General features: G+C 57.4%; 4 protein-coding genes and 1 long non-coding RNA gene across 14 annotated transcripts; 3 read left to right on the top strand and 2 right to left on the bottom strand.

Moving 5' to 3' along the window:
• Nucleotides 1-24,952: 24,952 nt before the first annotated feature.
• Nucleotides 24,953-43,708, top strand: CD81 (CD81 molecule). Of its 3 annotated transcripts, none has more exons than XM_032640543.1 (8): nucleotides 24,953-25,208; nucleotides 36,562-36,676; nucleotides 40,348-40,445; nucleotides 41,220-41,294; nucleotides 41,600-41,704; nucleotides 42,296-42,397; nucleotides 42,947-43,033; nucleotides 43,124-43,708. In XM_032640543.1, exons 1-8 carry the CDS (start codon nucleotides 25,143-25,145, stop codon nucleotides 43,184-43,186), a joined length of 711 nt encoding a protein of 236 aa, XP_032496434.1. In that variant the 5' UTR covers nucleotides 24,953-25,142; the 3' UTR covers nucleotides 43,187-43,708. The 3 variants fall into 3 exon arrangements, with proteins under 3 accessions (XP_032496434.1, XP_032496435.1, XP_032496436.1); XM_032640544.1 differs by lacking the exon at nucleotides 24,953-25,208 and adding an exon at nucleotides 25,729-26,518; XM_032640545.1 differs by lacking the exons at nucleotides 24,953-25,208; nucleotides 36,562-36,676 and adding an exon at nucleotides 36,791-36,915.
• Nucleotides 43,709-45,250: 1,542 nt separating this feature from the next.
• On the top strand, nucleotides 45,251-48,378 carry TSSC4 (tumor suppressing subtransferable candidate 4). 2 transcript variants are annotated; one of them, XM_032641024.1, is made up of 4 exons: nucleotides 45,251-45,433; nucleotides 45,991-46,152; nucleotides 46,866-46,976; nucleotides 47,133-48,378. In XM_032641024.1, exon 4 carries the CDS (start codon nucleotides 47,155-47,157, stop codon nucleotides 48,127-48,129), a length of 975 nt encoding a protein of 324 aa, XP_032496915.1. In that variant the 5' UTR covers nucleotides 45,251-45,433; nucleotides 45,991-46,152; nucleotides 46,866-46,976; nucleotides 47,133-47,154; the 3' UTR covers nucleotides 48,130-48,378. The 2 variants fall into 2 exon arrangements, with proteins under 2 accessions (XP_032496915.1, XP_032496916.1); XM_032641025.1 differs by lacking the exon at nucleotides 45,991-46,152.
• Nucleotides 48,379-49,316: 938 nt separating this feature from the next.
• On the bottom strand, nucleotides 49,317-64,344 carry TRPM5 (transient receptor potential cation channel subfamily M member 5). Its single transcript, XM_032641234.1, is given in 30 exon segments — nucleotides 49,317-49,779; nucleotides 50,111-50,183; nucleotides 50,526-50,598; nucleotides 51,330-51,462; nucleotides 51,639-51,820; nucleotides 52,259-52,397; nucleotides 55,463-55,637; nucleotides 55,699-55,809; nucleotides 55,981-56,136; nucleotides 56,283-56,545; nucleotides 56,644-56,732; nucleotides 56,968-57,080; nucleotides 57,481-57,528; nucleotides 57,531-57,580; nucleotides 57,583-57,606; nucleotides 57,954-58,071; nucleotides 58,124-58,288; nucleotides 58,362-58,576; nucleotides 58,579-58,672; nucleotides 58,936-59,054; nucleotides 60,204-60,248; nucleotides 60,473-60,693; nucleotides 60,775-60,850; nucleotides 62,047-62,175; nucleotides 62,178-62,235; nucleotides 63,006-63,028; nucleotides 63,031-63,171; nucleotides 63,754-63,884; nucleotides 63,928-64,067; nucleotides 64,228-64,344. Coding segments are annotated over 30 exon segments (3,882 nt in total). The 3' UTR covers nucleotides 49,317-49,318.
• A 15,172-nt stretch (nucleotides 64,345-79,516) lies between these two features.
• KCNQ1 (potassium voltage-gated channel subfamily Q member 1) lies at nucleotides 79,517-431,749 on the top strand. Of its 7 annotated transcripts, XM_032640192.1 has the most exons (18): nucleotides 79,600-79,979; nucleotides 134,587-134,677; nucleotides 171,855-171,981; nucleotides 172,449-172,527; nucleotides 173,097-173,193; nucleotides 173,738-173,878; nucleotides 182,628-182,738; nucleotides 183,726-183,893; nucleotides 186,016-186,138; nucleotides 186,597-186,737; nucleotides 186,965-187,109; nucleotides 242,671-242,791; nucleotides 352,929-353,004; nucleotides 358,122-358,216; nucleotides 359,042-359,088; nucleotides 359,938-359,999; nucleotides 371,336-371,514; nucleotides 430,422-430,504. In XM_032640192.1, exons 1-17 carry the CDS (start codon nucleotides 79,600-79,602, stop codon nucleotides 371,486-371,488), a joined length of 2,157 nt encoding a protein of 718 aa, XP_032496083.1. In that variant the 3' UTR covers nucleotides 371,489-371,514; nucleotides 430,422-430,504. The 7 variants fall into 7 exon arrangements, with proteins under 7 accessions (XP_032496085.1, XP_032496083.1, XP_032496082.1 ...); XM_032640191.1 differs by lacking the exon at nucleotides 371,336-371,514 and having other exon boundaries at nucleotides 183,726-183,821; nucleotides 430,422-431,749; XM_032640190.1 differs by lacking the exon at nucleotides 371,336-371,514 and having other exon boundaries at nucleotides 430,422-431,749.
• On the bottom strand, nucleotides 204,227-285,230 carry LOC116757841. Its single transcript, XR_004351098.1, has 3 exons — nucleotides 284,900-285,230; nucleotides 205,411-205,543; nucleotides 204,227-204,420 (listed from the first exon to the last, which is right to left on the bottom strand). It is a non-coding gene; the product is annotated as an uncharacterized LOC116757841 (long non-coding RNA).
• Nucleotides 431,750-452,220: the final 20,471 nt, after the last annotated feature.

The following is a 452,220-nucleotide window of genomic DNA, read 5'->3' as shown; positions in this document are numbered from 1 at the left end:
CTTGCGGGTCCTAGTTTGCTGACCACTGGCTTACAGCACTGTTTTCACATAAGATACAAATGTCAGAGTCTAATGGATTTTTGTTGTTGTTGTTTTGTTTTTGCGGTACACGGGCCTCTTACTGTTGTGGCCTCTCCCATTGCGGAGCGCAGGCTCAGCGGCCGTGGCTCACGGGCCCAGCCGCTCCACGGCACGTGGGACCTTCCCGGACCGGGGCGCGAACTCGCGTCCCCTGCATCGGCAGGCGGACTCTCAACCACTGCGCCACCAGGGAAGCCCCAGGGTATAACGTTTTAGTGTAAAACTTCATTACTTACGACTGACCAGTAAAATTCAATAGTTAGAGCTTCAGATAAACTCATTCTCTCCTATTACCTAAGAGCTTGCCTTTGACTTAATGGACATTTATTAAAGTTTAATTTTTTAACACACACACACACACCTTAGCCCCGGAGAGCCCTTCCTCCTGCTCTAGTCATGCCCCGCTGTGCAACCCCCTTGTCTAGAGTGTGGGCTGATCTAGTGAGTGACTTACTTCCAACACCTGAATGAGGTAAAGATGATGGGGTGTCTCCAGAGACCACACCAGCCTCCGTCCTCTTACCCTCTCTCGCTCGCTCTACGGGGAGCAGCAGCTGTACTGAGGACTGCCCTGTAAAGGAGGGCAGAGTCCAGCCAACAGCCAGCAAGGATGAATCCTGCCCACAACCAGTAAGTGAGTTTGGACAGGGACACTGCCCAGTCGTGCCTTCCGATGAGGCTGTAGCCCAGCCACTGAGGGCCACCTCGCGAGACACCATGCAGTGCCTCCTGGGGCTTATCCTGTGAGAGACCCTGGGCCACAAGAATCAGCACCCACAGAAACTGAGATAATAAGTGTTTGTTATTTTATTTTATTATTATTATTTTGGCCATGTCCCATGGCTCACGGGATCTTATTTCCCGAACCAAGGATTGAACCTGGGCCCTCAGCAGTGAAAGCGTGGAGTCATAACCACTGGACCGCCACGGAATTCCCATAAGTGTTTATTATTTTAAACTACTACATTTGGGGCTAACCGGCTCCTCAGCCATAGATAGCCAATGTGCTGATTTTGCCATTCCTTCTGTGTCCCTTGGATGGCTCTTCTTTGGAAAGACACGCATTCCTTCATCAACTGAGACTTACTTGAGAACTTGGGAGATCCTTACTTTTATTTCTTCTTGAGTCAACTTGGTCCGTTCATAATTTTCTAATGTTTTCGTTTCATTGAAGTTTTCATATTTCATGGCACAACTTTTTTGTGACACTCTATTTTGGAATAATTATACGTTTACAGGAAGTTGCGAAGAAGTGTACAGGGAGCTCCGGTGCACCCTTTACCCCTCCTCCAGGAAGCCTGATGGGAGAATCTGCTGTCTCATCTTTCCTGAATGGGTCTTACAGACACTACTCAAAACATAAGTAACTAACAAAAAAATGGGGAAAGGGCCATGCAGAGTCAAGGAACTCCTCCTAGCAGGGTGGAAATCTTTAGGTTGTTATTAAAAGATGGATTAATAAAAGGGACATTGATGGGGCAAAACAAAGGTCTTAATACAGCCCTCTCCAGGGTGGGTGGGACAAAGGGACCCCCTACTGAACCCCTAACATTAAAGGGCTCCCAATAAGTCTGGTCTGTTTCCCCCAGTTTGGAGGAGTGCAAGAAGCGGGAAGGCAGAGGTGACGATGAGAAAGCAGACCTGGAACCTCCCGGGGACAGTGATAGGGCAGCTTAATCAAGATAAAAGTTGACAATTTACAATAGCCAGGATACGGAAGCAACCTAAAAGTCCATCAACAGAGGAATGGCTAAAGAAGATGTGGTACACACACACACACACACACACACACACACACACACACACACACAGGAATACTACTCAGCTATAGAAAAGAATGAAATAATGCCATTTGCAGCAACATGGATAGGATTATCATATGAAGTGAAGTAAGTCAGAAAGAGAAAGTCAGGGCTTCCCTGGTGGCGCAGTGGTTGAGAGTCCGCCTGCCGATGCAGGGGACGCGGGTCCGTGCCCCGGTCCGGGAAGATCCCACATGCCGCGGAGCGGCTGGGCCCGTGAGCCATGGCCGCTGAGCCTGCGCGTCCGGAGCCTGTGCTCCGCAACGGGAGAGGCCGCAACAGTGAGAGGCCCGCGTACGGCAAAAAAAAAAAAAAAAAAAGAAAGAAAGAGAAAGACAAATACCATATGATATCACTTATATGTGGAATCTAAAAAAAAATGGTAAAAATGAACTTATTTACAAAACAGGAATAGAGTCACAGATGTAGAAAACAAACTTATAGTTACCAGGAAGGAAAGGCAGGGAGGGATGAACTGGGAGATTGGGATTGACACACACACACTACTACATATAAAACAGATAACTAACACGGACCCACTGCATAGCACAGGGAACTCTACTCAATACTCTGTAATGCCCTATACGGGAAAAGAATCTAAAAAAGAGTGGACATATGTATGCGTATAACTGATTCACTTTCTGTACAGCAGAAACTAACACAACGTTGTAAATCAGCTGTACTCCAATTAAAAAAAAAAAAAGATAAAAGTCGACAAAAGGGTCCCTTGGCTCCACCCCCGGCCGGGGACCCAAAGCCTTGTGCACAGAGTGGGCCCCAGGGTCAGGGGTGGAGAGACATGGTCCAGGACTCCTTGATGCCGGAGCCCCGCGCGTGGCGGTACCAAAACCAGCTGGTGCAGCCAACAATCGGAACGATGGGATGGGGAGAGTACAGGGGCGCCGGAGATGGCAGCTGGGACGTTTGAACAGGCTTTCGGTAAAGAAGTTGTGCCTCCCTTACCCAACGTTTTATGACATGAATATTATGTCATAGTGGCGGACGCGTCCCCTACCTAGTATTGTGAAACCAAATCCTATAGATGAAATCCCCGTGCGGGTCACCATGAAGAATGTCAGGGTCGATGGAAGCAAGGTCAAAATTTGGAGGAGCATTGGGACGTTTGAACAGGCTTTCTGTGATGCGACGGCACCTCTTCCTCCTGATTGCACTGGGGGGATGGACATGGTGCCCGACTGGGGGGCGTTTCTCCTGCCTGAACTAGTAAAACAGGCGTGTGACTCCACCCTTCAAGCTGTGTTCACCAGACATGCTAAATGGGAACCAGTAAGATGACCTGAGCCACGCAGTGGGGAGTAGAAGCTGGGGCGCTAGGCAGGCGGGTCCTTGTGCGATGGTCCTGCGTGAGGCCGAGATGGGGGCTCAGGGCAGAAGCCTGCGGGCACCTCCCAGTAATGCCTGCAGGCACTTCGGACGAGAGAACTTCCGTTTGGGTGGACTTATTACCTTGGTATCAGACACCCACTGGAGCTACCCCAGTAGTCACAGGACGTAAAATGATCATGAATCCTGAAATACCCATAAAGTCCAGGGTGATGTGGGGGAAATGCTCTCACGGGGGCGGTGCTGTCCAGAAGAGCTCTATGATGACATGGACACACTTTACACCGGGTCCTGCAGCCTGGGAAACGTGAGGTGAGACCCTCCCGGGTGGGGACCCTCTTCTGGCCCAGGACTGGCTCCGCTAGGACGGACCGAGTGAAGAGCTGCTCGGTGTGCGGACGGCGGCAGCATCCTCTTTGTAGCCTCCAGCCTGGCCGAGGAGGGCGCGAACAGCCCAGCCCGGCGTCGTGCGGGCTTGCGTGTGCTGTCCTAGCAGCGGGGGAAGGACCGAATGGTGGGAAAAGTCCCGACGTTCGGGTTTTTACTGACAACGTGGGCAGCAGCCAGCGACCCGGCCATATGGTCAGGCAGGAGGGCCGTGGAAAACCGGCCTATCACAGGGATGCCCACGCGGGACGTGGTCCCATGGAAATCTCCATGGGAATCTGGGGGGTGCGTTCAGGTAGGCACACCCTCAGAGGCACAACGTGCTAAGGAGAGCTGCCCTGCCACCAACAAGAGACCGAGGTGGCCAATGACCATGTGGCCGTTCCCGGCGGCAAGGCCCTGATCACAGCTGGGAGGTGAGACTGAGGCTGGGCTCCCAGGGTCTGCAAAGGGGTCCCGACAGGAACAGACGCTCCCTCAGGATGGGGCCTGGCTGACTCCATCTGATCTGAGGTGTAGACGCTCAGAGCCATAAGAAACTGGAACAGAAATGTTGCACCAATCTGGGCAGCCAACTGCCATTTCATCAGAAGGAGGAACTCGCTCTAGGGCCCAGGGTGTCCAGCACGGGCAGAGCTGCCCTCCTCAGAGCACAGGCTGGCGGGCGGAGGGACCAGCCGGGCGTTGAAGCACAGGGAGATGAAAGCAGGAGGGCGCGCGCTCCGCGTGGGTGGGCTGGTGGGTGATCCCACTGGACGGGTGCTCCTGTTTTTTCTGGTGGAGCTGGGGCAGCGGGGGTGGAGGAGGGTACTGGTATGACTGTGCAATTCCTGCAGGGCCAGTGGGGGGTGCACTCTTTTCTTTCTTCCCCACGTCACCCTCCCCTAATTGTTGCAGGGGTCACAGCGCCAAATCTGCAACCACAAGTGCCAGAAGCAGGGGTGGTTCCTATTCGAGAGACTGCAAGGGGGTGAGGGATTTCCCTGGTGGTCCAGTGGTTAAGAATCCGCCTTCCGATCCAGGGGACGCGGGTTCGATCCCTGGTTGGGGAACTAAGATCCCACGTGCCACGGGGCGGCAGTGCCCGCGCCCTGCAGTTACTGAGCCCGTGTGCTCTGGAGCCCATGCACCACAACGGGAGAGAAGCCCGCACGCCAAAATGAAGAGCCTGCGTGCTGCAACTAAGACTTGACACAGCCAGATTAATGAGTTAATTAATTTTAAAAACCACTTAAGATGGTAAATTTAAAAAAGAAAAAAAGAAATTGTAACTGTGTTTTTAAACCTGATGTCAGAATTCCTGTAGAGGCCAGTGGCGACGTCGCCCCATCTGGCAAACCGGGGGCTGACAGCGGATGCTGCCGTGCGGCCGGGGGCCGGATAGCCCACTAGCCCTGCACCTGCGTGGATGGGAGTGGACTGGGGGGAGGACTCTTGGGGCTCGTATCCTGGCCTGAAATCTAGACCAGCTTGTCTGGGCACCAGGGGAAGGAAGGAGGAACAGGAGCTGAGGGTGAAGAGATGAATCAGTGGGTTCTGTGATGTCAGGAAGGAAACCCGGTACTACACCGACACCTGAGAGAGGCCCGGAGGAAGACGGTGGCAGTCCTTAGCTCAGGCTCAATGACACCAGAGGCCTGAAAGGTGAGGCCGTGGGGACAGGGCCTCTCCTGTCTTGGAAACTGACCAGTTCGGATGGAGGCCTGCAGTCCTGAGAGGTCTCACCCTGGGGGATATTCCCACCTGATATGACTTTGGACCGGGCCGACTCTGGCAAGGTGCCAATATCTTTTGACTTTTATGATCGCTTTACTGTAAGGGATGCAGTCAGAGGCCAGAGGGTGGCCTGTGATATAAGAAAATATAAATATCTGGTCTTTGTTCTGGTTCCTGGCACGCAGTCCTAAAACCCGTGGCATTTCTTGGGACTTCCCCGGCGGTCCAGTGTTTGAGACTGCACTCCCGGTGCAGGGGACACAGGTTCAGTCCCCGGTCGGGGAACTAAGATCCCTCATGCTGCACGGTGCAGCCTGAAACAATAAATAAATACGAACTTTAAAAATAGAATAAAACCCTTGGCGTCTCTGGAGTAATGAGCGTCCTTTTGTGAGCTGAGATGAAGGGTATCTGGGGGCCCCTAGCTCACTGCAGGATGAGCCCTGGTCTCCAAAAAGACCAGGCGTGATTGGAGGGCTGCAACGGTCAGCACCCACCCTCGACCTCTGGGGAGGGGAGTCCCTGTGGTGGTGATTTAATCAGCCATGCCTATGACTGGAACCTCCATAAAAGCCCCAAACCGACGGGGTTTGGTTGGTGGACAGTGGAGGTGCCAGGAGAAGTGGTGCACCTGGGGGGGTATGGAAGCTCCTCGCCCCCCCCAGCCCCCAACCTGGTCCCATGCGTCTCTTCCATCTGGCTGTCCCTGAGTTGCATCTTTTATAATAAACGGGTGATAGTAAGTAAAGCACTTTCCTGAGTTCTGGGAGCCATTCTAGGAAATTATCAAACCTGAGGAGGGGGTGGTGAGAACCCCCGATTCCCAGCTGGTCGGTCAGAAGTAGGGGTGGCCCTGGACTTGCGGCTGGCGTGGGGACCATCTAGTGGGGCTGAGCCCTTAACCTGGGGGTCTGGCACTAACTCCAGGCCGACGGCGTCAGAATAGGCTTGGATCCCCCACTGGTGTCCAGAGACTCAGAGAACTGGATGTGGGTGTTGGGAAACACCCCCAAGGGGCTATGATAAGTAAAGCTGCTATGGACACCTGTGTACAGTTTTTTGAGTGGACGCAAATTTTCATTTCTTTTGGAGAAATGCCCAAGGCTGTCATCGCTGGGTTGTGTGGTAGTTGCATGCCTAGTTTCATTGAAAAATAAACAAATAAAAACCTGCCAACGTAATCAAATCCTCTCTCACTATCATTTGAATCTCCTGCTGAATCCGTCGGTAGGTCCCTTTTTACCTTCCTAACATTTTTTCGTTGTCTGTGTCCTTTCGTGATCCAATTCGCCAGACTTTGTTAATTTCGTTCATCTTTTCAGGGAAGATTTTGGCTATCAACCCTGTCTCCTGTATCCACCCCCGCCCCCATTTCATTATTTTCTGCTCTTCCAAGGTATTGCTAGGTATTGTTAACTTCCCACAACGGTTTCCTCCTCTGGCCCTTCGTTGTTTGGGGTAAACGTTTTAAACTATCTTGTTCCTGGCTTCTGGCCTCCTGAGTCCTTGGCCTTCGTGGAGACGGTCTTGTGGCCGACAGTGGAGGGACGGGCTCCACGGGCACCCTGCGTCCGCTGCCCTCAGAGCGCCCTGGCGAGGCTGGCCCGGCTCGGCTCGGTCCTTGGCCTGTCCTGACCATGTGACAATGAGCGCCCCTTCCCCCCACCCAGGGTCAGCCGGGGACACTCACCCCACAGCAGGCTTCTGAGACAGGCTCTGGTGCCGCTGGCCACAGTCCTGCCACGTTATCTGGTCCCATTGCTGCCCTTCTAACGGTCACAGGCCTCCCAGGCCTTCCTTGCGGCTCCCCCTGCCCCCCCAGAACGGGTCCTTGCAGACGCTCCAGGAGCTGAAGGAGGATGGTGCTCAGAGGCTCTGTTTGGCTTCCATCCCAGGGCAGCCAGGCCTCCTCCTTCCCCGTCTGGTGTGTGCCGGCCGCTCAGGCTTTCAGCGCTGGACACTCACCCCCCAGGGGCTCCCTGGCAGAGGACATGCAATGTGCTGGCAGCGGCCTACTGCTTAGCTGGGGCACTGCTGTCTGTCTTGTCACCTGCACGTCATCACACCCTTCCATATATGTGAAAACATTTCACAGTTTCACAAATGTACAACATGACGGCGGAGGCCCAGCCGTGCCCCCTGCCCCCGCCAGCCCCAGCGCCCCAGGGATGGTAGGGGTCCCCGAAGTCACACGGCAACCTCCACCCCCAGCGCTGGTCTGGGCGCTTGTCAGGTACTGACTCGTTCCGGCCCAGGAGGGCCCAGGCCGTCCTTCATCACACGGACTCGGTGCCCAGCGGTAGGAGAACTCCCTCCCCCCATCTGCAACACTCGCTCCGGGGGGAAGGGCAGTGAGGGCGGAAAGGCTGACATCCACTGTCAGGGTGCAGGGCTGGAGGTCCTGGCCGGCGGCAGCAAGGGGCAACCCCCCACCGGGGTTCTCCGGCCCCACCGTGCCCGCGGCCGACAGCCCTCCCTCCTGCTGGCGCGCAGCCCGCTGGGTCCAGGGCACCTCTCCAGATGGGTCAGGGTGACCTGGGAGGACAAACATCCCAGCTCTCAGACCGGAGGGGATTGCAAGAACTCACCACTCGGGAGGGTGAGGGGTGGGCACCGGTGGTTTCTGTCCCTCTGGCCCGAGGAATCAGAAAGTGCCCAATCCATGGGACAAGTGCAGCAAGGGAGACCCCCCGCCGGCCCCAGTCCCGGGTCGGAGGCCCTGCGAGGCCTTGGGGGCAGAGGTCATGCAGCAGTCCCCGCAGCCAGGCCCTGGGTGTCCATCCGTCCACATGGCCGGCGGTGTCCGCCTCACCTCCCCGCCGGGAGCCGGGAGACCTCACGGGGGGAAGTGCTCACCCTGCCCCACTGGCTGTCGCGCACCTCCGGGCGGCTCTGCGGATGGCGAGGTGCGGGTTGTCGGGTACTGTGACCGTGAGGACACGCGTCCAGGGGGTCGAGGGCCTCGGTGGGCAAGGTCTGGAGAGCCCCCGGGAGCTGGAGTCCGCTGTGCAGGGACCCCGTGCCTCCCACCGGCAGCTTCAGGGTTCCCACCCCTGCATCCAAGGCCGAGTCCCTTCCAGGCTGCCAGGACCCAGGTTCAAAGACGCTGGAGGGGGCCTGGGAGGATCGGGTGGCACAAAAGAACAGCTACTGGGCTGCTCAGGGTCAGAACCCGGGATTCGCCAGCTGCTGCCTCTGTCCCAGCCTCAGCCCCAGAGCTGGAGGCTCCAGTAAAGCCGGGGCTGGAGCCCCGCAGGGCCCCCTGTGTTTGCCCGGTGTCCAAGTGTCGGCAGCCTCTGTCTGGGCCACGGAGCTCACTCTCAGGTCCACCGCCTGCAGCCCGGCCCAGGCTTGGGGTCCCTTCACAGCCTCCCATTGAGGGGTGTTCCAGGGCTCCCCCGGGTCAGGCCTGACCCTGCACACCAGCTGCAGCACCACCACTAGAGGCCACGGTCAGCCCCTCCCCTGTTCACTCAGCTGTGCCCTCCTCTGCCCACTGGACCACAACCTGCTGGGCCCACCCCGGGCACCGGGACACGGCTCGGAGCTGGCAATGCCGGCGGTGACAGAGGAAGACCCGCCAATGGGCCACAAGCCCGTGGGGTGGCCAGCGAGACGGAGGAAGGAAGACGGGGCGGGGTGGGAGCCACAGGGGGCGCCCGAAAGGCCGGGGGGATGAAGACGTGTGTGCACATACGTGGGTGTGTGTGCGTGTGGGCGTGCTTGTGTACATGTGGGTGTGTGTGCGTGTGGGCGTGTGTGTCGGGCAGGGTGGGGGGGAAATTCCAAGCAGAGGAAACCAAACGTCCAGCCGCTTGGAGGCGAGGGCTCTGTGTCAGGAGCAACAAAAGCTGGACGTCCAGGGTGGCGAGCGGCGATGGGACGACGGGACGGCTGCCGGCCCCAGACATGCACACTGAACGCACCAGTGTGCTCACCTCTCTCTGCACCCGACGGCCGCTGCCGGGGCTCTGGGGCGCTGATGTGCGCCTGACCCTCCCTCTGACCTTTGCCTCGCTTGCCCCACTCAGACGTTGTTCTGGGCCTCTGTCACCAAGCTTCTAAAATCCCAACTCTGGAAGCAGCTGGCTTTCCAACTTTGCCAACTTCTGAATTCCTGGATCCGTGTCCGTACTCACTTTCATTTCTGCTCACAGAGTGGGCCTTCTTCTCGACCTCACCTCTTCCTTGTACACATGAGGCCAATGGCACCCAACACACACACAGCACCCCTGCACACACACAGAGCACACTTACACACACGCATCATTCTGTTTTGCGACTTCTGCCCTTGGCTACAGGCTCAGCGCCTTCACAGTCCCCCTGCGCAGTGACCACGGGCGTTTTTGACCAAGTGCAGAGCCCCAGCATCACGTGGACCACCCACCACCGTCGTTCCAGCCTCCGCTGTCGGCTCCCAGGGCCAGTGTAACAGAGCAGGAATCCCCCTCCATGTCCCCTGCCTGCCTTTCGTCTGTAAAAATCTTTAGTCAAAGAATAAATTTAATCAGAGAAGTGAGAAAATGTAGAAAGAAAGAAAAACGGTCAAATAAGATAAAATAATAATAGTTTAGCCACTGAACAAAGTCAAGGACTTTAGTTCCTCCTCCAGAGCTGTAGATCATATTCTGAGCCTCGTCCTTGAGCTGTTTTGCAGAGACTGAAACCCCCACCAGGTGGAAGAAGTTAACTCTATGATGTCCACGAGCACGTAGACCCCAGACCAGCTGGAACCAGAAGGCTGGTGATGTGGACTCCTTGTTACCTCACCACCAACCAATCAGAAAAGCTGATCGCACACCCCACAACCTCCCCTCCCTTACCCTGTCTTTAAAAATCCTTCCCTGAGGACTTCCCTGGGGGTCCAGTGGTAAAGAATCCTCCTTCCAATGCGGGGGACTCGGGTTCGATCCCTGGTCAGGGAACAAAGGTCCCACATGTTGCGGGGCAGCTAAGCCCGTGCGACACAAGTACCGAGCTCGGGCGCCTGAATGAGAGAGCCCGTGTGCCACAAAACTATGGAGCCCAGGTGCCCTGGAGTCCATGTGCCACAACTAGAGAGAGAAAACCCGCACACCACAACTAGAGAGAAGCCTGCACGCCTCCACGAAGACCCTGCGTGCTGCAACTAAGAGCCAACGCACACAAGAAAATAAAGAAAAAAAAATCCTTCCCTGAAAGCCTCTGGGGAGTTCAGGTCTTTTAAGCACTAGCTCACCGGACTCCTTGCTTGGCACCAGCAATAAATGCTGTGCTTTCCTTTTCCGTGACCTGAGGTCAGGAGACTGGTTTTACTGCGTGAGCGCGCAGACCCAAGCTTGGTTCTGTAACGCCAGCAGCCTGTCCGCCAAGCCAGTGCCACGTCATTTTAGTCTAGGGCTTGTTTGTTACCACAGCATAACCTGGTCTATCCTGACTAGCAGAGAAAAAGGTTCTTTGAGGTAGGGTGCTGCCATAACAAAACACCCGAATTAACCAGTATCCACACGTCACTGTGACACTTCACAGCACGAGGTGGGGCTCCGCCTGCCATGTCAGGACATTGGCTGCTGAGCCCAGACCTCGGCTGGCTCCACGCCATGTGTCTCATCCTCAAGAAGGATGGCCTGGGTGCATGGTCTTGATGAGAACGAAACGAGTCACGTGACTAAGGCCAGCGTCAAGGGGCAAAGCTCCTGAACCACGGTGGGAGGGCACCCCAAGGTCCCATAGCAAAAGCGTGGGCACAGGTAAGGGTGAGGCCTGAGGGCGCGGATACAATCTGTCAACTTTTAAAGTCAAAAGCTGCAGGACCAGGAAGAGGCTCACCCCCACCTGATGTGTTACCACCTGGAGATTCGGACCTGGGGGGTGGATGCCGTAGCCAGAGGGCTTTGCGGAGGAAGAGGATGTGTTCTGTGTGTGAGAAGGAGTTGTCTGGTGAGCAGAGGGGCCCTGGTGGAAGAGGGGATACTAGGTGCCGGGCAAACAGACTGCAGTTCCCAGCCTCCCCTACGGTCGGTGCAGTCACTCAGCACCACATGAGTGCATTCCAACCAGTGGGATTCTAGGGGAAGGGAAGTAAGCTAATTCCCACGTGGTCCCCCCTTTCAAGGTGACCTTGGAGGCCAGTTTCCAAAAACAGTTAGAAGATGAGGCAGCCGTGCTCAGCCCACGAGACTGAATGCGGTAGAAAGAAGAACCCTGAGAGTTCCGGGTGTATTTGTTACCGCAACACAGCCTACTTTCAGAGTGTGATGGCTGAGCCAGTAGCAACCCCTGAATAGGGTAGAAATGCAGATCCTCAGGCCCACCCTGGCACTTCTGACTCAGGAATGCGGAAGCAATCATGTCCTAACGAGGCCCCCCAGGGAGTGTGGTGTCCATTGCGACTAAAAGGAGTCGCAGACACTGAAACCCCGGAGGACCCTGTGGGGCTCCTGGGCAGGAAGCCTCGCAAACAGCTGCCAATCAGGGAAGGGAGGGGATGCGGAGACAAGGGAGGAGCGGTCAGGAAACAACAGTGCAGCCTCGGAGCAGGTCCTGGTTCCACCTCAAGGGATGCACAGAACAGTATCTTTGAGCTCTTCTGCAGAACTAAAATCCCCGACAAACGGAAGATGTTATCATTCTTCATTCCGGGGAACCCCATCAAGAGACCACCCGAGGCCAGATTAAAGGAGTGCAGGCCCTGCACACACCCTGATCTTATGGGCAACCCCGCCCTTGAGCCACTGCTAAAAACTCCTCAACAAATCCTCCCGGGGTTGGGACACACGGTTTTTCAGGGCGGCGGGGAGCTCACTGTGTCCCCCTTTGCCTGGCAAAGCAATGAAGCTATTCTCTTCTACTTCACCCAAAACTCCGTCTCCGAGATTCGGTTCGGCACCGCCGCACAGAGGCCGGGTTTTCGGCATCAACACGAGCGAGGGCACGATTAGCGTGAAGGATGGCTGTTGTAGGCTGGTGGCTAAGATGTGAAGACAGGAACGGCAGGAAAGTAGGTGCTCAAGACAAAGCGGGTATGAGATAAACACAGGGCAAGTGCAAGGATGGAAGGGAGGTGCCTGGGATCTTCAGCCTCACGGGTGAGGCAGTTCCGAGGCTGATGACACCCAAGGGGTGACGGTGGGCTCGTGGGTGGAGCGGAGGTCAGTGGCGTTGAGTGCGTTGTCCCACCTGCGATGGACACAGGGCTGGGCTGGAGAAGAGGACGCTGAGCCGGTCCCCTCCAGATCCAGCGCACCTGGCTCCTCGGATGCTGACTTCAGACTCTTGGAACAGTTCCAAAGACACAGCATATCCATCAGGGCTCTCAGGAGACACAGAATCAGTAGACTGTGTGTGTACATAGAAGGAGACTGATTGCGAGGAATTGCCTCACGCCATCAGGGAGGCTGGGGAGTCCCCGGACCTGCAGTTGGCGACTGGGAGAAGCAGGAGGGCAGCTGGTGTCAGTTCTAGTCCAAAAGCCAGTGGGCTCGGGACCGGGGAAGGGCCCACATTTCAGTCTGAGTCTGAAGGCGGGAAAAGGCTGTGGCCCAGCTCCTCCATCGGGCTGGGGGAGCTCCCTCTCACTCAGCCTTTTGTTCTATTCGGGCCTTCACCTGACTGGACAAGGCCCACCGTGCTGCGAAGGGCCACCTGCTTTATCCAGTCTATACATTCCAATGCTAAGCTCCTCCAGAAACAGGGACACACCCAGCATAAGGTTTGGCCAAAAGCCTGGGTCCCCTGTGATCCAGTCAGGTTGACACACACGATGAACCCCCTCACATGGCTTCTGTCCTTGTAATGGTGTAGAATTCCACCCCACCTCCCCCTTCGGGACCAAGGCCGCCACAAGCCCTGAGCTGGTTCAGACACGATAGGACCAGACGTAGAGGAAGCTGCAGGACCTCTTCGGGGGCTGCGAGAGGCCGGGTCCGGAGCGGGCCGCCCCACGGGGAAGGGATACCAAGCTGAGTTAAGTGTCTGGATATCGAACCCTCCCTGTGACACGGGATTTAACTCCCTGCAACGCTCCTGGAAGACAGCACTAAAACATCGCCAGATTGGCCCTTGGATGCCTGGGCACAAAAGAGAACCAAATCTCAGTATCGTCGTCATCCGGGGCTGTGTAACAGGATACCACAGCCTGGGTGAACTGGACAACAGAGGTTTACCCTCTCACAGCCTGGAGGCGGGAAGTCCAAGGTCAAGGTGAGGGCTTGGCGGGTTCCTCTGAGGGCTGTGATGGAGGATCTGGTCCAGGCCCCTCTCCCAGCTCCTAGTGGCTTGCTGCAGACAGGTGGGGCTCCTTGGCTTGAAGAAGCGTCCCCCCGGCCTCCGGCTTCCTCTTCACATGGCCTTTTCCCTGTGTCTGTGTCCAATCTCCCCGTGACTTTCTCTTATAAGAACAATTGTCCCTGGATTTAGGGTCCACTCTAAATGCGGGTGATCGCCTCTTGAGATCGAAAACTTAATTCCCTCTGTAAAGGCCCTGTTTCCAAATACGGTAACATTCTGAGGTACTGGGGGTTATGACGTCAACATATGAGTTTTTGGGGGACACAGTTTGACCCATAACATCACCCCTCCCACAGAGGAAGCAGACCAGCAGGTGTGATGCAGGGTGGGCTGGCTGGAGGGGGATGGGGGCAGACAGCCCACGGCTTGACGTGATGGCTCAGGGAGGGTCAGCAGCATGAAGAAGGACAGGTCCCCCATCAGGAATCCAGCCCTGGGCCTCCCAGCCCAGGCCCTGCCCAGGGGCCTGTGCACAGCCTCTGGAGGGGTCGGACCAAGGTCCGTCCTTATGCGTAGATGTCCGTGTTCTGTCCCTCACGACCTTGCACCTCCGGGGCCCCTGCAGAGCATCAGGGTCTGGCCAGCATCCTTTGACCTGGCCAAGGGTGAAAACGATAACAGCCGATGAGCCATTGGGTGCCCGTCTCTGGAATCTGAGCAGAGAGTGTGGGGAAAACTCAACAGTTAGAAGAAAAGAACTGGAGGTACTTCAAGATGGGCGCCAGCTCTGCACGGGCTCCTGCGGCCAAGGGGCCATGACCCCCCAGGAGGAAGTGGGGGTCACCTTGTCCTGGACTTCTCGGGTCTGTCTCCCGCCCTGCACCCCGTGATCGGAGGTCTGTCCCTGTAACCACGCCGTCCTCCCAGCTCCCTCACCACCAAAATCAGGTTTCCTGGTGATTTGCAGAAAACATTTTGGAGATAATAAAATAAACAGGCAGAGAGGACTCGGGAACCCTGGAGGTGGGGTGCAGGCAAGGCATCACCCAGGGAGGATGAAAACTTCCACAGACGGCTCCATGTTGCCCCAGAGCCAGCACAGGGCAGAGGCAGGAGCAGGGGCGAGGCCTGTGCTCCCGGACCCGGACGTGGCATGCAGGGAGGCAGGACGTCCCGCCTGCCCTGGGAGGGGACTCTTGAGAGGCTGGCAGAGCCCGGGTGAGGAGGGGCTTCATGGATGGGCCAGCAGGGGGCTCCGAACTGGATGGATGGCGACGCCCGCAGACACCTGCAGGTCTGCAGCTCCATTCTGGCCTCACGGGACCTTCTCCACCTTACACACCCCTATGCACTTCGGGGATGGGGGTGGGGGAGGGGAACATGGAGTCCGGAGTTACAGACGGAGACAGAGCAGACCCCCAGCCCAAAGGGTGCTGCGTCCCCACCCTGGCGCCCTGTACAGAGGGGCTCAAGGAAAATGAGACGGGGGTGAAACAGGATGGAGCTACATGCTGACGGCCCAGGAGCGTGGGAGACTGACCGGCAGTGACCCGGTAGCCTCAGCACCGAGATGGGCCACGTCTGGGGCAGGAGATGGCTCCCCCAGCTTCTCCTACCCCGTGGGCTCTGTGAGGTGAGGGAGCAGGGAGGGGTGTGTGGCCCGGGGCGGGGTCTGAGGGAAGCCGGCCACCCAGCCCAGCACTGTGAGTGGTCAGTTACCCAGTGTCACGCCCTCCCGCCCCACCAGCCAGGCCAGGAGGGTGGGGGGCTGTGGGCTTTGCTCAGTCATTTACATATGTTGGTTGAACCCCTATAGAACCCCATTTATGGCCCCCAGGATGCAGCAGGGCCCCGATCGGGCACAGATGCTGGCCCCAAGGCCTCCCTCTGGGGAGGCTAGGCGTGGGGGGCTCCCCAGGACTCCCCTCTCCCCCTGCTCCCGCTCTGGGCACAGCGGGGAGGGGTGCAGCCTCTGATCTCCCCAGCCCCAAGCTCGGGGGTTCAGAGCCCTTCCCCATCACCCACCCCACCTGAGCACTGGGTCTGCTGGGGTCCTTGCTCTGCCCACCTGGGGCTCCAAGTCCCCACGGGAGGCTGGCCCGAGTGGGGCCCCCATTTCTCCTTAATCGTAAGAACGGAAACCCCATTACCCCACGCCACCACAGTTTGGATACCGAGGACCCCGCCTCCGCTCCCCAGCCCATGTCTCCATCTGCACGACCCTGCCTTGTCCACAGTGGGCTGCTCAGGGGCCTTGGGCCTCCCTCCAGAGAGACCCACCAGCTCCTCAACGGGAAGCACCAACGGTTTAAGGCTCCGACCCCACTCTTTGCTGCGTCCACCAAATGGGATCCCTGGAGCCTGGGCGATCCCGGTCCCAGTGTTGAAAGATCCCCCTATTCTCACTAGACCCGAGCTGACTCCCACTCCCCGCCCACGTGGGAGCCGGTACTGGACAGTGGATCGTGAATCCCTTCCTTTCTGGGCACCGCCCATTTCGCCGTCGGGTCTCACCGGGGCAGCCAGGACGCAGAGTTCCTCTCCGTGGTACTAATCATGTAGACGTAAACAAGGCAATGCTATCAGAGCTTGTTCGAGGGAGAAAGACCCTGGGAGCCTCTTGTTGGGGGCCTGGGCGCCCAGGGGCAAGGTTAAGGGGCCCCGTGACTCCCTCAGCCTGAGGCTCCCCCACCCCGCAAGCAGGACAGGGACCATCTCTGTCCTTCTCCCTGGGGCGGGGCCTCCTCCAGCTGCCCTCGGCTAAGATTTCCAGTGGTCCGGAGGCTAAGCGGTAACCAGACGCCAGGCCGCCCTCAGGCCTCAGGTGGTGGCCAGGAGGAGCACCCCTGTGAATAGTGAGTGCACGTGGCCCTGCGGCTCTGGGGGTCCCATGGCCGGTGGGGGGTCGGGGTGCGGGAACTCTGATGGCCATCCTGGGCCTTGGAGCCCCACCAGTCTCAGTGCAGCCAGGGTCAGAGCCTGCAGGTCTCTTTTCCTGTCTGGGCCCAGGGCCCTCACCCCTCCTCGTACCCAGAGCAAGACTGAAGGGGAGGCCAGGGGACCCCCCGAAATGCCTGACCAGGCCCCGCACCGTCACCGCAAACTGCCCCAGAGGGACAGATTCCACACCTTGGGGGTCTCCTAAGAGACATCTCACTGCGCCCTTAATTACGCCCCGATCCCTCCCTGCACGAACCCTAAACTATCCCTCACCCTCTGGTGGCTGACCTGTCCTCCCTCCCTTGACCCCCAAGACACAGGGAGGCCCTCCTGGCCTGAGACCCCTTGTCCATCTCTGCCCCTCATCCTGCACAGTCAGCGCTGGCCCGGACTCCTGCAGTTACTGAGCCCTTGACCGCCCCACTTTCCAAAACACACCTGCCAGCCCCCAGGGTCCCCTGGCCTGCCACCGCCCTCGGAAGAACCCTAGACCCCCAGCCCTCCCCTCTCCCAGCTCATTCCCCTGTGGCACTCTACGGCCTGGGGTCTCTGCTCTCCCCCGGGCCAAGAGGCCCCCAGAGGCTTTGTCCTGTCCCATCACCTCGGCCGCTCCTGAGCTCCTGTCACTACTCTCAATTCTCTAGTTTATGAGGTGGGAGCTCCAGGAGGACAGGGCCCCCGGGTTGAGAGCTGGGCCGAGAAGGTCAGTGGAGATAACCCTACCCCACCATGCCTCTCACACCCGATGTAGCGCATTCTTTATCCCTATTTTAGACTCACGGAGCAAGAGGCTGACTACGCAAAGGACAAGGACAGACCACACATGACAGCAAGGTCTGACCCACACGAGAAGTCCAGGAAGACCAACTGCAACCTCTGCAGAAATCGGCCCAGAGGGTCAGGCCGTGGCCAGGACCACCGGCTTCCCTATTTTTGCTCCCAACCCAGGACCGCCCAGAGAAAGCCAAATAGCCCCCAAGCCACTCCCACGGGCGCCTGGCTGGTTAGCTGCCTCCGCCTCCCCCAGGGCTGACAGCCCCTGATCGGAACAGTGAAGCTTCCTTTCTCTTTCAGCTTTACTGAGATGTAATTCGCATACCATCAAATTCACTCCTTTAAAATGTACAGTTCAGGGGTTTTTATATGCTCGCAGAGCTGTGCTCCCATCAGCACCCCCTAATTTCACATTTCAGCACCCCAAGAAGAGACCCCGCAGGTACACGTTAGTACTGACTCCCTCCGCCCCCCCCCACCCCCCCGCAGCCCCAGGCAACCGCTAATCTGCTTTCTATCTGTGCATTGGCCCGTTCTGGACATTTCCCCCAAACGGACATTTCCCATAAACAGAAATATAACACGTGGCCTTCTGTGACTGGTTTCTTTCACTCGACCTCATGGTTTCAGGGTCACCCACATTGTAGCCTGTGTCAGTGCTTCCTTCCTCTTCACGGTTGAATGGTACTTCACGGTACGGCTATTCTATATTTTGGGTATCTATTCAGCCGTCAGTGGGCATGTGCGTTGTTTCCACCCGTTAGCTGTGGTGAACAGTGCTGGACACATTTTTGAGAGGACGTACGGTTTCGTTTCTCTTGGGAATGTACCTAAGAGGCATTGCCGGGTGATGTGATAACTCCATTTAGCATTTCGAGGAACTGCCAGACCGTACTCCAAAATGATTGCATCACTTTACATTCCCACCAGCAATGTTTGAGGGCTCCAGCCTCTCCACATCCTTCTAAACACTTGTTATCTTCTGTCTTTTTTGTGATAGCCATCCTAGTGGGTGTCAAGTGATTACTGATGGTGGTTTTGATTGCATTTTTCCCTGATGATTAGTGATGTTGAGATCTTTCCATGTGCTTATTGGCTAACATCTATCTTCTTTGGAAACTGTTTATTCGGGGACTTCCCTGGCAGCCCCATGGTTAGGGCTCTGCGCTTTCACTGCCGAGCGCGTGGGTTCGATCCCTGGTCGCGGAACTAAGACCCTGCAAGCCGCCGGCCGAAAAAAAAAAAGAAGAAGAAAATGTTGATTCAGAGCCCGTGTCCATTTTTAAGTTGGGTTGTTCGCCTTTTTGTTGCTGTTAAGAGCTCTTTACGTGCTCTGGATACCAGTCTCTTATCAGATATCTGATTTGTAAATATTGTTTCCCATTTCATGGGCTGTCTCTCCACTTTCTTGATGATATCTGTTTTGTTTAAGGGGGCGGCAGATCATGCTCAGAGACTGAGACTGTCTTTGCCAATACTCTATTTAACACAGGTTCACGGCGGGAGTTATAATAACATCACAAGCATACAGGATAATGTCTCTTAATAAGCTAATACAGAAATAACATACTCCAAACAAATGACAGATTAATTACCCCTTTGTTCCAGCCAAGGGGAAGTATAAGGAAGAAAGTCCACATTCAGTTGAGATGTACCTTTTGTACAAAGTTTTGGTTTCTCGGGGGAGCGGATGTCCCGCTGCCCGCGCAAAAATAAAAGTCCCTCGTTGCTAGAGCGCGTTGCTAGGGAACCACGGTGCTGGTGTTAGCCGGCTGGCTGATCTCCTTGGAGAGAAGGCTGCACCGTCTGTCACCACTGCCCATAAAGGAATCACCTTTACCAGGGCGGGAGCTAATGCCCCAAGGGCTTCGGAGAGCTAGATCAGCAGTCTCGCCTGGTCCTCACAGACTCTTGGTATTTACAGCCCTAATGTCCGGCACCAGAGCTGCTTTTTCACACGGTTCTTACTGATAAGCCCCCAGGGAGCCCTGAGCTGCTGAGCTCTGAAAATAACATAACATCCTGACACGGTTCATTCTTATATCAAAATAACTTTACTTCTATTTTGTTTGTTTTGTCTTTAATTTTAATTTTATACTGGAGTATAGTTCATTCACAGTGTTGTGTTAGTTTCAGGCGTACAGCAAAGTGATTCGATTATACGTACACGTATATCTATTCTTTTTCAGATTCTTTTCCCATATAGGTTATTACAGCGTATTGAGCAGAGTTCCCTGTGCTCTACAGTAGATCCTTGTTGATTATCTATCTTATATATAGTAGTGTGTATATATGTTCATCCCAACCTCCTAATTTATCCCTCCTCCCCAAAACAACTTTACTTCTAAAAACAACTTCTTTTTTCTGTCTTTGCCATAATCAAGTGGATTAAAACAACTTCACTTAAATCATCAAGTGGATTTGAAACCACATCAATCAATACACAATATCCTTTGACACACGAAAGTTTGAAATTTGACCAAGTCCAATTTACCTATTTTTTCCTTTTTCTTTCTTTCTTTTTTTTTGGCCGAGCTGTGTGGCTTGTGGGATCTTAGTTCCCTGACCAGGGATTGAACTTGGGCCACTGCAGTGAAAGCACCGAGTCCTAACCACTGGACCACCAGGGATTTCCCTACTTATTTTTTTCTTATTTCGCTTGTGCTCTGGGAGTTGTATATAAGAAACCATTGTCTAACACAAGGTCACGAAGGTTTATGTCTTTCTCTAAGAGTTTTATAGTTCCAGCTCTTACATTGAGGTCCATGACCCATCTTGAGTTAACGTTTGTGTACAGCGTGAGGTAGGGCCCCAACTTCATTCTTTCGCCTGTGGATATCCAGCTGTCCCCGCACCAGTTGTTGAAAAGACTGTTCTTTTCCTCATCGAATTGTCTCGGTGTCCTCGTGGCAACCCACCATGAATGTGAGGGTTTATTTCTGGACTCTCAGTTCTATTCCACTGATCTGTTCGTCTGTCCTTAACGCCAGTGCCACACTGCCTTGATCTCTGTAGTTTTGCAGTAAGTTTGAATGGGGAAGTGTGAATCCAACAACTTTCTTCTTATTTTTCAAGTTTCTTTTGCCTATTCTGGGGCCCTTGCGTTCCCATATGAATTTTAGGATCAGATTGTAAAAAGCCAGCTTGGACTTTGATAGGGATTTCGTCGAAGCTTTAGATCAGTTTGGGGGAGTATTGGCACCACCAACATATTAAGTCTTCGATCCATGAACACCGGTTATCTTTTCACTTAGTTAGATGTTCTTTAATTCCTTCTGACAACGTTTTGTAGGTTTCAGTGTACAAGTCTTTTGCTCCATTTATTCCTAGGTATTTTGTTCGTTTGCTGATGTTACACGTGGGATTGTCATCATAATTCCACGTTTGGATTGCTCATTGCTAGGTATAGAAATAAAATTGATTTTTGTATATTGATCTTGTATTCTGCCAATTGTTGAACACACTTATTAATTTTCATTTTGTGTGTGTGGATCTCTTAGGATCTTCCATACACAACATCATGTCAACTGCAAACAGAGGTAGTTCAAGCCTTCCTTTCTAATATGGGTGCCTTTTTACTCCTTCTTCTTGCCTCAATGCTCTGGCCAGAACCTCTGGGACAATGTTGAATAGGAGTGGCAGGAGTACGCAGCAACATGGATGGACCGAGAGGTGATCATACCGAGTGAAGTAAGTCAGAAAGAGAAAGACAAATAGCATATGATAGCACTTCTATGTGGAATCTAAAATATGACACAAATGAACTTATCTATGAAACAGAAACAGACTCAAGGACACAGAGAACAGAATAGACTTATGGTTGCCAAGGGGGCGGTAGAGTGGAGGAGGGATGGATTGGGAGTTTGGGATTTTATTTATTTATTTTGGCTGCGCCAGGTCTTAGTTGTGGCATGTGGGATCTTCAGTTGCAGCATGCAGACTTCTTAGTTGCGGCATGCATGAGGGATCTAGTTCCCCCACCAGGAATCGAACCCGGGCCCCCTGCATTGGGAGCATGGAGTCTTACCCACTGGACCACTAGGGAAGTCGGGAGTTTGGGATTAGCAGATGCAAACTATTATACATAGAACGGACAAACAACAAGGTCCTACCGTAGAGCACAGGGAACTCTATTCAATACCCTGTGATGAGCCATAATGGGAAAGAATATGAAAAAGAATATGTATGTATAACTGAGTCACTTTGCTGTACAGCAGAAATCAACACAAAGATAGTGGCAGGACGTGGGGTCCTTGTCTCGTTCCTGACCTTAGGTGGGACGCTCTCAGACTTTTATCACTAGGTGTGAGGTCAGCTGTGGGTATTTGTAGACGCCCCTTATTGGATGGAGGACATTCCCTTCTATTTTGAGTGTGCTGAGTGTTTTCACCATGAAAGAATATTGGGTTTGTTTTCATTTGTTTGTTTGTTTTTGCGGTACACAGGCCTCTCACTGTTGTGCCTCTCCCGTTGCGGAGCACAGGCTCCGGACGCGCAGGCTCAGCGGCCATGGCTCACGGGCCCAGTCGCTCTGCAGAATGTGGGATCTTCCCGGACCGGGGCATGAGGACTCTTCCCCTGCATTGGCAGGAGGACTCTCAACCACTGCGCCACCAGGGAAGCCCGAATATTGGGTTTTGCTAGATGCTCTTCCTACGTCCATTGAGATGATCACATAATTTCTGTCCTTTATTCTATTGATATGGTGTAGTACATTTTTCAGATGTTAAACTCCTCCTTTTTTTGTTTTTTTTTTTCAACATAAACCTGTCTCCCTTGGGGGTGGCCTTCGAGTCCCTGCCAAATGCAGCGAGGGTGGCTGATTCCCTTGTATGTAGCAGGCTCTGCAGATACAGCCGGTTTGTCTCATTTAGGTGGTCTTTGTTTATTTCCACAGGAAATGAAGGCAAAGAGGCGGGGTTCAGTGATTCACCGACTCCCCCCGACAGACCATGTGCCCCAGGAGAGCAGTGAGTCACCAGCTATGGGCAGAGAAGCCTCTCCATCAGACAAGCTGAAAGGAGGCCCTGGCCTCCTGCCTCCCATGGGCCAGGCCTTGCTCACGTGCGTGGGCCTGTGGTCATGTTCCATTGCAGACAGGGACACGGTGGAACCAGCCTGAAGTCACTGGGAGGGGAAGACTCCGGCCAAACCCAGCTGGGCAGCAAAGCCTGCTGGTCCTGCCAAGCTGCCAGCTGTATCCCCATCAGCTCCCCTTCCTAGGGCAGTCAGGGCTGCAGGGCAAGGGAAGCACAGGGAGGGGGTGTCCTATCCCAGGCATAGCAAGCTCTGCCTCGTCTCCCTCATTCTCTAACGCAGCCCCTCTGGGAGCTTGTCCATGCGTCCTGGAGCTGGAGTCCAGCCAACAACGGGAGCCTTCCCCAGGACATCCCTGCTGGGCGCCCCTGCCCCCGATCACACTGGCACACACATCATGTCACCGCTCCCTGTGATATGTACTGTTGTGTCAACATGACCGGCCCCAGGCGCCCAGGCGGGACATTACTTCTGGGGGAGTCTGGGGGCGGGTGTTTCCAGGTGAGATCAGCATTGAATCGCGGACGCAGGAGAGCAGGTGGGAGGGTACCATCTGGTCCCCGAGGCCTGAACAGAACACAAGGCAGGGGAGGGAGAACGTGCCCTTTTCTGGCCCCACCCCTTGAGCTGGGACAGCTCCTGTCACCTTCTCCTGCCCTTAGACTGGGGTTTACACCAACCGCTCCCCTGGCTCTCAGGCCTCCAGACTCAGACTGGACGACATCACCAAACTGGCCTTCCTGGGCCGCCAGTGTGCAGACGGCAGGTCATTCCCAGCCCCCATGACCACGCGAGCTACCTCACAGGGGCAAGGCCTGAGGCTCCCCTGTGGAATACCCCCAGTCACTCCCACTGGGGCCAGAATCCAGTGCAGCCCCACTCTGACCTTCAGGCCCAAGAGCCAGCCCACCTGGCCCCTGACCTCACCGCTGGCCCCAACCTCAGACCTCAAGTCCAGCCCTTCCCACATCCTCTGCGCCCACCCCACCAGCTTCCTTTCCACTCCTCCAAGCTACCCCTCTGCCTGGAAAGCTCCCCCCAGCACCCCTCAGGGCTGGCTCCATGGCTGATTCCTTCCAGGACCCACGGGGAGGAGTGCCACCCCCCACCGGTCACACATCCTCAGAACTCCCCCCCCCCTTTGCAGCACTGACATGATCATCGTGGGGTGACATCTGTCACCCTCACCAGGGCCGAAGGTCCTCAAGTGAAGGGGTCCTGGCTGTCCAGCTCCTCACAGCGAGCGCCTGGAATAGGCCTGGCACACGGCTGGCACCCACTAAATGCAGGACTGAAGCAGAGAGAACAGAGCAAGCTGGCCAGGCGCGACCCACTTTGGGGGATGGCGGGCCAAGGACGCAGGTGCGTGGTTTTGCCGCTCCCTGGGGGGGGGGGCTCTCTGCCCCCCACCCCCTTCCCCAGAGGGCCCAGGGAAGGGACAGCCCACACCTTTGGCAGGAAATGTCCGTATCACTGTGGGCAGCAGGGAGCTGATGGGAGGGCAGGGTGCCCAGGGCACCTAGACAAGCGATTCTTCACACTGAAGACCTGTTCTACCTCCGCTTCAACAGAAAGAATCTGGGCAGACCCCCAAAGTTGTTACCTCTGTTGTAACGTCCCTTCGACACCCACAAACCCCACACTTGTGCTTGTGGCTCTTACACAAGCGTGTAGCCAAAACCAACTTTACAATAAGCCACGAAGGAAACTACAAAACTACCAGAGTCCCGATGAGTACGACCGCACTGCTCCGGCCGCCGACTGCTATTGAAATTCAAACCACTGTACAGTGAACAAAATGAAAACTTCAGTCCCCAGCGGGGGCACTGGCCACCTTGCAAGTGGTCAGTAGTCACTCGTGCCAGGGTTACTGCAGACGCAGAGCTCTCATCTCTCCAGCTGCACGTCACCTTGCTGTCACCTGGGGAGAAAGCTTGATGACTCGCCTCTCTGCCTCCTTAGCCCTCTGCCTCCTTAGCAGGAGTGTGGGGCCGGCCCCCTGCGGTACTGGCGCCACCAGGCTGTGCATGAAATACACAACACCTGGAGGTTCCATAAGCGGCTTGGGCCTCTTGGACACAACACTGGCCTGGGGGACACCCTGTCTGTGACCTTTCCAGCACAGACTCTTCCAACAGCCCTCAGGGACTCCCCCTTCCATGGGACAAGGGCTTGGCGGCCTAGGCTCGCCTTCCGGGACCTTCAGGCCAGGGCCGCATCAACCGCCACCCGGGTTCCTATCCCGGGAGCGCTGTGAACCAAGCGCGCTGCTATCTCGGCAGAGCTGGCGCCCGTGCATCACCTCCTCCGCGGGGCCTGCTACCATAGTCCCAGGCGCCTGAGGGAGGAGGGGAAGCAGTTTTCTCCGCCTGCAGGCCTGTCCTCTGGCGCGGCCCCTTAGGGGAATCCGAGCGCGCCTGCAGCCCAGGGACGCGTGCCGCGCCTGGCACTCTGTGCCCAGGCCCCGGGGTCCTGACTGCACCAGGTCTGACACCCCGATGTGTGTGAGCGAGGGGGGAAGGGACGTGCGTCCCGCCCCCGGGGGCTGGGCTGGGGGCTGCGGCTGCTGCCTCTCCGCGCTCGGGCGGCAGGGTCGGGGGCGGGGCCTCGGGGGCGTGGCCTCTGCGCCCTATAAGTGACGGAGCGGGGCGCGCGCCCGGCCAGAAAGCGAGCGCGCAACGGTGGCAAAGACACAGGCACGCTTCTCGGCCCGGCCTCCAGCGCCCTTCTTGCCCCCCGTCCGCGCGTCCCAGCCGCCCGCCAGGCCACCGGCTGCCGATCAGGCGCCCAGGCCCCGCGCCCGCCGCCCAGGACCGGCCCGCGCCCCGCAGGCCGCCCGCCGCCCGCGCCGCCATGGGGGTGGAGGGCTGCACCAAGTGCATCAAGTACCTGCTCTTCGTCTTCAATTTCGTCTTCTGGGTGAGCCCGGAGCCGCGGGTGGGAGGGCGCTCCCCGAGCCTGGCAGGCCGCGCCCCGCTAGGCCCTGCCAAGGGGGCGCAACCGGGCCGCCAAGTTGCAGGGCCACCTGTGTGCGCCGAGCGCATGGTGGGGGGTCCTAGGCCGGTGGGTCGCAGCGGTGGGGCTCGTCTGGGGCCGCCGTGCACCTCGAGGGTGGGGCGGGGGGCTCCAAGACGGGTTTCGGGCCTCTGCGCGTCGGGACCCCAGAGCCCCGCGGCCGGGCCGGGCCGTTTGGGGACCTGGGGTCTGTTCCCCGTTGGTGATGGTGGTGGTGCGGTGGGTGCGCGCTCCGAACCCAGTACCCGGCCACTGCTTCAGCCCTCCTGGCCGCTGTTTCTGGGACCACCCTGCTTCGCGGGGACTGAGGGGCTCGAGGGCGGGGCTCCAGACGCCCCGCCCCCATGAGCTCATCGGGGCCACCGCCCCTAGATGGGCGGCCCAGTGCGGTGGCAGGGGCGGGGGGGCGGGGTGCTCACACTCTGCCAGAGTCTTGGGGACCGTCCACCCCATCCCGGGCCCAGTCCAGTTGACCCTCCTGCCTGCTGTCGCCACCCTGAGGGTCGTATGGGGGTCCGGGCCGGGGCGAAGCGCAGAGAGGAAGCGCCCTGGGCCCCGGGTGACCCGCGTGCTGGGATGCCTCCCACCTGGTGCCCCCAGCTTGTGGAGCCCCATCTTCCTCCCCTCCTCACCCAGCCTGACCTTCCAGCCCGTCCTCCCCCTGGGGCGCCGTGGAGGCTGTGAGGGGCAAGGGGCTGGGCGGGTGTTCTGAGTTGGCACAGGCAGGGAGCCTGGAGACCTGGGGTTTCCGAGCCCCAGGGGTGCCGGGGCTGGGTGGTTGTCCAGGTCTGGGCTTGGGAGGCCGCTTTGGAAAGAGGAGCCCGCGGGTTGGATGTCTCAGGGTGCGGGAGGGGCTCCTGGGGTCTGCGGGCTGCTGGCCTGAGTTGTGTTTCCTCGTCAGTCTTCACTGGCCTGTGGGGTCTGTGGGCTGCTGGCCTGAGCTGTGTTTCCTCGTCAGCCTCCACTGCTGGCCTGTGACTGATGAAGCTGTGGCTTTTGTTTCCATTTCCTGTCAGTGTTGGAATTGGGGGGTGGAGATCTCCTTCTGGCCCGGAGGGACCAGGAATGGTTGTCGGGAGCCCCTCTCACAGCTGTGTCCTGCGTCCCCTGCGGTCCCCTGGGCAGAGTGACTCGGGCCCCCTCCTGGCCCCTTCTTGTTTCTCCGCCACCCCAGGCCGCTCACCCCTTGTCACGGAGGACCAGGACAACGTCGGGTGGGTGCTTTCTTAAGTTGACACTGGGAGGGTAAACTTTTAAAATGGCTCCTGGAAAAGTGTGTGGGCCTGGGGACATCTGTTTGCCATCTGGACGGCCAAGGGTCCCAGGGTGGACCTCGGGGCACTGACGTATTTGGGGTGGGCAGTGCAGGGACTGGACACGGAGTGGAGGTGTCACATCCTCCCTGCAGGGGCACGGGTGGGGGTCCTGTAGCCAGCAGCCTCTGCCCTGGGGGTGGGAGCGGCTAGGCCGTCAGGATGGGCCAGGGTGGGCCGGGCAGGCTTTGCTGAAGGGGTGGTCTTGGAGGGGTGTCACTGGGACACCCCGCTGCCAGCCCCTGAGCCTGTCTGTACCCGCAGAGCCGGGGAGGGCCCTGGTGGAGGGGGGGGGGCGGAGGAAGGGGACTTAGCAGGAGTGCATTCTTGCCTTTGGACTGAGTGTAGGGGCGAGGTGAGTCCCTCCCTCCTGCACAGCAGGAGAGGTCTCCAGGGCAGGCTCCCCCACCCCACCCCCAGCTCAGCCTGGGTACCTCTGGTAATTTCCCAGGCAGCAGGGGTGGAGGCCTGACACATCCCCACCCCCACCCTGGGCCACTTTGTGTTCGGGCTTAAGGAATTGTTTCTGAGGCCTCTCCCCTTCCCTTCCTCCCTGGGCATGCCCAGCAGGCCAGAGGAGCGTTTGCTTCCAGTGGCAGCAAGGCCCCACCCACCCACGCCGGGCTGCCCCCTGTGGTGGGATGCCACGCTGAGCCAGGCGGCAGGCGGGTGGGGGGGGGGTGCCTCTCTGTGCATCCCCTCCTCCAGCATCGCTTGGCCAGGAGCATGGTGCCAGGGGTTTGGACCTCGGTGGAGTCTCCACCCTGCTGCTCTGGTCCTGGGCTTCCTCCCTGCTGAAGCGGGGGGTCCTTCCCCTGGGGTTGTTGTCGGATTAGTTCAGGAAATGGGTGTTGGGCATGGTGGCTGGTAGGGAAGACCGCATTCCTTGGCCAGTGTAGGCAGTGACGCCTGGGAGGCCCCCTCAGGGTCCAGTGGGTGAGGGAGGGCTCCTTGTGCCCAGCCCCACCCACTCACCGTGCACCTGGCCACAGTGCAGTAAGGGGGCGCTGGGGGTGGGAGCTGGGTCAAGAGGTTGAGGACGGGGGTCTGGATTTGGATCTGGGTTTTTTTTTTTTTTTTTTTTTGGCTGTGTTGGGTCTTCATTGCCGTGCGCGGGCTTTCTCTGGTTCCGGTGCACGGGCTTCTCATTGCAGTGGCTTCTCTTGTCGTGGAGCACGGGCTCTAGGCTTCGGGCTTCAGTAGCTGTGGCTCGCGGGCTCAGTAGTTGTGGCGCACGGGCTTAGTTGCTCCGTAGCACGTGGGATCTTCCCGGACCAGGGCTCGAACCCGTGTCCCCTGCATTGGCGGGCGGATTCTCAACCACTGCGCCACCAGGATCTGGGCAGGAGCCAATCCCTGGATCTGGGCACTTTTTAAAGTTTCATTTCAGAGAGTAAAGCCTTCCCCCGTGGGCGGCAGCGTCAGAGGCAGGCTGGCATGCTGTCTGAGAAGGAGCCGGTCACCACGCACGCCCACACACACCAGCACACACGCTTGCTGTCCCACCTCTCGGCGCCAGACCCCGGGGCCCCGGCTATGTACACTCAGCACGCCTGACCCCAGCCTGCTTTGGGGGCCCTGGCCAGGCGGGCCTGGAGGTGTGAGGTGGGGACGTGGCAGGAAGAGCAGCGGCCGGCCCGAGCTGGGGAGACCGCGCAGATGCTCCCCCAAGGGCACGGAATTCCCGCGGGTGGGGTGGGCCCGGGAGCTTCCTGGCGAGGTGACTGGGGCTCGGCCCTGCTGCTGGAGCAGCTCAGGATGGGCAGAGGCGCCTGCCCCTGCTTCCCTGCTCACCCTACTCGAGTGGGCGACCTGGGGCGGGCGCACGCCCCGTGTGAGCCCTGCTCGCCTCATCTGTGAAATGGGTATGATCACAGCCTCTCCTCTGCAGGGGCAGCAGCAGTGGCCCCCCGCTGGGACTGGCGGCTCCTCCAGCCGGATGCAGTCAGGGCTTCCTTCCAGAGGTAGCAGGGGCCGTTCGGCCAGACCTGGCTGGGAGTGGGGCTGATGGGAAGCCCTGCTAACTGGCTTTAAATTCTTCCTTCCGGACAGCACATGGCTGCCTATCACTTAGTGGTTCTGTCGCCTTCCTTCTCGGAGAGGGGATGTGACCCAGGCGGGCTCTGGCTGGGGGCAGGGATTTCCTGTTCCTGGTTTCAGTGGGAGGGCAGGTGAGCTCCCCTGGTGCCCCCGGGCATCTGGCTGCCATGCTCTGGGGAAACGGCCGTTGGGCCAGGGCCTGCTGAGAAGAGGAAATCTGTGGTCTGTGCCCAGGACGGGCTGGCCCCAGGGAGAGTGTCTGGGCATTACGGGGTGCAGAGCTGGAGCCAGAGGCGGGAAGCCTGGGACCCTGGCCGGCTCTGCTCCAGTGCCCGTGCGGTGCCCACCCTGCGGGGTTCCCTCCCACACCCCCACCCCCAGCTCAGTGTGCCTCCAGAAATTGAGTTCACCCCCAATCCCTAACTCATACTGCTTCCAAGTCCAGACAGGGAGATGGGCCCCCCAAAGCACCCCCCTTGCATATAATCTACCCCCCAACCCCCGCCTTCATTTCAGCGCCTGAAATCCCATGACAGGGAAGAGCCATGAAAATCAATAAGGTGTAGAGTCCGGACACCCGTGGGAGGGGCAGACGTCACCTTTGCACTTGTGCAGCGTTTTGGAGAGGGTCCCAGGTAGGGATGGGGGAGAAATGCGGGGACCCTGGCTCTGCCCGCCCCCGAGACGCAGGCCGGGCCCGCAGCCAGGGCTGGGGGTTTCGCCTTGGAGGCAGCATGGCCCCGTGCCGGGACTCCTCACGCTGCGTGGAGCACCAAGCTCACTTCGAATCGGCCCTTTCCAGGTGTCCGGCAGGTGTGGTGTGACCTGCCTCTGGACTTCGGTGCCCCTCCCCCGCCCCCACACTTTGTACCGGCCCAAGTACTGCTTCACGCAAGACCACCTGGGGCTCTAGGTGGGCCCCCAGGTGCTGGGGGAATCCCCACAGGCGGGCAGGGGTCCTGGCCCCAGGGGTGGCAGTAGGTCTCCCTTTGCTGGCCGGCCAGCAGCGCGTGGTCGCAGGGGTGCCTGTTGGTGCGTAGCCGCCCTCCCTGGGCTCGAGGGCTGCGGGGCTCGGCGGGCAGGGAGGTACCTTAGTGCTGGGGCTCGGTGCGTGGTGGGGGAGGGTGCTGAGGGCAGGGTGGTCGAACGCCACAGAGGCCTGGGGAGCGGGCAGCCCCCTTGCCCCCTTCTTTGAAGCCATGCCCCTTCTAACTTTGGAAGGTTAGTGTTCCCCCTGCCCCCAATTACTGGGGTAACAGGGTGATTGTGGAGAAGGTGAAGGACGGGAGGCTGGGACCATGTGGAGTGGGGGGTGGGCGGCCCCCTGGCATCCCGGGCCGTCACACGGAAGCCTCTGTACCGACTCCCACACGCAGCCGGCCTGCGTCATCACTCTCCCTCGGGGGACGTCTAATGGCGCCCCGTAACCCGCCTGACCTGTCACGTCACCTGCAGCTGGGCGTCGAGTTTGGTAGCCAGCAGCCAGCTCCTGGCGGGGATGTGGAGGTCAGGCCGTGACCCTGGGGCTGCAGGGGAGCAGAAGGGAGGGCTTCGGGCCGCCCGCATTCCTGGTCTCCAGTCCCAGGTGCTGGGAGGCCTGCGCCCCGGCGCTCGATGGCATTGGTCTCGGGGGTGTCGGCGGGTTTGGGAAGTACCCTGTGGAATCCTGCCCGCCCCCGGAGCTCACGGGGAGTCTTCCTCTCACACGGGCCAGGCCCTCTCTGCCCCCCATCCCAGGGGCTCGGCCACCCGCCTGCTGGACGGGCAGTCTTCCCCTCTGTCCCCGAGATAACGGCTCGGACGCACACGAAGTCCCGCTCCCCTGTGCCAGGCGGGCGCTGGGCTGGAGCCATGCCCTTTGCCTCCAGCTGGCCCACTGGAGCGATAAGGAGACCGAGGTCCCGAGTGCCCACACGAGGAAGTGGTGGAGGCAGACTGGAAACCAGGGCCGGTCCTTCAACCACTGTGGTTTGCGGCCTGCACGGCTCCAGGCAGGGGACAGGGCATCCCTAAGGGTGGGGGGGCTGTGCCTGGGGTTGTGCGGGGAGCACATGGTGGCCAGAGAACCCGGCCTGCCCCGGGGCCCCTCCACTCACCTCTGGCCCCTGCCTGGGCCCACCCACCTCCTGTCTTCTGCCCAGTGTTTCCCCAGCCTACCCAGATCCTCCTTGTCTGATGTGTGCGCCCCGCTGCAGCCCCTCGAGCGCCCTTTGCCGGCAGGTGGCTGGGACGTCTGTGTCCACACGCCCCTCACTGCAGGGGCTGAGGGGACACGGGGACATCCCACAGGAGGGGCCCTTTCAGCCAGTGGGGTGAGTGTAGGGCCGGGGAGCAGGCCGCTTCCCGGCCTCCCCGCCTGCAGTGGGTGGTAGGTAATCTAAGGGACGGGCCCAGGAAGCAGGCGGGCCCTGCGGGTTCCCCAGGCGCACTCCGCTGTGCCCAGAGAGGTGGCAGGGTGTCCTCAGGGGCCTGCACTCCCCTGCCGGTGACGAGGGGCTCCTGCATCCCGCAGCTGGCGGGGCCCAGGAGGGCCAGTGTCCTCTTCCGCCCCCGTGGCTATTCTTAGAGGCCAGTCCAGGCAGCTTCCTGACGTCGAGGGGCCTGGAGGGTAGTTTCCGCTTCCTGGCTGAGGCGAGGGTCCCTGCTCCTCTCTCTGTACTTCCTTCCCGCCTTGAGCTGGGTGGCTGTGTTCCCGGAGGGCACAACAGGGCCGTAGGGTCGCTGCCCATCCCCGGGGAAGGCTGAGTTGGGCCCCGCGTCACCCTGTTCTCATGGTGGGTGGAGATGGAGGGTCAGCCTCTAGAGACCCAGGTCCCCGCCCAGCCCAATGGTGGTGCCCTCTGCCCTCACTGACCCTCCACATCCCATCCTCAAAAGGTCTTTGCTGCACCTCTATCCTCTGACTTATCCCGGGGTCTGCAAGGGCGTTTCCTGCCTGTGGCCTTCACTGCCCTCCCGGGGAGGGTCTCCAGGCCCTCAGGACCTCCTGGTTGCCGAGCTGCATGGGCACTTCATGGCACATCTTCCCAGCAAGAGTGTGCACCCCTTGCGGTGGCGGGTTAGGGAGCAGAGCGGCTCAGAGCCAAGGCCCTTCCCGGGTCACGAGGGAGCTGCCCCTTCTATCATCTGTCTCTGAGAGCGTCAGAGCTGCTAAGTAAGGGAGCACGTTGGTGCGTGGGTGTCCCTGTCACTCCTGGAATACGTGGGCAGGACTTGGGGTGACCACTGGGCCAGCACGTGTGGGTGGGGACGGATGGAAGACAGATCCCAGCTCAGCTCCCACCCAGGGCCTGGCAGGAGCCGGGGCGGGGGGAGGGTTGCCCCGGGCCTGCCCGGGTAGCACCCACTCCTACGCCCTTTCAGCTGCTTCTTGGAAATGCAGACAGGCCGGGCAGGAACCCAGTGTACTTGGCAGCTCCCTTCCCCCCCCTTTTAGTTGACGCTATTATTTATTAATTCTCAGAAAGGAGGAAGAAAGAAACAGAAACTGCATCTTTCATAGGATTACAGACAGTCCGTGCCGTCCCCTGGTGTGGAACCCTTCAGTGATCCCAACAGGTTAGGGGCTCCTTCCTGAGCCGCTCGCCAGCCCCACCCAAGCAGGAGCATCTCAGGACGCAGGAGCAGGTGGCAGCGGCACTTCCACCAGGCCAGCTAGCAGGAGAGGGGGAGGGGGTGAGTGGAGATGTGTCAGACTCTGCCACTGAGCAGCCTGCCTGAAAACTGCCGAGGGTGGTCACAGTAACCGCCCGCGCTGTCGAACGCCGTGTACGGTGGCATCATCTGAGCGCCCTGCGTCGGTCAGCTTGTGTACTTTTCTTTTATTTTTTGAATTTTATCTTTTATACAGCAGGTTCTTATTAGTTATCTGTTTTAGACACATCAGTGTATACATGTCAATCCCAATCTCCAAATTCATCCCACCATCCCCCACCCCCTGCCGCTTTCCCCCCTTGGTGTCCATACGTTTGTTCTCTGCATCTGTGTTTCTATTTCTGCCTTGCAAACCCTTTCATCTGTACCATTTTTCTAGGTTCCACATATATGTGTTATTATACGATATTTGTTTTTTTCTCTCCGACTTACTTCACTCTGTATGACAGTCTCTAGATCCATCCACGTCTCTGCAAACGACCCAATTTCGTTCCTTTTTATGGCTGAGTAATATTCCATTGCATATACGTACCACATCTTTTCAGCTTGTGTACTTTTAGTTCCTCATCATACACACAAGGATATTGGAGGCACAAAGGTGCCGAGATGGTCCTGAGATGACCCAGTAGCCAGAAGCTCTGGGGGCCCTTGGCTGCCACATTCTGACTCCCACCCAATGCGAGGACTAAGTGCTTTCCATTAAGTCTGGACTCCGTTTTATAGTGGGCATAAGTGTTCCTTCGTTTATCCAGTCCCTTTTTTGACCCTAAAACCTCAGTCTTGTGGACAAGACTTCAGCGTTTCCAGATGCTTGCTCTTGGCTGCTAGAAGCCTGGGGGTCCTCACCTTGGCGGACGGTTGGCATGAAGACAGCAGGCTGGATCCTTTGGGACCGGGAGAAACATTTACCCCTAAAGGCTTTGCTGCTTAGAAGTTCAGTGGACGGGGATTTGGGTGTGTGGGGTTTTTTAAACAGCTTTGTTTGACATAGCGTCAACTGCACGTTTAAAATGTACAACTTGGTAGGTTTTGACATAAGGAGGCACCTGCGAGACCTAGACGGTGGTCCACCAGGAGAGTGAATGTATCCATCACCCGCAGAGGTGTCCCCGGGGCCTTGGGATCCCTCCTCCCCATCCCAGGCCACCCGCCGGCCTGTCATCTGTGCCCGTGATCGGCATTTCCTGTACTTTTTATGTGAACGGAATCGGAAGGTGGCGGTGGTTTTTCCTCTTGGTCTAGATCGGCGCGGGTATCTGGAGATTCACTCTGGTGGTTGTGTCAGGAGTTTCTTCCCTTCCCCTGCTGGTGGGCATCCACCCACTCACCGCTTGAAGGGCACCGGATTGTCCCCGGTTTGGGGATGTTACCAGGAAAGCTGCTGGCACGTTTGTGTGGGCACGAGCTTCCACGCCCTGGGGCAGTACTGGGGGTGCAGGGGCTGGGCGCGTGGCGGGTGGAGGGGAGGTGGGGTCCTCGTGCCGAGGGCCCAAGCTCTGTCTCCTGTGTCCCCGCTGCTCCCCACCCTCGCCTGGGGGTCTTCTCACTTCAGCCCATCCCATAGGTGCTTGGGGGCGTCTCCCTGTGGTTTAATTTGCATCTGTCTCCCTGCGACCAATGACTGTGCGTCTTTCCATGCGCTTATTTGCTGTGCACGTTTCTTCTTTGGCGAAGTGTCCAATTTCTTTTTCTTTTGCCCGTTTTTTAAAACTCGGTTGTTTGTTTTCTTGTCATTAGAGTATTGCAAGTGCTTTATAAATTTTGGATACGGGTCCTTTGTTAGCCATTTGTAAGCCCCAGTCCGTGGGTTAGCTTTTGAAGAGCAGGCTTCTTTCGGACCCCTGCCCTGCCCTGGGCACCCCCTCCCTGCAGAGGCACGGGTCCACCCCACCCTCTGCCTTTTCTCATGGCCTGTGTGGGGGGATTCGGGGGGGATTCGCAGTGCTGCCTTTCCCCTTCCTCTGTAGGTGACCTTAGGTGAATGCCCATCCCAGCCCCCGAAACTGGGGGTGGCCACTGCCACCATTGCCTTCATCCAGGCCCACCCCAGCGGGTCTGTGCGGGGCCTGGAATGACTGAGGACCAGCTGAGGAGGGTACACTTAAGCGCCAGGCTCTCCCCTGCTTGGAGGCGGGACTGCCTTCCCTGTTCACCCTTCAGGAGGTGGGCTGGAGCCACAGGGGAGTCTGGAGGCTGCTGTCCCCCCTCTGCCCCTGCCCCCCGCACATCCTGGGGTCTGCAGTGGAAAGCCCTTCCCGAGACAGGAGAGATGGGGACTTTGCCTGCCACCCCACGGTTGGCATCTGGGTGCTGGGATAAGCATTACCCTCACAGCGTTTGTTAGGACCAAGTGCCCTAGATGGGCTTGTCCCCTCGGCTTCTGGGGAGAGGGGCTGCATGGGGAAGATGGGAGTGGTCCCAGCCCAGCCAGGGGGGCAGGAGGTGCCACTCCACGCTCAGCTCTCCTTACCGACGGCGATACTGAGGCTGAGGCAGGGCTTGGGGCCAGGCCTCTGTGACTGCAAAGGAGGCCCAGGACAGGGCTCCCCCTGCCCCACCCCCTCCGTCCTGCAACGTCTCACAAAGCAGTCTCTGGACCACAGTTTCAAAACAGAATAAGTGGCGGTTTCTAGCCAGAGTTACCACGGCAACCCTCAGCCTCACCACCGCTGCCCGCCTGCCCAGGAGCTGCAGACAGCAGCCAGAGGAGTGGGACTCCCTCCCGGAGCCTACCTGCCCGTCCCCGCCCTCCCCTCCATCCCCACCCTCCCCCTCCCCCTGCCCCGTCCCCGGGCCCTCCCACCCGCTTGTGGGTGTGACAGACACCAGGAGCAGCCACGGGACGCAGGGAGTTCGGCACTGCCCTTCCAGTGGTGCGCAGTGGGGGCCCGGGGGCCCCGGAGGGACCCTGTCGGTCCCGCTGCATGTGCTCTGGGAAGGGGGAGAGCAAGTGTGTTGCCCTGGGTGTGGGGAGTGGAGTCCCTAGTTGAACGTTTGGAAGAGGGGGTCAGAGAGGGTGCCGTCCCACCCTCGGTGGGGGGGGCGGTGTCGACAGCACCACCTTCGGGGTCAGCCCGGCTGCTGCCGGGCGCCAGCGGTCCCCAGCGGTCCCCACCAGCCTCATCGTCCACGGAGCCCAGCGTAGGAGAGCCTGGGCTGGAGCCGCAGGGCTCCTGGCCTCCCCGTCCCCCATCAGCGCCCTAGCGTCACCTGGCCTGGAGATCCCTGGAGATCCCTGGAGATGCTTGGGGCTTTCCGTGGGGCAGCCCCTGGTGCTGGGGCTTCGAGTCTCACACGCTCTACTGAGCCTGTCTCAGGGCCGCGCTCCCTGGCCAGGGCCTTGGGGACAGGCACTGGGCCAGCCAGGTGGTCTTCTTGGGGTCCGCTTTTCGGTTTCTCTTCCTCATTGGACACGTAGCTGACGGTCTGTGTAGGAGCTGGTGCTTGTAGCTCCGGGGACAGTTACTGCCTCGGGGAGCAGCCCAGGGAGGAGGCTGGGGTGCGGGGGCCAGCTTGCCTGGGTGGGTCAGATGCTCAGGCGTGGGCCTGCTGGGCCCGGTCTGGGCTCACCCTCGAGGACAGACCCCACCTAGCCCTGAGCCACCGTGCTCGCAGGGGCATGAGTCAGCCGGAAGCCCGCGCCCCCCGTGCCAGGCTCTGAGCAGAGCCCCCTCTCCTGCCCGCCCCTCAGCGCAGCCTCCGCCTTGCGGTCTCTCTGGCGAGCGCCGCGAGCTCCCTTGCTCTCCCGGCGGTTTGCCGTCTCCGTGATGGCAGGGAGTTATCCCACAAAGCCCCGGCCCTGTGGCTTCCCGGCCGCCACCGGCCCCAGCAGCCTCTGCCATCCACACCAGGGCCCCCGTGGCATCGAGTGCCCACCCCCTCCTCAAAGAAGTACTTGTTGTCTGTCTGAATGCAGATTAACCAGGTGTCCTGCATCTTATCTGGTAACCTGTCTGGGAGTCTCACTCCAGTGGTGCTGGCGGGAGGGTTGGGGACCAGCCACATGGTCCCCCATGCCCAGGTCCCCCGGGGCATCTTGACAACCAAGGCAGCAAATCAGACATTTGGAGCCAGCGGCAGCCCAGACCCCAGGGGCTAGTGCGTCCTGCCCGGAGGGAAGCCCTTCACGCAGACGCAGCGGACAGCAGGGCTCGGCACCCTCCTCTGTGCGTGTGTGCGTGTGGTGGATTCACACTCACCACTGCTGGGCTCCGGGCCACGAGTGACACCATGCCCTGCTCTTTCTGTAGCTGGCTGGAGGTGTGATCCTAGGCGTGGCCCTGTGGCTTCGCCATGACCCTCAGACCACCAACCTCCTCTACCTGGAGCTCGGAGACAGGCCTGCACCCAACACCTTCTACGTAGGTAAGTGGCAGAGGACGGGCTGAGGACCCCGGCTAGCTGTGGGCTGGGGGCCGGCAGGAACGGGCCACTGGGGTGTGTGATCATAGCTCAGTAAGGCCTCAGACAGGCTGTCACGGAGGGCTTCCAGGAGGAAGCAGGGGCTGAGCCAGCTCAGCGGGGCTGGCTTCTTGCTGGGACAGGGAGGAGGCCAGCCAGGAAGGGCTCTTCCGGCCAGAGGGAGAGACGGAGCCAGAGAGCAGGTGGGGTTATGTCAGCCTGGGGGCCTTGAGGGTCCCCTCTGGAGTTGGTGCAGTGCCTGCCTGGGCGGGGGGTGCTCCCAGGGAGAGCTGGAACTGGGGGCGGGGTGTGTGTGTGTGGCTTTTTGGGACCCCACCCGATCACCGTGGGGGGCGCGGCGGAGCAGGAGAGCGGCAGCTGGGTGGGGCGGGGGCACAGGGGTGTTCGGGAGGCCCGGCACAGGGGTGCTGCTGGGCAGCACAGAGGTCCCTTCCAGCGGGGGGCCAGGAGTGGCCTGGCGAGTGGCGTGGCGCTCAGACTGGGCCGCGCCTGCCCCCTTCCCCTGCGCTCCCCTGTGTCATATGGTGGGTGTTTCAGGGGAGGCTTCCTGGGAGGGTGGGGCTGGAGCCCAGAGCCCCCAGGATGGAGACTCAGGGCCTGCATGACTCAGCCCTGCAGCCACACCTATAGCCGCTGTGTTAGGCTGCGAGTCTGCCTCCTGGGCGCCCGTGGTGGCCCCTTCGGGGCATCCGTCAGGCTGGGGGGGGGGGGGGGGGGCTTGGGCCAGCGGCCCCCGGGGTGGGGGTGGGAGTGCCGGAGGAGCGACGGTGGGGCGGGAGGGGAGAAGGGGTGCCCCCCGCCTCCTGCTGGGCCCCCTCCCCCCACCAGGGAAGGTGGGGTCTGGCCCTTGTGGAGCTGTGGGAGTGTTTGTTGAGATGCTTCTGTCCTTTAAAGGACTGGCTCCTGGGCCGGCCCCTCTCGCTCCCACAGGCGAGCAGCAGGGCAGGGAACCTTCAGGGCTCAGGGCGCCCTGAGGGGCCAGCAGCCATCCTGGGTCACATGCTTGACCCTCGGTTGGGAGTGGCCCACACACTCACCTCCCGCCCCGGGGCCGTGGGGGGTGCCTGCCCCCTCCCTGCCCGTGGCCCTCTGGGCCATAGCTGGGAGGGCTGGGTTCCGGGGGCCATGGACGTGGGGCAGAGACCGGAGCCTGGGGTTCTGGCGGCGGGGCTCCCGGGGCCAGCCATCCCGGGGAGGGTCCCGAGCCCTCTTCCGCAGGTTCCTGGGCTCCCCCCATGCTGTGGGGCCCCTCACAGGTTTGAGTCTCAGGAGCAGAGGGTGAGTCTGCCTCCCGAGAGGGCACAAGGGGTCCGTGACCCGGGGCCCCCGCACACGCACCAGGCCCCCTCAGAAGCAAGGCAGTCAACGGGGCCCACACGTCTGACGACGTGGGAGTGTCCTCTGGGCCCTCGAGGGGTGTTTCTCTCCTGCGGGGCTCCTCCCAGGCCTCTCCTTTCCCTCTCAGAGCCCCCGCGGGGGTCTGAACCAACCTGTGGCCGGGCCTTTTGTCCCAATGTGGGAAGGGCTGCTGCCATCTCTCCGTCCCCCTCTCTGGGACCTTGGGTGCAGTGGGCGTGGGCTCTGCTGGTGGCAGAGTTGAACCGGCCCCAGGGCGAGCAGTCTGGGAAGGGGTCCCTCCCAAATTGCTGGGTCCGGGGCCGCCAGCCTCGTGGCTGGGGCAGCTCCTGCTGTCAGCCCAGCGTCTGGCCCAGGAGGCAGGAGAGGAGCTGAAAGCTCCCCTGCTTCAGGCCAGGATGGGGCAAGAGCGGCGACGGGCTGCAGGCTTGGATTAGGGACACGGTCCAGGCCGCCGGCGCGCAGACGTCTGGGGGGACCTTGGCGGGAGAATGGAGGCGGCGGGGCTGTGCTCAGGCTCTGGTGGGGAAGGGGTCCCACGGGAGAGGCTCATCGAGGGCAAGGCTGGCGTTGGAGCAGGTGTCCCCCTGGTCCACTCACTGGGGGCCGCACATCACCTGGGGCCTGACCCTGGCTTCTCCTGGCTCTGGAGAATTCTGCCCTTGGGGAAGCAGTGCCGGCTGCTGGGGAAGCAGTGTTAGCTGCGGGACCACCCAGCAGGCTGGGTGCCAGCCCCTGGACCTTCTGCTGTGTCCCCATGGGCGGGGGCCTCTCAGAGCCCCTCTGGCCACAGAGTTCCTGCCCACCCAGGGCCGGCCTTCCGGAGCCTCTTGCTGGCTCTGATGCAGACTGGGCCTGCCAGGGAGCTGGGGGAGCAGACGTGGGCCCTGACAAGAGCTGTCTGTCCAGTGCCAGGCAGCGGGGGAGGGTGAGCTGGGCTGGCTTAGCACCCCAGGCAATGCTGCAGGGCCCAGGGGGGTCCCGGACCTCACTGGCCAGAACCAGGCCGAGGGCTCTAGGTGGAAACCCGGCACCGTGGGGGGCTTGGGGCTGGGCCTGGGGGTGGTGGGTGGGTCAGGTACCGCCTCTGGGTCTCCCAGCCTCTCGCAGGACCCTCCAGAGCCCGGAACGCCAAGGTGCCCCTCCCTGGCGCCCTATGCCATCTCGCTGAACCTCAGGTAGTGATGTGGGGATGGGGGTCTCAGGACCTGAGCAGAGGACACCTGGCTCAAGGGTGCTGTGCCCGAGTGAGGAGCCCCCGAGGGCAGGCCTGGCGGGAGGCTCCGTCTGTCCAGAGGGGAGGCCCTGGGCGTTTTCTGAGCCCAGCAGTGGGTCCTGGCCCCCAGGCTCCTTCTCCAAAGCCTGGCCAGGCAGGGGCGACAGGCCCTTGGCACCGGAGCCCTGGGACCCATTGTCCTAGCACTGTGGAGGGGGCTTGGGCTGCCTGCCCGCCGCGTAACCATGGCGACTGGGGGGTGGGCCCAGGTCTGCTGGTAGGACTAGGGTTGTGGGAGGTCCTTGGAGAGACGTGGTCCGCGTTTCAAGGGGCACGGGCCCCGCCTGGGTGAACTGTGGATGCAGAGAAGGGCCGCGTGACCAGCAGTGGGTGCTGGGCAGGCCAGGGGGGCAGACTGACCCCGTGTGCCATCCTTGAGCTATCCCAGCCGCCAGGCCTCTGCGTCCAGCAGGCTCCAGCCCCCGGGGTCAGGGCCTCAGAAGCCGGGGAAAGCCCCCTCCTCTGAGCAGAGCAGCCGGACTCGAGCCCCCGTCTGAGAAGGCACAAGTGAAGTGGACTCGCCAGACCCCTGGGCTCACCTCCACCCCACCCCACGGGCCAGTAGCTGGGTCCTCTGCGCCAAGACGGGGGTGGTCCTCCACGGTGCCCCCAAATCCCGGAGACTGCGGGAACCAGAGAGGGTCTGGGTTGTGGCGTCGCACTGAGTTCTCTGAACACTAACCACGGGCCGTTCGGTCCTGGCCTCGGCAACGCCGGTCTCCACCCACGTCACAGAGGAGGAAACTGAGGCCTGGAGAGGGGCCCACACGGCCCCGCCGGGCTGCCAAGCCCTTGCAGCTCCTCTCCAAGCCTCCGGGCATCTGCTGTCTTCCCAGCAGGGCAGGCGTCGGCGCCTCGTGGCCCCTCCAGAGGCCTGGGCAGTGGGGTGTGTGTACGCAGCCGGGGAGGGGGGCTTCCAGGGGCATCTGTCCTGCCTCTTTGGGGTGTCAGGGCACTGAAGGCAGCCGTCTCTCCCCTGCAGGCATCTACATCCTCATTGCCGTGGGTGCTGTGATGATGTTTGTTGGGTTCCTGGGCTGCTACGGAGCCATCCAGGAGTCCCAGTGCTTGCTGGGGACGGTAAGGCCCTGGGCCGGGGCCAGGCTGAGGGTGAGGGCTGCGGGGCCGGCCGGGGGCAGAACCGGGAGCTCCGGTGGAGACAGAACGCCTTCAGTCCCCGACGTGGAGCCTGGTGCCCCCCCGGCCAGTCTAACCCTGCGGACCTCCCCCAGAATGCCAGCTCTTCGGTTTCCCCAATCGGTTCTCAAATCCCTCCGAGGTGGACTGCCGTTACGTCTAGTTCTTTGTCTAGTTCCTACAGAGTTCCAAAGTTGCTTTTTCTTTTTCTTCCTTAAAAAAAGCCAGATATAATAGTGAGTGAGTCCCAGTCCCAGAGCCAGCCTCAGGTGCCCCTAGGCATGTCACCCACCGAAAGGAAGTGGAGGCCTGGCTGTGCTGCCCAGGGCCTGGCGTCTGGGAGACGTGGGCTGCAGGAGGCTGTGCCTGTGTCTCCGGTGGGCGAGCCCAGGCACACCACGGCGACACCCTTCCCGTGGGCTTTGCCTCCCTGCCCTTTCCGACCCACCCAGAACCGACCATGTCCTCCCCTCCCACACCCACCCCATCCTGTGGAGCCTGGTCCCTCGGGGATGATGAGAACATTGGCATCTCGCTGCCGGGCCGAGTCCTAGATTCTGCTTCTCGGCCCCACGCCTCTCATCCCGTCGGGTCCTGGGTGGGTGGATACCACCGGCCACCCCGTGCATGCCGGCCGGTCACTGGGGCCTCAGGAAGGCCCGGGCCCTCTCTGGCCAGCTCTGACCTGCCCTCTCTGCCATCCCCTCCCCTTTTCAGTTCTTCACCTGCCTGGTGATCCTCTTCGCCTGTGAAGTGGCCGCCGGCATCTGGGGTTTTGTCAACAAGGACCAGGTGAGGCAGCGTCCGTGGGGAGGGGCAGGGGAGCTGCTGGTGGGGAGGGGGAAGGGGCTCCGGCTGCGGGGGAGGGGTCGGACTGCAGGGTGCTTTGGGAGGGCTCTTCCCGGTAGGAAGCCCACAGAGGGCTTTCTGGAAGAGGCAGCATGGCGACCGAGCGGAAGGCAGGGTCACCTTCTCTAGGGCTCAGTGGCGGGCAGGTCTGTCCTGGGAGTGATCCCTTCCGGGAGAGCCAGGTGAGGGCACGTCTCGGGGGGGGGGGGTGGGCAGTCCTGCTGTGCTGTGACCGCCTCCCTCCCCAGATCGCCAAGGACGTGAAGCAGTTCTACGACCAGGCCTTGCAGCAGGCCATAATGGACGACGACGCCAACAATGCCAAGGCTGTGGTGAAGACCTTCCACGAGACGGTACAGGGGAGCCGGGGGACCGGGGGAGAGGTGGGGGCCGGGGAGGGCGTCCAGGGGGGCCAGGGGACTCGGGGAGAGGCGGGGGCCGGGGAGGGCGTCCAGAGGGGCCGGGGGACCGAGGGAGAGGCGGGGGCCGGGGAGGGCGTCCAGGGGGGCTGGCGGACCAGGGGAGAAGCGGGGGCCGCGGAGGGTGTCCAGAGGGGCCGGCGGACCAGGGGAGAGGTGGGGGCCGCGGAGGGTGTCCAGAGGGGCCGGCGGACCGGGGGAGAGGCGGGGGCCGGGGAGGGCGTCCAGGGGCCTGGGGTTTTGTCCTCTCAGTGAGACCTCAGCCAGGAGCGGGAGGGGCATTGGAACCTGGGGGGATTCTGAGGGACCTGGGGGTCCCCGGTGGGAACTAGATGAGCCAAGGAAGATGGGGTGCAGGGGTCTCTGCGCAGTACAGCTAAGTGGGAGGAGGGGGCAGAGTGGGCCCCCTGGGCTCCGTTCTCCCCCTAGAGGGAACCCGCCCAGCTCCCCGCCCCCACGCCTGGCCGGCGCAGCTCCTGGGGCCACGTGTCCAGGGCTGAAGGCGGGCGCCCTCCATCTCTGCAGCTTAACTGCTGTGGCTCCAACGCGCTGACCACAGTGACCACCTCTGTGTTCAAGAACAGCCTGTGTCCCTCAAGCGGCAACGTCATCAGTAACTTGCTAAAGGTGTGTGGTGATGGGTGGGGCCTCCCAGGGTGGGGCGGGGCCTGCCTGCTCCCCCATTTGGCTGCCACCCCTGGTGGGTCCTGGGCGGTGGCTGGCCCTCTCGGGGCTCCCGCTGGCAAGGGCAAGGACACGGCCATACTGGGCAGCGCTGTGGCTGGAGTTGGGGCTGCTCTGCCTGGGGGCCGAGGCCAAATTTTTGCTGCCGGCCGGCCCACGGGGAGGCGAGTCTCTGGCCCAGGTTCCCGATGGGGGAGCCCTCTGAACCGGGCATGGAGGCGCCCTGACCTCCCGGGTCAGCCCCGTCGCGGCGGTGCTTCCCAATCTCTTGAGTGCAAGAGGGCGCACGCGGCACACTCGCCATTTCCGTGTTTGTTTAAAACGGATGTGAGGTAAAACCTGGCACAGACTAGGCCCTGTTCACACCTCTGCTGAGGGGTGCTGGGGGGCAGGGCTGTGCCCCTCTGTGCTCCTTCTGCAATGACCCTGGGCCACGGCCTCGCCGGGGGCTGAGGACGGGCACCTCTGAACGCTGTCTGGCCACCCTCGCAGGAGGACTGCCACGGGAAGATCGACGAGCTCTTCTCGGGGAAGCTGTACCTCATCGGCATCGCCGCCATCGTGGTGGCTGTGATCATGGTGAGTGGGGCGGGCCGGGCATCTGCTCGGGGTCCCCCCGCGGGTCTCCGGCCGCTGACCCACCTGCCCGCCCCACCCCCTTCTCCGCAGATCTTCGAGATGATCCTCAGCATGGTGCTTTGCTGTGGCATCCGGAGCAGCTCGGTGTACTGAGGCCGAGGCCGCAGGGAGGGCCGCTGGGACCCCTGCAGGGCCCCCAGAGCGACCCGGACACTTCTGAGAAGGGGCCGTCACCACCTGTGTATATAACCTCCTGGTATCACTGCTACACTTATCAGCCTTTTTACTTTTGAGGTTTTGTTCTTGTCCTGAAGTTCCCTGTTGCTTTCGGGGCTGATGTCACCTGTAGGTGGCATGTGAGTGGCCTTGGGGACTGCAGGGCAGGGGCCCCCTCTGCTTTTGGGGCTGCTCGGGGGTTCTGCTTGCTCAGCCGGGCCTCTCCTCGGGGCCACGAAGGGCCGTCCGGCCAAGCTGCACCCTCCTACCCACCCGTCCCCACGGGTGGCACACGCTCAGCCTTTTTAAATCCTTGTTCCTTTCCGGCCACCTGTCTCTAGAGCCGGGTCCATGAGCAGCCTTATGCCTTCAACGCACCTCTCCTTTCTAACGCGTCACCTTCGATTGTAATTACATCTTGAAAGTCATTCAATAAAGAAGGAAAAATCAGGCATGCTACCACGATGTCCGGCCCCTTCCTGTGCCCATGGTGTCTGAGACCCAGGGGCAGCCCGAGGAGCCTGGCGCAGGCGGTGCTCAGCTCTCTGGACCTCGCTGGGCCCAGGCTGTGCTGCCGACCCTGTTGGTGGGTGTCTGTGGGGCGCCCAGAAGGACTCCGCGGAGGGACTGCCCCTTTGTTGGGCCTTGTGCCACCTGGAGCAGCCTCCACCCCCATTCCTTGTGCACCACTGCCCAGCAGGGTCTGTGCGGGGCAGGCAGGCGGCCCAAGAATGTGGTACAGGACGTGGGGCCCCTGCAAGACTCCCTGCCCTCCTGAGGGCCAGCTCAGGAGCATGGACACCCTGCTCCCTCCCAAGGGTCTGAGGGGCTCTTCTCTGACCACCTAGTTGCTTGCAGACGTCCCGTCATGGGGCTGGCTGCCCACATCTTGCAGGGGCTGGAGAGCAAGGCCTCAGCCACTACCTGGGGTAGCCTACCTGGCCCACCACCGTGGACTGAGGCCCAGTCATCTCTTGGGTAGGCTGCTGCCCCCAGCGGGAATGCTGGGTGATGTCACCATTAGCTGCATGCAGGTACCCCCCTGCACGTACATTAACTTGACCTCTTGAGACAAGTCCCTGGCTGGGATTCATACGTCAAGGGTTCCCTGGGGCCTCCTTGGGGGCCTGATTTTGGAAACTAACCCCAGCCCTGCATTGGGGGGGTCACAGGGCCTCAGCGGGCCTGCCCTTCCACAGTCCAGGGGGGTGCTGGTGGGTTGGGAAAACTGGATGGCCCAAGGAACCCGCTCCTTTTTACTTCTCCCTGTGCTGCGAAGCCCTGGGAACGTCCTGGCCGAGGCCTGGGTGTCACCCCTGCTAGCTGCGGTGTGAACTAGCTGCCTGCGGTGGCCTGGATTCCGCGTTCCTGGTGAGGCCCTGCATGGGGGTGGCCTTAGGGGTGATCAGAACGGGCCCTGTTTCCTCTCTGGGTCCCTGGGCTAGGCCGCAGCATGGCCTGAACCCTGGATTCCAGGGCTGCAGCCCGGGGCGAGGGAGCGCGCTCTGGCCGTCCAGCAGGCGAGGCGCCAGCAGGGAAAGGGCGCCGGCCTCCTGGGCCCCGGGCCGAGGTACGTGCGGCCCGTCCAGGGGAGACTGGGATCTGCCCTGCGCTTCCGGGCAGAAATAACCAGCCAGGCCATCGACCATCGGCAGGAATAGGTAGGGGCGCCTCTCCCAGGAGAGCTGCCGCACGGCGGGCCCGGGCAGTCGGGAGGTTGGCACGAGCGCGCAACCTGAGGCACGCCCCGCTGCCCGGCTCCCGGGACCCACGAGGGCGTGGCCGGCCGCTCTAGCCCAGGACCGGAAGTGCCCGGGAACAGCGCCGCACGCGTCGATGCACTTCCGGTCCTCGCGGCTTCCGGCAAGCGGCGCTGCGGCCCCGGGAACGCGGCGCTGGCCGTTAGCCCTCGAGCATTCTGGGAGTCGTAGTTCGGCCTCCCAGCCTCCCTCCTGGCCTTAGTCAATTTCCGGTCTCTTCGCGAGACAGCGCCGTTTCCGGGAGGGAAGACAGCGAATGCGGAGAGACCACACTCCCGACAGGCCTCGGGAGTAGCGGCCCAGTGACTTATGGGAAATGTAGTTCTTCAGGCGCGGAAGCCGCGGCCCTCAGCCGGCAGAGGACTCAGTTTCCCAGAGGGCCGAGCGCGGCGCAAGATGGAGGCAGCCAGGCCGCGGTGAGCCGGTAGGTTTGTGGTGGGGAGGACGGCGCTGCTGGGCGGTCGGGCTTCGGGAGGCTGCTGTCCGCAGTCTGCTGCGCCGAGCAGGGAGGCCCTCGTGAGGCCCGGACCCTTGGCCCATCCACCCGAGTTGGCCCCAGAACTTATGCTCCCGACACGGAGAACCTGTTGGGCACGGGCCGAGGCCCTGGGCGCGTGGAGTGGAGAAACAGGGGAGCGAGACAACCAGCAAAGAAGCCAGTGTTCTCTGGGACCTGGCCTGCCCGGATTCCGGCCCTGAGAAAACCCCGCTTCCGAGCCCCCCAGGCCCTCTGCCTGTACTCATTTCTGCCCTGCGCTGAGCTCGGGAAGTTCTCAGAGAACTCAGAGATGCAGACCTCGCATTCCCTGTCTTGGGGCGCGATCCCCGTCTCCCCACGGCGTGTCCCACTCACCACGGGCGTTCCCGCGATTCCAGGGGACGGGGTTGCAAATTTAGGAAGCCGGAGTCCGGTTTGAACTCCAGCTTTGCCTGCAACGTACTGTATGACGGGCAAATCTTTCCCCGCTCCGGTCCTGCCAGCTCTGAAACAGACACCATTGGCGTTTACTTCGTGTCCCCTTTCCTGGAGTTGTGCCTTCATTTTGGGAGTCACGCGAGGCCCAGAGGAATGGAGATCTTGCCTGTGTCTGACCTGGTGCCGGGCACTCGGAGACACTCCTGGTCTGCCTGGCTTGGTCCTCGGTGGGTGCACGAGCAAGGGGTCACCCTGGGCCAGGGAGGCTTGGTGGGAAGAGGGAGTTGGTGGACGATGGCTGTGCGGAGCGTGAGACTGGGCTGCCCTCTGAGCCTGGAAACAAGCTTCAGGGTGCCCGGTGACAGTGGAACACTAACCAGGTGTTGGCAGCACTTCTCTGCTCAGCTGGGAAAGTGAGGGATGTGCGGAGGAGCATAGGACAAATGCCCCAGGAGCTGTGGGGCTGGCCTCTGTGGAGCAAGGCCGCTCCGGCTTCCTGAGCGCTTGACCCGCAGATGCCAAGCACGTGTCTGCAGACTCCTCTGGAGCTCAGGGCGTCTCACAGCGGTCAGGAGCACACGTCCTCCCCACGGAGGAGGCAGGCGCCCCGGCCTTTGTGGAGTCCCCGCCGCCTGCCGCGCAGCGAGCTTGGCTGAGAGAGGGAGTGCAGAGCAGAGGTCGCTCTCGGCCCTGGGTTCAAGCCCTGGCTGGCTGCTTACTACCAGAACCCCCGCCCCCGCCCCCCCTGCAGCAGACCTCCTAGTGGCTTTAGTCAGACTGGCTGGAAAGGATTGAATGAGGTGACACGTCAGAAGGACCAGCTCCTGGGCTTGGCTGTGTCAGGGGCTCTTGTAAACCCAGGCCCACTCCCGGGGTGGTGGCTCCACTCCAGCACGTCTGCCGTCTGGTCTGAGGGCTGCCTCTCCCTTCCTGCTCTCAGCCAGCCACTGAGCCACTGAGCAGAGCCGTGCCTGGCGGGGGCCGTTGCAACCAAGAACCTTCAGCGCTCGGCCCACCAGCCGTCCAGCACAGGCGCCCAGCAGCCAGGGAGGTAAGAGGAGGGCTTTCGGGGCGGGGGACCTGGCCGTTCCTCCTTGGACACAGCTCTTGCTGCTGACCCTTCCCCGGGGTGGTGGGTCTGCAGGAGGGACTTGTTCTGAGCTTGTGTTGTCTCCAGTGACCGACTCCCTGGGTTGCTTTGGTGCAGGTGTGGCGTGGCTGGGGGACGCATGGCTGAGGCAGGGGACGGCCAGCACTCCGTTGGCTCCGGGGGTGCCGCTCTGTCTCCCGACCCCGTCTGCCTCAGCGACTCGGACTCCGACCTCAGCCTGCTCGATGATGCTGAAGTGGAAGCTCTGTCTCCAGGGGGGCTGCCCGGGGAGGCCCCAGGGGATTCGGGCCCCGATGAGCCCCCCTCGCCCCCAAGGAGCTTCGCCACAGCGGCGGTGCAGCCCTTCCACCTGAGAGGCACGAGCCCCACCTTCTCCCAGCGCAGCCACGACATCTTCGGCGGCCTGGAGCGGGCAGCCAGGCGGGCTCCGCCCTCTGCGGCCCCAGCCAGCCCTGGCGACAGTGGGGGCTTCCGGCAGCCGCTGCCACTCTTCAGCCAGCCTCCAGCCAGGGTCCCGAGCAGGGCCACTCAGAATCCCGCTCCCCTGAGGGTGCCCCCCGTTCCTGACTACATGGCCCACCCCGAGCGCTGGACCAAGTACAGCCTGGAGGGTGTGCCTGAGGCCAGCAAACAAAGCAACCGGGCCGCCGCCCTGGCCTTCCTGGGCCCCCAGAGCCTGGCCGCCCCCAGTGGCTACGTGCCCTCCTTCAACCAGGACCCCTCTAGCTGTGGGGAGGGCCGGCTCATCTTCTCCAAACCGGTCCGAACCGGCGAGGCCCGGCTTGAGAAGAGGAGGGTCCCGAGGAAGGCAGGGGAGCCAGGTGGGAGCCCCCGCGGGATCCCGGGGGCGGCGGGGGGCGAGGGCCCCGTGGAGCTGGCCCACCTGGCCAGGCCCGGGAGCCCGGAGGCCGAGGAGTGGAGCAGACCCCGGGGGCACCTGCAGGAGGTGGGTGCACCTGAGGGGGAGGCCCTCGCGGGGTCTGGGGCCAGCGCCCTGCCAGGGGAGACGGTGGGCTTCCACAGCAGCAGGAAGCGGAGCAGGGACCACTTCCGGAGCAAGGGCAGCCCCGAGGCCCCAGGCGCGGAGGTCTGAGCGGGGAGACCGCCTGGCCGCCTGCCTGCCCTGGCTGAGCTGGAGGGACGGCCACCACTGTCCTCCCGGGGTGGCTTCAGGGGCGGAGCAGGCCCGGGGCCCAACCCCAGGGAAGGGAGCCAGCGGGCTGCCTGTCGGTGGCACCAGCGGCCAGGGCAGAGACCTTGCTGAGGGTGTGGGCCAGGGGTTGGCGGAAACCCTGACTCACCCCGTGCCCCGGGGGACAGTAAAGGCTCTGGGTGTTCCTGAGTCTCCGTGTCTCTCTGTCAGCCCCCCTCCGCCCGGGACTGTGGCCAGGGCCCTCTCTTCTCTCCAGACACCCCATCGCCGTCCCCACATGGGAGCCTCCCAGCTTGGCGTCAGCGGCTCTGAAGGTTTCTACATCAAGCCTGTGTTCCTCAGTGGCACGTCTTCCCAGCCTAGCTGAGGTGACCCCCTCCTCAGTCCAGAGCAAGAGGTGGAGACCCCAGACCCGTCCGGAGGCGGGCTCACAGCCGTTGGTGTGCAGCCCCTGCTTCCAGCATGTGCCTGTAGACCCCAGGAAGCGACCAGCTGAGCGGGCGCCGTCTCCAGCCCTGGCCAAGCTCACCCTTGACTCTGTCCTACTCAGGCTGTGTGACGACGACCGGTGCCCGGGACGGTGTCGCCAGGACTGCTGAGCTGCTGTGCAGGGCGATGAGGAGGGTCCCCAGAGGGTGCTGGGGAGGTAGCCGGGAGTGGGCGTGGCTTTCCTGTGACCGCTCTTGGGGTTGGCCAGCCCATCGTGTTGCTGAGCCCCGGGCCTGGCCCTGCCCCTGCTGCCCCTACCCCAGGGCTCCAGGTCCCTAAGGGAAGGAGAGACTGGCCTGGCTGGCCACGCAGCTGGGGCAAGCTCAGGGGCCCAGACCCCATCCCTGCAGGGCAGGAAGTCCCTCTCCCCCCGCAGTGCTTTACTGACCGCCTGACACCTCCCAGACACCCCCCAGGGTCCACTCTCATGTGGGGCTGCAGCCCAAGGTGTGGGTGTACTTTCCAGGCTCCATTTAAGATAAAGCAGCTTTGGGGGCGGGTCCTCTTGGGGAGGTGACCCGCAGCCACTGCCCAGGCTGGACAGCCCGGCACTCACTGTGCGAGCTGTCGGGGATGTGCGGTGGCCGCCCACAGACACAGTCTTGGGTCTTAAAGGACAGAAATTCCAAGTGCAAGCGTTTCAGAAAAAGACCAGTCTCTTGGTGGGTGACACAGGTTGGGCACGGACTCCAAGGCAGCTAGCTGCCCACCTAACGGGAGGTGCCCCGCACAGGGCGCTCAACAAGTGTCTGGCTGGTTGGTTCTGGTCGGGGTCCTGAGGGCTCTGCCTGTCAGGGTGCCCACGACACACTGCTGCACCCCAGGCCCAGGACATCCAGGGGAGGTGCCGGGCAGGGCAGCGAGTCGTTCCTTTTGGCAAAGCCCTGCGCCACATCCTGCTGGCGGGCTCCACTGGAGGTGGGGGCAGGCCGGCGCACCCATGGGGCCTGGGGCTCTGGGAGAGGTGGGCCCTGCATGCAGATGGTCCAAGTGGCTCAGGTGTTCGAGGGCAGCCGGCCGGCCTCTGGGTGTTCCCTGCTGCCCAGGCCCCCTCCGTGGTCAGCAGAGGCCTGTGGGTTCCCACCACTGAAGTTCGGGAGTCTGGTGGGGGAAGGGAGGCCCCTCCTCAGCTGCTGGGCGCCCAGTGGGGCAGCCTGGGGAGGGAGAGGTGGCCCTGGCCGGCGGGGGGTGTGGGCAGCAGCCCAGTGGGGCCAGGCAGAGGCTCGGAAGTCTGGGTGGCCATGCCCTCACACCCTGGCTGGGTCGGTGGGCTTCATCAGAGGGCCCCTACCCACCCTGAAGACTGTGGTCAGCCAAAGGCCATCAGAGACGTAGGCCGGGCCCCTCCCAGGACAGGTGGGAAGCGGAGGCCCAGGTCAGCGGGCTGGCGGTGGGTTGCTCCCGCCCACCCAGGACGTGTGGGGACAGCCACACCTACTCCAGTAGCTGTTCCTGCGGGCCAGCATGTCGGCCATGGAGGAGAGGAGTGCCAAGCAGTAGTCGACCTGCAGAAGGGAGGCATGCTGGGAGCTCCCGGGCCACGCCGTGCCCGCCTCCCCTGCCCACCGGCGCCCGCACTGCTCTGTGACCCTCCTCTGGTGGCTGCCTCTCGGAGGAGGCGGGGGGTGGGGGAGCAGGCCCTCCGGCACCGTGATGTGGCGAGTAGACAGTGAGGGGTCTTAAATGCAGGACCCCCCTGGGGAGAGTTGCAGGGTCTCCCCCTCAGGGAAGGGTGGGTACAAGTACGAAGCCCCAGGCCCTCCCTGCCCTGCCCCTGCCCTGACTGCTGAGCCCCGCGGCCAGGCCCCTGCCCCGGGAGAGAAGGGCGCCCTGGTGTGCCTGCCTACCTGAGACTCCAGACGCTCGACCCGCTTCTCCTGCTCTCTCAGGCCCCCGAGGTACTTGGCTACGAAGTCCACCCTGGGATAGGAGCAGGCAGGCCGCAGGCCGCTGAGCGCGGGGCGGGGCGGGCTCCCAGATTGGGAAACCTTCCCATCCTCCCCCATCCTGTGGCCCAGGCCCTTTGGGTGGGTTTGGGGGTCACTGAGCCTCTGTGGGCGCCTGAGTTCAGGGTGCTCTGGCCCTTCGGGCCTGGGTGCAGACCTCTGCTGCACCCTCCCTGCAGGCACAGGGCTGGGGCGGGGTTCTGTCCAGCAGTGGTGGGCGGGGCTGTCCCCACCCCCCACCCGCAGGCAGGACCAGGCACTTGGGTCTGAGGGAGGGCTGGGGACCCCAGAGCAGAGAACACCATGAGTATTGGCCCCATCCCCCAAATGCAGGGCAGGCAAGGCACCAGCAGAGCTCTGTCCAGGGTCGGGAGGGAGGCCGTGTGCTGGACCGGGCCACATCCCTGCCCCTCTCAGCCTGTTTCCCCAGCTCAGACCCTGTGACGTGAGAGCCCACGCCAGCTGTAAGGCAGCCTGACGCCCAACAGTGATCCTGGTAAAGACCTCACAGCCCCCAGTCCCATGGCGTGAGATCCGGCCCCTGGCTAGCTCCGCCGGCGCCTCTACTTACCAGCACCCTGCAGGGGAGGCGGCCAGCGCTCCAGGCTGGGCCCTTGCCCCTGTAAGCCGCCCTGTGGGCTCAGCACCCCAGGCCGCCTGCCACGCCCACCCAGGTGGGTGGGGCGGGCCGGGCGGGTCCCGTACCTGTGGGCCGTCTTCCGCGGCAGCTCCTCCCCGCTGTCCTTCCTCCGCCTCTCCAGCTCGCTCAGGAAGTTCTCCTTCTGCACCGCCTCCCAGGTGACCATCTTCTGGTCCAGGGGCTCCGGCAGGTCCCTCTCTGGAAAGGCCAGGCAGCCTCAGGGGCAGAGCCAGGCAGGAGGAGCCCTCCCTGTGGTGCGCCAGCCTGCAGGGTCACTGCAGACGGGGCCAGAGCGCGCTGCCCCTCCCCAGGCCCAGGGAACCCCCCCCCGCCCCCCCCTCGGTCCGGGCAGCTGAGTCCAGCCCAAGCCTCACCCAGGCGCGCCCCGTTCTGCTGGGCCTCCTTCCGGAAGAAGCTCTTGAGCACCCCGTTCAGGTGGCTGAGGAGGATGAAGGGCGGGTCCAGGGCGGGGCGCTCGTGGTACTCCAGTATGAGGTGGTAGCGCTGGAACTTCCAGAAAATGTCTGCGTTGCCCTGCACCACCTGGAACGTGTAGCTGCGGACGCGTGTGGGCGGCGGTGGGCACATGGCCCGGCTCCCTGCGCTGTTCCCGGAGTCCCAAGGGCTCCCCCCGCCTCGCCGTCCCCTCCTCCTGTGACTTCTCTCCACTCCTCTGGGGTCTTCCACTGCCCCGTCTGCTGCAGCCTTCGCAGACCCGGGCCCTACTCCCTGGGGGGCGGCGGCCTGGGAAAGCATCGCCACTCCACCCACACGCACGCACCTGCCCTGCCCTGCACCGCCTCCTAGGTGCCCTGACCTCCAAGCCCAACCCGAAGGGGAGCCACAGTTTTGGGTGACACCCCATTTCCAGGCCCCTCTCGGGGGCAGAGAGGTGAATGCAGCTTGAAGTAAGGAGGGCCAGGCAGGTCTGGGCCAGAGATGCTGGAACTAAGGGCCCCTCGACATGGACGGAGCAAGGAGGCAGGGCGGGCACCTGAGCATGGCGATGAGCGACTTCATTAGCAGCACGTTGGTGACCAGCAGGAAGGTGACCGGCCAGCTGGCGTCGAGGTTGGGGCAGGAGGGCGAGTCCTCCAGCAGCGGGGGGTGCACGGAGCAGTTCACGCAGGCTTCTGAAAGGGGAGTGGGCTCAGTGCAGCCGGTGCGGGGCTGAGCTGCAAATGCCCTTGGGTATCGAGAGCTCTGTCCCGCAGTCGAGGCCACCCTGGGACAGAGGGCCCTGGTTAGGTGGCCAACTCTTGTGGTTTCCTGGGGATCACCTGGGCTTCGGCGCTGAGTTCCTGTCGTGGGACACTCCAGTCCTGGGTGGCTGGCCTAGCGGTGCTAGCCCCGCTTCCCCACTGCTGCTGAACCGAGCTCACAGCCAGACCGCAGGCTTTGGAGGCAGCGCCGAGGCCGTGTGGAGGACCCCGGTTTCTGCTGGTTGCTTCATGGGTCACCCCCAAGCACCACCACCACCGCCAAAGGCTCTGCTCAGAGCCAGTGTGGGGAGAGCTGGCCTCGGCAAGGGGAGGTGGAGTCTTTCCTGCAGGACTTCTCAGGGCCTTTATGGCTCTACTGCCTATCACAGGACTCTGAGCTGGGGGGCAGGTCTGCACCATTTCCAAAGCCTATGGAGGCAGGACACCCTTGACACGGATCACTGTGGGCATGGAGACAAGCCAGCCTGAAAAGTGCCCTCTGGGTGGGGCAGCCCCTCCCCTGCCTGCCTCTACCCCTGCAGGGCCAGCCTGGACCCCCACCCCATCCCAGGAGATGGGAGGAAGGTGCGGAGGAAGGGGGGGGAGTGCGCCTGCCCATCAAGAGGGCTTGTGGCTCCAGGTGGTGACCTCCACAGGCCGTGCGCGTGCGTGCATGTACGTGGACGCGGACACACGCCTGCACGTAGGCCTGTGTTTCTGTGACTGCACCTCCCAGTCTTCATGCTGTGACTGAGTCTGGGGGGCACTGGGGGCCTCTGGCTCTGTGTGTGCCTGTGTCCCCGCCTCCCTGCTTGCGTGTCAGGCTGGCAGGGCCTGTTTCCGTGTCCGCGTGTCTCCCTCACGGGGGCGAGTCCCTCCTGAGTGAGTTACTGTGATGGGGGTTGGTGCGTCCCCGCGTGAGTTCCCTCCCCACCCGCAGATCTGCCTGGCGCTAATGGGTGACCCTCCTCCCTCCCTCCCTCCGGCACCCCGAGAGGTGGGCCAGGGCCAGGCCTGGAAAGCCTGTCTGTGAAGCTGTAAACCTGTCTGATGGAAGCGGCTCCGTGGTCACGAGACCCCTGCGTCTCCCCCATAACTCTCAAAGGCGCCACCAGTCTAGGCTGGGAAATGAGTTGTCCTTGTCTCTGACCTCCTACAGCCCAGAGACGGAGCTCTGCCCTGGACGCTCAGCCCCCAGCTCCCGCGGGCGCATGTGGGGCAGGGAGGGCAGGGCGGCCACCGGGGAGCCCCGCGGGCTGCCTTCCCTCTCGGCCGTAAGTGAGGGAATTACTCTTGGCTGCACCACCGTGGGCTCACAGGGAGGGGCCGGGGGTGGCGGGGGCGGGTGAAGAGAGACAGGGAGGGAGACAGCGACCTGCAGGACCCTCCGTGCCGGCCCAGGCCCGGCCCTGGTCACGGACTTTCCACTGTGGAACTCGGCCTGGCAGCCACAGCAGCACCTCAGGCTGGACCCCCGGGAGTCTACACTCCCTCCGTCCTGCTCAGGTGGCCCCAGGCTCCTAGGGACCCGGAACCACGACAGAGCTCCCTTGAACCAGTGTGTGGCTGTGGGGGCAGGAGTGACCCCCCACCCCTGCCTGGCCCTGGGGGCGCCCACCTCACTCCCCTCCTTCCGAGGGGCCCCGTGGGACTGGGGCAGTGCTGGGGGTCATGGTAGCACCTGCCAGCAGAGCCACATGGTGTGGGCGGTGCGGGCGGGGAGGGCTGGAGGGCGGGCGGGACCTCGTTAAACTAATGGCCTGGAAACTGGTGCCCACGGATGAGCAAACACCGGACTCAGTGCCGGGGGCTGGGGGACTAAGAAAACAGCCGAGGAAATGAGCCTGCAGAACACCCTAATTAGGAGGCAACTCCCATGACGGCCCAGCCCCACCGCCGCCCCATCCTGGAGGCCTGTTTGCTTCGGTCACGTCCTCATCCCATTGACAAATATTTACCAGGTCGTGGAGCGCTGACCTTGCGTCATTAGCTGCAGTGGCCGCGGTCAGGCCTCAGGGACAGTGTGCCCGTGATCGCCCGGTGGGCCCCAGGTGGCCTCAGTCTGACACCAGCCTGAGCGAATGATCCCTCCGCCCCCCTCCTCGCGCCAGGAGTGCCCGGCAGGGCGGGTGCCCTGGGCCCTCACACTGGGCCCTGACTGCTGGCCCACCTTGCTTGAGGGGCTGGTCCCCCCCATCCCCCTCACTGAGTCCCAGCCATCCCAGAGCCTGCACAGGCATCCCCGCCGCCAGCCCAGGTCTCCCTGAGCCCCCATGGCTGAGCCACTCTGCCCCCCCGCGCTGTGCTGACTTGTGGGAAGTTCTCAGAGCCTCCACCAGCCCCAGTGCCCCCAACCCCCCGTACAGGGGCCGCCCTGGAGACACCCCTCAGACAGATCACACACACCCGGCCGGAGATCCGGCACACACGCTGGGTGGGTCCCCAGAAGCACAGATGCGGCTTCCTAGCTAAGGGCCTTTCCAGCAGGTGGGCCCGGGGCTGGGTGCGGGGCCGGGTGGATGGGGGCTGACAGGAGACCTGATGCCCACTGGGGACATGCCGGGGGTGCGGGCCAGCTGGAGGGCCCAGACCCCAGGTGACCTGTAGTGCCTACCCATGCCCGCTCCCAGCAAGCCTCCCGCCACCCCACCCAGCCTGCTGTCTCTCCCTGCAGCCCCGTCTCCACCTCCAGCCCGAGGCCCGAGTTTGGGGCCTCCGCAGCTGACACACATCAGCCCGGAGCTGTCCCCTGCCGGACGTGGCCCTGTGTGGGTGGACAGGGCCCGGGGGGCCAGCCTCGGGGACCCCCCGCTCTCAGCCACTCCAGGCCGGGGTCTCCTGTGACCCTCAAACACCCCTCTCAAGGGCCACGTGTCCAAGCTCTTACAAAAGGAACGTTCATAACTGGACTCGGTTCGGCTGCACCTTGGGGTGGGGGTCCCACGTAGAGTGGGCACAGAGGACCCCCCACGCCCACCCCCAGGCTGCGTGCTGACCGTCGATCTCATCCAGTGGGATCTGCCCGAAGATCTGTAGGTACGGCCGGTAGAGCACACGGCGGAAGATCCACTCCAGGCGCCCATCGTGGGGGTGCAGCAGCGCCTGGCTGGTCACGCCGTAGGCCACAAGCCCCGTGCTCAGGAGGAAGAGGAGGAAGGAGACGTCCTTCATCTCCACGGCGGGTAGGCGAGTGGGGAGAGAAGCATCCGTCCTCCCAGGGGCGGGGGCTCACCGTCCGCTCCACGATGATGATCCTGGGGCCCAGCTGCTCGTGGAGGACAGAGACGTGGAGGAGCCGCAGCATGAAGACCGTGAAGCCGATGGCAAGGATCGTGCGGCCGGCCTCAGACAGAGGGCAGCGTCGTGGCAGGGCGGGGGCAAGGCAGGCTGGACGGCTGCTGGTGCCCATAGAGGGCAGGGGCTTCCCCCAGGACACACAGCACGGGACATACAAACACAGGGTTTCTGGAGCCTGAGCAGACCCATCCTGAAGCAGCCCGGCCCACCAGCCCACCAGGGCTGCCCCTGCCAGGCCTCTGGGACCCACAGACCTGCAGGTGACACCGACGACGAACGGGAAGATGGCCACCATGGCACACTTGTTCTAGTGGTTCTCCACGTAGAGAGTGCACTTCTTCCCCAGGTGCGTGTCCTCATCTGTGAAGAAGCCCTGGCAGGGGGCAGACGGCCCAGTGACGGCTACCTGGGCCCCCACCTAGCTGGGGACAGCCCCGCCATGGCCAGGCTGTGACCGTCAGGGATCGGGGCTCCATCTGGAGCTGGGACGGGGCTCGGTGGTCTGGGCCCACCGCTGACCTGCCAGATCTCCTCCAGCACCAGTGTGAAGACCCAGAAGTAGAGGGTGACCTCAGCCCCCGACAGCCCCTGGGGAGGGGACCTGGAGTCCACCAGCAGGACGTGGGTGAACAGGAAGAGGAATGCAAAGTACGTTACCACGTTCCCCAGGACCACGGTCACGGGCGCCCCCCAGAACTTCCGCCAGCGCGTGAACAAGGAGGCGGCCCGTGGGCCTCGGCCGCTCTGAGTTCTTGGCACCTTGGCCAGCTGCTCCGCCCGGCACCACGAAGGAGACCACAGCCAGTGGTGAGATGGGTGGCCAGAGCCCCGAGCTGGCCGCCGCCCACCGGGGCCCAGCCTCCGCAGGGCCCTCACCGACTGCCCGGGCCACAGAGCAGCCTCTTCTCCGTGTCCAGACTGTCCAGCCCCTGCAGGTCCTCTGGGCCCGTCCTTAGAGGGGCCTCCTCACTGGGAGCACAGGGGGCCCTCAGGGACGTGGGAAGGGCACCCACAGGCCCTCCACTTGGTCTCAGGCACCCAGCCAGCAGAGGAAGTGCTGGACATACTGCGAAGGGACATGGGTGGGGGGCGTGCCTATGGGGGCCCACACGGATGCTGGATGCAGCGGGGGCTGGCGCCGGGGACATGCCGCCACCAGCCCCAGTGAAGCCCAAGGCCCCCCAGCCGCTCTGTCCTGACAGACCTGAAGGTGATGAGGTTGGTGTACACGAGGGCCGGGCAGAGGAAGGCACCCAGCAGCCGCAGGATGGGCGTGCCCGAGGCCATGTCCCCCCACCAGATCTCGGTCAGGAAGGCCTGAAATAAAGGCACGGTTGCCCCCCCCCCCCACCCGCCCCCCCCTCCACACCTCTGCCCTGCTGTGCCCGCAGCAGGCCTGCCCTTCCAGGTTCAGCGGGAGCACCACCCCTCCCAGCCCTGGCTCCTAGAGTTCCCTGGAGCCTCCATCCTGCTGGGGAAGGAAGACCCTCCGACGGGGGAGGCCCGGCTCGGGGGTCCAGGAGGGCTGAGCTGAGGAAGCGGGGTTTCTTCCGAGACCGGAGGTAGAGAAAGGGCTGGACGTGGGGGGAGTGGCCAGCTGAGGGAGCCCCCCACCCCCATGGCCAGGACACAGGCTGGGGGAGGCATGTGAGGGGGGTCGGCTGGGCCACCTCCTGTCTGCCCAGCCCCTCGCCCCACAGCCCTCCCCGGGGCTCACCTGCACCCCGTCGTGGGCAGAGAAGGCCTCGGTGTCGGCCTCGGTGGCCACAGGTGCAGACACATGGCCCTGCTGTATGAGCGGCTCCGGTGCACCAGCTGTTACGGTAGCACTCGGAGAAGAGGTCTGCCCAAGGGCGCGGCCGCTGCCACGATGCCCAGGCTCGGCCCGCCTGCCCTCCTCCTTTGGCCGGCCCTCTGCCCTGTGCCTGCCTCCCGGGGGGCTGGTGAAGCCCAGGAGAGGCCTGCCACGCGGAGGCTGCCCATCCTGGCCCGGCCTGCCTGTCGGGATCGTGGGGGCCTCCCTCTCCCCGAGTGTCTCTGCCTGCCTGGCCGCAAGGCCCAGCTGGCCCGAGCCTTGGAGCTGCGTCCTCGTCAGCCATGTACCCGTCTGTCCCCATTAGGATTTTAGGGGGAGCCCAGTGGCCCCGAGGAGCACGGGGTCACTGCAGCCCCACTGCCTCGGCTGCTCACCCAGGGCCAGCTGCTCGTACTTGGCCTCACGCAGGGTGCGGCCCACCTCGGCCCCCGTCTCCAGCTGGGACACCTCTTTGAGGATCTTGCAGGCGGCCAGAGCGACTGCCACGCCCTCCTGGGAGGCCAGGTCGGAGGATGCAGCTGCCTCCCCGCCCCTCCCCAGGGACCCGGCCCCTCCCCGGAGTCCTCACCGTGGCCCAGAAGTAGGTAGCCATCTCGTGGCGGTTCTGCAGCGCCGCCCACAGGAACAGGTCTCTCCCGGGGTTCTCGCTCCTCTGGTTCAGGTCCAGCAGCCCCTTCTGGCCCGTGGGCTGCCAGACCGGGCCCTGCTCCTGGAGGACGGGGGTGTCAGCCCACAGCCGCGGCCCCGCCGGCGCCCCCTCCTGCCGCCCGCTCACAGCTCACCGCCTGGTAGAACCCACGGCAGGCGTCGTGCAGGAAGTCCCTGAACACCCGCGACACCTCGTGCAGGGAGAAGGCGGGCGGCTCCCGGGCCTGCTGGGCGCCCAGCCCGGCCCACGTCAGCCGGCCTTCCTCGTGCTTGCGCTGCAGCAGGAAGAAGAGCAGGCTCTTGGGGGGCACCGAGCGGTAGAGCTGCTGCAGCCGCCCGTACGTCACAAGTCCGCCGCGTCAGCGCCACTGTCCACGAAGAGGCGTACGAACTCAGGCTTGCTGCTCACCAGCGCGTCCATCATCACCTCCTCCAGGTCGTGGGACTGGGCAGAGAGCGAGAGGGAGCCGGTGGGGCGGGCGTGGGGACCCTCGGCAAGGCCCCCGCCTGTCCCACTGCGCCGGGTGGCCCACACCCGCCGCAGTTCAGCCCATCCTGCCTTGGGGGGCAGACGAGTGAGGCAGCAGCGGGAGGTGCCCCGGTTGCCCCCGGCCCGCGCAGCCACAGCTGGGCCAGGATGGACCCGGACACCACCTGCCCCAGCCCTCCACGCGTCCCCGCCCGGATCTGGCCACAGTCTGGCGGCACCTTCCACTGCACGTCCCTGTTGAAGATCTCGCCCCTGGCGATGTCCGCGCGGTCCCAGGCCACGGGCAGCTTCAGCTCATCCGGGTAGTCCTGCGCCTCCTGGCTGCGGCTCTTGTGGGCTGCACGCGGAGGAGGGGAGGGGGGGGAGGGCGAACCTAGGCGCCGGCAGAGCCGCTGGGCACAGGGTCCCTCAAGGTGACTCTCCTAGACGCACAGCCGTGGGACTGGTGCTCTGGTTCGCTCCACACCCTCTAGATTCACAAGACATCCCAAGACCCCCAGGAGCCAATGCTGGGAGCGCCAGGACCCCAAGGGGACCCCAGGGGTGAACGGAAGAGCAGGGAGCCGGCGGCCTGTCTGGAGGAGACTCCCCTCCCTCGAGGGTGTCCCGGCCCCCTGACCCGCACAGCCCCTCCCTGCCTGGGCCTGTGTCCCCCACCAGCGGTCAGCCCCTCCACAGGTGTTTATGTCCAAGAAGAAGCACATCAGGTGACAGCCAGAAAGTGGAAACAACCCGAGTGTCCATCAACAGAGGCACAGAGAAACAAAATGTGGAATATTACTCCACCCGAAAAAGGAGTGAAGCCCGACACAGGCTACAACGTGGACAACCCCCAAAACGTCGTGCTCAGCGAAGGAAAGACGCCAGTGGCCACACAGTGTGTGATCCCATGGAAATGCCACAAGTAGGCAAATCCCTAGACACGGCAGATTCGGGCTTGCGGGGGGCTGGGGGAAATCGGGGTGACTAGCAGGGCTCTTCTGGGTGGTGGAAACGTTCTGGAATCAGTACTAACGGTGCACAGCCTTATGAAGACGCTACGGCTCCCTGAATTAATTGAACACTTTAGTTTTTTAAATTGTGATAAAATATAGTAACATAAAACTTGCCAAAGGCAGGACTTTCTACGGATTTGCACGGAGGCCTTGCACGGAGGCCTTGCACGGAGGCCTTGGTAGGCTCTGTATTCCTCCAGTTTTGTTACACGCGCTGCCCCCGCCGAAGCGAGCAGTGACCGGTGCACACGCCCACACGCTAGCACGCTCGCTCACACGCCCACACGCCCACACGCCCACACACACAGCAGAGTGCAGCCGTGCCAGGGGTCCCTCCCGGCCACTGACAGCCCCCAGGCAGCGGCCTTGCCCCTGGAGGCCGAGACCCAGGACGGGGCAGGGCCGGGAGCCGCCCCTTACCAGGCTGGCCAGCCATCTGCCTCTGCCCGGTGCCCTCCGCAGGCCTCCCAGCGGGCGCGGCCAGGCCTCACCTTTCACCAGCGCCTTGAGGATGGACAAAGGCCCCGAGCTGGCGCCTCGGGCCGGGCACGTGGTATACGACCCCACATCCCCCCCGTGAGAATGCCAGCCCTCTGCCCGCTGGGCCCAGGGCAGCCACACCCACAGACTGAGGCTCCGCCCCCAGGCGTGAGGGCCTGAAGCAGGGGTGAGCTCGGGAAGGTGGGGTAGCTTTGCAGCCAGAGGGGCCGGGCATGGGCACTGCAGGGGGCGGGGTCCGGGGCAGGGACCAGCGCTTGGCCCTCCTGACTGCGGTCTTGGCCGGTGCATACCAGTTCTGTCCAGTGCACGATGTCCTCCCAGGAGAAGTTCTCACTGGGAAACTTCTCTCTAAACTGCTTCTCGGCCACCTGGGGCACCAGGAGGTGGGGCTGGTTCATCAGGGCAGCAAGCATGTCGGCGATGCCCCCCGAGCCCGCCAGGATCAGCCACGGGCCGGCGTGCTCCACGGCCCTGGAAATCCTGTGAGGCGGGCAGGGAGGGCCAGCAGGCCGAGTCAACTCCAGGTCCATCCCTGCCCTGGCGGGGGGCCCCGGCCCCCACCTGCCGCCCCTGCCTACCTCCAGGGTGCTGGGGTCACTGTTGACCAGCAGACAGAGGACGGGGATCTCGATGCTGCTGGAGCAGGCGCAGCACGAGGGCCACCCAGGTGCCCGGGCGAGCAGAGGGCCTGGGACCCTCCCCATGGGGTGACCACCACGGCCTCAGACCATCAACTTGCCACATTTTCTGGGCAAGCTCCAGCCAAGAGGCTTTTTCTAGAGAAGTGCGGGCTCCAGGCTGCCCCGTCACCCGGGGAAAGGATGCCAGCTCCGCACCTCACTATGCGATGTGGCCGCTTCGTGGCTATTTAAACCTCAAGTTGAATATTCAGTCCCTGGCTGCACCAGCCACGTTCCGAGGGCCTGGCATCTCCCTGCATCAGGGCAGAAAGCTCTATCGACCACCAGGTCATCCGAGGCCCGCGGAGCACGTCGAAGAGGTAAAGGAGGGGCGCTGGTCAGATTTTTCCCCAAACAAACCAGAAATGAGACTTCTGAAGGTGAAACCTCAGAGAAGCCTGGACCTGCTGGGTAGGCTGTGTGGGAGGAGCCCGGCAAACTGCTGGGAGGACTCCAGGCAGGCGGGATCGTCCCCCCCACCCCACCCCCAGCAGGGGCCCCTCTAACTCCTAAGGCGCCCCCTGAATGAATGTGGGGGATGCTCGGGTTGCGTGGGCTGCCAGGCGTCAGGAGCACAGAGCTCAGCGCTGCACCCACGTGGTGATGGTTTAAACACAGCTTCAGTTGTGTTTTCATTCAAGGGTGCTCAGTTGGCAGACGCTTCACGTTGCTTACATGTATTGTAGGCAATTATACATATCTTGTTTATAAATGTTAGTCATGCACTAGCGTCAGCAAATCCAGCTTTCGAACCCGCCACTGGCCGCAGCGGTGCCCAGGCCTCGGACAACACTGCCCCCTGGTGGCACCTGACGTCGGGCCAGTGGCGGGAAATGGGCTTCTTGAAACTTGGAAATCTCTTTTTCTTTCCAAAGCTCGGAGCCCACCCACGACCAGAGCCTCTAGCCAGGGGACCCCCACTGGAAATCGACCTACAGCCACTCCCCACAGCTGTGTCCCCTGCCGCCGTGGCTGGCAGCCCCCCCCACCCAGGTCTTCCCAGTGGCCTGAGTCTCACCACTCTGGCATGCTTTGTGCCTTCAGCCGGGAATGCCCTTCCCTGCCCGTCCTGGTGGTCCTTCCAGCCCCGTCCACACGCTGTGACCACCCCCATCCCGTGTTCCCTGGCAGCCTCCCTGGGCACCCAGACAGGCCTCACCCCCGTCGCCGGTCCTTTGCTCCGAGATGTGCTTCTCCAGCCTCAGCCGCAGCTCTGCGGGCTCGCTGACCTTCCCAGGGGTGCCCGGGTCCACCAGGATGAAGTGGGAGTGGTTGTTTTCCGGGGGCAGAGGGGGCCCTGGTTGCCACCATCGTCCATGGGGTAGTGGACAGGGCTGTCCTCCTGGGTCCCCCATGCACATCAATGAGGCCAGGGCAAGGCTTCTGTCCAGGGCCCCCGCCCTCCAGATGGAGGGAGGGCTGGCTGCTGTTTCGGGGGGCCCAGAAGCAGGCACAGGGAGGGGACCCTGTAGACAGAGCCCAGCGCTGTGGGGAGCTTCTCTCACAGGGCTGCCTGGGCCTCCTTTGGACCTGCCTCAGACCCCTCCCCCAGGGTGGGAGCAGAGGCCACTTGCCCAGTGTCACCCAAACTTGCGGGGCGGTGGCCAAGCCAGGCATTTGGGCACCGATTTGGGTGGGATCCTTGGAGCCCAGGTCCCCATGCCAGGTTTGTATGGGCCGGGAGTCTGGCAGCCCCTCCCCATGCCGTTCCCTGGGCGATGCTGCCACCTGCTGGCCACATGCTGGGCACGCGGCTCCCAGCTCCCCCTCTGGCCCCTCCCCTTCACCCCCCTCCCGCTTCCTGCCTTCCCCCCTTCTGCCCTCCCCCTCCCCTGGCTCTGAGTCGCTTCACCGCCTCAGTCGTTCAGAGCAGCCTCGCTCCCCCCACCACGCCCAGGCCCGTGAGCCCCCGAGGTCAGGGGCTGGTCTGTCCACTGCTGGCCTGTCCACTGTGGGGAGACTCAGTCACAGGTGGAGGGCTGTGGTCAGCTGCGAGGCTGCCTTGGTGGCCTCCATAAGGCATGCCCTCCTGCCCTGGGGGGTGGCCGATATTCGGGGGCCTCCCAGGCCCACCGTGTCCCAAGGCCACAGTGGCCCGAGCCCGACACTCACCTGGGCGTCGTCCAGAAGTGACAGTGCAGTACGCGGCCCAGTGAGGCAATGCTGATGGCCACCACGTGGGCCTTGGTGGACGTGCTGGCCAGTGAGTGGTCACACACAGCCTGTCTGACGTACCGGGCAAGGCCCACACGGAGTGCACTGGTCAGGATCCAGGCACCTGCAGACCCGGGAGTCACTGCGCCCAGCGGCCCCAGGGCTCCCTCCTGCCTTTGGGGCATCTGCTGGGAGCTGGCCCCCCCAGACGCCATCTGGACAGAACAGGCCACGACTCTGTCCCGTGGCCTGTGCTGGGCCAGAACCCAGGAAGGTCTTTCCAGATTACAAAGCCCTCAGCCCAGTGGGTGCACAGACCGGGCTTTTTGTCTTTTCTACAATCAATCATTTCCGGGGTGAAGGAGACCAGAGACACCACGTCCTTGACTGGGTTTTCTGAAGGCCCAGCCGGCCTGAAAATAAAGCCCAGAAGTTTGATTCTGACCCGACTGGCCAGATTCCTCCCCCGAGGGAAGCAGAGGGGGCGAAGGGGGCCTGCCCACGGGCAGCGGGCTGTGGAAGCTGGCGCTGCCCCCGGGCGTCTCGCTGAGGCCTGTGGGCCCCACGGGGTGGCTGGACCCTCCTGGGGAAGAGGCCCCTCTGCTGCGTCCCCGGGGCTGCTCCCACTGCCACCGTGGCACTGTCGGGGAAGGGTGGCCGTGGGGTTAGCGGGCTGCGGGGCCGAAGCCCTGGCCCGGGGCCTCACGTGTGCTCTGAGCCGCCTTCACCAGCCCCTTTCACAGGACGTCCCTCAGCCACGGCTTCAGGGCAAAGGGCCGCTCCTCGCCCACCAGCGACATGAGTGTGTTGGGCACGGGGGTACTGAGTATGGGGCTGCTGGGTAAGGGGGCCCCGGGCACAGGGGAGGGCTGGGCTCCACGGATTGGGGGGCGGCAGGGTCACAGCCAGAGGCCAGGGGGCTCCCGCAGGCCCCGTCTTGACCTGCTGTGTGACCTGGGCGTCCCCATCCCCTCGGGAGAGGCTGAGGCCGGAGATAGGAGGGTTCTGGACACGCTGTGCCTGGGGATAGGAGGCAGGAGCCAGAGGGCGCTGCCAGCTCCACAGCTGTCTCCGCCTGGGGCTCTGAACAGCCCCCGGGCACCCGCCACCCCCACTGTAGGAGAGCGGGCGCCAGGGCTCAGTGTTGCGGGGAGGACGTGGGGTGCGGGCAGCCTCTCACCTGGCCTCGCTTCTTCCCAGACCCTCCAAATTCGATCTCACCCTGGCACAGGCCCGGCCCCTGTTGGTCGCCAGCACCCCCGTGGCTGCCAGGACGGGAGCCCCCGGCACCCTGCATGGGCCCTGTCTGCAGGGACAGAGCCCACTCCTGAGGGCGTGAGAGGCAAGCGCTTCCCCCTTTCTGCCAGAGGCCGGGGCCGCCTTTGCCAGGGGAGCCCCTCTCCCCAGACGCCGCTCTGGTGGAAATGGGGGGCCACCAAGAGGGTGTCTGCCCTGGTGCCCTTCCCACCGGCCGGCCCTCCTGAAGCCCCACCATGTGGGCTCCATCTCCCCCTTCCCCAGCCCCGCCTCCTGGCCCAACGCCCACCCCGCAGTATGCTCCCACTTGCCCCTCCATGGGAGTAGCCGGCCGGCCACGCCCCTCGCCACTTCTGCAGAGGCTTTGGCAGGGGGTGCCTGGAAACCCCAAAAGGCTCAGTGGAAGTCTTGCAGCCCACCCGCCCCACACCCCTGTCAGCCCGGGACACGGATGGGACTCTGGGTGTGCCTGGTGCCCAGGCAGAAAGCAGGTGGAAGGCAAGCAGGTGAGGCCTGTGTACACAGCTCAGGTGCAGGGGGACCTGGGGGGCTGGGCGGGAACCAGGTGGGCCCAGGAGGCCCAGGGAGGGAAGGCTGTAGCCGTCCCTCGCCCCTCCCACCACCCAGGGACCTTCCCACCAAGCCCTCACCCCTGGCCCAGCGCTGCCCACGTGCCTGGCGGGGTTGGCACATTAGCAGAAACTCGGGAGCCATGCCAGGGTCCCAGGAGAGGCCCGAGTGACAAGGACCTGGGTCCCATCAACCTGCCTGACAGCAAGCACCCCCAGCGCCTCCCGGACCCACTGCCGACGGCTGCCAGCCAGGGCCCAGCCCGGCCCCCCACCACCTGCCCACGGCTCCGCATGGCCCCCACTGCCTGTCTCCAGTGGCTCCTCTACGGGCTCAGCGGGGAGAGCACGCCCGCCGTGCCCCGCCCTTCCAGAGCCTGGGGCCAGAGCACGGGAGGGGCAAAGATCTTCTCAGAGCCGGTGGGACCCTAGGTCCCAGGAGACCTGAGAGGCCCACCCTGTGAAGCTCCGTCTCCTTGGTCGCCCCGTCCATCACGGGTGTCGGCCGCGCCCCGTTCGGCTGGGGTATTTTCTCAGCTTCTCCAGGGTCAGCCCCACCCCCCGGATGGAGGGGGCCCTTTGGGAGAGGAGAATGAATCTCTCGGTAAAATGCTTTCCTACAGCGGCTCCGGTTCTCAAGGCCGGGCCAGCCCTTTGTTTCTTGGAGAGGGGCCACCTGGGTACACAGGAGGGGCCGGTGGAGGGGCACCTGCAGGCATGACATGGTCCTCCCACTGTGTCCCCCAAAATCATGTGTCCAAGCCCTAGTTCCTGGTGCCTGTGAATGCGCCTTTTGTAGAAATGAGCTCTTTGCGGATGTGATCAGTTTAAGACGAGGTCGTTAGGATGGGCCCTCATCCAGTGGCCTGAGTGTCCTTACAAGAAGAGGGAAGAAGCCCAGCGAAGATGGAGGCAGAGAGTGGGGGGATGCGGCCGCAGCCCAGGGACGCCTGGACACCCAGAAGCTGGAAGAGGCGGGCAGGACCCTCCGCTGGAGCCGCTGGAGGGAGCTCGGTGGTGCCGCACCTTGATTTGGGATTCTGGCCTCCAGGGCAGCGAATCAGTTCCCGTTGCTCTCGGCCGCCCATCTGTGGGACTTTGTCCCAGCTGCCCAGGCCGCTCATACAGCCCGTATCTTGTCCCTTCCCCTGTGCCCACACCCAGGCCCTGTCCCCAGACACTAGCCTCCAGTATTAAAAACCCATAATCACCAGCTTGGAAAGGCCATATTCAAATCCCACCCCTCTGCGCTCCCTGCTCTGGGGTGGGAAGCAGGAGGGTTTGCATCCGCCCCCGCCCCCCAGGGCTGGGCCTGTTGCTGTTGGTACGAAGAGCCTCTGAGGCCCGGCTCTGCCAAGACACGGAGGGGAGTGGGGAGACCTGCATGCGACCACACAGCCGGGGGGAGGCTAGACCTGGCCTGGGCTTGGGCACCGGCCAACGCTCACCCCGTCGGCACTGCCACCCTCTGGGTTATAACCGCAGGGGTGTCCCAGGGCGGCTGTAACGAGCGACCACCAACCGGGCACCTTAAAACAATGGGCGTTGATTCTCTCGTGGTTCTGGAGGCCAGAAATCCCAAAACAAGGTGTCGCAGGGCCAAGCTCCCTCCGGAGGCTCGAGGGGAGGGTCCTTCCTGCCTCTGGCAGCTCTGGGGGCTCCAGGTGTCCCTGGGCTTGTGGCCGCAGCCCTCCAGCCTCTGCCTCCGTCTCCAAGTCCCTGTCCAAGCCTCCCTCTCCTTATAAAGACACCGGTCATTGCATGAGGTCCTCCCTACTCCGCTATGACCTCATCGTAACTAACTGCTTTGGCAAAGACCCTCTTTCCAAATAAGGTCACGTTCTGAGGTTCTGGGTGGATATGAATTTGGGGGGACACTCTTCAACCCCAAAGCATGGGCAGCGACATGGGATGTGTTCGCATCATGCGGGGAGGGGGGCGCTGAGCAGGGGCCTGGGGCCTGGCACCCCTCCCGCCGCTGGACGCACCCCCGGCCCGGGCTGTGTGCGGGGACTGGGCAGCACTGCTATGCTCATAGGCCGAGAGCCTCGGGTTTGCTCCACCAGGGAGGGGGACCTGGAGGGGGCGGCGGGGGGGAGGGTGCTGTGGGGCTCCCCGACCCCTAGCCCACGTCGCCCTTTCCTCACTGACAAGGCAGGGGTCTTCACCGTCCCCGGGGCCACGACCTGCACCCCTCACCCCAGACCCTGAAGGCCCGGGCCCAACCCCTGGCTTCCCAGCCACGGGGGTCCAAGGGGGCATTGGGGTCCTGTGCTGAGAGCTGGGGGGGACACTGGGCCAGACGCCAGGCAAATGGGGCCACCAAGCGGGAAGGACATGCAAAGGGCGCATTTATATGAACAGCCGTCCTGGTCTTTGACGGCCCTGTTCCCAGAAGGGGCGGGGGGAGTGTGGGTCTGGGCAGCTGGGGGGCCTGCGTCACCCCCCGCTGGAATCCCGCCCCCCCCCCCCCACGGCCGACAGGGAGAACAGAGGCAGGATCTTCAGCCCCAGCAGCAAGGGCACTGGGGGCTCTCGCTCGGGGTGGGGGGGGCAGACGGCCGCCCCTGGTCAGAGGCCACCAGGGAAACGGCCCCAGCGCAGGCAGAGCCGGGTGGCCAGGCCCCGGGGGTCCCAGTCCACCCGGCCCTTCCCGGCTGTGTCACTGGGCAGGCCCCTCACCTGCTCTGCCCCTCTGCTCCTCCCTGAGATGGGAGGAGAGGGCACACAGGGGTCCCACACTCAGCAGGGCGGCGGTCAGCACGGCAGCCCCCGGCCCCCAGTGAGGACACGAGTCTCCCGGGCCAGAAGCGGAGGTCACGGCTCGGGGAGGGGGCAGAGAGGTGCACAGCTGCCCACGCGCTTGTGAGCCCCCCAGCGGGACAGGCACCGGCTCTGAGCCCTGGCTCCCTGAGTCTGGCCCCCAGGGCCGCGGGGCCACCCCCCTGCCCAGACCCACCCCGAGCCCCCCTCGCCTGCAGAGGGACCTTCAGGAAGGCCGGGCTCTCCCCAGGCTCCAGATCCCCAGGCTCCAGAGAAGGAGATGGAGACGAGAGGCAGCCTGTGGCCAGGGAGGAGGGTGCCCCCACTCCCGCTCCCTGCTGGGGGCTGGCGGCCAGGGCACCTACCTGCTTGCTTTCTCCCCGGGCCCAGACACACGGCTGCTGGTCAAGGAGCGGGTGGAGGTGCCCACAGCCTGGCGCCCGCCCTTTCTCCCCACTGCCACCACGCCCGGCACCTGGGCAGCCAATGCCGTGACCAGCGCCGGGCGCCCCCGATCTCCACCCCACCCGGCCCACAGGCCTGCTGCGGCCAAAGCCACCGGGCGCGAGGGCCAGCCTTCCCCGGGCCTGAGGGGTCCCGTGACCCCCTTGGGCGTGACCAGTCTCCCGGTGCCAAGAGGTGGCCCTGTGTGGGGCTGGCTGCTGCCCCTCCCTCCCTCCGCGGCCTGGGGAGGGGGAGGGGACGGCTGTGCCACACCCGTGTCTCCGCCTCCCAAAGGCCCCCAGTTTATCTCTGCAGCAGGTGGGAATGGCCACCTCCAGGGGGTGTGGCCAGCCGTCCTGTGGAGGACGCGTGGGCAGAGACTGGGCCCACAAAGCCGAGAGGCACGGGTGCCCTGTGTGCGCTGTACCAGAGGGTGGCACAGCTGGGCCAGATGTCAGGTGGTCAGCACGGCAGGCTCCGCACAGACACTGTCCCTTCGAGCAAGGGCAGGACAGGGCAGCACGGGGGTGGCCCTGTAGCCCCACAGTCCTGGCTCACACCCTGCCAATCCTTCGGGCTCCTTAACTCTGGGCCTCAGTTTCTCTGAGAAAATGGGGATCTGAGTAGCCCGGCTTCAGGGAGCTTGCGGGTAACACATGAGAACAGACGACACTTCTGTGTGCCCCTTCCCCAGAGACCCCAGGACCCCCTCCCGGGGACCCCTCATCCCCTGAGGTCTGGAATGGGGGGGAGACCCTGTCCAGGCCCTGTGCTCTGGGGCCCCACGTGGCCTCTTAGGTCTGGCCCGTTGGCCACCAGGGGGCGCCCCAGGACCGCAGGCTGGTGGAGGTGGCCCTGCCAGTGGAGGCCGCTTTGCCCTGGACACGAGGGCTCTGTCCTGGGCTGGGCACTTCCCATCGATGGGCCTGGAGCCCACCCAGGGAGGAGAGGGGCCGCCTGACGATCCCTCAGGAAAGACTGGATTCCAGATAAGTGGGGCTCCAGGGCAGGGACCCCACAAACCCTCGGGGCCTGAGACCCTGTGGACGAGATTCTGAGGGAGAGATGTAAATCTTGGGATTCCTGGGCGAGGGCCAGCCCCAGCCCAACTGAAAGATCAGCCTGGGTCCACACCCCCTGCTGGCCTGGGGCCTGGCCCCACCGTGGGTCCTGCCAGCGTCAGGGGTATATGCAGAGTGAGGGGATCTCCCCAGAGCCTCCGAGCCTGGGGGCGGGAGGCACACGGTCCTTGGCTGCCTCCCATCCTCTGTTCCAGGCCTGCCATCTACCCCCGGCCTCCTGGACGCTCCTCTCCGGCCACCCCCAGCCCAGTACCAGGCTGTGCTCCTTCCCTGCCTACAACCCTCCGTGGCTCCCTATTACTCCACAATAACACCCCACCACGAGCCCGCAGCCCTGCCCCGCCCATTGCCCACCTCTCCAGCCGTCTGGCCTCCCCCTTGCCCTCTCGTCCAGCCTCAGAGCCTCCCCTTCTGCCCACCCCCGTCCCCCTCATCCCCCCCCACCCCCAGCCACATCAGCTCACGGGCCTCCCTGGGTCTCTCTCTCCACATTACCTGGCATCACTTCCCAGGGAGCCTGACCCTCTGAAGGGACCTTTCATTCACTGGCGTGCTGTCTGTCTGCTTCCTGCCTGGGGTTCCCGGCCACTGAGCCTCCCGGGCCCAGAACAGGAGCTGCTGGGAGGACACACAGTGAGCAAGTGGACGCCGGGTGTGGACGTGCGTCTATGCAGGGAAGCCTTGGGACTGAGGGGCTGCGGCCAGCGTGGGCTGTGTTCGGGCGGGGCGCCACTGAAGGGAGGAGGTGCCCGGGGCCCCCTGCACCCGCTGTCGTTGTTGGGGGGACGTCCCAAGTTCTGCCTTCTGCTCCGTTTCCAGCCGCCTCCACCCGCTGTCCTACAACTGGGTCCAGGGCCGGAGCCACTCGGGACAGGACCGAGTTCACACGACGACGCTTGCTTTGGGGGAGAGGCCACGTCTGGCAGGGCGCATGCCCAGGCCTCTGTCCCTGGGCCCACCGTCTTCTGCCCCCAGCTGAGGCCTGGAAGGGAGGGACATATGCATACGCCCCGCCCCCAACAGAGGCCCCGCCCCCCGCCCCTCCCCGTGCAGGCTGGGTGCCTCGTGGGGCTTAATTTGCAGGAAGACTCAGCCTCCTGAGTCACCTCTGGTCTTTGTCTCCCAGGACAGGAGCCACGACTCAGAGAGGGGCCTGGCTGGCCCTGGGTCTCCCTGCTGGCCTGGTGGCCTCCTCCAACGGGGTGCCTCCCTTGGGTCTGCGTGAGGTCGAGACTCAGGTCCTCGGACAGGAAGCGCCCTGCTCTGGTGCTTGGGGGCGGAGAACGCCACCTCTGGCCACTCCTGGTGGGAGAGCGCAGGGCGAGCTCCGCGGGCCAGGCCACCGTCCGCAGCCTCTGGGCTGCCCCGAGCATCCGTGGTGAAGGCTGAGAGCCCGGTGCTTCACCCCGTCTAAGGGTCGTCCACGCCGAGTAGCCCAGACTTGCCCCCGACCTCGCTGACCACACACACGCCCAGGTTTCTGGAGCACCCCCCTCACGGGACTCCGGGGACCTGCAGGCCCTCCTTCCCACGGGGACTCCCACAGCTCTGAAGCTGCGCCTCATGGGCCCTCACCGGCCCCACCCACCCCAGCCGTGGCCATTATCCTCCCCCTGCTGCCGTCACAGATGCAGGGAGAGAGGCCGGAGAGGCCCAGCTGGGGCTGAGCCGAGACTCGGGCATGGTCATGGGCCCAGGCTCACGTCCTCTCCCTCCCACCATCCTGTCCCGGAGTTTTTTGGAGTCCAGGAAGGAGACACCCCAGCCCACTCCCCTCTTCCCCTCGGCGCCTGGTGGTAAACGCAGACCTACAAATACAGGAGTGTCTCCTGTCCCACCCGTTACCGAGGAGCAGCCGTCCACTTCAGCCCCGAGAGCAGGTGCCACCGTGGAGCGCTGGGCAGGCTGCTGGCCGGCCTGCGTGAGGGGCGGCCCCCGCTGAGTCCCTGGACAGCTGTGGGTCCAGGTCCTGATGGGAAGTGGGGACGGTGATCCCGCCGCCTTGCAGGGCCTGTGTGGAAGGGAGAGCACTTGGAACAGAGCCGGCCTTAGAGCTCCCGGCAAGAGTCCCATGCAAGGACCAGTGTGTGCGTGTGCGTGTACACAGTGTGTGTAAGTGTGAGGATACCCCGTGTGTGTGTGTGTGTGTGTGTGTGTGTGTGTGCATGTCTGTGGACGCACAGGCTCTTGCCCTGCAGGTGAGGCTGGAGCACGTGGGCATCGGGCCAGGGGGACCACAGCTCCACCAGGCCTCAGCTGCCCCTCTGTCCCCTTCTTCTTGGCCCCCGAGGAGCCCGAGAGACTGATTCTCCCTCCCTGGGGGTCAGTTAAGGCTCAAACCACAGGCCTCTGTGGACCCCCACCCCATTCTCCCAAGCGCACCATCCACCTGCCTTGCCCTCGACCGTCATGTCACCTGCCAGCTCGTCCAGTCATTCAACACAGATTTGCTGAGCAACATGTAGGCGCCAGGACTGTGCTGGGGGTCAGGTGACATGCAGACAATGAACAAAGAAGCAAGTAAGAAGCAAATTTTAAGAAAGAAATGACTAAAATGGTTGTAGAGAAACATAAAGCAGGCAAGAACCTGGATGGAGGATGGATGGATGGTTGGGGGACTTTATTTTTAAATGGTCAAGGGATATCTCATTGGGAAGGTGACATTTGTGCAAATAATTGAAGGAAAGGCAGTTCATCTGCCCATCATCATTCACTTACCCACGCCTATCCATCCACCCATCCATTCACCTGTCTGTCCATCCCTCCATCCACCCATCCATCCATCCATCCACCCATCCATCCACCCATCCAGCCATCCATCCACCCACCCATCCATCCATCCACCCACCCATCCACCCATCCATCCATCCCTCCATCCATCCATCCCTCCATCCACCCACATATCCGTCCATCCCTCCATCCACCCACAAATCCATCCATCCACCCATCCGTCCTTCCCTCCATCCACCCACAAATCCATCCATCCATTCATCCACCCATCCATCCTCCATCTACCCATCCACCCATCCATCCATCCATCCATCCATCCCCCCACCCACCCATCCATTCATCCACCCATCCATCCTCCATCTACCCATCCACCCATCCATCCATCCATCCATCCATCCACCCACCCATCCATCCATCTACCCATCCATCCATCCATCCACCCACCCATCCATCCACCCACCCATCCATTCATCCACCCATCCACCTTCCATCTACCCATCCACCCATCCATCCACCCATCCACCCATCCATCCATCCACCCACCCACCCATCCCTCCATCCCTCCATCCACCCACACATCCGTCCATCCCTCCATCCACCCACAAATCCATCCATCCATCCATCCATCCACCCACCCATCCACCCATCCATCCATCCCTCCATCCACCCACACATCCATCCATCCATCCACCCACACATCCATCCATCCATCGTCCATCCATCCCTCCATCCATCCATCCCTCCATCCACCCACACATCCGTCCACCCCTCCATCCACACACCCATCCATCCATCCACCCACCCATCCACCCATCCATCCATCCCTCCATCCACCCACACATCCATCCATCCATCCACCCACACATCCATCCATCCATCCATCCATCCATCGTCCATCCATCCCTCCATCCATCCATCCCTCCATCCACCCACACATCCGTCCATCCCTCCATCCACCCACAAATCCATCCATCCACCCATCCATCCATCCCTCCATCCACCCACAAATCCATCCATCCATCCATCCACCCACCCATCCATCCATCCCTCCACCCATCCATCCATCCATCCATCCACCCACCCATCCATCCATCCACCCACCCATCCATTCATCCACCCATCCATCCTCCATCTACCCACCCACCCATCCATCCATCCACCCATCCATCCATCCCTCCATCCACCCACAAATCCATCCACCCACCCATCCATCCATCCACCCACCCATCCATTCATCCACCCATCCATCCATCCATCCCTCCATCCACCCACCCATCCGTCCATCCCTCCATCCACCCACACACCCGTCCACCGCTCCCTGCATCCACGCCTCTCTCCACTCACCCACTCACCTTTGTTATCTTCTCCCGGGCACCTGGACTCAGAGGTGGGTGAGTCAGCCTCAGCCCTCAGGGGCCCACACGCGATGGGGAGGGCAGCTCTTACCCCCCGCCACCCCGGGCTCTGGCAGCTATTGGGGGAGGAGGTGGTTGCTGGGCGAAGCACACCACCACATGGCACATGAGGTCCTCGTGCAGCTTCTCCCGGGTCTGTGTGTCTCACAGAAAAGCTCACCATGCCCTGCAGGCAGGGCCTGGCCTTCTGCTCCTCTGGCCTCCCCTAAGCAAGGCTGGGAACTCAGTAGGCACCCCATAAACACCGGCAGGTCGGCTGAATCCTTCCTGCCTCTTCCTCCTCCGTGCACCCCTGTTTTGCTGTTGGCCCTTCACCTGGCCTCCCTGCCTCCCTCCCTCCCCGGCCCAACCGGCTCACCTGCCCTCCAAGTCCACTCTTGGCTTAGGCCCTGCATGGGCTCTGGTTCTGCGGGGTGGACAGCGTAGCTCCAGAGGGCCAGCCCCGTCGGCCGAAGAGCCAGGTCGGCAGCACCAGCAAGGTGGACAAGGGCCCTGGCTGGGAAACGGCTACCGCGGCCTCACAGGATCAAGCCCACGTCTCCCACCTCCCTTCTCTCAGCGGCCGGGGACACCCGGCAACTCTCTAGTAAGGAAAAGCTTACTGGCTTATCAGATGACCCAGCACAGACACCACCTGGGCTCCTGGAGTGCACGGCGGCCTGCTGCCCCCAAAGGGTCAGCTGCAGGCAGTGGGCAGTGGGCAGGTGCCCTGGGACGGTGGGGAGGTCTCAAGACCCAGTGGTCAGAATCGGGGCATATCGGACCCTGGTCCTCACTCCCCAGGCTACATGGGCCAGGCACGTGTCCCCAAGGGTTCCACAAGGCTCGGAGGTCCCTGACTTCACCCCATCAGGTCACACAGGAAACTGAAGGATCAGTGTGAGTGTCTAAGGGTGCACATTTTCGGGGTGATTTCACCAAAGAGGGCCCCAGATGGTGACGGTGCATCCCTGCAACAGTTGGACTGGCAGGCTGAAATAAACTCAGGTCAATTTCACAAGCCCTGATGCAAATTCCCAGCAAAGATACTACAAGGTGGCCCTGCTGGCTGGAAGCTGACCCGAAACCCCAAACCTGATTTTTCTGCCCAGCGTTACCGCTACTCAGGGCTCCTGTGAAGGTGACCCTACCAGGTGCCAGCTGCCCCGGGGCCTGGTCACTGGGCTTTGGATTCTCGGGCTGGTCCCTAAGACGTCCCCTTGGAAGGGGAGGGGGAGGCTCAGGGGCCGGTGGGAGGGGACCTCGTGGTGCTTGCAGTTCTGGCCACGATGCCCTTCACTGAAGCCGAGCACCTCCACCCCACCGCCCCAGCACACAGCAAGTGCCGGCCCCAAACTTTCCTCTTTTGCTTAATGTGGAGGACAGGCATTGAGCCGCGGAGAGCACCCAGAAGGCCTTCCTGGCGGCTGTCTGGGAACTTGTGAGAACAGGGTGCATGAGACCAGGTTGCGTGCTGTCAGGTGACCTAACCTCAGATCAAAGGAAACACGCGGGCAGTGCCCCGCTCTCTGACCGGGCCGGCCGGACCCGGATCCTGGGCTGGGAGGGGTGAGTGAGGGGACGAGGCTCTGCGGGCAGGGCCCAGCCGAGTGACCCGGAGAGCCAGCCAGCTGGGGCGGAGGCATGGCCCCCGGGGAATGGCTGCCTGCCCCCGATTCTGCCCCCAGCTGGTCTCCCTTCTGAGAGCGCTGCTGCCGGCCCCCAGGTCCCATTGCTCTAGGGCTGCCCTTAGGAGCGGGGACGGAGTGTCCCCTTTCCCTGTGTGGTCACAACAAGGCTTGTATGCACACACACACACGGACCACGGACCGCCATACACACATACGCAATACATGTGTGCCCCGTATCCTCCACAACCCGCCCACACACCGTACCGCGCACACATGCACCCGGAGCTGTGCCCCGTGCACGGCCAGCCCTCAGCCTTCCTGGCCTGCCCCCAGAGCGGCACCTGGGGGAGGAGGGCGGGCGCTGACAGCCCTGGGACATCCTGTGGTGCTGGAGCCCCCACTGAGGCAGGCTCAGCTCAGTCTGTCCTGCCCCCTGAGACTGGCTGCGACTTGTCCCCCGTGCCGGCTAACTGGAGCGACCGTCCGACAGCCCACGGCGGCAGAGATGGAGTCAAGTCAGAGCCGGAGGTTGCCCCTCGGCCTCTGTCCTGGAGCGGTGCCCAAGCTTGGGGTCCTCAGTGCCCCCTGCCCGCGAGGGAGGGAGAGGAGTTGGCTAAAACGCAGAGCCCTGGGAGGGTGGGCCTTGCTGCAGAACAGATCACCCCCTGCCACCTGCCCTGCCCTCGTCCCCTAGCTTTCTTCATCTCACTCATCCCCCTGCTGACCCTGGGCCCCACGAAGGCCGGCCTCGTGCACATGGCTCTACGGCCGGGGCGGAGCAGTGCCCGGCGCACGGCGGGCGCTCAGGGGGACGTGGGGAGTGAATGGGTGAGTGGGCAACTCAGCCGTGGGGCTGGAGGTGGCCGCCAGCCAGGAAGCCTCTGGAGGCGCAGCCCCGGCCTGGACCCTGACCTCTTGGGGGCCGCACAGCCCGCCCTCCCCGGCCTCAGTTTCCCCCTGTGTTCGTGACGACCTCCGGGCTCCTCCCACGGCTGGCCTGGCATGGGTCTGGGGTGCCGAGGGGTCTTGGCAAAGTGCTGCTGAAGGAAGGCGAGTGTGGTGCTTCCAGAATATTCCGAGGCCCGGAGACAGCCCATGGGCCTGGAAAGCAGGAAGGCGGCCCCCCGGTCCACGCACGTCCAGGTAGATCCATCTGCCTGTGCGTCCAGGACCCCAGGGTGTGACGGGAGCATCCCGAGTGACCGAGGGGCAGGTCCTGGGGACGGAGGGGGCTTTCCGGGGGGGCGGGGGCCTGGAGGGCAGCCGGGGAGCCAGTGACTGGGTCAGGCCCACTTCCCACCTTTGAGCAGAGGCCCTGGAGGCCCTTCGGCTTGGGCTTCCTACTCCTGTGTGCTGGCCCTGCCCCCCCGACCCCCCGCCAGCCCTCTGCCCTCATCCTGGGCCCTTCCTCACTGGAGCCCCAGCCCCACTTCACTGCACCTGGCTTCACTCCCCCAACCCAGCTCTCCCATCCTCCCCCGGGCCCCCCCACCAGCTCCTTTGAGCTTTCAGGGAACTTGCAGCGACCCCTTGTCGTCTGGCCTCCCATTCATGGCCAGGACCCCCAGAGCTGGCTCCTGCACGGCTCAGCCCCTGAACCTCCCGGTGCTTGGGCGGCTACATATCATAATTTTTAAAATACAGAGACTTACACAAAAGTAAAGCACACGGTATCAAGACTGTATCCGCCAGCTGGCTGAACAATGACCACTTCGGAGCAGGTCGGTTGAATCTCCACCCCAGCCACTGCCCCTCCCTGCTGATTCTTTCCAAGCAATGCCCCACAGTCGCATCATCCATCTGGAAACACTTCAGTACATACCTACGGCACGTGCGGCCTCTTGTTACCCTGCAGTTCAGTGCGTACAGAGGAGGCAGGACAAATGCTTGACTCTGTCCTCTTTCAATTTATTTTACTCCTTTTTAGAATAATGAGCCCTAGCCTCCGACAATGGGCCGGTGAAGACTTTTCAGTATCATTTTGAATGAATGGATAAAGATGTTTGGTACGTTCTAATCCACGCTTCTTTTTGGATGCAACAACTTTTCAGCGGACAGAGCTAGAAAGTATTCCTGTTTTAAGAAAACAGCTGAGGAGTTTATGCTAATATTCCCAATTCAAATTTAAGGATTGATTTGCTCTTTGATTTTATATTTGTATCTCTTTTCTCTTGTCCTGAAAATCCAGGTTCCTAAGAAATTTAACGTGATATATATATATGCGACACATATTACACGTATGTATCATTTCAAGGCAACAATACCGATGTCAGTACTAATGATATGACTCTTTGGGTTCCTTTTGTCCTCTGAGTGTTAGTGATAACATTGATAACATTGTGAGCTGTACCAAAGCACGGTTCAGCTAACGGAGGGACGTCCCGGCTGTTTCTAGCCTTTTGCTAATACAAATAATGTCGTAACAAGTAGCCTTATGTGTATCTTATCTTCTATATTCCCCACGTGTCTTTGGGCCACTTCCTGGAAGTGGAACTAACAGGCCAGGCTAAATGCTACAAGTGCTTTTCCTAATGCCACCAGGACCCCCTCCCCACTGACGATGTGCCAAGAACACCTGCTTTCCCTCGGCCCTGCCCATGGAGACTGCGGTCCAACGTCTGGAGTTTCGCCAATCAGATAGGTGAGCAATGGTCTCTCAGTGTACTTTCAGATTTGCATTTTTCTTGTTGAGCATTTTTTCCTAAGTGTAAAGATCATGAATCCCTTGGCCTGTGAGCTGTTTGTGCCTTTCGCCCGCTTGTCCGCAGGGTCGTCTATCATTTTCTTCTCAGTTTTAGATGTTCTTTATGTACCAGTGCTATTCATCCTTTGCCCGTGCAAATTCTTGTTCCAGTTCCTCACTTGTCTGTTTTGTTGATTTCAGCTATTGTCTCCGGATTTCAGCCACAGCTGGAGACGTTCTCCCCACCTAGAGTTTGTTGAGAAACTCACCCATACTTTCTTGTAGAACCTATGTGGCTTCATTTCAGCGTTCACATTGAAGCCTCTGATCCACTCGAAATTTACTCTTGTGTGTTGTGTGCAAGATGGATCAACGCTTTTCTTCTTTCTCTTTGACGCTCCAGTTGTGTGTCGGCACTGCCTACTAAAAGTTCTTCTTCCTCCTGCTGACTGGGGTGTGGATGTGCCGACACTTCATTCACGCGTGCCTTCGTTCAGAAAGTATCGACTGAATGCCTGCAGGTGCCCTGGCTGTCCCCCAGGCCCTGCGGAGGCGGACTCCCCACCTCCTTCTGGCTTTCCGCCCATTTGTATCCTAAGTGATGCGCTTCCCAGCAAGGTTCCATTGCCTCAGCCGCCGAGTCTCCACAGTGCCTGGTACAGGTTGGGACCCACTTCATTCGTTCTTTCCGCACGTACCAACTGTGCCGGCTCTGTACGGGCACCACCCGAGGTGTGGGGAGTCAGGGCTGAAGGGCCGCGCTGCACTCGGTCCAACAACAAGAGCTGACTTTCTGATAAGGGAGTACGTGCAATAGATCAGCCCAGGGTGCTCAGTCAAGACCTGGGACGTGTCTCCTAGGTTATGGGTCCCTGAGGTGGCAGGCAGTTATCCCCCTGCCCAGGGCAATGTCTTGAGAGAGGCCAGTTTTTTTCTGCTCGACACCCTTTCTCCAACCTGATGTCAGGTCGTTGTGCAGGGACCCAAATGCCAGTGCAGGGTAGGGGACCCGTGCAGTCCTTCTGACCCTGTCACCCACCTCTACATCACCCCCACCCAGGGAAACCTACGGGACACAGCATCAGCCCTGTCCAGAGGGTAAGGAGGACAAAGCCTCTCCCCTGACCTGCCCAGGCAGCCCCTCCTGCCGCGCCCCTCTCCAGACCCCCGAGGCATCGCCTCCTGGAACCCCCTCATCCTCCCCACGCACATGGCTCCCCATTGGGCCAGCCCTGACCGACGATGGCCCCGATGGCCCTGTCTGGCCTCCAGAGTCCGACGGCCCTATGGGTACCAACCCGACCACACTCTCTGCCCGCAGCACGCGCGCTCGCTCGGGCGCTCGGGCACCCAGGGGGCGCTCGGATTTTTCGCGGGGCTAACCGCCATCCTCCTAACGTGCCCCGCCTCCCCCCTTCACTCCCACCGTCTTCTGAGTAACTCAGAGGGGGTGAAGCGGCTGTCTGCGCCCCACCCCGTCCTCCTGCCCGGGCAGTTCGTGGTCCCTGCACCTGCTGACCCCGCGCCTTCCTTCCTGACTTGGCTGGGGGCTTCTTGCAGGCCTAGCAGGTGGGCTTGGGGAGGGCGAGCACGTGGGCGTAGGCGGGGCGGAGCGAGGAGCGCAGAATGGGGCGGACCGAGCAGATGGGGCGGGCGGGGCCAAGAAGGTGAAGGCTAAAGGGGCGGACCCAACAGGTGGGCGCCGACGGGGGAGGGACCGACCAAGCAGGTGAGCGCAGTCAGGGCTCAGCCCACCGCGCTCCGTGCGCCGACGTTGGTTGGGGGCGGGGCGTCCGGCTCGGGGCGGGGCTCGCCAACCCCCGGGACCCGCCCGCGGCCACCGCCCCCTCCCGGCCCCGCCCCCCACGCCCTGGCGGGGCGGGCAGCGGACCCGCGTCCCGGCCGGCAGCAGCGGCCGCCCGCACTGCGCCCCGGCGGCCGACTTCGCCGCAGCTCTTCGTGCCGCCGCCCAGCCGGCCCCCGCGGGCCCTGCCTGGCCATGGCCGCGGCCACCTCCCCTCCCAGGGCCGAGAGAAAGCGCTGGGGCGGGGGCCGCCTGCCGGGCGCCCGGCGGGGCAGCGCGGGCCTGGCCAAGAAGTGCCCCTTCTCGCTGGAGCTGGCCGAGGGCGGCCCGGCGGGCGGCGCGCTCTACGCGCCCATCGCTCCGCCAGGCGCCCCGGGGCCCGCGTCCCCCGCCGCGCCCGCCGCGCCTCCCGCCACCGCCGACCTTGGCCCGCGGCCGCCGGTGAGCCTCGACCCGCGCGTCTCCATCTACAGCGCGCGCCGCCCGCTGCTCGCGCGCACTCACATCCAGGGCCGCGTCTACAACTTCCTGGAGCGCCCCACCGGCTGGAAGTGCTTCGTCTACCACTTTGCCGTGTGAGTATCGCCGCCGGAGGGACTGGGAGCTTTCCGCGGGGCCGGGGAGGGCGTGGGGGGAGCGCTGTCCCTGTGCCACCTGCTGCCGCCCGAACCTGGTCGGAGCTGTGACTCAGATCAGCCGGGAGGTAAGGAAGGGGTTAATGGGAAAAACAGAAGCAGCGGGGAGCTTGTCTGTTGAAGTTCAGGGACGTGTGGGTCTGACCCCGTGGGGGTGGGAAGCTCCCCGCCGGCGCTGCCCAGGCATGAGTGGGGGGAGCCAGCTGGGAGGAGTGCGCTGCCCAAGCAGGCCCGCTCCTCCCTGGAGGGACGGTCCAGGTGTTAATTCTTCCGCGGGAGAACGGGGTCAGGGGAGAGAGTTCCCCGGGAGGGGCAGGGGGGCGAGAGAGGGCAGGGCCCGGTGCCCCCGCTGGTGCAGCAACATCTCAGACCCTCCCCGGTCCAGGCGGGCCCTGTGCGGCGCCTCCAGGGCAAGCGGAGCAGGGTTGCCCCACAGGGTGGCAGGCCTTGTGGTGTAGCCTGAGGTGTCAGCATGGCCGCGGGGAGAGCCCGCGGCGCCGCGAGAACCCAACCAGGCTCTGGAAACCCTGGGTTGAAGCAGAGGAGCCTGGAGGGGACACACAGGGTGGTGGGGAGGAGAGAGGTCGGACCTCTGATTCCATTGGTCGATCAGAGGAAGCTGTGCGCCAGGCGAAAGCAGCGCCCTATAGGCAGCACCTGCCCCGCTGCTTCCCAGGTGGTTCTGATGCCAGCCGCCGCTGCGCGTGCCTGTGTGGGGCAGGGCAGGGCGCGCTGGGACGGGGCCACGTGGAGCCCTCCCCCACCGCTCGCGGCCCTGCTTCCCTGCTGCCTGGCCAGTGGGCTCTTGGTGTGGGGCCGGCCTCTGGCCCGTGAGCCTCGGCTTGGCCATCCCCGGGCTGACCTCGGAGGCTGCTCTGGGGGCTGCGCGGGTGACCTCCCTCTGGCTTCCCGTTGGTAGGGGCAGGTGCTCGTCCCTGCCCCCTTGGCGGGCCTGGGGCTGGGAGAGACCTGGCTGGGGGGTGTCCAGGGCCCTCTTCTGTCCCACTCCGGTAGCCACCACCGGAGCCCAGGGAGCAGAGGGGCTGGCTTGGAGCACGGTCTCAGCAGGTGCGGCGAGGTGGGGCGGCGCGACCTGTTCCTCACCTTTGCTCCTCTGAGCGCAGGTGGTACTAGGGTTGCTGCCCTCCCTGCGGAGGGGCAGTCCTCCCAGAGCAGGAGGGCAAGTGGTGGGGACAGTGTCCTCAAGCCTCTTCCCCCCACCCCCACCCAGCCCCCGCCTGCCGAGGTGTCAGAGGGAGCTTAGCTGTGGCCATGGCTGGTCTGCGGGAGAGGGCGGCCTTGCCCGCGGCTGCAGCGGCAGCGGCTTGTCTTGGGGTTTGGGAGAGTGTTTGTGTGCACCGACCCTGAGGGATCCTGACCTGGTCTGACTCCGGCTGTTCGAGCGCCCGGCCAACAGCTGGCTTGTGGGTGCTGCTGTGCACGTGGGCTGCCTGCCCCCCAGCCCTCACCTGCTGGACCCCAAGCTCCCGGAGGTGGCCAGGGGCGGGACGGACCCCACAGCCGGTCCTGGAGCAGACCCTGCCCAGCCGCCTCTCTGTCCTGGAACCGTATGTGCCAAGCTCTGGGCAGAGGATCGCCAGGCAGTGCAGCAGTGCCTCCGCACCCCTAGGGCCGCCAAGGCGAGAGGCCTGCAGACACCCCACTGGTTCGCGTCCCGGGGTGGTGGGCCCGAGGGTGCGCGCGTTGCCCAGGCCCCCCGGGCGCTGCCGTGCCTGGTGGAGGAAGAAGGCTTGCTGCTCCCCGGAGGAAGTCTCTGCTTACACTTGTGTTTTCTTCCTGATTCTGATTGTTTAGCTCTCGGAAGTTGCTCAGCAGAGTCTGCCTTGCCCAGCCTCCCCAGGAGCTGTAGGGCAGGGGTGGCTTCTGGGGACAGTAGCTGAGTGGCTTCCCCTCGGGGGCAGGAGCTGGGAATGGGGGCCCTCCAAGGGTGTCTTGGTGACCTTGGGTCAGTCTTTTCCCGCTCTCGTCCCCGTCTGTAAGAGGTGTGCCGCAGTCCTCTGTGCAGGGTGGGTCTGCAGGTGGACCCTGGCTAGGCAGGGCACGTGGCTTCCCTGGGGCCCGGGAAGGTGCCCCCTCACCTCCAGGAGGTTGGCAGGGCCCCAGACGCTCTCTGAATTGGCCAGTGTCTCCAGGGGACCTGGGCTCAAGCTGGGATTGCAGGGGCAACCTGGGACTGAGTGACCAGAGCCTGGCCGCAGCGCTGAGAAAAGGGGTGGACGGTGCCCACCCTGGCCCTGGTGTCGCTCTGAGAAGTGTCCAAGATGGTAGCAGAGAGAGAGCTCTGTCCTTGGTGAGGCAGATGGTGAAACGTGCGGGCTGATTGTTACGACCCAGGCTGAGCTCGGTTTCCGGCCTGGGAAGGATGAGCCCGGCCTTGAAGGGCTGGGGCCTGGGTGGGTGTGGGAGCCGCTGTCCTGCGGGCCCTGCAGGGCTGGGCACACTGTCCCCCGCGCAGCTGGGGAAGCAGGCCAGGATATCCTGTCCCCCTCCTGGTCGGGGAACCCCTGCTCTGGCCAAGAGGAGAGCGGCCCTTCCTGTGCACGGCCGCCTGCCCCGTCTGCCGGGGTCAGGGGGCGGGAGGCTGCCCCCCCCCCCCCCCCGCCCGGCACTGCCCCTGGCCCCCAGCCCTCAGCTGAGACTCTTCACATCCCCACCGTGCGGCGGCCCCTACTCTGGCTGAGGGCGAGGGAGGCCTGACCTCCATGCTGATGGGCCTTGGCTGGGGTTGTCTGGTTGGGGAGATGCCTGGACTGGAGAGTAGTAGCCCGCCCTGGCCGCTGGGCTGGGCCTCCACAGCCTCCGCCTGTAGAGGCCAGGGTGAAGGCTGCCCCCAGCTTCCGCGTCCCTCCTGCCAGGTGGGGGGCTTCCGGTCACAGGAGCCCGGAGGAACCGCCTCCTCCCTCCTTGTCCCTCTCTCTTCTCTCTCCCTCTTCCCCCCGACCTCTCGGGAGCTGCAGGGTGACACATGCAGACTCCTCTCTTCTTCCAGCTGCTCCCACCCACGCAGCCTGGCAGAAGCCCCAGTGCCTCAGTTTCCTCATGCGGGGACAGGTGCCCCTCACCCCCTCCGTCAGCATCCCCGCTGGTTGGGAGAGGCTTGGAGATTGTGGGGGGCTGTGGGGAGGTTTGGGGGAGGGCCCCGGAGTGCGTCCTGTCCCTGCCCTCCCGCCACCCCGCCTTTCCCAGGCTCCCGAGAACCTTCCGGTGGCTTTGGCGGCACCTTCAAGCGGGTGTTAATAATTGATGGCGCTGGCAGTGTTCCCTGGCGGTTTGCTGGGCCGAGCCCGCCCGCCTTTCTGAAAGTGGAGGCCCGTTCCCTGGTCGCATCCCCCCACCCTGGCCCCTGGTGCCCGTCCCACCCCAGGCAGACTCGCCCAGAAGGGGAGCTGGTCAGGGAGGGCGGAGGGGGCCAGGCTCTGGTCTCCCCACCGTCCCCTTTGAGACGCCCCCAGTTCCCAGTAGAGCTGGGGGAATTCCTTCTGGACCTTCTCCCTGTGTCACCTTCTCCAGGGCCTGGTCCTCTGGTCTCCCCCGGCTGTCTAGAGACCCCTCACTACCGCCCCAGACCCAGCCCGCTGTGTGTTGAGCGCCTCCTCGTGGTCTGGCACTAGTTGGGGGACCACAGGTGTCCCTTATGCTGGGGCCGCCAGCTGGGGAGGGGGAGGCGCCCGGGAGACCTTGAGGCTCCAAGGGAGGTGGTGGGAGGGGAGGGATCCAGGGTCCAGGGGCTGGGAGTGGGGCCAGCGAGTGGCTCGGTGGGCAGGGCCAGCGAGTGCCGAGGTCTGGGGCCTGGAGGCTGCCTGGTGCGGGATGCGGAGTGAGCCAGGCTGTGTGGGAGCTCGGCCCTGGGCAGCGTCCAGGCTTCGTGCCCCAGCGTCGCCCCGTGGCCGGGCCGCCTCCCTGAGTCCGCATCCCCTCCTCTGTGGCAGGCTTGGTGGGTGTGGCACCTGCCGGCAGGCTTGCTCAGGTGGGAGAGGATGCTCGCCCGTGCCTGGTTCTGAATCGTCGGCTCCCCTTGGGCTCGGTGCCCGTGGCCTCCGCTTGCACCCGTGGGGGTACCGAGGGCTGCAGGGGTGGGAGGGGCCCGTTTGCACTCACAGCCCCCACACCCTGGGACCTGCCCGCAGCAGGGTCTCGTGGGCCTGGGGCAGGGGCTTTGTCCCGGGGAGGCAGACACGGGAGCAGCTGAGGCCGGCCTGGAGCACCGCGCCCACCGGGGGGTGCCGGCTCCGCCCGGGGTGTCCGATTCCGACGCCCCGGCTTCTGAAGGTGTCAGGGGCTCGGGCTCGTCCTCCTCCTGCAAAAGCCGGTTCCCAGGTTGACTCTCCTGGTGTGAACGGGGCTTTGCAGGCCGGTGTGCCCTGGGGATGCTGCTGAAAGGCAGGTGTGTCCAGCGGGTTAGGAGCCCGGGTCCTGGTTTCTCAGCAGCACCTGGTGCTGTGCGCGGAATGGGGCGGTGCTCCTGAGGGGGGCCCTGGGCTGAGCCCTCCCTGCCTCCTGGTCTGGGCCGTGGACCCAGGTAAACTTTGAGGCCCTTCTCAGACCGATGTTCTAAACCAGCTTTCAGTTCGTGTGGCATTTCTCGTGGCTCAAGGCCCTGCCCACGGGTGAGATGGACGGGCTGGGACGGTGTCACGTGTGGTTCCTGTGAAGTGGAGACGGTGTCCAAGGACGCCAGTGTGCGGGGAGAAGGTGCCGGGCCTGGAGGAACGGGGGCCGCGAACCTGAGGCCAGACGAGGGGTTCACTTGCTGCTGGGAAACACCTCGGACGCTCGCGGGTGCTGCTTGGTGCCTGGGCTCTGCCGCGGGGGGAAGAATGAAGAGGACCTTTGTCACCTGGACCCTTCACCTCGGACTCTGTGGATCCAGGCCTGGATGGAGGGTCCAGCGGGCCGGCTTCACTCTCCCTGGGGAGGCACCTTGGAGCAAGGGGCAGAGCTTGGAGGCGGCCCGGGGTCCCCGGGGCAGGTTGGGTGACTGTCTGCACTCCCTCCTGGAGGGCAGAGAGGGCCCTGACTTTCCCTCCAGAGGTTCCCCGAGTGCCGGGACAGCCCCACATCTCACGGAAGGCGGGGTGATGGTTGGCAAGGGGTGGGGCCCCAGCTCTGCTGTTGGGCAGGGTGACCACCTGTGACGCCATGTGCCACTTTTACACATGGCTTCTGACAGTGTGATGGGACTTGGCCTCGCGATGGTTTGTCTTCTGCTTCCTGGCCAGGTGACCCCAGGTCCCTCCTCTGAGCCCACGTGGGCACTAGCTGGGGTGAGGGTACTGGGGCAGAGGGGCAGCCTGGCTCTCCCCCAGGCCCTGGTGGAAGACGGAGAGGGACGGGCCGGTGCTGTGTGCAAATCCTAGGCCCAGAGAGGGGAGGTGACGTGCCCATGGCCGCAGAGCTGGGCATGCTCCAGGCTGCCCGCCTCTGAAGCCCGTCGCTCCTTCCGATGGTGGGGCCAGAATCCGGGTAGGCCTGATGGCACCTTGTTCACGTGGCTCCCTCCCACCCTGGGTAGGGGTTGTAATGCTGACCCTGGGGTGGCTTGGCCACGTGAGGAGTGGATGCCACCATTTGTCGGGGGAGGGGAAGGGAGGAGGAAGCTGCCTCCTGAGGGCAGTACGTGAGCCCAGAGAGGGCGTCCCTGGACGTGCCAGCGTGGCTGGGGCACTGGCTCTCCACTCCTGGGACTGCCACCCTGTGGGTGAGTGACTAGCCTTTGGAGGCCTTTGATCTGGCTGCTTTAGGCCTCTTCCCTAAAGCCCTGCTGCCAGAACCACAGGCTGAGGCTCAGCTCGGAGACCTCCTCCTCCCGGAAGCCTTCCCACGTTGCCCCAGGCAGAGCCATGCCTTCTTTCTTTGCCATCCCCTTGACCTGGTGCTCGGAGCCCCCATGGTGGCTCAGTCACTCTGGTGCTGTGTGGGGTATTAGTGTGTGCTGGTCTCAGTGCTCTTGGGCGTTAGAGAGTCCGAGTGGGTGGGCAGGGCCAGCCTGTACCTAGCAGGGATAGGCGCTCGGGACAGGGTCACCTGGTGTCTGGCCTTGGTAGCCCAGGGCCCCTCCCCCAACCCCCCGTCCCGAGCCTGGGCCGTGGCGGTCAGCCTGCTACCGGGCAGCTCCAAGCCCCACAGGCAGGCTGGGCCTGATGACATCGTCTGTGGGTATTTTTATCCAGTGACATTCCTGAGCCTGGCCGGCGGGTGAGCTCAGAAAGTGGTGGGCAGAGGCCGCTGGGACCCTCCCATGGCTATGGGAGAGTGCTGTAGGCCCCTGTGTGTTTGAGGGCGGGGGCTTTTCGGAGCCCTTTCCCCCAGAACTTCTCCATCTTCACGGTAGCCCTGGCCGGGGTGGGGGTGCAGATCCTCACTGCCCGGGTGAAGAACCTGCAAAGGGAGTGTGTCCTGAGGAGGTGCCTGGATCTCCGTGCAGAGCGCGGTCCCCACTGAAGGATGGACGCGTGGCCCAAGGAGGCGGCACTGCCGTTGCCCGTGGCGGGCTCAGCACAGGCGGACCGAGCCGTGGTCCCAGGCGCTCCATGGGGGGTGTTGGCTCCACCCGTCAGAACAGGACTCTCCGAACACCCCCCCATCTGCAGGTGCCGTTCTGCCTTGCAGGGGCTGGGGCAGCGGACGCCAGGGCCCGCCCCGCCCACTCTCGGGCTCTGCGCCTGCTCCCCGCTCCCCTTCTCTGCTCAGTGACTTGTGGGTGGGGAAGCAGGCCCAGCCACTGGGCTCGTGCCACCCCTGGAAAGCTGCTCCGCTTCTGCCTGGATGTCTTGCGACGCTGATGTTCCCGGCGTCGTGCCTGGTGTGTGCCCGCTGGCCCTTGCCCCCCCTCTGCAGAGGCTCCCTCCGCCGCATCCATGAGGCGCCCGACGGCCACCCCCTTCAGACTTCCCAAAACGCTGGCCTCATGCCTGCCTCTCGCCTCGGGCACCCTCCCGGCTGCCCCCGCCCACCGGGTGCCAGTTCACTGGGGAGCAGGGGCTGTGGGCGTCCTCCTGTGTCTCTCAAGGGTGGGCTCCCTCCTCTGCTTCCTCTGAAAACCATGCCCTCGGGCGGTTCCTCCACATTGTCCTGCCGAACTTGCTGCGGAGTGCCATGCAGAGATCTAGAGAAAGTCAGAAAAAGCTGAGAGTCCCCACCCTGCCCCCGAGTCCGTTCAGCCCTGGAACGCTTCTCCGTGTGGAGATAGATGCCCGGCCACGCTGGGACCCCCACTTCACCCAACCCCGGTCTGGGCCAGGGGCAGCCTCCTTCACTGCCAGGCCGATCGTAACCCTTCCATCTGGGAGGGGCCTGCAGAAGGAGCCCTGACCCAGAGGGACAGGCCCCTGCCTCCCAGGGAGCCCCACCCGGCAGAGGGAGCAGCTGGGGGTCCCCGGGGCACCCAGAAGAGCTTCAGTGGGTGCCTGCGCAGCCCCGGAACCGTGTGCTCGGAACGTGTCAGCTTGGTGGGTCACGCGGTTTGGGTTTCTGTTCCAAGACATCCACAGTTGGTGTCTCTCAAAAGTCACATCCGCGTTCTTGGCTGGGACGGCTCAGCATGTTGGCTCCTAAAAGCATCGTGGCACTGACATGTGGACAAGCAATAGGACAGAATAAAAGATCCACGTACAGACGCAATTGTGAATGAATGTTTAGCCAAACGTATAGGCAGCCTCTTCAACCAATGGGGAGAAGTTGGGGGGTTTCTAATAGGTGATGCTTCAGGAAGAGCAGGTGAGGCTGGACCCGCTCCTCGCACTGCACGCTGGGATGGATGGACCCCAAGCGGTCGGAAAACCACTCAAGCACCGCAGGGAGGCTCGGGGGACCCTCTGCAGTGTGAGGGCGAGAGGGTGGGGAGGCTTCTCTGTGACTCAAAAGCCAGTGTGTTTAGGAAGAGGCTGTATGAGAAAGAAGTGGGTTTTGCGGGATGCCACCACCTGGTGAGCAGTAAAAGAGACCGGTGGAAATCCGGGGAGAGACTGTGGCACGTGTGCTGGGTTAGCAGCTCTAAGACAGGAAGCGTTTCTGAAAATAGAGAAGAAAAAACCCAGTGACCCCACAGAAGACAAGCGAGAGATGTGAGCAGAGAGTTCACAGGAAAAGTGGCTGGTGAGGTAGCCCTTAAACGTGTGGGAAGATGCCGACCCACTCGCTATCAGAGACGCACAGACACGGGCTCCGCTGAGGTCCCACCAGGCTGGCAGAAATCCAGAAGCCTTTATAGATGTATGTGGCTGGCGGCCGCCGAGGCTCTGGGGAAGCAGCGGTCATGTTGCTGGAGGGTCTGCAAAATGGTAGAATCCGTGGGGAGGAGGATGTGGCAGTGTCTGGCACAGTTATGCATGCCTGTACCCTCGGGCCCAGCAATCCCACGTCCGGGGACCTATCTTGAAGAGATCGGCAAAAAAAAAAAAAAAAAAAAAGGGAGTACACCTGTGCAAGGCCGATTGCTAAAGCGTTCTTTGTAAAAGCGCAAGATGGAGAGCTCAGATGCCAGCCCGTAGGAAGCAGGTTGGATCGGCTGTGCGCAGGAAATTGTGCCGGTGTGGAAAAGGGACAGTGCAGTCCTCACTTGCTTTTGTGGAGTGATTACCAGGACCTATTTTTACGTGGAAAAAAAACCCCACCACACACACACAGTGGATAAAAGTATAACGAGCTGCTGCTCCTTTAATTAAAGGGTACGCTGATATAGATATACCTACTTTATATTAAGAAACAAAAGCAGTGGAAGGATAAACTGAAACTTATAAAAAGTTACCTCTGGGTAGGGGGACATGACAGAACCCAAATGTCTCTGAGGATGATTAGACAGTTTTACAGATTTGACTTGGGAACCTTGTAAATACTTCCCATAACTTTAAATATAAAAGCAACTCCTGATCTCATAAATCCCTAAATAAATCTTAACGAGAAAAAGTCCTTCAAAACCGAAATGAAACAGATGACCCTAAGTTTGCACTGGGGTGGACTAATCCCCAGAAAGATCTTATCTCGGGGGACCTGTTGCCGGTGGGTTGGGAAGGAGTGGAGCTGGGTGTGTGTGTGCGCGCTGCTTTTAGTCATGGTGTCACGGCTGTGATGGTATTTGTTTTATTATTCTGAGGCCCTTGCATGGGAATCGTGGGGTGAGGTTACCGAGGAATTCTGTTGGTGTCGCTGAGAGCTGGGGTGGTGAGCACAGACGGAGCCGATGAGGCTTAGGTTGATGCGTTTGGTGAGCAAGCATCAGTAGGTGTTCACGATGATTTTGTTTAAAAACCGCTTCTCTGTTTACACGAAAGGGCTAGAAAGAAGGGCTGGCTCGTTGCTATGAGCATCCCCGGCCCCCAGGTTGTGGCCCCCAGGTGCCCTTTCCCCGGAGGGAAACCGGGGGTCCCGGAGAAACGTCTGCATCCAGGTCTGGGGCAGGAAGCATACACGCTGAGCCTGGACCATCGCGCCGCCTGGGAAAACAGGAGCGACGTCAAGGCCCCTGGGGCCACGTCTCAAGGACCTGGAGTCAGCTGAAGGATGTGCCCACTGGCTGCATCGCACTAAGTCGAGAGTAAGGCCCTCCTCAGTGGGTATTGGCCTCGCGAGGAGCTTAACTCCCAGGCTGCACCCTGCATCCATTTGTGGGCCAAGCCAGCGGCCGCCTTTGGGGGATAGTAGGGAGGCCGCTGGTTATTTTGAACCCCAGCAAGTAAAGGGAGAAGACACAGCCCGGGTCCTGCTTCCCCCCCAGCTTCACCTCAGGGAAACCACGCAGCCGGTGAGGTCCTGCCTCTTTGGGATCCCGGCCGATGCCTGACCAGGCGACTCTGGGGCTGAAGCGTCGCCGTGGCCTCCTGCTGGGGTCGTGGGTTCGGCTTTGAGTCTCACGGCTGCTGAGGTCTCCAAAGCAGAGACGGCCAGACACCCTGCGCCTCTGGAAGTTTTTGCACAGAGGCCATAATAAATCAGTTACTTGCAGACTCATATCAAAACCCTATCAGTGAGTGGCAGTGAAAGGGCTCCCACTGATTCTGCGTGATGGTGAGTTGTATAGTGGTTTCATCATATATTCCAATGTAATAATAATAAAGAGCACGATAAACGTAACGTGCTTGAGTCATCCCGAGAACACCTCCACCCTGCTACCCCCGGGTCCGTGGACAGATTGTCTTCCATGAAACCGGTCCCCGGTGGCAAAAAGTTTGGGGACCGCTGACCTACAGGACAAGAGGCCTGATTTCTTCAATGAATAAATGAGCAAGAAATAAAAAAAAAAAAGAGCGTGTGGGAACATATAGATTGAAAGAGTCCGTAAGAAGCATTTAGGGATCGGTTGTGACATGACCTTAGGTCAGGATTAAACACATTGAAAAAGCCTTGTTTCCAGTCACCTAGTTCAGGGGCATGTGCCTTTTTGCCACGAGTGTCGCTGGCCTGTGGCTGTGCCGTCCTGATGTTTCATCCACAGGGTCTGAGTGGTTCCTTCCCTTTCCAGGCAGGGACAGGGACTTCAGGGGTCCCAGGGGCCGTGGAGCAGCCTGGTTAGACCCAGCTCCCTGACTCCCCGAGGCCCCTCGGCCATAAGATGGGGGATGGAGGAGATAGGAGGTCCTGCCTCTGCAGTTGGGGGGAGGGCCATCTCTCTCGGGGGAGTGCTTGCTCCCAGGCATGGGGTGTTCTGGTTTCTTGTTTGGGGTCCTTGGCATCCTGTCCACTGGCTGGGCTGAGGCCCTGAGCCCCTTCCTGTGGACGGGAGCCCTGCTGCCGGAGGGAGGCCCCGTTCCTCCATGCTGCTTCCCAGCCCCTGGCTCCAAGCTTCCCAAGTCTCAGGAATTTGAGGCCTGTGGTTGCTGTGGAATAAGGGGAGGGTCTGGGACCCCTGGGCCAGCGCAGGGCACCGTGTGGAGTAGGTGCCCCCGAGGGGTGGGTGGGTGGGGGGATGGACAGACAGATGTAGAGATGGATGGTGGATGGACAGGTGGAATGATGGATGGATGGCTGTGTGGGTGGATGGGTGGACAGGTGGCTGGATGGCTCCATGCTGGTCCCAGCACCCACCAGGTATACCGGTCAGCCATCTGCTGTCCTGAGAGGGGCGTTCTGGACATGGTCTGTAGGCGGTGTGGCTTTGGCCACACTTGTCCCCAGTGTGGTTGGTTGGACCGGCTGTCGGGCCAACCTAGCCAAAGCCCAAGACCTAGAAAGTGGCAGAGTGTCCTCGGCGGGGAGACCTGGCCCTGCCGTCTTTCCGGGGTTCCCAGACCCAAAGGCCGTCTCTGTGGGCATTGGTTTGGGAAGCCATGGGAGCCGTCTGTGGCCTGGATTCTGGGTAAATGGGGGTGTGGGTGGGTCGCCATGCTGTCCCTGGGGCTGCCCGGCTGCCGTGTGTGAAGTGGACGTGAGCATGGCTGGCCGGCGGGGCCAGTGCCCGGGCTGCGCTCTCTGGGGCTGAGTCTCAGTTCCCCTCCTCCCTCTGTCTAGTCTCGTCGTGGACCTTGCGCCGGCCCTGTGGGCTCCCAGTGAGGGCCTCAGTTTCTAGGCTGTGCACACAGAGCCGTGTGCAGTGTTGGCTCCGGTTGGGGTGGCAGCCCTCATGGCCCGCCCCACCACATCCCCTGGAGACCCCGCCGTCACCGCATGTGGCCGTCCTGTGGGTGCTTCCTGCTCGCCTCCCATGTGCCCCAGGGGTAAGGGTGACCCCAATGAGAATCAGACAGCTCGGGGAGGCCGGACGGTGGTGAGGGACCTGGTGGGGCGGGCAGGAGGCCGGGAGTCCTGGTTTCTGCCGAGCGCGGCCAGCAGCCGTGTGGGGTCCTAGGGGCAAGGGTCCCAGCCTGGTTTGAGACCCTGGAGCTGCTGAGTGGGGGGGAGGGGGGGGAGGGGGAGGGGGAGGGTGGGGAGGGTGGGGAGGGAGGGGATCAGGGCAGATTCCAGGAGGCCCCAGTTTGCGTGTGATCAGAGTGGGGAGTCCCGACACATGGCTGTACTCCTGGCGTGTCCCTGACCTGCCGTGTGCCCTGGGGTGACCGTGTGACCCCCTGTGTCCCTGGAGAGGCCCGTCCCTACCCCACCGGGCTGAGGATAAAACAGGAGATGGGGCAGGCGAGAAGCCCCCAGAGGTGGAGGCCGCTTTCTGTCCTCCCCCATCTGGCCCCCTGGATCAGGGCCCAAGGTCCCGCGTGCAGCTTAGTGGGGGCGTGGGCACCTCCCGGGCAGCGCTGGAATGTTCTGGCTGCCCTTGGCATGAGGGGGAGGGGCGAGGCTGGGGGCTCTGCGGGCCTGGCTGGCCTTGTCCCCAGGACAGGCCCCACCTCCGTGCTCTTATCAAGGTCTCTGGCGGACGGCCCGCCACCTCCGAGTCACGCCGCCCCGGGGTGTCCGTGGGCCTTTCCAGCCTCTTCGGGCAGGCGGTCCTCTGGGGCGGGCTCTCCGTGCCCTGTGATGGGGTGACTCGGTGCTTGCTCAGGGACGGTGGAGACCGTGGGGCTGAGGTCTGAGCCAGGTTTGGAAGACTCGAGGCTCCGAGCAGCAGCCTCCCACTTCCCGAGACCCCAGCAGGTTGCCCGGGAGGTCGTCAGCCCCGCGGCAGCTGGCCGGGCCCCTGGCTGCGCCCAGTCGCTCCGGGGTCCATCCCCACGGGACCACCTCCCCAGGAATTGCTCGGCAAACTCACCACGGGGAAGGTGGGAGCCAGCCCCCCAGGGGCTGCCCGTTGGGCATGGGGTTTGGTTTAACAAAAGGGGGCCCAGGACAAAGGGCCCTGTCTTTCCAGCAGGCAGCGCTGTTGAAAGGACGGCACGAGACAGAACGGGGTCAGGACGCTGGGGGACACTTTGGGACAAGTACAGCCTGGACGGGGTGTGATAGGAAGGCAGTGCCCCCTGGCAGCAGGCGGCAGGCCGCGCGCTCACCGGGGCCCAAACGCAAGGCCATGCAGGTGGGGGATGGTCCGAAAGTGGATGCTGAGGGGTTCCTGGTGGTCAGCGCCGGGTGTGGGCTCTGGGTTGCAATTTTTAAACTTTTGCTTCCCTGAATTTTCTACTTTGAAAATACTGGTCGTTTAAGAAAATAATAAAGCGTCGTTTTTATTAAGCAGCAAGCACGCCCCAGGAGGGTCCCGGGGCCCCTGGTCCTTCGTGCGGCTGAGAATCCTCAGTGGGTCGAGCACGGTGTGGAGCACTCCCCCAGGGGGGAGTCACGGGGGCGCGTGCCCGGCGGGGTCTGGCACTGCCTCCACATCGGGCCGGGACAGGCCTGGCTCCCAGGTCCTGCCCTTGGGGAGACAGCGGGGTGGGAGTTGCCAGGGTGGGCAGGGCTGCCGTGTGGGGGACCCCAGCTTCTCTCACGGGATCATGATTGCACGGCCCATGTCGGGGTCCCACTCGGCCCAGGTCTGGGGTGACCTGGAGGGCAGACCTCGGGGGGTCCTGCTCAGAGACAAAAGGAGCCAGCTGTCGGGGCGGAAGTCCCTTCAGAGGTCTCGGGCCTGGGGAAGGAAGGGCATCCCTGGGACCTGGACAGCAGGCTCACAGCGCCGCTGTGGCCCTGACCCACGTGCCCAGCCGGGAGCCTGGTTGCCCATCCAGGAGGGAGGCCCAAGGCCCTCGCTGCAGCCGCAGCCCTTGGGGCGGCTCCCTGTGACGGCGGCCGGCTGCCCTCTGCCCAGCCACGTGGCCTGAGACCGCTGGTTCCGCCATGGCCAGGCTAGTCGTGGGGTCTGAGCTGGAGGGAATCACACCCACCATGGCGGCGGCAGCTGATGGCCCCGCAGCTTGTCAAAGTGGGTGGAGGCCCCAAGGGGACAGACACAGGGTCACATCATTGCTGGGGGGCAGGGCTGGTGTCGGACCCCTTCCCAGGACTGTCCCTTGCTTCCTGAGTTGCTCTGTGCACCCCCCAACCTGTGCTGGCCGCTCACCCTGGTCCTGCCCACCCCAGGGATCCTGCCCTGAGGGGAGGGGGGCCTGCTGGGTGTCAGCGTGGCTGCTCAGGGCCGCTTTGCCTGCTGGTGGCCGGAGCAGGCGTTCTCCTTCCTGGATGTCCCCAGGGTGTCTGGGCCTGGCGCTGTGCGCAGTGTGGCCCGGCCTGACGGGGCCGGCTGGCCTTGGTGCTCTGCCTCCCACATCGCGCTGCTCCTGGGGAACTCCCGGCCAGGAGCTTCTGGAGTGGGGGGTTTGAAGGGGTGGCTTCCGGTGGCCCTGCAGCCCGACGCTTGCTTTGTGGGACAGGGCGTGTGCCGTCGGGCCCCGAGCCTGGGCAGCCCCTGCGGGACGGGACGGCCCGTCTGCCCACCAGCAGCGCTTCTGGAGCAGGAAGGTCGTCCTCGGCTTGACGGGCCTTGGCGGGAGCTGAGCCTTGCCGGCTGGTTCTGGATCTGAGTGGTTCCTGGCAGCACCTGCCTGGCTGGTAACACGACCCGTCCTTCCTAGGGAGCTGGGTGACCGCACCAGCGTTGCCTCCCCGGGGTGGGGACTGGACGTGTGGGCACTGCTCCCTCCAGTCCTGGGCTGGGGCTGAGACCGCGGGTTGCCCCAGGGGACTCAGGAACTAGTTGGTGAGGCCTCTGCTCAGGACGTGTTGCCAGTGAGGCCGGACAGTGACCTTCCTTGTGGAGGAGGTGCAGACACACTGTCCCTGGGGGGGCACCAGGCCCCGGTGGGAGAAGGGGCCTCCGAAGGCCAGGGGACGCCTTGGCCGAGCTCCGGCCTGGACGGCCGCGTGTCGGTGAGGAGGCCCCCTCCCAGGCCTGTCCCCTCTGTCTGTGCTGTCCCTGGCGCGCCTTCCACTTTGCAGGAGCTCAGTGGGGGCTTGCAGCGCGCGAGTCCTGGAGGAAAGGGGGCACCAGGCTCCTCTCCGGTCCTGGGGCCTCTGTCCTCGGAGGGCTGAGGGGCTGGCAGTGTTGCCGTCCCCTGGGCTTGTCCTGGAGTGTTGGTCAGGGTGGCACTGTGGATGTCTGCCTGGTCTCGGGGCTTGGTCTCTGGTGTCAGCCTCGCCCCAGGGAACACGACCCAGACCCGGAGGCTGGAAAGCCCTTTGGGAGCTCACTGCTGGCAGGCCCTGCCTGTGGCCGGGCTACAGGAATGTCGAGGGAGGGTGCTGCCTGGAGGGGGAGGGCGGGGCGGTGGGAGGGGTGGGGGGGGGGGGGAAGCGTTCCTGCCTCTAGGGCAGCCGGCGGGAGGGGTGCGCTCTGTGCCCCAGCCGGGGTTTGGCGTGCTGACGGCTTAATCTCGCAAGGCCTCAAGCTGTCTTATCTGGATCTGCAATTGTGATAGCTTTCGGTTTATAGAGCAGGTTCCTCTGCACACCACCCCCCCCCCCCCCCCACCGCCAGCACTCCTGACATTTTACTCATGGATCATTCCCTGGTGGGAGGGGCAGCCTCTGCTCTGCAGGGGGTCAGCAGCATCCCTGACCCCGGCACCCACTGGATGCCAGTAGCGTCTGTCCCCGAGCTGTGACAATTAAAGCATCTCCAAACATTGCCCCGTGTCCCTGCGGGTCAGAGTGCCGGGTTCAGAACCCCTGGTTGCAGAGCAAGTGTCGGGAGGATCGGAAAGGTCAGTGCACGGCAGGCCTGGAGATCACCGGGCAGGTGGACGCCGCGCAGCCCAGCCGCGTGCATAGTGCTGTTGTGGCGGGAGGGTGGTGGTCTGCTTGAAGGGTGGGCCCAGTCCACAGTCAGCTGAGCCAGCGGGCCCGTCCCCCTGGTCCCACGGGGTCCTTGCCTTCTGGGTGCGGGGAGCAGACCCGGGAGAGGCCCTCGGTGCTAATGAAGAGCAGAACTGGGAGGGGACGGGGCCGCCCCGGGGCTCTCAGCCCCATGGGGACAGCTGGCCACGGGCTGCGCGCTCTCAGCGTGGTGGTCCCGCTCGGGATTTAGGGACATACATCCAAGCCAGACCCCGGGACATCCTGAGATGACACTACGGTCCTCGGCCGGTTGGGGTGGGGTCGGCATCCACGCTGAGGCCCACGAGCCGCCCCAGCCCTGGAAAGGACTCGGTCTTCAGCCCCTGCCCGCCCTCTAGGTGCCCCGCGTGTGCCTTGGGACTGGGCCTGAGCCCGGGCCTCCCTGCAGCCCCCAGCCCCCTCCCTCTTTGGTGTTCTGGGTCTGCAGTGCTGTGTGATTTGTGTCCCAACTCAAGCCGAGCCTCGCCCCACAGCCGCTCCCCTGGGGGACTGGCCTGTGCCCCGGGAGTGCCCAGTGGGCAAGTGAGGCCCGGTGGACCCACCCTGCCACCCTGTCCCTCCTGCCCCGGCCGTACCCTTTGCACTTGACCAGCCCAGACACCGTGGCCCACCTGTGCTCTCTGCAGCCAGCCTCCCAGGCTCCCAGAGCGGCTCTGAGGGTCCCTGCTGGTCGCTCTGGGCAGGTCGGGGTGATAGTGCCAGGGCTCTGCTGCCCCCACCCGGCCCCTGCACTACTCGTGCACCCCCGAGGGCCCACCCCACACCCTCCCAGGGCCGGTACTGAGCAGGGCCCGGTGTAGCCAGGGGTCTTCCCGGCCGCGGGACCCTGTGCACACTGCAGGGGGCCAGGGTGGGGCTGGAGCCTGAGGGAGGGGCTCTCAGAGGCGGCAGGAGGCCGGAGGGCCCAAGCTGTGGCCAGAGAGCTGGGCAGGGCTGCTCGGCTGGCCCAGGGTCGTGGGCAGTGAGTTTGCCCCCCCCCCCCCCCCCGCCGCGGCTCCTGGGGTGAGGCTGAGCCGTGGACGCCCTCGGGTCTGGTGGGAGGCGGGTGCTGACTGCGTCTGCCCCGTCCCCTCGTTCCTGGATGGGTGCGGGCGGGACACAGTCCCCTGGCCTGGCCCGGCTCCCGCAGGGGAGGTGGTGTGGCCATGGGGTCAGCCAAGGAGCCCCGGAGGAGGGCAGACACCACGTCAGGAAGTGGGCCCTCGCAGAGGCCGTTGAGATGACATCAGGGTGCAGCGGGGGGTGAGGAGGCCAGCCTCGGAGCCCGAGACAGGCCCGCTTCTGCCGGCCTCGTACCGGGGTTGCGTGCCACGGGCCCCTTCTCAGAACCGCTTCTTCCGGAACAGCTTTATTGGGGTAATAATTGACATCCGATCAGCTGCTCTGAAGTGCAGAGCTGGAGCAACCTCGACATGTGCAGGTGCCCGCGAAACCACTGTCAGCAGTGTGGGCACATCCATCACCGCCCGGAATGTCCTCGTGTCCCTTTGTGAGCCCTCCTTCCTGCCCCCCCCACCCCCGCCACCCAGGCCACTGCTGATCTGCCTCCCGTCTCACAGGTCGGCTTGCGGTTGGTGGGATTTGCTGAGAGTGGGGTCCAGCAGCCAGCGCTCCGCCGGCTGCTTCACTCAGCATCCTCTGAGCTCATGCCGATTGCCGCGTGTCAGCGTCTCTCAACCCCTTAACGGCGGGGGGAGCATCCCACCCGACGGCCGGGCCCGTTTGTTCACCCACCTGCCTGGTGGTGGACATTTGGGTTGTTCCAGATTTGGGCTGTTACAGATGAAGCTGCTTTTTTTTTTTCTTATTATTTACCTTTTACTTTGAAACTCTCTGTGGCCCCGTTTTCTACTGGTCAGTTTCTCTGCTGGTTATAATTATAAATATTCTCTTACTTTCAAGCTCTTACGTGATTCACTCTTTACCACTCCCTCACCCCCATACTTTTCTTTTTACTTGTTTATTTTTTATTTATTTTTGGCTGCGTTGCGTCCTTCAGAAGCTGCTTTTTGAAAGATGCGAAAGGTTGGGTTGTCTGATTTCTGACTGGTGAATTACGGGAGTTCTTTGTGATATTCTGGACACAAGTCCTTCATCACCTACATGCTCTGCAAAGATTCTCCCTGGCTTGTGGTGTCTTTCAGAGAGGAAAAGCTTTTAATTACGGTGAAGTATATGATATACCTGTTTGTCCTTCTATGGACTGTTTTGGTGCTTTGTCTAAGAAATCTCTGCCCAACCCGAGGCCCAAAGATCTTCTGTGTTTTCTTCTAGAAGTTGTGTAGTTGTCGGTTTTACGTTTAGGCCTGCGTCCGTTTTGAGTTCATTTCTGCGTCAGGCCTCAGCTGTGATGGAGGCTTCCTCCTGCACGTGGGCTTCCAGCCGTCCGGGCGCCGTGTGAAGGGCCCTCCCTCTGCTCCCCGCCATGCTCACCCCCGGGCGTCCTCGGCACAGGTCCCTGACGCCGGAGACTCTAATATTCAGGAAACTTGGCTTGCACCTGTCCACCTGCCAGGGCCCAAAGGCAGGTACCGCAACCTCTATCTCAGTCCACACTCGTGAGTTCTGGGACTTGGAGGGCCCGGTGGCCCTGATGGTCCCGGATCCGGGTTCTGAGCACGGCAGCGCATCTCAGCCTCGTGTGTGTGTAGACACGTGCGTGGGTGTGTGTGTGCGTGTGTGGGTGTGTAGACACGTGTGTGCGTGCGTGGGCGTGCGTCCAGTGTGGGATGCGAGGCAGGGGCGGTGCGTCCTTTGCTGGCGTGGGAGAGCGGGGAAGAGACGGGAGCGCCCCTGAGCCAGCCTGTGCATCTCGGGTGAGGGAACCTGCACACAGAGGGAAGGTGAGGGCTAGGGCCTGGGGCCTGGGGTAGAGCAGCTGGGGGAGGGAGTCGAGCTGAGAGCTTCCGGGGCCCCCGCGACGCGAAGCATGAGGGCGGGGGGTGGGACCAGCGTGAGGGGCACTGGTTGCCGACTCGGGCTCCTGCCTGCCAGCGAACTGCCCCCTTCCTGCCGCCTAGTTTGAGGAGTGGACGCGGTAGCACTGTGAGCGTGGCTGGGTTCCGTGCCGGCCGTCCGCAGGGGCGTTGGGAGGCACCCTGGCTTTCCTGGTGGTGGTCGGGGGGCTCACAGCTCTGGCCCAAGACTAGGACCTCAGGGCCCCTTATACCACGGGTCCCAGATGGGTATGAAGAGAGGGGCTTCTCGGTGAGGTGTGGGCTGCGGAGGGGCTGACACCAAAGGCATCTGTGTCATTTGGGGGAGGGGCGTGCTGTGCCCCCCTCCAGCCTTGGCCCCTGGCTGGGGAGCACCTTCCAGGCACAGGGGAGTAGGGCACAGGGTCCTCCCACCCCAGGCCCCCGCCTCCCACTTTGCCCCCCAGGAGGCTCCTAGACGCAGGATTGACTCACTGTGAGATCAGACCTCCACAGAAGGCTCTGCTGGCGGCTGAGGAGTGGCTGGCCTAGGACGGGAGAGCAGGGGAACGCGCTGGGGCCTGCCAGGATCCGTTATCCTTTATGCCCTTTGTTTGCTGCTCCCGTATCTGTCCAACAATAAACCCCCAGACTTGGAGGATAAGAGTGCCGGGGGCTTTGGCTGGCTCGGGAGCCCGGGGCGGGCATCAGGGACTCAGAGAGGGTTCCCACTCTGGGGCGGCAGTATCCGGGCCGGGTGACAGGCGGCCGTGTGCTGTGGTTCCTGCCCGGCTGGGAAAGCTGGTCTTGGAGATGCGGGTCGGGGTGAGAGGGTGCAGGCCCTTCCCCGGGGACCCGGGTCGGGGAGGGGGGTCTGTGGCCGGGAGGGCGGGGCCGGCGTCTGTCCGGGTCTGTCATCGTGTCCCCAGCCGTGGCACAGTGCGTGGGGTGGGACGGACGGTCAGTGGTGACTTGTGGTCAGAATGAGTATGTGTGAGTGACCTGGTGTTGCTGTACTGGCCGAGGGCTTTTCCCCACCACGGTCCAGAGCCTGGCGCTGCCTCCCTGCGTGGGGAGGGGGGCAGAGGAAGCCCCCTACTCTACACTGGGCGAGCTGGGCTCCAGCGGGCCGGGGACAGAAAGCGGCCAGCAGGTGCTCAGGGCCGCCTGAGGCCCCCTGTCCGCCCAGTGGTCGTGTGTGTTGTGCCCTGCAGGGAGGGCGGGCGGCCGTCCTGCAGTCGGAAACGTTGATCTGCGTATCAGCTGTGGCCCTTGGCCGCCCTGACCAAGGCCCGGTGTCAGAACATTCCACGTGAGCTAGAGCTCCCGGGACGGAGAGACTCAGCGCGGGCCACGCCTGCTGCTTTTTGGGCCTCCGCGGGCGCCTCGCGCAGTGCGTGGGGTTCGGGTTAAGTGCGAGGTGGGGGGCGTTCGGGGCTGGGATGGATTGTTCTAGGCAAGATGGCGGTGGTCAGCCTTACAGGGGGTGGGCCCCCGGACATGTGCCGGCCGCGCATCTGGGCACTCGATGTGGCCTCTCCTGTTGGGAAGCCTCTCCACAGCCCGGCATTCGGCCTTGTTTACAGACGGGGAAACTGAGGCATGGGATTCCCCGCAGGTGCGGGGCAGAGCCAGATGGAACCCAGGGGCTCGACTTCAGGGAGCCCTCTGTGTGTGCCGTGCGCGTCTAAATACGCACTTTGTTTTGAGGTGAAACGCGCGTAACTAAAATTTATCATCTTAACCGTTTCGAAGGGTACGGTTCTCTGGTATATGGTATATTCACAGTGTTGTACAACCACTGCCGCTTCCTGATTCCTGAATGCTTTTATCATCCGGATAGGAAACCCCTTGCCCACGGCCGGGGCCTCCCACCCCTCGCCCAGCCTCGGGCAGTCACCGCTCCGCCCTCTGTCTCTGTGGATTTGCCTGCTCTGGGTGTCTGATATAAGTGGAATCCTATAATGTGTGGCCCTTAATGGCCGACTTTTACTGTAATGTTTCAGGCTTCCTCCATGTTGTGGCCTGTGTTAGAAGGTCATTCCTTTTTTTTTTTTTTTTTTAATTGGGGTATAATTGCTCTACAATGTTGTGTTAGCTTCTGCTGTACAGCAAAGTGAATCATCTACAGGTATACCTATATCCCTCCCTCTTGGGCCTCCCTCCCACCACACCCCCCCATCCCGCCCATCTAGGTCATCACAGAGCACACAGCTGAGCTCCCTGTGCTGTATCGCAGGTTCCCCACTAGCTATCTACTTTATACCCGGCAGTGTATATCTGTCAATCCCAATCTCCCGGTTCATCCCATTCCCCTTCCCCACACTGCATCCGACCACGTCTGTTTCCTACGTCTGTGTCTCTATTCCTACCTGCAGATAGGTTCCTCCGTACCATTTTTCTAGATTCCACATACATGCCTTAGTGTAAAATGTTTGTTTTTCTCTTTCTGACTTACTACACTCTGTAGGACAGAACGTCATTGCTTTTAAGCTGAATAATGCTGCATTGTGTGGATGGGCCACAGTTTGGTTTATCCGTTCATCCTTCAGTGGCTACTTGGGTTGTTTCCACCTTTGGGCTATCGTGACTAGTGCTGCAATGAATGTGTGCGTACAAGTGTTTTGTTTGAACACCTGTTTTTGATTTCTTTGGGAGTCTACACCAAGGACTGCGATGGCCGGGTCACGTGACCACTGGTTGGCGCTGCCCACGGGCCCCTTGCCTGCAGCAGTGCCTGGCGGGGGCCTCGGAACACTGCTTTCACCTGGGGGCCGTCGGCAGCGGATCGTGGTTTCTGGTCTCGCCAGCTCTCCATCCTGCCTGTCCCCCTCGACCCTCCCACACTCTAGCCCTGGATGAAGTCCCTTCTGTTCCCCATTCCTCACCCACTTTCAACCCCATCACACTGGGTGCCCAGGCCCTCCTGGGGCCAGAGTTCCTCCCTCCACCTGGAGTGCTCCCCGCTTCTGTCTAGGTGAAACCCTGCTCCTGTGCCCCTGTTTGAAATGGCAGTGGAGTCTCAGCCCCCAGTTTCTACCTGTGATGAGAAAGAGCCACACTGATGGGAGCCCCCAGGGCAGTATCAGGGACAGGATGTGCTCTGGAGCTGGACTGGACCCTGGGGAGGAGCTGTTCTCCTGAAGGATGGTGGGAGGCCCTCCTCCATCTCCCCTCCCCCTTTCCTCCTCTCCCCCCTCTCTCCCCTCCCCCCTCCCCTCCCCCTCCCCTCCCTGCCCTCCTCTCCCCCTCCTCTCTCCCCTCCCCCTCCCCTCCCCCTTCCCTCCTCTCCCCCTTCCCTCTCCCCCTCCCTCTCTCTCCTCCCCCCTCCCTCTCCTCTCCTCCCCCTCCCCTCCCCTTCCCTCCTCTTCCCCCTCTTCCTCTTCCCCTCCCTCTCTGCCTCCCCTCCCTCCTTCCTCCTTCCCCATTTCTCTCCTCCCCTCCCCCTCCCCCTTCTCCCCAAGAGTCTGGGAAAGGGTGGGACCCACATTGAGTTGGGGCAGCAGCCATCCCCCTGCTGAGCCCCAGCCTCCTGGCCTCTCCCTCTCACTGCGATTGCCCTGCCTTCCATGTTCCCCTTCTCTTTCTTGCCACCAAACTTCGGAAATCCCTCACCCACAGTGCTGCATCCTTCCTACCCTCTCCGCCCAGCAGGGCTGGGTGCTCCTTGGGGCTCCTTCCTGGCTCAGCCCCTGCTTTCTGTCAGCTCCTTCTCAGCATCATCGCACATGCTTCCCATTGCCTTCCAGTCAACAAACCTGAAACCAGTCCACCCCTCAATTCTGTACCCCACCCGACCTTAGGCTGGCTTCTCCCTCCCATCCCGGAAGGCCAGACTTTCCATGCATGTAAACAGTGGTGAGAGCCCCTTACTAAGAGCCTCTGCCTTAGAACTGATTAACAAACTCCAATATATGTTGCCTATAAAAATCACAAAATCAGATATAGCACTATCAAAATAAAAAGAATGGCTGAAAATTTTCCAGCACGCACACCTAGAGAAGAGCAGAGGTTGCATCCTTAATCTCAGGTAAAGAAATTAGGGCAGAGAGGGTAATTTTATTTTTCTAATTTAATTTGTTTCATGTTTTGGCTGCACCACACCGCTTTTGGAATCTTAGTTTCCCCGATCAGGGACTAAACCCGCGCCCTCAGCAGTGAAAGCAGGGAGTCCTAACCACTGGAACCGCCATGGAATTCCCCAAAGAGGGTAATTTTAAATCGCTAAAGATACAGTCAGTGCTGAATCAGTAACGTTCGTGAAGGGCAATAAAATAAAAGCTGTTTACGATTGCAAAGAGAAATAACCAGAAACTTGAATCAGTTCATCCAGTCCTTTGACAGACTGGAGAAAATCATCCAGTCTGTCAAATGAAAATCATTTTGAATTGTTAATACAGTTAAATGATCGATATACCAAACTTTGCACCCTCTAAGCGAAAGATACATCTTTTTACAATATTCCTGAACAGTCACAACAGGCGATTTTACGCTAGACTGCAAAAGTCTCGGTACAATCTAAAATCAACAAACTATACTGGATTCCCTTGATTTCAACATAAATTTAAGGCTGACCTGCAAGTTTAATTAATAATAGGTTTTTTAAAAATCTCCTTAGAAATGAAAACAGCAACACTATCACTACCTGAGATATTAAAATTAAAGCAGTGTGTACATGTCTGTACTGTGAGGTAAATTCATAGCTACAGGTACTTTCATTCTAGAAAAGAATAAATAAGTAAAACTAAGCATATAAGTTAAGAAGTTCCCAATAGAAAAGAAGAAACGAGGAAATAAGAGATCAGAATAGAAAACAACATATTAAGAAGCAAAAAAATTGGATTGGCAGTCCTATCCAGGAACTGATTCTTGGTTCTTGAAGAATAAAAACTGGCACTACCTTTTCATAATTCCAGTCAAGGAAGAACAGCAAGTATATAATTTTAAGTGAGACATGAGAAGGCTCTTTGGTAACCTATTTAGAAAAACGTTTTAAATTGACAGTGACTTTGTAAAATTCTAACAAATTTGAAAAACTTTGTGATGTGGGTGCCTGTTTGGGAAAAGATATTAAAGTTGTGCTAGTGAGAAGTAGAACATCACAGTAAGTACGGGGTAAGTTTGAAAATTCATGGAAGCGGGTGCCACTCGCTCTGAACACATCAGAAGGTTGAGGTGAATGGAGGGAAAGTGTGCGATCAGGACGCCGGCGTGTCCAGGTGCTGCCATCGGGGGGTGTTCACTGCACAGTGTTCTCCAGATGTGGGATCAGGAATAATGAGAGAGAAAATGCTTTTTGAGAAGTGATTGATGAGTTTCCTCCTGGAGGGCCTCCGGCCAGATGGCCCCCACCCCCACGGGTCCGTAGAGGGAGCTTGTGCGTGGCCGCAGAAGAGCGCCCCCCTCGCGAGCTGCTCGATGGGGCAGCTGCCCGCTTCCGCCTGTAAACGTTAGTGCCGTCGTGAAAGTGCGGGCCAGCCCTGTGCACCCGGTGGCGGTAGGAAGCCAGAAACAGTGCAACATCGAGCTAAAGCCCAAGAGCGCGTTAGAAAAATGAACCCAACATGCGAAACGGGGAAAATGGATCTGACTCGTGAAGGAAGAGCGTCCCTTCTGACCCACCTGCGTGTGGATGTGAGTAAATAAGGCGGGGGACGGGAAGGTGTACCCGAGGGTGGACGCTGACCAGGCAGGTGGGAGAGTGGCGTGAGGCGTGGTCATCGCAGGTGCAGGCGAGTGACAGCATCTCTCAGCACCCTCTGGTGCTGATTCGTTACTTGGGGAAGATGTAACTTCCCAGGGACAGAGCCTACGGTCCCCATCTTCCCCAGTGGGCAAAGCTAACATCCCCCAGGAAGGGGACAGACCCACACGAGACGCCCAGAACGGATGTCCTCCGTTAGCTGTATCCTCGCCAAAGACACAACCTGAATCTAATCGTGAAGGAACACCAGATAACCCAAGTTGAAGGACACGCTCCAAAGCAGTTGGCCCGTACTCTTCAAAAATGTCAAGGTTAAAAAAATGCAAAGAAAGACTAAAGAACTGTTTCTGACGAAAGGAGCACAAAGAAATATGGTCTCTCCTTAGCATCTGTGATTCAGGAGGGAATCCTGCGGGGACAGGGTGGGCAGGTGGGAGTTGGGACAGCCCCGGATTAGGTGACGGTGTCACGTTTCCCGGGTTTGACAACCGTGCTGTGGTTATGGAAGAGAAAGTCCTCGCTCCCGAGAAATACACACGGAAGTATTTAGTGGAAAACAGGCACGATGTCTCCAGCCTACTCTCAGATGGCCCAGGAAACCCTAGGGGGCAGGGAGACGGCCGGGGAATAAGGACAGCGACACAGGAAGTGGCCAACTGACTGGCTGGGGACTCGGAACCGAGGGTGCTCGGGAGGACCTTGTACTACTCTTGCAACGGTTCCTGAGTTTGCGATGAAAGAAGATAAAGAAGAATGTACCCCACAATGACCACAGCCTCTCTGGGTTTCTGTCCCGACCGCGCAAGTGGGCGGCTGGCTCTTCTGAAATGTACCGATAGTCGGTATTGCATCATGGGTTCTAATCAGAAGCGCGTGATTGTTTCTCGCGCGGCTGGAAAGGCTTCTGATTATCTCCTCACCAAACATCAGAACATGTTTTTACAAGATTAGTTTTTCTGATTATAAAACTCCGAAATGTGGAGCGTAGACCATTTGGAAATTTTTTAAAGAAGAAAGTTGAAGTTACTCATTGCACCACAACCCAGACGTGGCACTGCTGATTCCTTTCCAGCCTTTGTCAGGGGTGTGTGTGTGTGTGTGTGTGTGTGTGTGTGAACACACTCTGTGGTGAGCCCTGGGCGCACGGCTAGACGGCAGCCCGTGGGCACTGCGGCTGTTAGCTTCACCTATTTGTACCTCAGTCTCTTCACCTGAGAAGTGCGGATGGCCAGAGTCCCTGCCTTGCATGGCTTTGGAGGATTGAGCGAGCCCGGTAGAGCACACCTCAGTCAGCGCAACTCGGTGGGAGTACCCACTGCTCCGTGGTGTGTTTGCAAGTGTGTGTTCGTGTTAATATTAGGCAGATTGGAGAGGATGCGAAAGCATGAATTCGTACCTTTTTCTCATTTGACGTGTGACGTGTGTTTGTTCTTCTCCCACACCGGGATCTGTCACGTCAGCCTGGTGTTTCCACTGCGTTACTGAACACCGTGCGTTTAACTGTCTCTCTGCTGCTGACATCTGTCTCATTTTCCTATTTTCTTCTTATTTATAAATAAGGTTGTGATGCAAATCCTTGGACATTCATTTTTTCCCAGATCCCAGATTATTTCCTTGGGTCACCATCTGCAGGAGGAGACCGATAGGATCAGAGGGCTCCCACGGTTTTATGTCTCTGACACTTCAGCCAGACTGTCTTCAGGAAGGTTTTCCTCATTTAACCTCCCACTGAAATGCCTGGACATGACTTGTTATGTTACCCTCTCCAAAGCTGGGTATAATCATAAAAACACTTTGCCATTTTGATGAGGCAAAAATAGCATCTCATTTGTAGTGAGGGGGATGCTTTCATGTTCGTCGGCCTCTTTGTATTTCAGCCATACGCTCGCTCAGCTGCCCGCTGTACACCTGGGATGCGGGAGGTTGTCTTCTGGGTTCCTGGGAGACCATAACTTAAAGGGATGGGAGCTCTGTCCTCTAGGAGATTACATTTGAGAGTGTCAGATGGCGGTGAGAGCCAGAAAGGCATGAAACAGGGAAGGGGGCAGAGACAGTGATGGGGTGCCCTGTAGGGGGGGGTGGTGTTTGAGCGGAAATGTGAAGGATGTGGGCTGTGCCCACTTACGCACGAAGGGCATCTGGCCAGAGCACTTGGCACGTGCAGAGACCCTGTGGTAGGGATGTGCTTGGCCCGTGTGAGGGTGATGGGCGGGTGGAGTAGAGCATGGGGCTGATGGGGGGTGAGGATGAGGGCGGAAGGTGGCCCGGTCACAAGGGTGGACCTCTGAGAGTGATGGGGGCTTGAGGGAGGGGCAATGAGATCTGTCCTCTCTTAATTTATGTACTTTTTTTTTTTTTTTTTGAAATTGAAGTCCCAAAACAGTACAGAAAGCTCTGGACCTCTCACCCAGCTTCCCCTTCACAGTAACATCTTTAGAGCCAGATGCATTTATCAAAACCAGGAGGTTGACGTCGGTGCGTTTTTACCCCCTAAACCACACACCTTATTTGAATCCCACTGGTTTTGCCACCTATGTCCTTCCTCCGTCCCGGGACCCCCATCCTGCATCCACTTGTCCCCTTGGCCTCCTCCTGCCCTGGCAGCCCCTCGACGTCTCCCTGACTTTCACGACCTGGGCCTTTAGGACGAGTGCCGGTCAGCTGTGGTGTGGAATGCCCCTTGATTTGGGTTCTCCTGCTGTGTCCCATGAGTAGATCAAGATTATGCCTTTTTGGCAAGAATACCCGGGAACCATGCTGGGTCCTGGGAAGTGCCTCCAACAGGGTGCAGGGCGTCTTATTTCTGGTGATTTTGACCTTGATCCCTTGGGTAGAGGAGGCATGTCTTTCAGGGGTTCTCTGCCGCAGGTGAACCGTTTCCCCCTTTGTCATTAATAAGTGTCTCGAGGGAGGTACTTTGACACAGTACACATACCTTTTCCTCCTAAATGTTGCCTAATGGCTTTAGCATCCATTGGTGGTGGTCGTTCGGTGGGGGTTTTCTCTTCCGCATTCTGTCTCCATTTATGAGCTGGAATTTCCATAGGAGGAGCTGTCCCTTTTCCTCCGTTGATCTATTCAATGATGTATTTACATCAGCGTGGTCCTGTGAATATTGATTTGTTAATGGGTTGTGACCCAGTCCTTTCATTATTGATTTTATGGCTCCAGGTGTCCTGACTTTGGTCTCGGGGTCCATTCAGGTCAGCGTCTGTGCCCTTCCAGCCTTCCTCCACTTCCTTCGAGCACTGCATCCCTTCCCGGCTTCCCAAGATGCTCCAGACTTGGCTTGCATTTTCCTGCCCCGGCTCTGAAATCAGTCTCTTTCCCCAGCAGGCCCTGGGTCCTTCTGTTGGCAAATGGGTATTTAGAAACCAAACCCTCGGTGCTGGCTGTTCTCCTGCCAGCCGTGTGGGCACCTCAGCTGCCGGATGGAGGGAACACGTGTGTGAGCACCAGCCCGTACGGACGCACGCGTCCATCGTCATTTCTCTACCTGGCTACCTGTGTGTATGGACTTTAATACAAATACGGGTTCACCCTGATGTCTCCGGTTCTGGTGCAGCCCCATGGGGCCCCGTCTAGCCTCTCACCATCTTTATTGCAATGTCTTTCTTGACGGTGGACAGCCTGCCCTCGCTGTTTACTTGTCTGTTCGGCCCTAGTGTGTACGTGGAGTGGCCGCACGTACATACCGTGCGTACCGATGGAGACTTGGCAACACACGCCCAGGAGAAATAGACTCGCCCGTGGAGCGCAGCACGTGCGCGGTGTTTTCTTGTCTTTGATGCACGGGATTCTGTCCCGTTGCTGTAGCCCACGGTTTACTCGGGACACTTCCTTTCTTCCCTGGCCACGTGGTCCTGTTGTCCACGTACTACAGTGTGAAATTCATTTATCAGGGTGACATTCCATTCTGAGTCCCCCTGCATCCCGATCAGTTTTACTGCCTGGGTATTTGGGGGACACGGGGAGGGGATGTGAAACACTGCGGTGGCTTGGAGGCGTCAGAGCAGTAGGACGCAGTGTCCTCAGAGGAGCGCGGCTGCCCCGTAGCACCCCTGCAGGCCCGCTCCCCTCCCCCTCCTGTCTCTCCTTTCCCACCCACCCCTGTAGATAATCCATCTCTTCAGTCCCTGGTCATCCTTCTTGTGGGTTCTCTTGCAATTACATGTGTATTTTCTTGTATCACTTTCCTGTTTTTGTTGGTTTTGTTTTCTTTTTTCACTTTCCTTTTTTACATGAAGGAAAGTGTACTATAAACACTCCTTTTTGTAAACTTTTTAATTTTGGTAATTAGTGGAAATTTATATAATTTACAGTGATAATGGTAAAACACATGTAAGGGAAAATCGACCATCTTAACTGTTTTTAAGCGTACAGCTCAGTGGCATTAAGCATGTTCACATCGTCGTACAACCGTCACCACCATCCACCTTCAGAACTTCTTCTTCCCCAACTGACACCCTGTCCCCATTAGATACTCCCCTCCCCCTCCTCCAGCCCCAGGCCCCCGCCATCCTACTTTCTGTCTCTACGAACCTCCTGTGAGTGGAATCCTGTAGGATTTGTCCTGTTGCGTCTCGCCTGTTTCACTCAGTGTACTGTCCTCGAGGTTCATTCGTGTTGTAGCATGTATCAGAACTTCCTTCCTTTTTGAGGATGGATAATATTCCATTCTATGGACGGACCACACTTTGTTTATCCCTTCGTCCATCAGTGGACACTTGGGTTGCCATCACCTTTGTGGAATAATGATGTTACTAACATGAATGTATAAATATCTCTTCAAGTCCCTGCTTTCAATTCTTTTGGATGTAGAACCAGAAGTAGAATGGCTGGATCGTGTGGTGATTTTATTTTTAATTTTTTTGAGGGCTTGCCGTACTGTTTTCCACAGTTACTGCTCCATTTTACACTCCCACCAACAGAGCACAAGGGTTCCAATTTCTCCACATCCTCATTAACGCTTGTTATTTTCTGCTGTTTTTTGGATGGTAGCCATTGTAATGGGTGTGAAGTGGTATCTCATTGTGGTTTTTTTTGTTTGTTTTTTTACGATACGCGGGCCTCTCACTGTTGTGGCCTCTCCCGTCGCGGAGCACAGGCTCCGGACGCGCAGGCTCAGCGGCCATGGCTCACGGGCCCAGCCGCTCTGCGATGTGTGGGATCCTCCCGGACCGGGGCACGAACCCGTGTCCCCTGCATCGGCAGGCGGACTCTCAACCACTGCACCACCAGGGAAGCCCTCACTGTGGTTTTGATTGCATTTCCCTAAAGGTTAGTGATGTTGAGCATCTTTTCATGTGCTTGTTGCCATTGTATGTCTTCTTTAGTGAAAGGTCTTTATTCCTTTGCCCACGTTTTTTCCTTTACTGAGGTATAATTGACAAAATAAAATTTATAATATGTTTAAAGTGTACAGTGTGATGATTTGATATATTTATACATTGTGAGAGGATCCCCTCCATGGATTTAATTAACGCATCACATCACCTCACATGTTTACTTTTTTTTTTTTTTGGTGAGAGCATTTATGTTCTACTCTGTCAGCAAATTTCAATTATACACTACAGTGCTCTCAACTATAATCACTGCCTATGCTTTAGCTCCTCTGACCTTATTCATTTGATAACTGAAAGTTTGTAACCTTTTACCAACCTCTCCCTATTGCCCTACCCTCAGCCCCCGGCAACAACTTTTCTACCCTCTTGTTTCTATGATTTCCGCTCCCTCCCTCCCTCCCATCCTTCCCTCTCTCCCTTCCACCCTTCCTTCCCTCCCTCCCTTCCCTCCTTCCCTCCTTCCCTCCCGTCCCTTCCTCCCCCCTTCCCCTCCCTTCCCTCCCCCTCCCTCCCCTTCCCTCCCTCTCCTTCCCCCCCCCCCTCTCCTCCCCTCCCCTCCTTCTTCCCTCCTTCCCCCCTCTCCTTCCCTCCCTCCCTCCCTCCATCCCTCCCCTCCCTCCCTCCATCCCTCCCTTCCCTCCCTCCCCTTCCTCCCTCCCTTCCCCTCCTTCCCTCTCTCCCTCCCTTCCCTCCTTCCCCTTCCTTCCCCCCTTCCCTCCTCTCCTCCTCTCCCTCCCTCCCCTCCCTCCCTCCATCCCTCCCTTCCCTTCCTCCCTCCCTTCCCCTCCTTCCCTCCCTCCCTCCCTTCCCTCCCCTCCTTCCCTCCCATCCCTCCCTCCCTCCCTCCATCCCTCCCTTCTCTCCCTCCCTCCCTCCCTTCCCTTCCTCCCTCCCTTCCCCTCCTTCCCTCCCTCCCTCCCTCCCTTCCCTCCTTGCCCCCTTCCCTCCCCTCCTTCCCTTCCCTCCTTCCCTTCCCTCCCTCCCTCCTTCCCCCTCCCTCCATCCCTCCCTCCCTTCCTCCCTCCCTTCCTTCTTTCCCTCCCTTCCTCCCCGTCCCTCCATCCCTCCCTCCCTTCCTTCTTTCCCTCCCTCCCTCCCTTCCAGATTCCACATATAAGTGAGTTCATACAGTGTTTGTCTTTCTCTGTCTTATTTCACTCACCAGAATGCTCTTTCAAGTTCACCGATTGTTGCAAGTGGTAGAATTTCTTTACTTTTTAAGGCTGAATAATATTCCAGTGTGTGTTTGTGTGTGTGTAAATATACAATGTCACATTTTCTTTCTTATTCGTCTTTTGAGGGACACTTAGATTGTTTCTATACCTTGGCAATTGTGAAGAATACGGCTGTGAACATACAAATATCTCTTTGAGATAGTGAGTTCATTTCCTTTGGATATATACCTAGAAGTAGGATTGCTGGATCACACAGTAGTTCCATCTTAATTTCTTGAGGACCCTCCATAGAGTTTTCCATAGTGGCTGCACCAATTTACACTCCCATCACAGTGAACAAGGGCTCCCTTTCCTCCAGATCCTCACCAACACTTGTTATCTCTTGTCTTTTTGTTGATGGCCGTTCTGACAGGAGTGAGGTGATATCTCATTGTGGTTTTGATTTGCATTCCCTGATGATTAGTGATGTTTTAGCATCTTTTCATATACTTCTTGGCCATTAGTATGCCTTCTTTGGAAAATGTCTATTCAGGTCCTTTGCCAGGTTTTTAATTAGGTTATTTTTTGCTGTTGAGTTCCTTGTATATTTTAGATGTTAACCCCTTATTGGATATATGATTTGAAAATATTTCTCTCATCTCCTAGATTGCCTTTTCATTTTGTTGACAGTTTCCTTTGCTATAAAGAAGGTTTTTGTTTGCTGTGGTCCCACTTGTTTGTTTTTGTTTGCCTTTGGTTTTGTTATCAAATCAAAAAAATTGTTGCCAAGACCAGTGTCAGGGAGTTTGCCTCATATGTTTTCTTTGAGGAATTTTACAGTTTCAGGTCTTAATGTTCAAGTCATCAATCCATTCTGAGTTGATTTTTGTGTATGGTGTCAGATAGTGGTCAAGTTTCATATTTTGCATGTGGCTGTCCAGCTTTCCAACACCATTTATTGAAGAGACTGTTCTTTTCCAATTATATATTCTTGGCTCCTTTGTAGTGAATTAATTGATCGTATATGCATGGGTTTATATCTGGGCTCTGTATTCTGGTTCCATTAGTCTATGTGTCTTTTGATGCCCATACCATACTGTTTTGATTATTGTAGCTTTGTAACATCGTTTGAAATCAGGGAGTGAGCTGCCTCCAGCTTTGTTGTTCTTTATCAAGATTGCTTTCGCTCTTTGGGGTCTTTTGTGGTTCCATAAGAATTTTAGGATTGTTTGTTCTGTTTCTGGGGAAAATGCCATTGGAATTTTGGTAGGGACTGCATTGAATCTGTAGATTGCTTTGGTGGTATGGAAATTTTAACAATATTAATTCTTCCGATCCATGAGCATAAATATCTTTCCATTTATTTGTGTCTTCTTTAATTTTTTTCCTCAACGTCTTAATAGTTTTCAGCGTACAGATCTTTTATCCCTTGGTTAAATTTACTCCTAAGTATTTTATTCTTTTGTAAATGGGGTTGTTTTCTTAATTTCTGATAGCCTTGTTGTTGGTATATAGTAACACAAATGATTTTTTAAAATTAATTTTATATCCTGCAACTTTACTGAATTTGTTTATTCAACAGTTTTTGGTGGGGTCTTAGGGTTTTCTGTATATAATATAATGTCATCTGCAAAATAGGGACAATTTTACTTCTTTCCAATTTGGATGCCTTTTTTCCCCCTTTTCGTTGACTAATTGCTCTGGCTAGACTTCCAGTACTATGTTGAATGGAATTGGTGAGAGTGGGCATCCTTGTCTTGTTCCTGATCTTAGAGGAGATGCTTTCCGCTTTGCATCATTGAGTATGATGTTAGCCGTGTGCATGTCACATATGGCCTTTATTATGTTGGGTATGTTTCCTCTATACGCAGTTTGTTGAGAGTTTTTATCATGAAAGGATATGAATGTTTTCATGCTCTGTCTCTGCAATCTACAGATGATCATAATATTTATACTTCATGTTAATGTGGCGTATCACATTGATGCTGATTTGTAGATATTGAACCATCCTTGCATCCCTGGAATAAATCCCACTTGATCGTGGTGTATGACACCTTTAATGTATTGTTCACTTTTGTTTGTTAGTATTTTGTTGAGGATTTTTGCATCTGTGCTTAGGGATTTTGGCCCGTAATTTTCTTTTCTTGTAGTGTCCCTTGTCTAGCTTTGGTATCAGGGTAATGATGACTTCTAAAATGAGTTTTTAAGTGTTCTCTCTTCATCTGTTTTTTTGGAAGAGTTTGAGAAGCATTGGTGCTAATTCTTCTTTGAGTGTTTGGTAGAATTCACCGGTGAAGCCATCTGGTCCTGACTTTTCTGCACTGGGAGGTTTTGATTACTGATTCAATCTCCTTACTAGTAATTGGTCTGTTCGGATTTTCTATTTTGTCATGACTCAGTCTTGGCAGGGTGTATGTTCTAGGAATTTATCCATTTCTTCTAGGCAGTCCAATTTTGTTGGCATACAGTTATTCATAGTAGGCTCTTATGATCCTTTATACTTCTGTGTTATTCGTTGTAATGTCTTATCTTTCATTTATTATTTTATTTATTTGAGTCCTTTCTCCTTTTTTTTTTTTAAAGGAAACTGTTAGTACAGCCCTCTTTTTAAAAAATTAATTAATAATTTTTTGGTTGCATTGGGTCTTTGTTGCGGTGCGTGGGCTTCTCATTGCAGTGGCTTCTCTTGTTGTGGAGCACGGGCTCTAGGTGCACAGGCTTCAGTAGTTGTGGCTTGTGGGCTCTAGAGTGCAGGGTAAGTAGTTGTGGTGCATGGGCTTAGTTGCTCTGAAGCAGGTGGGATCTTCCTGGACCGGGGATTGAACCCATGTCCCCAGCATTGGCAGTTGGATTCATAACCACTGTGTCACCAGGGAAGTCCCTATTTGAGTCCTTTCTTTTTCTTGGTGAGTCTAGCTAAAAGTGTGTCTATTCATTTATTTCCACTGTGATCTTTGTTATTTCCTTCCTTCTGCTAACTTTAGCCTTCATTTGTTCTTTTTCTTTTGTAGTTCTTTGAGGTTACAATTAGGTTGTTTTATCTGAGATTTTTCTTTTTTTCTTAATGTAGATGTTTATCACTATCCTCTTTCCCCTTAGAACTGCGTTTGGTATGTGTGTTACCATTTTCTTTTGTTTCAAGATTTTTTAAATTTCTCTTTTTTCTGCGGTACGCGGGCCTCTCACTGTTGTGCCTCTCCCATTGCAGAGCACAGGCTCCGGACGCGCAGGCTCAGCGGCCGTGGCTCACGGGCCCAGCCGCTCCGTGGCATGTGGGATCTTCCCGGACGGGGCACGAACCCGTGTCCCCTGCATCGGCAGGCGGACTCTCAACCACTGCGCCACCAGGGAAGCCCTAAATTTCTCTTTGATTTCTTTTTTGACCCAATGATTGTTAAGTAACGTGTTGTTTAATCTCCACATATTTGTGAGTTTTCCATTTTTATCTTGTAATTGATAATCTAGTTTCATACCATTATTGTTGGAAAAGATGCTTGATATGATTTCAGTCTTCTTAAATTCGTTAAGACTAGTTTTGTGGCCTATCATGTGATCTATCCTGAAGAATGTCCAATGTGCCCTTACGAGAGTGTGTATTCTGCTGCTGTTGGAGGGAATGTTATGTATATGTCTGTCAGGTATATCTGGTGTAACGTGTGATTTAATTCCAGTGTTTCCTTTTTGGCTTTCTGTCTGGATGATCTAGTCATTATTAAAAGTAAGGTATTGGATTCCTTGCCACTATTGTGTTGCTGTCTGTTTCTTCCTTCAGATCTGTTCGTATTTGCTTAATATATTTAGGTGCTCCTATGTTGGGTACATAAATATTTATAAATATTATATCTTCTTAATGAATTGGCCCTTTAGCATTCTATAATGATCTCCTTTGTTTCTAGTTACAGTCTTTGGCTTAAAGTCTGTTTTGTCTGGTATAAGAACAGCTACCCTTGCTCTCTTTTGGTTTCCATTTGAGTGGAATATCTTTTTCCATTCCTTCACTTTGAGGCTATCTGTTATCCTTGAAGCTGAAGTGAGGCAGAATATATATGCAGGCAGACCGCAGAGATGCTGCAGGCTCAGTTCTAGACCACGACAATAAAGCAAATATCCCAGTAAAGTGAGTAACATGAATTTTTGGTTTCCAGTGGCATATAAAAATTATGATTACTATACTGTAGTCTGTTAAGTGTGCGAATAGCATGTATAAACATATGCATACCTTAAATAAAAAACACTTTATTGCTTAAAAAATGCTAACCATCATCTGAACCTTTAGCAAGTCATAATCTTTTGCTGGGGGAGGGTTTGAAATATTGCAAGAATTACCAAAATGTGACACAAAGTGAGCAAATGCTGTTGAAAAGAATGGCGCTTATAGACTCACTTGACACAGGCTTTCCACAATCCTTCAATCTGTAAAAAACCCATAATATCTGCAAAGCATAAGGCAAAGTACAATGAAGGAAGGTCTGCCTGTAGTTGGGTTTTGCCTGTTTAATTGGGTTTTTGACGATGATGTTGAGCTGTAGTTCTTTACATATTCTGGACATACGATTTGTAAATACTCTCTCCCATTCTATGGGTGTGTTTTCACTTTGTTCATTGTGTCCTTGCTGTGTATAAATTTTAATTTTCATGAAGTCCAATTGATCTGGCTTTTCTTTTGTTCCTGTACTTTTGGTGTCCTAGCTAAAAAATCATCACCAAATCCAATGCCATGAAGCTTCCCCCCTGTATCTTCTAGGAGTTTTACTTTACAGTTTTAGGTCCTTATGTATAGGTCTTTAATCCACTGTGAGTTACTTTTTGTATATGGTATAAAGTTAAGGGTCCAGCTTCATTCTTTTGCACGTGGAGATCCAGTTTTCCCAGGACCATTTATTGAAAAGGCTATAGGTGCTCTTTCATGATTGCTTTTCTCACCTTCCTGTGCGTCCTGGAATTCACTCGCTATCAGTTCATCAAGACGTTCCGCTTTGTTTCACAGCTGCCTGGTACTTGGCTGTGTGGATGCACCATCGTTTATTTATTTATGAGCATTAGATGATTTCCGATATTTTGCAATTACAAACAGTGTTGCAGTGAATAGCCTTGTATATCTGTGTTTTCGTATGTCGGAGGTGTGTCTCTAGGGTAGATTCCTAGAAATGGAAGTGCTGGGTTGAAGGATAAGTATGTGATTTTGTTAGGCATGACCAAGTTTCCTTCCAGAAGGCTTTTTGCCATGTGCACCCCCAGCAATGTATGAGTGAGCTGCTTCCCTGCAACTTTTCCAAACTGTGCTATCACACTATTTCATTTTTTGCCAGCCTGACAGAATGTCTGTAACTGTGCGTTTGGGCACCTTTCACGTGTCTGAAGGTCATGTACACGTGCGTGCATACGTGTACTTTTCACTTGTCCATTCGTGTCTTTTCCACATTATTCTATTGAGTTTTTGTCCCTTGATCTCTCAAATTTTAAGTCACTTATATTCACGGGATGTGAGTTCTTTGTCTGGGGTTTATGTTGTGAACATTTTCTCTGAGCTGGTCATTTGTCCTTTGACTGTATTTATGGTACTTTTTGTCACGAAAAAAATCTCTATGTTGATGTAATCAAATTTATCAGTCTTTTGTTCTGTTGCCTCTGGACTGTGAGTCATGATTGAGAACCTTTCCCTACACCGAGGTGAGAGAGGAATCGATCGTGTTTTCTTCGAGAAGTTTGGGGCTCCGATTTTTGCGTCCACGTGGGATCTACTTGTGTGTGTGTGATCTAAGGCCCTCTCTTTCCTGATGGCTGCCCCGGGCCCCTTCCTTAGAGGTCCAGACTGCTCACCAGCGCCCTCTGACCTCAGAGTGGGATGGGACTGGGGGCAGGGAGGCCAGAGGCTGCTGCTGGGAGGGGCCGTGGGTGGGGGAGCCTTGCCCCAGGGGCGCTGGAGCGAGGGTGAGAAGTGAGGGGGCCTGTGGATGAGAGGGTTTGAGGGTGGAGTGGATGGGGGCTGTGCAGGAACGAAAGAAGGGGCAGGACCCTAAGGCATTTGCCTCAGCAGCCAGGGAACATAGCTTCTGAGATGGGAGGGTGCTGGGGTCGGTGGGGATAAGCAGCCTGGTGTGGGACGCGTCACGTTGCAGGGGTTTGCCCGGCGAGGCGTCGTGAAGCCAGTGGGAGCTCAGGGGAGAGCCCGGGCTGGGGGTCACAGGTCTGGGGGGCATCGGTGTATGGGCGAAATGAGAGCAGGGGCCTGGGCTCTCCCAGGAGTGAGTGGGATGGTGAGGGGAAGAGGAGGGGGGCGCCGCAGGGGACAGTCCAGCGGGAGGCTGAGGGCGGGTGTCCTGGCGCCAAGGGAGGGGGTTCAGGGGGCCAGAGTGAAGTGTCCGGTGGTCCTGAAGGGTCTCAGAACCGGCCTTTGTGGGGGCCTGGAGGCCTGGCTGCACCGCTGGGAGCCACCCTAATGCCGCATCCTCGCCAGAAGCATCAAGATGGTTGAGGGACCTGACACAAGCGTCCTGGGTGTCAGGTGGGGCTGGTGACACCCACAGGGGTTGCGGGCTCCCCCAGGGCCCGAGGACAAGCCTCGGGAGGTTAGTGGTGGGCTTTGCGGAGCATGGAAGATGTGGGTGACACAGCTCTTCTGTGGGGAGCCGGCGACCTTGAGACACAGCCCTTCTGAGCTCTGCCCCTGCCCCTGCCACCCGGGACCCCCAGGGGACCTTCAGTGACTGCAGTGACACTGGCTTGTTATGACAGAAGCTCCCTGGCCTGAGGTTGGCTGGGGAGGGTCTGTCAAGTTAAGATTTTTAAGAAGAAAGGTGTCTTTTGGGCTCACACAGGGCTGCACGGCACGAACGCTGCTTACTTCATGCTCCTCCACACCAGTGTGCCAATATACCCGGGCATTGTACCAGAGCTGCCCTAGTGGACTTTCAGCTGCAGAGGACTCATACAAACCAAAAAGGCAAAGCTCCCGCGGGACGAGGGTCTGTAGAGGGAGGTGCGCAACACCGGGAGAGCGTGTGTGGTTGTGTGTGTCGGGGCGGGGGGGGGGGGGGGGGGGGGGGGGGCTTGACCGAGCAATCCAGGAAGGCTTCCTGGAGGAGGGGCTGCTCATGGTGAAATAGAAGTTTCCAAATCACTGTAACACCTGCCCCACACTGGAGAAGGGCTGTGTTTCTATGACAAGTGCAGTGGGCAGTGCAGATTGGAGGCAAAGCATCTATCTATAAAGGTTTTTATCTGCTATTTCATGAGACAGAGAATTTCAGTTCTTAATATCGTATGGTACTGTTTCATTAGGGGGTGGCTTCAGGCTTTGGGGGAAGGCTGGTGGGATCCCCGAGCCTTTTCCCTCGGTGTCAGTCATCGCTTCCCCCCTCCATCTCCAAGTTCTGCATTCTCTGCTCCCGGGACCCCCTTGCCTGGCGAACACTGTCCCCCGCCCAGGACCTGCAGGGCCTCTTTGCTGTCATGAATGACCGGCTTCCGGAAGGCTGGTCCGTGCTGCGTGGGGGGGCGCTCAGTGTCCTGGGGAGGGGTCTCAGTCACAGGCAGGGTGGGGGGAGGCAGGGTGGGCTGGGGTTGGGGGTCTGGGTGGACTGCTTGGAGGATGTGCCAGCTATTTCTGGGCGGCCGGCAGGAAGCGGCAAGCTGTGGGCCGGGTCCTCGGGCGGCTCCCAGATGGCCGTGCAGAGGTGTCGGCCTGGTGTTGGCATTTCCGGTCCCCGTGTCTGCGCAGCATGTCCTGGGCTGGTTCTCCCTTTCCTTTGCTTTGTTCCCTCCTTGGTCAGGGCCTCTGTGGGTTGGGGCCAGACCGAGAAAGAAAAGAGGGGCTCTCGGGGCAGGGGCTCGTGGGGGCCGGCAGGTGTGGGCAGGGTGCCCACAGGGCTGGCGTGGGGCAGCCGTGTGGGGTCATGCTCCGGGGTGTGCTGAGCGAGGGCTGGGACGGACTCACTGCTGATGTCTCCTTTCTGTCGGGACGCAGCCTAACTCTGGTGTCCTGGTGTTCGGAGGCTCCGGCCCCCCCGGTTAGGGTGTGTGAAAGGAGAGCACCTCTGATGTCCCTGCCCTTCCTCCCACTCGGGGTGTCTGGGGCCCAGGCCAGGCGCTCAGATCCCAGCCCAGAGCCTGTGTCCGCTGGTGCCGGGAGGCCTGGCAGGCCTAGATGCCTCTCCTGTGCCCGCAAGGTGCTCCTGGGCATGGCTTTCCTCTGACCTCCTAGGTGGTGCCGTTCCCGGCCCTTCACCCTGCTCCTGCCACCCTGGCCTCAAGCCTGCCCACCCTGCCTCAGGGCCTTTACACTCACCTCGGCCTGGAATATCCGTCCTTAGCCCTCACCTCCGTGTCACCGCCTGGAGCGGCTTCCCTCCCGTCACTCACTGTGACGACCCCTCCCTGTTTCCCAGGGGTAGCTGTCACTGTCTGTTATTTTGTTCATTTGGTTTCTGGTTTATTACCTCTTTTTCCCCCGTGTCTGCCTCGTCCCTGGAGCCCACCAAGGTGCCGGGCACAGGGCAGGTGCTTTCGCCCCATCTGGGGGTGGGCGAGGGGTGGACCCCCGGGCCTCGCAGGCAGGCCGAGTGAGAAGTGTGCTTTTGTCCCGAGCACCTGGGGCCCCACAAGAGGGCTTGCTGGGGTGCCGGCTGCCAGCAACGTGTCCTCATTTCTAAACCTCCTCCAGGCCTGTGTGGCCTTCCCAGGCCCAGGACCTTCTTGGCTGGCCTCCGGATCAGTGGGGAGCTGGCTTAGCCGAGTCCCGGCCACTCCTCGGCCTGGGAACCCTCCCCCCGTGATGGGTGACAAAGCGCATCTTTGAGCCCCCCCCCCCCAACCTCGGCCGGCAATGCTGGGTGGAGGCTCCGACCTCCCTCTGCAGCAGAGGCCAGGCTGCCATCCGGGATGGAGGATGCTGAGGCCAAAATAAACCCGCTCATTGCATCCGGCGTTGAGTAATCCATGGGAGGCAGTGATGGAGGAGCGCCAGGGACCCCGCAGGCCCTGCCGCACAGCTAGCTGCTCCCCCCTCCACGACCTAGAGCGGCTCCCGGCCTTGGTGCAGGCTGGGCCTGGTTCCGGGTGGCCTGGGAACCTGGATGCAGGAGGGCGGGCTTGGCTGCAAGGGGGCAGGGGGCACCTCGACCGCTTGGGGGCCCGGGCCACGTCCACCAGGGCCCCTTAGGCATGTGTCAGAGCCCGGAGTGTGCGTTCACAGATCAGAGTGGGGTGCGGACACGGGGTAAGGAGGAAGCACGGAGGAAGTGGGGGTGTTGGTCTCAGGCCTGCTGGAGAAAGAGGAAACAGGCTGTTTTCCGGAGGGGCAGGCCCTTCAGAAGCCACAGGTCGTGTGGGCAAGATCTGCGTCGTGTCCCAGGATGGCGATGGGTGGCCCAGCGTCAGGCACCTGCCACGTGCGGGGCACCGTCCCTCAGTCACACCTACGACAGTGGCCCAGCCCCTCACCGTGTCCACACGCCCCCAGCAGGGCCGGCATCGGGCCCCTACTCCTGGGACGCTGCGGGCACATCTGGGGGCAGCTCAAGGCGTTGGCACCAGCTTGGGAGTTGGCCACGGGGCCACCTGCCCTGCCAGCCTCCGCCCGTGCCGAGGGCCAGAGTGCTCGGTCCCCGGGTTCCTGGAGGCTGTGTCTGGGGATGCTGTCCTGAGCCTGGGTGGGAGGCTCCAGACCCTGGCTCAGGGCTTATCATCCTCCACTGCCCCAAACCCTGCCTTGGCCTCTCCAAGCCCCTGCCCCCGCTGCTGCCACCACGGGTCACTGGTACAGCTCCTGATGGCCGAGCTGAGGGCAGGGGTGAGTGGGGAGGGGCTTTCCACAGGTCGGAGCTGTCTGAACAGCAAGCTTGCGCCTCCCGGGGCGGTGTCACGGCAGTGGGCCGGGCCAGGGCTTCCGTATGGGGGCGGGCAGGTTGGCTCGCAGCAGTGGCCGCTGGTCAGGGGACCCTAGGGTCCTTGGGGACTGACCATGCCCGGGCCTGGCGTGGAGGTGCTGGACAGGCCGGGTAGCAGTGGCTATGTGTGGGTGCAGCCTGCTCGGCCCCTCGGAGGGTGTCAGCGGCACGGCAGAGAGGGGTTGGGGCTGGATTTGGGGGTCAGCGTCGAAGTGGTGTCCCCATGATGGGCCGTCAGAGGGACCATGTTTACCTCCCGCCGCCCCTGACGTCCTTGCCTCACCCGCACCCCACCACATCCCAGCTCCCCCAGAGCCCCCGCCTCCTGGGGATGCTCCGTAGCGAGAGCTGGTGTGTAGCCCCGCCTGACGGGTGTCTCTCTTGTGGCCCGGACTGGGCCTGCCGCCACCTTAGGCCTGAGGCCCAGCCATGCTGGGGTCTGCCCGGGGCCGCCCTCTCCCGTCCTGCCCCTCTTCGTTGGGACACCTCAGGACTGTAGCAGAGGCTGGCAGAGGCCCCGGCCCCGATCCCAAGACCTTCCCATCGACAGCAAAGCCGACCACAAAGGCCGGGGTGAAGGGCCCCATTCAGGAGGCCTGCCCGGGGCTGTGTGCATTGGCAGGCCCCTCTGCCCGCGGGCTGTCCCCGTCCCAGAGTTCTGGTTTTGTCACTCCTGGCCCGGGGTGACGGGGAGAGGAGAACAAGGCTTTCTTGCTCTGCGGCTGGAGGACAGGCCCCTGGGGCCCCTGCATCCCAGTTCGGGGGCCTTGGGGGAGGAGGGTGTTCCTTGGGGAAGGAGGTGTGGCCCAGATCGCCCCCGGAGAGAGCTTGAAGCCGGACCCCTTCCCGGTCTGGGCTGCCCGGGGCTCCCAAGAAGCTGGCATCTACATCCAGGGAACCTTGGCCCATGGGCTGCAGGGAGACAGGGCAGCCGCTCCTTGGCCTCACAGCACAGGTCGACACTGGGGCGGGCGGTACCTCTGGCCTGGGCCTTGTGCCAGCGCTCGGGTCCTGCACGGAGCCAGCGGCGCCCGGCGTGCGGACCTGCTGTCTCTCCACCTCCCCCAGGCACTGACCTTCTAGGCTTAGGGGCCCGGGGGCTGGGACGGGGGTCGGGGGCCCCCGAGGCCTTGGGCAGGGGGCCACGCTGTGGCCCCAGCAGCCCCCCACGGGGCCACACCTGCAGCTACCCTGGGGGCTGGGTTTGGGTGTGGGTGAGCTGAAGTCAGCCAGGGGGGCCCCTGTCTCCTGGGTGGGCAGCCTTGGCAGGTCGGACTGGACGCAGGGTGGGGGTTGGGTGGGTTCCGCCTCAGGCTGGGGCTGCCCACGTGGGCTTTCTGGCTTCTCAGAAGGGCCTCCACCTCCAAACTGCTGGGTCCGGGGCTAGGGAAGGAGGAGGAATGTCTCGTTTTGGCCAGCGAACCTGCCTCTGTGGGTCTGGGTGGTGGTCTTGGCCCTGAGGATAGACTTTATGGGGGGGGGGCACCCTGAGGGGCTGCCGGAGCTGCCTTGAGGGCGAAGCCACTCTGGACGGTGAGTGGGCCTGTCCCCGGCCCACGGGCCCCCCCAGAGGCTGTGTGGTGGACCAGCTGAGGCTGCCACAGGCTTTACCACGAGGGGCCCTGAGCTGTTCCCCATGAGGTGACCTTGTCGTGTGGTCTGGGCCGGCCCACCCTCTCTGGCCTCAGTTTCTTCCTCTGCGGAAAAGCAGGGCCGGCTGGGCTTCTCACCCAAAGCCCGTGCTGAGTGCTTTCAGTGCGGGACAAAGCCCAGGCCGGGTGGGCACAGGGCACATGTCCCTGGGAGGGACAGCCCTCCCAGGCTGCCCATCCCTGCACTGGCCTTTCTTCTTCTCTGGGGAAACCCTAGGTGTTTACAATCAGGCAGGACCAGAACGAGTTGGATTTGAGAGGGATTCTTGGCATTTCTGAGCCTCCATTTCCCCATCTGGGAAATGGGCATCTTAATACCTAACTCATCCTATTAATGGGGGTTCTCCAAGAAACAGAATCATGTGTATGCGTGTGTCTGCACGTAACCCCCCGCCCCCCACACACAGATTCCTTATTTTTTTTTATTTTTTATTTATTTTTGGCTGTGTTCGGTCTTCGTTTCTGTGCGAGGGCTTTCTCTAGTTGTGGCAAGCGGGGGCCACTCTTCATCGCGGTGCGCGGGCCTCTCACTATCGCGGCCTCTCTTGTTGCGAAGCACAGGCTCCAGACGCGCAGGCTCAGTAGTTGTGGTTCGTGGGCTCTAGAGCGCAGGCTCAGCAGTTGTGGCGCACGGGCCCAGTTGCTGCGCGGCATGTGGGATCCTCCCAGACCAGGGCTCGAACCCGTGTCCCCTGCAATGGCAGGCAGATTCTCAACCACTGTGCCACCAGGGAAGCCCGAGATTCCTTATTTTAAGGAATTGATGTTGGGAGCTAGAAAATTCCAATTCCAAGGGCAGGCCGATGGCTGGAAACAGGCAGGGTCTGTGTGTTGGAGTCTTGAAGCAGAATTCCTTCTTCTCTTTGGGGAAGCCCCAGCGTCTGCTCCTGGGGCCTTCCCCTGATGGAAAAGGCCCTGCGTCAGGGAAGGAGACCGGGGTGGCTCAGTCTGCTGCCTGTAGGTCTTCACCACGTCTAAAGCACACCCTTCTTGGCCGCCTCTGGTGTCCGAGTGTCAGGTGGGAGACCCCGGCTCAGAAAGGTTCCCAGACGTCAAGGCCCAGGTGGGAGGTGAGGTCCCTCTAAGGTGGGGCAGGAGTTTTGGATGCAGATAGGAATCGGCAGTGAGGGGCATGTGTCCCCCCACCCTCCCCTCGGAGTCAGGGAGCCCTGAGGATCTGGGAACCCTCTCCCCCAGCACGGAGACCTCGGCCGGGACTGAGGTTTCCCTGCCGAGTTCTGGACTCCGCAGACATCGGTATCTGCGTTGGAAGAGACAGCGGACGTAGGGGGACCTCCTCCATCACTCCGAGTCAGCGGCTGCTGCTTCCCTGCCTGTCTGTGCCGCTTCCTCCCTGAATTCTTTGCAGGGTCCACGTGGCCATGTTCTCTCCTCTCCTCTGGGCTTTGCACGTGCTGTTCCCTCTGCTTGGGTCAGGCCCCCGCCTCTGAGAAGCCCTCCCTGCTTGCCCCTTCCAAGGGGAGTGGGAGAGAGAGGAGGGGTTGGGAGAGAAAGGGGTGCCCAGCTGGAAGCCCCCACCTGCCCACTTCAGGCCTCTGATGTCCCTGGGCCTGTGGAGTGTGTGCGTCAGGGTCAAGCCCACACCTGCCTCGGCTCCCTGATGAGAGGTGGCCGGCACCCAGGCCCCTCGGTAGCAGCTGGGGAGGCGTCCCTCTCCTGCAGGCTCTCACTGGTGGTGGTTCTTTGCCCAGTCGTAGAGCTGGGTGGCATGCTGCTGCGTCCCTGAGGTCCCAGCCCCAGACCCTGGGGCTGCTTCTGTCTCTGCAGTGGGGCAGAGGCAGGCTCTTGGCACCCTCGATGCGTCCCCACTTCCCAGTGGGGAAACCAAGGCTCCGGTCACACAGCTGCTCAGTTTCCAGGGACCCCTTGAGTCAGGCCAAAGCCTCCACCGTGGAGTTGGGAGGTTTCCTTCAGCTGCAGATCAAGCCAAACTGCAGCAGGAAAGACTTAGGCTAGACAGGAGGAGGGACTTTTTCCAGCAGGGGTGAGCCCGAGATGCCCATCCCCTCGGGCACTGATGGGGTGGCGTTGCCCGGCTGCAGGCCACCTTGCTCCTCCTAGGACCTGGGTTGAGGTGTCCCGGGAGCCCTGCTGTGGCCTCGAGTCTCCAGAGTTGCCCTGTTTGAAGGAGGGCAGGGATCTGGACCCTGGGCAGGAAACCCACCAGACCCCTCCCACCTCCGCTGGTGCCCAAGTCCTCCACTACCTGTTGCCCCGTCTCACCCCAGAGGGGAGGCTGCCCCATCCCATCCCATCCTGTCCCGTCCCAGGAGAGGCCTGCAGGGCCCGGCCGCGCCCAGGCCGAGGATCTCCCCGAGACACAGGCTGTGTCTGGGGTAGAGCCAGTGGGCACAGGTACGTCCAGCTGCCCGCGCTGCCCTCTGAGAGGGCCTGCTGGACTCCTCCCCCCACCCGGAACGGGCCTCTTTCACGGGGAAGACGACATGTGTCCTGGGACAGATAAGGCCCCTGTCCGTGGGGTCACTTCAGTTTGTTCTCTGGCACCTTCTAAATATACCCTCCGAGGGGGTTCTTATCGCAGCCGGGCCGGGCCGGGCAGCCAGGCTTAGCGTAGGCGACACTGTGCGGGTCAGAGCCACCCCCCAGCCCTGGGCCCTGGATGGGCTCGTCCTCTCTGCCAGGCGGCCCTGCCTCAGGTGGACCTGCCGTCCAGTGCTGGGACCCCGAGGGCCGGGACATCCCCCAGCCCTCCTAGCCAAGCCCGCCTGGGGCCTGTCCTCCCACCGCTGGGATGGGGCAGCCCCTCAGGGATGGTCGGTGGGAGGACAGGCCCTGCCACTCGGATGGAGCCTGTCTTCCTGAAGACGGGAGGGACAGCCTGGTGGGAGGAGCCTGCACTGCCGTCGGGCGGCCCTGGGGTCCCTTTCCCCACCGCTGTGTGCATCCCTGGCTCTGGGCAGTCACGTGCTCTCTTCCTCCTCCGATGAGGGACAGGCCCGCCTCTGGGGCTTCTCGTGAGGATCAAGTGGACAGGAGGTGGTGGGCTTTTACTCACCTTGCCCCCACCCTCCTGCCCCTCCGAGGCTCCTCAGGGGAAGGAGCATGGGGTCCCAGATCTGTGGGTGGCTGCCCCCGCTGTCTGGTGGACGCCGAGAAAGTGCCCGGGGGGCTGGATGTTCCAAGTTCAGTCGCCCACAGCCTGATGCTCGGATATGGCTGTTGTGTTTCTGATTGTGTAACAGGCCCCTGTGGAATCGCACATGTGTGTACACACGGCACCCCCCTCCCCCAGACCCCCGCAGCCGCCCCTCTAGTGCCCTGAAAAGGCTTTGAAATGACCGCTTAGGGCGATGTGGTTGAGCCCTCAGCCAAGGCCTGTCCTCGCCCGCACCCCCAGCTGCCCCCCGCTGGCGTGGCCCTCAGCAGAAGGGGTCGCCCCCCCGGAAACGCGAGGGCCCTGTGCTGAGGTGGACATAGAACGTGAGTGGACGCTGGGCGCCGGGATGAGACGAGAGAGCGGCCACAACCCGTGTCCTCTGACAGCAGCCAGGCCGCTGGGCAGGGCGGTGGCCTGTGGGACCCCCGAGCTCGGCTGGACCTGGGCCGTCCCACTGCCCGCCCTGCAGGGCTGTCAAAGCGGAATGCATGGCCAGTGCTGGGGGCGCCACTGACACCTCGGGGTGGGGTGCAGTGGGGCTTTTGGGGACCGGCCAAGATGGGCCTGAAGCGCCTTCGGCCGGGGGGCTCCCCGGGGCCTCCAGGATGGAATGTGTTTGTGTCTGCGCGGGGAGGTCGGGGTCCCTGAGTGCGGCCGTCGGGTGAGCGAGGGTGGTAGACCCCCTGTCTTTATGGTGTGCTGCTCTCGGCGGAGCCGTCACACGCCTTCCCGGGGGAGCAGGACCCTGTCCCTGTGCCCAAGCTGTCTCCTCACCTGCGTCGTCCTGGGTTTCGGAAAGAGGCCCCAAGGAGAGGGTGCGGGCTGAACCCTGGCGGTCGCTGCCCAGCCGGTAGCCTCCCCGCAGACGCTGAGCAGAGTGGCTGCGAGAGCAGTGCCTTGCAGGCTTGGGAGGGACCGGCGGTGTGGGTGGTCCGGACGGGTGCAGTGTCCCCCCGTGGTCTCCCCCAACTAGCCTGGAGTTGGTCTTCTCCTGGGGCAGCCTATCCCTGCTGCCTCTGGGACCGACTTCGGGCAGCTGGACCATGGCCCTCAGAGCCCTCGCCCAGTGCGTCATGGTGCACTCCTGGCAGCGGGGGTGGCCGTGCCTGCTCCCAGCTCACGTCAGAGCCCACCCTCCCCCCCGGGAGGCTCCTTGCTGCCTGGCACTATTGGCATGCAGTCTGGTGGAGCGGGGCGTATGTGGAGAGCTGCCTGGTGTCCTGGCCCATTGGAAGCCCTGTAGGGGCTTGGCTGGGACCGTGGGCGTGGGATGTGGCAGGGCAGGGCGAGGAGGAAAAGAAGGGCATGAAAGGATCTCACTGTTTGATAGACCCTGGAGGCCTACATGGAGGAGGTGGCACTGAGAATTCTTTCCACTGAGCTCCTGAGTTCAACCTAAAACATTCATTAAGTCAATGAGTCATTCAACAAACACTCATGTACCAAGCCCCATACGGGGCCTTCAAAGGGGAACATCGGCAGATGGGCCTCTGCCTGGGGAGCCTTTGCTCTGTTGGGACAAGAGTGGGCAGCGGGTGGCCAGTGGTCTGATGAGAGTGGGAGGGCCCACAGGGCCCAGCGGTGGCATCAGAAGGCCCCCTGCGGGGAAGCCCAGGAAAGTGGGTTTGGAGTTCAGACTTCATTGGAGAGTCTTTAGCTTGGGAGGAGGCTGGTGGGATTTGCATTTTCCCAGGATTGCCCCAGCCGCCCAGTGGACATTGAAAGACTGGGGCAGGGAGACCAGTGGGGTGTGGGCTGAAGATTCCAGTGTGGTCCTGGTGGCCCCCTGGTGGTGGTGGCCCCCAGGCAGTGGAGGCCTGGCCTTGAGGGAGGTGCTGTGTGCACAGCCACAACGTGAGGGCCCAGCCGGAGCACGAGGTGTGAGGTCCTGCGTCTCTGGGGTCCCTAGCCCAGTTCACTTTCAGAAGAAGTGTCAGCTGAAACCCCACAAGGCTGTGGAAGGCCTCCGTCTAGCTACAGGTCTCGCATCGCCCGAGTGAACCTTGTAAAAGAATGAGACTCGGTGCCTCTGAACAAGCCCCGTGGAAGGTTCAGAGCTGGGGCGGGGGGAGGCTGGGTGGGGGGCGACCCGTGGAAGCCCTGGTCAGGAGGCCTGGCCTGGACCCTGCCTGGCACGAGGTGGGGAGACGGGGTGGGGGGGGCTGCTGTGGTCCTGGGTGAGAAGTGCGGGGGTCCCTGGGGGGCTGAGCCTCACCCTGGCCGGGTCGACTGCCACCCCGGCTCCTTTCGCTCCGTGGCGTGATGTCGTTTGGATGGTGCAGTGCCGAGTGGTGACCTCGGAAGGACACGGCTGCGTCCTAATCCCTGGAGCCTGTGACCTTATTTGGAAAGAGGGTCTTTGCAGACATAGTGACAAGGTGAGCAGGGAACTCTAAACCTATCTTGGACTGTTTTAAAAATTGTGACACTAACATGTTTTTACCAGATACCTGATGCTGAGTTTTGAATACTCACTAAAGATTCACTAATAGATATCACCATGGTAAGCAATTTGTTTGTTTATTAAAACGCTTTACATGTTATAGCGGCTGAATGGTGGCCCCCAAAGATGTCAGGCCCCCTGGAACTTGCGAACGTGACCTTACGTAGAAAAAGTGTCTTGGCAAGGGTGATAAGTTAAGGGTCTTGAGAGGGGGGGATGATCCTGGATACCCGGGGGCAGGGGGCCCAAATCCAGTGACAACCATCCTCGTAAGAGACACGCAGAAGAAACAGACACGGAGGAGTTGGCCCCATGACGATGGAGCAGAGACTGAGGGATGCGGCCACGAGCCCAGGATGCCTGGGGCCCCCCAGAAGCTGGAAGAGGTCCAGTCCCGCCATTCCCCACCACCCCCCGCCTGCCCAGGACAGCCCCCCCGCACCCCGTGGTTCAGGCTTGGATGTGGCGTTCCCTCTTGGAGGACCCTGGCCCTTGGCAATGGGGTCCCCTGCGCAAGGGGGAGGCTCAGTCCTTGCCTTGAAGCTGGAGCTGGGCAGGGGGCCCCAGGGCTGGCCGGCCTGGACTCACTGGCCCTGTGGCCCTGGGCGTGTCCCTGCTGTCCCAGAGCCTTGGGGTCCCCTTGCTTCTTGCTGTACAATCCAGGGCCCTCTCAGGGCTGGACAGAGCGGGCGGGAGGGGCAGCCCCACAGCCTGGAACCGGGACCCGCCTCGCTGTGGCCTCAGTCTCCTTGTGGGAGGTGATACGACACCTTCCACACGGGGTGTGGTGGGGAGCTTGTGCGTAGCACTGGGCCCGAGGTGTGAGCTGCCACGTGCCTGGCCCAGCCCCACCCAGAGCAGCGGGGCGCGGGGTCTTGGCACCTGTTGGGCAGTGTTGCCCCCAACCCTGGGGACAGCCCTGGTGGGACCAGAGGTTGCCTCCCCGCTGGGGGTCCAGTGCCACGGGGGATGTGTCCAGGCGCTGGCTCACCAGCCCCGGGGCCCGAGCGGGGCTACCTGTCCTCTGTTTGTTCGGAGGTGTTTATTATCTTTCAGGGTGACTTTTGTACAAAGAGGAGCCCCTCCGATACGGCTGGGGTTTGAACGTCAGCAGCTAATCTGTTAAATCACGCGTTCCGAGTTCGGCCCGGAGCTTTAGGCCACCGGACAAGCCCTCTGTCTGTTATCGGCCCGAAGGTCCGGGCAGAGTGGGCGGGTTTTTGAACCTCGCTCAACCTCATTTATAGCCTTTGTCAAACACCAGCAGCCGTCCAGGGCTTGTGTATAAAAGTCATTTACTTAGTTTTCTCTATTTTTTTTTTAACTTTAAAAAAATTGTGTTACGATACATGTAACGTAAGATGTATGCTGTAACCATTTCTAAGTGCACAGCTCAGGGGCATGAAGCACACTCAACATTGCTGTGCAACCATCACCCCGTTCATCCCCAGAACTTCATCTTCCCAAACTGACACACTCTGTCCCCATTAAACACTCACTTCCTATCCCCTTCCCCAGCCCCTGGCCCCCAGCATCCTATTTTCTGTGTCTGTGGATTTGATGACTCTCAAAGGCACCTCGTAGGGGCAGAATCGTGATGGACCAACAAAACTTTTCAAAGTACGTAATTTTTATACATTGGATAAATTGAACCCACAGATAACGGCACATCTTACGTTCTCTGATTCGTCCCAGCGCTGCATTTCAGTGTCCCGGAATCTCAGCTCAGAGCCCAGGGAGCCCGAAGGCTGAGGTCTTTCACGTCTGGGTTCCGAGGGCGCCTCGAACAGGCCACATCCCCTTTGCACGTGAAGTGTGTGTTTCTTGTTCACATTTTCAACGTCATTGGGAAACATCCCGGTGTTGAAAGAGGCTTCCCTGTGGGCTGGAGAGACCGTCACGGTTAGACTCACGTAGGTTCCCCGAGGGTCCGGCCCATGCCCTGCCTCTGCGGGGCGCCGGCCTGGGTGAGCTCGCCAGTCCCAGGTACTGGGGGGTCCCAGCCCATTGCGGGGGTTGAAGGGGGTGCAGTCTACAGCCCGCCTCCTGCGCCCTGGAGCGCCCTCCCGCTGAGTCGCGGACCACGGCCCTGGCACGGCTCCTGCATTCTTCTGTGTTTCCAGGGCACCTGCTGCCACAGATCCTGAAATGATGTCCGATAACGTTCCGGACGTCCCTCGGGGCTGGGCTGGCGGCCGCAGTGCCCGGGGCGGATCAGCCGTCAGGGCACAAGCAGGCCATTGTCCTCAGGCCGGAGCTGCCTCCCCCTGGCTGCAGCCACCTCCCTCGGGCACTCACACGTCCTCCTGGGAAGTTGGATCTAGCAGCACTGGGGGCCGAAGGGGCTTCTTCTCCCCCACAGCCCTGCTCCCCACGCCCCATCCAAAGAACAGGGTGGTTTCCTTCTTTCCCTGGACCTCTGTCTCCCAGCTCCTGGGGGTCTGTGGCTGCCTGGTTTTGGGGCCTTGGGAGGCGAGCTGGGATGGACAGGTGGTGGCCAGCCCCGCAGAGGCAGGAGGGGGGTGTCAGGCACCTCAGGCTGCTGCGGGCCCCCGAAGGGCAGGGACCCTATCTTGGCATCGTTGAGGCTCCGGGCCCCACGCAGGACAGGTTGGAGGGGACAAGAATCGCCTTTGTTAAGGGATGCTTTCTGAAACTAGCACGACGTGTGCAAATAGTTGAAGAGCTGTTTAGCCTTCAGAACGCAGCAAGGCTGAGACTAGCAAAGTGTGGAGAGATCGTGAACGCCAAACCCCCGATCTCCAGGGAAAGTAGTCTCCAGCCGTGTCCCCAGGGAGGAGCTCCCGGGCAGGGGCCCCGTGCTCTGACCCAGAGCCTCAGCCTCTGGGCACACAGAGTCTCCGTGCACCGCTGAGAGGAGCTCGGGGTGAGGGCACCCGCCCTGCTGTCACCCTCCATGCAGGCCTGTCCACAGCCCCAGGCAGGGCTGCTCTGGCCAGAACCTTCCTCCTTGGTAAGGCTCAGTCACCCTTCCCCCGGCCCCCTGAGCACAGCCAGACACAGGACAGCTAGTAGAAGAGGTCTCCTGGCAGCCGTGGTACCTGCAGCCCATTCAGGACGCTCCCCAGGCCTCCCCCGGGGTCTCTGTGCCCCTGCCTGGCATGCAGTTCTAACAAGCCCTCGCTCTGCTTTCTGTCCGAGGTCATCCTAACAGCGACAGTGAATGGTCGGTTGCCACCCTGGCAGCAAGAGTCATACAGGGACAGGCCTTGTAGCAGAGTGACGGCGGCCTCCTAGGCCCCAGAGCGTGGCCGAGCCGCCGGCAGTGCCCACCACGATGCGCCGCTTTGGGCTCCGTCTGCTTCGTCTGCCTTGGGAGACAGGAGACAGCAGGGAATTCAGGACTTTTCGAGCACATCCTGGCCGTGGAGGCTGGGGAGCCCTGGGCAGTGGGGCCCAAAGACCTGGGTCCAGGCCTGGCCCCGGGCCGGCCCCCTCCCCTCCCGGCCCTCACCTTCCTGGCTGCGGGTCACTGCAGGCTTGGGGACAGTGGTGTGGGGCACAGGGCACGTGACTCAGAGCTGAGGCCGGTTTTATTGACGTGGGGACTGCGGGTCAGCACTGATGTTGGTGTTCTGACCTTTGAATCTGAGTGTGACCGTGTGTGGAAAAGGGGGCTTCACAGGTGTGGCTAAGAGAAGGATCTGGATCTGGGGGATTGTCCTGGATCACCTGGCAGACCCTGGGTGTCACCACAATTGTCCCTTAGAGGGGGGGTGGTTAGAGAGAGATGAGACCACGCGTGTCGTGCTCCCCGCCCCCACCCCCGGGCCTTGGCCTTGTTACCTCCGTGGTTTGACCACGTGAGGTTCATTCACCCTTGGGAAGCGTGGAGCCCAAGCCCCGGTTTCCCCGTATGTAGCATCTGTGGCTTCCTGTGGCCCGACGGGGAGTGGTTGAAGTATCCCCACGGACCATGGGCGGGCGGGTCCTGCCCATCTTCTCAGGAGGAGAGGGCACGAGGTGGGACACTGGTCCCAGCCTTGGGCAGCCACAGGACTGACCCCGGAGTCCCTGCCCGGACGTCCGCTGCCCTGAGAGGCAGTGGCCGCGGGCTGTGGCTCCAGCTGTGTCAATGGGGGAACTGAGGCCCGGAAGCAGCCTGGACCACGTTGTAGGCAGTGTGGCTTCTTTGTGTGGCTGCCTCTACACCCAGGGGGCCTGGGGGTGGGGGTGGGGTGGGGTGGGCACCTCCCTCCTTGGGGGAACCTCACCTGCCCTGGTTTCTCGCGGCCGAGCCGGGCAGCGAGGCCCTGGGACTCACGGGGCTTCAGGGTGTGGGCCGGGGGCAAGTGAGCTCTGTGCCTGAGGGGCAGTCGGGCCAGCCAGGCACTCACTCTGCCAGCCAGGGTTCGCTTGTGTCCCCCTGAGATCTAAAGCTTCCTGAGGTGGGGGCCCAGGGTCTCAGTCACCACACAAGGGATGCCCTCAGGTCCCGGCAGGGAGGCACGGCTGCATCTGTTAAAGGGCTTCCCTGGGGACTGGGCGGGTCTGGACGCCCTTCCAAGCTGGCAGGCGAGTCCGCAGTCGGGCAGAGTGGATGGTGGGCGTGCAGAGTCCTGGGGGGTGGCACCGGGTATACGGACTGGGGAGGCTTGATGCGGCCTTGGGCCCTGGGGCGCTGGTGTCTCCCATCCCGGGAGGCCCCAGGCCAAACGAGGTCCGCGGCTACCGGGGTCCTGCTGGGAGCCACTGCGGGACTCGGGGCTGCGTTCAGACTGTGCTTCGGGTCCAGCGTCCTGGTGGGGGCTGGTGTGAGCCAGGCTGTACCCCGCAGAGAGGAGGGCGGGGCGCAGAGGAAGGGCCAGCATGGGAGGGACGGAGGAGGGAGCTGGGACTCAATGGAGGCGCACCTGAGCAGGTGCGGGCTAAATACCTGCTGTGCGCCAGGCCCGGTCCCCAGCGTGGGGGTGTGGCGGGGGTGGCACCCCACAGCCCTCCTCTGGGGGCTCGTGGTCTTGGGGGTGGGCGACGCAGAAGGGGACAAACAGGCCCCGGGCCCGGCGGTGATATGTGAGCATGAAGGACACAGGTGGAGGCACGTGGGGGTGAGTGTTGGATCCTGTTTGCGGGTGAGGGTGTGGAGCTTGCAGGCGAGGCACCGGCAGGTGCAAAGGCCCCGAGGCAGGTGGGGGGTGGGGCATGCTGGGAAGGAGCTGGGGTCAGGGTCACCGTGGTGTCATGCGGGGGTGATGTTGAGGGCTCAGTCAGTGGCCGGGCAGGGTGGACTCTGGGGCCCAGGGTGGAGGCAAGCACTGTGGTCAGGACAAGAGACAAGGCTGACGAAGGGGCAGGGTGCAGAGGGGTGGCTGGGACCCGGCTCTGTGGGTCCAGCTGACCCAGCCTGTGTGAGGCACCAGGAGAGAGGTGGAGACGAGAGCTGTAAGAGGGAACCCCAAGAGCTGCGGGAGAGCAGCCGGGTCTTAGGGTGGGCTCCCCAGGCAGGGAGGAGCATCTGGGCGGCCCGGGTCCTGTCTCCTCCAGGAAATGTGGGGTGTGGGCTGTGTCGGGCAGCCTGTTCTCAGCAGACTCTGAGGGGCCAGGAGGGAAGGTGGGCTGGAGTGGGGAGGAGTGGGGCAGTGGGGGAGATGCAGTGGGCTTCCTAGTGGGCACAGGGCAGGCGTGTGGGGATGGGGCGTGAAAAACAACTGCGGACAGCAGGATCTCGGTGGGGAGAGGGCCAGGGCTCCGTGTCGTGGGCCCAGAGAGCTGTCTCCACATCTGCACCCCCGGGGCCATGCGAGGACCCACCTGGAGAGCGTGCTTGGAGCCCCCGGATGACCCCGCTAGAGTTGTCCTCTTCCCAGGCAGGAGGAGGGCTGGGGGCTCGGCCTGGTCTCATCCAGGGATGTGGAGGGAAGGGCCCGAGGGTCTGCCTTCAGGAAGCCTTACTGGTTCGGGTGTGATCAGAGCAGCCCGTCTGTGCAGGGATGGGGTGGGAGGGGGGCTGAGCCTGGGAGCTGGCCCCGGGGGCAGGGGCTGCCGCCTTCCCTGTGTTCAGCTCCGTGGGCTCCACCTCTGGCCTCCCCACACCCCCACCCCCGGGATGGGGAGGGGAAGGCAGGCGTCAGGGCAGCCTCCCGCCTGGGAGCCCAGGCTCTGGTGACACCCCATTAGCGGCTGCAGGAGACGGCCCGCTCCTGGCGCCTGTGCTGCAACCCCTGAGCCTGGTGTCGAGCGCGCTGCCCTGGTTGTCGGGACGGCCACAGAGCCCTGCGGCCTTCACCGCTACGTGCAGGTGCGGGACGTTCCCCTCCCCCAAAGGAGGCCCCTCCGGCCCCGGAGGTCACCAGGCTGCTCTCTGCTCTGTGGATTTCCGTCCTGGACACCTTAGAGACAGGTGGTGGCCAGGGTCTGGTTCTCGGCGTGGGGTCCCAAGGCCCATCCCGCCGTAGCCTGGGTCGGAGCTCATCCCTTCGAGGCCGGGTGCCGTCACATGCCTTTGGCTGTGCCACACTTCGTGCACTGTTCACGGTCGGCGGTCAGGGTTGGCGGCCCTCGGAACCCTCAGACCCGGGGAGGGAAGGGCCTGCTCCCCGGGCCTGGGCCGTGTCTGAGCGGGGAGGGGTGGGCATCCTGGCGCGGGCGCTGACTGCGTGTCCTCCTGTCCCGCAGCTTCCTCATTGTCCTGGTCTGCCTCATCTTCAGCGTGCTGTCCACCATCGAGCAGTATGTCGCCCTGGCCACGGGGACCCTCTTCTGGATGGTACGTAGCTGCGTGAGGGGCCCTGCACTCTCATGCCCCAGGCGTGTGGACCGGGGGGTGAAGCCAGCTGCTCCTGGCCTCTCCCACCCACAAAACATCCCTCTGCCGGAGCCCCCCTGCTGGTTGGCTCTACAGGTTCACCCTGATACTGGGGGGCTAGAGGTGTGGGGACGCCCTACCCTGGCACCCTCACCTGCCAGGATGTGGCCGTCAGGCTGAGAAGGCCAAAGAATGGGAGGACCCCGGGGCCTGGTGGTCTGGGAGAGCTTCCTGGAGGAGGGGGCTTCTGAGCTGGGCCAGGAAGGAAGGACAGGAGGACGCGGGCACAAGGAGCCGAGGTTGTGGTCTGCTCGGCCTGCGCTGTGGCCCCGGGTCTGGCTGGTACTCGGACCCTGCAGGTGTCTCAGCCCCTGCCCCAGCCTCTGGCCAGGTTGCCTCCAGCCCTGGCCAACTGATGGCTGCAAGCTTGGGTCCCCAAGTCCTCGTAACGTGGCCTTGAGGCCGTGCCTGTTTTAGTTGCATGCCGTCGGCTCCACTTTCCCTTTGATGTTTCTGGATTTTGGTTCACAGCAGTTTCCCCCTCTCAGGTTATAGAGAAACAGCCACAGCTGCCTCAAGCACTCATCCGGGTTAGTCGTGTGGTTTTAAACTGTTGACGGCAGTGGGCACATCCCGGCGTGAAGATCAGGTTCACTCTCGCTCTGTCCCTCTCGTCTGCCCCCTCCCAGCACCGCTTACTCCAAAGTGTGTCTTTGCTCCCCAATTTGAGGAGCCATTTTTGTTGTGAACCAGATGTCCAGATGCCAGTGGCTCTGCTCTGGGATCTCCCTGTTCTGTCCACGGCTGCTTGTCCGTGCATCTCTCCCACAGCCATGCTGCTTTGCTGATGTCTGCACTAAAATCTGTTTTACCACGTGGTTAATATCGGTGCCCAGCTCTTCCCTTTCAGGGGCAATTCTTTCCTGTTTGTTTGTTCTCCCCAGTGACCTTCACAATCCGCTTGTCTGCCTCCCAGAAAAAATCCGATGGTGTTTGACGAATGAATCGGGGGAGACCGACATCTCTCTGGGGTGGGGTCTTTCTGTCCATGGTCAAGCCGTGTCTGTTTTATCCAGGAGGGTTTTATGGTTTCGTAATGTGGGTTTTAGACCGTTGTTGTTATTATTTTTAATATAATAATGGCTGCTGTTGTTAGTTGCCGTCACAGATGGGAGCTTCTCTTCCATTATGTTTCCTGGAGGCTATTTTGGTGTCTCGGAAAAGCCTTTGCTCTTATCGCTTGTACAGCCTGTGACGGCCTCTGTTTTGTTATTGTTTGCGGGAGTTTCTCCTCTGGTCCTTTAGAGTTTTCTGAATTTGGAATTGCCGCTGCTTGGTTTCGTTTAGCGTGCTGTTCAGGTGTGGAGACTGGCATCTGTCAGTCACTCCGCTTACCGGGCCAGGGGTAAGGGGGCTCCCTGTGCTTCCTCTGAAGGAATGTGCCAGCCCGGGCAGAGAGGTGGGGGGGGGGGGGGTCCTTCAAGTCCAATGAGAGGACATGATTCTAAAGTGATGGTGTTGACTTTCGGGTGTCTTTCCTGCCTCTGTGGAGGTGTCGGCGGATGTCCTTGCTTTCCCGGGATAACTGTCCCGGCATTTTGTTTCTACTGTCCTACTGGGTTATACTTTCTCATATAAGGTAGGGACTTGTTTGAAAAGTAGGACGGCTGCCATCCCAGCAAGACGGATGGCCTTTTGGGGTCATGGAGCCTTCCCCCATTCGCCTGGTCCTGAGGACCTATGGAAGTAACCCCGGTGCCAGCCAGGTCCGTGCCAAGGCCCCAGAGGCCGCAGCTCCTTGCAGAAGTGCACTCGGGCATATGGCGGCTGCTATTGGCCTGCAGAGAAATGTCCCCAAACCCCTGCTCTGGGCAGGCCCTGGGGCAGGCCAGGGGTCATCTCCCTCTGGGTGAGTGGTGAGCCGGAGATGCTTCTCTCTGCTGTGAGCATCCCGGGTGCCCTGGCCGGCCGTGTGTCTGCTTCCCAGGCTGGGGACTGTCCTTCCCTCTGGCCGGCCTCCTTCCCACCTCCCAGACGGCAGGGGAGGAGCTGTGGGGGGCAGGGAGAGAGTGGAGAAAGTTGGGGGGTGTCTCTGGCGTTTTGGGTTATCACAGGGTGATTTGAGCCCCTGCCCAGACCGCACAAAGCACGTCTGCTCTGCGAGTTGCTCCTGGGGTGTCCTCGCGGCCAAGGTAACTGAGGGTTCAAGAGGCGGTGGCTGGAAGGGGCCAGGAAGACCTTGCTGGGCTGGGCCCAGATTCCAAGGCTGCCGTTCTACCAAATGTAAGTGCTGGGCCCAGGGGCCTGGTTGGCCGCTCGCCCCCTGTGTAGGTCTCCTGGGGCCGTAACAAAGTCCACAGCCCGGGCGGCTTAAACAACAGGATGTATTATCTCCTGGTCCTGGAGGCTGGAATCCCAGACCCAGGTGTGGGCAGGGCTGGTCCTCCTGAGGCCTCTCTCCCTGGCGTGTAGACGGCCGTCTCCTCCCTGTGTCCTCACGGGGTCGTCCCTCTGTGTGTGTCTGTGTCCTGACCTCCTCTTCTCATAAGGACCCCAGTCCTGTGGGGTTAGGGTCACCCTAGTGACCTCATTTTACCTTCCTCACCTCTTTGAAGGCCCAGCTCCAAATACAGTCGCATCCTGAGGACTTGGGGGTTACGGCTTCCACATAGGGATTTGCGGGGGACACAGTTCAGCCCATAAGGCCCCCTGAGTGACTGGGGTCAGTTCCTCCCCTGCTGGGAGGTTTACTCTTAGGTTTTTAGCGGCTCCAACAACATTGAATTCCCCGATTGACGTAAAGCATCCCAGGGACCGCCCCTGTGTGCACCCTGCCGCCCCGGGCCCTGCATCAGCACCGAGGGTCCGGAGTTTGGGTGCCAAATCCTTGGGCATCTCAGGCAGGGCCTCTGGGTGCAGCTGGGATGGGCCGGGTGAAGCCCGCATAGACTCTCGGCCCGGGAATCGCCACTGAAACCAGACCCTTGGTGGGGGGGTCACCCCAGGACCGCCCTGGGGGTGGGGGCAGACCCTGGCGGCCTCGGGCCTCCCCTGGTCCAGCCTCCACTCTCCCCTTGGCCTGGCCAGGAGCACCTCCCTCCCCAGTCAGTGCTCTCACGTTCAGACAGGTCTCCTCGCAGGTTTCGTGGTGCCGTCCCGGCCCCCGAGTCCCGGCAGCCCCCTGCCTGGCAGCCCCCACCCCCCACCCCCTGCCCGCCCACTCCCTGCTGAGCACCGACCTCCACCCTCAGTCCCGGCATCTGTGAGGCCCGCGTGCCACCTGGTGGCCGTTCTCTGCAGTGCGGGCACCGTTTGCCTGCTGAGGATGGGGGCTCGGCCCAAGCTGGGGGTGCGGTCCTAACCCCTCGCCCTCTGGGGCCCGGGATGCGTGTGCCAGCGGTCATCCCGGAGCTCCCCTGCTCCAAGCAGAGGGCCCCTCGCTGTGGTCGCATCTCCCGTCCCACCCCTTTTGAGGGGAGAGACCCTGTGCCTCCTCCCTCGCCCACCCCCGTTCTCTCACATCAGCACCTTGCGCGCTGCCACCCTCGTGTCCCCCCAGGAGTCCTCTCCACACAGCAGCCATTGGTTGCGGGGGCGACTCTCCAGAACAAAACTCTGATCGTTCTCGAAGCTCCCGGTGGCATTCAAGATCGGCTGCGCCTCTCAGGCCCCCAAATGCTGCTCACCCGGCACCGCCCGCATGTCTGTCCCACACACCCCCCCCACCCCCCGCTCCCCTCTGCTCTGATGCACTGTTTGCTGACCCTTAGACACTCCCGGCCGCCTCGGGGCCTTTGCACGTGCTCCGCTTGGCATGTCACAGGACCGGCTTCTCCTCCTGTCAGGCATCGACTTGGCCGTCACTGCTTCAGTACCCCCTCCCTAACTGCCTTCTGCGCGGTCCCCGTCCCTCCTGTGGCACACCCTGCTCCTGCCCTAGCCGTCTGGGTGTGACAACGGTCTGTGGGAGGGAGGGGGCAGTCACAGGGTCTGTCTCCTTGCTCTGTTCCCCACCCATGAAGGCAGGGCCCCAGGGGCTGCGACCCCTCCGCAGGCCCAGAACGGTGCTTCCGGGGTTTGGATACCCCTCCTTTAAGCCCACGTGCCCAGAGCTGCCCCGGGGGGCACCTCAAGCTGCTGTGCAGTCCTGGGCCTCGGTTTCCCCATCTGCAGAACGGAGGGCTTGAGCAGCATGGCCTCAGACTTAACCTTTTGATGGCCTTGCAAGGTTTCCAAGGGTTTCCTAACTCACTGGCCTGTGGAGACAGATCCTTTGCGGCGGGTTTGAGCTGGCCGTATCCAGCTGCCACTGGAGTCATGGCCATGGGGGGTGTGGGGCGTCGGGGATACTGGGAGGAATGAGGCCGCCCCGGGCCCAGCCTCCGGGGTAGATGTGAGTTATGTCCGGGGTGGGAACGGGAAGGAGGTAAGAGGTGAAGAGGGACTGGGGGAGGGGGGTGGGGGGGTGTCTGCGGGGATGCTGAGGGCTTCCTGGAGGAGGGGCCGCCCTGAGAGGGGAAGGAGGAGGTAAGCGGGTGCTGGGGGGTCGTGGGGACGGGCAGGGACCCTCCTGCAGCGGGCAGCCTCAGGTGGGCCGGGCAGGCGCAGCGCCCCGGAGCTCTCGGTGGAGGTGGCGGCCTGCGGGGCGGGACGGGGGTGGCCCCGCGGCGGAGGGACACCGGGTTTGGGGAGGGGGCCGCGTCGGCGGGTGTTTGCAGGCGGCCCAGGGCGGGGCCGCGGGACACCAGGTGGCGCTGTTGTCCGCGGATCGCGGGCGCTGCTGGCCCCGGCCCAGAGCTCCGAGCGGAGCCAGACCGCAGCCGGGAGCCCAGGAGGGGCCGAGCGTGGGCTCCACACAGCATTCCGAGAGCGGCACGATGCTTAAATGGTGGAGAAAAAGTCATTCAAAGCTGTGTTTTCCCAGAGAGCCCATATTTCTTCCTTTCTTTTCATGCGCTCGCTTTTATGGGGCCAGAGAGCTGTTATCTCAGCTCTGTGTGAGGGAGCCCCAGGGCGGCCTCCGAGGGATTAAGCGTTCTGCTGAACCAGGGAGATTTGGGGGGCCTGAAAAAGCCATTTTGGGTGGAATCGCAACTCTGCTGCAGGGTCTGTCCCAGGGCTGTGAATGGGCCCGTTTGAGATCTGAGCCTTGTTTGTGGTTTCCCGGGGAAAAGGGCCACTGCCAGGGCTGCAGGGCCGGCTCCCAACATGGTTCCTGAATTCAAAGGAAGCCCTGGGTGTGTGTGTGTGCGTACGCACGTGTGTCTGCTCACGCACATCGCCGTGCACGCACGTGTGTGCGCGTGGGTCTGTGCGTGTGTGCTCTGTGCCCGTGTTTCTGTGCGCACGCGCGCCTGTGGACGAGTTCTGGGCCTGGGTGGCTCTTCTGTGTCTCCCCCTGTCCTGCTGCTGTGGCAGAAACACTCCCCTCCCCACTCTCTGGAATAAGAGACCCAGGCTGGGCCCAGGTGAGGGGCTGGTTTTTGTCTCTGAAATCGAGGGGTTTTTTTGTTTGTTTGTTTTTTCCTTCCTTTTTCAAATCCCACACAAAGAGAGAGGCACTCAAAAGCACAACACAGACACCGCGTATTCCATGCCTTCTGGTGGGGAGCATACCAGGGAATTGTCCTGCGATGCTGCGGTTAAAAACCCCGTGAGCCGCGGCCCGGAGGCCTAGGGGATGAGGTCATTGCTGCGGCTTCCTCCCTGGCCCAGGCCCCTCGGCGGTGACCCAGCCCTCCCGCCGCTGGATAACCCACCCCGGGGCTCCGGCTCCCCCAGCACGGAGCGAGACTCTCCCGTCCCCTGGGCCTCAGTTTCCCAGATGCAAAACCAGGCTCCGTGGGACTCTCTGGGCCCCCTTGGGCCCCTCTGCGGGCCTCACTTTTCTCAGGAACGCAGTCTAGGCTCTGTCCTCAGAACCCCCCCCCCCCAGCCCCCCGGCGGCCCCAGCTCACACTCAGCTCGGGCCTCTGCAGGCCCGCGTGTTCCCAGCTTCTGCTCTCTACACCCTTCACATGCCAGTAAAGACGACCACGCTAAGTCAGGGCCAGCGGCCCCCGTGGGGAGCCTGCTGCATGCACGCCCTCTGCTCTGTCCTTCACTCACACAGAGGGGATGAGACTCACAGAGCTTAAGTCACTCCTACCCAATGTCAGGGCACCAGCGGGTGGCCCAGACTTTTCATTAACAAACCCCAAGGTCTTGTTTTCTCCAAGGCCGCCTCCTCCTTGGAGTGCTCTTCTCCAGCCGTCTCCTCTCTGCTTGGTGAACTCCTACGCATCCCACAAAGCTCCGCTCCTGTACATTTGCTTCTGGGATGCCTTCCTGCTCGCCCAGTGACATCACTGGCTTCGTCCTCCAGTGCTCTTGGAAGATGTCATCTCCCCCACTGCGGGGCCTTGAGCTCCTTGGTCTCTGTCCCCAGCACACAGGAGCTGCCCGGTGAGGACTGGTTCCCACTGCCTGGGCCTTGTCTGATGCTCTGCCTCAGAAGTCCACGCTTTCCCTGCACCCTGGTAGGGGTGTCCTCGCCTGCGTTTGTTCAGCCAGCAAGTGTTTCTCGTGCACCCACTAACTAACATGCCAGGGTCTGTGTGCAAATAGCAGGGATTCTCAGGGGCAGGACACGGGCTTCATGTCTGCGTCCCCAGGGCCCTCCCCGTGGGCCCTGTGTAAGAGGGGGCCAGCGCCGAAGCATGGGGAGGGACTGACACCCTGCTCCCGGGAGCCGGAAGGCGGTGGCGGTGCCCTTCTGCGAGCACACGTGTGTGTGCGTGTGGACACGCATGTCCCGCCAGGCCAGGGTTGGGCCTTGGCCTGGCTCAGGTGTCCCACTTGTCCCTCTATAGCGTGGGGGTCTTGGCTGCCTCATGGGCAGTGACTTTCCGTGGGCACAGCAGAGCCTCTTGGGTTTGGGGCAGAAACACAGAAAGCTAAGGGACAGCCCCGCACCGCAGTCTGCATTCCAGATATTTCTGCCCAGTGGAGCTGGCTGAAGTGTCCCGGGGTCTGACTGTGCAGCCTGGGGGTGTGGAGCGGCCCGCGGCTCCAGGCCACAGGGGCCCCCTCGCTCGTGCCTCTGAGGCCCTGCCCGGTGCCGACCCAGGGAGACGGGATAGAGGGACACTGGCCTTGGGGACGGGCGAGGGGGTGAACTGGGGGTCGGGGTCCGGGCTGCTCCTCGGGCAGGTGAGGAAGGGCCCCACCCTGGACAGTGCGTGTCTGGGCAGAGGCAGACTGCTGTGTTTGTCCACCCCGTGCCAGGTGGGGTGGGCAAGACCCAGGTAGCGCCTGCACTTTCCCGGGTCTGGGTCACCCCTGATGTCCCCATGTGAGTCCGTGAACAGAAGCTTAAGGGCCGCCAAGCAGAGTTTGAAGCTGCTGCCCTCAAGGGGTCTCGGCTAATTCTCTAGAGCCCCTTTGCCACTTGGTGGGGACCCCTGAGAACGAGAACCCCGACCCCCGGGATTCTGTGGACATTGGCCTGAGCCCCCTCTAAAGCCCCCTAAACCAGGGGCCCGGCGCCTCTGCTCCCTGTGACGGGCCCCTCACTTCCTCTCGTGTCTCCAGGGCATTTCTCCACCACCGCCCCCATCCACACTCGAGTGTCATTGCTTCTCCCAGCGCCTGTGGCCTTTTTTCCTCATTGTGTGTGGTTGTGGGTTTTTGGCTTCCTCAGCCTGGAGTGGCCTGGACCCTCCCTTTGGGGTCTCCCTCCTGGTCTTGCAGGGCCGAGTGCCACTGTCCCTACCTTATAAGGGGGACGGTCCCCCAGCCCCAAGGGCATCTGAGCAGGAAGAGGCCGAGGGCTCGAGGCTCGCGGGGCCCTCTCTGGGGCCCAGGGTGGTGACTCGGGCTGTCCCCACCTCCGGGGCCATCGTTTATGCCCGCCAGGGTCCCCGTCCCCAGGGCTGGCTGCGTTCCTGGCCTGGAGGCAGCTGCTCCTGAGGGGACAGCTGACATTCCTTCTTGCGGGGTCTGCGCTCAGCCGAGAGCCGTGAAAACGGGAACCCTCAGCTGTAACCGGAAACTTCCGCGGGCTCACGGGCCCTGTGGGTGGAGAGGTCCTAGGGCAACTTGCGCTCGCTAACAAAGGCGCCCTCTGTGAAGCCCACGCTCCGTCCCGGGCCAGGACTGTCCTGTCCGTCAAGTCGATTCAGAACCAGGGGAGGGGGGCCTGGGCAGGAGGTGGAGGGAACTGCAAAGTGTTTGAAACTTTCCCGAAAAACACGTAACCCGATCCAGCACGAGTGGCCTGAATCAGGTCACGCCCTGGGGCCGCCGGGCAGTTTTACGCCCTGAGCCCTTGCAGGGGAGGACAGGGCCCCACCTGGGGTTAAGGGATGGGGCGGGGGCGAGGGGGGCACGGGGACGTCCACCTGCAGCCCCTGGTCCCCCCGGAAGCAGGGCACCTCCTCCAGATCACTTCCCCTGGGCCCCCAGAGTTTCCTCCTGAAGGAAAGCAGGGCGGTGGGGCGGGTGCTCTCGGCTCCCGGGGAGACTCTGCGAGGTCAAGTGGAGGCCCTGGGGCCCGAGACCAGCCAGGGCCCGGCCCGCAGGGCTCCCCCCGCCCCCGGCTGTGTGAACCACCGGGTCTGGGTCTGTTTGTTTCTACAGTGTTTCCTGTTTTCAGGCTGTAAAGCTCTGTGCTGTGAGGTGGGTGCCGGCGTCTTAGCTGCCTTCCGGGGTGTCTTTGCCGGGAGCCTGCTGACAGCCCCTGGCCGGCACCCCGTCCGCCCTGGGCTCTGGGAGCGCCTCCTAGGCTCCCCCCTTGGGGAAGCCCGTCCCGCTGGGTCCAGGGGCCCCGGGAGGGAGGAATGACCATCCTGCTGGTGGAGGCTGCTGGGCCGGCCTCCGCTCCCTCAGGCAGGAGGAGACGGGGGAGCCCTCGGCCTCTCCCGGCACCCGCGATGCGTGTGCGTGTGTATTTGTGTGTCCGCGTGTGTGCGTGTGTTTGCGTGGTCTCCAAGGCTTTCTCTCCAAAGTGGCCAGGTGTCTGGGTGGTCTCATCCTGCAGCTCTCCCCACTGTACCCCCCTCTTTTCTTCACCCTTTTCCGAGGTTGTGGAGGCTCAGCCCCAGGCAGTCGGAGCTGCCCCCGCTTGGGGTGCAGGGGGCTGGGGACCAGCGGGGGCGTCGGGGTCTGGTCAGACGGGGAGCTTGGCCTCCCGTATCGGCAGGAGGTCCTTTTGGGCCAGGCGTCCCTCTTGCCCGTCTGGAAGGCGTCAACCGTCCAGGAAGGGGGTCTTCACCTGCACCATCAGCCGCCCCCCGGGGGGAGGGTCCCGCACCACGCTCTGGCCCCGCGGTGTGGGTCTGGCCTGGGCGGAGATGGGGGGACTGCTCCGTGTTTTCCGTCCCGCCTCGCCCGCCAGAACGTGAGGGTCCAGGACCAAAGTCGGACGTTGGGGTGCGGGCGCCTGCTGAGGCCCGCGGGCCCCTCCACTGGGGATTTGGCGAGATTAGAGTGTGCCGTCCTTGGGACAGGTGTTTCCTTTATGCTCTGCCCGGGGGCTGCAGAGAAGCGCGTCTTTAAGTGCCACATTCAGTGGGGTCTCCGGCTTGGGGTAGCTGGAGGGCCGGGTTTTGTCAGGGCTTGTTTTTACATCTGACCCTGACCAGCTGGAGTGCCTTGTTTTAAGCGCGGGGTAACAGCTGACATAACATAACGGGGATCAGGCTGAACAGGCAGCCGTGTCGCCGGGCGCGGGCGGGGGCCTGGCACCGGCGCTCCACGTGGGGGCTGCCCTGGGGAAGTCGTCAGGGATAATGGGATGAGCCCGGCGGGGCCTCGTGGCCGTGGGGTGCACGGCGCGGTGGGGTCTGCCAGCTGTCACCCCCGGGCGGGGGCTGGGGGCTTGCAGGTGCCAGAATGATCGCCCCAGGAGCCTGCATTCAGATGGGCTATAATCGTGTTCTCTGCTTCCCCAGGTCACGGAGAATGGGAACCAGAGGCCCTGGCTGTGCGCCCATTGAAGTGTGCCATTGTGCGACTTCACGGGCGGGGGGAGGGGGCTGGTGCAGCCCTGCGGGGTCGGGGGGCCGCTGCCCGTGCACCTTGCCCACCCCCACCCCCCCCCCCCCCCGCCCCCGATCCCTGACTCACTAAACGGTCCTCAGAGCCAGGGGCGGGGGGGCGGGAGCGGCTGCTCTTTGCGCATTTTCCGTCTCCCAGCTATGTGTGGGTCAGGCACACCGGGTGGGGTGAGTGGAAGGCGGAGCTGTGGAGGCCCCTGGGGCGGGCGGCTGCTGGCAGCCCTCTCCTGTGACCGGGCAGGAGATGCCCCCGACCGGGGCCAGTCCCATGTGCCCAGTGGTCTGCCTGTCAGCTTCTTCTGGGCCCCTGGGCGGCAGCCCCAGCTGGGCTCAGGAGGCCTTGATGACGCCCGTGAGCGCAGAGGGGCCCAGGGAAGCCCTCAAGCCTCCGCAGGGTCGTGGGGATCGGGGGCCACGCTCCCCTGGTCACACGCGTGGGTCTGCAGGCGCCGATCCCCCGGGGCCTCTGGCTGCCCCGGAAGGCGAGTCCGGGCCTCAGGCCTTGGCAGTCTCACTTCCCCTTGGCTGGCGGCTGCGAGACAGACACCCCCGGCCCAAAGCTCGGGGCAGGGGGGTCACGTTTGCGTTTCCAGGTGGACCCAGCCACCCTGGGCTGAGAGGATTTCCCCGTGCCGAGCAGACGCCCAAGCCGGGGCTGCTGCGAGCTGGTGGTGCCAGCTTCCCAGCTTGAAGGATCTGGTTGGTGAAAACATACCTGGTCCAGCCGGACACTGGCAGAGAGGCAGGCGTGCACAGGGATGCACATGCGCGCACAGACACGCACGTGTGGACGCGCTCACGTGGCGTGCACGCTCAGGCACATCCACGTGTCTGCACGCACACGCGCACACAGGCACACAGGCTGGAGCTTCGGCCGGCAGGGAGCGGGACGCCCTCGGGGCCGCGTTCCATTTGCACATTTAATCCAGAAACTGTCAGCACGGGAAGCCTGGACGGGAACAAAATGTCAAGTGTGTGCTGAGAGGTGCAGCCTGCCCCCTTTCCTGGCGGGCGATGGTCTGGTCAGTTTCCGAGCGTGATGAGCTGAGGATAATTTGTGCGTTCGGGACACGGTGCAGTGGGGAGACCTGGGTGGGGGCGGGGCGGGCAGCGTCTTTATTGCATCTTCAGTTTCTTGAGCTGGGCCTGTGTCTTCTCCCCGACCGACCGTTCTCTGAGCCCGGCCAGGAGGGTCGGAGACGGGGGTCGCGGTCCTCGGCGGTGGGGATTGGGCCGGGTCCGTGTGTATTCATTTCTCAGCGTTGCCGACTCTGCGAGGTCCCTGGACCCGGCTGCAGAAGACTGAACGTGACCACAGAGCCCTGGTGACCTCACTGTTTTCAGGGTGCTGGGCAGCGGGGCTCAGCCCCTGCTGTTGGGGTCCCCTGAACTTTCCCCAAGCATCCCCCTTTTGCTTAAGGGCTCTGTCTTCATTTCAGGGTCAAGGTGATTTTCTTTCAAACGAGGACATCTGTTAGACCACTTAGGAGCTCTGGGACATTGGGAAGATGCTCTCTCGTCCCGGGGAGTTTGTAGGAATTCCTGGTTTCTCCCCAGTGTTTGGAGAGCCAAACATGTCATAAGCTCCGTCACTGGTCGCTGTGTAAACAGGCAGCTGGAGGCCTCTGTACCCCACCTTGAGAACGGGTGGCAGTGGGGCAGCAGGCCCCGGGCTCCAGGCTTCTCCCCCTTTCTGCTTCAGGGTAGGCCTGCCGTTGGCGGTGGCTCTCCAAGGCCCCAGAGCCAGGATGCGCACACACAGGCCCCCAGGCCTCACCAGAGAAACTCCAGGTGGCGGTGGTCCAGATCCCCCCCAGACCACCTGGTGGGCCGCACGCATTCCCGACCCTCTCCAGACCTCAGCCTAGAACCCCGGTGCTGTGGGTAGCTCAGGTGCCTGGGGCTGTGGTCTGGGCACGGACGGCGTGCAGGTTCTCAGTCCAGAGCTGAGGGCCTTGAGGGCCAAAGGGACAGTGGTGGACAAGTGGCCTCTTCTTCCTGGCAGGGTTGGGGTGGGGGTGCTGGGGAAGTAAATGGGAAGGCCGTCAGTGCCCACCGAAGGCGCCTTAGTTGGGAACCAGTGACCTCAGTTGGGAGTCTGTTAGCAGCACCTGGGCCCTCTGCACCTGAAACGCAAGGGGGAGCAGCAGACAGACAGACAGACAGGCTCAGGTTTGCCACGATGGCCGGATCGACACAGATGTGGTAGCCTCTGGGTTATGCACTCTGTTCACGTAAGCCAAAGCCAGCTTTCAATTGCGGTATAATTGACGTGGGATAGACGGCCATACTTACAGCGCACAGTCGGGCACCATGAGACCGTTACGCCCAGAGGTGTCCTCAGGGCCTTGGGATCCCTCCGGCCGCCCCTCCCCACTCAGGAGGCAGCCACTGCCCTGCCCGTCAGCAGAGGCCGGTCTGTACTTTCCAGGGTCCTCTGGTCAATGGATCACATACGCGTGCGTGCTCCTGTCTCGTGCCGCACGTTGTTCTGAGGTTCATCCAGGTGGTTGCGTGTACCCAGGGGCCATTCTTTTCGTGGCTGACTTGTGTTCTGCTGTGTGGACGAACCACAGTCTGTTTATCCATTCACATGGTGGCGGGCATTTGGGTCATTTCCCGTTTTGAGCTGTTGTGTGTACATTGGTGTTCAAGTCTTTGTAAGGACTTGTATTCCTCTTCTTTAAAAAATATATTTTCTTGAAGTATAGTTGGTTTACATTGTGTTAATTGCTGCTGTACAGCAAAGTGGCTCAGTTATACATATACAGACATTCTTTTTCATATTCTTTTCCATGATGGTTTATCCCGGGGTATTGAATACAGTACCCTGTGCTATATGGTAGGACCTTGCTGCTAGGACTTGTATTTCTTTTTTCTTAGGTAAATACCTAGGGGTAGGATGGCTGGATACTATGGTAGGTGTTTATTTAATCGCTTAAGAAACTGGCTAACTGTTTTCCGAAGTGGTCACACCACTTACAAGTCCCGCCAGCCGCGTGAGCGTTTCAGTCCCCGCAGTCCTCACCTGCGCTCGATGGGGTTGGTCTCTTCCATTCTAGTCAATCTGATAAGGTGGGGGAGTGCTGTCTCCTTGTGGTTTAATTTTCATTTTCAAATGACTAATGATGTTGAGGATCTTTTCGTGGTTTATTGGCCTCTGTATGACTTCTTTGGTGAAGTGTCTTTCAGACCTTGGGTTCATTTAGAAATGGATCTGTTTGTCTTATTTCCTGGGTTGTGAAAGTTCTTTATATATTTCTAGATACAAGGGTATATGTTTTACAGATATTTTCCGCCCCAGTCTATGGCTTTCCTTTTCCTTTATTTAATAGTGTCTTTTAAAAACTAAAAGATCTCAATTTTAATCAAGTCAAATTTATTGCTTTTTCATTTTTTATGTGTTTCGTGCTTTTAATGTCATATTTAGGAAATCTTTACCAAATACATGATTACTAAGGTTTTCTTCTGTGTTTTCTTCTGGTGGTTTTAGTTTCAGTACTTACATTTAGGTCCATGGGTTACCTTTTGTCTACCATGTAAATTATGGGTTGAAGTTCTTAATTTTTATAGTTTATTTTTATTGAAGCATAGTTGATTGACAAAGTTGTGTTAATTTCTGCTGTACAGAAGGGTAATTCAGTTATACATATATATACATTCTTTTTCATATTCTTTCCCATTATGGCTCATCACAGGGTATTGAATAGAGTTCCCTGTGCTCTACAGTAGGACCTTGTTATTTATCCATCCTATATATAATAGTTTGCATCTGCTAATCCCAAGTTTGCAATCCATCCCTCCCCCACCCGCCTCCCCCATGGCAACCACAAGTCTGGTTTCTATGTCTGTGAGTCTGTTTCTGTTTCGTAGATAAGTTCATTTGTGTCATATTTTAGATTCCATATATAAGCGATATCATATGATATTTTTCTCTGACTGACTTCACTTAGTAGGATAATCTCTAGGTCCATCCATGTTGCTACAAATGGTGTTATTTCACTTGAAGTTCTTAATTTTTTTTTATGTGAGTGTCCAGTTGTCCCAGTGCCGTACACTGAAAAGAGTATTCCTTACCCAGGGAGTCACCTTGGCACCCTTTTAAAAACCCAATTTACCATAAAAGTGTGGGCCTCTTTTTGGTGATGCGGTTCTGATGCATTGACCTTTTAGTCCGTCTTTATGCCAATACCACATTGCCTCGGTTACTACAGCTTTGTAAAAGTCTTAAGATAAGGAAAACCATCCACCTTTGCTCTTCTCTTTCAAGCTGTGTTGGTTATTCCGGGTCCTTTGTACTTCCATATAAATTTTAGAAGCTGCTTGTCAAGTTTTACAAAGAAGCCTGGTGAGATTCTGCTTGGGACTGCATTGAACCTCAAGATCAACTGGGGGAGAATCAATCTCTTACCAATATCAGATCTTCTGACCCATGAACATTGTAGATCTCTCCATTTATGTAGATCTTTATTTATCTTTATTTATGTAGATCTTTAATTTCTGTCAGAGATGTTTTGTGGTTTTCAGTGAAAGGCCTTGTACCTCTTTTGTCAGATACCAGGTTTTTCATATTTTCTTATGCTATTGTCAATGGTGTTTAGAGCTGTAACTAATTTTGGTATTTATATATCTTTTATATTGATACCTCTGTAACTCAATCTTTAGTTCTAGTAGGTTTTTTGTGTGGATTCCATTGACTTTTTTTTTTTTTTTTACATCGATCATCATATCTGCAAATAAAGACAATGTTACCTCTTCCTTTTCGATCTGGACGCCTATTTTTTTTTTCTTGCGTGATTGCACTGGCTAGCCCCTCCAGTACAATGTTTAATAGAGATGGGAAGAGTGAACACCCTTGCCTTTTTCTCAGTCCTTCCCAGAAGTACATTTAGTTTCTCACTATCAAGTGTGATGTTACTAGGTTTCTGTAGATGTCCTTTATTAGACTGAGGACTTTTCCTTCTAATACTAATGCTAAGAGTTGTTTATTTTAACATAAATGGATGTTGCTTTTTATACACCTCTTGAGGTAATCATGTTTTCTTCTCCTTTAGTCTCAATGTGGTGAATTATATGGATGGATTTTTCAGACGTTAAATCAAGCTTGTGTTTCTGGATAAACCCCAGATGGTCATGTTGTATTATTACCCTTTGTAGATATTGTTGAACTTAATTTGCTAAAATTTTGCTAAGAACTTTTGCATTTAAGTTCATGAGAGATATTGACTATAGTTTTCTTATAATGTTTTTGGTTTTGGTGTCAGAGTAATGCTGGCATGGTAGAGTGCTCTGGGAAGTGTTCTCTCCTCGTGTGGCGAGAAGAATTTTGTAGAAGTGGCCTGATTTCTAACCTATGTGTGTGGTGGAATTCATCGGTAAAGCCATCTAGGCCTGAACTTCTGTTTGTGAGAAGGCCGTTAACTAGATTTTAAATGCATTTAATAATTATGTTCAGGTTATCTATGTCTTCTTGAGGAGACCTTGGTATTCCGTGTGTTTGAAGGAATTTGTTCATTTCACCGAAGGTGTTGAATTGATTGGCACAAAGTTGTTCATAATATCTCATTATTATTTTTTTAACATTTGTAGGACTGTGATGATGTCTCTTCTCTCATTTCTATATTGGTAATTAGTTCCTTTTTTTATGATCAGTCTGGCTAGAGTTTTAGTGATTTTGTTGATCTGAAATAACCAACTTTTATCTTGGGGTTTCAGTGGATGTTTTTTCTTTTTTGTTATTTCATTGGTTTCTGCTCTGATTTTTATTGTTTTTTTTTTTTCTGTTTGCTTAGTTTTAATGTGCTCACCTTTTTCTAGCTTTTAAGGTGGAAGCTGAGGTCATTGATTAGAGATCTCTCTTCTAATGTAGGTGTTTGGTAGTCTAAAGACCACTTTAGTTGCATCTCACAGATTTTGATGTACTGTGTTATTTTCATTCCAATTTGGCATATTTTCTAATTTCATTTTTGATTTCTTCTTTGATGCATGGGTTAGTTAGAAGTGTATTACTTTCCAAACATTTGGGGATTTTCAAGATACCTTTCTGTTATTGATTTCTACTTTAACTCATTTGTGGTAAGAGAAAACACTTAACATGATTTGATTCTTTCAAAATTTATTAAGACATAAAAAAAAATTTATTCAGACTTGTTTTATGACCCAGCCTAAGATTTATCTTTGTAGATGTTCCATGCACACTTGAAAATATGCAATCTGTTGTTGGGAGGACTGTCCTGTAAACGTCAATTAGGACATTGTGGTTGGCAGCGCTGTTCGGGCTCCTGTATCCGTACTGGATTTTCTGTCTCCTTGTTCTCTCAATTATTGAGAGAAGGGGTGGGTATCAAAATCTCCACCTATAATTGTGGATCCATCTTTTCATTCTTCCATTTCTAGTAGTTTTTCCCCAGTGTATTTCGAAGCTTTGTTATTGGGTGCTTTCGTATTTAGAATGGTATGTCCCCTTGATGAATCGACCCTGGTAACTTAACTTCATCCTGGTAACTTTCTTTGCTCTGAAATCCGCATTGTTTGGCTTTCTATTCGTTTGTGTTAGCACAGTCTGTCTTTTAAACTTATTTTACTTTTTTTTTTTTTTTTGGCGGTACGCGGGCCTCTCACCGTTGTGGCCTCTCCCGTTGCGGAGCACAGGCTCCGGACGCGCAGGCTCAGCGGCCATGGCTCACGGGCCCAGCCGCTCCGCGGCACGTGGGATCTTCCCGGACCGGGGCACGAACCCGCATCCCCTGCATCGGCAGGCGGACTCTCAAACACTGCGCCACCAGGGAAGCCCTAAACTTATTTCACTTTTAACCTCTTTGTGTCTTTATATTTAAAGTGTGTTTCTTGTGTGAAGCATATAGTTGTCTTCATTTGTGAGTCAAATTGAAATACTTTTAAAGGATGCGTTAAGCTTATTTGCTTGTAGTAACATGACTGGTGTTCTTGGTTTCACTCTGTCGTAGTCTTTTACAATTACGTGTATTTTGCCACAGTTGCTGTGGCAGTTTTCTCCGTGAGATGTGTCTCCTTTGCTCTTTAAAAGTATGTTGGTATTTCGGAAGGCTTGCGCTTTTGTTCTGACAGTTACTTTTGTTCCTATACCTTTTAAAATTTCCCTGGTCGTTGTTTTCGACTTCCCCCTTCAGTAGCTGGCTTGTTGGTTATTATCGCTCTCCTTTAACCCCCACCTGTAGCCTGTACCACAAAAAAACGGGCTTATTCCTTTTTCCTCTTTTGTAAGTCTCAGACCCCACAAATCCAGGATCAACAACTGAATACTCAGAGGGCAAGAAAAGGATGAGTGACGTGGGAGGTGGGGGTACCGGTGGCCTCGTTGAGCAGGTGTCTCTGAGTGAAGGTGAAGGACTGAGTCATGCATGCGTTTTGGGGGGCAGGGGTGCTCCCGGCAGAGGGGACGGCTCCCATCCAGACCCTGAGCGTGTGCCTAGCTCTTGTGTGTGTGGGGGGGTCAGCCTGGTGTGAAGGGTTCGGGGCTTGCCCTGGGCACTTGGGCTTTCCCTCTTGGGAGCCGGAGCTCGACGTGGGGTGCCCTCTGACTGGTGGAGGAGGGGCAGGCGGGCAGCAGCAGGGAGCAGGGAGGCAATGGATGGTGACTTGACCAGATGCGTCATTTTACTTGGATTGCGCGAGTCCTTTATACCCCAAATGTGGTTCCTTCCGGGGAGAAGGGTAGGAGAAGGCTTTGACTGATTCTCACAGGTTTTATTTCTCAAAAAAAAAAATCTGAACCAAGTGTGGCAAAATGGAGAAAAAGCAGGAAATGGGGTGGGAGCTTTTTCTTGTCACGTTATCTGCTATATTCTTCGGTCTATTTTTAAAATCTCATATTGAGCAAAGAAAGAAAAGTCTGCTTAGATGAAAACTTTCCACAGCAGTTCATATGGCCTTTCTCAGCCTTGCGGGTGCAGAGGGGTACCCTGATATCCTGCGGGGGTCACGGGAACATGTCTGCAAATGGCTGAATTCCACTGAGACGTTCGCAGCGTTGACCAGTCCCTTGGGGAAAGCATTTCTGCGGAAGGTTTTCTAGGTCTGTGGGGAGGTGGGGTCGTCTTACTGCATCACGGTGGAGCCAGTTGCGTGCAGGCGTGTGTGTGCCTGTGTGTACACGTTTTTCTATACATTCACTGTGTGCTTGGGTGTGTGCATACGTGTGTGTGTCTGTATGTGTTGCAGCCAGGCCCTGACACCACGCAGACACGGGGACCCTGCACTCTCCCCTAGCCCTGAACCGATCCGGGGGGAGCCAGAATTGGCCGGAAGCCATGTAGGGTCTCCTCCCTGCCCGCCATCTTGTCACTGCGGTCCCCTCCCCTGTTTCACCTTCTTTGGTGTCCTGATTCCTCACCCACTGGACAGTTGTCTTGGATGCTGTTGTGAGCTCCTGGGTCCCGGCCCGTATCCAGAGCCCCCGCACCTGGGGCAAGGGGGCGTCTCAGCTGCCGGTGCCACGGTGCAGGTGGTGGTCCCCGAGGGGCTGCAAGGGGCTTTGGGGCGGGCCGGCACTGCCCTGTCCTCCATCCAGGCCGCCGCCAGGTGATGCCGGGACCTGGCGTGTGGTGGGCCCTGTGGGAGCCCAGTGTTGCCTGGTGCCCTGGCCGTGCCAGGTCTGTTTCTGGGGGTCTCCGTGCCTGTTTGCTGAGCAGGGCTGCTCCCGGGAGCCTGCTGTCTGTCCACTCGGCCCGAGGGCGGGCTCTCCTGCCCCCAGGTGCCTGCAGTGGGAAGAAGAGGTGGTCTGTGTGCTATGGCTGCTCCTCCAGCAGGTAGGCCGCGGCCTGGGGACGCCTGGGGGGCAGCGGACGTGAGTGGCAGCCCATGGCCAGCTCCCCAGGCCTGCTCGGCCCTTCCATGCCACGGATCCAGGGCCTTGGCCCCCTGTCCGCCAGCCGCCTGGCGTGAGCCTCTGTCTCCACTCCACAGTTTGTTGTGTCCAGGAGACCCCAGGGCCCCTTTGTGAGTAGGTTGCTGGGGGACTCACTGCCCTCGGGACAGGAAGGCGGTCAGGCCTGAGGAGGGACAGGCCCGGGTCGGTGAGCGGTTCCGTAGCAGCCCGAGGGTAACTATCGCCGGCCTCCCGGCCACACGCACCCCTGGCTCCGTGGGTATGGAGTGCGCGGCCAGAGACAGCACGACACAGGTGGGCGGAGTTTGTGCCAACAAACTGCTTTCTTAAAATTAATTCTATGAAGCTCATTAATTCTACGAAGCACTTTTAGGCTTACGGAAAAACGGAGCAAAAGCTCAGAAGGTTCCCACTTACCTCCCCCCCCACCCCCCGACGTGGCCCCATCGTGAACACCGTGTGTTGCAGGCGTTTGTTACAATCTGAACCAACTTGATTGGCTACTATTAACTCGAGTCCACAGCTCACATTAGGGGTCCCGCTTGGGGTGTTCTCTCCGTGGGTTTTGACAGATGTGTGGTGACGTGTGTTTCGGGGTCGTACAGAGTGGGCTCGCTGCCCTGAAGCGCCCGTGCGCGCCCGCCTTTCTTCCTCCCTCCCCCAGAACGCGGCCGCCACTGCTCTTTTTATGTCTCTAGCGTCTACAAAAGCAGAGAGCGCAGGCTTGGCCGCCGCGAAGTGTGAGGCCCTGGCTCAGGCCGCGTGTGAGCATCCAGCCAGGGGCACGTGCCCCTCCCTGGGGTCTCTGCGCACAGTTCGAGGGGTGCCCTGCCCCCCTACCCTGCGGGCTCTCGCCTGGCCTGCGGGAGTGCCCATCTGACTCCCCCGAGAGCCTGCCTGTGGTTCTCTGGTCCTGGCTTCTCGTGATTTCTTCTTTTCCAGAAGCATCCACACTCTGTTGCCATGAACTGGGCCATGCTCTGAGCATCCCTGGAGTGAGGGCGCCCCGAGTCCTTCTGGGGACCGCCTGGGCTTGGCCGGTGTGGGATAGAGGTCAGGCTCTCTGGCCTGGGGTTGCTGGGCCCCGGGCGGCTGAGTGTCCGTGAGGACCTGGGCCCGTTGCCATCTGGGCGTGACCTTTACTCCATCCCAGGTCTGAGCGCTGCTGTCCCCCGTCCCCTGTCCAGAGCCTGCCGGCCGCCCGCCCACCGCTCTCCCCCAGCCAGGCCTCACCAGCACCCGCGACGTGGCGGCTGGGACAGACCTCTTTAAGGAGCAGTCAGATCCGGTGCTGCCTTGTTTATAACCTCCGGAAGCTTCCCACGCTGTGAAGGGACACCTCCTGCCCCCCGTGACCCACAGAGCCCCTTGAGGCGAGGTCACAGCCCCGCCAGCCCCACCTCCCGACGCGGACTCCCCAGGGCCCGGCCTTCGTGCGTGTCCTTTAGGCTGGAGCCCAGATGTCACTTCCTCAGGGAGGCCAGCCTCCACTCATCCCTTTTGCCCTCGTACGTCACGCGGGGGTCATGGTGCTGGGGGCTTCGCAGGGGCGGGAGGGCCTGAGATGCCGGGCTGGACCTCTCTCAGGTGGGGCACCCTCGCTCTGGGGGGTGGGGGAGCTGTGTGGGTGCTCTGAGGTCTTGGGGGGCCCAGGACTGCAGAGCATCCCGGGGTGTGTGCGGGGCCAGGGACACGCTTCCCAGGGTCAGAGTGCCAGGTAGGCACCCAGCAGGGACCCAGCCAACACGTGAGCCCAGGTTCTCTGAAGGAGGATGGAGCGTGGCCGTGAGTCTAAGGGCTTTCTGGGGGAGGGGGATGGGTCTGGAGCTTCTGGAAGGAGTCTTCCAGGGAGCCCTCAGCCTTGGGGTGGGGGGCGGGTGACCCTGGGCTCAGTGCAGCTGGGCTGCGAATGGGGTTGGGGTCCCAGGGGTGAGGTTTGGATGTCCTCTGGGCTTCAGGCTTCGTGAGCACCTATTTCCTGAGGGTCTCCTGAGCCAGCCTGGGGCCTGACGTGAACCGCGAGTTCGGCGCGAGTGAGCCGCCCTTGGGGGCCCTCGACGTGAGAGGGAGACGGACGCCAAGGGGGTCAGCGGGATGTGGGGGCCGGCACACCACCCGTCCCCTGGGAGGACAGCGAAGAGGGGGAGACCACCGGGGCAGGGGTCGAGCAGGGGGACAGCAGCGTGAGTCCTGCTGGCGGGGAGTGTTTTACGTCCTGGAGGCTGGGGGCTGCAGTCAGCAGGGGCGGAGGAGAACAGGTGAGCTCGGTGGGCCTGGGGAGGGTCAGGCATCTACTCTGGGCAGACGGGGGACCAATTTCTCACTCAGGGTGGTTTTAAAAAAGCCTCCCCAAAGCAGATCTTCGATTTAGTGCAGCTCTCCTTATATGTGAACTTGTCTTTTAAAAAACGATCTGTTTTTTTTTGTCCATCTCTTAGGTCGGTTTGGTGATTTTTCTCATTCCGTCTCATTTTCGTTCGCTGAAAGTTCTCCTCTTTAGGTGTACAGGTCAGCGCGTCCTGGCAAACCTTCACCGTCTTAGAGTCGCCACCACAATCAAGACCTAGAACATTCCCCCCCCCCCCCCGAAAGTCCCTCTGTGCCCTTGGCAGCCCTCCCCCCCCGCCCCCGCGCCCCCAGCACCTGGTAATCACAGATCTTTCCTGTCCCCATGGTCCTGCCTTTTCCAGGACGTCATTTGAAAGGCATCCCGAGTTCTGTAGCCTTTGTGTCTGGCTTCTTTCACGGAGCAGAACACATTTGAGCTTCATCCATGTTGTGGCCTGCGTTCAGTAATTTGTTTCCTTTTAATTGGAAAGGATAAAATGTACCCCAGTTTGTTTATCTGTTCGCGGGCTGATGGACATTTGAGCTGTTTCCAGTTTTCGGCTGTTATGATTAAAGCCACCCTGATTACTGCCGTCAGGTTTTTGAGTGGTCATATGTCTTCATTTCTCTGGGGTAAATCCCTGGGATGCTGGACCATGGGCTAGATGCACGTTGACCTTTCTAAGAAACTGCAAACTGTTTTCCACGCTTTGCTCTGTTTTTTTCCTTCCTTCCATCTAAGTCTGTTTCCATCGTCCGTGTTCCCATCAGCACTTAATACTGCCCGAATCGTATGCCTTAGCCGTTCTAACAGGTGTGTGGCCCCTTCCGTGGCTTTAATCTCATTTCCCTGGTGACCGATGACGTGGGGCATCTCCCTGTGTGCCCACTTGCTGTTCATATGTCTTTTTGGACCCAGCGTCTGTTCAGTTTTTGCCCATCCGAGTAACTGGGTCATTGGTCATATTAGTGAGCTGTAAGCGTTGCTTATGTATTTTCCATAGAAGTCTAGACATTAGATTTCAGTGATGAGGTTTGTGTTTTGCAACTATTTTCTCCCAATCTGTGGCTTCTCTTTGCTTTTCCTTAACAGCATCTCTCAAAAGAACAGAAGTTTTTAATTTTGATGAAGTCCAACTTTTCCGGGTTTTTTTTTTTTTTTTTCTTTTTCCCCCTCTCCAAGGTTCATGCTTTCTGTGTTCTGTCTAAGAATTATTTGCCGGATCCAAGGTTACCGAGAGTTTTCTCCTCTGTTTTCTGTGGCTATTTTATAGTTTTACATTTTATATTTAGATCTGTGATCCATTTTGGGTTTAATTTTATATACAGTGACAGGTATGGACGGAGGTGAAATCTTTTGTGCATGTGGTTATTCAGTTCTTCCAGCTCCTTGTTTCCATCGAATTAGTTTGACACCTTTGATGAAAATCAGTCGACCGTCTGCGTGGCTCTGTTTCTAGACTTTCTAATCTGTCCTGCCACCATCACCCTGCCTTGATTCACGTGGCTTTTATCGTAAGCCTTGAAATCGGGCCGTGTTAATCCCTCAATTTCGTTCATTTTCAAAAGTATGTTGGCAAGTCTAGTCCTTTGCATTTCCATCTTAGACTCGGTTTGTTAATTTCTACCCCCAGAATCCTGCTGGAATTTTGATGAGCGCTGTGGTGAGTCCTTAGGCGAATTCAGGTATCAAACACATCGTAATAAAGCCGAGTTTTCTGAACACGATGGATCTCTCGCCTCTTTAGATATTTTGCAATATCACTCATCTGTGCTTTCTAGTTGTCAGGGCACAGATCTCACGTGTAATTTGTGAGACTTGGTACCGAGTTTTTCTTGGTTTTGAAGCTACTGAGAGGGTATCGTTTTATCAATTTCACTTTTGGGTTGTTTGTTGCTAGTACGTCAACCTCGTATCCTGTGGCTTTGCTAACCTTATTAGTTCTGGAAGCTTTTTTTTCGGGGGGGGTGGTATTCTTTAGGATTTTCTGTGGAGATGAGCCTGGTGTCCCAAATACAGTCAGCTTTGTTTTCTCCTTTTCAATCTCTGTGCCTTTTATTTCTTGTTCTTGTCTGATGCGCTGCCTGGGACCCTTTTCAATCTCTCTTGTTTTTTTATTTCTCTTTCTTGCCTGATGGCCCGGCTGGGACCTGCACGACAAGATTTGGTCGTGAGGAGAGAGCAGTTGTCCTTGTCTGGTTCCTGATCTTGTGGGGAGACAAGTGGTCTCTCCCCCTTAAGCATGATCGTAGTTTGGGGGTTTTATACGTGCCCTTTATCTGCCGAGGATGTTCTTCTCTTCCTAGTTTGCTGGGAAGAGAGCACCTGTCGAGCGTGGCTATTGGATTTCGTCAGACGCTTTTCCTGTATCTATCGAGACGATTCTCTGTGTTTTCTGACTTTTAATATGGTGAACTATACTGACAGGTTTTCAAATGTAAGCCAACCCTGAATTCTTAACATAAAGCCCACTTGGTCACGATGCATTTTAAAAGAATATATTGCTGGGTTTGATTTGCTAAAATTTAGCATAGAGTTTTTGCCTGTGTGCTCACGAGGGATGCGTCTGTGGTTTGCTTGTAACATCACTGCTCTTGGTGTTAGGTACCACCGGGCTCGTAGGATGCGTTGGGGAGTGTCCCTGCTTTTCGGTTTGGGCAGAGCTAGTGTAGAATTGCTGTGTTTCTCTGTGGGTGTTTGGTAGAGCATGGGAAGCCATCTGGGCCCGGGGTTTTGTGAGTGGGAAAATTTTCTGTTAGGAATTCAATGTCGTTTCTAGCTCGGGGCTATTCGGGTTCCCTTTTTCTTCTCAGGGAACTTTCAATAGTTTGTGTCTTCGAAGACATCGTCCCCGAGGAGCCGGAGCCCCAGAGCCCAGACTGGGGACAAGATCGTCTTGTGATGGGTGTCACTCCCGGGCGGCCTAGGGACCGTGGGGTTTGTAGCATCCGCACGCAGCTGTCCGAACGCAGGGGCCCTCCTGGGTGGCCCGAGAGGGGACACCAGAGGGCTGGTGGTCTTTGGCCCAGAGCTGCTCCAAGCCCCCTCCCCATCCCCTCAGCTGCGGGCTGCCCCAGCTCTCTGGGAACAGGTCACCGTCGGGGCCGGGTGGGGGGGGCGGACATGGGGGGCTGAAGATCAGACTTTCGCCGTTTCCTTCCAGTTCTGTTCCCTGGGAAGGCAGCCCTTTCTCTGAGGCGCGAAATCCAAATAGCCAGCTCTCGCGTCCCCGGCGCGTCTGCCTTTGTGTCACACTCTTACTTTGTAAACTTCGGCCCTAAAACAACACACGTCGTCTGAAGCTGCTCACATATCAGCTCTTGAAACAGCAAAATCCGTGCACAATTTCCTCTCAATCCCTTAAAACATTCCTGAAAGGAAAGAAAGAAAAAAAAAAAACTGTTTAAATTCACGCTTGTCATTAAAATCTCTAGACGTGCAGCATCAGGGCAGGTCCCCAGCTGTCAGGCACAGAGGAACGGCCCGCGCGCAGCGCACGCGCGGGCATGCTTGGGCGCACGCACACCACGCACGCGCACACGTGCTCGCGCACACACGGGGCGGGGGGGCAGCCTCAGCGCGTGCAGCGCGGCGCTGGGACCGGATCCCGGGGAAGGGTTTTCATCCCCGAGTCTCCGCTGTGGTCAGCTTCTAGCTCTGGGTCAGTTCTTCAGTAACACGCTTTGAGAAGCTCGGCAGAGAAAATCCCACCCCCACCCCCCAACCCCTCCGCCATGATCCTCCTCCCCGAGCTGAGTGGCCAAGGCAGAGATCGGTGGGGCGGGGCTTCTTTGGGGTTCACAGCCCTCAGCAGTGGGGTTCCTGGGCTGAAAGTCAACCCCGTGTAGCTGCCCTGTGGACAGAAACAGCGCTCCCCACCTGGGGAAGATGGGGGATTTGCTTTAAATACATGTAGAGCTGGCTGCCGGGCAGCTGACCGTGCTGCCGTGGGCACGGCGGCCTCCCTCCTGCCCCCGCCAGCCACTCCTGTCTGGGGCCCAGGACCTGCCTCCCCGAAACCCCCACCTGCCTTTCCTCTGCTCGGAGCCCCGGTGCCTCTCCCGCCACACCCCCTCTTCCCACCCAGGGGCCTTGGCTTCTCTTCTGCTGGCCGCCAGCATCACCAGTTTTTCCACGGAGTGGGAAAGGGGCGGCCGATGTTCCAGGACCCCTTCCCAGGAGGACAAAGCTTCAGGGCCTACAGCCTGGACGTCCCCAGAGACCCTTGGCTTGGCCGTGGTGTCAAGCTGGAGCCCCCAGCACCACTGCCGCCCCCTCAGGCCAGGAGTTTGTGATCAGGGTGCGGGGGGTTGGTATCCGAAGCTGGGAGGGGGCCTCTTCCCCAGCTCTGGTGGCTCGGTGGTGACCAGGGACATTCCTTGGCCTGTGGAAGCGTCACCCTGATCTCTGCCTCCCCACGTTCACGTGGGGTTCTCCTGTGTGTGTCTGTGTCCTAACGTCCCCCGTTTATAAGGACACCAGTCGGATTGGATTGGGGCCCATCCTAGTAACTTCAACTTAATCACATCTGCAATGACCATGTTTCCACATAAGGTCACATTTTGAGGGGTCAGGACTTCAACTTATGAATTTGGGAGGGACACACGTCAACCCCGAATGGTGCCCGAGTGGGGCAGACTTGTTGAGCGAGGGAGGTTGGGGGGTCATTCTGACCTGCCCCTGTAGGCGTGAGGGACGAGTAGCCCTCAGGGACTGTTGTCGCCCGTGGTTCTAACGGCCCAGCCCGGGTCCTGGATTTGGTGCTGTGCTCAGAGCCCGGGACTCAGCCAGAGTGAGATGGGAGAGGTTCCTGGGCTCCGGCCCTGCATCCCACTGTGACAACGGTGACCTCGTGAGGGGAAACCAGGGGGCTTCTAACATGATGAGAGGACTGGGCAGTAGAAGAAGCTGGTGGTGGGGATGGGCCGGCAGACCCCTGTGAAGGTGGCACCGAGGGGAGATGGGGGCTGAGGGGCAGGGGAGGAGTTGCAAAGGTGAAGGCCCAGGAAATAGGTGGCCGCTGAGGGCAGAAAGGAGGCTGTGTGGACATAGCTGCTGCCCCAGCCCTCTGTGCTCTTCCCTGAGCCCCCAGGAGGAGGGTGGCCTCGGGCACGGGCTGGGCATCCAGGTGCCCAGCAGGAGCGTGCCGAGTGGCTCACGGAGATGTCAGATGCTCTCAGGGGCAGGCCCGTGAATGTGCATCAAGGACGTGGTCCACACAGAGTGCCTGGCACACAGTAGGTGCAGCTGGATGGACAAAGGATCGGGCTCTGGTGTTCCCAGCATTGGGAAGATGGCAAGCTGGCCCAGCAGTTCTGGGGGGCGGGGGGGGGGGGTCACTGCTGAGACCAGGATGAATAAATGAAGGAAGGAAGCGAAGGATGTGTCGTTTCCTTCTTTTTTATCTGCTTGGGAGGAAGACGTCCCCAGATACCTAAGTGCAGGCACATGGAGAGTTTCGCCTCTTGAAATGTGGAAACAGAAACCAAATAACGAATTTATTTGGTTTCCAGAGTCGTTGAGATTCTGAAGCCTGGTGGGTCCTCCATCTCTCATCGTCACAGCCGGCAGTTCCCAGAGTGGCCGTAGGGAAGGAAAGCAGAATCCTCACAGCATGCAGATGTCCCATAATGAAGTCATCGCTTGTCCTCAGTCCTGTCCCAGGGACCCCGTCTGCCACGCCTGCTCCCTGCCATGTCCCCACCGTCTGTGTCCGACCACAGGACGCTAGTTGACTGCAAGGTGAAGTTAGCGTTCTTGCAAAAGCTACAGGGTTTCATGGGGTCTATAAAAGCAACATTGGAGATGCTTTCTTCACCCACAGAGCCACTGACAGGAACAAAGTCACGCCAATTCCTGCCTCACTGGGGAGACAGCCGTAGGGGAAACTCTACAGTGGAAACTGTTCCTAGGCCAGAGCGGGTTTGGTTACGAGTTAAGGAACCGAAGGATCACAGTGATGGGATGGAAGGGTTCAGTGAAACTCCCAAATTCTTGACTAAAAAGGAAATGGGTAATATACTGATCAACTTGACGACTATGAAGAGAATGAAAGAAACAAACCAAGTGAAATAGCAAATAGACAGTAAAGTGGAAAGAAGCCAGACGTATCCAGTTTTACACTAAATGTGAATGGCTTGAATGCCTCTGTTAAAAGGCAGAGACTGTCAGAAGGGTTTTTATTTTTAACAAATACATTGTTCAGAGGAATTCAGTCAAGCAAACCGGTGATGACAGTTGAAAAATGAAGGGGTGGCCAAAGTGATGCCCAGCAAGTGCACACAAAAGGAAAAAACAAAAGCAGGGTGGAAGCATCAGGGTCCGTGCTGAGACCGGCCTGGACAAGGCACCATTTCTAGGGGAGAAAACTTTTATGCATCAGAGAGCATAACAAAATATGTAAAGCAAGCGCTATTGGAAATGCAGGGGTTGACTGTGATACTCACGGGAAATTTTAATGCATCTTTCTTGGCACAGGCCGATTCTAGCAGACGAAAAAAGTCAGTAGAGACACGGATGGTTACACGTTGCAATTGTGAGCAATTTCAGCTTCCAACAGTAAGCCCAAATAAGTCCCTGTTACCTGTAGCCAGGCAACAGGCATCCCCAAACGTGGCTCCTTCAGACAACCGTCACGAAGAGCTTAGGGTCCGTGGGGACAGCTCCCCTCTGCCCTGCCTGGAGTCAGCTGGGGCTACAGGCCCTAATTCCGGGGTGGTGGGCCGCACGGTGGAAGGCCCTCTTCCCACATTTCAAAACCAGCACTATAGCTATGGATCCTAATCACGGAGGTGTTTTGTTTACACCCATGGAACACTTGTAAAGGCCAGTCACTTTATGTGGCCATAAAAACACCTAACACACTTGGAAAAATTGAGAATTAGCTGTTCACTTTTTCTCATCAAAGCCCAATACAATTAGAAATAAATGGTTACAAGGTCACCAAAAAGGCTTGACTATTTGGGGATTAAGCAGCGCTCTCCTCCGTGGCCATCGGGGAGAGGAGGCCGGTGGGGAGCACGCAGGCCGCGTTGAGTGATGAAAGCAGCCCCTCTGCGTGCAGGAGGGCGCTTCCCGGGCCCCCGTCCGGGCCCAAGGCCGACAGGGGACATTTGTCGTTTCCACGCTGTTGCCCACGTCACTTGCCAGTGGCTTCGTTGTCTTCACAAGTGCATCTCCCCAGGGTGGTTGAAATTCACTCGTGAAAAGCAAATAATAATACAGTAAAATATGTAGGTTATATTTTGTGTAAACACACGCACACGCACTTTTCTTTCTTTTTTTTTAACCAAATGCCTCCTGGGTGCCCACCGTCTGCCAGGCACCCTGGGCTTGGGGGACGAGCAGGCTTTGCTTTGTCAGAATCTGCCCAGACTAACCGCCCGGGGGCCCTCTTCTCGGCCGCACCTGCCTCTCCCGTGCCAGCAGGTGTCGGGGCGCCGAACCTTGTCCGCCCGCTGACCTGGGGACACCCAGGTGGGGAGGAAGCGGGTGGTGCTTGGGCACCCCCGTGTCGCTGGTCCCAGGGCTGGAGGCACCTCATTAAACCACCTGCAGCTCTTGTGACTTTAGTTGGGTTGGCACCGTCAGTCCACGTGAAATTAAAATGACCTCACGCCGCTCTCCTCCCCGCTGCAGGCGGGCGGCCTTTTTCCAGAGGCTGAGCCCGACAGCCTGCGACGCTGGGAAGGATCTGGCCCCCACGAGAATGGGCCCGAGAACGGGCCAGGTCAGGGCACGGTGTGCCCCAAGGCCCCCGTCTTGCTGAAACCCCCATCACGTACCCGCTCCCTCGGGGCTCGGACCCATTTGCTGTGCCTGGAGTGACAGGCGCTGGGGTTTGCAGTTACTTGCAGAACTTCGGACAGAGGACGAAGGGGGCGGTGGTGGTGCTGGAGGGGCCTGGACTGACCCCCACTGCACCCTGGCTCTCCACGGAGTGGGGTCCTGAGCAGCTGGCTGCAGGAAGGGGTTGCTCCAAGGGCGTCCTTGTGCTTTGCTTGCTCCCTGGAAGAGGGTTTCCCGGGGAGCTCGTGGTGGAGGAGGTGCCCCTGTGGGAGGTGGCCCTGCCCAGTGGCCACTGAGCCTGTGGAGTCGTCGTAAAGTGTTTCAAATGTGGCTCCCGTGAGGCTGGGGTTGACGGTACAAGGGGGAGCCCAGGGGACCCGACCTTCTCTGGGGAGGGGATGCAGGCCCATCATGGAGGAAGGAAACCCCACGTGGAGTTGCCATGTGGCCCTTTGAGCAGCAGGTGGGCGCCTTGTGGGCTCGGGGCTGGACCGGGCTGCTGGGGTAAAGATAGGCCCAGCCTTGGACAGACAGCTGACGAGGTGGCATGGGGAGGGGTTCCCCGGGCTGGGCTGAGCGCTGCTGCCTGGTTGGGGAGGGGGGTGGGACACAGCTCGGGACAGGACAGGCAGCAAAAGGTCCAGCATCTGTCAGATGGGGTCTGGGCACCAGTCAGGAGGGCCGTCGGTGCTGTGAGACCCTTCTGGGTTGGCCCTCCCCTAGGCCTCCCCACCTGTGCTGGGGACCACCTCCCCACTCAACACGACCGTGTCTTCTAGATCCTTCCTCCCCCACAGCCCGAGGAGGTGGGTCCCGCCAGCACCCGCATTTCACAGACGGGGTCACTGAGGCACCGCGGGCTTGAGGGGCTGACCCGGGTCACCAGCCCTGGGCGTTTGGTGGCCCTGGATCTCACTGTCCTGCGGGAGGGTGGACGCTTTCGGGGGCCGGCCTGCCCCTCTGTCCTAGCGTGGATGCCCCTCGGGCCACAGGGCCACCCCTTCCCTTCTCCCAGCGCCTGACCCAGGACCTGGCCCACCGACCCTGTCACGGCCACCTCGGGCCGCTGGGACCTCGGGCAGGATGCAGAGGGGCCCAGGGGCAAGGTGGTGGCCGTGCATCCAGGGAGGCCATGGGACCGGGGGACACAGCCGAGCACAGGGGCTCCCCACGGGTCAGGGGGGAGTTGGGTGGGGAGGGGTGTGGGGGTCAGCCCGCAGTGGGTCCTGGGCGGGCAGAATCCCGGCCCCGTGCAGGGCCACAGCATGTGCCTGCCCCAGGCCGGGCAGCTCTGGCTGGGTGGAGGTGCTGGTGTTCTGCGGCGGGGGCAGGGCGGCCAGCTGTGCCCAGCACATGTCACCAGGAGGCCCACGGCCCTCGCATGGGTGCGCGGCTGGGAGCAGCTGGCCTCAGGCAGGCCCCTGAACAAAGAGCCTTTGAGCAGCACGCACGCCGGCTCCGCGCCCTCCGGCCAGCGGACCTTCCCGGGAATGCCGAGGCCGGCCCCCTCTGTGGCTTATCGGTCCCACATGGAGGTGGAACAGCTGGCCCTGGAGCCCGCCGACCGGGCTCTGTGCTGGGGATCCCAGCCCCCCTCATTGGGGACACCTGGCCAGGGCCAGGCGGCCCGCACCTCTTCCAGAGACCTCAGCCTGGTGGCCTGCGCCCCTGGCCCTGACGGGTGGCGTGGCCTGGCCCCCAAGTCCACCCCTCCTCCAGGCTCCCCCATCTGTCTGGTGAAATCCTGTTTACCCCAGAAAGCACAGGCGTCCTTCTCACCCGGAAGCCTTCGAGGGACCAGGAGCTCCCGCAGTGGGTCCCCCAGGCCCCATCTCCGAGTTGCCCACGTCTGGCATCCACACAGCCGCCTGGGAGGGTGCCGTGCCTTTTGTCCTCAACCCCAATTTCTGCTTTCCGTCGGCCCCCACCCCTCCACCCCACAAATCTCAGTGCTTAATTCCCGGCAGTTATAACCTTCCAACTCTCTTTAAAATTGATTTTTCATCATGAAGATAACAGAACAGTAACATCTAAGCACCAGGAGGCGAGCGATGAGGGTCCGTGAGGCTTCCTTTATTGTTTAGCAGAAACAACAGAACGAGCGCTTTCATCGGAGAAGCTAGGCTCTGCGCACAGGCAGTGCGTGGGGCTTAACCTCCAGGCCGGCTCGCTTTCTGTCACACGGGGCCGTGCTCCGCGGGCCGTTCCCAGCGCTTCTGAACCAGGCTGTGCGGGCAGGGCTGAGCCTCAGAACGCATCGGGCTTTAGACAACTCTCCCGATGGATGAGGATTCACGAGCTGATAAAAACGAAACAATAGATAAGACGGCCGCGTGGACCTTCACCCTTCTGGGGGGGTGGGCAGTGGTGCCACGGGGATTACGAAACGCCCGAGGAATCCGCACCCTTTCCCCTTTGTGTACCGGGGCTGGAAAACCCAGATAAGCACCTGCTTTTCTGAACCTTTATCTTGACTCTCGGGATTTGCGGATCTGCTGTTGACTGCCGTTACCCCAAAACGCCGAAGGCGGGTGCGGGCTGTCCCCCTTACTTGTAACTTGGTCGAGCTCGGGGGTCCCAGCGTCCGTCTGCCCGACGGCGGGGCCTCCTCGTGCAGAGCGAGCAGGGCCCCGGGCGTCCTGTTGGTAGCCGGGACCCTCGGCCCAGCGCCGCGCTGTCTCGGGGGGTCCAGTGCCCGCCCGTGTCCAGTGCGGCCTGGCCTTGGCGCTTCTCTTCCTGCACAGTCCTCCACTGGGGACGCGGCTGCACCCGAGTGACCTTTGCAGGCAATCACTGTGCTCCGTTTGCTCATTTAACAGTGAACTAACAATGGACCACAAAGATTAAGAGTCAGAGGCTCAAGGACGGAGGTTTCTGCCCCGCGGGGCCGGCCCCAAGGTCCAGGCAGAGGCCTGAGCGCAGAGCGCCCGGGGTCAGGGGACGTTTGTGTCGTGGAAAAACACACTCGCCACACAGGTCACCATTTTCAAGTGCGTTTAATGTAGTAACAATGTTGTGATACCAGCACCTCCGTCTAGTTTCGGAACTTTGTCGTCACCCCGAAGGGGAACCGTGCACCCGTCAGCAGTGGCCCCCATTCCTCACTCCCCCGGCCCCTGGCAGCCACCGAAAGGCTTTCTTTTTATTGACATTGTGGTAAAATACATAGAACATACAGGTTACCATCTTAACCACTTGGAAGTGCACAGTTTGGTGGCATTAAGTACATTCACGCTGTTGAGGGAACGTCACACCATCTGCCTCCAGAAGTTTCTGTCTTTCCAAGCAGAGACTCTGTCCCCATTACACGCTCACTCCCCTCTCCCAGCCCCGGGACCCCACCGTCTACTTTCTGTCTCTATGGATGTGACTCCTCCAGGGACCTCACGTGGGTGGAATCAGACAGGATTTGTCCTTCTGTGTCTGAATTCTCTCGCTGACTGTAGTGTCCCCAAGGTTCGCCCACATCACAGCCTGTGTCAGAATTGCCTTCCTTGTAAGGCTGAGTAATATTCCGTAGTGTGGATGGACCACAGTTTGCGTATCTGTTCATTCGATGGACACTTGGGTTGCTTCCACCTTTTGGCTGTTGTAAATACCTTTGAGATCCTGCTTTCTTTTCTTTTCTTTTCTTTCTTTTTTTTTTTTTTTTTGAGGCTATACCCAGAAGTGGAATTGCTGGATCACATGTGATTCTATTTTTAAGTTTTCGAGGACCCTCCGCACTGTTCCACAGTGGCCGCACCGTTTTACGTTCCCTCCCACCGTGCGCAAGGCTCCAGTTTCCCTGCATCCGCGCCAGCACTTATCTCGCTTCCCTGATAGTAGCCGTCCTGATGGGTGTGAGACGGTGTCTCGCTGTGGTTTCGATTCGCGTTTCCCGACGGCCAGTGGTGTTGAGCAGCTTTTCATGTGCTTCTTGACCGTCTGTGTGTCTTCTCTAGAGAAATGCCTATTCAAGTTTCATACCCATTTTTTAATTGAGTTGTTTCTTAGGAACTTTGTTTTTTAAAGTAATTCTAAACTTTACAAATAATACTGCCAAGAGCCACCCCAGACCCCGCTGCTTGTGAGACACACCGGGAGCCCAGGACCCGCTGCTCTGAAACTCACAGAAGGAGGGGCACGGCCGCCAGGTGCGGGGCTCGTGGCTGCCTGGAGCCCTGACGTATGAGCGCCTGGTCTGCTTCCCACAGGCGGGGGATTCTCGGGCCTGTGCCCTGGTGCTGGCGCCCGGCCGGCTCACAGGTCCCTGGTCCATGAGGCCAAGTGCAGCTGGGAGGCGACCTTGCTTTGTCTGAGGGACAGTGGCCAGGTGGGAGGGGGCCCTTCGTCCCTCTGGTGACTGCGGTCTTAGCGGAGGTCCCTGACACGAGGACGGCCCCTTCTCCCCATATCTGTGGGGCAGAGCTCAGGGCCGTGCTCCGGCCGGTATCCTTGACCCCTGCTCACATGTGGGCACGCAGGCACCACGTGGGCTCGTGGACAGGGGCCTCTGGGCTGACTCTTATCAGTGGAGGGGTCAGGTGTGATGGGGGGGACCTGGGGAGCGGGGTGGGGGGAGGAGCTGGAAGGACAGGGCCCCAGGCCGAGCACTCGGGCCCAGGCGGGGAGGGGCGCGTGCCTTGGGCCGGCGGCAGGCTCCCGGGCGGGCCGGGGCGAGCCCTGACCCTTAGTGTGGGCCATGGGGCCAGGGCGGTGGCTTGAGCTGGGGTGTGGAGGCAGGGGCTGAGGTGGGCAGGCTCTGGGGGGAGCTTGAGGCCTCTGTATTCCCCTCCGGGGCTTGCTCAGGGCCTGGTCTGCAGAGACAGCCGAGCTGCAGGCCTGCCTCTGCCGGCTGGAGAAAACCCAGGGCAGGGAGGGTGACCGGGGGTAGGGGTTCGGGGGGTCATCCTCTGGGTCTGGGTCACTGAGGCTGGAGGCTGGTCCCCCTTTCCCTGGAGCTAAGAGGAAGCAGCCCTGCCATTCCGTGAGCCTGCTTTGGACTGGGGGTGCTGTCCCCTGAGTCAGGGGCAGCCCCACAGGAAGACTTGGGGGATCAGCCCTCCGGCAGGCCCTAGCCTACTGGCCTCCACAGATGGACAATCCAGCCCAGTCAAAGCCCCCAGAGCAGCCCCCAGCCCAGGGTGGCCCAGGCCCCTCTGGTGAAAAAGTTCCAGAGTCCCTGCAGGTCCAGAACTTCGGGCCAGCCTGTCCGCCCTCCCGGCACCCAGATCAGTGGACAGGTGGCTCCAAAAGACGGTGACGGCTGGGGCCACAGCGACGCCCTGGAGGTCCCGGCCTTGGCCCCAAGTGCCACGGTGCCCAGCACTCGAGGCTGACGGTGTAGGGATCATTTGATCTTGGAGCAAACGTGTGCTCCCCCCGCCCCGGTCCGGGCTCTCTCCCGCCCAGCATGCCGGCGGTGCCACATTAATGCACAGCCCGGCCTCGAGCTGCATTCCAGACTCAAATGGGATTTGGGGATTAGCGCTGCTTTAAATTATTCCTACAGCTCACTCCTCCAGGGGGAGAGCCCCCCAGCCCCAGCCCGCCAGCCCCAAGAGGGCAGGGGGAGCTCTGAGCTCGAGGCCAGGATAATTTGGGGGGAGGGGGAGACACGCAGCGTCAACAGCCAGCCCTGGGAGTTACTTATTTATCAGAAGGTCTGTTGCAAAACTGAAGTGCAGTAAGCGCTTACCTGATGTTTGTAAGATTTCTACCGCTTCGAATATGCTTAGGACGCGGCTGGAGAAGGTATTTAAGTAACAAAATAACGCATCGAAACAAGAACAGACCTGCTAAGTGACTGACCAGCCCGCCGGTGCATAGATTTGCAGAGCTGGGATGGAGGCCCTGAGGACTGCTCTTTGGGGGCCTCTGTCCGCCCCCTCAGGGCCATCAGCAGTCCAGTGACCCCTCCTCTGTGAAGATGCCAGCACTGGTGTCTCAGCTCTGGGGACCCAGAGGTGGTGGCTCTGCGGCCCTTGTCGAGATGGCCAAACACTGGAAGCCGGACCCTCCAGCCGCTACCCCCCTACGCCGTCGTTCATTGCTAGGGCCTCCTGTCTGTCATCTCCTCCTCACACCCACTTAGGACCGGCTGGGCCAGAATCTCGGGAAACACGCGCCCGAGGCGAAGCCCTGGTACCAGGGAGCCCTCAGTCGCTCGTTGGTCTGATCGGTCGTTCGTTCGTTCGTTCATTCACGCACTCAGCAGATCCATGTCCAGGGCCAACCAGGGCAGGCATCCTCCGGGGCCGGGGAGAGGGCGGCGGGCAGGTAGACATGGCCCCTTCCCCGGTGGGCTCAGCCACCCAGCAGCTGAGCACAGAGGTGGCGCCAGCACGACCGTCTGAGGCCACAGAGCCTGCGAGCGTCCACCCTCCCTCACTCTCCACCATCCCCCACGCGCCCCCAACCATACGTACCCCGACCCTGAAGAACCTGACGTTGCGAACCAAGAACTTTCTTACAAAAGGAAAGCGGTAAATTTCCCACCTTTTCTCCCATTATCCCCCGAGCTTGCCCCAAACACAAGCTGGATGGTATGAGTATTCCATCCTAATTATGGATATTCGGGAGCCAGTGTCCGGTTACCCCCTCCCGGTGGGCTCCCTGGTGGGGGAAGGCAAGGCCGGGCATGGGAGCAGAAGTCCCCAGACAGGGCTGGGTTCCCTGGGTTGGGACGGGGTGGGGACAGGGCAGGGCACCAGCTGGAAGTGAGCTGACAACGTCCTCAGGTCCATCCACGCCGTAGCCTGTGCCAGAACTTCCTTCCTTTATAAGGCTGAGGAATATTCCGTCGTGTGGATGGACCATATCTTGTTTTGGCTCTCCAGGGGCCCTTGAGATTTCGTGTGAATTTGAGGGCTTTTTCTATTTCTGCAAAAATTGTCATCAGGGTTTTGAGAGGGATCACTTTGAGTGGCATTGACGTCTTGACGGTATTAAGTCTTCCAATCCGTGAACGTGGGATGTGTTTCCATCTATTTGTCGTCTTTGATTTCTTTAAACGGTATTGTTTAGTTTTCATTGTACAAGTGTCCCACCTCCTTAGTTAATACATGAGTACTTTATTCTTTTTGGTGCTAGTGTAAATGGAATTGTTTTATACTTTCCCTTCCAGATTGTTCATGGTTTGTGCATAGAAATGCAACTGATTTTTTAAAAATTAATTAATTTATTTATGGCTGTGTTGGGTCTTCGTTTCTGTGCGAGGGCTTTCTCTAGTTGTGGCGAGCGGGGGTCGCTCTTCATCGCGGCGCGCGGGCCTCTCACTATCGCGGCCTCTCTTGTCGCGGAGCACAGGCTCCAGCCGCACAGGCTCAGTAATTGTGGCTCACGGGCCCAGTTGCTCCGCGGCACGTGGGATCTTCCCAGACCAGGGCTCGAACCCGTGTCCCCTGCGTTGGCAGGCGGACTGTCAACCACTGCGCCACCAGGGAAGCCCAATGCGACTGATTTTTGTGGTCAACTTTGTATCCTACCTTGTTGAACTCGTTTATTAGATCTAACGGTTTTTTTGCATGGAATCTTTAGGGCTTTCTACACATAAGATCATATCGTCTGTGAACAGAGATAGTTTTACTTCTTCCTTTCCAATTCGGAAGTCTTTGATTTCTCTTTCTTGCCTAATTGCTCTGGCTGGGACTTCAGTACTCTGTTGAATAGACGTGGTGAGAGTGGGCATCCTTGTCTCGGTCCTGATCCTAGAGGATGAGCTTCCAGCCTTTCTCGTTGATATTCGCTGTGGGGTTTTCATACATGGCTTTTATTACACGGAGATAGTTTCCCTCTATTCCTAGTTTACTGTTTTTATCATGAAAGGGTGCTGAATCTTGTCAAATGCTCTTTCTGCATCCGTTGCGATCAGGAGACCATGTGATTTTTTTCCCTCCGTTCTGTTAATGTCATGTATTACATTGGTTGATTTTTATGTGCTGAACTGTCCTCGCATTCCGGGTATAAATCTCACTTGGTCATAGTGTCTAATCTTTTTTCTATGGTACTGAATGCGGTGGTGGACCTGGGCCTGTCCAGGTGGGCAATGCAGCAGACCGGGGCCCAGGCCGCCTGCTCTCAGCGGGCTCACGGGGGAGGGGCCCGACATGAGCTCACGTCCCTCTGTCCCCGCAGGAGATCGTCCTGGTCGTGTTCTTTGGGACGGAGTACGTGGTCCGCCTCTGGTCAGCCGGCTGCCGCAGCAAGTACGTGGGCATCTGGGGCCGGCTGCGCTTTGCCCGGAAGCCCATTTCCATCATCGGTGAGTCACGCCCGCCCCCCTGGAAGCTTCACGCCGAGGTTTCCTGGCAAGGGCTGAGCCCCCTCCCCCAGAATCTGGCAGGTGGACCCCCATCACGAGCACCACCGGGCAGAGTCCCTCCTCCGCCTGTGACAGGGCAGGATCCCAAGGCCAGTGGGGTGACCTCCCACGTCCCCCACACAGGAGCCAGCCTCAGCGCCCAGGTCCTCTGTCCCAAGAGGCTGCTCACAGGGCAGGGGGTCTGGTCAAGCTCAACACAACCTGGGCTTCCGCTGCCCTCAGCGGCCTGCGAGACAGGGCTGGGGAGGTAGGCTCGGGCGGCCTCTGCACGTGCCTGGGACGGAGGGCCTGGTCTCCCCATTGAGGTGTCTCCGTGTCCCCGCTGTTGGGCCCTGTCCCGCCTGACCGCCAGGCTCCTTGCCGGTGTCCAGCTGCCAGGCTGGTGACGGTGGCGCTGTCCCCTCCAGACCTCATCGTGGTCGTGGCCTCCATGGTCGTCCTCTGCGTGGGCTCCAAAGGGCAGGTGTTTGCCACCTCGGCCATCAGGTAGGCGGGGCTGCGGGCTCCCCGGTGCGGGGGTGTGAGAGCGGCGGGGCCGTGTGCTGGGGCGGGGGGCGGTTAGGCTCGGGGCCGGTGCCGAGTTGGGCAGGAGCGCTTACTCACTTCTGTGACTCAGGCTGGGACCTAACAGTCTGGGGCCCTCAGTCTGCTCATCTGTAAACTGGGGTGATCCTGGGGCCGCCCCCAGAAGGTGGTCTGGGGGCCAAAGGAATGGAGAAATGTACAGGTTTGGCTCCGGGCCTGGGGTGCTGCCCCCATCTTGACCCTGGGCTTCGGGAGGCGGGAGGGGCGCACGGGGGAGGGGCGCGCAGGGGAGGGGGAGGGGCGCACGGGGGACGGGCGCGCAGGGGAGGGGAGGGGCGCACGGGGGAGGGGGAGGGGCGCACGGGGGAGGGGAGGGGCGCGCAGGGGAGGGGGAGGGGCACACGGGGGAGGGGCGCACGGGGAGGGGGAGGGGCGCGCGGGGGACGGGCGCGCAGAGGAGGGGGAGGGGCGCTCGGGGAGGGGGAGGGGCGCGCGGGGGACGGGCGCACAGCGACCCCTGTCTTCCGCAGGGGCATCCGCTTCCTCCAGATCCTGAGGATGCTGCACGTCGACCGCCAGGGGGGCACGTGGAGGCTGCTGGGCTCGGTGGTCTTCATCCACCGCCAGGTGGGTGGTCCGGGGCGGGAGGACAGGGTCTCGGCCCAGCCTCGGCCTGAGCCAGCTGGGCCGTCCTGCCCCCAACCTGATGGTGCCCACGTCCCTCAAGCTGGGACAGGAGACTGTCGGGCAGATGGAAAGACAGAAATGCCACGTGGAAAAGGGTCCAAGAGGCCCCGAAGTCTAAACCGGGGGCAGATCACGATCAGCCCCGTGAAGGCGGAGATGGCTGACCCGCACCCCTTCGTGAGGCCCAGCCCCGCGTCTCACCGAGGCTCTGCGGGAAACAGAGCCGGGCTGGTGGTCCAGGGCCCTGGCCTCGCTCCTGGAGGCTGAGACCCAACACTGCCACTGACGAGCTGGCAAAAATAAGTTATTTCTGAAGTCCGATGTCTGCATGTGAGACATGCTGGCATTTATGTCTACTTGGTGGGAAATGTTGGGGCTTGTTGCCGGCAGGCCCCGCCGCCTGTGATGTCTGCCCGGCGCGGGTGCGCAGGGCCCCGGCTGCCCGTGGGCGCCGGCTGGTCACACCTCCTCTGCTGTCTCCCAGGAGCTGATCACCACCCTGTACATCGGCTTCCTGGGCCTCATCTTCTCCTCCTACTTCGTGTACCTGGCCGAGAAGGACGCCGTGAACGAGTCGGGCCAGGTCGAGTTCGGCAGCTACGCGGACGCCCTCTGGTGGGGGGTGGTAAGTCGGGACCTTTGGGCCACGAGGCCACTGCCCACCCTGGGCCCGGGCGGGGCGGGGCCGGGATGTCGCCCTGGGGCTCTGGTGTCTCAAGATCTTCCGCCTCGAGACCAGCCCGCAAACGCCTGAAGCCCCGCCTGGGCACAGGGCTCCGCGCACAGAAGGGCCCCGCGCTGGACGCGTAAAGCCCGACAGTCACCATTGTGGGGTCCGTGAGGTTTTTATCTTTGAACCTGCCGTTTGGGAGGCAAGTCTGGCGGGACGGAGAGTGACTGTGCAGTGGGCACGACGGCCGCACGTGGTCCCAGCTCCCGCCTTCCCCGGGGCCGGCTCCTCCGCCACCCTGTGCCCCGCGTCTGTGAGGTTCTGTGCTGGCCCCTCAAGTATCCCTGCACCAAGGAGCGTGACTTTGTAGAGCAAACAAAAGCCACCATGACAGGTCGGGGGATGCTGGGAAAAAGGAAAGTGCTCCCACGTTTTGACTGCGCACCCGGCCCGCAAATTCTGTAGCCGGCCCGGGGCAGCGGTGACACACAGGTACCCCGGCTTCTGTCCTGGGGGCCTGGAGGCTCCCCCGCCTGTGAAGTTGGGCTCCTTGGGTGTGCCGTGTCCCCCTCCTGCAAGCACCCAGCACCCGGGCCTCGGCCTGGAAGTGTCCAGGAGCGTGGGCTGGCTCCTTCCAGGGATCAGGCTTGTGGTGGGGAAGGGAGACGTGGGGCGCGGGGGGCGGCACATGGCCATGCTGTGGGTGGTTGCAGGGGTCTCTGCCCGCTGCAGGACGTCTGAGCTGTGTGGCCCCCGGGGCCTGCTCACCACGGAAGCCCAGCATCACTTATGTGTGGGCCTCAGGGCGCAGAGGACACCCCTCAACAAACCCTCCGCTCGGGCCTTGTGGGGAGACAGGTCCTGGGCTCTCGGTGGCAGGGTGGCCAGCAGCTTACCGGCCTGGGAACAGCACGTGCAGGGGGCCCTGAGGCGGCCCGGACAGACCCTGGCCGTGGGGGAAGGTAGGGCTGCAGCCCGAATGCCCGCGCCGTGGGCCGGCCTTGGCTCTCCCCCTTCCCTGTGGGGTGCGCTTGGGTGCCAGGGGCTAGTGCCCGGGGTCTGGATCAGCCTGAGCAGCAGAGTGGGTGACACCGGCCCAGCCGTGAGCTGCCTGAAGCTGAGGGTGGCCGGTGGGAGCCCCTTTGAGCTGGGGGCTGGGGGGCTGACGTCCAGGCTCGCTCAGCCAGGGAGAGGAGAGGGTTGCAGGCTGCACGAGGTCGGGCCGAGGCCTCGGGGCAGCACCAGGTCCAAGGGGTCCCGGGTCCGGGCAGTGGCTGTGCCGGGCCCTGGCCGTGTCTGTCCCTGACTTGCTTCCTTCCGGAAGCGGGGTAGGGGTTCACTCTCTCCCCGGGTTCCCCACCAGCCTCCACAGGGAGGCCCATCCCGGATGGTCCGGGTGGGGCGGGAAGCTGCCCCGTGTGCCTCCACCCACACCCCCGTGAGATCCACACGTGTTGGGGGAGGGGCGCCTGATATCGGCCGAGTCAGCGTTTTTTCTGGAAGCTTCCAGTGTGCCAGGCCACCCAGGGAAGGCAAGCTCTGCCGGCCCCCCTGCAGGCCCGTGCCTCCACAGGCCCGGGCGTGGCAGCCTCCGGCCCATCCCCCCCGGCAGGTTCGGTGGGACAGCCCAGCGCCGGGCAGGGGAGGGGAGGCGTCCTGGTGACAGGCAGGTCCTGTGGAGGGACAGGATGCCCAGAGCCGGGAGGATCCCCGGGGCCGTATGGCGCGGTGGGCAGCGCATGGGTGACGGCCCGCAGCTCGGCTGATAAGCGGTGCTCGGCCTTGGCACTGGCCCCCGCCTTCCCGGCCGCTCGGAGCTGCCCCCGGCCCGGCCCCTGCGAACGGCGCTCCCACTCGCACACCTGTGCAAACATCCGCCCGCCGGCCGGGAAAACGGCCCCTTTGTGCCCGGCTTGGCACCGGTGCCCCAGCCTCGCCGTCAGCTGCGGCCCCGGCCTGGCCATTGTTCCCGCGGGCCCGGCACCCCCGCCGCCCAGCTCCTGGGCAGACGACTCCCGTTCACAGCGGTGGCGCCCCTGCAGCTGTCTAGGCGGGTGGAGCGGCCGCGGCTCGAGTTATGGGCTGTGCTCCTGGCACATCCTGGACAAACAGCTCAGGAAGCGCGAGCCAGAGCAGCCTGGCTGGGGGCTTCAGAGCGCCCGACGGTGGCTCTCCCTCGCTGTCCTCTGCGTGGCTTCGTGGGCCACAAGGGGAGCGAGCCCGGCCCTGCCGTGCCCCGTGGCTCCCCGTCCAGGGCGGACAGACCAGGGTCTGCCTACCAGGTGGTACAGCCTGGCAGGGAGAGGTCTGCCGGCCGGGCCACTGCCCATCACCACGCTGCGTCCACGCCAGACCGGCACCTCTGTCTGGATGCGTGGGACAGACTTGAAAATAGGGCGTCTGGGCCGCTGGGATGGGCCATCTGCTGTGTTTCCTCTGTGGAGCCAGGGCAGGGGGGCGGGTTCCCCGGGGGGGAGTGGCCACTGCTGCGTGTGGACCCGCCGGGAGGGCTGTAGGTGCCACAGGGGTGGCGCCAGCATCCTCAACACCCAGCCTTGGCCGGTGTTTGCTGGACGAGTGGATGAATCAGCTGACGTGCCCGTAAAGCGGTTCTGTCCGTGGCCCGCAGGACAGCGGGTGCCTCAGTGGCCACAGCAAAGTCCCACAGACTGAGCGCCTTAAAATAACAGAGCTGCGTTCTCTCACGGATCTGGAGACCAGAAGTCCGAGATCAAGGGGTTGCAGGGCCGGCTCCCTCCGAAAGCTCTGGGGGAGGGTCCTTCCCACCTCTTCCAGCTTCTGGGGCCCCCAAGTGCTCCTGGGTTTGTGGCCGCACCTTCTGTCTCTTATCAGGACACTGGTCAGTGGATGCCGGGCCCACCCAGGGAGCCCAGGACCATCTCCTCTCCAGATCATTAACCCAGTTGCATCGACAAAGACCCTTTTTTCAAACAGGCTTGTGTTCTGAGGGCCTGGGTGGGCATGGATTTGGGTGGACACCCTTCAGCCCAGGCCAGCGCCGTCCCAGGTGGACATCACGAGAATGTCTCTCCCCTCCCCGAGCCTCAGTTTCCAGGCTGAGGGTCCCCTCCGCTCCCGCTAGCCCAGGTGGGGATGCCTGACTTGGGCGTGAGAGCTGCCCCCTCACCCGGAGTGTGGCGCCCCATGCCTGGCTGCCGAGGTGTTGGGGAGGATTGAAGACTTTTTTCTTTGCCCTGGGAACAAAATGCATTTGTTTGTGTTAAAGTGTGAGTCGGGGGGAGAGCAGTTTTTGCAAACACGGGCTCCTCTGTTTAGTGCCCGGGGGTCTCTCGTATCAGGAGGCTGCCAGGCTCTGTTTACCCCCTGCATCTAAATTTAGAATTTAGAGTGGAAAGGCTAGAAGCCGCCCCTGCATTCAGCCACCATCTAAAACAAGAGTCTGGCTCCTTAGCTGTTGGCTCCAGAAGGTTCTGGCTCTCCAGGCTGGACTGCATCCTGGCAGAGTGAGGCCAAAAGGGTCTGGGGGCCGAGTGGGGGGTCTGGGTGAGGACAGGGCCTCCCAGATATTCACATGCAAGGCCTGTCGGCACCGCCCAGTGGGTGGAACCAGGGTCAGGACCTCATCTGGAGCTGGGGAAACCGAAGCCCTGTGGGCCCGGAGGGTGGTGGGCCAGGCCCCCAGCCCTTCAAGGCTTTTCCTCTGCTTGGACTCCATGCAAAGCCCGGGGGTGCTATGCAGCTAAGAACAGAGGGTCTCCAGGACCCCGGGCTGCCACCTGCCCCGATCCCATCCTGCACCTGTTGACGGTTGTGTATGGGGCTGAGACCATGGGCTCTGGGAGCCCAGCCAGAGAAGGGCCTTTACGACTGGGTTTTGCAGGATGAGTAGGGGTCCACAGGGCAGGTCTGCCTCTCTGTACTTACTGCCCACTGAGGGACCCCCTGGGGCGATTTTATTACATGGGCTCAGCAGGCCCAGTGAGGCGGGTGTTCAGCTCTTGTCATCCCAGGTAAGAACTTTCCAGCTTCAGCTCGAGGGAGAGAAACATGGTCAGCGTCAGGAACACAGTGAAACAGGAAGTAGTGGGGTAAAACGGGCGGGAGCGTGGTGTGAAGCCATCCTGTCCCGCTGCTGACCTGCTGAGTGGCCCTGGGCAGGTTACCCAGCCTCCCTGGGTATAAGCTGGGTGCGTATTTTCGTGAGCTGGGGAGGGTTGTGAGTGAGGACACAGAGAGCCCGGGGCATCTGGCGCCCAACGGGGATGCAGCAAAGGCTGGCTGTGAATTTTAGGGGCTGTTACTGGCCACGGTTCTCTTGGCAGCGCCCCCAGGCGGGCCGACAGGCAGTGACCCCCCCAGCCACCTAACTCACACTCGAGTGTTCGTGGCTGCCGCGGCCCAGTCACAGCCCTTAGCCCTGCTGGTGCCCAGGGTCCAGCTCTGCCCCGGCCGGCTCCCGGCCTCTAACACCTTAACTCACAGAGCGACCCCTCTTCGCACGCGGCCCCGTGTGCACATGTGCGCGCCTACGTGTGTTGGCTCTTCCTGGCCCCCAGGGACCTGTGTTTCCCGCCAGGCCGGCGGTGGGGCGCAGAGGGGTGAGTGCGCCATGCAGCTGCGCTGGGGCCAGGGCAGGGCATGTGACCGCTCCGTGCCTTGGTTTCCCCATCTGTAAAATGGGAGACGGCAGGTCTACCTCCAAGGGCCGACGTGGGGCTCCCTGAGGGGACCACGATCCCAGGAAGGTGGCGACTCTTGCCGTCGCTTCCAAGGCATTCCTTGGAGGACTGGGGCCTCTTGGCCGGGCTGGTCCTGGGCACCAGGCACATCCCGGCAGTCCCGCTCTGCGCTGGGCACTGGGGCACAGCAGGGGGTCAGCCGCCTGGGGGTCTCGCTCTCGGAGGCTTGGTCGTGGTCAGTCGTGGTCCACACGCCGTGACTTCCCTGGGAGTCAGTGAGGGCCCCCTGAGGAGGACATATCGGAGCGGAGCCCTCGAGGCAGAGTCTCCTGCGTGATGGGCCACGAGCCTGGCCATGCTGTGGGGTAGGCGCGGCCCGGGCAGGGCCCAGGGTGTCCACAGCATCCCACCAGGCGCTGTGTGAAGCTCCTGAGGGCCCCTCCCGAGGAGGGAGAAAGGTCTTGACCCCGTCCCCACGGTCCGCACCCTTTCTCCGAGAGTACAGCGGCCAGGGCGCCGAGGTTTCCACAGGGAGAAGATGCGCTCACACAACGAGGAGCCTTGGGCCCGCGTGGGTTTCTGTTCATTTATTGAGTTTTTCCTTTCTGAAAGGAAGCGGGCTTGTTCGGGGTATGTGTTTGCTTTTGTTTTTACCCACAATTTGCAAGCCTGGCAGGGTTGTCCCCTCGGCCCTCACGTGCCGGCCTCTGTCCCCTTCACGGTGTCCCCTGCAAGCCTGGCCGGGGTCTCCTGGGGCAGCCCCACGATGGCTGGAGCTGGGGCCCAGGACCGCTGCTCCCACCCTTTGCTGTCCTGAGGCAGTCCTGCCACCCGCCCAGCCTCCCCTGTGTCCACACCTCTCCTCCCCTGAGGTGTCCTCTCCCTGGCTCCGTCCTTCCAGCCTCCTCTGGGCAGCTTGGTGGCCCGAGGCTGGGCGAGCCCCAGACCCCTCAGCGCGGCAGCCTCTGGCCCTGGGCTTGTTCTCCGGCTGTCCCGCCAAGGAGCCTGGGGGTGAGCAGGCCTCGGTTTGGTTGCCAGCTCCGTCACTTAGCAGTGGTGAGACCCCCCCGGCCTCAGTTTCCCCCTCTGGCAGATGGACCCGAGCTCACAGCGTGGTCACGAGTTTGCCAAACGGAGGTGCCCTCCCCGGCGCGAGCCCCTAGTGTCCACGTTGGTGCCTCCTCACTCCCACTCCTGGCTGCCCGTTCCCTCTGGACAGATGGCCACGGCCTGCAGTGTGGCTGCAGGCTGACCGCGTCCTCTGTGGAGCTGGGCTCCTGGGCTGGCCTTCCCGCTTCCCCCGGAGGCCGGCGTCCAGGAGGAAATAAAATGACACCAGCGCCAGCTTCTCGTGACACAAAGTGCTGGGGGGACTGGCAGGTTCTCTCGTGCCTCCTGTCCCTGGAGGAGAGACACGGGGGACGGGGGACGCACCCTAGGCCCAGCCCCCCGGCTGAGCTGTCTCCCCGAGTCTGTGCCCAGGGGACGTGCAGCTCTGCATTCCGATCGCCTGCCATGGGGGGTGAGTTCCGAGCACGCAGGCTATAAAACGGCCCATTCCTGAGCTGCTTGTGTCTGTGAGTTCAGGAAAAACAAACAGCTCTGCGGGGATGGGCTGTTTCCTCAAAGAGCTGAAAGGATGTCGTTAACTTGACAAAGAAGGTCTGTGGCAGAGTCTGAGAAGCCAGGAGTGTGCCCTGCACCGCAGGGTGGGGGACACCTGGCCGGGGCTCCCCTGGCTTCTTCCTGCTGCCCACCATTGGAGTCCCAGCACCTCCCAGCCGGGCGGCGAGGACATGGGGTCCCGCCTCCAGTGCTCTTGTCCGAGAAGGGAGGTGGCCTCGGGTGTCCCCACCCGCCGGCCTGGCCGCACCGCTCAGCCAACCCCTTTCCTCCTCCCACCTACATCAGTTTCCCATTTTTCTTGTTTTTTTTTTTTTTTTTTTTTTTGCCTTAATTTTGGTAATTAGAAGGTTGTATTACGTGTTCTTTGTCTCGAGGCCCGAGTTTTCTGGCACCGCTTAAAATTTGCCCCCCTGGCGTGAGGGCCACACTCAGGTCCATCTCGGAGGTCACCCTGCCCCCACCTCCCTGCACGGCTGCCGTTCTTGAACTTGGAGTCTCAGGACCCCTTGACGCCCTTATCAGTGACTGAAGACCCCAGAAAGCTTTTGTTTACGGGGCTCACGTCTGTCAATACCGCATTAGAAGATAAAGGTTAGAAATTTAAGAATAGACCCACTGTGTGTTTACACATACGTGGGTAATCCTGTGAGAGCCGCTTTCCGGAAGACGCCCCACCCCATCTGCAGCCCTGGTGTGCCTCTGCCCCATGCACCCGGGTGCTGAGAGGCAGCTGCCGCCCAGGCCTCACACGAGGGGCGCAGACCCTCTGGGGGCTGCTGGCGGGGAGCTGCAGGTTCTCCGGGCCCCCTTATCTGCCTGCTGGCCTTCAGCCTTGCCCAAGGCCTCCGGCTGGCCTGCTCCACCCTGCAGGTACTGGGCCGGGCTCCAGGCGTGCACTGCCTGTGTGTGCGTGTGAGGCGTCGGGCCTGGAGGGGGCTGGGCTTGACGTGGGCACCGGCCCCTCTTTGTGGGACCCTGCGCCACGTGTGGTTCGTACCCGCGCGTGTGCCTCGTTGCTGCCTTAGCCTGTCTCAGCGTGCGTGTGCGGCTCCCTGTCTCCGTGTCAGGCCATCTGTGTGTGTGCACACATGCACGGGCAGCACATTGGAAGCGGGTGTGGACGTGTGTCTGAGGGACGGTGCCGTTGCCAGGAAGTGCTCCGTGTGGCGGTCACGGGAGCCAGGACCACGAACAGTCGCGTGGTGGGTGTCGGGTGGGCGGGAGCTTGCGCCCGTGCTGCCCCCAGGTTGTGCTCTTTGGTGTAACCCGGGCTCCCGCACTGCGGTCCTTCCCGCTGCCCGGACTCTTGGTCACTCCTGCTTCCTGAGGACATCTCGCCTCTGCCCCGGGGCTTCTGAGCTGTCCTGTGTGCCTGTCCCTGTCCACACGGACGCGTGTGCGGGCCCCAAGGACCCTGCTGTAGAAGCCGCCACCTCCCGCCTGGGCCTTGTTCAGTGGAATCTATGAAATGGGCCTCCCCAGGCCCCACTCCCCGCCGGTCTCAGTGGGCAGGGGGGTCTCATGGAGGCTCCGTGCAGAACTTCCCGAGCTGCCAGGGGCCGTCCTCACTTGGCCTGGGCTGGGGGCCCCGGAAGGGGGAAGCCGGGCTGCCTAGCACAGGGCTGGCGGGACCACGGGTTGAGCGCGTGTGCCGACGGGATGAGCAGGGACTCTGGGCGCCCTGGTCCCCCTGCCAGGCGCAGAGCTGGCTCCTCAAGCACCCGGACCCTGGCGTGGACAGGTGTGGGCCGCGTGGCCGGCACAGCCAGGGTGGGCTCTGAGTCCCTGCAGGATGGCGTTGTCGGGCTCACGCCGGAGGCCCCGGGGGGAGCAAGCCTCAGATGGCAGCAGAGGCAAGCCTAGGGTGGGGGTGGGGTGGAAGCAGCCCCTCAGTCCCACTGTCCCGGCACACGCCCTGGACGGACAGCTCCCCCGTGTAGAAGGAGGCTCTGGCTGCATCTGATTCCCTCCGAGCAAGGGGCAAACGCAGCACCTGGTGCCTGGGGTGGCGTCAGGAAGTGGCGTGTCATCGTGGCCGGGCTCTCTGGGGAGTGTGGGCCTCTGTGGGAGCTTCCGGCTTCCTGGGGGCCGGAGCACAGCGACATCGGTGGCCCGGTTGGCAGGCCTCCTGGGGACGGGGCAGGGGGTGGGGCGGGGAGGCTATCCCCCGTCGGCGCCGAGCTCCCGTGTGTACGCTGGGGCTTGCTTCCTTTGCGGCGTTAGCCTGGGGGACCCAGACCCTGCGGGCTCGAGCACCGTGCTCTCAGCCGCCCGGCCTCTCGGTGCTGGGCTCTCTCGCTGGCCTCTGTTGGGCGGTGGCAGGTCTCGGATGGAGCGCGGGGCTCTGGCTGGACGGACGGACGCCCGCCCTGAGGTTCTGGGGCTTGCGTGCCGACCGCTGTCCCTCGTCCTTGCAGGTGACGGTCACCACCATCGGCTATGGGGACAAGGTGCCCCAGACGTGGGTCGGGAAGACCATCGCCTCCTGCTTCTCCGTCTTCGCCATCTCCTTCTTTGCGCTTCCAGCGGTAGGTGCTCCGTGTTGGGGGGCCCTTCCACAGTTCCTCAGCCTCCTCCGGGCTCTGGGGCTGGCAGACCTGTGAGCAGACCACGCTCAGGGGGCGCATTCAGACCCCAGCTCGCCTGCCTCAGAGCCTCTGGAGGCCGCCGCCTTCCCGTTCCCGGCCCCCCGTGGGTCCTTTGCAAGTGTGGGCGGCGGCGATCACCAGGCCTTTCGTGGCAAATAGTGGGGTGCGGGCCGGCTCATTCGGCCGCTGAGGCTAGCGGTGAGGCGCCCACGGTGGCTGCCACAGAACCGCAGAGGGGCAAGCCTTGAGGGAGGGAGCGGTCCTGCACTGTGGCCCGGGTGGCTTTGACCCCTGTCCTTCCTGGAGACCGTAGACCATGGGCGTTAAAATCTTCTAGTTCACGCTGTGTGTATGGAGGCGCCTGGTAGGTGTGTGGCCGTCCCGTGTGTGTGCACGTGTTACACACCCCGCAGTCGGTGTCTGTGTGTACATACTGTGTGTGCATCACGCACACGTGCTCCACGTGTATTTGTGTGCGTGTTGTCTACGCACGTGTCATGTAGGTATACACACCGCATGCGTGTGTGTGTCACATGTATGTTCTCTGTGTGTGGTGGTCCTTAATGCACTGCACGTGTGTATCGCGGGTATGTCTGTCCATGCACGTGTGTGTCACGTGGCTGTGGTGTAGTGTGTGTATGTATGTACACATAGAGCGTATGTATATGTGTATGGCTTGATCCCCTCTGTGGACAGGGAAGCTCCCCTTGGTGAGCCAGCCCTTTCCATCCTGTTAGCAATCCTGGGGCGGGGGGTGGCGGCAGCAGTGGGTCCTGCTCGGGTGGGGCTGCTTTCTGCCCCACGGGCTGGGCCAGAGGCTCCGACCTCCTCCATGGGGCCCGCAGCGCCAAGCAGGCCACCGGTGCCCAGCCTGTCTCTCCACGCCCCCGTCTGCAGGATGTGAGCCCTGGTTTCTGTTCCTTGCAGGGGATTCTGGGCTCCGGTTTTGCCCTGAAGGTCCAGCAGAAGCAGAGGCAGAAGCACTTCAACCGGCAAATCCCGGCGGCAGCCTCGCTCATCCAGGTGATGGCAGCCACCGCCGCGGCCTTGTCGCCGTCGTGTGGTGGTCAGTGTGCCCGGCTCTGCGTTGCCCGGGCAAGTACGAGCCGTGTCTGGTCTGGGGACGGCTCTCAGCCCTGAGCTGACCCGGCCCCCGGGGCCGCCGAGACCCTCTCCCGTGGACCCTCGTGGACACGGAAGGGCCGCGATCCATGCCACAGACGTGCCCGCCTGTTGTAACTCCTGTCCTGGGAACCGTCGGGTGAGGCCGACGGGGTGGGGGCACAGGAGCCTGGGAGCCCACCTTCCTCCATCCTGTGGGCCGGGCCGGGGGACTAGAAGGTGGCCTGGCCTGTCTCGGATTTGGTCAGTCCGGTGGGCCCTTGGCCTCCAGCTGCAGCGGCCGCCTGGTGTCTGTCTTCTCCCTCCTCTGTGGCCAGCCCCCGACTCTGCAAGGGAGGACTTGGAGCGGAGAGTAAGGGGTCCCCAGGTGGCCGTTCCCCCACCCCAGGGTCAGGGGTCAGGGCCTGCTTGTGCAGTACTGATGCTTCTGGGCCACTCCCAGCACCCACAGGGCTCAGTCCTCCCGGCCGACAGGAGGTGAGGACCGGTGACCCAACGGCACGGGCCGCGCCCTGGACTGACGGGCCAGCTTCATTTTCTGAAGGCCCGGCTGCTGCCCCTACAGGGCCCGGGGCTCACGGTGCCGGGCCTTGGGGGCGGGGCAGGGGCTGCACCTGCCCCAGGCCCCTCGCTCCCTGCCAGGCTTCTGTGATGAGGCTGTCCCAGAGGTTCCCAGCCCGAGAGCAGTGGGAGAGGAAGGTTCCAGAGGCGGGCAAGCAGGCAGGCGGCCCCGAGCCCCTGGACACTGGGCTCCGGGACCCCAGGCTCCTGGAGCAGCCTGGAGGACTGGGCGGCCCTCTCAGTGCCAAGCAAGGCTCGGGCACAGGGACCCCTGGAGGCTCGTGTTCCGAGGGTGTCGGCCGGCGGCCGCCCGGGACTGAGGAGAAGGCAGAGTGGGCACGGGGCTACGGGAGGGGTGGCCGGGCAGGGGCCTGGGGCAGGGCTGTCACCGCATGCCGGCGTGGGCGTGTGGCCCTGCACCCGCTGGCGTGGCTGCGGTTCACAGCCTGGACCCCTCTGGGCACCCCAGAGCTGGACGGCCCCCGGAGACCGTCTGGGGTCACGCCGGCGACCGCAGCTCAGCCAGGGCCTCTATCCTGTTCCTCGTAAGCCTGTCCGGAACCACCGTCTGGGGCCGGACGCTAATCCTGCACCGGAAGGAAGTGAAGGCAGCAGCCGTAAAGCTGGGGGCTCGGCCCCCCCTCAGGCCTGCCTTTACGGCGCCACAGCCTCCTCTCGGGGAGACCGTAAATCAGGCTGCAGATGGCCTGCCCGCGGAGGGGGCGCACTGACTTCCCGTGGGGCGTGTGTGCGGCCTCACACGAGCCTCCCAGGAGGCGGGAGAGGCCTGGAGCGGGGCCTGGAGGGCGGGGCGGGCGGGGGGGGGCGGGGGGGCATGTCCGCTGGGTTCCCATCGCAGAGGTGGCATCACTGTCCCGGCAGCCCTCCCCGCCCCCCGCCCGGCATCTCTCTCTCCAGCTCCCATGGCCGGCAGTGCCGAGGCCCTCAGGGTGCGTGCTCCTACGGGGCTCCTGGCGCCCCCTCCGGCCCCCCAACCAGACGCGGCCTCCCCTTGGGTCTCCTTCTCCAGGCCACACCCTGGTGGTAGTCGCCGTGGGCATCTCTAGAGTGAAGGCCTAAGACCTTCACCCCCAGGACATCTGGAGGCCCTGGAAACTGTGGGTCCCTGGGGGCTCTGCCTCCTGGACACTCAGCCCCGCCTCCTGGGGGCCCTGCCCCTCCACGCCCCCAGTGACCTCACCCCCACGGCGTCCTTGAGGAGAGGCCGGCGACCAGGACGGAGGTGGGGGGCCCCGCGGGGGAACCGGCAGGTGGAGGTGGGCGCAGACAGACTGGGGCTCACAGGCCCCTGTGGTGGCTGAGCCGCGTGCGACCGTCCATGAGGCTGCGGGCTGCAGAAGGGAACGGGCTGTTGGGGGCGGGGGCAGGCCCTGAGCCTGGGGAAGGGGCTGGTGGCCAGGAAGCCCCGTGGTCTTGCCAGAAGGGGGCCCAGGCAGGAGTGGCGGGCCGCAGCTCCCTGGGAGTCCCCGTCAGGGGCTCCGTGGTGACAACCACTCCCTTCTGCTGGTTTCAGACGGCGTGGCGGTGCTACGCGGCTGAGAACCCCGACTCCTCCACCTGGAAGATCTATGTCCGGAAGCCGCCCCGCAGCCATGCTCTGCTCTCCCCCAGCCCCAAGCCCAAGAAGTCTGCCATGGTAACCAGCCCCCCCCGCTGCCACCAGGATGGGGCACTCACACACGGGCGGGGAGGCCACGCGGCCACAGCTCACGGCCAGGATTCGACTCTGGTGCTTCAGCCCGGCGTGGCCCGTGGCCCTGTGGGCACTGGGGGAGCACACCCCGTGCTGGGCTCCTGCCATCCTGGTGTCCCCAGGCTTGGGGGCTTGTAGGACCGGCCGCTCCAGGGCCAGGGCTGGGGGAGGTCCCGAGGAAGTACCCCGGGAACAGGACGGGCTGGATTCTGGCCAGCTGCTGGGAGAAGGCTCTTGAGAGGGCCTTGGTGTTGGGCTTTCCATGCTGGGCCTGGTGGGCCACAGGGGATGGAGGTGGCATCCTGGCTCAGGGAAGAGGGTCTTGCGGTCATAGGATAAGGGAGCTCGGGCAGACTTGAGGCAAGAGTCTCGTGAATGAAGGGTGTGGCCCGCCCCGACAGAGCTCTCCTTCCTGGCCCGCGCCCGCGCCATCCGTGGAGAGACACGGTCTCCCAGGTTCTGGCTGCCTCTGGAGCCTTTGCACCTGCTCTTTCCTCTGCCAGAAGGTTCTCCCAGATCCCAGCACGGCCTGCTCCCTCCAGGTCGCCTCCTCAGGGAAGCCTTGGCTGGCCTCAGTCTGTCTGCCCGCCCCGCCCCGCTCTAACTCCCCGCTGGTCACAGCCCTCGTTCCCACCTGCCCTGGGGTATTCCTGTGTGGGAGGGTCGCTGGCCTGGGCCCCGGCGGGTGCCCCAAGGGTGGTCTGGGGCCAGCAGACGGCCCGGCAGAAGACGCCCAGGAACTGACAGTTTTATTGTCTGGTTTTCTTAGGTAAAGAAAAAAAAGTTCAAACTGGACAAGGACAACGGGGTGAGCCCGGGAGAGAGGATGCTGACGGTCCCGCACATCACTTGCGACCCCACGTTGGAGGAGCGGAGGCCTGAGCACTTCCCGGTGGACGGCTGCGACAGTTCTGGTGAGAAACCTTCGCACAGGGTGAGGGGTGGGGACAGGGCCGCGCTCAGCTCTGACCCAGGGCTGCTGGGGCCTCTGGGGTGTCCGGACGCCCCCTTCTCCCCCTAGCACTTGCTCTTGTCCTGTGGACAGCCGGTATTGTCATGTCTGCTCCCGCTGGCCCGCTATCACCTGCGGACATTCTCTTCTGTTCTGGGCTTCTGGGAGCCAGGCCCTGCCTCACTCGTGCTGTGTGGTTGGCGCCCCAGGTCTGGCAGAGAGGAGGTGGCCCGTAGTACACTCTGACCCCCATTCCAGGTGGAGTGGGGCTGGGGGTCCTGAGCCAGCACCGTGTGTGCCTGCAGCTCTGCCCTCCTCGACGCTCTGCGCCTTTGTTCCCTGTCACTTCTGTGTCCATCCCTCCCCTCTTGGACCTCTTCCCGGGACCCCCAGAGTGCTCCCGCCTTACTGGTGGTTGCAAGGGTGGCGTCACTGTCTCAAGCCTGGCAGAGGGTGGCGAGCTCACGTTGTGCTCCTGGGCGGCTGGCGCCCCGTCCGCCTGGTGCTGGCTTTGTGGGCGGCCGACCCGCGATGTACCCTCCCGCATCTGGTCACTGCTGGCAGAAGGGCAGAAAGTGTTCTGGAAAGGAGCCACGGCCTCTCCCTGCTCCCAAGGCTGCCTGTGGACGTCCTCTCTGGGAGCTGGGCGTGCAAGACCGAGCCTGGGCGCCCACCCTGCTGGGCGCTGGGCTGCCCGGGGCCTCATCACACACCGTCGGGATTCTGGCCCGGCCGCCTCGCCGTCGGGCCCCTGGGTCGCGTTGCCTGCCTGCCCGCTGGAGTGGGTACAAAGGACAATTGTGACAACGGCTCCGGATTTGGGGCAGGACCATTGTCGCAATGCAGATGGGGGCTTTCTGCAAATGCTAATGCGCGGGTTGGGCGCGGGGAGGAGCGTCGCTCGCCGGTGGCTGAATACGGAGCAGCCCGAAACGATGCGTCCATTCAGCCTGCTTGGCGTTATTAAGTCCTCAGCGATGTCTGCGGAATGTTAATGAGGTACAAGTGCCGGGGAAGTCGGGCGCCTTTTGTGGAATGCTCCCACACGGAGGAGTTTTTTCTTTCCTGCCAACGCGATAAGTCAGCCCAGCCCAGAGCCACCGGATTTCTGGAGCCTGAGCTGTCGGCCTGGGTCCCGTGGGTTACCTGACACTCCTGAACCCTCCTCACCCGGAGGCTCTCAAGAGCCCTGGTGTGGGCGAAGGGGCGCTAATCCCGGGGCCGGATGCCATCACTGGGAAAGGCCTGCAGGCCCAGCTCCCACGCACTGGGGCGCGAACAGCCGTGCTGAATTCCACCGCCACGCCAGTCCCAGGCCTTGAACCTGAACCTCAAGGATGGGGCGTGCTGGACAAAATCATCTCTGTCCCAGCACACGGTACCTGCCCGTGCGCCCGCCTGCCCCCCCTGCCCACGGCAGTGCCCGCCCACACACCTCTCCCCAACGTCAGTGATTTCTCTCTGTGTCTCAGGCTCGCAGCTTCTCTGGGCTCCTGTCCTGCGACCCTCAGGCCCCGTGTCCCAGGCAGACCTGCTCCCCCTCATTCGTGGGTTCTAGAGTCTTGTCTGAGCCGCTCTGATTTCCGGGTGGATGCCCGTCTTCAGGGCAGATCTCGTGAGCGGTGACAGGTGGCCGGTGCGGCCCGGGTCCCTCCTGCATGGCGCCCACCCCCCTGCAGGTTCCGGTCACTCGGTTGCTTGCGCCGTCCTAACTCACCAGGGACTGTTCGTGCTCCTTGCCATCCAGGGAGGAAGAAAGGCGACAGCAAGAGGGCAGAGTGTGTGGGCCTCTGAGGGATGAGTACCTGGCTTGAGCCCGGCAGGTCCAGGAAGGCTTCTAGGAGGAGGTGACATCAGGGCTGAGTGGAGCTGGCTAGGAGGGCGAGGAAAGGCCAGCGAATGGCAGGAACATCTTGGACAGAGGTGTTCGGGGGGCCAGCCACACCTCTGCGTGTCTCCGCCAGGTGACCGGGGCGTGGCACGCGGTGTCTGCGTTGGGTGGGTGCTGACCTCACCCACCTCACACAGATGCCTGCGGGGCTTCTTCACCAGTCTGGCGGCCTCGGGCATGAGTCGTGACCTGGAGCCAGCAGGCATTGGACGGGGCAGATGGTGGAGGCCACAGAGCAGGAGTGGCCACGGGTCAGCCCTGTGCCCTGCATGGTTCCCTGGGGTGGCACGCGTGGGGCAGCGGGCAGGACTTGGTCAGGGCCCACAGGCGAGACTCGGTGGCGGGCCAGCCCAGGGCCTGCAGCCATGGTGTTGGGGTGCGGGTAGGGGGAGCCAGGAGCCAGCTGGAGGTGGGACCTGCGACCTCAGGGGCTCCCGGGGTGACGGTGGAGCTGCGGGGGGTGGGTGGGGGGGGCGGGGTGAGGACACCAGGTAAAAAGAGCGCTCTCCTCACAGAGACTTCAGACAGTTTCAGAGAATGATGGGCCTGAAGCCCACGTGCCCCGCTCTGTGGAGGGACCACGTCGGAGGCGTGGAGGCCCTGCCTGCTCTGGGGGTTTGCGGCTCCTGTTCACGTCTGATGGGCTTCACCGGGGGTGGCAGGGTTCCGATCCTCTTGCCTTCCGCATGTGGAGGCCGTGCAAGTCGATTCTGTCCTGACGGCCTGCCCGTCCCATCGGTCAGCAGCTGCTCCTTGCCTCCCGCACCCCCTCCCCCGGGCCGGGGGGCTCTCACCCCATCACCCTCCCATTTCACGGGCCCTGCTGCCCCGTGTTTGGGTTTTGCCTTTGTAAACAGTCCTCTGCGTTAGCTGCTTGTCCTGACGCTAGAGGAGCGTGTTTGCCGACAGATTTGCGAGTTTTCTGTCTCTCAGTCTGGGTTTAATTTCCTTCCTCCCGAAGCCTGTGCTCTCTCCCGGGGTGGTCTGTCGACGGCCTACTCAGTTACTGCTCGTCTGAAATTTTTGTATTTTGCCTTTGCTCTTGGACAATGGTTTGGTTGTGTGTAGAGCATCACAGGCTGAGATCTGTATTTATTTTAATAGAAACAATTAGTTTTAATTGGATTATAGTTGATTTACAGTGTTTCAGGTGTACAGCAAAGCAATTCCGTTACACACACACACACACGCATATATATATATACATATATATATTTATCCTTTTTCAGATTCTTTTCCATTATAGGTTATTAGAGGTCTGTATTCTGTCTGAGCAGGCTGGAGATCCACCACCGTCTCCCGGCTGGTGTGCCCTGTCGGGCTAACTGACAGTCCTTTGTAGGTGACCCTTCCTCCCGTCTGGTGGCCTTGAACACCTTCTCTTTGACTTTGGTGTTCCATCGTTTCACTGTAGTCAATCAAGCTGGTGGATTATTTTTACTTGTCCTGCCTACAAGGTGTCGTGATTCCCGAATGAGGGTTTGTGTCCTGCGTCAAGTGGAAAATCAGCCCCACCGTGTCCTAGAACAGTACCTCCCCTAACTGCTCTGACCTCGCCTGGAAACTTCCACTTGCCCCTCCAGGTCCATCCTCCTTGGCGTCTCTCAAACCCCCCGTCTCGGTCTTCCTGTGCTGCATCCTTAGCAGCTTCTTCGTGGTTTCCTAACTCTTCCCGTGTGCCAGCCGGCGAGGTGTTTATTTCAGTTGCCACCTGGTTTTTCATTTCCAAATGTCCTCACGTGAGGGGCTCACCTGCTTGGTCTTAGCGTCTTGTATTTTCCTCCCATTTGACGACAGAGCTTTGGATTCTTCAGCCCCTTGAACGTGCCCATCTCCTCATACCCATCCTGTCCCTCCGTCACCTGCGCCTCTTGGAGAGTCTGATTCTGTTCGCGGTGGACTCTTGGACGCTTGCTTCTTCGTGGGTCTGCCGGCTTAGGCTGCGATGGTGGAGGTTTTGTATCCGTGGGTTCCCGTGGGCTCTGGAGAGGTGATCCCGCGAACCACGCCGGGACACGCGTGGGGTTGGTTTATAGGTGTGGGGTTTTCTAGACAACCCGTGTCACGTAAGCACAGAGCCAGTGTCCCGTAAGGGCGAGCCTAAGCACATGCGCCACTTACGCTCCAGGAGCACGGGCCGGGGCAGGTGAGCTTCCTTCCCCCGCGTTGGCCGATGCGAGGGTTTGGTTGGCTTTTGTCTGGCTTTGTGGTTTGGTTTGCATCACCCTCTGGTTCTTGCCCTTGGGGGGCAGTAAGGTCCACACTGGGGCTCCTCAGGTGGGCAACCCCTGGAGGCCACCGGGTCAGAGCCAGGGCGCACCTGCTCCCCCCTTAGCCATGGGGACACCCCCTTCCCTGTCAGGTGAGCTCAGCGGAGCATGCAGGAGGTTGGCTCTGTTCCAGAACTTGCAGAGAGAGGTTTCTCATGGCATCGGGCCCACTTATTGGCAGAAACGGAAGTCCTCCTCTTGGTGACAGACAGAGCTGTTCCCGGCGAGGAAGGCTGGGAGCCCCCGCTGGCCGGGGCTGGGCAGTGATGCTTCAGGTTGGAACTTCCCTGGGTGCCCCTCGAATCACCTGGAAGACTTTACTTTTAACACAGACTCAGAGGCCTACCCCTCAAGATTTTGAGTCACAGTGGCTGTAGGGAGGCCCAGGAATGTGTGTCGGTAACAAGCCCCTAGGTTACCTTGAAGCAGGTGGTCCGTGGACTGGTGTAGCCCTGAGGGCGAGGTTTTTCTTCTGTGACATCCTGGTCTGTGTCCACCTCGGTCTCACCTGGGTCAGAGTTGCCTTGCTCAGGACAAGAACAGGGTCCCAGGCGCCCTCCTGGCATCTGCCCCTCTGTTCTGGTCTTGGGGTGTGACGTTCCCCCTGGCTCTGGGGAGGACTTGTGGTCATAACTTCTGGTGACCATCCTGGTCACCGCACATCACTCATGCAGCCTCGGGGTCCCGAGGAGGTGGTCCCCGCAGGGTCTTGTGGGCTGGGGCCTGCGACTCCTCCAGTGGGTGTGGGGGTCTGGCGGGGCAGGAGACGAGGCCCGACGAGCTCTGTGGGCGTGTTCTGAACTCCCGGACCAGAACCTTCACACGGGCTCTCCCCCAGGATGCTCACTCCCGTCCCCTCCAAGCTGTCCCAGGACTTCACTGAGGATGGTCTCTCTGTATCTCCCTCACTGTCTTCTCCCCTCCCATCTGCTCTGTGCAGCCAGTGAGCAGGTGAACAAATGTGTCTGCTCATACCGCCCCCCCACCCCGCCCAGGATTCCCTGTCCCCTCGGGGCTGCCGTCTGGATACCTCTGGGTCTCGTGGTAGCCTGGCCCTCACTCATCTTCCCAGCTCTGCACCCGCCGCCTGCACCCACGGCCAGGCTTTTCCACCTGGACCCCTTTGCCCGAAGGTCACCCCATCATGGCCCATCTCTTCATGACCAAAAGATGGCCACTCCCAAATTTCAAGAGATTTTATTTCTGCTTAAAAACATGGCATATGCTCATTATAGAGCCTATGAAACATACACACGAGCATAATGAAGAAAAATCATCCCCTGTTGTCTCACTGCCCAGAGTAGCAACGGTTAGGCTTTTGACAGAAGTCCTGTCTCCTTAGTTTTAAAGAATAGACACACCTGGGTTGGTTCCACCTACACTATCCGTATTGTTCCTGCTTTTATCACTTGCTGTGATACGAGTGTACAATTGATTTTTTGCTGTGTCCCGTCAAACGTTTACGCCAGTGATCTTGTGCTTCTGGTGTGCTGCCTTAGGGGAGGGGTCTGCAGGCTAATTTGGAAATACGATGGGCAAGGATTCCCTGATGTGTTTCTGATTTTGTGGGGATTGGATCCAGCGTTTTACTGTTTTGATTGGTGGTGTTCCTGGCTTTTAAACTCTGTCAAAGACAAAACAAAATCCCAAACTAGAGAATATTTAGAAAAATAATAACAGAAATACTCCGTATCGGATCCTAGAATACATAAAGTATTTAAATGACTGTTGGTTCGTAAGTTGGAATATCTAAATATGACTTCAAACCCAGTAGCCGAAAGGGAAAAAAGTAATGAATAATATATAAAAGGAGAAAGAAACATATCCAGCATGAGAATTGGGGATTTTAATACACCTATCTCAAAAGTTGATAGAACAAGTAGAGAGCAAAGCAGTCAGGATATAACTCTGAACAATACTTGCAACCAAGTTGACCTAATGAACACTTACAGAACACTCCTCCCAACAATAGCAGAGAACATACTGTTTCCAAGTGTACGCAGAACATTTACCAAGATAGAAGCAGGTTCTGAACCATAAAACAAATCCCAGTACATTTAAAATGATTCAAGTGATATATAAAGTCTGTCCTCTGACCCCACAACAGAATTAAATTGAAAATCAATAATAAAAAGATCTCTGGAAAATCCTCAAATATTTGGAAACTAAATGACATGCTTCCAATAGGACAGGGTCAGAGAAGAAATCCAAATGAAAACTAGAAAATATGTTGGACTCAATGAAAATGAAAACACAGCATATTCAGAATGTGTAGGCTCTGCTAAGGGCAGCACCCAGGAAGCAGCACAGAGCACCAGCCTGTGCACTGGAAAAGAATTGGCTCCAGTCGGCCTCAGCTTCTACCATAAGAAACTAGAGAAAGAGCAACAAGCTGAACCCCAAAGTAGTAGAAACAAGAAAATGATAAAGCTCAGAGGGGAAACAAATGAAATGGAACACTCAAAGACAAAAGAAAACATAATGAAACCAAAAGCCGATTTGTTTGAAGAAGATCAATACAGTTGATAAACCTTGACCCAGAAATATCAGGAGAAAAAGAGAGAAGACACAAAGTATCAGTATCAGAAATGAGCGATATGGCAGTACCGATTCTACAGATATAAAAAGGGTCATAGGGAATACGCTATACAAGTCTTTAAATTCAGCAACTTAGGTGAAATGGGCAAATGTCTTGAAAGACGTAAACTACTCGAGAAATAGATAACCTGAATAGTTCTCTCTCTGCTGATAAAATCAAAGTTATAGTTCAAAACATTCCCCCAGACATTCTCCAGGACCACATGGCTTTACTGGTGAATCCTGCCAAGCATTTAAGAAAGATAAAATCAATTCTAGACAACATTTTTCTGGAAAATTGAAGAGGGGGGAATAGTTCCAAGCTCATTATGAAGCCAGCATTGCCCTGATCTGAAAACCAGCCAAAGACATTGTAAGAAAAGAAAGCTATAGCCAAAGACATTGTAAGAAAAAAAGCTATAGTTAAGTATCCCTCGTGAACACAGATGCAAAATTTTATTTGCAAAATTTTAGCCAATCAAATCCAGTAATATATTAGAAGATTATACATCATGACCAACTGGGGTTCGAGAATGCAGAGTTAGTTTGACATTTTAGAAAATCAGTCAGTTAACCATATTAACAAATGAAAAACCATACGATTTTCTCAATAGATGCAGAAAAAGAACTTGACAAAATCCAACAGCCAAGTATTACAAAAGCAAGTAGAAAATAGAAAGGAGCTTCCTCAACCTGATAAAGCTCTCAGTGAAAAAACTACATCTATAGCTTATTTTTTTTTAAATATTTATTTATTTGGTTGTGCCAAGTCTTAGTTGCGGCAGGCAGGCTCCTCAGTTGTGGCATGTGAACTCTTAGTTGCGGCATGCGTGTGGGATCTAGTTCCCTGACCAGGAATCAAACCTGGGCCCCCTGCATTGGGAGCACGGCGTCTTAACCACTGCGCCACCAGGGAAGTCCCAGCTATAACTTCTTAATGAAGAAAGACTGACTGCTTTCCCCCTAAGGTCAGGAACACAACAAGAAGGCAAGAGAAAGAAATTTTAGACACCCAAGTTGGAAAAGAAGAAATAAAACTGTTTTTATTTGCAGATGACATAGTTATCTGTGTAGAAAACCTGGTGAATATATAAGATGACTACAAGAACTAATATGTGAATTTAGCAAGGTGGCAGATGCAAGATCAACATGGAAAAATCAGTTCCAGTTCTATGTTCTGGCGGGAAATAATCTGAAATTGAAATTTTAAAATACCACTTACAGTAACATGAACCATATGAAATACTTAGAGACTAATCTGACAGAAGGTGTGAGAGCTGTACACTGGAAATTACAAAATATTGCTGAAAGAACTGAGAGAATATCTAAATAAATGGAGAGGTATACCATGTTCATGAATCACAAGATTCAATATTGATTTCTACACCCAGCAGGCATTTTGTAGAAATTAACAAACTGATTCTGAAATTCATATGGAAATGCACATGACCTAGAGCACCAAAACAACTTTGAAAATGAACAAAGTGGGAGGACTACACCAACAGTGTGGTAGTAGCATCAAGGTGAGCAAACAGATCAACAGAACGGACTAGAGAGTCCATAGAGGCCTCTACACATCTCTGGACCACTGAATTTTGATCAAGGTACAAAGGCAGCTTAGTAGAGAAAGGGTAGTCTTTTCAACAGACAGCATTGGAGCAACTGGATATCCATATGCCAGAAAATGAACTTGGATCTACATCTTGCATCAGATATAAAAACTAACTCAAAATTTACCAGAGGCCTAAATTTAAAGCCAACAAATACAGAAGAAAACATAGGAAAAAAAATCTTCGTGACTTTGAGTTAAAGATTTCTCAGACATGACACCAAAAGCAAAAGCCATAATTAGAACAAATGAACTGAACTTAACAAAATTACGGGCTTCACTTTGAAGGACACTAAGAGAATGAACAGACAAACCAGAGATTGGAAGGAAATATTTTCAAATCATACATTTGATAAAGGACTCGTATCCAAAATATATGAGGGACACTTATGACTGAATAGTAAGACAACAAATAAAAATGGGCTAAAGCTTTGAACAGAGACTTCATCTAAGAAGATATATGGGCAAGCACGTAAAAACATACTCAACATCATTAGTTATTTGGGAAAGGCAAATTAAAACCACAATGTGATTCTACTATACATCATTATACTGGCTAAAATTAAGAAGACTGGCCGTACCAGGTGCTGGGAAAGAAAGTGGAACTCATACTCTCCTAGTGGGGATGCAAAATGGTGCAGCTGCTTTGGAAAACAGTTCGGCCGTTCCCCAAAATGTGAAATATGTACCCACCATATTATCCAGACATTCTCTTCCTAGGTATTTGTCCAGGAGAAATAAGAGCAGATGCATATACTGACACTTGTACATGGAATATTCATAGCAGTTTTATGAAAACTGGAAACAACCCAAATGCCCATAACGTTTGGGCAATTTTTTTTAAGTTGTAGCATATCCGTACATTGGAATACTACTCAAAAATGAAAAGTAATAGCCTAAATAAACCTCAGAATAATGACAGTGAGTGAAAGAAGCCAGAAACCAGAAAAGAGCACATACTGTATTATTCTGTTTATATAAAACTCTAGAAAATCTAGAGTGACAAAAAAATCATTTGTTACCTTGGGAGGGGGGTGGGGGGACGGGGACCGTGTTGGGAGGAGGAGTACAGAGGCTCAAGGAAACTTTGGGGGGGGGGGTGGATATGTTCAACACATTGTGGCAATGGTTTAACTGTATGTCAGAAGTTACTAAATTGTGGGGGAAAAGTTACTAAACTGTATACATTAAACATGCAGTTTATTATACATCAGTTACGCCTAAATGAAAAAAATATAGAAAATAAAAATATTTTGCATAGCAAAAAATACGAAAAATAATTTTTAAAAATTATATCCTGGGGAAAATAGTTACCACTCATATCATAGACGTAGGGCTAATTTCATCAATATGTTAAGAAACCCTTGTAAATCATGAAGACAAAAGAATAAAAGGTACAAAGACGGTTCTCAGAAAAGGAAATACCAGTGATTCTTAAGGATGAAAAGATGCTGAGAACCTCGATTATGATACAAGAAATGCAAATTAAAGCCATGAGATTTTTAAACCTATCTGATTATTAAAGAGCTTGATAGGTGAATGTACAGGGAAACCCTCCACCACAGTCATTGATGTTGGAAGATTAAGTTGATACAACTTCTATGGAGACAAATAAGATAATTTCAATGAAATGAAAGTTGCATATGCCCTTCAAACCCTTACAGAAATTTATTCTACACTGACGGTTCACATTTGCCAAATGATCCATTATCAGGATACTGATTTCTGCAATTGTTAAATAGCAAAAGACAGCAGACCACCAACGTATCCATCAGTAGAGGTCCGCTTAGAGAACGCATCGTGTGTCCATTAAATAGCCATTAATGCTGTGAAACTGTATTCTCAGTGTTGATGAAAGACATCCCTGATATCTGATCCTAGAAATAACAGGGCCTCAGGTTCAAAAGAGCAGGAAATCTGCCATCAGGTGTGTGCGAAGACAAATGTTCTACAAAAGGGAACTCTGTCTACCTTTCTCTGTGTCCTGGAACGGTTTGAAGATGGAATTATCTTCTCTTTAAAGGTTAAATATTAGAACTAAGTTGTAAAACCGTCTGGGCCTGGTACATGTTTTAAAGGAGATCTTTATCTCCTCTTAGTCTGTTTTATGGTAATTTGCTTTAAATAAATTTACTGCGGGCTTCCCTGGTGGCGCAGTGGTTGGGAGTCCGCCTGCCGATGCAGGGGACATGGGTTCGTGCCCCGGTCCGGGAGGATCCCACATGCCGCGGAGCGGCTGGGCCCGTGAGCCATGGCCACTGAGCCTGCGTGTCCGGAGCCTGTGCTCCGCAACGGGAGAGGCCACAGCAGTGAGAGGCCCGCGTACCGCAAAAAAAAAAAAAAAAAAAAAAAAAAAATTTACTGCACCTTTTGGGGTAATTTATTCATTGCTATTTAACTCCTCAAGGGTTTCATTTATGTTACCACTTGGTAGCAACTAATTTTCTCTTTTAGTGATTTTATGTCTTCTGTGTCTCTCATCTCTTTTTTTTTTCCTTGCCTGAGCTTTTATAGTTTTGCTCTTTTTCCTTAATCAAGTTCATGAGAGAGTTATCTATTTTATTTATTACACTTTTATTATCTTATCAGAAAACCACCTTTTTGCTATTTTTGTTTTCTATTTCACCAATTTGGGCTTTTATGTCTATAATTCCCTCTTCCTGGTTAACTTTATTAATTTGTAATTTAATTAAGAGTAACAGTACGATTATTTAAAGTCTTTCTTCTAAAAGGCATTTTAAAGGTTATAAATTTTCCTCTGATTGCAGCCTTAGCTATGACACATAGACCTTACTATGAAATATGTTCCTTTTCATTGCTTTATTGGTAGTTTTTATTTTGTGTTTTGATTTACTCTTTAGAGTTCTTTTAAGAAATGTTTTCTTAGTTTTTAAGCAGTATATTTTTTATCACTGGGATTTATTTCCAATTTAACAGGCTTACAGTGAGAGGATGTGGCCTGTGAAATCTCTACTTTTTTAATGAAGATTTTCTTTGTGTCCAAGTACAAAAATAAAATTAATTGCTTTTGTAAATGTTCCATGAACCTAAGTTAAGAAGATATATTTTCTTAAATATATAAGAAATTATATATTTTATTTGTAGGACATGAACTTTTTTTGTATACAACAGATACATTTTATGTAGAGATGGATTATGCGTACATACATATATACATGTATACATACATATCTACTTATTCACTGCATCATTCAGATATGTTCCAACCTTCTTTATTCTTACTATTTTTTTAACCCAACACATCTGCCAAATTCTGAAATGGGAAAATTAAATCCTTCCTTTACACGTATGTTTTAAAAAGTCAAGTGGCACATTTATGGACTGGTTTCGAGCACAGCCCAATAGTCAACCTTCCTGGGGTCAAAGCCCAGCTCTGCCATTTTCTTCCGTGTGACCCTGGGCAAACTACTGCCTTCTCTTTGCCTCAGTTTCTGCATCCATGAAATCAGGATCCTAACAGGGCTGCTCCCAGGATTGTTGTGTTGACCGAGTGAGCTAAGATATGCAGGTGCCCACCCAGGGCCTGTATGTAGCCAGCACTCTGGTGTCTCTGGGTTCTGCTCTGACCCTCCCTTACCCTCCCCTGACAAATAGCCCGCATTCCACCTGGCTCCCTGTGCCACAAATCTCAGGGCTGGTCTTTCTTTTAAGCTTTCTCACTTTTATTACTTTATCATACACCTGTAACTCTACACGTGTGTATAATGTGTATGTTTCTGTGCTGTCCTTATGTTAATGATCTAAGATTTATCCTCATGTTTTTCCCAGTGCTCATAATATATGATGAACTCAGTATACATGATACTATAGGGGTTTATCATTGATTTCCAGACATATGGGATCATATCATATAAGACTCCCTCCAAAGACGCCGGAACAGTTTGTTCTAAAACGTACATCTCTCCTCCATTCCCCGTGCTATGCACGTGCCACAGTGCTCTCTGTTGCTGAGAATCCATTTTGCATTGGGTTTTGGCCCATTTTCTAAAAACCTCCCTTGAGCCCGACTTCCCTACGTACAAGTACAGTAGTCCCCCATCATCTGTGGTTTCACTTTCCACAGTTGCAGTTACCTGTGGTCAACCATGGTCCAAAAATATTAAATGGAAATTTCCAGAAGTGAACAATCCGTAAGTTTTAAATTGTGTGCCAATCTGAGTAGCGTGATGAAATCTTATGCCGCCCTGTTCTGCCCCCCAGGATATGAATCACCCCTTTGTCCAGTGCATTCTGCCCTTTCGTGACTTAGTAGCTGTCTTGGTTATCAGATGGACTGTTGTGTATTGCAGCAATTGCGTTCAGGTGACCCTTGTTTTACATAATAATGGCCCCAAAAAGCATGAGGAGTGACTCTGGCTATTTAGATATGACGAAGAGGGGCTGTAAAGTGCTTCCTTTAAGTGAAAAGGTAAAAGTTCTCAGCTTTTTAAGGAAAGAAAAAAAAAAACTTGTACGCTGAGACTGCTGAGATCTGTGGTACGAATGAATCTTCGATCTGTGAAAGAGTGAAGGAGAAAAAATTTCGTGCTAGTTTTGCAGTCACAAGTCAAACTGCAAAAGTTCCGGCCATAGTGCGTGATCCTTGCTTAACATGGGAAAGGCATTGCATGTGTACAATAAAATATTTTGAGAGAGACAACATTCACATAACTGTTACTACAGTATATTGTTATAATTGTTCTATGTTATTGCTAATCTCTTACTGTGGCTAATTTATAAATTAAACTTTATCTAAATTACGCTATAATTTAAATATAAATTAAAATATAAACTTTAGTATGGAGGTTCCTTAAAAGACTAAAAACAGAGTTACCACATGCTCCAGCAGTCCCACTCCTGGACATATATCTGGAAAAGATGAAAACTCTAATTCAAAAAGATGCATGCACCCCAGTGTTCATAGCAGCGCTATTTACAATAGCCAAGATGTGGAAGCAACCTAGATGTCCATCAACATATGAATGGATAAAGAAGATGTGGTATATATACACAGTGGAATATTACTGAGACATAAAAAAAGAAGGAAATAATGCCACTTGCAGCAACATGGATGGACCCAGAGATTATCATACTAAGTGAAGTAAGTCAGAGAAAGGCAAATACTATATGATATCAGTTATATGTGGAATCTAAAAAAATAATACAAATGAACTTATTTACAAAATAGAAACAGACTCACAGACGTAGAGAACAAACGTATGGTTACGTTTGTGGAAAGGGAAAGGGGTAGGAGGGATAAATTAGGAGTATGGGGTTAACAGATACACACCACTATATATAAAATAGGTAAACAAGGGCCTACTCTATAGCACGGGGAACTATATTCATTACCTTATAGTAACCTATAATGGAAAAGACTCGGAAAAAGAAAAATAGGGGCTTCCCTGGCGGCGCAGCGGTTGAGAGTCCGCCTGCCGATGCAGGGGACACGGGTTCGTGCCCCGGTCCGGGAGGATCCCACGTGCCGCGGAGCGGCTGGGCCCGTGAGCCATGGCCGCTGAGCCTGCGCGTCCGGAGCCTGTCCTCCGCAACGGGAGAGGCCGCAACGGTGAGAGGCCCGCGTAACGCATTAAAAAAAAAAAAAAAAAGAAAGAAAAAGAAAAATAACTATATATAACTGAATCACTTCGCTGTACACCTGAAACTACACAATATTGTAAATCAACTATAGTTTTATATATATAACTATTGTAAATCAACTATAGTTTTATATAACTATTGTAAATCAATTATAGTTTTATATATATATAAACTTTAGGTATGTGTGTATAAGATAAAACATACACAGGGCTTGGTATAATCCACGGTTTCAGGCATGCACTCGGGGTCTTGGAAGATATCCCCCATGGATAAGGGAGGGCTAGGGTACCTTTCTTTCTATGATAATTTCCAGGATGTATTAGTGTGCTATGGCTGCCATAACAAACTACTACAGACTGGGTGGCCGAAACCACAGAAATATGACAGTCCTGGAGGCTGGAGGTTTGAGATCAAGGTGTCAGCAGGGTTGATTTCTCTTGGGGACTCTCTCCTTGGCTTGGAGATGGCTGCCTTCTTACCGTGTCCTCACGTTGTCTTTCCTCTATGTGTGTATCTCTGGCATCTGTATGTCCTAATTTCTTATAAGGACACCAGTCTCATTTAACTTCATCACCTCTTGAAAGGGCTTGTCTCCAAATACAGTCACATTCTGAGGTACTGACGTTTAGAGCTTCAACATATGAAATCTGGGTGCCACGACTTAGCCCGTAACACAGGTATTAGGTGCATTATTCATTTCAGTGGGTGCTGCCAGGTTGCCTTCCTCAAGGGCACTCTGCCAGCCACCATTGGCAGAATGATTTTCCATCCTGTCAGCCGAGTAGGGCAGGGTTTCTCCGCTGTAACACCGTTGAAGTTTGGGGCCAGATCATTCTTTGTTGAGGGAGCTAATGTTGTAGGATGTTTAGTAGCATCCCTGGGTTATGACAACCAGAATGTCCAGATGTTGCTAAATGTGCCCTGGGGGGCAAAGTCACACCCAGTAGAGAACCACTGTGAATGCCTCAGGGTTTGGGGGCTTTTTTCCAGCTGTTTATTTGGAAGTAATTTTTAATTACAGAAAAATTGTAAGAGTAAGAATGAGCTAGAAAACACAGACCCTTCACTAAGATTTGATTCACTGATTGTTAACATTTTGCCCCACTTATTTGATCATTTGTACCCCCTTTCTATATGTGTATTTGCGTGACACTTTTTTTCTGAACCATTTGAGAGTAAGTTGCATACTCTACACCCGTCTGCCCCTAAACATTTTGCTGCTTATTTCTTGAAATATAAAGATGACCCCTTTTAAAGCTCTAGCACAGTTATCAAACTCTGCAATTAAACGTTGATGCAGTCCTTTACCCAGGCTAACATCGGTATCCCGGCTTCGCCAGTTGACATGACAATGTCCTTTGTGGCATTTTTTCCCTCCAAGGCAGGATTCATCCCGGGGTCGGTATTGCCTTTGGTTGTCGTGTCTCTTTGGCCTCCTTTAACGTGGAACATTTCCAGTTTCTGTCTTTTATGACATGGACCTTTTGGAAGGGTACAGCCCCGCTACTTTGGGTGGGGGGCAGGCACCTCTGATGTTTCCTCGTGGTCAGATTCAGGTTGCGCGTTCCCAGTGCACACACTTCCAACGTGATGTGGTGTCCTCCTGGGGGTGTCCCGTCCCCGAGGCACATGATGGCATCTGCCCCTGACTTTAGTCACCCGCTGGAAACATTGTCCAGTTGTTTTGCTAAACAGTTACACTCTTTTGCCTTGGAACCAATAAACAATCTGGGGGACATACTTTGAGGTTATGCAAATAATCTGGCTCCTTATCAAAAAAGGCCTCCAAGATTTAGAGGCTTTCGTGAACCAGACTTTGTTATGGTGGTTGCAAAATGCTCATTTGCCAACCCCACTGCCCCTTCCACAGAAGTACTGAAAGAAAAAAAAAAAAATACTGTCTCTCCAGAATGGTATTCCAAGAGAAAATATCTCAACATTCTCCTGTAAGAAGGAACCTCTCTTCTCTTCCACTTATTTATTTCTGTTGATGGATTGTCTATATGCATGGGCTTATGGTTTTTTTATTATAATTCTTTACTGTCCTTCATTATTTTGATATTCAAATTGTCCCAGATTTGGCCAGTGGAAGACCCTTCAGGCTGGCGTCTGTGTCCGTCTGACATGGGTTTTCTTGTTGTTCGTTTGCTTTTAGCAGTTCTTTATGTTCTGGTATAACAGGATTCGGGCTCTGCCCCAGCCCTAGAATCAGCCAGTTTTCCCAGGAACCTTGGTTCCTTTTAATGGAGAATGAAATCACTAGACACCGAAACCTGGGCACTGTGTATGCTCATTGCTGTTAGGTATCTTTTCTTCTAGGCCCTTTCTGTGCACAGAGTTAAGGAAATGTATGCATATACACGCACATGTAAATACGCATTGTCCTTACATACGTAGACATGGACACAGAGACATGCACACGCAGAAACATTTGCACACTTTAGAAATCTTGGGTCCATACCAGCGTCTCTAATTCTCCTCCGTCCGTACTGGCTTATTCCTTATTTGCAAGCCCCTTGTCCACAGCGAGATGCCTGGTTCCCAGCCACATCAACACACAGACTCATTGCTCAGCCTACAGCGCGTCTAAAATACTTTCTCAATTGCTTGGTCCTGATCACTACAAAATCAAACCTACTGAAAAGTGTCCACCCTGCTCAAGACTCAGGGCATATAGTCAAGTACTATAGTCTCAAACACCTTGGATTAGTGATTTCTCCTCTCCCTCCTCCTCTGTCTTTTCAATGTGGTTATGTTACTCACTTGAAAATTAGTTGGGTATACATTTCTCTTTTTTTTTAACTTGTTTTTAAAAACGCTTTATTAAGGAATAATTTCCATACCATAAAATTTACCCATTTTCAGTGTAATTTTAGTAATTTACTGACTTGTACCATCTATCTCTGCAGTCTAGGGTTAGAACGTCTCCCACCCCGCCGTAAGATCCGTCCTGCCCAGTTATAGTTCGTTACTCTTCCCGCTCCCAGCAGCCACTAATGTACTTTCTAGTGGCCTCCGTAGATTTGCCTGCTCTGGACAGTTCTTATATATGGCATCAGATAAAATGTAATCTTTTCTCTTCTGGCTTCTTCAAGCATATTTTTGGGGTTCATCCAAATCACAGCACATAAAAGTATTTCATTCCTTTTTATTGCTAAAAAGTATTCCCTTGTAATGGGTAGAATACATTCTGTTTGTCCATTCGCCAGTGGAGGGATGCTTGTGTTGTTTCCGCCTTTGGGGTCATTGAGAAATAATGTGGCCATGAACATTCACGTGCACGTCTTCGTGTGGACACGCGCTTTCATTTGTCATGGACAGATACCTAGAAGTAGAATTGCTGAGTCAAATGGTAACTCTATGTTTAAGTTTTTGAAGAATTGCCGAACTGTTTTCCAAATTGGATGTACCATTTCCCATTCCCTCCAGCAAGCTGTGAGAGTTCCTCTTCCTGCACCTCCCTACCAATATTTTGTATTGTCCATCTCCTTTACTATAGCCATCCTCTCAGGGGTGAACAGAAGTGTTCTCTCATTGTGGGTTTTGTTTTTATCTTGTGTGTGTGTGTGTGTGTGTGTGTGTGTGTGTGTGTGTGTGTTTGTGGTACGCGGGCCTCTCACTGTCGTGGCCTCTCCCGTTGCGGAGCACAGGCTCCGGACGCGCAGGCTCAGCGGCCATGGCTCACGGGCCCAGCCGCTCCGCGGCACGTGGGATCTTCCCGGACCAGGGCACGAACCCGCGTCCCCTGCATCGGCAGGCGGACTCTCAACCACTGCGCCACCAGGGAAGCCCCGTAAGTGGATTTTTGACTGCCCAGCGGGTCGACGTCCCTAACCCCTCCATAGTTCAAGGGTCACAACCAGCACATCGACAGTGAGACAGTCAAGATGCAGAACATTTCTATCTCCACAAGGATCCCTGGTGGTGGCCCCCTTATAGCCACACCCACTCCCCTCCCACTCCCATCCCTCTTTAATCCCTTGAAATCACTAATCTGTTCTCCGGTTCTACAATTTTGTCATTTCGAGGATGTTGTGTAAGTGGAATCGCACAGCCTGTGACATTTGGGATTGGCTCTTCTGCCTTAACATGCTTCTCTTAAGAGTCAAGTTGTTTCGTGTATCAATAGGTCAGTTATTTTTTACTGCTGAGTAGAATGCCATGGTGTTGATGGACCGCAGTTGTTTAACCGGCCGCCCGTTGAAGGGCATGTGGGTCATCTGCGGTTTGGGACCGTGACAGATTGTGATGGGCTGAATAATGGCCCCTGAAGAATCCGAGTTCTGGTTTCTAGAAGCTGTGACTGTCATCTTACCTGGCAAAGGAGGCTCTGCAGATGTGCTTAAGTTCAGCATCTTGAGATGGAGAGGTGATGATCCTGCCTTATCCAGGGGGGCCCAGTGTCGTCCCAAGTGTCCTTCCACACGAGGAGGCAGAGGGGGATGTGACTATAGAAGAGAAAGGTGATATGATGTTGGAAGCAGGGGAGAAGTTGCAGTGTGGTGTGAGGACAGGGTTATGAGCTGAGGGATGGTCTTGGCTCCCAGAAGAAAAGGCATGGTAACGGATGCTCCCCAAGGGGCTCCGCAAGGAATCAACCCTGCCAGGGATTTTTTTTTTTTTTTTTTTTTTCCCAGTACGCGGGCCTCTCACTGTCGTGGCCTCTCCCGTTGCGGGGCACAGGCTCCGGACGCGCAGGCTAAGCGGCCGTGGCTCGCGGGCCCAGCCGCTCCGCGCCATGTGGGATCTTCCCGGACCGGGGCACGAACCCGCGTCCCCTGCATCGGCAGGCGGACTCTCAACCACTGCGCCACCAGGGAAGCCCTGCCAGGGATTTTTTAGTCCTGTAAGATTAATGTCAGGCTTCTGGCCTCGAGAACTGTAAGAGTAAATTTGTGTTGCTTTAAGCCACTGTTTGTGGTAATATATTGCAGTGGCAATAGGAGACTGATACACAGGTAAAGCTGGTGTAAACACCCGTGTGCAGGTTCTTGTGTGGACATAAGTTTTCATTTCTCTGGGACAAAAGCCCAAGAGTGTATTTGCTGAGTTGTGTGGTAGTTGCATGTTTAGTTTTTTTGTTTGTTTGTTTTTTGAGAAACTGCAAAACTTTTCTCAAGTGGCCGTTCCCATTTTATGTTCCCTGCAGCAGTGGATGAGCAATGCAGTTTCTCTGCGTCCTTGTCAGCCTGGTGTTGACACGATTTTTCATTTGACCTATTCTCATAGGTCACTGTCTTGTGGTTTTAATTTGCATTTTCCCAATGGCTAGCGACACTGAAAATCCTTTCATGTGCTTATTTGACATTTGTACATATACTATTCAGTGAATTATTTGATCCTATCATTTGCCCATTTTCCAACTGGATTAGTTTTAAACATGGAGTCTTGAGAAGTCTTTATATATTCCAGATACTAGTCCTAAGTCAGATTTGTGGTTTGCAAATACTTTTGCCCAATTTGTAGCTTTCCTTTTCATCCTTTTAACAGATTCCTTTTAATTTTAATTTTGATGAAGTCCAGTTTATCCTTGTAATGGATTGCACCTTTGATGTTAGGTCTAAGAACTCTTTGCCTAACCCTAGACCCTGAATACTTTCTCCAACAGTGTTTTCGGCAACAGCTGTATTAATACATAATTCATGTACCATACAATTCATCCCTTTTAAAGTGTACAGTTCAATGGTTATAAATATATTTCCAGGGTTGTGCAACCATCACCGTAATCTGTTTTTGGACAGTTTCATCACCCCCAAAAGAAACCCAGTACCCTTCAAATATCACCTCCCCACCCCTCATTCCATCCCCTTAAGCCCTAGGCAACAACTCATCTACCTTCTGTCTCAATGGATTTGCCTATTCTGGGCATTTCATAAAAATGAAATCATATAGTATGTGGTCCTCTGTGCCTGGCTTCTTTCCCTTAGCATAATGTTTTCAATTCATCCATGCTATAGTATGGAAAAGTACTTCGTTTCTCTTGATAGCTGAATTATAGTCCATTGTATGGATATACCACATTTTATTTATCCATTCCTCAGTTAATAGGCATTTAGGTTGCTTCCACCTCTTGACTCTTGGGAATAATGCTGCTGTGAATGTCTGTGTACCTCTATTTGGGTGGACATACGATTTCATTTCTCTTGGGTACGTATGTGGGAGAGAAATGCTGAGTCAAATTAGTGCTATGTTTAATTTTTTTTTTTTTTAGAAACCAACAGTCTTCCAAAGCAAGTGTGCCTTTTTACAAACCAGCAATGCATGAACACTGCAGCTCCTCCATATCCTCGCTTTGTTATTATCTTTTAAAATTTACTATTATAGCCATCTTAGTATGTGTTAAATGGAATCTCATTGCGATTTTGACTAGCATTTGCCTGTGACTAACGTGACCATTTGTGTATCTCCTTTGGAAGAAAATGTCTATTCTTCACCCATTTTTAAAAATTGGGATCTTTGTTTTGAAATGTAAGAATTCTTCATATATTCTAGCCACAAGTCCATTATCAGATTTATGATTTGCAAATATTTTCTCCCATCTGTGGGTTGTCTTTTCACTTTCTTTATATCTTTTGAAGCACAAAAGCTTTTAATTTTGATAAAGTCCAATATACCTATTTTTTTCTTTCGTTGCCTCTGCTTTCGGTGTTATATCTTAGAAAGCGTTGCCAAACCAGGGTCATGAAGACTTACCTTTACGTTTTCTTCTAAGAGATTTATATAGCTTTATCTGTTATATTTAGGTCTTTGACACATTTTGAGTTAATTTTTGTATATGGTATGAGGGAGTGGTCCAACTTTATTTTTTTCATGGTGTTCCAGCACCGTTTGTTCAGAAGACTATTCTTTCTCCGCTGAATGATCTTGGCATCGTAGTCAAAAATCAGTTGACCGCAGGGCCTCCCTGGTGGCGCAGTGGTTGAGAGTCCGCCTGCCTTCCCGGTCCGGGAAGATCCCACATGCCGCGGAGTGGCTGGGCCCGTGAGCCATGGCCGCTGAGCCTGCGCGTCCGGAGCCTGTGCTCCGCAACGGGAGAGGCCGCAGCAGTGAGAGGCCCGCGTACCGTTAAAAAAAAAAAAAAAAAAAAATCAGTTGACCACAGATACAAAGCTCTATTTTTTTAAGCCCTCATACTGTACCATTCATCTGTGTCTTACTTTATGCCAATAACTACACTGTCTTGAACACTCTGTAGTAAGTTTTGAAATTGGGAAGTGTGAATCCACCAACTTCATTCTTTTTCAAGATTGTTTTGGCTATTCTGGGTCATTTGAATTTCCATATGAATTTTAGAATCCACTTGTCAGTTTCTATAAGGAAGCCAGCTGGGGTTCTGGTAAGGATGGTGTTCAAAGTGCAGATCACTTTGGGGAGTAGCCCCATCTTAACGGTATTGTCTTCTAATCCATGAACATGGAATGCCTTTTGTTTATTTAGATGCTTTCTTTCAATGAGGTTTTACGGTTTTCAGGGTATATATTTTGCACTTCTTAAATTTATTCCTGAATTTTTTTCTTTCTTTGTTGTGGTAAAATATTATGCATATAAAATAAAATGTACCACTTTAACCATTTTTAAGTGTACATGTCTGTGGCATTAAGTACATTCACATTGTTATGCTTTATTCTTTTTTGATGTCATGTTTTCTTAATTTCATTTTCGGATTTTTTTATTGAAAGTGTGTAGAAATACAGTCGATACTGATCTGGCAACCTTGCTAAACTCATTTATTAGTCACAGTCATTTTTTAGTGGATTCCTTGAGATTTTCTCTATATAAAATCATGTCATCTGTGAATAGAGAGAGTTGCACTTCTTTCTTTCCTAACTGGATGCCTTTTATTTCTTTTTTTGCCTAATTGTCATGGATGGAACCTCCAACACAATGCTGAGTAGAAGTGGTGAGAGCAGATATCTTTATCTTTGTCTTATTCTTGATCTTAAAAAGAAAGCATTTTGTCTTTCACCATTAAGTATGAAGTTAGCTATGGTTTTTAAACAAATGCCTTTTATGAGGCTGAGGAAGTTCCTTTCTATTTCTAGTATATTGAATGCTTTTTTTTTCCCATCATGTAAGTGTGTTGAATTTTATCAAATGCTTTTTTCTGTGTCTTTTCTTCCTTTGATAATCGTGTAGTCTTTGTCCTTTATTTTATTGATCTGGTGCATTCGATTTTCAGTTGTTAATCCAACCTTACGTTCCTGGAATAAATCCCGCTTGGTCATCGTGTATAATCCTTTTTATCTATTGCTGTCTTTTATTTGCTAGTATTCTGTGGAGCACCTTCCACCTATTTTCGTAAGAGTTATTGGTCTGTAGTTCTCTCCTCATGTTACATCTTTGTCTGGTTTTGGTAGCAGGGTAACACTGGTCTCAAGAATGTGTTGGGAAGTGATTCCTCCTCTTCTATGTTTGTTTTCGGTGGGGGAAGAGTTTGTAAAGAATTGGTATTAATTCTTTGAATTTTTGGTAGCGTAAACCAGTGAAGCCATCTGGGCCTGCCGGGCTTTTCTTTGTAGGGCTTTGATTACTCATTAAGTTTCTTTATTTGTTATAGGTCTATTCAAATTTCCTACTTATAATTAGTCGTTTTTTACTTTCTAGGAATATGTCCATTTTATCTGTGTAATTTATTGACACAAAATTGTTCAGAGCATTTAGTATAATCCTTACTATCTCTGGCTGGTTAGCTGTAAAGTTCTTTCACTCCTGATTATAGTCATTTGAGTCTTCTTCTGTCATCAGCCTAGCTAAAGGTTTGTCAGTCTTGTTCATCTTCTCAAATAACCAACTTTTGCTTTTGTTGACTTTATTATTTTTCTATCCTCTACTTCATGAACTGCCACTCTGATATCTAGTATTTCATTTCTTCTGCTTGTTTTAGGTTTAGTTTTTTCTTCTTTTTTTCTTCCAGCCTCCTAAAGTGGAAAGTTAAGTTATTGATTTGAGGTCTATTGTCTTTTTTAATGTGGGCATTTTCAGCCACAAAAGGCTCTTTGATCACTGCTTTAACCGTATCCCATAAATTCTGGTACGTTGTGCCTTCATTTTCATTCATCTCAAAGTATTTTCTAATTTTCCTTGTGAATCCTTACTTGATTCATGGTTATTTAAGAGTGCGTTGTTGGGCTTCCCTGGTGGCGCAGTGGTTGGGAGTCCGCCTGCCAACGCAGGGGACGCGGGTTCGTGCCCCGGTCCGGGAAGATCCCACATGCCGCGGAGCGGCTGGGCCCGTGAGCCATGGTCACTGGGCCTGCGCGTCCGGAGCCTGTGCTTTGCAACGGGAGAGGCCACAACAGTGAGAGGCCCGTGTACCGCAAAAAAAAAAAAAAAGTGTTGTTTAAATTCCACATATTTATGTGTTCCCCCAAGTTTCTTTCTGTTATTGATTTCTACTTTTATTCTGTTGTGCTCAGAAAACATACTCTTTATTACTTGTGCTCTTTAAAATTTATTGAGGTTTGTTTACTGGTGTAGGATAGGGTCCATCGTGGAGAACGTACCGTGTGCACTTGAGAAGACTGTATATTTCTGTGGCTGCTGTTTGTAGCGTTCTGTGGGGTCTAGGTGGTTTATAGTCTTGTGCGTGTCTTCTGTTTCCTTATTGATCTGCCTGTTTGATCTACACATTATTGACAACGGGGTATTGAAGTCTCCAAGTATTGTTGAATTGGCTCGTTCTCTGTTCAGGCCTGTGAATTTTTGCTTCACGTGTTTTGGTGCTATATTGTTAGGTGCATATAAGTTTATAATGTTTATATCCTCTGATGAATTGACCTTTTATCATTATAAAATGTCCCTCTTTAATACTAGTAACATTATTTTATTTAAAGTCTACTTTGTCTCATTTTAATACAGCACTGGAAGTGTCTTGTGGTTGCTGTGTGCATGATATATCTTTTTCCATCCTTTTCCTTTCAGTCTGTTTGTATGTTTGAGTCTAACGTATGCTTCCAGCATATAGTTGGATAGGACAGTCTGATAAGCTCTACCTTTTGATTGTTGAATCCATTCACATTTAATGTTATTAATATAGTAGGATTTGTTAGCAGTTTTACTTTCGGTTTTCTCTGTCTCATGTAGTTTTTGTTCCTCTGTTTCTCCTTTACTGCTTTCTCTTACATTTAATGAATATTTCTTAATATAAATTTTTAGTTTCTTTAGTTATTTTTGACTGAATTATTTCCTTAGTAGTTGTTCTTATAATGTACATCTTAACTTATCAGAATCTACTTCAGATTTATACAACTTAATCCCAGTTATATACAGATAAGTTATTCCTATATTGCTTTATTCTGTTTTACCCATTTCTGTGGCGTTATTGTTAAACATCTTACATCTATGTATGCTATAAACCCAGCGACACAGCGTAATAATGATTACTTTATGTAACTTTATGTCTTATAAAAAGAAAAGCAATTATATATTTATGGTGTTTGTCTGATCAACCTCAATTAACATATTTGACCCTATCCTTTTGTTACTTTGGATTCAAATTACCAACTGCTGACATTTCTTTAGCACAGTTCAGCATTGCAACAACCAACCTACTTTGAGTTGGTATTGATACCTTTTCTGTTCATCAAGGATTATCATTTTTGGGTATGCTTTCACCACATCACACCCTATGCATGTTCACTAAACAATATGTAGTTTTTTGCATTATTAAAAAAATAGGTAAGTTGTACTGTCCTGTAAATATCCTTTTAATACTTGCTGTTTTCACCTGCTATTGTGTTTTTATAATTTAATGAGGTTGATACATGTAGCTCTAGCTGATTTGATCTCAGTCCTCTGAATGTATGTCACTTTCTTTCATACATTATCTCGTTTAAGGGGTTTGGATTGTTTGAAATTTTTCTGTTACAAACACTGGATGTTCCATTGTGTTGCTTCTGTTCTACTGTGTTGTGCTGTCTCCGTTTCGATTGCTCTATAATAAAATACTCTAAAACTTAAAAAAGAAAAAGAAAGGCAACTATTTTACATTTCTGTATGGTTCAGGCCCAACGATACAACTAAATACCTGTTGTTTTATACAGTTGCTTTACAATTCAGTTAGAAGAAATAGGAATTTATATTGTATAATTACATAATTGCCTTTAGGGATGCTTTTTGTTTTCTTACATGTGTGAATTCAATTTGCTATCTGGTGTCACTGAAAACCTTTCTTCAGTAGTTCTTATAAAGTAGGTATGCTAACAAGAAATTCTCTATTTTTGTCTATCTGAGAATGCCTTTATTTTGCCTTCCTTTCAAGAGATAGTCTTTCTGGACGTAAGGTTGTTAGTTTTTTGTCTTTACACACTTTGATCATGTAGCCCCGCTGCTGTTGGGTTCCATTTCTTTTTCTGATGAAAAGTCATCTGTTAGTTTTGTTGGTTTCCCCTTTTTTCTCTTGCTCCTTTCAAGATTTTCTCCTTGTCTTCAGCTTTTAGCTGTGATGTCGTGTTCAAATAGTGACAGTTTTCTTTCTTCTTTTCCTGTACGTATGCCTTTCATTGACTTCTCCTGTGCTATTGAAGTGGCTGTTACTTCCAGTAGTACGTTGAATAGGAATGATGAGTGAAAATCATTGCCTTCTTCTCAACCTTAAGGGGAACTCATTCAGTCTTTCACCATTCAGTATGATGTTAGATAAAGTTCCTTTTGGTAGATGGTGTTTATCAAAATGAGAAGGTGCCCTTTTATTTCTGTTGTTTCTGAGTTTTTATCACGAAGAGACGGATTATGTCAGATGAATTGTGTGTATCAGTTGATATGATCAGGTAATCTTTATTATTTGCCTGTTAATTTGGTGCGTTACATTGAATGATTTTGAATACTGAACCAATTTTGCATTCCTAGAATAAATCCCACTGGCCATGGTGTATAATTCTTTTCATATATTGCTGAATTCTACTTGATAATATTTTATTTATTTTAAAATTTGGGGGGGGGGTTGCGAATGTTATTCTCATTCTTCTGTTGGTGACCTGCTTTCCCCACCCCTGGAAGCTTAGTTTTTTCCCCCCTTAATTTATGGTTAGCATTTTGAAATGTCACAACAATAAGCCCAGAAGTGGGGTGTTTTACCCCTCATCTGTTTTGCTAGACACCTGGTGAGTGAGCCCTTTTAATCTGAAGACTCTCACATCCCTCTACTCTGAGAAATCAGTGTTTTATTTATTAATTTCCTCCCTTTTAATGTTTTTCTCTGCACTCTCTTTCTAGAATTCCTATTCGTTGGATGTATCTCCTGGTTGATTGTCTTTGTCTTTATATGTTAGTTGCAAATTTAAATTTTTGTTTTTCTTTTTACTTTTCGACCTCCCCTGCACTCATTTCTCCCACCTCCCCACCCCTCCTCTGAAAACCACCAATATGTTCTCTGTACCTGTGGATTTCGCTTTTGTTGTTTCATTTTGTGTCTGATTTCATGTGTGAGAAAGCTCATACAAAAGGTATTTGTCTTTCTCTCTCTGACTTATTTCACTTAGTATAATGTCCTTCATCCATGTTGTTGAAAATGACAAGATTTCATTGCTTTTTATAGATGAATAATATAGATGAATTCATATAGATGAATTCCATTGTACATGTATACTACAACTTCTTTATCCATTGATTCATCAACGGATATAAGTTGTTTTCTTGGCTATCGTAAATAATGCTGCAGTAAACATGGGGTGCGCATGTCTTTTTGAGTTAGTGTTTTCATTTTCTTTGGATCAATACCCAGAAGTGGAATTCCTGGATCATATGGTAGTTCTATTTTTAATTTTTTGAGGAAGCGCTATACTGTTTTCCATACTTGTTGCACCAATTTATAACCCCACCAACAGTGCACAAAAGTTCCCTTTTCTCCACATCCTCACCAACACTTGCTGTTGCTTCTCTTTTTGACAATAGCCGTACTGACAGGTACGAGGCGAAGTCTTATTGTGGTTTTGGTTTGCATATCCCTGATGATTAATGACGTTGAGCATCTTTCCGTGTACTTGTTGGCCATCCTTTAGTCTCCTTTGGGAAAATGTCTATTCAGATCTTCTGCCCATTTTTTGTTTGTTTGTTTGTTTTTGGCTGTGCCGTGCAGCCTGTGGGATCTTAGATGCCTGACCAGGGATTGAACCCAGGCCCTTGGCGGTGAAAGTGCAGAGTCCTAGCCACTGGACCTCCAGGGAATTCCCTTGCCCATTTTTAATAGGATTGGTTTTTGTTGCTGTTGAGTTGTATGAATTCTTTATATGTTTTGGATATTAGCCCCTTATCAGATATATAATTGGCAAATATTTCATAGTGGGTGAATTGTAGTTTGTGCTTTTTGAGGAATTGGTCTATTTCATCTAAGCTGGCAGAACTTGTGTACGTAGAATTGTTTGACATATTCCCTTATTATCCTTTTGATGTCTGCAGTGTTTGGGAGTAAGAAGTTTTGTATGGTTTTCTTAGTAAGTGCCGTAGGTATTGAGTATAAATATGTAATTTATCATAACTTACTGATATCAGTGCTTTACTTCTTTGAGTGAAGTATTGAAACCTTACTTCCATTTAGTTTCTTTTATCCTCACCATTTAAAAAATACAATTGTCTTTAAGTATTTCCTTCTCATCCATTAAGCACCACGCTAGATTGTAAACTTTCCTTTGCTGTTCTTTAAGGGTAGCCTTGCTAGCAACAAATTCTCTGTTTCCCTTCTTCTGAAATGTCTATTTCCCCTTCATTCCTGAAGTGTATTTTGCTGATTATAGGATTTACAGTTGACAGTTCTTTTTGAGTTAGTGTTTTCATTTTCTTTCTTTCATTTTATTTGAAAACTTTTATGCCGCTTCTGCTGGTCTCCATGTTTTCTGATGAGAAATCCACTGCTGTTCAAATCACTGTTCCCTCTAAAAATTGTGCCATTTCTCTTCTTTCCAAAAAATTTTTTTGTCTTTAGTTTTCATATATTTATAATGTGTCTTGGTATAGATTTTGGGGGTATATTTGGGTTTTGTATTCACTTAGCATCTTGAACCTGTAAGATTATCGTTCACTAAATTTGGGAGTTTTCAGCCATTATTTCTTTGAATACAGTTTTTATTTCACTCACTCCTCTCCTTTGGGATTCCAGCGATACAAATGTTGGGTCTTTCCCTGTGGTCAAACAGGTCACTGAGACTGTTCACTTTTTATTTTCAGTCTATTTTCTGTTGTTCAGCTGGAGTGAATTCTATTGACTAGCCTTAAGTTTAAGATTCTATTGTCTACAATTGAATTCATCCAGTGAGCTTCTTCTCAGTTACTGTATTTTTCACTTCTATAATTTCCATTTTTAAATGGAAATGGCTGATTCTTTGTTGAGATTTTCCTCTTTTTCATTTGTGTAAAGAAGCTTTGTAATTGCTTATTAAAGCGTTTTTAGGATGACTTCTTAATGTCCTTTTCAGATAATCCCAGCACTTTATTTACTTTGGTTTCGGCATCTCTTGATTATCTGTTTTCATTTATATTGTGACCGTCCTGATTCTTTCATGACAAGTGATTTTCAGTTGTACCCTGGAAATTGTAGAGATTATAAGACTCTGGACCCAATTTAATATGGGGCTCTGGTTTTTTGTTGTGGTGATTGTGGCTTTTTTTTTTTTTTTTTTTTTTTGGTTATTTGTTTCTTTCTTGTCCTTTTTTTAGCAGACAGTTCTCCTGTTGAGGTGTAGCAAGAGGGCTGGGTGAGCATGCAGGTACAGCTTCCCCCTGTGCTCCCCAGCAATCCCACTCCAGAAAATCTAGGGCAGTGCCTTACACTACTTCACTGTAGACAGGTGAGTGGAAGTTCAGCTTCCCTCTTGTCCCACGGACATCTTCCCAGTGAAAGTGGGGGCACCAACTCACACTGTCTTGTTGCTTCTGAGTTGGGTATGAGATCACCTCCCCAGTGGACCACGCTGCCAGGTAGAGTACTCAGCTTCTCATTGGGTCCCTGACACCAGAACAGACGAGGTCGTTAAGCAGGGTTCCACATAGCCCGTGTCCCACCGCCTCGTTCAATAATAGTAGTTATGTAATAGTTCAGTGCTCCACTCTTCATAATTGACAGAACAAGATAGAAAGTCCAAGGATATAAAAATCTTGATATAAAAAACTTGAACTATACTCTTATTTTACTGTTGAATTGTCTATTATTGTTGAATTGTCTGTTTCTTTCGTCAGTTCCGTCATTTTTCGTTTCATGTATGTTAGGACTGTTGTTAGTTGCATATATACTTTTTATTTCTTTATGATTTTTAGTTTTATCTTATAATTTTAATTTCTTCCTGATGAGTTGACCCTTTTATCATTATAAATTCCTCATTGTCTCCAGGAATATAGTTTATTTTAAAATCTGTTCTGTGTGATATTTAGTATAGCCACTCCAGCGTTCTTGTGTTTAGTGTTTACACGTCATCTTTTTTCATCCTTTTTCTTTGAATCTGTCTGTGTCTTTGAATATATAATTTATATATTGTAGGCAGCATACACTTGGTTCTCGTTCTAGGCAGTCTGGCAATCTCTGCTTCTTTAGTGAGTGTTTAATTCACTTATAGTTATTAACATAATTATTGACACGGTAGGATTTACATCTGCCATTTGCTATGAATTTTGTACGTCTCACGTCTCTTCTCATGTTGTTCTTTTCTTCCTCCTTTACTGCGTTCTGTTGTTTTAATAGATACGTTTTAGTGTGCCATTCTTTGTTAGTTTCTTTTTCCTATTTATAAAGTTATTTTCCTATTAGTGTAGTCTGGGGATTACAGTAAGCATCTCAATTGAAAACAGCATGCGTCAGGTGAATGCGAAATTCCCTCTTCAAATAATATTTGTCCTCCCTTTCGTCTCCTTGCAGGGACTTTAATGATGCATACGTCGTCACTCTTAATGGTATCCGGCAAGCCTCAGCGGCTTTGTTCAGTTTTCTTCATCCGTTTATGTTCTTCAGAATGAATCATCTTTATGGCTGTATCTTCAAGTTCACTGATTCATTCTTTCTTCTGCCAGTTCAGATCTGCTGTTTAGCCCCCCCCCTAGTTTTTCATCTAAGTTGTGCTTTCAACTCCAGAATTTCTACTTGGTTTATTTTATAATCCATATCTCTTTATGGATATTCTCCATTGATGAGTCTCTGTCATCATACTTTCCCTTCGTTCATTTACCGTTGTTTCTTTAGTTCTTCGAACAGATTTACAAAAGCGGCTTTGCAGTCTTGGCCTAAGAAGGCCCTCTCAGGGATCCTTGCTATTGACTGCTCTTTATTTCTGTTTAAGGGTTACACTCCTTGCTTCTTTGCGTGTCTCAAAAATTTTGGTTAAAAATCGATCCTTTTATATAATATAGGAATTCTGTGTTCCCATCCTTCCCCTAGCCAGGGGTGATTGTTGTTGCTATGTTTTTTGTTTGTTGACTTGTTGATTCCTTGCCTGCACTGTTTGTGTCGTCTGTGTGTCATGCAGCATATGGCCACTGATGTCTCTGCTCAGCTTTTGTTTTTGTTTTTGAATTCTTATTTTTGTTTTTAAGCCTGGCTTCCTTGGTGTCACCCCTGGATCTGTGGTGAGGCTGATAGGTCAGTTTTGTTGAAACACCTTGAGCCAATGAGGCTTCTACCGTTTGCTGAGGTGATCTTTATATGAGTTGAGATATTCATTCAAATTCAAGTAGTTTACAGGTCTTCCTGGCTTCTACTTTCTGCTTGCACAGGGTTTCACAGTCAGCCAAGGATACATGATAACAAGGGTTCTCTCTGGTCTCTCTTGAGAGGACATGCAGTCTTCCAGATTTCAGGGATCCCTTCAAAATTTTTTTCTGGTCTGTGGCTTGCCCCATCCAATACTGCAGGCTTCAGTAGCTGTGATGTTGGCCTTGCCCAATTATTTTCCACGGAGATCACTACTGTTTGACAGTAATGCAGGGGTTTTTCCGTGGAGCTCCAAATCCAGTTATCCCTCTTTGTTGGCACTGAGACTGAAAGTTCCTAAGGCTACTGAGCTTGGGTGGGGAGATGGGAGCGGCCCCAAGTTATACTGCCATAGACCCTGCTCTTCCTACCAAGGTTTAGTCGTTTTTTTCTTGAATAAACACCTTTCAATTGTTATATGCCTTTGGTTAACTTCTGGAGTTCTGAAATGACTGTTTTTTCTAAAAACTTTGTCCAATTTTGTCATTGCTCTCTAGGGAGAAGTTTTGTCAAGGTCCTCATTCCACCATTCCAGAGGCATCCCACATCTTGCTGATTTAATTTTGTTTTCTGTCTATGTAGAACATTAACTTACTTCCAAAGTCAAACCTATACAAAAAGGTCTACTGAGAGAAATGTCCTTTCTTCCCATACCCCTCCCATCCTAATTCTCCCCACCTCTTGTTGGTAACCGATTTCAGTGTTCTCTGGTTACCGGTAGTGTGTGATTGTGTGTGCATATCAAACATATGTCCTAGTTTTCTCATTTCCTCTTCTTTATTACAAAAAAAATGTGGTCTTCTGTATATGCCCCTTTGTACTCTGCTTTTGTCGCCTAGCAGTATCTCCTAGAAATCACTCAATCTCGATTCATATGGAGCTTTCTCTTCCTTTCTTACAGTTGCATGGTATTCCTTGGTGCGTCTTTTCAACCATTCTCTTATACTCGTATGCGTAGGTCCTCTCTGGATAGCAGCCATGCTCATCATTCTGTGGTCAGCACTCCGGGTAGCCTCTAATATTTTGTAATTGCAAGTAATGCTGCGCTGAAGAATCTTCTGTGTTATTTTTTGCGTATTATTGGAGGCGTATCCTTAAGGTAATTTCCCAGAAGTGGGATTGTCAGGTTGAAATATAAATACACGTGTAGTTTTGTTAAATATTGCCAAATTCCCCTCTATAAGGCCGGCGCCATTTCGATTTCACACCAGCAGTGTGAGACTGTTCCCACACAGTCTCACTAGAGGAGTATGTTATCAAGATTTTGAATTTTTGTGGGATCTGATAGATAAAAAATGGTATCTCAGTTTAGATTTAGCTTGCATTTACTTTTTATGAGTGAAATTGCAACCTTTTTTTTTTTTTTGGCGGTACGCGGGCCTCTCACTGTCATGGCCTCTCCTGTTGCGGAGCACAGGCTCCGGACGCGCAGGCTCAGCGGCCATGGCTCACGGGCCCAGCCACTCTACGGCATGTGGGATCTTCCCGGACCGGGGCACGAACCTGCGTCCTCTGAGTCGGCAGGCAGACTCTCAACCACTGCGCCACCAGGGAAGCCCATGAAATTACAGCCTTTTCATAAGTTTAAGGGCCATTTTTATATACCATTTCCTGAAATATCTGTTTATATCTTTTGCTTATTTTTCTATAGTCGTCTTGGTTCTTTACTCCCTACGTTTTAAAAAATTTTGTGTATATCATGGCCATTAGCCTTCTGTTGCAAAGATTTCCTTCCATTTTTGTCATTGTCTTTTGATTAAGATTTTTTTCTATGCTAAAGGTTTAGTAAATCTGTAGTCAAATTTATTTATCTTCTCTTATTACATCTAGATTTTTAGTCACAGTTGGGAAACCTTTTTCCTATGCTTAGTTTGTAGAGGAATTCACTCCTCTTTTCTCCTAGTATTTGTGTAGTTTTATCAAGGAAGTGTCCATCCATTTGTATTTTCACAAGAGTTTAGTTAGGAATGGATGATGAATTCCTGGAGGTAATCATGTTTCTTCTCAAACCTATTAATATGGGGAAATACTTAGGATTTCTGCATCAGCATTCATAAATAATATTGGTCTTTTTATGTTCTGTTTTTATCAGGTTTATATATCAGTGTTACATTTGCTTATAAAGTATATTTGGAAGGTTTCCTTCATTTTCTGTGCTCTGGAACAATGTATGCAAAATTTGGACTGTTTGTTCTCTGAAAGATTTTGGTAGAATTCTCCTGTGAAATCTAATGGATATCACACTTTCTTTTAGGGTAGTTCCTTGATAAAATTTTCTGTTTATTTTTTGGAAATTAGGTGTTTAAGCTTTCTATTTCTACTGAGATCGATTTTAGATAAATTGTGTTTTGCAAGGAAATTACCCATTTCACCTGGGTTTTACAAATATTTTGCATGTAATTGTACCAAGTAGTCTGCTACGATATTTATGAATTTCCTCCACAACAATAGTTACTTCCTCTTGTTACTTCTGCATATTTGTGCTTTCTCTCTTTTCTCCTTAATTAAAGTAAATAGTAGTTTGTCTATTTTTTTAACCAGGATTTTTATTTTATTAATTTGGTTTTACTATCTTACTAGTTTCTGCCTCATTAATTTCTGCTTTTGTCTTTGCTATCTTCTTCTTTGTGCTTTCTTTTGATTTACTGTAGGTTTGGGGTTTTTTTTAGCTTTTTGAATGGGTAATTTGTGTATTTTTCTTGATCTGTGTATTCAGACTTATAAATGTGTGCTCAAGAAGGAATATTCTCTATCGCCGTGGTCTCCTGTTCCATATATATATATATACACAAAAGAGCTGACTTGTGAATTATGTTCTTCAGATCCCTTATATCCTGGCTTTGTTTATCCATCCACTTGGTCTGTCATATGAAGTAGAATGTGGCTCTTGCCTTATGAATGTATTTATATTTTCCCTGCATCTCTAGTAGTTTCTGTTTGATACGGGTGGTATTTATTGCATAGTTATTCATAATTGTTGTAACTTCATTATGAAATGTGGCTTTTAGCATTATAAAGGATCCTTATTTGTCCCATTTAAGCTTTTATAACATTAATTATACTTTTTCAGCATGCCAGAATCATAACCCGTTTTCTTGGTGTTTACATTTATCTGGTGAATCTTATCCATTCCTGCATTTTTCAGCATTTTGATCACTGAATTTTAGATGTCTGATTTTTAAAAATTGCATGGAGTTGATTTTACTTTATGAGCCAACTTGAATATATTTTTCTTTGGAAAAGCATGTTTTTAACTCACATTTATTAATATGACTGATACATTTGATCTCAGTTCCTTTTATATTATCACATGTTGCAATTATTGCCCATATTATGACATACTGATTTTGTTGCTCTGTGTGTCTGCCTTGCTTTTTCATAAATTATTTTGGTATTGAAGGATGTTTGTACTTTTTTTTTTTTTTAACTAATGGTTTCCTTTGTATTACTAATCTTGGTTTGATCCCCCCTTTTCTTTCTTTATCCTATTTGGTATGCCACATGGATTCCTATCTATTAGATGTATAAGTCAGTTTTATACACTCCATCTAATACATACTTACTATGTATACACTGTTTCATTGTCTCTTCCTTTTCCTCCCAGATTTGTATCCTTTCTATTTATTTGTATTCTTTCTATTTTTTGCAGGGACATATGATGTTCGTGTATTATTATTCAGCCATGACTCTCTCCAGGTCTTCGTCTAGTTCTGTAACTAAATGTATAGAATGTTTACCATCAGTTCTTTTGCCAGAGTTTTTCCAGTCTCCTCGTGGTTGGATGAAGCCTACCCTCTAAGCCTTGCTTAGCAAGGGCTCCTGTGGACAGTATTTTGTGCATATGTAAAACTGTTTTTCTATCACCTTGATACATGAAGTCCAGCTTGACTGGATATAAAACCCTTGGCTTCTGGTCCTTCCTTAAGTTTCTTGAAAATTCTGCTCCATTTGTATATTGTTTTTGTTAAGTCTCTTGCCTTTGTTATGTTGTCTTTTGCTTGGAGGCCCTAAGGATTTCTTCTCTATTTTTAAAGTCTAGTAGTTTTACCAGGAAGTGTCTCAGAGTTGATGGTTCCAGGTCAGTTTCCTTGGTACCCACGTGGGTCCTTTCAATGTGTCAGATTTTATTGTATTTATAGAATTTTTAACATACGCCTTTAAATAGTATTTCTATTGTTTTTCTTTTCTTCTTCAGAGACTTGAGTTATATGCACATTGGACCCCCTTTGCCTATCTTCCACTTCAACCCTGGTCACTCTGATGCTATTTCTGTCTTTCTTTCATTTTAATTATCTTAGCTGTTTTCATGCTTTTCATCTATTTCTATCTTTAGTTCAGTCATTTCTTATTTTTATTTTTATCCATTTCTGTTTTTAAGTGATCTTATTACTGATTCAGGTATGTTTTCATGTCCCAGATGTTGAAAATATTTATCTTGGTTGGGAATGTTATTTACAGTCTTCTTCAACTTTATGGTTAGATTTTGGAGACTTTTATAAGCAGAAAAGTTTTTATTCTCATCTTCTGGTACGTTTTTTCTCACAGTAGTATTATATGAATGTAGTCTGCTTACTTATATTCCCATGTACTTTGTGGTCAGAGTTCCTGGTTCAAAAATGCCGTCTTCTTTCAGGCTTGTCCTCTTTTAGGCAGTTGCATTTCCAGATACTGCTGTCCTGGGGTATGTGTGTGAGGTAACTTCCATGTCTTGCTTTTCTTTAATTCCTGCAGGGGTCTCCTTCACTTCCCGCTCTTATCTCCTTCTTTACCTTCCTGGTCATGCCACTTCTCTGTTTACCTGAGCCTCCCCAAGACGTGATTCTCTGAGATTGCCACTTCTAACCAGTCACTTCAAAGCCCTTCCTTGTTCCTGTTGCTATGAACTGCCTATTTCTGTCCTGCATTCTCCATTTTGACACCTAATGCTGGACTTTGTTTTCCTGGGGTTAACTGTGTCTGTGCTTCTTTGAAGTCTTCTGTGGCCCCTATTTTTTTTTTTAATGAGGTGAAATCTACATAACATGATCATTTTAAAGTCAAACAGTTCAGTGGCATTTAGCACGTAATCCAAGGTCGTAAAGATTTACCTCTGTTTTCTTCTAAGAAATGTGTGGTTTTAGCTCTTATATTTAGGTGGCTGATCCATTTTGAGATAATTTTTATACGGTATGGGGTATGTGTCCAACTTCGTTCTTTTTCCTGTGTCCAGCTGTCCAGTTGTCCCAGCACCATTTGTTGAAGAGCCCGTTCTTTTACCATCAAATGGAGTTGGTACCCTTTATTGAATATCAGTTGACTATATATGAAGGTTTATTTCTAGGTTCTCTATTTTATTCCATTGGGCTAAATGTCTACCCTTATGCCAGTACCACATTATTTTGATTAATATAGCCCTGTGTATGTTTTGAAGTTGGGAAGTGTGAGTCTTCTGAGTTGGTTCTTTTTCAATCATTTTTAAGCTATACTAGGCCCCTTACCCTCCATAGACATTTTAGGATCAATTTTTTCATTTCTGCAAAAACGACCATTAGAATTTTGATAGGGATTGCATTCAGTCTGTGGATCACTGGATAACATTGCCGTCTTAACAACATTAAGTCTTCCAATCCATGAACATAGGATGTTGTTCCATTTATTTAGGTCTTTCATTTCTATGAGTTCTGTAGTATTTGGCCTAGAAGTCTTTCACCTCTTTGTTAAATTTATTCCTAGGTACTTTACTCTTCCTGATGCTAACGTAAATGGAATTGTTTAAAAATTTCCTTCTCGGATTGTTCATTGCCGGTGTATAGATACACCAATGATTTCTGCGTGTTGACCGCGTCCTGCAAGTTTTCTGAATTTGTTTATTAGTTCTAATAGGTTGGGTTTTTTTTTTTTTCTTCTTTTGTGGATTCTTTGGGATTTTCTATGTAGGATCATATCTGTGAATAAAAATACTTTTACTTCTTCCTTTCCAATTTGGATGCTGTTTATTTATTTTTTTGCCTGATTGCTATGGCTAAAACTTCTAGTACACTGTTGAAAAGCAGTGGTAAAAATGGGCATCCTTTTGTTCCTGGTTTTATGGGAAAAGTTTTTAGTCTTTTCACCATTATTATGTTAGTTATGGGCTTTTCGTAAATGCTGTTTATCGTGTTGAGAAAGATCCCTTCTTTTCCTAATTTTGTGAGAATTTTTATCTTGAAAGGTTGTTGGATTTTGTCAAATGCTTTCTCTGTGTTAACTGAGATAATTCTATTACTCTGATGTATTACTTTGATTTTTCTTATGTTGAACCACCCTCCCATTCCTGAGATAAATCCCACTTACTCATGGGATATAGTTCTTCTAATATACTGCTGGATTTGGTTTACTAGTATTTTCCTCCGGGTTTTCTGTTTGTTTGTTTTTGAATCTATAAGGGATATTGGTATCTAGCTTTCTTGTGGTGTATTTGTGTGATTTTGGTATCAGAGTAATATTCATCTCATAGAATATGTTGCAGTGTTCCCTCCTTTCTGTTTTTTTGTTAGAGTTTGAGGGACTGGTGTTAATTCTTCTTTACATGTTTGGTATCATTCACCAGTGAAGCCTTTAGGTCCTAGACTTCTCTTTACTATGAGATCTTTGATTACTGAGTGATTCATACTTTTTTTTTTTTTTTTGCGGTACGCAGGCCTCTCACTGCTGTGGCCCCTCCCGCCGCGGAGCACAGGCTCCCGACACGCAGGCTCAGCGGCCATGGCTCACGGGCCCGTCCGCTCCGTGGCATGTGGGATCTTCCCGGACCCGTGTCCCCTGCATCAGCAGGCGGACTCTCAACCACTGTGCCACCAGGGAAGCCCAGTGATTCATGCTTTTTACTTGTTATAAGTTTGTTCAGAATTTCTCTTTCTTCTTGAGTCAGATTTTGTTCATTTCATCTTGGTTAATATCTAATTTGGGGAGGTACAGTTGTTCATAGTATTCTCTTGTAATTCTTTTTATTTCTGTAAGGTCAATTGTAATGTCTCCACTTTCGTTTACGTTTTTATTTGCATCTTCTTGTTTTTTCTTAGTCATTCTAGCTAAGCATTTGTCAACTTTGTTGATATTTTCAAAAATAACCACCTTTTTGTTTCGTTGACTCTTGTTTTTCTGTTCATTTCTCCACGCTCAAACATTTATTATTTTCTTCTTTCTGCTAACTTTGGGTTTAGTTTACTTTTCTTTTTATAGTTCCTTAGGCTGTAAAGATTACTGAAAGGTTATTGAAATTCTTTCTTCTTTCTGTATGTAGGAATTCATAGCTATATTTCTCTCCTTGAGCACTGCCTTCATTGCATCCCAAAGGCTTTGGTATGTTGTGTTTTCATTTTTGTTCATCTCAAAATATTTTCTAATTTCCCTTGTGATGTCTTCTTTGACTCATTAGTTTTTAACGAGTGTGTTGTTTAATTTTCACATATTTGTTAATTTTCTAGTTTTCCTTCTATTATTGATTTCTAGCCTCGCTCCATTTTGGTTAGAGAAGCTACTTGGTATGATTTTAATTTTTTAAATTTTACTGAGACTGCGTTGAAGCCTAACGTGTGGTCTATTCTGGAGAATATTCCATGTGCGCTTGAGGAGAATGCATTCTGCTGTCATCGGGTGGAGTGTTCTACATAAGTTTGTTGGGTCTCCTTGGTTCATAGTGTTGTTCAAGTCTTCTGTTTCTTTACTGATCTTCTGTCTGGTTGTTCTATCTATTATTGAGTGTTAGGTACTGACGTTTCCAGCTATCATTGTAGAACTGTCTATTTCTCCCTCCAGTTCTGTCAGTGTTTGTTTCATGTACTTTGGGGCTCTGTTGTTTGATGTGTACATGTTTATAATTGTTACATCTTGATGAACTGACTTCCTTCCTCAGTACAAAAAGTCAGCTCCTATACAGTTCCATCCCCCTCATGTTGTTATTGTCAGAAATTGTACCTTTCTTTATACATTGTATTCCCAATAACATAGATGTATAGATATTGTTTTATGTATTTGTCTTTTAAGTCATGTAGGAAATAAAGAGGAATTATAAACTAAGGATATGATAATACTGGCTTCTATGTTTACCTATGTGGTTACCTTTTCTGGAATTCTTTACTTCTTTGTATGTGTTTGAGTTACTTTCTAGTGTCCTTTCGTTTCAGCTTTTGAAAGGACTCTCTTCACCACTTTTTGTAGGGCAAGTCGGCTAGCAAGGAACTCCCTTAGCATTTGTTTATCTCAGAACATATGAATTTCTCCTTCACTGTTGAAATAATTTTGCTAGATATAAAATTCTTAACTCGGGACTTCCCTGGCGGTCCAGTGGTTAAGACTTCGCCTTCCAGTGCAGGGGGCTGTGGGTTCGATCCCTGGTCGGGGAGCTAAGATTCCACGTGCCTCGTGGCCATAAAACCAAAACAGAAGCAGTATTGTAACAAATTCAGTAAAGACTTTAAAGTGGTCCACGTCTAGAAAAGAAATCTTAAAGAAAAACCCTTAAAAATGGTCCACGTCTAGAAAAGAAATCTTAAAAAAAAACCCTTAACTCACTTTTTGATATTTGTTTGCCTCTTTAAACACTTTAAAATTTTTACCCCATTCCCCTCTGGCCTCCATGCTTTCTAATGAGAAATCTGCTGTTAATCTTACTGACTGCCCCTGTATGGGAGGAGGCACTTCTCTCACTCCTTTCACAGTTCTGTCGTTATCTTTCAGCAGTTCGATTGTGATTTGTTTCTTGGAATTCACCGGGCTTCTTGGAGGTCTAGATTCATGTCTTCCATCCAATTTGAGAGGTCAGCTATTATTTCTTCAAATATTCTTCCTTCCCCTTCCTGTCTCACCTCTCCTTCTGGGATTCCCAGTATGGATATGTTGTTACGTTTGATGATATGCCACAGGTCCCAGAGGATCTGTTCATTTTTCCTTCCGCTCCTCAGACTGGATAATATAGATTGACCTATCTTCAAGTTCCCTGATTTCTCTTCGGCTCAAGTATGCCGATGAAGCCCTCTAGTAAGTGTTTCACGTCAGTTGTTACACTTTTCCAGAATTTAATTCCTTTTTATAATTTCTCGCTTTACTGACATTCTCTGTTCATTTATACACCGTTCCTTTAGTTCTTTGTCTGTGAGTTCCTGCAGTTCTTTGAACATATTTAAGAAAGTTGATTCACACTCTTTATCTAGTCAGCTCAGTGTCTGTACTTCCTCAGAGATGGTTTCTGTTCATTTCTTCTGTGAATGAGCCATACTTTCTTGTTTCTTCACACATTTCATAATTTTTGGTTGAAAACTGGCTATTTGGGATATTATATATAGTAACTCTAGCCAGTAGATTCTTTCCCCTTCTCGGGATTTTTTTTTTCCTTGCTACGAGCTGTAACTGTTTAGTGACTTCTATTTTTTTGACATCTGTATTCTTTGCCATGTGTGGTTTCTAAAGCCACTGTTCCGCTTGTGTTCAGCTGTTGTTTTGACAGAGACTTCCTTGAGTGCCAGGAGTCCGAGAGAGGGAGAGGAAGGAAAAAAGTGAAAGAACTCTCCCAGCCTTTGCAGTTTAGCTACGTGCTGGGGCAATCCTTCAAGATTTGGCCAGGCTGTTTACAACTCTGCCTCCGCCTTCACTTCCTGTTGGAGGTGGGCGCAGAGATCAGTCAGAAGTGAAAGCCTGGTGTGTTCTCAGGACTTTCTGAGCATGCATCCTGCCCCGGGCACGCTCTTGACTTTCTCAAGTTTTCGGTGTTACGCAGGTGTCTTAGAATGGCCTGATTTCTCAGACACTCTTTCCCCAGCTCTTCCTCCCAGGCTTTCGGTGCTCTGTTGTACGCCTTAACTGTAATCTTTTCCCCAGGTGGCTGTGATTGGTTTGACTCCCTTACAGTGTTTTCAAGGAATGTCCACCGTTTTCGTTTGAGAGTTCCCTTGTAGGGGAAACAAGGGCAATCACCTTCAGGCAGCCTCCAGACAATACCAAACAGGCACATCGTTTGAGCGTAAGATCTGCTCTGCTCCCGCCAGAACCAGGGATCAGGGTCCCATACTGGGCATGTGGGCAGCCGTCTTCAAGACTGCTAGTGAGTGGGGGACGGGGTGTTGCAAAGACAAGTGAAAATGCCACAGAGCTCTCCTATCATTTTTAAATTGCCTGTTTCACGGCTGGGCGTTCACTTGGGTGCCGTAAACTTCTGACTGCTTTCTAGAGTTCTGACAAAGTTGACTCTGACAGATTTTACTTCATTTCTCAACGTTTCTGTGAAGGGAAGGCTCCTCAGAGGTACCTACTCCTCTGTTTTTGCTGAGGTCACTCGCTTTCCTAATGTGTTTGGACTGGGCATTTTAAGCCTCATCTCCTGACTTTTCATCTGGAGTCTTGCCGTGGTGGGCAGGTGGCCGTAGCGCTGTTGGACTTTGGTTCATTTCTCCATTCACAGGTAATTCGAAGGCCACGGTACTCTGTTTTCCTAGTGCTGCCGAAGGCATGGGTCGTGTGTGCTTTTATTTGCACTCCTTGTTGGTTTTGTGCTTTGCGGGGGAGGACAAGTATGGAGATTTGGAACCAGAGGGAAGGGGAGCGACGTGCTGTTGTTCCCTAAACTGCCTGGAAACCTTTTAAAAGTACGCCTTTTTCTTAGAGCCTGTGTCTAATCCATCAGCAGCCCTCGTCAACTTTCTGGGCTTTGCCCGCTCCTTGCCTTCTCTGCAGCCACCTCCCTGGTCAGAGCTGCTTCCACTTCTCTGCCTGGGCCGTTCCCCTCCCCTCCTCACCGATCTGCTTCCGCTCCTGCCTTCTCTCCTCCGTTCTCCACACGGCAGCCCAAGGGAGTTCTTTGGAGGAGACCTCGCTGCTCTCCTACTGAAAGCGCGCCAGCAGCTTCCCGTCGCACGGTCGTGGGTCAGTTTCCCTGGATCTCGAGCCCACCCTGGGAATCCGTGTTGCAAGTCGCTCGTTGAGGGAGAGCTCTATGGTGGGCAGCTGGGAAGCTACAGAGAACACGCCTCAGAGTTGTTCCACCAGCTGCTCAAGGAGCTTAGGGTGTTTATCTCTCGCTGCCGAGAGCCGCCTCTCAGGGGGTTCGTTCTGCGTCACTTCTGGCCTGCCCTGTGTGTGGCTCAGCAGGCCCCCGAGGTCAGAGATAGCGCTCGGGAAAGCATCTGGCGGGATTGCATTAAGAGGCCTTTGGTGCTTATGGAACGTGAGTGCTGAGGGTACATGGGTGGGGCCCCTGTGCTGCCTGTGTGTCCCTGAGAACAGGGATCATGTGTTCTTTACCTCTGTGTCCCTGATGCCTGCCATACGGCGGGGTCTCCGAGATTCGCTAAGCTGTCTGACCCAGCTGGGGTCTCGGGTCTCCCACAGCCAGTTAACACCAGCCATGTGGCCCTCTGCTGTCTGCAAAAGGCTGCTTCCTCAGTAGGCGCCGTCCTCGTTTCTCCACGTTTTTTTCTGATCATTGGAAGTTTCCTCATGTTCGACCCACTAGGAGGCCAGCAGCATTGGAATGGGGACTCCGGGGCCACACCAGACAGAGGCCACCACGTCTCTTCCTGAAGTGGTGTTTGCGCAAACTCGGTGGGGTGGTGTCAGAGCCGAGAGTCCCCCGCAGGGCCCCTTGCCCTCTCCTTGCCTCCCGGTGTGCTCCTACAGCCAGCAGGGACCGGGTGGGGGAGCCAGGCTGAGCTGATTATTTTTGACATCAGTTGTTAACATAATTTTGATGTTAAGCCTCCCCCCGCCCCCAGCTCTGGGGTGGCTCTGACTGTGTCCAGGCTCCGGCTTGGGGAGCCATGGGGAGCCTCTCGGCCCCGGATCTGGCCTGGCTGGGAGGCGGCCTGGGAAGGGACCTGTGTTTCTCAAGCCCGCGCCCTCGGGGCCTGGGGGTGGGGCCCAAGCAGATGTCTGGATTTGGTAGCCAGGGCCTGGAGCCGGATACTGAGAACGAGGCCTGCAACTCATTTCCCCATTAAACATTCTGAGAACATCTGCACCGGTTTCCAAGGCTTCTCCCTCACTAATTGCTTTGATTATTGTGTGAAGTTAAGAACTGGCACATTTCCGCGGTGTTGTGATGAAGGTGAAAAGATCGCTCTTAATTAGATTAAAAACATTTTTTTCTTCCTCTGTAATTTCGCCTTGAAAATCAAGGCCATTTTTTTTTTTTGTTTTCTTCATCCAAAGACCTCCAGAAACTTTCCTCCCCACCTCTCCAGAGGTTTCTTGGGAATGTCCTGTGAGCTCAACTCTTGGAGAAGACACTGCTTAACCCAGATTCCATTGTATATTAACGTTTCCCGGGGCTGCTCTAGCTGCCGGGAACCGTCCCCTGGAACTGTGTCTTAGGAAACCTGGACGGTGACTTCCCGGAGCATGGAGACCCCGGAGGGTTGACCGAGTCGTGTGGGTGGCTGCGTGGCTCCCCTTCCGTTTCCTGTACTCACTCGGGGTTGACCCTGTCCTGGCTCAGTTGCTGCTTGTCTCCCTCAGCGCCCCCGCTCTTTGGACCCCGCCCTTGGTCCCGCAGAACCATTTCCGTTCCCTCTCAGATTTGTGTGTGCCGAGGCCTGCGAGCCCTGTGGTGAGGGGCAGCGCTGGGGGCAAGGGTCCCCGGTGCCCTCATCCCTGGGAGTGTAGGAAGCCCGGCATCCTCCCCAGGGTTGGTCAGGATTCCCAGGGTCACCTTCGACTCTGTCCACATCACCGTCGTGCTCGTGTCCAATCCACGCTGCGTGCCCTTGAGTGGATGTGAGACCCAGCACGTTCCACAGTTTGCTTTCAGCAACCTTACAGCAGCGTCACAGCAGTAGAGAGCCAGCCTCCAGCTTTAGGGAGCCACTTTCTGAGAGCTCCCTGGGCCGTTACAGAGGTAGCTTCCTCCCACCAGCTTTTGTCTCGTACCCCCCAAGGCACCGTGCGGGACGTGCGGGTAACTCGGCTCTTGTGTAACTCTGACTCCTCAGACCCATCCCCTTGGGCTCATGCCTCACCCCCAGGTTTGTCACACACATTCTTGAAGATTCTCTTGGTAACAAATGATGGAACCCCAACTCAATCTAGCTGAAGCACAAAAGGGACATTTTTTGGCTCACAGGACTGGACCCAGCTGTTTCAGACACAGCTGGACCCCGGGGCTGCGATGATCCCGTTTGCTGCTCTCACTCTCCCCCTTTTGTGCTCTCCGCCCACCCGCCTTGTTCCCTCTTCTCTCCCCCTCCCTCTCCCCATTGCCCCCTGGGATGGCTGTGTCCTCAGGCAGCCACTTTCTGAAGGGGGCAAGATGGCCACCAGCTTAGCAGACCCAGCAGAAAGAGGCCACCTCTTTCCCCGTCATATGTGCCAGAGTCTGGGGCCAGGCTCTCATGGGTCCCAGCAGGGCGATCAGCCATCCTCAGACCTGCCTTTGTGCCAGTGAAGGCCAGGGCCCGGGCCACAGGCCCTCTCTGGGGATGGCCAGCGAGTACCTGAATCCTGCAGCCTTGGGAGTAGGGAAAGAGCAGCCCCCCAAGGAAGATTCGAGAAGCTGTTCCCAGAGGCCAGGCCTCGCTGCTGGAGAGGCACAAACAACAGGTGTCCACTCAAGCAAGGTATTTCCCTGAGCGGAACCGGGTGCCAGCTGTGAATATGCATTTTCACTCCCCTCTTTGCCCCGTTCCTGGCAGCTGTTGTGGGAATGGCTTTTACACTTTCTGTCCGTGTCCCTTACTTCTCGCCTCTGAGTGCAGACACAGGTGGCGACGCGGCAGTGCTGGCTCGTGGTCTGTGAGCCGGGCATGGGCAGCTGGCACAGACCTGGGGCCGAGGCTCAGCAATGTCACGCAGGGTCTGGCTGCAGCTGTCCGGATGCCCTGGGGAGGGGGTTCTCGTTCACAGTGCAGGATCTGCAGGGCTTTGGCAAATCCGCCAAGAGGGGGTGGCTTTGGGGGGTGGGGGCGAGGCGGGTGGGTGGGAAGGGGCTTTGACTTGGGAAGGACAGGGGCAGCTTCTGTTCATCCCTGTGGAGAGAGCTGGCTTGGGGAACACGCCTGTACCAGGCCCCAGAGGGACACGGGGGAGGTGGAAGGCGAGGTCCCCGTGCCAAGGAACACGCACAGACCTGCGGTCCAGGCACACATAAGCCCTGCACCCAGCCAGAGGAGGGGACAGTCTCTAGAGCCCTGGACAGCTTTGTGAAGGACTTGGGTTACACCTGGGAGATTAGGCAGGATTTTAATCAGTCACCAGCGGGAGGGCTAGGTGAAGACCCAGACACCAGAGGGGACTCTCGTGGGGGCAGAGGGCAGTGGGGATGGGCTGGGGCCTTACAGCAAGTTTGACTTGGTGCTGAAGTCCTGGCCTAGTCTGTGTGACCCAGAGCATGAGCTTTTAGCCTTTTTAACCTGTTTGTCTAGAAATGGGAATCAAAGCTGCCATCCCACAGGGTGGCTGTGACAACGAGATGAGCTCATGACTGAAGCAGCAAGTGGGGAAATGGGAATTCCCTTCGTGCATCTGGTGGAAGCCAAGTGTGTCCCAGTGTCGGGGATAAGCTGGACTTGCTGGAATAGGCAGGGGGCAGGGGCTCGATGGAGACTCGAAAGAAGTGAGACCAGGTGCTCCTGGGAGCAGGTTTTGGGGACGTTCGTGGTCGGAGAGGGCTCTGTCGAGGCATGCGGGCAGTTCCAGGCCAGGTGGAAGGACAAAGGATGCTCCGACATACTCTGATGTCACTCCAGGACGAGATGTGCGGGACCGTGGGACGGGGCAAGGCCCAGACGTGGGAGACTTCCACAAAACACTGTTTCCTGACCTGAGAAAGTACCACCCGAGATAGGACGCAGTAAGGAAGGAGATGGAAATCATCCGGTCTCTTCACCTAAAGACAAACCGTCAATATTTTGATCAGTTTCCTTCCAGTCTTTTTTCTGTGCCCATATTTTCAAATCACCCTGCTAAGCAGGGCCACTGGCTGGAAGGAAACATGCTGCGCTGTTTGGTTCCTGTTCTCTGGAGAGAGGGTGAGGCTTGGCAGCCGGTGTCTCCAGCTGTGGTAGTCGCCACGCCAGAGGCTGCGTTCGCCATCCCAGACCTCCCATTTTCCTAGAAAACAAAATTGTTTTGTTCTGCCCTTGAAAACTTAGGCCCAGATTCTGGCCTTCACAAGGCAAAGGCAGCCAAGGAATTAAAGCATTGACAACTGGGATTGTCTTAGGAAAGTGTGGCTTCGTTGTCGCCAGGATGCAGTGCTCTTTTTCCCAAGGTCTGGCACTCCAGACGGCTCACCTAGCGTAGCTCCGGTGCCCTCCTCGGGGCCCGGGTGTCCAGATGAGTTGCCCCGATGAGTCCACCGTGGGCTCGGCCCGCTCTGCGCTTGCGAGGCCAGGGCTGTGGGTTTTTGCACATCTTTGTAAAACACCCATCTCAGTCTCCTTGAAGTTGGGGATGACAAGCCAGGTCTCTTGGGACACAGCACTTAGCACAGAGCTTTGCCCGAAGGGGCAGCACGCCACTGTGTCTGCCAGGGATTCACATCTACCCCCCAGCCCCTGCCACGCTCCCTGTGCCTTCTTGCAGGGGCCTGACCAGGCTGTGACTGCAGCTGGGTAACGGGGAGGGTCTGCAGCCTGCCTGCGGTGGGGGGAGGCATACCCCACAGTCTCTGACACAGAAGCTGGGCAAAGCAGTGCCATTCCTGTTGACTTGGAGAAACCAACCTGTGGAGCCCCTGTCTCTGCCCCTTGCCGCGGGGACCCTCTGTGCCGTTCCCAGGATGAAACCAAACGTCACACGCTCTTTTCTGGCAGGTGCAGGCCCCACCCGCTCCCAGCAGCCGACTGATGTGCACACTTTAATTTCCTAAAACACCAGGGCTGGGCCTTTGTCAGGGGTCAGGTGGCTCACCCTTGGCCCTGGGGCTTTGGAGATAGCACTTGTCATCTCGGATGTTTGGAAAGCAGTCCCACTTTCCAGCCACCGCTCTGCTGTTCCTTCCTTCTGTATACAAGTGATGCAGACGTAGAAATATGTATTTGTGCTCGTTTTTCCTTTCCTTTTTTTTTTTTTTTTTTTTGAAAGAACATTTGAGTCCTGGATGAAGTTCTAGCTCTGTCACTTGACGGCTGAGTAGTGTAACCCAGGGTACTTGAATCTCAGCCCCGAGTCTCTAAACTGGGGGCTGTAAATGTTCCCGCCAGGTCCCAGACCTGAGAGCCTTTGAATGCACACGCATTCTTCAAGACTTACCCGTCACTTTCCTGTGCTCTCCGAGAATGTCACGGGCAAACAGCCCTTCCCTCGGAGCCCTTCTCCAGGGTGTGACTAAGTAATGTCTGTGCGGTTTCCTGCTGGAAGTCGGCCCTCGCCCCCATGGGCTGCGAGCTCCCTGAGTTTATTTACATCTCTCTGATTGCCGGTCAGTCACAACACCTTCCCACGTGTTCATCAGCCACTTGGATTCCTCTTCTGCGATGTGCTTGTCCGTCGCCCCCTTTTGCATTAAGTTGCTAACATTTGTCTTATTGATTTGCAGGAATTCTTTATATTTGGTGGGCACTCTTCTTCTGTGGCTGCCTTTTTACTCTTAGATGTGTTGTTTGGTGACTAGGACTCTGTTTTAATGTAGTTAAATTAATCAGTCTTTTCCTTTACGGTTACTGCTTGCATTTTAGAAAATCCTTCCAAACCCTGAGGTCATGAATATATTCTTTTAGATTCAGTCGGAAAGCCTTAAGAGTTTTACTTCTCTCCATTAGCCTTCAATTGCCTGGAATGCCAAGAATGAAATGTTGATGTATGGTGTGAGGTAAGGGTCCAAGTCAACCTTCTTCCCGTGTGGACAGCCAGCGATCCCTGAACTTCCTCCTCCCACTGTGTGCAGGCCACCCCTTATACACAGCAAGGATCCAGATGTGTGGGGGCTATTTCTGGACCGTCAACCCTGTCCCCTTGGGCTGTTTGTCTCTTGCTGCGTTAGCACCACACCACCTTAATGACTGCTACTTTGTAAGGGGTACCGATGTCTGGTAGAGCAAGTTCTCCTACCTTGTTGCTGTTCAAGAATTTTGTGGATTCTTGGCTTTTTGCACTTCCAGAGCAATTTTAGAATCAGCTTGCCAAGGTTCCGACACAGAAACCGTGGGATTTTTATTAAGATTCGGGGAGAATCTTTTCACTATTGGGTCTTCTAGTCAATGGAACAAAAGCTATTTCTCCATTATTTATGTCTTCTCGAATGTTGCTTGTTAAGGTTTTATAATTTCTCCTTAGAGTTCTTGTATGTCCTTAATTACGTACTAAAAATTTTTTGTACTACTGTATACAGGCTTTTTTTTTTTTTTACAGAAGAGACAAAAATAGTACAGCTTTTTTGGTACTCTCAGCAGCTTCCCCTAATGTTAGCATCTTATAAAACCATGGTACAGTTAGCAACACTAAGAAATGAACACTCGGCAGTACTAGTAGTTAAGCTACAGTTTAGTTAATTTACCTGGATTTTTCCAGCTTAACTACTAATGTACTTTTTCTGTCCCAGGATCCATCGTTGCATTTAGTCAGGTCTGCTTAGTCTCCTCTGATCCGTGAAGCCAAATCTTGGTCCCTCCTTGTTCCTCATGACCTTGACACATTTTTTTCTTTTTTTTTTTTTTTGCGGTACGCGGGCCTCTCACTGCTGTGGCCTCTCCCGTTGCGGAGCACAGGCTCCGGACGCGCAGGCTCAGCGGCCATGGCTCACGGGCGCAGCCGCTCCGCGGCACGTGGGATCTTCCCGGACCGGGGCACGAACCCATGTCCCCTGCATCGGCAGGCGGACTCCCAACCACTGCGCCACCAGGGAAGCCCCGACCTTGACCCTTTTGAGGAATACTAGTCAGGCGTCAGTGTCCCTCGGTTTGGGTTTGTCACTGTTTTCTCAGGATTAGACTGGTGTTACGGGTTTGGGGGGACGAATGCCACAGAAGTGAGGTGCTTTTCTCATTGCACCATATCAGGGTACATGACATCAACATGGTTTGTCACTGGTAGTGTTAACCTTGACCCACTTGGTTAAGGTGGCGTCAGCCAGCCTTATTTAGTATTTTTCCCTTTCCAGTCTAGTCATGAGAAGGGGGTCACCAAGCCCTGCCCACACCCAAGGGGAGGGGAGTTACGGTCTACCTCCTGCATGAGAGAATATCAAAGCATTGGTGAACATATGTTAAAACCACCACAGCAATGAATAAATATTTGAGAGGAGATACTTTGAAGTTTCTCGTTAAAGTTTCACCTACTAATTTTAGCATTCATCCCTGGATCTTGCCTGTAGCAAGTATCACTGTGGTGTTCTAATGGTGGTTTTTTTTCCTCAGTCTTTCTACATTTATTATCTGGAATTCTTCTATAAGGAAGATTTATCCCTCTCTTCCAATTATCTGTTGATTTATATCAGTATGGACTCAGGAATATTTATTTTTTTGAGCTATAATCTAATACTAGTATTTTGCATAATATTTTTTTTCTTTTCCTGTTGAAGTCTTTTTTTTTATAACATCTTCTTTGGAGTATAATAGCTTCACAGTGGTGTGTTAGGTTCTGCTGTAATAACAAAGTGAATCAGCTAAACATATACATATATCCCCATATCTCCTCCCTCTTGAGCCTCCCTCCCACACTCCCTATCCCACCCCTCCAGGTGGACACAGAGCACCCAGCTGATCTCCCTGTGCTATGTGGCTGCTTCCCACTAGCTATCTGTTTTACGTTTGGTAGTGTATATATATCCATTCCACTCTCTCACTGTGTCCCAGCTTACCCTTCCCCTTCCCCGTGTCCACGAGTCCATTTTCTATGTCTGCGTCTTTATTCCTGTCCTGCCCCTAGGTTCTTCAGAACCCTTTTTTTTTTTTTTTTAGATTCCATATATATGTGTTAGCATACGGTATTTGTTTTTCTCTTTCTGACTTACTTCACTCTGTATGACAGTCTCTACGTCCATCCACCTCACTACAAATAACTCAATTTCGTTTCTTTTTATGGCTGAGACATATTCCATTGTATATATGTGCCACATCTTTTTCATCCATTCGTCCGTCGATGGACACTTACAGTGCTTCCATGCCCTGGCTATTACAAATAGAGCTGCAATGAACATTGTGGTACATGACTCTTTTTGAATTGTGGTTTTCTCAGGGTATATGCCCAGGAGTGGGATTGCTGGGTCACATGGTGGTTCTGTGTTTAGTTTTTTAAGGAACCTCCATACTGTTCTCCATAGTGGCTGTATCAATTTACATTCCCACCACCAGTGCAAGAGGGTTCCCTTTTCTCCACACCCTCTCCAGCATTTATCGTTTGTAGATTTTTGATGATGGCCATTCTGACTGCTGGGAGGTGATACCTCATTGTAGTTTTGATTTGCATTTCTCTAATGATTAGTGATGTTGAGCATCCTTTCATGTGTTCGTTGGCAATCTGTGTATCTTCTTTGGGGAAATGTCTATTTAGGTCTTCTGCTCATTTTTGGATTGGATTGTTTGTTTTATTTGATATTGAGCTGCATGAGCTGCTTGTATATTTTGGAGATTAATTCTTTGTCAGTTGCTTTGTTTGCAAATATTTTCTCCCATTCCGAGGGTTGTCTTTTCGTCTTGTTTATGGTTTCCTTTGCTGTGCAAAAGCTTTTAAGTTTCATTAGGTCCCACTTATTTTTGTTTTTATTTCCATTTCTCCAGGCGGTGGGTCAAAAAGGATCTTCCTGTGATTTATGTCATAGAGTGTCCTTTCTATGTTTTCCTCTAAGAATTTTATAGTGTCTGGCCTCACATTTAGGTCTTTAATCCATTTTCAGTTTACTTTTGTGTATGGTGTTAGGGAGTGTTCTAATTTCATTCTTTTACATGTAGCTGTCCAGTTTTCCCAGCACCACTTACTGAAGAGGCTGTCTTTTCCCCATTGTACATTCTTGCCTCCTTTATCTAAAACAAGGTGACCGTAGGTGCATGGGTTTATCTCTGGGCTTTCTGTCCTGTTCCATTGATCTGTATATCTGTTTTTGTGCCAGTACCATACTGTCTTGATTACTGTAGCTTTGTAGTATAGTCTGAAGTCAGGGAGCCTGATTCCTCCAGCTCCGTTTTCCTTTCTCAAGATTGCTTTGGCTATTCGGGGTATTTTGTGTTTCCATACAAATTGTGAAATTTTTTGTTCTAGTTCTGTGGAAAATGCCATTTTTAGTTTGATGGGGACTGCATTGAATCCGTAGATTGCTTTGGGTAGTATAGTCATTTTCACAATGTTGATTACTCCAATCCAAGAACATGGTGTATCTCTCCATCTGTTTGTATCATCCTTAATTTCTTTCATCGTCTTATAGTTTTCTGCATGCAGGTCTTTTGTCTCCTTGGTAGGTTTATTCCTAGGTGTTTTATTCTTTTTGTTGCAGTGGTAAATGGGAGTGTTTCCTTAATTTCTCTTTTAGATTTTCCATCATTAGTGTATAGGAATGCAAGAGATTTCTGTGCATTAATTTTGTATCCTGCTACTTGACCAGATTCATTGACTAGGTCTAGCAGTTTTCTGGTAGCATCTTTAGGATTCTCTGTGTATAGTATCATGTCATCTGCAAACAGTGACAATGTTGCTTCTTTTCCGACTTGGATTCCTTTTATTTCTGTTTCTTCTCTGATTACTGTGGCTAAAACTTCCAAAACTATGTTGAATAATAGTGGTGAGAGTGGGCAACCTTGTCTTGTTCCTGATCTTAGTGGAAATGGTTTCAGTTTTTCACCACTGAGAATGATGTTGGCTGTGGGATTGTCATATATGGCCTTTATTATGTTGAGGTAAGTTCCCTCTGTGCCTACTTTCTGGAGGGTTTTTGCCATAAATGGGTGTTGAATTTTGTCAAAAGCCTTTTCATCTATTGAGATGATTATATGGGTTTTCTCCTTCAATTTGTCAATATGGTCTATCACACTGATTGATTTGCGTGTATTGAAGAATCCTTGCATTCCTGGGATAAACCCTACTTGATCATGGTGTATGATCCTTTTAATGTGCTGTTGGATTCTGTTTGCTAGTATTTCGTTGAGGATTTTTGCATCTATGTTCACCAGTGATATTGGCCTGTAGTTTTTTTTGTGACATCTTTGTCTGGTTTTGGTATCAGGGTGATGGTGACCTCGTAGAATGAGTTGGGGAGTGTTCCTCCCTCTGCTATATTTTGGAAGAGTTTGAGAAGGATGGGTGTTAGCTCTTCTCTAAATGTTTTGATAGGATTCTGTATAATATTTTTAATATTATTTATTTTGTTCCTCAAATTGTTTTAGCTTTGGTCACTGGATTGACAGTTCTTTTGGGTTAGTTCCTGTGTCCATTTGATATGCCCTCATCCTTCTCATTTATTTATTTTTGAGCATTTCTTTCCTTTCTAACACTAGACAATACTTCAGGCTTATCTTATATTTCCACTGCCCTAGCCCTAGAATCACCATTCTATCAGAGAGCCCTGGTTCCTTTTCCTGGAGAATGGGATTTAGAAACCAGGATCTGGGCACTAGGTGCTCATTGCTCCACAGTTGGTCACTGCTTCTAGGGCCTCTCAGTGGACAGAGCTAGGAAATGTATGTATGTGAATAAGCCAAGTGTACACGTACATCTGTATTTATTTGTGTCTATTTTAAACTAAATGTAAGTTCATACTGATATTTCTGACCACAGGGTTCGTTCACCACCCCCTAACTCTGTTTGTTACTTTTTTTCTGACATTGAGAATCCTGGCTCCCATCATCTATAATTATTTACTTATTTAACTCAAGTGTACCTGTAGTACCCCTATGAGAAACAAACTTACCAACTAGAATACTGTGTTTATGACAGTTTTTTTTTTTTTTTTTTAACTTTAAACATATCCAATCAGAAGATTGTTTCCCAAGACTTCACAGGCCAGCTCCTTCTTCCCCTCTCCTTTTAGTGCTATGTTACGTATTCGTAATACGGAATGCACTCGTGACAGTATGCTTTCCATCCTGGATCCTCCAACAGGCTTATTTGGCGGGGAGCGGGGGGTTGCATATAGTAAAATTTACTCTTGGAGATGTACAGTTCTATGGGTTTTGACAAATGCCTGGAGTCATGTACCTACCACCACAACATCATACAGAGAAGTTCCATAGCCCGAAAAATTCCATTGTGCAACTCTTTTGAAGTCAAGTACTCCCCCTCCTCTAAACACTAGCAGCCATTGATCTGTTTTATGTCCCTGTAGTTTTGCCTTTTCCAGAATGTCCTATAAATGGAATCATATAATACGTAGCCTTTTGCATCTGGCTTCTTTCACTGCTTAGCGAAATGCATTTGCGACTCATCTGCGTTGTTGCACGCGTGAACCGTTAGTTCATGTCTTTGATGGCTGGATGGAATCCCATTGTATGGATGTACCACAGTTTATCCATTCACCTACCGAAGCGCATCTTAGTTGTTTCCTGGTTGGGGCAGCTGTGAGCAAGATTGCGATACACACTTACGTACAGGTTTTTCTGAATGTAAATCTTCAGTTCGCTTGGGTAAATAACTGGGACAGGGACCAATGCGTCACAAGATAAATGTATGTTGAACTTTATGAGAAAACACCAAACCCTCTTCCAACATGGCCGCACCATTTTGCATTCCCACCAGCAACACGTAAAAGTTCTAGTTGCTCTGCATCTTCACGAGCACATGGTATTGTCAGGCTTTGCCGCCTTTTTTCTTTTCTTGACGTAAAGTGAAAAGTAAGGCTCTAGCCTTATTCTTTGCCAAATATCCAAAACTGAAGCCATTTAAAAATTTTAGTCATTCTACCGTGGGTATAGTGGCAGCTCACTGTGGATTGAATTTGCATTTCCCTAACAACTACTGGCATTGGTTGAACTGACCATCTTTCCATGAGCTCGTTAGTAATCCATTTTAAAAACTGGGCTGTTAGCTGTCTTGTCAAGTTGCCACAGTTCCTTACGTATTCTGGATCAAAGTCCTTGACCAGACAAGTGACATGTAAACATTTTCTCCAAGTCTATGACTTGTCTTTTCATTCCCTTCGCAGTGTCTTTTACAGAGCAAATGCTTTTAATTTTGATAAAGTCCAGTTTTTCCATTTTTTTCTGCTCACAGACTGAGCTTTTGGTATCAAATCCAGAGACTCTCTCCTGTGTCTTCTTGAAGAGAATTTATAGTTTGTGTTTCATTTTTGTTTTTTCAGTAGGACTGCATACAATACCTTTACATTTTCATTTTCTGATTGTTGATGATCTCCTACACTGTGAGGGGTACGTGCTAAATGTATTAAAATTTGCACACACTCATACGTTTATATTTAGGAGATGGTTGTACTACTTTGGGGTGGGGAATCCTTTCTCTTTCAAAAAGCAAAAGATAGGTATCGCTTCAAAATCATAAAAAATGTTCTGTGACAAAACAACCATAATTAAGGTAAAAACACCAAAGATAGACTGGGGGACATACCTGTGCCTCATATGTAACAGGTTAATTATCTCGAGCATAGAAAAAAGAATTCCTACAAATTGACGGACAGAAGTGAGCAAAGGATAAGAACAGATAATCCCACAAGAGGAAAACCAAATAGCCTCCGAGCCACAAGGGGCATCCAGCATAGAAGGAAAGGCACCATGCCCGTCTTCGTCTACACGTGACGGGCCCAGCAAAGGCTGCCAAAGGCCTGTGCGGACATGGATGTGGAGAAGGTGGCATGCACACACACTACTGCTGGAGCCTAATTGATACGACTTCTTGGGAAAACAATCCAGCCACACCTACTAAACTTACCAAGGAAGCACCCTCTCACCTGCCTCATCAATATGTCAGGTTTTCGTAAAGATGGATGGGTGCATCATCGTCTTAAAGTAGCGGCTTAAAGCTAATGGAACCAAATGTCCGTCACACGTGGAATGTCTGAGTTAACTGTGGTAGATCTAAGCTACGGACTGTTACGCAATTACTAAAATAAGACTTAGATCCATGTCTAAATACCTGTAGAAAAATGAGATGGGCGCATTGCAGTGACAGGAACAGAGCCGTCACGTGTGTGTAAGTGCAAGTCCCGCCGGGTGTCAGCTGCTCTTGTGAGCAGAGGGATGAGCTGGGAATCTAGTTGGCGGTTAACGCTGATGACCTCGGGGAAGGAAGGCCTTCAGGAGTCTTTGAGCTGTGTCCCTTTTTACAAGTAATTCGTTATTTTACAACAAAAACTTTAAATGGAAAAATTAAAAAGGTCCAGATTGAAAACCAGGGGACTGGTAATTATTCTCAGTCAGCCCGGAACACCAGCACCTGCTCACTGCGGGTGGGCCCGGGAGTCTGAATGCCAACACCAGCCGTCGGGGTGGTTCCTGTGCCTCCCTCAGGGTGCGGGTGGCGGACGCGAGGGGCCAGGAGCTCTGTGGCTGCCCCTTCCTCCCCGGCTTGCGACGCTCTGTGAGCAGGAGCCCTACCACCCAGGGTCTTCACGGATGCATCAAAAGCCATCCAGCCACGTGACAGTGACAGTGTGGGGATGAGAGTCAGTGTCTTAGCAGACCTATGCTTGGCAGCTGTGTTCTATTCTTGACCTGAACGTCTGGTGTGAACCTGGGGAGAGGCCCAGACACCTGAGCTCAGCCCAGGCACAGTCCTCACGCTGAGGGGTGTCATCGGCTCTCAACTGCTCCTTGACCACTGTGGCCTCAGGCGCGCGGGGGCCGTCGGTCCCCCCCGCCCCCGCCAGTCCTCCGTGCCGAGGCTTCGTACGCCATCTGCGCTCCTCACCCAGCCCTGGGAGTAGATATCTTACCCGTCTGTGGGAAGGCTCCAGGGGCACAGGTCCGCCCCACAGCCAGGGTAGCAGCTTGGGGCGAGCATCTCAGCTCTGAGCAACCCTGGGCCCCCTCTGCCATCAAGCCTTCCATGGAAGCCTGACGTGCTGTCCCGCATCTTTGCCCACAGTGAAAAAGAGCCCCACGCTGCTGGAAGTGAGCACGGCCCATTTCACGAGAACCAACAGCTTTGCCGAGGACCTGGACCTGGAAGGGGAGACCCTGCTGGCGCCCATCACCCACGTGTCGCAGTGAGTGTCCGCTCACCCAGGGGTGATGAGCTAGAAGGGCGTGGGGCTCAGTGCTGGACCGGGGCTCAGGTCTCCTCACTCAGTGCCCACCGCTCGCCGCCTGCCCTCGGCAACCTGGGGCCACCGACCACTGGGGGCTGGCCTCAGTGCCCGGGCACCAGGCGGGGAGGAGAGCAAGGGCATTTCCCGCCGAGTCTGGGAACGTGATCCTCTTGTTTTGACTTAGGGAAAACCAGACTGATCGTTTTCCACTTGTTTTCGTGCTTTGCGCGTCTGAGAAGATTGTTTTTCTCTCCCCTAGCCCCCTCCCCTGCCCCCCAAAAAAGAGACGACTTTGTTTTTCGCATTTCCCCGGTGGAACCCTGGCCAAAGCCACGGGGCAGATGCCGACTGCTGTCTGCCAGTTGCCGCTGCTGTCCTCAGGGGCTCCTTCAGGTGGAGGAAATGGCTGATTTTCCACGCCTTCCAGTTGGCCTGCCCCCGAGGCACAGCTGGCCTGGGACGCATGCCTGTCCTCCCCCACCGTCGCGGTATCGCCAGGCCAATCCCTGGGGCCCGGCCATGGTGTGATTCCCCCCCGACGTGACTCAGTGCTCCCGGCTAGGGCGCCCAGTGGTGACAGCCTGTGGCGGGGTCAGTGGGACACTCGGGCCCATTCTGGCCACTGCCCCCCTGGGGATTCCCCTAGAGAAGTCTTTCTGTGCTGGGATGTGTGAGCGGCGCTCTCAGCCCTTCTGAGGGTCACTTGCTGGCCTTCTTTCCTTCTCTCCGCGGAGTCACTAAAGCGTGTTTCGGCTCTCCGGACTCTCTAAGGGTCTCGAGGTTGTCCTGAACCATGTGCATCTCTCTGGAAGTGAGGCCCCGGGCTGGCTGCCTTTGCTGCCGGCCAGGTGTGGCCTTTGCCCTGCAGATGACTGAGGACTCGGGACCCGAACCGCAGGGCCTCCTGGCTGCTCTGTAACCAGAGGACTGACAGAGTCGGGGAGCCAGAGTGAGGGGAGGGTTGGACAGTCTCAAGGTGGTACCATGATCAGACAGGAGGGCCTACCATCCTTGCAGGCCCCCAGGCTCACAGGGAAGTTGGCAGCACCCCATCGATAGCAGGGTGTGCACAGAACACATTCTCAGGCTCGGCGGGAGCCACCCAGGTCCCTGGGAAGCGGCGTTATTCACCCTCGTGGACTCGGCACCGGAGCAAGCTTCCAGGCCACCCCTGGGGATGTGGCTGTGACCCCTGGGCCCATCCCGGAGATGACCTGATAGGCTCACTTGATAAATGGGCAAGGGCGGAGGCGTGAGCAGTGGCGGGTGCCGGATGGGATGGGCAGGTGCAGGTCAGCGTCCCAAGGCAGAATGCCAGCTTACCACTCTGGCTGAGGCCTGTACCGAATCTGGGGCACAAAGGACGCCAGAGCAGTAAAGGTTGCAGTTTTGTGGCTGGTGTCTGCAGTCCGGGTGGCAGTCCCTGCTCAGAGCGAGGACGGCCGAGAGCCTGCTGGGAACCATGACCCTCACGTGGGCGGATAGCACCCAGGCCTCACTGTGCCGCTCAGCCTGCCCCTTCCTGTCCTCCTGGCCGCTCTCTTCCTGCCAGAGCTCACTCTCCTTTGTTCCCTCAGCTGTGGCCTGGCCCCCAGAACGCACATGCAAGGAGTTGCCCCCCGGGTGGACAGGGCCATCACCCACCATCCATCCAGCGGGGCAGTCAGTCTTCACCAGCTCCCCGGGCCCTGCGAGGCCCCTGCAGAGAGGCCCAGGGTGAGGGTGGTGAGGCTGGGGACCGAGGTGGCCCAAAGCCGAGCTCACAGCTGCCTTTCACAGTCCCCCCTTTTGAAGCGAGGTCCGTGTGTGTTGGCATCTGCGTGCACCACGTTTCCCAAGGCTAGAGGCCGCCCACCTGCCCAGGGAGCCCCAGGAGGGAACTCAAGCCAGTGTAACTGCACCGTCAGAGGAGCCTGGCCGTTTCTTGTCTTCCCTCCTCCAAGAGAGAGGCGCCAAGCTCTCTCTGCTTGCTGTGGGCCTGGGGCATCACCCACCAGAGAGCCGGTGGTGGGCCTTCTGGGTCTAGCGGTCCCATGATGTGGCCCGCTGGTTGTAGCAGGAGTGGTCCCCTCCAGCGCCGGTTGGGCCTAGGCAGTCCTCACCCGGTAGAGTCCTCGCCCCAGAACCTGTGAACCAGTACAGACCCTGGAGATGAGCCAGCTGGGAAGGTGGGAAGGAGCCTAGGCGTGGTGCTAGGAGGAAGGGTCTGCAGTGAAGGCTGGGAGCGAAAAGACCGAGGCTGCAGTCGAAAGGACACCTCCAGGCACTGTGGTCTGGTCAAGACAGAGTCAAGGTTGAGACGGCAAGGGATCTGCGTGCCCACGTCCTCAGTAGTCAGAGTACTGCTCGGGGGAGCCCAGGTGGGGAAGGGGGGATGTAGGCACAGTGAAAGAGATGGTGGGGGCCTCAGACCTAGGCGCCCCCAGGGCTGCAGGCTGGGTAGAGGCCCCACCCCACCATGGCTGGGGAAGGAGGTGGCACCGACGGGCACCATGCTTACTTAGGGCTGCGACTGCCGGCAGGGCAGGGCAGGGCAGGGCAGGGCAGGGAGGGGGACGGCCAGGCCTCGGTGCCCATGCTGGGGCCACATTCCTTTGCCTCCCGCACGGCCCGCCTGGTGATTGATGCCCCTAATTAAACTCGGCTCCAGCCGCTCGGGGACCCGTCTCGGCTCCTGCGGGCAGCTCAGCCCCACGGACTCCATGCGGGGAAGAGAGGGGCGCACGCCCTGGTGTGTGTAAGGGATGGGGGGTGTGCGCGGGGGTCTCACAGCGGGCAGAGTGGGTGGGAGGCAGTTACTGAAAAACAGATCCATTTTTCTTCAGCATTTTACTGATGTTAAATGTATTACCATCTTGGGCCAGTTCCAGGATTCAAATTAAAAGCATAAATAAAGACACATTTTGTTTCCATCTCAAGCTCTCCCCGCCCGCTGGGCCCCAGGGAGGTGAGGTCACTGCAGCCTTGATTACGGGAAGGTCCCTGGGGCTGGGCGAAGCTCCTCTTTCCGGGGCCTGTTGGCCGTCGGTGGAGCGAGGGGTCAGGGGATTGGGGGTCAGCAAGCCAGCCTGGTGCAACCGAGGGGGTCGCCAGCGAGCAGGGCCCAGGGTGCAGTGGGCTGGGGAGACACGGTAGCTTTGGGCACTCCAGCCCCACAGGCAAGCCCCTGGGCAGCTCCAGGGCCCTCACACGAATCTGGGTGGCCGGGCTGGAGTCTCACCCACACCTTTCAGGAAGATAGTCTTCCAGGGCCAGCAGGGCCAGCAGGCGGCTCGTCTGCATTTGTGCACCGCCCCCCCCCCGCCCCTCACCCAGTCTGGCCACAGGGCTTCCAAGGAGCAAGTGTGAGGCAGGGGACGAGGCATCTGGGGGAGTGGGGCATAGCGGAGCCCTGCTCCCCGGGAGCTGGGGTGAGTTCCTAGGCTCCTACCCCCTGAGGGGAGGGCCACCCCTGTGTGCATCCCTGTGCCTTGCACACGGCGTCCCATCTGGGACAGCCTTGGCACTCCTCTGCAGCCATGAGATTCCTGCTCATCTTTCCAAGGCCCTCTCAAGTCATCCCCTCTCAAGGAGGCGCAGGACGTCCACAGGCCAGGCAGCCGCGTCCTCCTCCAGCCCTGAGGCCCTCTGTACCAGCTCCCTGAGCCCTAGTACGGGGCCTGGGACTCCTTTTTGGGTACCTGTCTCCCAGGATCCTCGGCTCCTGGGGAGCAGGCGATGTGCGGCTCCCCTGGGCCTCTCCCTATCTGGCACCCCCTCAAGCCCCAGCCTGGAGGGAGCTCCAGGACTATGGCTCCCACCCCCAGGGCAGACAGGGGCCCCCAGCCAGCACCTCCCGAGGAGGAGATGAAGCAAGGGCTGTGGGCGCCTCAGCATGGGTGCTGGCATGAAGGGCCAGGGGCGGCTGGGTCAGAACTGGCCTCGGCATCAGGACCTGTGGCTCTGAGCTCCAGGGCTGTGTGTGGGCGTGGCCTGGGTACCCTTTCTCTCAGCAGCCTTGGGAGACTGCGGCCATTCCTATGGAGTCCTCCCCACGGCTGCAGTCAGCCAGGAGTGGCCTGGCACCCACATCTGCCCCACCGGTTGCATGTGGACACCCAAGACAGGTAGTTCAAGTGGCCAGACCCTCTGTGAGCACAGCAGCCTGTGGTTTCCCTGAAGGGTCCCTCCAGGAGAGTTGGTCCCTGGTTCCTCCATCTCTTTCATCACGGCATCTCGGATGGGCGGGATTCAGCTCTTTTTAACTAGCCACCACTCTGTCCCGCTCTGCAGGGGGAGGAGTTCGGTTAGCACCCTGTACACCAAGATAGGCACAGGGCAGGCCAGGGGTCTTCTAGGAAAGGAAAGCAGAGGGAAGGCAAGGCCAAGGCTGGGGCGCTACAGGTCGCCCACCAGGTGACCACAAGCAAGCACGCTCACACACACTCACACACACTCACACACACCCAGCGAGCACATACTTGCAGGCCTCCTGCGACATGACAGCCTGGAGATCCTTGAGCAAAACCAGCCCTGTGTGCGTTAATTAGAATTTCCATGTCTTCAACTTTCTCCTGGACCCTGCGGAATCTCACGCCAAAACGTTCGAGTTTCTCTTCTCCAGCAAGGCCGCTGTGGCCTGGCTTTCATCCACATCACTACTAATGTCTCCTGAAATCTGCATTTGTCAGCGAGGCCAGGGCCAGCCCCATGCCTTCTGGAAACGGGGGCAAATGTCACAAGGCTTGGTCCTGCACTCAGCTCCGTGGACCAGGGGTACTAGCTTTGTTGATGGGACTAGGTTTGCTTGGGACGTTTCAGAGACACCCAGGGCCCACTGCGGCCCACACCCATGGACCCTGGAGGCATCAGGCACTGCACCTCTGCGAACACCCAAGCCCCTCGCTCTGTTTCTCACCCTGCAAACTTTGGTGGGAAAGGACGGAGAGGCCTTTCTGGGGCCAGTGTCCGGGGGGATAAAGGAGGGGGCTTGCCAGGAACAGATGAGGCTAGTTTGTCTTTCCAGACCACTGTCCTGTCTTCTTCGGAGCTCCAGACCACCTCTGTCTGCACAAGGTGCCAGGGAAGCCCCGTGGGAGCCCGCCCGGGAGGGCTGTGCGAGGCTACATGAGTCACAGGCTCCCCGTCAGAGCCTCACAGCTCCGGCCAGGCGCAAACCCGTCTCTGAAATGCACGGGGGGATTAAATGTTCTCCTAATTAAATTAAAAGCGAGGCGGAGTGGCTCAGTGGGAAAGAGACGGGACTGGGAATCGGATGCCCTCAATCTGGCTCCCAGCCTGCACCAGCCCAGCTGCGGGCTGCCCCCGGAGGCCCCCTAACCTCTGGGAGCCTCGCTTCCTCCATCTGAGCATGAGAGGAGGACGCAGCCAGTCTCCCGGGGCTGCTGCTCTGGGGAGTGGGCCCACTGTCTGGGTGGGAGGCCCAGAGGAAAGCGGGGAGGCTCCTTACTTCCTCAGAAGCCATCCATAACCCCCGGCCCAGGCCCAGGCGCTCTCAGGCCCCGCTCGGCAGTCTCCGTGGTGCAGGCCCTCAGCAAGGCTAGCGTGGACCGGGCTAGGGCTAGGGTTAGGGTAGCGCTGGAGGAGAGACCGTCCACACCCTAGAAGTGGCTGGGGAAAATGACTGCACAGACCGCACGGGTGTTGATGTGGAGACATTTCTCGCCGTCGGGGAGTACCACACAGCTCCCTCTTGGGCTCTGCTTGAACCTAGAAGGGGAGACTGAGTCCCAAGGCAGCCTGATCAGGAAGCCTGAGGTGTGTGTCCCCTGAGCCGAGGGTGGAGGGTGCTTGTGGGCAGACCCAGCCCCTCTGCAGGCCTGGGTCGTCCATCTCTCAAGTCAAGTTTAGAAAGGATTGTCCTTGCACACAGGACACAGTTTTCGACTTGAAGGATGAAGCGCACACAGATGAGTACACAGATCTCAAGTGTACTGCTTTATGCATTTTCAGCCCCTGGCACTCATGTAACCAGCCCCCAGCTGAGCCAGCAGAACCTCCCGGGAAGCCCCTAGGCTCCCGCTTCCTGTCACTGATGCCCACGGGTAACCAGTGTCCTGGCTTCTAGCAACAGGACTCAGCTCTCTGCCCGTTCTTGAACTTTCTATCGAGAGACTCACACAGTGCACGCGCCCGTCTGTCCGAGTCCCCGGGAGCCCCGCCGTCTGGCTGAAGAGAGCAGTGCCTCCCTCTTTCCTTGCCGGCTGGCACCCCGCTGTGTGAATGGCCTACACTTTGGTTATCCATTCTCCTTGGATGGCCACTTGGACAATTTCCAAGGCAGGGTTGTTATCATTATTGCTAAGAATATTCTGTCTAGTCTCTGATGAACATATGGGCTGCTTTCTGGCATGTGCCTAGGTGCGGAGTTGCCAGGTCACTGGACGGGCTTGTTGACTTTCAATAAACATTGACTAACAGTTTCCCAAAGCAGGCATATACCACTTCCACTCCCACCAGTGGCATGGGGGCATTCTGGCTGCTCTGTATCCTAACACTGGGCATTCTCCATCACTTCCCTTCTAGCCATACTGGTGTCTGGTGGCATCAAATTGTGATTTTAATTTGCAGTAAGCCAATGGCTAATACAGCTGAGCCCCTTTCTACGTGATTATTGTTTAGTTGGATATCGTCCTTTGTAAAATGCCCACGTCGGCTGCCCACTTTCTATTGGGTTATCTTTTCTTTTGATTGTAGGAGTTCTATCTTTACCCTGGACGTGAGTCGTTGGTCAGATTATTTGGAATATATATATATATATATATATATATATATATATATATATACACACAACACCTCTCCCTCTGCAGGTCGCCCTTTTCCTCTCTCAAGGTGTCTTTTGATGAACAGAAGGTCTTAATTTTAAGGTGATCCAGTTAATCAAACATTTCCTCTCTGGAGAGTGCTATTTGTGTCCTATTTAAGAAACTCTGACTACTCCAAGGTCATAAAGATATCCTGCTTTTTTCTAAAGCTTTAATAGTTCACCTTTCACACGGAGAGCTCCAGTCCGCCTGGAAACAATTTTTGCATGCAGTACGAGGCTGAGGTCAGGGTACAGTTTTCCCCCATTTGGATATCCAGCTGGACTCGGCACCCTTTACTGAAAAGACCATCCTTTCTCCACTGCCCTACCATATCGGCATCGTTACAAACCAGCTCACTGTCTACACGCGGCTCTGTTTGTGGACCCTGTTCGCTTCCATGAGTCAGGTTTCAGTTCTTCTTTTTTGCCAGGGCCATGTCTCATCATCACTATAGTTTGATACCAGCCCCGGACAGCTGATCAAGCAGGCTCCAGCCAGTTCTCCTGCCTTGCTTGGCTGTCTTTGTGTGGCACCTGTCTCTCCATCCATGTGCCAGTTTCCACAGGAAACTTCTAACAGGTACGGCAGCTCTCTAGATGGCTTCTAACAAACAGGTACGGCAGCTCTCTAGATGGCTTCTAACAAACAGGTACGGCAGCTCTCTAGATGGCTTCTAACAAACAGGTACGGCAGCTCTCTAGATGGCTTCTAACAAACAGGTACGGCAGCTCTCTAGATGGCTTCTAACAAACAGGTACGGCAGCTCTCTAGATGGCTTCTAACAAACAGGTACGGCAGCTCTCTAGATGGCTTCTAACAAACAGGTACGGCAGCTCTCTAGATGGCTTCTAACAAACAGGTACGGCAGCTCTCCAGATGGCTTCTAACAAACAGGTACGGCAGCTCTCCAGATGGCTTCTAACAAACAGGTACGGCAGCTCTCTAGATGGCTTCTAACAAACAGGTACGGCAGCTCTCCAGATGGCTTCTAACAAACAGGTACGGCAGCTCTCTAGATGGCTTCTAACAAACAGGTACGGCAGCTCTCTAGATGGCTTCTAACAAACAGGTACGGCAGCTCTCTAGATGGCTTCTAACAAACAGGTACGGCAGCTCTCTAGATGGCTTCTAACAAACAGGTACGGCAGCTCTCTAGATGGCTTCTAACAAACAGGTACGGCAGCTCTCCAGATGGCTTCTAACAAACAGGTACGGCAGCTCTCCAGATGGCTTCTAACAAACAGGTACGGCAGCTCTCTAGATGGCTTCTAACAAACAGGTACGGCAGCTCTCTAGATGGCTTCTAACAAACAGGTACGGCAGCTCTCTAGATGGCTTCTAACAAACAGGTACGGCAGCTCTCTAGATGGCTTCTAACAAACAGGTACGGCAGCTCTCTAGATGGCTTCTAACAAACAGGTACGGCAGCTCTCTAGATGGCTTCTAACAAACAGGTACGGCAGCTCTCTAGATGGCTTCTAACAAACAGGTACGGCAGCTCTCTAGATGGCTTCTAACAAACAGGTACGGCAGCTCTCCAGATGGCTTCTAACAAACAGGTACGGCAGCTCTCTAGATGGCTTCTAACAAACAGGTACGGCAGCTCTCTAGATGGCTTCTAACAAACAGGTACGGCAGCTCTCTAGATGGCTTCTAACAAACAGGTACGGCAGCTCTCTAGATGGCTTCTAACAAACAGGTACGGCAGCTCTCCAGATGGCTTCTAACAAACAGGTACGGCAGCTCTCCAGATGGCTTCTAACAAACAGGTACGGCAGCTCTCTAGATGGCTTCTAACAAACAGGTACGGCAGCTCTCTAGATGGCTTCTAACAAACAGGTACGGCAGCTCTCTAGATGGCTTCTAACAAACAGGTACGGCAGCTCTCTAGATGGCTTCTAACAGGTACGGCAGCTCTCTAGATGGCTTCTAACAAACAGGTACGGCAGCTCTCTAGATGGCTTCTAACAAACAGGTACGGCAGCTCTCCAGATGGCTTCTAACAAACAGGTACGGCAGCTCTCTAGATGGCTTCTAACAGGTACGGCAGCTCTCTAGATGGCTTCTAACAAACAGGTACGGCAGCTCTCTAGATGGCTTCTAACAAACAGGTACGGCAGCTCTCTAGATGGCTTCTAACAAACAGGTACGGCAGCTCTCCAGATGGCTTCTAACAAACAGGTACGGCAGCTCTCCAGATGGCTTCTAACAAACAGGTACGGCAGCTCTCTAGATGGCTTCTAACAAACAGGTACGGCAGCTCTCTAGATGGCTTCTAACAAACAGGTACGGCAGCTCTCTAGATGGCTTCTAACAAACAGGTACGGCAGCTCTCCAGATGGCTTCTAACAAACAGGTACGGCAGCTCTCTAGATGGCTTCTAACAAACAGGTACGGCAGCTCTCTAGATGGCTTCTAACAAACAGGTACGGCAGCTCTCCAGATGGCTTCTAACAAACAGGTACGGCAGCTCTCCAGATGGCTTCTAACAGGTACGGCAGCTCTCTAGATGACTGTGGGGAGAATGAACATCTTTACTACGTTGAGTCTTTGCAGCTGTGGTCTCGGCGTGTCCCTCGTTTATTGAGGTCTTCTTTCATTTGAAACGGTCTCCTACCGTGTCCTGCAGTTTTCAGTGCAGTAATCATGCACCCCTTGTCTGAGATTTATTCTTCCTTGTTAGCTGGTGTTGGTTATGGGTTCACCAAGCCTGGGGACACTGCCTACCGGCGGACTCTGGCCAGCCTGGCTCATTTTATCCTGCCCATGGGTGCCAGGGCAGCCACCTCACCCGAGCCTCGGTGCCCTCTTGCAGACATGAGGGATGTGTCTCATGGTGCTGGTGTTAGCTTCTGAGAAGATGGGGTCAGGCATCCAGCTGTGCACCTGATTCAGGGAAGTGCCTGCCCAACAGCAGACAGTGTAAAACGTCACCTTACGATGAGAGGCCCCACGGGGACATCCCTTACGCGGCCTGAGAGCTTCTGAAACCACCAGGTCACAAGCTTCCGTGGGACACAGATGAGGTCACAGTGCGCCACCGTTAGGTGTCGTCCTTATTTAACAAGATACACCTGGAGGCCCCAAAGCCCCGGGCCCCAGGATGCGCTAGCGGCAGAGGGGAGATGCAGACCCACAACCCACAGCGTCTCGCCCCTGGGAGAGGGGCTCACGAGCTGTCCTGGCCCCTGTGGAGGTGCAGGGAGAAACCTGGCGCCCACTGTGCTACTCTTGGGGGGAATGCAGAGGACCATGCCCCACGGTGGTCACAGGTGCCCCGCCATGCCTCTGCCCTCTATTCTCATCACAGTCGGGCTCGCCTGCCAAGGATGGCACCCATCTTCAAGCAGAGTGAGGACCAGGGCAGGCCACAAACCCTGCCTTCCCCTGGTGCTGTGCTTGGCACAGAAGGGAAGCGCACGGTACCTCTAGGGTTCCGAGCGACTCGCAGGCTGCACAGCCCGAACGTGGCAGCAGCGTTCGTAGACCTGGTGGCTTTCAGGTGCTTGGGAGAGGGTGAGCCTCTGGCAGTATCGACTGAGCCCGTGCCGTGTGTACGTCCCGTGTCAGGGGTGGGAGGGGCGCTGCTGCTGGCCGAGTCTTCAGTAGGGCCCTGCGAGCGCTTCGTCAGTCAGTCCCCCGATTCACGGGACTGGGCCTTGCCGGCGTCACCCGTGAGGTAGCGGCAGTCTCTAGGGGAGCCCCGGTCTGTGATGGGGAAGCTGGACTGGCACCCTGAGGGCTGGCAAGCAGGGGGTGGGGAGGTAACTAGCCAGCAGAGGCAAAGAAGCCTGGCCTCTGGTTTGGGTCTGTGCCCCCGAAGTGTTTCTATGGCCCTCCGGGCAGGAGAGAACAGTCCGTGCAGAGACGGCCTGTGCGCTGGTTGGGTGACTCTGTGACCGTCTTCTCCAGGGAGAATTCTTCGCGTTCAGTCTCTTCGCACACCACGGACCTGGCAGCGCCGTGTGTGAGGAGGGCGAGGGGCGCGCAGGCCTGCAGACTACTCCAGGACGGCGCTGACCTGGCCCCCCAGGGCACAGTGGCAGACCCAGCTCTGTGGCTTCCCATGCTGCCCCAGAGCGCCCCCTCTAGCGTTCTATCCTTGAAGATTTACCGGCCCTCTTGGGACAATGCAGGTGTCCTGGGCAGGGGCCACACCTTAGATGTACATCCTTAGCCATGAGTGGCTAGCGGTCCGAGGTCTGGCTAGACGTCTGTCAGGTTTGGTTGGCCCGTGGGAATGCCGGGTGCCACCTTAGAGTCCTCGTGGAGGGAAGAGGAAGAGAAAGAAAAGCTGGAGGCAGAGGGAGCTAGGAGGCCAGGTCCAGCCTCAGAGACTGGCATCCCTGGTGTCCACGTCATCCTCACACCTCCAGCTGTGATTTGATCTTCTCAGTAAGTAACCTCTTGACCTGGCAGTGGCCCGAGAGGCTCACGTTGAAGATGGCACCGGGAGTGCCTGGAGAAGAGTAGGTGCACCCCAGGGGTTCACACACGAGCTCGCCCATTTCAGCTGGCACAAGGGCAGCTTAGGAGGGGATACATCAAGCTCCGAGAAAGGAATTTTTTTAGGGGAAATTCAAGGGCATTTTCAAAGGTAATTTTGACTCTACCTGATTTGTCTTCCAAGACCTTGGAACTGAACCATCACAGAAGGTCAGACTACACTGCACCCAAAGTAGAATCCTTGCTGTGCCCTATGGTGCCTTGCTGGGGAAACTGAGGCAGAGAGCAGGGTGACTTCATAAAACAACAGCAGATATCTGGGAGATTGGTGGGGGCGGCGGGTAGGTAAGGCTGTTCAGAGCTACACACAGACACACACACACACACACTACATACGTATATGCAGCATCCTTCCCCACAGCCTCACTTGTGGTTCTGGGCCGAACACTGCTGCCCTCAGAGAGCCAGGCCCCCGAGGAGGAGGTGGGCGGCAGCCGGCAGCCAGCCGCTGGTCCTCTGCTTAGCTCCTCAGCTCATCTCTGTATCTGGGGTATAAGTTCAGGGTAAGGTCACGTTGGGACCTCTAGCTGAAAGTCCTTGAGCACATTCTGGGCGAGTCCTCCTGGCCCCGCTCGGTCTGCACTGGGGCCCAGTGTCTTCCACTCCCTGGCCGGGATTGGGCAGCTGTCCTCAGGCCCAAGGGGACCTTTCTTTTCCTACTTAACCTCCTCTCTCGGGCCTTTTGTAGGTGGGCTTGGTTTTCAGTGTTTTCTTTAGGTTCGTATCCAGATTTGTTAAGTTAAATTGAATCTCTTCCAGTTTGAAACACCTGAGTGCTTTTCTTCTGCTCTTCTTTTTGAACTGCCGCATGACCCCCCCAGCTGGGTGTGTGGGCTCCAGGTGGGAGCTCGTGGGGGCCCGGCTGCAAGGCCAGGGTCGTAAGACGGGGCAGCCTTGGGTGGAGCAATGCTCAAGAAAACTGGCTCCCAGCCTGACTGAGCTCGGGCCGGTGTGTGTGCAGCGGCAGGGGGTGGGACCATCCCCAGGGGCTCCAAGGGCCTCATTTGAGATGCTCTCCCAGTGACCCCCCAGTCTGCGGCTGTGCCTTTAAAAGCTCTGTGCTCAGGGGCACCCCCGCCCCCCACCTGCCCGTCTCATGCACTGGGAAATGGACTCTTCAGACCACATGGCCTGGGTTCGGGGGTGGGGAGGGGGGGATGTATCCCTTTAGATGCCAGGAGATGGAAAGACCGAGAAACCAAAGACCTGAGACCAAAGACGAGAGGACCTTGCTCAGCTGCCGGCAGAGCCAGGGCTAGGCCCTCCGCTCTGAACCCTGAACCCTGAGCTCTTCTGCTGTCCCAGAGGGGCCTGTCTGCTGTAGTGGGGCCTGTGCTCCACCCCACGCCAGGCCCAGCCAGTCCCCTTCATCACCTGGGCCAAGTGAGCCCAGTCCCGGGGGTGGCTGGCGCACTTCGCTGAGCACCGAGCGCCGGGGGGGCAGCGCGTGGCCGTCGGCTTGGCCGGGCCCTGCTCCTTAGCGTGCTCCCCTCCCACACGCAGGGGACGGGAGACAGCGCCCCCCAGTTAATTCTGCGGCAGCCCCCGCCTGCAAGGAGAGGCTGGTGGAGCTGAAGCAATACGGCAACACTGAGGCGTGGGGTCAGAAAGGACAGGGAAGCTCGTCTCGGGCTAGCTCCAGAGTACTTATCCGGGACACCCAAGTGGGCAAGACCAAGACAAGGGTGCCACCTTCCCCAGCCCAGGCAGGAGGCTCCGAGTAGCCCTGAGCAAGGCCAGAAGGCCGACGTGCGCCTCACGGCCCAGGCTGCAGAGCTGCAGCCTTCTCCCCAGGCAGCAGTGCAGGCCCCGCGGAGCCTGGGGCTTATGAAAACAGTTCCACGAGCAAACACAGGGCGCTGTCTGAGGAGAGAGGAGCTCGGCCTTTGTTCAGCAGTGGACACTCCGCCGGGGCACCAGGCCCCCACTCTGCGCTGAGCCCCTGAAATGCCACAGAAGCTTCTGCCCATCACCGTCCTCGCCGGCTCTGATGACCTGCAGAAACATCCCTCTCTCCGCCTGTTGCCACCTGGCCACACAGGTGCAAGGTCCCAGTGACTCAGGCCAAAGAGAAGCTGAGCGTGACCAGTCAGCCCACCATGCGAGGCTGATCACGGACTTGTCTCATTTACTGGGGCTGCTGTTGGGCTCTGCCTGTAAATGTTTAACTCCCGAGGGTGCTGACCTCAGGGCCTGGGAGGCTCAGGCTGGATGGGGGAGAGGGGTTCCTTCTTGCCGGTATGTACGCAGGGACCCTGTGGTGGGAAAGGGCGGCGTCAGCCTTTGCAGCAGGCCCAGCAGCTCCGCAGCCAGCAGAGCAAAGGCTGGATAGGAAGAGGGCCGGCCCCACTGTGCTGAAGGGAGAGGCGGCGCCGTCCTCCCCCGGCGTAGGTGAGCGCGGGCCCGAGCCGGAGGCCCGGCCCCGAGGGCCCCTCGGTGGTTTCCTACCGCTTCAGGCCCGGGGTGCGGGCGCCTCACTTGGAATTGCTGGTTGCCCCACAAGGGCCCGGCCTAGGTCTCCCCGCCGGCGGGGAGGAAGCTGTGGAGGCTTGGTGTGCTGGGGCCACCCTTGCGGGCTCGGGAAGGGAAGGAATGTGACCGAGGCCGGGTGTGGCCGAGGAGCCTGCCGCCAGTTGTGGGTTTTTCTTGGGGCCGAGATAGACGTGAGCAGAGATGGAGGCCCCTCTCTCTCAGTCCCCACCACACACACTAGGACCTTTCTTCAGCGTGTGGCTGTGGAGCTGGAGGCCAAGGACACCCTCTGGAAATCTGAATTCCATTCGCTCTTGGCAAAGAGCAGCTTCCTGCTTGGGGAAGGTGTGCGCGTGTGTGCGCGCGCGTGTGCACACATGGCCATGGGGGCTGGCGGGGGGAGAGGCACGTGGGTGGAGCAATGTTTGATGAGACGTGTAAGGTGACCCCAGTACTTCCCGGCACTGGATGGCACTTGCAGAGCTCGTCCAGAGGAGTCGAGACAAATACCTGGAGTGAATGAATCAGAAACGTGCGGGCTGCGCTGCCTTTGAAACAGGCTCTGGCTTAAAACAGTCACGGCAAAACACGCCTTTGAATTTGAAAGCCAGAACTTTTTGCAAAATAATTCAAGAAGTTTGCTGAACCTTAAACCTTTCCTGATGACTCCTTCCTTCTGAAGTTAACTCGTTAAAGTTGCTCCAATCCCAGCCTGGTGCCAGACCAGCTTCCTGGAAACCCTCGCCAACTGCTGGCCTTTGGAAAGGCTCGTCGCCCTAATAGCTGTTTAAAAAAAAAAAAAAAAAAAAAGCTCACTGGGCACCTTGGCTGCAGGGTCTGAAAAGTCCTTTGTGCTAGCTCCAGCTGCAGTTTTTCCAGGCCTCGCTTCTGGGGCTGACTGGAGCTGTCTCTCTTCGTTTCCTCTTACAGTGGCGGGCGCTGGGCCGGCTTCTTCCCGCCCAGCTTCTCTGCCAACGGTGTAACCAGGCCTCCCCACGCCCAGGTGGATGTCCAGGGCAGAGCCCTTGGAGAGGGTGGGTGTGGGCATGTCCCAAGAGGGTCGCCAGCCTCAACTTCCTCTCTGTTCCTTCTCCCCATGGGGAGAGATCAGGACCCCCTCCTAGGTCAACACTGTGTCACTTCCCCAGAATACCCGGGACCCAACTAGTTCCCAAGCAGTGCCATTTCAGAAGGGAAGACAATTCGCTCCTCCCCAAAGCAGAGTCTCGGCAATATAAAGCATGAATGTGAAATGGGGTCTAAGTTATAGTTTCAAAGAGTTTAGAATGTGAAGATGCATTGGAAAATATTTAAATGAACACAGACATTAGGCAAATCAACAGAAAAACGTTATCAACTGTTGTCACTGTTGCATTAATCAAAATCAGAGATTACCTGAAAATGGAAAAAACTTACATAAAAACCTGATATAGTGAGACACAGCAGTCAGAACATGCCGTACACGGGTCACTTCTTTAAAAATCACTCCTCTCAAAACTCTGTAATGACAAAACATATGTAACATTTCATTTCCTAGGAGAGCCTTGCTGATCTGCAGATGGGTGGAGGGCACCCCTTCCCATCGAGGGGGGCGGGGGCGGGGGGCTCGCTGGGAGCCCGCCCAGGGCCTGCTCTCACTCCAGCTCTGCCTTCTCCCTGTCAAAACCCTCTTTGTGCCGGAGCAGCCCCCGCCCCTTGGAGTGACACGAACCAGAGCCCACACCGCTGGGCCACCCCGGCCCTGCAGCGGAGGGCTGTTCATTCACGGCCTGGCAGAACATCTGCATGAGCTGCCGTACACTGTTCTTTCCCTATTAAAATGTTGTGCTTAAAAAATAATAATAATAAAGTAGTTTTATACGCACATGGTAAAACACATTCCGTGTACAAAGGGAATATGGAGAAAAATCAGGCTGTCCCCACCCCAGCCCTGAATTCCTAAGTTTCCTTCCCCAAAGGTTACCACTTTTAACAGTTTCCTATTGTATTTTTTCAGAGTGTGTTATAGGGGCAAACGTGTATCTATAATATACCTCCTTTTTACACAAGTGGTAACGTATATATTTATCTGCAGTTTGCCTCTTTGACTTAATATATAGGTACGCCAGACTTTCTGAGCTGCCCAGACAAGACTGGTTCATCATAGGGCAGTCCACGTCAGGGGCATTTTTACTTTGCAGTGATATGTGTGTACACACATGAACAGGTGACAGCTCAGTGCACTGTAGCTGAAGTGCTGCTTTCTCGTGGTTAGCTTCCAGGATCCTTGAGAGAACGTGGCCTCTGCTCTCAGTCTGCTGGGCTGGGCTTTCCCCCAAATGGGGCTGTGCTCATGGCGGCTCTAGTCTTTCTGGCATGGGTCCTGTTCCTGGTGAACACGAGGACCCAGCTGCCTGAAAAAGGCACGTAGGTGGTGGGGTGGGAGGCCTGCAACAAGGCTAAAGAGTATCCTGCTGGCTGTTAATCAGAGAGCCTTCCATCAAAGGATGCAGAGATGGGCTGCTCATTAAAGCCTGATTAAGGCCAGGAGCACTTTCAAGGGCAACACTGACTTGACCGCAGCTGGCAGGAGGTGGCCAACAGTGACTTGCCTGATGGTCTGGGCAGGAAGCAACCCCAGGGCATCTGAAGAGAACGGAGCCCTGGCCAGTGCACTGTGCGGGGACCTGTCTCCGCAGGCACCATGCTGTAAGGAAACCTTTCGGCTTTCCGTAAGCAAGCCCTCTTGGTAAGCACACGGCGGCCCCAGTGTGCGCTGTTCAAAGGGAAGACGCCTGTGTGCTCTGGAGATGGATCTGTATTAAGACATCTAGCGCTTCTCCTTTTTACTAACAGCTGCAGAGCATTTCACTGTGCCGTAATGTACGGAACAAGTCCCCTATTGATGGATGTATAGGGCAGCTAAAGACAGCCATTAACCCTTCAAATATTCACTAATGAACTGCCCCGATTATGAAATTAGTCCCTCTGAAACATCCCTCCCCACCGAACACTATTGTTTCTCCCCACCCATCTTCTCCCTGCTCTACCTCTGTTGACTGAGTCTCCTTCTGGGCTGTCTCTTATCAAGTAAGGACAATGTAAAGTAAATCACTTACGGAGAAGAACTGTAAATCTTGTCAAGATAAGAGATTTCATGAAGTTAAGGGAAGTGAAACTGAAGAATCTCTAACAGAGATTAGGAGATTAGGCAGAGTTAAACCAGTTATCAACTGAAGAGAAAATCAAGGCTGATACCTAGATAAGCATTTCAAAAAAGAAATAATAAAAGCAGATGAAATAATAAAAGATTAAGGGTAGGCCCTTAGCGAAGCCATGAAGCCCTGCCTTCTACAGACATGATGCTCTGTGCGAAAGTGCCACCAAAGTCCATTATGAAGTGAAAGGTGCCCTGCTGTGGTGTCACAGCGTGCTTTGTAAGCATGACACCAGAACCTCTCTCAATTCACTTTTTTTCTAAAATGAGTAGGTATCTACGATTATAACAACTTACATTTATATAAGATAATCTTGTTTTCAAAACTATTATTACTACTTCTCAAGGGAACTTCCCAATCAAGTCTATTTTTCGTGAAATTTTAAGTGCATTCACTTCAAGAGGCCCATTTTCCCCCCATCTCCAGCAAGGTTAAGATATCTGTACGTTTTGATAGATACTACCAAATCATAAAGGCTGGTGCCCATTTATGCTACTATGAAAATTGCACAAATATGCCCATTCCCCCACACCTTCACCAACAAGTGAGTAGTCAGTTTTTATCTTTATTAATTTGATTGAGGAAGAAATGGTATACTGGAGTGCTCATTTACATTTCTTTTATTGTAAATGAGGCTTTTATCTCTTCAAAGAAGTAAACACGTTTGTTTTTTCTTTTTTGTGAACCATTTCTCCATACCCTTAATTTTTTTAATACCTCTTCTTACTGACTTATAGGAACTCTGTCTTAGATGTTGAAAATATTTTATCCCAATTTTTCTTCAGTCTTTGAGCTTCTGTAGTTTTCTGCGGGCAGGATTTTAAAGTTTGAGTGTTTGGGGGGGGTTTTGTTTTTGTTTTTTGTTTCGCATTTCTTATATTTTATTAGAAGATGAGCTTGTTTATGTGCTTCAGAAGCCAGTTGTAAGGGAAATTTTCTTTTCATAAACTGTTCGAATTTGGGTCCATTTTCCCCTGTTGGCTTCAGAATTTTTAAATTTTGACAGTCAGCTCTGGCAGCCTTTTGTGATTGGAGGTCCTTGTCTTAAAGTCTGGAAAAATTTTGGAAAAAAGCCTCATTCTGAGATTGTTTTAATAAATTCTCCCATGTTTTCTTCTGTCATCTTGGTTTTATTTTTCACATTAAAAAATATTTTTAATTGAAGTATGGTTAATTTACATGTTGTATTAGTTTCAAGCGTAAAGCAAAGTGATTCAGTTATACACACACACACACACACACACACACACACATCTACATGCAGACACATATATATATATATTCTTCTTCAGATTATTTTCCCTTATAGGTTATTACAAGATACGTTCCCTGGGCTATACAGTAGGTCCTTGTTGTTTACCTATGTTATATATAGTAGTGTGTATATGTTAATCCCAAACTTCTAATTTATCTCTCCCCCACCCCCCTCTCCCCTTTGGTAACCGTAAGTTTGTGTTCTATGTCTGTGAGTCTATTTCTCTCTTGTAAATAAGTTCATTTGTATCATTTTTTTAGTTTCCACATATAAGTGATATGAATATGATTATCTGTCTCTCCTGTCTGACTTACTTCACTTAATATGGTAATCTCTAGGTCCACCCATGTTGCTGCAAATGGCATTATTTCATTCTTTTTTATGGCTGAGTAATATTCCATTGTGTATTATGTGTGTGTGTGTGTGTACATATATATATACGTACACACATACATATACACACACCACATCTTTATCCATTCATCTGTTGATGGACATTTAGGTTGGTTCCATGTCTTGGCCATTGTAAATAGTGCTGCTACGAACACTGGGGTGCATGTATCTTTTTTTTTTTTTTTTTTTTTTTGCGGTACGCGGGCCTCTCACTGTTGTGGCCTCTCCCGTTGCGGAGCACAGGCTCCGGACACGCAGGCTCAATGGCCATGCCCCACAGGCCCAGCCGCTCCACGGCGTGTGGGATCCTCCCGGACCGGGGCACGAACCCGTGTCCCCTGCATCGGCAGGCATACTCTGCACCACTGCGCCACCAGGGAAGCCCGCATGTATCTCTTTGAATCAGTGTTTTCTCTGGATATATGCCCAGGAGTGGGATTGCAGGATCATATGGTTAACTCTATTTTTACTTTTATAAGTTACCTCCATACTGGTCTCCATAGCAGCTGCACCAATTTGACATTCCCACCAACAGTGTAGGAGGGTTCCTTTTTCTCCATACCCTCATTTATTATTTATAGACTTTTTAATGATGGCCATTCTGACTGGTGTGAGGTGATACCTCATTGTAGTTTTGACTGCGTTTCTCTAATAATTAGTGATACTGAGCATCTTTTCATGTGCCTGCTGGCCATCTGTATGTCTTCTCTGGAGAGATGTCTGTCTAGTCTTCTGCCCGATTTTTGATTGGGTTGGGGTTTTTTTGATATTAAGCTGTATAAGTTGTTTGTGTATTTTGGGAATTAATCCCTTGTCGGTAGCATCATTTACAAATATTTCCTCCCAGTCCATAGGCTGTCTTTTCATTTTGTTTATGATTTCCTTTGTTGTGCAGAAGCTTTTAAGTTTAATTAGATCCCATTTGTTTATTTTTGTTTTTATTTCCATTACTCTATGACACAGATCCAAAATAATATTGCTGTTATTTATGTCAAAGAGTGTTCTGCCTATGCTTTCCTCTAGGAGTTTTATAGTATCCAGTCTTACATTTATATGTTTAATCCACTTTGAGTTTATTTTTGTATATGGTGTTCAAGAATGTTCTAATTTCATTCTTTTACATGTAGCTGTCCAGTTTTCCCAGCACCATTTTTATTGAAGAGACTGTCTTTTCTTCATTGTATATTCTTGCCTCCTTTGTTGTAGATTAATTGACCATAAGTGCGGGGGTTTATTTCTGCGCCTTCTATCCTGTTCCATTGATCTATATGTCTGTTTCTGTGCCCGCGCCATGCTGTTTTGATTACTGCAGTTTTGTAGTATAGTCTGAAGTCAGGGAGCGTCATTCCTCCAGCTCTGCTCTTCTTTCTCAAGATCGTTTTGTCTTTTCAGGGTCTTTTGTGCTTCCGTACAAATTTTTAAATTTTTTGTTCTGGTTCTGAGAAAAACGTCATTGGTAATGTGAATGGGATTGCACTGAATCTGTAAATTGCCTTAGGTAGTACAGTCATTTTTAACACTATTGATTCTTCCAATCCAAGAACACAGTGTATCTTTCCATCTGTTTGGGTCATCTGCAGTTTCTTACAACAGCATCTTACAGTTTTTGGAGTAAAGGTCTTTTGTCTCCTTAGGTAGGTTTATCCCTAAGTATTTTTATTCTTTTCAACGCGATGGTAAATGGGATTGTTCCCTTAATTTCTCTTTCTGATATTTTGCTGTTAGTGTATAGAAATGCAACCGATTTCTGTACGTTAATTTTGTATCCAGCGACTTTACTGAATTCACTGATGAGCTCTAGTAGTTTTCTGGCAGCATCTTTAGGATTTTCTATATATAGCATCATGTCATCTGCAAACAGTGAGAGTTCTACTTCTTTTACAATTTGGATTCCTTTTATTTCTTTTCCTTCTCTGATTGCTGTGGCTAGGAATTCCAAAACTATGTTGAATATAAGTAAGTGGTGAGAGTGGGCATCCTTCATCTTTTTACATTTAAATAGTGCTCCCTCTAGATTTGGACATAAGGAGTCATTAAATTCAATTTATTTTCTATGTGTCTAACTAGTTATCCCAACACTATTTATTTGAATACATCATCTTCTTTCCACTAACTTAAGTTGTTACCTTTATCATATTTCAAACTCTCATTTAATGTGTCCACTTCTAGATTGTCTTATGGATGGCTGATGGGCCTGGTGACGGGCCAGCCTCAGTTATTTGACTTTTGAACTTTATGATGTGCTTGTGAGTATAGCAGGTTTCCCCCATCTCTCTTACTCATAAGAGGAAGCTGCATTTCACACAGTACAGTCAACCAGGGAATCCATGGCATGGCCTCAGACCAAAACACTCTAGACACAGGATTAGCTCTTGAGTTGGACGGGAAGCCTGAGTGTTTGGGGCTGAGTCCTTGCCTTGGTGGCTAATGCTGTCAGGGAACAGGAGCACTTGTCTCTTCCGGGCTCACTCACACGGCAGAGACCAGACAAGGGGTCTCTTCCGGGCTCACTCACACGGCAGGGTCCAGACAAGGGACGCACCCGGGTCTCGGGTCTGACCCTGGGGGCCACTTCCTACTCATGTATGATCACAGTTTCAGGACATCTTATGAAAACTGAATTCAGTAACTCAAGAAAGTAAATAAGCCTAATTCAAAAAGGAAAAGAATGGCAATAAGAAAAATCTGTAACATGCAGCCAGTCCCTCCCCTCCCCAGGCCAACCACCGGAAAGGAAGATAACTGACACGGTAAAGGGTTATAGCTGGAGTGCTGTCATAACCAGCGCAGGTCAAAATGGTTTCACATCATGACTTGGACAGCAGTGACTCAGTTTCCTTATCTAATCTAGACCACCTGTACCAATGTGGCTTTTCCAGCCTCATCCTTGTGAAACTAGCCCAGAGGAATGCTGCCCCTGTCCCCAGACCTCCTGCTTGGTGCTCTCCTTTACTGACGTGTAAACAAAAAAGTAGTGGTTAAGAGCAGATTCTAGAGCTGTAGTGCAAGTTCAGATCCTAACTGCACCCCTCCTACCTGCTGGACCTCGAATGAGTCATTTAACCTCAGTTTCAGTTTCGCCATCTGTAAAATGGGGATAATAAGAAAGAGTGCCTTCCGCAGAGGGTTACTGGGAGGATTAAATGAATGACTAATGTGAAGTACACAGAATGGTGCTGACATATAGTAAGCTTATATAGTATTGGTTAAATGCATGTCCCTACCTCAAGATGAGTCATTCAGTTCATGTTTATTATGGTAGGTGTCTGACAACGTCGATGGAGAGGGGAGTTTGAGTAGAATCACCTTCAGAAAGAAGTGAAGTTGCACCCTCATCAGACTCTTTAGGACAATGCGTAATCTTTAAAACCGGGTGCTTTTCTGGAACACAGAGGGACAGGCTGCACCAAAGAGCTCCAGACGCTTTTTCAGAATTGTACAGGACTTGCATTACGTGCTCTTTTTTTTTTTTAAAGATGATGTTGGGGGTAGGAATTTATTTATTTATTTATTTATTTATTTAGGCTGTGTGGGGTCTTCGTTTCTGTGCGAGGGCTTTCTCTAGTTCTGGCAAGCGGGGGCCACTCTTCATCGCGGTGCGTGGGCCTCTCACTATCGCAGCCTCTCTTGTTGCGGAGCAACGAGGCTCCAGACGCGCAGGCTCAGTAGTTGCGGCTCACGGGCCTAGCTGCTCCGCGGCACGTGGGACCCTCCCAGACCAGGGCTCGTACCCGTGTCCCCTGCATTGGCAGGCAGATTCTCAACCACTGCGCCACCCGGGAAGCCCAACATGCTGATTTTTTTTTCGCATAAATTTTAGAATCAGCTTGCCTGATTTAAAAAAAGCGCGCGCGTGTGTGTGTGTGTCCCTCCGTATTCTGCCAGTAGTTTCTATTGAAACGGCAATCAATTTAGATTAACTTAGAATTATCTTTCTTACAATATTTTTGACTTTCTAGCCAAAAATAGGAGAGATTTATCCATGTGTTCAAATCAGTTGTAATGTCCCTCAGTATTTTTTAGCCCTCTGTTCGTATAGATTTTCTGTATCTTAAAATTCATTACTGGGTATTTTTAGGAAGGCTTTTTTTTAATTTGGCGATCGTGGTTTTTTTCATGCATTTTTCATTGAGGTAACTGTAGATTCACATGCAGCAGCCAGCTGTGAGAAGTAATAGAGATCCCATGTAGCCTTCACCCAGTCTGCACCAGTGGTAACATTCTGCAAACTGTAGGACCAGATCACTGCCAGGATACAGACACTGACACAGGGGAGCTGCGGTCCCCCCAGGGCCCCTCATGTAGCCCCCTTTCATAGCCACACTCCCTTCTCTCCCATTTCACCTTGTCCTTAGCCCCTGGCAACCACTGACCAGCTCTGCGTTGCTTTAATTTCGTCTTTACAAGAATGCTCTATAAATGGAACTGTACAGTATACGGGACCTTGTGGAACTGGCTCTTCTCACTCAACACAGTCCTCTGAAGATCCATCCAGGTTGCTGCATGCATCTTTGCATTCTTGGTGTGACCCTATTTACATTGGTTATTTTTACAGCTGATGGACCCTGGTTACTAATAGCTTCCCTTTTTTTGCGCTATCATAGATGAAATCAGTATGTGTTCTTTTATTATGCCAGCCTCGTCAGATCAGTAGAATTTTGGCTCCACAAAGAGACTGTGGAAGATTTCGTTAAGGATGTGACTATTTTAAAATATATGCTCAAAGAGAAAAAAAAAGCTCCTGTGAAAAAAAATTTTGTTCTTTTCTTTTTTCCAACCACTTTATTGAGTCACGATTGACATACAAAATCTGTACATAATTAATGTATACAATGTGATGAATTTGGAGATAAGTATGTACCTATGAGACCATCACCACAATCTAGGCCATAAACGTACCCATCACCTCCAAAAGTTTCTTCACGCCCTCTTTTATCATGTATATTGTTATTTCCTAAGAACACTTAGCATCAGACCTACCCTCTGAGCAACGTCTGAAGCACACAATGCAGGGTTGTTGACTACAGGCACTGCGATAGGCAGTAGCTCGCTAGGACTCATTCACCCTGCAGAGCTGAAACTTCGTGCCCTTTGACAAATTCCTCCAGGCTGCCTCCTCCCCCTGCCCCTGGCAACCACCATTCAACTCTCTGCTTCTCTGCGCTTGGCTATTTTAGATCCTTCATATAAGTGATATCATACAGTATTTGTCCTTCTGCGTCTGGCTTATTTCACTGTCCTCCACATTCATCCGTGTTGTCACAAGTGGCAGGATTTCCTTCTTGTGAAAGAATTCTTGTACAACAACTCTATTTCTGAACGCTAACAGGACTGGGGGGGAAAAGTCCTTTTTACATCATTTATGTTTGATAGAGAGTGGGACAGAAGGAAGCAAGTTTGCTCCCTATGGGATAGATTCAAGAGTTCAGGGAGCCCCCACGGAGGGGCTTGGGAGCCCTGGGGCCATCCTGTGGGGCCCGGAGGAGGGCGTTCCTGTCTTGACTGCTCCCCCGAGAGAGGGCCTCACTTTCTCCCAGTATCTTCTTGCCTCCCACCAGCCCACCCAGCTCTGTCTCTCTCCCCAGCTCTGTGACTCGTAGTCATCTTGAAGCTCCCTGCTCACCCCCATGTGCAGCACTGCTCTCGGGCTCGGGTGACTGCAGACTAAGAATGGGAATCTTGGCGAGAGCTCTGGGGGCGGGTGGGGGGGGGATAAGTTGACCTTCACGGCCTCAGGCTCCCTTGATGGGAAATGGGGTTTGTTACAGCCCCCCACCCAGTCCAGACTGGGCCAGCCCACCCACACACACACACACACACACACACACACACACACCCCGCTGAGCTAAGAAGGGCAAAGGGCAGCCCCAGTCTGAAACTCCCGTGGGTTCCCCCAGCGTGGATGTGTGTACGGTCTAGGCTCTAGGAGCTGAAGGCACCTGTAAGATCCAGTGAGGTGCCTGGCAGGCAGGCGGAGGAGAGGGTGCCCCCGTGCCCTGTGTGTCCATTCTTCCAGGCAGGAGGTGTGAGTGCGCACACCGGGCACCGTGCAAGCCCCAGGAGACCAGGAGGATCTGGGCAGGGACCACCCCTGCTCTCTCAGAGGTCCTGATCTCCTCGGCAACACTCCCTGGGCACTGCGTTCCAAAGGAGCCCCGGCGCTACCCTTTCGGTGAGGAGAAAGCTCGCTACCCTGCACACATCTTTGGACTGAAGAATACTCTTAAAATCGTAATAGTACTCGCCCTCAGCCGGGCACTGTGCTAAGTGCTTTCACTAATCCTTCCATCACGGCAGCTTTTGACGTAAGAATATTATCACTCCTGTTTTATATATAATCAACCTGAGGCTAGAGAGGTTAAGTCGGGCCCAGGGTCACAAAGCTAGTATTGACCCTGAGCCGGGGCTCTGATGAAGTCACTGTCGCTCCTCAAATACTCCCTTGGTGTCATTTTAAACAAGTCAAGCTCTCTCCTGACCCTCTCCGCTTCCCCAGGCTGGGACCGACTTACGTCCCTCCTTAAGAGTGGCCAATTTCTAAGCCTCAGACTGGTCCACAGAGAACCCATCTCCCCTCTTGTTCTTAATGTGTAACTGGGTGTTTGTGGTGAAGGGTTACGAGCCGTCTCCTTCGATCCCAAGGCCAGTGAAGGCAGAAGGAGGTCTTTTTGTTCAGCATTATCTCAGTGTTTGATCCGCACAGAGCCCATCACGGCCGCTCTGTGAATGTCTGACGAATAAATAAGTGAATGAATAAGCAGGGGGGATTGCACCAGGGCCTGTCAGGTGCAGGACCCTGGCTGTGGTCCATCCTCCTCACCAGGGCCTGCCCAGTCTGCAGCGGGTCTCGAAGCAGCAGTGAGGCCTTAATGCTCTTTCTGGAGCTCCTTCACCCCTGCTCTTCCTCCAGGGCTCATGTCCCCACTCACACAGTCCATGGCAGCTGGAGTCCAGAGTCTACCACAGGTCTCTGATCGAAAACTCTGCCCCGCTGGAGCCCACTCCCTTCTGTTGCTGTGCTAGAAATACAGGGAAATCAAGTGCAGTCACTCTGATGATCCACCAGGGCCTTGTTATGTGGCACTGTTTCAGTTTTCGTAGATCAGGGGACCAAGGTTTGGGGATGGCGGCCGTTCCCGGGTAGAAAACAGTGGTACCTGGGGAGGAACTCAAGTCCGTGCATGCTGAGACCAAGAGTTTCTCCGCCACCAGGCTGTGTTCACACGCCTTCCTTGCTTGGTTGGTCGCCCTAGTTATGCCCTCCCCAGAGAGGAAGTCTGCTCCCCCTTCCTAATGGCAAGTCTCCTGTTAGCCTGAGAACCAGGGGCCTTTAGATCTTCTTGTTCCCGGGATAATTCTCACCAGCTCAGGAGGCATGGGGATGGGCCAGTGTTCGGAATGGGGCCAGCACCTGATTAAAGGCTCCAAATGAGGGCTCTCGCGCTGGGTGACGGAGCTGGAGGTGAGGGACAGAGCGAAGGTCCTGGCCCTCTGCAGCCTGCTGGCCTGAGTGCGGACGATGGTTTGCAAGCCCAGTCATGTGGAGGAGGCCAGGTTTTCTGAGCCAAGGGCTAGGCCCCTCTTCCTGTCACTACTGCCTACAGAGGCTGGACCTGGGGCTCTGGCTGATCGGGAAAAAGTAAGAATCGCATGTGATTCCATCAAAGATGGTTTTCCTATGAAAACAGGACTCGTGTTAAAACACAGGGCTTAGTTCAGAGTAAACATTTCGAACTGCTGAGGAGAAGCAGAGATTTATAACACAGAGCAAGACTTAAAGAAGTAAAAGCCCCCGTATACTGACTGAGGCCGTGAGTGCTGCCCTGCAGCGCCAGCTCAGTTCAGACCCAACTTGATCCAACCTGCTCCATCTCTGCTTCCAGGAGCCCCCCCCCTCACTTCTCACCTCAGTACTCCCAGGTTGGGAGGTCTCGCGGTCCAGCCTGGGCCTTAGGCCCTCCTCACTCCCTCCTGGCCTGAGCTCCAGGGCAGCCGCCCTTGCTCTGTGCCCCCAAATCTTGGCCTCCGCCAGCTTTGTTGGATTCCTCTCCCTGGCCGCACACTCGCTGCCGCCTCTCTCTTCCAAATCATAAACACAAAAGATGGCCAAAGGTACACTCTCCACGACATTTTTCCTGGTCAGACAAAACCTAATGACTGCCTTTTGTTTCCTTCCATTTAGAAGCATTTCCCTGGCAACCCTGTCTCTCCTTAGTCAACAGCAGCTAACTTCATCCTTCCCCTTTATCAAGATATTGTTTAGAGCAAATAACTCATTAACTGGTACAGCAACTTGGGAACCCTTTCACATCGGCTCTCAAGAGGACCTTTCCCCTGAGAACGGGGCACCCCACAGAGCTCAGGAAGAGAAGTGCCTTCGGGGGCTTTGGTAGGGCTCTGCCAGCAGACAGGCAGCTGTCGCTTAACGACTGTGCCTGGTACCTTCTCTGATTGGATTAAGTGACTTGACAAAAGGGAAGCCGACGTGGCCGGAGTGAACTGCCGCATTCGTATTCCTGTGGCATCTCCTCCTAGGTGGCCCAGGTGTACGTACGAAGGCCTGAGGCCTGCTGCCAGCGCCGCACAAGCTCCAGGGGCCGTGTGGGCTCCGTCCCCACTGACTCCTCAGCTCCCCAGCAGCATTCTCTTTCATGGAAAATATACTCATTTGATAAACAGACTGTGTTCCAGAACTTTCTAGGTGACCTCCCTTCTCTTCCTCCTTTTCCACTGTTAGGGGTTGGAAAAGCAATAGATTTGCTTTCTCAGTGTCTCTGGAGTGACTTTCGGGGCAAGAAGAATGCCCCTTGTCTATGGCACCAGAGTTGTGGCCCACTGAGAACTTGCTTTGGCGGAGGGACCTGGGAGGAGCCCCTCAGCTAGGCCTGCTCACGTAGCAGGAGTGAGGGAAGCTTCTGCCTCTCACTCTCCCTCACAGACTGCTCCAGCCACAGGCAGGGGCTAGGAATCTCCCTACCAGGGCAAGTGCCGGACCAGCCTCCTTCAGAGAGCAGCCCGAGACACAGGCGATGCTTTGCCAAGGTTTTGTCTCTAATCAGAAAGTAGGTCTGTGCTCCTAACCCACACAGTTCACTAGATGGATGCTGGTGTACTGTGTGTACAGCAGGTGACTGGATAAGAAGTGAAATGGCTTCCATCTTTAGAGCTCTGCGGCTTTGCATTTACAACTTCCTCCATTCCCTGCCTCACTCGTGTATTTCCTGGATTTGACATGTGTGCCTCTGGGGACAACCTGTGAGAATTACAGATCGGCGGGGGTGGGGGTGCAGCCGTGTCCGATTGGCACAGAGCGTCTAATGTTCAGACCTGAACAGACAGGGAAGGGGTTGCCTGGAGAGGGTCCCCATCTGGACAGAATGTTCCCCTACGTGGGGCAGCCGGCACAGCTCACAAGAGCATGTCTTCAGTCCTCAGATCCCAGAGTGTGCATGCCATGGCATGTCACACCCAGAACCGCGTGTCTCGCACTTCAGGGGCCCAGCCATGTCACGTAGAGGGCCACCCACATCACTGGTTCTGGACAGGTGTCGACGGGCCCCCTTTTACGTGGAACTGCACCCTGAATGGGAAGCCCAGCGTGCCTTCCATCTGATAGGCCACGCCAGAGGGTTGCTCACACCCAGGCGTGCGACCCTGGCCCCACTGTTCAGTGGCAGCACCCACACAGATATCGAGCCTTGCAGCTGCGAGGTGAGTTGCTGTCATTCCGTGTGGGGTGGGAGGGTGAGCCCACGCAGGCAGTAGAGGCCACAGGCCGCCACAGCCTCTCGCTCAGGCACTGGAATTCCAGAGGTCCCATGCAGGCTTTGGGCCTTTGGGTCTGGGGCTTATGGAGGCGGGCCCCTGCCCACCCCGGTGCTCTGACTCCGTCTGCCCAAAGGCGCTTGCAGCGTCGGCCATCCTCTGGAATAGGACTCCCGGGCAGGGTGGGCCAGGTTGTCTCCTAGTCACCTCCTGACTCACCAGGGTCTAGGCCATCACCTGGGCTAAGCCGAATGTTCTCTCTATGGACAAGCCTGCCCGAGTCCTGGCCCACTCACCGTCAGCCTGCGTGCTCTGGGCCTCAGCCCAGTTCCAGGAGAGTCACGACGGGGCTTGTTCTGGGCCCCTCTGGCTCTCACCCATCGGGGGATGGGAGAATAGAGAAAGGTGCTGGGCCTGCCTCTAGCAAGCCTGAGTCAATGGCAGATCGTCGCCCTTCGCCCTGTCTCGCTCGCTCGCCCGCCCGCCCTGGGCTTTTCCCTGCCTTCCTGACAGCACAGCTGTGCCCGCCCGTCCTGCTCCTCGACCATCAGCTCCAGCCTGGCTGTGTGACCCTAAGGCCCTGTGATGCAGGGGACAAACATGCCTATCCCAATGATGCCAGACCCCAGACCACACCACACTGTACCTGGCCAGGGGAGGAACACCCTCAGCGGCAGGGTGTGGGCACCCCGTGCAGAGACCTGGACCCTTACGGGCAGAGCCCCTGCCTGCCAAGTTTCTGTGATTATTTTGAAACAGTTCCCAGCAACAGACACCACCACCCGCCCCCCGCCCCCAGCACTGAGTCTCATTCGCAGCCCTGGAACAACAGCTCCCGGCCCTGGGCAGCACGTTCCTGCGGGACAGCTGCTGTAACCGGATCGCGAGCCCGGCTGCCAGCACTGTCCACATGAGCACGTCTGCTCTTAGGCCAAGCTCTGGGCTGTGCACAGCGTGGCTGCTCGACCGAACACGGGTCCCCCCACTTGGATGGCAAACCCCTGTTCGAGGCCCCGTTGTCAGACTGGGACCACTGGCTTCCAGCTGTAAAACTGCATTCCCTCCGGAGCAAGAGCTCCTCCGCCCACCCCCACAGAACAAACAAAGGGACTCAGGTGCACTTCCCTCCGGCCAGAGGGCCCTGGTGTGTGTCAGTCCAGTCACCAGCCTAGAGGCCAACCCAGGTCCATGAGGGCCCTCACCAGGCAGAGCATGCCTGGTCCATCCTCCTGGTGAGTGAAGGCGAGTACAGGGCCAGGTCTGGTTGCTGAGGCAGGAGCAACAGCTCAGGGTGAGGACATGGCAGTCACAGATCTAGGGGGACAGGATGCCAGGCGGTGACACAGATGCCCTGAATGGGGTGTACCAAGTAGACCTTAGCACACCCACAAACTGCAGTGGAGGGATCTGGGTCGGGGCTTGTCCGCCAAGCACAGGGCTGGTTGAGAGTGTTGGACTCCCAGGCCTCACGGCCTTGGGCTGAGGGCTGGGACAGCCTGGCCTGCTTGTGGCTGCCCTCAGTGCTACACTCTGCAGAAGGCTCTGGCAGGTGGGTACACGCCCACGAGCCCAGCTGTCCATACAGCGCCCCTGACTGCACTGGGGCTGCCGCACAGTATTCAAGAGGGCCGTCCTGGGATCCTGGGACTTGGGACTGTTTATACAGTCCTCTCCCTGACACAGCCTGTTCGGTGGCTTTGACCCCCTGACCCCTATCAAGGAGGTATGGCTGGCGGGGGAGGGACAGGTTCCCCTCTCCATTCTTCTCAGGCCCTCTGCTCAATCTGTGGCCTTCCCTCCCCAGCCAGGTCCCAGAGCCCAGGGTACAGTGTTCTGATGCGCCTGGGCCAGCAGCCAGCCAGTCATGGAGACACTGAGGACAGGGGCCTCCAGCCCAGACCCCGGTTCCCAAGGAGCCTCAAAGGCCGGAGTCGGGGTGTCCTGCGGAAATCCTGGTGGGATGGAAAATCCCCAGCAGTTGGGTCCCAGGCTGAGCTGTGACACTGCACTTTTCCCGCCCGCTGGGGGTCAGCCGGCTCGCTGCTTCCTGCTTCCCTTTGATGTCCCTGTGTGAGGGAGGGGTCAGCACCTCTCTGGGCTCGGGCACACACACACACACACACACACACACACGCGTGCGCGCGCGCTCTCGGCTGCAACAAGGAGTCTGTGCTCTGGGGCCTGGGTACTGGGTACGCTGGGGTCAGGCAGAGGACCTGGTGGGCTGGGGAGGGAGGCCAGGTGGAAAAACCCCAGCCTCGGCAGAGTTCCTGAGAGAGAGGAAAGGAAGGGTCTGCCCTGAAGCCCACCGAGGGCATGTCCGCTCTCCCTCCTGGGCTGTCTGATCTGGGAGGGAGACGCCATGATGAGCCTCTGTCTAGACGAGGAAACTGAGGCCTGTGGACAGTCCAAGCACCGCCACTCATGGCCTCCTTGGGGCCTTCCTCTCACATCTGGGGAACTTCCCCAGAAGTTTCAGTAGCTGCTGCTGTCCGCCAGCCCTCCCTGCAGCGCTGGGCCCCAGTCTCTGCGCGCGCCCTCCCCAGCTCACTGCGTGGCGCCGGGCTTGGCCTCCAGCTCCAGGTGGCAGAGCTCGTGCAGCCAGGCCTTGTGGCCCTAGTGCCACCATTCCACATGCTCACTGCTGACAAGGCAGGTGCTCTCCCGAGCACTGCGACTGAGCTGGCCCTCTGACCAGCCCAATAACCCCAGGAGGTGCCCTGCTGGTTTTAATTTGGGTTCACAGATGAGGAAAATGAGGCACAGAGAGATTAGGTGACCCGCCCAGTGACACGTACCTCACCTGTGCTAGAACTGGGATCCAAACCGAGTGGCCTGGGGCTGCTGTTTGGCGCTGCCGTGCTGTGCTGTGCCGCCATATCACACCTACATACTCCACTGTCCCCCAAGAGCCCCCTGGGCCCAGACCTCCTGGAGAGGCGCCCGAGGGGGAGAGCGCAGGCCGGTCATACAGCAAGGTCTGGAGCTGAGCTGGCGGGGGAAGAGGGAGCTCTGCTCTCTGCTCCTTCCACATGTGGGGTTGGGGAACAGGTCAACCCTCTAGAAGAACCCAGAGAAAATGGCAGGGGATGACCAGGAAAACCGGGACTGCAGGGCCCAGGCTGGGAAACTGGAGGCACGCGTACCGCCTGCAGGATTCTGAGGGGCGGTTAGCCCGCCCTGTAGTAGTGGCTCCTCCGCCTGGCAGTTGGGTGGTCTGGCCCCCACCCACCTGTGCAAGAAGGCCTTTGAGATCCTGAGGAGAGAAGCTGTGGAGGCGCAGGTGGCTGGGGAGGTGACCCCCCCACTCTTTTAATGTTCAAACAGCTCAGCCTGCTGACTTTGATGCAGGGGGTTAGGCGGAGTGGCTTTGAAGTCAGCCCTTGGGGGACGCTCCTATCAGCCCCTGCGTAGATAATCTCCCACCCGGCCCTGGGACTCAATGCCACTCTTGGGATGCCCCCCCTTACAGCTTCGGGCCTTTTAGGTGGCCTTGGGAAGAGGGGGCCTTAGCGGGGGAAGAAGCAGCCTCTCCTTGGGAAATGGGGAGCGTGGGGGAGGGGCAGCCCAGGACACATGCCCCCAGAAACCCCTGCCCTCTGCTCCGCCTACCCCCAGGCACTGGTGTTCCTCCAAGAGCCCTGGAGGTAGAAGGTGTCTGGAGAACCACCCTCCCTCCTTTGGCTCAGAAGGAGCCTGGCCGCAGCCAGTGTGTCCCCGACATCTTCCACCTCATAGCCCGTGATTTGCTCCCTTGCCTTGTCTGCCAGCCTGGGAGCTCACAGAGCGGCACCCCATCTGATGGCCCCCGCGTCCCAGCACTGGGCCTGCACAGGAGGGCCAGAATGAATGCTGAATCAATGGATGATGTAGAAATCTGTTAGCAGGGGGGTACCTTCTGGATTCTCAGACATCCAGACATTTCAGGAACAAAAGAAGCCAGCAAGTGGCCTCTGCAGCCCTGGCAGCACGAGTGGGAGGGGCAGTGGGATGAGCGGCTGGCCAAGGAGGCCAGGGTCGGGTGAGTGGCTGCTGGGGGCAGCGCCCTTTGCACTGGGGCGGGGCACAGTCCCATTGGGAAGCTAGTTGAGGGGGTGGCGTTTGGCTCCCGAGTGGCCTATGCAGGGAGGGAAGCGATACCTTGTCAGGGTGGCACTTGGCCCTCCCGGGTGCCTAGCCGTGGCCTCGGGCATCCCTCTGGGCTCCCACCCCTGCATGCGCAGGGAAGGCCTCTTGGACTCCAAGGCTGCCTTCCCCCACGATGATGACCGTGGCGGGCCTCAGCATGGCCCAGGGCTCTGCTGCTTGGGAGACCTTTGCCCGAGCACAAGCTGAGAAGGCATGTGAGCCTCTGAGGGCCGGCCCTGCCTCTCCTACCCTCTCTCAGGCTGGTTCTCCGGCGAGCTGAAGGTTCGGGAGTGACTCTCTGTCTCCAGAGGTTGGACAGGGAGCCTGACAAAGGCCTGCAGCCCTCCCCGCCACGAGAGGACAGGGAGGGCTGGCCTCCTCAGAGGCCAAGCTAAATTCTGCTGTGTCAGTGCCCGGCGGCCTCAGGCAAGCCACTCTGTGTGGCCAGGCTGCTCTTTGCTGCATCTGCTGGCGCGCACAGTGCCTCCGTCCCTGGTTCCTGGGCGGCGGGGGATCAGATCAAGTCGAGCACGATGAAGTTAAGGCGCTGCACGGTTACTTTAGGGGGCTGCTGCTGCTGGCGTGACCGTTCTGCGGGTGCCATGTGCCTATACTAGAAGGCTGTCTTCCTCCCTGAGAGGAGCAGGGGTCCTAGGGGCTGCGAACGAGGCAACGTGAGAGCAGAGGCTGGGTCCTGGGCCCTTGGGAACAGCCCGTGGGCCTGGCAGGGTCTCAGCTTCCATCATGAAGAAGGTGCCACAGGGGCCAGGGGCTGGGCAAGAAGCACCAGGAAGAGGGGACAGAACCCCAGGCCTTGTCAAGGAGTGGGTCACAGGCTAAGCAGGCGTGTGTTTTAGTGCACGACTGAGGGGGTGTGTGTTAGGGCAGATGGGTGTGAGGGGCATCTGTTAAGAGTTTCTGAGCAGTTTTCATCCCACTCCTAGAGCCTTCAGGTGTGTTCAGCCTGGCAGGGAAGTCAGAGGGAGACTGTGGACTTCAGGCTGTGGGAGCGCTCTCCCCACTTGCCCTGGATCCCGGGCTGCTGCTTTCCCGCTGCTGGGAACTGGTCTCTGGGGGCACAGGAGTCCAAGCCTCTACTCCCACCCAGGTTTCACCTGGGTTGAGGTCCCAGCTCCTTTAAGCCGATCTCAAAGGTTCATTTGGAAGTCACGGCCATGTGTTCATGTCCACCAGGCTTGGATGGAGGGCAGCGGCTGTGGGGTGAAGTCTTGTCTTAGGCTTCAGAACAAGCTGGAAGAAGAAGGGCATGGGGAGCCTTTGTTCTAGATGCACACAGATTCCTGGCGACACCAGGGGGTGGGGGCTGAGCAGAGTCCCTCTCAGGGCCTTCTGGGAGGGGCACTCAGAGCTCAGCTGCGTTTAAAAATTAGCAGGCGGAGGAGTTCGAGGCTCTGCAGTTAACCCCTTTTGAGCCTTTGAAGCCTGTTTGAACTGTTAATCAGGAAGGCTGGGCTGAAGGGCTGCCGCCACCCCCCTGAACGCCTGTCCCTGGCTGGGTCTCTGAGTCTGGGCATTAAAAGCCGAGAAACTGCTGTCTGCGTGGGGTCTACTGAAGCCCCCCACCCCCTCCAAGACCGTGATGTTGACGGCCTCTTTGTTTTCTCATCTCAGCCTATTCAAGGCCATTTTTCAGCTTGCTGGCTTTGCGTTAAGATTGGGGGGATTTTCCACCCTTCCGAGGTTATGAAATAGCTCAGCAAGGACGAGGCCTCCCCGCGGGAGTCAACCTAGCCTCCCGCACGTGCTGCAGGGAAAGGCTCTTTATTGCCACGATACCAAGGGCAAAATGAGAGAGGAGGAAGGACTCTGGGGAAAGGGTCTCTCCCTGTCTGTCCTGGGGAACGGTGGCCAGCAGAGAGCCACGCTGGCTGGAGGCACATCCCAGCAGGGCCATTTTTAGGGCGGCGGTCATCCATGCCAATGGTCAGAGGCCCAGGAACACTGCTTGCAGTATGGCCTCTGCAGGGGCCATGACCCTTACTTAGGCAGGTGACTTTCCCTCCTTCCCGCACTTCTCCGGGTCTGTCCTCGATCTTCTTTGCAGGCTCTCCCTCGTGGCCTGGCTGTTAACACCTGAGCTCCTCGGGACCTGTCCAGGGCTGGCTTCCCTCTTCTCTCCAGACTGCTTCCCTGAGCTGCGCCTGCAGCTTTCAGCACTGTCTGTGGGTCCCTGATCCCCAAACATGTCTTCAGCCTGGCCCACCACACTGCAGACCCACGTTCCAGTCACCAGCCCCACGGCTTCCTTCTACAGTCTCTCATGCCATACTCCACCCCGCCAAGGCACCTTTTCTCCAACAGCAGAGGTCCCTGCCACCCACCCCTGCCACGCAAGCCAGAAACCCCAGAATCATGCCCAGCACCCCCCCCCCCCCCGGTCCTAGCTGCCCGAGTCAGTCCGACACCCCAGCAGGTTGATTTCACCCTGACATCTGCGGAAGATTTCTGCTTCCCTCTGTTCCCGTCACCGCTGCCCAGGCAGGCCACCGTCTCTGGGCACTGCAGCGCCTCTGTCCCCTTCCAGTACCTTCTCCACGCAGAGGAGGGGGATCCTTTCACAACACGAATCCAACTGGGCCACTCCCCGTGCGGGACCTTTCAGAGGCTCTCGGCACTCTCAGGACAAGGCCAAAGTCCTTGGCGGCAGCGTGGCCTGCTCTGCGCTTCAGGTGCCTGGCCTCCTTCCGGCCCTTTGGCTCACGGGCTCCCTCCACCAGGGGGCCCTTTGCCTGCAGCTCCTGTCCTGCCTCCCCCACCTTCCCCAAGGGAACTTCTAGGACCCCAGACTAATTCCTGGCGCAGACCCTGCTGCAGGTGGTTCCTGTTAGATAAGTCTCTTCTGTGTCCCCACCTGCAGAGCATTCCCCTTGGGGTGCAGTAAGACACACACGCACGCACCGGGTAGTCTCTCCCCTCGGCCCACAAGCCCCAACGAGGGCAGGGGCTGCTCAGCTCCTGTTCCTGCCGAGTTCCTACTGCCTGCTGAGTTTTCGACAAAGGTCTGTTCAGTGACCAAATCTGTAAACTGGCAGTGCTCGCTGCCCTGCCTCTCAGACAGGATTCACTGCCGGGGCGCGTGCTGTGTAGATGGCAGGACGCTGCCTCAAAGTCAGCTGTATGTGGTCTGTCTCGCTAGCAGGCCTGGAGTGCGAGCGAGCCCTGTGAGGGCCTGCTACAATCTCCCAGAACAGCACAGGCGCAAGAACGAAGGAACAGGAGCCCCCTTGTTGGAGGGAGGGGAGAGAAGGGGTTCCACTGGGCCACACTGGCAAAGGGCTCCCCACCCTGTAAGAGCAACCTGCTCCAAGACTACTTCCTGTCACACCCTCAGATGTTCCTCACTTCTGCCCTCCTGGACACACTCACACTCAGGCGGACACGAGCTGGCTCTCTGCTCCGGTCAGGCCCTCTTCACAGCCCAGGGTCACCTGTGTGGCCGCTGGACTGAACTGCTCTGGTGCACACCTGCCACAACTCGCCTGGGCACCCGCTGGCCCTGGCCCTCTCTCCCACCCCCATCCCCACCCTGAAGCCCAGCCAGAGCCCTGGTGGGGGCCCAGTCTGCCTGGGCAGTGGCTGGAGGAGCTGGGGACAGGCTTGTGTGCTAGGCACTGGCCCCCCAGGGAGTCCCCATTCTATGACACTAATTGCTACAATTAGCAGGAGAAAGGGCTATTAGATCAGTTTCTTCTCTGGCTGAGGCCTGGCTGCTGGGGAGGGTGAGCCCGAGCCCAAAGCTTTTAGAAGCAGCAAGGATTCTTCCATAAATGAGGCCACATTTAAATTGCAAACAAGGGCCTCGCCCAGCCCAAGGAAGGGCTCCCAGAGAAAGGCTTTAGTTCCGCAGATGGAGCGGCTGGGGCAGCGGGTATAAGCTCCGGTTTTGGTTTCGTGGGCCTTCCCTAACCGATCGAACCTTGGGTCGTCCAGGCTCCCGTCAGTGACCCAGTCCTGCTGGGGCCGGCCGGCAGGGAGGAACACGGCAATGGCTGGGGAAGGAAGGACAGTGCTAGAGGCCACTCCCTCCCCTCCCCCTCCCCCCGCACCAGGCCTGCTCTGAGGCCCCCTAGGATGCGCCTCCTCCTCCCGGAGCGCGTGGCAAACCTTCCGAATCTGCTGTCCGTCGAGAGCCACTCACTCGTCAGTCTGCACTAACTGGGAAAGGTGAGAGGGCCCACTCGGCCTCTACCCAGGCCACCTCTAATTCAGACAAGCCACAGGCGCCTATGCCGGAAGCGGCTCAGGGAATGCAGCCGCAAGACAGTTCCAACTGAAGCCCCAGGTGGCAGCCTATGGCCTTGGGATGGAGGCACCTGCCAACCCCGAGTTATACCGCTAGCCCGAGGAAGGGGGTGCTTCCATTGGCCAGGCCTGGGTCAGGGTCTCTCACTCAGAGGGAGAGCGGTGGGTGCTGGGTGTGGCGGGATGCAGGTCAGGACTTGCTTCACTTAAAGGGCCAGAGCAGAGATCACCCCAGTCCCCGGAGCGGGTCTCGGATAGTGGCCCTCACCTGGGGTGCCCCCCAGGGGATATGTGGCAATGTCTGGAGACGTTTTTGATTATTACCACTGTGGAGGTGCTACTGGTGTGTACTGGGTAGAGGCCAGGCAAGCTGCTAACCATCCTGAGACACAAAGGACAGCGCCCCACAACTAAGAATGCTCAGACCGAACGTCCCCGGTGTGGCAGCTGAGAACCCTCGGTCTGAGGGGCTGAGATCCTGACATGCTGTGTACTTTCTCATTGCGTTCTGAAAATGGATGCACCCCTTCCTGGCCTGGCCTCTTCCTCCATTCAGCAAATCAATGCAGCCATTCAGCAGCAATGCATGACGCACCCCCGCCGTGTGCAGACCCTGTAGAGAAGACAGACACACTCTCAAGGGGCCTCCCTTCTGCTAGAGGAGACAGGCAGCAACAAATAAGTAGACGCCTAAGGAACTAGAAAATACTGAGGCATAGTCTGTGCACGTGGAAGCCTGCAACACAGTGCCGACCTAGCGAGTGACTGAAAGGGCCAACTGAAATGGCGGGTCAGAGGAGGTCTCTTTCACGGGCCGCACTTCAGGTGAGACCTTCAAGGACGAGAAGGAACTGTCGTGGGAACAGCCAGGCAGAAGTAGCTGGTGCAAAGGCCAGGAGGCACTTGTCGTGGCTGGTTTGAGATACAGGCAGAAGGCTGGCGTGACAGGAGCTCGGTGAGGGAGAAGGACAGCGGGCGGGGCAGATCTTGTAAAACCAGATGGAATTCGAATTTTATTTCCCCAAAATAGAAGCTACTAGAGGATGCCTGGCAGGGGGAGGGACAGGACACACATTCATTCATTCACTCTTGGCTTTGGGGACTCTGCTGCATAGGACATGGGGTTATTCACAGCCCTAAGTTCACGAAGCACTGTGGGCTACCCCATAAGGGTCTGTGGGAGGCACCCCTGAAAAGGCGTCTTTCTGCTTTTCCATTTAATCCCTGTTCTCCACCCCACCTCTCCTCTCGCCGTAGCCAGCCGCTCCAGTGTAATTTACTTATATCGTCGTGTGCATGCGGCCTGGTAATGCATGGAGTATCTTCTAGCATGTCTGGGTGGTGTGTAATTTTCATTTAAATACAGAGCCGTGTACCGAGGCTCTCACTTCGTTTGGCGTTTGTGTCACTCGGCGCCGTGTCTGCACACGTCTCCGTTTTGGGAAGTGTACACCTAGTCCTTACTCCTAACCGCAGTGCCAGGTTCCAGCTCCCCACCCTCACAGGCAGGCTGCTCTGAGCTCGCACACACACAGCCCCTCGTTGTTCTGGTGAGAACTGCTCTAGCTGTTTACCCAGGAGAGAAACTGGTAGGTTGCAGGTATTAAATATTTTCTTTGAGGAAGAAGTACTGGATGGCCCTCCAGAATGTCTTTGCCTGTCTGCATTCCCACCTGCAGCACACAGGGAGGCTTGTCTCCTGCATTTCTGCCACCATTTGGCATTATCCTACTTTCTGCCTCTTCTCAAGTGAAGAGTCTCTGTGGCTTTCATCTGCATTTCTCTGATTACGGATGAGCCTGGGGGTCTTTTCACATGGCTGTTAACCCTCCTGCAAATCGCCAATTAATATCTTTTGCCCCCTTTCCTCTCGGGCCTCCTATCTTTTTCTTATCGATTTGCAAGACTTCCTAGTGTATTTTAGCTGCTGTTCCCGTATCGGTTTTAGTTGTCTCACAGATCTTGGAATTTGTCATCTGTAACCTGGGCAGAGCAACACAAGTCAGAGTGAAGAAAGGCAAGTCACTATTACGAAAATAGTTCCGACCGTCGCCGCGATGGATTTCTTAAACAGAGATACTTAATTAGCGTGCATTCAAGTTCATAAACTTTAGTCCTGCGGTTTGTGCGTGTGCTGACCCCAAGGCCACCCTGGGCCACAAAACTCTTCATAGTTTTCTCCTACTGAACAAATGTCAAGTACCTTTTACTTGTAAATCTTTAAGTCCTTTTGGAGCCTGCTTTTCTAGGGGGGTCACATGGGAATCAACATGCATGTTTCTCCATTTAGGGCTAAGTTTCCCAATACCGTCTTCTGAACAGGCCCCTTAGACATGTGGGGCCACCTTTATCTCAGGCCACCTTCCTCTAGTGCAGGGCTGCCTCTGAAGTCTCTCCCGGGCCTCTGTTTCCCACCATTCCAGTCACTGAGGCTTGGAGTAGGCCCCAGGATCTGCTGGTACAAGGCCTTCTCTGTTCTCCTTTTCCAAAGTTCACTTGGTGTTTGTAGATCTTTTTTTTTTTTTTCACATACACTTTAGAATATGTTTGTCAAGTTCCTCAAAAGCTCCAACTGGAAGTTTAACCAGAGTGGTATTCAATTTACAGATTTGGGAAAACCTGACATCTCTCTCTAGTACTGAGCTGCCCCATCCGAGAGAATAGAACGTCTCTCCATATCAAAAGATCTTCCTTTATATCCTTCGATAAAATTTTAAAATTTTCTTCATAAAAGTCTCTGTTAATTCCAAGACCCGACATAAACTTCGCTGCTACACTGATTTCTACCTTAACTTCTACTACACTTTTAAAGTATTCACTACTGGCATGAAAAAAAAATGCTTTGGGCAGGGGGGGTACATTGATCTTATATCCAAACACTTTGCTGAAGTCTCTTTTCAGTTCTAAAAGTTGATTTTTTTTTTTCCACGTAGCTCAGTAGTTTTCAGAGTGTGGCCCAAGGACCCCAGAGAGCCCCTGAAACTCTTTCTCAGGGTCCAAACTATTTTGGTATTTTCGTGATAATACTCGTAGACAACATTTGCCTCTTCTGTTCCCACTCTCCCAAAGTTGAAGAGTTTTCCAGAGGCAGCATGACCCCCCACCGGAATATGTGCTTTTGTACTGTCCTATGTTTTAAGCACGTCTCAGTTTCAACTTCTAAGAAGGTAACTATCAATCAAAAAAGATATAACCCATATTAACAAAAGCTCTTTGGGGACCTCAGTAATTTTTAGGAGTACAAGGGTCCTAAGACTAAAACGTTTAAGAACCCTGACACAAACAATCTATCTTACGATCAGCAGCTTTCTCTTTCCCTTGGGCCCTCTCCATACACTTCGTTCCCTTTCCTTGTGCTGGGGGACGGCCAGGATGGCATCCTAAGGGTACTCCTTATCTTAAAGGGACAGATACACTTTTGGTTTCTCCCTTAAGTTTGCTGAAAAGTAAAGTTTTTCTATATGACTTGTATCAGTTTAAAGAAGTTCCCTTCTAGTCCTAGCTGGCTAAGTGGTGCCCTCCCCCAACTCATACAAAGGCATTAAACTTTATCATACAATTTTTCTGCTTCTACTGAGAGACCCATATGGTTTTTCTCCTTTAGTCTCTTAATGTGGTGAATTACATGGATAGAATTTCTGATATTGGATCATCTCTGCATTCCTCGTGGAAATCCCACTTGTTTAAGAATTGTTTAATATACTGTTGGATTCAGTTAGCTAACGCTGTACATGGGACTTCTGCATCTATGTTCATAAGGGAAATAGTTCATATTTCTTTTCTTTTCTTTTCTTTTGGCTCTCCTTATTTGAATTCGGACATGCTCTGATTCACAGTTTAAAAAAGATCCCTCTAGCTGGAGCATAAATCCTGAAACAGGCCTTCTCTCTTCAGCATGTTTGGAAATACATTAAAATAGAACCGTAATCAAGCAACCCAATCCTTAGAGTCTTCTCCTAGTGAGTATCTGGAAAACAGGTGCAGAAACGGATCATTTGAGACACCACAGAAATCTGGTTAATCCTGCCTGCCTGCTTTCCTTCAACAAGCTCGGCCTGAGCACGGCTGCGTATCAGGCTCCTGGCTAGGTGCGGGGCAGGCAGCAGAGAACAGGCCGGAAGAGTCCCTTCCGGGAGCTCTCCGCAGGCACAGGCACGGCCACACGGCAAGGGACTGGGAAACACACCTCGAATGTAGACTTTCCTGTTGTTAGCAACATTCTTGTACTTTGTGACACTCAATCTAGGTCAGGGCTGCCCTGTGCAGATGGATGAACCCCTCTCGTGCCCCGAACAGTCCTCTGGGAAGGCACTCATCCCCGTTTCGCAGAAAAGGTGCCAGAGGAACAGTGGGGGCTGGCGGTGAGTTTGTCCCCGGCTCCTGCCCACACTGAGCCCCCTGACTCCAATCCTCAACTCCCAGCGCCTGCTGTGACCACGATTTCTAGGCCGTCCTCCCATCCCCCACCCGGGCCGGTGATTCCGACCCCCAAATGGAGACCGACCTTTGACTCAGAACCTCCACCGAGACTAGAAACCTCGACTTCCAATTCCTGCCTCTGATCCCCAGCTCGGACCTCTAACCGCCAACTCCGATCTCCAACTCGCAACCCCAATCCCCAACCCGGACCCTGACTCAGAACCGCGACTCGGGCTCCAATCCCCGACTGGGACGCCCGACCTGGAGCCCCTCCTCGGAAATCCGATCCCGACTCGGCTTCTAGACGCCCCACACCGGCAGCCCCGACCTTGGACTCGGAACCACAGGGCGGACACCAGACCCCCACTCTGATCCCCGACCCCGGACTCGGAACCCGGCTCTCTCCCAGGACCTCTGACCCTCAGCTGTCCGACTCAGACCCCGAGGCGGAGCCCAGCCGCGGATTCCAACCCCTGACTCGGACCCCAGACGCAGCACCGCGAGGCGGACTCGGCTCCCCGACTCAGAATTCGGATCTTAACTCGGACGGACCCTGACTTGATCGCCGACTCAGAGCCCCGACCCGCCCTGGGACCCCGGACTCTGACACGGATCCCCAACGCAGAAGGGCGAGGCGGACTCCAGACGCGGATCCGACCCTGGACTCGGAACGCGACCCTCGGATCCTCCATCCTCCCTCCGCAGACTCGGAAGCGCGACGCAGAGGCGGACCTCGGTCCCGACCCTGGTCCGGCTCCCACGAGGCGCAGAGGGAGCGCCAGCCAGGCCGGGCCCAGCGGCCGAGCAGCCGACCGCGGCAACCCCCACCGCCCACCGCCCGCCCCCGAGACGCGGGGCTCACCTTGGCTCGCCGGCGGTCGCCCGTCCCCGCTCCTCCCGGCGGACCGCGCCCAGAGCGCTGAGCGGCCGTGAGGCGAGCGCGGCCTTGAGGAACGCGGCACTGAGGAGGCTGCGGCCGTGAAGAGCGCGGCCCGAGGAGCATCCCGGTGGAAAGAGCGCGGCACTGAGGAGAACGCGGCACTGAGGAGAACGCGGCCTGAGGAGAACGCAGCCCGAGGAGTGCTGCACTGAGGTGAGCGCGGCCGCGAGGAGAGCGCGGCACCGAGGTGACTGCGGCCACAAGGAGAGCGCAGCGCGAGCAACCGCCGCGTGCCAGGGACAGCGACCGTCTGCCGAGTGGCCGCAGTGGCGGCCGACCCGGGTTGATGTGGCGGCCGTCCCGCCGCTGATTGGATGGCCCGCAGGGGCGGGCGTGCCACGTGCCGCAGCGTGGATTGGCCGGGCACAGAAAGCGGTGTGCCGCGCTCTGCCATTGGCCGAGACGGCTGGTGCCGATGCCACCCGGGCTCGCATTGGCCGGGCGAGCCCAGCGCCACGTGCCGCACCCCGCCCTGTCCGTCCCTGCTCAGGGGCTGTACCACCCCCACCCCCACCCCCACCCCCACCCCCACCCCCACCCCCACCGCCACCGCCACCGCCACCTCGGCGGTCCAAACGTCCACCCTCGCGATCGGGTCCTGTTGCGAGTCCAGCGCTCGCTCCGCGCCTGGGTCGCCCCTCGATGCGGCGCCGTGCACCCCAGGGTGACCCCGCGGAACATCTGCGGCACTCTACACGTGGCCAGCCCTCTGCACACCCTTCCCCGGGGGTCCACAGGCTCCCGCGTGGCTGGACGGGCGCACCTCCCTCAGGGGCTCTGCTGCTCCGTCTTCAGGAGACCTTGTGAGGAAGGTGCCACGATTTAACCAGGTCACCCTGTGGGAGTTGGCAGGGCTCCTGACCCAAGTGGCCTGACTTCCGCTGGACCCTGAAAACTCTGTGTGCGATCTCCTCCTCCTCCTAACCTGCCCCCCCCGCCCCCGCCCCCCTTGCCTGGAGGCCAGGTCCTGTCTCTGCCTCTCGACTGTTTTCCCTACCAACCATCCATACACCCACCCGCCACCTATCCACCCAGCCATCTCTTCACCTACCCATTCGCTCATCCTTCCTTCCTTCCTTCCATCCATTACACCTATGGAGCTCCTTCCGGCTGCTAGGCACTGCCTTAAACAGCAGTGAGGAGTCCTGTCCTCACAGAGCTCTCACTGCACTGAGATTTTACCAGCACGCCTGGACCTCCCACTCGAATTACAGAAACAGTCTGGGAACATGGAACTCTCAGGGTGTTCTCCAAGGTTGCTACCCCGGCCCTCCACCCAGAGTTGAGCTGGCAGCCATCCCCGCACCCAATGGGCTCAACGAGGCCATTCATCTCAACTGGTTTGCCTGAAATATATGTCTACGGAAAGACCCAGGAATCTGTCCAAGGGTGACTGAGTCCAGTTTTATCTTGTGGTTCAGCCTAGAGGACAAAGGGGAAATGGCGTCCTCTTTTCCAGTGTCAAAGACTTGCTCTCTGACCTTCAGAAACTGCCCAGATTGGCCATCTCCCTGGCACCCGCCCAGCCCATCAAAAGGCCAGGCAGCAAGCCTGGATTGGAGCACTTGATTCAGGGGGACAGCCGCCCTTGCACACCTGGCTGGGAGGGTTTTGGCATCTGCCTATCCTGGAGGCACTTGTAACCAGGACCAACCAGGTGGGGCCCTGCGCTCAGAGGGCCCCATGCTTAGGGGTTAGTGCTCTTCTGTCGCCATCTTGAAATTCTTAATAATTTCATCAATATCTCTGAACTTGTGTTTTATGAGTGAAGTCTGATGGGACAACGGAGCAGGCTCCGGGGGCTTGGAGCCTAGGCTCACAGGGGGTGCCAGCCCCTCTCTGCCCCCACAGGACAGGTTCTCAGCTGCCCTCTCTCCTGCCTCTTCTGACTGCCTAGCCTCCCTCGCCCCACTCCCACAGGGTGACCCTCTGGCCCTGGCCAAGAATGGCGGGGAGGGACTGGGGTCCTGGCCCACAGTCCGCCACGCTGAGGCCCCTACTTGAAAGACGGAGGTGACGCTGCCAGCTTCACAAAGCTGCTAAGACCAGAACGAGAGAGAGTACACGGGGAAAGCAGTGCAAGCAGTGCGGAGCCGGCAGGTCCAACATGGCCTCAGGCACTACCCTGGTTCTTACTGCTTTGAGCAAGCGGGATCCGGTTCAGACCTCTGCCTCCTGTGGCCTCCCACATCTCTCTGTGGGAGGTGGGGCCCCTTCCCTGGACACCCTGGGGCATGTCCGTTCCCACCGCCCCCCGCCCCACCCCACCCCGCCCCGCCCCGGGATGTCAGGGGAAGCAGGAGCCCCAGGACTTCAGAGCAGTTTCAGAGATTTCAACGGCACAAAAATCCCTGCCTGTGTGGGGTTTACATTCCAGTAGGAAAGACAGACAAGATTCTCCGAGGGTTCTGGACATTGTCCTTTGTCAGAACCGACGATCCCTAGGTTGCTTTCGTTAGCTGCATCGTAGGAAGGACCACGGTTGACCCCTCTAGTCCTCATTCAGGAACGCCAGCTTTTTCCCAACCTTTTGATCTTGGTCTGGGGTTTGCTTTTAATCCAAGGATGTTGAGCATGGGATGAAAAGCCATCTGAAGCAAATCCACTTAAAATGGTGACCACCTCCGAGTAAAGAGTGACAAAGGGTGTTGATTAGAATTCCATCTTGAAAACTGATTTTTTTTTAATTGAAAAAAACCTGATTTCTTTAACTGGATTTTTTTTTCTTTTTTAGTTAATTTACAATGTTATGTTAGTTCCTGGTGTACAGCAAAGTGATTCAGATCATGTGTGCGTGTGTGTGTGTATATATACTCTTCTTCAGATTCTTTTCCATTATAGGTTATTACAGGATATTGAATATAGTTCCCTGTGCTATAGAGTAGGTCCTTGTTGGTTATCAATTTTATATATAGTGGTGTGTATCTGCTAATCCCAAACTCCTAATTTATCCCTCCCCCCTCCCCCCTCTGGTAACCATAAGTTTTGAAAACTGATTTTTAAAAATCCTTAAAATTGAGTTGACTTTGGTCTTGTAGCTAACAAAATGGGGGTTCTGACTGTGTACCCGGAAGGGGCGCATCACAAGAGTGGCCGAGTTCACGCATGCGTGGTCTCCCGTGACGGTGCTCGCTCCAGCATGCCCTCTAACCTCAGGCCCTGAGATCCCAGACCCTCACATCCTCCCCTCACACACTCGCTCCCGGTGGAACACTGCGGGCACCGCGGGCACCGCATCTTGGTGTGCCTGTGTGACCGTCTCCTCGCGACCATGCTTTGAGCCAGGCGCCGGGGCCTGCCGCTGGCCGTTCTGCCGCAGTGGTGGGAAGGGTGGTTCCGAGCCACACGCGGGCCGAGTCCTCAGCCCTCACCCCCTCACCGCGCATGGGGCGCCGTCAATCAGCCAGTACTGCCCGCCAGCCCAGCGCACCTGTTGTGCGCCCCCCCAGCCCCGCCTCCTCCCTAGGCCTTTAGGGGAGACAGAGAGCAAAACAGCCCGAGACTGAGAGGGGTTTCTTGTCTCGTCGGGAGACAAGAGACACGTGGGAATTGGCTGAAGAAGCATGTGAGGCTGGGCGGACTCCAGGCCAGCCCGGGACAGACTGGGGGCTGCCAGGCAGGCAGGGGGGAGGGGAGCCTGGAGCTGACCTTGGGCACGTGGGCAGAATTCAGGGACGGGGTGGCAGGCGCGGCCAGCTCCTCTCTGGGTTGTACTGGGCTCCCTCCCCAGCCTGGGCCAGCACAGGGGCTGGTCCTGGAGGCCCTGGGGTGTGGCCCCTAGCCCCTGTCACCTTCTGGGGCTCCGGACTGTGGGGCGGGTGTGCGGCAGAGAGCCCGGGCACCTGGCGGCCTTGACTCCGGCTCCCCGTGTGACAGAGGGCATCTGGTTTATCTCATCCGTACGCGATGGGGGCCGCTCCCTCCAGCACTGATATTCGGGGTTCAAAAGGTTTCCTCGCAGGCCCCTGCCCCCGAGTGCACGCACGCACGCACGCACACACGCACGCACAGCTGAGGAGAATTAGGCTCAAAACGTCCACTCGGCTTGTCTCTTGATTCCGAGGTATTTAGAATGGGGGTGGGGGATTAAGGGAGGAAGTTGCTGAGCTAATTCTCCTGCCTTTGCCAGCACAGAAGTGCAGATGGGGCCCAGAGCCCCGCCGTGTCCCAGAGGAAACACCAGCCCTCCTTCACACGGGGCCGGGAGGGAGGAAAGGACAGGGTGGGAGCCCCTCGCCCAAGCGACTGGACGTGGCGGGACCCAGCCGAGGGGTCCTCCCGGCCGCAGTTCGCCCTCCACCACTCCCCTCCCCGAGAGTCTTAAGGGTGGAACCAGCTTCAGGCTCAGCCAGGTTCCCGGAGAGCTGCTTCCCTCCAAAGCAGGGAGGCCCAGGGCCACGTGGCTGCCTCAGCCCCATCTTCCCAGGAAGGGCCCTTGCCCCGCGCTGCTCTCTGATGGCCAGGAACACAGAGCGGGACGAAGAGCCCGAGGTCTCCCTGTGTGGCTGACACAATTGCCGAGAAGCCCCCTGTTCAGGTGAGCCCTGGCTGTCGGCACCCCCTGTCTCCAGGTCAGCCCTGGCCGTCGGCGCCCGCTGTCTCCCTGTCCCTGGCAGCCGGCGGCCTCTCCTTGGTCCTTCTCAGCGCTGCACTCACGCCGCATACGACACACACCACCCCACCGCAGCTGTCCCTGGTGAGGGCTCTGTGACCCTCACGGCGCCACCCCCAGCTCTGTCCCCCCAGGCTCCCTGCCTTGTGTTCTCCACTTCTGAGCTTGGCACCCCTGGTGAGAGCGGGCGGGCTCAGGCCCTGAGCCTTGCAGGCCGTGGTGGGGAGGAAGTGCAGTGCAGGGGCGCCCCTGGGAGGTCTGGGGGAGAGAGGTGGTGAGCATCAGATCTCCCTTCTGGAAAGATCACTCTGGCTGCCAAGTGGAGAGAGAACTGGAGGGGGCAGGGAGGCAAGGGGGCCCAGGGGGGCCGTGGGGAGCCTCGCCATTGCCCAGTGAGAGAGGCAGGAGCCTTGGCAGCCTTGGTAGTCGTGGAGGTGGAAGAAACAGCCAGGCCCGGGCCCCCACGGGAGGCAGCTTTGGGAGGACTCCTTGGCAAGGCCAAGGACGAGCTTCGGGTAACCCTAGGATGGGTTTGGAGGGAAGGTTAAGGGTCCACTGGACAGTGTTAAGAAACCTGTGTACGTGTGTCAGTCCCGCCGCTCCCCAGCCGTGGAGAGATCCCACGGCCCTGGGACATTGTCACTCCACGGGTACCCAGCTGCCTGTGGTACCCGTCCGCGTCCTAGCTAGCTGAGGCCTGGGCGGGGCACAAGTGTGACCGGCGTGGGTCCTGCGCCTCCCGATTCCAGGACGTTCTTGGGCCCCCACAACACCCCTTCTCCGAGGAGGAGACAGGGATGGAATCACGGGGGGAGTGCCCTTAGACAATTACGCTGCGTTGGGGTCAGTCCCGGCCTTCCCTCACCAGCAGATTTGCTTTCCTGAATTGGCGTCAGCAAGAACGGGATGCCGGATGGGTGGGGGGTCTCGAGTCCAGGAGGTCCCGATGAGTGGCAGCATGGGGTGTGGGCCGCTTCCCATCAAGAGGGCAGCTGTGCTGTGTGTGTATATGTTTGGGCATTGCACGGCCAGGCCTTGATTAGCCAACCCCGATTCTCCCAGAGGCCCTGCCTCCATGCGGGTTAACTCAGCAGCTGTCCCCTAAGCACCTGCTTGAGGCCTGGTTGCATGCCAGGCCTGGGGGGTGGGAAAGCAAAGTGAGCCAGGCCCTGCCAGACCCATCGCCTACAGAGCCTTTTTTATCGCTACCTTCCAGAGGCAGTGTCTTCCCACGGTGCCTCCGTCCCAGAGCGTGTCTGCCCCCACTTCCTGCCCCGGCCTGCCATTTCCACAGCCATCACTCAAGCCTAATCTCCGAGCCCTGCGGGTTGGGTGGGCCCAGGGCCTTTGAGGACATTGGCAGTGCCAGGGCCACCCCGGAAAGTGTTTCCAATTATCTCTCAAGTTCTGGGAAATGTGCTTTCTGACAGGAAGTCCCATCCCCATAGCTCTGGTGGTTATAGATTGTTTTTTTTTTTTTTTTTTTTTTTTTTTTTTTTTTGCGGTACATGGGCCTCTCCCGTTGTGGAGCACAGGCTCCGGACGCGCAGGCTCAGCGGCGCCATGGCTCACGGGCCCAGCCGCTCCGTGGCATATGGGATCTTCCCGGACCGGGGCACGAACCCGTGTCCCCTGCATCGGCAGGCGGACTCTCAACCACTGCGCCACCAGGGAAGCCCTATAGATTGTTTTTTAAACATTGCAGGGCCCTCCGCTGATATTTGTAGCGAGGACAGATATTTGCAGAGAGTCCACTGTATCCTCAGCTCTGTGCTGGTGAAGAGCGAGGCAGCTGCAGTGAAACCCACCAGGCGTCTGGTGAGCGGTGGGTACAAGGTGATTGGCTGTGAGGGGGCTGTGGATAGAATTTGGACAAGAAAGACAGGAATGAGAAGAAAGGGCCGTCTGACTTGGGTACCGTGCGGCCGTTGGTTTTAAGACCTGTCCGTGAGGTCTCTGAGACTCCTCCCTTCGAGAGGTGGAGCTTATTAACTTCCCCTTGAGTTTGGTCTGCACTTAGTGGTCTGCTTCTGACAAATAGTATTGGCGGAAGGTACACGGTACGACTTTCAAGGCCAGTCACGCAGCTTCCTCCTCACTTTCTCTCCCTGGGATCAACGACTCCGAAGGAAAGTGGCCACCACGTTGTAAGGACACTCAAGCAGCCCTGTGGAGGGGTCCACTCAATGGGGAACTGAGGCCTCCAGCCAACAGCCTCATGAGTGCACCATCTTGGAAGTGGATCCTCCAGTCCCAGTCAAGCCATCAGAGGACTGTAGCCCTGGCCAACATCTTGACTCCAGCCTCCCAAGAGACCCTTGCCAGGTTCAGCCTGACCCTTGACAGGGGTAGCAAGGAGGGCTCAGCCTGCCTGCCAGCTTTGCCGGTGGTTGATGGCTTCCAGGAATGTGGTATCTGGGCCCCGGGGAGAAAGGGTGCTGTGACCAGACAGCAGTATTTGCCCCAGGCATGCGAGTCATATTTCTGTTCTCTCCCGGAATTTGAATTCTGCCTCCAGGCCAGTGGCTCTTAGTTAGCCTGGGGTGCCCGTGAGAACCACACCCTGTGCAGGTCCCACTCACAGAGGTGAGCGATCTCAACTCAGTGGGTGGTCTCCAGGCGGCGGAAAGCTGTCAGAGTCTGAGCAGGGGGGTGACTTTGTGACACTGTGCTTGCGGTGGGGAGAAGCCAACAGCTGGAGTGTAAGCCAGCAGCTGTAACCGGTCACTTTTCTCCCCCAGAGGACATCCAAGTCCAGGTCTTTAGGACGCAGGTAGGATGAAGGGCGGTGCTGGCCTCTCCTGAGGCTGGCGACCAGGGACCCTACCTCTCCAGGCAGCCTCCAGGGCACCCGGACATCAGGGGGCCGGGTCGCTATGGTACCTTCTCACCTGAGCGGGTCTGACCCCAGCCTGCCTTGTGGGGCATAAGCCTGGGGCTGGCGGGGACCCCACGCTCCTGTGGCCATTCTCCCTTCCCTCCTCCTTTCCTGGTACCCCGCCCGCGGGGGCCAGCCGTGGACCTGCACGTTGGTCCTTTCGCTTCCCGTGGGTATAGCTTCCTGTTCCTCGGTTGTGGCCCATGGGCCGGAGGACGGACCCCGAACTCTCACGGGACCAAGGCCCGGGAGAAGGCTTGACAGCCAGCTGTGTCCCAATTGTGTTTTCTGTGCCCACGGACAACGACGGCCATCTCATCGGTCAGCCACAGAGAAAGGGGAGCAGGCGCATTGGGGGATGGTGGGATGCCCTGTGTGGGTGGGCAGTGGCACCGAAGCCCCTCCCGTTTTTCCGCTCTCCCTGGGTCTTTGGGAAAGGCCCGCGCTTTCTGGCAGGATCGTTGCTGCTCTGTGATCATCTACTTGGAACAAAAGGCAGAAGTGGTGGGAATGGCCCAGATTTCGTTAGACCCCCTGGAAGCCAGGCACATGCCTGCCTAGACACAGGCCACACCTGGGGACCAAGCCTCCACCTCAGCGGGCAGCCCCTGCCTCCGAGGCCTCACCCGCTGGCTGGTGCTGTGGGCCATCCAACTGCGTGTCCACCTGGGAGCCCCAGTGAGGCTCTCAGAGCAGCCTGAACCCATCAGGGTGATGGATGGGTGAGGCCGGGGCCCCTCCACGTGAGAAGTTCTGTATTACCAAACCAGCAGCTTGCGGTGGTTACTCTGTTAGACCCGGTTCTAAAGGCTTTAGGACCATAGTTCATTTAATCCTATCACAGCCCACCGTGGAGACAGGGAACTGAGACACAGTGAGGCCAAGGGACTTGCCAGGTGTCACACAGGTAACAGGTGCTGGAGCCCAGCTTTGGACCCTGGCATCATGGGCTCTGTCTGTCTGTCCTTCCCTGTCCACCACTCGGCCTCAGGACACGGCCCTGCTTGCCCGGCAGCCGCACGGCTCGGGTGGGCAGTCCACTCATGGACACAGCACTTCCTGGACAAGAGGGGGAGGCATTGCCGGGCCCCTGGAGCCAGGCTCCCCCAACAGATGACCAGGACTGGGGACCCCAGCACCCCTGCTCATTGACCATTCCACTTGACCATGACATTCTTTTTTAGAGGACCCCTCCTCAGCAGGGGGAGGACCCCCAGCCCCTCGGCCCAAACTGGCTTCAGAGCAGGCACTGAGCAGACTCGCCGTGGACAGGTTCTCAGCAGAATCCTTTCCTCTCTGGGGTCTGCGGCCCAATGCCAACCACCAGGGCGGCAGAGCAGAACCAGGCCGGGTGATGCATCGGGGTCTCATGTGGGCGATGGGTCTTTGCTGGCATTTCTGTCTAGCTCCGTGTTCCTCTTTTTCCTTTGCAACTTCCCTTCGGTGTACCCCGGATCTCCGGGGAGGGTGGGGTGCTGGAAAATGGAGTCAGCCCAGGCACAGGCAGCATCCCCCCAAGGGGGTCGGCGCAGGGGCCTCTGAGGGGCACGGGGTGGCCGGCAGCCTCCAGTTTCAGCCCTGGACCCAGGTCTGAAGGCAGGAGGTGAAGGCTCACGCAGCCTCAGCTCTGAGGAAGCGGAGGACCCAGTCTGAGATGGGGGCTCCATCTCCTTCACCCCCGTTCTCCACCACCAGGCCCACGGTCAGGGCCAAAGCCCTTCTCGAGACATGTCGATGGCAGCAAACGTTTTACAGATGTGACATGCTCGGAGCCTGGCAACAGGGGCAGTCCAGCTGCTGGAGAACATGGTTGGATTTACGTCCACGGCGAAAAGCACCCGGTCACCTTTCTCTGCTTGGAGTGTAATCTTTTTTTGGAAGCCTTGCTGGAAAATCTGAATCTTGTGAGCCATCAGCTGTTTATAATCAGAGAAGCATATGTTTAAAAGAGCTGAGGGGCCTTATAAACTCCGTGTGCAAATTACCTTTGGGGCTGCCTGCTCCCCCGCCCCTCCCCACGGCTGCCATCGCTGGCGAGGGGCTCAGCGCGCTGCACAGAATTACTGTAACCCCGTTGTGGCATGGGGTCTGTTTAGCTTTAGTCACGTCAGCTTGGCCCTGGGGCGTGGGAGCCTCTGTCTCTGCTGCACGGCTTCCAGGCCCCCCCCCCCCCCCCGCCACCCCAGCTGCTGAGGACTTCTGGCTCCCTGCTCTTTTGGGCCCTTACCATGAGAAACATCCAACCTGGGAGCCGTGTAGCACGACGCGGGTCGGAGGGCTTCCTGGGCCCCGCCACACTCGGGGGCAGCCTGGAGTTGGGGTGCCGCTCTCGGGGCCTGCTCGGGCACCAGCATCCTGCAGGGTTATTTGTTTGCTGTTTTCTTGGTTGTGATTTTTGTTTTTCTAATAGCTGTATTGAGACAGAATTCACATGTCGGACAATTCACACGTTTAAAATGTACGACTCAATGGTTTTTAGTAGGTTCCGAGTTGTGCAACCATCGCCACCAGTTCCAGGACATGTTCAGCACCCCAAAAAGAAACCCTGCCTCCTCTGGCTGCCACTCCCTATTCCCCTCCCACTCCCCAAGCCTGGGCAGCCACGCATCTACTTTGCGTCTGTAGGGATTTGGCCGTTCTGGGTGTTTTATTTGAAGGGGATCCTCGTGTATTTGGTCTTTTGTGACTGACTTCTTTCACTGAGCATTATGTGTTCAAGATTCATCCATGTCGTAGCCTGTGTCCGTGCTTTAATTCCTTTTTATGGGCAAATAATATTCCATTTTATGGCTGGACCACACTTTATTTATTTATTCATCCACTGATGGACATTTGGGCTGTTTCCACTTTTCAGCTCTTATGAATAATGTTGTCGTGGACATTCGGGTACAGGCTTTTTTATGGACATGGACAGGTGTCCATGGAGGAGTGGAATTGCTGGGTCATAAGGTCGCCCGATGTTTAACCTTGTGAGACTGTTCTCCAAAGCGACTGCGCCATCCTGTGCTCCCAATAGCGTCGCACGAGGGCTCTGATTTCTCCGCGTGCTGCTCGACACTTCTTACTGACTCTCATTTTCATCTTAGCCATCCTAGAGGGTTAGAAGTGATATCTCATTGTGGTTTTGATTTGCCTTTCCCTGTTGGCTAATGATATCGAGCATCTTTGCGTGTGTTTATTGGCCATTTGTATATCTTCTTTTACGAAATGCCTACTTAGCCCTTTTGCCCATTTTTTTGGTTGGGTTATTTCTCTTTTTACTATGGAGTAATTCGAGTTCTTGAAGTAGTCTAGATACCAGTCCCTTGTCAGATACATTTTCTCTCACCTTTGGGTTGTCTTTTCACTTTCTCGATGGTGTCTTTTGGCTCTCAAAACTTTACAATTTTGATGAAGTCCAATTTACCTACTTTTTTCTTTTGTTGCTTGTGTTTTTAGTCTTATATCTAGGTATCAGTATGCAAATCCAAGGTCACAAATATCTACCCCTGTGTTTTCATCTAAGAGTTTGATAGTTTTTGCTCTTACATATAGGTTTGGGATCCATCTGAGTTAATTTTTGTATATGATGTGAGGTAGGAGTCTAGCTTCATCCCTTGGCATGTAGATGTCTAGTTATCTCAGCACCGTTTGTTAAAAAGACTATTCTTTCCCCATCGAGTGGTCTTGGGCACCCTTAACAAAAATCAATTGACCATCAGTGTATGGGTTTATTTCTGGACTCTCTGTTCTGTTCCATCGATCTGTATGTCTGTTTTTACGCCAGTACCACAGTGCCTTGATCACCATAACTCTGTAGTAAGTTTTGAAATCGAGAAGTGTGAGTCCTCCAACTCTGTTCTTCTTTTTCAGGATTGTAGCTGTTCTGGGTCCCTTGAATTTCCATGTGAATTTTAGGATTGGCCTGTCAATTTTTGCAAATAAGCCAGCTGGGATTCTGAGAGGGGTTGCACTGAAGCCGTAGGTCAATTTGGGGAGTGCTGGTATCTCAACTGTGCTAAGTCTTCCAGTCCATGATCCAGAGATGTCTTTCCGTTTATTTAGATCTTCTCTCATTTCTTTCAAGAATGTCTCATAGTTTGCAGAGTGTAACTTTTACACTTCTTCGGTTGATCCTGTGGGATTTTGTGCGACCGTGACCGGCAGCCATGCTTCCTTCCCACCCACTGGTTCTGCCTAGCTTCCAGGCCCACCCTCCCTGCAGCCTCCCCACTGCTCCAGGCCTCGAGGCCCCTGTCTCTGGGCTCCAGCGATGTTTCTTCGTGGTGTCATCTGGTGGCAGTGCCCAAAGTGTGGCCCTGGTGCAAGTCTGCACACCCTGCATTCCTGCCTGGGGCATGCGCTCTCCTCCCCTCTCTGAGAGCTTCCTCATGTCCTGGCCGGTTCCCTGAGTCTCCCCTCGTGCTCCCATGGCCCTCGCAGGGCACCTTTACATGCCTCAGTCATCCTCTGTCAAGTGTGAATGCCACCCCCAGACGGCGGCTCCCTGAGGCCCGAGTGGCTCCACCATCTTACCCACAGTGCGCCCCGAGACCGGGCACAGGGTGTGGAAAACCCCAGGAAGGTCTGCAGGAATCACTGAACTGTTTCCCAGGCAAGTCGTTTTATCGCAAGTCCCCACGACTGATAAACAGTCCTAAATACCAAGTGAGGCATCTTGGGGCCTCACCGCCAGGGAAACAGGACTTTGGCAGCTTATAAAAGGAATTTAATTTTTCATATTTCCTTTCAACTCAAGGGTCTCCAATCCAGTCTGCAGCCCTAGAGGGGAGGGTCCTGGCACTGCTTCTGAGGAGGGTGCCTTTGAGGGGAGGTCCAGAGTCAGCTCATGGTGAGTTCGCCTGGAGCCGTTGGTAGGGAGCTGGGCCTGCTCACCTGCTCACCTGTGTCTGTCCCCTTGGATGGGGCTGGGCCAAGCTGTGTGGACCAAACTGGATTACTGCCAGCTGTATGCCCAGGCTCACTGGGTCTCTCTCTCCATCTGTAAAAGGGGGGGGGAGGGGAGGGGGGAAACGCTCCCTGGACTCCCTGACCGCCAGAAAGTAAGGAAGGGGAGCACGTCCGAGGAAGTGATGGTTTATGATTCCTTTGGGAACTGGGGAGGGGCTTTGTGCCTGTGCCTTATTTAAGCCGTGAATATCACTCACTGTCCTCATTCTTCTGTTCATTCTGCACTTATTGAGCGCCTTCTGTGTACCTCGCCCTCTGCTAAGCCTGGGGACCGCAGTGTGGAGTGGATGGACACCACTGCTCCCGGCCTGCTCCCAGCTGGGCTGCCCGGCCTCAAGGAGGTCATTACAGGATGGCGGGGGCCGGGGCCAGAGTGGGATACTGTGCTCACCAGCAGCCCCCCAAGGCTGTGGGGAGGCTCAGAGCAGGGCTCCCTGCAATCACGGTGAAGGGTTGAGGGGCAGAGAGCGCCCAGGGCACCAGGCCAGACAAAAGTGTGTGGACTGGAGTCCCGAGGCCCGCATGCCAGACTCAGAGCCTCACCCGCACCTCGTGAGACAGGGGTGGGTGGAGGAGCTCTGGGGGCTTCCGTTCAGATGTGCAGATGGGGTCGAGGGGGGGCCTCCCCCCCGCCTCAGGCCTGCCCTGCTCGTCCACAGCCACACCCCGTGGCGGGGAAGCGGAGCCGCGGGGCTCCCGAGCCTTTCCCACATGTGACTTTCTTGCAGGCTCCTGGCAGGGGGCTTGCACATTGGCTCCTTGAGAGTCTTGGGCGGGACACGGGAAGGAGGCTACAGGGAGAACGGAGGGACTCCCACCCCTGCCTCCCTGCGAGGCCATTGTCAGAGCAAGGGCAGCTCCCCCAGACAACCCCCAGCTGTCAGGAGGGTGGGGAGGACGGTCCTGCTGTGGATTGGGACTCAGAGGCCTCGCCGTGCGGGCCCACCGCTTGGCACCGGGCACCCAGGAGGCGGCCGGCGAAAGACTCCCTGTGATGTGAACCACTGCACGAAGCATTTGGTGTTTGGGAATTGTTCGTTCGGGAGGGATTAATGAGCCTCTGAACGAGATCCCAGAGAGCAGCCAGGACCCTGCCTGAGATTCATTCGGCTTCCGTGGACTGAGTGTGGGGAGCCCCCGCTCCTCCTGGCGCCCCGGGCCAGCCGGACCTGCATTCCGCTCCGCCTCCCGCCTGCTGGAGACCTTCCCTGAATCACATTGTTCGCGCTCTCCATCGGCCCTTCTGGGCTCTTCCCTGCCGCTCGCCATAAAAACGCTCCAGTCATCTTTTCCGCTGTGGTTTTTATTGTTTTATTTTATTATTCCAGCTCGATTCAGTTGGGAAGAGCTAGAGAAGTGATTTCTTCTCCCCCAGACTCCAGAACAAGTCGTAGCCATTGTAGATTTTAATCAATCACCACTCCCCCACTTCTGTTTTACTTTCTTCAACTTTTCTTTCCTCCCTGTAAACGGGGTTTCAAGGACAGGAACCCATGTTGCTCCCGGAGCGGGTCTCCGTTTCCCCCCCCACCCGCCGCTCCCACCCGATGGGAGAAAAAAAGTGAGCTCAGATGGTGGGTCAGCTCTGTTTCTGGAGGCCATGGCCACAGGCGCTGCTGGCCCCTGGCTGGGCCGGGCTGTGGTGGGGCCAAGTGCAGGGTGAAGGCCCAGGGAGGAATCCGGGCTCTTTTGGCTGCCGGTAAGATTATCCATTAAATCCATATTCCTCACTGTAGAGTTCACGTATTCAGAGAATATCCCGTACTCTGGCCGTCTTACATTACTGCAATATTGCTTCCAGATGGGCAAACACCCACTCAGAGCCCGGCCCTGCAGACGCGACGGCCCAGCGTGCTGCTCACCACCGCGCCTTTGTTCTCTGGGTCCCACTCGGTCCCCACTCACTTGGGGAGCTCTCGGGAGTGTATTGGGGGCGCCCCCGGCCCCACAGGAGTCTCTGCAGACAGAGAGCGGCCTGGATGCCAGAGCGTCTATGGGCCGGAGCCGCGGGCAGAGGCCTCCTTCCTGAGCTTTCCCCGTGGTCGGGGCCGTGACAGGCATGGTCCCACTGGTGCCCTGGCTGGAGAGGTCCTGCTTCACCACCGGCGATAAGGCAGATGGAATATTCTAGCATTCTGCCCCTGACCGGGTCAGGCCCACTGCCCCTGACCAAGGTCAGGCCCTGCCCGGCCCCTGCCCGCCCTCCCCGGCTCCTGAGAGGCAAGGCACGTGTCCCGAGCTCCTGCCTGCCGGGGCCGTGGTCTCGAGCCTTCCTCACGTGGCTCCACTGCTGGGTCTGAGCGTTCTGGTGGAGTCGGGGCAGTGGGACAGCCATTCTGTCATCGGTGGGGATGAAGCCTGCTCTCTGCCCCTCCCCGCCTCTGTGTCCCTGGGCTCTGACGTCGTTCGTGCAGGCTCTGTGTGGATGGAGGAGCTTGTGGGAGCCGCAAGTGTTAGGCGGACAGGTTGGGGGAGGAGGGTCACTCGAGGCTTCACAGAGATGGTTTCTTTTTTTAAGGAGGAGACGGCACAGCGCAGGCCAAGGTGTGGCAGGTGAAGGGGCCGACCCAGCCGGTGTGCTCGAGGCCGGGGCAGTGCCAGGTGGGAGGGGGTCTCGAAGCCCAGCTGAGGAGTCCCGCCATCAGCTTTCAAGCGGTGGCATTCCTTCCTCGGGCAAGGCAGCCATGTGGACAGACGTGCCTATCCCGAAGGGTCCCAATCCTGGGACCTGAGGCCTGGTCCCCTCACGACACGTGTTCTCTGGCTTGTCAGCATGTTGACGCTCTGAGTGGGGGCCCCAGGGCTGGGTCCCTGAGGAGGGGGCGGCGGGCGGGGCAGGCACCGCACACACAGGGCCCTGGGTGCAGGTCGGAGCAGCGCGACGGGCGGGCCAGCACTTAGTCACAGCACTGAGTGACACGTGGGCCTGCCGGGCCCTCGCATCCCAGCAAGCTCTCGGCACCAGCCTGGACCTACGGACCGGGACCCCCAGCACAGAGATGTTTGCCCACCCACCCCAAGCCCCGCAGCCGAAGAGTGGCCAGTGGGGTTCAGTCCCGCGCCTCTCCCAGGGGTCAGGGCTCTCTGGAGGGCTCAGGGGAGCCCACGCCTTAAAGGCCTTATCCTGGGCGAGCGGGGAGGTGGGGCAGGGCCGGCTTTGCAAGTTAGCAGACCCCTCCGGTGGCCAGTGGGGGGCTGGAGGGGAGACCAGGGAGGAGGACCCTCCCGCAGCCGCCCAGGCGGGGCTTACAGGAGGGAAAGCAGGGAGGGTGAGGCAGGCGCTCCGGGACCTACCAGCACCTGCTGCGCGTGAGGCCCAGGGAGAGGAAGGCGGCCGGGGGCCGTGGTCCCAGCTGTGGGTGTGGGATGGGGGCCACCGCACCCCGAGAAAGACCCAGACCCGAGCCTGCCTCCTCTGTCCCACCCGTCCTGGAGTCTCGTGCAGGAGACTCCCATCCCTCCCTGGAGCCTGCCAGCCTTCGGATCTCATGACCGTGCCAGCAGTCAGATCCAGAAGGACCTCTCCTGTGGGGAGTGGGTGCTGGCTCGGGTGCCAGGGAGCCCTCCCGGGGCACCCCCATATCACACTCTGTCCCTCTGGTTACATTCCGGACAGACCTACCCGTGGGGGTTGACCGGCTAGGGTGGCCCCACGCTTTCCTGAAGCCTCATGTCCACCTGAAAGCCACCAGCCTCCTGGGCTGGGGGAGTCGCCGCGGGGGCCCAAGCTCCAGTGATTGAGTGGGCAGGGGGCAGCCGGGTCAGAAACCAGGCTGATGCGAAGCATTAAACAGTCCCAGAGTCGCCTGGAAATCCCTCTGGCTGTACCGGATGCTGGGGGAGAGGTTGCCCTTTTACCCAAGGGACAAATTTTGGGCTTGATTACCTGAGATAAAACAGGGCTTCCCTGACAACCTCAGGCCTGCAGCTTCGGGATTAATTCCCTCCCGTAAAAGCAAATTTCAGAGGGTTTAAGCCACCCAGGGGCCGCGCCCTGCCTTTGACCTCCCTTATGCTGGGAGCGACAGGACCAGCTCCGTCGTCAAGGGCTGACCCTGCCAGTGGAGGTCAGACCCCCTATTTCTCACCCACCTCGTTTGTCTTGGTTGCTAGGCCCACATTAATTGCTATTTGTATCACTTACAATTTTTCACATTTGGGGTGGTCATAAATAACCCCAAAGCGATCTGTGCCCCCTCTCGGGGCCAGGCTCCGGCGGGTCTCCTGCTGGGGAAGAAGCAGGAGACAGGTGTGAAGCTGAGGGCCCCCTCGGCTTCCTCAGACGCATCATAGCTCATCTGGGCCCCCCCGCCCCGGGGGGGATGGTTTTGGGTGGTGGAGCTACGTGGCTGGTCCACTGAATGAGCCACGGTGGTCAAAGGGAGCCCAGTGGTCGGCAGTGCCACGTGCGTGGTGGCCATCCAGGAACCTCTGAGTGTCCCTTCTCCACAGACAGCCTTGTCTTTGGTCCCAGGGCCAAGTAGCGTCAGCGCAAACAGCCTCGGTTCCGCAGGGCCTGCTGGCTTTCCGCTCCCTGCCCTCTCAGAACATCTTAGCTGAGGGCTTCCCAGCGACCACCAGGCCCCGACTGGCCCAAGACGTGGGGCTCTCGCTAAGTCGGGGGCGGGGGGCTGTGGATGGCACAGGTGGTGTGGCCCTTCTCCTGGAACCGGGCAGCCCACAGTAAATGGAGCAGGCACCGGTGTTCTGGCTCCAGGGCGATATTTCTATTCCCACATTCAGAGGGAGCCACAGGCAGCCCAGAGCCGGAGGTAACGGAGTCCTGGATAGCAAGCAACTTCCAGGGATCACCCCGGCCTAAGGCCAGACGCACTGTAGGAGCTCAGCATACAGCTACTGAATGAGTCCCCAGGTCTTGACATCAGATGCAGAATGGGCAACGGGCCCTGGAGTAGCCAGGATGGGCGGCACGGGCTTCATTCCCTTTTGTGCTGCTTGTTTAACACAGAGCGGCTGAGGGGCCTGCGCAGGAGGCCAGGCTGCTCTCACAAGCAGCCCTGGTCACTGTGCCAACAGGAAAGAGAGCCTGGGGGGGGTGGGGTGAGGCATTTGGGGTCCCTCCCCCCAACGAGGGAGGAGACCATCGGAGTTTGGGGATCAGGAAGCCACACACGTGGGTTTCTGCTTTGACGGCCCCTTGTTGGGACCTAGGCTGGCTTTCTGGAAGGGCTCCGGCCTTGCCCCTCAAGGTGGTGGCGCGGAGCCCCACACACGCCGCGTACTCTGCAGGGCCCGAGTTCGCGTCCTCTGCTCCACCGCCTACGAGGCACGTGCTCTCAGGCTTGACATTTACTTTCTCTAAGGGTCAACCCGGGGAGCACAAGCCCTCCCTTGCAGGGCCATGTATGAGCTTAAATGAGTTTCGTGCCTAGGAGGTGCGAACACAGTTCCCAGCACGGAGCGGGCAATCACCGGGGGGCTGTACTATTATCGACAGGCCAAGCCGGCTGGGCCTTCTGTGGGGCCTCCCACACCCTGCAGGCCTGCAGACTCCAGCACCGTGTCCTAGAAGAGTTAATGATCAGCCAGAGCCCCTGCCCCCAGCCGCAGAAAGGGTCTCGCTAGCTGGCGACCGTGGCCCCCTGGAAACCACGCTGCCCTGAGGTCTAGGAGAAATGGACGGGGGGTGGGAGGAGAGAGGGGCGTCTGAGCAGAACACCCCCTCTTCCGTCTCACTCCCAGTAGGGCGGACAGACACAGCAGCCCCTGCAGGGGCTCTTCCCAGCACCGTGTCCCTCGGGCTGCTGCCGGGCTCTGGGTCACCTCTGTCTTGGGGGGAGGGTGTTAGAAGTCAGCTCATGGCGCACCCTAAAATGACAGCAGTAACAGCTGGCCCAGCAGGCACATCTGATTGCAGCCTGGCCTTCCATTTGCAGGTTACTCAATTCCTCCAAAATGCTCAGTCTCAGAAAGTCAGCAGAAAGGAGACCGAGGTGGCCACGGTAGAGTTCCTCGCTCCCTCCCCTGCTCCCTCCCTCCTGACTTTCCGCCCTTCTCCCTGTCCTTCTCCCAGAGCATTACCTTCCCCCACCTCCCAGGCCCCCCCAGGCCCCCCGCAGGCCCCCGGGCTAGGAGGAGCCCTGGTGTTGGGGGAGGGGCGTTCCCGGAAGTCACAGTCCCCCTCCCCCACCTCCCGTATTCAGGAAAGTTCCTCAGGCCCTACTGGCTGGCTTCTTATTTTGTTCTGAACACAGGCCCTCAGAGGAGCAGAGTGTGGGGCTTGTAGGGGCCTCCCTCGGGATGCCATGTGGGTGTTGGAGGGAGACAGGAGACCTGCTCCGAGGCTGAGGGAACGTGAGGGGCAGCCTGTCGGTGGTCTGGGGCCAGAGGACCCCTCCCCACACCTGCTGGCCCAGGACCTCGAGGTCAGAGCACCCCGGGGAGTAACTCAGCCTCAGGGTACATCGGGGGTCCTGGAGAGAGGACTAAACTTTGCTCTCTGGCCGGGAAGGGCACGTCTGCCGTAGAAGCACTTCCTCTGGCTTTGCTTTGTTGAAAGGGTGTAGCCTTGGGGCCCAGGCAGCGCCTTGTCTGTGGGGTTGATCCCTCCTCAAGATGAGCCCGGGTGGACAGGCCGTCCTGCCCAGCCTGGCTTAGAACCCTCGAGGACTCCGCAGCACGCAGGGTGGGGCTCAGAGCAGTGCTTCAGCCCCAGCCCCTCCTGACCCCCGCCTTCCTCTCCCTGCTGTCACCTGCCGTCACCCCCACCCACTCTCCTCCCACTGGGCACCGGCCGCCAGAGCCCCCGAGGGGTCCCAGGCCAGCCTGCCTCCATGCTGCCTGGCTAAGCGCCCTCCTCATCTGTTTCCATGCCGTCCTTTTGACTCATGGAGGCCTCCCCGACCCGTGACCTCCCCCTGTGAGCCTTACGGGGAGCAGCCCCGGGGACATGCGTGGCCAGACGGAGGAAGGGAAGGGATCGGCCAGCTCCGGGAGTTGGCTTCCAATGACTGTCCACCGTTGAGGAAAGCGGGACCGTCTGGAGCCACGGCTCCGGGAGCACACGCGCGGCCTGGGCCGTCTGGGACCCTCCGAGCAGCTTTGTGTAGGCGTGTGACCCGGCCAGTGCCACGTGTGTGTCAGGGGAAGGGAAGCTGCTGTTAGGACACCCTGAGTGTTGGTGCCCACCTGGTGCTGACCAAGCTCCGGCCCCCTCGGAGGTGTTGACTGCGCTGTCGGCCCGCCTTGAGTGTGTGCGGGGGCGGGAGGCCCCGTGGCGCCCAGCCCCGCCAGCCACCTCGGAGCTGTGGGCTGAGGATACAGGACTGACCTCCCCCATCTGGACTTGCGCGTCTCCTAATCGGGGTTGCTAGCAGGCCTGTGCCTCGTGACCGTGGACGTGAAGTGACAAATGCGCGAGTCTAGCCGTCGCAAGAGGTGGTGGTGGTTAATGCCATTGTCACTCCTGGCACGTGCGTCCCCAGAAGCTGGGGAGCACAAACCGAAATGAGTCAGGAAAATTGTCTCTGTCTGAGAACCCTCATGGTTTTGCCACCCCCGATCAAGATACTGCCTGGTGGGTGGCAGCCTTGTCTGGTGGCCCCGGTGCCCGAAGCCGGGTGGTAGCGACCAAAGGCGGGGCTGTCAGGCACAGAGCCTTGGGCCATAGGCTGTGTGGTTGCAGAGAAACAAACAGCCCCAGCTTGGCTGTGACCTCCGGAGGCATCCTAATTGTCCATAATCTTCAGTTACGGAAGGACGGAAATGAGCTCAGCTCAAGCTCTCGTCACAGATCCGTGACCAGGCCATGCACATCGTGTCCCATCCCCATCACGTACCCCTTGCGGGGTACACCGAGCCTCAGCCTCCCACAACTGGCTCCCGACTACCCGTTTCCCTGCAGGCCGGAGCAACGAAAAGAGTGGGGTTCGGTCCCTGAACTCGCTGAGGCCTGCAAGGAGACACTCCCGCTGCGGGAGACGGCGTGGGAACTGACCTTCTGAGTCCATTGGACACGCGAGATTTAGACACTCGAGACAGAACGTCTCCGTCGTTTATTATCTGTCGGGAGCATTGGTGGGGTCGCGAAGGCTTGCGTGTCGGCAGCTCTCCCGTCCGGCAGTTTTGCACACGCAGGCATGTGCTCCCTGGCTCGGCTGCCTTCCGGGGCCAGGCTGGGGTCAGGCCTCCTTCGGGCCAAGCCCACGCTGGCCTTGGGAGGGGACAGCTGAAGGCCAGGAGGAGGCCACTGGCCTTGGGAGAGCCTCCCAAAGCAGAGGCAGCCCCCTCGAAGGTCACCTGGCTGCTCTCTGTGAGGGGAGTGGGACCCAGGGCTGGCCCACACCAGCAGTGTGTCATTAACCCCTGCCTGCCCGGAGCTCTGAGCTCCTGCCGGGGCCTTCCCTGAGCGTCCTTCACTGGGGCGCTCTCCCTGGGCACCAGGGACCTAAGAGTGACCACTGAAAATGGGAGCTGAAGCGTCAGCAGCCTCTGCCGACCCCCACCCCTTGGCAGGCCTGGCTTCCAGAGCCCAAGGCCCCCACGCCTTCTGGAGAATTCGTAGCACCGCTCTTGCGGCCCGTAGGAAGTTATGCCCCTGCAGCATTTGGGGCGATCGTCCCGTCCCGCCTTTGTCTCATTAAATTGGGTTAGTTTGGGGAGCAGGCCTTGCTGGGAGTCGGAGACTGGCATAGACCCCAAGGCCACTGGGGCTTGACACTGAGGGGTTTGAGGTTGTTCCCCTGGGTCTCCCCATCCTGGAGGTCAAGCCAGCACCCCACCTGCCCCAGCCCACCTCCACAGCTTTCCAGGGACGAGGGCAGTGTGGGCAGCCACAGCTTTCCAGCTCAGAACCCCGGCACCTGCAGAGGCCAGGCTCAGATGCCAGAGAGGGGATTTGTCTCTTGAAGGCTGTAAAGAGTTAAAAAGGCGGGGAGGGGCCCGGCGGGGGCCTGCTTCAGGTTATCCATTCTGAATGTCAAGGGGACAAGCTGCCAGGGCCAGACCAGCTCCGGGGAGACAACACGACAAGTTACAAAACAGCCAGCAGCGTCCACAACTAATTTCCTCCCCTGTTTGTCCTGCCGAGGAGGCCAAGTTAAAAGGCAGCGCTTTGGGGGTTGAAAGGCTCCCCGCGGGGTCTCCGCGCAAGGGGACCCCGAGCCTTTGCGGCCTTTGTTGAAGGCCGTTAATAAGCCGGCTCCCGCTGGGCGCTTTGAGGGCCGAGGCCGCAACTCCAGCCGCAGCAGGGCAACCCTCTGTCTCCTGCGCCTGCCGCCCGAGGGTGTGCCCGGCGCTTCCCAGCCGAGGTGGGAGTGGAATTAGCAGATTGTATCAAGAAATATTTCTAGGGATTTACATTCCGGTGGTCAAGAGTCTTCTCGAGGCTTTTCTCCTGCGTGTCGGGCTGGGAGCCACCCTGCAGAGTGGCCCAGGGGGCGGGGCAGGCCTTGGGGGTCACGTCTCCATCCCCACAGGGCCTTTAAGAGGCCCCTCGCCACTCTGCTACTTGAGATGTGACAAACAGTGCGGGGTGATGGTTCTCCGGGGCTGGCTGTCGTCCCCACAGCTGCCAGACCGGCCTCCCCAGCCTGGCCAGATGCTGGCCGAACCTCCGAAGGCACCGAGCTCACCCAGACTCAACTGTCTGTCTCTCCGTCTGTCCCCCAGTCCCTTCTGAGGCCCCTCCTCCAGCCAAGGGAGGACCCGGGGTGGGCTTGTCTCGGGTGGCCCATGAGACCGGGCTCCACGGCCCCGCACAGGCCCAGCCCTCTGGGGACACCCTCACTATCAGCCCCAGAGGCCGGGCTCCATCCACGTCACCCGGGAGACATGCACCGAGGGCTTCCTGTCCCCCTTTCCGCAGCTACCTCGGCACCCCCCTGGGTCTCGCGGGCCCGGCCTCTTGCGTGAGCGGTCCCCACATGCAGGGAGCACACGCAGCCTCCCGGGGTCCTGCCGGCACCGAGTGTGGGAAGCCCCACGCCCCCTGAGAGCAGGGCTGGGTCCTGAGGCCCTGATCGGGCGAGTCTGGGCACGGGGCGGGGGGAAGCACACAGCTGACACGCCTGTACCTTGGAGCTCACAGGCGACGTGACACCCCATCAGGTTGACGGGTGAAAAATAGCAGATGGGGTGAAGGCAAGAAAGGAGAGCAGGCAGCTGGGGTGGGGCTGGGCGTGACTCCTCAGCCCATGGGGACAGCCTCTGCACGGAGGTGGCAGTTGGGCGGCACCGGGGGAGGCCATCCTTCCCCACGGGGTGGGGTGTGAGTGTGGACCGTAGGAGCCCTGGCGAGGCTCTGTCACCCCAGGGCCCTGAGAGACGGCTGGAACAGGCTGGGTGGCTGAGTCTGTGTCCTGTGGGTGACGGGGACCTTGGAGGGCTGTGAGCAAGGGGGTGACCACAGGCAGAGCAGCTCTGAGTGCCCTCTCCTCCTGTCCTGCCGGCACGGGTGCGGCCGCTGACCGAGCTTGCGTCCCTCTGTGGAGCTCCACGTGCCTGGCCTCCCCGCTGCCCCAGGGTGATGGTGCTGACAGCGCTGTCCCCGTTTACTGTTGGGACAGATGAGGGGTCACGGAGTCTCGGGAGCCTCCTAAGGGACACTGGGCACGAGGGCCTCTTGGGGGGATGCAAGAGTGGTGTGGACTTACCCAGACCAGGCCCGATCCCAGCTCCAGCCCTCGAGACCCCCAGCAAGTCCCTCCTTCTCTGAGTCTCGGTGTCCTATCTGTCCTGTGCCATACGCTGCCACCTCCTTGCTGCACCGGGGGTGGGGGGGGGGTGGCAGAGATGAGAGCAGGGGGCACTGTCTATGTGCCTGCCACATGTGGAAGCCCCGTGAAGACAGCCCCAGGCCTGGGCCAGCTCGTGTTCCTGTCCCTGGTGTGCCGGTGGTGCCTGGAAGCAGCGACAGTGTAGTTAAAAGATGATGCTGAGTTTCAGAGACACAGTGTATCAGTTAGCTTTGCTGCCAAACAAACTGTCCCCAGGTCGCACGGCCAAGCCCAATTCCAGAGAGTAAAGAGACACTTCCTCCCCTGGATGAGAACAGCACAGCCACATGGCAGAGGGGAAGTTGACAGGCGTGAGAGGGGTGGCGGCGGCCTTCATGACCTGCCGCAGGCGTGAAGGAATTCGCTCTTTTCAGTGGGTGGAGCAGAAATTTAAACCCTGCTCTCTCTGTCTGACACCGAGCCCTGCCCTCCATCCATGCCACCCCCCTCCCGGCCCATCACCACCTCCACAGGCAATCCCTGGGCCCCGCCCAGGGGCCCCATCCTTCTGATAGAAAACCACATCTGGACCTGGACGATCCAATAAAGTCATTGGGGAGCCACGGACAAGGAGTCCAGGAAGCAAAGACAGAAAGAAAAACATGCACACATGCAGGCTCAGAAAATATACAGCCCTCTCTGCGGGCTCGGTATCGCTTTACGGTGTCACCTTTCGGCATGGAGCCACTCATTCTGTCAGGGCGGAGAGCCCTCCAGCTCCACCAGGTGACGGTCCTAAATCCTTGGGAGCGACAGCCGTCCTCCCGCCTGGATTGGGTTTCTGCAAAAGGGAACGGGGCTGGAAGCCAGGGCCCCCATCGCGCCCGCGCAGGGCTGCGTCTGAGCTGCCGGGCGTGTGCGTGGAAGGCCGGGGACGAGGGCTGCGTGGTTCCCTGGGAAGCTGGTACTGCCCACGGAGTGGGGAAGGCGGAGCTTTGTCCCCCAGGCGGGCCCTCGGCACTGCACCCCCTTAGCGGTCCCTTCAGGAGAAGGGCGGGAGGAGCCTGGGGGCCCCGTGCCCACGTTCCTCCCCGCTCGTCACCCCCCACCCCAGGAGGCGATGCTGTGATTATCCTGGGCTCACAGATGAGGACATGGGGACTTGCCTGAGGAGAGAAAAGAGTCAGAATGGGGGTGGGGGTCACCAGCCCCCCCACACGTAGCAGCAACTCTAGGATCAAGATTTCGGCCTCAGCACAGAGCTGGCTTCGTTGCTGCCCTGCCGCATGGCAGCTGTGGGACCTTGAGCGAGATACTTAAAGGCCCGGGTCTCAGTGTTCTCAGCTATGAAGTGGGGACGCAGTGGTCTCTGTTACAGGGAGCAGACAGCTGACCCAGTGACTGGTCCCAGCCTCTGAGGGCAGCGCCCGGTACAGCCAGGGCTCAGAAACGGGGGGGTCTGTCGGAGCCATCACGCTGGAGTCCGTCGTGTCACCAGGACACCCGGTCCGTTTAGGGACAGTCAGCGAGCCCGACGGTCACGCGTGGAGTTTGCTGAAAACCACAGATGCGTCTGCTAAACGCGGGTCTTGAACCGCGGCTCGACCTGTTCCTGCCCCGTTCCAGTCCCGAGAGAGTGGGCCCCACAGGGGCTAATCTGTGGCAGGGAGACGGGAGCGCCGTGCACTTGGCGGGGACCCTCCACGGCAGGGACAGCGGCGGCTGCGGGGAGCCCCGCGGCCACCTCCTCCCCCGGACCCACGGCCACGGCCGACTCCTGGAAGGTCCGGCACTGGGAGAGGGGCTCCCGGCGTCCGCAAGCTGCTTTGGCTCCTTGGTGGCTTGACTTACAGCACACACGCTGCCACCCAGCTCTCAGGACCGGGAGAGGCCGTTCCACCACCTTTTGCCTCGGAAGAACGGCTTTCATAGCGGGGACGCCCTGCCGTTCGTCTCTTTGGGGCCCTGAGCTTCTGAGTCTCTGAACTAGAGGCCCATGTTTAGCTGTGGTTGAGGGGGCACCTTAGTGGGAGGGTCCCTGGGTTCAAGGGCCTCGCCCCCAGAACCCGAGGCTAGCTTGCCTTTGCCCTTTCCCAGACAACCCCCCACAAGGCCAGGGGCCCCTCCCCCCCGGCTGCGGGCTCCACGGCTGGATTCCCACGTCCAGCTGAGGGGGATCTGGGGAAGGCGGGGGCTGCTGGCCTCTCTGAAACCGGTCAGCTTGCGCAAACGCTGTCTCCCCTGCCCCGAGTGCCGGTCACCTGCCCAGTTAATCATCCCAGGGCCCTGCGGGTCAAGGAGAGGCGGGAGGCCAACTCCCTGCTTCTCAGATTCTGCTGAACCAACTGAAACCCTAACCTTCGGGCTTCCCCACTAATTTGTGATAAGGCCTCGCCAAGAAAAACAGCAGGCGAAAGACCCCTGATTTCTCCACGAATTCCAGAGCGCTTGGTTCATTCCAGCAGGGAAGGGGCCCCGAGGCGGCCGTGCGTGCAGAGCCATCGCTGTGTGGGTGCGCGGCTGGGGACGGCCTCTCGGGAGCAGCTAAGGAGGACCACCTGCCCGTTCCGAGGAGATTGCCTCCAGCTGGCGGGGCAGGAGGCCGAGGACGTGTCCCGCGGTGGCTCCGACCGGGCTGCACTTGCTCACGTGATGTGTGTGCAGATGTGGCCCGCACGGGCACGGGTGTGCGTGGAGGTTCGTCCGCCCATGCCCCTGACCTGCGGACCCCAGGGTCCCTATGTGGATTGGGGGGAGCTGCCAGTGCCCTGAGAATGGGAGCCAGTGGCGCATCTGGGTGAGGGAGAGAGTCCTCTTGGAGGCCACAGCGGGCTCTCGTGGGGCCCAGACACCCCACAAGAGGCGGCCACTGCTCCCTCAGAGCTGGGGAAACTGAGCCCCAGGGCGGAGAAGTGGTCGGCTCCCGGTCAGCGCTCCCCAGCCCCACCCCGCTGTGGCCCACGTGGCAGGGCGGTGGCCAGGAGCCCAGAGGGGCTCTGGGTGGGACTACGGTGACGAGCCAGTGGACTGGGGCCAGAGAGATGGGCAAGGCCCACTCCCAGCAGGGAGGAACATTATTTGATATTTCTTCCCCAAATCACATTGTTTCTGTGTTGGCCTGAATAGGAGCTGACTTCAACCCGGAGACGTGGGGATGTCAGGGCACCGGCCTGTCTGCCTTCCCCTGGAATGTGCCCCTCCCTCCATGCAGCGGACAGCCGCCCCTTGCTGGGCAGCGGGGCGCCCCTTCCTTCCCCCTGCCCCAGCCCCGGGGCCAGGTCTGCCCTTCCAGAGGCCCGGGAAGAGCACCCAGGCTCCTGCCCGGCAGCTCCCAGCAGACATCCACACTCCTTAAAGAGAGACACATCACGTGCACCCTGGGCACTGGGCTCCCCTAGATCTGCCCCCCTGGGCGGAGGGCTGGCCCTGGGCGTGGAGGTCAGCAGGGGCAGAGGACATTTGAGCCACTTGGTTGGGGGCTCAGGCTCTGCGGTCCTAGCTCCCTGTCCCCAGGGGGGTCCTAACAAACCCTGTGTTGTCTTTAATGCCTCCTGGCGGGAAAGCCTGTGCCTGCCTTCCGCTCTGTCGGTTTTGTTTCAAATTCTGAAGTCCTGTAACCCTTCCACCCAAGTCAGAGCAAGGCAGCATCGGACTCCGGAAGGATACCGCCCGCCCCCCCCCCCCCACCGCCGCCCCGGGACAGTGGGGTTCTGGAGCAGCGGAGCCCTCAACATCTCAGCGTCTGCAGATGTTAGGGAGCGCGAAGGCAGCTTGGGGGACGCGAGGGGCTCTGGGACAGACACCCTGGATTCAAATCCCAGCTGGCCAAGACCTGGGGCGGCTCACAGCCTCTCTGAGGTTCCGTTTCCTTATCTGTGAAATGGAGATAATAAAGGGTAACTATGTGTGGGGCAGGACTCCATGGAAAGCAGACACACTTTGGGATTATCCTGTGTGGGCGGGGTGTTGGGAAGCGCGGGGCCTCCTGCAGGAATCCGGGGCTAATGTCCTTGCGGCAGAGGGTGGGGGGAAGGGGGAGGGTACCAGAGCCCTAGAGAGCAAAGGTCAAGTGAACAGTTTACCTTGAGGAGAGGAGCAGGGACCAAAGATGGGGGGGTGGGGCGGGGGTGGCGGTCACAGCCAGCAGGGAGATCCAGACCCGAACTGGAAGGCCCCGGAAAGGAGCCTGGGATGTACACGCAGAGATCAGGCTCCAGGACAGAGTGAGCCGGTGGAGAGGGCTGCGTGGTCTGGAAGGGTGAACAGACAGCATCCAGGATTCAAGGACACGTCAATGGGAAACACGCATGGCTGAGCCTGGCCTGTGCTTTGCTCGCTCCGTGATGGGGTGGAGGTGCAGGCAGGCGTGCCTTCCTGGGTGGAGCTGTGGGGCGTCAAAGTGGATGCAGAGGGCCACCCCGTGTCCCCCTAGACCCTGCCCTCCTCGTGCCCTGTCCCCAGGCTCGTGTACTCTGGCGTCCTCCTCGTCCCTCCGTCCCTTCCAGCTCGTTCCTGCCTCTGCACGTGTCCGCCCCCCTCCCCCCAGGACTTATGCTGGTCCTGCCCTTCCCCCCATGCAGGTATCTCCTCTGCTGTCCCCTCCTCTCCTCACAGCCCTCCCCTGTGCCCCCCAGGGTCCGTTGTCTCCTCTGCCCCAAACAGAAGCACTCTGAGGCCGGGGGGCATCTCCTGTTCCTGCCCATCAGGGTCCAGGCCACGTCCTTCTGGAGATTCTCAAACCACCCTGCGTGAACCCGTTGGCAGAGCTGGGCCTTGGGGAGGACAAGGGCGGGGGACACAGGTCCGGGCAGAGCCCACTGCGTCCTCGCAGAGGCTGGCTCTGGGGGAGACCTAGATGACCGATCATGTCCCCAAGGGCTCAGTCCGGGGGACGGGTGTCCCAGGAGGGCCCCACCGGGGCAAACGGTAGGCTGGCTCCGGGGCTCAGGGCCTTGGCAGCCCCCCGCCCCCCTGCACTCCCCCCCCCCCCACCGCCAGAGGACCAGGATGCTGTTGAACCACCAGAAACCTAATCTATTATTACACAGAAACTTCTGTGAAGTCAGGGGTTTGAACTCCCCAGAAGTGTTTGCCTGATTTGGGGCCGATAGCGGGTGATAAATGCTGGCGATAAGGTGTTGATTGGTTCTGTGAGCTGCTGTAGACACAGGGGCCGTTGTGCACGCCAGGCTGGCAACTGTGCTCACCAGGACAATAGCCCGTTTATCCACCGCTGTGCTTGCCGCCCGCCCGCCCACCCCGGACGGGCACAAAGGACGCTCGGGCCGGGGACCCCTGAGCCCAGCTCTCCCCGGGGGCAGACCTCAGGGCCAGGCACTGTCCCGGCCGGGAATCTGCCCCTCGCACTTCCCCTCCCTGGAGCATCCCGGCAGGGGGGAGCCACACTGTGGGTGGCAAAGTTCTCTGGCCTCAGTAGCCACACCTGTAAAATGGAATCATGAAGTCCCAGCACTGTAGGGCTGCTGGCAATTAGATCAAATACGCAAGTCCTTAAGGAGAGACACGCAGGTGTTTATTTGACAAACATGGACACCTGCTCCAGGCAGGAAACTGACACAGATTGATGATATAAGGTGGACACAAAATTGACACAAGTCAATTGATACAACGTGAGTGGATACACATTTGGTACAAATTGACACATACTGGAGGAGTCGATGTTCCAGAGGGAACCGTGGACAATCACACGATAACAGATGGAAATGTGTTTAGCTCTTCGTTATTTATCGTTAAGCGCTTGGGAGGAAAAGGGAAGGTAGGCGGGGCTGGTGCGTGGAAGGGGCCTGTCCCAAACTGAGTCCGGGGGCATCTCATGGAGAGGGTGACTAGTCCAAAGCCCAGGGAAGGTGAGTTTTGTGGCGTCAGGGTGGAGCTTGCTTTGGAGGGGGTCCCACAGAAGGAGGCCGATGGGCCCGGGGCTCTGGAAGTCGCGTGAAGACACTGGCGTTCGCTCTGAATGGGGCCCAGCCCAGCCCAGATGGTACAGGGTCACTGGCCGCAGAGCAGAGGATGGACTGTGGAGGGGCAGGGGCAGAGCTGGGAGACCAGGGTGGAAGCCACCACACAGCGCAGGGGAGCCAGCTGGACCAGGCGGGCAGGAGGGAAGTGGCAGGTTCTGAGGGTTTGGGGAAGGGAACTGTTTCAGTCTCCCGTGGCAGCTATAACAAATTCTCATAAACGTAGTGGCTTTAAACGACACAGATTAATTATCTCACAGTTCTAGGGTCAGAAGTCCAAAATGGGTCTCACTGTGCTAACATCAAGGTGCCGGCAGGGCTATTTGCTTCTTCTGGAGGCTCTACGGGAGAAGCTACTCCTGGCTTTTTCCAACCCCTGGAGGCTGCCTGAATTCCTGGGCTTGTGGCCCCTTCCTTACAGCACTCTGACCTGCGCTTCCATTGTTTACTGCTCTCTCTTCCCTTCTAAGGAGCATGGGCGGGGGGCACTGTAGGAGCTGGCAGGGGAGCAGTGTGGCTGGCGGGGGCGGTGGGGACAGACCACGCGGGGTCTGGGAGGCCCCAGGAGGGAGGTTGACTCTGTCCCCAGGCAGCAAGCGCTGGCGTCAGGCTCGTGTGGCCACAGTTGCTCCCATCCTGCCCCATCGCAGTGGAGGGAGATTTGGGGGGCGGGGGGGGGGGGCGGCGGTGCAGCCACGGTGGCTTGAACAGGGAGAGGGAAAGGGGGAAAGGGGGCTGGGGCCAGGCCTAGGAGGCTGCGGACTTGAGCTGGGCCGGATGGGTCAGAGGTTGCCCTGGCAGGATGGGCCACGGGGACCAGAGCCCCAGCCCGGGTGCTCTGCGGCTCTGGGAGCTCAGCTTTGTTAAAGGAAAAGGAAAGAGTCCTTATCGCCATATGTTGCAAGCAAACACCTATTTCTGGCCACCAGCTGAACGCAGCCCCTGCAGGCCCTGGGCCTGGCGGGGAGGGGGCAAGGCCGGCAGAGTGTCCTCGCTGTTCCCTGCAGGGCAGCCGCCCCACTGCCACCCAGGGACAGCTCGCAGCTCCCCGCGGCCTGAGCGGGTTCTGTGGGGTGGCCCCGCCCATGCTCTCCATTGTCGCATGGAGAGAACAGAACCGGAATGCCGCCGTCCCACGGTCGGAATGCCGAGCCCCTGGGGAATTCAGGCCCTGGTGAGTCTGGCACATTCCAGCTGTGTGTCAGTGGGAGAGTCCTGGGAGAGGGAGCCAGGGCCGCAGGCCGCCCACCCAGCACGGGGCGCGGGGCAAGGGCGCCAGTGAGGCTTGCCCCGTGGATGTGTGGCTCCCAGCGGGTGGACCTCCTTCCACGTCCGGCATCCTCTTCTCCGCTCCAGGCAAGCCCCTCTGGTGTCACCCTGTGTTCTCAAATAGGGCCCCACTGTGGCCACACGCAGCCTGTCTTCCTGGGGGACCCTGAAGCCCCGGGGCTCGGGGCCCTAGAATCCCCACAGTGCACAGAGGAGGGGCAGAGACCAGCCCAGGCAAGGAGCAGGTTAGGGCGGGGCCGAGGCCCGACCCTCTCCCGACCAAGCGCCCGGATGCTCCTCTGTCCAGGAGGCCTCCGGTGGCACCGAAGCTTCAGAAGCTGCTAGAAGCTCTTCCCTCAAGCCGCCGTTGTCCGTCTCTCAGCCTCGGGTCTTATGGTTGAAAGGTGGTTTTAAGGGGGACTCATTCAACCAGAGTAGGTCACTGGGCCGCCGCGGCAGACTCTCACGGGTGTTATCCTTAGGACAGCAAGTCCACTGGACCGCTGGGCGCCGGAGCTGGGAGGTCAGTCACCAGCCCCATCCTCGGCCACCCTGGTAGCCCTGGGTGTGTGTGTGTGTGTGACGTGTGTTGGGTGTGGAGGTGAGCAGGTCTCCTCTTTCTCTCCACCCGCGCTAGTGCCTGAGGTACTGTCCCCAGTACAGCCCGTCTCTAGAGCTTTCTCCTTTCCGCCAAGAGGAGGCCAGGGTTGGGGTGGCTGGGGACACCACCCCTGAGGCTGGCACACACCAGGATCCGGCCCTTGAGGGTTCTGAAATCAGAGAGAGCCAGGAGCGCCTGAGACAAGGCCCCGTCGGATGTGCTCACTGCACAGAGGTTTGGCGAGCGCCTGCAGCGTGCCAGGAGCCGTTCTAGAAGCCGGGCTGCAGCCGTGAGTCAGCAGCCCGGGCAGGGCCCTTGGCCCTCTCTGCTCCTGGGAGAGGGTGGCCGGCCGACGCGCTGGCTGCCCTGGCGGGTCTCTGTGCAGCTCTCACCCTGGCGTCCAAACTCCACGGTCAGCACTGCTCCATTCGACCGGTGGGCACACCGCGGCCCCGTGAAGCTCCTCGCGCCCAGAGGCACTGCCCCCGACCCTGGATCCCTCCTTCCCAGGTGCTGGGGCCACAGGGCCTGACCTCCCAATGGCTGCCCTGGCCGGGCAGAAGACTCGGGCTTCTCTTGCCCCTTTGCCTTTGCCGGACCACCATTCAGACCTTCCCTGGCACCTTCCCACCCCGAGCCGAGGCCCAGAGGGGCCTGAGGCACCGGCTGCTTCCGACGGGGCCCGAGGGCGTCTGACCTTCCCGGCCACGGGGTAGCAGTTGCGTGAGCAGAGACAATCAGCCCAGTGTGCAAGGCACAAGCGGCCTTTTCTTCCTCCCCAGGCCAGCGCACACAGCTCCCAGCCTGGCTTCCCTTGAACAAACATATTTATTGTGGCCGCCACCAAGGGCCTCGCCTCACAGCCGGAGCCCGGGGGCCTCCGTCCCACCCACCAGGGCCCAGGGAGGGGACCCCTGCCCCGACAGTCTCCCCCCAGACCCCCTTGCCCTGCAGGCCCCGGCCCCGCCGTGCCCGAGGCAGGGTGGCTCCAGTCCCCGCCTTGAGATGGCTGCTGGCGCCCCCGCTGGGGGCCCATGACCACCCACAGGCGGCAAGCCAGCCCTGAGCCCCAGGCACGTGGACAGGGGGCCACACCTGAGCCCGCCGTCCCCTCCCAGGCCTCAGTTCCCTCTTCAGTGAGACAGGTAGCATCACCCAGCCTTGCCTGTTTCTAGAAACACCCAGCACAGCCCTGCCCAGCAGTCAGGGGCTGGGGAGCGCCCCCCCTACCCCAGCTCACTCCATTAGCCGAAGCCCTTCTCCCTGGCCAAGCCCTGTATAGTCCTCAGGCCTCAGGTGCCACTTCCCCTGAGAATCCTCTGTGGACCGCCCACGTTCTGAATCAGGACCCCCTCGTGGTTCTCCTCCCAAGCTTCTGGTCTCTGATCGCACGTGTCAGGGAGCTTATCTCCTCTTGAGAGCGGGGAGAGTGGGTCCCTGGCAGGGGAGGCCACCGCTCTGGCCCCGGGGACTACAGATGCGTGCATGAGAGGCTGCGTGAGAAATGTTAGAAGAACGAATGAAAGAACAAACCAGTAAATGAAAAACTGTGCGGGTGGCAGCAAGAGAGAGCCGGTGAGTCTCCTTGGTCATGCCAGAGCCCGGGCTGCACCGTGGGGCAGGGCAGCCAAAAAGGGCCCGGCAGTCCCGTCTGGCCATGTGGACTTTGCTCCAAGCAGTGGGCGGCATGGAGGGCGGGGGGCGATGGGTCAAACGCGTGAGCTCTCCCAGCCCCGCCAGCCACTGCAAACTCCGAAGAGGGCGGGCCTGGCGTCTGAAGCTGCTTAGCTGAGGCGAGGGGAGAAGGGGCTGCGGGGGGCTGGGTGGGGGGGGGGGGATGAGGGAGGGAGGGGGTCGGAGGCAGGCTTGGTGGTGAGCGCATTGGGAGAGTGGGGCTATCGAGGCCGTTAGGCTGCTTGCTCAGGGGGGACAGCAGTGACACCCCAATCCAGGAACCCCAAGAAAAGAGCAGGCCTCAGGGTAGGGGGCTTCCTGAGGGGTCCAGCCAGGTCCCAGGTCTGCTCAGTAAAGTGGAGGAAGCTGGCAATTCTGGGCGTTACCGTCTGGACGGGGTGAGAATAGCACACGGGATCCCGAGCTCCATTTCTCTGCACCAACTGTGCGTTGTTGCACAAGCCACTGGCCTCCGTTTCCCCTCCTGTGAAACAGACACTATGCCCCCTGCTGGGGCCTGCCCACGTGACCCCGTGTGAATGGAGCTGTGGTCCCAGCTCCAGGAGGGGCCGTGGGCAGAGCTGTGGCTTCCCCGGCCCTGCGCTGGGGCCACCGGAAAGTGAAGTCCCCGTGGCCACCTCTGGGGTGGCAGTGCGTGCCAGCGTGTGGCACTGGCCGGGGGCGTCTGGCCTGCACAGGACTCCCCAGTAAAGGCGTTCGATCTGACAGCTGTGTTGACAAGGACACAGGAGGCCCTGCGGGTGGAAACGGGAAGAGGGTGCAAAATTGACTTCCTCAAGGTGGTCACTTCCAGAGAAGCCACTGGGAGACGGCCTGGCCCTCGGGGAGCAGAGGACACCGGGAGCTAAGGGTGGGGACAGGCTGACACAGGTGGGAGGGGTCGAGGCAGCCACCCCTCCTTCACTCCTCACCCACCCCTGACCCTCAGCCCCGTGGGCCGGGGACACTCAACACCACACCTCCCCGGGGTCGTCCTCCTCCTAAAGGCCATGCGCCTTCACACCCAGCCCTCCAAGTCCTACCAAGGCCTGGCCCGCCCTCCCCTCCCTCCCCTCCCTCCTTGGGATTTTCCGTCAAGCACATATGTGTGTGTGTGTGTCCGGCACCTCCGAGAGCTGACTGTGATTGGCTGGAGCGGCCCTAACAAAGGCCTACAGCCCGGGCGGCTTACAGCAGACGTTTATTGTCTCCAGTCCTGGAGGCTGGAATCCGAGACCCAGGTGTGGGCAGAGCTGGGTCCTCCTGAGGCCTCTCTCCTCGGCGTGTAGACGGCCGTCTTCTCACGGGGTCGTCCCTCTGTGTGTGTCTGTGTCCTGACCTCCTTTTCTTATAAGGACCCCAGTCCTGTGGGGTTAGGGCCCCACCCTAGTGACCTCGTTTTACCTTCCTCACCTCTTGAAAGGCCCCATCTCCAATCACAGCCACATCTGAGGCTGGATCCGGTAGACAGGATTAGCTCACCCATTTCTTCAGTGTCTGGAAGGGGGACAGAGGCAAGGAGGTGGGCCCTTGAGTTTCGACATCCCTGGGCATCTGGGGCCTGGAGAGCCCAGATCCAGGGCCTGTGAGGTGGAAGGAGAGCTGCCGTACTTGGAGAGCAGGGGCACGGTGGGATCCGGGGTGGGGGACACTGGGCGCCAGTTGTCCGGGAGGGAAGCCACTGGCTCGAGGTCTTCACCGTGGCGGACCTGCTCAGGCTCACCCCCGGTCCCCCAGCTGCACAGCCTGCAGACCGCACCCCAGCCCCTTCCACAGGTGGTCTTTTGTCATCTCCTGCGGGGACAAACCCAGCTGGGCAGGGGCTGCGACACACACGGGTGTGGCCAGAGCAGAGGGCAGCCTCCCGCTGCCCGTGTCTCTGCCACCTGTATGTGGCCGCCCTGGTGGGCTCCAGGGGCCAGTACTGGGTGCTGTGTGCAGGCACCGGGCTGGGCAGGGCTGTAGGACGGGAACTGGGTCAACACAAGATGCTTGAGGCTCACGGACCCGCCCCCCGCAGTACGGGTAGGGAGCCGGGCTTGAGCCAGGTCGGCCTCAGGTCACTTCTGTGTGGTGCTGGCCGAGGGTGGGGTGGAAACACCATCCTTCCTGCCCTTCCTAGGGGGTGTTGAGTGCCCCAGGCCAGATCGCCACACCCTGGGACCCCCGACACCCAAGGAGGAGGAGCTGGGGGTCCCACATCCCATCAGTGGGGTCCAGAAAGGCTCCTGGCAGGAGGGTGTTTGGGCCACAGAGCTTTTGAATTGGGTGGGACGCCCTGGGGGCCGGGGGGCCAGGAAGGGCAAGTCCGGAGCGGGAAGCAGGGGAGCAAAGGATGGATCTGGCCTCTCGGGTTCCCCGGGCGGGGGCGGAGGGCTGTGAGTGCAGTGAGGCATGAAGGGGGTGGTTGGTCACCTCTGCTGGTCACTGTGCAGCCGGAGGTGGGAAAGAGGCCGGCAGTCCCTGCTCTCCTGGGCGTGTCGACCTCTCAGTGGGGGCGGCAGGGAGGCCCCCGGGGGGCCTGCTGGATGCCTGAGCCCTGGAAGGAGTTAACTCCCGGCCTCGTGGGCTGGCAAACTCTGACTCACAGGGCTGTAAAAGTCTTGTGTTTTAAAAAATCAGTATATTGGCTTAATTTTATAGATTTCAGAAGTGCTACTTGAAAATAAAAATCTCCTAATTATATTTATGATCCCCGCGTGAATCCATTTGACTCCGATCGTGGCGGAGAACCTTTGTGTAAAATGTCGGGAAGTGGGCCCCATCCTGACTCGGCCCTCACGGCCGTAAAGCGCAGCTGGTGCGTCCGAGGCGGGTGGGAAGGCGCTGGGGCTCCGGGTCCACCTCATGGCCGGAGTGGGGGAGGCCGGGCCTCAGGGAGCCCAGGGCGGTGGGTGGTGCGTCTGAGCCCCGTCGCCGGGCTCTCGAGGGGGTCCCGTTGTCGCCGCTGCGGCACTTGGGAGCCAGTCGAGGAGCTGCACGGAGGGCGGGCAGAGGGGTTGGCAAACCCCCGGCCCAGGGGAGGGAGCTTCTGGGGCACAGAATGGACGCTGTACCCTCTTGGGGGTCAGGGGAAGACCACACCACCCTCCAATGGCAGGGTAGAGTGTCCCAGCCTGACCTTGACTCGTAGACTGGGAGACTACCTGGAAATGGAGGTGAGCGAGGAAGGAAGAGAGACCCACAGGACGGGGGACAGGAGTGAGACCCCACCCAGCAAAGGCTGGGGCCTGGGGGCTGGGGTGCGGGCCCTCCCCGCAGGCTCCCTGGCCAAGGGGGTGGGCAGCCGCCTTGTCGTGAGGAGGCCACAGTGACCTGAGGTGATGTTTGTGCTGAGCGTGACGGAGAGGCCCCGAGTTCTCCCCTTCCAGGCTAGGGACCAGAGTGAGAAAACAAAGGCAGCAGGGCCACCAACACCCAGAGGGTCAGCCCAGGTGTTCCCTGGGCCTCTGCTCCCCCCCAGCCCCCAGGGGGCAGAGACCCCAGCCAGAGCTGTGTGACGGGCCTGAAGCCCAGTGTCCTTGGAGGCCAGAGGAGGCTGACCTCTGCCCGCCCCATCCCGGCGGGGACCCTGGGTCACTGGGAGGACATGGGGCTTGGCCTGGAAAGGGCTTGTGTGGCCTCCAGGTGTGGGGATCGTCTGATTTTCCCTGGGGCCCCCAACCGGGCCAGGCTGTCCTCTCAGCAGACCACGTGCTGGGCGCCAACCACACGGACTCTGGGGGGATGGTCCTCCCCCGGCCCCGGCCTCTGCACGCGGCCTTCCTTCCGCAGGAATCCGGAGCAGGCTGCCTAGTGGGCTGTAACTGGATGCCGGGCTGGGCTGCCCCTGTTGTTGCAGGTGCAGTGTGGGTGCCCGCGGCCGGGGAGGGCCAGGGGGGCACTGGCTGTCACTCAACAGCCGGGGCGGGCGGGGTCCCCCGGTAGGAGCGGCGGTGGGGGCCACGGAAGACGGTGCGAGCCCGGCTGCCCGAGTGCGACCTTCAGCAAGGACTCCCCTGTGGTCTCCATCTCCCTGGGATGGCACTGGCCCAGTCTCCTGGGATGAGTGTGAGGAGAGGTGACAGGCTGGCACCCCACACATGCCCAGTGTGCAGGGACAGGCCCTAGGTGGGCAGGCCCCCACCCCACCAGCCTGGATGGGCTGACCCAGTGCCCGTGGTGTGAGGCGCCGCGAGCCCATCCCACGGCCGTACCAGCCGAGGCTCCGGAAGGTGGGTGGCAAGTCCAAGGTCACCCAGGGTTGCATGGTGACACAAGGGTTTCAACCCAGGAGTTCTGGCTCCCCAACGGGGGCAACTTCCACCCTCTCACTGGTCCTCGGCTATTTGGATTTCAAGGCTCCATCAAATACCCGTTATCCACCCCACACCCCCCAGAAGAAAGGGGGTGACACAAAATGGCTAACTTCTTCATTGTGTGGGAAAAAGGACATTTTAAAACACAACTTCGCTGTAATTAGGTACCACCGTTGGGTTCTAGAAAGTCTGAGGACATCATCTCGGACCAGAGAAAGGAGTCCTGTGTTTTCTGGCAGGATTTTGGTCCCCGAGGCCATCTGCCAGCCCAGCCCCCTGTGCCCCTAGAAAGCAGCGAGTCCCAGGAAGGTTCAGGGAGCGTAGGCTCTGAGAACCTCCATCAGCACCGTTTCCTCGCTTGGTTACTATCGGCCCAGTTGACCGTGTCCAGGGGGATGGGAGTGGGAGGACAGGGCTGTCGGGGGCCCTCCTGAGGAATGTGACTTGGAGGAGGGTCCTGACGGAGGTCAGCCTCTGTGGGCCAGGACCAGAGGCCTCCCTGAGGTGAGACCTGGCCACTGAGCCTAACGGGCAGGCCGTGCAAAGCCACCCGGGCGTCCAGGGCCCACCGCCCTGTGCCCACCTCCGCCTCGGCCCTGAGGAGCTGGGAGGGAGGCCAGGAGCGGTGCCCCGCAGGGCTGGCGCAGCTCTAGTTTGCTTTCAAACTGTGAGAAGCCCCAGGACTTGTTTCTCTCTCTTTCTGTGAGATGGCCCCCTCTCGGGGTGGGGGGCACCTGGGAGAGCCCCCAACGATGGCCAGAGCAAGGTGGAAGCACCGGAGGGTGCGTGCCACTGCACGTCAATCTGGACGGGGACGGGGGGAGCTTTAACAGATCCAGGGCAGTTGCCTTTTTATCGTGTGTGTTTTGACAGCTACCATCTACCTAGAGTCACTTATTCTGGTTTCAGATACACTTAGATAAGGAAACAGTCTATTTAAAGGAGGAATATCAGGTAAACAATGGTACAGGTGTTCAAAGATACAGCATGAGGGACAGATGTGGTGAGGGACCCCAGTGGGTCCCCACCCAGGGGACAGCACACACTGGCTTTGAAGGCCTCCCCAGCAGGCCCGGAACCTGGGTGGGCGGCCCCTGGGGGCTGGACGCCACACTGTGGATGCCATGTTTGTCTCCTATGTCTGCTGTGCCAAACGTCCAAAGCGTGGTGGCTTGAAACAATGCGAATTTGTCATCTTTTTTTTTTTTTTTTTTTTTTTTTTTTTTTTTTTTGCGGTACGCGGGCCTCTCACTGCTGTGGCCTCTCCCGCCGCGGAGCACAGGCTCCGGACGCGCAGGCTCAGCGGCCATGGCTCACGGGCCCAGCCGCTCCGCGGCATGTGGGATCTTCCCCGACCGGGGCACGAACCCGCGTCCGCTGCATCGGCAGGCGGACTCTCAACCACTGCGCCACCAGGGAAGCCCCAGAATTTGTCATCTTATAGTCCTGGAGATCCGAAGATCCTCACTGGACAAGGCGTGGGCAGGCTGGGTTCCTTTCTGGGGGCTCTGGGAGAATCTACTCCCGGCCTTTTCCCGTTTCCAGAGACACCCGCATTCCTGGGCCCCTGGCCCCATCCTCCACCTTCACAGGCAGCCGGGCCATCAGGGTCCTCCTTGTGTCCCATCTCTCTGACATTCTGCACAGCGTCACATTTCCTGCTCTGCCTCTGCCTCTCTGGCCTCTTTCCCTATAAGGACACCTGTGATCGTATTTCCACTGGGATAATCCCGGATGTCGCACGTCAAGGTCACCTGCTTAGCAATCTTCATTCCATCTGCAACTTTTGTTCCCCTTTGCTGGGTTACCAAATACATTCCTGGATTCCAGGGACCAGGGCGTGGTCACCTTTGGGGACCATTATCCTCCCCACGGTGCCCTGGGTGGAGCACGGTCCCTTGTGTCTCCCTGCACCCCTCACAAGCCAGCTCTGGCTGCGCTGCCTTAGATGGGAATTGAAGGGGTCCCTCAGGCGGCAGCAGACCAGGGCATGGGAGGGTGGGTCTCAGAGGCAGGGTAGGTCCCTGTGAGCTTGGGGGAGATGCCGGTGGCCCTCCCCCTGCCAGGTCCTGGCCTTCCCAGCTTGCCCTCCTCCAGACCCAGACGTGACCTCCCTCGGGGTCTCTGTCCTCCTCCCTTTAGCCCCCTGTTTCTGCTGGAGCGTTCCAGAACGTTCCCCCGCCACTAGCCTGTCACTGTGAATGGAGACAGCAGGCTGTAGAATGTGCTGGTCTTGTCCAAGGCACTGTGGGCACATGGATAGCTGGGGCCGGGGGCCTCTTCTGGGACCCTCGACCTTCCCAAGAGGGCCCATCCCTTCTCCCAGCTGAGCCCCTCTCTGGCTCCTCAGGCGGGCCAGGGCGGTTGCTGCCCGCAGGAACCCCCAGCGGCCCCCAGGAGCCCCCGTCCTACCCCAGCCCAAGGCCGCTGCTCCTGGCCATTGTGTAACCTTCCAGAACTCGGGGCTCTAGAGTTTGTCAGTCAGCCTTGACTGCTGCAGGACCCTCTGCTGGGCACTGTGAGATCGTTAGGTTTCTCCACGTGAAAAGGTAAAAAAAGAAGAGAAGTTCGTTCTGAAAACAAAACGGGTTTTTCCCACCGTGGCCTGCTCTCGAGCCCGGCAGAGGCTCTGCACGGAATGGCCGTCCTCTCTTGCGCACCCAGCAGTGGGTGGCTTGGACCCCAGGCCGTGCTGGCAGGAACCAGCCCCCACAAGCTGGGCAGAAGGGTCCAGGGTAGGGGCGGCCTGGTGCCCAGAGCTCAGACGCCGCGGGAGGTGGCCGCTGGCCTTGGGCTCTGACAGGCGCAGCGGAGGAGCTGAGTCCGCAGCGCCCGTTTACAGGCGCGCCTGGGGCGCACGGCCACTGCACCGCCGTGCTGCGGCGGGCCCCTCTCTCCCGCGGGCCCTGTGCCTGCCCAGCCGCGCCGCCTTACGTGAAGAAGTTGTCTGAATGAATGCTGCTCCAGGGCGCCCCAACCCCCCGCTACCCCCTTTGGGGGCAGTTCGCACTTTGCGGCTGAATCCATCAGAGGCTGAAACGCCATGGCGGGGGGTGTTTACTGATTTGGCTCTTCTGGAGTTGAGGATGCTCCGTGTTTGTCCAGGAGCTTCGCAAACAAGGGCCCCGGGAGGGAAGGAGGCCTCCCCTCCCCCGAGCGCGCCGCATTCCGAGGGGGGCCGGCCACGGTGCCAAGGGGCCGGCAGGGGCCTCCTGCCCTGGCTGCTGAGGAAATGCAGGCCGAGCCGAGCGAAAAGCGACGGCCGGGGGCCCCGAGCGAGCCGTCACGGGAAGCCCAGTGCCTCTGGGCCTCCGGGTTTGGGCGCAGAGACGACCGGAGACACGGGACAGCGGCCGCCGAAGGCCCCCGAGCGCGGGCGGTGGCGGGGTTTCGGGAGCGGTTGGTTCTCGGATCCAGGAGGGTGCCCTCTGCCCGCGCCGGAGGTGGGGTTCTCAGGTTTACAGTGAGCTCCTTATTGAGGCCGTGGACCACACAGGCTTCAATATGCATTGGCAGGAGTCATGCCCCCATCCGTAGTGGGGAGACCCAGGCTCTGACGTTTTTAACGGTCACTCGGGGACAACTGGTGTGACCAGGACGCCCCCCCCCCAAAGGGGTGAGAGGCACGCTAGCGATCGTCTCCGCTTCCACTAGAGCTGCGTCCTCCTGGGCCTCCCTCCCCACCTGGGGACTGATTTTAGTCTTGGGGGCGGGGGGTGTCTCCTAGCCCCAGGCCTCCGTGCTACTCAAGTGGGGGAGGCCTGGGTTTCGACGGGGCATCTTTCATCACTCCTTTGGAGGCGTTATTCAGGCCCGTTCCCCTCCAGGACCTGGCACAGGCTACAGAGAAGGGCCTCCCCCTCTCTGACCAGCTGACTTCAGGGTTGGAAATGACCCAGGTCCTTGCTGAGCACTCGGGGCGTGAGATGTCAGAGGCCCAGGCTTGCTGTCGCCCTGCCCCGACCTCCCCCCAGCTCCCCGATTTTGACTCCCAAAGGAAGTCATGAGTAGGGAATGTCCCCTGGAGGAGAGCAGCCCTGTCTGGCCCCCTTTTGCCCAACTCCTCAAGTCGGCACAGCTGGGCCACAGGGCTCTGCCGACGATGCCCAAGCGGGTAGAGTGGGAACGCTCCTAGCCCACATCCCGCTGCCCGCCGTGCCCACCCAAAGGCCCTTCCCCTGATGCCCACTGGCAATGCCTGGCGCACTCAGGCCACAACCCAGACGCAAGGCTCATCTTCCTGGTGGCCTAGATGCACACACACGCGCGTGTACACACACACACACACACGTGTGTGTGCTCCCACTCAGTGTTCTGTGGCAGTCTCAGTTCTAATTGATTCTATTCTGTTTTAAATAATTGTGTTATTGTTTTATTGATCATCATTTTATATTAAATAATTGAGTCATTTTTATAATAATTTATAGCAAATATGTAAAAGATATCATGAATAAAGTACATGATGTAATGTTTATTATTATTTTAACTACTTCTAAAAATTATGATGACCTGCGGTTCAGACACCCTGCTCTGGCCCACCTGTCCCCTGTCCGCACTCCCACTCCCTGATGGTTCAGCCAGGTGGGAACATGGTCGTGAATGGTTCGTTGAAGTTCATGTACCAGGTGGGCGTACACAGACGTGGATTTCAGATTTCCATGACAACTTCGTTGGCAGCTTCGGGAAGGTTTAGTCGAGGCGTGTTGGAGTCAAACAGCTAATGAGACCAGGAGGAGGGATCCACACGACTTCTGTTCTCAGATGGCCCCGTGAGTGCCTGGAGCTCTCTGTCTATCTAAAAAGAAAAGCCCAGAAGTTCTAGGCACGCTCAGGGTGTGGAGGTGCACCTGGCCTGCGTGGCAGGGTGACCCAGTGGACGCACAGAGGTGCTTTTTAGGTGAAAACAGCATGTCTGGGTGCCCGAGACCAAACGCGACACTTCTGCTTCGTGGCCAGCCCTCCGGATGACCGGCCCGCTGCCGCCCAAGGGCACACCTCCGCAGGCCACTTGCCCCAGTGATGGGTCGGTGCCTCGGGAAAGGAATGTCACACACGGCCGGTCCTTCCGGTGGGGCAGGATGTTTCAGGGGAAATTACACAGGCGTCTCCCAGGACATCAGCTGCAGGCCTGAGCTCTGAGCCCCAGGTGCCCCTGCCCCGTGTGGCCTGGGACACCAGCCGCCCTGCTGCTGGCACCCGCGTACCTTCACCTCCTCCTGGCCTTGGTGGAAGTCAGCTGTTTGCTCCCTCCTTGGACATACTCCCACTCCCCCGGACCGTGAGCCCTGGGGCCCCGGGCCCAGCAGGGGCTCAAGAAGTGTTTTGTTGGCACTGCTGGGGCCCTGTGGGGTCACCGCCTTCCCCGGCCCTCCCCCGACCCACAGGGGAGCCCGCGGCTGTTGAGTGCAACTACCTGCCCTCCGCTCACCCCGCTTGCTGAAAGGCTTTTCTTGGGGGCTGGGGGAGGGGAGACTAGGGATGGGAAGCTGAGGGACCCAAGATCCGGGTTCTTTGCTCAAAGAGTTGTAGGGGAGAGGCCCGTCCCGCGTCTGTTCCCACGCCGCTTCACGCAGCCCGTCCAGGCTGCCTCCAGGGGCTCAGCCCAGAGCTGCGGCCTGCACCCTGCCTGCTTAGGGTGCCCTGCGTCCACTCTGGTGCCTCCTCCAGAACAGGAGGTGACACCCATTGCGAACATGAACGTGAGGCTCAGAGGAGAGAGTGTTCTGGGCGGGGCTGGCACCAGGTGGGCTGGGCAGCTGGGGAGTTTCTTGGGGCGTCCGAGTTCCCTGAGATGTTTCTGGGCCTTAGTGAGTGGAGGGATGAGTTTCCTGCCCACTCCAGTCCCAGCGAGCATCTGACGCCGGCAGGGGTACGAGGTGCACCCGTTTTGGAGCCCTCACCCGAGGCCGGGCAGAGCTGAGACTTGTCTGAGGTCACTCCCGGTTGCAGATGTGCACGTGTGCATTTATTCCTTCCTTCATTGCTTCGTCCATTCGCCACGGATTCCTGAGGTCTCTCCGTGCCAGGCATCGTCCTGGGACCTGAAAACACAAAAGTCAACGAAAGAGACAAAATCCCCTTCCATAGAGCTTAGGATTGGGCAGGGAAGAAGGAATTTCTGCAAAGAGAAATGAGGTTCCTGCTGGACAGTCAGATGGTGGGTGAGGGCGAGGCCTCGGAGAGGAAAGGAATTGGCCCAGCCAGTCGTAACGTCCTGCCTTGAACGGAAATCCTAAATCGTGACATACCGAGTGCATCCACTTGGGGCCTTATCGTGTGTGCTCTTAGGAGGTATTTTCGTGCATTTTCTCCCATCAGCGTTATAATTCACCTATTGTCTCGTAGGCCTTTAATCACTTCCAGGTATACCTTTGTGTGCTAGGTGAGAATCCAGCTACATCTTCCTCCATGGAGTGACTCCATTTTCCCACCCCACCTCCCAGCCTCTCCAGGCTGTCCCGGTGGCTGGTGCTGTCATCTTAGTGGTCGGCTACATTCCCAAGTATACAAGGGGTGTGATCCCACACCACTGTTCTGCTGTCCAGAGGACATGCCAGCACCACACAGATAGGTTGTAATGCCAACAGAAGACCTACCCTCCTCCCCACATTATCCCCTTTTAAAGTTTGAGTTACGTATTCAGAGCCTTTGTTCCTCCGTGCGAACTTTAGAGTACATTTATGGCGTTTCTTAATTTCAGTGGAAAGTTTGCTGGGGATTGCATCAACTTTATAGATTAAATCTGGGGAAAATTGAAATCTCTATCATATTATACCATCTCATCCAAGAGCAAGGAACCTCTCTGCATTGACTCAGGACATCTTCTCACTCCTCCACTGGAGTCTGAAAGTGTTTTTGGAGGGAGCCTCTGGTGGAGGTTTGCTTTTGTTTTTCCCAGATAGCACATCCTCTCTAGTGCTAAGTGGGGACTTATTTTTCCCAGGACTTTATTGCTGGAGTGAAGAAATGCCATTGATTTGAGCAGGTTCATCTTCTATCTGGCAGCCGCGCTGGACCTTTTTATCCGTTCTAGTCACTCATCTGTTGATTTTGCTGGTTTTCTAAGTAGGTGACCTGGTCGGCTACAGATAGCACCAGTCTGATCTTTTCTCTCTCAAGCCTCACAGCTATTTCTTTCTTTTCCTTTGCATTAATAGCGTGGAGTCACCACCTTAAATAGCGTGGAGTCAGGGGCATCCTTGTTCCAGATCTTGGTGGAGGCGCATTTAAAGTTTCTCCATTAACTGGATGACTTGTTCTAGGCTTTGATCTATAAACGGCCAAGTTAAGGAAGTTCCTTTCCATTTTTATTCTTCAGAGATTTAATTTTTTACTGTGGTTTTAATGCTTTCTGTACGAACAGGGATGATCACGTACTTTTTCCCTTGAGGTGAGAAGCACATTGATAGAGTTCAGGGGTTGAACCATCCTTGCATTCCTGACACAAAGCCGAATTTGTATTTCTTTTTTAATACAATGTCATGGTTGGTTATCTAATATTTTGTTTAGGATTTTTGCCTCTACGTTCATAAGTGAAATGGACCTATAATTCTATTTTCTTATATTTTCCTTTCATGGATTCAGAATCAAGTTCACCAGCCTGTTAAAATGAACTAAAAAACGTTATTATTGTTCCACTTTCTGGAACAGCTTGTAGAAGGTAGGAATTTCTGTATTAGGTGTTTTATAAAACTTTGGCAGAGGTCACCTACAAAGCCACCCAGGCATGAGTTTTGGGGGGAGGTCTTTGGTTACATCTTAATTTCTTAGCTACATGTTTATTCACATCCTCTATTTCTTCCAGCGCCAACTTTGACATTTTATCTAGTTCTAGGAATTTATCCATTTCACCTGGGTTTTCAAGTTTATTGACTCATAGATGTCCCTAACACGCTTTTTAAAAGTTATTTTTGCAGTTTCCATGACATCTTTTTTTTTTTTTTGCGGTACGCGGGCCTCTCACCGTTGTGGCCTCTCCCGTTGCGGAGCACAGGCTCCGGACGCGCAGGCTCAGCGGCCATGGCTCACGGGCCCAGCCGCTCCACGGCATGTGGGATCTGCCCGGACCGGGGCACGAACCCGCGTCCCCCGCATCGGCAGGCGGACTCTCAACCACTGCGCCACCAGGGAAGCCCTCCATTACATTTTTTATCACTTTATCAACACGTACATTGGCATCCCTGGTCAATCTCTACACCTCCGTCAAAGGTGTTCTGTGTTGCCCCTTTTTTTGAAGAAGCAGTATTGCAGAAGTCTATCTGCCTTAGTAATCTTTGCCAGGTATGACCCACCACCTATTTTTGTATGGCCCATGAGCTGAGAATGGTCTTTACATTTTCAAATGGTTGAAAAAACTCCAAAGAAGCGTAAAATCGTTCTGATGCACGAAACTTACGTGAAACCCAAATTTTACTGTCCAGAGGGTAAGTTTTGTCGGCACACTTCTACACTCAGCTGTTTCCTCACTGTCTACGGCTGCTTTCAGAGTGGAATGAATGCACACTCTCGTTCAAGTTCCTCGTCCTGGCGTCCAAGGGCCAGTCTGCATCAGCACCTCTTGCCCCGCCGAACACACCCACATCTGTCACCTCCCAATCCTCCCCACCTCAGGTGTACCCTGTGCACCCAGTGGGCTTGGTCAAGGTCCCGGCCTTGCTTGCCTTTGAAACCCGTGCTCCCCGAGCTCTCACTTGGCGCTTGGTAACTCGAGTTGATTTGGTGGCTCTCGCCCTCCCTCCAGGCACTTACTCTGCCCAGCCTTGCCCGGTCATGGTGCCGCCCGAGCCCATCATGGTCCTGGGGTAGGAGCTGGGCCTGGGTGATGGTGCCTGGTTTGGGGGTGGGGAGGCCAGGGGAGATTTTAAAGCAGTTTTGGAATCACAGAGTCATTACAAAAGTCATACAGGGGGCTTCCCTGGTGGCGCAGTGGTTGAGAGTCCGCCTGCCGATGCAGGGGACACAGGTTCGTGCCCCGGTTCGGGAGGATCCCACATGCCGTGGAGCGGCTGGGCCCGTGAGCCGTGGCCGCTGAGCCTGCGCGTCCGGAGCCTGTGCTCCACAACGGGAGAGGCCACAACAGTGAGAGGCCCGCGTACCACAAAAAAAAAAAAAAAAAAAAAAAGTCATACAGGGAGCTCCCGCCTAACCCCTCACCCAGTCTCCCCTATGGGTAACATCTTACATTAGGATGGTGATTTGTCACAGCTCACAAGCCAGCAGTGGTGCATTATGGTTAACTGAAGTCCACACTGCCCACAGATTTCCGGTTTTTACCCAGTGTCCCAGGACCCCGTCCAGGATCCCCCATGACATTTAGTCGTCACCTCTCCTCGGGCTCACTTGGTTGTGACAGTTGCTCAGACATCCCTGGCTTTCGACGACCTTGAGAGTTTTTAGGAGGACCGTCAGGTGTTTGGGGGGATGCTGCTCTATTGGGAATTGTCTGCTCTCTCTCTCGTGGGCGGACTAGGGTCGAGTGCTTTGGGGAGGAAGCCCCCGTAGGTGAAGTGCCCTCATCCCGTCGTGAGGGCACGCTTGTCACGGTGCTGGCCGAGTCAGCACGCAGCAGGTTTCTCCACTATCCACTTGTCCTTCTTCCCCCTTCCCGTACTGGCTCCTCGGACCTGCCAGAGTTTGTCTCTGCGGTGGACCCCTGAGAGCCCCAGGGTGGGCAGATTCAGGAAGGGACCCTCTGGAGAATGAGGTCTGGCCTCTGCTGGATCAGAGCCGTGACCCTAGTTGCGGGGGCGGGGAAGCTGGGCAGGCAGACGGAGTGTCAGGCCAGACGTGGGAATCCACACATGGCCCCTTCTCAAAGGCGGGTGCTGTCCCCGGGGCCCTGGCGGGGTCCTTGGGCCTCTTTCATTGGGTACATGCGAGCCTAGCCTGGCCCATGGTGGAAATGCAAATCTAATTAGTCTGGCATTGAGCCCGTCTTAAAAGTATTAACAGAGCCTTAAACTGTGCTGTTGGATGGGGATGAAGAAACGCCTTAGAAAGAAATTACCGGATGGTGACAAAGCCCCAATTTATTAGTCCTCTCCAATGGGGGCTGTGCAAAGGACGTTAATTACTTTAATGGGACTTATTTTGCTTCGTTGCCCAAAGTAATTGGTTTATTAACCTCTCCTTTCCTTTGGGGGGAGGGGAAGGCAGAGGGCCGGGTGGTGGCCCTGGGAGCGCCTTGCCCAGCGCTCTGCCCCTCAGCCCAGCACGCCCGCGCCCCCGCAGCCCAGTGCCCTGTCCCTGTCGGCCTGGCCTGGAGCAGCCCAGCGCCCGTCCATTCGTCCTTGTTTGCCGGGCACTCGCTATGGGTCCAGCACTGGGAAAGCGGCCGTGAGAGCCGGGGCCGTCCAGAAATGTGCTGTAGCCCCATCCATGTGCCCCAGAGCAAAGGAACACGGCTTCAGGGAGGCGTGGGTGCACCGGGCAGAAGTTCCACAGAAGGGCCCGAGGCTGGAGAGGGCAGGACGGGCAGGGGACTCCTGGAGGAGGGGGAGTAGAGAGCAGCCGGGGAAGGATGTCCAGGCCAGGGTGGTGAGGGTCAGGGTGTGCAGGCAGCCCAGCCTGGGGAGCCGGCTTCCTCAGACATCAGGAGATAGGAGTGATAACGTTTGCATTTCAAAACATCCCTCCAGCTGGAGCGAGCCGTCCCAGAAACAGACCAGGAGCCAGCGGCTCCCTCACCACCCACAGGGGGATTCTCCAGAAGACCGCTCAGGCCTGGGGCCCTGAAAACAGTATCTGATCTGCAGGAGTCAGTTCACCCCCCTACTCGGCCCTCAGGGCTGGGTGAGAGGCCAGCTCTGCCCTCGGCCTGGCCCAGGAGCAGCCCGGACCCAACAGGAAAGACCCCCCCCCCACCAACCCCCAGCTCCCTGAGTAAGGCGGGGATGGGGCGGAGTCTCCTGTGTCCCTGGACCGTGGGTCCGGGAGAAGAAAGCGCCCCTCGGGAGCGCTGGCCAAGCCAGAGTGCCCCTGTCCCCATGGCTCACCCTGGCGGGACCCACATGCCCCATTCTCCGCGTGGACCCGGGGGGCTGCACCTGCCCTGCTTGTCCAGGGGGAGTGGTGGTGTGTGCTGGGGGGACATGGTAGGAGGGGGCTGGAGCTGGGGGCCGTCATGGGACTGCATGGCTTTGGGCCGCCCAGGCGCCTCCCCACCCCGCCACAGACTCTCGGCCTGGAGCTGTGCCCTGTGCGACACTCCCTCCAGTTGAGTTGGGCTCCAGGCGGGGGGTCCGGGCCCAGCGCTGACCCAGAGGCGTGGGAGTCCCCAGGCAGCCTGGGTCTCTGATGCCCTCTGTACTTACGGGTGGGGATACTGAGGCCCAGAGTGTGCAAACGAGGCCCCAGAGGCCACCCGGGGCCACTGCAGGGGGGCCCCCACTGTCACACCAGGCCTGGCGGTCACAGTGCACAGGGCCCGGCTGCTTCCTGCTGCTTCCCGCTGCTTCCTGGCTCCCCAGGGGCCCCAGGCCATCCCTCCCTCTCGGGGCCTCAGGTCATCTGTCATGTGAGACAGACACGCTGGGCCTTTCTCGCCTCTGCTGTGAGCTCTGTGGTTGTTCTGGTCAGGTGAGCAGCGCCCCGGTGACGGCTGGGTGCGTGGGCCCCCCGGCCGCGAGGAGCACCCACCTCCCCAACTCTGCAGCCGTCACCTCGTCCCTGAGTTTAACCATGGACTGAGGGGCCATCTCTCGCCCTCTGTGCTGGTCAGACATGAGCTGTTGGGATGGGAGGGGGAGGGTCGAGGCCCCCAGAGCAAGGGGAGGGGGCGCATGCTGACCCCAGCAAGTCCCTGCGGTCGTTCTTGGCGTCCAAAGCTGCCTGGTGGCCCCTCGGTTAGTGTGAAAGGGGCTTTGGGAGGAAGGAGGCTCAGTGCCTGGCTGGGCTTCACCAGGATCCCCAGCTCAGCTGCTTCACCCCTGATCCGGAGGCCTGTCCCCCCAGCACCCCTCCAGGAAGGATCGGTGGATGCCATGATTTCCAGGGGGTGCAGGCTCTGCAAGGGCAAAATGACCCCAAAACTCAACCAGAAGCCCAGGAGATTGGGGTCCAAGGTGGGAGGGACCTGGGGGGGTTGAGGCCTCATCTGGGGACAGGCGAGGACATGTGCCCCCAAGTCCGGGGACTCAGCCCTGCAAGTCTGGGAGGGGATGGGGGTCTGAAGACAGGGCTGTGCCTCTCCCGAGCTGTGTGCGGTGGGCAGTCGGCTCTGCCCCCTTGGCCTGCAGCGTCCTCGTCTGTACCGTGGGGACAGCGAACAGGCCGAGCATGGTTTACAAGCACAGGGCGAGGCTCACAGCAGGTGCTTGTCGGTGGCTGAGAACAGGGTGGGTGAAGCCCGGCCAGACCCCCAGCCGAGCTCTGCAGGGGCCCCGAGTCCAGGTCTGTGCTGAGAACAGCCAGAGGCGGGGCCTCTGGGGAGGTTGAGACTCGCCTTGTTTTCTGGGAAAGGTGGGGTCCTCAGCCCAGGGGCCGTGGTCACCAGAGATTGGGGTGCAGACTTGTGGGTGGCCTGGCAGGTTACGGAATCTGTTGCGGGGCGAGGGGGAAGACAGCGGGACACTTAACGCGGGCTTTGCCCCCAGACACTGGTGCAGGGATCCCACCATCAGCGCCCCCGGGGCAAAACCCGCATCAGCTTTCCGTCACGGGGGGGAAGGGGCTAGAAAGAGCATCGCGCTTTGTAACAACCTCAGGGGGTGACTCGCCCGTTCCTCATGCCTGAGAGCAGGAAAGCAGGGCCCCCAGGGGCAGGGCGGGGCTGCACACAGCACCTCCTTCCCCACAGCAGGCCTGCTCAGCCCCTCCTAAGACGCCCCGGGAGCCTGGCAGGACCTTCTGGGTCCTGACCCCCAGGCTCACCCATCTGGAGAACCCCTATTCCTCGGGTCTACGTGGAATAGCCCCGGTTTTAACTCTGAGTCTTTCCCTTTCCTGCCCGGAACCCGAGTGGCCGTAGACACTCTGTCCTGACCGGGTTGGTACGTAATTCACGAGGCTTCCGGAAGGAAACGCTCACAAGTCACTTTCCTATTAGACGAAAATCAGTAAGAAGCCCGTGTAATTCTTCCTCGACGTTAGGGGTTTTCTCTCCGTTGCTTTAATCAACGAGTTCCCAATAAGTCATTTCAGCGAGGCCATTACTGTTGGCTCATAATCTCCCGGGGGCTGCGAGCGAAATGGGACCCCCGGCTCTTTTCCTGAAAACACTTTTCTTGTTTTCTTTCTCTGGCGCGCTGGAAGCAGGCCAACTCGCCAGTTCCATTAACTTAATGAGGGCTGACAGGCTGCAACAAACGTCCTCATAGTCTCCCCAGGATTTAAATGGGGTTCTCCCCAGCCGTCTGCTCACACCCAGGCTCTCTCCCTCTGTCTGCTCGCCCGCCCCCCCTCCGGGGACAAAGCCGGGACGAAGATGCGTTTCTTCACTGGCTCCTTCCCAGCAGCCCTGCCCGGGCAGCCTCAGACTTTCAGGCTGCCCACCCAATTTAGGGCACCCCACCGGGGCCCGGGGACCACTCTCCCCACAGCCCAGGAAGGGCCAGGGCCTGGTCCTAGTGATTTCTCAATACCCCGTAATCTCCAGAGCGCAGAGCTGCGCAGCTGTGACGGCTTTCCCGGGCTCCACTTCACTCCGAGGCCGCGTCCTTGTTATGGGGAAACCTCAGTCCTGGTCTGCACTGTCCTTTGTGGTCCCTCCAGCTCCTAAGGCCTCCAAAGCTCCAGGAATTTGCTGGAACCAGCTGAAACCCAGCATGGGGATCTGTGTGGGGCTCTCACACCCCCCAATCCACTCGCACCCTTTCCAAAGAGAGCTTTGGGCTCTGAGGAGGAAACGACGCCGACATTTGCAAGAGGACCCGGCTCGTGGGGCAGGGGTCTCCAGCAGCCAGGTGCAGGCGGGGATTGAGCCAGGTGTCCCGAGTGGGCGGCAGTGGCACGTCCCACCCCCAAGAAACCTTTTCCCTGATGTAAGGACTCGAGTCTCGCCCGTTGTCTTGGGGAGCCGTGGTGGAGGTCCCAGACCTGGTCGCCCAGGGTCACAGCCAAGTCAGCCCCTCCCGGCCATGTTCATGTTCTCCGTGGGCCCCAAATTCTGGCTCTTCCACACCTCCCAGGCCATCCCAGGCAGCCCTCGGCCAGTGTCAGCGGCAGCTTTTACATGCAAGCCGTCCACCTCTGGGTGCCGTGCCCCTGCCCAGGTGACAGCACCAGCGGTGAGCGCTAGGATGGATCTGTGCGAGGCAGGGGCAACAGTGCGTCAGGAAAGGTCACCACGGCAAGGGGCTGAACCCTGCAGAGGCTGCCATTTCTCCCCACAAAACGAGGCCCCTGAGTGCTGCGCGTCGGGCTAGCGTGGGGACGGAGTGACCCTCGGGAAACGTGCCGCTTGGTGCCACCCAATCCCTGCTAGCTGCAACCGCTGTGGTCAGCACTTCTGTCCTCACTATTGGAGTTTGATGGTGCCCTTTTCCACTGGGCACCGAGCACAGCGCTGCCCACTCTCCCGGCCTCCCCCTGTGCCCCTCCTACTGCCCTCACTTGGGCCACCCGCCACATGGACCTTCCTTCTGTCGCTCCCTCCCGTCCCCGGCCCTCGCTCCGCCGTCCTCCCTGCTGACCGCTATCTCCCGCCACCTGCCTGTGTCTCCTGCTGCCCTGGATGCTCTCAGGCTCCTCAGACGGGCACTATCCCCACACTCTGTAATCCGCAGTGTCCCCCAAAAGTGTCACCTCGCTGGCCAGACCACCAGCCCATCCACCGCTCTCTTCTCTGACCCTGTCCAGGGTTAGTGATGGGGGTGGTGCTTTCTGGAACCTGGGCCACTCCTGACCGTCTTGAGGTCTCTGTATTTTGGCTTTTCCATCCTCACGGCTCGTCTGGCCCAGGACGTCCCCAGCGGTGGTCACTCTCCTGCCCGGCTGGTTTCAACTCCCTGGGAAGTTGACTTGGGTTGACTCGGTCTGCGCTGAGCTGAATGGAGTCGAGTTGCCTGAGGTGGGCTTTCAGCTTCACTGAGGTCACCTGACCCAAGCCGAGTACGTTAACTGGAGGTGACGTACACCAAACGGAACTGAGTTGAACTGAGCTGCTGGGTGGTCCGATCTGTGCTGGGTGGTCTCTGGGGGTCCAGTCGGATGCCCTGATCTTAAAGAAGCAGAGAATGTACTTCTTTCCCTTGGTTCTGGGGTGTGTTGAAATAAGTTAAACCATTTCAAAGCCATTGCCAAATCCATTTCAGTCACCTGTCCTGAGGTCCTCGAAGAATTTCTCTGCCACCTGGTTGGGGGGAGGGGGTAGCATCCGCTCCGCAGGCCCGGGCTTGGGGGCCAGCGTGCGATTGCTCTGACTTTTGGATCACTGATACGAAGACAATCTTCCGAAGACTTGAGAACCCAACGTGTTTAGTGTTTCGCGTGTGAAACGATTTAGGGGAGAGAGAGAAGGTGCATAGCCTCGGAAGCTGCCCAGAGCGCCGGACGTTTTGTTCTGTTTGGGCCTCTGGTTGTGAAGGACCCAGCGGGCCACCCTCGGAGTTTGCACACCCTTGGCAGGCGGTTGGAGCTGGGGCGGGCTGAGGGGGGCGCGGCGGGGAGGTGTAACAAGGTCTGTGATATGCGCCTTCGATCAAAGCGGGTCCTTTGCATACACACACTAACAAACGTAGTAAGGTAGATAGCTGGGGGGAAGCAGCCGCAAGGCACAGGGATGTTAGCTCGGGGCTTTGGGACAGCCTGGAGGGGTGGGATGGGGAGGGTGGGAGGGAGGGAGACGCAAGAGGGAGGACACATGGGAGCATATGTATATGTATAGCTGATTCACTTTGTTATAAAGCAGAAACTAACACACCATTGTAAAGCAATCGTACCCCAATAAAGATGTTAAAAAAAAAAACAAAAAAAAACGGGTCCTTTGGCAGCCACATGGTGGGGGATGGGTTGGAAGTGGGGCGGCTGAGCCAGAACGGGGAGTTAGGGGCCTCCGCGGCATCCGGGGAGGGAGGGAGGGAGGCCAAGCCCAGTTGCACCCCTGAGGCAGCCAAGCCGTGTCCGTGAAGCACGCTGGTGCCCTGGCCAGAGCCAGGGTGGCTGGGGGCGTCCCCAAGGCTCCCAACCCTTCCCCATCCCCTTGTCCCCAGGGACACCAGCTCCTTCCCTCCCAGCACCTGCTGTCAAGAGTGATCTCGGAAGATCAGCCACACCTCTGAAAGCCGGTTTTAGCGTATTCACAGAGTTGCACAACCGTCACCACTGCCTAATTTTAGAACACGTTCATCACCCCAAAAAGCTACCCTGCGCCCGTCAGCCGTCACTCCCCACCCCCGCTCCCCAGCCCCAGGCAAACACTCATCTCCTTTCCATCTCCGTGGATTTGCCTATTCAGAACATTTCACGTACATGGGATCCTATAATATGCGGTCTTTTGTGCCCGGCTTTTTACACTCAGCACGCTGTTTTCAAGTTTCACCCGTGGCGTAGCAAGTGTCAGCGCTTCATTCCTTTCTATGGCTGAATAAGATTCTATTGAATGGATATGCCACATTTTGTTTATCCGTTCGTCGGTTGATGGACACTTGGGTTATTGCCACCTCTAGACTATGAGGAACAAAGCCACTATGAACGTTCACGTACAAGTTCTTGTGTGAACATGGGTTTCCATTTCTCCTGGGCATTTCACTGCAAGTGGAAGGAATTGCTGGGAAATGTGATAATTCCAGGCCTCACATTTTTTAAGGAAGCTCCAGGCTGTTTTCCACAGCGGCTTCCCCATCTTTCACTCCCACCAGCCGTGCACTCTTGACAATATTTGTTCTCGTCTTTTCATGGTAGCTGTCCCGGCGGGTGTGAAGTGGCTTTGACTTGGGTGTCCTTCGCGGCGATGACACTGGGCGTCTCTTTACCCGTTATTTGCCATCCGTGTCTTTTCGCTGGAGAAATGCCTATTCAAGTCCTCTGCCCGTTTTTTGAAATAATTTTTATTCGGTGTAGTTGATTTACAATGTTGTGTTGGTTTCAGGTGTGCAGCAATGTGATTCAGTTATACATACACATACATCCACTCTTTTTTAGATTCTTTTCTCATATAGGCCATTACAGAGTATTGAGTAGAGTTCCCTGTGCTATAGAGTAGGTCCTTATTAGTTATCTATTTTATATATAGTGGTGTGTATGTGTCAATCCCAATCTCCCAAATTATCCCTCCCCTCCCCGCCTTACTACCCCCACCCCCGTAACCATAAGTTTCTTTGCTACGTCTGTGACTCTATTTCCGTTTTGTAGATAAGTTTATGTGTCGCCTTCTTTTAGATTCCACAAGATTTAGCACCTGTATGATTTGCAAAAACAACAAACGAACGAGCGAAAACAATGCCAGCAGACACCTCACTTCCTCGTGTTGTAATAGAGCGAGCCTCAGACAGAGGGGCAGGGAAGTTTCTTGAATGTGTGCCCCCGGCCAAAGGAACAAACCAATGGGTGAAAGAGGGAGTGAAGTGAAGTGAAACGAGACCCCAAGGGATTTCCCACCGCAGTGAGCTGTCCCCACCATGAGATGTGTGCCTTGTCCCAAGGTGTGTGCTGACCCCGGTTCCCAGCTCAGCTGCATTTTTCCACAGTCACCTTGCGTGGGGGCGGGGGGGGGGGTGCGGGCAGGTCCTAACCATCTTCAGCCCCCACTCCTGATATGACTTGAGTTTTGAAGGGATACACGCCCATCTCAGGGCCGGAGCCCTGCATCTTCACAGATGAGCAGAGTCTTCTAGACTTTCCTCCCCAGAACATGGGGGCCTGGGGGCTCTGGGGCTCTCAGGCCAGGGCTGATCGCCTGCTCCTGCCTCCAAGCTCCGAGCTGGACGTGGGGAATATCTGGGCCACACGTCTCAGCCCCAGCGGCGACCATGAATTACACGGTGATCATTTGATTACAGTCGGTGTTTGGGGCTCCCGGGTGCCATCACAGCAGGGGAGTGTGGCCACCCGACACCTCCCTGGGGAAGGGGTGTGGCTGGACGTGAATGAGGGTGGGCTGTGACCAGGAAGGAGGTGAGGGAGGGCCCTCCAAGTGGGCGTGAGCACGGCCCTGGATGTGGCAGGGATTGGTGGACGTGGGAGGCATGGTGGGAGGGTGGGCTGCAGAGAAAGCTGCAGACTCAGCCCCCATCGTGCCTGGGCTGGGCCCCGTCCACCAGCAGCGCCGGCCTTGACCCCTGTCAGAGGTAGCCACGGCTGGCCAGCTATGGAGCCACCCTACATTCAGCTCAGGGTCAGCAGAAGACAGGCACGGTGGCCCCTTGGTCCACCCGTCCTTCGATTGCTTCTCAGAGCCAGGCGGGGCCAGGCCGGGGCACTTCACAGCCTATCCTGAGCTGTTTTTGTCAGAAGCCAGTGGGCCATGCACGCTGGGCGGGCTGGTTTGAAGTCTCAGGATTGCAAAACCCTCACCCCGCAGGGTGCTATCTCTAAAGAAGTCGCCTGACTCAACCACAGACTCCCCCCGGCCCTCGGGCAGGCATCCAGAGCCGGAAGCCAGAGCTGGCCCGGTGGGATGGGTCAAGGGCGGGACGGGAAGACAGCAGGGCAGCGAGCCCCCAGCCAACCCCGGGTGGGCAAGACTCGGACACAGAGTCCAGACTGAGCTGGGTTGGGGGCGAGGGGGCCTGGGCTTCCCCCCGCCCCTCCCCCCAACAGAAACCAGAGCCGGGGCAGGAGGGTGACTGGGCTGTCACGGGGACAGAGCTCACACTGCAGTCTTGCCCTCAGCACTGCCGCCAGCAGGGAGGCCGAGCCACGAGTCACGAGGCTCTGCTTCCCCGGGCCTGAGACGGGGACACCCTGCCTTCCTATCAGAGCCGGCACTGGGCAACAAACACATACCAGGCCTCAAAGGGAAAGGTGACAGCAACCCGCTGTCTCTGCACACCGTCCCCAAACCCCTTCCTTTGGAAAGACCTGAAAGGGAGAGTCCCCACAATCAGCCACTTCCAGGGGCAAAAGAGCAAGTGTTCTGGGAGACCAGAAGGCGGTTCATGGAAATGTTCCTGGGTGCAGACCTTCAGGGGTGAAGTCAGCAAGGGGCTGGTCCTCTATGGCTTCAGCTGAGCACAGCAGCCCACATCTCTGACAAGGGCAACGCCCTCCTCCCTTGTTCAATCATTTCTGCTTATATTGCTATCATTTCCACTCTTCTGCTTACTTTGGGTTTCATTTGCTCTTCTTTTTCTAGTTTCTTAAGGTAGAAACTGAGATCATTGATTTAAGACTTTTCGTTTCTTTTACTATGTCATTGAATGCTATAAATTTCCCTCTGAGACCTGCTTTAGCTGCATCCCTCAAATTTTGACATGTTTTCATTTTTCATTCAGTTTAAGATGTTTGTATAAAATTGTGATGATCTGTTCCTTGAAAGTTTAGTACAATTTGGGATAAAGCCATCTGGCCCTGGCTTTTTCTTGTGGGAAGATATTTTAACCACCACTTTAATACCTTTAGTAGTTGTAGGCTTATTCAAATGTTTTGTTCCATCCTGAGTCCGTTCTATTGAGTTAGATATTTTCCTGAGAATATAGCCGTTCTTGTCTAGGTTTTCCAAAGTTTCTGGCATATAGTTTTTGAGAATATTCTTTTATTAGCTTTCAAATCCCTAGTTGTAATGTTTCCTTATTTTCTTTTATAATATTTTTATTTCTATCTTCTCTCAGTCTCACCAGAGCTTTATCTATTTTGTTAGGTTTTTTTTAAAGAACAAAATTTTTGCTTTATTTAGAGATTTCAAAAACTTACATATGGGCTTCCCTGGTGGCGCAGCGGTTGGGAGTCCGCCTGCCGATGCAGAGGACGTGGGTTCGTGCCCCGGTCCGGGAAGATCCCACATGCCGCGGAGCGGCTGGGCCCGTGAGCCACGGCCGCTGGGCCTGCGTGTCGGGAGCCTGTGCTCCGCAACGGGAGAGGCCACGGCAGTGAGAGGCCCGCGTAACACACACACAAAAAAAAACTTACATAAAGGGAAAGATATACCATATTCATAAATAGGAGACAGTGTTATAAAGATGTCAATTCATTTCTTCCTCCTTCATCCATAGATTCAGTATAATTCCAATAAAAACCCCAATAGGTTTTTTTTTTCCCATGAAACATAATTTGATGATTCAAAAATTTCTGTGGAAGAATAAGGAGCCACGAATACCAAGACCTTTTTCAGAAGCTCAGGGAAAGACCATTTCTTCCAGGTACCAGGACATATGGTGTAACACATAGTGACTCAGATGCTGCAGTGTGGGTGCAGGGATCGATCATTAGCCCAGTGGAATAGAGAGCCCAGAAAAGACCTGCACAAATGTGAGGTTTTTGAGTGTGATCAAAATGGCATTGCCAGTCGCTGGAATAGGTGATTATTCATAATGAGAAAGTGAAGTTGGGCCCCGACCTCACACCATATTCAAAAATTCACTCCAGATGGGCCTAAGAATGAAATGTCAGATACAAAGCTTATAACCATTAGAAAATATGTTAGTTTGTATCTTTCAAAACTTAGCATAAAGGAATATTTCTCACGTGAGACACAAAAGCATTGACTATGAAAGAAAAATATTAATAAATTTGTTTCTGTAAAATAAGCACTTCTGTTCATTGAAAGACACCTTAAAAAAGTGAAAAGATAATTTTCAAAGTGGGATTTGCACTAGTTTTCTATTGTTGCTGTAAGAAATTCCCTCAAACCTAGTGGCTTCAACCAACATGCATGTATCCTCTTTTGGTTCTTCTGTAGGTCAGAAGTCCCACACAGCCTGAGGGTCTGAAAGGTATCACAGGACTGGTTCCTTCTGGAGGCCCCAGGAGAGAATCCATGCCTGACCTTTTTCAGCTTCTAAAGGGTCCTTGGCCCTTTCCTCTACCTTCAAAGCCGTCACGTTGCTGCTCTCTGGCCTCTTTCCCACAGTCACGGCTTCTTTCAGCCACAGCTGGGAAAGGCCCCACTTTTAAGGACTCAAATGTCTAATCCGGCCCACCTGGATAATCTAGAATACTCTACCCGTCTCAAGGTGCAGCACCTGGCTTGCATCCATAAAGTCCCTTGTACCACGTAAGGTGACACATTCACAGGTTCTGGGGATTAGAACATCTTTGGGAAGCCTTTTACTGCCTAATACAGGAATAGGTATTCCCAGTACATGAATTGACAAAGAACTGGTTGGTTGGTAGGTAGAGAGATAGGAAGGGAGGGAAGGAGGGAGGGAGGGAGGGAGGGAGAGAGAGAGAGAGAGAAAGGAGGGAGGGAGGGAGGGAGGGAGGGAGAGAGAGAGAGAAAGGAGGGAGGGAGGGAGGGAGGGAGGGAGAGAGAGAGAGAAAGGAGGGAGGGAGGGAGGGAGGGAGGGAGGGAGAAAGACAGACAATTTACATGAGACTAATCAATAAGTGCACAAATAACTGAACAGAAAAATGGCCCAGGGCTGTGCCTTTCACAGTGGAGGACACATGGCCAGTCAGTGTGTGAGAGCATCGCTGACACTGGTTTCATCCGGTGTACACCCTGAGGCCTGATCACTAGGGCAGCAGACGGGGATGTGGGGCAATGTGGGGCCCCGGGTCTCTCCTGAACCCCTGGTGGGATGCTTAGTAGGGCCACCACTTAGTAGGAAGGACACTGCGGTATCACCTGTAAGGTGCAATTTCACATACCGATGACCCGGCTGTGGCACGCCTGGGTACTCACCCTGAGGAAACTCCAGTCCGTGCCCAGCCGGAGAAGGTAACCAGGAGTGCGTGTCGTCCTGCCCTCACCAAGCCACGTGCCCATCCAGGAGGGAGAGTGAATGTACTCGGAATGTCCACATAGAGGTGTCCTTTCCACCAGTCAAAACGAACGAACCAGAGTGACTCAGAACCGTGTGGGCGGGTCTTGGCAACATAAGCCCAGGGAAAAGCATAATACGTTTCTATAAAGTTTAAATCACTAAAATAAAAACTATATGCCCTTTTTTGGATATATGTAAGTGTGATAAAGTTATATAATCAGGAAAGCAAGGCGTGAAGGACATGGATTCAGGTCGATGGCTCCCCAGGGTGGGAGAGGCAGGGGGATGGTTGAATTGGGGGCTGTCGGGGTCTAGCTTTTATTCTGAGCAGTGGGTTCCTGGGGGTTTTCTACATTACTGAGAGAGAACAACCAACTCTATAATGATGGATAAAAAAATGAAACACCACAACCAAGTGAGATTTATTCCAGATAAACCCGGCCGGTTCAATATTCAGAATTCCATTAACATAACCCATCACATCAACAGGCCGCAGAGAAAACTCTCACGATCCTATCCAGTGATGTGGAAAAAGCATTGATAAAAATCTAATATCCATCCGGGTCCTCCTCTTTGTCGAAGGGGTGGCGGAGGGTGCCTCCTTTCTCAGACAGAGGGAAGGGGACGCGCGCTCTCCCGCGGGGCTCAGTGTGCCCGAGGTGAGTCCTACTGCCCGTCCCACCTGCCCGGTGTTGGAGCCACCAGAAAAGGGCACTCACCCCCTCCCCGGGCCAAGCCCAGCCTGGAGAGAGGAGAAGGCCCTCAGAGAGAGGGGCCAGCCAGACCCTTCCCCAGAGACCGCAGAGTCTTTGTGTCCAGCAGAGAGGCTGGCCATGGGGCTGTCACCAGAGCAGGGGCCAGGCCACAGCAGGCCTGAGCGGAGCTGGCCGGGCCCCAGTGTCCCCAGCCCCGGCTTCCCATCGGCCTGGGGGGCTGCTTGGTTGCAAAGGCCATGGCTTTGTTCCGTGGACCTGGCAGAGGCGAGGGTGGCGGCAGCCTCTGGAGGCCACTGGGGCAGTCACTGGGTGCGGTCCTTTGTTCAAGTGAAGTGGGATCTGAGAACCTCGGGCCTCGTCCAGGCCTCGGCGGGCACAGCCAGTGGGGCCCTTCCCAGTGGGGCACCTGTGGAGGCCCCGCCCACTGCCTGCTCACACACCACCTGGGGGGACTGCAAGAGGCGGGAACCTGAGGCCAGGGGACATCCCCTCCCGGGGCTCAGGCCGGGGGTGAAGGGCTCATGGGGCCAGTGGCCCAAGCCCCAGAGGAGGAATCTCAGGGCCTCCCGTAGCCTGCTTTGGCTCCCCCTCCAAGCCCGTGTGTGTGTGTGTGTGTGTGTGTGTGTGTGTGTGTGTGTGTGTGCGCGCGCGCGTGCCCGCACGCGTGTGTCCTGAAGTATGTAAGTTGCCGCCCCCTCCCATGTAGGTGCATGAGTGTCACCAGGCCGGGGTGCTGCATACAGGGGGCCCCTGTGAATGCATGTGCTCAGGTGAGCCCCAGTCGGAGGAGATGCGGGGACACAGACATGAGTGCCTTCTGCACATGGGCCTGGCCCACCGTCCAGTAACGTCCAGTAACGTCCAGTAACGTCCAGTAACATGGGGGGCCTTGGTCTCACTGGAGAGCATCTCATATGCTCTGCGCTCAAAAGTGGCCAACTCTGGGCTAAGTAGAAACCACCTGTCCCTGAGAACTTTAAAAGCTGCTTATCTTGAAAGGCTTTTTAAAAAACTATGGTATGATTTATTTATTGTAAAGTGCATAAATCCTGCAGGAACAGATCAGCTTAGTTTTACGTATATATACCCTACATAAAAACCCACGAGGTCAGGACATAGAACACTTCCGTCCCACCAGCACTTTCCTTCCCACCTCCCCAGGGAAGCCTCCCCCGACGCCCCCCACCCCTGCCGCCACAGGTAACCCCTATCCTGGCTTCTCTCACCGTAGAACAGTCTTGCCTGTTCTTGAGCCTGCACGGAACCGTATTTGCATATACGGCTTTGTCACTGGCTGGCCCTCCTATGAGGGAAGCTGCTGTAAAGATCCTGATAGATATCTTTGGTGGACGTGAACACTCGTTTCTCTGGATTAAGTATCTGGAGAATACGAAATGCCAGGTCCCAAGGCTACAGCCAAACAGCTTTCCAAAGTGAACCAACACACGTTCCCACCAGCAGCGCATGGGCGTCTGTCACTCCACAGCGTCTGCGACACTGGATGTTGTCAGCCTTTTTAAGTTTGGCCGTTTTAGCGAGCGTATATGGGTACCCCTTTCGGGTTTTCATCTGCATTTCCCTAATAGCTCATGATGTTGAGCGCCTTCTCATGGGCTTACTGACGTTTGGGCATCCTATGTGGAAAGCGCCTGTTCAAATCATCTTTTTCAATTATGTGGTCTTTTCCTTATTGATCTGTAGGCATATTCTCAATATATTCCAGCTACAAGTCCTTTACCAGAAAATATCCCTTCCTGGCCTGTAGAGCATCTGTTCATTCCTTTAATGATGTCTTTTGATGTCTAGAAGGTCTTAATTTTAAGGAAGGGCGATTTGTCGAATTTTGTTGTTGTTGTCAGTGTGGCTTGTGTTTGGGGAAATCTTCCAAGGTCATAAAGATACTCTCCTGCTCTCTTCTGGAGGTCTGATGGTCTCTGCCTGCACGCTTTGATCTAAAATCTAACATGAATTAATTTTGTGACTGCTGTGTGGCGGGGATCATGGTTCATATCTTTTGCATACAGCTATCCAAATTGTCCCAGTACCATTGACTGAAGAGAACATTCTTTCCCCCACTGGATTGCAGTAGTGCCCCGGTTATAAACACAGTGACCACACATGCGTGTTTGTGCTTCTGAATGTTTTATTCTGTCCCGCTGATCTATCCTCTACCTAATACGGCTGTGTCAAAAGCGTATTCTAATACCACATCTCTCTAATATACTCTACTCATCGCGGTAGCTTTACAGTACCTTTTAAACTGGCAGTGTGAGTCCTCGACTTCGTTGTTCTTCAAAATTGTCTTGTCTACCTTAGCCCTTTGCTTTTTCACCAATATTTTAGAATCAGCTTGAAAATTGTGCCCCCCCAGAAATGAATAAATAAAAGCACTCTGATTGGAATTACACTTGACCCATACCTCAAAACTCACCTCTTAACAAATATTGAGTCTTCCAATTTATAAACGTATTATATAACCCTCAGCTGATTTAGGGCCTCTTTAATTTCTCTCACTAATGTCTAGTATGTTTCTGTGTAGAGGTCTTGTTCACCTCCAGGAGATTTATTCTTAGGTATTTTATGGGTTTTGATGCTGTTACAATTGGTATCTTTTTATTTCATTTTCTAGTTGCTTGTTACTAACATAGAGAAATGCAATTGCTTTTTGTATATCATCTTTAAAACCAGTGTTCTTTCTAAATTCATTTAGCAATAGAATAATTTATCTGAAGATTCTGAAGGGGTTTTTAACATATATGATTATGTCATTTGCAAATAATGACAGAAGTTTTATTTTGTCCTGTCCAATTATCGTATCTTTCATTTCCTTTCCCCCTCCCCCCCACCCAATGCACTGGCTGAGACTTTGGGGATAGTGTTAAGTAGAAACGGTAATGGCGAACATCCTTGTCTTACTCCCCATCTCAGGAGGAATATTTCACCATTAAGCATGATGTTTGCTTAGATTTTGTTTGCTTTTGTGTTTGTTTTTTGCGTAATGGAGTCTCCTCCTATTCCTAGTTCTCTAAGAGTTGTGTTTTTAATTACGAATGGGTCTTGAGTTTTATCACATGTCTTTCTGCATCTTTTGAGTTGCTTATATGTTGTTTTCTTACTTGTTCTGTTGATGTGGTGAATAACGTTGATTGGTTTTCGGCTGCGAAACCAACCTTGCGTAACTGGATTGAACTACACTTGGTCATTTATCTTTACATGTGGCATTGGGTTCAATTTGTTGGTGATGCAGGTAGGATATTTGCATCCATGTTTACGAGAGAGATTGGCCTGTGACTTTTCTTTCTTGAAGCATCTTTGTCGGGTTTTGATATCAAGGTTATACTGACTCATAAAAATCCTCTAAAAAGATTCGTATAAAATTGGTATTATTTCTTCCCATTTAAGGAAGAATCTACTGGTGAAGTCATCTAGACCTAAGGCTTTTTTGTGTGTGAATTCCAAATCTAATTTATTTAATTAAAATCGGGCAATTTGGATTTTTAAGTTTCTTCTTACGTCTGCTTTTATATATTGTGGTGTTTTTAGGAATTAATCTATTTTACCTAAACTATCAAGATTTTATATTTATAATATCCTCTAAATAGGTTCTTAAAATATCTCTAGTTAGTCTTTTCAGAAAATCAGATTTTGGTTTTGTTGATTTTCCTTAACGAAATGTTCATTTTTTATTTCATTGAATTGTGCTCGTATCTTTATTATCTCTTTCCATCTACCTTCTTGGGATTTAATTTACTATTGTTTAAACTTCTTGAGACAGACTTTGGCCTCCCCTCTTCTCTTAATATATGATTTAAGATCATAAAGTTTCCTCTAAGCACTGTTTCATGGTACCTCAAGCACTTATTTTAGCTGTAAGTTGTGATACGGAACATTTTTATTACGATTCAATTAAAAGTATTTTTCAATTCTTATCAGATTTCCTCTTCGATCCTTGAGACATTTAATTTCCAAAACGCTTAAGGATTTTCCAGTTATCATTTTCTTATTCATTTCTAGCTTAATCTCTCTGTGGTCAGAGAACATACATATGTGACTTACTTTCTTTGAAATTTGTTGGAACTTGCTCTTCAAGCCCTGCACACGGTCCCTTCTGGTAGATGTTCCCTGTGTGCTTGGGAAGCTTAGATGCCCTTTGGGCACTGAGCACGGTGTTCTGTAAGCGTTGATCACATCAAGTTCCTCCTCGGTTCGTTCAGACGTGTCTCTCTTTAGATGTTTTCACAGCTCCTCTATCTGTTACCCACCGAGGTGCATTCAAATCTCCCACCACGATTGTGGATTTTCTCTTTTACCTTTAGTTCTGCCAGCTTTTGCTTTTGTATATTTGAAGCTCATGTTGTTAAGTACATGCGGATTTAGAATTGATCTCTTCCCACCAAATTTTGACCACTTTTTTTTTTTTTTTTTTTGCCACGTGGCAGGCAGGATCTTAGTTCCCCAACCAGGGATGGAACCCCTGCCCCCTACAGCGGAAGCATGGTGTGCTAACCACTAGACGGCCAGGGAATTCCCTTGACCGCTTTTTAAATGATGAAATATCCCCTCTTTATCTCTGCCAATACTTAGTCTTCTTTGTCTTATATTAGTTTACCTGCACTAGCCTTCATTGGGCAACGCCAATGTATGTCTTTTTCTATCCTTTCCCTGTCAACATTTCTATGCCTATCTATTTCAGTATATTTATAGGCAACGTCAAATTGTTTTTTTAAATCTCATCTGACGATCTTGGTTTTTTAACTGGAATATTTAGTCCCTCTGCAATGCATGCAATCTACTATCTCACTTTTCTTTTTCCCATTTGTTCCGTCACTTCCTTTTGACTTCCTTTCCTGCTTCTTTGGGTTAATCAAAACTTGTTATTAGTTAATTTTTATCCCCTATTAGCTTGTTAATTCCACAGCCCTTTATTATTCCATCAGTGGTTGCCTAGAGATTATCAGACACATCCTTGACTCACTGGAGTCGACCTCAGACGAGCACTTTTACCGTTTCCCTGACAACACATGGTGCTCACCACTGTTTATCTCCACTGATGCCTCCTCCCTTTTATGCTATTTTTACCATGTATTTTTAGCTATAGCTATGCCTTAAACCTCAGGAGACACTATCATGATTATTTCAGTCACTTTAATTTACTAACTTAAACTTTCTCACATATCTGTCCTTTTCTACATTCTTAATTCCTTCCTGCATTTCTGTGCATCCTTCTGGGATCATTGCTCTCTACCTGGGGAGACCCCTAAGTCGTTCTTTCAGTGCAGGTCTCCCAGCAGTGAATTCTCTTGGTCTAGTTTTCACCTTCTTTTTTTTTTTTTTTAATTAATTTATTTATTTATTTATTTATTATTTTTGGCTGCGTTGGGTCTTCGTTTCTGTGCGAGGGCTTTCTCTAGTTGTGGCGAGCGGGGGCCACTCTTCATCGCGGTGCGCGGGCCTCTCACTGTCGCGGCCGCTCTTGTTGCGGAGCACAGGCTCCAGGCGCGCAGACTCAGTAGTTGTGGCTCACGGGCCCAGTTGCTCCACGGCATGTGGGATCCTCCCAGACCAGGGCTCGAACCCGCGTCCCCTGCACTGGCAGGCAGATTCTCAACCACTGCGCCACCAGGGAAGCCCTTCACCTTCTTCTTTTATAATTATTGTAGAAAATATGCATAACATAAAATGTATCATTTTAACCATCTTTAACTGTATCATTCAGGGGCATTAAGCACGTTCACGTTGTTGTGTAACCATCACCATCATCTCCAGAACTGTTTCGTCTTCCCAAACTGACACCCTGTCCCCATTGAACGCTCACTCCCCATCCCCCTCCCCTCAGGCCCAGCCCCACCATCCTACTTTCTGTCTCTGTAGACTTGATGACTCTAGGTCCTCATACAAGTGGAACTATACAGAGTTTATCCTTTTGTGACTGGATTCTTTCACTTGAACCTTCATTTCTGAGAACGTATTGGATGGGTATAGCATGCCAAGTTGGTAGGAATTTTCCTTGAGCACTTTAAGGATGTCATTCTGGCTTTCATCCTTTCCATTGACAAGTCAACCATCAGGATAATGTGTCATCATTCTCACCCCCACCCCCCTGACTTTAGAGCTTCTGCAATGTTCCCTGTGGTCTCCAGCAGGGTTACTCTGATGGGCCTGGGTCTGTTGTACCTTGTCTCTCTCTCCAGCTGGATCCAAAGAGCTGTTTGAATCTGTGGCCTGATGTCTTCCATCATTTGGGGGAAAATTCTGTGCCACTGAGGCTTCAAAATTATTTGTTCTCCATTTTGCCTCCTCTCCTTCTAAGGTGTTACATGTATTAGAACTTCTAACCTTATCTTATATGCCTTGCATTTTTTTCCTATATGTTTAATTCTACTTTCCCTCCATACTCTAACCTGGCTATTTTCTCCAATTCACAAATATTCTCTTCTCCTCTGCCAGCAAATTCATCTACTGCATTTCTTAATTTCCATGAGTGTCCTTTTTGTTCTGGAATTTCCTTTCTTTCTTTTTCATATAGATTTTACTTCTCTGGTGAAATTCTCCATCTTGTCATCTATTTTCTTGAACCTACTTATCAAGGTTATTTTCAAGTCCTTATCTAAAAACTCTGAAGCAACCCAATGCAACCGTTTGCTCCTGAGTCTGTGGGTCAGCATATTGGGCTCCTCACCTCGCTGGTCTCACCTGGCTCGTCCAGGCGGCAGCTTGGTGGTGACTGGGTGGTCTCAGCTAGCCTCCTTCCTTATTCATGAGTCTGTGGGTCAGCAATCTGGGCTCGGCTCAGCTGGGAGGCTGTCCTGCTGGCTCTGCGTGGGGTGACTCTCACAGCTGCGGTCCCCTTGGAGGCTTATCGGGGCCGGATGGTCGAAGATGGCCTCAACGCACATGCCCATTGCTTGGTGCTGGCTCTTGGCCAGAGCACGGTGATTCTCCACGTGGCCTCTCCAGCCAGCCAGCTGAGGTGGTTCAAGTGACCGCATTCCAAGAGCACACAAGTTATACACGGTGGGACTTCCCCAGCATTCTTTTCATCACAATAAGGGTCAAGGTCAGCCCAAATTCAAGCAGTGAGAAAACCAACTCTATCCCTTGATGCAAGAGCTACAAGGCATTTAAGGCATTGAATCTACCACATCTTTAGATCTGTTTCCGTGGTCTGTTTTGTCCATTTGTTTTCAGTCTGTTGAGTATTAAAAACAGAATAGCGGCTCCATGATCTTATCCCTACAGATAATTCCGTTTTCTCTGGCGTGCAAAAGGTGCAGGACAGAGCACCTTGCTCCAGGTGGGGATTGAGGTGATTTGAGGCTATGGCAGGGTTGGGAGGTCTCATCTGAAAGCTTGGGGTGTTTGCCAGGACCCCGTCTCCTTGGTGACTCTGAATCGCAGTTCTCCTCTCCCCGGTGACGTGAGTCTGTGGAGGCCTCTGCTTAGCTTTTTATCCTTCTAGCAGCTGCTCCTTGCTCCGTTTCTCAGAATCTCACCCCGTGCTGTGCGGCTTAGTTCACAGATGCTTCAAGGGGAAATTGCGTGAAAGGAGGCTTCCTTCTCTGTGGCCCCCCCATTCACCAGGATCTTGGCCCATCAAGTCCTGGATGTCTTTGCAGCCCTGGACTCCTGTTTATCTTGCCGGCCCAGGGAGCCCCCTGCCTCCCATTCGGCTAGTGTGCCCCACACAACAAACGCACAAACGCACACGTGGGCTCTCCCAGTTCGTTCCTCTTCTGGGATCTCAGCCCTTGGGGTCTTCCTTGCTCTCAAAGCCATCACACAGCTGTGATGGCGTTCTCAGCAGAAGGTCTGGTCAGATGCAGGCTTCAGAGCCAGAAGGAAAATCCCCACTGGTTCCGTGTGGATGTATTTCCTTCCGGTCTTTTTCCTATGAACATATACATATACATCAACGGTTGTGTTTCCCTTTTTAATGATGTTTCTAGAAGGAACTTCAGAGGGGATACTGCACGGTCTCCTTAACAGGGTGGCTCAGGTGCTAACTCTCCCTGGCTAATTCGTCCGCCAGCCCTACGTTTTCCAAGTGGGTACCGGTGGGCGGGCTATAACACCTTCCAGCTGAAAGGGGCCTTAGCTGTCATCTGTCTGTACCCCCTCCCCACGCTACTAGTGAGCAGCCAGAAGGCCCAAGGGTAGAAAGAAGCTTCTGTGGCTCTACCGTGAGTGAGGGGCAGAGCCATTGCCAACTCGGGACCCTGACTCCTACCCCACTTCTGAGCGACAAGCAAGGCGAGGGTCCCTCTAGGGTCATCCCCCTAATTTAAAGCCTCTTGGCCTCAGCCTCTCCTCCTGCCACCAGGATGTGAGCTTGCAGGTCCCCATCCGAGGGGGTTGAACGCTCTCCTTGTTTCTGGAAAGGCCCAGCCCTTTGCCGGGGATGGGGGGCACGTTTGGGAAGCCTCCGAGCCTCTGAGAGTGGTGGGCGCGGGATGACCATCTGGTCCGCACTCACGCCCTCCTCCCCCTTCTCCACGGCAGGCTGCGGGAGCACCACCGGGCCACCATCAAGGTCATCAGGCGTATGCAGTATTTTGTGGCCAAGAAGAAATTCCAGGTGAGTCCTGTACTCAGCCCTCCTGCCCTGGTCCACCCTGAAAGCCCCTCTCCCACCCACAGCGCAGGCTGCGGGGTCCCCATACCCTGCCATATCTGAGACCCGACCCTTCACCCGTCAAACACCCTGCCATGACTTCAGGATCCGTCCCCAAGACAGCAGACCCTGGAGGGACACTTCCCTGATCGGCCTGGACCCTGAGGCCCGGCGCAGAGCCCAGAGGCACGCAGAGCCCGGGGGCTCGCTAGCTCCTCCCACGCCCCCACCAGACAGGAGTGGGAGTGACTCGGGGAGGGTGCGGAGCCCACCCTGCGTCACCTGGGCAGGAAGTGCTCTGTCCCAGGCCGGCTCAGGGCTCTTATCCCCCTCGCCCACCCTGTGTGAGTCAGAACAGAGGGGAGACCCAGCCCTGCTCTGTGCCCCGGGGTGGCCCACCTTTGCAGGGAGAGGTAGGGTCTCTCTGGCTGGGCGGGGCTGGAGACTGTGGGCTTCCCCATCGGCACTCCTGCCAGGGGTGGGTCTCCTGCAGCCCCTGGGAGCCCGCAGAGGAAGCCAGCTGGCGGCAGGCTTGGTGCCCTCCTTCCTACGTGGGGACCGTCCTCCGTCTGAGGAGCGGGGCCCAGCTCAGCCCTGACTCTGAGAACGTGGAACCTTAGGCAGCAGGGACCCTTGGGGGAGGCCATTCTCTTTCCAGAAGGCTTGGCCACCGGTGCCTTTCAAAAGTGAGTCCTTGGTGGAGCCAGGACTGGGGGTCGCCCAGAGCCAACCAACACCCACATCCCCTGGGCCTGCTTCGCCAAGTGAGGGGCTTGTTCACACCCCCTGGGAGGCCACAGCGAGGCTGGGACAAGAGCCAGCCCCCTCCGGGCCGTACCTCCCACCCCAGGCTGAAGGCTTGACGCTGGCTCGTTCCAGCCCCCTCAGCAGAGCCCTCACCCACCCAGGCCACAGAGCCAGACTCGGTGCGTGGTTCTGGAAAGACCCCACCCCCCGGCAGCCCTGGGGAAGAACCCTTCCCCCGCTGGTAGTGGGAGCACGAGCCCAAGGGGCTGGCCCAGGACGGCGTCCACGGGTGCCCAGCCCTCACACAGGCTCTGCCACGACACGACCGCCACTGATCCCGGCCCCAAGGACAGCCCTGGTGAGGCCCTGCCCCGGCCGCCCCGTTCCTCCGGCTACCCGGCAGCACCCGTGGCCCCCTTGGCTGGGTGGTTTGCACACAGAGTCCCCAGCGTTATCCTGCTGCCTGCCCGTCTGTCTGCCTGCAGCCCTGGAGGGGGGCTGTTCCCCACCAAACTGGGCCAAGTTGTGCTAAGGCTCCCGCCAGGGCCTGGGACTCCTCATTGTTGAAACAAAAGAGTCGTGGTGAGTGCTATTGTCGGCCGGCGCCAGGAGGTCTGCCCAGCAGTGTTCTGGGCGAGATCCGACGGTCCCGGACAGAGGGCGTCTGTGGCTGTTCCTTCCCCGAGGGCCCGCTGCCCTGGCGGTACCAGCAGAGGGGTAGCTTGGTGGAGCAGGGAGCTCAGGGGGCGCTGGGTGAGGGCAGGCTGGCCTCCTGGGGAGGGAGGAGGAGGAATGGCAGGAACCCCCTCGGGGGTCAGGTCTGGGCAGGACTGCTCCCAAGAGCAGAAGAGGCCCGCAGAAGGGCCACGATGTGTCGCCCTCGATCGAGGGCCGTTGGTGGTGACGTCTGAAACCACAGATGTCAACCTGGGGATCAGAGGGGTCAGCGGGGACTCTTCCAGGATGGGGACAGTCCCCAGCCTGAGCAGCTGGGCCACCAGCGTTCCAGAGCAGGCCCCGGCAGGGCAGAGGCCATGACCTGCTCCCTGGGGCACTGTTGGGCCACGCAGGGCCATGCCAGGGTGGACACCAGGCTCCCTGGGGGCTGCTTCCAGGGTCTGGGGCACCCAGCAGGGCAGGCGGAACCTTGGGGCTTGTGGCAGGCCCAGCTCTGGGGGTGATGTGAGCAGCTTCCAGCTCAGAACCACAGCCCGCCCTGGGCAGATGGGCGCCACGGTGGCTGGAGCCGCTGTGGACGCTGGTGAGCGCCCGTCACAGACATGCAGGCAAGACAACTGGTTGCTGACCTCCCTTCCAGGCCGAGGGTCTCCTTTTCTGCCTCAGGACACAGGCCAGGGTCCTGCGAATGGCCTGGAGGCTTCCGGAAGGAGGCTGGGCAGCCTCACCTCCCCTGCTCCCTGCCCCTCCCCTCGGCGCAGGACCCCTGGGGGGCCTTCAATAATTTGGGCGGGGCCCTTTGAGCGGAGGCGCTCCCGGGAGCTTCCTGGTTTGGGCAAGGCCAGAAGCTGGGGCAGTAGGAGGCCTCCAGGAAGGAGGGCCCCACGGACGTAGAAGCGGTGGACGAGTCCCTGGCAGTGAGGGGCTCTGTGGGGCTCCAGGGGCGGCCCCCCACCCAGGCCCAGCTGTCAGGGATGCCGTCCCTTCCCCCGCAGCAGCCCGTCTGTCTGTCTGCTGCACGCCCACCCCCATCTGGCCTCAGGGGCTGCAGAAATGGCGGGTGGCCCCCCTGCCCGCCTCTCCTGCCGATAAGTACCCGGCTGGCCGCCCCTGCGTCTGGCCGGAGGAGCCAGAGCCTCTTAGCCCTTCACGTTTGCCTTGAACTCGCATGTCCACCGGCGGTCAGTCTGGACAGCCCGGCATTATCTCGGCTCATCTCGGGCTCCTGCTGCTGCCAAGGAAATGAGCTCCAGAGAGAAAGCTGAGATGATGTCTCCAGCTGGGCCCCAGGCCACCACTCGGCAGAGGCCTCCAGGAGCTCTGAGCAGACCCTGGTTGGGGGGCGGGAGGTGAACTCCTCAGCTCTGAGATGAGTCTCAGGGGGCCTGGGACCCCACCGCGCCACGGGTCCTGGGTGTCAGTTGGGCGTCAGTTACCCTGTCGTGGTCCACACCCTAGACAAGGCGAGGCTGGGGGTGGGGGGCCTGCTCACGAGCCCCACCCCACCCCCATGCCCGCTTCTGCAGACATGCACACGCATGCCCGGGCACACACACACCTGTCACCTGTACTCTTATGCCTTCCCACAGGGACATCCGTATTCACTTGTGCACACAGAGGGTCTTAACACGCTCAGGTGCCCAGATTCCCCTGCACGCTGTGGGCCGTGACCTCCCGGGGTGTCTGGGGGACCAGGGCAAGGATCCGCTCCATTCCAGACCAGGCCTGCCCCACTTTGACCTCTGAACCCAGCCTGCCCCTCTTCTGATCCCATCCCAGACGGCTCCAGCAGGCCTGGAGGTGCCCAGTATAGCTCACAGGAGGCCAAGGTCACGACTCAGTGGCGTGTGCGTTGAACAGCAGCTCAGACCCTGGGCTCGGCCGCAGACACTGTCACGGCCACCTCGGGCTCTCCCGGCAAGAGCCCATTCAGGACCCGCTGGCCTTTCTCACCTACCACCTTACTTCATCCCCACTCCCTCCCTGTCAGCCAGAGGGCTCAGCATCCCCAACTCACAGAAGGACAAACTGAGCCCTGGGGTACTACCACTAGCCTGTAGCTAAGGGCCACTGTTACACTTGTCATGAAGCTGAGTGTGTGGCAGGTCAGAGAGCCTGCCAGAGTCCCGCCCCCCTCCTGACCCTGAGACCCCACCACGGGCCTCGGCATGTAGGCCACAAAGGGACACAGGGTGGTCCCGGGGCCCAAAGCGGGGCTGGGTGTTACCTGTGAGGGCCCGGCCTGGCGGATCTTGTGGGAGCAGGGACCCCCTGGAACTCTTGTGCCCAGAGTCCCTGACAGGGAGGAGGATTCTGCACTGCCCCGGGATTCCTGGGGTCCAGGACGATGTGGGGAGCTGCGAGAACATAGTTAAGCCGCCAGCGTCGATGGCAGGGCCCCTGGACGTGTCCGAAGGGTGCCCAGAGATCGAGGCAGGACCCTGCCCTCAGGGGAACCCCATCTTTCTGGAAGGCAGAGGTGGCCCTACCCTTAGCCTGGGGTAGCCCCAGTCTCTGGGGTGGCACCCCAAGGAGAAGGAGGCCTCAGGTGGGCAGGGAGGGCAGGTGCCCTGGGGCTCCCAGGGTTGAGACCTGGCCCTGACCCTCAACGGGCATCTGTGCCTTATTACTTTTCACCCTCTGACCCACCGGCCCCGCCCTGCCCTGCCAGCTGTCTGGCGTGTCTCTCAGGCCCCTTACACTCCCCAGCAAGAGGCAGGAACCTCCCAGCCCATCACTAGTGTGGGCCCTTCAGGGTTAATGAGACCAGCTGGGGCCCCCAACCCTGTCTCCCCGCGGTTCTCCCAATAGAAGTAGCCTATATCCCCACGCGGCTCTGGCTCGCTTGTGTGGGCGAAGGGCCTCCTGGGCCATCAGACCCCGACACGGCCAGCCCGATGCTACCTGGGCGAGACCCTCAGACCGTAAGCTCCTGGGATCGAGGCCATAAGTGCGGCTGGAGGTTTTGCTGACGTCGTGAGAAGCCCCGTTCTGTCTGTTGTGGTCTCACCTGAGCCCCGGATGCATTTATGGGCTCAGGGCTGGCGCCGAGCCTGGAGCTCTGGGGTTACCTTCCCTGCCTCCATGGCCGCAGGCCTGCCGGGGGACCAACCTCCCTTCCCAGGCAGCCTGGGAGCCCCAGCAGGAGGCCTGTCCCCCGGGGCCACCCCTGCTCAGCTCAGGGAACTGCCTGGGAAGGGGGTGGGGTGGGCCACCTCCCCGCCCCAAGAGCAGTGGGTGCGCCGGCCGACAAGTGTGCGGAGGGTGAGCTTGGGGCCCAGGCAGGCGGTGGCCGCACAGAGCTGTGCCCTCCACACCGTGACTGGCAGCCATGCTGGCCCCCGGCCCCCAGGCCCTCGGCTGGGCCAGCTCTTCCAAGGCAGCTTGAAAACAGGGACCGGTGGCCTGGAAAGGGAGAGTGGGCAGGTCCCTGCGGGTGAGCGGGCAGGAAGCTGAGGCCCAGAGAGGCCGAGGTACTGGCCCAGGGTCACCCAGCTCCCGGGGAGGTTGAGCCCGGCCGCTGCATGTGCGCTGATCCAGGCCCGCCCCGTGGTGCCACATGGGCAGCTCCTTAAATCCTGGAAGACCACGGAAGGCGGTCGCGGTCACTGCGCTAACGCTGAGCCCGCAGCGTGACTCTCTCTCTCCCACCGCAGCAAGCGCGGAAGCCCTACGACGTGCGGGATGTCATCGAGCAGTACTCCCAGGGCCACCTCAACCTCATGGTGCGCATCAAGGAGCTGCAGAGGAGGTGGGCGCGGGGGCCCAGGGGGTGGGGCCCGGGGGACGGGGGGATCTGAGCGGGCGGGGGAGGGGCAGGGGCTCACTCCACACATGGCCACGCCTCAGAGACGCTGGACACTTCACAGCCCAGCACACGCCCTGTGAGCAGGGGCCAGGTCCAGCCCCAAGAGACACCCCCTCCAGGAGAGACCCTACCAGTCGGGAGCTGAGCACCTCAACCCCTGGTAGCCGACGTCCTCTGGCTTCTGACTTGGGGCCCGCAGAGCTCATCCTCATGGAAGCAGCGTGGTCCTTGGGGGCCTGCGTGGGCTCAGACCAGCTGCATCTCCACGGCGGGCTGGCCTGGGAACCGAGCTCTGTGCGACGCAGGGTGTGGCTGGGAGACGCGCCTGTCCTGAACACAGGCCAGGCCAGGGGCTCAGGCTGCCCCCGCCCCTGTCGCTGACCTACCACAGGGACGTGAAGCCCACCCAGCCCAGCGACCTGGCCTTGCCCCGGCAGGGCCCACTTGCAGGCCTGCCTCTCTGGGAACATTCAGGACACTGGGCTATCCCGGCACCCTGCTGTGCTCAGGGAGGGTGACAAAGGAGCAGCCCAACCACTGCCCTTCACCTCTGAGCGCCGCCCCGCAAAGCCCCCTTGGGAGCATGGGCCTCTGGGACCTGGGAGGCACCTGGCTGCTTTTTGGGTGGCAGTGAGGGGCAGCCCCCAGAAGGGGCGGGCAGCTTGTCTTGCTGGGCATATCAGCCCATCCACCCACCGACGGGCCAGATGTCCGTGCGGTGCCCCGGCCAAGCGTGAGCTGGTCTCCGTCTCCCTCCCTCCCCCACAGGCTGGACCAGTCCATCGGGAAGCCCTCCCTCTTCATCTCCGTCTCAGGTGGGTTTCTGCATCGAGACACCCTGGGCGTGGCAGCCCAGGCCGCACCCTCCTACCATCCCTCCTCCACCCACGCCTGCCTCTTCCACCATCAGAAAGTGCACGTCTGGCAAGGAAATCCAGAGAGGGGGGCAGGTAGACCCACCCTAGGCAAATTGGCTTCAGACATGATTTACAAGGGATTTTCAGCTAGTGCAAGAACCTGCATGCGTCCTCACAAATGGCAGGCTTTTCTAGGCTACGGATGTGAGTGTGGAAACGTGACCAGGACCCTGGGAAGGTGGGGGCCTGGGAGTGGGGTTGGGGGGGTGAGCAGCCAGCTAGAACGTTGGGGAGCAAGGTGGGTGCCGCCCTCCAGCTCTGAGGCTCGGCCTCATGTCCTCCGGAGGGGGGCTAGGGGGTCACACCAGGGAGGGCAGGGCCAGGCCAGTTCCTCGGGGTTGCCCTAGCCCAAGTTCAAGTGGGAGGTGCAGCTCACTCGGGGACAGGGCGGCAGGGGCTGCAGGGGCGACAGGCCTCCTCGGCCAAAGCAAGTGCCCCCTTGGGGCGGAATGTCACCGTTGTACAGCGGGCACCAACTCAGGCAGCCCCCGGGCAGGGTGGGTGCCCGTCCTCTGAGGCTCTCGGAGGTCACAGAACCGGAAAGAGCCCGCGCCCGGCCCACCCACTGCCGCCCCTGAAGTTCTCACCACAGAAGAGCTTCTAAGAGACATTCCCATAGGTTCAGGCCTTTGACCCTCACTCCCTCACCCCCATCGCCCTTCTCCCCGAGTCCAGTCGGGGTCACCTGCCCACCCCTCCCCATCTGCCAGCCCAGGCGTCCCTGACTTGGGTGCTTTAACCCCACAGAGAAGAGCAAGGACCGAGGCAGCAACACGATCGGTGCCCGCCTGAACCGCGTGGAGGACAAGGTAGGCGCCCGAGCCCACGCCAGCTCTCGCGGGCCACGCAGCGTCGCTGCTGGCGGGCAGCGGGCAGCGGCCTTGGGGCCCAGACGGTGCCGTCCACAGCGGCGTTTCACTCTCCAGCTCTGTCCTGAGCGTGCAGGGCTTGGATGGTGCCCTAGGTGTCTGGGGTCTCCCTCCCTCCCTCCCACCTGTGCTCGGTGTGGGCTCCCTGACGTAGGGCTTCAGCTCCTCTCTCATGTGCACTGGGCGTCGGTCCCCACGGGAGGAGGACGCTGAAGGCCAGGCTGGTCTTAGACCTCTGACAAGTGGCATCATTATTGGCAAGTGGCACCGAGTGCCCGCAGTCCCTCCCTGGCATAGCTGAGGACCGCCCGGTGCACGCCGAGGTGGGCAGTGCTGTCCACACTGCCTGCGGCTCCCTCAGCCCCCAGCCCGCTTGCACTCAGGGACTCAGAGGTGCCGACAGGGACACGAGGGTGCATCAAGTGCGGAGGAGGGGGTGTGGGCTCCAGGACCCTCCTCCGCAGGGTCCTGACGGCAAGGGAGGTGGGGAGTGACGGCCGAGGCCCTGCTGGCTGTCTGGTGGGATGTGGACGCCGTGCTCCCTCCGCTCCAGGGCACCGGCAGCCTCAGTGGCCGGGACACCCCAGTCCCCGCCGGGCTCTGTGCCCGCGGCCCCGCCTCTCAGCTCCGGAACCCCTTCCCAGGGCATCCTGGGAGCCTCGGAGGATCTGTGGAATGGGAGGGGGCGGCCTGCTGCCCTTTGAAGTCTCCGTGGTTTGGAGCAGGCTGTTATCTTGCCGAACAGCTCGTTCATCTACATGGACTTTATCTGAAAGCAGCCGGGGGGCTAAAAATAGAGGAATTTCGGTTGAGCAGGGATGCGTCCGACTCTCGGTTTCCCGGGCAACGCCTGGCTCTGGCCCGTGTCCATCTCTGCTGCAGCTGGGCAGGCGGGCAGGGGCACAGCTCCGGGTTCCTGCCCCACCCACCCTGGCCTGGGCCTGCAGGACGACCCTCTGCCCACCAGCAGTCTTCCCTGGCCTGGGCGGGTATGGGGCCACGATCCTGTACGTGGGGGAGGGCCGCTGTCCAGGTGCCCACGGGGGCTCTCCCTTCGGGCCTGGCCCTCTAGGGCTGTGTGACGCCAACACCCTGACCCCGCCGGAGGGCTGGCCCGTCTCGGTCAGCACAGGCCTCGGCGGGCCTGGTGGCTCTCCTTTGCCCAGGCAGGTGGTCCAGTGGCAGATGCCCTGTCTGGCGGGATGGGTACTGAAACTAGGAACGGTCAGCTCCCCAGGCTGAGCGGCATCAGAGGCTCTGGGGCCCGGACTCCGCCTCTCTGGTGACCCGTCCTTGGCTTTCACTCTTCTTCTCGTGTGGGACCAGGGACTCCTCGGGGCTGACACATTCCAGGAGAAGCAGCAAGTAGCCACGCCCAGTACAGCAGACCAGGCACCCGGCTGGGGGGACCGGTGGGGCGGGGCTTCCAGACATCAACGGATGCAGAGGTAGAGCTGGGGAAAGGACCCAGGGCCCCCCACCCCCACCCCCGCCTCCTTGCCCAGCTCTGGAACAGCTCTGGCCAAGGCAGCCTTCACTGACTGGCCCCCGCCGCTGGCAGGGGTCGTGGTGGCCCAGGGGCGCGTGAGCCGGCCCCCACCCAGCAGCCCTGGGAGCGCCCCGCTGCCCTGTCATCCAAATGCGCTCACCCCTCCTCAAGTCCCCGCCCTGGTCTGGTTCTGTCCCCTGTCCGACTGTCCTGGGCCTCTCTTACGGCTCTGCCCACTGTTCCTCCGGACAGGCCACCCCTTGAAACCTAAACCAGAGCCTGGCGTCCTCTGGGGGTGATGACGGGTAGGAGACAGGGTCCCCTGGAGCCATCTGGCAGCCGGTGGGGGTCTGAGAGCCAGGGCTCAGCCCTTGTCCAGCCAGGGTCGGTGTGGTGGGCTGAGGTGCGGCCCACGTTGGCCTTGGGGGTACAGAATTATGGGCCCACATTTCTTCAGATCTGAACAACAAAGGGAAGGGTTTTCTGGAGTCCCTGATCCCTGGGGGCAAGGTTGGGAGCAAGGCCCCTGGTGGCCTCCACCGTCAGGCTCTGCGCCCGGGACAGGGGCCGTTTCTGCGCAGCAAGGATTCCGGATGTTCCGCACACACTCAGGGAGATGGGCTCTGTGTCGCCTTTGTCCCCATCCTGCCTCCCAGGAGCTGGTTCCGCCCAAGAGGCACAGTCATGCCCCCAGGTCTCAAGGCAGGGAACAGGCCGTGCTCCACGCTGAATCTCTGCCCCGTGGACACGTGCTGGACCCGGGCAGAGGCTGCCGTGGGCCGGCGTCCAGCTCAGCCTGCCCAGCCCCGCCCCCGCTAGCCGATGCCCCCCTCGGGGACAGACCCTGGGAAAGGGCCCCGCCGGGCCCAGAGGGCACAGTGGCGTGTCCCAGGCCCCACGTTATCACCGCAGCCATCGGGACCATAAACAACCCCCCTCGCAATCCTGCTGACTGAGGGAAGTTGGGGGCAGGAAATCCAGCAGCCGTCCAGCCCTGGGAAGCCCAGCAGGCCTGCAGTGGTGGCAGTGCCAGCCGGCCCGCCAGCCCCAGCCGGAGCCCCGGACCTCCCCCAACCCCACCGGGCTGGCCTCAGGCCGGAAGGGAGCCTGGCCCCCAACTGCTTCCTCATCTCAGCTCAGGCCCTCCTCGGTGACGGCGGTCCTGGCCCGGCGGCTCACTCAGCCACAGGACGAGGGGCTTGGGGAGGAGGGGGAGGGGACTTCGGGGGGCACAGCGGCTGCCCCCATCCCCGTCTTGGGAGCAGGTCATTCTGAGGGTCAGTGGCCGGGTTGTCCACTTGCAGGGAGTCACCTGGGGTGGGGGAGGCCAGCTCAGCTTGTGCAGGGGGGCCTCTGTTTCCCGGCAAGGAGTCCCCTTCCCATGTCCAGTCCAGGGGCCACATGGGCTGGAGCGCCCCCCCCCCCCACTTCCTTCTCTCCGGGGTCCTGCAGCCTCGTGGCAGCTCGCACTCCTGCTCAGAGGCCCCCACCCGCCCTCAGGATGCCCCCTGGCCCTGGCCCGGGCTGGCTGTGCGGGCCTGCCTCGCTCCGGGGGCATGGGGAGCAGACACAGCATTCCCCCGCCACGGCCTGCCACCCACTGGCCCCCTTAGTTGTGCGAGGAGAGGGCTTGAACTGCTTTGTCACATTGCGTTCTCTACTCTGGCAAGGACTCGTTTGCCCAAATGAAGTCTCTTTTACCAGTGGGGAAACTGAGGCCCAGAGAGGTTGAGCGGTTGCCTAGTTAGCTGGTTAGGTAAAGAGCTGGTCCCAGCAGAAGCCACAGACAGAAGGGGAGGAGGTGGAGAGAGACAGAAGAAAGCAGGAGAGTATTGCCCAAACAGAAGGGGTCTGGTTGAGAAGAGGCCACGCAGGAGCACTGAAGGCCAAGGTGAGGGCAAGCAGCAAGGTCCACGGGCGGCAGCGGTCAGATTCCGACACGCCAGGCCCTGGGACGGGTCCTGAGAACGCGGCCCCCAGCGCCCCGGCCCCTCCCTGTCAGGGCTGCTCCGGGGCAGGGACCCTGCGGCTCTCTGGGGACCCGATGGAGAAGTCTGCTCCCACCTTCCTCCCCCAGCGTGTATTCTTAGCTCCGTCCCCAGGACCTGCTGCAGTGTTTACATTGAGCCCTGTTTATTTTGCAAGCTCAGCTCACGCTGCTTTTGCTGATATGAGGAACACAGTGGGCTGGGAGAATTTCTTTCTTCTCTGTTTTTGCCGGAAATGTTCATGGCTCAGAGCCGGACACAGGGAGTCCTGGGTTTCCAGGCCCCAGTTCAGAGACTGTGGGTGGGAAGGGCCCCCCCAACCCCCCGAACATTCCTTCCACCGCCCCCCGGCCTAGAACCCTGGCCAGGCACACCTTTCTGCCCGATAGGAATGCCCCCCAGGCCGGGCTCCCCAGCCCCTGTCCTGGACCAGGTAGGCCCCGGTCACCCAGGACCTGGCGTCTGCCCCAGACCCCCGTCCTCCCGCTCTGTCCCCCTCCCAGACTCCTCTGGCCACCAGGCCTAAAAGCAGGACCCCGAGTCCTAGTCATCCCAGCCACACCCCCTGCTCCTACCACCACCCCGAGAGCCCCTCAAAGCTGCTCACCCTTGCACACCAGCTGCACGTCGTCCCCGCTGAGTTCAGGCCTTTATCATCTTGGGCTTAGATTATTTTTCCAGACATCTATGTGGCCTCTGGCCTCTCCCCACCACACACCAGTCCTTCACGTTGTATAAGCTTCCTTAAACACTGCTGAAACCCTCCAGCTAATATTTTCCTCAGAGTTTTTCTGTCCACGTCTGTGGGTGAGATACGTACTTACACTGTCCTCGTTGGGTTATGGTATCCAATGTATGTGAGCCTCACAGAACGAGTCGAGACGTGTTCCCTCTTCTTCCATATTCTAGAATATTCGGTATAGGGTGAGGATTCTCTTCCCCTGAGTGTTTGGGGAAACTTGGAGGGGAAGCCACCTAGGCCTGGTGCGTTCTTTGTGGGCAGGTTTTTCATCGAGTCAATGACTCGGATGGTTATGGGACAGTTGGGGTTTTCTATCTCTTCTTGTGTCAGTTTTGATAAGTTGCATATTTTAAGAATTTGTACGTTCCCTCCTAGTTTTCACATTTATTGGCATTTATTATCATTTTAGCATCTGTACCATCAGTGGTTAGGCCCCTTTTTTATTGCCAATATTGTTTGTTTGCGCTTTCACTTTTTTCCATTGGTCAAGCCTGCCAGCTAGTTGATGATTTTATTCACGTTTTCAACAAACTTTTGACCTAGTCGATCCTCTCGTTTGTCGGTTTTGTTTTGTTTCTTTCACTCCTCTTTATTTTCTTCCTTCTATTTACTTGGGCTTAATGTGTTACTCTTTCTTTAACTTCTTAGGTTGGATAATTATGAATTCTAAAACTTTCTAGATTTCTAAGGTGTGCATTTAAGACTATCCTTTTATTTTTCTCTAAATACCACTCAAACTTCACCCCGCAGGTTTTGATATATAGCATTTAATTTTAATGTTCATTCACGCCAAGATTTTTCTAGTCTCCATTATGACCTCTTGTTTATCCCAGGAGCTATTTTGGAATAGGATTTTTGTCATTGTTATAATTGTTATTTCTCTGTTGTCAGAGAAAGTGATCTGTAGGGTATCAATCATTTTTTAAAAATAAATTTGTTTATTTATTTACTTTTGGCTGCATTGGGTCTTCGTTGCTGCGCGGGCTTTCTCTAGTTGCAGCGAGCGAGGGCTGCTCTTCGTTGCGGTGCAGGGGCTTCTCATTGCGGTGGCTCCTCTTGTTGCAGAGCACGGGCTGTAGGCACGCGGGCTTCAGTCGTTGTGGCACATGGGGTTCAGTAGTTGGGGCTCGCAGGCTCTAGAGCACAGGCTCAGTAGTTGTGGTGCACAGGTTTCGTTGCTCCGTGGCATGTGGGATCTTCCCAGACCAGGGTGGATTCTTAACCACTGTGCCACCAGGGAAGTCCTGTAGGGTATCAGTCTCTTGGAACATTTTGAAATATGTTTTACAGGTACAACACGTCATCAAGTTTTGTAAACGTACCTTCTGTGTTTGAATACCATGTGTATTCGGAAGTTGCCGGGTACAGTGTTATACTTGTGTTCATTAGAACGAGCTTGTTAATTGTTTTGTTGAGATCTATATCCTCACTGGAATGTTTTTATCTTACTTGATCTATCATTACTGAGAAATGTGTCGAAGTGCCAACAATTGTGGAGAATTTTTCTAGTTTTCAATTTTCGCTTAATGTATTTTTAGATCTTATGATCAGATACATATAATATCCAAATTTTTATATATTCACTGCTGGAGTCAATGTTTTCTAATTCCATAACACCCGCTGTCTCTCAAGTAATGTTCTTTTTTCCCTTAAAGTCTATTATCATTGTTAATACAAACCTAGTTTTGTTTGTAATCTTTTTTTTTAAGCTTTCTTTTGAGGTACAATTTACATGCCATAAAATTCACCCAATGTAAATGTAGGCAACACATTTTAGTAAATTTCTAGTTTGGTGTGCAGCCGTCAGCAAAGCTAAGTTTTAGAACATTTTTCAACACCCCCAAATTCCCTCAATTCCATTTGCAATCATTCCCAGCTCCCACCGCCAGCCACACTCAATCACTGACCGGCTTTCTGTCTCTGTAGCCTTAAATTTCTATAAGGCTAGAAATTCCCCTTTTCTGGATGCTTCATATAAATGGAATCAGACAACTTGTGGTGTTTTGTGTTTAGTTTTTCTCACACAATGTAACATTCTTGAGGGTCATCTGTGCTGCATCCTGTATTTCTTTTCTTTTTAACACTGAATAGTATTCTGTTGTATGGATCAACCACATTTTGTTTATCCATTTGCCAGTTGATAGACGTTTGGATTGTTTCCAGTTTGGGGCTATTATGGTCAATGCTGCTCTGAACTTTTATCTACAAGTCTGTGTATGGACATATGTTTTCATTTCTCTTGGTCAAGTTCCTAAGAGGGGAATTGATGGGTCATATGGTAAGTTTCTGTTTAACTTTCTAAAAAACTTCTAAACTGTTTTCCAAAGGGTGTGTACCATTTTGATTTCGCACCAGTAATGTACAAAGGTTCCACTCTCTCTATATCCTTGCAAATACATGGTATGGTTGGCCTTTTTTCTTTTCGCCATTCTAGTTGTGGGTTTGATTTGCATTTCCTTAATCACTAATGATGTTGAGCAACTTTTCATGTGCTTATTAGCCATTCATAGTCTTCTTTGGGGAAATGTTTATTCAACTCTCTTGCCTATTTTCTAATTAAGTAGTTCTGTTATTGAGTTGTAAGAGTTGTTTATATGTTCTGGATACAAGTCCTTTATCAGATATATGACTTGCAAGTATTTTCTCCCATTCTGCGGCTGTCTTTTCATGTTCTTAATCATGTCTTTTAAAACACAAAAGTTTTAAATTGTAAAAAAGTCCAACTTATCTTTTCTTGTATGACTCATGCGTTTGAGGTTACATCTAAGACCTGTTTGCCTAATCCAGGGACATAAACATTTTCTTCTATTTTTTTCTCATAGAAGTTTTTAGACTCAACTCTTACATTCAGGTCTATGATTTATTTTGAGTTAATTTTGGGGTGTAGTGTGAGGAAAAGTTTGGGTTTTTTTTTTTTTTTGGTTTGGTTTGGTTTTTGGCTTTTGTTCTTTTTGCTTATGGATATCCAATTGCCTCCGCACCATTTGTTGAAAACGTTACTTTTCCCCCATTGAATTTTCATGGCACCTTTGTCGAAAGTCAATTGAACATAAATATATGGGTTTATTTCTGGATTCTCAACTCTGTTCTATTGGTCTGTATCCCTATCCTTAAACCCACATTACACTTTCTTGATTACTGTAGCTTTGTAATAAGTTTTGAAGTCAGGTAGTGTAAGTCCTCCAATTTTCTTCTTTCTCAAATTCTTTGGCACATCCTAAGTGCTATGAATTTGTATATGAATTTTAGAATCAGCTTGCCAGCTTCTACCAAAAATAAAAGAGAAGAAGCCTGCTGGGATTTTGATAGAAACCTGCTGGGATTTTGATAGGGATTGTGTTGAATCTATAGATCCATTTGGGAGAACTTGACACCTTAACAATATTGAATCTTCTAATTCATGAACATGGTATATCCTTCTGTTTGTTTGATCTATTTTAATTTCTCCCTGTGATATTTTACAGCTTTCAGTGTACACATCTTACATATCCTTTGTTAACGTTCCCCCTAAATATTTTATTATTTTTGATGCTACTGTTAGTGAAACTGTTTTCTTAATTTCATTTTTGAATGGTTTGTTACTCGTATACAGAAATACAATTAAATTTTGATATTAAGCTTATAAACCGTGACTTCATTGCTATTAATTTTAGTAAATATTGTTGTTATTGATTCCTTAGGGACTTCTACATACAGGATCATGTCGTGTGTGACTAAAGACAGTTTTAGGTCTTCCTTCCAATCTGAATGCCTTTAATTTCTTTTTTTTTTTTTTGCCTAATTACACTGGCTTGACTGTCCAGTAAGATGTTGAGTGAAAGTGGCTAGAGAAGGTCTTACAGGGAAAAGTGTTCAGTCATCCACCATTAAATATGATGTAGATTTTCATTAGATGCTCTTTATCGGGTTGAGGATGTTTCCTTCTATCCCTGGTGTGTGTTCAGAGCTCTTATCGTGAAAGGATGTTAGGTTTTCTCAGTTACCCATTCTGCAGCTTTTGAGATGGTCGCATGCCTTTTAGCCCTTATTCTATTAATATGGTGTGATACATTAATTGATTTGAGGGTGTTAATCCAATCTTGTATTTCCCACTTGATCATGACATATGATCTCTTTTATCTGTGGTTGGATTTTGTTTGCTAAGATTTTGTTAGGAATGTTTGTATCTATATTCATAAAAGATATTGTTCTCTAGTTTTATTGTGACTTTTTTTTCCGATTTTGGTGTCAGGTTTTCTAATTCTTGTCTTTTTAATCCTGTATACACATTTTAGGTGCCTGTTGCAAACACTGTGTGGCTAGGTTTCTAAAAAAATCATTTAACACATTTATACTTAATGTAATTTCCAATATATTTTGATTGATTTTCTAGCAATGTATTTTGTCCCTTTCACCTGTACTAAATTTTTTAATGTTTACTTCGGCCCTCTTTCTTGCCTCTTGTTGGATTGATGATTATTTCTCATTCCATTTTTTTCTTCTACTAGTTTTGAAGTTATATGGCCATTCTTGTAGCGGTTAACCTAGGACATTGTAAATGGTTATGTAATAGAGCCCTGTGCTATATTTACCCACATCTGGAATAAAATAAGGACCTTAGGACATTTTAGTTTCAATCTCTCCTGCTGACTTATATGTATGTCTTGTTGTATACTTTAGTTCAAGCATGATTAGTAGTGTTTTATACAATCAATATGTGTTTAAACTTACCCACCTGTTTGCCTCTTTTGTCACTCATCATTTATTTTTCATCTCAGATCTTACACCTGGGGTCACTTTTTTCTGGCTGAAGTATTCATTAGAATTTCCTTCAGTGCAAATCAAAATCCCTCTGCTTTTATTTGTTTTTACTGTTGTTCTTAAAAAATATTTCCACTGGGTATAAAATTCTAGACCCTAGGTTACCAAAAAGATTTTCTGTTAACACATTGAACAGATTGTCCACCTGTACTTTGACTTCCATTGTTTCTATTGAGAACAAAGATGACAGTGAGTCATTGCTCTTTGGAAGGCAATGTATTTTTTTCTCTCTGGCTACTTTTTTTTTTTTTTTTTTTTTTTTTTTTTTTTTTTTTTTCAGTGTGCGGGCCTCTCACGTTGCGGAGCACAGGCTCCGGACGCGCAGGCTCAGCGGCCATGGCTCACAGGCCCAGCCGCTCCATGGCATGTGGGATCTTCCCGGACCGGGGCACGAACCTGTGTCCCCTAGCATCGCAGGCGGACTCTCAACCACTGTGCCACCGGGGAAGCCCTCTCTGGCTACTTTTAAGCTCTTTCCTTTGACTCTAGTGTTCTGCATTTTCACTATGTTGTGTTATTAGGCAGTTTCTTTTGTTCATTCTGCTTGGAATTCAGTGAGTTTCCTTAATCTGTGGTTGGTGTGTTGTGTCAGTTCTGGATTACACTCAGCCACTATCTCTTCATACTTTGCTTTAGTTCATTATCTCTTCTGTAACTTTCATTAGACATTTGGTAGACCATCTCAATCCCCTCTGTGTCTCTTAGTGCCTCTCTCTCTCTCTCCCTTTTAAAAAAATCACTTGTTTCTCTGTACTGGGTTCTGGATAATGTCTTCTGATCCATCTTCCAATTCACTAGTTATTTCTTCAACTGTTTCTAATCTGCTGTTAAACCTATCCAAAGAATTTTAAATTTCAATGATTATTTTCCTATTTATGGAAATTCTATTTGGTTTTTATGCATACTTGATAGATCATTTTGTAGTATCTTTCTTTTCACTTGAATATTCAAACTTTTAAAAAATTTCTTGAAATATATTGAATATGGCTATTTTATATTTAATTTCTGGTATCTAAAGTCTTTGTGAATCAGCTTCTCTGTTTTTGTTTTTTCTTCTGGCTTTCATTCATGGTGTTTTGTTCCCTTTGAGGATTTCCTTTTTTTAATCATGAGTTCCTATGTCTTAAAATGTATCTGTGGGGATTTTTGAGGTCTAATGTGAAGTTGAGGTTCTTGGGGTGGCGCGGGGGATCTACGTTCACCTCTTCCTTTGCTATGCACATGGGAGTACTACCAGCCTGGACTATAAATCCTGGGCTCAACGTCTTCAAGACCACCCGGGTGGTGGGCATTTGGGCTTCCAAGCTGAGCATGGACCAGCTTGTGGATGTGACTTCTCAGGGCAAATATTGTTCCACTCCTGTTAGCAGCAAGACAGTTTTCTATATGGTCGTTTCAGGGACGAGGTTATTTCTCATTGACCTTTACACTGAACATAGAGCCCTTTGAAGGTTCCAGCTTTACGTAGGGCTCCGCTGTGACACTTCCCACCTGGGGCAGGTCTGGGCTTGGATACCTAGCTATCCATCACCTGTGAGACTGTGAAAACCAAAGCTCAAGTGTGCTCAGTTCATCAAATGCCTCCAGGACACTTCTTACCTCTGTGGGCTCCACTTTCACTGTACATTCAGCCTCTGACCTCTCTTACTTCCTGGCTAGCTCGTCAAGGCCAATGAGTCTCATGGTCAGACAAGCTCTTGCTCACTTACAGGGGACAGAGTCAGGGTTTGGAAGGTGGGATTTTTCTGGGCAGCCTGGGTCTGATGGCTGCCGTCCCAACTCCCTGTACTGATTCCTGACCTTCCCATGTTCCATCTCCCCGTGAAACCGGGAGCTACTGGGCCGTAGTAACGTGTCTTGTTCGTGCTGGTCCCTGGGGATCTTAGTGATCAGTAGGTCTCACGCTGGGACTCCAGTGGGGACTAGGTGGGGCCACCAGCCCTTGGCAGGCTGGACTGAGAAGGATGCCAGCCGGTCTAGAGCTGGGAGCCTCTAGACCAGGGGCCAGCAAACTGGGGCCCACAGACCAAATCTGGCCCCTGACCTAAAGAATGTGTGACAGAGACTGTATGTGATTCCCTAATGCCTATGACATGTACTATCTGGCCACTTACAGGAAAGTGTGCAAAGCCCCAGTTCAGACCAATGTTGTCCTGTAGAAATATAATGGGAGATATAATTTTAAACTTTCTAATAGCCACGTCAGAAAAAATAAACAGCTTAAATTCACTGTAATATGTTTTATTTAACCCAACAGATGAAGATATTATCATTTCAATATGTAATCAATACAAAAGAACACTTAGGACGGTCCACATCCTGTCTTCAAACACCAGCGTGGGTTTTCGACTTAGAGCGCACCTCGCTTTGGATGCTCTCCTTTCATAAGAACTGCTTGGTCTGCATTTAGATATCACAAAATTTACAGTGGAAAAGGTGGGTTCTCATGCCTAAAGCATTCCGAGCAACCATAGCTAAAGTCTTCCGATAACTGATTTGGGGATCTGTATTTAAATTTAATTGCGAATTCGTTAAAATTAAATCAAATTCAGATCCAGTCCCTTGGTCTCACAAGCCACATTTCCAGTGCTTTTAGCCAAGCAGGTCTGGTGAACAGGCTGTTGAAGAGGCAGCTTCAGACTGTCACGTGCTTGTGGACGGAGGCGAGAGTGGTCCCCGGGCATCTGACCAGGCCAGGACCAGGGAGGTGCTGGGTGAACACCAAGAGGATAAGCAGATGCTGCGGGGCAGACGGGGGTGGGGGCGGGGCTGGGGCTGGGTGGGAGGGAGCATCTTCTAGCCCCAGCATCCCCTCGGGACTTCCTCGCACCCTCCTGGGTTCCCATTCCTCAGGCTCTTCCCTGAATTCCTCCCTCGAGCCCCTCTGGGTCCATGACCCACACCTCCCCAAGGGGCCTAAGGACCGTCCACCTGGGATTCTGGCTCTTATAACCACATCTGTCTCCCACCAGCCTTGGCTCCTGGGGGGCCGTCAGGAACGGCGTTCCCTGCGTGAGGCTCTGTTTCCAGGCTGCCCCGGACTCCGTGGCGCACCTCGTCACCAGCCGGGGCCTGTTGCGCTGGAAAGCGGGGCGGCCTCAGATGGGCACCGATGGCCCTGCTCCCCCCACACGCCATGCCCAGACCCCCGACTTTCCTCTGCCCACCCCCAACACGTCTCTCTTTGCTGGTGAGCTGCTCTTGAGTGGCACGGCCGTAAATAGGCGAAGGCGTGGGGCTCTGCCGGATCAAAGGGCCCCCTTCAGAAGCCGTCATTAGCTGCTATTCTGGGAACTGGTTATTTTAAGGTTAGTGTATTTTTTCTTTCCTGAGGAGCCGTCTTAGTGGATGGCAAGGTCCTGAGGTGCTGGCTCTTCAGTCAAACCACACAAGCCCTGTTTTGTCTAGGGTTTCAAAGATAAACCTATAATGAAAGCGTCAGTTGACACAGAGCACCACCATCCCCATTCCTGGGCAGAGGCGGGCGGGCCTGCCAGGGAGTCCCCGCGCCCCTCGAGCCACAGGGAGACTTGACGGGCCCCAGGGACGGGGCTGCCATGTTCCCGGAGGGAGCCCGAGGCCAGAGCCCCGCATTCTCACGGCCAGGGCAGCCCCCATAGGACTTGCCTAGAGCCTGGCTCGGGGGCCTTTTCAACAGTCGGCCCAGCTTTGGCCAAAAATCTGTGGGAAGACGCCCACCCCCACCAGTGGCCAGGGGAACGCGCCGTGACGCCACGGTTTAAGAAAATGATAATACCCAGCGCTGGCACCCAGGTGGGGAAACAGGCATTCTCACACGTTGCTGGTGGGGACGCAAATTACGGTAGTAACAGAGCTTCTGGGAAGGAATCTAGCAGCGTCTGTTAACATTCAAAATACATGTACCTTTTGATCTAACATCTCTGCTTCCAGGAAATGAAACCCCAGGGTCAGAGATCTGTGTATCAGGACGCTTGTCACGCTCTAATTTGTGACTGAGAGACATGGGGAGTCACTTGACTGCGGCGAGGGAAGAGCTGAGTAGAGGAGATGCCTCCCAGCTGTGGGCACCGCCCGGCCTGATGTCTGTCAGTGGCTCTGGAGCCACACCTTTGATGAGTCGCTAAGTCAGAAAGCTGAGATGCCGAGAACCGCTGGGGTTCTGTCCACCGCTGGGCAGTGGACAGTCCGCGTGCGGCTGTGAGATGCTCCGTCCTCGTTTGTCCGAGGTCAAGGTGCCCCTTGTAGCCAGTGTGCGTGTTCCGAGGTAGTTCAGGTAGAGATGTCGCGTCCCGTCCAGCTTCCTGCTCTGGCCTCAGTCCTCTGTCAGCTGGGGCTGCTCTCCCACCAGAATGACTAGCCCCCAAACTCGATATCCTGTGAGCCCTACACCCAAGGCCCCTCCCCAGGGCTCTGGGTTCACTCAGCACCCAAGCCTCCGTCACTGGCCGGCGCCTACTTCCCCACAGGCTCTCCCTGTGCCAAGATGGGGGCCGGGGTCCATCGGCTCCAGGCCCCTTCCAGGCCCGAGGACCAGCCCCAAGCTCTTAACTGCTCCATCCTGGAAGCGACACACACACCACTTCTGCTCCAACCCCACCCAGAGGAATGTGGGGAATGTGTTCCCGGCAGGACCCTCTCGAGTCGTCCGTCTGTGTGATGGGACGTCCGTCTGTCTACCCGTGTTCATCCAGAGGCGGCAGACACACCTGTGACTCGGGCCTGCCCACCTGCCCCTGCCCACACACTAGTCACCCCAACAGCCCGGCGGCGCCCGAGGGGCCCACCCGCGAGGCTTGGTTTTGTGGGCCAAGCCCCCGCCAGGGTTCAGGAGCACCCAGGGAGAGAGGCACGGGAGGCTAGCTCATGTCTGGCCCTCCGACCCGCCGCACAGATGGGCACCCGGCCGTCGGCAGTAGACGCGTCTGCACAAAAGGGATGAACGGGGCGATGGGAGGGAAGTGTGATCAGCTGCAGGGTCTGAGCCGGCATCCGATCGCCCCTCCCTCCACCGGGTCCCCAAGGTCCAGGTGACCGACCAGTCTGGAGCCTGACTCCCCCTCTGAGGAGCTCAGGAGCCCCTCACCGAGGTCAGAGGACTGGGCCGCCCACCACATCTGTGAGTCCGAGTTTCCGAAGGAGATGCTAAAGTCACACGCCTCCATTTCAGAGGCTCGGTTTCCCTGTCACCAAGGGAGGGCCTGGGTCGGGCAGGCTTTGAGGGACCTGCAGGCATCTCAGGCCTCTCCATCCCATGAAGGGTGAGACCCTCAGGCCCCTGTGGCGTCCAAGGGGTCTGTTGCCAAGAGGCCATGGTCATGGTGGGGAGGTCGGAGCTCAGACTGGCCTAGAGCTGAACCGGCAGCTGGCACCCGGGCTGATGCTCAGGGCAGTGTGCCCGGCCAGCCTGTGGTCCTGGACCTCTCCTGACGTAGAGGCAGGAAGGCTGGCCTCGTGGCTCACCTCCTCCTGGCTGGCAGGAGCCAATCCCCCCGTGGTCGTAGCCTCACCCATCGCTGGCCTCAGACACTTGGCCTCCCAGGAAGGAACGTCAGTGCTGGCTTCCTTAGTCTGCTCTGGCTCACAGACTAGGCGTGGGGCCTGGCACGGGGGACATTCAGCACAAAGAGTGATCGTGAAGACTGCACCCCACAAAGCAGTAGGTCCCCACCTCTGGGTGACTTGGGGGTCCATGGAGAGGCACCCAGTACCTCCCAGGGACGCCCTTGCCGGGGGGACAGGCACAGCTCACCAGCCTCTCTGAGCCTCAGTTTCCCGCTCCATCCAAGGCAGGGAGGAGAAAAGAGGGGAGGGTGTGTGTGCTCAGGGCCACCTGCCCGGGCCTGGTCTCCAATGGCCACTGCGCCCACACCCGACGCTTGAGGACCCAGAGCCCGCCTGACAGTTGCCCACAGCAAGGCCAGACAGGGGCCCCTGGGGCCGCTCTTCCCACCTCTTTCCAGGCCCCAGGATCCCACCCGTCCCTGCGGTCCTGACTCAGCGGGGCAGAGCTGGGACCAGGGCCGGGCAGCCTGGCTCCCACGCCTGTGTGTTCTCAGATTCACATGTCCTCCTCCGGCCGAGAGGACAAGGCCGCCTGCGTGCACGTGGGACCCTCCTCCCATTTCACACAGTGCAAAGCCCAGGCCTTCCCCGTGCACGTTTGCAGCCAGTGGCTGGGGTTCAAGCCCTGCCCCCTCGGCTCGCTGGCCATGGACCCGGGAAGTCATATTGGCTCTCGTGCCTCTGTCTTCTCACCAGTCAGCGGAGGGGATGAAATTGATGCTACTAAGGCAAGTGCTGTTGGGAGGATCCCTGAGTTGATCCATATCCAGGCAGAGGAACTTCATGTGCAAAGGCCCTGTGGCACGGGGAAATACAGCCAGTCCAGAGCTGCAAGACCCGGCGTCCGATTACAGAGCTCAGAGAGAGTGGGTGTGAGGGTGGGACAGCTATTGGTCAGGAAGGTGGTGGCGGGGGGGGGGGGGGTCAGGGGCCAGTCTGGGAGCCCAAGCTCTGCCCTGACCCGACTGTGTAGCACCCTGAGCCTAAGCCTCAGTTCCCCGAGCTGCACCGTGGCTTCCTGCTCCCCACATGCGTGGCAGCGCCCCCAGAACCTTTCTTTCCCTCCTCTTTCCTGGGTGTTTCTCTCCCAGTCTGGCCAGGGGACGAGAACCCCTCCCCACAACCAGGCCTTTCCTGAATGACTCTATTTATAGACCTCAAATATTGGCCAGAAAGGAAATTTACATTTTTTTACAATTTAGCTCCAGTCTGTGTCAGCTTCTGTGGGTTGACTGCTTCTGAGAGAGGCGGGGGGAAGGGTGCAGGCGGGCAGAGATGTGTGTATTGGGCCCACGGGCAGCGCACGGCGGCCGGGAGCCCTTCTCAAGCCTATTTGGTGATCTATAATCAAGGGCCTCGCTGGGGGCGTCGGGCTAGGCAGACCATCTGGGGGCGCCAAGGGGTGAGGGCGGCCCCGAGCCTTGTCTTTGTGGCGAACCCTGCCCCGCCGCCTTGGCCGACCTCAGAAAAACATGTATTTTGATCAAAATGGGCCCTTTTTAAAACTTGTCACCCTGTGGGTCAGGGCACAGCCTGCCCGCCCCCCCACCCAAGTCCTGCATATTAAGCAGTGGCTTGGTCACCACCAAAAATAGATGTCCCAGCCCAGAGGCAGGGCTGTCCCGCCTGCTCCGGGAGGGGACCGGCCCGGAAAGGGGCAGCCGGCCCAGGCCCCGGCCCTGCCGACTCTGGAGACTGCAGGCCTGCAGGCAGGCGGCAGGGAGCCGAGTGGCCTGGTTGGGGACCACGTCCGCCTGGGGTCCGCAGCGTCTCCAGGGGTGGGGTCGGGTGGCAGCCACGGTGGGCCCCGGGCCCGGCGAGGTCGGAGCGCGGCCCACGCCCACCCGGGGCCAGGTGGCAGGTGGATGCCAGCAGGTCCCCGGCCACAGGGCCACACCCGGCGCGTGGGCGGCCTCCTCCCCGCCCGGGGCCCGCGGGCCTGGGCTCTCACTCCACCTTGGCCATCAGGGATGCACAAAATGGCTGACGCGGCCGTTTCTAACTGGGATGCGCGCACATGGCAGCGGCCGTGCGGAGCTGTGTTTATTTTGCCGAGCGGACGGCCTTTCGTTGCCCGGGTTCCGAGCGCTCCAGAGGCAGATGGAAATTTTTGTGGATTAAACACCGGGGCTGAGGCGCGCTGGGCTGTTTGGGTTGGCAGCGCTCCCTCCCCATCTCGTTCCTCACCCGCGCTCCCGCCCTCCTCACCGGGGCATCCATTCATGCCTCCATCCTGGGCCCCCTCCTCCCCTCCCAGCTCGGGGGCCTCCCTCACTCCTGCTGGCCCAGAGCAGGGCAGCCTCGGCCCCCTCCCCGAGCCTGGAAGAGGCTGCAGGGTGACGGAGGGCTCACCGGGAAGGCCTGCTCCTCCAGGGCCCTTGTCAAGCTGGGGGCCCCCTCTGACCACCAGATCCTCATCTATGAGATGGGAGCTGGTGTGCAGACCAGGCAACCAGCATACGGGGCACGCTTATGGGTCCGGCACCCAGAAAATGCCCAGTACCCAGGCTCTGTCACGGGTCCTGCTCTCAGGAAGGCAAAAGCCACCAGGGAAGCATGAGGGGCAAGGCCTGATCCCTCGCTACCTCAGGAGAAGCTCTGCGTCCAGACAGGATCTGGACCTTTCTGAAAGGACTGGAGGGTATGCTGGTCTACAGAAAAGGTCTCTGGGGGACGAGGAGCAAAGCTCGTGGATACCTGGGGAACCAGGTCCCAAGCAGAGGGCACACCTCTGCCCACTGCAAATGCCCTGCGGTGCGACCGTGCCTGGCTTGTCTGAGCACCCAGGGTGGCCGTGGGTTAGGGAGGAGCCTGGAGATGGGAGCAGACAGGTAAAGGGGTGGGCAGACCTCCGGGCCCTGTGAGCCACTGGAAGGACTCGAGGCTTCACTTGGAGGGAGGGGGGCTTCGGGGCAGAGAGGGCCGCGATCCAGCGCGTGTTTTTAGCTACGCTGCCCTGGCACGTTGAGGGTAGACTGAAGAGGGGGGCAGGTGTGGCCGCAGGGAGAGCTGCGGGGCCGGCGCACACCGCTCCCGTCCCTCCCCCTGCCAGCCCCACCCTGGGAGGCAGGTTGGTCAGTGTGCCCAGCCCACTCTGTCCCCGCCGGCCGGGAGCCATAGGTCAGGTCTCACACATAAAGAGCCATCTGTGTGGGCAGCAAGGTGGCCAGCCCGCCTGCCACCCGCACGGGGACGCTCTTCCCAGCAGGCTCCGCCCACCCCCTCCCCGACGGGACCTGCGGACACCCTGTCAGACCGCTAGCACCCACCCCTGGGTGGGGGCTTCTCGGGGTGATGTGAAACCCTGGCCCGAGGTGCTGACACCACAGTGACCTGTGTCACCCGGCCAGGCTCAGAGCGGCACTGGAGATGGGGAATTCGGTGAGGCCCAGGCAGAGCATGTCTGGTGGGGGGGTAGGCGGCACAGCTGCAATGGGATCCAGTATCACAGGCCCCCGTGTGTGGCCCACCTGGGTGCACCCAGCAGCATGGGGTCTTGGTTTTAAGCCTTTACAATGTTACCTTCTGATAAGGGGCCACATCCGGTAACCAGGGTGGAAATTCGGAGCCCTGTACCTTCTCCAGAACCCACGGGTGTCCCCACACATGAGCCCTCTGGTCTGGACGGAGGGACCGGAAGTCCCGGCCACAGAGACTAAAGAAGCCAAGGAAGGGTCACCTATGTCCACTGGGCACCGGCAACATCAAGGGTTGCCACTGTGAATGGGACGGGCTGGTTCCTGACCCTTGGAGCACATGGTTTGGGGGGCAGAGGGGGGAATGCACGGAATGGCCCGTAAGTACCTACTGCCCGGCTGAAAGAGGGCTGGACCGGATAGGCAGGGCCACCTCCGGTCGGGGGTCAGGGGCCTGGAGACAGCCAGGGGTGAATGAGGTGGCGGGTGGTGTGGCTGGACGAGTTCCCAGCATGAGCAGCCGTGCAAAGGCCCTGGGGCCCAGGGTCATGGCTGTCTGAGGCTGTGAGAGCGGGCAAGGCAGAGCCTGGCCCTGTCAGCCGAACTGGGGACTTTAGCGCTCACCCTATGAGCCTGAGGGGCAGGGGATGATACTGGCTTCCCTGGGAGGGGGATTAGAGGCAGGCGAGGGTGGGAGCCCCAAGAGTAGTGAAGGGCCGCAGTGGGATTAGGACACACGTGTGTGCCTTGGACTAGGGTGGACACCTGTGGGGTAGTAGCCCACAGTCCACTGGACCCGTTGGTCAACAGGACGGGCAGATGGAGGGGACAGGGTATCAGGAAGGACCAGGTTTCTAAGGAAAGCACCTGGATATGGGGGTGCTTTGCTTGGAGGGACGCCAGGGTAGGGCAGGTCAGGGGCAACCTCGAATTCCATTCTGGATGTGCTCAGTGGGCGGGTGGACTCCAGTGCTTAGAGATCAGGTGGAAAAGAAGGAAGGAAGGAGATGGGGAGATGGAGAGGCAAGAGTGGGCCTCGCCAGAGCCAGGGAGGGGAGGATGTGGCCCTGGGCTTGGCCAGGGAGGGGGTGAGGTTTGCTCTGATGGGGCCAGGCTTCCCCAGTCCCAAGCTCGGCCAGGCCCTCGGAGGTTGGGCAGGCACGGGACCGTAAAGGCACAAGAGAGGAGCTGGTGTGTTTGGGATTAGAGGGGTCAGCACCGCACCACTGACGTCCGCGGACGGCTTCCTAGGTGAAGAGGCCTTGGACCGGCTGTTCCCAGGGACAGGTGCCGAAGGCAGGACACCCACTGTCCATGCTGGGGTCACCGCCCACAGTCCTGTACCTGTCCCTCCCGAGTCACGGAAGCCCACAGTACCTGCCCTTTGACAGCAAGAGAGCACCCGCGGGGCCGGATGTGCCGCAGAAGACCCGGGCTGGGCCTGGGCTGGTGCAGCTCACCAGGCTGCAGAGCTGCAGAGGGAGGGAGGGGGCGCAGGGGGGCACGGAGTCCAGACTAGGACGCTGCCTGTTTGATGACCCTCAGCACGGGGTTCACCTCCCGCTCCCACGTCTATGCAGCCCCATCTGTACCCGCTGAGGAAAGGCGCGCGTGTCACCTGACTGAGCTCCGCCTCCGCCTCCCTGTCTCTCCTCCCTGCACCCCGCCCCGCCCCCCCCCCCCCACCCCGGGAGCTTTATGGATTAAACATCAGCTCTTTGAAGAGGTGGGGACACTCGACGCCCTTCCCGGGGCCTCTCTCTGCCGAGGCCCAGAAAAGGAGTGGGATTCACAGAGTGGCCCCTGCCTCTCCTGGGCCTGCAGCTGGGGGGTCTGCACCGCCTTCTGGAGAAGCACCCAACCTGGCCTCAGAGGATCTGGTCAGCTAGCTTCTCTGTCCCGCTCGGTTTCCCTCTGCTCCTAAAATTGGAGCTCTGCTGAACAGCTCCACATCCTGCACCCGGGGACAGAGCAAGAGCTAAAGGAACAGTAACCCTTGGGCGCAGGTGGACACGAAGCCCGGCTCCCTCCCTGGCCCAACCCACCCACTCTACGACTGACTGGCCTATAGGGGGCTCCACCCAGAGTCCTCCAGGGTCTGAGTCCTGCCCCTGGTTCTGCTGGCTTCAGGCTTTCCGTTGTCATGGTGAACACCCAGCCCCTAGCCGCAGAGCCCGCCGAATCTTCCCTGCCCTTTTGTAAGGAAAACTAACTTATTTTTCAGCTCTGTAAACCTGGCAGGAGCCTGTCTCTTCCAGGCCAGTGGGGGACCTCCGTGGGCAGGTGCCTCCCGGTGGGGTCAGGTGTGGCCACCTGTACCTTACAGATGAGGAGGTGGGGGGTCCTCACAAGGTGAGGGGAGCGCTGCCTGCCTGCCCCTCCTGCCCCTGCCCCGGGAAACGCCCGCCGCTCCTCTCCTGGCCCCGCTGCACCTCCCACCTCCGGGCAGCCTCGCCCCCCAAGATGGGCCAGGCCTCCAACCGCAGGGGGCCCAGTGTGGGGCCTGAGACACACTGCTTGTGTCCGGCTTTCACACGGGTGTGTTCAGCATCACGACCCTCTCCCTTGTGAAGGAACCGACCCCTGAGGGGGCCAGTGTCCGGGTTGTGGGCCTCCCCAAGCCCCATGGGGCCACACGTCCCCCGGCCTCGGAACCAGGCCCCCAGATGAAGGGCCGGCTGGGGCCCAGGGCAGCGGGAAGGCCTCAGGGTTCCCAGGAGACAGAGACTGTGGGCCGCTCTTCCCTGCTGCGGCCGGTCCTTGTCTTCACACAAGCCCCATTGCTGCGCCGTCCCCGCCACGCCACCTGACAGATGGGACGGTGACAAGACGACCGGGCAGGGAGACGCTCGCCTTTCGGTGCCAACACAAGCGGCCTTTATCCTGGCCGTAAATGGTCTCTGTGTCGAGGGAGCCTGTACCCAGCCCGGGCCTGAGCCCCTGGCGGCCAGCGGGGCGAAACTGGGCCCGTGGGGACAGACTCTACAACGGACGGCTGGTGGCGTGTGGTGGCAAAGCAGCCCCACGGGGCCACAACGGGACGTTGCTCCGGCCTCACCTGGGCTGGTCTCTGCCCGCAGCCTCGTGGCCCCCGGGGGGAGGCCCTGGGAGGCCGAGACCGAGGCCGAAGCCGGCGCCGGAAGCCGGGCCTGGGGAGAGGCCGGGCAGCTGCTGGCCTCCACACACCCCCCGCCGAGTGCGGGCCACAACGTGCCTACTGGCCGTGGTGGCGGGTCACACCGTGAATGAGCCCTCTCTCCTGTGTCCCCCGCCAGGTGGGCAGGGGCAGCACCCCCTGGTCAGGGCTGTGCCCAGGAGGGCTGGCCCGCGGGAGGCTGAGCCAGCCCCAGGGACCATCTCCCCTTGGCTTTTAGTGATATGGTACCGGCGCCTGTACGATCCAGGCCCCCAGAGCCCGCCTAGAGCGCTCATGGCCATGCCAGCCCTGCGTTAGCTGCCCAAGGGCAAAGCCTCCGCCTTGGCTGCCTGCCCACCCTCAGCCCTCACTCTGGGGCCCGAGGGTCCTGCCCCCGTGCCCATTCGACGGCCCCCTTGTATGTCTCGAAGGCTCCTTGCCTTTGCTGCGAGATGGGGCACACGTGAGCTTGCCTCCGTGCATCCCCTGCTCCAGCCTCTTCCGGGCACAGCGCCTTTTCCCACCCCTGAGCCCTTGCCTGTGCAGAGCCCCTCCCCCAGGATGCCCTGTGAGTGTGGGAACGCCCGGGGACTGGGTCATCTGAGCCTGACCAGCCTCCATCTTCCCTCTTACTGTCAGAAGGGGTCCTAGAGAAGGTTCCACAGTCCTGCCTACCTGTAGGCCCAGCTCCCCGCCAACAACCTGGAGACAGTCCCGTCCCCAGAGCTCATCCGACCCCCATCTTCTGAGCCATTCCCACAAAAGCCTTCCCCGGGGTACTCGGTCACCCTGCAGGGCCTCCTCACCAGCCAAGGTCACCTTAAAAATAGCCGTGGAGGGGTTTGCGGCAGCAGCAGACCCTTCTAGACTAATTCATTGGTAATGGCAAAATGATGCTGAGTTCCCAAAAAAAAAAAAAAAAAAACCCACTCTATTTCCTCATTAACATAATTGCAAACAGAACAAATCTTTCTTGATTTCATGTAAACAACAGCTTGAAATAGTTTATAATCCTTGCAGGTATCAAATTAAGTTTTTACTTATGGTCTGGAAATTAATTACCCTTACAGCGAGACAAATGTGAAAACTGTGTATTTTTGACAAGAAAATTAAGCAGCTATTGGGGAAATGTAACTTAATCGTCGCGGAGAAAATTGTTTATAAATTGGTCGCGTTGTTTGAACTCTCGCCTCTTCGACCCGGGGCTGGGTTAGCTGGTATGTGTGTGTTTGCCTAATTTGGAGCATTACTGGGGTAGCAGCAGAGGAAGGGACCAGAGAGGCCGAGAACAGGGCAGGGAGGAGGAAAGAGAGAAGAAGGAATCCTTCCCCGGGAAGGAACTGATGGCAGAGGAGGGACATGGGACCAGGAGGCGTGGATCAGGGACAGCACCTCCTGGCAGATGAAACCTAAATGGAGCCCTGGACCCGGATGGGGAGGAAGCAGCTCTCTAGGTGACCAGGACGAGGGCTCCAGGCAGACGGAACCGCAAAAGCAGCAAAGGTCCCGGGGCAGGAATGAGCCTGGAGCAGAAAGGAGGCGAGCGGGTGCAGGAGAGGGACTCTCAGAGGCGGGCGGGGCCGCACCCTGAGGGAGGTGGTTCTTGGATGCTGGGTGGCAGTCACCCAGTCTTCAGGGCACTGAATTTGAGCCGTTTACAGTTTCTCATCCTTATCTATCCTGTTACTGCATCCCTCCTCCTACACGTTTTCCCCTCGTATATTGTGTTTTATTTTCTGGGAGTGAAATTTCTGGGTCGACATCACGAGCATTAACGAGAATTTCTCAGTAGTCGGAGTTGTACAGGGTGGGAGTGAGTTCCCCGTCACGGGGGTGGCCAAGCAGAGGCCGGCCGACCACTTGGCAGGCTGTGTGCAGGCTCCCGGGGGCTGCATGGAGGCATGTGGCCAGGGAAGGGTGTGTCTTCCATGCCTGCCCTTCAGAGCTCCAGGGTTCCAGGGTCCCGCCACACACACACACACCCCTGCAGCTCCTTTCCCCCTGCCCGCCTTGGTCTGAACCTGGGCAGCGCCAGCAGTGGCCTGTCTCCGCTTTGGCCTCTCTGATGTTAAGTACAGTCCGGGCACGTGGTAAGGAGCAGACAGAGTCGGGCATCTGTTGAGACAGAGCCCCCGGGACCCACAGCCAGAGTGGGCGTGCCCACTGGGCCCCGGCCTGTGGCGGAAGGCTGGCGGGACAGGCGGGGGCGGGGCAAGGGCTTAGCATCCTCATGACGACTTTGGGCACGTTACACGGCCTCTCTGTGCCTCAGTTTCCTCAGCCTGGAGACGGAGCGTCTGCAGGGAGGCTCAAGGGCTGGGGACCTCCACGCTGCACACCCAGAGCTGTCACATGGCATCTACCGGTGACGACTGGCCACCACGATTTTCCAAGGGATGGAATAACCCAGCCGAGGCGGGCAGCAGGGGACGGGGTGGAGCCAGAGTGGGAGGGGACAGTTTGGCTTAGCGGGCGCTCAGGAGGCTCAGACTGTGGGACTGGGCGTGGAGGGCAGGATCACAGAGCCCACCCGGGCTGCCCACTCTGCAGAAGGTTCTGGAAGGGACAGGGGAGGCAGGGGGTCAGTGAGGTTCCCAGGGTGGGCACAGGCAATGGGGAGGGCGGGTGGCACAGAGCTGGTGAGAGGTGGAAGCAACGGCATTTGGTGAAGGGCGGGGATGGGGCCGGGCCATGCCGACGGTCAAGATGGGGTGGAGTTTGTTGGAGTCTGGGGGCAGGTTGGAGATCATTAGGCCCTGGCCGCGTCCAGCACTCTGAAGCATGAGTTCCTCCACTCAACCAACTGCTCCCACAGTCTCAGGTGGCAAGCCTCAGGGGGCGTGCTCCCACGACCACCCCCACCCCCACACTGCTGTCTCTGCAGCTCCCCGTCTTGCTGGTGGCCGTTGTATTAGCACAGGCTGATTTAGCAGGACACCACAGACTGGCGGCCTAAATAGGACATTGATCTCTCATAGTTCTGGAGGCTGGAGGTCCGAGATCAAGGTGCCACCCATTCAGAGTCTGGAGAGGACTGGCTTCCTGGCTCACAGATGACCATCCTCTCACTTGTGTCCTCTCATGGCCTCTTCTCTGTGCACAGAGGAGAGACAGAAAGCTCATACGTATCTCTCCTTCTTCTAAGGACACTAATCCTATGGGATCAGGGCCTCACCCTTAGGACCTTTAGCCTTCATTACCTCCCTAAAAGCCCCATCTCCAGATACAGTCACACTGAGGTTAGGGCTTCAACAGATGAATTTGGGCAGTGGACAGTTCAGGCCATGACACCTGTCCACTGCCAGGGCACCCAAACGTGGAGCCCAGTGTCACCCCAAGCTGCTCCCTCGCCGTCACCCATGTGAGGCCTAGGGGTGAGAAGCAGGAGGTTAGGGAGTTGAGTGTCCTTTGCCCCTTAGGGCCACATCCACTGGCCAAGTCAGGGAAGCACAGCCCATCTACGTGGCGACGGGACCTGGGTCCAGGCGGCTCCTGGGCTCCATCACCTCCCTGGCAGCACACTGACCTCAGAGGGCCTGAGCCTCTGGCGGATGTGGGGATGGAGCCTGCAGCAGGGTCCGAGGCTTTGTTTTGCACCAGTGGTCAGGGAAGGGGGAGGGCCGAGGAGGTCTTTGTGTTCTCACAGCTGGAGGTGAACTTGTCAACTTGGCATGTACTTGTCATCTTGGCCCTATCTTCCCCTCCCCTGTAGCTGGCTGGGGACATTGAAGCCCCGGGCCCTCCCAGCCTGAGCCACACCTGTGTGGTCCTCACAGGAAATTCAGGGTGGTCTCCCACCTCGGCTGCTCTGAGGTGGACAGACAGGGCCTGAGCCCAACCTGGCACCTCGTAGGCACCCGGGAACAGGGCTCCTGACTCCGGGCAAGCAGACCCACGTGCCAGAGCCTGAAGGTCTGGGTACCGACCGTCCATTGGCCAGGATGTCCACTGGGAAAGTGCTGGACATGCAAAGCCTGACTCACAGCCCAGACATAGGGCCTGGTCTCTGGTTTACACCCAAGTGTGGTGTAAACTCTGAAGTGAAGGTGTGTGTGGCCCTGCCCGCCCCACTCCAGGCTCTCTGCTGGCTGGAGCCTCCCACCTGCCCGGAACCCTGGGGATTCTCTGCCGACCTCCCGCCCAGCTGCCCTCCTGCGCGCATACAGCCCTCCAGGGTCCTTCCTTTTGACGAGGAAGCTCAGGCTTTGCTGGCAGAGAGAGGATGCCAGGTGAGGCCTCCCTAGACGGCCGCACGTGCCCAGTATCCTACTTCCGACACGACATGGGCATGGCCTCTCCCCTCTCAGTGGGGGCCGCACCTCTGGGGAGCTGGGTCTGGTGGGGAGGCCCCTCCAGCACTGGGGACCTGGGGGTCAGGAGCTCTCAGCTCCTACTTCCTAAGGCTCCCAACCCCCCAGAGAGGTGCAGTTACCCCCCCAACTAACAAGCCTTGTGAGATGGGTAGCGCACATCTACCCTCCGAGCCTCCATTTTCCCCATCTATAAAATGGGATGATGAGAGGGTCCAGCTCAGAAGGAGCAGGGCGTTCAATGAGACGGTACACGTTTAGCTCACCCGGGGGAGGGGTTCTTGCCATTATTGCTACAAAGCGGGTTCAGCTGGAGCTGGGGGGGTGGCCCTGGGATCAGGGATCCAAGAGGTCAGCTGAACTGCTCTGTGGCCCTGGATAGGGAAGTGTGGAACGTTCTAGACTACCTAGTCTGCTGGGGACGAGGGCAACAGGACAGTGGACTTGGCCCCTGGCCCAGGCCCTGTCCCTCTCCCTGTTTCTGGTCGGCAGGGCTGGGGGCACCAGTGTAGCCTCCCAGGCTTGTCAACATTAACTGTCATCCCTGGTGCCAGCCTCAGTCACAGGTGGCCAGATACTGGCCACGCCATGGCGGGGCGTGTTTACCCCCAGCCGAGTCACCCCTCCGGGGCTCAGGGCCTTGTCTCGGCACTCTCTCACGATGGTCTGCCCTTTGGGGAGGGTGGCTTTGGCAGCAGCCACCCTGCCTCTCAAAGCCAGCCCAGCGCCCCCAGGGTCCCCGAGAAGTGGGGACAGACACTGAGGCACGAACGGTGACAGGCCCTCCAGAAGCTAATTTCCCTAGGCAACCCCCAGGGTGGCTCTCACCAGGGGACAGAGGGGTACCAGGTGCTTCTTCCATGGCCACGTCGGAGACCCCAGGTCCAGAAAGTAGAGGATCACAGAGGGAGGGGAGCCGGGGGAGGGTCGTCTACCCAGGACCATGGGCTGGGAGGGGTGAAGCCACTGCTGACTCCCCAGCCCCTTGCCCTGCAGGCCGGGGAGCCACTGTTCACCCCAAGCCACCTTGGCATGCCCCCAGCAGCAGGGCCCAGGGAGTCCATGGCCCTCCCAGTGGACCCTCAACATCGCCTGTGTCGGCCAGGCAGCCCATGCCCCTGGCTGGAAGGCAGGCTGGACGACACACTGGCTTGACTGTCCAGGGGCCACACCTAGGTCCCCACCTGGCCTCCTAGCATTTACCGAGCCCACCCAGACCATCCTGCCCTGGCCACTCCTTACAAGCAGGAGGCAGGTGGGCAGCGCAGGTCCCAGTGCGAGCTAGACGTCGGGGCGTCTGCCAGCGTGGCACCCGAGAGTCTAAAGACTGAGAAGGGACACAGCCAGCGGGGCCTTGAGCAGCTCTGGACCCCAGCCAGGGCCCCACGCCAGGCACACCAGGACCAACGCGGCCGTACAGGATTCTGGGGTTGTCCGAATGTGTTCCCGGGACTCACCCCGAGTCCAGGACAGAGGAATAAACAGTGTCCGCGAGTCCGCCAGGGCCTCCGAGGGGCCGCACTAGCCTGCACGGTGCTGGGGCTTGGCTAGGGAAGGATGCTCCTGGCCGCGTGTCAGCCCGAGCCCGGGCGGGGACGAGCAGGGATGGGGGCCTGGCCTGGAAGCCCTGAAGGCAGGGCCAGCGGAGGGGAGCCCACTGTGAGTTTGGGGGTCCGTCTGCAGAGGTTTCATGGTATATATGAAAGGGCATCCTCGAGCCAGATGGGGTTGTCATGTCTCCCGGACCCTGGAGAATCCCCCTTCATCCCCAGGAACTCTTGAGGTGCCTCTGTGCTCCGGCTGGGGGCTGGAGCTGGTGTGCCCCCTCCCACCCCTGCAGGCAGGGCTGATCCCAGGCAGGGCTGAGGAAGGGTGGGCGTGTTGGGGGAGGGTCTGTGCACTGGGGAGGGGGGTCCAGAGAGCCCGCAGGGGCTGGGGCATGCAAGCCTGGGCCTGCGCCTTCTGCAGCCCTGCCTCCTGCCCCGGCCTGCCTGCTGTGCGGCTCAGGGGCCGGTACCCTCCTGCAGCCTGCCCCCTGAATGCCCAGGGCTGTCGCCTGCCCAGACGTGCCCAGGGAGCTCCCGGGGCCCTTCTTTCTCCTGTCCTCTGGGCCATGGTCACCATCCCTCTCCCAGCTTCTCTCCTCCCCTCTCACCGCCCCCCGGTTTGGCCTCGCCAGCTCCCACCCTGCTGCCCCTACAGACTCATGTGCACAGGTGCTCAGGACGCCCCGTGCAGCCACTGGCTTTGGCCACCGATCCCACAGTCCCAAGGTCAGTGGAGTTTGGCCCAGCCTGGGGGTGCCCGGCCCCCAGGTTCACCTGCTCCAGCCACTTGGCAGGTCCCATTCACACCAAGCCCCGGCCCAGCACGTGGTGGTAGCCCCTAGTGCCAGGCAGGGCCAAGGGGGAGGGGGAAGGGAGCTGGTGTGAGGTCCACTGCGGACAGGTGTGTGCCCTGGGCTGTGGGCAGGGCCGGGAGCGGCTTTTGCATCTTAAATTTGGAGTTTACAGGGGTCTCTCAGTCCTCCACGGTGGCCAGCAGAAGATGCTGGGGGGAAGGGTATCCCGTTCCAGGGACCACAAAAACCCCAACTCGCAGGTGCTGAGCGCTGGATCGCTACCTGCCCTACAGGTGCTCAGCCCCTTGCGCCGGCCTCCCATGACGTCACTTCACAGGAGGGGCTGAGGCTCCAGCGTCCGGTCCCAGCACTCTTGGTGGCGGTGTGGAGCTGAGGTTTGAACCCAGGCCATCTGGTCAAACCCCTCTGTTTAGCGGGACACTGACGCCCAGAGCAGAAAGGACAGTTTGCTGGGTGGTGCTGGGCGAGGGGGAGGAAGCTGGTGGAGGGGGCACCTCTAACCCAAGGACTGGGCGTCGGAGAGGCGCACGCTCACCCCAGGGGCCTTCGTAGGTTTATCGCAACCCCTGACCCAAGCGTCCGGGCTATTTTTAACTTGACAAAATGGCTCCAGGTCTCAAACGGAAGAACAGAGGTGAGAATAGCTGTGATGTTTCTGGGAAAAAAGAACCGATGAATGGGTGGTCCTGCCTCATGCTGAGAAGCAGGCCACGACCTTTGATGGTTCACAGCCTTGGACCAGGGAAGACCAGCCTCGCAGGCCGAGGTCCCTGATGTTCACCTGTGCCAGGTGCGAGCGGCTGAGCTCACGGACTCGGCACCACTGCTCTGCCCATTCTACATTCGAGGAGACTGAGGCCCACGGCCATGCAGCTCCTAAGCGGCAGGAATGGCCTTGGTCCCCAGGCCACCTGGCTCCACCCGCAACATGGGATAATAGGGGAGAGGCGGCAGTGTCACAAACCAGATGGGACACTTAGGACACCGGCCATTTAGGGAAAAAAACTCAGGTAGTGTGTCACTGCCAGCAGACCGCAAAGCGCTATAGTGATAAGGTCATCGATGTGAAATTGAAACCATTTATAAAAAGCAATACTGAGCAGAGTGTGTGAGTAGCCAGCAATCCTTGGGCGATGAGTTCCTGCCCTTGGGCAGCAGGCGGAGGTGCCCCCTGGCCTCACTGGTTCAGGCTGAGAGCCAGAAGCGGGGAGCAAAGTCTGCAGCCCCCAGCCCGGGCCCTCCAGACAGCAGGCTGGGAGAAAACTGCAGCTAGCCGTGGAGAGCCACAGTTTTGGGTATTAAAGTCTCCCAAATCTATGAGAAAAGCACTCAGAGTAGGCCGAAAAAGAAAAAACTGGAAAGACAGTCCACAAAAGAAGGGCCTCAAAGACTGAAAATATTCCTCACTCCATCCATCCTCTAAGACAGGGCCCGTCTGATCCAGCCCTCGGCCTGTTTCTGTCAATAAAGTTTTATTAGAACACAGCCACGCCCACTGGTGTGTGCTCTGTCTCTGGCTGCTCTCATGCTGCCACGCAGAGTTGAGGAGTTGCGGCAGAGACCACGTGGTCCTGGACCTGAAATCCTTCCCACCTGGCCCTCCTTGGCGACGTTGACAGCCTCACTCTCAGAACGTAAATGGAGAGATGGAAGGTGAGCCAAAATGGATGTGAACATAGGACACTGGTGCTGGGGGAGTGGGGGTGGAAGGTCTGTTGACTGGCTGGCCCTTCCTCTTCCGGAAGGCGCTCTGCTGAGTCCCGTCAAGAGGGTTACAAGCTGTTCCTCTCCCGTGACCCTGGACTCCTCCTCCCAGGACCCCATCCCTCGAGAACAAATCAGTGTCTCCGCAGAGTCCTGCCCAAGCAAGTTAATCACAGCCTTCTTCATGGTGGTGAGAGATCGGAAACAGACCGCATAGCGGGCGTTCGCAGGATGCTTGGTTCTGATCATGTGCGTTAGGGACAGTAGGCAGCTTGCAGAGACCCCGGAAAATGTCCAGGGCACACAGTGACTCGGGGCCGGACAGGGCACGGCGTGATCCCAGCCTGGTTTGGGGCGATGTGTGTGCATAAAATACCGCCTCGTGGAAAACACACCAAAACGTTACCACCGTCGTCTCTGGAGGGTGGACTTCGAGATGAGTTTTTAAAGAGATTCTTCTCTATTTTCCAGAATTTTCTGTAACGAGCGGTTCTTGCTTTTGTGATTGGGAAGAGTGAACATTAACGTGAAGGGAGGGAGGGAGACTTGGGGGTCTCCCAGCAAAAGGCAGGGCTCTGACCCCTCTGGCCTCGCCTCCACGTGGGCTCAACTCTGCCCGTCCCACAATGTGGCCACGTCAGGTCACTGTGCACAGCAAAGCCTGGCTGCCCCGTCCAGGAAGGCCGAGTGACCCCGCGCTGGGTCTTGGGGACCCAGGACCCAGCCTCGCCCCAGCTGGGCTGAGCGGCCAAGCACCGGGTGACCCGTCTGTTCTGCCCACAGAGCAGTGTCGCCTTGCGCCGTCGGGGCCACCTGAGGCTCTCTCTGGGGGCTGCAGCCCGCACTGCCACCCCCGGCTGGGGTGGGATGGTGCCCCCAGGCTCACCCTGCCCTGACCTCTCCCCCTCCCCCTCCCCCCCACCCACCCCTCCCCAGCGCCCCGTCACTCCCTCCGTGGGCCTCCTCGGGGCCCTGCCCCAGTACATCCAGGCTCAGGGTCTGCCGGCGGGTAGGACCCACCTTCCTGCAAGGAGGCTGATGCCCTCCTAGAAGCAGGGCCCAAAGCCCCCTCCGAGGCCTCCTGCACCACCTGCCCCAGGAGATGGGCTGGAGGTGGTGGACGTGGCCACGGAGGCCGGGAGGGCGGGGAGAGTCTGGGCTCTCACGGAGGCGCCGGTTCCCTGTCACAGAATGAAGTAAATGGGACAATTAAGGGGGGCGGTTTCTAAATCGCCGCTTTAACCCATTTGGAAGCCTGCTAATTATTCTCTTGGGGAAAGAAATGCAGGTTCATTATTATAATGAGCTTTGGGCAACACATTTCATCGAGTCTGACAAGCTGCAGCGACTCCTCAGGAAAGTGCTTCGAGATCGCTCGAAGGGGCCTCCCCCCGCCCCCCAACTCCGAGCTCATTGCCCATCCGGTCCCTGTGCTGTGGGCGTGCTGTTTTAATTCGCTTATGAAAAGCCCGCTTTGATGTCCCGGACCAGATAAGGACCGCGGGCCGCAAGCTGACGGCCGAGCGGGTCTGCGGCCTCCGGGACCCCAGCCAAGGCGCTGCCATGAGGTAACTGCACAAACAGTCCTGCCTGAAAAAATATGCTTTTGTTTCACTAATAAATCTCTTCTTGGAACGCTCCCCGCCGGCTCTCGGCTGTCCTCGGCCGCGCTGCCTTGGGCCTTCCTGCTGGGCGCGGTGCGGCCACTCGGGACTGGACGGGGACGGAGACGGGCCGCGGCGTGGCGGGCACAGGGGCGCGGGGAGCTCCGGCCTCTCCCCGCCCCTCCCCCACCCCTCTTCCGCCTGCTCCCCTCCCCCAGCCCTCCCCCCTGCACTCCCCCTCCGGCTCCTCCCTCACTTCCGGGCGCTGGCCTCCAGACCTCTGTCTGCCCCTTTCCCTCCTAGTCCTTTGGGGGTACCCGGCCTGGGGTGGAGCAGAGCAGGATGGCAGCCACTCCGCCCCTCAGACGGGCCTGTCTGTGCCACCCCCTGCTGTCCTGAGGCCTGGGAGACAGGGGGTGGCCCTGCCCTCCGAGCCCGGAAGGCAGCTCAGCCTGGTCCGCCCAGGGCAACGGGGTCCCGCTTTGTGGAGAAGCGGCCAGCGCAGCTCCTGAGCCATCTCGGCCTTGGGGAGCCCGAGACAGGCCCCCTCCCCCACCCCAGGCGACCCCGGAGCCTGCAGCCAGGGGATGTGCAGGGCCCGGCGGGGTCCCTGCGCAGTGGCCGACAGCGGCTGTGGCACCTCTGGGCCCGGCTCCTCCCCCACCGTCTCGTCACCCCCTCTGGGCCCCGTCCCCAACCTCAGGGGCGTTCCTCAGCCCCGACTCTGCCTAGCCACCGCCCACTGCTCTCCTCCGCCCCAGGCCACGTGGCCCCTGGCACCTCACTCCCTTCACCTGTCCCACCAGCCCCCCCCCCGCCCCCCCCCCCCCCCCCGCGCCCGGCCAGCAGCCCCTGTGATCTCTCCTGGCAGTGGCATGAGCGGGGCTTAGAGCAGAGGTTAGAGCAGAGGAAGCCTCTGGACCCTTGCCCTCCGGGCTGCGAGGCCCCAGGCACCCCACGGGGCCCCTCTAAGCCCCGGATTCCACATGCGTAAGGAGGAGACAGGGACTCCAGCTCCGGGACCATGGCCAGGATTACCTGGAGCCCTGTCTGTTGAGCACCTGGCCTGCCGCCCGGCACGTGGCGAGGTGGAAGCTCTCGCTTCCCGCCCCCTCTTGTGGGCACCGCTGTGGGCACCGCTGTGGGTTTGTCTTCCCCGCCTGCTGCCAAGCGCCAGACCAAGATTTAACGCCATCTCCTCAGGGCATCAAAAGTCTGGTGGGTGCAGCTCAGAGTGAAGGCATCTGGGCTGACACGGCACCCACCCCCCACAGCACCCACCCGAGCCCCTACCGTGTCCCAGACGGCGGACGGGTGCCGGAGGTGCTGCAGGGACGAGACTGCACTCCTGGCATCGTGGAGCTGCCCCCGGTCAAAAATACACCACGTAATTACAGACCTGGATAATTACTGGGCAGGAACAGAGCAGGGCACTGTGACGGAGGGGAGCCAGGGTGGTCAGGGAAGACCTCCGTGGGAGGGGCATCTGAAAATAGCACTCGGGGTTGCTATTAATAGGCTTCAGCGTGGAGCCGTCCAGAGGAGAAAACAAAAAAAGGACCCTAGTGTCTCCATAGATGACTATCGTTCATGTTTTTTCAATGGAAGTGTTGAGATAGATTAATAGCTATTTTAGTTCTATTTGAATTTCCAGAAAATTCGAACAGTACAGAAAGGTTGGGAAAGTGAAAACCTCCAGGACCTCCTCCCTTCCTCCTAAGGGTATCCCTTGTTATCCCAGAAATACCCATCATTAGTGTGAGGGGAGCAGCATTCCAGACATTGCTCTGCACGGTGCGTCCGGAAAAGGATGAATGAATGAACAGATAGATGGATATGTGATTGTGGGATGAGGGAGGCAATGGATGGATGGGTGGATGGATGGATGGGTGGATGGATGGATGGGTGGATGGATGGATGGATGGATGGATGGGTGGATGGATGGATGGGTGGATGGGTGGATGGGTGGATGGATGGATGGGTGGATGGGTGGATGGATGGATGGGTGGATGGATGAGTGGATGGATGGATGGATGGATGGATGGGTGGATGGATGGATGGATGGATGAGTGGATGGATGGGTGGATGGATGGGTGGATGGATGAGTGGATGGATGGATGGATGGATGGGTGGATGGATGGATGAGTGGATGGATGGATGGATGGATGGATGGATGGGTGGATGGATGGATGGGTGGATGGATGGATGGATGGATGGATGGGTGGATGGATGGATGGATGGATGGATGGATGGGTGGATGGATGGATGGATGGATGGATGAGTGGATGGATGGATGGATGGATGGATGGGTGGATGGATAGACAGATGCATGGATGTGTGGTTGGGAAATGGATGGATGGATGGATGGGTGGGTAGGCGGATGGATGGAAAAATAGACACGCCATCAGAAACTCTTATGAATATGGTAATGCTGCTTTTGATTTATTCATTTTTCTCAACAAACAAAAGATAAAAAAACAAAGTGAAATAGAAAAATTGTTAAATTCAGATAAACATTTCTTCAGCAAAGGAGAAGTTCATTTCTAAATGTCACTTTCACGTCAAGGGAAAACATATTATACAGTGTGGGAAGTTGGAGTCGTTGTGGGGTTTTGTGGTCCTTTCAGCTTTGCGCGGTACTGACTGATGCTGCAATCCTGCCCACCGTCCTTCCTGCCTCCCAGTACGTGTTAGTCATATTGGTACCGTGGCGTTGGGCCGGGTCTCTAACATTTGTGTGCCGTTCGCTCTGTCAGGGTGTCTTGGTTCTATATTAAGGTGGGGCTGGGACTCACCATGATCTTTCCACCAAGTGCCCATTCCTCATTTCTTTATTTTGATTTTGATTAATCTCCCAATTGGTTGGATTTCTTCCTCAAGTAACTGATTTGAGAAGGTCCCACACTCCCTGCCTGCTTCACCGATGTCCTTCTTGTCTTGTATTGTCTACCTTCACTATCTCCTCCAAGTGGTGGCCCATCTCTCAATCCCCCTGTGTCCTGGTCACATTCCCCCTGGAACCTTCCCTCCCCCTGCTCCAACCTGGAATTTTTTTCCCCGAGGCCTCCTGCCTAGCTTCCTTCTGGAACTCACCTGTATGCCTATCCTAGGTTGGACTTACTGCTCCCCGGATCTCGTGTCTTCTTTGTTGTTTAGCTCCTCAGTTTCTTGGGAAAACCTCCAGTGCCTTCCTAACAAGAAGCGTGTGGAAGGGAAGCGTTACGAGTCCTCACGCATCTGAAAACGTCTTTTTTCAACCATTATGCCCTGCAGATAGTTTAACTGGGTATAGAATTTCCAGTTTTCCTTCAGAAAGCAATTTCCCTTCAGAATCTTGAAGACCTTGTCCTGTGATGTTCTAGCATCCAGACTTGCTCTTGAGAAGTCCACGCCTGCTTTATTCTCATGCCTTTGTAGGTGGTCTTTATTTATTTATTTATTTATTTCCTAGAAGTTTTCAGTCTCTATACTCTAGCCTCGGGGTCTGAGTTCCAGGCAAGTTTACTTTGTGGGTGACCTTGACCATTGATTGTGCTAGGCACACGCTGGGCCCTTTGGAGACTTGAGTCCTTGAACTCCAGAAAGTTCTCTTTATTATTTCCGATCATTTCCTTCACGCTATCATCTCTATTCTCTCTAGAATTCCTTTTAATCAGATCGAAGACGTTTTTGTTGTGACTGCAGGGTCTCTTAACTTTTCTGTCCTTCCTGTTTATAGGATTATGTCCTCGACTTTACCACTTCCAACTTCTAGGACATGTTATTAGTGACCCTAGTTTGAGCGTTCTCTGGCATTTTCTTGTTCTCTAACAGGTGTGGTGGCATCCTGCACTTCCTTGATGGGTATAAGAGTTCCTGGAATCTTTTTGGAGATTCCAGATACATCTTTATATCCTGAGATCTGCTTCGTTCCTTATCTGCAGAATGGCGGTAGGACGGTTCTGAGTCTCTGCCTGATGGTGGTTCTGAGAAATAAAAAGGTTGACTCGGGAAGGGCCTAGCAGGTGCGTGCACAGCCGTGGGGGCCCCTGATGCTGCGGGTTTGAACGGCCCCTCAAAGCCCTCAGGTGCTCAGCGCCCAGTAGTGGCTCAAACCTCACTCCCAGCAAACCAGCCCCAGGGCCTCTGCCCCAACACCACGTGTGCCCACCCCATGCTCCTTTCCGGCCCCCGCACTGCCTTCCCTGCCCCTCTAAGTCATTCCCTCCTCGGGAAGCCCTCTCGGGCAACCATGCCCCTGTACCGTCACCTTTGCCCAATAGGCAAAGGAACCCAGAAACGTCCTGGCACCAGCTTTCCATTTCAAGGAATAGAAACTCCCCTAAAACTTGCCTGCGCGAAGAAGGAAATGTGCTGACTCACTAAAAACAAGTCTAATGAAAGATCTAAGAGTAGCAGTTGCAGGTACGTCTAGATCCAGGGAAGGAAGCTACAGCAGGGGCGGCGGCAACCTGCTTCAGGTGCTCTCCACCACGTGGCAAGTGGCTCTCAATAGCCCCAGACTTACATCCCCAAAGGTCACAGCTTGGTGCTTCCCAACACTTGCAGCCAGAGTCCCATTGCCTGACTCTCACGGACCAGCGTGGGTTGCAGCCCTTTCCAAGTGGGCTGCTCTCTGACCTGGGTTGTGCGTGATTTCCAGGATTGGGGGTAGAAGGGAATGCCACCCCTAAGGTGCAGGGAGAATTCCCCCCTGAGACTCTCCTGCCCAAGGAGGAATAGCGTGCCCACCTCTGCCGGCCAACAATAGAGCTGAGGGGCTGAAATTTTCTGACTCAGTGAGCTCCGTGGGCAGAGGGAAGCCTGGTGGACGTGCAGAGAGTGTGGACTGGCCCCACCTGGAACAGCCTCCCCAGGACAGGCTGCAAACCAGGCACCCTGAGGGCTGCGTCGACAGGGAAGCCTGAAGGCCAGTCGGTTCCCACCAGCAGAGAGACAGGGCCTCATATCCCAGGGAGAGTTGGGGGATCACAAATCTGGAAGCCCGTCCCAAGCTGCAGGGTCTCTGGAAAGTGGCCAGAGTTTGCGAGTAAAAATGCAGGACGCCTGGGAATTCCCTGGCGGTCCAGTGGTTAGGACTCCGTGCTTTCACTCTGGTGGGCCCAGGTTCAGGCCCTGATCAGGGAACTAAGATCCCGCATGCCACTCAGCACAGCCAAATAAAAAAATGCAGGACACCTAAGATGAGTAATTTTTTTTAGTGTAGGTATATCCCAAATATTTATGCGCTATATTTAAACTACAAAAAAAGTCATTGTTTATGTGTAATTCAGATTTTCAGATTTGACTGGGCATCCTGTAGTCCATCTAGCACTCTTACTCTTGAAGGTCTCAAATCCCTCCGCGCCTTGGCCCCCAGCCTCTGGTGTAGGACCCCGCCTGTGGGACCAGAGCAGAGAGGAATGGACAAGAGCTGCCTGCCAAGGCCCAGCACATGCCTGAATGAACGCAAACCCCTCCCTCCCTCCTTTCCTTCCTTCTTCCTTCCTTCCCCCCTCCCTCTATTCTTCTCTCCTTCCCTCCCTCCCTCCCTCCTCCCTCCTCCCTCCTTCCCTCCCTCCCTCCTTCCTTCCTTCCCCCTCTCCTTCCCTCCCTCCTTCCCTCCTTCCCTCCCTCCCTCCTTCCCTCCCTCCCTCCTCCCTCCTCCTCCCTCCCTCCCTCCTTCCTTCCTTCCCCCTCTCCCTCTATTCTTCTCTCCTTCTCTCCCTCCCTCCCAGTGACCTGGGACCAGGAGGACAGCTCTGCTCCCAGCCACACCCTGGCAGCAGGACCAGGGCCCTGCTTCTTGCTGCCTGCCCAGCTGGGCATCACAGCAGCACACCCCCCGCTGCCCTGTCTGCAGGAACGTGGCCTGCTCACTCATGGGGTCTGACGCATCAGAGCTAAGACCCCACACACACTCAGAGGGGTCCTGAGCCCCTGACCACAGAAGCCAGGGCACTGGGGGACTGTGTCCCGGGCCACAGTGATGGACTCACCACTGTTTCCGGCACGGGCAGCTGCCCTCGGGCATCTGGCCCTCAGCTCGGCTTGGGGGCATGGCAAAGGCCAAGGCCCAGTCCCCCACGCGGGGGGCTTCTTGCTTGGTGGGCAAGCTGGCCACACAGGCGAGGGGCTGCAGGGTGCCCAGTGTCCCAGAAGGATCCAAAGGAGCAGAGAGTCCCAGGAGAGGGAAGCCACCTGAGCTGTGGGCACTCAGGGAGGGCTGCTGGAGGAGGTGGCCCTGAGGCCAGCCAGGGGCAGCAGGCCATGCGGGCGGTAGTTAGAGGTCATTTGCAGCTGAGGAAACTGAGGCCTGGAGGGAGGGAAGGAAGGCACCCAGGGGCACAGGTCATAGTGATGGGCGAGATGGTTTTGAATCCCAGACACCTTCCTCTGCAGCCTCTGCCCGGGGCGGAAGGGCATTTGCGGCAGACAGGAACAGCATGTCTGAGGGCAGCATTCCTTCCCAACGAAGAGGGCCCGCCCCATCGCAAGGGGCGCCCCGCTTTCACTGTCCCTGCACATTCCTGCCTCCACGCAGCGGCCAGAGGGACGCGTCAAACAAAAACCAGACCCACCAGCTCCTGCTCAAACTCCGGCCCCCCCTTCTCCCTGGGACGCCATCCAGGCACCCCCCACGGCCCACGCCTACCTCCCAGCCGACCTCACCTGCCTTCGCGGGTTCCCTCCTCCAGGCCCCTCGCCCGTGTGCACAGTGCCCTGGGTCCAGGCAGCCTGCTCACCAGCCCCGGGGACGTCACCTGCAGTTGCTCTTTCCTGCCCAACACGCCTTCCCCTCACTGCCTGCTGGGCTCGGCCCCCAGCACCCCGGTCCCTCATCACCACCTGACCCTAAAGCTGGGCTGGTTGTCACGGTCTGGCTCCACCGCGGGAAGGGAAGCTTCGCCGAGGCGGGGCTGGTCTAGCGCCATCCCCACAGCGGCCCTGGGCCCAGGACAGAGCCCAGCGCAGAGTAAGTGTCCAGCGAACTCTGTGTAGTGGCCTCGCTGCCCAAATGGTTTAGCCGTGAACACAGGCCAGGCCTAGCTGACCTCACTCTGTGTCACAGCAAGGGGGCAGGCAGGAGTCGGTGGGTATCTGTGCCTGGGACAGCTCGATGGGGTCTCTGATGGCCCCATCAACGCCCAGGGCCCATTTCAAGGCCGTGTGGTCCCAGGAACCTGACCCCCGCCCAGCCCGCAACCATGTGTCCCTGTGCATTGCACCTCGGGGAACCTGGACTCCCCACTCTTTCTGGGGCCGAGCCCAGGCCCAGGTGCTGCCTCTTCTTCCCCCGAACCTGCCTCCCTTGGGTGTTTGCTCTCTCCACCAATGGCCCCAGTCCGCAACGTCCGCCAAAACCCTCAGGGTCAAACAGACTCACCCCGTTTGTCAACCTTGTACCTCGTCACCCAGCCCTGACAGCACCCCCATGCCTGCCCCACAATCCCTTTTGATCTGGGACCTTTCAGCCGCATGGACTGTGTCCCCTGTTGAGAGAGGCAAAGACCCAAGAGATGAAAGAAGGGATGGAGAGCCAGCCGGCATCTTGATCCTGGGCTATTTTTAGCTGGTGGCAGGCTGTCACTCCAGAGGCCAGTGGCTGCGTCATAAATGCCTTTTGATCTTCTTGTTGTTGCCGTTGCCACAAGATACACAGGAGGCAGCTGCTAACTGCTTGTGGAGAGAATGAAGGCGGACACAGGGAATGGGGGCGGGGGGGTGGGAGTAAAAGTAGGTAGGCGGGGGATGGATGGAGGATGGAGGGATGGATGGATGGAGGGATGATGGATGGGGGGATGGATGGAGGGAGGGATGGATGGATGGAGGGATGGATGGATAGAGGGTAGGTAGATGGATGGGTGGGTGTTTGGATGCAGGGATGGATGGATAGAGGGATGATGGATGGAGGGATGGATGGATAGAGGGTGGGTAGATGGATGGGTGGGTGTTTGGATGCAGGGATGGATGGATGGAGGATGGGTAGATGGATGGGTGGGTGTTTGGATGCAGGGATGGATGGATGGAGGGTGGGTAGATGGATGGGTGGGTGTTTGGATGCAGGGATGGAGGGTGGGTAGATGGATGGGTGGGTGTTTGGATGCAGGGATGGATGGATGGAGGGTGGGTAGATGGATGGGTGGGTGTTTGGATGCAGGGATGGAGGGTGGGTAGATGGATGGGTGGGTGTTTGGATGCAGGGATGGATGGATGGAGGGTGGGTAGATGGATGGGTGGGTGTTTGGATGCAGGGATGGATGGATGGAGGGTGGGTGTTTGGATGCAGGGGTGGATGGATGGAGGGTGGGTAGATGGATGGGTGGGTGTTTGGATGCAGGGATGGATGGATAGAGGGTGGTTAGATGGATGGGTGGGTGTTTGGATGCAGGGATGGAGGGATGGAGGGTGGGTAGATGGATGGGTGGGTGTTTGGATGCAGGGATGGATGGATGGAGGGATGGAGGGATGATGGATGAGGGGATGGATGGATGGAGGGATGGATGAATAGAGGGTGGGTAGATGGATGGGTGGGTGTTTGGATGCAGGGATGGATGGATGGAGGGATGGATGGATGTAGGGATGATGGATGAGGGGATGGATGGATGGAGGGATGGATGGATAGAGGGTGGGTAGATGGATGCAGGGATGGATGGATGGAGGGTGGGTAGATGGATGGGTGGGTGTTTGGACGGATAGACAGATATTTGTAGGAAGGAAGTCTGGGTGGGTGGGTTTGTGGATGGATGGATGGATGGAAGGAAGGGATGGAGGAAACAAGCGAACTTGGATGAGTAGATAAAGCAAGGATTCGTCAGTTAGGAACACGTGGGCCCCAAGCCCTCAAAGCTGGTGGCCCTTCTTCCTGTGCCACCTGCCTCTGGCTGGACCCCTGAGCCATCCTGCGAAGGCCTAGGTCTCGAGCCATTTTCCTTTGGGACTCTCCCCTGCTCATGAGCAGGGGCTCCCTCTCTGCTTCCTGGCCCCACTGCTTCTGGGGCTGGCCCGGAGCTGGTGAGAACATGTGTACAGAGTGTCCATGCACACCCACATTCCTCCCTGGGGGCCCACATGGGCCTTGTGGACACCCACACAGGGACCCTCTGCACCCTGGGCTCGGGGATGGGGCTCTGTGGCCTCTCTGGGTTCCAGAGAGACACACTGGGGTCCCTCGGATGTTTCTGAGTCCGGCCTGTGGAGCCAGAGGAGGTCTGGGAGCCCTCCCCTCTCTGTGGATCCAAATACCTGGTACCAGGTCAGGATCCCCAGCCAGGGCCCTGCCAGAGCCTTTGGGAATGGGGGCTGGAACCCCAAGAAAGGGTCCTCAAGACCTGCTTGAAAGTAGAGTCACTGCCGCCGCACCCTCAGTCTCGAGGAGACCATCCTGGAGGGCCCCTGCCCCCATGCCAGCGGAGAGGGAGGTGGGACGTGCTGGAGCCCCTGCTCGGGCGAGGGTCGGGGAAGAGAGGGCCCCCAGAGGCACTGGGCTGAGCTGCCCCCGCTTCCTGCCAGACGCCCCCAAGCTCCTGGCTCTGAAGCCCCACCCTCAGCCTGGGGCGGGCTCAAGGGTCTCTGGGCTGTCACCGACAGCTGCCTGTGCTGAAAAATTAACCCCCGCTGAGTCACCACGCACCTGTCGGGGCGGGAGGGCGGGGGGCCGGGCCAGCTGGACACGCTCCCTGGCAGGCGGGCTCGGGCGCTGGGGGCCCAAGTGCGCACATGGCTCTGGGTGAGGGCCGCCTGCCTGAGATGAACGCAGACAGCTGGCAGCCTGGGCTCGGGAGGGCGACAGCCCCCGAGGAAGTGGACGGCGCCTGGGGGCGAAGGCCTTCAGCCAGTCCACTCTCAGCTTGTCCCCTTACTCCTCTCTGTGAGCGAGGCTGAAGGGCCCTATTCTGGGGAGAGCAGCCGTCCTATGTGTTGCTGTGGAAGGGTTAGCAGCCCCGTGTCCAGCGAGCTCCCCACAGGGCGCTGAAGTCCTACCACCGACGGCGGTGGTCAGGAGTCTGGGGATTCGGGTGGTGGGACGCAGGCTCTGGACAGCAGGCTGGCAAAGATGAAAAAGGAGAGTAACGCTCAGTGCTGGTGACGCCCCCTCCCCCGACTGCCCCGTCAGGGGACAGTTTCTACGGCCTTCGGTGAAGATGGTGGGCCATCAGCACGGAGATGGTGCGCTCCCTTCGGCCGCACTCGCCCCTTGGGGAATCTGTCCTCGAGCACTGGTGCCCCGGGGGGTTGGGCTGGGCCTCCGGGCGGTGCGCTGCAGTGGTCCTCTTAGCCGTGGAAAGCTGGGCCATCCCTGCTGGCGCAGAGGGGACGGGCTCCCTCCCACTGAGGTAGGAGGGACTCCCTGGCACATGCCACCCCGTGTACCGTGCACCCAGTACCTCCCAGTTTTACCTCTCGGCTATCACATCTCTCCCCCAACTCCAAGATACCAGCTGAGTGCTGACGGGGTCTGCTTGATGCACACCCCCAGCCTCGGACCACACCACCGCCCACTCAGGGTGCCTCGAATGAATGAACGCTTGTCTGTGAGCCTCAGCCCCATCGTTGGCAGCAGGCTGCCCTTTGACCTCTGGAGGCCCCCCCCAAACCTGGATGTCCCCAGCCCATGAGGATGTCCAGGCCCTAGGCTGCCGGAGCCCAGCAGCACCCCTGATGGCCCCGCACCTGTCCCCAGAGACTGTGCCCTGGGCTGTGTCCCTGCTGGTGGCCGAGGCCGTGGCTCCTGGCCAAGCCGGCCCTGCTCACACTTCCTTCCAAGGGTTAACGCACAAGCTCTTCACCGAGCCAGCGCGTTTGCATTTCACATGAAAATGTTTTCGCAGCAGGCCCGAGGCCAGCATTTTTGTGGTCACAGTCAGATGTTTTTAACTACATTGGACAGAACCCACGACGGCTCTTTCCGAGGCTTCAGCCAGTTTCTGAGCGCTACCTTGAACCCCTGTCGTACTGGGATGAGGGCCGTGTTGGTGCCCTCAGCTCCCCAGCTTTGCGCACACGGCGATGACCCCGCAGAGGCAGCCGACCCGGCAGGTGGGGCCCCTTTTCCAGGAGGCACAGAGGCAGTTCAGACCCTGAGCTGAGCCCGGGGCCGCCCTGCGCTCCAGCCGCCTGCCCCGTGGAAGGACAGGTCCCCAGTTTCAGTTCCTGCTGCCTTCAGAGGGCTCGGCCGGGGGGTCCGTGGCTAGGAGGGCTCAGAGGATGGGTGCGGGTCACAGCCTGGGGCGTTAAGTCCGGGCTGTCCCAGCTCTGCAGAGCCTGGGTAGGAGGCAGGTGGCACAGACGCGATCAGGCCGCCCTTCTCACGCGGGGCACCCGGCCTCTCGGCATGGCAGACGTGGAACACCGAACTTAAGGAAACCTCGAATCTTTAGAATTCTGCTCAGAATTCCAGCCGTGGATCCTGGATCCAGGGCCAGAGGAGTTTCAGAAAGCTCCCACAGAACCCCTCCCTTCCCACTCCGCACCCCTCCCCCCCCCCCGCCCCCGCCCCAGGGCTTTTGTGCAGACGATGCTCATTTGCATTTTAAAGGCCCTGAGAAGGCCTCCAGTCAAAGAACCTAATTTTGTTTAACCCAGCAGTTCCCAAACTACTGTCTACAAAACCGTTTTTCTTTTCTTCTGGCAGAATATGTATTAACATCTAAACCCACTATCTTGGCAGGGAAGCTGCGGGACCGTCCAAAGAAACAGTCACCCCCCTCCACGCTGTGGGAACCCAGCCTCTCGCGGGGGAGGGGGGGTGACCCAGGCAGGAAAAGCTTGTCCTCAACCCTTTTTTCCACCCAACATCCACACTCTGTGCACCCCCTCAGTGTGCACATCCCAGGGCCTCCAGAGTTCTCAGAAAAGCAAAAAGAGGCCTTTCTCAGGCAGAAAAGCCTGTGGCACATCGGAGCCAAACGCTGGGGGCCGTCACAGGACATTGCCGCTCTGGGCGAGGGGCCCAGAAAATGCCCCCATTGTCCCCTGTCCCACACCAGACCCCCTGTGCCCACCCCCCGCACACACATGCACACACAGCTCCGGGGCCGGATCTACCCCCCGGGATGCGCCTACCCTGCCTCCAGTCTTTGCCAGCCCAGCTGCTGAGCCCCCCGGCCCACCTGTCGGGCCCACAGGTCCCGGCACCAGCTGCCCAGAGCCCCCAGCCCCAGTCTGCTGACCCAGGCCCTCCCCTGGCCCGGGCCAGGCTCAGCTCTCAGCTGCCGGCGTGGCCCCCTCCACACCCTTCCCGACAGGTGTTCCCACAACTGCTGGGGAGACAGCCTGGCCTTGCTGCTTCTCCACCGCCCCGGCAGAACTGCGGGGCGGGGCGGGGGGGGGGGGGGGGCGGGACGGGGGGTGCAAAACACTTGCCCCGCGGGAAGGCAGGTGGCCTGAGAGGTCTGGCCCAGTGTCCAGCACAGTCGCCAGCCCCTGCCCCAGCCCCGCAGGACTCACACGTCCTTAAGTCCCCAGTTCCAGCCTGGACGGGGCCAGGCCACTCCCACCCCTTTGAAAAGTACAACCAGAATTACTCCCCCAGGGAGAATTCCCCCAGGGGTGTCCCCGCCTGGCCCTCACTCACTCATCCATTCATTCAACAAACGTTCACTGCACACTCCCGTGCCCCAGGGGTCAGTGGTGGCCTAGATCGCAGAGGTCCCGGCTCCCAAGGGACTGTCTTCTGTTGGGGAGGACAGACAGTAATCAAGGAAACGAGCAAACAGACAGAAACAAGATAAGTTCGCAGTGATAAGTTCCACGAAAGAAAGAACTTGGGGGCCGTGATGAGGACCCTTAAAGGGGCCGGGATGGCATCCCTGAGGGGCTGAGACCCAGTGGCGAGAAGGAGCCAGCCTTGCAAAGACCAGGCAGAGGGAACGGCAGGTACAAAGCCACGGGTAGGAATGAGGCTTCCCCAGAGAGGCCCCAGACCCTGTCCTCCAGGCTCCTTTTAGAATGGACTTCTCTCCAGCCTAACTCTGCCCATCTCACCTGAGAGCCAGCCAGGTGGCCCGCACAGGGCTGCTGCTCTGGAGTATGGGGTGCACAGCCCAGAGGTGCTCAGGGTATGAGTCATGTGGGACCCACAGAGGCTCAGGACACAGTACTCGGTGAAGGCACTTGGCAGGGCTCCCAGTGAAGCATCCCAGTCTTCTCCTGCCTGAACCCTGGTGCTCTGTCCCCTGAAAGGCCCAAGAGCTCATTTGAATGCCAATCTATATCCATGGTTTGGTTCAACCCGGGAACACCTGAGCCCATGTACCTCCTGATCCTGGGATCCCTGGCTCCCATCAACCTTAGCTCTTTGGCTGCCTCTTGTCCCTCTGCCCACGCTCTGTGCACCTGTCTGTCCATCCCTTCCAACTCTTCCATCCCGAGGTCACCTCCCATTGGTGCAGGAAACATGGCTGAGTCAGGAAGGATCTGCCTGAGTGTGCTGAGTCACAGTAAAAACCAGATCCGTTCCACAGGGATCCTCTGGGTGCCTACTGTGTGACTGGCCGTGAGTTGGGGGGTGGTGGGAGCGGGGGGGAGGCAGTGAAAGGATGGAGACAAAACATAGCAAACCAGAGTACAAGTGAGGCCAGGCAAAGTTGGCATGAGCCCGACCCAACCCTGCCCCTGGGCAGGCTGGGAACTTGGGAATGGGAGACACACACCCGAACCCATCAGCCCGCAAATGAGAGTATAAATCCAGTTGAAAAACACACCAAGGGACTTCCCTGGTGGTCTAGTGGTTAAGACTCTGTGCTTCCACTACAGGAGCACGGGTTCAATCCCTGGTCAGGGAACTAAGATCCCGCAAGCCATGAAGTGTGGCCAAAAAAAAAAGAAAGAAAGAAAAGAAAACACACAAAAAACAGGGGCCAGATACCAGATCATGTGAGCTAGAGCATTGCTTGACTTCCTAAGGTCGAACTGTCCTTGAATTCCTGGTATGTACATGATCTTGACTCTCCTAGGCTGCTGAATTCCGTGTGCTACTTTACAGTTTAGGATTTGGGCATCTGTGTTTATAACTAGCTTTGATCTAGAATTTTCTTATATTTCCTTACCCAGTTTTGGTGCCTGGTTTTATCTAATAAGATAAGGTGGTCAATGTCCCATCTTTGCCTATAACTGGAACACTTTGTGTGGGATTGATGTTACTTGCTTCTTGAAAATATTGTAGAAATAGCTCAAAAAACTTAGAACCTTCAGGAGGAGGGTAAGTGACTATTATTTCAATTTCCCCAATGGGTTTTTGTTTATTAGGATTTTCTATTTCATAAGCTACTTTGGACAATTTTTCCTTGAAAATTATTTATCATGTTGAATTTTTAGTTTTATGGACATAGAATAATGTATCATAATAACATAATTATTCAATTCACTCTGCATGTGTAGTTATTACTCCCTTTTCATTCCTAATTCTTTGTTACTTTACTTGTTTAACGTTAATCTATTTTCTTGACTCTTCAAAAAAACAGTAGTTGGTTTTGTCGATCAATTCTATTTTCAAAAAATTTTTCTTTGTTTCGTTAATGTCCTCCTTTATCCTTTCTTATTCTTTCCTTGTATTTATTTTGGTGTTCTTTTTCTAGCCTCTTGAATCAAAAGCTTAGCCCATTTGTTTTCAAACTTCCTGATTTTTAAAAACTGCTATAAATATTCCTCTGAATACCTTTTTGGCAGCATCCCACAGATTTTGATATGTCATACTTTCATTGTGAATCTGTTTTAAATAAATTTAATTTCCATTTTATTTTCTCTTTAACCAAAGAATTATTCAGAAATATATATTTTTTAACTTCCAGGTGTATCGGTTTTGTTGCTCTCTCTTTGTTACTAGTTTCCAATTTTATTTTAAGGTATAGACTTTTTCAGATTTATTGACTTTTCTTTTAGGGCCTAATAAGGTCATTTTTGTGAACTTTCTGTGTACATGTGGAGGCAGCAGAGCCTTTTCTGTTAGTTGAGTCATTCACTTCCTCTACATCCTTATTTTGTTTGTTCATTTTTCCCACTGTGACATGTCAGCTTCTGAGGGATAGGTGCATAATTGCCAATGATATTGTGAATTTCTTGGTTTCTTGGTTTAGTTTGATTTTTTTTCTGTTCTGCACTCTGGGCCCTTAAAGTCCGGGCACACGTGTGTCCTTCCCTCAGGTGTGTGCAGTGGTGTCTGCTCCCCTCCCTCCCTCTGCTTCTTCTCTCCTTTTGGAACGCCTCTCCATCGGTTCTGGAGCCTCCAGCCTCCACATTCCCCTGCCTTTCTTTCGTCCCTTACTTTTCTCTTTCTGCCTGTACTATGTCATGAGTGATCCCACTGGCTTGGCCTCCACTCACTACTCCCCCACGTGCTGGCCTGTCCTGCTCATCGGCCAGTCTCTGGAGGCTTCTCTGGCCATCACAGCAATCAGGTCTTTGATCTCCACTCCTTTTGCTGGCACCCCTCTGTATCTCTCTAAGGATGTTGGATCTAATCTAAAGCCCCCTGAAGCTCCCTCTTCAGGCGTGAGTTCACCCCGTGGTGAGGCTGCTGTCCCACGGGGGTGGGATCAGCCTCCTCAAGTGCTTGGTGACGCCTCATCTCGGGAGTGAGACCCTGTAGTTCAGGGAGTGGTTACTAGGTGAGCATTGGAGCCCGGCGCTTCCTCCACCTCCCAGCTGTATGATACTAGGTGCAGAGGACATGGCTCGTGCAGGGCAGGAGTGTGGCAAATGAGGACGGAAAGGGGGCCGAGGGCCTGGCGGGGCGAGGCAGGGGGAGCGTGGCGAGAACCCTGCACCTTGGGTTTTCACGCCAGCCCAGGGGAAGCTCTGGCCAGCTTTCAGGTGGTGGTGGGGGTGGCGGTCGCTGTGTGATCTGAATTGTTGCTCTGGCTACAGGGGGCAGGGAGCCTGGGGGCTGGCCAGGTGGGCTCAGATGGGATGGGAGGTCATCGGGCCTGAGCCGGAGCAAAGGAGAGCAGGTGGAGAGCCCAGGGGACGCCGAGGAGGAGTGGCCTGTGGAAGAGCCCCTCGAGGGCAGAATCACACAGACTCCCCACCACCACCCCGGTCACCAACAGTGTCCTCTGCCCTGACTATAGTTCTAGGCCATTCATGGTGGCTCCCGGAACTTTGAGGTAGGCCCTGGTGTTGTCCCGCTGGAAGTCCTCATGGCTGCTCAGAGGCACTGCCCTCTTTCCCCCCTTACTCTCTTCCCCTTTACCTGCCTGGTCCTTGAGGTGTCCCCTTAAAGGGCACTTCCCCCAGGAGACCCCAATTATCCTGCACTGGAACCGTGTCCCTGCTCTACAAGCACGTATGAGCACGGTGCCCACGTGACAGCCCCAAAGATGTCCCTGTCCTAGTCCCCGGCACCTGTGAACATGTGACCTCCCATTGCAAAGGGGACCTTGCAGATGCAATTAAGTGAAGGCTCTTGAGGTGGGGGAACCACCCTGGATGATCCAGGTGGGCCCAATGTCATGGCAGGGGTCCTGATAAGAGGGAGACTGGAGGTTCAGAGTCAGAGGAGGGGCTGGGATGACAGAAGCAGAGGTCAGAGAGGAGAAAAGATGCTACATGCTGCTTTGAAAGTAGGATGCAGTAACCTCTAGAAGCTGCAAAGGGCCAGGAAACAGATTCTCTCCTGGAGCCTCTACAAGGAATGCAGGCCTCGTGACACCTTGATTTTTGCCCAGTAAGGCTCCTGACCTCCAGAGCTGTAAGAGAATAAATGTGTGTACCGCTAGGTTAGTGGTAACTTGTTACAGTAGCAGTGAGACACTGATACAAGCCCCAGCCCCGTGCTGGGCCCTGGGGTACAGCGGCGGACAAGATGGAGCAGACCCCGCCCTCATGGGGGTTACCCTCTAGGAGGAAGGGGCGGGGACTTATACAGTACTGTACGTCAATTATATCTCAACAAAACTGGGAAAAGAAAAAAAAAGGAAAAAACTCATGCCGAGTGCTATAAATAGAGCTGAAGGGACACAGAACAGGGGTTGTGACCCCACCTAGGAAGTTAGCAAAGGCATCCGAGGAAGCGCCCTGTGACCTGCCCGCAAAGCATGAGTGGAAATTAGCTCGTCTAAGCAGAGAGATGGAGAGAGCCTTCCAGACAGGGGGCTGCGCGCGCAAAGGCCCCGAGGCAGGAAGGAAGAGGCCCGCTTTGTGTATCTGAGAGGACGTAGAGGGCTGAGCACAGGCCAAGGGAGTGAGTGGGGTGAGGGAGGGTGAAGAGCTGGACAGGGCTAGATCAAGGAAGGGGCACTCGGGGTGAGGACAGTGGGGCACCCCAAAGGGCATTAGGCAGCGGAACCATATGAAAAATGTTGCATTTGTAAGATCACTCTGAAATTCAAGAGGATAATGTAATCATTAAGCCAGAACAGGACGCTATGAAAAAGAAACAGAGAACCAGAAAGAGCTCTTGGAAATGTAAAATATGCCTACTGAATTAAAAACAAACAAAAAAAAAAAACAAAGAAAAACAGTAAAAGATTGAAGTCAGTCTCCCAGAAAGTAGAAGAGAGACAGAGAGATGGAAAATAGGAGAGAACAGCCAAGAAGCGTGGAGACTTGGTCCAAGGAGACTCAACATCCAACTACTGGACATTCCAGGAAGGGAGATGAGAGACAGCTGGGGAGAGGAAACATCAACGGGAGGGAGAGCCCACCGAGAACCTGGACTAAAAGGGCAGCCACCGTGTCCTCGTGTCCTTCCGGAACCTTCCCAAAAACCTAACAGGTGACCTACCAAACCTCAGGCCTCAGAACAGGTTGGTTTTCAGTAGAGAAGACTTACAAAGACGCCTTCAAAATTCCAAAGGAAAGTACAATTCTATACCCAGCCAAGGTATCTATCAAGGGCGAGGATACCATAAAGGCATGTCTGAAAACACGTGAGAGTTTGTGAAATTTACTCTCCACACCTTTTCTTAGAAAGTTATGGAGAAGGTGCTCCAGCAAAACGTGGGAGCAGGTGAGGACAGAGGAAGGCATTTCCGGAAGGCAGGCAGCAGTGGGGCCTGTGCAGGGGGATATGCCGGGGACGTCCCAGCCCAGGCACAGGCAGAGGCCAGGCTGCTCCGGGGAGGCCTCCCAGGAAAATGAACAGGGTGGACTCAGAGGCAAACCTGATACAAAGGGGCTTCTGAAACAGCAGAGGATTGCCCCAAGGTAGGCAGTGCTAGAAAACAGGGTGGAGAACCACAGAGCCCGTGGCTCTAAAGGAATAAATGCTGGGCGTAGATCTCACTGTAGACTGAATGACAATAATGGTGAAGTGATCCTGGGAAATGAGAGAGAGGGGATGCATAAGATGGTGTGAGAGAGCTCAATCCTCACCCTCCATGGAAGGAATTATATAAAAGATTCTGACGTTGATAAATCAAGAAATAATATGGGAAGCATGTTCCTTAAGGCTGATAAGAGAATTGCCAAAGGGAAGCCTTAAAAGCAGCTACCCCATGAATGGGACAGAGGTGTGAACTGAGGTCCAAATGGTTCTTTTTCATTATAAGCTAAACAGTGAATGCATCCTCTCGGTTACACTCACATACACCCACCCACCCACACTCTCTCTTACAGACACACACACACACACACACACACACACACACACACGTAATGAACTCTTCCCACAAGAGCTGCTCTCTGGCTGGAATGTGAGACGATCACGGGGGGACCAGAGGAGATGGCGAGACAGGTGAGGGGCCATGGCCAAAGTCCTGGGAGAAAGGGGGAGGAGAGGACCACAGGGTGGAAAGAAAGGCGATGCAGGAGATGTTCAGGGGGTGAAATCCTCAGACTTGGGGGTGGGTTGGATATGGGGGTGGGGGTGGGACATCATCAGGAAAGGAACCCCCCCCCCCGCCCTGGCTCTGTCTTGGCCACTCAGTGGGGGAGGGAAGGCCAAAGTGATTCCCAGGAGGGAACACGGTGTAGGAGGAGGTGACATGTCTCCGAGACGTCTGCGTGGGAGTGTCCACCTGCAGTTGGGGTGTGTGAGGCTCGGGGGGGGGGGGGGGGGGTTGGCGAGGTTGAGAGAGGGCGGTGTGGAGCTGGCACCGAAAGAAGGGGCGTGTGAGTGAGGTCATCCAGCAAGAGATCCCGGGGGAGGAATCTCGGGCGTCCCATCATCCCAGGGGAGGTGACTTCAGGAAGGGGTGTACTGTGGCATCGGGAGGCCCGGAAACAAGGTCTGTGATATCCCATTGGGTGTGGCCACCCAGGGCCACGGAGTTCCTTACTTGGTCTGACTTTGTGCTACTGCCGTGTCCACTCTGACCACAGTAGACGCTGTGCTGACCTGATCGGGGACGTGGATCCCACCGCGTGGGTCACCAGGACCCCCATGCCAGTGCATAGTAGGTGCCTCATAAATCCTGGTGGCCTGAGTGACGGAACGAGGAGGTGGGCATTTGGGGTGGGGAGCCTGGGTGTTTGTCGGTGGATAGAAGCTGCTCTGCCCAGCGAAGGGCCCGGCTGGGCAGCTGCGGGCCTGCTGCTCCAGCCACGCTGTGCCCGCACGTGGAGACAGTGCAGGGGCAGTGGCATGTTTGACCTCAGACTGGGGCGGGAGACCAAGGTCGGATGGACCTGGAGAGGGATAGCCTTGGGCAAGGGCCCAGAAAGAGTGGGAGGTGCCGATTCCCCGAGCTGTGGCAGAGGCCAGGCCTGAGCTGGACCCTCCCTCCTGCTGCCGCCCCAGACATCGGGCTCCCCGGGCGTGGATGGGCTGCCGGGCTGCCGGGTGCAGAGCGAGACTGATGGGGAGGCCAGGGGAGGGCCCTCCCAACCCACACGTTCCGAGTCCTCCACCCGCCCCGGCTCAGCATCCTTCCAGGGAAATGGGCGTTTCCTGCGGGAGGTTCCAGGGGCCCAGGGTTTCAGGGCGCGGGCACGGGGAGGGGAGCGGAACTGTCCACAGCCGTCCTCTTGCCAGCATCCCTTTGGCACTGGCTGCCGGGAGCCCCGCCCTGCGTGCCCAGAGTTACACTATTGACGCTTCCTTCTTTGGGTTAGATGTCGTCTTCAACAAATATTTTCTGAATGTCTGCTATGTACTAGGCGCTGGGAACACGGGGGAAAGTATGTGGACCTGCCCTTGAGGGAGTCGTGTTCAATGGGGCCACGGACAGTAAACAGACAATTAATTATCTTCCACAGAGAAGGAGGAAGTGCTCCCAGCATGGTTAGTCATTCACACTTCAGTATGAATGAGTGTCTCCCATGCCTTGCTCAGTAACAGACTGGACCAGAGTGGCCTCACCCTCCAGGGACTAGGGCAAGGGTAGGAGTCAGAGCAGAGAGGGGGCAGGGAACTACTTCCCACAAACGCTTCCCCGGCTCCCAAGTTCCCAGGCTGCATCCCTGGGGCCCCCGGGAGGCCCTCCCTCGGACCCACCCCCACCCGGCCTGGTCTCAGCTCCCCCAGCCGCCGCCCCCCCGCCGTACCCCCTCCCCGTACCCCCTCCTCGAGGCCTCGCCCTCCCCGCCATCCTGGAAACGATTTTGTTGTCTGCAGGGATCATGTGTAGCTGCCTGTGAGTTATAAGTCTCCGGAGCGAGCAGCCTGTTACCTAACCAGGCCCGGCTCATGCCAATGTCTTGAGTAATTATTGGGGGGCGGGGGGCCGTCCAGCCTGCAGCAGAACCTCTCCGAGGGAGTGCTATTGTTTTTCATGTCAGCTGCATTTTAAGGCTACATTTCACGTCAGCTGTGACTTGGAAGGAAAGAGGGCCCAGCCTTTGAGAAATGAGACGGGGTGGTAGAGGGCAGCTTAACCCTTTGCACCCCCCATGCGCCCCAGCTTCCCAGGGTTGCCTGACAGAGAGCAGGCTTGTCGGGGATCAGAACCCAAGGCCAGGCCCAGCAGCCGCCACTTGGCAGTGCTGATGGAAACCGCGGTGCGGTTACGCACAGACAGTCACGGAAACTCGGAGGACGGCGGCGTTGGAGGGCGAGCGCCAGGCCCGGCTCCGAGCCCTTCCCCCACCCCTGCTGCCGCCCTCCTGCAGGTCTCCCCCTATCTGGCAGATCTGCAGCTGGCAGGCAAAGGGCTCTGGGGCATGTTGGGGGGACGGCGCGGGGGGGGCCAACCAGCCCACCGCACCAGCCACCGCCACCGGTGGGCCTGGGGGAGAACAGAGAGGGACGCAAGGAAAGTGGGGCTCTCCAGGCATCCCTCTTCTCTGGCCCCAGACCTGCCTCCACCCCAGATCTGTTGACTCAGTGACTCAAGCACCGACCAGAGGCCAGGAGTGGCCCCAAGTGCTGGGGAGGCCACACAGACCCCTTCCTCAGGAAACTCGGTCCAGGGAGAGATGGACAAGAAACCCGCAAGCCGAGGGGTGGGGCGTGGAGTTCCGGAGCAGCAGGGCCAGGCAGAAGAAAGCAGACGGCGGCGAGTGAGCTGTGTGGGAGGCGGGCAGGGGCTCTCCCAGGAGGTGGCATCAAAGCAGAAACCAGGGGCTTCCCTGGTGGCGCAGTGGTTGAGAGTCCGCCTGCCGATGCAGGGGACGCGGGTTCGTGCCCCGGTCCGGGAAGATCCCACGTGCCGCGGAGCGGCTGGGCCCGTGAGCCATGGCCGCTGAGCCTGCGCCTCCGGAGCCTGTGCTCCGCAACGGGAGAGGCCACGACAGTGAGAGGCCCGCGTACCGCAAAAAAAAAAAAAAAAAGCAGAAACCAAACAAGGGAGGGTCGTGAGCTGGACAGACGTCCAGGAGCAGAGGAAGGGCTGCCCCAGCCACCTCGGCCCCTCCTGACACCTTGTATTGCTGACAGCCAGGCTCTGAAGCCCACCCCAGCCCACCCCAGGCCTTAGATGGTTCCCAAGCTTCTGGTTAAGGCAGAGGTGGATTCCCTCACTCACCTGTTCACTAAGCCATTCAACAAACCTTTACTAAGTGCAGCTGTGGTCTGGGAGCATCAGACCTGAGGTCCTGGGGTGAAATAGCCTGGAATATTGGGGAACAGCAGCTCCCGGGCAAGTGGGACTTGGGCAAGTGGTATGAGATGATGGGGGGGGGGGCGGTGGCCGGTAGGGGCCAGATCGGGGCCTGGCAGCCCCCATAAGGAGTTTGGATTTGTTTTCGCTTGATCAGAAGCTGTAGGTGGGTTTTCAGCTCTAAGCCCAGAGGTGATTTACATGTTTCTGAGCTATGTGTAGAGTGGGGCGGGGGGGGGAGGCAAAGAGAGCAGCTAGCAAGGAGATGATGGACTAGATTCAGGGCAAGGGGCTTAGTTCCAGCTGTTGCTGAGACAATGGAAGTGGTGGTAGTCTAATCAAGGGAGAATTTAGCCACCCATAGGGTCCCAGCTGAGCTGGATCACCCAGAGCCTGAATGTGTACAGCACTACAACAGAACCAAGGGGCCTTCTCTCTGTTTACCTCACTGTCTGAAAAGCAAAAAAAAAAAGGTTATTTTCAATCTGGGGTTCTATACCCAGTCAAACTCTCAGGTCTGAGAGTAAATTAAAGACATTTTCAGACACACACGGTCAGAAGTTTTACCTACCACATACCTTTTCTCAGAAAGTTATTTGAGGATATGCTCCAGCAAAAGGAGGGGGAAACCAGAAGGGAGAAGCACAGCATCCAAGAACCAGGGGAAGCCAACACATTCCCCCCCCACCAAAGAAAGAGGCCAAGGACATTCCTAACATGATGGGGGGAAGAAAGTCTAGCATTACAACTATTCAGCAGGCCTAGAGAGTAACTAATCCTTCTAGGGCCCTAGGAAGAAACTTCCAGAAGAAAAAAGGATAAGGCTGATAGATTGCTGGTGTTCTCAGCAGGATGGATAGAAGCTTTACAATTCTGGCAGAGAGTTCAAGAACAAACTAGTGACAGATGCACTGAAAACTAAGCAAAACATAAAGGCAATTTTAACCCCAGGGAAAACAAAAAGCTATAATCATAGAAGAGCACATGACTTGGCTGAAAATAGCATTTACATAGTGATGCTGTTACATAACCTTTACGTAAAATGCAAACAGTAAATGTTTATTTAGCCTAGAATTGCAATGTAACTATATTGGCAGGATAAGGGAGTGTCAGGGGGCAAGAGACGTGAAAATGAAATCTTGATCTCTCGTCTTCCCTGTTAGGCAGTCACTAGATAACGTCTAGAACTTCAAAAGCAAGGGGTAGACATATAAGCGTGTGGTTTAGAAATACCAAGGTACGGCGCGGTGGTTGAGAGTCTGCCTGCCGATGCAGGGGACACGGGTTCGTGCCCCGGTCTGGGAAGATCCCACATGCTGCGGAGGGGCTGGGCCCGTGAGCCATGGCCGCTGAGCCTGTGCATCCGGAGCCTGTGGTCCGCAATGGGAGAGGCCACAGCAGTGAGAGGCCCGCATACTGCAAAAAAAAAAAAAAAAAAAAAAAAAAAAAAAAAAGAAATACCAAGGTAAAGGCAAGAGGCAGCAGGGAGGGTTGAGGGGTTGCCTCTGGGTCAGGAATTGAGGATAAAAGATATCCACCCATGGGAGCTCTTCAGGTGGGTTTGCTGCTTGCTGATGGTGAGAAAACTCCAGAATGGAGGAAGAAAATGGGGCGGTCTGACGGTGCCCTGGGGAGGAGGAGGTGGAGACGTGCCACTGGGTTTGGGAAGAGCAGGACAGCGGGTGCAGAGGCAGGCCAGGTGTGTCCTCATGTCACGTGTGCAGACTTGGGGCTGGCTGGTCCCCCGACAGGAGCCTTCTGGGTAGCCAGGGGGCTGGGGCTGTATGGGATGGGGCAGCGGTGAGAGAGGAGGGCTCACTGGTGGGCACCCCCTTCCCACCTTTAACTCAGGTTGACAGAGGGCCCTGGCCTCCTGCCTGGGTGGGCCTCCCAGAGCTGTGACCCAAGTGGTACCAAGGATGGTCTCCAAAGCCCCCAGATCCAGGCACTAATGGGGAACCTGCAGGCTGTGACAGAGGGTGAGCCAGGTCCTCCCAGAAGCCTGCAGACCATACCCGGTCTGGTCAGCCTGGGTGCCCCCCACCCGGGCCCAGTGTCCCAAGGAGCTCTTCCTCTCGGCCCCAGGAGAAGGAAGTGTGGGCGGGGAGCCGCAGGAAGGCCTGAATGTCTCGCCTTCAGGTCAGCCCAGGCCAGGTGGGCCGCGGGCCAGCCCGGGGCCTCCTTCCGGGGTGGAGGCCTCCCCACACTTTCACTCACCTTCCGAACATTGTGGGCCGTCCTGGGGGCCCCCACTGCTCAGTTGCTCCCAGATCTCTGACGCACCCTCAAGGTCACCCCACCCCATCCCCTCCAGCGCCCCGGCCACTTGGCCACACACCTCGGGATCAGGGCTGGGGACCCCCAAGGTCACCTGCCTCAGCGTGGCAGCTGGAATGAGGCGGGCACAAGGGTGCAGACGTGGGGAGAGTGAGGGGCAGCCCTGTCACCTGCTCAGGAGCCGCAGGTAGCCTGGCCTGGGGGCCAGGGGTTTGGAGATGGAATGGGGGTAGGAGGCAGATACCCTGCTGGGGAGGCACGTTTGACCCTCCACCGCCTCGTGGCGCATCCCTTCGCATCCCTGTCTCACAGACGCAGAGACAAAGGCTCAGGGGGTGACTCCAGGAGCGCCGGGTCCCATGTTTACATGCGGCTGCGCCCAGGCTGGAGACCGGGCAGGATGGGGGCCTGTGAACCACACGGGCAAAGGCCCAGGGCGGGGCCACCGGCAACAGTAGGGAAGCGAAGCCCGGGACCTGGGGGGTTGCTGGCAGCAGAGAGGAGTGGGACCCCCAAGTGTGTCCAGAGGGGGCTGGGGCGCTCGGGCCCGGCCTGGAGCCCCAGCGGCTTCCTGGGTCTTCCTGGGGGGGTGCTGCTCCCCCACCTCTTCCTCACCCGCCTCCCGGACACTGGGTCTCAGGCTGGGGCGGAGGTGCGGCAGCGCCCCCTCAGCCACAAGGTCCCCCCACACACCGGGCATCTGCGTGGCCAGGTGAGAGAGCAGGCCCCCTGGGGCCACGTGCCCACATAGATGAGTCATGACCCAGGGATGCGGCGGCTCGGCAGGGGAGGTGAGCAGACAAGGCGAGGGCGGGAGCGGCTGCCGGCGCCCCGACTGCCGAGAAGCAAAGCGCCAAGGAGGGGCCGGGGGGCAAACAGGGTGCGGGGCCCCGGGCCCCGTCTTCTGGGGCTGCTGGCGCTGCCCCTCCACCGAGAGCGTGTGGGACTGAGCTCCCCGTCTCAAAGAGTGTGCAGACAGAGGTGGGGAGGGAGCCCGGTGTTGGGCGGAGGAAGAATGCAGCCGAGGGGCTTCCGGCTCAGGCTGTGGGTCTCACAGGCCGGGAGAGAACAGGCCTGGAAGGGTGTTGTCACGTGCCCAAGGTGGCGAAGGCCCACCCAAGCCCCCAGCTGGTCCTCCAGCGCCAGGCAGGGTGCAGGGCTTGGTCCTGGACAGGCAGAAATCCCTGCGGCTTCCCCAGGAAGGCAGGTTCCAGGAAGGGCGCTCCAGCCCGTTCCACGTCTCCTTCCCCACAAGCCTCTTCCAGGTGCCAGGAAAGGGGCTCGAGTCCAGGTCCCCGGGTCTGGGACCCCAGCCCAGAGCCCCCCGGCCCAGCCTCCAACCCGGGTCCAGCCTCAGGGGGCCTAGTTCAGGGAATCCTGTCCTAGGGGCAGGAGCCAGGAGTGGGGGTGGGGCCGGGGGTGGCCCTGACCTGGGTGTGGGCCTGGGGGGCCCGGGGCGCCAGGGGCTGCCTGCCCGTCTGGGTCAGCTGCAGCTGCAGCCCGGCCCTGGGCGGCTGAGTCATGGGGCCGCTGTTTCCAGGCCAGGACCGAGGCAGGAAAGGCAGGGAGACTGGACACGCCGGCACCTGGGCTGGGGGTGGTCAGCCTGTACCCCAGCTCTTCCAGGCCCCCAGCCCTTGACACCGCCCCTGGATTCTGCTCCATGTGCCAGTTCCCAGGTTTCCCCCACTCCCCAGTGTAGGGCCCAGCACAGCCCTGGTGGAACTCTGCCCGTGTACACACACACACACACACACACACACACACACAGGCACACACGTGCCAGGACACACACACGGAGGCCAAGCCCCTCAGCCCCTCTGCTGGTTGCCCTACCTGGGGCTGACCTGGGCAGTCTGGCCCCTGGTGGCGGTGATCCACTCATCCCGCAGGTCTTTACTGAGCACCTATCGTGTGCCAGACGCTGGGCGGGCAGCTGCGAGGCAACAAAGCAGAAGCCCTGCCTTCAAGGAGTCGTGCCGGGAGGGGTGTCTTTGCAGAAAGAGAACCTGGGCAGCCCTGAGACAGGGCATTTAAGGGAATACTCAGAGGTGGGCAGAGGCAGCTTGAAGCTCCTGGGGGAAGAGCCCGCCCCACAGAGGCAGCAGGTGCAAAGAGCCCGCGGTGCTTCTGGGCCTGCACAGAAGGCCCACGGGGCTGGGGCAGCGGGGAGGACCCGGCCAGATCGTGATGGCCTCGGGGCCACTGCAGTGTCCCTGGCCTTGACTCTGAGGGCATGGGGAGCCCCCGGTTTAACGTCCCCCTCCTGGGGCCTAAGAGTGGCCGTGGGAGAGCAGGTGGGGGGCCGCTGGCAGGATCTGGGGGACGCTGGTGACCGGGCCCAGGGTGGCAGCTGCCGGGGTGGGGGGAGCCTCAGACTCTGGATGGATTTGCTGGGCCCTGAAAGTCTCCAACCTTGACCCTGTTGGGTGCCTCTGTGGCTGGTGACTTGGGGAGAGGGGGAAAGGCTGAGCCGCCTGGGTGCACTGGGAGGACAGGAGGACAGGGCGGGTGGGTGCTCCTCTCCCCCAGATCAGGGAGGAGCGGAGGAGGGGCGGGGGGCTGGGGCGGGGGAGCCTGTCTGGGAGCGTGTGGAAGGGCCCCCGCAGGGCCAGCCTCGCGGCCGACACCGACGCCAAGAAGACCGTTCCTGGAGAGCCGTGCCCTCCCCTGGGTGTGGCCCGGGGCGCACTCAGCCTCCCCGTCCACAGACGGACACTGACGACGTGGCGTCTCCAGAGCCCCGTGGAAAGGCCCGCCGCACCGCCGCCCCGGGGAGCGGGCTCTGTGGGCATGTTTCAACACGGGCGGCCTCCAAACCCGTGTTGAGTGAAAGGCAGCGAGCAGAGAGCCTAGCATCTCATGTTACCGTTCATGCTAAGCCTGCCACAGATGGATACTGTATCGCATGCGCGCGAGCTCGTGTTTTGAAATGGCTGGAAGGATAAACACCAGATCGCTAAGACGGTTACCTGGGACGGGGCGGGGGGTGGGGTGGGGGGGAAACAAAGCCAGACGGGCCAGGTCAAAGGGGATGTTTCTTTGAAATGTTTTTACTTCTCAGAGAAAATGTTTTTGAAGAGTACTTATATCATGCAAACCCTTTGTAAAGAGGTTCATTGAACAGCAAGAAGTCCAGCTGGGCAGAGCGTGTTGCCAGGGCGGGGGCGCACGGGCGCTGTCCTGGAGGCCGGCCGGCGTGGGGTCAGCAGGCCTCCAACTGTCCGGGGAAGAGGCTCTGGGGGCCTGTGCCGTCAGGGACCAGCCGGGAAGCTGTGCAGGTGTCCGGAGAAAGGACATAGTCCAGGGCTGAGAGGGAACAGAACAGCCAAGGGTGGCCAGAGAGAGGCACGGAGAGAAGCTACACCAAGCTGTGCGTGCGGGGGAAGCGGTCAGAGGCAACTGGGAGGTGCTGGGAGCCTGGGGGGCACGCTGGGGTCTGTCCAGAGGAGCTAGACCCTGCCCCCAGGACACTCCAGCCACGTACGCATCAATCTCCATTCTGAGCTGTGGCACAGACTCTCTGTCCCCTCCCTGCTAGGGGGCTGACGGAGGCCCAGAGTCCCCCAGGTGGTCAGGGGTCATGGACTGCCTGGCAGTATCCCCGCTTTCAGGGAGGTGGACATTTAGGAAGCAAACGATGCAAGCGGTACCTGGGCAGACCAGAGTGGCTGGAAGGGGCAGAGCAGGGAGGTGATGGCAGGCAAACTGGGGTGGGGGGTGGCGGTGTTTCTAAGGAGGAGACCCTCGCCTCGGGGCCTGAAGAATGAGACCGTCTGCTGGTCAGGAGACGGGTGGAACGTTCTAGAAAGCGGGCCGGCAGGTGCAAATGTCCTGAGGCAGAGAGGGGGTACAGCACATCCAAGGAAATGATAGAAGCCAGTGCAGGGCAGGAAGGGGCAGTGGCCGAGGCGGGACACAAGGCCCAGACCGTGAGGGACCCTCTGGCCGAGGCAGGGCTGTGTCTTTGGCGGCTTGCAGGGGTCTCACCAGGGCAAGGACGAGGTGCGAGGGGTGGAGGGAGGCCTGCTGGCTGTGGAACTCGTGGAGGGTGAACCCACCTCGAGAGGCACTGCGGGCCCAGGGGTCCTGAACTGCCCACACCCTGGCCGATGGCCCCGAGATGGCGGTGGGCGGGGGGGGGGGGGGGGGGGGGGGGGGGGGGGGGGGGGGGAAGGGGGGCTGGGGGCAGCCAGGCCAGGGTAGCAGCAGACAGAGGCAGATGGGACTCTAATGACGGAGCTGCTGGGCGGCCCCTGCCCACCTGCCCGCCGTCACTGGGCTGCGTGTCACCCGCCTGCCCGCCCGCCGGGGCTGGGGGTTTGGCTGGGGTGGCCGGGTGCTCGCTGGCTCCCAGTACAAAGTGTTCTGCCCGGCGTCCCCCTGGCTTCCAGGACTTCGAGGCTCGTCAGAGGGGCGGCGGGGGAGAATCAAATGCAGGTGGGGCCTCCGCCCTGCCGCCAACACAAACACGGCCTCTCGGCTTCCAGCGCCTTTTTCCAGCCTGCCCTACATTCCCGCTCGCCCGGCCCCGAGGAGGGTGACTGAGTCGGCCAGCCTGGGGCTGCCCGATGTGGGCAGGGCAGGCAGCCCCCGCTTGGCCTCTGCTGGCGGGACCCCCCTGAGGCCCCAGCTAGGGGGCCGGCCAGCCCGTTGGGAGGCCCAAGCCCCGCCCATCCCGAGCCAGGCTCTCCCCCTCCACCAGCCCACCCACCAGGTGACCGTGGGCAGCTTCCTGGCCTCTGTGTATCCTGGGCCCCACTGCCCAGGCCCCCTCCAAGCAAAGAGGCTTCCGTGCAGCCCAGGAAGCTGTGTGCTGCCTGGGGCCCCCTGACTCTGCCACTGCCCCCTCCGTAAGCTGTCCCATGAGCCTTCCTCCCCGAAGTCCAGGCAGGGCGGCCTCAGTGGGCACAGTCAGGCGGTGGTTGTGAACGACTCTGGGCACAAACGTGGCCCCCACAGAGATGCGGCTGGAGGGAGGAGGTGGCTCAGCGCGCAGGGGTGTCGACTGAGCACATGGGTAACACGGCACACGCAGAGCCCCCGTGGGGCTTTCGTCCTTGGGGGTGGGGGGGCGGGCAGCTAGAGACGGAAAATATAATAAATAAGCCAGTGACGTCGGTGTGAGTCCTGGAGGAAAAGACAGCAGATGGAGGATGGGGGCAGGTCGCCGCGTTTAGCTCAGGGCCCAAGGAGGTCTCGTGGGGAAGTGAGCCTTGAGCAGAAACGTGGGCGAGGTGATGGTGTGAGCCACGCGAGAATCCAGGAAGACTTCCTGGCAGCGGTGGCAGAGAGAAGAGGCGGGAGCAGGGCAGAGAGGAGGCCTCATTGCTGGAGCTGCCTGGGGGAGGGGTGACAGCTTGGAGCCTCGGCCCAGACTTTCTTTTTATGTTCAGAGCTCAGAGTGGGGTTTCTCAGAGTTCTGAGCAGAGAAGCAAAATCTCTCAGACTGTGGGGCTGAGGACAGAGGTCACGGAGGTTGTCCGGGTGAGAGCTGGTCCATGCTCCCCTGGCCACCTCCCTTGCTGGACCCCCGGATGGAGCCAGCAATGTCTTTCACCTCAAGAAAGAACAGCCCTGCCACCCACTAGCAACACATGTCGTTAAGACCACCCTGAGTAGGACGGTTCACTGTAGACTGCAAAGCATGTACAAAAAGAATGTTCCAGCTCCATGGGGAAAAGACAGATCCTTCGGTGAAGTGTGATGTATCGACAGGCTGATCGCTGAAAGCAGGCCTGCAGCTCAAAATCAGTCCCACGCCGTTCAATGATTGAAGGGTAAAATACAAATCTAAAAAGTCCTAGAAAAAAAATGTTTCAGGGTCGGAATTGGGAAAGCTACTCCAAGCACGCACAAAATCTAGAAGCCGCGATGGAAAAGGCAAACAACTCTGACTACATTAAAAAAGTGAAAAAGTAAATAAAACTTCTGTATGACGCGACCAAAAATAATAATCATAATTGCCATGGACCAATTCGCATGACCAATGGCACACTGGGAACAAACATTTGTGACGTCCGTGCCAGAGGACAAACTTTCTCAATATACAAAGAGCCCTTACAAGTCAATGACAAGGAAAAGGCCTGGCCAGCGGCACCCTGGGGAGGGAAGGAGCAATGGGCTTAGAGGACATCTGCCCCCCACCCCACTACTGGGGCCCTGGGAGATGGCAGAGACCTCATTTTCTCATCCAGCAAATATCTGTGGAGCACCAGCTCTATTCATCCCAAGTGTATTTAGTGAGCACCTACCATGTGCCAGGCTCCGGGAGACCCTCTGGGGACGTGAACGTGACAGCATGGTCAAAGGCCTGGCCGCGGTAGGGAAGCCCACCCTCAACATTTGAGCTCAGGTTATATGTTGTGGTGGAGGACAGTTTTCCAGGCAGAGGGAGTGGCAAGTGCAAAGGCCCTGAGGCAGGATCGAGAGGACTGTGCCCAGGATCTGAGAGAAGGGTGTCAGGGAGGACGGTGAGGGGGCTGCGCGGAGCTCAGGGGCTGTGGGTGGAGGTGAGATTTCATTCTGGGTGCACCGGTAATTCTGCGGAGGGAGACAACTCAGCCTGGCTGCCGCTGGAGTGAATGGGAGGGGGACGGACCAGTCCAACAGCACAGGCCAGGGATGCCACTGGCCTGGGCGGGGGGCGTGGAGGGGGGCGGTGCTGGATTCAGAGCGTGTGCTCTCGAGAGCGGGTGGGACGTGGGTGAGCGCCAGGGGAATCCAGTGCTTTGCCCTGTGGGTGTCAGCACCACTTTCTGAGATGGGAGGATGGGATTGCGGGCAGGGCAAGTCTGAGTTCCCTTTGGGCCCTGCTGCACCAAGATGCTGTTAGACCTGCTTGCCAGTGGAGACGGGGTTCTGGGGCCCCCGGGAGAGTGCAGAGCTGGGGCGGAGCGTCGAGGGTGTCTGTGTAGAGATGGTGCCGGCAGACGGGGGTCCTTGGGCTGTGGGGTAGAGGGCCTGCGAGATTGTCCCGGCTGCGGCGGATGACCACTGGAGAGGTGGCTCTGGTTTATGGTAATGATCCTGAGACCCGCCCCCCTCAGCAGTCAGCCTGGACGGAAGCAACGCTGAGGGTGCCTGGCGGAGCCCAGGCATCTGTGGGGCTGCCCGGGGGGGAGCGTGTATCTGTGAGGCAGGTAGAAGGTTCGTCGCTCCACCGTGACACTCTCTCAGAGGGGAGCAACCTGCACTCCTAAGGGGTGGTCAGCAAGGGTCAGCCAGGAACTGGCAGGCCCCCAGAAGGGTCTGGGGTGACCAGGACCTTGACCATGCTGTGCCGAGGACCCAGCTGAGGCATGGCTGACTCTGGTGACGGCTCAGATCACCTGCCACCCAGTAGCCAGACAGTGAGAGGTTTGTGACAGAGGCCTTGGTCTACAGCCTCTGAAACGCCCACCCTGGCTGATTCACGATGCTAAACCAATGCACCAGTCCCAGGGGCCAGGGCACAAGTGGCTGCCACGTCGCCCACCTCTTCTGGCCAAGGTTCACCCCCTGCCTGGACTCCGCCTGCGCAGAGGACCCTGGGAAACAGGCAGAACGGCTGGTGTGTCGGTGACCAGGGGTTCCAGAGATGGTGGCGTCTATCTCCCAGTCAGGAGAGTGCGCTTGGCACCCGACAGCCCCCATGCTGAGTGGGGCTCCCACTGCTCGTCCGCTGAGCTGCCCCATCCCAGCAGCATCACCGCCTGGTGGAAGGGTGCTCACCTCTGTGGCACGTGCAAAGGCCCAGGGGCCCAGAGGTCCGGGCAGATACGCTTGCACCCTTCGGCAGCTCAGGGAATGATTTGGTGGACGGTACAGGGAATTGTTGAAAACCACACCCGGGGCGGCGCACGCATTCTCGCACATGCAGTCTCCCTGCCCTTGTAAAGCCCGAGTACTCGTGTGCACACACGTCTTCACGTGTACATGCCAACTGGCCCTCAGGCCACGCTGGACGCAGGCAAACCACTAACAGTAATCACAGTAATGGTCAACAGGAGACTTAATCAGAATTTGCCAGCTGCCAAGCACTCTTTCCAGTGGTTTCCTGCATTAATTCATTCAATCCTTACAGCACCCTACTGAGGGAGATTCTACCAGCATCCCCATTTTACAGATGGGGAAACTGAGGTTCAGAGAGGCCAAGTGATTCACCCAAGGTCACCCAACCAGGAAGCGGCAGAGGCAGGACATGAGGCCAGGCAGCCTGTCTGTGTGCCCAGGCCCTCCCCGCAGGCTCTGACCCGCTGCCCTCCGGCCCGCACACCCAAGACGCGTCCTTCCCCAGGGCCCCCCGCAGACCGGCGTGCACACATCCCGCCCCGGCCCACATGCCCAGCGCATGCCCAGCCCACCAGGCTGTGGGCCAGGCTCCGAGGCTGTGTCCTCACCGGGCTGGGTGCACCATGCACCGCAGGACAGAGAGCTCGGCAGGCCGGCCGCCCTGGGGACTGGCAGTAAAACCTCGGCAGCTAGGAAACGGGCTGATTTTTCTCCAAGAGCTAAAGCACTAAAACAAAGTCATAAACACAATTACACCGTCTCCTGCCATAAATTACAATGTTATGAAGCGCTGTGATCTATTTCCACTCATACCCAGCTCTGTGAGACCGGCCAGCCCCACGGGCTCTAACGAAAGGATGATTTATGGGTGCTATTCCCGCATTCTCGCCGTGGGGGAGGGACGTTCCCAAACTCCCAGCGCCAGGGGCAGGGCCCGGGAGCGGGGGGCCAGGATGCCCGCCGGGCAGGGACCTCCCCCCAGGACAGCTGGCCCTAGGCAGGCAGGTACCCCGCACCACCTCCCCCTTGCCCCTTGGCAGAAAGTTTCCCCGGGGGCTCTGGCGTGGAGGCTCTGGGCTGTGTAGCGCCCACCATATTCATTCCACAAATGTGAACAGGGCCCTCTATGTGCCACCAAGGACAGGCAGAGGAGTGGGGCTCCTGGAGCCTAATTCCAGTGGGAGAACCAGCTAAGGAGTGAGCAGATACAACCGCAGGCTAGGGGCCTTGGAGAAAATAAGAACCAGCGTGGGGACGGTGGGGGGCCGTGGCAGAAGGAGGGACATGGCCGCGATCAGTGCTTTTGGTGAGGTCCGAGGGTGGAGGGTGGCTGATGTGGGCAGGGGAGCAGCTGGGGAAAAGGGCCTGAGGCAGGCACGTGCTGCCATGTTCGAGGGCCAGCAGAGCGGCCTGGAGTAAATGCAGAGGGAAGAAGGTGGGGGAGGCCGTAGAGCAAAGGGGGACAGGTCTAGGGCCACAAGTGGGACTCAGGCTTCTCCTGGGAGTGAGGGGGGAGCTCAGGAGGCTGTGAGTAGGGCAGGGGTGTGACCTGGTTTGTGTCTTGAAAGGACCACATTGTGGGGGAAGGCTACCTGGCAGGCTACTGCAGTAGTCCTAGCATAAAAAATTGGCGGTCTGGCCTGGGCTGGGAGCAGGGGTGGGCAGGGGGTTCCCAAGTTCTGCTGACAGTCAGAATGTGGAGCAGGATGCGAGATTTTGGAGTGCTTTTCTGGGATGGGGAAAATGTGCGCGGAACAGGGTGGGTGCCGAGAGAGAGGAGAGAGAGAGAGAGAGAGAGAGAGAGAGAGAGAGAGAGAGAGAGAGAGAGAGAGAGAGAGAGAGAGAGAGAGAGCTCAACAGAGGTGCAGGAAAACCATGGTCTTATGGTCTGAGTTCAGGCCTGAGGTCCCCAGGGATCGAGCGTGCGGGTCTGGGGTGTGTCCCTAGCCTGAGCCTGGGTGCTTAGGGTCAGAGGACAGCAGAACACAGCTGTCACATCAGGGCGGCCCTCCTCCTGCCATGGTCTACCAGACACCGGGACGCAGCCAGTGTCCCCTCCCCCTCGGTGCTTTCTCTCAGTGACATCCAGCGCCCTAGACGTGGGTGTTCAGCATCACCTGCACGTGCTGGAGGGCACAGGGGGCAAAGGTCACAGGTCACCGTGACCCCCTCCCTCACCAAGCAGCAGCTTGCGGAGGGAGGGCCAGGGCCAGGGGTAGGGCAAGAAATGGCATTCTATGGAGATGGAGAACCCAGAGTCCCGGGGGCTGGGGTCGGGGGGTGGCCCAGGACCACCACCTGAATCCCACTGAGCAGCCACGAGGCCCAGGGGGCACAGTGTCACCTCTCAGCCTGAGTCCTTCCTGGGTCCAGCAGGCCCGTCGTCCAAGGCTGTGGCCGGGCTCTAATGGGGGTGGGAGCGGGCACTCCTTCCACCGGTCAGAATTCACTCACCATACCCTGTGTCCTGCCCCGTGCTGGGGGCTCCTCACAGACTGTATGTTTGGGAGGGGCCGGGGTGGACTGCCCACCCAGGGCACTGTGAGGTGTGGCTGGGGCCCTGCACAGGGAAGGCGGGTTTCTGCCCCGAGCTGTCCAGCGCGGGGCTCCCTCTCTGGGCGGCCAGGATAGGGACGGGGGTGGAGGTGTGGCAGGCCCAGCACCCCTGCCATGGGCCACTGGACCTGCCCCGGCTATGAGCAGGCCCCACCTGGTCCCTCCAAGCTGCGTCCGGGGACTCAAGGCCCGCTGTGTCCCCGGGCCTCAGCTGTGTCACCTGTCTAATGGGCTCAGGAGCAGCGGGGAGCAGGGGCTGTGACCTGGGCAGTGCTGGGCCTTGCAGGTGCCGCAGACCTGTGGCCAGGGCAGAAGGGGGAGATAGGCCAGCAGCAGCCCCTCTGCAACCCCTGCTCCCTGGCTGCTTCGCTCCCGTGCTCCCTGCTGTGTGTGAAGGGGCGTGAAGGGGGCAGAGCCGTGTCGCAGGGCGTCAGGAGGACTGAGCGGGCCTGTGCACAGACACACTGAGCAGTCATGGCCATGTCCCTGCGCCTGTCGCCGGCGTGTGGGCTTGGGCAGGGCTCCCCGGAGCTTCAGGCCCCCGCGCACCCCATGACATACCTGGAACCCCCAACTCCCTGCAGGCCAGCTTGGCCCCAGGGCTGGCATCCAGCTCAGTGCCTGGTGTTTAAGTATTTTGAGCATTGCTCCCGAGAGTGGCTCAGTGACTCTTGGTCCGGCACAGTCTGCAAACAAGAGGAGAGCCCAGAGGTCTTTTGCCCTGTGACCCTGCAGAGGGCCCTGGGCTGTCCCAAGAGGAGCCCTGCCTCCCCCTTTAGATGTTGACCCACGGGGACCCTGGGGCACCACGAGCTGCCCCCCAGGGCAGGGGACTCCCTCCCCGCGAGCCCCAGGCCTCGGTGTCCCCCACCCCTGCCCGTCTTTGGCCAGTGTGGCCGAGACAGCCCAGGGCTTGCACGTGGCCAGGGCCATCGGCGGGTCCAGAGCTGGGATCAAGGCCGAGCAGGTTCTGCAAAAATTTCCCTTGAAAGACTCTTTTTCAAGATTTTCTTTTGAAAACAAATTCATAAGCACATCAAACAGGAATCCCGTCGCCCTGGGTTTGATCACCACCGCCCGGGGCTCTCTAACTGGCTGTTATTCTAATTGCTTTTTTTCTCTTCGGAGGGCCGGGAGTCCTCTTATGGTTATTAATTTGGTGAATGGAGGCAGGGAACAAGGGAGCTTTTGTTGGCCTTGCCCTTTGGTCACTATCAAATTGCAAATAATGACGAGATCCAAGATCCCCAAAACTGATGTGCCCCAGCGGCTCCCGGGGAACGCCGTCCCGGTCCCCGAGCGGGCACTGCCTTCCTCTGCGGGTGACAGCGCCTCACCTGGGCACCTGCCCGGAGGCACGCACTTCTCTGCGGCTGGGGGTTGGCTCAGGCCGCTCCCTCCGGCCGAATGAAGTGCTCACTGGGTGTCACCATGGAACGTGAAGCAAGATAAAGGCGCTCTCCTTGGGAGGAGGAGAACCCAGGGCGGGGGAACCCAGGGGCCATCTCTCTGGGACGTGCTCAGCCCTGGAGAAGCGTGGCAGGTGTGAGTCACACTCACAGAGCCCGCAGGCACGGGCTCTATGAGTCACACTCACAGAGCCCGCGGGCACGGGCTCCTACAAGACTGTCCTGCTCCATCCTCAAGAACGCCCCCCACAGGAGGAGCAGAATGCCCCCACTTCCCAGCTGAGAAACTGAGGCCCAGGGAGGACAGCACGGCGGCCAGGTCTCAGCGTGGGATCTGACTTGGCCTCCCGGACCAGCCTGACCAGGCTCGCCCCACACTGTGGGGACAGGCGATCAGCCGCTGAGAAGGACGGAAGCCCACCCGGGCAGAGGCCATCACCGGGCCCTAGGGGCCGGGCAGTGCAGGGCAAGCTCAGGCAGCCCAGAGCCAGCGACGAGCAGCAGACAGCCCCGGGTGGTGTGTGTGGCACCAAGGTCAGCCACCAAGGTCGGGGGGGGGGGGGCCGGGGTGGGGGAGAGACATGGCTCCACAGGGCTTGGCCCACCCAGTGATCACCACGCCCTGAAGCTGAACCGGGCGGGCGGGCGGGTGATGCCAAGGATCCCCGCCCATCAGGCGTGGGGCTGGGCAGGCGGAAGGACCCTGCAGGGGGCCAGGAAGACCCAGGGGGACCCTGAGGGTGGCCAGAGGACCAGAAGGACTCAGGAGGTGGCCGGGGGGCCTTGGCAGGAGTCTGGTTTGGCCTGCGGGCTGCCCCACTTGCTCTCTCTCCCGTCCCATCAGTGGCGGCATGTTAACCTCCTCCCCAGACCCACTCCTCTCCTGTGCGAGAAGGAGGGGGAGGCGTGAGGCCCAGGCTTTGGGCCGGCTCTGGGATTCTGGCCCAGATCTGAGCTCGCCCCCGGCGCCCCTGCCACCTCCAGCAGTCTGGCTAATGGGAGCATGTCCCCCGGGACCAGGGAGCCCGGTGAGCCCCCGCAAAGCCCCATCTCCCATGAGCAGCAGCCCAGGTGGCCCCCTGAGGGCGAGCTCAGCCTGGGGCCAGCCTCCCGCCTGCTCCCAGTGGGGGCTGTGCTATCAGCCCCCTGGGATGCGCCCCCTCTCCAGCCGTGCCCGGCAGCCCCACCCCTTCCTGAATCCCAGCCATTCTTCCATTTCCTTTTTTCCCAAGAACACCCTATAAAGGCTTCCATACCCACTTGCCCTGCTGGGGGCTTCAACAGATGTTCAAGTGCCATAAAGTGAAAATTTATGAAACCACAAATTTTCTTCTGTAATGTATTTGGTGCTCTAATTGGTGCCAAACCAATCAATACCCAAGCCGGGGCCTGCACAGCGGGGCAACGTGAAGCTTGCCCGCACCAGCCCTGTGCAAGGCTCGTTCCAGGCTACCAGGCGCGCAGGGTCCTCCACGGGTCTCCCAGGGCATAGGCAGGCAGTGGGACTGGGGGCCCGGCGGTCTTGGGCCGAGGAGAGGGTCCTCCCCAGCCCCCCTCGGCTGGGCTGCAAGGGTCCCAGCCAGAGACCCCAAACGAGACTCTTCTCCTGGGGCCTCGGGGCCTGCGTCTGTGGGTGGCCTCAGCATATGGTGGGACTAGGGTGTCAGGGAGGCACCCGGGGGAATGCAGGGGTGGGGAGAGCTGAGTGAGGGCCCCAGGCTCTAGCCCAGCTGAATCAGAGAAGCTCTGCACCCCTTCCCTTTATAGCCTGGGCTCCGGTATCAGATGTGTCTGAGAAAATAGGTTAGGCCCCCCTGGCCTGGCTGAGGGGGCCCCAGACATGCAGCTGTCCCTGTCCCCAGGCCCAGGGGCAGGGGAGGAGGTCTCAGTCCCCCCGCACAGTCCGAGGAGGCAGAGGCGGGCAGGGGAGCCCAGGAGGTCCCAGGAGACAGCGCTGCAGCCGCCACCGTGCGAAGCTGGGGACGTGGGTCACAGGCCCCACCTCACAGGCAGCCGTCCTGATAGGGGGCTGTTGCTCCACGATCCAGCCCCCATCCTGCCCTACCTGCTGCTGGGTCTCGAGAGAGCCCCGTGGCCCCAACTCAGGAGAGAACCCTCCCCTTCTCCCCCTCTGCCAGCCCTGCCCTCCCCCTGACTCAGCGTCCACCGTCCACCGTGGGAGGGAGGCTGTGGACTGCCCCACCCACCTCTGAAGCCCGACCCGGGCCAACCCGGGGACCCAGCTACACGGCATTTGTGGCCTCTTCAACCCACAGCATCTTCCCCGGGGCCGACCCGCTTGGCCAGCACCCGGCCCCGTCCGGTCCTGGGGTGGGGATATTGCCGCCAGCAGTGGGGCCCAGATGGGTCCTGGGGCAGTCTGGCCCAGGGCGGCTCAGAGCACATACATCATGGACCATGTGTGTGTCCAGGTGGATGGCCGGCCCCAGCCAGCTCGGCCTGCCGCCGTCCGCAGCCCTGGCGTTGACCCTTGGCGGAGCCATCCCCGGGCTTTTACCCCCAGCCACACTCTCCCCTGAAGCAGCTCTGTGTTCTCGCAGCTCCGCCCTTATCGGTGACCATCTGGCCACCTCCGCTCCCTCCCCCATCATTTCTAGTCTTTCCAGTGTTCCAGGTACCCAAGGCGGGTATTATTTTCTGACGGAGACCCTGGGGGGACCACCCCCAAGGGCACTGCAGGCCCCAGGGTGAGCCACGCCTCCTGCCGGCTCATGCCAGGACGTCTGCTTCACGCCTGCCCCTGCTCTGAGGGCCCTGGGGTCCTCTTCCCACCCCCGGGGCTCACTCCAGCCCCACCCCATCTTGGCCATCCAGCAGCCCCTGCTGCAGCCCCAGGTCCATCCTCCACCCACCTCCCCTCTAGCTTGGTGGGGCGACCCCACCTCGTGGGGTGGGCAACCCCAGTGCTCAGCGTGGGAAAGGGCTTTGGGAAAAGCATGGTGGGCGTGTGGCCCTGGCTGACACCTGGGGATTGGTACAGGTTTGGGGGCTCAGCTGGGAAGACGGCGGTGCCCCTGCTGAGTTGGGGACTGTGCCCGGCCTGACAAGGGCACCCTGAGGCACAAGCCCCGTTGGTGGGCATGGGGGTGGGGGAGATGGCAGGGGAGGGGCCCCGCCCTGCTACCTGCTCAGCCACTGGGTCTCAGGTGAGGGCTGCAGAGCGGGGCTCCCTCCACGCACGTGTGTGCACACGTGCAGACTTGTGCAGGGGCCACGGACACGCACACGGCCGTGACCAAGGCCGGGCCCCGTCCCTCCCCTGGCCCTCAAGGAACCCGGGCCTTGAGGCCACCTGCACACTGCCCGGCTCACCTCTGCTCCTGTCCCCGCAGGTGACGCAGCTGGACCAGAGGCTGGCGCTCATCACAGACATGCTGCACCAGCTGCTCGCCCTGCACCACGGAGGCTCCCCCGGCAGCCGGCCTTCCAGCGGGGGCGGGGCCCAGGTGGTCCAGCCCCACAGCGGTGGCTCCATCAACCCCGAGCTCTTCCTGCCCAGCAACGCGCTGCCCACCTACGAACAGCTGACCGTGCCCCGCGGGGGTCCCGACAAGGGCTCCTGATGGGGGCTCGGGGCCCAGGCCTGAGAGGGGAGGCCCGGAGGAGCCCTGCCCGGCCCACCCCACCTCCCACTCAGCACAGGCACCACTAGGCCTCAGCCACCTCTCGAAGGCCCGAGAGAGCAGTCCCGCTCTCCAAGGCCCCAGACACCCAGTGGACTACAGGGCCCTGTGGCCTGGGCTGGGGGGCTCGCCAAGACCGCCTCTTCCCAGCCAGCGGGTACTAGAATTTGGCTGGGTGTTGGGAGGAGGGGCCTCTCAGCTCTGAGACCGGGGTCCCCCCATCGCTTGCCTGATACTCGGGACAAAGCGGCAGGGGGTCAGGCCGGGCATCCCAGGCACTCGGTCTGTCCCATGTATGGCCAGGGAGCCGTACAGCTGTGTGCAGGCCCCGGGGCATTCCTGAGGGGAGACAGAGGGACGGCCTGGACAGGGTCTGTGAGGACCCCACCCCCAGCCTAAAATCCAGGCCCAGGGGGACCCAGGGGGAAGGCAGGCCAGGCAGGGCAGGGCAGGCCCAGCCCATGCTGAGCAAAGGATATGCCCACGGGCAAGGCCCAATCAAGGCCCCCCCCCCCCCCCCCCCCCCCCCGGGCCTGGGCCTGACTCCCTCAAGCTCCAGAGATGCTGACTCAGGCCAGGAGCTGGTGGGGAGCTGCTCCTGAGGCCACAGCTTCCAACGGGAGGGACGTGTCCACCGCTGTGGCCAGAGCTCTTCACTGGGGTTGGACCGCCCACCAGTGGAACGGGGGTGCTCAGGTCCCCCACTTTGGACTGGCAGCTTCTCCTACCCATTCCGGAGAAAAGAGGAGGGTCCCCAAACCCCGCTCTGCGTGTGGGCCTCGCCTCCAGCTCCCTGCCTGGTCTAAGCAGCTGGACGGACACACAGACGGTGGCCTCCCCGACCCGCTGCTGAGCCGCAGGGGAGCAGACGGGCGCCGCCATCTCTGGCGAGACCCACCTCCTCTGGCCTGCTCCGCCTCGCCGACATCAGAATAATCTGTGGTGATTTGGAATCTGCGCTTTGATGAATTTCACGGTGTGATTTTGATTCTTAACCGTTCAGGTTTTTCCTAATAAATGTGGGATCACAAAATTGATCTTGCCCTGCTCTCGCCTCCTTTCCTGGGGGAGCAAGCGTCCCATCTTTGGGACAACCTGTCTTCCCGTGGAGCTGCTGCCCACCCCTCAACACCCCAGCACCCCTCACCCCGTCTGTGCCCACCCCGGTGAGGGGGCCGAGAAGCCTCAACCCCCTGGCCTGGGGTTCCTGGGAATGGGGTGGCGCCAGTGACCCAGGAGCACCTGGAGGCCGGGCTGTTCCTGTCCCCCACCCCCGACCCAAGGTCGGGCTCCAGCCCACCCGCTAAGCCTTTGCTCTTGCTGGTGCCTTTGCCGGGAGGTTCTCCTGTCCCCTCTCCATCTGTTGAAACCACTCCCTTGGTCTCCAGCCAGGCGCAAAGCCCCCTCCTACAGGAAGCTCTCCCTGATAGCCCTTTACGAGACCGGCCCCACCCCCAGGTCTTGGGACCCTTCAAGGGGGGAGGGGTGAACAGGTGAGGGTCATCGCCCCCAGACAAGCAGCTCGGGGACCCTGTCCTCAGGATTCACATCCCACACGCACTTCTCAGGTCTCGGGCTTAATTCTTAACTCCAGGACAGCACCTGCCCCCACTCCCACTGCCAGCCTCCCACTGCTGCCCACGGGCATCTGGGCCCCTGCCTCCTCCAGGCCCAGCTCCGTTCCCCCCAGGTCCTGCCTGGAGCCCTCCCCAAACCTCCCTCTTGGACGGGACCCCTGCAGTCTCCTTGGAGGCAGGTGCCCAGGTGGCCGCAAAGCAGGAACTCCTGGTCCGTGTGGAATGTCAGCTTGGGCCCCTGTGGGAGGGGAGGGGCCTGGGTCCCCCTTTGCAGAGCCCCAGGGGCTCCCCGGAGCCCAGCCCTGGCTCCCACCCGAGGGGACGTCTGGCCCTCGGGCACTGGCCGGTGTGGGGGAGGGGAGGAGGGCCAGCGAGGGCCCGGGGCCTCCCCAGCCCAAACCCCCGGGGGGGAGGGGCGAGAGCAACAATTACTGGAAAGGCAAAAGCTGTTGTTTCCTTGTTGAGTAAATATTTGTGGAAACCCCAGGAGGCGGCTGGCTGGAGAGCGGGGCCCTCCACGGTGCCCCCGCCCCGCCCGCTGCCGGGCACGGCCCCCAGCCCTCGGGGCACTCGCTCGGGCCGCCCATCTGGGCCGGGCGCGGCCCCTGCACCCAGCCCGGCTTTGTTTTGCGTATTATCGACTGCGCACGAAGTGCCCGAGTGCTTCACTCCCGGACGGGCCATTGCGGCCCTCTCGGGTGTGAAATGCAATTTACCTGAAATAAAGCCCAATTATGGAATTAGCTAATTAAAGCCGCAGTGGAGGCTGGGCCGGCCGGCCGGGAGCTCAATGCCCGCCGGTGCCCGCGGTCTGAGGGAACAGATGGCGCCCCAGCCCGCCGCGCGGCCGCATTCCTTCACTCTGCCCCCGATAACTGACTTACACAGCACACGGCCATCTGGTGTATGACACGTCCTGTGTGCCCCGGACAATGGCCCAGCAGACCTCTCCGGGAGAGGGCCGTCGCCCGGGCAACGGCGGCATGTGCAGCTCAGGCCCATTCCCGGCCCCGCCCCCGGCCCCTTTGTGGGCCTCGCCTGGCTGCCTGGCCGCTCCCGCCGACAACGTCCGTGAGCGTTTGTCCCCGGCGTCCGGCCTTTGTCTCCCAATTGGGCTTCCTTGTTGGGGTCCTCAATGTCCAGTGGGTGCCGAGAGCATCTGCTGGCGGGAGAGGGTGGGGCTGGGGGGGCTGCCCTGCCCACCTCCTGGGGCACCCACCTCCTCTGCCCGTGCCCCCTCCCCCATCGGCGCCCTCTGGAGCCGGGCAGGAGGACGGCATCTGGAGGGCTCGGGGCTCGGCCGCGGGCGCCAGTCTCTGAGGCCGGTGTCCGCGCAACCTGAGGTCCTCCCAACCTTGGGCCAGGGGCCGACCTGCACCTCCTGCCCCCTCCCCTGTCCGTGCAACGGGAACAGAGCACCTCTTGAAGGCGTGTGGGGGAGGAGCTGATGACCATAGGGCCGGGCCAGCACACAGTAGGTGCTTCATAAAGGCAACCAGACAAAATGTCCAGGAGGTGCCCGGCTCTGGGGTCCATCGCCTCATCACACTCCCACTGCCTGGCCCCAGTGCCCCCTCAGAGCAACTCCCTGGCCCCTGTTGCGTCCAGCCTCACCCCCCAGTGCCCCCTCGGAGCCAAGGCAAGGTGCCCACAGCCTGCTGTCCTGCACCCTAAGCAGCTCTGGGCCCTGCTGCCCAGGCCCTGCCCACTCACCCGTGACGCCGGGCATCTATCTCCAGCCAGGCCGACACGCCCCACCCCCACCCCCCCGCCACCACACACACACACACACACAGCTCCTCCCTGCACCCTAGTGGGCCCCAAGCTGCCAGCAGCCACAGCCCCCTCCCTGCTCAGGACCCTTTTGGCAGGCACCGCCGACCCCCGCCCTGGGCAGGGGTCAGGAGCCAGGCCCTCCAGCCTGCCACTGGAGAAGGGGCTGTGCTAGGACTCTGAGGACCCGAGGGGAGCCACAGCCCAGGAGTGCCTGGCACAGGGCCTGGCCCCACTAGGTACTCACCGCCAGGCGGTGCCCTGTGATGGATGCTCAGGGGAGGAGGGCTGGGCACCCTGGGCCCTGGAAGAGGGGGTCAGGTGTGTGTCCCGACTGGGGTGGTCAGACAGCTGGGCTAGGTAGGGGTGGAGTGGCAAAAGGCAGCCGTGGGCTGGGTTCCTGGGACGGGCCCACACGCAGACCTGCGTGAGCGTGCATCCGGTGGGGACCTGCTGGGTCACCCTCAGGGACAGACGCCCCCTTCCTAACGTGCGGCCAGTGCCTGGTATGGGAGGCCCTTCCTCGCTCCCCGGAAACCTGCCTTCCTCGGCTTCATCCTAGGACCGCCCTCACGGTCCTGGGCCCCATTGGCTCACTGGGGGTCTGAAAGGGCGTCTGCCTCACCATTCTCAGCCCGCAGCGGCACCCCTTCCTGGCTCTGGCCCTATCGTTGTGGCCCCGGGGGGCTGGGGAGCTGGGGAGACCGGGCCCGGCACGGGTCAGACAGGCAGCGAGGCCTAGCGCGTGCTCAGAGCAGCCAGAGCTTCCATTGCCCTCGAGTGCGGGGGGCCAGGGGCCAGGCCCTAAGGAAGCTGACCGTCCCCACCTACGCCCCTTCCACTGAGCAGCAGAACCTCGGCAGGCGGGCAGAGGGCCTCACGGCCGGGCGGCACCCGAGCCCAGGAGCAGGCGACCTCTGACCCCGCTGGCCAGCTGCTGTGTTTTCACCTGCTCAAGGGGGGAGTTGCCTCCAGCCCCAACAGATCAGGCCTGGGCTGGGAGCGGGGGCAGGTAGAGGCTCTCGACACTGGCCAGAGACACTGGTCTGAGGAAGGGTCTTCTCTAAAGATGGGGGTCCTGGCCAACTGTGCCCCATCCCAAGGCCTCTGCACCGGCGCCTCTCTGCCCAGGCCTCAGGTGCTAGCTGTGTGGCAGGAGGTAGGGGTTCCACTCTGATTCCCAGATCCTTTTCTCTCAGCAGGTCCCTCTGTGACCTGCTGGGCCTAACTCTGTCATTTGGCCCTTCCCTCAGCACCCCTCAGCACCCCGTGAGGCACCAGGATGCCAGGGGGAGGCCTGGGGATCCCTGCATCCCCACGCCTCCGCCTCCCCAGCCCCCAGCCCCCAGGCCCCTTAGCGAGGCGGAAGGTGGAGGAGGGGGAAAGCTCGGCTCAGGGCAGACCTACTGGACACCAGAGAATGCCCAGACCCCTCCCCCTGCTCTTGTCGTCAGACCTCCCCCCCCACCTCAAGCCTTCATCCCCGCGCCCACCTCTGTGGCACCCAGAGGGAGCAGGCCTGCCCTTGATTCCCAGAGCCACACCTCTCCCACCCCCTCACCTGATCCCAGGCTTAGGTCTCACCCACATCTGGGCAGTGACCCCTCAGCCCGAGTAGGCCCAGAGCCAGCCCAGGACGGGTGCCCATCGTGGGCCTGGCACACCAAGTTCCTCCTGCCTCCTGCATGTGGACCCAGGTTGCACAGATGGGGAGTGTGGAGACTGAGTTGAAAACGTGTCACTTGGACGCTGCAGGGACTCCCACCTGCCCACGACTCTGGAAGCCCCAGCGGTCCCCCAGCCCCGCTCCACACCCTGCTTGGCAAAACTCTCTCCGAGTTTCCAGCCTGTCGGAAGCGTGTGATCTTTCTGAGTGACATCAAAGTGGGAGGCGCGGGCTGCCTGGATCAATCACGCCGGCAGCCTCGTCTTCCTGCCTGGCCTGCGGCCCCAGGAAGCTGGTAGTGGCGGCAGAACACACGGTGACGGGCTGACGGGGTGCTCGTGGGGTACACAGATTGTGCTGGGGGAGGGAGCTGCTTCGAGCAGAGAGGCCTCAGGGGACATGGGCCCTCCCCCCTGGTGCAGATGGGGAAACCAAGGCCCAGGGCAGGACTGGCCCAACGCAGCACCTGCTTGTGTGAATTTGCATCAGAAAAAAAGCCTCAGAGAAGAACCAGGACTTCCAGTGGCAGAGAAGTCGGTGGCTGGGCCAGGAAGCCAGGAGGCAGAGGGGAATGGACTGGTTAAAACAAAGAGCTGGCCTTCTCGGACTAGATCGTGGGGCCGGAAAGGCCAGATCTGAGAAAAAGACGCAGAAAATTCCCAGGTGGTATGAACATAGCTCCTTTGCTGGCCCACGTGGGCCAAAGAGCCAAGAAGCACTATGCCTGTCCGATGCAGCGAAATGCAAGGGCTCCATCAGGACGTGCCGACTGGCTCCAATATGGCTGCCATTGCACCTGCCACGCAGGAAAATACCAAACTCCCTGTTGGATCTTCAAGAAACTCTGTTACAAGCCTAACTACTGATTGAATCTACCAAACCCCACTGAATTTCTGTTGGTGGCTTCTTAGCTTTATTCCTCCCCACTGCCCACTCCCTATACACACACACACACACACACACACACACACACACACACACACACACACACACACGGTGCAAGAATGTTCCCATTCTGACTCAGCCACTCTCTAGCTGTGCATCTTTGGGCAGGGCCCCTAACCTCTCTGAGCCTCGTATGGTCTTTGCAGCCCCAGCTTCACAGAGCTGCCAGCAGGGTGCTAAGCCTGAGAAGACAGGACAAAAGCCACAGCAGCCTCACAACCAGGCACCAACGACAGAGCTCCTGAGGTCAGGGAGGGACGTGCATATGAACTGCTCTCTTTGGCCCGGCAACACGTCTTTATGTACAACTGCAACACACAACTGTCCCTGACGTAGACGTCTCCATAGCAAATCCGCATTGAGTGGGACCCTGCTGGGCCTTCCACTTGACTGGCCAGCTCAGGTCACTCGATGGGGTAAGGGCCTCATTATCCCCATCCAGTTCTCCCGGAACGACTGAGGGAGGCCAACGGTGACCCAGGATCCATGGGGACAGGCAGCCCCTGCTGCAGAGCCAAGAGGCCCTTGTGTCAGAAGCCTCTCGCAGCTTCTGACACCCTCTGAGCGGCCTCAGCCCCATCCCAGCGCGCCCCTGAGGGCCAGAGAATCTGCCGGAGGGGTCTGGGGGCAGGCACGCAGGGAGCGCTCACCCCCAGCCGTGCCCTCAGCCCACTCCCCAGAAAGCCAGGTCTGCAGCCCCTCTGGCCGAGGACAATGGAAGTGACAGGTCAGAGATGGATCAGCCGGGCTCAGGGAGAGGAGGCTCGTGCTGGGAGAGGCCCAGGCGCTCAGGGGTGGAGGTGTGGAGGCCCTGACCTGATGGGCTGGGGCCTGGGTGGGGCCATAGCATCACCCGGGAGAAGGGCCCATCCGGCAGGGACGCTTTCAAAAGAGACGGCTATCAGACGGTGGGTAATGTCACTGAGTAATTTCAAAGTGTCTTAATCAAATCCCCGCTCCCATCCACAAGGCCGCGTCAAAAGGCCTTTGGAGAGGAGAGGCCGGCGGCAGACAATCAGTGGGCCTTCCACTCGGCTGGCCGGCCCTGCGGCACAAGGCCTGTGGGGCTCCTGCCCCGCCTGTGACTCCATTTTGACCCTGAGCCCTCCGGTCTCCTCCCCAGGAGGCCTGGGTGATCCCGCGCTGCCCCGTTCAGGGACTGGTCAGCAGAGGGGAAAGGCCCCTCCCCGCCACTCCAGGGGAGGCCTCCTAGACATCCCCTCCGAAGCCTCAGCCATGCAGCCTCCGAGAACCACCGCTTACACGAGGGGAAACTGAGGCACAGCAGGGGATGCGATGGGGGGACCTGTAAATACGGGCCACGTATCCAACTCCCTGCACCTGAACACCACCCCCACGCATCAGACTCACCTTGAGCGAGGCGATGAGGTGCGTGCGGTAGACGCCTGCTGAAGGCCCCACCCCGGCGCCTCAGGCCCACTGTCCCCAGAGGCCCCCCTCTGCACCCCACTCTCTTCCTCCTTTGACTTTTTCCCAAGGTATAGACATGAAAACGTCCTCATTATGTGTTTTCAAACACCTCACATCCTAGACCAGAAAAGGGCAGCCGCCTCCGGGGAGGTGGATGCTCAGGTGCTCACCCTTCCAGCCGGTGCAGCAGCCTGACCCCCAGCCCAGGTTCAAATCCACGTGTGCGAGTGCCACGGGCTCCGCGGGCACGTTGGCTGCGGCCAGCCATCCGAGCTGCTCATCTGGACCTTCCCTCCTACCGTCCGTAGGGGCCTTTCCGTTCTCCTGAGCTTCTGCACAGAGTTTCTCTGTCCATTTGCTGTAACCACACTCAGCGTGCCCCTACGCATGGACATTCACTTGTTTCTAGGTGTGACCACTGAGGGCCGAACTGGGGACACCCGGACCCACAGGCCCCACGAGCCGAAATCGCTGTCCCAGAGCTGTGCCCTGTGCCCAGCCGCCCTGATTCTGCTTGCCAGCCCGTGGAGCAGAGCAGCCCGGATACTCCAGAAAGACCCTTCAGGCTCGCAGGGAGAGGCTGCAGCTCGAAGGAGGACGCCTCCTCTCGGGGCACCGAGTCCTGGCCACCCGCCTCTGACTCAGTGTCTGGCCCCAGGCGGCCAGGCAGGCACACGCAGGAGGGCAGCTGTGGGCGGAACAAACGCACACGTGAATGCATGATTCAGCTGGAGACATTCCCCAAGCTATGCCCTGTGTCAGGGATGGAAACGAGGCGCCTGGGGGTTGGGCTCATGGTGAGCTGGCACCCCCGACTCCAAACTCCCTGCTCTTAACCACCAGGAAGCCCTCAAGCCCCCTTGCCACCCAGAGCATCTCTGTCCCCGCAAAGGGAGCGGGGAGGGCCGGCCCCTGCACTCACCTCCCGCAGGACCCAAGCTGCGTGGGGAGACAAGAGGCCAACGGGTGGTCTGTCCCAGCCCCCTGGCCCCCACCGGCACGTTCATCTCCTCCCTCCCTGCCCGTCTCCATCCTGCCACCAGCCCCAAGGTGAGGCAGGCAGGCAGAGCCGTGCCCTGAAAATGCTCCACGAAACCCCGCGTGTGTCCAGGCGGCTTCGGTTACCAGGCACCCGGCTGGCCCAGCCTCCCTCGAGCCCTGCCAAGGCCTGGCACCGATGCCCCCGGCAGCCCCTCTCCCTGCCAGCAAGCCCACGAGGCCCGAGGGCGCGGGCAGATTGCTTTACCGCTGCCGGCTCGGCCCAGCTCCCCCGGGAGAAGGCCCCATTGTTCCCCGCCCCCGTGGCCCCCGCCTGGCTCGGAGACACCCGGGCTCCGGGCGGCAAGGTCACCGGGCCGCGCAGAATCCACCTGCAGCCGCACCAGCTTCCAGGAAACCAAATCCCAGCGGCAGATGACAGCCGCAGGCGGCAGGACAGAGCCCCCATTCAGCCTCTGCTGGACGGCGTGGCCCGACCTGGCGGCCGCCTACCCAACCTGGGCCCTCCCACGCCTGGGCACCGGGTTCCCAGAGCCAGCACTGCCCAGACCGCCCGCCCGCCCGCCCACCCGGGGCCACGGCCGGGTACAGAGGGCTGCGATGCACCCTACCCTGGGTGCCCGGGACAGGTGACAGGGTGGATAGGGAAGGGAGCAGAGACCCTGCCCCACCTCCAGAGCCTCACGGACAGCAGGCAGCCTGCGCGGGCACAGGGAACCCTCCAAGCCAAGCGTTAAGGCAGGCAGTCCCCCCCACAGGGCCCTACATGGGTCAGGCGAGTCTTACTGCACCCATTTTATGGATGAGGCCCTCAAGGCTGCAGGGCCTGCCTCGACTGCCGCGTTTCCGTACTGTAGAGGAGCAGAGCTGGGTGGAGCCGGCAAATGGGGCGCCCCTGGCCTGCCCTTGCCCACCCAGGGGTCCCCTCGGAGCGAGCAGAAGGAGAGCTGGTTCGAGCAGCAGCCTTTGGGAGGGCGAGGCAGGTGGAGGAAACAGCCAAGGGGGCCAAGATCTTCGAGGTCAGCAGGGCCAGCCCCAGCCCACCCCATCCACCCACCCCCACCCGCACCAGGATGTTTTCTTGGACCCATTTCACAGATGGGCCAGCTGCGGGGCAGTCTAGGAAGCAAGTGGATTCATGGGTTGCATTGAGGACAAAAGGCCCCCCACACCCTCCCACCTTAACACCCTGCAGAGGAGACCCAGAATGACTTGGGGTCCTGTAGACCACCAGCCTCAGATGGTCTCGCTGTCCCGCTGCCGCTACCTACCCTCAGGCCTGCAGGCTGCAGCCTCACGGACCTCATGGAGGCCGTGGGAGACAGGGCCCAGCCCCCCACACAGAAGGAGACTATTTCTCTTCCAACAGGGTCTCCTGCAGCCAAGTCTCCTGCCAGGTTGGCCATTTGTGGACCAGACAGGAAGAGAGGGATGGAGCAAGGAGGGAAGTGGAGGTGGACTCAGCCATGGGGCATCAGTGCCGTCCTGTCCCACCCTGGCAGCCAGGCCTGAAGCCGTGCAGGTCACGCCCAGGTTCCACAGCCAGGACCCAGGTTCAAGGGCTCTTCCTAGGCTGCCCCATGCTCCTTCTTGAGCATCAAGCCCCAGCCGGGACTCGGGGCTCAGAGGCCTCAGGGCTCAGAGGCAGTCCTGCTTCTCCAAAGGCTGGGCCACGAGTTGCCTGTCACTCAGCTCTTCTGCCCGGCTGGTCACACTGAAAAGAGCGTCCTGTAGCCGGGAGGCATGAATATAGGCTCGGACCCAGCTCGAGAAGCACGGGCCTGGAAACCCAAAGGAGGAAGCCCTGGTCTCCAGACCCAGCCGCCCAGCCACCACCCTCCCCTCCAACCAGCAGCAGCTACCCCAGCTCCCCCCAGTCACCACCCCTGGCGGGGCTGCCACCACCACCGTCACCCATCACACTGGCCCTTCCTCCCCATCTCCATTTAGCAAACTCCTACTCACTCGCCAAAGCCCAGGCCAAGGGGTCCTTCCTCCCTGAACACTTCCTGAAGGGCCAGCCAAACGTGGCTCAGGCTCGCCCCTCACAGCAATTGGGACCCACGGCAGACCCTGACTGTGTCCTCTGCAGCTGTCTCCCCTGCAGGCATGGCACGGAGAAGCCTTGGGCATTTGTCTAGGAAATGCCGACCTGCAGGAAGCCAGCTCGGGCTGGACCTGTGAACTCCTGGGGACGGGAGCAGGGAGCTGCGGTCGTTCACGACACTGGGTGCTGGGCTCCACTGTTTGCTGAAGGCGTGGACCTGACCCTGGAGAATGGGAGATGCCCACCAAGAACCACTTAGGAGAGAAGGGGGCACCCCCTCTACCCGCTCTCCGGCTGTACCTGCCTCCAGCGCCCCGTCCCCACGGACAGCCGCAGGCTGCAGGACAGAGCGCCTGTACTGCAGCTGTACTGCAGTCCCTCGGGAGCCCCCTGGGGTTCCACCCCAGCCCACCCCCCACTCCGAGTACTACTCTGTCCCAGTCACGCAGCAAAAACGCAAGGCCCAGGTGGAGAACCAACACCACAGCTCCCAGGCCGGAAACCTTTGCCCCACCTCACAGGCAGGACCCACACATGAGGCTGAGGGTCACTCAGCTACATCACAGCCCCTGCCCCTCCGGGTGGCCGATAGTCAAAGCTCCCACACCTGCCGTCCAACACCAGACACCCTCCCAGTCTGAGCACACCTGCCCAAGAGACTCGGTGTTAAACACTGGTCCCTGGACCCCCAATTTCCAAGAAAATTAGCTGGGAGACCAATTGTCACTAGAGTGTTATTGACCACTCAAATTGCAGCTTCTCTCTCTGATAACGTTAGGCCCCCAGAAGGAGCAGCTAAAGACCTCACCTGAGCCCCGAGGTACATATTTCTGGGAAGATTTTAGAATTCTGGCTCTTGCTAAGGGGAAGTATTTGAAGACTCCCACAAATCATGACTCAGTCTAGCATTCACGGCCTCAGAACCCAGCACTTACCTGCATCTCCAGCATCCCCCCCGTACACCCTGTACAGAATCCCAGACCTCAGCCCCAGCCAGCTGATGCAAGGATGGGCAATGGTCCCTCTCCCTTCCCTCTACGTCCCTCCTCCGGGAAGCTTCATCGCCCTCACCCCACAACCCCTTCAGATACGCTGGGAGCTGGTGCCGAAGGGAAAGGAGATCCAGTGACCACAGGCGGGCGCCACCCTGAACGGGATCAACAAGACACCCACTGGTGCACCTGGGGAAACTAAGGCCCAGAGACAGCCACACACTGTCCTTTGGGGGTGTCCAGAGTCTGAGCAATGCTGTTGCCAGTGACCAGGGACTCTATCTCCAGGGTTCCCCGTCCTGCCTCTTGCGTCCAGGGCCCCGGGCCCTCCCTGTGGCCCCAGCTGTACCGGCCGAGAAGTCATGCAGTTCCTCTGATGGCACCCCCTCCCACGCTTCGGATTCTCTGATGGCTTGGTCCTGACCAAGGAAGGGGACAATGCTTGTCATCGAGACCGGGTCACCAAGCTGGAAAGCTATGTGCCCATTGCCAAGACTTCCTGACTTCTGAAGCCCTAAGTGAAAACACTTCGAAGTCACCGTTTTCAAAGACTTAGGGCATTGAACACCACTGGGGTAGGGGGTGGGGCGTTGTCCAGGTGATCAGCTGGTCAGTTTTTAGTAGCTCCCCGAGGTAATATTTCCCCCACCCGGCCCCCACCCATCCACGCGCTCTCCACCCACCACTTGGGATTCTAGGCAGGACACCCACATCTCCAGAAAGCCCTGCCCACAAGGTAGGCAGGGCAATCAAGGGCCCAGAGGCGCCACCACGGGGGCAGGGGCTGGGGGCCCAGGCCCAGGGGCTCTGCTGGACACTGCAGCCACAGAACCAGGCCTGCGCAGGGGGCTCAGCAGCTCCCCGGCCTGCCTCCTGCACACGCCCTGCGAGAGCCAGGCCGGCCCCAGGCCTCCGAGTGCCAGGCCCGGGCCTGGGCCGCGAGGGGCCGCGGGCCGGGCAGGCGGGGGCGGGGGTCCGGGGTCGGGGGTCCGGCCAGCTTTAATGCGCTGACAAAGCCTCATTTGCAGGTCAATGCCGCGGCACACTCGCCTCTCCCCTCGCCCGGCGCCCTTTGTCCGGCCGCGCCCGCTCCTCGCGCCAGATGGCCGCGGAAATGCTAATTTCGGGCGCCCCCGCCCCCCGCGTTTAATTGCGCCTCTGCAGATGGGCCGCGAGTGTGCGCTTCATGCCCAAGAGCGTGGCCTGGCCGCTGCCCGGCCTGCGGGCCGCCGCCCTCGGACCCGGAGCCGGCAGGGTCGGAGGAGGGGCCGGCGGGGAGGGGGCGAGGAGGGAAGGGGTAGGGGGCCGTCCCCCCAGCAGCGCGCCGCCGGGCACGAGCGGGCACCCAGCGGGCCGGGCGCGGGAAGCGCGCTTTTCTCTTTTCATTTCTCCAAAATGGGATCTTAAGTGACTCTGAATGAAAACAAATTGGCCCGCTTTCTTCTCCAAACAGACGCGCGGCGTGGGGGCGGGGAAGGGGCGGCCGGGCTGGAAGCGGGGGGTGGCCAGGGGACCCCTGCCCAGGCCGGGCCCTCGCACCCCGACGCCAGGGCCCCGCCCCAGGACGGCACTCGGGGCGGCCGGGTAAGTCCTGGCAGAAGTGGGGCCTCCTTTAACTGGAGCCACGGCTCCTGGGACTCAAGCAACCGGAATGCGGACAGACGCCCCTCCCCCTTCCCGTTTCCCTCCAGAAACAGATGCCCAGGCCGGGCTGGACCGAGAAATGGGGCAGGCCACGGGGGGCACAACCTCTGGGGGCCAGCCAGCTTCCTGGGCGCTCTATCTCCAGCCCCAGCAGGAGCCGAGCTGCCCTCACAGGCCTCCGCCCCCATGAGGGGAGGAAGGTCCCTCAGGTCCCCGGCTCCCTACACCCACAGCTCTGCGCAGAGGGGGCTCAGACCGGACGGCACAGCGGTGCAGGGGTAGGCAGGGGGTGCAGCCGGCCTGGAGCTGGGGGAGCTTGGGAGAATGGATAGGAGGCGTGAATGAGCGAGAAAATGTTGGGGAAGGTCCTTTGTGACCCTGTAGTATTTTTTTTAATTGGAGTATAATTGCTTTGCCATGCTGTGTTAGTTTCTGCTGTACAGTGAAGTGAATCAGCTATATGTATACATGTATCCCCTCCCTCTTGGGCCTCCCTCCCACCCCCCTCCCATCTCGCCCATCTAGGTCGTCACAGAGCACACAGCTGAGCTCCCTGTGCTATATCACTGGTTCCCACTAGCTATCTATTTTATACTTGGTAGTGTATATATGTCAAACCCAATCTCCCAATTCATCCCACCCTCCCCTTCCCCACCCCCCGCCCCCAGCCCCGTGTCCTTGTAGTATTTTAACCATGAACTTACAAACACTATGCTCTGCTGGGTGATGGACTTTCTCCATCACCAGCTATGAAACAGGGAGAGGGCCATTTTATGGGCCAGCAAATACTCCTGACATGTAACTCAGGCCACAGCGACCATTAGAAAGGAAAGGGACCTGTGCGTTCCTCAGACTTTCTGTTGTATTTTTGTGGTCTGCCCGGGCAAAGGGGCTGACGTGCCACAATATCGGATAATCCATCAGCCAGGTCCAAAGTCAGCCGGCAGGGTGAACTGGTCCAGCGGCCACCAGCCCAGTGACGGCTCCTGGTCGCTGATCCCTCTGCCTGGAGTGCCCTCCCTGCCGGCCACCCTCACCTTCACCTGCTCCCAGATCCCTCCGGGCTTCCAGGACAGTCCCCAGGCACGCCCTCGGCCACCTTCACCTGGGAGTACCCAGCACCCGGCACAGAACCTGGCTCAGTGGACTCAGTGGGGGACATCACGGGGGCTCCAGCTGACAGTCAGGCCTGGGCCAGAGGGCTCAGCCGACCCCTGATGCCCGACCTGCCAGCCCAGGATCTGTGCCAACACAGTGACAGGCTGTGGGCAGGGGGTGGCTCGTGAGAAATGCCCAACCAGGATGCACCATGGAAGTTTCCATGGTCACGGGATGGAAACCATTTCCTATCAATGTGGAAATAACAGGTGCCCCCCTCAGGCCTCCCCTTTCATTTCTTTCCAGGAAACAGTTCAAACGAGATTTGTACACCCATCTGAGACAAACAAGCCTTGGTCCCGACCCCCTGCAATCACTTCGTTAACCTAAGGCTTCCATCTTCCCCCTGGGGATGGTGCTGGAGGCTTGTCAGTGGAGCGCACTCCTCCACCCCTGCAAGGTGTCCTGGGATGGCAGCCTTGCCCGGGCCTCGCCGGCCGCCCTGGACCTCAGGTCCGGTGGCCGCGTCCGCACTGGTGAGCGGTCTCTTTAGAGCGTCTGTGCCTTCCTCCTGTTTGTGTTGCCACTTTTCAGTAATGGCGTCCCCCCAAACCTGTAACCTGGGAGAGTCTGGCCTTTTGCTACCACATTTACTCAGACGCAAGCCCTCTTCCCGTTTTGCTACAGCCCCCAGCGGCTGCTTGTACTGAAACCTTTCTTCCAAACCGTGTGTCTGTGATTTTGTTTACCACACCCCTATTACGGGTCTTAAACCTCTCATCATGGTTAAATATTTTGAAATTAAGACAATATATGTGTATACATGTGTGTATATGTATTTAATGCTTTAAAATATGTACCAAAATATGGCACTTTGAACCTAAAAAGTAATGTGGGTCCCGAAATTGCATAGAACCCCAAGCTACCATCTCTGGTGTTCTTTGGGTAGGAGAATGTCTCTCGGGGAATTTTACTTTCTTTTTGATACACTTCTGTATTGTTTGCATTTTTTTTTTTTTACCGTGAGTGTGTAACACTTCTACAATTGAGGGAAATATAAGGCTATTTTCATTTTGAGAATTAAAAAAAAAAAAAGCACCATTGGTTTGCCAACCATGTGACCTAAACCTTGTGGCAGCAAATCCACGAGCTGGCCCTGGGCCGGTGGGGGAGCAGGGGTCCATGGCAGGACCTCCTTACAAGAAGGGCCGCCTCAGAATGGATTCCTGGGGACGCCTCAGTAACTAAACCCCCTTGGACAGAGGCCAGGGCAGGCCCCCTCCGTGCCAAATTCCACTTGGGCCCGCTCTCAGTTCCAGAAAATTCCAAAGTATACTGTTGTTATCATTATTATTTTGCAATTACGTGACATTTTTTAAATGCCTGGAGTGTTTTTCTACCATTTTCATTAGCTCCTTCTCACTCTGTCCACGAGACAGGTCAGCATTTTGCTTGCCATGAAACAGGCCTGCCAAAGCTCAGAGAGGTCAAAAAACCTGCACGGGTCACACAGCAACAGGGCAGAACGGATTGGGGGTGGGGGTGGGAGCGAGAATGGATGTCGGGATCCGGCCCCAGGTCATCCTGCAGAAGGTGGAGTGTATCTCACATTTCAGCCCCTACTGGGCTTTTATTTGGATTTAGGAATCGGGGGGAGGGGGGACATTGGGAAAGAAGAAAAAGCAGCAGTGTGATAGGAGAAAATAGGAAAAGGAAAACCAGAGTCAGGTACAAGAGACAGAAACAAGAAGCACTGATTCCACGGGGCAAGGGGCCTGGCAGAGTGGCCACCCAGAGGCCCAGGCAGGGGACTCAGGCCCTTGAGGTGGCCCTGCTGGCCCATTCTCCCTGCACCTCTGGACCAGGGCCGGGTTCTAAAGGAGCTGGGCATGAGATGGCCTCCCTTTCTGGACTCTGAATATTCCGTCCAGAAGGGAGGGGGGTTGGGCCTGGAAGGATGGGGGTCTCCAGATGCCCCCTCGAGACTTCTCTGAAAGGTGTGTGAGGCCCTAGAGCCTGCATTAGTCATGAACCTCAGTCACCAAGCCCATCCCCCAGCCTCAGGAGCAGGCGCCACAGCCCAGCGCCCACCCTCACAATGACCCAGCCTGCTGGAGGCCTGAACAGGGCAGCTCACCTTTGGTCATCTCAGACCCCAGGGCAAGAGGCCCAAACTGGAAGCTCAGAATTATGGGCTGAGTTGTGCTGTGTCGAATCCTAACCCCTAGTATCTCAGGATGCAACCTTATTTGGAGAGGGGGCTTTGAAAGAGGTGATTAAGTTCAAATGAGGTCACTAGGGTGGGGCCCTAATCCCGTATGACTGGTGTCCTTATAAGAAGAGGAGATCAGGACACAGACACACACAGAGGGACGGCCATGTGAGGACACAGGGGGAAGATGGCCGTCTACACACCAAGGAGAGAGGCCTCAGAGAAACCAACCCTACCAACACCTTGATCTTGGACTTCCAGCCTCCACGACTGGAGACAATGAATGTCTGTGGGACTTTGTTACAGAAGGCCCTAGGAGACTAATACCCCCAGCATCCGCCCCTCCAAAACTCGACAGAGGGGAAGACACCTGTCCAGACCCATGCAGCCAGGGTGGGCAGAGATGCCATGGCCCAGACCTCCAGACCAACAGAAACCCCCACCCATGCCAGGCTTTGAGACCTTTTCTAATTCAGCGCATCAAGCTCCCTACAGCCGGCTTCCTTTAGAAGCAGCGTCCTGACACCCAGGGACTCATTGTGAAAGTGGGGAGTCCCCCAGAATGCCATTTTCCAAGGCCAAGATTAAAAAGCCACGCGCAAAGCCCACAGCTGTGGGCCCCTAACGCTAACTGGGGAGAGTGCGCGCTTGGATCCGGCTGACTTGGGTGGCTGGGGAGGTTTGGTGCCCTGGAGAATCGGGGCCTGCCTGGAGGGCCAAGCCCAGGCCGGGGGCTGCGGGCGCTGCTGGGCCTCCCTCCTGCCCACCGGGCCTTCATTAACAGCCTCATCCAGTCCAGCTGGAGTCAGCTGATTAGCTCATTCTGGTGGCATTGGGAGTCCCCAATATCTATTTTTCCACCCGCACATGTTCAATTAAATTTTGCTTTTGTGCCAGAGAGGCCTCCGATGTGAGCATTTCTTGGGAGTTTTTCCACGTTTCTTTATGTCCTTGAAACCAAAGTCAGTCACCAGGTTTCAGAAAACACCCTCCTGGATGGAGCGGGTAAGAGGAAAGAAAAACACAACACAAAACAAAAGCAGAAGAAACAAAAGAGAAAGCACTGACTGCCTTTATACAGAATCCTCCTCCGAGGAGACAATTCATCCCGATTGAAACGTTTCCCTTGTACAGTGTTCACGGAACGCGCTTGTCCCATTGGGCAGAATGCAAATCCTCCTTTTTCCTTTGATTCAAATATTTAAATTTTCAAATATATATGCTGTGACAATCGAATGGCAGCTGACCTCATAGAAGATGCGGAAGCCACGAGCAGCAGTTAATCTAGCCAGCAGAGGCGCCCACAGCCCTGGGGGGGAGCGGGGGAATAATCCTTTTATTCAGACATTTGGCTTAAAAGAATAACAAGGAGAAAAAGCTGGAACGTAATTACATTGCATGGAAAACAGAAAGATTTTTTCTCTCTGTCTAACGAGCTTTCTCTTTTTCCTTCCTCAAAGAATGGGGCGCATGGCCAGAGGCTATTTTCTTGGTTAAGAGATCAGGAGTGTTTTCCTTCCTTATTGTCCCCTACTCTCACCCACCCCACAAGGGATTTTCTTAGTTGGGTTGGCTGCCACTGGCTCATTCGTTCATTCACTCATTCACTATAAATTCCAGTGGAAGACCTACCGTGTGCACAGCCCCCCCGGGCTCTGGCTGGGCCAGTGGAATCAGACACCCCCTCCCCCAACCCTACCTTCCTTCCCGCTCCTTCCCTGGGGGCAGTCCGGGGACTCGGTGCCCCAGCAGAGCCATCCCCTGGGCCATCAGGGTCCACGGGGTTCCCTCCGCACCTTCCCCGGGGTCGGGGGTGGGCGCCCAGAGCACCTAAGAGGAAGGCGTCTGAGCACCGCGGGGAGGGGGAGGAGAGGGCACCCCTCCCTTGGACAGCAGGGCCGGCGTCTGCCACAGTCTCTGTTGCTAAGTCCTGCTCCCGGCCCGGGTCTCCCAGAGGACCCCAGCCCAGCCCATCAGCAGGGCTGGGTCTTTAATATTTAAAGAGCTCTCCCGGACATTTCAAGAACTCCCCGACACGATTTTCTGTGATGCGTGTGCTGTCGGGACATCTGTCTTCTATACCTAATAAAGTCGCCCCGATTCAGAATGAACTCCTCGGCATCGCTTTGAATCCGGGCTCACATATGGTTGGTAATTAGCTGGCTATCTCTTGGAGTTAAATGATTTTTTTCTCGCCCGTTCGCATCCATAATAGACGCGAACAGAGTTCTGATTGTTCCCCGTTGCGGGACATTCTGCGCCTGAATGAGCGGGGGCTGCTGTGTCGACGCGGATTTGCCATATGGTTGCGCGGAGCCGGGAAGAATGGGCCCCTGTGTGTGCGCCCGGGACGCGGCGGCGCGGGCCGTGCCAGCCGGGCGGAGCCGGGTGCCCGACGGCGCGTGAGGAGCGGGCGCCACGGCCGCGGGCGCACGTCAGGGCGCGGGGTGCCCTCGGGCCGGGCGCGCGGGTCAGGCGCCGGGACAGACGCCGGGAGCGCCGGGCCGGCTCCCCGCCGCCTGGAGCGCGGAGGACGCGCGGACGGACGCACTGACGACCAAAGCACGACGGACTGACGGCCCGCGCCGCCCCGGGGCCCTCGCGCCCGTGCAGGCCGCGGGCCGCGGCGGGGGCCGGCACTGCGGCTGCAGCAGCCCCATTGTGAGGCCGGCGAGACAATGGGCGGCCCGAAGAGGCACCTGCTCGCCTGAAAGGCCCATAAATCGCCGCCGCGTCCAGCTGCCTTCCCGCCCCTCCCCGCGGACCGGCGAGCCCAGCGCGGCCGCGGCCCCGAGAGGGAGCCTCCCGCCCGCCAACGCCGCACACGCGGCCGCGGGGCACCGCCGCGGGCTCCCTCCGGCCTCGCGCAGCTCCCGCGGGGACCCACCGCGGCCTCCCCTCTGGAGAGGCCTGTGCCCAGGGCCGCTGTCCCCTCGGGTAGCCAGTACGGTCCCTCCTGCCGGGTGCCCACGCACCCACGCACCCGCCCGGGCTTAGGGTGCTCGCTCGATCTGCCTTTGAACCAAATTCTTGAACTTTTGAACCCCAGTTGTTACTGTTGCTGCTGCTTATGGTGTTGGGAGCCCGGGAAAGCTCCCTAACACCGGAGGACCAGGCTCCCCACCGCTCCCGCCCCCCCTCCCCTCCGCTCCCCTCCCCTCCCCCGGGGCCTGGGATAAACAACCCCGCCCCTGACCTCCAGGCATGCCAGGCTCCATCCCATCTCGCTAAACTAAGGCCTAGCCCAGTTAGGGACCTGCCAGCCCCTAAAAGAGGGGGCCAGTAGTACCCTGTCTGTCCCAGGCACACTCAGCCCTCCGGGTGTTTTGGGAGCCTTCCCCTTTCAGAGACTGGACTGAGTCCTCCAGCTGGAAGGGCCACGCTCTCAGGAGGGCACAGCTTTCAGCTCCTGGACACTTATGTGTGTCTGGCATCAACTCCCCCATAACCTTATAATAAAGAAAATCAGCCCGCAGCCATGGTCACCTCCGTGGTCACCCCAGGGGCACAGGGGGTGGGGGGAGATGGGACAGGTGTTTTCCAGTGCCCACACTGATCAGACCTGCGGGCTAGGGTTGGGGGTTGACCACTAATTCCTCCATGTATTTGATGCAGCTGTGTATTTCCCCAGATTTTTAAACATTTTAAAATCTCCCTCCTTGGAGGGTGGAAGTGATGGCCAGGTTGGGCCATCTTGACCACCAGGAAGTGGTGCTGCTACAGGAGCTATAATGCCTCCTTGGGTGCCCCCAGATGCAGCAGGGCGGGCTCATCTTGGGGCACAGCCTACAGAGTCAGGGAACAGGGCCCTGCTCCAAACAGCCAGCCTCAGGTGGGCACTGGAGGTGGGCACTGGAGAGGGGCCTTGACCTGAGTCGAGGGAGGCTGTGGCCCCTGGCTGCGGGCAGGGTGTGAGGCCTGCCCTCCCCTCTATGGCAGCAGCTCCTCGGTTGGATGGACACCCTGCCTCTCTCTCCATGGAGGGGGCTGGACTTGGGCTCCGCAATGGTCTAGGCATTCAAGTGTTGGCACACAGGTTCAGCTGGGGTTTTCTTCCAGGAAAAGGAGTGCATTCAGCAGCCAGGTCTTTGGCAATGCCAGCCCTGTGCTGGTGGCCTGCCGTGTGCACCCCGAAGGACGCGGCACCCCAGGCCTGCAGGAGCCAGCTGAGATGGCCAGGCCTCTAAACACTGGTCTGGGGGTGCCGGGCAGAGGGGTGCGTCAGCAGGGCCCGGAGCCTGCTCCTTGGGTCTCCTGGTTGCAGGAAGATGCTCACCCCCACTCCCACTTCTCCAGTTCTTTTGATTTTCATTATCTTGATTTTAATTATCTAGCTCCATCTCGTCTCCCCCCCACTCCCCTAATAAAGGGCCAGCATTTTCCCCGCTCCCTCTCTTCTCCCTGACATATTAGAAGAATGTTCTTCCACTTCCTTTGATGTCCTTTACAAGCTGCATCTCATTTCCTGCTGGGGCATTTCTGACCTCGAGTGACTTCTACCAGCCAGGCTGCGTGGCTGTGTCTCCCCCTTGGTGCCCCGCCCAGATGCCACTCTTCGTTCCACCTTCCCCACCTCCTTCCCCCAGCCTCCAAGGGGGCAGCCCCGTCCAGCCTCAGCTGAGTTTCCGAGGAAGGCTCCTCCTTTCCAAGTCTCCCCGTGGAAACCCAGCGATCTGCTTCCCTGGGGCCTGTGCTCTGCATTCTCTGGGCAGGCTGGTTTTTCATTCTCCGCCTTGATGGCGTGAGCTGGGTAGGGGGTGTGAGGGGCACAGGGGGCTGGGGGCCTCCAGCACCCAGGGCAGAAGGATTCTGTGTCCTCCGGACGGAGGCCGTGGGAGGTGCAGGAGCCCATCAGAGCAGAGGGGCTGGTCCGCTCCCTAAGCCTGGCTCTGTGTACCCCCAAAGCGGCACAAGTGAAACGGAAAGCTGAAAACCGAAGCCCCTGAAATGAGCCACCAAAAAGAAAAACAAAACTAGAATCAACAAAGGGGAGTCGTTTGACAGGATTCGAACAGTTTGTCTTTCTTCCCTCCCTCCCCTCCCTCCCTTCCTCCCTCCCTCCCTTCCTCCCTCCCTTCCTTCCTCCCTCCCTCCCCTCCCTCCCTCCCTCCCTTCCTCCCTCCC

Source organism: Phocoena sinus, chromosome 8 (genome assembly GCF_008692025.1).
Source record: "Phocoena sinus isolate mPhoSin1 chromosome 8, mPhoSin1.pri, whole genome shotgun sequence".
NCBI classification, from domain to species: Eukaryota; Metazoa; Chordata; class Mammalia; order Artiodactyla; family Phocoenidae; genus Phocoena; species Phocoena sinus.
Note: the sequence above shows the minus strand (reverse complement) of the source record. Positions and strands in the feature narration are given on the sequence as shown.

Bases quoted from the DNA above. Each gene is read 5' to 3' on its own strand.
- KCNQ1 (XM_032640190.1), top strand. From the start codon at position 79,600: ATGGCCGCGGCCACCTCCCCTCCCAGGGCCGAGAGAAAGCGCTGGGGC. The intron at 173,194-173,737 runs GTGGGTGGTCCG...GCTGTCTCCCAG, and splicing joins TGGTCTTCATCCACCGCCAG to GAGCTGATCACCACCCTGTA. The intron at 182,739-183,725 runs GTAGGTGCTCCG...TGTTCCTTGCAG, and splicing joins CCTTCTTTGCGCTTCCAGCG to GGGATTCTGGGCTCCGGTTT.
- CD81 (XM_032640543.1), top strand. From the start codon at position 25,143: ATGGGGGTGGAGGGCTGCACCAAGTGCATCAAGTACCTGCTCTTCGTC. The intron at 25,209-36,561 runs GTGAGCCCGGAG...CTCTTTCTGTAG, and splicing joins TCTTCAATTTCGTCTTCTGG to CTGGCTGGAGGTGTGATCCT. The intron at 41,705-42,295 runs GTACAGGGGAGC...CCATCTCTGCAG, and splicing joins TGAAGACCTTCCACGAGACG to CTTAACTGCTGTGGCTCCAA.
- TSSC4 (XM_032641025.1), top strand. From the start codon at position 47,155: ATGGCTGAGGCAGGGGACGGCCAGCACTCCGTTGGCTCCGGGGGTGCC.